The 576,716-nt window shown below is 43.5% G+C and overlaps 2 protein-coding genes and 1 long non-coding RNA gene across 3 annotated transcripts; 2 read left to right on the top strand and 1 right to left on the bottom strand.

Moving 5' to 3' along the window:
• The first annotated feature begins 26,828 nt into the window (after nt 1-26,828).
• On the top strand, nt 26,829-111,731 carry LOC126412045 (uncharacterized). Its single transcript, XM_050081425.1, has 8 exons — nt 26,829-26,992; nt 27,421-27,562; nt 27,676-27,844; nt 37,548-37,757; nt 37,871-38,062; nt 53,322-53,414; nt 53,780-54,584; nt 111,506-111,731. Exons 1-7 carry the CDS (start codon nt 26,927-26,929, stop codon nt 54,555-54,557), a joined length of 1,650 nt encoding a protein of 549 aa, XP_049937382.1. The 5' UTR covers nt 26,829-26,926; the 3' UTR covers nt 54,558-54,584; nt 111,506-111,731.
• A 3,149-nt stretch (nt 111,732-114,880) lies between these two features.
• Nucleotides 114,881-395,463, bottom strand: LOC126413290 (uncharacterized). The gene is made up of 9 exons (XM_050083191.1): nt 395,164-395,463; nt 389,533-389,710; nt 205,597-205,724; nt 180,985-181,126; nt 173,879-174,095; nt 149,573-149,879; nt 146,012-146,137; nt 119,623-119,715; nt 114,881-116,296 (listed from the first exon to the last, which is right to left on the bottom strand). The coding sequence occupies exons 1-9, from the start codon at nt 395,461-395,463 to the stop codon at nt 116,216-116,218; spliced, it is 1,572 nt and encodes a 523-aa protein (XP_049939148.1). The 3' UTR covers nt 114,881-116,215.
• LOC126412046 (uncharacterized) lies at nt 210,011-210,649 on the top strand. Its single transcript, XR_007575219.1, has 3 exons — nt 210,011-210,028; nt 210,183-210,293; nt 210,453-210,649. It is a non-coding gene; the product is annotated as an uncharacterized LOC126412046 (long non-coding RNA).
• Nucleotides 395,464-576,716: the final 181,253 nt, after the last annotated feature.

A 576,716-nucleotide genomic window follows, 5' to 3' on the forward strand; every position in this document is an offset into this window, starting at 1 on the left:
ATAACCTTTTTTACTTTTAAAAGGCATATCTATTTCTACTTCATTATGTTCTATACAGTCGTGTTCATGAATGTGTAATTTTTTATGTGAGTCAAAATTTCTTATACATGTATCACAAAGAGAATTTCTTCCATTATGTTTGTTTATTTGTTTACTAATTAATCTGGATAAATCTTTTAACCAACATTAATTACAATTATTATCATTTCGAATTAAAAGAAGATTAACATATTTTTCTTGTTGTTTTTGTCTATGGATAAGATTTTAGATAATTGCTACTTCTTCAGTGTTTATCTACGAAAACATTAATTGAAATATTTCATTTCTTTTCAAATTTTGGAATTTGTTAACTGAACTGGAAAATGAATTCCCTTTTCCAAAATATAATGCTATTCTAATCCAACATTTTTATTATTATTTACTAATTCTATACAATCATTTCCTGTCTATTTAAGTTGATTTTGATATCCTTTTTTTACATTAATTACAGCGTTTTATCTTTAATTACTCTTGGTAAATCGAATTAGAAGAACCAAAAATTGGATAGTGTCTATTGACATTTTAGTCTGAAGTAACTATGTAAAATGAAGGCCAGACCGATTTTTTCGTTTGCATTTCTTCCATTTCAGTTAATAGTTTGTCTATCGATTTTTTATAATAAGCTTCAAAATTAGTTGTTCTTAATAGATTATGATTAGATGTTTAAAATTCAATTGTTGTATTTTATCTTCCCTTTTAAATTTATACTAAAACTCTGTATTAACTTTAATTGCTCTCCTTTGAACTAAAATAATCTTTAATTTGTTTAAGAATTCTTGATTCCACAATATTATCAGTATTACTATTTCCATGAGTTATTATTCTTGATACTAAAACAAAATCTTTTCTATAAATTTGTCTAGTTGATATGAAAAATTTTCATCAACTAGAAAAATGAAAACTGATAAATTTTTCTAATGATTTTGTTGTTAATTTCTTGATATTTACCTTCTAGAAACTTTGAAAATAATTTTTACTATCATTAGTAATAATTTCACACTCAGATCTATTGACAGGGTCGATTAATAGTTGCTTCATAAATTTGCAAAAGTATTTTAAATTTTTCAATTCACAGATCTGATGAAGTATTTTTAAAGATATTTCACTCAAATCGTTATCATTACTAACTTTAACTTCACTTTCTTTGCTAAGATCAACTCCTTGACTTTTTTAAATTTGTACTATTTTTTATCTTTTTGTTTTTACGTTACTGTATTGATGAAGTTCTATACAGATTTTTTACTCAATTCACGACTGATATCATTGTTATTAATATTTTCAACAGGTTTTACGATAAGAACAATTAATTGACTATTTATAAGTTGATAAGAATTATTATATTTTTCTGTTTTAGCAATTGGTCGAATTTCCTTTATGGTTTTATGTTTTAGATCTGTGTTCTTTATATCTTTATTCCTTTCTTTCCTATTAAAATAGTCAATAAATTGAAACAGACTTTCTCTACTTGCATTTGAGTAACCTTTTTCTATATAATAATTTTTATAACTCAATCCAAACATTCCTTTGCAGTAATTTGCCAAGCTATTAAATAGCTCAGCTTTCTACATTATTTTTTCCATTGTATTTGCACAGAAGGAAATTTGATTTTTTTATTCAAGCATTTTTGGTTAAATGTACCTTTTGAGATTTTAGCTTTGATGGTTCTTGTTTATAAAGTATGAAATTTATTAGACTTCAAAATTTTACTTGTTTATAAAGAATAAAATTTATTAGATTTTAAAATTTTAAAATGAAAATTTGATTATCAGAATAAGCAATTTCTTTTAATTAAATCAGTCACCCTTTGCTATAATTTTGTAAGTTTTTCAAATAGCTCAACTTTGATCATCATTTTTTGTTTCCATTGTATTTATGTAGAATTTAATTTTTTTGATATAGGGAAATGAGATTTTTGGGTTGGGGCCTGTGAAATTGGGTTCTTGGTCAGCAGCCTGGAAATTTGACTCGAAATGCTCTTTGGTCCAGAACTCTCTTAGAAATAATGCTTGTGTTGCCTGAAATAATATTCAATTCTCGAATTTTATCTACACAGGGAAAGCATCAACTGAAGTCATTGATGATAACTTGTTTATTTGTGAGCTGTAGACAATAATCTGATTATCCTAGGAAATGAAGTGTCAAATCATAAATTAAAATAAATTAATTATAGCATTAAAAGGAGGAACTTCTTAACACATTTTGTTGTTAGTCATCGTTTTAAAGAATGAATCTACATGTTTTCCCGAGGGTATCCTGCCAATCAACCCCCACCCACGAATTGGTGGGAAATTCAAATTTGAGTTGCCCTTTCTGGGTCTCTAGCCCCAGTCCTTCTGGGTTTGAAAGCCCAAGTGCACCCCTCTCACATGGAAATGGCCTGTCTCTCTCCAGCTGCAGGAGAGGAAGGTTAGCTTACTTTAATTTATTTATTTTAGGTGGGATATTGGAGAAAAGATAGGTCATAATAACATACTTAATCATAAAGATCGGTTCTCATTACACATATATATGCATACTGCAATGCAAGAAGCGCCTAAAGTCGTAATACAGCTCAAAAATTGACAATGCTATACAACTGGTGGTAACCTGCTGGGACAAATTTTCACAATACCACTTGAAATTAGTGATAGCCATACTCAAAATAAATAGTAACTCTATATAGGATGATCCCTTTGCCTACAAGTCGAAATAAATCTCACTGCACCACTTGTGAACTGTCAGGAAAAAAGGCTTGAGTGGAAGGTACTACTTTACTTTTGGTAGGAAATTAGCTTAACCGACGAAATGATGGTGTTTGACAGAAAGTAGTTTAATAGCTGTTTTACATCTAAGCAAACAGCTGAGGACTTTGTCTATAGCTGTCTACATGAGTAATGAAGGAGATAATTGATAAGCGTAGGGGAAATGCTTTTCAGCAAATAATGGTCATGCAGTGTAATGGACTCAAGACGCATTTCACAACTTCTACAGACTATTGTCTGTGCTGGAGCTCTTCGTGTTTCTGAAATGACCAGTCAATCCACAGTGCAGGAGACAACTTTGCGGGCGCAGCCATCCCTTTATACCGATCGCGTGTGTGTCTCGCTGTTTGACGTCATAGTTCGCTACAGACGCCTCTTTCTACATTGCTCAATCAATACTCTGGTGCTCTAAATTCAAATAAAGGGTGCTCTACGTATTTCTTGAGAACTTCGTCCTATCCTATTGTCCCCGAGAGATCATCTTGGAATAGCTGCTGTGTAACTTGTACAGGGATTCATAGTAAAAAGGATGGGACAGCAAACCATCACTGAAGTGCTAGGAAGGCCACACGCACTATTGCAAATGATGGAAAACGCTTCACTTTCCTAATTACACATCGAAACTGTCTTGAAAAAACCAGCACTCGTAAAGAACAGGTCATAACGCAACACATGTACTGGTAATTAATTGAAAAGAATCGTTGTAATAACACAACTACTGCAAAAACTGATCCGAAAAGAATGCTCCAAGGCAGAGGGGGCAGCAGCTTCACATGTGTTCATCTCAATATGCAGTCATGAACTAACCAGCTTATAGCCAGTCTTACCTCCCTTCCTACCACCCTCAGCCCTCCCTCTCCTAACTGTAGGTACGTATACAGGCCTGTTCTATGCCGTCATTGATTGTCCACAAAGAGATCCATCTGGTGGCAGTGAAATACTACCTCTGGTCTGCAGAAATCACTTAGAGATGGACAAAAGACTCAAGAACAGTGCGCTTTTTGCCAGCCATTAAATGTATTTCTCAGAGAGATTGCCCCCCCCCTGCCGTCCCCCCCCTTGGAACAACAACTAATTCCGGAGAACTCTCCAGAATGCTTTTTGCAACGTCCATTGCCGCCCGCCACCGCCATTCACCACCCACCACCAAATGTCACAGCTGAGGGCCCAGTCTTTGGCCAGCTGTAGCCAGAGGGTCATCTCTGGCAGAGGACATGGCTAGGGGTGGTCAGCACTATTGATGCTGAGAAATGCTACACATACACAATAGGCCGCTATTCCAGTGGGCTACAGAACAAAGCAAGATAAATGACAACTCTCCCAACCATATGTAGTTTGTCGAAAACTGGAGTTGCAGCTGCCTTTGGGACACGCCTCTCACTGCCAATAGCATTCTCCACAAGCGCACGCCGTTGTGAAAGAGAAAAACATTTCAGTGTAACAGTTATATTTAACTTCAACATACCTCTTATAAGCGAGCATCTGTTAAAAAAAACATAATAGCGACGATAATAAACGTCCTCTTTCCTCGAAAATGAATGCAGTCCAATTTCTATGAATTCTATGAACAATATTTTTTAGTTTTTTTACATTCGACAGCAGGATACAATTCACATCTCTCTCTCCAGATATCCTATTATTCTATCACATCCAACAATGTGTAAAAAAAACTACACCACTACCACTGATTACATATGAGCAAATTGCGAAAGGTTTCCAGCTGGCGTTTCCCTTGGGGCACGCCGATTGGGAGGCGAGTTAATTATCCCTAGCTAATTGTTAGTTACAGATGGACTAACTGTAATGTTCACTCACTAATTCTAAATATTGTGAATATTACAACAACAACTTACAGTATCACAAATGTTTCATGGAAAGCATGCTTTGAACTTTCCAGGGGGCATTTTGATGTCTCCTGGAAAGACCTATAAAAATTTATCTGAAACCAGACGTGTAAATGTGAAGCATAAAAAAGCACGGAATGGAGTCTATTTCTATTGATAAAAACTGTAGCTAATATTAATAAAATATTTATTTTAGTATCACAGAGTAACTATACAATGTAAAGACATCCTTGTAATCACTGGCACCTTATCTCATAAAGGTTCAAAAATACTTGGTTCAAAGACGGGATACTTTTTTGCCTCTATTGTTGAAGAATTAAGCCGCACTAAGAAGAATTGCGTCACACTAAGTATTCGATGTATTATTTTCTCTTGTAACATATGGAAAAAAGAGGATTTCTACTGTTCTTATTCAAAACCTTTCTCTCCTGGTGGAAATATCTAAATGAATAATAGTTATTTTAAATGAGTTCCATAGGAGACTACATGGCTTTCTTTCGTTATAATGGCGCACAGGTAGCCATTATGTAATATATACTAAACATGGGGCTTCACCCTCAAGTTAACATTACAAATACTTCGAATACTGATAGTAATTTTCAATCATTTTATAAGAATTTTTATGGATTATGGTATGCTTCACAATACCTTTGAGTTTTCAATTAAATTTATTTCTGTCAAGAATACGCTTAACCCAAAATGAAGCCAGCTTGCTATATATATAATTATTTGTCATGAGTGATGTCTCAAAAATGGGATCAATAGGATGTGCAAAATGGCTAAGCAGGGATGGCTTGAGGGCAAATGTAAGGATGTAGAGGTGCATATCAGTAGGGGTAAGATAGATACTGCCTACAGGAAAATTAAAGAGGCATTTGGAGAAAAGGGAACCACTTGCATGAGTATCAAGAGTTCAAATGGAAACCCAGTTCTAAGTAAAGAAGGGAAAGCAGAAATGTGGAAGGATTATATAGAAGGTCAATACAAGGGCGATGTTCCTGAGGTCAATATTATAGAAATGGAAGAGAATGTACATGAAGAGGAAATAGGAAATATGATACTACGTGAAGAGTTTGACAGAGCACTGAAAGACCTAAGTCGAAATAAGGCCCCGAGAGTAGACAACATTCCATTAGAACTACTGATGGCCTTGGGAGAGCCAGTCCTGACAAAACCATCTGGTGAGCAAGATGTATGAGACAGGCGAAATACCCTCAGACTTCAAGAAGAATATAATAATTCCAATCCCAAAGAAAGTAGGTGTTGACAGATGAGAAAATTACCGAACTATCAGTTTAATAAGTCACAGCTACAATATACTAATGCGAATTCTTTACAGACAAATGGAAAAACTGATAGAAACCGACCTTGGGGAAGATCAGTTTGGATTCCGTAGAAATGTTGGAATACGTGAGGCAATACTGTCCAAACGATTTATCTTAGAAGAAAGATTAAGGAAAGGCAAACCTACGTTTCTAGCATCTGTAGACTTAGATAAAGCTTTTGACAACGTTGACTGGAATGCTCTCTTTCGAATTCTGAAGGTGACAGGAGTAAAATACAGGGAGCGACAGGCTATTTACAATTTGTACAGAAACCAGATTGCAGTAATAAGAGTCGAGGGACATGAAACGGAAGCAGTGGTTGGAAAGGGGGTGAGACAGGGTTGTAGCCTATCCCTGATGTTATTCAATCTGTATATTAAAGGAAGCAGTAAAGGAAACAAAAGAAAAATTCGGAGTAGGTATTAAAATCCATGGAGAAGAAATAAAAACCTTGAGGTTCGTCAATGAGATTGTAATTCTGGCAGAGACAGCAAAGGATCTGGAAGAGCAGTTGAACGGAATGGACAGTGTCTTGAAAGGAGGATATAAGATGAACATCAACAAAAGCAAAACGAGGATAATGAAATGTAGTCGAATTAAATCGGGTGATGCTGCAGGAATTAGATTAGGAAATGAGACACTTGAAGTAGCAAATGAGTTCTGCTATTTGGGGAGCCAAATAACTGATGATGGTCGAAGTAGAGAAGATATAAAATGTAGACTGGCAATGGTAAGGAAAGCGTTTCTGAAGAAGAGAAATTTGTTAACATTAAGTATAGATTTCAGTGTCAGGAAGTCGTTTCTGAAAGTATTTGTATGGAGTATAGCCATGTATGGAAGTGAAACGTGGACGTTATAGTTTAGACAAGAAGAGAATAGGAGCTTTTGAAATGTGGTGCTACTGAAGAATGCTGAAGATTAGATGGGTTGCTCTCATAACTAGAGTAGGAAAGAAGAGACATTTGTGGCACAACTTGACTAGAAGAAGGGATCGGTTGGTAGGGCATATTCTGAGGCATCAAGGGATCACCAATTTAGTATTGGAGGGCAATGTGGAGAGTAAAAATCGTAGAGGGAGACCAAGAGATGAATACACTAAGCAGATTAAGAAGGATGTAGCTTGCAGTAGGTACTGGGACATGAAGAAGCTTGCACAGGATAGAGTAGCATGGAGAGCTGCATCAAACCAGTGTCTGGACTGAAGACCACAAGAACAAATCCTTAGGCTACATAGGTGGTTTTATAGCCTCTCCCTCCGCAAAAATTAATTTACCGGCGATAACAGTGATAGTTTCAAGCTAATTCTTATTATCTTTGAGCTAGACATGACTTTAGATACCATAATTAAACCACTGGAAGCAAAACTGTACTCAGTTTTACTGATATATGTGTCTGTGTAGCAACCTTGGTAATCATTGGCGTAAATATAATTACAGTGTGCAGAACATATGTGACTTCAAAAGTGTGCTAAATATCCTTTACCTTTTTCCGAACAATCCTGCCCACATCTTATATTAAAATCACAACACCAAAGCGTAGAGAGGAGCAGTGTACCTCATTTTAGGTAATAGAACATAATATAAAGGAGCTTTCTTGAAATATTTGCAACTATTTTTTATGAATTCTAAACAATCTGTTAATGGATCAAATTCATGTTCTTTTTAGAAAACTAATTTATTTCTATTATAAACTGATGCTTCTAATCTTATGATTCCGTTTTCTTTAGTTAATTTAGAAGAAAATGATTCCTTTAATCTTTTATCTAGCCAATTTAAAAATTTATTATATGGTTGAAAAATTGTTTATTAATTTCCTGACTTGTTAATTGACCATTAATTTTATTTCTCTACAGTTAAAATTTGTCCAATTTAAGCGGTGTTTTCCGATGGAATTCATGTTGTTAACTATTTCTTTAAATTTTTCTTAATAATCTCCTTTCATACAAAAATTAAAATTATTTTTTAAATATTTGCACATTACACATTTATTAAAAAGTACCTAAAAATCTTGTGTTACGTCTAAATCCTGTAAATAATAATGTTCTTTCGCAAGTTCTTTCAAAATGTCTGGTAATTCTTTTAATAATATATTTAATGTGACTGTAGTTAACTCTATAAAGAATAGCAAGAGGCTTTTTGTAATTTCGTTTGATAATTTTTTATATCTTTGTTATTAATTCGTTTAATATCAGTAATTGTTTGTACAGATGAATCAAATAAATAAGGAATTTTTACTTTAACTCCACGTCTAGCCAAATTATATTCAGAAAATCTACATCTTAAGAAACTATTAAATATGCTACTTGCCAAGTTTTTACAAGAAGTTTATTATTTTTCATTTCTCAATCACAATATATAAAACCCGTTATTTTAAAGATTATAATGTTGTCACAAAAGGTTCTGAAATTGGTATATTTATTTAATTTTTTCTCCTTTTTTGTAATTACTATATCCAGTATTTGTAATGAGATTATCATTTCAATTTTCTGTCATTACACATAAACCAAGTATTTCGCTTGCTGTCTTTTTTTATTCCAAGACATTCTGCAATCGAATATTAATTTTGGTTAGTAGTTCACATTTTATTTTCAACTTCCATAGAAACATATGTAATTTCAAATGTGTAAAAACAGTTAGAATCAGAGATGTGAAAACATTGTAAAATTCATAAAATTAAATATTTTCAAAAAGTAGTTGAAACAGGGTAGTTGAAATCATAGAATGTGTTTTTCCTACCTAGCTGATTAGAAGAAAACATGTTGTAGCCCATCAAAAATTAAGTAAGAAGTTACGCCCTAGTTTTAATGATAAAATTAATTATTTTATTTTAGCATTCATAATTTTTTATGGAAAAAAAAATTAACTTATAATGTTCAAATTAGAATATTGATTGACAATTTTTATGAAATTTATATTACTTGGTTGTTGAACTAGAAGTCTTTAAAATAACATGTAAACAAAAATATATTCTTCTAATGTTTTTGGCATATTACTAAACTTTTCTCTTATTTCACCAGAAATACAATAAAATTTATTATCCATTTTTATATTTATATGATAATTCACATTTTTTCAAGTTATAATCGGGAGATTGAGTTTCCTATTTCTTCCCATATTTCTGACAATTTAGTTTTTACTATAGAACTCAAATTTATAAGTATCTTCAAAACATTCTTCAGTATAATCAATAGAATGATTATGTTCTTCATCATAACATTCTTCAATATTAACAACAACATCATTATGATGTATAATTTTCAAATGTTCTGTATTAAAGAAGATTTAAGATATCATTGCAAATATGAGATTTAATTTATTTCTGTTTTGGCTTATTATTTCTTTCAACAAAAACATTTTTGTCAAATTTGAATTGGTCCCATATATTTGTCACATTTTGTATTTGTTATAATATATTCGATATCTTCAAAAATGGAAAAGTTTTGGGAGAGCTAGTTTATTATATTTTTTGTTATAATGCATAAGGGAAAAATTCTGAAATTCAAAAAAATTAAATTAAAAATTTAAAAATTCAAGTTAAAAAATCAAAAATAAAGGAATAAAAAGTTGATAAGGGTACATTTTTGTGGTACATTTTTAACTTTCTTATATTCAGTTAAAACTAATAATTTTAAATAGTATATTGATTGATGAAAGTCAGAAAAATTTTAATTAATAAATTGAACTGAATGGCAATAATTGTAAGAAGGGGGAGAATTTGGTAATAGACGAAAATTGCTGAGTGGTCCAAAACTGGGGTTGTATCAGGAGTTTCCATCTACTGTCAGCACTCATGTTGTTGCCAGGTTCCTTGAATTCAGGAAAGAATTTTATTGTGTCCTGCCCTGATTATCAATGAAAAAATGCGAGCTTACCGAGCACCAGACTCGATCTGTGACTGGATTCAAGACTTCCCTGCACTTCCCTGCAGATAGACTTCAACACGTCACTCTTATGCAAACAAAATCGACTGATGTAAAGTTACTTTTGGGAGAACCTCAAGTAAGTGTGATAGGATTGTTACTGTTTACAATGTACACTGATGGAAAAAATTGGCTACACCAAAAAATAATTAATGTAGAGCAATGAAATTTTGGGAATGGAATTTGCCTAGGTGACATATTGAAGTGATTATCACTGCAAGATCACAGGTTAATGTAAGAGTAAGATAAACCATTACAAATGTGAAATGCTGTTACATAAATAACTGGTGTGACTTCCAGATTGTTGAATTCAAGTATGCAAACTTGCACACAATGTGTTGTATGGTTGCAGGATGTCTGCTTGTGGGATAGAGTTCCATGCCTGTTGCATTTGGTCGGTCAATACAGGGGCAATTCATCCTGTTTGTGGATGAATCTAGAATTGTCCAATGATATCCCTTATGTGTTTGCTTCATGACAGATCTGGTGATTGAGCAAGCTATGGCAATATGTTGAGACTCCAGGGAACGTTAGCTCACACCAGCGGTATGTAGCTGAGCGCTTTCCTGTTCATCAATGGCACAGCAACAGGTCGAATCACCAGACTGATGTACAACTTTGCTGTCATGATGCACAGGATAGCCACAAGAGTGCTCGTGCTGTCATACGAAGTCGCACTCCAGACAGTAGCTCCAGGTGTAGGTCCAGTGTGTCTCGCATGCAGATAGGTTGGATGCAGACCCTCGACTGGCCTCCATCTATCCGACACACAGTCATCACTGGCACTAGCACTGAGGTATTACTGTTTTTCATCAGAAAACACAACAGATCTTCATCCTGTCCTCCAATGAGCTCTCATTTGACACTTCTGAAGTCTTCACTGGCGGTGGTTTGGGGTCAGCAGATTGCAAGCTGCAGGGCATCTAGCTCAGAGCTGTCCTTGGTGGAACTGATCCGTAACAGTTCACTGTGTCACACAATAGTGACAACTGCTGCTCAAATTGCTGCTGCAGATGCACTACAATTCAGCAGAGCCATAGGACAAAAACGATGGTCTTCCCCGTTAGTAGTGCCATGTGGCTGCCTGGAGCCTGGTCTTCTTGCGACCGTACTTTTTCCTGATCACTGCTGCCACCAATCTTGTATAGTGTTTACACTCCTGCCAAGTATTTCTGCAATATCACAGAAGGAGCGTCCAGATTCTCATAGCCCTATTACATGGCCACATTCCAACTCAGTGAAGTTGTTGGCAATAACGTCTTTGTCGCCTTATAGGCATTCTTGACTAATATCAACTCACCATGCACAGTCTCAAAGATAACAACATTGACCTTGATAGTCGTTATCATCATCCAAGTGGCACATTCATGCAATACATTTATAACATGTAATGAATGCCAAGGCATAAAATAAAAATGAATCGATTAAATATTAGTATCTTGGATTCTCATCCAACCCACCACTGTGGTACTGGCATTCATAAATCATTCCACATGAGCTTATAGCATTGTGGGATCCACTCCTCTCTTATATGTCTGACAGACTGTTTCAGTGCACCATAGTCAGAAGTCAGAGACTCCACACTACCCCATTTAGAGAGTGAGTTAGAGCACCGACTACATTTAGCGCAGATTCCATGTCATTTGACCCATATTTTCCTTCCAAGTTGGACACCCACAGTATCAAAGCCATATTTCTCGATCGATTCCTGTTGTTGGTAACTTCCAATATGCTGGCAGTTCTTACTTCAGAGAACTCTTTCTTTCGTGTTACTTCGAGCAAGCTGTCCAGCGTACAGTAGTGGTAGATGTCTGTAACAAATGTCGTGGCGAATGGGTATCTCCTCATCATCTTGTATAAGTGGTACTCTCTAAGTGGGGTTTCAATTCTGTGAATCTGTGGTGGATGGATATTGCTTAGCAGGGGAAGCCAATAGACAGTAGTTGCATTACGTTCTTGATGTGTGCATCGATAAAGCTGGTATCGCACATCACAACTATTAAACCATGTTGAAGTACACTACTCTGCAGCAAAAAAAAAAAAAAAAAAAAAAAAAAAGGCAGTGCAGGAGCTGATGTATACGAAGTCTCTATTGCTGTTGTTGCGAGTTTTTATCTTGCCTGATCCATTTTTCAGATGTTAATTTATACGATGGGGTATGGTCGACTGTGGTGCCATGATCCTTGGGGTAGTTAATGTGATGGAGAACACTGCCATCAAATTGTACCTTGAACTCAGTGTCAACTTATTTCTTGTTAAGGTGAAATGCACTTCGTTGTTACTGGCATTGGGGTTCAGTCTCCATTTTTTGTAATATTAGTTAAGGGCCGCTAAGTCCTTTATTAGTGTTCCCTCTGACCGACCAACCTTTCTTGATTGACAAGCCAAAGCGATATCGTCTGCAAAGCAGAATTTCCTTGAAGTTTTTCTTGGAAGGTCGGAAATATAAAGGCTGAATGGAAGAGGTCCAAGAACAGAGTCCCATGGCAGGCCATTAATTAGTTTCCTTATTGAGCTTCTATTTTCACCCAAACAAACCTGAAAGTATCTATTACTTATCATGTTATTAATGAGAGCTGCTTTTATTCAGCATTTAATTATTTTCAGCAATTTGTAAATCACATCTTCCCTCCAAACAGTGTCATATGCTACTGTAAGTTTGATAAAAGCCACGGATGTCTTTACTTTCTTCTGGAAATTGGCATCATTGAAAGCTGTCAGAGATAGTACCTGCTTGTTGTACCTTCAGTGAGACCTAAATCTCGCCTGTTCCATTGGGATGAATTCTAGAATACATCCACTAATTCTATTGTAAACAAGCATATACATGCAACTAAGCAGGGAAAGTGGCTGAAAGTTCTGAGGGAGATCCGTTTATTTGTTACATTTTAAGATTGCTACAGTTTTTATATTTTTCTGTTCCTTCCTGTCTTCAAAATAACAAAGAAGAACCAGTCCTGGAACCATACCACTTTTAACTTCTGCTAAAGCTACATCTGTTTCATCTACAGTGAATGGGGAAGAGAATTTTGAGTTGCTTGGAGACTGAGCTTTCAGATTTATTAGCTCTTTATAGATTCTACCGGTATGCTGTTTATCCGTGGACGATCTGGACGAGTTTACTATTGGCTTAGCACTATGACTGGCTGAAATACCAGGTTTCTGAGCAGATTTATTAAAAGAGCCACCCAATTTATGAAGCAAGGATCGAGTCTTCCTACTTGAATGTTTAAAATTCAATTTTTTTACTGTCTCAGACCAGCACCCTTCTCTTGCATTATCAAGACTATGAAGAAGTTCATCCATAAAACCACTGTCTCCACTTCTGTTAAAATGTTAGTATAGGTGTTCAAATCCCTCATCCTGTACTGGAATATACTCTCTCCTACATCCCTAAGGAATATGTTTGTTAGCAGATGCAAGAACAGCTCGAACAAAATGGCTGTAGCTCTAGGGTTCTGTTGGATTGAAAAAAATGTATTCTTCTGGGTGATCTGAGAAACCATGCAGATCACCTTTTTAAAATTACATCTAAGTTGTGGCACTGACTTAACCAGTGGGATACAATATTGAAAATAATCGGTCTGTTTTGGCTATGTGGGAAGTCTGACAGAGCTTTTCATGATGTAAGAATTGGTTTATCTTTATGATAATGGCAGACAAATCACAGGTCTGGGTTTTAGCCTCTCTGCTATGCAGCTGATCTAAATGTATCTATATCTTTGGAGTCAGAGACTGATTAAAAGATTTTATTTTCACTCACTGCCACAGTCTTTGTTTCATGCATACTTCCAATGTGCGTGGTGCCTGTTAAAATCACCAACGTATATTCTTGGATGGACAGTAATCGACAGAGCATTTGGTAGTTTCAAGCTTTATTGAAACATGAATTTCATCAGTTGTATATACTGAGATTAGGTGTGCATGATCAATGTTAGCTCTAACATAAGTAGCAACAACATAAACTATGTGGTAAGTTGCACCAATAACCTCATGACCATGTGTCCTTCCTGTTCTACAAAGAGCCTCTTCATTTTAGGCATTGGTTTCCTGGATTAAAACCATGTCAATATTATTACTTAAATAAAGTTTGACAAGTAATAACTTTCGGCTTGCTTAATTCGTTCTATGGGTTGGGGTTGGGTTGTTTGGGGGAAGAGACCAAACTGCGAGGTCATCAGTCTAATCGGATTAGGAAAGGAAGTTGGCCATGCAATTTGAAAGGAACCATCCTGGCATTTGCCTGGAGCGACCTAAGGAAATTACGGAGAACCTAAATCAGGATGGTGGGATGTGGGATTGAACTGTCGTCTTCCCGAATGCGAGTCCAGTGCGCTAACCACTGTACTATATCACTCTGTATTCATTCCATATTTAGTTGGCAAACAAAGACTGAAGGTCTCAGTTTTTTAGACGCTTGGTCCTGAGAAGGGCCTTTTGCTAGTGTTTTGTTGCCTAAGTTAGTCTAGTGTTTTCAACCAGGAAGTTCAATAAAGGTATGGCTGTCGAGGCGCTCTAGCTTATTTAACGCCAGTTCACACGCACATTGCCTGTCACATCACGACATAAATCAATATAGGTCATGTGATCATCAATCGCATGCCTGTTCTGACCTGTTTTCTTCATAGAATGTTTGCAAGATGAGTTTCAACTTTTTTGTGGAAGATTCAATACACAACATGATAGATTATATACATTTGTGAGAAAATGACATGTATCGGACTTGGATGGTTCGCAGCTTGCAGGGATGTGTTGTATACTAGAGAAGGAAGACAGAAGTGCAAAACAATTCGAAAAAGGGTGTGGCAGTGGAAAAAAGTCATTACATGGTACAGAAGGGAAATTTAACACACTATACAAGGATCTCAAAGAACAGAAATTCCAGTTATTTTCATTTGTGATGCCAAATTGCACCCAGAATTACTGAAAGGAACACAGTGTTATGAGCTGCCATCACATCCCATGAAAAATTGGTTTGTTTAGCATTAAGTTTAGTTGCCAGTCCAATACAAATTTTTGTGTAATATTCATATCTCCCTCAATACCTTTCCCTTCAAGATTTATAGGTTTTCTTTGCATCTTGTACTTGGCTTTTAATATTTCAAGAGCTTTATTTGTACTGAGGTTAGCTAGTGAAACCACATAAATATCGACCACTGACGCTTGCAAAACTATTTCACACACAATCCAGAAAGCTACTTAACAGTAAATAAGCCTGCCACAAGCTTGTATTTAAACAAACAACTCTAATACATTACTTGGTGTGTACCTCACAAAAAAGGATCTGACCATTGTTACGATGTCTGATGGCTTCAGTACATTTATTTATGAAACAGTAGAAATTCCTGTCAACATACCAATAAATTCCACTTACCAATCAATCTACTTCTACTCACAGTATTTTTTTTACTTCAATTACAGCCATATTGCAAACATTTCATTATAAAATATTAAATATGGTGACGGTATGTATAAAAATCCACTTCATAACCGTAGTAGAGATCAAGTATACTCATATCATACAATTCACCCCGTTACCTCACTACCCCAACCAATCTTTCATCATTTATTATAAATTTTGGCAAAAGAAATAGAAGAACAAAACAAAACAATTTATAACAAATAACAAACAACAAAAAACCAATAACAACTACAAAAATTATGACAAAACGAAATACGGAGGTCTGCACATGGCCATGTATCAGAAGTAAATGAGCTTGAGGGTCACGTGATCAACAAAAGGATGGATCACATCAGCCATCAAAACTTTCTTCCCAAGAAACCTTGTCAGTGCCATTCTGTGTCGTGACATGACGTGGTGTGATGTGATTCGATGTGGATGCCGCAGTTTCAAATACATTGCAGAATCGTATGACAGGATGTAACATGATGGCCGGTGTAACTGGCCTTTGTACTCATTGTATGTGACTAGTAGCATTGCAGCACTTTTACTTAAAATATTAATCTACCATTCTGCTGTCAGATACGTGATCTAGTTGATTTTAGTATGCATGTAACAGAAATACAACAGCTTTTTCGAAATAAAAAAAGGAGAATGGGTAGTATGGCCCCCTAATCTGGTACGTAATTTGTGGGTTTCTGTAGTGGCATCGTGAGCTACTGTTCACACTGGATGCCACGAATTCTAGGGTGCAAACAGAATAAGGTGGCCAGTAGATGGGCAATCAGCAGGACACGCATGGGGAGAGTAGTAATGGTTGGAGATGCAGGCAAGAGCTGTAGGGGAAATGCCGAGTGCTGCAGGCGAATTGCCATTCTAAACTGAAGCCGATGTTCACATATTTTGTAAATATAAAGTGGAGCCCCTCCATGTCCACACTTACATGGTGACCATTTAAAAAGATATACTCTCACTTCTGCTTTGGTTAATACCTAAAAATAAATCCGCTGAAAATGCAACAAAAGCAGCGATTTATTTTCGCCTGGCTTGTTAACCAATTGTAATTTCAGAGAAGCATCATGAATGATAAAGTTTCTGTAATACCTACATTTTTCTTGTTGCTGTGTTAAAATTTTCTTCTTTTGCCAATACACAGCGGAGTTTACACAATTTCAGGCACAATACAGGCACTACCGCATGTTTTGAAACCATGGTTTATTAAGTTTATGAAGTGAGGAACTGAGGAAAAGTAAGATCAATAGCTTACGAAAAAGCATATCCTTGGTGGAAAAATAAACATATAATGTCTTCACTTATGCGATTCTGTAACCCTCAGCATTTTTCGTTTCACCAGTTATCAATGCCATTAAAGATTGCGTTCTTTCATCGAAAAAGTCTGTAGTTAATGGAATAACACTGTAGATAAAGAGGATTTGCATAATAACCTTATGGGAAAATAGTCTCCTTTTTGCATGCTATCATTTTCCAAAATCTAATTTCGATATCTCAAACCATTTATCAAATACAAGGAATATTGTCGATGTGTCATTCTGGCTTTATCGGTGGTGCGCACGATCGCAAATGAGTGTAATACATCAGATCAATTTTCTCGACATTAGTGACAGATAGAGACCTCTAAACAAGTCCCAAGAAAAGTTCAATATGTTGGATAAATTTCATACACAGCAACACCTTATGTAATATGCACTAAAAGCAAAATCATAGCGACCCCCCTTTTCATTGCAAACCTTTTAGAATTTTTTGCAATATCTTACTTAAATGCAAATATTACCATAATTATGACCATTAACGAAATGATGGGCATGTCATGTCATCTTAAGGCTCACATATAAAGATATAAGTAAAGCTAAAATGAAATTTCTTACCGAATATTTTTTTGTAAAATCGTTTGAGAAATATAAGTGGCATACTCTTCGATTGTCATTGCAGATGTTAAATCAGGCAAACAGTCTCAGCCTCCCCTTCTGAACAAACGAATGGATTCGTCGAGAGCTTGGGATAGAAACTGGTAACTGTCCATTGGCCACAGTATCCTGCACGGACTCTACATAGTTGTAAAGCTTTCAGTATGGCATCAATTGAAATCATACTTGCTGTATGAATGTTACAATATGGGCTACAGTAGTACATCTGTGACCAGAGTGAATGCAAGGCAGACCAAATCCAAATGTGGGATCCAAAAATAGGCTTTTCATAGGGAAAATCTGGGACTTCAAACGCATTTATAAAAGAAATAACACTCAGAGACGAAAATGCTGTCTGAAATAGTAAACTAACCAACAGCTGGCATGTAAATATCATCTGGAGACACGCCACTCTTCCAAGATGTTAAAATTTTATTGTATTCATTGATCTAGGCATCTTGAATAACTAATTTTAGTTTAAAAGCTTCCACATGGCACTCTGGAACTGTTTCCTGCATGTTATCCAAAATTTATACAAAGCTTGGTCTTACAAATCATGAAATTTAAACAACTCGCCTTTTCTGGTTACATATATTAAGTTTATTACATTGTAAAGCACTGATGCACGTCTACACATCACTTAAATCGGAAATTATTAAATAAACACGTGTATGTTATCGTCTTCAAAGACATAATTGTAAGAGTTAAAATAATTTACTTCACCCAAAAATCTTTTAAGATTTTGGAATACTGCCATCCACCTCCACACACACACACACACACACACACACACACACACACACACACACACACACACACACACTGCTGCAGAAAATCAAACATAGGTTGCTGTTCTTGTAGTTTCAGAAGCTGCCGAGCTGTGGTGGAAGTTAACTGGCGCAACAAAGTACAACCAACCTGAACTTTTTGAGGCATGACATAAGATGCGTCACTAAACACTGGAGTTCACACCTGTAACTGTAGTATGCCACTAGCTGTGGCGAGACTTTTGTTGCATGTGTGAACACAGCTTATTTCACAATGCCGTGGATAAATTAGAAACAATCAAGTAGCCCATTCTCGGGCTCATGCTGGTATTGGCTAACACTTTTGATGTCAGCGGGAATAGTGTTCGGTGCTACTGCTCAGGGCCTCGGAATACTATCTACCACAGTGTGTGAGGGTTTTAACACATGGCTCATGAATTGTACATTGTAAAGCACTGATGCACGTCTACACACCACTTAAATCGGAAATTATTAAATAAACACGTGTATGTTATCATCTTCAAAGACATAATTGTAAGAGTTAAAATAATTTACTTCATTCATAGATACTCACTGTAGATACAAATGATCACAAAACAACCCACCCAAGATTTTTCTTCATTGACAGTTTTTCATGTTTGCTGTTTTAGCTTATATATACAGTAGCCTTATTCTAATGGATGTTCCTTACCTTATGTAAAGAGAAACAACTTTGTAATGCATTTAGGGAAACTATGACATTGCTGTAGAAATTATCTTTTGCATCACTCCTTTGCACTTAGCAACATGTTGCCAATGAAAACTGCAAGATATCACTTTAAACTCGTTTATTTTATTGAACTTGTAAACTGAATGAAAATGAGCCCACATCTGGAGATTATGGAGATCCAGTCATTAATGTTATGTAATGTGTGATGTACCATGAATCCAGAAGAAGTTTCTCTGACACAGCTCAAGGAACTGTCAATGTAAGATCGAATCTGGCGTGTAATGAAACACTGCCCAAATTGTTGTTTTATTGCAGAAGTAAACTAGCAATCGACTCTAAATAATGAAAATGTGAAGGCCTCCACATGAGTACTAAAAAGAATCCGCTAAATTTCGCTGACATGATAAATCACACAAATCTACAGGCTGCAAAGGCAACTAAGTATTTATGGATAATAGTTATGAATAACTTCTAATGTAACAATCACAAAATAATGCTGTGGGGTAAACAAACCATAGACTGTGATTTATTGGCAGAACACTTAGAAAATGCAACAGGTCTAATAAAGAGACTGCTTACACTACACTTTTCCGCCCTCTTCTGGCGTAATGCGGTAGGGTGTGAGATCCGCATCAGATAGGACTGATGGAGGACATTGGAAAGGTTCAAAGAATGGCAGCTCGTTTTGTATTACCGCGAAATAGGAGAGAGAGTGCCACAAATATGACACGCTAATTAGGGTGGAAATCTTTAAAGCAAATGCGTCTTTCGTTGCAGCAAGTGCTTCTTATGAAATTTCGGTCGCAATCTTTGTCCTCAGAATGCGAAAATATTTTGTTGGCACTCACTTACATAGGGAGAAACTATCATCGTACTAAAATAAGAGTAATCATAGCTTACACAGGAAGATTTAAATGTTCGTTATTCCTGTGCACTGTTTGAGAGTTGAAGAGTCGAGAGAAACAGCTTGAAGGAGGTTCAATGAACCCTTAGCTGGGCACTTAATTGTGAAATGCAGAGTAGTCATGTGGATGTAGAAGATGCACATTTATTTACTTCCATAACATACTTCTAACACTTGGCTTGTAGAACCCTGTTACTTCTTTTCAAAGCATAGTTTTCTTTCTTTAACACTGACATCTAGATCAAAAACTACCTCTGTGCTGGTCGACTGATTTAATTTAATTTTGCGAAGAAAATTAAAACCTCTAAAGCAGTCAGCATATTCTTATTTTTCACATCGACAATCTCCTTAAAAAAACAATATGCAGATAATTCGAAAGACTATAGTACATAGGAATGTGTTTATAAAGATGATAAACATCCGGCAATAGGCTATTTTCCTATGTTAAAATTATGGTTCAGGCTGTTATTATTCTGATTGATTATGACATATAAATATCAATTATGGTCAATATTCTCACGAAATATCTGTCATTTTTATGTAGTTAAAGCTCAAAAATCATTAAATATCAAGATCTGATCATGTGATCAAAAGCGTTCTGTTATTGGCTGATGCTGTAGTGACATCACAAATTATGAGTAAGACGAAGCTATACATGTGTTAAGAAGCATTAGCCGAAGTTACGACGCTTTTACGTACTGTTTCTGCTAACAGTTTAGATATTTAGTGATAGAAAACGCAATTATAACTTTTAAGTAACAATAGAAAGGAATTTTGTGAACGCTGGTAATCGATCCCTTATGAAACTAGATGCGTTTATGCTCCACCCATTTGGAGTGGCGATATGTGCAACGACGGACTCCCTGCAACATAATTAAACTCGTTCAAAACAAAGGAATTTTAGAACTTTTGTAAATAGGTCCATATATTGTAACTAGATTGTCGACTACCAGACATGAGCTGTGATCCAAAGCACAATAAAATTAACCTTGGCAAAACTTATCACTGTTTTCCTGTCTAGAAGAAATGCAGTAGGGAAGCTACTTGTAGCAGGTAGCTCAGCATGTTCGGTCAGAGGGTTAGCTGCCTTCTGTAATAAATGAACTGAGTGAATGGTTCAGTGATAAAGCTTGAACGTCCACCCAAACTAATAAAACGAACAATAATGAACAAAATGAGATTTTAAAAAAATAGTGTATCAGACTGCAGATAAAGAGGTCACATGATCTAATCCTGGAAGCATAATACATTTTTAAAAGTTTTACGCAAACTACGAAAATAGCGTTAGCAAGAAGTGATGTTGCAGTTGATTCGATTGTGGAATTTATTATATCTCTCTTGACATTAGTCTTACTCTGAGAAATGGAGAAAAGGGGATAAATGCACTTACTTTGCAAACAAACAATTCACTTTTTTGGAAAGCACTTCTAGTACTGAAGATATCACCATACACCCAAAGTACAAGGACGTTTACGACGATGAGGTTATATGGATAGATATAAAGTGTACCGTATACAACATGCAGGTGACACAAACGTGAGGGCTGTGATGTAGTGAGTATAAACTAACGTTCTCATCTGACACAGACCTACTTCATCTTTATGTAAGATCATGAAACTGTAAAAATTTAAACAATAAGGATCCTAGCTGGACAGTACAAAGAAAAAAATTGTTTCTAATAAAGCAAAAAGTGTGTGGTCACATTAAGTAGAAAATATCTTTTTGAATGTGATGAGTGCGAACAGTGAAGACAAATATAAGCGCATGTGAACAGCAAGGGAAACACAATAATATTCTGTTCCTGATTGATGTGGTGAAGTTTTGTATCTGTGATTTGGTTTTGTATGAGAGGACTGTCGAGTGGTTTTACAAATAAGTTCAAAATGTTTTTTTCATGTTAGATTTGAACCAGCGATCTATGGACATCGTCTTATAAAATTCGACGGTCTACAGTTCTAACCACTAAACTACCATACAATTGAGATGTAATTAGTTGAAACAATTTTCACTATGTGTTTAATTTCGCTGAATGACGCAACCTTTCGTTGTAACAGCGGGAGAGCGTATCTCGGAAGCTAGTTAATGTTAACTTCGCTGTGTAACATATTTTTAGTTCATTAATAAAGTCGTGCATCGACGTGGTGGCAATTTGCTCGTACAGGGCAACCACATTTTATGCGTCTTATTCTCTGAACTCTCAAAAACAACTCTTCAGGAGTTTTTATAAATGTTTATGTACAGTATGGTACCACACATAATTTGTAACCCATTTTCCGAAACAAGATATCACTGTGAATTAGCATTGTACAGTTCTTTAACTAGACAGTGACATCACAGGCATCACATCGCACCAATGGACCGTTTTAGTGGGCTTTCAAATTATTTGAATTTCATTTCCATTTTCATAAAAGAATACTGAAATTTAAGACGGGGGAAAAAACCATGTTAGGAGCATAAAATGACATAATTAATCATTTCAGACAATTTCCAGAAAACAGTCAGGTTGTCCTTCCTGGTGCCCACAACAAACTTGGATGTGTCTCCATGCTAATTTGGAATTTTTTGTAATGGCAAAAAATCACCTTTAATTATCTTTTCAAAGAAAATACCAAAAGCTCATTTTTCAAGTTCATGATCTCCAGGAAGGAAAGGATCTTAACAAAATCTTGCATTATTCAAATTAACAAGATAAGTTCTTTTACAATGTGACGATCGTCTGCAATGCAGTTTTCTTATTTTTTGAAAGTCGATGGTAAACGACAACCGCAATTTTTATGGGAAGCAATTATGCGTTCAGCAGTAGCACAATGGTTTCCACTTTTGCTCAGAATACTACAAATCGACCAGCAAGAAGAATAACTAATAAGCATCTGCATTCTATTTATTTCAATGCAGAGATTTGTAAATTTGTTTGCATTAACAATGCACGAGTAGTGTTCTCACCTCCCTGTTCTCGCTTCCTGTATTCCTTATTGCGCATGTGTGGCTTCGTGATAGTTCTGACAGTCAGGAACCTTTGGTTTTATTCGAAGTCTCGAACGCATAATTTGCACGTTTCTTTGTCTGACGGACTGTGGTGCTGGTTGACGCCTCTGCTGATCTACTCTATTCACGTTGCTGAAATGTTTCTGATGTAAATAATTCAAATGGTTCAAATGGCTCTGAGCACTATGAGACTTAACTTCTGAGGTCATCAGTCGCCTAGAACTTAGAACTAATTAAACCTAACTAACCTAAGGACATCACACACATCCATGCCTGAGGCAGGATTCGAACCTGCGACCGTAGCTGTCCAGCGGTTCCGGACTGAGCGCCTAGAACCGCGAGACCACCGCGGCCGGCTGTAAATAATTTAACAGTGTAATAGGTACGCATGTTTTTCATGCTTAGCACAACGCATTTAGAGAATTTAATCGCATTGTCAAGTGAAAATATGTACGTAAGTATTTTGCGTACTGTTTGTATGTATGTTGTGCCTCTCTTGTATTGCACTGTGTCGTCTTTTCGAGGTTAAGTTACAGTATGTGCCTGACACAAACACACTGCGAAACTTCACAAACAGTATAAGAGTGATGGCTTGCGGATGTCTTGTTTTCTGAATAATTGAGAAGGTACAGTATCTTATAACAAAGAAAAGACGGCTACAGTGCAGGGCAGGGAGCACAACACAGTCACACTAATGTAAATATTTTATCATGATGTTGAGAAATTCTCGAAACGCGTCGTGCGAAGCATGAAAAAATACGTAAGTGGTGCAGTGTTTCATTACTGTATTTTAAAGCATGAATTACAGTTGCTGGCTTTCCAAAAACATAGGTTTTGATGAATGAAATTGAGTAAAATGTTTCTGCTTCCCACTTGTGGTCTGCACTTGCACTTCTTGAAGAACCAGTAATACAAAATGTTAACTGAAGACGTTCTTTATTATTCCCGACACCATTTTCCTCATTAGTGGTCTGTTTTCTTTACATATTTTGATTATATACGTATGATAAAACAAAAAAAGTTGAGCAGCTTGTCTCATTGATTTTGGTAACACAAATTTTGTTCCTGATTGACAATACATTGCAGATAATTAGTACCAATGTTAATAAACATTGTAGCAAACACCCGAAAGTATCTAATGTGAAGAAAAATTATCGTTGATTTAGTTGGTAGTGAGTGGCCGCAATAAGTCCACTGGTTAAGAATGCAGCTTAATTTCACTATTTATGTGTAACAACATAGCATGCTTATTTCTAACTATGTATCTCCCCTGTAAAGGGAGCCAACATAATATGTTCGTGTCATTTATAGCAATGAGTTTGACCTCCCTATTATCGTCTATTGTCACCGGATCCTTGTATGGATGAAAAAATGTATGCATTTTGAAAGTGATGTTAAAGGATATAGAGATTCTTTTGCTTTTGGTTCATCAGACTTTATATAGGCAACATATTTCTACAGAAAAATCCCTCGAGAGAACAAAATCACACTAGGAAGTATTAAATTTTCATAAGTTTGAGAAATACAGTTTCTTCACTAGACTATCAGGAACGTAGAACTTCCTATCTTCAATGACAATGCTATAACCTACGAGACTGGACATAAAAGCTCTGCACTTGCGCGCGCTGATCCCTTTGGTACAGGCTTATGAAAGGTTTTGGAACCAGGCAAAGAATTAACTCTGATCAATCGAAACTAGTTGCAACCGTCCATTGGTCGCAACTCGAACAGATACCACGCAGTCACTAACCACGGGAAGAACTGGGAGAGTGCCTGCGTCGAAAGCATTCACATGGTTGAAACTGGATCTCGAACGAATTTAGTAATCGACTAATCTCGGAAAGTACTGTCACTGTGGTCTAGTGATGGGCTAAACTGCGATTTTCCGATATCAATGATTTCTGTGAATGCTACTTTTCAGTATCTGTTATTCTTAACTGTGATTTGTCGCAGTTAAGAGTCGCAGTTAAGGAACCTAAGTCGCGTATTCCTCCGCCACTGCTATTTCTGCTACTTCCGCGATTTCTGCGACTTCTGCGATTTCTGCTACTTCTGCGATTTCTGTGACTTCTGCTACTTCTGCGATTTCTGTGACTCCTGCGATTTCTGCGACTTACCACCGTATGAAAAAGTTACATCTGTCCACACAGAAAACTGCATCTCAACAAACCTGTCATTGGTAAGTATGTTTTACGTTTATTCTTCCGTTGGCTTTAATTTTGTATTAAAGAAACAACTGTGAAAATATTAATAGTGTAATTAATATGTAAGTAGCCGCACAGTACCGTAATAGTTCGTGTTTAGAAAATGAATTCTAACATATTGTTATGTTCATAGGTACCTGAACTACATTTCAGTCACTCAGTAAAGAGATAATTCAAAATATCATTGTCAACAGATCTGAAGATATTGCCAGTCTTTAGACCATTTTCGTCAGACGAGAGGTTAGTTTCTAAGCGTTTTGATGGACTTAATTACTTCAGTGAGATCGTTCTTGTGAATGTGATATAGCAAATATTAGCAAATGTGATATAGCAAATATTAGCAATCTACTCTATCAATTATATTGCTAGTAATTAGTGACAGCAAAAATTGTTTAATAATCCTTGTGTTTTTGCAGACGCAGTTCTGACTGATTACTGGTTGCTGTACATATCTATCCACATCAAGGCTGTTGAGAGAGACTCGTGAAGATTCAAGACAGCTCTTAGAAGATTTGCAGTTTAAAAGTGAAATAATTATGAAATAAGTGTGCGACTGATTAAAGTGTTTTATTGAAGTTGTTGTGCGATTTTAAAGGAATAATAAATGTTAAATACATTGAGTGAATAATAAAAATCTCATTTTCCACATGTTAAGCCGTCCTATACCCGTAATTTTCCGCCACTTATTTATTGGTAAACACTTGTTGGATACAGACGTGCCGCCCCCCCCCCCCCCCTTTCTCCACAATCTTGGTGTGACACTGACCTGTAACATATCCCGAAGTCTAGAATATGCATTTTGAGGCTGTTGTTATGAAAGTGGGAAGTACAGATCTTCCAGTTAAATCAGGAATAGCTTAAGTGCATTACTTGAAAGTGACACAGGAAAAGCTTACTTATGTAGGTGGTAGTAGTGTCGGCAAAAAGTTCTTGTGTGTGAAGTTGCCATGTAGAACACCAGGTGTAAAACTTTTCTCCTGAGTCTTGAACTGTGTCGGAACAAAAGTGAGGCATTCATATGACTGTTTTCATTTCTCTACACTTATACAGATGTCTGAGTTCTGCTGTGTTAACATTGCAAAGTCCTGTAGGCATTAACCAAAACTGTCATATTGGAAGCAGAATCAAACATATTTGTTACGTTACTTGATATTTTCAGGAGAAAAAGGCAATGTTGCTTCTTATTAATATAATACATTCAGTCACAGCAGTATTTGACCAACCATAACTGATGCTGAATGTGCATGTCGTCATATAATATGAAGGGCTTATTTCAATAGTGGTACAAGTCCATTACCTACACTTTTCTGTCTATAATGCTTCTGAAATTAGTGATCCAAACAAACATAAATAAAGGTTCATCTCTAGCAAGAAGCCATATGCTTGAATATTTCTGGTATCTCAACTGCAGATTTTTCAGCGCTCATTTAACTTTACGACTCTATATCTCAAAATTAACAAAAATGGACTTGTACCACTATTCAAATAAGCCCTTCATATGCACACACAGCACATCGATCTCGTGAGGCACAAGGCTCTCATAACGAAGTACGTACGTCGGTCAACTGATGACACTAGGAAAAGTATGTTAACTGCGCTTTTTAGTTGCTACTTGCGACTCTTAGTTGCGATATGTCACAGAAATCGCAGTTTCACTCGGTAGCGAATAGCGTAGTATGAACTTTGCTCAACAGATGGCAGTGCTAACTGCGCTTTTTAGTTGCTACTTGCGACTCTTAGTTGCGACTTGTCACGGAAATCGCAGTTAGACTCCATAGCGTACCGCAGAGATGGGCGTAGTACGAACTTTGACCCACAGATGGCACTGTTAACCGCGCTTTCTAGTTGCTACTTGCGACTCTTAGTTGCGACTTGTCACGGAAATCGCAAAAAGCAGTGATAAATTCGACCAATAGATGGCTCACGTCTTTTAATGTGAAATACTATTTGCGACTGCTAACTGTGACTGAAATCGCAGTTAGAGTCTGTAAAGTTGCTAATGTGATATCTGTGACTTCTCAGTCACTGTGATTTCTAACAGATACGCGATTTCCTGCCCACCACTACTGTGGTCGCTGGTGTGTTAGCGTAGGGGTGGAAGAGAGTGTATGTTCGAGGTTAAGTTGTTGTAAACGTAGCACGTGATACATTGAGAAAAACACCATGGGAAAACTAAATGTTTCCATTTTGCGGTATCTCACGAAGGAAGATTTCCGTGTTCTAACTGCAGTAAGTTTGACACTTTGTTGCATTACCTGTAATAAACCACATTATTTTGAGAAAGTGAAGTTGTTGATCTCAAAAGCTTTCGTTTTTTTAGTCGGTAAAGTGACTTATTTTCGTCGAACATTTCATAGAAAAACACAGTCCTAATAACCTTTTATAATTTAGATACATTGTTAATGCCGGATATTCATTGTATAGTGTCAGAGGCATGGAGCAGGAGGGAAGGAATTAGGAGTCTGAAACACTTATGCAGTGTCTCAGAGATGTGAAGGACGACAGGTGTTGAATATGTTTGTTGTAACATGCAGATTCAGAACACACAGACATAAAGAAGAATTTTAGATTACGATAAATGATACTTTCGCGCCATGTAAAATTAAAAAAAAATAATGTAACGGACTTGCCCTGACAGTATATTATTTTGTTCCCAGATTGAAATGGGAATGAAGAATCATGAACTGGTTCCTGCACCTCTTGCGGCCTCAATCGCTAACTTGCAGCATGGTGGCGTTCACAAAGTGCTCAAGGATTTGTGTAAACATAGACTGCTCAGCTATGAGAGAGGAAAACGATGTATGTAAAAATTTCTTTTGTATTAAGCTGATTATATTAGCTGTTAGACATCGTTCTTCCGTGAAGTTATTTATCCGACTTCGATACTGACGTCTCTAATGTTGGATTTGCAGATGACGGATACAGGTTAACAAATTCTGGGTATGATTATTTGGCACTCAAGGCCTTGACTATGAAGAATGTAATATCATCGTTTGGCAACCAGATAGGAGTAGGCAAGGAATCGAATATTTATGTTGTTGCTGATGAGGAAGGAAATCCATTGTGTTTGAAACTACACAGGTAATTAAATGTATATTACTATTCCTAGCTTTAAATTATGTGCTAGTGGAGATATGTTAGAGTATTTGCTATTGTATCCCCATCGTGTTTGCACATTACGCATGGCAGTAGCCCAAAACATATTAAAACACTGGTGCTGTATGTAACGAGCAGAAGAGGTCTCCATTTGACAGTATACATGAGTCACAAATTGTACATATGAATTATGTGTCAACACATCAGCAGTGTGCATGTCAAACAGCTGGTAAAAGTTACATTGGACACCTCTTGCATTTTTAAATATGGCGCAGATGTAAACATTAGGCTTTGCTACCAGTCAGTTACCACAACCAGATTTTCTACTTTCACATTCATTGGCTTCACAATCTCTCAACCAAATTGTTACTTTCCAACCTAACGTAGACTTCGGGCTGTGTGCTTTATGGAAGTGTCCAATTCTTTGACCCATGATGTGATCAGTAAGGTGAAAATGCCTACTGCCAATGTACACAAAATGAAGACAATGGCATCACTACATGCACACACCATCAAATGCGGACAAAAATAAAAATGACATAACGTCCCACTCTAAACATGAAATGAAACCAACAGGACATATGTGGAAAATTAGGCTTTTAGTATGCGGACAAGCTAAATATACAACAAGAAAAAAACACCTCCCTATTAAAAAAACAATTGGACATTTCCCTTGATTTATATACCTCAGCCGCAGTTATTGATATCTCTCTCTCTCTCTCTCTCTCTCTCTCTCTACACACACACAAAAGTGCACATGCTGACAATGCCGCATATACATGTCCCTGGTCTGAGCCACTGGAACTCTCGTCAACATCATGTTGTTGCCATAAATGTGACACCCAAATTTTCAGCAATCGGTCCGAACATCTGCAGAAACTGTATGTCGGGAACCATAACACCCATCTCTGAACATTATGAGACACTCATGAACTTCACTGTCATACTCATACCTAACAAAAAACAATAAAAAAAATACTTCTTTCCTGACAACGAACACCAAACTAATCAGACCTAACAAAAACGCACACGAAAAGACCTTAATAACTCACTGAAAATGCCTCCACAACCCACGTTATCGAACTAACTACCTAAACTCAAAACCACTTTAACACGATGACAACCAAAACCCAAATGAACCCAGTACCACATGTTAAACTCAGCATGTCCACATCCACAACCAGAGTGTACGCTCTAATACAAGACAACATCCTCAAATGCAACCAACTCAAAAACTCGGTGCAACAGTTATGTCTCCACACACAACAACACTGTTACGTCATGGGTCAGAGCAGACGGGTGGAATTGGATGCTTCCATTGACTATAGTTCAGTCTTTCACAACAACCAAGATTTTTTGTGGGGGGGGAGGGAGGAATACCACATTTCAATCAACAACTTTATAATGTAGGTTTTGTGCAACTTTGCTTAAAAAAATTGCTTGTAGATTTTCTCCATACAGTAAAGGCATCAAAACCATAAAAAGCAGTTACTTTCAGTGGTAAGTAGAATGTATTATTCTCAGCTATAATTTGGGCCAACTGAAGTGTGCTAATGTGTAACTGGTTTCATAACGTGTGGCATTTTTTTTCAATAAGAAACTTAGTGATTGTTATTGTCTTTGTGGTTGTTCAGGTTAGTGGGCAACCAGCAGGGAACCTTCCACACACCTGTTCGAAGCTTACCCCAAAGTCAGGCTCATGCTGTGTGAATATTTATCTCCGTAGGTGGAAGGAGGGGGTGATGCTCTTTGGTGGTTTGGTTGGACTAACAAACTTAATTCGGCTTGTTGTCTTTCACAACAACAACAAACTCATCCCTCCAGAACAAGTAAAACTTCTGATTACAAGTGTTTCAGTAAGAGAGCACATTTATACCAAAATGTGTTTGTAATAGTGAAAGAGAGAGGGGCACATGTCTGTAGCTTCCACCATTTAATGTTTAGTCATTAAACACTATGACAAGACATATCAGTGAATTACAAACATCCAAGTGAGCAGAAACTTTAAAAATAAGATAAGTTTGGTGGGTTATCTGATGTTATCAGAATGTGCAGCATACTTAATTTCAGTAAAGGTATTATCAGAGTGTGAGCTACATAATGTTCCAGAAGTAAGGAGGTAATGGAGCAAATAGTGTGCTCAAGCATATGGCTAAACAGTGAGCTCAAGAAAATGGCTGTGTTCATACCATCTTGTATTGTTTAAATATATGAAAGAAGGCTTCCTCCACAGTAAAGTGCAGCCATGTCTGTCCAGTCCCATGTACTGCTATAATACCAACATCATGTTCATATTATACTCCCATGTAAAGGCCAAGCAACATCTGGAAAACATGGACAGGCAGCTCATGAAATAGTGATTGTATGGTGCTCTTTACTGCCATATCTAAATCTATGTTCATTTTCCGCAAGACAACACATTGTGTGTGGCAGGGGTACCTTGTATCACTACCAGTTGTTCCCCTTCCTATTCCACTCACAGAGCAAGAAAAAACGACTGTCTAAATGCTTCCATGTGAGCCCTAATATCTTTGTGGTCCTTGCACAAAATGTACATTGGTGGCAGCGGAGTTGTCCTGCAGTCAGCCTCAAACTTAGGTTCTTTGAACTTTCTGAATGGTACTTAAGATAAGATACTTTGTCACATAACATGTTTTTATACAATCATTCAATTGAGAACATTGGTGACTCGTCAGTCTTTAACCTAAGTTGTTACAGTATTTTATATACTACCGGAAAGGCATAATACATACATTGCTTATTATAATAAAAATACAACATTATATTTAAAATCTTTTCGTAACTCATCAAATAAAAAATACGGAAGCGTCCGATCCCGCCCGTATGCTTTGACCCATGACGTCACAAATATGGCGGAAACAAAACACACACACACACACACACACACACACACACACACACACACACACACACACACACACACTCTTTCCACAAGAAGCCTAATGACACTAACGGGACAAGTGCGGGAAATGGGGTGTTTTGGGTGGGGGCAAACTAAATATAAACAAATTTAGACGCCTTGCGTAGCTACAATGTGTAAGTGAAGACAGCCATGCATGAATACCCACCCACCTCCCCAGGGGTCGTAACCCCTGCAACCCATAGAAGATAAATATGCTTCAGTAGCTGATTAGTGTTTTTTGTCTTTAAAAAAAAATAATCTCACGGGATAGAACGAACAGATCAGAGAGATAAATATAATAAACTAAAACAGAAATTGGAGGAAACAGATAATTAAAATAAGTAATAAGTGTTTTTAAATTTTAAAAAAATCTCACGAGATAGAACGAACAGATCAGAAAAGTAAATAAAATCAGATAAAACAGAACTGGAGACAGCCACACTCAAACCAAACTCCGCGCCGTCATGACGTCACACACGACAACACCCTTACGTCATGGGTCAAAGCCGACGCGTGGGATCGGACGCTTCTGTCGACCCCGTCAAATCATTACCATAGACTTCACACACCTGTATGAAGTATGGATGTACTGAACGGAATACAAACAGCCATTCAAACTATAATTCTATATATAAACATGACTATACAGTGAACATGTGTACTTTGTATCTATATGGCTTCAAAAGTATACTGTTTGAACTTGTATCCTTACTCCCTATTCCTATTTATAAATTCTTCTAAACTATAACATTTGCTTTTTAGGTATGTGCCAATGGTCTCCAACGTGGCTTCCCCAAATATTGACCTTATCTTATTTCTGATCTTCAGAACCATGTAATATGGAGCATTTTCATATAATGTATGTCTGTGACAAGGTAGCATGTATTTAGATTTATGTCTAGTTTCATAGACATGTGTGAATGTATTTTCTTCAAACAGATGCAGAGTTTTTCTGTTCAAAGAGAAGTATTTCATATATGAAGATGGAAGGGATTGTCATGAAGTCCAGACTTTCGAATAGTGGTTTGCATGAATGTCTACTATTAGTTCCTGTCATTGTTTTTTTTTTTTTTTTTTTTTTTTTTTTTTTTTTTTTAAAGGATTGAAACGAAGTTTGTCTTTTCAGCACCCCAAAAAATTATTCCATATCTTATAACTGTTATGAAATATGCATGGCATACAATTTTCATCACCGTTAAATCCGTTACTTTATTTAGTACCCTCATTGCATAAACTGAACTATTTAATCTCTTCAGTAAACTGTCCACATGGTCAGTTCATTGCAAGTTTTTATTTAAAGTTATCCCAAGAAATTTTACAGAATCAACTGTGGTCAGTTCTTTACCTGAATATTCTGTTTGCGATGTACATTCAGTAGTTTGTTTGGTCCTGAAGTGTATGATTTGGGTTTTTTCAAGATTTAATTTCATACAATTATTTTTTATCCATTGTTCAAATTCTTGTAGAGTTTGTTTTGTGGTCCATATTAATTCTTCAGTGTTTTTGCAGCAGACTACCCAGCAGTTGAGTCGTCTGCGTAAAGTATTGTATCTGTATTTACTTTGCTAGGCATGTCATTTATGTAATATAAGAACAGAAGTCGTCCTAATATCGAGCCCTGGGGCACGCCTGCTTGTATTTCTTTCCGGCTAGAGAAAGTTTTCTCTCCCTTTTGATGTATCACCGCCCTTTGGTGTCTGTTTTTGAGATAAGATGGAAACCATCTTACATATTTCCATGGAAGCCATAGGTACCCAATTTTTGGAGCAGTAGCTTATGGTTTACTGTGTCAAACACCTTTAGAGGTCATAACAAATGCCAGATACATTTTGTTTGTTGTCGAGGCATTTACTTACTTTAGAGATTATTTCATTTACAGCTTGTAAAGTGTTTCGTCCCTTCCTAAACCCATATTGGTTATTGAGAATAATATTACCTTCTTTACTGTACTTTTCTAATTGATTACATACTATTCGTTCAACTATTTTAGAGAAAACTGGGAGTATAGACACTGGGTGGAAATTTACTAAATAATCTTGTTTTCCCTTTTTGTAGATTGGACAAATTTCAGCATATTTCAGTCTGTCTGGAAAGCAGCCCTCATCAAATGATTGGTTTATTATTTTACAGAGTTGAGGTGCAATGCTGTCACTTCCTGCCTTTATGATATTTGTTGGAATTTCATCCAATCCCACAGATTTAAGATTTTTTAGGGGTTATATGATGTTAGGTACTTCCTGACATGATATTGCAGTAAGTTTAAACTCTCTTGATTCCTGCAGTACTGCATCAGGTCTTATTTATGGAAGCAAGAAGTTATGAATTTTGTTTGTGGTTATGAAGTACTTATTAAATTCTTCACAGATGTGCTGAGTGTTAGCAACAGTATTCCCACCAATTTCTAGTTTGTAATTAAAATGTTTTGTTTCTTGAGTACCTGTTTCTTTCTTGACAACCTGCCATACTGCTTTTGATTTATTTGAGGCATTAGCTATATATTTACTGTTTGCCATTTGTTTTGCTTGTTTAACTACCCGATCAAATATTTTTTTGTATTTGATTTTGTACCTAATAAATTCAGCATCATGGTTGGTTTTTGCTTCCTTATGTATTTCCCTCTTTCTAATACTAGAGATCCTGATACCTTCCGTAATCCATGTCTTATTTTTATTGTATTTATCATGTGTTGATACGGGGGGAAAGCATTCGTTGAAAATATTCTTGAATTCAGATATGAAAGTGTTGTAATTATTGTTTACTGAACACTGGTTGCTGAAGGTCCAGTGGGTTTCCTTTAATTTCAAGATAAATGTGTTTATATTTGGCAGGCTGAAATTTCTGATCAATTTTACTATGGGCCTATATGTTTCGTCTATGTATGGCAATGACATAAAGTGCTTAGTGATCAGATATTCCTAATTCTAATACATGTTTTTCTGTATTCCCATAATCTTTGCTGCTCACTGTATTATCAATGCATGTGGCAGAAATGGCTGTTACCCTGGTGTGCTCAGAAAAATTTGTAGCCAACAAATCCTTCAGGGTGGTAACAAATCTGTTCGTTTCTTATATCTATATTAAAATCATAACAAATTGCAATCTTTTTATATGGTTTCCCTACTTGCAATCTACTTAGCAGAGTTTCAAATTTCTCTAGAAATGCCCTAGTAGCCCAATATTCTGGGACATGATATATGCTTATGATTAGTAAACCATATTCAGACAGCTCAATGCAACAGCTTTCGAATACCTGTTCCTCATTTAAACAGTCGAAAGTCGTTTTGGCTTCAAAGCTTTGTGTCTGTTCAACTAACATACATGATCCCCCATAACTCTTTTTCATGTAAGGAACATAGACTTCCTTCCAGGGACTCCCATTTTAGTTCGCAAAGCACCTCTTGAGTGTTGATCAAACCTAGTGGCCTGCCTCTGAATGGCTTAAATGTCTTTCTTTAATCCAATCAGGTGGGAATCGCAAACACTCAAGCAATACTCAAGAATGGATCGCACTTTGTCCTATATGCAATCTCTTTTATAGATGGGCTACAATTTCCAAAATTCTCCCATTAAACCAAAGTCAACTATTTGCCCTCCCTAGTATTGTTCTTATGTGCTCACACCATTTCCGTTTGCTTTACAATGTTAGCCTGGATATTTATTCAATGTGACTGTCATGCAGTATACTGCTGATACTGTATTTAAATGTTATGAGATTGTTGTTCTTACTCATGTGCATTAATTTAAATTTTTCCAAATTTAGAGCAAACTGCCATTCATCATACCGTTAGAAATTTTTCCTAAGTTATTTTGTATCATCCTACTGTCATTCAACAACACCCTCCAGTACACCACTGTATCATCAGCAAACAGCCACTGATTGCTGCTTAGCATGTCAGTCAGGACGTTTATGTGTACAGAGAATAAGAATGGGCCTTTCACATTTCCCTGGGCTACTCCTGACATTACTGTTGTCTCTGATAAACACTCACTGTCAAGGACAACGTTCAGAGTTCTGTTACGCAAGAAGTGTTCAAACCACTCACATATCCGGGAACCTGACCTGTATGCTTGGACCTTCGTTAAGTCTGCAGTGGGGCACATTGTCACACACCTTCCGGAAGTGTAATAATATGGAATCTGCCTGTTCCCCTTCATCCATGGTTCGCAGGAAATCATGTAAGAAAAGGACAAAGAGACTTTTGCTCAAGTAACGCTTTTTAAATCCATGGTGATTTGTGGACAGGAGCTTTTCAGTTCAAGGACATTTATTATATTTGAACTCAGAATATGTTCAAGAATTCTGCAGCAAACCAGTGTCAAGGGTAGTGATCTGTAATTTTGCAAGTCTGTTCTTTTATCCTTCTTATGTGCAAGTTATCCATGCTCTATTCCAATCGCTTGGGACTTTATTGTTGCATGAGAGATTCACGATAAACAAAAGCTAAGTTAGGGACCAATGCCGTAGAGTACTCTTTGTGAAACCAAATTAGGATTTCATCTGGACCTGCCAGTAAATTTCTTTTCAACTCTTCCAGTTGCTTATCCACACCAGGGATGCCTATTGCTGTGTCTCCCATACTGCAATCTGTGCGAGTGTCAAACGATGATATATTTCTATGACCTCCTGCATGAGTGATTTCTTAAATTTGAAATTTAAAACCTCAGCTTTCCTTTTGCCATCCCATATTGCCACACCAGATTAGTCAACAAATGGTGGGATATAAGTCTTCAACTCACATTGCAATTTTATGTAGGAGCAGAATATTCTCAGGTTCTCAGCAAGATCTTTTGCTGCAGTATGACAGTTGACATTGTATGCTTTTTGCATTGATTTTTGATTGACGTTGTCAGTTGACTACACTATTGAAGTCAGAAATACTCCATGTTCACTGAAGAGATGTCCCTGGAGCTCCTGGTGACTTACTTACAAAGCAGTAAAGCCACTGCATTTTTATTGTTAAAATGCCAATGTTGGAAGTTGTAGTTATTGAGATGCTAGTTTCTGTTTGTTGTGAAATGTTGCTCATAATTGTCATTAATGTCTTGTACCTTTCAGGAGCTGTGAGAAGTACACATAACACCAAAACATGTTGTCTTTCCAAATTAATTTTCCACATGGCATGGAAAGTATACTTACAACAAAATTAATATTTATTTTTGTGGACTGTGGGAAGTGTACTTACCACTGACTCAACTGTTTTATCACACCTGTGGTACTCTTACACTTCTGGATGTGCCTGACATGTTGTGGTAGTAAGTTGTACCAGGTGTATTAAAACTTTGTGCCTGGCATGTTCTGGTAGTACATTGTGTCAGGTGTACAAAAAAAAGCTACAGCAATCGGTTTCCATTTGCCATAAGATCTATACCGTTGTCATTTGTAAAGTCACTGAATATCCCTAACTGGTGAGAGTGAGCAGAAGTCATCAAATTTTCAAAAATGCCACATAACAAATTGGCTTCCGATGATGTTCAGTGCCATAAAGGAATCTTGAAGTATGTGTAATGGCAACTCGTAACAGCTCCCAAAAAGACCATAAGTAGGAACTTAGCACTGCAGTCTTGGGTCCTAAATCACAAAGATTAAATATATTCATTGATCACAGTTCTATTATGATACCAAAAGATTAACTTCGTCCATGTTTTGTCACATTAATAGATTATTAGGTGGCTGGAGCTGCATCTAATGTCTTCCTCAAACTACCATGTGATAAAGTTTGTTCTGCACTGAGAGACTTCCATTTTTAATCTATTAAGGATCTCCAAGTGGTGTAGGGTAGGTGGTAATTGCAGCCAATCTCTTCCCTTGGAGTGCAGACCTCTTCCTTAGGAACACTGCCTTGCTGTAAAGGGATAAAGTTATAAGCAGGTATTGCAAACTGCCACAACACAACCAGAATACTACAAAGTCCGTCACAGTCGGCAAAGGGGCTGCATAGTCAGAGACTTTGCAACATTATGATGATAAAAGACACCACTTGTCGCCAATGTGTAACACAGCCTGCAGAAGTATTGCAACCCAGTTAACGACAACTAGGAAGTCACTGACACTTTCCAGACGGTTCGGCGCGGCACACTGCTTGTGGTAAACAATAGAAATTGACACAGAGAAGCAGTATTTAAGGATGCTCAAGCCAATCCCAGGAGCGGAAAGACTTACCTTACGGGGAAAAAAGGACGGGTATACACTTGCGCACGCACACACACACATATCCATCTGCACATACACAGACACAAGCAGACATATGTGCGGATGGATATGTGTGTGTGTGCGCGAGTGTATACCCGTCCTTTTTTCCCCATAAGGTAAGTCTTTCCGCTCCCGGGATTGGAATGACTCCTTACCCTCTCCCTTAAAACCCACATCCTTTCGTCTTTCCCTCTCCTTCCCTCTTTCCTGATGAGGCAACAGTTTGTTGCGAAAGCTTGAATTTTGTGTGTATGTTTGTGTTTGTTTGTGTGTCTGTCGACCTGCCAGCACTTTCATTTGGTAAGTCACATCATCTTTGTTTTTAGATATATATTTCCTACGTGGAATCTTTCGTTTATCTGTCAGTCTTAAGAACTTCTGTGAAGGCTGCCCTTTCCAGAGAGTTTTGGTGAAAGAAATTAATGCATGAAAACAATTGTTCTTGCAGTTTGTGTGTGATAGGTAATTCAGGGAAATGAATTAGTTGTATATTATATTTTATTGTATACATTATTTGATGTCGCTTGTAATTTTATTGAGACAGCTCTTACCTTTAAATATACCTTGTTTCTCAGGCTTGGGCGTACCTGTTTCCGTAACCTGAAGGAGAAGAGAGACTATCACCAACATCGAAGAACTGCCTCGTGGCTTTATCTTTCTCGTATTTCAGCCACAAAGGAATTTGCATACATGAAAGCTCTGAGAGACAGAGGCCTGCCTGTTCCTAAACCAGTAGATTTCAACAGGCACTGTGTTGTTATGGAGCTCGTAGATGGGCATCCCCTGTAAGCACTAACTATCGGAAATTACCATCTGTAGTGTTTTTGTGGTAACAGAAGTAAAGCTGTAAAATTTATCAAGAACTGTTTTTGACTGTTTCTTTGCATTATTTTTTCAGGTGTCAGGTTCATGAGGTCAAGGATGTTGAAGCTCTGTATGACGAATTAATGAATTTGATTGTCAAGCTTGGGAGTCATGGTGTGATTCATGGAGATTTTAATGAGTTCAACATTATGTTATGTGAAGATGACAAACCAGTTATCATTGACTTCCCACAGATGGTATCCACATCTCATCCAAATGCTGAAATGTGTGTATCATTTAATAACATAGTATAACAGAGGAGTAATGAATCTTTGTTGCATTTGTTATCACTAGATAGGCTGCTCCCATGTAATTATTATTCCCAACAAGTGATTAAAAACTGCTTTTTTGCTATACATATTTTTATATACATAGTGTGATACATAATTGCTGGTAAAGACAAGTGTTAGGTGGTGTAATTATCTGATTTTGATTGGAATAATGATATTTACATTCATGTGGGTCTGACATGAAGGAAGGAATCTTTGCTGTCAGCAAAGCAAGAGCCAGCATTCAGAGTTCCCATACCACATGAGCTAGAGATTCTTTCTTTCATATACAGTTGGCAGCTAATGGGCCAGCAGCCCTCCTTGGTGTGAGTAGAGAGCCATTGGTCCATTTGGGGAACATGTGATTACAGGTGTTACTTATATCTGAAGCCTGACATATTGATTGATATACTTATACCTCCAGTACAGATAGCTTATAAGGAATTGCAAGTTCATTTCTGTTTGAAGATGTGGCGTTTCATTTGGTCATTTCTGAATTTTGAGAGCATGTGCTGTGACACATGATTAGTTGGCAGAGCCATTGTGATAGCATATGGCCTTGTATTAACTAGCTGGAGTTGTTGTTGATGGAAGAGATTGATTTAGTGAGGCTTAATTTGAGTAAATAAACTGTGTTTCTTTCGTTGAAATGTGAAGTGTGACTTTAAACTGTTATTCTGTTTTCTCTCTGTGGAGATTTCTCACAAGATTGCTGGGGCTCAGATGAATTTGGTACATTGACTGTTAATAGTATAAATTTATCAATCCAATGATAGGATTTTGCCACGTTTCAGAATGCATTGAGATTGCTGCATATAAAATTGGTGTAGGAAAGATGGCTATGCTAACCTTGTCTTGCAGGTCAAAGTGAGACCCGAGACTCTTATTAAGGCTGTTTTAAAGTTGTAGGACATACTGATACACATTAAGACTTTTTCTATGGAAAAGATAATCACAAAATTTATGAAAGCATTGCTTATATTGAACATATGTAGGATCTGGCTCATGTTTACACACATGTCACTCCTTAATATCTTTTTCAGAGGTGTGTTCTGCATTTATGTTCATTGTGATTGTCACAGTTTTGTAGATGTAGAGACTTGAGTGAAGTAACTACCTCTAAAAGTGATTTTTTCCCATGTTGTAAATAATAATTAAAAATTGCTGTGTCTGACAGGTGCGATTAGTCAAACAGTTTGCTTCAAAAAATTCCTGGACAGTTATTGCATTATGGGACTGTGTGTGCTAAAGGAACCAGTAACCTGTATCACCCTTACTTGTCTATGGACTGAAATCTTCTAAGATACCTTATATTACACAATTGTTGTCCATGGCTTGACATTCATTGGACCATCTAGAACAACTTTGTTTCGTTACATGCTAGCATTTTTAAACTCCCTATCTCAAGGCTTCACTAGCTGCTGTTTCTCCACATCGAAAATGGACAAATTTCATAGTAAATAAATTGGTGTGACATCATGCATATCATGTCTAGGCAGTCATAACAAGCATAGCCATAAATGCCATCCCTGCCAGAACCCTGTATGCCATACTTGTAGCTGAAGAAAAGAATATGGCTCCTATCTGGAAGGGCCACTAGATGGCAATGCCTGAATACAATGCACCAGTGCACAGCAACAAAGTAGTGTGCAGCACAGCCTTTGGAACTCCCAGCCAGTTAATCATTATGCTGGACGTCAATGCCAGCAGAGTTCTGGGTGGAACAGATATTGCAGCGTGATTTATTAACATGGACACATACTGTTGGCTGGGCTCTCCACCACTCCAGCCACCATAGCGGCAAGTGACTTCATACGGTGAACAAACAATACCACACAAAAGGCCAAATTACAGTGCAAGCTTGAGTATAAAAATGTAAATTTGGTGCTAGCACCTTTAGTAATAGCTTCACCCATAGTAGCTAACATATGTGCTCTTGATGCTTTTTCATTGTTTGCTTTTTAGAATACTGAGAAAGTAAATTGTGTTTGTCACACCACACTGTTCAACCACTTGAAAATATTGTGGTGGTACAGGCAAATGTTTGTTTGATCTTGGTCATAGAGAAAATTTTACAGCTCACATATCCACAAATCCTTGGCTCAATCATAGTTTTGAAAAGCTTGTCTAGTTCCATTCACCATATGTGAGCTGGTAAAGGCAGATCTGGACAGACTACAAGGAATGGGAGCTTTTTCACCCATTACATCTAATCAGTGTGTATCACCCATGGTAGTTATTAAGAAACTTATGACGTGTATGTATTTGTATTGATTTTATGGCTACCATCAATGACTGTAGCAATGTAGACTTCCATCCTATTCCAAGGCCAGAGGAGTTACTGAAAATACTAGCTGGGGGTCAATAGTTTACTAAAATTAAGTGGATGTATACTTAAATTACCATCAAATCTAGAAATCCAGAAACTCTTTAGAGACACTGTATGGACTGTACAGATATAATAGATTATCTTTGTTTTATGAATATGCTGACCATATTTCAAAGATATGTGGAAGAGATGAGACTATCTTGACAGATGCCAGAAATCTGCAAGCACTCATTGATTCGTCAATCAAGTGGGTTACATTGTTGTCTGGACGAATGTAGTTTTTCCAGCATACTTTCACATATTTCGGTGGTTTATGAAGTAAAACTGAGGTAATATCAGCTTCATGCAAAAGCAGTAATCTTCTATCCCCCCCTACAACATTTACAGCCATTCGTGCTGAAAGTAACATCAAATGAAAAATTCATGCAGTACATTGCTCAGGTAGCTCATCTGTTAAACCTGTTATGCAGAAATTATATTAGTTTTAAGGTGGTTACAACTTGCCAGAAGGTTTCATGCAGTTTAAAATGTACCTATGGTCTGCTCCCTGCGTCACAATCTGGCAGAACCCTGATGATACCCGTCAGTGTGTCACAGTATGCAATCAGGGTGGTTCAATTGCACAAAAATAATGAAGGCACAGAGCAATTTTTGTACACCTCCAGAACATCAATGGCACAAAGAAATTATTGTTGAATAGTGAATGAATCACTAGCTATTATTCATGGCGTCAAGGACATGGGTGGACAGAGTACTTAATGAAAGTAGCATACATGTCATATCACATCTATTTCTTCCTCCGGCACAGTCTCTACCCCAAGGATGGTGTCATTATGTCAGCCATGGAGGACACAATGTCAGGTTATTAGTCCAAAATGCACAAGCCAAGAATTCCAAAGTTCGCCCACCAGTTACATTCAGACATGACCCACATGAAATAAAGTGTGATGACGCGTATATTGGCCAGGTGTCGATTAGGAAATAGAAAGAATGGTCTGGTCTTGTCACACATGCTGCCTGAGTCAATCAGCCACCAAATAGCATTTTTCCTCATGGCCAATATTAGAGCACTCATAGGAAAGGGTGCATATTGATTCTGCCAGACCGTTCAAAAGTGCAGTGTTGTTTGTGGTTGATGCTCTCTCCAGTTTCCCGTATGTCCTTGGCTACCTCCCTGGCAGTGATCCAGGCCCCTCACAAACAATACTCATGAGAGAGAATATACCATACAATTGTATTGGACAACATCTCTAAGTTTGTGTCATCTGAGTTCAAGAATTTCTGCCAGAGAAACAAAGCATCCTATGTCACCACTGCTCCTTACCAACCGGCATCAAATTCAGAAGTAGAGTGGGTGGTAATCACATTATTTGAAAACTCTTGTGGCAAAGACAGTGCAGACTCAGTCTCCCATGGATGCTTTAATGAGCATCCTCATGCTCTAATGGTCACCCACTATCACAGGTTACAGTCCAGCAGAACTGCCACATGGGCACTGGTTCTGTTTGCTGCTGGGTAATCCTGAGCACCCAGAGCTCGTGGCTAACACCATATTACCCTGCAGGCTCTCATGTAATGGTTTTACAAGTTCAACCACATCCTCGGATGGACTGTAGGCATTGTAATAGGCTATCAGGGGCATCAGTAGCAGGCCAAAACAAACTGGTTTGCCCATATAGCAAACTGCAGCTGCGACTACAGAAAACCGGCGTACCACCCGAGAGCCACGTGACCCCTCTGATCGCCCCATGATTGGCTGCTGCCTCCTCCAGACCCCTCTCACCCCCACCCAGACCCCCCACCCTCTGCTTCAGCCAGCCGTCATTCCTGCCTCCATGTGTACATTGCCATGACCTACATTTTTATGCTCATCCACCAGTATAACAATCCAAATGAGACAAACATACAGAGGTTGTGTCACACACAATTTCGACCTTCACGTCCTCAGACTGAAACAGAGATGAGCTCATGAAGGCCCCAGCAGAGACTGCCCAGAAAATGCAACTGTGTTTAAGTGAGACTGATATCATCATACCCCATGGTGGCAGAGCTGCTGGCTGTTACAAACATCCTCCACACTTCCACATCCAATACATTCCCAGCATTACCAGTTATAGAGAATTAGGAATAATGTACACTCATCCCACAGCAAGACGAAACAGAGATGTTTGATCTACCACTGGGTGATATTGGTACGCTCAGTGTAGAGCATGTTGCTGGGAGGCAGAGCCTGACAGAGGCCGTATGTGGCACTAGAGGCCACTGCAGATGCTAACTACTGGACAAGCCCTCTGGCATGAAGCATTGTACAGTCTCCTCGAGTGTTTCCTTGAGTAGATCACTCTACTATATGAAGCTGAAGCTGTAAGGTGCCATACTAGGCCATTGTTGACTACCTCACTGTGTAGTTGGATTTCATTTTGGATTTGTCTTTGGATGGCCCATACACTGCTGCATACCGGCTTTGCTGTGTTTATGGAATCGTCAGTACACAACTTCTGTGACGACGTACGCCTCCATCTCTGGCTCGGTACAAACTCTGAATGTAACCTTTACGTTGTGGACTCAAACACAAGCACCCCTTGTGGGCTCACCTTTGCCACATCTAGCAGACATAATTTGTTTTTATTTTGTGGGATACAAAATACTCGGTAGATGAATTTCTGACTATGCGTTGTTGTTGTGGTTTTCAGTCCTGAGACTGGTTTGATGCAGCTCTCCATGCTACTCTATTATGTGCAAGTTTCTTCATCTCCCAGTACTTACTGCAACCTACATCCTTCTGAATCTGCTTAGCGTATTCATCTCTTGGTCTCCCTCTACAATTTTTACCCTCCACACTGCCCTCCAATGCTAAATTTGTGATCCCTGGATGCCTAAGAACGTTGTACCAACCAGTCCCTTCTTCTTGTCAAGTTGTGCCACAAACTCCTACTCTCCCCAATTCTATTCAATACCTCCTCATTAGTTATGTGATCTACCCATCTAATCTTCAGCATTCTTATGTAGCACCACATTTCGAAAGCTTCTATTCTCTTCTTGTCCAAACTATTTATAGTCTATGTTTCACTTCCACACATGGCTACACTTCATACAAATACTTTCAGAAACGACTTCCTGACACTTAAATCTATACTCAATGTTAACAAATTTTTCTTCTTCAGAAACGCTTTCCTTGTCATTGCCAGTCTACATTTTATATCCTATTTATTTCGACCATCATCAGTTATTTTGCTCCCCAAGTAGCAAAACTCCTTTACTACTTTAAGTGTCTCATTTCCTAATCTAATTCCCTCAGCATCACCCATCTTAATTCGACTACACTCCATTATCCTCGTTTTCCTTTTGTTGATGTTCATCTTATATCCTGTTTTCAAGATACTATCCATTCCGTTCCACTGCTCTTCCTAGTCTTTTGCTGTCTCTGACAGAATTACAAAGTCATTGGCGAACCTCAAAGCTTTTGTCTCTTCTCCATGGATTTTAATACCTACTCCTAATTTTTCTTTTGTTTCCTTTACTGCTTGCTCAATATACAGATTGAATAACATTGGGGATATGCTACAACCCTGTCTCACTCCCTTCCCAACCACTGCTTCCCTTCAAGCCCCTCCACTCTTATAACTGCCATCTGGTTCTGTACAAATTGTAAATAGCCTTTTGCTCCCTGTATTTTACCCCTGCCACCTTTAGAATTTGAAAGAGAATATTCCAGTCAACATTGTCAAAAGCTTTCTCTAAGTCTACAAATGCTAGAAACGTAGGTTTGCCTTTCCTTAATCTTTCTTCTGAAATAAGTTGTAAGGTCAGTATTGCCTCACGTGTTCCAATATTTCTACAGAATCCAAACTGATCTTCCCCAAGGTCGGCTACTACCAGTTTTTCCATTCGTCTGTAAAGAGTTCATGTTAGTATTTTGCAGCTGTGACTTATTAAACTGATAGTTCGGTAATTTTCCCATCTGTCAACACCTACTTTCTTTGGGATTGGAATTATTTTATGCTTCTTGAAGTCTGAGGGAATTCTGCCTGTCTCATACATCTTGCTCACCAGATGGTAGAGTTTTGTCAGGACTGGCTCTCCCAAGGCCATCAGTAGTTCTAATGGAATGTTGTCTGCTCCCGGGGGCCTTGTTTCGACTCAGGTCTTTCAGTGCTCTGTCAAACTCTTCACGCAGTATCTTATCTCCCATTTCATCTTCATCTACATCCTCTTCCATTTCCATAATATTGTCCTCAAGTATATTGCCCTTGTATAGACCCTCTGTATACTCCTTCCACCTTTCTGCTTTCTCTTCTTTGCTTAGAACTGGGTTTCCATCTGAGCTCTTGATATTCATATAAGTGGTTCTCTGATCTCCAAAGGTCTCTTTAATTTTCCTGTAGGCAGTATCTATCTTACCCCTAGTGAAATAAGCATCTACATCCTTACATTTGTCCTCTAGCCATGCCTGCTTAGCTATTTTACACTTCCTGTCGATCTCATTTTTGAGACGTTTGTATTCCTTTTTGCCTGCTTCATTTACTGCATTTTTACATTTTCTCCTTTCATCAGTTAAATTCAATATTTCTTCTGTTACCCAGTGATCTCTACTAACCCTCATCTTTTTACCTACTTGATCATCTGCTGCCTTCACTACTTCATCCCTCATAGCTACCCATTCTTCTTCTACTGTATTTCTTTCCCCCATTCCCGTCAATTGTTCCCTTATGCTCTCCCTGAGACTCTGCACAACCTCTGGTTTAGTCAGTTTATCCAGGTCCCATCTCCTTAAATTCCCACCTTTTTGCAGTTTCTTCGGTTTTAATCTACAGTTCATAACCAATAGATTGTGGTCAGCGTCCACATCTGCCCCTGGAAATGTCTTACAATTTAAAACCTGGTCCCTAAATCTCTGTCTTACCATTATGTAATCTATCTGATACCTTTTATCCAGGGTTCTTTCATGTAAACAACCTTCTTTTATTATTCTTGAACCAAGTGTTAGCTATGATTATGTTATGCTCTGTGCAAAATTCTACCAGGCGGCTTCCTCTTTCATTTCTTAGCCCTAATCCATATTCATCTACTATGTTTCCTTCTTTCCCTTTTCCTACTCTCCAATTCCAGTCACCCATGACTATTAAATTTTCGTCTCCCTTCACCACCTGAATAATTTCTTTTATCTCATCATACATTTCATCAATTTCATCATCATCATCATCATCATCTGCAGAGCTAGTTGGCATATAAACTTGTACAACTGTAGTAGGCATGGGCTTCATGTCTATCTTGGCCACAATAATGGATTCACTATGCTGTTTGTAGTAGCTTACCCACATTTCTATTTTCCTATTCATTATTAAACCTACTTCAGCATTACCCCTATTTGATTTTGTATTTATAACCCTGTATTCACCTGACCAGAAGTCTTGTTCCTCCTGCCACCGAACTTCACCAATTCCCACTATATCTAACTTTTCCCTTTTAAATTTTCTAACCTACCTGCCTGATTAAGGGATCTGACATTCCACGCTCCAATGCGTAGAACGCCAGTTTGCTTTCTCCTGATAACGACGTCCTCTTGAGTAGTCCCGCCCGGAGATCTGAGTGGGGGACTATTTTACCTCTGGAATATTTTACGCAAGAGGACACCATCATTTAACCATACAGTAAAGCTGCATACCCTCGGGAAAAATTACGGCTGCAGTTTCCCCTTCCTTTCAGCCATTCGCAGTACCAGCACAGCAAGGCTGTTTTGGTTAGTGTTACAAGGCCAGATCAGTCAATCATCAAGACTGTTGCCCCTGCAACTACTGGAAAGGCTGCTGCCCCTCTTCAGGAACCACACGTTTGTCTGGCCTCTCAACAGATGCCCCTCCGTTGTGGTTGCACCTACAGTACGGCCATCTGTATCGCTGAGGCACGCAAGCCTCCCCACCAACGGCAAGGTCCATGGTTCATGGGGGGGGGGGGGGGGGGTCTGACTATATAGCATCTGCATATGGTTGGGCAACATTTATCAAATGTTGTTGTAAATTAAGGTTAAAAAATAGCTATGAATTTGCCAAAAAACGAAATTGGACTGAGTAAGTTACCTTGTTGTTTATCTTGTTGGCACTTTTTCTAAAGTTTCCAATACTTTAATTTTTTGGTATGTATTTAACTGCACTTTAAAGACTAAAATGCTATTGATATTGGCACTCCCCTTGCATGGATGGACTGATTAAGCCAGTGGACTGTTTATGACACTGAATCTGTATTAAGCAAAAGCTTTTCAAATAGGTGTATAACCATGCTGATTTAAATTTTTTGTGAAGTAACACGAGGTTAATGCTCACATGGTTATCTTGACTATAGAACATCGTATTCCAGTTGAGCTAGTGCTTGAGTCTTAATCACCCATTTCCTCCTTCCCTCTTCCAATTCTTTTCTCAGTTCTGTCTTCCTTTGCATGAACAGAATGTACATAGTCTTATTAACAGGGAAACTAAATTTGGGGGGGGGGGGGGGGGGGGGGCAGCTTTAAACAGGGCATTCCATAAGGATCAGGACATGGATTGTTACTGTATTTGGCACTCATAAATGACTTACTAAATATGTATAACAACAAAAATAACCAATTTTGGCACAACATAATGTAACGGGGTAGAAAAAAAAATAAAATAGAAAAGTCTCTCCTTACCGGGGGTTCTCGGTGACTTTCCGAACTCTATCTGTTTTCCTAAACCTCTTCAGTCCTTTTCCTGCACCCCCCTTTCTTCCCCTTCAACCCTTATGCCAGGAGGAGGAGTCACTGGCTCTGAAAGCTTTCATAAGTAAAACTTTTTTCTTTTTTATATGTGTGTTCACCTTCTGCCACTTCGTGAGTAGATTTTTTATCTATCCAATTAAATTGTTAAATATGTAGGAGTACTCTTACGGAATTGTTAAGTTTGCTAGTAACATAAAGAAACCTTGTCGGTCCAAAAAGTTTCAAGACTGGAGTAATAAAAAACAGAAGTTGAGATGGTGATTGTAATGCTTCAGGTGTTCTAAATAGTCACTCCCCACTTGAGAACATTCCACAGAATGGTCATATTGTCAGAAAAGTCCTCCTCTGGGATACTGTGCAACTATGGTTACCAAATCACCTGGGTTATCTGGCTTCTACTTGGTTATCAATGTTCTTTCTCAACTCTGGTTACAAATTTAAAAAAGAAAATCCGATTTTTGGACTCCCATGTCAAGTTGGTTCTGTGATGTGAAGTGTCATCTGGCAGACTGAAATCAAAACTGGAAGGAAATTGGAAGAGATAAAAGCATAATGAGATTTTCACTCTGCAGCGGAGTGTGCGGTGATATGAAACTTCCTGGCAGATTAAAACTGTGTGCCGGACCGAGACTTGAACTTGGGACCTTTGCCTTTCGCAGGCAAACATCCCCCAGGCTGTGGCTAAGCCATGTCTCCGCAATATCCTTTCCTTCAGGAGTGCTAGTTCTGCAGGGTTCGCAGGAGAGCTTCTGTAAAGTTTGGAAGGTAGGAGACGAGGTACTGGCAAAAGTAAAGCTGTGAGGACGATGCGTGAGTCGTGCTTGGGTAGCTCAATTGGTAGAGCACTTGCCCGCGAAAGGCAAAGGTCCTGAGTTCGAGTCTCAGTCCGGCACACAGTTTTAATCTGCCAGAAAGTTTCAGAAAAAAGCATGTTGGCAACAATTCTGGCACTCATTGATTGTTGTGACATGATGCCTTGCTCTTACACTTAGCTACTATGGAGTAACTTTTGTGCTTTCCTGCACAAAAGTAAGTTGGAATTTAACATGTATGTGTTCGATGTTCATATTAATTTGTTACTTAAAGCTTGACTGTTTGTGCCTTCATTTTATAATTAATGGAATCTAGGTATTGATGGCTCCAGTATCAATCTGATTCTGTATACATAGTGTGTAGGGTCATGGCAGTAATGAGATGCTGAAACTGACTGTCTAAATAAAATAACTTCTAGGATTGATCCTTCATGTAAATATATGCTGTGTTGTTTTGTGCTAAGTTCGTATTGATATAAAATCACCCATGATGAATTTTTCCAGGAAATAAATGTCCAATTTTTTTTGCATCCACATGTCATTTTTGTTGGGACTCAAGGTGTGTGGGACAAACTTTGTGTGTGTGTGTGTGTGTGTGTGTGTGTGTGTGTGTGAAGAATGTCTTAAATCTTGATGTTGCGATTTGTTACTTAACAACTTTAACACATTATGGCCACATGTCCCCTACTTAACACTGCCTACTCACAACCAACTGGTCGAATGTGCATCTGTTGTTTACAGTTGTTAATTCAAGTTCCCACAGTTAATTACTGCACTAATGTCGCTTATATGCCAGGAAAAAATAAGTGTCGGAACTTTTTGGATGGGCAGTTATTACTCAAGAACCTAGCAAAACACACATAGCCAAGATATCAATTGATCAGGATTATATGATACACTGTAGAAAATTTAAATATAAAAACTCCAATCTCTAAACGAAATCACATGTCTAAAATTTGTAAGACAGTGGGTACCGAAGTGTGTGTTCCGTTGTTGGTGTTGGGCTTGTTGAGATTCCCAATTTCTTGAATTGTTGCATGAAAGCTTGTTGAATACCTGTGTACGACACTGTATTAACACCACTCTGAATTCTAGAGATGGATACAAAATCTATTTGAAAATTACTTTTGTGTCTTCTGTTATGGTTGTTAGATGACAGTTAAGATGAAACTGATTTTTGTCACCAACAAAAATCGTTGAGTAAATATACGGGTAAGTTGTGTAAGAATTCAGAGATCCTTAACAATGACTTTGAAAGATAGGCAGTTATCTGGTTTACACAGTATTCGTACTGCTTACTTTCATTGATTAAATACTTTATTTACTTTAGGTGCTCTGCCCCAAAAGAGTATCACATATATTTGCTATGTAAACTTTAGTCAGTTTATCATAAGAGTTTACTTTCCTGTTGGCCCAGTTTCTTCATTCTCTTGGACCTCAACTTTCTTTCTTTGTCTGAAATTACCCTTCCCATTGTTTGTCTTGGTTTTTTTGTCTTTGATTTTATTGACTTTTGTCTTTTTTAAAAATATCCTGTTGTAATTGGTAGTTCTTTTATACCTTCCTTGATTTTCATAACCTGTTTCACCATTATTCTTCAGGCGGTTCTCTTTCCTGGTATCCTCATTAGGTTTTCGAAGAAGGAAATGGGTTTCTTCCTTATTGTCCTTGTTTCTGGTTTAATTTCTGTGTAGACTGTTAATTAGAAGCTAGTCTCAAGAGTCCACTTTTTTGGTGTTTTCATGTTTATCCATGTTCTGATTATTGTTCTTTTTGTCTTGAGAATTGCGTCTATTTCTGAAGTGTTAATTGTTTAGAAAGCAGTTTCACTTACATACTTTTTTTGCCTGTATAACTAATTTGTTGTGCTTTAATGTTGTGACTGTTGAGAGGCATTTTTGTTTTTGTATTCTTGATGACATGTTGTGATTTTGTCAGTTTTTTAAATGCTGTCTTATCACAAAGGTTTTCTATTGAGTTTAGGTATTATGACTTCTCCAACATATTTAAATTTGTTTAAAATTTCGATTTTTTTTTTTTTTTTTTTTTACAAGGGGTGGGCCAGTTAACAAAGGGTATTTCTGATTTTTCAAAGGATTTTCTAAGGCAGTTTTCTAAAAGATCTCCTGCAGTTATTAAATATGTTGTCTAGTTTCCTGAGTGGTGTTGGACTGGAAAACAAGGTCATCAGTGATTCCCAGGCAGTTAACTTTGTGTTGTCATTGGGTCTTACAATTTTGATATTCTTGAAGTTAACCTTGTCCCATTCTCTCACTACATATCTCAATGGACACCTAAATTTGTTTGTGTCGGGAATTATTCAGAAAGTACTTGATAAAATCTATTATAAACTTCAGGATCTTATTTTATCTTGCTCTTTTGTTAAATTTGAGGTCTATGTGAAGCTAGTTCTCATATGTAATGACCAAAGATGAACTGGCACTATCACTTGTAGTACCTATAGATTATCTATTACATGATCTGTTAATTGGTAAATCATGTGAGTGCTTTCACATGTGGCTTTGCCTTTGATCATGTACACCTTCCGGATTACAGGACTGGAGTAGGAACAGCCATGGGTACCAGGATGGCCCCCTCGTACGCCAACCTATTTATGGGTAACTTAGAGGAAGCCTTCTTGGTTACCCAGGCCTGCCAACCTAAAGTTTGGTACAGATTTATTGAAGACCTCTTCATGATCTGGACTCACAGTGAAGAACAACTCCAGAATTTCCTTTCCAACCTCAACTCCTTTGGTTCCATCAGATTCACCTGGTCCTACTCCAAATCCCATGCCACTTTCCTCGACGTTGACCTCCGTCTGTCCAATGGTCAGCTTCACGCATCCGTCCACATCAAACCCACCAACAAGCAACAGTACCTCCATTATGACAGCTGCCACCCATTCCATATCAAACGGTCCCTTCCCTACAGCTTATGTCTTCGTGGCAAACGAATCTGCTCCAGTCTTGAATCCCTGAACCATTACACCAATAACCTGAAATCAGCTTTCGCATCCCGCAACTACGCTTCTTACCTGTTACAGAAGTAAATAACCAGAGCCACTTCCTCATCCCCTCAAACCCAGAACCTCCCACAGAAGAATCAGAAAAGTGCACCACTTGTGACAGGATACTTTCTGGGACTGGATCAGACTCTGAATGTGGCTCTCCAGCAGGGATACAACTTCCTCAAATCCTGCCCTGAAATGAGATCCATCCTTCATGAAATCCTCCCCACTCCACCGAGAGTGTCTTTCCGCTGTCCACCTAACCTTCGTAACCTCTTGGTTCATCCCTATGAAATCCCCAAACCACCTTCCCTACCCTCTGGCTCCTACCTTTGTAAACGCCCCCGGTGTAGAACCTATCCCATGCACCCCCCCCCCCCCCCCCCCCCCCCCCCCCACCTACTCCAGTCCTGTAACCCGGAAGGTGTACACGATCAAATGCACATTCATGTGTGAAAGCACCAACATGATCTGTTAATGTACACGATACACATATACCATCATACACACATTTTCTCAGTGTTGACAAGCTGCTATCATATTTCACCTTCTAGGAATGTGACGCCCGGTTGTGAACAATTTCATAGAACTGCATTTAAATTATTTTGTCACCATTCATTTCATGTCAGTGAATTTAATTCTGTCGACAAATACATCCCATAGTGACTGTCAATATTCCTTAGAAGATTTTTAAGTAGAAATTCTTTTCATTCACTCACTCACACATGATGTTCTGTAAATCAAATGCTATGTCCATAAATGAAATATTTTGTACCCTCTGAGCCTTTGGGTCTGAGTGAAATGACCTGCCCCTCCTTTTTAACCTCCCTGAATCTATCATTCCTTTCTTTTTGAGGAAGGAACTAACAGTTGCAAAAACTAAGCTAGTGTTTTTGCATGTGCCTGTTGGCAGCACCTAGAATTTCACCTCCTTAAACTAATGACTGGGCACCCATTCTGTCTCCTTGTAATTATGTGAAACTAAAGATTTATATTTTCTTCAAAAAATAATATTCATTCCTAAGTAGGCCTGTGTAATGAAATAAGTATAGAAACTTAAAAATAGTTTGTTATAACGAGCGGAAAATAAATCTAGCAGCCCAAGAATTATGGGCAACAACAAATACTCTAGAGCAGGTTCTTCCAAACTGTGCCCCTGGGGCGCCAGCGCCCGCGATCGCCCGCGGTCAGCGCCCTGGGCGAATTTGTGTGCTGCTGCAGTGGCCGAGCCGTGCCACTTAGCTGGCCGTGCGGACCGCCCGAACGCCAGCCAGCAGATATATTTGTTCGTCCATTTTCCCTTCGGACAGAGGATGTCTCACAAGTGCTTCAACTAGAGCTGATTGACCTACAGTGCCATATCCGCCTGAAGGACCGCTTTCTTATGTGTAAAACTTCGGATGACTTTTACAGCTGTCTTCCACGAGAGAAATATCCTCTTTTGCACAAGCACGCGGCCAAAGTTCTCTCAATGTTTGGTTCCACGTATATTTGTGAGCGCTTATTCTCTCTTTTAAAGCTTGCTAAAACTAAGAACCGTTCATTCCTTGGTGATAAAAATATGACCAATTCTTTGAGGTTAGCAGTCTCACTGAATATTGTACCAAGCCTAGACAAAATCATTTCCTCGAAAAAGAAAAACATGTAAAATGTTAATTGTCTTCTTTAACAATGTTGGCTGTAAGAATTAAAGAGCTTTATATCCTTAATTCTATTTTAATAAATTTTCAGACTTGATCAGTTAAAATTATTACGTACAAAACAGCAATCTAGGAACCGATTTCTAAACTCTGAAAAGGGATACAAAACATTGTAGCACGAAGTATAACAAAAAATACTTACTTGTAACTACTAACAGTAACAATGAGACTCTATATCCCTTACATAATATTAATTCTAAAATAGAATATTTTGTTTGTTAGATCTGATCGTGGGACAGTCCAGCGCAGAGCAGTGGTGTGCGGTCTCACTCGACCTGCAGCTCTCTCTCTCTCTCTCTCTCTCTCTCTCTCTCTCTCTCTCTCTCTCTCTCTCTCTCTATGCCGACACTACTAGCGATACTAGCGACACATGGTCGCGGACGGGGCGCTGAACTACACTGTCTTGCACCCGCGGGCGCGCCCGCCGGGCGCAATTCTTGGATGAGCCTGCTCTAGAGATTGGTCATGACCAAACAGCAAACACAGTAACAACACAGTGTATTGCTTACTTTAGTGGTTGATGTTACTGTGTTACATTGTTTACAGGGGTGTGTAAAATGTCAGTGGATTGTAATTTGTTAATGAAGCATTAGCAACAGGTTTTATAAAGTAAATTTTGTCTTTGTGAACAGGTTCTTTAACAGAGATGTCAACTGTGTCCGTGATTTTTTCCGAAGGCGATTTGGATATGAAAGTACGCTGTATCCATCATTCAGCGATATCATGTAAGAGATGTTTCTTGATATTTACTTTTTATATTACTTCATATATCAGAAATAAAATGTAGAGTAGACCGGGTGAAGTAGCCAACCCATAATTGTACACCCTCTGAACTGTTAGAAGTTGGATAGTAGTTGATATAACTAGCAACTGTTGTAATTTCAGTAAACAAATGTGCTCAAAGCTCTTAAAAGGAGACAAGGTGTAATTCCCTTTGTAGCACACTGTGCAGAGGAAAAAAAGGTTACAAACAATTTTTTGTACTGTGTCGTTGTTCAGTCATTCTGTGCATAGTCTTCGATGAAATTGTCAGTAATTGAACATTAAATCCTAATCTTCCTTTTTCTCATAAACGTTATCTCTCTTCCAGGAGAGAAGATACTTTGGATGTTGAGGTCCTTGCCAGTGGTTTTACACGGCAGATGGACAAATATCTCAACATTGAAATGGGCATTGAGGAAGATGACAGAACTGGTGACCTTGAGGATGACAGCAGTAGTGTAAATGTGGATGAACTGAGACAAGAAGTAGAAAATTTGGTACAAGAGGGATCATCTCAGAAGTCTGACAAACAGAGAAACGTAACAGAAGCTCAGACTGTGTACAGCTTGTCTGAAAGAGATGTCAAGGTAGAAAGTATTAGCACATGTGATGAAAGGACTGGGAATCAGGGTTCAGTAAGTGAATGTAGTTGTGTTGACGCAAAGCAGCAACATACAGAGGAGGGTGGAAATGAACACCTGCAGAAATGTGAAGAAAATTATGAAAAATTGTGCCAGAACACTGCAGAGCAATTATCTAGGGTCATTAAATTTAAAGATGAAATTGAAGAGCATGATAAGGAGAATTGTGAAGGCAGTGCCATGGGCCTTTCTCACAGTGATTATAATGATGATGATAACACAAGGGACTGTAACAGTGTAACAACAGGCTCATTTGACACTCGTAGCTTCCGCAGTACGTCCACTGCTGCAACAATTGCTCCACAGGCCATCCAAAGTCGTGTAAAGAAGTCATTGATGAAACGAGAAGCAGTGCTGGCTCGTCACAGAATGCGCGTGAAGGGGGAAGCAAGTGCTGTGACGCGTGCCCGCAGGGACAACAATGATACCATCAAGCAGTCAACTGGAATATGGGGCTGGGCGTAATATTCCTTAGCAGGCAGAACTCAAGAGGTGAGTGTGTTTAATGTGTCAAGTCAAATTATGCAGTAGAGAGTAGTGTAAGAGGGACTGAATGGTTCAGTCATTTAGATCCAGTCCCCTCCCCCATTGTGTGTGTTGCATGGGCCTCAAGCTATTGCAGCCTTTCTTCTCTCCTTAGCTGCATTCCCTTCCCCATACCCACTCCTCCTCCTCCTCCTCCTCCTCCTCCTCCTGCCCCCCTCCCCCCCCCCTTCTCCCTTGGTGTTTTCCTTTATGATGATCCAGCTATTTCCTTAGTTCCGCTATTCTTTTTTGGTCTTGTGTCATATGTTTCCACTCTCATTTTTTTATTATTGGCTTTTTCTGGTACCCCTTGGAGTTTGACATCCATTTATAAATTTTGTTTCAGTGGTGTGAACCATTTGGGGAAGAGCTCCCTCCCTAGCTTCTCTGGCATATGTTTCTCTCTCCCCTTCCTTCCCCACTAGATCACTAGCACATGTAGCCAGTTTGTGGGGTGGGTCTGTTAAGTATGACAACACAGGCATGATACTTCTACTACCTGAGCTGCCACCACCTCGTATACGCTGAGGAGTAGCAGCTCATCTTCTTGGGGCTTTGGAACTCCCAGCAATGACACCCGTGTCAGGTGACCTTTGCCACACTGCAGTGGCGTCCATAGAGTGAGACGCTGATCAGAGTGGGTGGTACAAGGCTGTCTGCTCTGCACATGAAGTGTGCTAAGCTCCATATCTCTGGCCGCTCTTCCGTGGCCGCCTCTTCAGACAGGAATGGTTCTCTCTCTGCTCCTGCTTTTGCTTCCTCAGACTACTACTGCCTGGCCACCCCATGGGAGAAGGTCCAGGCCCACCAGCTCAGGGCAAAACCCTTTCCCTGTTACTTGGTTTGTCCCAGGCAAGATGGGGAGACTTTTGCTGCTATCAAACTGCTCTTCTTTCGTAGAATGTACCAAAGATAAGTTTGGTAAAGTTGGCTCACTTACTAATGTGCGAAGTGGTTCCCTACTGATTAAGACCTCTTCTCTCAGTCAGTCCTTTTGTGCACTTAGGAGACATGTTCCTTTACACCACAAACCAACCAACCAACCTGGTGAACATCATTCCTCAATGGTCCTTACTTAAGACTCAGGGCATTATTTTCCTCCTTCTTCAACCTAACAAGTAACTCTGGACTAATCTGGCATGATGCAGCATTCATTTTGTCCAGTGAGTCCAGATAGGTCCTAAGGGCAATAACATTGATACTGGTGCTTTCATTCTGGCTTTTGAAGGGTGCTCTTCTTGACAAAATCAAAGTTACAGTTTACCGTTGCCATGTTAAGCACTATATCCCACCTCCAGTGTCTCCAATTTGGTTACATATCTTCGGGATGGGAGGCGAATCCTATTTGCGGGGACTGCAGCTGCTCTCTCCATGTGGCGAGTCCTTGCAAACCACCGTCCAAGTGTGTGAACTGTTCTGGTCCACATTTTCCTCACTCACAGAATTGCTTGATCTCTAGAAAGGAAAGGAAGCTCCAGGAATTCAAAACTCTCGACCTTGTAGCCTACTCTGAGGCCCAACATAAATTTGACCGTCTCTGCCTGACATCTTTGATGTCTACATTTACTTCTATTGCCTCCTCCCCCTCTTCCTCCCCTTTCCTCCTCCCTGGTGGTTCCCATTCCCTCCCCTTATGGAACCAATCCTTCTCCTCAGCTTCAGAAGAGACATTCTTCTCTAGCACCCATGGGGATGGGGCTCCCTCAAGGAACCCCCCTCCTTCAGGATAAGAAGCCTCCAATGGAACTGTAATGGTTTATATTGGCACCTTCCAGAATTGCAGCCTCTTATTTCTCGCTACTCTGTAGCTTGTGTTGTGTTTCAGGAATCTCATTTTGTGGGTACTCATTCACTGACTCTTTTTGGTTTCTAAGCCGTCTGTTGGAGCCAGGTTGGCCCTTTGCGATCCTCCTGTGGTGCCGTACTTTGGTCCACATGGACATTGTTAGTTCCTGGTTTCCTCTTCATACTGCACTGAAAGCAATGGCTGTTCGGGTCCATTTAGACTCTGTGATAATGAAATGCAATCTTTATCTCCCCCCCCCCCCCCACCCCAAGCGGCTCATGGTTCGTTCATTAGTCTGTGTGTGGCACCCACAGGATAGTGAGCTATTGCAGCCCATTCTTCCTTTCAGGGCTGCTTTTCCTTCCCCGTGCCCCTCCCTCCCCGTCCTCACTACTTCCCCACTATCCCCTCCTTCCCCTCTCTGTGTTATTACCTGTTTCAACCTGGTTATCCCCCTGGTTTCTTGTTTTGTTCCTCCTTACCTTTTCTCTTTCATCCTTCCTTTATGGCGTTTTTGGTACTCCTTTGGGATTTGACCTCCACTTCTATGTTTTCTCTCCATAGTGTGAGCCATTTGGAGAACAACTCAGTGGTATGGATTCCTTTCCTCCCTTCCTTCTCCTGTTCTGTCTCTGCTGTAGCCCCCCACCTCCCCACTAGGTCACAAACACTTGTAGCCAGTCTGCGTGGCGGGGCTATTGTGTACCCATCTGGCCTTAGCCCCCTCACAACACAGGGATACTTGAACTGTTGCCTCTCCACGTATGCCTAGGAATCGTCACTTGTCATCCCAGAGCTTCAGAACTCTCAGCAATGTGGCCGCTGTGCCAAAAAGCCGTTGCTATGGCTAAGTGGTACCTACCAGGAGAGCCCTTGATTGGAGTGGCAGATACTTCGTTTGTGAAGCATATCAAGCTCCAAAAATCTGGCCATTATTCTATGGCCATCTCTTCAGTTGGTAACGGATCATTGAATGCTGCTTCTTATGTCCCTTTGGCCTTCCGTTCCAGGGCTGCACCCGGGGATGAGTGCCAGACCTGGTCTAAGGATGTACGGGGAACATTCGCCGCCACAGAGCCATTATTTTTTGTGGAAAATGTCAGACAAGATTGGCTAAGTGCAGTGTCTCAGTAAGATGCAGTCGGATTCATTGTTGATCAAAACTACTTCTGCCGCCCAATCTGCAGCACTTTGTGTTTGTGACCATCTTGGCGACATCCCTGTGTCCATTACACCTCACCAGTCTTTGAATATGGTCCACGGCATCATCCCTTTGAGGTCTTCCAGTGGTGTCTACACACTGTACCGTACGGATACTGTTAGTACATGGATCCCACTTCATACCCCCTTGGAAGCAGTTGCTGTTAAGAGTCCACTTGGACTCTGCAATCATAGTTTGCAATCTCTGTCTCCCTCCTGACAGGCCACCTACATATGCTGTCCTAACTGCCTTCCTCCAGTAACTCCACCCTCCCTTCCTCTTCCTTGGGGATTTTAAAGCTAGTCACCCTTTGTCAGGTAGTGCTTTTTCATCTAGTCAGGGGGGGAGGTCCCTCATTGACCAATTTCTTGCAGACCACGACCTTTGCATTCTTAATGATGGTTTCCCTACTCATTTTAGTGCAGCATATGGCACTTTCTCTGCGATTGATCTTTCACTCTCTTCCCCTCCCCTTCTTCCTTCCATACAGTGGTCAACACACAATGACCTCTGTGATAGTGACCACTTGCCGTTGATTCTCTTGTTCCCTTCCTGACTCCCAATGATCTGATTACCACCCTGGACTTTCCTCATGCTGACTGGCTTCTGTAAGCCTCCTGGGTCATGTTTCCACCTTCTTTGTCAGGTTGTATTGATGAAGTCATCCATGATCTGTCCAATAAGATAACCCACACTGCGAGCATTGCCGTTCCCTGCTTTACGGGCCATGTTCGCCATCGACCAGTTCCATGATGGAGCACAACCATTGCCACCATTATCCGTGATCATCTTCTAACATATTAACCAGCACCTGTCCTCCGCCGCTCTTTTTACCTTTAAACATCTTCACACTAAAGCCTGCTACTTAATCAAATAGAGCAAATGGGTGTGTTGGGAACACTTTGTCTCCTCTCCTAGGTTCTTCTGTTCCTCCATCACGGATGTGGGCTACACTCCACACCCTCCAAGGTCGTCAGCAGGTTTTCCATTATGGGCCTTGCACTTCCAGGTGGCCTTTGTACAGATCCATAAGTTCTCGCAGAACACCTCACAACCTGTTTTGCGACGGCATTGGTGTCAGCCTCCTATCCAGCTGCCTTCCTCCTCCAGAAATAGTGAGCTGAAGCTTCCTGCTTATGTTTTACCCATTGTCAGGTATAATCCTATAGTGAACCTTCTGTGGAAAAGGAGCTGCTTCCGGCCATCTTCTTCCCACATCAGCTCTTGACTCTGATTCCGTCCATACCAATTGCTTCAACATCTTATTCCTCCACAACACCCATATCTCGTCCAGGTATTTAACAGTATTTGGCTCCAAAGCATTTTCCCCTCTCAGTGGAGAGTCAGTATTATGGATCCTATCCTTAAGCCTGGCAAAGATCCATCATCCCTTGATAGTTACTGGCCAGTCTGTCTGACCAATGAACCTTGCAAGTTACTAGAATGGATGGTGGCTTGTTGGCTCAGTTGGGTCCTTGAATTTCAGGAGCTCTTATCTCCTTACCAGTGTGGCTTTTGGGAGGTATGGTCTCTGATTGATCATCTGCTTTGAAAACCACAGTTCAGCACAAGCCTTTTTTCAGCACCACCATCTTGTCGCAGTTTTCTTTGATCTTTGTAAGGCCAACGACACAGCTTGGTGCCATCAGATCCTTCTTACACTCATGATTTGTATTCGCTAGTTTCTGTATCACCGATCATTCAGAGTCCAGGTTCACACTGTTCTGAGCTCTCCACAGACCCAGGAGAATGGCATTCCACAGGGCTCCGTATTAAGTGTCCTTCTACTTCTCATCAGTGTTAATGGACTTGTGGCCTCTGCTGGACCGTTGGTTACCCCTGTCCTGTATGTGGATAGTTTCTGTATTTGGGCAGATTCCCACTCCGTGGGCTCTGCAGAATGACAGTTCCAGGATGCCATTTGGCACACTTTGACGTGGACACTCTCGCACAGTTTTCAGTTCTCTCCCCTAAATAGAGGGTGGTGCTTTTCTGTCACTGTACTATGGTCTTCTTGATCTGGAGCTCTATCTCAATGCCCAACGTCTGACCGTGGTCTCTCAGTTCTGTATCTTAGGTCTTCTTTTTGACAACAAGCTTACTTGGTTGCCCCATATCCGTCATCTGAAGGTTGACTGTTTTCGTAAATTCAGTGTCCTTTGCTTCCTTGGCCACACCTCTTGGTGTGGATCGTTCAACCCTTCTCCACCTTTTTCAAGCATTATCTCTCACCTGGATTATGGTTATCAAGTTTCTGGGCAAGTGGCCCCTTCCACACTGCTCCTCTTGGACCTGGTTCAGCATCATGGTATCCATTTAGCCAGTGGTGCCTTTTGCACTAGCCCTGCCCCCAGGAGCTCAGCACTCTTTGGCATGTTTGTGCATGGATATCATGGGGCCCCAGCCTTTGCAACATCTTTTCCCTTCCATGCTGCATGTCTGTCCTCTTGCTATCCTTTTTCCCCTCCTGTGAGGAACATGTCTGGGGTGTTTTTGGGAATGCTCCCCACTGTCTGTAGCTGACATTCAAACTGTCTTACCACTGTTTTTCGTTCCTTTTTCCTTTCTTCTTTCACTTTCTCCTATCCTTCCTCCACTTTGGTGTTTGAGGCTCCCCTTTCTTCTTCTTCTTCTTCCCTGTGCACTCCTGAAGGCTGGCCCATGCATCTGACGCGTAACAGGTGACTGGGTAATTTGTAATTCCCAGCCCCAGACCAACAGATAGGGTTCACACATACCCCGTAGTACAGGTGAGGCCCAGGGAGGGATGATTACCTGGGCTGCTACCTTCCCAAAATGCTGATTGGTCCCTCTGTCAGGTGATGGGGAGGTGTGACCTGAGGTGGGAACAATCACCTAAGATGGGTGTACCCCCTTGTGAAGGAGGCCCACAGTTGGAAGGAGTGCACCATCGGAGATGCTGGCAATTGAGGGGGATTTCCTTGCAATGAGCCAATCGTCATCTTTGCAGTCCAAATCTACCAGACAAATGAAATGAAGCTCCTGATTCAAAGACCCTCCCAGCTGCACCACGGTTCCTCGTGTTTTCACATACTGAAGACAGTCAGCCTTTCACACTGGTAAATTCGTTTATTATTCAGAAAGGTGTTTATGCAATTGCCGGCCGTATGAAATCCTGCCCTCGTTTATGGAATGGCAATTCGCTTTTGGAGACTACATCTGATTCTTAACCAAAACAACTGCTTGCCACTTCACTTCTCCACGGCTATCCTGTTTGTGTCAAGGGCCATAGAACTCTGAATTCTTCGTGTGGTGTTATTTACAGTCGTCTGCTTGACTGTCCAACCTAGGCCGAAATACAGACAAACCTCTCTGATCAGCGAGCCTTTGCCATCCATCAGGTGATGAAAAATGCGGATGCCTTCTTAGTGCCCACACACACTCTTTTTCTCACTTTTGATGGAGTGGTGCTTCCATCCAAGATCAAATCAGGCTAAGAAGTTATTACAGTCCAACCATACATTCTGAACTCGATGTGCTGCTACAAGTGTCATTGTTTTGACCACACTCGAATGTCTTGTCAACACCCAGCCAAATGTGTAACCTGTGGTAGGGATGCGCATGAGGGCGATTGTCTGCTTCCTTCTCCCCGCTGCTTCAACTGCAGTGGCAACCATACCCCCTCCTCTCGAGGTTGTCCCGTGTATCTTGATGAGCGGGCTGTCAAAGAGATGCAGGTTAAGAAAAAAGTACCTTACACGCTCGTTCACAAGTTACTGCCTAATTGCAAACCCTGTGTTCTACCATCCGGCACTTGTAATACTGTTCTCACTACATTTCACTCCCCGAATGACGTGGCCCTGCAGACATGCGGCCTCAATTCAGCTCTGAGGTTGTCACCAGCTACACAACCGGTGGGCCAGAAAGGAAAGAGTGAATACTCCTGTGAAGACTTCCTACGTCCCTCCAGCCAACTAACATCTGATTTTTTCTCTGCTAACCGGAAAGGCTCGAAGAAGTCCAACAAAGGCAAACGGTCTTCTCCTTCAGCACTTGAAGATCCTCATTGATGGTGTCACCATGTGCTACCCTGGCCTGGCCAGCCTCCATATCGCTGGTGCGCACCACCTACCGTTTTTCTTTGTTGGACAATGCAGGCCAACAGCAGAAGAAAACACACTTTGGTAGACCTCATGCAGCAGCATCCTCCTGCCTCTGCCCCGTAGTAGCGAGTCTTCATACGCTGGTACTTGGTGGCTGCTGATGTGACAGCCCTTCATTTTTTCATCATGACTCTCCCTACCCGTCTTCAAGCTGTTGCAGTTCACCTTTTCCTTCTTCACTTGACCTTTTCTCTTTATATCGTTTACATCTCTCTGTCATTCGATGTCACCAGGGAGACTTCCTTCAGCTTATTGGGCAGCTACTTCATTCATTTTTGCTGCTGGGTGACTTTAATGCACACCATCCCCTTTGGGGTTCTCCCAGAAACTCTCAGAGAGGTGCCTTCTGGGCTGACCTTCTTAATCAACTTAACCTCTTCTGCCTTAACACAGGAGCACCCATGTTCCTTTCAGACTCCTCGCACACATATTCTCATTTGAACCTGTACTTGTGCACTGCACAGCTTGCCCATTGTCTCGAGTGATCCGTTCTTTCTGACACGTACTTGGGCGACCATTTCTTGTGTTTTATCCGTTTGCTGACTCCTACCCTACCTATGTGCACACCCAAATGGCAGCTTACTAAGGCCGACTGGAGGCCTTGCTCCTCCCTGGTGACCTTCGATGAACAAGATTTCCCCAGTTGTGATGACCAGGTGGAATATCGTACAAATGTTATCCTTACTGCTGCAGAATGTTCCATTCCTCGCACTTCCTCTGTACCACGCTGTGTACCGGTCCCTCGGTTGGCTGAGGCACGCTGCGATGCAATTTGCGCGCGGAGACGTGCTCCCTGCATTTTTAACCGTTATCGTATGATGGCAAACTGCAATCATTATAAACAGATGCATGCACAGTATCGTTGCGTTCTGTGGGATAACAAGAAAGCTAGCTGGATTTCATTCAGTAGTTATTTTAACAGTTCCACTCCTTCTTCCATCGTGTGGGCCAACCTCTGACGGCTCTCTGGGTCCAAGACCCATTCCCCAATTTTCGGCCTGACAGTATCAGACGATCATTGTGGACCCTCCAACACCTTGAGCTACCATTTTGCGGAAATTTCGAGCTCCTCCCACTATCAGCCTGCCTTCCTCCATCGGAAACGTGTGGAGGAGGCTCGGGTGATACTCTTTTCTTTTCAGAATCGTGAGTGTTACAATGCTGCCTTTACGGTGAGGGAGCTAGATTGTGCTCTCATTTCATCCCGATCCTCCGCCCCAAAGCCAGGTGCTGTTAACATTAAGATGTTGCAGCACCTTTCTCTTGCGGACAGGCTTAATAAGTACAACTGCATCTGAGCAGAGGGCATGTTCCCCAGATGCTGGTGTGAAGCTACTATCATACCCATACCTAAGCCTGGTAAGGACAAATACCTTCTTTCTGGCTACCGCCCCATCACTCTCACCAGCTGGGTTTGCAAGGTGACGGAACGTATGATTGATGCCCGGATTCTAGAGTCTGGCAATTTGCTAACCACTGCACAGTGTGGACCTCGAGTGTGCTGTTCTGCAGTTGACCATGTCATCACTTTGTCCACCCACGTCATGAATGGTTTCCTGCGGAAATCCCAGACTGTGGCAGAGTTTTTTTGATTTGGAGAAGGCGTACACCACCTGCTGTAGAACTGGTATCCTCTATACTCTTTACATGTTGGGCTTCTGTGTGTGCCTGCCCTGTTTTCTTCAGGCATTTCTACCAAGACTGGGTTTTCACGGTACGTGTTGGTCCTGCCTTCTCAGACACCTTTCTCCACATAGTGTGCCTCAGGGTTCCTTCCTGAGTGTCGTCCTCCTCGCTATCGCCACTAACCCTATAATGACCCCTCTCTCGCCAGGCATCTCCGGTTCCTTTTGTTGATGGTTTTGCCATGTATTTCAGTTCTGCACTCACCTATCTCATTGAGTGGCATCTTCAGCAATGTCTTGATCATCTTTACTCGTGGACAATGGCTTTCGTTGACAAAACCATCTTATTTTCCGTCGATTGGGATTGACGTACACTATGTGATCAAAACTATCCGGACACCTGGCTGAAAACGACTTAAAAGTTTGTAGTGGCCTTCATCGGTAATGCTGGAATTCAATATGGTGTTGGCCCACCCTTAGCCTTGATGACAGCTTCCATTCTCGCAGCCATATGTTCAATCAGATGCTGCAAGGTTTCTTGGGGAATGGCAGCTCATTCTTCACAGAGTGCTGCACTGAGAAGAGGTATCAGTGTCAGTTGGTGAGGCCTGGCACGAAGTCGGCATTTCAAAACATCCCAGGGGTGTTGTATAGGATTAAGGTCAGGACTCTGTGCAGGCCAGTTCATTACGAGGATGTTATTGTCGTGTAACCACTCCACCAAAGGCCCTGCATTATGAGTAGTTGCTCTTCAACAGTGGGAAGCAAGAAGGTGCTTAAAACATCAATGTGGGCCTGTGCTGTGATAGTGCCATGCAAAACAAGAAGGGGTGCAAGTCCCCCCCCCCCCCCCCCCCCCCCTTTAAAAATACCACCACCTCTGAATTTTACTGTTGGCACTACAAACCCTGATAGATGATGTGTACCGGGCATTCACAGTATCCACACCCTGCCATTGCATCACCACATTGTGTATCATGATTTGTCACTCCACACGACGTTTTATCACTGTTCAATCGTTCAATGTTTACACTCCTTACACCAAGTGAGGTGTCGTTTGGCGTTAACTGGCGTGATGTGTGGCTTACGAGGAGCCGCTTGACCATGAAATTCCATTTTTCTCACCACCTGCCTAACTGTCATAGTACTTGCAGTAGATCCTGATGAAGTTTGGAATTCCTGTGTGCTGGTGTGGATAGATGTCTATTACGCGTTACAAAACTGTTTGTATGAATTTCTGGTGGTGCAGTTGGTTTCTCCCACCATCTTCACTTCTTGGTCCTGTTGATTTTCCATTCGTTGAAACTATGAAATTCCTTGGGCTCCTGCTCGATAGCAAACTATCTTGCTCTTCCCATGTGACTTACATGGCAATCTGCTGTACGCAGTCCCTCAATGTCCTCTGTGTCCTCAATGGTACTTCCTGGGGTGCAGATCGAACTACCCTTCTCTGTACTGGTCCCTTGTCCGTTCAAAAGTAAACTATGGGTGCTTTGTTTATTCATCTGCAAGTCCGTCTCTCTTATGTTGTCTCAATACTATCGAAAATCGTGGCATCCATTTGGCCACTGGAGCCTTTTACACTAGCCTGGTTGAGTGTCTGTATGCAGAAACTGCTGAACTGCCACTGTCCTGCCGCTGTGACTTTCTCTTCAGCAGATATGCATGCTGTTTGTCTGCCATGCGTGGCCACCCATACTATACCTCCTTCTTCGATAAATCCGTTGACCGCCAGTATGGGATGTGTCCGTCTACTCTGTTACCTCCTGGAGTTTGCTTTCAGCTCTTGCTCCGGCAGATTAACTTCACGCTCCCTGCAACTTTCCTGGTGGGTGTGAACCCTTCACCACCTTGGCGACAGCATGTGTTAACCTTGGCCTTCATTCACTTCCTAAGGACACTGTTCCAGCCTCATTCTATCACCTTAAGTTTCACAACCTTCACATGGAACTACGCGATAGTACCTTTGTGTACACTGATGGCTCTTGGACTGATATTAGTGTCAGGTGTGCCTTCGTCTTTGGCACCAACATTTTTCGGTATTGGATTCTGGCAGACTGCTCAGTATTTACAGCAGATCTCTTCAACTTGTATCGGGCCACACAATACGTCCGGCGACACAGGCTTTTCAATTGTGCCCTCTGCTCACTCATTCAGTGCTCTTCAAAGCCTCTGTGCACAGTACTCTGTCATAACCTTAGTGCAATGGGTCCAGGTAAACTGTCACTTGCTCACTCTTGATGGAGCCCCTGTGATGTTTATGTGAGTTACTGGTCATGTCGGTCTGACAGGAAAAGAGGCTGCTGCCAAGGCTGCAGTCCTCATACTTCAGACTCCCAGTTCTTATATTCCCTCCAATGATCTCTGCGTGCCATCTGTCAGTAGATGGTGTCACTTTGGCATCACCACTGGTCCTTCCTCCAGGTTATTAAGCCTCTCGCAGCGGCTTGGACGACCTCCTCTTGGCCCTTCTACCTCAAGAAGGTCATTTTAACTAGGTTGTGTATTGGGCACTGCCTTTTTAGCTGTCGCCATTTGTTAAGTGGTGCTCCCTCACCACTTTGTACTTTGTGCACATTGCGCTCAGCTTTTAACTGTCTGCCATTCCCTGATGGAATGCCCTTTTTTTTTTAACCATTTACATTCCCATTTGGGTTTGCTGTCTGAGTTATCTGCTGTTTTAGTGAACAACATGCGGGCTGTCAATCTCATTTTACTTTTTATCCGTTGTGGCAAAGGCTACTTAATTTTTAGTTCTGGACCTCGGTTTCCCTATGGCGTATTTTATGGACCTTTCTTCATGTCCCTGTTTTTAGCTGTCTTCTGTTGATTGGGATTGATGTACACTATGTGATCAAAAGTATCTGGACACCTGGCTGACAATGACTTTAAAGTTCATGGTGGCCTCTATCGGTAATGCTGGAATTCAATATGGTGTTGGCCCACCATTAGCCTTGATGAAGCTTCCACTCTCGCAGGCATATATATCAGTCAGGTGCTGGAAGGTTTCTCGGGGAATGGCAGCCCATTCTTCATGGAGTGCTGCACTGAGGAGAGGTATTGATGTCAATCGGTGAGCCTGGCACAAAGTCAGCGTTCTGAAACATCCCAGAGGTGTTGTATAGGATTTAGGTCAGGACTCTGTGCAGGCCAGCCCGTTACAGGGATGTTATTGTCATGTAACCCCTCCACCACAGGTCATGCATTGTGAACAGGTGCTCAATCATGTTGAAAGATGCAATCACCATCCGGAATTGCTCTTCAACAGTGGGAAGCACGAAGGTGCTTAAAACATCAATGTAGGCCTGTGCTCTGATAGTGCCACACAAAACAATGAGGGGTGCAAGGCCCTCCCCCACCCCCCCTCCCTCCCCGTGAAAAGCACTACCACACCATAACACCACCTCCGAATTTTACTGTTGACACTACACACTCTTGGAGATGACGTTTACCGGGCATTCACCATACCCACACCCTGCCATCGGAGCACCACATTGTGTATCGTGATTCGTCACTCCACAAGACGTTTTTCCACTGATCAATCGTCCAATGTTTACGCTCCTTACACCAAGCAAGGCCATTGTCTGGCATTTACCGGCGTGATGTGTGGCTTATGAGCAGCTGCTCGACCATGAAATCCAAGTTTTCTCACGTCCTGCCTAAATGTCATAGTACTTGCAGTGGTTCCTGATGCAGTTTGGAATTCCTGTGTGGTGGTGTGAATAGATGTCTGTCTAATACACGTTACAACCCTCCTCAACTGTCGGCGATCCATCAGTCAACAGATGAGGTCAGCCTGTACGTTTTTGTGCTGTACATGCCCCGTCATGTTTCCATTTCACTATCACATTGGAAACAGTGGACCTAGGGATGTTTAGGAGTGTGGAAACCTCGTGTACAGATGTATGATGCAGGTGACACCCAATCACCTGACCACGTTCGAGATCCGTGAGTTCTGCAAAGCTCCCCATTCTACTCTCTCACGATGTCTAATGACTACTGAGGTCACTGATATGGAGTACCTGGCAGTAGGTGGCAGCACAATGCACTTAATATAAAAAATGTATGTTTGGGGGTGTCCGGATGCTTTTGATCACATAGTATATAGTTGTTTTGAATTCCTCTCTTTGTCTTTGTTTTTCACAGTTTTGACATGGGCGTGTATGTCCTTAGTTGTTTTTGCGCCTTAAAACAAAACAAACAGCATTAACCCTGTCAGTAGTCTTCTGGTTGACCCTGTGATCCCTGCCCTTTTGATTCAGCGGTCCTAGCTCCTGGTTTCCTATGCCATATCTATCTGTTCTTCCCCTGCTCACCCCTCCTATTCTATACTTTTCGTGGCTTTGAGCTGTCACCTGCCTGCTGGCTGGCCTCAGATGGGTCTACTGGCTGGGCTCCATCTCACTTCTCTCCACCATGACTTCCATTTCTTCTCCTTGTCCTCTTCCCTACATTTTCTCCTGACACTCCCCTCCTCCCCCATCTGTTGGTTAGTTCTTCAGTTGTAGATTTGGATATACCTCTCCTGGGGTCAGGAAGCCTCTATTGCTCCAGTGGTGCCTTGTTTGTTGCGAATGCTCTTACAGGAATTTCAGGATTGCTTTTTACACGAATGGCTATAAATTTAAAGATCATATGGCATATGCTCTCATGTCTTCTGTTGGCACGGAATGCCACCTCTTGCCTGCCACATGTAGGTGTTTACTTTGGAAATACTGGCCATCTATCATGCCCTCTGCTTCATTAAATAGTCATCACTTAAGTTTCGCTATGTATGGACTCAATGAGTGGCCTTCAGACTATCGCTCAGAGTATTTCCCTCCACCACTTGCTCTCTGCCATCTATGACCTTCTCACTGATCTTGGTGATGCTGCTTGTTCAATTAATTTTCTTTGGGTTCCTGGCCATGTAGGTATCCCATGTAATGGACTTCCTGATCACCGAGCGAGGTGGCGCAGTGGTTAGACACTGGACTCGCATTCGGAAGGACGACGGTTCAATCCCGGGTCCGGCCATCCTGATTTAGGTTTTCCGTGATTTCCCTAAATCACTCCAGGCAAATGCCGGGATGGTTCCTCTGAAAGGGCACGGCCGACTTCCTTCCCCATCCTTCCCTAATCCGATGAGACCGATGACCACGCTGTCTGGTCTCCTTCCCCAAACCAACCAACCAACCAACAACCAACTTCCTGATCACCTAGTTGAGAAGTGACCACCTACCTCCCCATACCGTATGCCTCTCTGGGGATGGATTTGTGGCTATAATTTTTGCTCAATCATGGACTGACTCTTGGGAGGCCCCCTCCCCTGCCCCCTCCCCTCCCCTGCCCCATCCCCCCGACTAATAAACTTAGCACCATCGAGGAGACTCCCACCATGTAGTGTTCTTCCCTCTGCCTCTTCCAGCGTGACTCCACCATCCTCTCCCTTCTTCATACTAGCCATACTAGGTTGACTCATAATTTTTTACTCTACATTTAGCGAGTGAGAATTTGCCAGCACCCTTGCTCTCTGCCCCAGCATGGCACCTGGATGGGACCAGGTGCGCAAACAAATGCTTCAACACTTACCAGTGGCTAGCCATCATCATATACTTGTTCTTTTTAACTGTCTCTGGAGCAAGGGGTAATTCTCTTCCCAGTGGCGAGAAAGTGTCATTAATCCGGGTTTGAAATCGAGGTAACTGCCTCTTCAGATGGACAGCTATCATTCAGTCAGTTTTAACTCTGCAAGTTACTTGAATGTCTGATAAGTTGAAAGCATTGACTCTCGGCAGTGGATTGCCCTGGCTGGATGGTGCCCATGGGTAGAGTCCCCATTCAGAGTGGGTGGCACCGTGGTGAATAATTTGCACATGAAATGACTTTAAACTCTCTTGCTGATGGTCATATAACCCCTCTCCTGCTGGTGGTCACACAGCCCCAGCAGTCCGTTCAAATGGAAGGGCCTCATATGATGCAACGAAGTATGATCCTAATGTGTTCTCTTCCTTGGCCACACTGTGGGAGGAATGCAGGACTAGATGACAAGAAGCAAAATTCTCCCCCCAATACGTGGTCTATACCAGGACCGATGAGGACATCTTTTTGTCCACAAAGCCTCTATTTTTTGTTGGCCACATTGAAGACAAATACAGGGAAGTTGCAGGCATCCTAAGATGAAGAGTGTTTCTCTCCTGATCAAAATGTCATCTTCTGCCCAGTCACAGGTGCTGCTCTCATGTGAAAAGTTGGGTGACATTCCTGTGACTGTCAACCCCCCCCCCCCCCCCCCCCCCACCACAAGAGTCTCAATATTGTCCAGGGCATCATCTTTCACTGTAATCTTCTTTTGCAATCTGACACTGAGCTGCAGGACCACTTAGAGTGATGGAGTGTAGACTTCATCTGTTGTGTCCAGGGGAAAGCAGAGTTGCTACTGGACCTTCCATCTTGGCTTTTGACCGTGATATGTTGCATGAGAAGGTCAGGGTGATGGTCTGCTGGTGTGATGTGAAACCCCATTTTCCTCCTCCTATGAGATGCTTCAAGTGTATGAAGTTAGGACACGTCTTCCTGTTGCACCGCTACTCCTGTCTGCAGGCATTGTGGACGTCCGCTGCATGTGAATGTTCCTTGTACCTCTCCCCCCGTTTGTGTAAACTGTAGCGAGCTCCACTCAACCTGCTCACGAGATTGCTCCATTTTATTTTTAAATTCGAGAAGAAAATCCAAGACTATAAGACCATGGGCAAGCTCACATAACAAGAGCCAGGAAAAAGCACGATTGTCTTAATCGCACATAATTCTAAGCTACAGCCACAACATTTTCACCTTCTCTGTCGATGGTGCCTTCCTCTGTTGCACCTCTTTTCGTGGGTCCTCCCCCAGGCAGTACAGGTTCCTCTGGTGCTTCAGTGCATCCACTTCAGGAACATTGGCTCCTGAGCACATCGGTCCCCATCCCCCAGCTAGAGGCACCTCATCCTCAGGAGCTTCTCTAGCTAGGAAGAGGTCTCTTGGGACTCTACCTTCCATGGTTCCTACTGGTCCACAGCCTAATGCCAGCCAGTGGCTAAAGGAACCACAGGCTGCTGGCCATTGGACTTGTTCTTCCTCTGTCCCTGATACCAGTTCAGGGAAAACATCCCACTACTCATCTTCTAAGGAGGAGGAGGACAACAGGGACAGAAAAGTCCTCTAAGATGAAGGAAACTCTGGTGATCCCCACACCACAGTTTTGCATGTACTCCTGTGCCCAAGGCGGCACCTCTGTGACACCAAATCCCCCCAGGCAATGTGCTGCAGAACCTATGTCAATGGATCCCCTGATGTCTCTACCAGTGGCAGCACATCAACCTGGTCATAACCTACTCCCCCCTGTTCACTTCGTGCCTTAACAGTATTCGGTCAAGTCTGATCCTCCAAATCGAAATGTAATGGATTTTTCCACCACCTGGCTGAGTTACAGCGGCTTTCAAGCACTTACCCTGCATTCTGTACTGCCGTCCAGGAAATGTGATTTTCAACAACTTGGACCCCTGCCCTTCGTAGCTACTGGGGTTATTTTAAGAACAGCACTGACTCTGAGTGGGTATCTGATGGAGTTTTTAAGTATGTATATACAGTGACCTTGTGCCTCTTGATATATCTTTCAATACCATCTGTAATGTTTATCTCCCTCCTTATGGTGTTGTCCCCCACCCCCCCGTCTTTCCTAGTGATGGGCAACTTCAACACCCATAATCCTTTGTGGGGTGGTAGAATGATCACTGGCCATTGTAAAGACATCAAAACAACTGGCACGACTCGATCTTCACCTCTTGAACTCTGCTACCACCACACACTTCAGCATGGCCCACGGAACTTAATTCGACCATTGACCTCTCCATTTGCAGTCCTGGTCTTCTACTACTGGAGGTTCCACGCTGATCTGTGTGGTAGTGACCACTTCCTGATCTTCCTGTCCCTCCCTCAGCGTTTCCCCTTTGGATGCCCACCCATATGGGTTCACCTTAGCGGTCATTCTTAGCTCTCCATTGCAAGGCAGTGTTGATGTGGCTGTTCAGCATACACTGGCAGCCATCCTTTTTGGCAGCCAACCGAGCCATCCCCTCTTTCTCGCAATCCTTCCATGGGATGATGGTACCCTGGTAGACTCCGGAGATTCTGCCGTCAGTAGAGATTGTAGGCAGGTTCTCCAAACCCATCGGTGGAATCCTTCACTGGAGCACATCATTACCTTTAAATGGCTCCATGCCCAAGTCTGCTACCTCGTAAAATGACGAAAGCAAGAATCCTGGGACTTGTACGTTTCCACCATTTGATCACATACCTCTCCATCAGAAGTATGGGCAAAGATCAGACTCTTCTATGACTTCCAGTGCCCTGCAAGTGTACCAAGTATTTCCTTAGAATGGTGCTGTTTTTACTGATCCAGATACTGTCACTGAACATATTGCTGAGCATTATGCTTGCACATATGCATGTGATAACATCTACCCTGCCTTTCAGCTTGTAACCAGTGGGTGGAGTGAATGCACTTATTTTTTACCTGGAGCCATGCTCCATTCAGTGAATGGGAACTCTCCAGTACCCTAACCCATTGCCCCAGGGACAGACCACATCCACAACTGAATGCTCAAACGTCTCTCAGTGGATTGTCCGCATCACATCCTTGCCCTCTTTGCTCAGATCTGGAGCGAGGGTGAGTTCCCATCTCAGTGATGAGAAAGCATGATAGTTCTGGTACTGAAACCAGGTAAGAACCCCAGAGACAGACAGTTATTCCCCATCAGCCTTACCAATGTTCTCTGTAAGTTGCTCGAACACATTGTGAGCATATGGCTAAGTTGTCTCATTGAATGTTGAGGCCTTTTGGGTGCCTCTCAGGGCGGTTTTTGCAAAGGCCACTCCACTGCTGATACTCTGGTTCACCTCAGTCCACTATCTGGATGGCCTTTGAACATTAACACCTCATTGCTGTCTTTTTTTGACCTACAGAGGGCTTATGACATAACATGGCATCACCACATCCTTATTATATTACATGAGTAGTGTCTTCAGGGTCCACTCCGGATTTTTGTGAAGAATTTTCTGTTACACTGTACCTTCCGGATTCAAGTGAGTGCTTCACTCAGTACCCCTCATATCCAAGAGAATGGAGACCCCCAGCACTCTGTACTTAACATCCCCCTCTTTCTGGTGGCCATCGATGGTCTAGCAGTGGCTGTGGGATCTTAGGAATCGCCCTCCATATATGCCGACAATTTTTGCTTTTATTACTGCTCCTCATGTCCTTTTTCCTGTGTGTGTGTTTTTTGTTTTTTTGTTTTTTTTTTCTTTCTTCAGAACTGCAACTTCTTCCACTGTCACCCATGGTCAGTGAGAAACCACATCTTCCCCCGTGGCTTGTGCCCCGACCTCGGATTTGTCTCGAAGTCTCCTTTGCTCCAAAAGATTCCGTTGACTCCACAATTTTTCCCCCGCCTTTTCATGGCTGTCCTCGAATCATATGCGGGATCGGAAGTGGTATTCACTGACGGCTCAGCAGTCGACAGACAAACAGGCTTTGCATATACGCATGCATGGTGTAGTGAACTCCACTCTCTGCCAAACGGCTACAGTGTCTTTACTACTGAATTGATGAACATTATACTAGCCTTTAGCCATATTTGTTCTTCCGCTGGCATGAGTACCTTAATCTGTAGTGACTCCCTTAGCAGCCTTCAGGCTGTAGACCAGTGCTACTCTCCTCATCCACTGGTTACAGCTAGCCAGACCTCCATCAAGCTGGACAGCCAGACATTTTCATTTGGACCCTCGTTCTTGTTGGGATTTCGTAAAATGACTGACTGGTTGGCCAAGAAGGCCACCAGGATGCTGATTCTGGAAATAAGGATCCCAGAACCAGACCTTTGGTCGGTTATACACCATCGATTGCTATAAGTCTGGAACTCAGAATTGTCTGCCCAGGTCTCCCCAAATGAGCTGAGTACATTTAAGGCAACCCATATGGCAGTCTTCCCTGAGTGTTTCTACCAGGGAATCCACCGTCCTCTACATTGGTCACATCATTTATCATTTGTCTGACCCACGGCCACATTCTCTGACGTGAAGATCCCCCCCTCCCCCACTGCCGATGTGGAGCTCACTTGGTGGTGGCTGACATACCCACTACCCTGAATGATGCTTTGTTAGTAATTCTAGGAGTGTACCCATTGGACTTGTGTATTAGGAAAATGAGAGCCTTTTACTGGTTAAAGCAAGGTGATCAAGTGGAAGTACGAAGAGTGCTTGGAACTGAGGCCAGTTCATAAAAGGTAATAAAAGATCTCATATTACAACTGTGGTAAAATGAATGGGACACTCCACGAACAGGCAGGAGAACATACAAATTTCTCTCTAACATCAGGGAGAGGTTAAAAATGAGATTTCTTAGCCCATTGAGTGGATTGATACATTACCTGACTTCCCATCTCCTTTATGCCCCGTATCCATACAAAATCAGAAGACAAATGAATGATAGCTGCCTCTGCAGCAGTTAGGGCACACCAAAACACACGTTGTGGGACTGCATGCTGTATGAAGATCCAGTGGGTAATGGACTTCACATATTAAGGATATTGGATCCCAAAGCAGCACTAAGGAGCAAGTTGTCCTGACGGTTCTTGGATAATACTGCAGCTACGGTATCCGGGAAGGCCAAGGAAGAATTCACAAAGCATTCAACCATAAGTCAGCATGCTGCCATCCAGGCTAGACGACATAGTCTGGAGAGAAGATAACTGAGGTCGACGACCACTGAGTGAAATACTCTCCCAACAATCTGCATTGGATTGTTGCAAGTGATCTTGGAAGTGTGGACTTTAAGAAGTAACAGTGAATAGTGGAATTACTTGCTATACTGGAAACACTGCTGACATGCTGCCCGACACACAAGGAATCTGGCAGACTATAGCTGTGTGTTGGGGTAGTGAGAGGGCAGATCCAGTAGCGGAGACAACCATCCACAAGTTAAATACACCAGCTAAATGAACGAACAGAGGACAAATTCTGTACTGTTTGCAGTCGATTAGCAGCTGAGTAATTGCTTAAGGGTTTTAATGTACTTCTGTAGTAGTAGTAGTTGTGGTAGTAGTATATCTCCGAGGAAATTGATTTATGTGGCTTATTTTAACTTTGCAGATAATCGGCTGTAATTACGAAGAATAAATAAATAAATTACTCATAGCTGTCTCAATTTGGCTACTTCGAGGCGTTTTCTTTGTTTCCTGTCACGCTACCTCCGATGCTAGCAGATGACACCAAAGTGGCTGATCTGGTGATACATTTTGCCCACAGAGATGGTTTCTGTTCATCCCTGTAAGGTAGAGCTTTTTGTCCCTGCACCCTCCAGGTTTCCTTGACGGTCCTGGCTCGGTGGCCCAACCTGGCCTCTACCCTTTCCACCTTTTTAGTCACTTTATTCTTTGACATTTCTTGGTTTTAATGCCTAGTCTTGATTGATCTTTTAATGACTTGTCTGTGCTGTCTTTCATCTGGGCTTTTTTCTCTCTCTTATTTTTATTGTGTTAGTTACACTTAAGCTTTCCAGGGTTTGCCTTTTGCCTCCTTCCTTTGACGACTACTCCCGGTTTGCCACATAATGAATGAAGGGACTGATTACTTTACAGTTTAGCCTCTTTCATTTCAAACCAATCAGCTAACTCTTTTTCATGTTGCACTATTGAGGTACGAAGTAGTGCCTCCCGTAGCACCTCCCATCTTCAAAGAACAGTGTTCCACAGGGTTCTGTTTCGAGTGTCCTTCTCTTTTTAGTGGCTGTCAGAGATCTATTGGTGGCTGTGGGAGCTACGGTGACGATTCTGCATTTATTTTGTTCGTTAGCGACAGGGGTTGCTGAACGCAGATTGCAGGGAATAACACACAGAGCTCAGTCTTGCCAGTTGTACCCCACCTGTCATCTTCGTACAGTCCATTCCCATCCAGATACGTATGTTAATAACCAGTCCCTCAATGTGGTGGACTCTTCATCGTTTTTTGCGGCTGGTCTGTGATGCCCGGTTGACGCGGCTTCCCCATGTTAGACGACAAAAGTGGACTTGTCGGCTGTCCCTCAGTGCCCTTCAGTGCCTCAACTGGGGTGCAGACTGCTGTACTCTGATACGACTGTACACAGAATTGGTTCACTCCCGTCTAGATTATGCTAGTCTCGCATATGGCATTGCATCACCTTCAACATTACAGCTGCTGGACCCATACACCATTGTGGCATACAACTGGCAGCTGGTGCCTTTTGGACTAGTCCCACGATTAGCCTCCTACCGGAGGCAGAGGTTCCGTTGTTGCAGGTTCTGCGGCAGCAATTGATTGCTTATGCATTACACATCCTGTGCTCCTCCGAGCCCCCGATCTATTGTCTCATCTTTCCAGATACGGAAATCCACCTCCCGCAATGGTGGTATGGAGTTCGTGATGTTTTGTACGGTAATATCGAACCCGACATTAAGTATTCGCTCGTTTATAATGAATTAACTTTATTTTGATCATGTTGGTACAAACACATCCACTCGAATACAGAGTTCGGAACACACTGAGATCGACAGTTTTCAAAGAAGTTCGTTCTCAAAGATGAGGCGGTCAACTCTTGCAGTCGATAACCGCCACGGAGCCCCCACCGGTAGTGCGGAGCACAGTAAGGATGATGAGAGGCGTGTGTGCACCCGGCCGGCTGATGGCACAGGCGCACGTGACCGATCGTGTCGTGGCAGGCGCTAGTGTGAGGTGCGATCGGACCATTTCTCGATGTCTCGGTAGGCGCGACCGGCGGAGGGAAGGTGGTGCGGAAGGTGTCCACAGGTTGACCGTGCCGTGCTGCTGATGGCACGGTGGAAGCAGAAGGTGTCGGTGGGGAGAACGTCGTCGCGCCGAGGCCATGCGGCGCAGCGGGGTTGTTATCCGATCGTAGGTGCGGAGTGCGTCGAAGGTGCGGTGTGATGTATTGCCAAAGTATTTGCTGGTGAGCGCCATGGTAAGTGCAACGTGTTTGGTAACAGTTTGTTATTGGCCGTATGACATAAAGGAGCAAGCATGCTGTGGCTTAACAGGTTGCGTAAGAGATGCCGGATCTGCAACACTCGTGGTAATGACAGAGCTATAGAGGCGCTTGATGTCGCAGCAGGGGAGAAAACAGCAAGCTGCACATGACTGACCTTGGCGGCGGATGACTTCGGTGTAGACGGAAGCGTCACCTCAGAGTCCGTGGATGGTGAGTGTGTTACAGTGGTAGATGGGAGAATGTTCTGAGCGGAGTTGACAGTGTCGGTGTTTTGATGTGCGAAACAGCCGTGATCGAAGGTTGGGGGGCATGGCTGTGAGCCCTGTGCATGAGGCATGGCGACGGCGAGAGGTGGTGGAAGGCGGACGTGGTAGGCGAAACCGTGGTCAGAGCAGGAAGGCGATGAGGCGTAATGTGAACGTGAAGAAGTCGAATCGGCGGATGAACTACTGGTCCGTGGCAGAGAGGCGACACAGTTCGATGGAACTGGAGCTGCGTGTGTGCTGTCGTTGTCAGCGCTGCGGTCAAGTCGTAAGGCTGCAAGCTGCTCCCGCGAAACTGCTGAACGGTCGTGTGTCGGAGCAGAAAGATACTCACTTGTCGAAGCACAAATGGCAGAGAGTGTTGGTCGTACATTGCAGAGGTAGTGAAGAGGGAGGCAAAGCGAGGGGCACTGGAATGTGGCTGGTTATGCCGTGGTACAGAAACGAGGTGTCTGGAACTACCAAGGAAAGGTGGCAGCGGCGTAGAATTTCCACTTGAGGCGGCGTGATGATGACAGTTGTGACATCTGGGACATAGATCCATGTAGCGTGATTGTCAGGGTATTAGTTGTAGCTGATAGTAACGCCAAAGGATCGTCAGCAGTTGGAGGCGGAACAATGACAGGAGCATCTCGTTGCATGTAGTGCTCGGTCGGTGTCGGCTACAGCATGTGTAACTGATCTTGTACTAACAAGTTGTATGTCGCAATTTGCTCACGTAGCTGTTGCAGCTGATCAGGCGAAAATGTATGCCGTGAAACAGTCTGCTGTGTATCATTGAGTAACCTGTGCGCCTCGGTCGCATTGTCGATGTGTGAGATGACGAAAGTTACCAAAAAGCACAATTCACACAAGAGTCGGGAATTTACACACTAATTACACTTCCTGTACACTGCATCCAGATGTGGCGCGATGCGAATTCGATGGACGTAGAAATCCGACAAAGGGTTGCTGCATCGTTTGTCTATGGTGATGTTCCAGTACACGTTTCTGGCGTCGTACGTGGCGTTCGTGAGCATCGGGGTCACCAGTGTGGGGATATCAAACCCAACATTAAGTATTCGCTCGTTTATAATGAATTAACTTTATTTTGATCATGTCGGTACAAACACATCCGCTTGAATACAGAGTTCAAACACACTAAGATCAACAGTTTTCAAAGAAGTTCGTTCTCAAAGATGAGACGGTCGACTCTTGCAGTTGATAACAGCTACAGTGGCACTGGTCTGGGGTTCTGATCGCCATCCACATCTGATCCTTTTTTTCTGAACTCCAGCTTTTCCTTCTACCGCCTCTTCTCCGGGCCCACTTATGTACTCCTTCACGGTGCATTCCCTCCCTCCGCAACGCTGTCTTGACCTGTCACAAGGTCCAAAAGATTTGACTCGTCCTGAGGCCCTCTGCCACCAGTTCTTCTCAACTCTTGGCATGTTTCCGGGTTCAGAAGTAGTCTGTACTGAAGGCTCAATGACTGTCTGTTATGCTGGCCTTACTTACGTTAATGGGAGATATAATGGACTCTATTCCTTGCCCCGTGGATTCAGTGTTTTGTCTGTGGAGATGGTAACCAACTCTTGTGATCTTGACCATATCCAATCCTGAGTCAGTGAGTCCTTCCTCATCTGTAGTATTTTGTTGAGCAGTTTACAAGCTCTTACAATCCCTTTGTCCTGAATATCCAGGATGCTCCTTTTTGGCCTTAAATAATCACCTGGCGGTCTTTGTCTGGACCCTGAGTCATGTTGGGATCTTGGGGACTATCTGGTTAAATTGGATAGTGGCAAGCTGCCTCTTGAGATTGGTGTTCCAGAATTTGACCTTCAATCGGTATTACACTGTCAAGTTCTATAGATGTGGAATATTATACTCTGACTTTGCTGAACAAACTACAGGCAGTAAAGAAGACCACTAATTTGTGGATGCCATCCATGCAGGCCTCTTATAAGGACTCCAGTATTCTTTACCGGCTCTGCATTGGCCATATTTGGCTGGTACATGGTCATATCCTCCATCGCCAGTGTCTGCCCCACTTTCATTGTGATGCCCCTTTGACAGTGGTCCACAGTTTGCTGTACATGCTGCCCTGAGGCCGACTCATTACCCATGGTATTAGTGGATGATGCCTTAGTGGCTGACGAAGTTGTACAGTTTATTCGTGAAGAGATTTTTTAACACTCTCTTTAAGGGAGGGTACCTCAGCCGTGTTGGCCCATGGAGGGGTTGGCAGGACACCCTGTTGCCTCCTCTGCTCTGAAGGGGCAGTGGCTGTCTGGGCTCGGTGGCCCACACTAGCACTCGCCCTAACCGTTCTGGTTCCTCTTCACCCTTCTCACGTGTTCTGTTTGACTTTTGTGTTCTTCCTCTGTTTTCCTGTGCTTCTCTCTCCCTGTCTGTTTCGCTAGTCTTTTCTGTGTATTATTGGGTAGGGCGCCTCATGGCATCCCATATTGACAACCTAGCTTGTACGTAGGACATTTATTATGGTTTCTCCTGCTTTTTCTATGTTACACTATTTGTTTTGGTTAACCAATATTTGGTACCAATGTCAGGGTTTTACCCCCACTTTTTCAAAAATTTTTTCAGTCTCTATGGGGAAGATCATCCAGTACCCAGCATGGTACCCAGTCCAAGTGCTGAGGATCTTATCTGGTACCTGTACAGTGTTAGCCCCCCCTCCCAACTGTGCAGAGCACACACAATTGATGCCTGAGCTGCTACCTCTCCACACTCCATTTGGGGGCACTGTGATTCCAGGCTGTGGCTGTGAAGCCAGGTGGCCATTGCTCTGCTTGTGTGGTACCCATGGGGAGAATCCTGATTCAGAGCAAGCAGTCTTAATATGGTACAGGATTTAATTTTTCACTGGGACTTGATGCTTCAAATGGCTGAAGAATTATGTGGAAACTAGAAGTAAGGGGGCCACTTTCAGCAGCATATACTTCATGAAAACTCATTATATGAGTAACCACATGTCTACTTCAGTTGTGGATACAGTGGCCCTCCCCTATCTCCAAAACTTGTTACTGTAATTAAGTAGCAAAAAATCCAGGAACTTAAGGTCTCAGATTGCCTCTCATATTTTGCAACTCTGAAAAAGTGTGATCGCTTATACTTTGGCCCAGTGGTATTGTTCTTGTGGTTCCAGCAGGTTCATCTTCAGAAACCTGGACTCCATGCATCAGGTCAGAGGATCAACATACTCTTCCAGCGCCTTCCAGTGGCAGAGCTTCCGTTAGGAAACCGTCTGTACAGGTTGTCAGGCGGTCAGGATTTGGGAGTTGGTGTCCAGGTTGATATTAAATGAGAACAAGAAATTTGTTCAAATTCAAGAGCATATAATTCAGTATATGGAATAAATGGGGCACGCCTAAAGAGGGAAATTAACAGGCGTCGGGGAGTTTTAAGAGATAGAATTAACTGTAGAAGTAGGCAGTGGGAGAGGCTGCGGCTCATGTTAAGTTTTGTTGATGGCAAGTCATGGAGTGCAGTGTAGTGCCAGAGACTCTGTCTCCCAAGTGAGACATCTGCTCTAATCAAGGTCTGTATCATCATTGTGTGTGTTGGGGGGGGGGGGGGGGGGCGGAAGGGGTAGGGAGAGAGAGGAAGGACAATGTTCTGCTCTGCAGACCACACACATGGCCCACCTCCAATGTTACTATTGGTTAAACCAATGGTGTGGATTTGCCAGCAAATTCAGCAGAGGAGGAGTAATCTCTTGTCATTGGCTTTAACTAGGCAGAACTGATTGTGCTGAAAGTCAATCAGCTTGGGTCACACAGGCACAATAGGAGATACATTGGGAGAAAACTTGTAAGGACTTGTCTGGGGACTTTGAAATAATTTTTTTTTAAACTAAATCCCTAACTATTCCTTGCTTACCTGTTATCGCATTCCTTGCTTTCCTGCTACCATCTATACCTCTCTTTGGAAATCAACAGACCAGCAACACAACCTGTCAGTGGCTCATTGAGCTATGAACTGCAGGGTGAAGGACTGCTCACTCCTTTTCAGTTCCTATGCCCACAGCGAATAAACCCTCGCAAGGATCCTGACCTACTGTAATGGTTAAAGAGAAAAGAAATAATCATCAGGAGACAAAGCTACTCCAGTGATCCTGGAGATGCCCCCCCCCCCTCGATCCTGGGGATTCCAAATCCTCCCTCCCCAACACCATTGGACCCTGAACTTATGTGAAACACAGTGGTGTGTGATATGTCCTCTTGGTCCCCTCAAGCCTAACCAGGACACCCTTGCATCAGCAATGCAGGTGCAAATGACTTCAGCTGCCACCATTTTCAACTTGTCTTTACCTCTATGCAGGGCATTTGAGACGGCTACCTTTATCAGACTACTCTTCCCTCCCGTTTCTCACAGTTGACAATTTCACGCACACAACCGCATGTGGGACATGTGGTAGATTCCTTCTGATTGAGATGGCCACCTTAATGTGAAAACTCTCCCCATCCCTTTCTCATACTTGGAGGTTTCATTCTTAACCCTCCTGTGGATCATCTGGTATGTGCCTTCTGATTGATTAACTTTTTTCCAATCTCGATCAGTGTCTCCTCAATGACAGTACCCCATCCCTGTTAACACCCTTGGGACCTATTTGCTGTTGACCATATGATCTGTTCCCCCAATCTCATGGCTTTGTTACAGTGTTTGCAATACTATGATCTTAGTGACAGTGATCACTTTCTGATGATGCTCTTTTGTTTGCTACTGCCGAGCAAGCCACAGCTCCAAAAGAATGCTATCCTTCAGGGCTCTCTGCTGAGTGTTACAAACACACTTCCTTATCTTGGGCTAGAATGGCAGGTTATCAAGATTTAGGTGTGTTTGAACATGGTGTTATAGTCAGCGCATGGGTGATGGGACACTGCATCTCCGAGGTAGTGTTGAAGTGGTGATTTCCCCATGCGACCATATCACGAATGTACTGTGAATATCAGGAATCTGGTAAAACATCAAATCTCTGATATTTCTGTGGTCAGAAAAAGACCCTACAAGAATGGGACCAACAACAACAGAAGAGAATCATTCAACATGACAGAAGTGCAACCCTTCTGCGAATTGCTACAGATTTCAATGTTGGGCCATCAACAAGTGTTAGCATGTAACCATTCAACGAAACATCGATATGGGCTTCTGGAACCGAAGGCCCACTCGTGTACCCTTGATGACTGCACGACACAAAGCTTTACGCCTTGCTTGGGCCCATCAGCACCTACATTGGACTGTTGATAACGGGAAACATTTTGCCTGGTGGTCGGATGCATCTCGTTTCAGATTGTATCGAGCAGATGGACGTGTAGACAACCTCGTGAACCCATGGACCCTGCATGTCAGCAGGGGACAGTTCAAGCCGGTGGAGAATCTGTAATGGTGTGGGATGAGTGCAGTTGGAGTGATATGGGGCCCCTGATATATCTATATATGACTGACAGGTGACATGTATGTAAGCATCCTATCTGATCACCTGCATCCATTCATGTCCATTGTGCATTCTGATGGACTTGGGCAATTTCAACAGGATAATGCGGCACCCCACACATACAGATTTGCTACAGAGTGGCCCCAGGAACACTCTTTTGAGTTTAAACACTTCCACTGGCCACCAGACTCCCTAGACATTAACATTATTGAGCATATCTGAGATGCCTTGTGACGTGCTGTCCAGAAGAGATCTCCACCCCCTCGTACTCTTAAGGATTTGTGGATAGACCTGCAGGATTCATGGTGTCAGTTACCTCCAGCACTACTTGAGATATTAGTCAAGTCCATGCCACATCTTGCTGCAGTACTTCTGGTTGCTCGCGGGGCCCCTACACGATGTTAGGCAGGTGTACCAGTTCCTTTTGCTCTTCAGCACATATGATGATGGCTTTTGCATGCGATATATAGCTCCTGATCTGTAGGATTGGCTGAATGCCATCTCCAAGGACCCACCCAGAGGACCTCTGCTTGGATCATTACCCCCAGCTTCCAATTTTCTTACGTGAAAACGCAATCTATGCGTTTGTTTTGTCATACCATGGTTCATGCTCAGCCAGAACAGTACTAGGGTACTCAGCACTTGTTGTAGTTCAGCCCCAATTTCTGGGACTCCTCTTTCATAAAAAAGTGTTTGGCTGCCCCAAGCTGGTTAACTTAAGAGAAGTTACATGGAAAAGCTTAATGTCCTTTGTGTCCTTGGAATGCGGATCACACTGCTTTACTCATCCCAACTGGACTGTGATTGTCAGGTTTATGGCTGAGTGGCATCTTCAGCTTTAAATTATTGGACCCCGTGCATCATCATTGACTAAAGTGGGGTTCGTAGCTCTCCCATTCTGATGGTACCAAGTCCTGTTCATTTACACAATCACCATATGACAATTTTCTGATTGTCCAATTTATACCACAAATTAAGACTGATCTATTTCAAGAACCTAAGTTTATTACCTCTTCTGTTTGGGAGTATGAGAGTGCTAATGTCATTTACACTGATGGCTCTAAAACTATGAGTAGGATGAGCTATCCTTTTACATACGCCACTGTTCAGGAACATCATTTGTTGCGAGAAATTTGTGGTGTTTAAGATGGAGCTGATAACTATTAGCAAAGCCCTTTTGTTGTGGTATTCAGTCCAAAGATAGGTTTGATGCAGCTCTCCATGCTATTCTCTCCTGTGCAAGCATTTCCATCTGCAAATAACTAATGCAACCTACATTCTCCTGAATCTGCTTACTGTGTTCATCTCTTGGTCTCCCTCTACAATTTTTATCCAGCCTGTCCCCATCCTCCTCTCCTCCCGTACTAAGTTGGTGATCCCTTGATGTCTCAAAATGTGTCCTATCAACTGATCCCTTCTTTTAGTCAAGTTGTGCCACAAATTTCTTGTTACGCCAATTCTGTTCAAAACCTCCTCACTACTTATATGACCTACCACTCTAATCTTCAGGATCCTGTATTTTATGAAACAGACCTCTCTCAACCATGTTCAGTTTGTTGTGACTCGGTGAGCAGTGTCCAGGCTACTGATCAGTGCTACTTGTTATACTGTCTCTCAGTTATTTCTCTTCATGTCTCAAGTTGCACAAGTATCTAGAGGAAAGAACTGGTTGACCATTTGTCTAGAGATGTGATTACGTGCCAAACATTCCTTCGGACAATCCTTCATGCATATTTGTGAGTGCAAATAAAACCTCATCTAGAGACAGAACATTGTTAGGCGGGCTGATAAACTCTAGCTATAGAGGAGACCACAGTTGCATGGCACTCTTCCTTATGTTCCTCTTAGAAGGAATCCACTATTACTTGTCACCTGCAGATTAACACATAGGTTTATCTGACATAATGAGCCGCACCTGTGTTACAGTTGCAGAGCCTTGCAGACAGTAGCTCGCATCCTGGTGGAATGCTCCCTCCTTGTGGCTCTCCAAACCACACACAGACTTCAGAAATCTTTGCCTCTAATTACAGCAGATGACATACAGACAGTTGAACTGGTTCTTCACTCCCTTTGAGATAGTAGTTTTTATTCTCCGACCTAATGTGTTAAACTGATTTCAGGGGTGTGGCCAGGGTTGTTGGGGTTTTGTTATCTTCCACCACTGCTGGGCTGGGCCCACTTGATCCTGCCTCCTATGCCAGCCATCCCAATCATCCCTCTTTCTCTGTGTTCAATTACATTCAGATGCAGTTACCTGTTTTTCTGCTGCACCCTATTTTACTTTTGTAGGAATAGCCCTTGATGTAGCATTCCAAGATTGTAAGTGTTTCTTATCCTCGATACTAGCTGATGACAAAAGGGACAGTTGAACAGGTTTTTGTGTTTTCTTTGAGAGTAGGTTCTCTTCTCACCTTTAAGACTTAGACTGTAATGGATCAGAGAGGGACAGTTGTGGAAGGGACAACACCAGCCACAGGCCGAGGCCTGGGGAACACTTGACTGCAGCCACCCACCTACCACCTGGTTATTTTTGTCACCTTATTTTAATATTGTTGGTCCTACTGATGTTCATTATGATTTCATGCTTTTCAGTTTTACTGATATTGGTGTCCTCTCCACACACCTAGAAAGAATTATTTATTTCATCACACTGCATCGGCGCAGTGAGGTTCAGATGTCGGGGAATTGCTTGTCCCTACAGATGAGCCCTGAGGAGCCTTCATCTGCACTGACCTACAGACCAGCCTGACTCATATGCTTTTACCTCTGTTTGAATTATTTACTATCTTTGGCATCAGTACAGCTTTCAGTGCCTCAGATGTATCACTTCTACAACACATCACTTACTCCAGATTGGCTACCCCCTTGAAGTAGGGACTGATGCCATCACTGTTTAGTCCCTTAACCCCCAACAAACCAACCAACCTGAGCTAAGAGACAGTATCCAGATCACTCTCTGGAGAAAAGTGGTTAGCTGATTTATCCCATAATTTGAAAAATAATTAGGGTATGCAATAGTTGAGGACACTGGTCAGCAGTGGTTACAATATTGTGTTACCTACAGGTTTTCAGGTTTCTGGTCTGATGTTTGTCAAGTTTCATTTCCCATGTCATGTAATTTATTGACAGCAAACTCTGTTGGAGATATTGTCTATTGTTATCAGCAGCATGTTGCACAGAGTATTACAATTAAATGACGTAAAATCCAAAATGACAAGCCTTTATAGCTCATTGAAGTCAAAATAATTTGAAAATACTCTTAGTAATTTGACAATTTGATTTTCTGAAACCTGGTAAAAAAAATCAAAAAATCAGGGAAGTGTCTTTACTTTCATATTATAACTGCTCTGGTTCAAGCTCTTCAGTTCTTAAATTGCTTCAGACGCTATTCCTGAATTGTTGTTGTTGTATTGTATGAGCGGTTTATTTAATTTGAATGAATCATTGTATGAAGGTTTCGTTTTACAATGACAGAGTAATTACCAAATTATTCTTCTTGCATTACAGCTTCCGTGGAACCACGGGTAGCCCCTTCGTGGACTGCATTTTCCTCTTCGTCTCCCAGAACCTCTTCATTCTTTCTCTTCTTCTCTCTCGCTCTTCTTCCGAGATCTTCAGTGTCCGTTTCTCCTGTTGGCTCCACTGGTGACACACTAATCTTTTCCTGTATTCGTCTCTGTCATTGATCTCCAGCAGTGGTATTTAATGTTTTCGTCTTGTTATAGGCGATCCTCCGTCCCACCTTTCTGGCTACCTTATTTAAGTTATTGAGTTGTGTCTTTGCATCTTCTTCTGTCTCACTTACTGTTGCTATGTCATCTGCAAAGGCTAGGCTGTCCACTTGAGCCCTGTTGTCCTTTTTGTCCCCCACATGGGTGTTTGGTATTCCCATTTCCTCGTTTATTGCTCTCCACTGCCTGATCACTTCATCCAGTACTATATTGAACAACAATGGTGACAATCCATCTCCCTGTTTAACACCAGTCTTGATCTCAAATTCTTCTGACAGTGCTCGTCTGAATCTCACCCTTGCTTTTGTGTCTGTCAGAATTTCTTTTATGAGTTCTTGTGTAGTTCCATCAAGTCCTCTGTTCTTCAGGATCCTAACAAGAGTCTGTCTGTCGATGGAGTCATATGCCTTTGTGAAGGCCACGAAGGTTATTACTGTTTTATTGTTTTTTAAGGCCCTATGGTCTATCAGTTGCTTCAGGATAAATATAATCGTCGTTCTCCAGATCTGGTGAATTATGTTGGTCATGTTGCCTATTGCTTTGTTGTCTCCCCACTTTATCATCTCGGCTGCTATACCATCTTCTCCAGTTGCCTTATTATTCTTTAGATCGCTTGTGGCATGTGCGGCTTCATCCCTGGTTGGAGGGCTTGGCTCTCTCTCTTCTGTGTCAGTCCCCAGTTCCAGCTCTTCTTCAGGTGGTTCACAGTTCAGTATGTCATGAAAGTGCTCTGCAAAAATCCGACAGTTCTCCTTCACACTAACAGCCAGCTCCCCTTTCTTATCTCTTATAAACAGTTCTCTACCCTTGTATCCAATTAGACTCTCTTTGAATTTCCCGAAAAAGTGTCTGCTGTTGTTTTTTCCGAAGTTGGGCTCAATCTTGTCCAGTTCCTGCTTCATCTTCTGTCTTCTGGTCCATCTTATTGTTCGGGCCGCTTCCTTTCTTGCTCCTAAGAAAACTTCCCATTTGTCCAGGTCCTTCTTGCTGCTCCAGTCTCTCCAGGCTTTCCTGTGAGTCTCTACCACTTCCTCACATTCGTTGTTCCACCACCAGTGCTTCCGTTTCTTTTCTTCCTTTCCCCATAGTTCAGCCTGTTTTGCCATATTTCGCTTCATGTCATCCCATTCATTGAATGATTCAATTCCTTCCTCATATCTGGATCGATGTGTCTTAATTTGTCTCTGTCTATCTTTATGTTTTCTGTTCTTCTTTTCGTCTGTGGCAGTCTGTCCCTGTTTGGAATCCAAAGGCACTTAACTTCTTTAAGATAGTGATCCAATTCTATTCTTGTGTTCTTCAGGGTGTATACGACCTGGGACAACCGGAAGATCCGGGAGAAACCCAGGAATTTTTTCATCCAGGAGAAAACCAGGAAAAACCTGGGAATTGTTTAGAATTCCAGGAATTTTTCATTGTTTTCATTTTCAGTTAAATTTTTGTGATTTTGACTGGTAAGAACCAATACTCTAACAAAGGATATTACTGTATCCAGCTACTGCAGAATAATACTGCAGCAACAAAACATGAACGAGAGAGAGAAAAAAAAGAAAAGAAAAAAAAAAAAAAGAAAACGAAAATATAACTTAAGTTGCAAAGGAAATGCGCCGTATACAACTACAAAACACAGTGCTTATACAAGCATCTGCCAACAGCACAGTGTGTCGAAGGCTTAGGAAGAGTATGCAGTGCTTCATAATAACATATTGCCTCCAATGAGCGTGACGTGACAACTGTTTAGAGTCGTTTGAGCAGTTGCGGACGGGCTCTTGCGCATGTGCAGTTTAGTCGCGTATGAGTAGCACCTTCTCCCGCTTCTGGTTACAGAAGTGTGGCTGGGCGCCACTACCTAATATTTCCCCGGTTCGGAAATATAGTAAATCTGGGGCTGATGCACAGAGCAGTCAGAGTTGTGGTGGGGAGGTGGGTTGTCTCCATATGACCCATGTTCAGATTCAGTGATTTTGTTGTTTCATCTTCGTTTATTGCTCTCACGTTAAATGATGATGAAACAGATTTTTGTGGCCGGGAGCTATCAAATGAATTAAATATGTTTGCTGAGTAACGAAAGGCTAAAATATGTTATTAGTTTCAGATTTTTATTTCCACTTTTCTGACAGTCAAGCATTAATCGCATTGCAGAACAATGAAGTTATTTTTGTCGGTTTGCTAAAGAGATTTGGCTTTTATTAATATTTTCTGCTGAGGCAGTCAGTTTATTTGAAACGAAGCGTTTAATTTCACACTATTGGCTGGTTTCAACTGTTCGCTGCATTTCAAGTGCATGTTTGGCATTATACCATAGTAAAGAACCAAACATGAGATAATACAGCACTGGTACTCCAAGAAAATGTACATCAAAATATGGACATACGAATGCGCACTTTAAGCCGAATTCTGCATTTTAGTGTCGTTCACGAAATTCCGATGCTCTTGAAGTATCCTCTGGTGTCTTGTTTCTTTTATGACATAATGTAAGAACTTTTAATGTTTTACACGTATGAACATATGGGCTTCCTGCATCGTCGTAGCTGCACAAGTGTGATGATGTGGCGCTCTCTTGTAACTGCTGAAACGAACCTATTTCTAACAGGTCGCGGTAAAATATTGCGAATGGTGGTTTGAAAAGCTTTACATTCAAAGCAAATTTCCTTTTGAGGAAGATGAACTATGTGCGAGAATGTACAATGAATTTCTTAAATCACAAAGCATTAGACTCCATTTAAAAATCAACTCTTTGAGGACGACCATTTAGAAGAATTTCGAGCCCAGATCAGACATTTACATCATTATTAAAAATTTTACTGGCACATTTGTGTGATGTATCTCAATTTAAACCGTGAACTATTCTTATTTGTGTGTTCGCGCTAGTTAAGAGTGGTCTTACTATTGGCTGACTACGTCACGTGTCCTATGCTGTCATCAGCGGGCGAGATCGAGTGACATGAACTATGACTGGCTTACAAAAGCGCTTCGCATTCTCGATTTCAATGCTTCAGAAAGTGACATGTGGTGTTTTGTGGAATTCAAAATTATAGCTTCGTAATACGAAAACATGCAACTTACATGCCCCTCCTTCTGGGAGTTTCGCTTTCTAAAGTGCCGGGAAATTCTACGTTGGAATGTAAAACCATAAACATTCAAAGGATTGATGAGTTTTACAGTGCTGAGGAAGAGTATACTGTCACTTAACATGGAATAAGTGTATTTTCAGCCAGGAGAACGTGTATTTTTGACCGGGAAATCTGGGAAAAATCCGGGAATTTTTTTTTTCTTGTCCACATATACACCCTGGTTCTTCCTGACCTTTGTGTTCATGATTTCTCTAGCATTTGCCCAGCTGATTGCTATGTGGTCAATTTGGAATTCCCCAAGGCGGGTGCAGGGGTTTGTCCATGTCTTTTTCTTACATGGTTTGGCCCTGAAGTGTCGTCATCAAACTCATTTTGTGTTCTCGGCACAGTTCAATTAGTCTTTCTCCATTTTTGTTTGTCCGCTGGTGTGCAGGGTACTTGCCCACTGCTCCTTTATGTTGCTTCTCTCTTCCAATCTGTGGATTATAATCTCCTACGAGTATCTTTACATGTCTATATGGTATGTTTTTCAGTGTATCATCAAGCTCTTCCCAGAAACTATCTGCAACTTTCTTGTCTTTTCTGTTCTTGTCATTTGTAGGTGCATGTCCATTTATTATTGTATACTTTTCGTTCCCTGCTTGAAATGTCAGTGTTTCTGACCTGCTCTTCATTTCAGTTATGCCATCCTCATATCTCTTGTCTACTATGAACCCTGTACCATAGCATCTAGATGCATATCTTTCCTTTCCCACTTTAACTCCTGGTTTCCCCTTCAGTATTATGAAGCCTTCTGACACCACTGTATCTTCGTCAGTGTATCATGTTTCTTGCCTCGCTAATATTCCGCTGCTTCTCTCTTTCATCTCATCTATTACCTGTTTAAGCTTACCAGTCTTAATCATTGTCTGTACATTTATGGTTCCAATTCTGAAAGTCTTTTTAGTTTTAATCTTCTTTGAGGTTCTTGGGAGCTCCGACTCTTCCCTTATGTACCTTTTGGCAGGTCCCCCAGAATCTGAGTGCCTGCTTGCGTTGACCTTGGTCAACAGGGGATTGTCCCCCTGGGATAATCTCGATTCCGTAGTGCGATCCATTCCATGAGCTAAAAAATTTTTTTTTTTGATGGGACGGCTCGTGTCCATCCAGTTATATGACTGAAGTTGTTAGCCCCAGAAGATGTGTTCAGGCCACCCCTGACATGGGGACACAGACGCCTTTGGTAGCCGCCCCTAACATGGAGTACAGCCGCTACGTGATATATTTCAGTGGCTCTTCCACTCTCTCTGCCATTGGGAAGCGACGTTCCTCTTCCGCCTTCAAAACCATTGGCCGGGCTTCACCTGTAACCCTAGGTAGGGACCCTAACTGGGTGCTACCAGTTGGACCCAGGTTTTTTTACGAGGTTGTTACTCCTCCCCCTCCTCCTTCCCCATGACTTGCGAGATGGGGCCCTGGGCTTGGGACAGGCAATGGCGGAGTTAATTCCCAAATTCTCCATAAAGGAAACAATGTTGCATATTTCTTTAACCTGTTCCTTGAATTGACACATTTATTTCTCTTTTATTTGTGTTTGAGTATCCCAACATGACAATTACTACTGTAAAGAATAAATCAGAGCATAGTATGTTATCAGAAGTGCCAAGTGTGGAAAGAAGCTATCAGTAATGGGGACAAGAGAATTGGGAAGGTGGTCTGGGGGCCCTGGCCTTGAATTTTTCTTTAAATTGTCAATAAAAATCGATTTGAAGGCTAATTGTAATACTTGAAAAGTAAAAATTTGGGCCTTTAACTCCTAGTAAGAAAGAGAAGAAAGGGTCTGGAAGAATAAAAATTAGATCTAAAAAAAAATGGTGATTTGAAACCAGTGTTCTTTATACACAAACAACTGACTTTACTTTGTAAAGGATAAAAGGTGTAACACTCTGCAGACACGGAATAGAGCACTGAGTATGTCACTGGTCAGTTGGAAACTTTGGTTGCAGTTGCTAATGACGTGTTCAAAAGACCTGATATAGTTGTGAATACATGAGAAAGAGGGCCAGTAAAAAAAATACTCTGGCAGAGTATTCGTGATTTCAAAAGATACAATTATTAACATTTACATTCATTTATCTATCCACAAAAGAGATTAAAAAAAATTGCAAGACTTAATTCAAATGCCACTCAGTTGCTTGACACTTATCAGTGACGTTACAGTGTGAAGATCACTACATCATTCCATAAAATTTCAGGCATGCAGCCACATAAATTTCACTTCGTCTTCTAATATTGTGGCTGTGTATCAGCCAGCCATCTTCAGAGTGAACCAAGGTGACTATCACTCCAGCACTAACTCCATCCTTTTAAAATCGCAGACCACACTACTGCACATGCAGCCATGGGTACACAAGTCCAGAGACGTTGATCAGAGGCTGAGAGGTATATCATTTGTGTGAAATTAGATCTGGCTGCACGGTCAATCCACACAGTGTTATTGAGGTATCACTGCATGCTGCACCATTGCGACATCTTTGTGAGTTTATCACAGAAAGTCCTAGATTCCATATTTGTCCAACCTGAAGCCACTACCTCTATTAATTAAATTCATCGCCAATTGAATTTCAATTGTTTCTTTCCCCACTGAGTCGCAGAAAGATGGAAGTCAACGTCAAAATTGTACACGATAGAGTACCCAGTGCTCTGCTGCTGTCAATTTATTAGGTTGTAAGAGCCAGGTGTACCTGTGTTGTTCTGTGCATCTCTCATGGACTGTACATGTTGTCTGTCCAATATATGAATGGCTACACTCACAGGGGGTCGTATAAACCCCAGGCTTCCGAAGCACCAAATCATCTTTAATGTAACCAGGAGTGTTGCTGTCTTTGGTCGAGGGCAAAAAATCACTTTCACTTTATGTTTGCTGAGGATCTGCCCCAATTTTGATAATAGGCTTGCAATGTATGGCAGAAAAGCTGTGGATTTAAAACTTTCCGTGTGTTCTTCTGCATTCCTGATGCTCGCTGTTGGTTTCATTTGTAGTGCCTTATGTATCTGCTGTGAAGGGTACCTGTTGGCTTCAAAAACTCTCCTAAAGTGTAGAATCTTTCTCAAGACTGCTTTGTGTACCAAGAGTTCTGAAAACACTTATCATCTGTGGAGGATGGTGGCAGCCATTTGCACATAAATATAAATCCATGTGGGTTGGTTTCCAATATACTACATGTCCCAAAGTGCCATCATCTTTGTGTCGTTCCAAAACATTCAAAAATGGGAGGCACCCACCTTTTTCAATTTCCAACATGATTTGAGGAGAAGGTGCTGGAATCTGCTAGCTTGAAGCACACAGTATTTCGAAGGTATGTTGAATGTTTGTAGTGTGGCCTCATGGTGAAGATAAATTAAAAGAATTTTTAAATCATCTGAGTTCTATCTGTAGACAAATTCGGTTCACGATGGAAATCGAAAAAGATGGGTGCCTCCCATTTTTGGATGTTTTGGTATGACACAATGATGGCACTTTGGGACATGCAATATATTGGAAACCAACCCACACGGATTTACATTTATGTGCAAATGGCTGCCACCATCCTCCGCAGATGATAAGTGTTTTCAGAACTCTTGGTACACAAAGCAGTCTTGAGGATGAGATTCTACACTTTAGGAGAGTTTTTGAAGCCAATAGGTACCCTTCACAGCAGATACATAAGGCACTACAAATGAAACCAACAGTGAGCATCAGGAATGCAGAAGAACACACGGAAAGTTTTAAATCCACAGCTTTTCTGCCATACATTGCAAGCCTATGATCAAAAATGGGGCAGATCCTCAGCAAACATAAAGTGAAAGTGATTTTTTGCCCTCGACCAAAGACAGCAACACTCCTGGTTACATTAAAGATGATTTGCTGCCTCGGAAGCCTGGGGTTTATACAATCCCCTGTGAGTGTGGCCGTTCATACATTGGACAGACAACATGTACAGTCCATGAGAGATGCACAGAACAACATAGGTACACCTGGCTCTTACTACCTAATAAATTGACAGCAGCAGAGCACTGGGTACTCTATCGTGTACAATAATGTTGAAATTTTAGCGTCGACTTCATCTTTCTGGGACTCAGTGGGGAAAGAAACAATTGAAATTCAGTTGGTGATGAATTTAATTAATAGAGATAGTGGCTTCAGGTTGGACAAATATGGAATCCAGCACTTACCGTGATAAACTCACAAAGACATCACAACGGTGTAGCTCGCAGTGATACATCAATATCACCACGTGGATCAATCGCGCAACCACAGATCTAATTTCACGCAAATGATATACCTCTCAGCCGCTGATCAACGTCTCTGGACTTGTGTACCCATGGCTGCATGTGCAGTAGCGTGGTCTACGATTTTAAAAGAGTGGAGTAAGTGCTGGAGTGTCAGTCACCTCGGTTCACTCTGAAGATGGCTGGCTGATATACAGCCAAAATATTAAAAGAAGTGGAATTTATGCTGCTGCACACCCGAAATTTTATGGAGCAGTCATTACGCTGCGAAAATGTGGGTTTATTATGAAATGTGATACCAGCCATTTATGGTTACATTAATATTAAAACACTGTGTATTGCCAGTGACTTCCCTCATTAGAGTTTTGCTTTACAGTTTTAATAAATTTGCTGTTAAAGTAAAGCTTAACCTACAAATTGTTCTAGGGTAGCAATGCACTATATGTGGAGGGGAGTGTGGAAGTTAGCAGTTCCAGACTTTCTGATGTTAATATCAACAATATTAGGAAAAGGTTGGGTTGTTTCACAATAAAGATGACATTGAGTTGTAGACAGGCACAATGAAAAGACTGTTTCACATTTAGTTTTTATCCAAAGCCTTTTTTGGGGAAGAAAGCACACACAAGCAAGCACATCTCATGTGCACATGACAGCCATCTCTGTCAGCTTGAACCAGAATTCAGCTGTTCAAACAAATTTCGGTCTTGCAGCCGGTCGTCGTTCAATACTTCGCAGTCTGCGACGGCTCACCTGAAGGTGAATGGCAGGTGCCCAGTTGAAATATCGTGCGAAGTATTGAACGACGACCGGCTGCAAGCCCGAAATTTGTTTGAACAGTCAATTCGCCGGGAAAATTTTAAAATTCACATCAGAATTCAGCTGTCACGATGAGTGACAAACTGGAGTGGGGCAGGGAAAGGGGAGAGAAATAGCAGGATATAGGTGGTGGTGGTGGAGGGGGGTGGGGGGTTGAGATGGGAGCACTGCCAGGCACAGTGTTGTGATGCTGTGGGGCTGGGTATTGAGAGCAGAAAAGAAGAGCAGCAGGGATGGGGAAAGACGGGCGGGTGTCCCGGAGAGGCAACCACACAGTGAGAGTGAGGGTACACGAATAGCGAGGAGGGAGTAGACCGCGGAGGGCGGTAGGTGTGGAGACAGTAAATTATCATAGGCTGAGGTGTGAATAATTTTGGGTGCGGAGAATGTGATCTAAGGATAACTCCGTATCTGCAATTCAGAAAAGCTGGTGGTGGAGGAGAGGATCCAGATGGTACAGGTTGTGAAGCAGCCATTGAAATCAAGCATGTTATATTCAGCTGCACTTTGTGCCACAGGGTGTCTACCATGCTCTTGGCCACAGTTTGGCAGTGGCCATTCATTGTGGTCTTTCACTGATAGCCTGGCCCTGACGGTGTACGATAAGCCTGTGATGGGATTGGGATAGGAAGTGCCGGGTGAGTGGATTGAACAGGTGTTACACCTGAATCTTCCAAGGTTGGGATTGGCATAGGGATAGACTAGGATGTTGTGGAGGTTGGGTGGGCAACAGAACACCACTTTAGGAGGGATGGGAAGGATGTTGGGTAAGATGCCCCTCACTTCAGGGCTTGATGATGGATCTTGATGAAGGTCGTGGTTCAGTTGTTCGTTGGCTGATGAAGATGACACACCTTTGTAACTGGCTCTTGGGAGTAGTGGGGAAATGGCATGTGAGGTACGCTTGCAGATTAGGTATGTCAGTAGTTCCTGTCATTGAAGGCCTTGGTGAGACCTTCAGCATATTGGGCAAGGGAGGTCTGGTCACTGCAGATATGCCATGCTTGGGTGGCCAAGCTGTATAGGAGGAATTTTTTGGTGCGGAAGGGATGACAGCTGTTGAAATGTGGGTACTGTTTGTGGTTGATGGGCTTAATGTGTGGATGGAGCCATAAGATAGGAGGTGATCAAAGTCCAGGAAGGGGACCTGCTGGATTTGGGATGACCAGGTGAAACAGATTGGAGAGAGAATGTTGATGTTGTGAAGAAATGAAGATAGTTTAGTCTTCTCCCTGAGTCCAGATAGTGAAGATACCATCCACGAGCCTGAACCAGACCAGGTTTGCTCTAGATGGCCCATAAACAGCTTGGGATAGGAGAGTGCACTGCAGATGCCCATGGCTGCACTGCAGATTTGTTTGTATACCTTCTCTTCAAAGGAGAAGTAGTTGTGTGTTAGGATAAAGTTATTGAGGTGTGTGAGGAATGAGGTATTGGGTTGGGAATCTGAAGGACGTTGGGAAATGTAATGTTCAATAGCAGCAAGATCATGGGCATGGGGGATGTTGGTATATATGGAAGTGGCGTCAGTGGTGACAAATAGGGATCCAGGAGATAAAGGGATAGGGATGGTGGAAAGACGGTGAAGGAAATGTTTAGTATCTTTGTCGTGGGAGGTTAGATTTTGGGCGATTGGTTGGTGGTATTGGTTACTGAGAGTTGAAATTCTTTCAGTGGCATCCAGGATTGTTGGGTTTGTCGATTTTGGTGAGCATGTAGAAGGTGGATGTGTGGGGTATTGTAGGGGTGAGGAGGGAAATGGATTCAGGAGAGATGTCCTGGGAAGGGCTGAAGGCTTTAACCACTGTGGACTTAGGGATCACTCTGGCAGAGTTTGTGGATGAAGGCGTCAGATAATTGGCAGAGGTCTTCTGCCAGGTATTCTCGGAGATTTGTGGCTACAGTGGAAGGAACCTTTGTCTGCAGGTAGGATGATTAGGTCAGGATTTATTTTGAGGTTGTGCCTGGCTGTCCTTTTTTCTGCTGAAGGTCAGTTTACTTAGGAAGAGACCTGGGGAAGGATTGTGAGGCCAAGTTAGAGGTAAGGAATTCCTGGAAAGTGACCGGAGGAGGAGGAGGGGGGGGGGGGGGGAGGAGGGGGTATCACGAGTGGATGGTGGTATTAGTTGGAAGAGGCAGTGCTCGATTTTGCATAAGGTTGGCTTTGGGTGGAGGGATTGGTGGCAGAGAAGTTTCCCCAGTGCAAGGACTGGGACAAGGAGAGTAGGTTCTGAACAAGTCCTAAAGTTAATTTTATATGTAGGTCAAAGGTAAGGGCTTTGGGTGAGAATGAAATTTCTGTGGGTATGAAGATTTTGATGGAAAGGTTAACAACAGTGTTAAAGTTTCGGCTCTGGATTGAATGGAGTATTGGAAGGGAGTTTTGGGGGTATGGCAGGCTGAAATGGTCAGTTAGGCAGGGTCTGGGTGCTATGAGTGATTGACGAGGAGTAACACTGTGGGTAGGATATGGCTTTTGATGGTGGTGCTCCAAGGCAGCAGTAGGATGTCAGCAGGTTGGATAACTTATGGGGGTGGTGTGTGGAATGCTCATACAGGTGCTGGAGAGCAATGGAATCAGTTTCAGAGATGTGGTGTATGTAGTAGGAATTGCACAGTACACTATCTTGTGGAGGGAGCAGAGGTGGTTCTGGAGTACCTGTGCCATGGATGCAGAGAAAGGAATTTTTATGGTTAGACCATTGGGGGTGGGGAGCATGGTTTAGGTAGCATTTAATGAACAGAACATGGGACTGAATTTTAACCAGGAAAAGAGATACTTATCTGAACTGATGCAGAAAGTTGTAACAGGAGTCAGTTTGACAGGGATGGCATTGGGGAATTGGGAATGGTGCAGAAATGGGAAAATTAAGGTGTTAAGTGGCTGTGAGGAGAGCTGGATAACAGAAAACATGCTTAAAATACATCAAAACATGTGCAAATGCATGAACACATGTAAAAAAAAAAATGTGGGAGGAAAGGATTGGTGGGAAGAATTTAGGGCATGAGATGCTGCACCAACAATCCATGTGGCTGTGTATCTGTGTGTTGTGTACAGATGAGATCATTGTGGCTTGGATGTCAGAGCATGTGTGGTTTGGAAGGCAGTGAAAAATTGCAGCTAATAAGAGAGAATGGACACTGAGAAGAGTAATGCTGTAGAGAGTATTAAAAAAGGAAAACATCACTGGGTTGCGGGATGGAAGAAAACCGTTAAGCAGATTCAGATAGTAGAAACTCCAGGTTGGAATGTCTTATACATTTAGCGTTTGACCAAAGCCTTCTTCATAATAGAAAATGCACAAAAATTCACACGAGCAAGTACACCTAATGCACACGTGATGGCCATCTCGGGCAGGTTGAACAGGAATGCAACTGTCACATTGAGTGGTGGCGCCAGCAAGGTGGAGGGATAGTAGTGTGTGTGTGTGGGGGGGGGGGGGGGGGGGGGGACACAAGAGCACTGTCTGACAGTGAGTGCAGGAACTAGATCAAGGGATGACAAGACTGCCAGGTACAGCATCAGGAGGCTGTGGGGATGGGAGGAGGGAGTGGAAAAGGAGAGGAGCAGGGAAGGGAAAGATGGGCAGGTCTGCTGGCAGAGGGCAAAACACAGTGAGAGTTAGGGGTGTGAACAGGGAGGAAATGATAGGACAGAGTGGGTGGAAACAGTTGGGTGGACAGTGTAGGGACAGTAGGTTACCATAATTTTAGGCCTAGATAATTTTGGAAGTGGTGAATGTATTGTAAGGGTAACTCCCATCTGTGCAATTCAGAAAAGCTAGTGGTGAGGGGAAGATATGATCCCCTGGTAAGGGGTTGGGGTTGAGAGTTGCATAGAGATAGATTAAGGTGACGCGGTTGTTTGGTGGTTAAAGGAACACCCTTTTAGGGACATTCTTTTAAGGAGGTGGCCTGCCCTATGCTACCTGTGGCAACCTGTTAATGGACCATCTAGAGAGAACCTCCCTAGCCTTCTAAACCCATGGTCTGGCTGTGTCATTGATGATATCTTCATGATCTATACTCAGGCAAACTATTTTAACAGCCATCTAAAGGAAACCTTCCTAGTCTCCCAAATCCCTGGTCTGGTTGTTTCATTGATGATATTTTCGTAATCTATACTCAGGGCCAAGACACTTAATCCTCATTCCTTCCCAACTTCAATACCTTCTCTCCCAACTGCTTCACCTGGTCCTTCTCAACGTAGCATGCCACTTTCCTGGACATTGACCTACTCCTCCCTGATGGCTCCATTCACACCTCTGTCCACATTAAATCTAGAAACTGCCAACAGTAACTGCAGTTAGACACCTGCTGTCCCTCCCACATGAAAAAGTCTCTCCCATACAGCTTGGTCACCTGGGGATGGCAATCTGCATTGGCAAGAACTCCTTTGCCCACTATGCTGAAGGTCTCACCAAGCCTTCACAGGCACATGCTGTCCCCCAGATCTAGACTACAAACAGGTCTCCAGTGTTTCCAACACACATCCAGTCCTCCTATGACCCGCAAGAACTAGCTACCTCTTTGTAGCTCAATACCATTCCACACTGGAACAAATGAACCACATTCGGTGTCAGGGCTTTGATTACCTGTCATCATGCCTTGAAATGAGGGAAATCCTACCCAAGATCTTTCCCAACCTTCCTAAAGTGGTGTTCCATTGCCCACCCAACCTCCACAGCATCCTAGTCCATTTCTATGCAATTCCCAATACCAGCCCATTGCCACAGGGATCATCCTCTTGTAGAAAACCCAGGCGCAAGACCTGCCCAATCCATGCACCCAGCACTTCCTATTTCAGTTCTGTCACGGGCTTGCCCTACGTCATCAGAGGCCGGGCCACGTGGGAAAGCAGCCATGTCATATACCAGTTATACTGCAATCATTGCACAGTTTTTATATCGGTATGACTACCAACCAGTTGCCCACAAGGATGAATGGCCACCACCAAGCTGCGGCCCCCCAGGGGGCTTGTCACTCTTTGGCGGGCTTGTGCTTGGCTGCCACAGGGCCCCAGCCTTTGCAGCACTTTGCCCTTCCGTGCTGCATGTCTATCCTCTTGCTATTCTTTTTCGCCTCCCTTGGGGAACATGTCTGGGGTATTGTTGGGAATGTTCTGCATTCTGTTCATGACCTGCGAACAGTCTCAACTTCCTTTTTGGCTCCTTTTGCCTTTCTTTGTTTCCCTTCTCTCGTTCCACCGCTTTGGCATTTGAGTATCCTCTTTTTTCTTCTTCCTTCCTGTGTGCTTCTGAAGACTGGCCCACACGTCTCGTGCGTAAAAGGTGACTGGGTAACGCGTAATTCCCAGCCCCAGGTTGACAGGTAGGGTACGCACGTACCCCCTGATACAAGCCAGGCCCAGGGAGCTGTAACCTTCGCAGATTGCCCATTGGTCCCTCTGTCAGGTGTTCGGGAGGTGTGAACAATCACCTGAGGTGGGTGCACCGCTTTGTGTAGGGGAGTTTGGAGGAGTGCGCCATCGGAGGCGCCGGCAACCGTGCTGGATTTCCTCGCGATGAGTCACTCGTCCTCTCCATCGACGTCGACGAAACTTACACGTAATGGCGCTACTGATTCGAAGACTCTTCCTGCTGCACCACAGTTCCTTGTGGTATCGTGTACTGAAGACAGTCAGTCCTTTGCTACCGTCAATCCATTTATTATTCAGGAAGGTGTTGGTGCAGTTGCTGGCCCTGTGAAATCCTGCTCTCATTTACAGAATGGCACTTTGCTTTTGGAGATGGCTTCTGATGCCCAAGCACAACTACTACTTGCTGCCTCGCTTCTCCACAGCTATCCTGTTAATGCGAGGCACATAGAACTTTGAATTATTCCTGTGGTGTAATTTGCGCCATGCTGCGTGACGATCTAACCAAAGCTGAAATACAATATTACCTCTCCGATCAGGGTGTCATTGCCATTCATCGTGTAACGAAAAAGGTCGATTCCTCCTCGGGGCCCACCTGCACTCTTTTCCTAACCTTCGATAGGGTGGTGCTGGCGTCAAAGATTCCTGCTGTGCAACAAACTGTCTTAACCCTCGCCTAATGGGGCGGAGCTACCTACTACACAACCGGCAGGCAGGAAAGGCCAGAAGGAATACTTCCTAGAAGACTTCCTCCGTCCCTCCAGGCAAACACCACCCAAGTCTTCCTCAACCCGGAAGGACTCGAAGACAAACGGTCTTCATCTTCACCAACTCGAAGATCCTGCTCGACGGTGACGCCACGTGGTCGCTTAGCCCGGCCGGCCTCTGTCTCGCCAGTGCACACCACCCAACTGTTTTTCAGTGTTGGACTTCACTGACTGACCCCAGAAGTATGCCGGTGCATGTGTGGACACCATGGGGCGGGATCCTCCTGCTTCTGTGCCCTGTGGTAGCAACTCTCCACCAGCTGTCCCTCGGTGGACACTAAGTTGACACCCCTTCATCTCTTCCTCCTCGTGAGTGTCCTCCAGTGGAACATTCGCGGCCTTCGGTCCCACAAAGAGCATTTGCGGCAGCTTCCAGCATTGTAGCAGCCCCTTGTACTTTGCCTTCAGGAAATGAAATTGCACCCTCAGAACCACTTTGAGCTTCCACATTACTTACCGATTCGTTTTGGCCTTCCCCCTGATGTCGGCATCCCATCTCGTGGGGGCGTCATGCTGTTTATACGGGATGTCCTTCGTAGTCAACCCATCTCCCTGACTACCCGTCTTCAAGCTGTTGCTGTTCACCTCTTCCTTCACCACCTGACTTTCTCCCTCTGTACCATTTACGTACTTCCGTCCTTCGATGTCACCAGGGCCGACTTCCTTCAGCTTCTTGGGCAGCTACCTCCACCCAATTTTGCTACTCTGTGACTTTAATGCGTATCATCCCCTTTGGAGTTCTCCCAGGACCTGCCAGAGAGGGGCCCTCTTGGCTGACATTCTTAACCAACTCGACCTCTTCCGCCTTAACGCTGGTGCAACCACTTTCCTTTCTGACTCCTCTGACATCTGTTCCCATGTAGACCTATCCTTTTGCACTACCCAGCTTGCCCATCATCTTGAGTGGTCCGTTATTTCTGATGCCTACTCGAGCAACCATTTCTCGTGAGCTCTCTGTCTGCCGACTCCTACCCCATCCACATGCGTGCGCAAATGGCAGCTTACTAAAGCTGACTGGCAGCTTTACTCCTCCCTGGCAACCTTCACAGAACAAGTTTTCCTCAGTTGTGATGACCAGATGGACTAGCTCACAAACATTATCCTTATTGCTGCAGAACGTTCCATTCTTCACACTTCCTCTTTACCATGCTGTGTCCCAGTCCTTTGGTGGACTGAGGCGTGCTGTGACGCAATTCGTGCACGGAGACGTGCTCTCCGCATTTTTAACAGCCACCCTACGCTGGAAAACTGCATACATTATAAACAGATGCGTGGAAAGTTTCGTTGAGTTTTTCGGTATGGCAAAAGAGCTAGTTGGATTTCGTTCACTGGTTCTTTTAATAGTTCCACACCTTCCTCTGTCGAGTAGGGCAACCTCCGAAGGCTCTCTGAAACCAAGATCCATTCCTCCATTTCCGGCCTGACAGTAGGTGCCACTTTCATTGTGGATCCTGTTGCTATCTCCAACACTTTGGGCAGCCATTTTGCGGAAGTTTCGAGCTCTTCCCACTATCACCCTACCTTTATCCATAGGAACGAGTGGAGGAGGCTTGAGCAATACCCTTCTCTTCTCCGAATCGTGAGTGCTACAATGCTGCCTTCACTGTGTGGGAGCTAGATCATGCTCTCAGTTCATCCTGGTCCTCTGCCCCAGGGCTAGACACTATCCACATTCAGATGTTGCAGCACCTCTCTCTTGTGGGCAAGCACTTTTGCTTAACACATACAACTGCATCTGGGCTGAGGGCACATTTCCTGGACACTGGCGTGAAGCCACAGTCATACCCGTACCTAAGCCCGGTAAGGACAAAAACCTTCCTTCTGTCTACCGCCTCCATCTCTCTTACCAGCTGCGTTTGCAAGGTGATGGAACGTACGATTCATGCCCGGCTGGTTTGGTGGCTCGAATCTCGCAATTTACTCACAAATGCACTGTGTGGATTTTGAGTGCGGCATTCTGCACTTGACCATCTCGTTATTTTGTCCACCCGTGTCGTGAATGGTTTTCTGCAGAAATCACAGACTGTGGCCGTGTTTTTCGATTTGGAGAAGGCTTACGACGCCTGCTGGAGAACTGATACCCTCCGTACTATTTACACGTGGGGCTTCCATGGGTGCTTGCCCTGTTTTCTACAGGCATTTTTACAAGACTGAGTTTGCAAGGTGCGTGGGGGTTCTGCTTTGTTGGACACCTTTTTTCAGGTAAATGGTGTGCCTAAAGGTTCTGTCCTGAGCATCATCCTCTTTGCTATTGCCATTAACCCTGTCATGGCCCGTCTCCTGCTGGGCATCTCCGGCTCCCTTTTTGTCTATGATTTTGCCATTATTGCAGTTCTCCACGGACCTGTCTCACTGAGCAGTGTCTTCAGCACTGTCTTGATCGTCTTCACTGCCGGAGCATCGCCAGTTGCTTTCGTTTTTCCACCGGCAAAACCGTCTGTATGAATTTCTGGCGGCACAGGTCTCTTACCTGGCAGCCCACCGTACATAGTCCCTCAGTGTCCTACGTGTCCTCAGTGGTACTTCTTGGGGTGCTGATCGAACCACCCTCCTCCATTTGTACCAGTCCCTTGTCCATTCGAAACTAGACTATGGGTACTTTATGCATCTGCACACCCATCCATTTTACGCCATCTCAACACTATCCATCATTGTGGCATCTGTTTGGCGACGGGCACCTTTTACACCAGCCCGGTTGAGAGTCTGTATGCTGAAGCTGCTGAACTACCACTGTCTTACCGCTGTGACTTTCTCCTCAGCAGTTATGCGTGCTATTTGTCTGCCGTGCGTTGCCACCCGTCCTATGCCTCCTCCTTTGACGGTTCCTTCGATCGTCAGTATGGGGCTCGTCTCTTTTCTCTGTTACCTCCTGGAGTCCACTTTCGCCACTTGCTACGGCAGCTTAACTTCATGCTACCTGCAGCTTTCCGCATGGGTGTGAACCCTTCACCACCTTGGCTTCATGAAGTGGCCCATATTAACCTTGGCCTTCATTCGCTTCCTAAGGACATTACTCCAGCCTCAGTCTATCGCCTCCAGTTTCACAACCTTCGCATGGAATTTAGCAATAGTGCCTTTGTATACACTGATGGCTCTCGGACTGACTGTGGGGTGGGGTGTGCATTCGTCATTGGCACCCGTGTCTTTCGATATTGGCTTCCGGCCCATTCCTCAGTATTTACAGCCGAGCTTTTCGCCATGTATCAGGGCGCGGAGTACGTCCGGCGACACAGTCTTCCCAATTGTGTCCTCTGCTCCGACTCAGTCAGTGCCCTCCAGTCTCTGTGTGCAGTACACTGCTCAGCCCTTAGTGCAGTGGGTACAGGAAAACTGTCACTTGCTCACTCTTGGTGGAGCCAACGGCATATTTCTGTGGATTCCTGGTCATGTCATTCTGCCAGGAAGTGACACTGCTGCCAAGGCTGCAGTCTTCTTTATGTCAGCCCGCGAGTACGTCTATTCCCTCTGATGATCTCTGCATTGCTGTCTGTCAGGCGGTGGTATCCCTGTGGCATTGCCAATGGGAATAAGCTTCGGCATATTAAGCCTCCCCAGGCACCAAAGACGACCTCCTCTCGGCGGGAGAGCTGAGAGGAGATAATTTTAGCTGGGCTGCGTATTGGGCACTGCCTTTTTAGCCATCATCATTTGCTCAGTGGTGCTGCCCCACCACTTTGTACGCATTGTGCCCAAGTTTTAACTGTCCGTTTTTTTTTTTTTTTTTTTTCGTTCCACCTTGTTTTTGCCATCTGATTTATCAGCTGTTTTAGCAAATGACGCACGGGCTGTCCCCCGCATTTTACTTTTTATCTGCTGAAGTAATATGGTGAAGGCCATTTAATTTTTAGTTTTGGATCAATACCATATTTCACAGTGCCTAATCTTGATAAGCAAATTGCGCAGTACTAGATAGGTAACACATTTTCCGATATGTATCTGTCCATATATCCACTGTACATTCATATGCATTCATACTTAACGGCCCGGATAATGCTGAGCATTATACTTAGTCATATTTCATTAGCTTGCCTTTCAGTGTTTTGTGCTACTATTATGTGATGGGGCAAAATGTTGGAAACACCTACATGCTCCAATTCTGAACAGACATTTACAAGCTTCTGACATTTCTACGCACCTCTTTAATTACTGTAGCTTTCACTAAAACTCTTAATGCTTCAGAACTAACACTTTGTCATGTACTACAGACAATGTTCCTTCCTGTAAGACAGTAGAGAAGCACTTGCCACAGTACATGCAGCTGACATCCTTATCAATCACTTTTCAAAATCTCTTCCAAACATTGTCACAACCACCGTCATTCACGCTCAGGATATACAGCAGAGTCCCACTAATCCAAACCCCAGTAATCCAAATGGTCAGTTAGTCCGAACATGAAAAATGTTAGTCAAAGTATGGAAAACTGTGCAGTAAACTGCTGTACATACACAGTATCTTAATTTACGCAGTACAGTACACATGTATTAGAAAAATTGGCAAGAAAACATCAGGCTTAAACAATGCATAAGAATAAAAGAAAAGTTGTCAATCTTACTAAAATGCAGCGGTCATTTTATCCCTGTAAAGGTTTCTTAAATTACCGCTACCAGTCACAAAATTTGTCAACTATTGTATTACTTATTTATTTAGTGACATGTTTTGAGGGAGTACCTCATCTACAGCCTAAATGGCATTACAAAAACAACTTTACAATAAGATCATACTGATGTACACTTCAGGCAAATGCCGGGATGGTTCCTTCGAAAGGGCACGGCCGATTTCCTTCCCTAATCCGAGCTTGTGCTCTGTCTCTAATGACCTCGTTGTCGACGGGACGTTAAAAACTAGTCTCCTCCTCCATACTAATGTTACATAGTCTTTTTATAAATGCAGTCCATCCTGTGGAAGAAGAGAAAACTTAGTAGGGGCGATGTCACTTTGGAAGCCGGACTGATGTTTGCACAAAAATGTTTTGTAACGGTCACTCACTTTGTTCTTCTGGCGTGGCAGTCTTGTTGTGATGTGCTGAGGTGTAATGGATTCAAATTCATTTTATCCCTAGTTTTTTGGATGACAGAAACTCTGTCATTGTTTTTGGTGTAATGAAGACAGTCTGTTATATGGCGCATAGTTGTGCCATCGTCTCATAAACATCAAATCAGCATTTGTAGCAGTGGGCTGTTGCTCCAAATAATGTAGCGTGTGGTCAAGGGCTTCTGCTGCATCACTGTGTGGCACCAGCTCTCGTTTGTCACTTTTAGGCTCATTGTCACTTCTGTCACAGCAGTCCACTTCTTCCTGGTCTTGAGTCACAGCAGCAACTAAATCAGCATCAGTAAGGTTCTCCACACATGCCCAATCCGTTGCCATCCACTCATATACATCTCCTTCACTAGCTTCTTCACATCCAGGGATTATCTGTATCATTTGTAGTAGATTTTCCACTTCATTTCAATTAGGTTTGTCCTGAAATTTGAGATGTCCACAGTTTTTTCCACGATTTTCTCAGAGTATTTTCTGAAATATACTGCCGTGCCTCAGCGGCCCAATAAACAACATCTGTCACATTGGTCTTTTTTATTTTGTCCACTAAAGGAATGCTATCATCCTTGATCAGCGTTCTTGAAAATTGTTTTCTGTAAATCGGTTTTAATGTTTGCAGTATGCCCTCGGCTATTGACTATAGAACTGATGTAACATTTGGCGGCAAAAACTTCGCCACAATTTCTCCATCACGTAATTCCTCAGTGCTGGGGTGAGATGGCGTGTTATCAATCAAAAGGATTGCACGAGGAGACAAATGATTTTTCTTAGAAAACTGTCGAACAGAGGGAACAAACTGGCCATGAAACCGTTCTTTGAAGAGCTTACCATCCATCCATTTTTTTCCGGTTGTGATAATATACAGGCAGGGGCTTCATGTTGCAGTTTTTAAAAGCTCTGGGCCTAGTAGATTTGCCTATCAGCATTAAAGGCAGCTTGTGATTACCAGCAGCATTGCTGCACGCTAATCAAGTCACACAATCTTTGCACATTTTAAAACCAGGAGCGAGTGTGGTCTTCTGCTTTTGATGCCAGGATTTTTGTTGACAATGCCCTAAATTTAAGGCCAGTCTCGTCAGCGTTATAAATTTGTTCGGGAAAATACTTTCTGTCTCTTATCATTTTTTCGAACTCACCCAAGTATTCCTTTGCTGCATTGTGGTCAGAAGAAAGCTTCTCTCCAGTAGTTGTTAGCTGACGGATTCCATGATGTTTCCTGAATCTGTCCAACCAATCCGTACTTGCACTAAAGGACTCATCACCTTTCATTAACTTGTTCAGGTAAACAGCCTTCTCCTAAACCAGTGCTCCACTCAAAAGGAGTTCCCCTTTCTCTTTCCTGCGTAAACCAAAGTAAAAGAGCTTCAACTACTTTAACATACTGTTACTGTTTCAAAGTCTGCCAAATTTAAAGTGTTTCTCCCGAAGACGTTGCACAGGACTGTTCAACCTTCACTTGATTCTTCTTCGAATCACAAATGGTTGCTTTACCAACACTCAGTTTCGATACATTTTCATCATTGTCTATCCGCTTCAAAGCATTCAGTTTTTCTTTGAGAATTAACATTGTATGTTTCTGTTTACTCGTGGCGAAAATACGTACACCACTACACAATACAACACAACTGTTATGCGTGCCAGCGATCGATAACTAACATAACCAAGCGCTTTGTAAGCCAACTGGCAGTGCACTGGCCTCAGACACTAGATAGGTCTCAACAATGCACAACAACAAGAGCAGGAAGTGAGACTGAGCCATTGTTGCCACACATGTTCCCATTTGTTACCATGGTGTACGTACTTATCTGCTTGGTATACTTCATGCTAGAAACTCATCACCGTAATTCCAGCTAATCCGAACAAATCGGTAATGTGAACAAGGTCCGGTTGCAATTAGTTCGGATTAATGGGACTCTACTGTATTATTTCAAATCAAGTTTCGCTTCCGCTCTTTCCTTCATCTAGCATTCATGTGCCAAGATCCTACAGTGGATAACTGAGCAGTGCTCAGGTAACTACAGTAGATAGCCGGGCAATTCGAGCATGAGATGCTTGGATGAGTGTCGTGGAAGTTGAGTGCAGTTGCCTTCTCAGCTGTATTGACATTTGATGGACTTAACACGGAAGTACACAGGCTGAGCAATTCGAGTGAGCATAAAGGTCAGATGCAGACCTCTAGTGTGCATGAAGTGTGATTGCTTGCTTTTGTGTGTGTGTTTTCTTTTCTGAAAAAGGCTCTGGTTGAAAGCTAAATGTGTATCAGTCTTTCATTGTGCCCTTTTGCAAATCAATGTACCATCTTTACGGTGAGTAGCAATCTATCCTTTCCCTAATATCTTTGATATTCCAAACTGGAGTTTCCATCGTTTGATATTAATATCAGATGTTAAGCTTCTTGACTTCCACAGCATTACCCTGTTAGATATATCATTGTGTCTGCTATTTTGCTAATGATGACATCATATCAGTGTGTTATGTGTTTATCCCAATTATTCTGCAGTGTTAATAAGCAATAGTGTATTTTGAACTTTGTCCCAAAGCTAAGCAATTAATATCCTTTGTATATGCCGATCAACTGTGAAGCGCTGCTTCTATTTGTTCAGTAGTGATTTGTTTTCATACATACCATCCTGGACTTACTACCAATGTACATATTGCCTGAAACAGCAGCTACATTCATGAAGAATCCTAATTGTTCTCATTAATGTATGACTGAAGGCAAAAATGAGTGATTTTTGTGTCTCATCATAATAAAGTTTATTTCTTCATGTTGTTATGGTTACTGGTGGATGTTTCTCCTACACACGACACATTTTTGACTAACAGTTCTGCCAGTCTGTCTCTCACCCCATTTTACGAGCAATCTGTTGGGCACAATTTTTTGTGCTGTCCATGGATTGTTTTTTACTGGAGCATCTGTCTGGTATTTGGGCTGAATTCTTCACTGAGCAATAAAAATAGAACCTCATGCCCATGTGGCTCCTACATATGGCATATTCTGACAGCACAGCCCTCTGGTGGCACACTCTTTATTCTGTGGATCACAAAGGAAACACTTGCATCTGGCGAGTTAGGTAGCACAGCAAACCTGTGGTACTGTGAGAGCCCAAAACTGGAGGCAGCCCAGCCAGCAAGTTGAGTGCGACAGTAGGTCGGTAGTATAACTGAAAACCAGAAATGACCTAAAGTTGTCAGGAGTCAAGCCTTCAGTATCTAGTTCCAAAAGTGTAGTCCAAGATGATAATTGTACTGTTATGGAGTGTGTTCAGTAGCTTCATAGATCTACATCTACATACATACTCCACTAGCCACAAAGCGGTGTGTGGCGGAGGGAACAATTCGCGCCAAAGTCACATTCCCCCTCCCCCTGTTCCACTCGTGGATCGTGCGAGGTAAAAACGATTGTCTGAACGCCTCAGTACGAGCTCTTATTTCCCTTATCTTTGAATAATGATCATTACGCGATTTGAAAGTTGGTGGTAATAATATATGCTCTTCATCCTCAGCGAAGATTGGATTTTGGAATTTAGTGAGCTGCCCGTTCCATTTTCCTGCAAGTGTGTCCCACTTCAAACTTTCTATGAGATTTGTAATGCCCTCACAATGGCCAAATGTACCAGTCACGAATCTTGCCACTCTTCTTTGGACCTTCTCAATCTCTTGAATCGGACCCAACTGCTAAGGGTCGCATACAGACAAACAATACTCTAAGACTGGACCAACTAACGTATTGTTAGCTATTTTCTTTGTTGAAGGACTGCATTGCTTCAGGATTCTACCAATAAACCGCAATCTAGAGTTCGCCTTACCTGTTGCTTGAGTAATCTGATCATTCCATTTGAGATCATTTCAAATAGTCACACCCAGATACTTCACTGATGTTACCACTTCCAAAGACTGATCATTTATTTTGTACTCGTACATTAATGGGGAATTTCGCCTTGTTATACGCAGTAGGTTACACTTACTAATATTGGGAGATAACTGCCACTCATTACACCACGCATTTATTTCCTGCAAATCCTCATTGATTTGTTGACAACTTTCGTGTGATACTACTTTCCTGTTGACTACAGCATCATCGGCAAACAGTCAAAGGCCACTGTCAATACCATCAACCAGATCATTTATGTAAATCGTAAAAAGCAGAGGACCTATTACGCTTCCCTGTGGCACACCTGAAGTTACTCTTGTTTCTGTTCTGAAGATGGTAAACAGAAGGCCGAAATTCTAAACCTAGCTTTCAAAAACTCGTTTACGATAGAGGACTGCAGCACTATTCCCCCTTTCAATTGTCAAACAAACGAAAGGATGGCTGACATAGTGTTTAGTGTATCTGGGATTGTAAAACAGTTAAGATCCTTAGACGCCAGAAAGGCATCTGGCCCAGACTGTTATTTTTGGAATCTGCAGATAAAATATTGCTTTCAAATTCTTTAAAAGAGTCTCTCATTGTCCTTCTGACAGCTGCTTTCATTTCACATAATTTCTGTTTGTCAGCGGGGCAGTGAACATTTAAAACGACTGTGCAAAATTCTCTGTTTTCTCAGCAACTTCCTAATATGTTTGTTGTACCAAGGTGGATCCTTTCCCTCCCCTATACTTTTGCTAGGCACATACTTCTCTAGCACATGGTGGACAATACCTTTAAATTCCGACCAAAGATGCTTAATATATGTGTCTCCCGCTGTGAATGCTTGGAGCTGACTATGAAGATATTCATTAATGACACTTTTATTTGCTTTCCCAAACAAGAAAGCTCTACGCTCTTTTTCCCCCCAACTTCCACCGACATAGAAGCGACAACGACTTTATGGTCACTAATACCTTCTTCTCGATTAACTTCCTCAAAAAGATCAGGTCTGTTTGTCGCCAAGCCATCTAATATGTTCCCATCTCGAGTTGGTTTTCTAACCAATTGCTCAAGGTTGTATGTTGAGAGTGCTCCTAAAATAACTTCACAAGAATCTTTGCTTCTGCCCCCTGTGATAAACGTGTAATTTTCCCAGTCAATGGATGCTAGATTAAAGTCTCCACCTATAACTAATGGATAATTTGGATATTTACTTCCTATGTACTCAAGACTTTCCCTGAAACGTTCTGCGACGTTTGTTGCTGATGCTGGTGCTCTGTAAAAACATTCTAATACAATGGTCAATCCTTGTCTGATTGACAGCTTTATCCAGACTATCCCACAGTCCGACGCAGTATCGATCTCAACTGCTTTTAAACAGCTTTTAACTGCAATGAACACACCACCTCCCATAGCATCAGTCCTATCCTTCCTAAACATTGTCCAATCACAGTTCAAAATTTCACTGCTTTTTATGTCTGGTTTCAACCAGCTTTTGGTACCTAATACAATATTGGCATTGCTTCTGTTTATTTTGGAGATTAACTTGGGGATCTTGCTACAGACCCTTCAACAATTTACTAACATGAGATTAAGTATATTTAAATCCTTTGGAATGACCTGTTTAGGCGAACTAACAATTTTTACAGTTGGCACACCCACATCAATGTCATGAACTAGTAATTTTTTGGGCCAGCGGTTTGTTTCCCATGGGGAGGAACCTAATCTAAAAAACCTCCATGTGCACGCCACAAATACTGTGCTACCTATGTAGCTGCCTCCTGTGTGTAGTGCACCCCTGATCTATTGAGGGGCGTCCTACAACCTTCCACCCCATAGCGTAGGTAGAGGGCATACACTCTACTGGTACCTCACATGGACATAATCTGAGGGCACTAAATTTTGTACCACTAGAGGCTGTGTCTCCAAGTCTATATCAGCATGTAGATATACTACCATGCAAAACATGAATCAAAATTGGGAAAGATTCTCTGTTGATTGGTACGCCACTTTGCTTCATCTTATTTAGTTCCTGCACAGTGATATTCTCAAATCTGGTGGTTGGTCGCCTTTGTGGTCTAGGATGGTTGTTTGCATTGCTGGTTACTAACACCAAGGTCTTGAGGTTGGTTCCTGGGGACCACATCAGTTTTATGTGCTTTGGGAAGGTCTGGAATTAAATTTATTCAGCATCATGGGCAAAATGTGTAGTTGCTTGAATTCAATAGTAAGCTACAGAAGTATCATCAGATAGAAAGGCTTGCTCCAGGCTGTGCACCAAATGATCTTTTCTTTATAAAAAATCTGAAGGCACTTATTTAAGCATTTTACTACTGAGTATTCCACCAAGGACTTTCCACTACCTTGGTACTATTGAGTTTGAACTGAAAAAAATCAAGAAATCCTTAAAGGTACATTTGTTAAATTTTCATTCCTGTGTCTTTCAGAACAGCATGTTAGACTAATGCCTTTTGTTTTGTTACTTATTAGTCTTTTGTGTTGTTTAGGTTCCTTAGTGAGGAGAACATCAGTATAAACACCAGCTTGAAGTGCTGCGTAGCTGTAAAACCCAGATTTGAATTTATTAGTAACTGGTAAGCCACTAATGATATCCTTGTCAATGCTGCTGCAGTCATGAAGTTTTGTTGTGAAGAGAAAAACAAAGTGTTTTCTGTATAGAACTGAATTATTCTCTTGTAATATAATTGTAACATAAATAAAATTTGGCAGTAATTTTTTTTCATTTGGAAAAAAGTGAAATATAATTTATCTGAAATTAAGAACTAATATACCGAGTGAGATGGTGCAGTGGATTCGTGTTTGGGAGGATGACAGTGTCCCTTTCCTCAAGTCAACCTATCTAAGAACTAATAGACTTTCGGCACTTTACCTGAAAAATTTTATTGAACATTGTTTCATTGGATGAGTTGATGTGTTCATACAAAAACAATTCTGTTTACTTGTAAGGTATTCAGATGAGTTGCAACATTGTTGAAACAAACACACAAACTGATTTGCGATTGCCATTCATTTACAATATTGGAATTATATTGCAAATTTCTTGGCACTGAGTTCTCAACTTCCTTGTATTGTGAAGTCAGTGAGTTACCAAGAATTTTGTATTTTGTGCTGACTAGATTCCTTATCACTGTGGAGCAGGTAGAGAAATAAAGCAAATATTGCATTTCAACAAAGATGACACTGATGTCGTCGTGACAGATAGGATTTACAGAAATTTCCAAAGAAGCACTGAAAGTCGTGTACGCACATGCACTTAGAGAGGCGAAACAAAACTATCTGCGGCCACGCAAAAGTTTTTGGCAGTGATTTCTTCTAACAGTAAGAGTTTCCATTGTTAAGACTTAATAGAATCAGGCAGTACCATTCATGTTGACATGTACCTAGTGGCAACCAGTTGTCATGTGTATAGTGATAGATTCCTGCTGTTACCAAATCTCTGTGGTTCCTTTAAAACCTTTTAACTGTTTTAAGTACACTGGCCTAAGTAACTTTGTCAGTAACAAGCAAATACCATTTTTCTGCATGAACCTAATACTACAAACATTTTCATTCTTTATTTAGGAAATTTTAGAATTTTTTAAGTGTTAATTCTAGAAGTCATGGCCTGCTGTGAGGTACAAGTGCTATCATGCATCAATAGACTTATCTTGTGGTTTTTTCGTTTAATTCAGTTTTATCCTGTTTTATTTTGTCATTCCTGTCCTCATACTTCGTATTTGAAGGTGTTCCTGGAGAAGCTCAGTTTATTTTGAACATACGTCAGTGTATGTTCTAAGAGCTTGCGAAACATAATATTGTCACCCTTTTTAAAAAGGTTTTCAGCCAACAGGTATTGGTTGCGATCTTAAGTTACTGTAACTATTGAAACTGGTAATAAAGTGCAGTAATTGTGATCTTGTTGATTGTACAAACATATCTCTTTTGAGCTCATTGCTTTTGCCTTTATGTGAAGTTAGTATTCACATGAAACACACTCCCAGTTTTACAGTGTTTTATTCTGTGAAATGTGAAGTTTCCCAGTAGCTACCATATTTATCTGATTATAAGACAAGGTTTTCTTCCCCAATTCATAATTCAAAAAATACAGTGTCATCTCATATTTGCAGTTCAAACTATTGCTGCCAAGGTAAGTATTTTTACATTGTTTAATAGAATAAATATGGGTCATCTTACATTTACAGATGAAGCTTTGGCCGTTAAGGGCACATACAGATTTATTTTGAAGAATTTGGAAGAGCAGGGCTGGGCATATTATACTCACCTTCGAATAGGCCTGAGATTTCCCATGACGCCGAAGCGCTCGATACAGTATCAACGTTACTCGAACATGCGTGTGATATTTGACTCACAAGGCACTAGTGCCTTGGATATGCGAGAAACTAAACTATTCACTACAACAGTATATTGTTCTGCTTAAAATCTGAAAATTTTGTGAAACAAAGGAGGAAATAGCACTAAATTCTATCATCTTACAAAACTCTTGTTGTATTCGAACAGCTTTGCAATAATGATCATGAGGATAAGATTAGGATAATTACTGCACACACAGATGCATTCAAACAACCATTCTTCCTGCTCTCCATACTTGAATAGAACAAGAAGGAACCCTAATAACTGATACAGTGGGACATACCCTCTTACATGCATTTCACAGTGATTTGCAGGATGTAGATGTAGAAACGTTCTCATACCTGTATGAACACAATGCACAAACATTATGCTGCTTTTGAAGTAAAGTTAACATTCAAAAGTGGAAATGCTGTCTATAAAAAAGGTTTGCTAGATTTATATTTCATTTTATTATGAGGGACGGTAACGATTTACTAAGTGGGATGCAAATAAGGAATTCAATCACTGTTCATGTATGGGTAAAAATGTTACCTACTTTTAAATAGGTTTACAACATTATGCTGACATTCAGATGTAACAAGAAGGAAAGTTCATCAAGAATGAATGTCTAAAAGATGAAATAAATCATAAGAAACTGACTGCAGTCATTATCATGATAACAAAATTACAGCTGCAAGACCTGCAACTGAAGATAGTACCAAGAGATGTCAGTAGATAGCAGGGCATGAGCACAAGTTTGAGAATTGGACTGGATAGTGATTCGCGATCTTTTATTTATGTATTACTTGCTGTTGTTACTTATGACTAGCACCCTAGAAGATATTACAGTCCGTGTTTCACGGCTGCTCAAGCACAGCACTACAGAAGGCCTGTAGGGTGAACAGTGACGAGCTATATGAGTGTAGGGAGGGGAGTACGAAACAAGTAGCAAATTACCTCGTGTTGCCAACCATGGGAATGTATACCACATACTTTGGCTTTTCAGAAACCCCTATCATGTTGACATTCCAGTTTGTGTGAATCCATTTGCAATTGGAATTGAATTGACTTTATAATTGGACAAATACTTATTTGTTTCATGCTGCAATGTTGTTGAGGTTCACTGCGACATATGACTGGTACGAAAGGTTATCTGGCAACTGCTGGTTCTACGCAACCGAGGAGAGAGCGGCGGGCAGGCGATATGTTTGAAAGCCAGAGATACAGGAGCATTCTCACATCAGTATAGCAGCAATATCCAGTATGTATTTGGTTAAAAACAGCTGTGTTCTCAGGTCCGATGGTAACCACAACCTCAGAAATCACAACATATTTGGAAGAAACCACTAAACGTGTGTCACAGCAAAAATATAAATTTCACAGCTGTGCTGTGAGAATGATGATTAAAAATAGTGATACCACAGATGACGGGTAGTAAGCAAAATAAGTAGAGAAGAAAACAGTCTTTAATTTAATGTAAACAATTTCTTTTCATTTATTTATCATCATAATGTAGACAATAAATGGCGTAAATTCAGAATAGGTATAATGTTAACTTTTTAAAGAGGTACTTTGTAATTGTGTTTAGTCAGAATATGCTAAAAATAAATTTTTCTGAAGTAGCCTCTTGAAAAAACAGTCTTATTATCAGGGTCGTCTTATACCCGGGTAAATACAGTACATTCAACTTCAAGGTAATTGAAGATGTTAAAATGTTCTTGGACATTCTCAGGAGTTATGCTTTGGTAACTGTACTGCATAACTGTATTGCTAAATGAAAAAGAGATGTTGCTACAAACACTTGGAGGTGTTTACTGAATATTCGCTCTAACACTCATCCCATTTAGCTTTGAATGTAAAACCCCCCTTTTTTGTTTGAGGGCTTACCTTGTCTGGTTTGCTTCAGTCCACCGGATACTTTGAAGCACCACTTCAATGAAATAATGTTGAACCTAAGAGGGAGCAGTACTACAGCATTTCAGTTTTGTTTTCTTGCGTATTTCCTTGAGTCAGCTGCAGCATTAAGATAATTTTATTGCTTACAGTTCAGTAAACTGCACTCAGGATGGTGCAAAATGAACAGATTACATGAAGATACACCCAACTGCATTGTAGTAGTAACTTCTTTTTTTTATCATAAACTATAGTTTTTATTGGCTACCATCTAAGAAGAAAATTTGTACTAATTTTGAGTAATCTGAGTATCACTCATGTAGGCACATCTGAATACAAGCCAAATTTTCAAGTAATTTGTTAACTTACGGCAAATGAAATTATTCTGATCTCATACATTCCATAACGTTGCTGACACATTTATAGAGAGAAATATGACACATACACAACACATACGAATAAATATGAAGAAACGTTGTTTATATTACAGGTTAGTGCTGCCACACAATTTCAAATGTCAAAGAGATTTTTATGTTGGACAAAACATTAAGCATTTAATAAAGACTATCATTAAAACAATCACAAGAATAGTTTCAACACACTTTCTTAATACATACAATTTTTACAAAGAATAGTAACTGTATTCATTGTACTAAGCAAAAAACATTGCTCTCCAAAATACTTTATTAATATATGCATTTCACATTCTATGTATGTGTGAAACAGTTGACACATGCACAATTGTTAAAAGTACAGAGAAAAATACGCAAGACAGTTTCATAACGAAGCAAAGCAGTCATAAATGTAATCTTGGATATATTTGTGCTGAGAATGTGGAATTCTCATCAAATTCAATAATTGAAGTCCATTTAGAGGAGCAAGTCATTTTACACTGTTATATTCCTTATTCAACAGTAGTCTTGTTATACTGATGAAAGTAAACAGTTGTTGCAGCTGAATATGGTAGTTGTATTTCAGTTATAGTTTATTGCAGTTGCAACTGTGGCTTGAAGTGTTCTTTTATCAGGACTTTTAGATCTTTTTTTGTCATGGCCCTGAAATTAAAAATCTGTGAGAGCAGCCTGCAATATGTGACTTTACAATAAAGTTGCTAATATTGTACATTTCATTCATGAACCAATTTGGAGGCTTCTTAGGTTTTAATTGAGTATTTTCCTCAAAGAAGTATCATCAGTTTTTTGAACCCTGGAACAGTTCTGCTTCTGAATTTTTGCAACAGGAAAGAAAATCGTTAGATAATTAAAGGAGTAAAGGTAACAACTAACAAAAATGTTGCGACACTGAGTTGCTGAAAGGCACATAAACAAAACAGAAAACTTAGCTAGCTTTTAGTGTAATCTTTTTTCGGGAACAAATTTTCAGCCTTGTTCATGGATGTTTTGGTCACTGAACTATTTGGGGAATCATTACTTTTACTTATGAAGCTATTTATGTTTTTTCTGGACTTTCATAAATAACTCTAAGTTGTAGATACAATAGCATATTTTAATTTTTATATCTTACGGCAGGTTCTTTCAATAACTGTCATGCACCCTACAAAAGGTAGAATCCACAATGCTGATATGTATTTTGGATGCTGAAAGATTGACAATGTGTTGTTGGCAATGAGAGAGGAAGGGAAAGTGTATGAAACAGTAAACAGTGACCAATTTTGCTGGGGTGGAGTGGGGGTGAGGTGAAGTGTGTTGGTTAGAAATCTGGTGGGGGAAAGCATAATTCATGTTGACCTTCAACTGCTGATGAATGTCATTTTCAAAGACATCATGGTGTTGTGCGGATTTGACATATTTATAGCAGCAGACAGATAAGGAAAAAAAGTGTACTTCCCACCTCACAAAGTAAGGAACAATATTCCAAGTTTAGACATTTTGGTTGATTTTGGCAATATAGTCTGGCTTTACACTTTGGACATAAATAATTATGATTTTCTCTCTTTAAGTGATGTTAAAAGGCAGTTTCAAACAACTGTGATGGCTGTGAGAGAATTTAGTTGATTAGGCATTTTTTTTAAAGTACACAAGCAAAAAATTGGGTTTTGGACCCTGGAAAATATGTTAGCAATTACAAGAAAGATCTGTTCATACCATGTAAGTATCGGAGTATTATAGGCGAGGAAGATGAACAATTATTCTCTGTTGACAGTAGACAGTTTCACATAACACATGAAAATCACTTTTCCATCTGGTGAAAGTACACATCAGAATGCCAGTATGATTCCAATATGAGATTGCCACAGTTAATCATCTCCCATCTTAAGATGTGTTGCATTTCTTCATACCTCATATGTCTGATTGCCATATGCTATGTTCAGGATACAAAAAATTATTCTCCTATTATTGAATGTTGTGGGAGGAGAGATTTTTGGAAGATTACCGCAGAGTTGAGGTGGAGTAACAACTTAAACAAAAATGTCTCTGGAACTACATGCATAATTTTTTTTATTTTCTTTTTTACAATGTACTCTTTTACATAATGAAATATTTTTCATTTAAGCTCAACTGAATGATTGATTGATGTTTGAAAATTCCTTTGCTGAATCCTGTATTGTACATGGAGATTTCCTGGGCATCTCTGCTAAAGTATCAGAGACAAAAAGTAAAGAGGTCAGTGCTCTCTAAAATAACAAATTTTTAAATGGTAGAGCCTTCTAGGAAAGTAAACTTCATATTTGAAGTTTATGAATATGACTACAAATATACTATTGTGCATTGAAAGGGCCGAATGCAGTGTAGTGTTTTGGAATTGCTAGTGGTAATTTAGGTCATTTAAAAAAACTTTAAATGTCTGCCATGCAACAGAAAATGCCACATGTTTACTAGTGAGTTTTATTTCGAACGTTTCTGCGGATGCCAGAGCAAATTGCGTGATGAATGTGTACATTCTTCTGCATTGGTCTAGTACATCCAAAGCAGCTTGTCTCGCTATATCTGTAACAAAACATCTGGAATACATTATCAATAAGTCTGGTACAATTGTTAAATTTATTTGTGTTGGAGTGTGACTTTTTACTTTTCTATTGGCAACATACCATTGCTGTGGAAGTACTTGCTTTTTCTGAAGACTGACATGCAACTGGGTGTGCAAATCCATGCAATTTGTTGTGATCAGTGGTGAAATAGTTTTCAAAATACCTATTAATTACTGCTTATTGTATTTTAATTTTTGTAGTGTACATCACTGTAATTAGTGAAAGCTATGAAATATTCTGCAGTGTGCAGTTGGATACCAGATGCAGTTTTTTTTTTTTTACAATTTCCTGTGAAAAATAGAAATTATGCGGAGTGCAACAGAGGGGAAAATAGCTAATAAATGCAGATACATTTAGCCACTAATTGTGATGCACCTGTGTAAGACGCATACTTTGTTCTTTCGAATTTATATGTAAAATGTAATAATTAATTGTATTTGTATGCTGAAGTATGGCAGATGTGGTTTCATAACCATAAATATTATTCAGCTATAAATTTAATACTCTCTCAATATGAGGAAAATGGCAATAATTATTTCGAAAAGCCTCTTTAAACACCTGCTCCAATTCAGTTATTAATTTCTGCAAATGCTCTGCAGCTGCGGTGACTACTTGAATTTCAAAATTATCTGATTAGGCTATGGAAGTTGCCCATATTAAGTAACAACATTTTTCTAATTAATAACAAATTAATGTTATGACAGTGTTAACTTGTCCATTGCCATTGCAGTTATAGTAATTCAAGACTTATATGCTGCAGATGGCCTGCCTGTTCACTGCAACTGGAATGACTGAATTTTACCATTCAAGCACAGTAAATTTTGTAGTCCAGCTGTTTTGACTTAACTGTTAATTCTGTTTGAAACTTATACCAGTTTTTATAGATAAATAATAATTACTCAAATCATATCTGAGGAACACATTTTCAGATATGCTTAGTGAACCTTTATTTTAGGTTTATGGATTTTTTTCTTATATGGTTTCCTGTTGTTTAGACATTTTCTCTGTAAACAATCTATTTGTATTACAGGCATAATGAATTATTGAAACCTCACAGTTTTGTAGACTGCATCCAAACTACAGATTAGGGTTAAATTACAGCTTTTGTCTGTAATAATTTGGTAGTTAGCTTTCCTTTACACTTCCAATATCAAGTATCTCATCAATACTCAGCTGTAGATATACAGTCAGCTCATTAGTAAGTAGCCAGAATACCATCGACCATTGCTACGGTGACAGTGTGTCTCTGTGACAAGTCTCACGTGGCACGCTGGGATCGCTGGTGTGCACAAGCTGTGTACGTGAATGACCGAGTGTCTGTTAGCGAGATGCGTGGCTGTTGCTCCGGTATTTGGCTGTGATGTGCAGGTAAGGAGAGTCACGGCTGACTACCTTCACCTGGCAGGGGTCGTGGCGCAGTAGAAAGTGGTCCAACGTGTCCCAGCCTCCTCCCACACGCACCATCATGTGCCGGCCTTTCAGCAGCTGTAAAAATAAGCCCACCATTATCAGTAGATTATGTGCTGTACAAATCCTTCGCACAACTTACAATGATGTTGAGCAGGTATTTAAAAGCTACTTAATGTAATTCATTTTTATTCTTGGGTATGTACTACCATTTCATACAAGACTGTTTCAGAATGTAATAACAAATTTGCAGTATTGCTCTAAGTGAAGAGCCAAAGCCTTGCATGCTTGTGAAGGAAGGATATGACCTTTGGGAAGGCATCAACATCAGCCAACAGATGACTTTGAGTGCACAATAAGTCAGTCAAAACAGTATAACAGCAATACAGTCATGTACAATTTTGCAACCAGAGTCAGCTAACATAAATATGAGGGTGTATGAAAAGTAGTACTCTGAATAACTGCTAATTAAATAAAACTTTATTAACATTCTACAGCTTTACTACATCTACATGTTTATCTCTCAACATAGTCACCTTTGCGACAAACACATTTCTCTCAATGAGAGACTAGTTTGTTGATACCAGCACTGTAGAATATTCGACTTTGTTGACAGAGCCACAACATCACCCCTGCATGCTTCATCCTATCGAAGTAAAGTTCTTGAACACATTTTTTTAAGTTCTCAAAAAAAATGGAAAACAGGAGTTTATGGAGTGTGATTGATGACCGTGAACAAAAGGTATCGGATTGCTGCAGAGGTCACAGTTTTTGTGTGTGGTCTGGCATTGTTATATTGTGTAGTGAATTTTAATATGAGAAGAGTTATTGTTACTCATCAGTTAATCATCCGCTTACACAGTGACAGTTCGTCAGGGAATTATGTTATCACAATTTTGGAGTTGCTGAGGATTGCAGCAATCCGAAACAGAGAGCAGTCCACAAGAACTGTTCAGCATGATGCTCACTTAATGATCAGTACTTATGTTCTGGCAGCCAACTTTACTGTGCCCTCAGTACACCCAGTCAGTGGGGACTCGTAATGTACTAATATGTGTAGATTACCAATTAATACAAGAAGTACATATGTGGCCTGAGATGTCACACTACCTTGTCAGTACTGGCTCATGAACAAATAACTTCAGTGACCATTGCTCTAGCAACAGAGGGTTGCAACTTGCATTAGCGAAGCAGAAAAGTTGAATGAGTAATATGCATGTCATGTAATACTTCAACTAGTATTGAGATCAGAATAAAACAGTTTAAGGCATTACTTTTCAGCAAGCCCTCACATTTTTCTGGGTATGATGGCTTGTCATATTGTAAAATAACTGACACTGCATAAAACAGACATTTAGGCCACAGTTTGTGTCCTTGCTCTGGACCTACAGTGTACAGTGTTGTCCAGGCTCCATTATATTTCATCACAGCTCCTCTGCAGAACATGACATTTAGTCACAATTTTGAAACCACTGATATTATTGGTCTCCTTTGCTTGATGGACTGGGAAACTTCATTAGATTGGCTTCCTGTGGTGCAAGATGTGGCAGAAATTGTTACAAGTGGACGCATCTGCTTAAAAAGCAAAGTACAACAATCACTGGCTAATTGCTCTATTAGCATATGTGCACTCTGTTTCTGATTAAATCTAGGAGCATGCTCTACGAGAATTAGTTTATTTCCTTAGTTTTGCCTTTTGACAGGGAACTGAACACGAGCACTGAATTCACCTACGTAATTGTTAAGGTTTTGGTGTGCCAATTGGTTCCTTAGCCTGCCCTGTGATTATCACAAGATGATGTATGTGCAGATGTCCACATCTATTTTGGCACAGTATAATGCTTAAAGATAGAACTACCTGGCGCATCTTACCACAAGTAGTAAAATTTGGGTGAATCATCATGGGAAAGCATAAGGCAGAATGGAGGCGTCAGTTGTATTAGGCCAAGAAGTAGTATCATTTTTACATAGAGGATGTCGTTTTCACGCAGCACAAAAGGCATCCTACACCTTCACAACAACTGTTTGCTGTGTGCACAGTATCTACAACTGTTAACATAAGCCACAAACAGAAATTTCAGAATGTGCAGCATCCCACATATAGCCGTGAACTCACTGTATGACAAAGCTGGTGGAGCTTCACATCTGGTATGGTTTTCTACTCCCAAAAATAACTCATTTCCAGTATTATTTGTCTGTTCACACACAGTACTTACCTAAAAAAGGTCTCAGAATCCTATTTAGTCTTAATGTCACTTAAATTTATATTCAGTTTATTTTTTCAAGTGTTCTTATTACATTTGTGTAATCAGTTTTCATTAGGGTGCTGTTAATTGGAAGTTAAAGTAAACTGAAGTTAGCATTGCAGTTTGAGATTTATAAACTTTGTGGGCCAATAAGTAAAATCAAAAGTTAAGCATTCCAACCCTCCTGTAACATATTTTAAAATACTTAAAAATTATCTTCTGCAATAATTAAACCTGAAGTTCTGGACAAGTATCATTTGACTTCAGTTACATACTTTTGTTATCTTAATTTTTCTGTACCGTATGTCACACAGCATTAAGTAATTAACTCACTGATTAATAATTTCATATAATTTACCAGGATTAACAATACAGTGTCTATTCATGTAAATGAGGGGCATCACATTGCAGAAGAAAAGTAGTGTCTCTGTATTTTTCAAAGTTTCTGTTCAGCAACTGTTGTGACAGTGCCGCCACGACAGTACGCTCAAACGGTGATAGAGGCGCTCCGCAACTCGGCTGAGCGCGGGAGCGCCACCTAGCTACGAACGGCGCTGGCCGCGTGTCACGGCACGGGAGTCACAGAAGAGATACTGAGTTGTTATCATGTAACGAGCTATTGTTTCTAAGTGAGTGTGTTTGAATATCCACGCAATTATTGGTGATTAAAGGTTATAACACTTTTTGGTGACGAGGTCGGATATTTTCACTGCATTGTGGATTTGTGTGTTCGTGACAGGGCAGACATGGAACAGCTTATGCAAGCGCTCATTGAACAACAAACACAGCTGACGGCTGCTATTCAGGCGTTGTCGACGTCGCTTACTCATCGTCTGTCTTCCTCTTCTCCGCCTCCATTCCCTCCTTACGACAAGGCTGCTGAAGACTGGGAGGATTATGAGAAGCGTTTGCGGCAACACTTCTTGGCTTTCGGCGTTGTCAACGCTCCTATGTGTAAGTCGTTATTTCTATCTTGGATTTCCCCACGGATCTATCAGCTGCTATCTCAGTTAGCCCCTCTGAGGGAACCTGCCTCTCTGCCCTTCCGAAAAATGTGTGACTTATTGTCTGACTATTACCGAAAAAACACCCACGTCGTTGCCGCCCGCGTGGCGTTCTACCGGTGTCGTAAACAGCCCCATCAATCTTACCAGGCTTGGGCGGCGGAACTACACGGTCTGAGCAGGAAATGTCAGTTTGTCACGGACACTCATCATGAGTCTTATACTGATTCAATGGTTAGGGATGCTATTCTACGGCTTGCTCCTGATAAAGAAGTTCGGCAACGTGCCCTACAACTGCCAAGCCCGTCGTTGTCGGAAGTTCTAAGCATCGCTCAATCTTTTGAAGTGTCTCACACTGCTGGCGCGCAAATAGACACGTGGTGTGACGTAGGCGCTGTGCAGCCAACTTTCGACACGGACAATTTGCCTGTTTCACAGGAGAACGAAGATGTGGTGGCGATTCACTCGCGTAAACGACGTTGCGTTGGGCCGCAACGCTCGCAGCGAAAACAACCACCACAGAAGCAGGTTCGTTCCGCACTACCTTCTTGTCCACATTGTTTCATACAGCATGACAGGGCCGCGTGTCCAAAACATTGGGCCACGTGTAATTCACATAGGAAAAAAGGCCACATTGCTTCCGTGTGTCAGTCCCCTAAAGTTCCTGTCGACGAGGACGAGGCATCGGACATGGATGTTAACTGTGTGCTTTCTCAAACAAATAAGTTGTTTGTTACTGTTCGTGTTCTGGATAAAGACATCCGCATGCAAGTGGACACTGGCTCTGCAGTAACTCTCATTAATTCTCGCACGTATTTGGAGTTGGGCTCCCCTCCCTTGTCTCCAGTTACGCAAAATCTGAGAACTTATAATAAACAGAAAATTCCTATCATTGGCCAGTTTGATGCTTCCACTGCCTACAAGTCTGTTGTTAGGCCCCTCACGTTTTATGTGGTGGATCATGCGGGCACTGAAAACCTGTTCGGTTATGATGCTTTCCAGTTGTTCGGGTTCTCCATTGATGATGATGTGCACCTCATATCTGAGGATATTCCGTATCAACAGCTGGATGGATTGTGTTCTGAATTTTCGTCCGTGTTCTCTGCTGGTCTGGGTCATGCCAAGGATTTTGAAGCCCACATTACTCTTAAACTTACAGCTCGCCCTAAGTTTTTCCAGGCACGCCCTATTCCAGTGGCGTTGCGTGCACCTGTCAAGGCTGAGATAGACAGGTTAACAGCTTCAGGGATTCTCCTTCCCGTTACCTCCAGCGAATGGGCATCGCCAATCGTGGTGGTTTCTAAACCAAACGGGAGTCTGCGATTGTGTGGTGATTTTAAAGCCACTGTCAACGCTCAGAGCCTCATTGACACTTATCCTCTTCCCCGTCCTGAGGAGTTATTTACCAAGCTTGCTGGGGGCCAGTTCTTTTCCAAACTTGACTTATCGGAGGCGTACCATCAGTTGCCGTTGGATGCTTCTTCCAAGGAATTTCTTGTCAACACTCCTTGTGGGCTGTATCAGTACCAGCAGTTACCATTTGGCGGCGCTAGCGCGCCGGCCATTTTTCAGCAGTTTTTGGAACAGCTCACGGCTTCCGTTCCCAGCTGCATAAACTATCTGGATGACATTGTTGTCATGCGGGCCTCCACTGAGGAGCACCTTCGCAATTTGCGTTCACTGTTTCGGGTTTTGCATTCGGCTGGGTTAAGGTGCAATCTGGACAAGTCACAGTTCTTCCAACCCTCCATTGTGTATCTTGGTTTCCACTTGTCCCGTGAGGGTATATGTCCTCTACATCAGCACATTGCGGCCATTAACACTCGACCCCGGCCGTCTACGGTCAAAGAACTTCAGGCGTTTCTAGGCAAGATTGCTTATCATCACAAATTCATTCCATCTGCGGCGGCGGTAGCTCATTGTCTGCATCAGCTGTTACGCAAAAACGTCCCTTTCTGTTGGTCCGACGAGTGTGAGCAGGATTTTGTCCGCCTGACAGCTCATTTGCAGTCGGCGCCTTGTCTTGCCACATTCCATCCGGGTCAGCACTTGGTTCTGGCGACTGACGCATCACAGTATGGCCTAGGGCCTGTTCTCGCCCATCGGTATGAGGATGGGTCGGAATGACACATCGCCTATGCTTCCAAGACCCTCAACGATGCGCAACGGCGTTACTCTTAAATTGAAAAGGAGGCGCTCGCTATCATTTATGCTCTAAAAAAGTTCAGCGTTTTTTTGTATGGTTCTAAGTTTCACCTCATCACCGACCACAAGCTGCTGGTCTCTCTGTTCAGCCCATCGGTGTCGCTTCCGGATAAGGCAGCTCACCGCCTGCAACGTTGGGCCTTATACTTGTCTCGTTTTCACTATGAGATTCACTATCGCCCCACGGCTCAGCACGCCAACGCCGACGCATTGTCGCGATTACCGATGGGCCCCGACCCGGTTTTCTATCGTGATGAACTACTCTGTTTCCACATTGATGAGGAAGAACGTCGTGCGGTAGAGGGTTTTCCACTTACAGGTTCGCAGGTCGCGTCGGCTACTGCGCGGGACCCGGTCCTGCGTAAGGTGATCGGTTTTGTTCAACGGGGTTGGCCGGACAGGACCAAGCGCCGGGCATCGGATCCCCTTCACAACTACCATGCCTTGCGCCTTCGTCTGTCTGTTCATGATGGTGTTGTTCTTCTGGCCACGGATGGCGCATCTCCATGGGTTGTGGTGCCAGCCTCTCTTCGCAAAGATGTTCTCAAACTGTTGCATGAAGGCCATTGGGGTATTTCTCGGACTAAGTCCCTGGCCCGCAGGCACGTTTATTGGCCCGGTATTGATTCGGACATCGCCCACATGGTTGCTACGTGTGGTCAGTGTGCTCAACAACTGGCTGCACCTCGTACAATGCCCTCTCCGTGGCCTGATCCGGCGCAGCCATGGGAACGGGTGCATGCTGACTTTGCCGGCCCCTTCCTCGTTACTTATTGGCTACTGTTGATTGACACCTTCTCGAAGTGTCCGTTTGTTGTTCGATGTCTGTCGCCCACCACTGCGGCGACAACGCTGGCTTTGTCCAAAATCTTTGCGCTAGGTGGTCTTCCATCCACAATCGTCACGGACAATGGCCCTCAGTTCTCTTCGCAGGCCTTCCGTGATTTTTGTACTGGACAAGGGATTCATCATGTTACAGCACTGCCCTTCCATCCGCAATCGAATGGGGAGGTCGAGCGCCTTGTCCGCACTTTCAAAAGCCAGATGAAAAAATTCCTTAGTGATTTTTCCACAGATGATGCTCTGCTGCAATTTCTGAGTTCTTATCGCTTCACGCCTCTGGGTGATCGCAGCCCTGCTGAACTCTTGCATGGCCGCCAACCGCGCACTCTACTGCACCTGCTTCACCCTGTCAGGCCTTGTGCTGTGTCCCCTAGTGCGGAAAAATACTCAGTGGGCGCCGACGTGTGGGCACGAGGGTATGGATCTCGCCCTAAATGGATTCCAGGGGTGGTCAAGGCCCTTCGCGGCCGCCGGCTTTGTGAAATACGTACGGATGACGGCATGGTTGTTCGCCATTACGACCAGATGCGCCCACGAGTGGTGGTCACGCCGGTGCCACCGCCCCTTCCTTCACCTCCGCCAGCCCGAGAAGCCAGTCCTGTCGCTGCTGCCGATCTCCCGTGCATGTTGCTGCAGCCGACGTCGCTACCACTTCCAAGTACGTTGGAACCGGCCCCAGTTGCGATGCTGCCTTCTCCGGGACCCATCTCGCTGGAGCACACCCCCAGGTCCACGACACCTATGGATGCTGCTCCAGAGTTTTCACCCATCATCTCGTCCAGGAGGCACGTTCCACACACGAGCTTCCGTCTGGACATTTTCGACCGTGCTCTCGTGTCTCTCCGCGGGATCTTCTCGGGGCCTCACAAGAGGCCATGGATGTCTCCGCACTGTCCATGTCTCCAAGGAAGTGTTTTTGGCTGAGCGCAGGAGCGCCACCTAGCTACGAACAGCGCCAGCCGCATGTCACGGCACGGGAGTCACAGTAGAGATACTGAGTTGTTATCATGTAACAAGCTATTGTTTCTAAGTGAGTGTGTTTGAATATCCACGCAATTATTGGTGATTAAAGGTTATAACAGCAACATTTTCTGTATTCCAGAATTCTATTGATTCTAGTAGTTCATAAAAAAAGTAAAGTTAGATGTCATCAATATTATTATTATTTCTTTCCTTTCTCAGACATTATGTCTGGTTAAAAATGGAAAGTGACGCGGATCTTGATCAAGCGTGACTTCCTTTTAACTGTACGGTATATGTTACATTGCATTTAGGAACTTTCGGGTAATTGAACATATATCAATAATTACAGATTTCTGTAGTTGTATACATACATTTGGATGTAGCTGTATTGCGTTTATGTACTGGTGGATATTGTGTGGTATGACTCCTGTAGTTGATAGTATAATTGGTATAACGTCAACTTTATCCTGATGTCACATGTCCTTGACTTCCTCAGCCAGTTGGATGTATTTTTCAATTTATTCTCCTGTTTTCTTCTGTATATTTGTTGTATTGGGTATGGATATTTCGATTAGTTGTGTTAATTTCTTCTTTTTATTGGTGAGTATGATGTCAGGTTTGTTATGTGGTGTTTTATCTGATATAATGGTTCTGTTCCAGTATAATTTGTATTCATCATTCTCCAGTACATTTTGTGGTGCATACTTGTATGTGGGAACGTGTTGTTTTATTAGTTTATGTTGTATGGCAAGTTGTTGATGTATTATTTTTGCTACATTGTCATGTCTTCCAGGGTATTCTGTATTTGCTAATATTGTACATCCGCTTGTGATGTAATCTACTGTTTCTATTTGTTGTTTGCAAAGTCTGCATTTATCTGTTGTGGTATTGGTATCTTTAATAATATGCTTGCTGTAATATCTGGTGTTTATTGTTTGATCCTGTATTGCAATCATGAATTCTTCCATCTCACTGTATATATTGCCTTTTCTTATCCATGTGTTGGTTGCGTCTTGATCGATGTGTGGCTGTGTTAGATGATATGGGTGCTTGCCATGTAGTGTTTTCTTTTTCCAATTTACTTTTTTCGTATCTGTTGATGTTATGTGATCTAAAGGGTTGTAGAAGTGGTTATGAAATTGCAATGGTGTAGCCGATGTATTTATATGACTGATTGCTTTGTGTATTTTGCTAGTTTCTGCTTGTTCTATAAAGAATTTTCTTAAGTTGTCTGCCTGTCCATAATGTAGAATATAATAGAGGGAAACATTCCACGTGGGAAAAATATATCTAAAAACAAATATGATGTGACTTACCAAACGAAAGCGCTGGCATGTTGATAGACACAAAAACAAACATACACACAAAATTCAAGCTTTCACAACCAACGGTTGCTTCATCAGGAAAGAGGGAAGGAGAGGGAAAGACTGTAGGTTTTTTATGTCGATAAATCCCCTTCCTCCTTCCTTTCTGCTTAATGTAAATCTTTCTGTCGCTGAATGTATGTGATGTATTCTATATTTGTGGCATTGTGTAAGTGTATTGAGTGCTTCTAGGTCTGTGTTACTCCATTTCACTACTCCAAATGAGTAGGTCAATATTGGTATAGCATAAGTATTTATAGCTTTTGTCTTGTTTCTTGCTGTCAATTCTGTTTTCAGTATTTTTGATAGTCTTTGTCTATATTTTTCTTTTAGTTCTTCTTTAATATTTGTATTATCTATTCCTATTTTTTTTCTGTATCCTAGATATTTATAGGCATCTGTTTTTTCCTTCACTTCTATGCAGTCGCTGTGGTTATCCAATAAGTAATCTTCTTGTTTAGTGTGTTTTCCGTTGACTATGCTATTTTTCTTACATTTATCTGTTCCAAAAGCCATATTTATATTATTGCTGAATACTTCTGTTATCTTAAGTAATTGGTTGAGTTGTTGATTTGTTGCTGCCAGTAGTTTTAGATCATCCATGTATAGCAAATGTGTGATTTTGTGTGGGTATGTTCCAGTAATATTGTATCCATAATTTGTATTGTTTAGCATGTTGGATAGTGGGTTCAGAGCAAGGCAGAACCAGAAAGGACTTAATGAGTCTCCTTGGTATATTCCACGCTTAATCTGTATTGGCTCTGATGTGATATTATTTGAATTTGTGTGGATATTAAGTGTAGTTTTACAATTTTTCATTACTATGTTTAGGAACTGTATCAATTTAGGATCTACTTTGTATATTTCCAATATTTGTAGTAACCATGAGTGGGGTACACTATCAAAAGCTTTTTGGTAATCAATGTATGCGTAGTGTAGTGATCTTTGTTTAGTTTTAGCTTGATATGTCACCTCTGAATCTATTATCAGTTGCTCTTTACATCCTCGTCCTCCTTTACTACAGCCTTTTTGTTCTTCATTTATAATTTTGTTCTGTGTTGTATGCGCCATTAATTTCTGTGTAATGACTGAAGTTAATATTTTGTATATTGTTGGTAGGCATGTTATGGGGCAATATTTTGCTGGGTTTGCTGTGTCTGCTTGATCTTCAGGTTTCAGATAAGTTATTCCATGTGTAAGTGTATCAGGGAATGTTTATGGGTCTGCAATGTAACTGTTAAATTATTTAGTTTGATGTGAATGTGTTGAAGTGAACTTCTTTAGCCAGAAATTTGCTATTTTATCTTTTCCAGGGGCTTTCCAATTGTGCGTAGAATTAATTGCTCAGGTGACTTCATGTTGCAAAATTATCACTTCAGGCATTTGTGGTATCATCTTGTATGTGTCTGTTTCTGCTTGTATCCACCGTGCATGCCTGTTATGTTGTGCCGGGTTTGACCATATGTTGCTCCAGAAGTGTTCCATGTCTGTTTTGTTTGGTGGATTGTCTATTTTAATGTGTGTGTTATCTAGTGTCTGGTAAAATCTCTTTTGGTTTGTGTTGAATGTTTGGTTTTGTTTCCTTCTATTTTCACTTTCTTTGTATCTTCGAAGTCGTGTGGCCAATGCTTGTAATTTCTGCTTCTTTTCATCTAATTGCTCTATCACTTCTTGTTGTGAGATTTTACCTAACCTTTTTCGTTTTTTGTCTGATATTTCATTTCTTATAAATTGTGTTAGCTGTCCAATGTCTTTTCTCAGTTTTTCTATTCTGATCTGTAGCCTGTGTTGCCATGCTGGTTTTGTGGGTTTCTTCTGTGTGTTGGTTGGTTCTGATCTCTGCCTAGTGTGTATATTTAGTGTAGTGAGTGCTCCTATATAAACCAGTAATTGTAACTCTTCCATAGTTGTATTTTCATTTATTTTGTTGTGTATGGTTGTGTTGATAGTTGTTATTGTTGTTTCGACTTGTGGGTTATTTGGTGGTCTATGCAAGAATGGCCTAATGTCTGTATTTGTGTCTTTGTGTTCTATATATGTCAGCTGAAATTTTTCTTCTATATCTAACGTGTGTGTCACTTCGTGTTCTATTTGTGCTTGTTCTGGTGGCTGTCTTGAAGATTTCGTTTTCCTCTGATTGTTTAATTGATGCATGTTGTATTTGGTTTGTTTGCTCTAGGATGTTTGAGTCCATTACTCTATTTTCTTCTTCTTCTGATTGCACATTATTTTGTTCCAGTATTTGTTGTACTCGTTGTTTGATGTTTTCTAATTCTGACTGGAGTATCCTGTTATTTTTTTATTACTACACGGATCTGATCAGCTAGTCATTTTTCTGTTAAAAATTTTTAATTCTGGGTATCTGGTAATAAATGTTGTGTATACTTGTGATCTGTATCCAGTTGTGTTGGTTCCTAAGTTTGTTGCTTGGTAATAACAGAATGTGAGGTGTCGGTTAACTTCATCTGACCATCTCATCACCTGTCTTTGTTTTCTTTCTAGAGTGCTTGCAGGAAGCATATCCTGCAAAACACCTCTATTTGGATTTAAATCATTTTCCGTGTGGCTAACAGTGTCTTTACCATTGTGGACGGGCATAGGATTCAAGCGTCGTCCCCGACCATGACAGCGCTTGTCCCAAGCTTCATTAGTTCTGTCCTGAACCAACTAATCACACTAAAAGAGGGGTTAGCCCTATTAGTGGTTTGTTCTTTTTGTCGCCTTTTACGACTGGCAGAACATACCGGAGGCCTATTCTTTTCCCGGGCCTCCACGGGGTCTTTTATTATTATCTTTATTATTATTATTATTATTATTTTACAGTCATATTGACCAACTAGGATCACAATAACAACTTCATTTCCTATTATTCCTTTGTTGTTGTTTTCCTATTTTTCCAGTATTCCCTCATTTTTTCCCCATGAAGTCTCTTCCTTGCTTCTGTTCACGTTGTTCCCAATTTTTTATTTCTTCTGCTTTGAAAGCCTCCCAAATTTAGTATTTTATTTTTAAAACGGTTTCTTTCTGCTATTTATGATTCTTTGATGATGTTTCTTTCTAGATCTTTCCTTACTTCTGTAATCCGTGCTATTGTCAATTTCTTCTTCCAGAAATGTAGGAGTATTTGTTTTGTTAGTCTTGTCGATTTCTTCTTCCAGAAATGTAGGATTATTTGTTTTGTTAGTCTATTTCCATCCATTCGGTAAAGGTGTCCGAATAAGGTTAATCTTTGTTTGGCCATTACTTTAGATATTTTCTCTATATTTTTGTAGATCTCCTCATTACTCCTTATTTTCCATCCATCTGCAGTTTTTATTGCACCCATTATTTTTCTAATAATCCTTCTTTCAAGTACCTCTAGTCTGTCAATCTTATAGTTCATCGTTAGGCATTCAGACCCATATAAACATTTTGGTCATACCACTGTGGTGTAATGTTTTAGTTTTGTTTTTCTAGATATACATTTCTTGTTGTAAGTTGTAAATATTTTTGGTCAAACCATATGCTCTTTCCATTTTGTTAATTCTTACATCTATTGCAGATATTTCTAGTCCATTCTGTTGTATAGTCTCTCCAAGACATTTAAATTTATTTACTTGCTCTATTTTACCTATTTGTGTTTCTATGAATTTTGGTGCATTTTTTTATATTTGTCATGAATTTTGTTTGTCCAGCTGAAATTTTGAGACCAGTTCTGTTTGCTATTTTTTCCAGGTTTATCTGAATAACTACTTCTGTCAGGTTTTCTGAAAGTATTGCACAAAAGCCAAGCAGTTTACCTTAATTCCATTTGTTTTCCTTCCCAGAGTATTGGTTCAATTTTGTGATTTTTTAGCTCCAAATTCCAGATCCTTACAATTTTTTCTAGAACACAATTAAACAGTAAAGGCGATAAACCATCACCTTTTCTAACACCAGTTTTTATTTCAAATGGCTGAGATACTTCTCTCATAAATTTGACTTTAGATATTGTACCTGTCAGTGGTTCATGAATTGTTGTTGTTGTTGTTGTTGTTGTTGTTGTGGTCTTCAGTCCTGAGACTGATTTGATGCAGCTCTCCATGCTACTCTATCCTGTGCAAGCTTTTTCATCTCCCAGTACCTACTGCAACCTACATCCTTCTGAATCTGCTTAGCGTATTTATCTCTTGGTCTCCCTCTACGATTTTTACGCTCCATGCTGCCCTCCAATACTAAATTGGTGATCCCTTGATGCCTCAGAACATGTCCTACCAACCGATCCCTTCTTCTGGTCAAGTTGTGCCACAAACTTCTCTTCTCCCCAATCCTATTCAATACTTCCTCATTAGTTATGTGGTCTACCCATCTAATCTTCAGCATTCTTCTGTAGCACCACATTTCGAAAGCTTCTATTCTCTTCTTGTCCAAACTATTTATCGTCTATGTTTCACTTCCATACATGGCTACACTCCATACGAATACTTTCAGTAATGACTTCCTGACACTTAAATCAATACTGGATGTTAACAAATTTCTCTTCTTCAGAAACGCTTTCCTTCCCATTGCCAGCCTACATTTTATATCCTCTCTACTTCGACCATCATCAGTTATTTTGCTCCCCAAATAGCAAAATTCCTTTACTACTTTAAGTGCCTCATTTCCTAATCTAATTCCCTCAGCATCACCCGACTTAATCAGACTACATTCCATTATCCTTGTTTTGCTTTTGTTGATGTTCATCTTATATCCTCCTTTCAAGACACTGTCCATTCCATTCAACTGCTCTTCCAAGTCCTTTGCTGTCTCTGACAGAATTACAATGTCATCGGCGAACCTCAAAGTTTTTATTTCTTCTCCGTGAATTTTAATACCTACCCCGAATTTTTCTTTTGTTTCCTTTACTGCTTGCTCAATATACAGATTGAACAACATCGGGGAGAGGCTACAAACCCTGTCTTACTCCCTTCCCAACCACTGCTTCCCTTTCATGTCCCTCGACTCTTATAACTGCCATCTGTTTTCTGTACAAATTGTAAATAGCCTTTCGCTCCCTGTATTTTACCCCTGCCACCTTTAGAATTTGAAAGAGAGTATTCCAGTCAACATTGTCAAAAGCTTTCTCTAAGTCTACAAATGCTAGAAACGTAGGTTTGCCTTTCCTTAATCTTTCTTCTAAGATAAGTCGTAAGGTCAGTATTGCCTCACATGTTCCAGTGTTTCTACAGAATCCAAACTGATCTTCCCCGAGGTTGGCTTCTACTAGTTTTTCCTTTCGTCTATAAAGAATTCGTGTTAGTATTTTGCAGCTGTGACTTATTAAACTGATAGTTCGGTAATTTTCACATCTGTCAACACCTGCTTTCTTTGGGATTGGAATTATTATATGCTTCTTGAAGTCTGAGGGTATTTCGCCTGTTTCGTACATCTTGCTCACCAGATGGTAGAGTTTTGTCAGGACTGGCTCTCCCAAGGCCGTCAGTAGTTCCAATGGAATATTGTCTACTCCGGGGGCCTTGTTTCGACTCAGGTCTTTCAGTGCTCTGTCAAACTCTTCACGCAGTATCGTATCTCCCATTTCATCTTCATCTACATCCTCTTCCATTTCCATAATATTGTCCTCAAGTACATCGCCCTTGTATAGACCCTCTATATACTCCTTCTACCTTTCTGCTTTCCCTTCTTTGCTTAGAACTGGGTTTCCATCTGAGCTCTTGATATTCATACAAGTCGTTCTCTTATCTCCAAAGGTCTCTTAATTTTCCTGTAGGCAGTATCTATCTTACCCCTAGTGAGGTAGGCCTCTACATCCTTACATTTGTCCTCTAGCCATCCCTGCTTAGCCATTTTGCACTTCCTGTCGATCTCATTTTTGAGACATTTGTATTCCTTTTTGCCTGTTTCACTTACTGCATTTTTATATTTTCTCCTTTCATCAATTAAATTCAATATTTCTTCTGTTACCCAAGGATTTCTACTAGCCCTCGTCTTTTTACCTACTTGATCCTCTGCTGCCTTCACTACTTCATCCCTCAAAGCTACCCATTCTTCTTCTACTGTATTTATTTCCCCCATTCCTGTCAATTGCTCCCTTATGCTCTCCCTGAATCTCTGTACAACCTCTGGTTCTTTTAGTTTATCCAGGTCCCATCTCCTTAAATTCCCTTGCAGTTTCTTCAGTTTTAATCTACAGGTCATAACCAATAGATTGTGGTCAGAGTCCACATCTACCCCTGGAAATGTCTTACAATTTAAAACCTGGTTCCTAAATCTCTGTCTTACCATTATATAATCTATCTGATACCTTTTAGTATCTCCAGGGTTCTTCCATGTATACAACCTTCTTTCATGATTCTTAAACCAAGTGTTAGTTATGATTATGTTGTGCTCTGTGCAAAATTCTACCAGGCGGCTTCCTCTTTCATTTCTTAGCCCCAATCCATATTCACCTACTATGTTTCCTTCTCTCCCTTTTCCTACACTTGAATTCCAGTCACCCGTGACTATTAAATTTTCGTCTCTCTTCACAATCTGAATAATTTCTTTTATTTCATCATACATTTCTTCAATTTCTTCGTCATCTGCAGAGCTAGTTGGCATATAAATTTGTACTACTGTAGTAGGTGTGGGCTTCGTATCTATCTTGGCCACAATAATGCGTTCACGATGCTGTTTGTAGTAGCTTACCCGCATTCCTATTTTCCTATTCATTATTAAACCTACTCCTGCATTACCCCTATTTGATTTTGTGTTTATAACCCTGTAGTCACCTGACCAGAAGTCTTGTTCCTCCTCCCACCGAACTTCACTAATTCCCACTATATCTAACTTCAACCTATCCATTTCCCTTTTTAAATTTTCCAACCTACCTGCCCGATTAAGGCATGAATTATATTTGCTAATTTTGATTTAACACCAAATTCTCTATGTTTCTCTGTCTATACAATCAAATGCTTTCTTGAAATCAATAAATGACACTATTATTGGTTTGCTGGCAAAATATTGACTTTCAGTTAAAAATTTGTTCTGCACAGGATCTTCCCTTTCGAAAACCACCCTGATATTCTCCCAGTTGTTTGTCTAAAGTATCTACCACTCTGTTCAGGAGAATTTTTGATAATATTTTGTATGCCACTGGCAGAAGTGACATTCCTCTATAATTATTGACATTTTGTTTGTCTCCCTTTTTATGTATCATGTGGAGTAATGCTGTTTTCCATTCAACTGGAATCTTTTCAGTTTTTCAAATGTTCTCAAAAAGCTGCTGTAGACCCTTTATGGTTTTTGGTTCTGACCGCTTCAATAATTCTGCTGCAATGGAGTCTTCACCACTTGATTTATTGTTTTTGAGTGCTCTGATGGCTTCGTGAATTTCTAACTCTGTTGGTGGGAAGATCTTCCTCTAGATTTTGAGGTGTCACTGGAAATTCTAATTTATTTGTTGGAACTGGACAATTTAACACCTTTTCAAAAAAAAAATTCTAGAATTTCACAATTTTCTTTATTATTTAATCCATTTTGCCATTTTCATCTTTGAAACAAATACTTGGTGCCTGATATCCTTGAAGTACGTGTTTAAAAGTTTGGTAAAAATTTCTAGTATTAATTTTGGTGAAATTTTCTTCTCTTTCAATAAGCTGAGAATTTTCAACATTTCCTTTGATTTTCTGGATTATTTTTGATGTTTCTTTTCTCTGTTGTTTGAATTGTTCAATGTCTTCCTCTTTTTTCGAACCTCTCAGTTTTTCTCCATTTTTGAGCTCTTTCTATTAGTGCTTCTCCACACACTTCATTCCACCATGTCTTCTTTTTATTCTTGGCCAATCCTAAAGTTTTCTCTGCTGCTTCAGTTATGTGCATCTGGAGTTCATGCCAATCACCTTCTTTATTTTTTTCTTTTGTTATATTAGCTGTGGTGGTGGTGTACCTGATCACTTTCTTGGTCACCTTTTTTGTTTTCGATGGGAGAAATTTTATTTTAATCTTAGAGAGATAATGATCTCGAGTTGAATTCCCCATTTCTATTGTAACATTCATAATTTCCATGATACACCTTGTAGATATGGCTACGTGATTATTTTTATTATTTTATTATTACAGCCTGTAACTGCTTATTTTTGTCTTGATAACCTGCAGTCATATGTTGTAGAGAGAGGCAGATCATCTAAACGTACAAGAAATTTATCACCCTTGCTTTGCAATATCCTAATATTCTGATGAAACAGACTAACTTAACTCATCTGAAAACCATCAGATAAGCACACCAAACAAAAAATTAGTCATCCCCAGGAGACATCACATTAATTCATTGTGACACTACCTCTAGCTTTGATAATGGTCTCTGTTCAGCAAGGAAAAAGAGTCCATATGTTCTTCAAGTACCATATCTAGCTCAAGCCATTCATTGAGAATGATATCCTCTAGAGTTACCAAATTGTGGGGGTATTGTTTGCCAAGTTTCATTCGCTGTTCCAAATAGTCCCAAATTTTATGTGGAATTAAGATCGGGTGATTTAGTGGGTGAGTGCCAGAGTGTCAAACCAGAATGTATTCATGCAGCCTTGTGAACAAGCCTGTTTTCATCTTGGAAGATGCGAGTGTCCACAGCATACTCATCAGGATCATGTAGTGAAGGGACAACACATGGTCAGTGATAAGGTTGAAATAAACATCCTGGTTCATGTTCAAGGTGCAAAAAACGCCCCCAAGTATCACAGAACCACAACCAGCCTGAACTGCACCCTCCATACACTGTGGATTGGGCCAACAGTGCACTTGATATCTTACAAAGTTGAAAGGAGTCAAAACTGCAACTTGTCAGACCACACTACATGTCACCAAACAGCTAATGTGTTGCCTGGCTCAGCAAAATCGTGCAACTTAATGAGCTGCTGTGAGCAATGGTGTTTAGTGAGGTACCTGACTATAATTGCCCATTTCATGCAGTTCCCTCACAACGTTCCCTTGGAAACCAGGTGGAAAGGACCTGTATTCTCTGACAGCAGCAATATCTGTTTGGAGTGAAATTGTTTGTCACTGATAGGATGTGACACTTGTCTCCTGTCCATATCAGTTAGGATCTTTTTACACACACTCTTGTTACACCATGTTAAATGACTGGGAGTGGTGCACTATTCTGTGTAGACACTTTGGACATCCCTCATAGATATACAGCCTAATGGAGCACCTTCATTGCTGGTGGTCGTAGCCACATCCAAACATGATATCTCCTTTATTTCATGTTTCCATGTCAATCTGTGCTATTCTGGTGATTCCCTACAACTGACTGGTGCATACACACTGCTTCACTATTGTGATACACATCTGTGGTGGAGTGTCATTTGACAACCTGGTGCCTGTTCTGCACCACCTACAGTGCTCCATGTTGACCAGTTGACACTCTTAAGGAAGGGTGCCTAATATTTGGTGAAGTGGGCCTATTTTGTATGTCTGTTCTATTTTATTTCTTTTGACATTTCCTGTCAGTAAAATGACTAACTTAAATATCATCTTGCAATTTCTACTGCATAAGAGGTGAAGCCATCCTTGAAGTGACAAGATAGCTAATCTTCCAATGCAGATGAATGGAAATATTCAGTCCATATTGTCCAAGATCGCCATGGCAGAGTGTTTTCTGCAATGTAGGATATTATATATGAGTACATGCTGTGCAACACAGCTGCTTGAACATAATTTAGTTGCTTCTATGATAGTTTTTCTCGTTTTGGTTTTTCCATCCTTTCTCCCACCACTGAGAAGGCAATCATTTTCCATTTATTTTTTCATCTCTTGTACATTTTGCAGATTATGTTTCCCCCATCTCCTACCCCCTCCATTTTGTCTCAGCTTTACTTCTGTCTTGTGCCTGTCTATCCATCCTTATCTTTAATGTGATAAGTATTTTCATCACTTCTCTGTTGTTGCTGGTATTTCATTTTTGTTGACGAGGTCTTTCATGGGTTAGCACTAAATATTCATGAAGATCGTAGAGGACAATTATGCATTTATAATTTGCTCCTGAAGCTGGAAAGCAGTGTGCCTTCATAACCCGAAAAAACTACAACCATCACTTTTCCAGTGAGTGAATAAATTAGATTGAAATTAGATTGAAATTAAATTGTTCTCCTTCTGGCACAAGATGTTATATACTACATGTCGGTTAGTAACTGTGGGTTCACAACAAATCACGAATGATGAAAAGCTGGGCTAGGTTATTTTGTTCTTCCCCATGGTAGCGACTGAGACATTTTAATGCCAGCCGTATTCCTGGACTTTGGTTGCATGGCACTCGTGAAACTTTGTTATAATCTAACTTGCAATGCATTATCAGATTTACCATCCAAAGTGAACACTCAATCTTTTTTCACCCTCCTGTCTTCTCTGATTAAGTCTGTTCGCGTCAAAATTATAAAGATAGTAGGCTACCCTAAACTGAGGGCTTCAAGTTGCAGAGGTTGTATTATAAATAAAAATTTAGTTGTTTGGTGACATTAACAACTTAGAACAATAACATAAACTTACAGACAACTGTATAAAGTAATGGCTTCCAGTCTGTAAGCATGCATTATAACACAATATATTATGAGAATTCTGTGAATGTCATGACAGATATCAGAGTTCAAACTCATTTTAGTCTAGTGCTCGTACACTGTGTTTATAATTGGCATGTAATTGCTGCTCCAACGGTACTCTACACACTAAGTTATTTGAAATGTGAATTTTGCTGCCAAGATGACAGGTGCTTATTCATTGTGTGTTGTATGTTAACCAAGGAAGGCACACTGCTTTCCAGCTTCAGGAACAAATTGTAAATGCATAATTATCCTCTACAATCTTCATGAATATTTAGTGCTAACCCATGAAAGACCTCGTCAACAAAAATGAAATACCTGCAACAACAGAGAAGTGATGAAAATACTTATCACATTAAAGATAAGGATGGATAGACAGGCACAAGACAGAAGTAAAGCTGAGACAAAATGGAGGGGGTAGGAGATGGGGGAAACATAATCTGCAAAATGTACAAGAGATAAAAAAATTAATGGAAAATGATTGCCTTCTCAGTGGTGGGAGAAAGGATGGAAAAACCAAAACGAGAAAAACTATCATAGAAGCAACTAAATTATGTTCAAGCAGCTGTGTTGCACAGCATGTACTCATATATAATATCCTGCATTGCAGAAAACTCTGCCATGGCGATCTTGAACAATATGGACTGAATATTTCCATTCATCTGCATTGGAAGATTAGCTATCTTGTCACCTCAAGGATGGCTTCACCTCTTATGCAGTAGAAATTGCAAGATGATATTTAAGTTAGTCATTTTACTGACAGGAAATGTCAAAAGAAATAAAATAGAACAGACATACAAAATAGGCCCACTTCACCAAATATTAGGCACCCTTCCTTAAGAGTGTACACTGGTCAACATGGAGCACTGTAGGTGGTGCAGAACAGGCACCAGGTTGTCAAATGACACTCCACCACAGATGTGTATCACAATAGTGAAGCAGTGTGTATGCACCAGTCAGTTGTAGGGAATCACCAGAATAGCACAGATTGACATGGAGAGGCTCCGTCCCCGCCGCAGCCGCAGTGGTCCACAACCCCACGATGACTGCTACAGTCCACTTCACCCCTCTGCCGCCCCACACCGAAACAAGGGTTATTGTGCGGTTTACCCCCCCCCCCCCCCCCCTCCCTCCCCATCCCAGTGGACCCCCCAGGGAACGTCTTGCACCAGACAAATGTAACCCCTTTGCTTGCGTGGTAGGGTAATGGTGATGTACGCATACATGGAGAACTTGTTTGCGCAGCAATCGCCGAAAGAGTGTAACTGAGGCGGAATAAAGGGAACCGCCTAAAAACTATTCACAGACTGGCCTGCTCACCGGACCTCGACACAGTTCCGCTGGGCGGGTTCGTGCCGGAGACCAGTCACTCCTTCCTGCTTCGGATGCTTATTCATTAACCTTCTCCCACACAACCTCAGATTATACTGTGTGAACAATTCTTTGCCAAGGACCTTCATCATCTCTCTAATTTGTTGTAAATTCTACTCGTGATTATAAATGTCTTCTAGTAGTTAGACTTTTCCTCAATCTTTAGCTCTCATGATACTGCAGCCTGTGACATACATTAAATGCAATTTGCTCCTTCTTTAACAACCAGTCATGAACTGGAAAAAGTGTTTTACTACACAATCAATAAACACAAAAGACTGTGTATTGTTTTCAAAGGTGGTTTCACCACTGTTGATGTGGCAGGCAATTATTTGCTATAAACAACCAGTTTAATGTTGGCACATATCTAAATGAGCTAATCAGCCACCTAGAATTGCTAAGAGGTAAAGTGACTTAGATGCACAGCTGAATGCTAGTGGGCTCGGGAAGAGCCGTAGCCAGCTCAGGTTGTTGAGTGTTTCTGCCCAGTGATGTGCAGAGACAATGAGTTTGTTGCTGGAAATGGGTAAATCCCAGAGTGGGGAATTTGGATGTATGATGCTCGCATTGCCTTTGTGCAGAATATGCTCCAGAAAATGGTGGAGTGTCAGATAATCTGAAAGATGGCCAAGCTACAGCTCTTCGAGATTCGGCAATCAAATATTAATGGAAATCTGAATACATTTGTGGTCTCAGAAAAATGAAGTGCATCCAGTGACACACAATATGTCAATATCTTTAAAACTACAGAAGGTAATATCTGACAGCGAATTAACATTTTCGCAATGAGCCTCTGAATTAACAACTTTTAATCACTTCATGCAACTACAACAGATGTTATATCAGATGATGGCATTGCACTGTAGCTATCACCCCTGAAAGCTACATATATGTATCTATTTTATTTGTTGATTTATGATGTCTTTTATATCTTTTTCAGCATGCAAATGTTTGTCAGGAAATTGTATTCTCCACATTTACTCAGTAAATAAAAGCAGCATGAATACCTCATCCTTTGTTATACTAGTGTTTTTATTTAATGAATAGTTAACTACTGTGCTAGTAACTTTATTTAAATGTTGGTTGCAAGTGCTATTAAAAAACTGTGCTAATTTAAGAAAGGCCAGTCACGTGGGTTAGCAGACACCACAGTTGAAAAGAGAACCAAAAGATGCCTCTGTCAAGAAGGCATAAATAATGGTTTACATAATATTTAGCAATAATCTGTAGTCATTTAACATGAGTGGACTTGCGCAAGAATACTAGTTTGTTTGTTTATAAACCAACTATTGCCTATATTCATAAATGATCTGAAAGTAAACAAATGTTTATAATGTTTCTTTTATTTGAATATTGTAACATTTTAGTTTACTGTGGTAAAGTGGTCAAGATGAGTCAAATCATGTATGTAGAACATGAGGATGATGTATTTTTGGTGGGACAGCCTTCAGCCAATGAGAGTTGGATAGTGGCGGAACACTGCTGGAGTGAAGAAAGGATTGGGACTTTCCGAGTGAAGTGCTCAAGGGCGTGATTCTGGACTCTTTTACACGAGTTTTGGCAGGAGGCAGATGTGCCTGTGGTAACCAGTCATATTTAACTCTGAAGGTGATCGATTCTGGGAAGTGAGTGGCCACAACCATATTTAAAACTTCTGAAGGGACATATATTTCGAAAGGCTTGAATATGCTCCAGAGTAGGACTCTTTAACTATTTTGCTTGATTTACAGAACTGAGGATAGACTGACTATTAGTTACTATGCTTTTTGTTGCATGTAGTAGTTTGTTAATCGTCATGTTGAACTCCAAACTGTTTTGAGCTGGTGAATCTTTAGTGTATTGTGATTACAAAATGGACATAGTTTTCGTGTATCATCAATGACTGTTTAGTTTGGGGAATTTACTACCATGCTCGTAATGCTCTCAATGTAACTCTATTGCATTTGGTGAGAAAATTTTCTGTACGTGTTTTAGCTGAATATCATTGGACCATTTTCCGTTTATTTGAGATGTCCTTTCTTGAATAAATATTATTCAACATAATTCTCTGTTACAGATGTTAGAATAGAGTCTTTATTATTAAATTATTCATTTATCATGTAGTTTGTATTTGCGTGTATTTCATTAGTTTGCAATTCTAGCTAGTGCGTAGACTATCTGACTGCTGGATCACAGCTACAGGTTGTTATATGCACCGAATTAGCTGTGGGGAATGAAAGCAGACGTGCACAGCTTGACCCTATAACAACATCAAACTACTATTCTTTTTAAACAGATCCGTGCATAGCCCAAGTACTTAACGTACGAGTAACTGTAGGTACAGACGCAACTGGTTTGCTTGTATGGGATGTTGTTTGGGGAGAGCAACTACGCAGCAGAAACTCTTAGGTGCTGTCGCATTACAAACATGTGTCTAACACACATTGCTCATTCGAGACCTCATATTGCCTGAGATATTCATTTATGACTACTGGCTCATGATCTCAATACTCACTCTAAGATCCTCTACCATATGTACATGTATGACCAGGTTGGTAGACTTATTCAAAAGCACAGCCAGCTTTTAAATATTGTATTATCTTCACAGACATTGGGTGTCACATGATGAATGTCATGATCATCAGACTAATGATGCCACTTAAGACGTTATAGCCTCAAACATGTATCTGCATGCATCAGTTTGTAACTATTGTCCTACTTATATTCATCACTTCAGCAGATATGAATTTACCTAGCTAAAACCCACTCCCACATCGTGTTCTTTAAGTGCTGCCTAAGCAGTCAAACTCCCACCCGCCCCCAATGGCCTAATTGAAAAAAAAATTGACTTTCTCTGGATCAAACCCCTCCTGTCACAAAAACCTTCACCTTTTCAGATTCGACCAGTCCCTATTCCTCACAAACCTGGTCTGTAGAAATACATTGCTATGCCATAGGCATCCCAGCACCACCTCTGCTCCCTCTGCAAGATACTGTTATTGTGCAGCCCTAACTACGTAGATCAAATCTCTAACACCTGGAAGAGCATTCTAGACACAACCTCCATAAATCGTCCACTCCCGCCTTGGAGCATCACTACTCCTCAACACCTATCCTACATACAGTAAACCCCCCATCTACCCCTCACAGCACCCAGGCCCTGCCAAGTTGACCTTTTAAACTTGCCACATCCCCCAAAACTCTCTCCCAGCATTCCACAGAATCCAGAACCTGAACAAACACAAAACACAGTTAGTAACCTTTTTGACAAAAACCTAAATCCCACAACGTTTCAGTCCTATCCAGAGCCCTCGCATTCAGCCCCACTCCCATGTTTAACCATACTGGACTTGTCAAAGACCTACTCTCCTTCTTCTGAGTCACAAAGTGGAAACACTTCTTGGCTACCAATCACTTCAACTAAAGCCAACCTAATCCTAACATTAAAGCTTGTATCTTCCAGTTCACACCACCATCTGTCTGTGCCCTTTCCCACTTAACCATTCCTGATTAGCATCTAGGAATTCCCTAACTCCAACTTGGCCTCACTATCCTTCTCCAGATCCCTTCCTAAGAACACTATGCACTCAGCAGAGGAAAGGACAACATTCACAACCTCAAAACCGATCTTTAGCTAACGATCCTCCGTGCATAGTGGCATGATGATTCATAGTGACTACCTGACAGAGGACTTTCGCCAACTGTCTGACTCCTCCATCTAGAAGCTCTGCCGTAGTGATCTCACCACAGAAGTCCACCATAACCTCCAATTCATACTGAAATCCTTAGACCCATCCCAGAACCTTTACCCTGAGTCCATCTCCCTCCTCAACCCAATGACACCCCACATACCAACCTTCTATATGCTCCCGATAATCCACAGACCCAACAATCCTTGACATTCCATGCTAGGTGCTTATTGTGTTCCTATTGAAAGAATCTCTGCTCTTCTTGATCAACACCTCCAGTCAATTGACCATAACCTAGTATCGCACGTCAAAGGTACTAACCACTTCTCCATCACCTACTCTCCTCTATCCCCAGCCCTTTACTTTTTGGATCCATACTCGCTATAAACTAACATCCCTAATGCCCAAAGCCTTGCCACTATAAATACTATCTTTCACAATGTCCTCACTTCTCATACACCTTACCAACTATATCCTGACAAAGTACTACTTCCCCTTTGAGGGGAAGGTACTCAAACAAATCTGAGGCACAGCCACGGGCACTGGCACAGAAGCCTCCTATGCCAACCTTTTTATGGGCCATCCATACGATACCCTCTTAGCCTCCCAAAACCCCAAACCTGTTGTCTGGTTCAGATTTATTGATGATATCTTCATGACCTGGACGTGGGGCCAAGATACCTCCACAGCCTCAACATCTTCTCTTCCATCCCCTTTACATGACTCAATGTACCACCTTCCTGAACGTTGGCGTCCACTTCTCTGATGGCTCTATCCACGTGTATGTCTGCATTAAAACCACTAATCCCAAAGCACCCACATTTCAATAGCTGTCAATGCTTTCACACCACAGAATCTCTCCCACAGAGCCTGGCCACATATGGATGTGAATGCAGTGATGAGAACTTCCTTGCCCAACGTGCTGAAGGTCTCACAAGTCTTCAGAGAGAGACTCCCCCCCCCTCCTCCTCCCCCCCCCCCCTCCCCAACCTAGTCTGCGAACAGATTTCCCGTGCCATATCCTCATGCATCACTATTCCTTCCACCACACCCAAAAATAGCTACAAAGGAGCACCCTGCTCAATATGTAATATCAGCCTGGACTGGAACAATTGAACCATGTCTTTGCCACCACTTTTATTATAATGCTCACCCAAGCTACAAGTCATCGTGGTCCACTTCTATGCCACTCCCAGCCCCATGCCACAGGGATCATATCCCTTTGGAAGACTTGGATGCAAGACCTGCCCAATCCACCCATCCAGCACTTCCTACTTCAGTCCGGGCACAGGCTTATTGTACCCAATTACAGGCAGGGCCACCTGTGAAAGCAAGAATGAATGGTCACAGCCAATGTCTGCTTCACAACCTGGACCATCTCGATCCCTCTCACCCCTTCCTCTGTCCTTTCACCCCCTCTCAATCCACAGCTTCACATCATCTTCACATTGCACCACACCCCACAGATTCTCGTTCCTTTGCATCACAAACCCAACCCGTGTGGCTGCCACCCGTTCCTCCCACATTCCTTGCCAACAGACATACTGCCTCCCTCCAAGTCAGTAGCTACACACCTCAGCCCCTTCTTTTTGCCTCTGCCCCTTCTTTCTTTCCCTCTACCCACCACCCCACCTGACATAAACCCCACCCACCCCACCCCAACTGCCAAAAATGTAATGCCAGAATTGTTTGACCAGCACACTGTAGGGGCGTGTGTGTGTGTGTGTGTGTGTGTGTGTGTGTGTGTGTGTGTGTGTGTGTGTGTCCATGCCTGTCAATGACTCAACCCTCAAAAGAAAGTACAGAGTACTGCAGGAAAACAGAAATATGTGGCAAGCACAGAGAAGCCAGTGAGAAGGAACAGAAGACAGAATCCAAGGTTTATCTGTACTTCACAGTGTTAGTAGCTGACAATTCCTCAAAGCACTGAAACAAGCTCATATTATTCCCCTTGCCTTATTCTTTTTTGCAAAGCACTATTAATGGACATTATAAGTGGTCCCACCTCTGTAGAACTTGTAGAAGAATGCATAGTATTATTGAATAGATATGGCAATGGTGTAGATAATATTCATTTGTAACTGGTCAAAGACCATCCCACATTCTCTCTCTCTCTCTCTCTCTCTCTCTCTGCTTTTTGTGAAACACATAGAAAGACAAAGACAAAAAATTCTTGCTCACCCGCACAAAGACATTCCTGCCAGCAATATTGTATTTTCCCTCCCCGACCTTTCTGACCTTGAGCTTAGGGCACCTGCCAGATGGACAGTGACACTGACGTTGTGCTAGGCGTGTTGCTTGCTGTACCTGAAACACAAAGACATGTTGTGCCATTTAACAAGGAATTATTTCAATGGTATGGAAAAAAGTTGAAGTAAAGAGCTAATGAAATTAGTCACTGTAATCATCATCTTTGTTTAAATTTTTGATTTTGTAGCCTTTTAGGCATCTAACTTTTGTAGAGAGCAAAAGTTCCTACCATATAATTTTGACAATGTAGGAAAGCACAGATTGCTACTTACCGTAAAGAAATTTTGCTACTTGCCGTAAAGAAAACGTGTCAAGTTGCAGACAGGCACAACTTCTAAGACACTTTCAATGTGCCTTTCTGCAACTTGACACGTCTTCTTTACGGTAAGTAGCAATTCATCTTTTCCTACATTGTTGATATTCCTATCTGGAGTTTCCACTGTTTGATACTATATAATTTTAATACATCAAGAAAGAATTGCTGGCCAATGTTTAAATTCAGCAGGCAAAATGTATAGCACTGCTGGCAAACACATATAAAAGTGACAACACTATCCTCACTTTCAGAACTACTAGGGAGGGACAGGTTTGGACACAGCAGGTCACCCAAACTCCTCGATGAGAGGTTCCACCTGTAATGTGTAAGAGGGCAGATATTTCTCCTCTGAGATCAGAGTGACCTGCAGTGCATAATGAACGGAATATGAAAGGAGACACATCACACTGGCATCCATCAGGGATCAACTGTAGGGCTGTTGTCATTTTCCTTATATATTAACAACATATTTTTCATACTTTTGCACTGCACCTATCCATTGCATGCAGAAAATTTTCAATTATTGTTTCTGAACTTCAGTGCATAAAATTTAATGGAAACTATTTCATTCATTAAATTTTCCGAGCTATTTACAACAGGGTGAATAAAATACAACTCTAGCTGAAGATTACTAAATTTTGAGGATTTATCACAGTGTGTCAATAACTCATTAATTTGCATCTGCACGAATCCCTTTCACATGTTGTTCTAAACAATATAGAAATTCCTTTCAGTTAGTAAGCAATATAAATAGTAAAGATGAAACGTGGAGTTGCAAATAGGCACAACGAAAAGACACTTGCACATTAATTTTGGCCATGCGGACCAGAAAGGGCATTCCAGTCCAAGCTGCCGGAAATGGCGATCATGTTTGCATGAAGTGTGGTTGCTTGTGTGAAGGATGTGTGTGTGTATTTCCTTTTCCGAAGAAGGCTGTGGCCAAAAGCTAATTTGTGTTTTTTCATTGTGCCTGTTGACATTCCAATCTCTCAGTCTACAACTAAAGAACTTGATGGAATGCTGGACAAGCACTTAATGGAATGGGAATACTTCTTTGATCTGGAAACTATATGGATCACTTCACTTTTACAAATTCGTTGGAAACTTTCCCTGGTGCATAAAAATAAAAATGGCTCAGGGGCAAGACTTTTCCATCTTTGATCTCCTCAGCGCCTTGACTTCTTTCTAAATTCCTTTGCAAGATGCTCTACTGTATGATCACATTGTCCCTTCTTCTGGAGAATAGGTCTGGTTAGATCTAGTCTAATGGTGTAGATATTGCATGCTTTGTTTGCTTTAACAACTATTTTGCCATCAAAACACCAAATACCTATCTTGAGGTATGACAAAATTTATAAGATGCTAAATTACTGCCAGTGCCTCTGCAGTCCACAAGTGTTTGTGCCCTCTGCGCATCTAATGTGGCTTGCCCCATAAAAAGAGAGAAATTATAAATTTTCATACTAAAAGCAATTTACAAAAGCTAATGGATTACCTCTAAAAATAATGGCAGCTCATTTTCCAGCTGTGTCCATAGAAAAAGAAGGCAACTGATAAGGAAATAGACTATAGTAAAATTCACTACTGAAGGGTCAATGACCTACTCTCAAATCATTGAAAAACATTGGAAAATTCAGCAGTATGCGTCAATCAATCAGAAGAATCAAATTCAATTAAAAATACAATTCTGGAAGTTTTAGAAGAATCGTTGGAGCAGTAAAGAAAGAAAAGATTGGACTACCTCAATACAAATATAGTAAGAAAAGTTCTGACAGAATGTAAATAATCTCAGGAGTAAAGACCACTCACTGAATAACAGAAGCACTAAGTCATCAATAGGTACACACAATATATTGGATAAAATGAGTGCTCAAAAGAAATGATAATTCTATTAGAATAACAATATAGAAAGCTACATGATTAATTAAAAAGATTGACTAGAGAGGAGTGGGTGAAAAGTCAGTGAGAGAAAAGAAAAGTAAAGAAATTTTAGAAGAAATATATAGAACAGCAAAGCAACTAACAAATAAAAATTCAAGAAACTTCAGCAAAGACCACAGAGTCAATAAAAACGAAATGGCATGAAGATTGATTGGAATAACTTTAGGAATTGACAAAGAATATGTAAGGCAAATTTTGCATAACCAATTTAATATGAAAAAAAGAGTGTGTGAATTTGGTGCTGAAAATCATCATGACTGAACAAAAATAAGCTCATGAAAGTGTGTGTAAGTGTTTTGATTCACACTTTGAATGCCACTGAAAATGATCCTAATTTCTGGGGAATCTTGGTTTTTACAGTACAGCATCCCAGTGTTAGACCACCCACTTTATTCACCTGACCTAGCACCATGTAACTTTTATTTATTCCCCAAGGTCAAATCTATGTTAAAAGGAACAAGATTGTGTTGTAGGGATAGAGGAGGGGAGCACATTGGCGGCGACAATAACTAAATATGCATGGTTTTGAAATAAAATTTTTTGCAACAATAGTCCTGTTATTTTATAGCCACATCTCATATACACTCACAGTTGTGGCACCTCCAAGTCCTAAAATTTTCACTAAAAGGCCCAACCAACATGGGTCACTGGCATTCCATTAAATTTCAAGAGATTGCACTAAATTTTGTGTTTACATTCATAGGGCAAAGTAAAACAAATGTGATGTTTTGAAAAAAGGTCAAGATTTTCTAACCACTTCTGTATAATTTACACAAAAATATGTGAGGACATGCTATTGTACTTTTAAGTGTGTCTGACTATAAAAGATAAATCACAGAACTTGGAGACATAGAGGCTGCAAGGGTAACTACTGATATGGTGATTAAATGAAAAAGTGGTTGTCCAGCGTGGACAACTTTTTGCAAATTTGGCACTAGTAAGCACTCTCTTGCCCTCATTGACATGTGGACTTTACCATATGTGTAGAGGTTTCTAATACAAGTTCTCTTTTGGGTTTGCAAAAATCAAGAATAGCTCACATTATACTGGATGGACATAAGTCAAACTACAGCCTCTTAACAAATGAATTGCAGTAAGAATTTAAATTCACTGTTGACATCATCTCACATGACTGTCCAGTTCCGCACATTTAAAATGAAAAACTGCTGTTCAGTTTGTGAAGGTCATAGTTAGAAAGCTGCTAGGGACTTCATGACTATCAATGTCACACAAACCTTGCGGTCAAGCTCTGTAACATCCTCTGCACGGCTGCCATCACCATCTAACTCCAACTCGCCATCAGCATCATCGTGGTCAGCATCACCATCTGCATCAGCACTGCCACGTGACCAGTCATCATCAACTTCAGTGGCATCACTCGGTACTCCGTCGCTCGCTGCGTGACCCTCACTAACGGTGCGCCGCGCATCGTGTGGTGGTGATGCCGATGAATCCAGCATGAGGCTTCGCCTGTCACCACTACGCGGCCGCCCCTTCCCCCATCGATTGCCACTCGCTGACATCGAGATGGCTGATGATGAGCTGCAGGCAGGATAGTAATTAACATCGTCACCTATTGTCATTCCTAGATACTTGTGCAGTTTTGTAATGAACTTGGAAATTATCACACTTATCTTAGTGAAGAACATGATCCACCAAGTCTGATTTTTGCAACATGTTCCTAACAAGTCATCTGTATTAAAACTACATGAGTACAGCTACTTGATGCTTTTAAAACATGAAAATTTGAATAATTCATTGAAACACTTTTTTTGAGAATACGAGTCTTGGAGATTTAATTAAGAAAAGACTAGCATTTGTGCCATATTTTCTTTATAATTAAAATTTTTGGTAATTACGTTTAATTAGCTTGCTGTGTTTAAAATTATGTTTTGTAATTTGTTATGCAGAATGTTTTCTTACAAATGGGAGTATATTGGTATTGGTATTGATATCACCAGAGTCATAATGATAGTGTGTTTGTTGTCAGTTTTATTAAAATTTTCTCCTTAAAGTAATAAAAGTGATAAATTATGCCTACAAAAGTAATGTGACATTTATGAAATGCATTTTACATTGGAAAATAATTGTAATAGGAAATATTTAGTGACTCATGAATGTAACATCTGTGTACTGGGTATTTGGTATTCCAGTTTTGGTTACTATCTGCAGCATAGTTTCTTAAGTATTAATGAAAGTGGAAACAACAATAAATATTCACAAAAGTCGTGAACTAAGCTGAATGAGACTATCCATTTAATGATACACATAAAATCAAATGCAACATTTTAGAACAAATTGGGGACAGAAATTTTGTGACGAAAAAGAAAATTACAAGGAATAACAACTTATCATAATGAATAGAAAATCCTCTTTTTTGTGATGATGTAGATATGACATTTGCTAAATAATTTATTAATTGTTGGTTTATGTGTTGCAGTTTAGAGATGGCTAGTTGGAGGGGAATTCAATAAGTAATGCAACACTTTTTTTCTGAAAGCAGGTTGGTTTTATTCTCCAATACACCATATTATCCCCCACTCTTTTAGCTGCAAAACCCTATTTTTTAACATACCTTCCTTTCAAGGCAATAGCTTTATGATACATTACTGGTAGGGCCTGCATCGCCACATGGTATCACTCTGCTGGTCGACATCAGAGCCAACATCACCCTACACCAGTAAGCTCCCCATCATCTATGTACTGCTTCTGGAGTGCATCCTTTGTTGGGCCAAACAGATAGAAGTCAGAAGGTTTAAGATCCGAGCTGTAACATGGATGAGGAAGAACAGTCTATTGACATTTTGTGAGCTCCTCTCACGTGTGCAGACTTACGTGAAGTCTTGCATTGTCACGGAGAATGAGAAGTTCATTTGCATTTTTTTGGTGACAAACTTGCTGAAGTCCTACACTTCAGAGTTGACTGTTGCACCAGGAGGGAGAACACAAAACAGAATAACACCTTCAGAGTCCCGGAAGACTGTCTTCGGTGCGGGTCTGAACTTTTTCCTCGGAATAGAGGTGGTGTGGTGTTTCTGGTTCAAAGTGATGAACCTCTTGTTTCATTGCCTGTGGTGATGATCAAGAAAAAAATTTTATGATCAACCTCATAACATGGAGGCAATTCCACACAGATGGTTCTTCATTGCTTTTTATGATCTTCTGTTAGGCCTGGCAGGCATACACACCTTTGTATACCCCTAAAGGTGGACAAGTGTGTCAGCACTACCAACAGAGACATCCAATTGAGCAGCAAGATGTTCATCTATCACCTCAAATGAGAGTGTCTGCAAGTTCCAGCACTGCAGGAGTCACAGCTGTGTGCGACTGGCCAGCACACAAGGGCTCATACAGGTTCACTTGACCTTGTTGCAATGATGACAGACACCTTGCCCACCGTCTCACTGTATTTTTGTTCAGTGTAAGGTCTCCGTAGACCAGGGCTTCCCAACGAGTGGTCCGCAGACCACTTAAGGGTCCGCCGGCTCTTTCTAGGGGGTCCGCGGCCACCTTTCACCAAATTGTGTAAAATAATGAGTAAAATTATTGAATAAAAATGTGAAAATCAAATTAATCACAATTTTTTTCGTGTGAAAAATGTGTACTTTTACTTCAGGTCATATTCCCAAGCAGCCTTTGCGGTTCCTAAATGAGAACGCATACACAGTTTAGTGCCAGAGAATGCGGCTTCTCTGATCGACTGTTTCGCAACAATATGGGGGTCGTTTGTGCACCGGCTCACGGCGCTAGATGCACTGAAACCTTTTACGCACGTGCAGAGCGAGCTCTGTCAACCCATCACAGCACTCGATGGCACGTATGGGGCCCCAGGCATCATTAAATGTTAAACTTGCTTTGTCAGTGCACTACCTATTTCATAAGTTGATTTTTGACCAGTTTATTACTTCTAACATGGATCGGTGGCTGAGGTCAGAATCATTGAAGAAGGGTTTAGTTTCTCCACTGCCTTCACAACAAAGGAAATTTCCAGTTCAAATGAATGAGGAGGGAGGACGGCCAAAAGAAGAACAATCACAAGAAGCTTCACAGCCAGATTTATTATGTGAAAACGCTGCAAGTACTCCATTGGTTGCGATATCCTGTGGGAGTGGAATAACCAAGAAGCATAAGTACAACGAAAGCTATTTATAAATGGGCTTTATGGAGACAAAGGAGGCTAAAGCTCAATGTGTAATTTGTGCGAGAGTTCTCCCGGACAGTTCAATGGTTGCAGTTAAATTGCGCCACCATTTTGAAGGCACTCACCCGGATTTCCAGGCTAAAGACATCGAATCTTTCAAAAGGAAGAGTGCTGAATGAGCTGCTTCTCAGCCTTGCATGAAAACTCATGCAAACACAATTAATGAAAATTCATTAAAAGCTTCTTTCTTGGTTAGTTATCGAGTGGCAAAAACAGGCAAAGCTCATGCTATTGCAGAAAATCTCATAAAACAGTGTGTTAATGATATTGTTTCTTGCATGCTAGACGAAAAGGCAGTAAAGCTTGTATTTTCGGTGCCATTATCAAACAATACTGTCAAGAGACACTTTGTTGACATGTCAAATGATGTGAAAGACACTCTTGTTTCTTGCATCCAACACAATTCATTTTCTCTGCAGATAGCTGAATCCACTGATGTTGCAGGATTAGTGATTTTATTGGCTTTTGTCTGTTATGAATATTTTGGATGTTTTGAGGAGGACCTCTTATTGCGCAGACCACTACTGCTGAAATATTTCGTCTATTGGATGACTTTTTTAAGGACTAACGAAGTTTCATGGTCTAATTGCATAGATGTGTGCACAGATGGTGCAATAGCTATGACGGGTTCTACAGTCGAAGCAATAACGAAACTAAAAGAAAATGCCAAGAATTGCAGCAGTAGTCATTGTGCTCTCCACAGATTCACTTTAGCTCCGAAACAAATGCCTGTTTCATTCAAGAAAGTTTTAGATGAATCCATTCAAACTACATAAAATCAAGGTCGTTGAAGTCAAGACTTTTCACAATACTGTGTGAAGATATGGGAAGCCTTCATTGTTCCCTGCTTCTTCACACAGAAGTGAGGTGGCTCTCACGTGAGAATGCACTGTCTCGGTTGTATGAAGTCTTAGCTTTCCTTTTGGAGCACAACACCAAATTAGCAGATCTTATTAATGACGAAAATTGGCAGTATATACCTTCCTATTTGTCAGATATTTTCTCTAAAATGAATGAAATGAATATTTCACTCCAAGGGCAAAGTGAAACAAAGGTCACTGCTATCGACATAGTTCGAGCATTCAAGAGGAAAATCAATTTTTGGGCAGAGTGTGTCAAGGAGGGGGAGGTTGAGTGTTTTCCTCTCCTCAAGGAGTTTTTGAAAAACAAAACATTGACAGTTGGAAAGAATTTGTTTCATCAAATCCTGGAACATCTCCGAAGCTTGACGTCATTGTTGGAGCATTATTTCCCATCAGCTGAAGATGAGAAGCTGCAGAAATACGAATGGGTGGTCAACCCATTCACTGTATCCAAAAAGCCGAACATTCTATCATCAAATGAATATGAGTTGTTTATGGAATTCTCGATCTATGCTGCCCACAAAACTAAGTACCGAAGCTGTCTAGACGCAGAACCAGCCATCCATCTCCAGTTGTCAAGAACTGCAGCCAACTTTTCAAAATTGTGTCAGCAGAAGCACCCTCAACCATCACATTAGGATTCCATTATTATTCCTACAGCTTCATCTATAGTAAAGAAGAAAGCATTTTTCTTCATAGATGCTCAGTGAGCTTACCTGAACTATAACTCTGTAGGAATTTTGTTTTTGTCTTCTATCATTTACAAAATAATTATTAATTGAATTCTGTTGGCATTGATATTTTTGTTACAAAAATTAAAATGATCTCTAAAGCTAATTTCTTTTCTTTATAATATATTCCGTCCTCTCAGTTAAAAATATGGTGTACCTATACTTCAGTTACAATTACTTGCTATTACTCTGACACTATATTGTGGCAACTGGCTGTGAGCATAAACAAATGAGGACTTTTCACGTGCCACCTTGTAAAAGGTAAACCTCCTCTGCCAGAATTGTTTCCTTTCAGGAAAAAGTCTTATTTTCTGTGAAATACTTTGACTTCTTACACAGAAATAAGAGAGTGTTTGTTTGTTTCCCTAATTTGCTTACAGTCGAGGCTGACTGCCACGATATAGTGTCCAGGTAGTAGTTGAAGTTGTCAGCTGTGGTTAAACTGTTGCCATGCTGCCTGCCAGTTGCCAGCTACCAACTGACAGTACACTGTTGCAACGCCGCCTGCTAGCTGACGGCTATGGACTGACAGCTGCTGTTCAGTAGATATGCAGAAATGTAAAAATAACTAGATTTTCCGAGCTGTTTACATGGGCACGAAAATCAATTGTGGAACTGGAAAACGGCTTTATAAAAGCAGATTTCCACAATCGATTTTGAAGTGTTTACCTGACCAAGCAAAAGCGGAACTGGGACATCGGCTTATGAAATCCAGTTTTGGAAATGCATGTAAACTGGGTGAATGTATTTGCACACATTGCACAACAGATGTCACAATAGTCCTTTAAAGGCAATACCTTGGCCTCTTTTCTTTCGTGATGTGTTTTTATCCTGAATCATGGGTCTGCCTCTTTTCTTCACAGCCACGCGGAATGGCTGCGCATTCTAAGGCGCCACGTCGTCGTGGATTGCGCGGCCGCTCCTGCCGGAGCTTCGAGTCCTCCCTCGGGCAGAGGTGTGTGTGTGTGTGTGTGTGTGTGTGTGTGTGTGTGTGTGTGTGTGTGTGTGTGTGTTGTCCTTAGCGCAAGTTAAACTTAGGTTAATAGTGTGTAAGACTAGGGACTGATGACCTTAGCAGTTAAGTCCCATAGACTTTACATACATTTGAACATTTTTCTTCGGATTTCACAAAAAACCACCCACACACACACACACACACACACACACACACACACACACACACACACACGACTGTTACGAAATATGCATGCTCCTTACACAACAGTAGCCAAACAGTGGAAGTGAACAGACCACAAGCGGCATTTTATCAACAGCGAACAGTTTGGATGTGACGTTGATTGCTCTTGGAGGAAGGGGCAGCTCCAACGTGTGAAATGTCAATTACCAAGTAATTTTAATCAGGCCATAGTGTGTTGAACAAAGAGAATCAATCCACTAGTAAGTGTCGGGATACAGTGGGAATTCAAATTGGATTGTTAATTTCACGTTGTTTGCATTCATCTCCAAACCAAAGACTATTGATATTTTGGGGGGTGGGGGTCATTGGGAACATGGCACTTGCATTAAGAAGCTTTCAGTTCCCATGAGTTTCGTCCGCCGTGGATTTTCGACTGAAGAAGGGGTCCGCCAGCTGAAAAGGTTGGTAAGTCCTGCCGTAGACATTCTGCAAGCAATTATCTGCAATGCTCTATTTTGCTGCCAAAAGAAACTCAATGACAACTCTCTGCTTGCAACACACTTCTGTTACAAACACCATTTCGAAAGGTATGTATAGTGGTGCTATCTATTAGGATTTCATAATACTTACAGCAGTTGAAGCGGGAATATTCCATGATGTTCTGTAACAAATTCAACATTTTTTCAACCAAAAATGGCCGAGCAAAAAATGCCTTGCATTACTTATTGAACGCGCTTCGTAGTTTTCCAGCTGAATTAGGTGTTTTAATTAAAATGTGTGTTTTGGCTATTCTAATAGCATTTTGCAAGAAGTATTTCAACAGTGAGTACAAATGGAAGATTAAAAATAACAGATTACATTTCTTACATACCACACTGGTGTGCAAAAATTGAAGGCGAAAGTAACTTTTTCATGATGTTGTTTCCCTGCCAAGTCACATAGCTTGATGAAACTTGGAACACATAGAAAGTACTGTTACAGTAAAGCACAGAAGGCAAGTGAAAGAAATAGCCAATAAAACTAACAGACACCATGGTTCATTTTGGTCCCCTAGACATTATAGAAGGTGGATGTGTGATCCACACGGAAGGCAATGTTTGGTCTGTGACATGCTTTCATGCTGGCCACATAGTTTGTCACAAATTCTTGTGATAGGGCATTCTGTACCTCCATCAGAGTGATTGACAGTTGTCGGGTGGTAGTTGGTGCATGTGGAAAGTACGTTTCCCCCAACACATCCCACATGTAGTCAGTGATATTTAAGTTGGGGGAACTGGCAGGTCAGTCCATTTTCCAAATAACTTCTCATTCCAAGAGCTGCTTCACCTGCGCTGTTTGATGTGGTCGTGCATTGTCATCCACACAACTGAAATCAGAGCCAAATGCACACCCCTGAAAAGATGAACATGGGAAAGAAGTACAGTGTAACAATAACGTCGAACAGCGAGTGTACAGTGTTCAAAGATTTGGAGATCAGTGCACCCATGCAACATTATGCCTCCCCACACTGCAACACCCGGACCACCAAAACCATCATGTTTGACAATGCTCCTGAGGGCATTACGTGTTCCCACCTCCTGCCATATGAGGGTATGTCCACCATTGTTGAAGTTGATCATTTTGATTGTCCAGGTGTTGATGTGGGGAGGTATAATGTTGAAGGAACGTGTTGGTATACATATCTTTGAAAATGGTACTCTCACTGGACAACGTTAATCTGACACGGTAATCATTCCCCACATGTGTCTTTTGAGGGGTGGATTTGGCCCCAATTTCATTTTTAGGGATGACATTATGCAACCACATTGAGCAGCACTGGTGGAGCAGCTCTTGGAACAGGAGGATATTCGGTGATTGGGCTGGTCTGCCCATTTCACTGACATGAATCCAATTGACCAGCTATGGTAGCACCTTAGGGATACGTATTGCAACATGGGAGCATGGTTATCACATGCCCTGTTTAGAAGCATGTCTCGCCTTTTGTAATGCCCAGTGGACCATCATGGATTGCAGTGATGACAGTGTAATTATTGTCTTCAAGTAGAGATGTCATTACTGTTCATCTCACTCTATATTTCTTTCAGTTACCTTCTGTATTATAGTGCAGCAGCTCTTTCTATGTGTGATTCAAGTTTCATTGAGACACGTTACTTGGCAGTGACACACCATGCCAAAGTTACTTTTGTCATTAAGTTTTGCATGCCATTGTATGATGTATATCATAGGGTGTGAGCTGGTGAAGTTTAATACTATGCAATGAAATTTTATTAAGGAAGAGTGGATTTCAAATCCTGATAAGGTTTTCTGTGGCTTCCCTATATCACTGTGTATGATTCCTCCAGAAAGATAATGGCAAATTTCATTCACCAAATGTGTCTTACCAATTTAGTGTTTCATCTCTAATCACACAGAAGTCAGTAGGATGCTGAAGTCTAACTTACCTTGCTAAACACTTACTCCTTCATTTCAGTGATCATTCAACAGATTTCACATGTGCACTGGAAATACATTTTCTCTTCTTGAATAACTTACACGAATGTGGTGGGGTAAATTCACTAGAAACCACCCCTATTTGCCTTGTCATTTTCAAGGCTCACAGCTGCTAACAGAAGTAGAGATCAATGGGCATACATTAGAGGAAGTCCCATGTGTGAAGTCCATTGCCATCAAGACAGATAATAAATAAAGCAATGTGACCACAGTTCTTCTCACTTTGCACTTACAAATCTCTCTCACTCTGTTGTCATGGATATGTGATTCCTAGCATGCTTTCTATACTTTCTTTCAATATTGTCCAATGACATGATCTTCTGAGACAACACAGCTGAGGTCAAAAAAGTAATTATTCCATGTAAGTGTTGAGCAAGGATATTACGAAAGTCAACAACAACTTTCACGAGCCTCTTCAGCAACCATATAAACAATAGTATTTCTAAAGCTATCATAAAAATTTCTGGATGGAACAATATGTAAAATAAGGGCAAGGCAACCTTTCACCTATGGCGGACTAATGTGGTGTGCAAATACACGCATAACAGAAATCAGTATTAACTAACATTCGAACTCTGGCTCTTTTTCTAGTTGAAAATGCACACATTCACATACACAATCACACAGACACCAAAACGTGTCCTACCGCAGTTGTGGCATCACTTATTACTGATAATTAATTACTGAGAGCAGTTGCCTAGGCTGATGGATGTGAGGAGATGATTGGGAAGGATGCACAAGGGAAGGATGGGGTAGCAGGTTAGTGAGAGGCTGACTCGGTGACTGCACTAAAATATTGAGAGGATGTAGCATATAAAATGTATAGAAAGAGGAAGGAGGGAGATAGAAGAAGGTGGAGAGAGTGAGGAGGGAAGTGAAGAGGGGTGGGAAGGTGGAGGAGGGAAGAGAGGGAGATAGAAAGAAAGGGAGGGGAAAAGAGAGAGAGAGAGAAATGGTGGAAGAAGGCAGTACACAATCTGGGCAGTGATGGAGTGCTGTGCATGACAACAGAGGTAAAAAGTGAAAAGGTAAGGTGAGGTAGTGGGGAACAGGTTAGTGGATGTTTAGGCCAGCAGGATTGTGCAGGGTTTCATGCAGAGACATTTCCCACCTGTATAGTTCAGAGAAACTAGTGCTGGGAGGGAGTATCCAAATGATGCATGTAGTGAAGCAGCTGTTAAAGTACTTGCGTTATGGTGTGCAGCATAACTGAAATACGTTGTCCAGTCGCATAAATGTGATCACCTGTCAATGGCATGAATAACTACCTTTTGCAGTGCAGACCACTGTGAGATGTGCAGGAAGAGAGTCACTGAGGGCCTGGAAGGTACAGACAGGGATGGGGAGCCACGCGGGCTCCAGTATTGTGGCCAGATGCACTACATTTCTCATTGAGGTACCACAGCACGAACAGGCCGATCGAGGTCATCCCAGTCTCAACTGTGTTTAAATCTGGGGATTTCAGTGGTCGGGAGAGTTCGGCAAATTCATCCTGTTGCTCTCTGAACAACACATGTACACTGTTAGTTGTGTGACACATTGCATTGTCCTGCTAGTAGATGCCATCATGCCAAGGAAAGACAAACTGTGTTTAAGGGTGGGCTTTGTCCCCAAAGACAGATACATACCTGTGTTGTTCCACCGTGCCTTCCCAAATGGTGATACACACAGGGGATTACACAAAAACATTCCCCGGACCATAACTGCTGCAGGGTGTTCACTTTCAGACATTTGACAGTAAGTGCCCACAGCCGTCTGTCCAATGGGGCATAAAGCATGATTCATCTGAAAAGGCCACCTGTCACCACTCATGCTTTCAGAGGTATGATAGTACATGACCACAGCCATCTGTCTAATGGGGCATAAAGCACGATTCATATGAAGAGGCCACCTGTCGCCACTCAGTCCAGCTTTTGTCACTGATGAACAGCATTCAGCATGGGTGCATGAACCGGGCAGCAGACACTTGGTGTCTGCTGTGAATGACCATACACAGTAATGTTCACTGAATGGTCACTGAGGAAACACTGTTGGTAGCCCCTTGGTTTATCTGGGTGATCAGTTGCTCTACAGTTTATTTTGCCTTGCATGGTATACTTTAACCACTGCAGCATGTGAACAGTTTACAGACTTAGCCTTTCAAAAATGCTTCTACCTGTGGCTGGAAGCCAGTGATCATGCCCTTTTGGAGACAAAATAAATTACTCTGTTCCCTATTATGACAACTACTACACTGTTATCCAAGTCTCCCCAAAACACTTTATATACCATCCACTGCTAGTGCTGACATCTGTGAGTGGATATTGCACATTGACATCGAACAGATGTGGTAGACACATTAATGAGAATGAGTCATATATAACATAGCTGCTTTCACACGTGGCCCTGCCTTTTATAGTGCAGAAATTGTGGGACAGGTCTTGTACGTGTGTCATTCACAAGGGAATGACCTAGGGGGTACTGGGTTGGAAGCAAGATTGGAATACGGAGGGACAAGGATACTCTGTAGATTGGATGGGTGGCAGAACACTACTTTGGGAAATGGGGTAGGATTATGGGTGCGATATCCCTCGTCTCAGGGCGTGACAATAGGTAGTCGAAGCACTGGTGAAGGATGTGGTTGAGCTTTTCGAGGCCACGGTGATAATAGGTGATCAGAGGAGAATTGTTTGGTTGTTGACCAGGTGATCAGAGGAGAGCTGTTTGGTGGTTGGCTAACAGGTCGAACACTGTCAGAGGATACAGTACAGGAGATTTGATTACGCATGAGCTGGATTGTATGTTTTCTGTCAATAAAGTCTCTGGCAAGGTTAATGGTATATTTCGACAGGTTCTGCTTTATACTGCGGACGTGGTTATGTGGAATAGGTGACAACTGTCAGAGACAAAGTACTATAGGTGGCTGGTGCCCTTGATATGAACAGATGTATTTATGGAGCGATCTAAGATGTGGAAATCGACATCTAAGAAGGTGCCTTGTTGAGTTGAGACCAGGTGAAGCAGATTTGAGAGTAGATGTTGAGGTTGTTGTTGAGGAAAGAGCAAAAGTTGTCCTTGCCGTGAACTAAGATAATGAAAATGTCATCAATGAATCTGAACCAGACAAGGGGTTTTAAGTGTTGACTCAAAAGGAAGGATTCCTCCAGGCAGCCCGTCAGTAAGTTGGCACAGGCTGGTGCCACATGAGTACTTGATGGCAGAACAAAGTAACTGTGGGTCAGGATGTTGTTGGCCAGGAGGATTAGGAAAGAAGTGGTGGGTTTTGTATCTGGAGGACACTGGGAAAGGTAGTGCCATGGGGGATGTTGGTGTCATACATCCACTTAACCAACAAGGAGTCTTGTGGTAACAGGACAGGAACTATGAAAAGGCAGCAAAGGAAGTCAGCAGTGTCTTGGAGATAGGATGCGAGATTATGAATAATAATTTGGTCAACAAAGGCAGAAGTTCATTCTGTGGGAGCACTGTAACCAGCACAGTGGGGCGACCAGTAGAGAGAGACTGATGTGGCTGGGTTTGTAGAGTTTGGGGAGAGGTAAAAGGGAGGAATTCAGGGGTTGCTTCTGTGAGGAGGGAGGTGGATTCAGGTATCAGAGTTTGGGACAGAGTCACTGAAGGTCATGTTGGACTTCTGCAATGGGATCACATAAGGCTTGAATACAGAGATACTAAAAGTTGGTCATGACTCTCAGCCATGTAGTCACTATAATTTGTGACCATAGTGGTAGTTTTTGTGCCTAGGAAGGATGATAAGGTCTGGATGGGTTTTCAGGTTAGGGATAGCTATGTGTTTCACAGAAGTAATGTTGGACTCAGTAGGGAGAGATTTATGAAAGGAAGGTGAAGCCAGGTTAAAAGGGAGGACATCTTGAAAGATTACCAGAGGATGACTAGGTGGAAGGGGAGGAGGGTCACTGTTGGAGGGAGGTTGGATCAAGGTTCTATGTGGGGTTTTGGTTGACTGTTTCCAATAAGGTGCGTGGCGAAGAAATGTTTGTTACTGCAAAGAACGAGAACAGGAAAGGAGGTGCTTTATAATTCCAATTTGGCCTAATAACCCAGAAGATGTTAACTTCAGTGACAATGGCCATGAAAGCCTGCAGACTTACATACAACAAAGGAGTCAATTTGGAAATGTATAATAGAAATTCCTGGATTTAACAATATGTGAAATTCACCTATACAGAGTGATGTGTGGTGCATACACATATGTAACAGGAAAGACCATTCACTAGCTTTTGAGCTCTGGCTTTTGCTCTAGTGGTATTTGTGTTTATTAACGAGAATGAATTTAGGATTAAATGTGAAATTCACAGCCACAATATTACAAATAAAAGTATGCACCACACATCAGTCTGCTATAGGTGAGTGGTTGCCTTTCCCTTATTTTACTTAAAAGTAAACATTATTTACATATAGCCTGTGCCTCTCCATCTAGGGTTTAGAATAAGAGTTTTATATGCTAGTGCAACAGTCTGTAACAGGTTGCTAATAAGCATCAGGCAGGAAATTAAAAATCCTCTGTTATTCGAAATCATAATAAAGGGAAACTTCATTAGCCACTCCTACAGTTTATCACAATATTTGGAATCATGGTTTTAAATTTCTCGTAAGTCTAATGCTGTTTTCAGTTCACTTTACAGAAGGTACCTCGAGTGGCTGCTTCCCCCTGTTAATACGTCACTTGACTTGTCCCACAGCCATGAGTGTTCTTCTTTATGGTAGGATTAACAAGACGCAATGTGTGCGTGAATGGATGAGAACAAAATCAATATTAAAATGTTAGCATTGCATCTTGTGCCAAAGTAACTGATGCAGAGATGTTATCTTTGCCAGTAGTGAAGAAAATAACCTCAACTCACCTCATTTCATTGACAGAATGATAGATTAAATAGAGCTGCTCTTGAATCACATATAAATTTAGGTTCTTTATTTTTCTCAACAGTTGTAAAACAAGTGTGATTATTCATGAGTCACAAGGAAATATTTATAAATTTTGTTTGGTGATGCTTCATGTTGGTCAATCTTCAACATCAAGGTACCATGTCCTTGTGGACTGTTACTGCAAAGAATGTGTAAAGGGAAGAAGGTCCTTTATAATTCCAGTTTGTTTGAACTTTGGGCTAATGGTGATGCCTTTAGAAAGTACCGACACTAGAATGGCAGAAGGAGTCAACATGACCCCTGCCATATATTTTTCTTCAATGTGACATCCATTTTTTTAATTCCGTTCATTAAATCATATGACTTATTAGAATTTTTTCTCCTCCTTATGGTGATGTAATAGAATTTACAAAATATTTATAGTTTCTTGGAAATTTCATTTGCTATACCTAGAAACAATCAAAACATCCATTTGACATTGCTGTAATTTCTCTTCTGAATATCTGTAAATAATGCAACAATGGAGTAGCAGCAATCAGCTATCATGCAAAATAGTTGCTGCTGGTCATTATTGTGTATTTGCACATGCATTTTCAGTCTGACACAGTTTATATTGTGTCATTCAGATAATATTCTTTGTCCATGAAAGACATTTTTGGAGACATCTCGTCAGTGTGGACTTTCTGATGAAGAAATTTTATGTCTCTTACTTTCTGACACTGAATCGGAGATCGACTTCACTGATGAAGATGAGGATACTGTACCATAGACAAGATGAAGAGCTTGTGAATGAGGAGGGATTAGTAGACGAGGACTCAGATGCTGATCCATGTCAGCCTTCACCTCATCCATCACAGCCATCCCATTTGAATATTTCTTCAAAGATGGTCACTAGGGATGGAACTTTGTGGGAAATTGCCAATTTTTTATCTTCTGGAAGAACGTCAGACGTGAACGATTTAAAGGAGAGAGGAGGTCCCACAACTTTTGCTTGCCAATAAGTAGACAACTCTGTCAACTGTGTTTTCTGTCTTATTTTTGACAAAGCAACGCTGTGTCTAATGAAGAAATACAAAGAAGCAGCTGCTCAAAAAGTACCAAGAAACAATGATTGGAGTGTGTCACTTAAGGAACAGGTCACTTAAGGTTTGTCTGTGGACTTGTCTGGTCACTTTCTCGATGCCTACTTTCATCAGGGAGGTTAGGCCAAGGGACAGGTTTCAGGAACTTCTCAGCTTTCTCCATTTCAAGGAAGAATCAACCCAAGATGAACATCTATCAGCCAACACATTTACTTTTGTATCTGAAATTTGAGGACAGTTACCCCTGGAGAAAGTATAACTATAGATATAGTCTCAAATTCAGGATTACTGCCAATGTACGAGGGTTGTTTGAAAAGTTCTCGGAACAGAATAGAAAAAAAGTACTTACATCACTGAAACTTTTTTTTTTTTTTCAGTGTAGTCACCTTGCAGATTAATGCACTTTGTCCAGTGATGTTCCAATGCCTTGATCCCATCTCAAAAATGAGTTTCCTCCAGGCCAGCAAATTAGGTGTCAACTCTGGCTATCAATTCTTTGTTTGAAGTGAATCTTCATCCACAAAGAAAAATTTTCAGTTTTGGAAAGGGATGAAGTCTGACAGAGCCACATCATGTGAATAAGGTGGGTGTTGCAACAATTCATACCTTAGTTCCTGTAATTTTGCAATGACGATGGCACGTGTATGGGCGCACATTGTCTTGATGGAAGATGACATTCTTCCTTGCTAAACTTGGCCTTTTTTGCATATCTTTTGTTACAATTTGTCCAGGAGGTTAGCAAAGTATTCTCCAGTAATTGTTTGCCCAATGGGGAGATTATCTACAAACATAATCCCCTTTGCATCTCATAACACTGATGCCATGACCTTTCCCGCCAAAGGAATTGTCTTTGCTTTCTTTACTGGTGAAGAATCAGCATGTTTCCATTGCTTTGACTGTTGCTGTGTCTCTGGGATACAGTAGTGCACCCAAGTTTCATCTGTGGTCATAAACCGGAGCAAAAAATCTTGTTCGTTTCTACTAAAACGGGCCAAACACTGTTCCGATATTTCCATTCTCATGCGTTTCTGATCCAGCATCAACAGTCGCGGCACTCATCTTGCAGATAATTTTTTTCATTTCTAATTCAGCAGTTAAAATGTGATAATACACTTTCAGATGGCATCTGGCAAGCAAAATTTCACGCACTTCCAATTGGTGATCCTCCATGACCATTTTGTGCACTTTTGCAATGATTTCTGGAGTAGTGACACATCTTGACCGTCCACTTCACAGATCATCATCTAAGCTCTCCTGACCAAATTTAAATTCATTTTTCCACTTGGCAACAGTTGAATATGAAGGATCAGAGTCCCCAGTGTATTCTGGAAATTGGCATGAATGTCCTTTGCTTTCATACCTTTCTTTATGAAGTACTTAATCACTGCTCGAATCTCGATTTTTTTTTTCCATCTTCACAAATCACTACACAGGATCAACAATGGAGCCACATCACCACCACAGCTCTCTTCCGAGAGCACTGATGTGGCATGTGTTTACAGGCAACAGTCCAATGAATATCATGTGAACAACTCGTTGGGCTAGCACAGACTCTTGTGGTGATTCTGAGAACTTTTAAAACCACCCTCGTAGCAACGAAGTATATATGTAATGCTTTCCGACATCTCAAGTAGAGGACATGCATAGAGAAAAGTAACTGTTTGGAGAGTACACTGTTATATATCTCATGGAGCCATTTCTAAATCAAGAAAGAAACATGGTTGCACACAACATCTTCAAATCTCTTGAACTTCCTAAGAAATTCCAAGAAAAGGAAACTTTGTTACTTGATACAGTGAACAAGATTAGCCATAAAAACCCTCATGAGGTAAAGAAGCAAAAAGTTGAAATACACTCCATCAACATCCTGTGCCAGACTGGCAATAGACACTGTACCATGACTGTATACCAAGAAAAGAAGAATAAAAATGTAATTCTTCTGAGTACACTGCATGCTGAAGTAGCAATAAGTAAAGAAGGAAAGAAGAAACCTGCAGATGTAAGATTCTATAATTAACAAAGTATGGGGTGGATATAGTTGAGAAGATAGTCCACAAATGTACTGCAAAGGTACAATGGATATCTTTTACAATATCTTGAAGATGGCAGCAATAAATACATTGGTATCTGCATAATTTTAACTAACAAGAAACTGTAGAGGAAGAAGTTCATATTTCAACTGGTGAACAGACCCAAGGAAACAAAAGAACAACAGAGAAGGACAAAAGAAGAGGATACAGGATCAATATTACCTAAAAAGCAGATGAAGTGCAAAACCAGCTGGTGAAAAGGCAACAAGACCAGTGACTAACATAAATCACCTGTGATAAGTGTGTCAAGCAGATTCCAGTGAGTTGAGTATAAAGAAAACAAAGCCATGTGTAGAACACTTGTGAGTATAATGTGCACCGTATACACAAAATGTGACTCGAAGGTTCTACAAATAGTTACTGTATAAAAGTCTATTGTTTTAGGAAATTTATTGGCACGAGCAATGATAAATTGGTAAGAAGTTTTTTGTTGAAATAAATAGGTAATTTATTAATTATCACATTCATTTACTACTGTTATAACTTGCAAAAAGGTATGGATTAACATACAAAAGGGTAGCAATTAACATACACTGTAAGGAAATACTTGTTTAAGTCAAATATGAAAACATTTTATACAGGTCCAAAATGACCCCTCTCCACCATTTTAGGAATGGCAGGAACTCAACTGTCCTTGGTTAAGCTCCAGACACTATTGTGACAATGCATTATATCATTAAATATAATTTTGGCATTACATTTTGATGAAATAATTCATTTTCATACTGTTATATAAACAAAATTGAACCTGAAACTTGAACAGTTGAGTAAACATACATTAGTTAGATGTGAGAAGGACATACAGCATCTGAAATATCAGTATACTGAGATATGAGTATGTATGTGTGTAGCTAGTGCAGCATTTGACTTTATTTACCTTCTGGAACTTAATACTACCAACTAGCTGTTTTGTGTTCCTTATGTTATCTGTTTCATGTCAATCTCTATAATAATGAATTAACCACTTCTCATTCTGTGCGGCAGGTTCTTTCTTAACATATTATCTTCCTTAAATGTGTGCACACCAAAGTTGCAAAAGAGTGATCAAATGTGGGAATTGAAATTGTGCTTTCAATCTAACAAAGTGAGATGTAGTAACATGGAGGTCAATCTTAGAGGCAGTCTTGTGGCTGTGCAGATCCTGTATGGAGAAGGCCTCAGATGTCTGGTTCTCAGCTATGCAATGTGGGTGGTGGTGAGCATGTAGCGAGATGCTATATCATATGCCAGCCTCTGATTACACCTTTATCAATTTCAGTTAAGTGCTGATGTCCATTTCATAGTCCAACAGTGGCTGCTGCAGCATGTGATGGGCAGGCACAGGTGAGGAGGGGCATAGGTGATGAGGGGATGGTCTGGCGTGCTGTCTCCCCCCCCCCCCCCCCTCCTCTCATGGGAGACCATATGGTAGGACTGGGAATTGTGTCCCCATAGCGGCGGCTGAGGCCAGAACCCCATACGGCAACCCCCACAGAGGCACGAACTGGACATTTGCGACATGGGAAAAGGCTTTGGTGGGAGCTCGTGAACTGCAGCTGCTCAAAATGACAAGAAGCCTGCCCATCTGGAGTGTGGACTATGTACAGGCGCCAGCCCCAGTGATGCTCAATGGTGGTGGAAACCCAGTTTAGCTGGCAGCCAAAACTGGGTGCTCAGGCAGGTGCACCTGGCCGTCGTGGAGCCGGCAACGCTGGCAGACATGGCATCGGATGGAGCTGGTGAAGGAGGGTCTGTGGCTAACGTCAATGGAACAGCTCCACTAGGCTCCTGTCCCCCACCAGAATGTAACAGTAGCTTTCGGGGACCTGCTGGATACATACGTCCGCATCTGAGTTTTAAATGTCTGAACCGAGCACTCGGTTTCACCATAAGACTGAGGATGAAATGCAGGAGCTGTCAGATGGTGAACACCAGCAGCTTGACTAAAGGAAGCAAATTCTCGAGAAACAAACTGGGGACAATTTTCAGGAAGTCCCTCAATTGCAAAAATCTTAGACAGGGCTGAGATTGTGGCCATTGCGGATGTGGACAGATGACACACTGTGCAGGGGAACTTGGAATAGATGTCCACTACAATGAGCCAATACTGATTTAGGAAGGGCCCCACTAAATTGACATGTAGATGCTCCCTCAGGTGCTGCAGTTACAGCCAGGGGGAAAAAGACACCCGCAGGGCTGTCTGTTGCTGAACACATTGAGTGCAAGCTGCAATAAGCTACATATTGTCCCCATCTATGCCTGGAAGTAGGCTAAATCTTTGGTGTGAGATGTCCCCCAGTGACCGACATGCAGAAGTTGCAGTACATTATGGCATAAGGTGGCAGGAATCTCAACCCGGGGAGCAACGTCCTCCACAGATAACAAAACAACCCAGGCGGTGCTGGAGGGACAAGTAAGGGATCCGAGGCACTGCCCAGAGCTATCGTGGCACAAGTGATGGGAAAACTATTGATCACGTTCTGGTTCTCAGTGTATAAATAGAAATGAAGCAGCTCGTCCTCATCTAATTTCAGGTCTGGCTCAATAGGAAGGAGAGATAAGGTATCGGCATTGACTTATTGCGCCATTGGCTGGTAATTGATCTGAGAATGATAACGGGAGATGAAGAGAGCCCACCATTGCAAATGATGTGCTGTCATGTCTGGCATGGAAATCGAAGGGTTAATAAAAAGACCAACTAACAGCTTGTTATCTGTGATTAAATGGAACTTATAACCAGCAAGATGTGAAATTTCTTGAGGGCATACACAACTCCTAAAGCCTCTTCAACCTAAGAATACCACTGCTGAATGGAAGTTAAAGTCTTAGAAGCATAAGCAATGAGTTGTTCAGACACAACTGAGCATTTGTGCACCAACACTGTGCCAAGACCGTGCTGAGAGGCATCTGTGGCCTACTCGAGGTGCTGATATGGCTGAAAAGTGACCAGACATGGGGCAGATTGAAGCTTAGATTTAAGCAGAAGTGAACACTCGGTCACAAGCTGTGAATCAGAAGAAAGGCACGTTTTTATGCAAAAGAACATGCAGATGCTGAGCAACAGTGGGTGCGTCCAGCAAAAACTTACAGTAGTGTGCAGTTTTACCTAGAAACGCCTGCAGTTCCTTAATAGAGTTTGGCCGTGGCAAAGCTGCAATTGAGTCAACATGGTGATGCAACAGTTTGACCCCTGTGCGAGAATCCTCAAAACTAGGTATTCAATTGACGGCTGAAAAAATTGAGATTTGGTAAGATTGCACTCGAGATTCGCAGACAGCAAAAGGGAAAACAGTGATCAGTGATTGCTAAGGTTGCCTTTGTTGGAATTTTGTGAGCAACTTGTCAGAGCAGGGCAAAGGGTATGTATCTCTCATGGACTGTACATTAACTGTGACAATGAAGTCACCACAGAGGCGAAGCTTACCCATCGACTTCTTAACGATAACGAGTGGTGTTGCCCATTCGGTGGAAGAAGTAGGCCGAATGACACTGAGCGATGTGAAATGGTCTAATTCGGCCTTGACGTAGTTATGAAATGTGACGGGCACCTGCTGCACTGGAAAAAAACAAGGGCAGGCATACTATTTTGTGGTAATGTGGGTCCGAAAACCATTAGCACAACTGAGCCCAGAGAAAAGCCAAGACAAAAACTCACAGAAGAGGGACTTCAGTTGCTGATATGGAACTTGATCTGATGCTAAATTAACCTTACTGGCAATAGAGAAACAGATGATCCACAACAAGTAAGGTGAGAGGATGAACAAAAGATTTTTAAGAGACAGGAGTGGAGAACTGGTGCAGGACTAGAATCTGCTGTTTATTGTAGTGTATTAATTTATGCGAGGTGAGGGGAGCCCAAGTCCACATACATTTGTGTGTTTACTAAAATCACTGCAGATCCTGTGTACATTTGCATTTTTAGCGGTTTATTAAGCACATGCAAGTCAATAAACAATTTGTTCACATAAACAGCCATTGCAGAGATGCAGTTTATGTCCATCAGTACTACCGTGTCCATCATGTTTGAAGATGAGTTACACATCAACGCAATGTGGCCCTTCTTTTGACACTTGATGCAAACAGCCCAACTTAGGGCATGCAGCATGTTTGTACTGGACGAAGCAATACAGGACAGGTGGAAGGGGGACATGTGGCCATTGTTGTGACGCGGCCTGCTGCTGCTGCTGTGGTCGTAACTGACATCGCCCGCGCAACACTGAGTCAATAGTTGTACTGCCACAGTGGCTCCCCCATCATCCTGAACAATTGCAGCATGTCTAACTGGGGTTGACTGAGCAACTCCTGATACCTACCCCAGGCAATGGTGTGATTGCCTGCAGCCCATGACACCTCAAAGGACTATGTTATATTGAGCACATCCGTTAAGTGTCGGATTCTCACACTGAAGCATTTTCTCGCAAACTTCCCTATGCAGGCCAGATGAATAGCAACATGTGATCGATGGAGAATTTCATATGGATACTTGTGACAATTTACAATGATGGCTCAACCTGCATAATTTTGCAGCCCTGGCTTTGTAAGACTGGTTTGGGCATTTCTGGCATTGATAAAATTCTACACGCATTGCAATAACATGCATACTGTCACAGTAATAGGTTGAGAGAAGCTTACCCAGTTCATGAAATCATAAGCTGGCTGGGCTTTGCAGAGGCACAAGTTGACACAACAGCTGATAAATGCAAGGTGAATGCCAAGAAAGAAAGAAAGCCCTATACAGGTTTGCATTGCCCATATGAAGAACCTGAAAATGCTGATGTAACAGTGTCTCATAGGAGTCCCAATGTTTAACCAGTTCATTATATGCTGGAAAGGGTGACAGTTGCACTGACGTGAGAGAAACCTGCTGTGAATATGCAGAGGCCACCTGACGGAGCGGTGGTGAGAGCCTGCTGTTGTTCCATGAAAGCTTGCTGCTGGGCATTTGGAGTATTTTGTCCGCTGAGATTTGTCAGGTGATTTAGCACTGACACCAACGGAGAAAACATAATCCTCTTTCATTGCAAAGTTCACTACGGCAAAAACAAACACAATTTATGGGACATAGTACTTTATAGAGCAACATGTAAAATACTGGTTGTGCACTGCACTGAACACATTGACTGGACAGCAGTAAAACAGGGTATAGAATGGGGGTCAACCCAAGAGGCCTCTATAAGTGGGCCTGTGAACTCTATGGAGGCACGATCTCTGCAATTATGCACATCGTCAGTGAAGGTACATCGCACACATAGAATTATAAGTTCATAATATATGTTTCAAGACAATATCTTTCACAATTTTGGAGATACAGTAATTTCATTAAAAACATAATTTTGTGTAATTAAAAACAAATCAAAGTTTGCATGTTATGAGAATGTGTGTGGAGTGAATGGAAACCATATGTGAGGTAGAAATCTTAAAAGTTAAGGGTAGTTATGAATGTTTGACTGTGTGAAATAATGTGCTCTAGTGCAGGAGGTCACCTGCACAATGTAAAGGAAAAATCTGAAAACAGCTGTTAATTATATTGGAGAAGCTATAAGTTTATGCTGGTCCATGAGATGAATAAGTGATTCTGCTTTGAAGTTCATCTGGCATTTTGCAAACAATCTGAAAATTAACACAAATTACATTTAAGAATTATGGTGCGTAAGTTAGGGGATTTTCTAAATTGCACTGAAGTACCAAAGAAACTGGTATAGGCATGCATACTCAAATACAGAGATCTTTGAACAGGCAGAATATGGCTGTGCAGTCGGCAACATCTATATAAGACAAAAAGAGTCTGGCGCTGTTGTTAGGTTGGTTACTACTGCTACAGTGGCAGCTTATCAAGATACAAGTGAGTTTGGTGTTATAGTCAAAGCACCAGTGATGAGACAGCATCTCCAAGGTAGCAATGAAGTGGGGATTTTCCTGTATGACCATTTCACGAGTGTACCGTGAACACCAGCAATCCGGTAAAATATCAAATCCCCAACATCGCTGTGGCTGGAAAAAGATCCTGCAAGAATGGGACCAATGACGACTGAAGAGAATCATCCACAATGACAGAAGTGCAACCCTTCCGCAAATTGCTGCAGATTTCAATGCTGGCCATCAACATGTGTCAGTCTGTGAACAATTCAACAAAACATCATCGATATGGGCTTTCAGAGTCAGAGGCCCACTCATGTATCCTTGATGACTGCACGACAAAAAGCTTTACGCCTTGCCTGGGCCCATCAACACCTACTTTGAACTCTTGATGAATGGAAACATGTTGCCTGGTTGGACGAGTCTCATTTCAAATTGCATCGAATGGATGAATGTGTATGGGTATGGAGACAACCTTTTGAATCCATGGATCCTACGTGTCGGCAGGGGACTGTTCAACTGGTGCAGGCTCTGTAATAATGTGGGGCTGTGCAGTTGGAGTGATATAGGACCCTTGACATGTCTAGATACAACTCTGATGGGTGACATGTATGTAAGCATCCTGTCTGATCACCTGCATCCATTCATGTCCATAGTGCATTGCGATGGACTTGGGAAATCCCAGAAGCATAATGCAACACCACACACATCCAGAATTGCTACAGAGTCGCTCCAGGAACACTCTTCTGAGTATAAACACTTCCACTGCCCACCAAACTCCCCAAAACATGAATGTTATTGAGCATACCTGGAATGTCTTGCAACATGGTGTTCAGAAGAGATCTCCACCCCCTCGTACTCTTACGGATTTACGGACAGCATTGCAGGATTCACGGTGTCAGTTCCCTCCCGCACTACTTCAGACATTAGACGAGTCCATGCCACATTGTGTTGCAGTACTTCTCTTTGCTCGCAGGGACTCGACACAATATTAGGCAGGTGTACCATTTTCTTTGGTTCTTCTGTGTATGTGACAACATGTACAATTCTCTCTGGCTATAACTGGAATCAGCCAACCAGAGAAGAGGGCTCTCACACATTGTGGAGGCAGGAGACATATGCCACAGTCAAACATATTAGGAATCACAATCTAGGCACTAGTGCATACTGTTGTGTATGCAGGGAGTCCAATGATTTCATTAGAAAGTTGCTAAAATGCATTTTGATGAGAACAGATAGTCAAAAGTGAAAATGTTTGTGATATCTTATTTGGATGACTGTTCATATAAGTTATTTTGAGGAAGTGAAACAGGCATTTCTTACAAAATGCCATAGCTTCACATGTCATATTACACAGAAATCTCTTAGAAATTAACTAATGAAAAGTGTAGTATTTTTGGCAAGTGTAACTGTACTGAGATTAATATATCTAAAAACAAAGATGATGTGACTTACCAAACGAAAGTGCTGGCAGGTCGATAGACACACAAACAAACACAAACGCACACACAAAATTCATGCTTTCGCAACAAACGGTTGCTTCATCAGGAAAGAGGGAAGGAGAGGGAAAGACAAAAGGATGTGGATTTTAAGGGAGAGGGTAAGAAGTCATTCCAATCTCGGGAGCGGAAAGACTTACCTTAGGGGAAAAAAAGGACAGGTATACACTCGCACACACACACACACATATCCATCCACACATACACAGACACAAGCAGACATTAAGAGATTAATTAACAGGAGGTTTTGTGTTTGATATAACTAGTGCGAATGCTGCATAGACAGTTACAGCTGAACTTAAACAGACGAACAGTGCACCACAGACTAGCAGTTGTAATTAAAGTACACACTTAGGGGCAGTCTTATGACTTGGCTAGTTATGAGAACATACTTCATTTATTGTTTTCAGTACTTATTTAAAGTAGTAGAAAGCTGATTCCGAGATGTAGAACATACATTCAACTATTTCAAAGAAAATAATACATAGTCTAGGGACACATGTGATGCAGTAATAGTTTTACACAGTCTGTCACAGCTTTTCGTGGCTGCCCTAGGTCACGCAGTGGAATTCGTGATTCCTACTGAGACGAGTGAAAGTGTGTCTTGCAGAATTACAGCAACTACATTTTAGAATCTGCACTGTCACAAAATCACTCAATGTTATGTAACTATATGCAGCATACATAATGAAAATCTTCATCAGAAAACTACAAGAAAGAAACACCACCTGCTATGTCGCATCTTGTCAGGTGACGCACGTGGAGTGAGTGCCGGTGAGGCACGGAACTGCCAGGATAATAGCGAGTCATCTCGCTCTCGCTGCTCCTCTTCGGCAATCTCGCGTTCCAACTGCACGAGACCTGCTGGCTCCACCCCCAGCCTAGCTGCCAGCCGCGACACTTCCAGCAGGCACAGGATGACACTGCGGGGCTGGTTGTGTAGTACTAGAATGTCAAGGTACCCACATGTTAGTTTCCCTCTAAGTACACAGAGTGCTGCATGAGGAGATAGGGCACAGTAGACAAGAGAATGATAGCTAAGTAAGTGCCAGATAAGAATTCCATAGGTTTTGGCATCAATCCCTCATCCAGACCTAGAAATTTTCTTTAATTATGTCTCACTTTTTTCACCTTTGGAAGTTGTTTGTGTTTGCGAAAAAAAGCCACACTGCACCAGAGTACACATTGAGCTGTTGGTCTTCCAATAACTGGATGAATAATTCATTTCAAAGGTTGGAGAAAGACCAGGGTGTATCATTTCTGATAGGACCATGCCTAGTATATCACTATGGTCTTCAAACCAAACCTCAGGTTGAGGAGAGCTTTAGTTAGTTAGAAACACTTACAGAAACTTACTCTTTCTATTTAGGTAAAATATCTACCTGAATTCCAACAATATAAAGAAAAGATAGATTGCTACTCAAATTAAAGACGACAGGACGAGTTGCAGATAGGCACAACTAAAAGACATTTACACATTAGTTTTCAGCCAAAGTCTTCTGCAGAAAAGGAAACTCTTTGCCTTTACAAATGTCTGCTTGTGTCTGTGTATGTGCGGATGGATGTATGTGTGTGTGTGTGTGTGTGTGTGTGTATGTTGTGTGCGGATGGATGTGTGTGTGTGTGTGTGTGTGTGTGTGTGTGTGTGTGTGTGTGTGTGTGAGAGAGAGAGTGTATACCTGTCGCTTTTTCCCCCTAAGGTAAGTCTTTCCGCTCCCGAGATTGGAATGACTCTTTACCCTCTCCCTTAAAACCCACATCCTTTCGTCTTTCCCTCTCCTTCCCTCTTTCCTGACGAAGCAACCATTTGTTGCGAAAGCTTGAATTTTGTGTGTATGTTTGTGTTTGCTTGGGTGTCTATCGACCTGCCAGCACTTTTGTTTGGTAAGTCTCATCATCTTTGTTTTTAGATATATTTTTCCCACGTGGAATGTTTCCCTCTATTATATAAAAATAAAGATGATGAGACTTACCAAACAAAAGCACTGGCAGGTTGATAGACACACAAGCAAACACAAACATACACACAAAATTCTAGCTTTCGCAACCAACGGTTGCTTTGTCAGGAAAGAGGGAAGGAGAGGGAAAGACGAAAGGATGTAGGTTTTAAGGGAGGGGGTAAGGAGTCATCCCAATCCCGGGAGCAGAAAGACTTACCTTAGGGGGAAAAAAGGACAGGTATACACTCGCGCGCACACACACACACACACACACACACACACACACACACACACACATATCCATCGGCACATACACAGCCACAAGCAGACATTTGTAAAGGCCTTTACAAGGTACTGGGGCCCATTCGCATGAATGGACACAGGCAGACAGTGTTTGTTGGTAATGAGGATCACCCTGTGGCTAAACATGCCTTGGTGCACCGCCAGCACACCTTGGCACAGTGTTACACCGTCCGGGTTATCTGGATACTTCCCACTAACACCAAACTGTCAGAACTCCGGAGATGGGAACTTGCCCTTCAGTATATCCTCTCTTCTCATTATCCGCCAGGCCTCAACCTCCGCTAATTTCAAGTTGCCGCCACTCATGCCTCACCTGTCTTTCAACAACATCTTTGCCTCTTTACTTCCGCCTCGACTGACATCTCTGCCCAAAGTCTTTGCCTTTACAAATGTCTGCTTGTGTCTGTGAATGTGCGGATGGATATGTGTGTGTGTGGGAGAGTGTATACCTCTCCTTTTTTCCCCCTAAGGTAAGTCTTTCCGCTCCTGGGATTGGAATGACTCCTTACCCTCTCCCTTAAAACCCACATCCTTTCGTCTTTCCCTCTCCTTCCCTCTTTCCTGATGAAGCAACCGTTTGTTGCGAAAGCTTGAATTTTGTGTGTATGTTTGTGTTTGTTTGTGTGTCTGTCGACCTGCCAGCGCTTTTGTTTGGTAAGTCACATCATCTTTGTTTTTAGATATATTTTTCCCACGTGGAATGTTTCCCTCTATTATATTCATATCATTAATTTGAACCCAACAATTACGTTTGTTATTGTCACTGTTGCATCACGAAATCTTTTCTGTCATCTTATTTTCTCTTTCTGTTTTTGCCAGTAGTTTGACTTTGTATTCACCTTCTCCTTTTTATCGTAATCTACTATACAACTTTATCCCGCCTATATATACTCAATAATACGTAACCCACTTCCAAACCATAACCAAAAAAAAATTTTTTTTTCCGTTTTCAACACTACCGCTGCTATAAAATCCGCCGTTTCTAGTTCACAAACAGTTCCTTTCACCTATTAAACTACCATTTCGGCTAGTTCTAATAACTTTTGCTTTATTTCCATTTCCATTTTTCCCACATCACTGATCATTTTTAGCCGCTTCCCACAGGTTTTAACGTCATTATTTCTTCGTCAGACAATTGTTAGCCTCATTTTCATAATCTGCCACCACAAAACCACTCCTTTTAATACATTTACACGTAGTTTTTTCGAAATTTTCCCGAATTTCTCCACCCTTTAACGTGTTTTGGTGGCAACACAACCACCTAACCTTTATGCACATCGTTGTCTACCAACCCAAGTTCACCACAGGATCAACATAGCCGAGCTTTAACCAACACTTTTTCGCCTTTTTTCGCACCAGATCTCCAGTTGCTTTCTAATTCACCTTTATCTCTCCCCATATATTTTTATTTTCATTTTCATTTCAGCCTCATGTTACACTTTCCACCTTCTAATACCATGTCACCCTCACAACACCCCCGCAACGACCCCATTAAGTTTTATTTACATTCCCTCCGCAAACATGCCTTCGCCCTAGCCAGATTACGCTCTCATATTTTATTTTCTCAGGCTTGTCTGACATTTGGCATTACCCCCAAAGGCCTCACACTTAAAGTTCCCATCTCTGGCTGCAACCCTTCTTTCCATCAGTCCCTATACCAGTTCCAAACTGAACAATCCATTGCCCTCACCCACCTAATCCTTCGCCTACACATCAACTCAGCCAATGAACACACCCGTCAACTCCTATCCTTAATAAAAGTCCTCAATCTTTCCTCTCTCACATCCACACCAGCTGTTAAGAGCATCCTCCTACAGGCCAACCGCAAATTAGAACAGCATGCCACCCTCCACTATCCAATCTCCTGGTTTCCCACCTCCGGAAAGGCAACTCACTCACCCTTCATAACCTTTCCAGCAAACCTTAACCTCCTCTCATTGCACACAAACCCAGTCTCTCCCATCTACTCAATCTCCCACTTCCAGCTCCAGTCCCTCCAAAACCTCAAAATTCCAATCCTCTCTCCCAATCCGAAACCTCTGCTCTACCCAAAGGCCTCACCTTCAGCCCCACTCCCAGATTCAACCAAACAGCCCTCGTCAAAGATTTACTGTCCTACACTCGTACTCTCTGCTGGAAATATCACTTTGCCACGAAGAAAAATGATCCTAATCCTACTCCTAATGATCCAACTCCCCAAGACACTATCCAAATTGAACCCTGCCTGGAACAGTTCCATCCTCTGTCACAGCGGGACCCACCTCCTCTTCCTCAAAATCACCCTCTCCAAACCTTCCAGGAATTTCTGACTTCCAGCCTTGCCTCTCAATCCTTCTTAAAAAACCTTAATCCTACTCCCAACATCACCACTGCTGAAGCCCAGGCTATCCGTGGTCGGAAGGCTGACTGATCCATCGTCATTCTTCCGGCAGACAAGGGTTCCACGACTGTGGTACTTGATCATCGGGAGTATGTGACTGAGGGACTGCATCAGCTTTCAGACAACACTACATACAATGTTTGCCTAGGTAATACCATTCCTGATGTCCAGGTGGAACCTGGAATCCTCAGAACCTTAGGCCCCCTACAAAACCTTTCACCTGACTCCATGAACTTCCTGACCCCACCAACACCCCGCACCCCTACCTTCTACCTTCTTCCTATAATTCACAAACCCAATCATCCCGGCCGCCCCATTGTAGCTGGTTACCAAGCCCCCACAGAATGTATCTCTGCCTATGTAGATCAACACCTTCAACCCATTACATGCAGTCTCCCATCCTTCATCAAAGACACCAACCACTTTCTCGAACGCCTGGGATCCTTACCCAATCTGTTACCCCTGGAAATCATCCTTGTAACCCTTGATGCCACTTCCTTATACACAAATATTCTGCATGTCCAGGGCCTCGCTGCGATGGAGCACTTCCTTTCACGCCAATCACCTGCCACCCTACCTAAAACCTCTTTCCTCATTACCTTAGCCAGCTTCATCCTGACCCACAACTTCTTCACTTTTGAAGGCCAGACATACCAACAATTAAAGGGAACAGCCATGGGTACCACGATGGCCCCCTCGTACGCTAACCTATTCATGGGTCACTTAGAGGAAGCCTTCTTGGTTATCTAGGCCTGCCAACCCAAAGTTTGGTACAGATTTATTGATGACATCTTCATGATCTGGACTCACAGTGAAGAAGAACTCCAGAATTTCCTCTCCAACCTCAACTCCTTTGGTTCCATCAGTTTCACCTGGTCCTACTCCAAATCCCATGCCACTTTCCTTGACATTGACCTCCATATGTCCAATGGCCAGCTTCACACGTCCGTCCACATCAAACCCACCAACAAGCAACAGTACCTCCATTATGACAGCTGCCACCCATTCCACATCAAACGGTCCCTTTCCTACAGCCTAGGTCTCCGTGGCAAACGAATCTGCTCCAGTCCGGAATCCCTGAACCATTACACCAACAACCTAAAAACAGCTTTCGCATCCCGCAACTACCCTCCCGACATGGTACAGGAGCAAATAACCAGAGCCATTTCCTCATCCCCTCAAACCCAGAACCTCCCACAGAAGAACCACAAAAGTGCCCCACTTGTGACAGGATACTTTCCGGGACTGGATCAGACTCTGAATGTGGCTCTCCAGCAGGGATACGACTTCCTCAAATCCTGCCATGAAATGAGATCCATCCTTCATGGAATCCTCCCCACTCCACCAAGAGTGTCTTTCCGCCGTCCACCTAACCTTCGTAACCTCTTAGTTCATCCCTATGAAATCCCCAAACCACCTTCCCTACCCTCTGGCTCCTACCCTTGTAACTGCCCCTGGTGTAAAACCTGTCCCATGCACCCTCCCACCACCACCTACTCCAGTCCTGTAACCCAGAAGGTGTACACGATCAAAGGCAGAGCCACGTGTGAAAGCACCCACGTGATTTAACAACTGACCTGCCTACATTGTGAAGCTTTCTATGTGGGAATGAACAGCAACAAACTGTCCATTCGCATGAATGGTCACAGGCAGACAGTGTTTGTTGGTAATGAGGACCACCCTGTGGCTAAACATGCCTTGGTGCACGGCCAGCACATCTTGGCACAATGTTACACCGTCCGGGTTATCTGGATACTTCCCACTAACACCAACCTGTCAGAACTCCGGAGATAGAAACTTGCCCTTCAGTATATCCTCTCTTCTCGTTATCCGCCAGGCCTCAACCTCCGCTAATTTCAAGTTGCCGCCACTCATACCTCACCCGTCTTTCAACAACATCTTTGCCTCTTTACTTCCGCCTCGACTGACATCTCTGCCCAAAGTCTTTGCCTTTACAAATGTCTGCTTGTGTCTGTGTATGTGCGGATGGATATGTGCGTGTGTGTGAGTGTATACCTGTCCCTTTTGCCCCCTAAGGTAAGTCTTTCCGCTCCCTGGATTGGAATGACTCCTTACCCTCTCCCTTAAAACACACATCCTTTCGTCTTTCCCTCTCCTTCCCTCTTTCCTGATGAGGCAACAGTTTGTTGCGAAAGCTAGAATTTTGTGTGTATGTTTGTGTTTGTTTGTGTGTTATCGACCTGCCAGCGCTTTTGTTTGGTAAGTCACATCATCTTTGTTTTTAGATATATTTTTCCCACGTGGAACGTTTCCATTATATTCGTATCTCTATATATATATTTAGACAAGCAAGCTCACCTCGTGTACCCGTGACAACCATTTCCAGCAGCCCAAACAACAATTCCAGTCCAAGCTGCTGGACATGGCAGACATGTGGTGAGGTGTGCTTGCTTGAAGAGAGAGAGAGAGAGAGAGAGAGAGAGAGAGAGAGAGAGAGAGTGTGAGTGAGTGTGAGTGTGTGTGTGTGTCCTTCTCTGAAGAAAGCTTTGGCCAAAACCTAAAGTGTAAGTGTCTTTTTGTTGTGCCTGTCTGCAGCTCTATATATCATCTGTACAGTGAGTGGCAACCAGGAGTTTCCATTGCTCGAAATTCCAGGCAGTTCTCAAAAGGAAAGATTAAGGTTCTTTCTGTGTATGGAAAATGTAAATGATTTTCTGCTGCTATTTGCCAGTCTGTTCATGTTACTGTAGCAATGGAATGGTTTCCTCTCATGAAATGTTAATGTGGTATGCTACATTAAAGTATTGGTGAATTTCATGTGTATTCCAGAAGTATACGTTTATGTTGTTTAAGTGCAGATAATGATGCATCACATACTAATAATTTGTATCAAAAGAATGGAATATGAATATATTTAAGTTCTGGAAGCCTTAGAAGGAGATGTGGTAGAAGTGAAGAAGGAAAAGAATGAGACCAACTGGATTACTTCAAGGATATGCTAAGCACTGTCGAGGGCATCATCCATCAGAACTGGACTAAATGCCATGGTGTTGCATCAGGAAAAACAAACTGTGAAGGGAATAATATTAGAAACAAATGACTAACCCACATTCCTCAAACTCAAATCCTTCGTTGGCTGTTGACTCTTCAAGAACCCATCATAACTTACAATGTCCTGAGTCTTTATAGCACAAAACTTGAATTCCACAGGAACACATACATGCTTTTACATCATTATCATTTCACCTACCAAGATCATCACTCTCAAAGATGAGGTTCTCATGGACACCAAGTCTACGGCAGAATTGGATGAAATTCTCCATGTTGTCCCGAGAGAAGAAGCTGCGTCGTGCAGCATTGTCCCAGCAGCGTCCACGGATCACAGGTACCTGCTGTGTATCAAATAAAACTTCAGTGGACATCTGGTATAAATAGGTAGCTCTTCAGATTTAGACATAAATCACTTTTTACAAACAAGAAAATAAAAACATCTTGGGCTTTAATCAAAGCTTATAAAACAGCTATATTCTCCTGATAGCATAGACTTTGTTGCACGACCAACAGAAATACTCATCCCCATAAGAGTTTTGTTATCAAATGTTCCCACTTTTTTTATCTCAATGAGGAAGAGAGATGATGTGAAATGATGGAGGAGGTCTGGTGAATCAGGAACAGATCAGGAGATATCCACAAGACATTCAGTACAAAGAGAAGGGAAACAAAGAAAGAACAGTGAATCAATCAGTTGTAAAACATTGCCAATAGTATTTATTCATTCTTTCCATCATCAGTAGGAGCTTTATCTGAGTCAGCTATAATGATGTGGTAGTTTACAAATGTTCACTCCCACACCCATTTGTCATGAGAAAAGTTATCAGACAAGTATGAAATTCAAAGTAGATTACAACTGTTATTCTTGACACATGAAGGTGAATAAGGTTTGTGGAGATGTAACTCTGTGGAGTTGCCTGGAACAATATTGCTCTCCTGAGGTAGCTCAACTAACCTCTCTGGACCTGCAGTTAGTCTGCTCCGATTGACATTTATGACAACATGCTTGGTACCTTGTAGGACAATAAAATATTTTTGTGTGGATTTGTACAACCTGTTAGTTATTATTATATGTAACTATTACTGAGCCCATACCTCCTACAATGATGACCCTGAAATTTCAATCTTGCCACGTTTATAAACTCTCCCATGCCGGTCTGTTGTCCTACATTGCTGCAGCTATCTCCAGCTCAACCATTTCCTGCTCCGAAGGATGCCTGTCTCAACTCTTTGTCAACACCAGTGAATTCCATGAACTTTCTTTGCCTCAGTGTGATACAATTTTTCCAGAACTTGGGCAAAGTGTCTGATTCGGTAGCGTGTAGTGAACCGATGACAATGCTTCCATTGTTTCCATGTCTACCATGCCAGATAATGCCACTTCACACCAAAATTGCCAATGACATGTGTTCTATTCTCGGTGCATCCTTACCAGTGGCAGCACTGTAATGGTGCTTGGTGACTATTTGCCTAGAAATTCTGCTATGACAACAAATGTTATTCTGGACAGACAATGGCTTCCTGCACCCCATTTGCCAGTACACAGTGTTCTGAGCTTCCATGTGTGAAGTAATGACATTCCTGTGGACACTTCTTTAGTGCCAGTGAATCTACATGCATTTAACAGTCCCTCTGTTTTGCAGAACTGTACGGACACCGACCAGAGTTCCATCATAGTTGGTCAATACTGGCTCCTGCTAAATGATCCTCAAACCATTTCCAATTATTTGCCACTTTCCAGACAAAAGAACATGGACTGAAGTGATTTTCCTGGACATAAAAGTGAACTACCCGACACAGACTACGTCGTCATGCAGCATTCGCATGTGTTATCTGCATCACCTTAGTGACATCACATCTCTGCACTATGGTGGTGGGGGAGGGGGGAGGGAGGGGGTTGGAGGCTCTGTGGGGACATAAATCTCTGGAGTCATGTGGAACAATATTGTCACTTAGAAGAAGGTATAAGTAGATGAATGACGAACACTAACTTCACTTAACGAGCGAACTGCCTCTGGCCAGAACACATACAGTATATATACAGTTACAGAACATCCCAGCACAATGATTCTTGACATTTGTAGATACTTCTAGAATGTACCCGAACCGAATATACACTCCTGGAAATTGAAATAAGAACACCGTGAATTCATTGTCCCAGGAAGGGGAAACTTTATTGACACATTCCTGGGGTCAGATACATCACATGATCACACTGACAGAACCACAGGCACATAGACACAGGCAACAGAGCATGCACAATGTCGGCACTAGTACAGTGTATATCCACCTTTCGCAGCAATGCAGGCTGCTATTCTCCCATGGAGACGATCGTAGAGATGCTGGATGTAGTCCTGTGGAACGGCTTGCCATGCCATTTCCACCTGGCGCCTCAGTTGGACCAGCGTTCGTGCTGGACGTGCAGACCGCGTGAGACGACGCTTCATCCAGTCCCAAACATGCTCAATGGGGGACAGATCCGTAGATCTTGCTGGCCAGGGTAGTTGACTTACACCTTCTAGAGCACGTTGGGTGGCACGGGATACATGCGGACGTGCATTGTCCTGTTGGAACAGCAAGTTCCCTTGCCGGTCTAGGAATGGTAGAACGATGGGTTCGATGATGGTTTGGATGTACCGTGCACTATTCGGTCTCCCCTCGACGATCACCAGTGGTGTACGGCCAGTGTAGGAGATCGCTCCCAACACCATGATGCCGGGTGTTGGCCCTGTGTGCCTCGGTCGTATGCAGTCCTGATTGTGGCGCTCACCTGCACGGCGCCAAACACGCATACGACCATCATTGGCACCAAGGCAGAAGCGACTCTCATCGCTGAAGACGACACGTCTCCATTCGTCCCTCCATTCACGCCTGTCGCGACACCACTGGAGGCGGGCTGCACGATGTTGGGGCGTGAGCGGAAGACGGCCTAACGGTGTGCGGGACCGTAGCCCAGCTTCATGGAGACGGTTGCGAATGGTCCTCGCCGATACCCCAGGAGCAACAGTGTCCCTAATTTGCTGGGAAGTGGCGGTGCGGTCCCCTACGGCACTGCGTAGGATCCTACGGTCTTGGCGTGCATCCGTGCGTCGCTGCGGTCCGGTCCCAGGTCGACGGGCACGTGCACCTTCCGCCGACCACTGGCGACAACATCGATGTACTGTGGAGACCTCACTCCCCACGTGTTGAGCAATTCGGCGGTACGTCCACCCGGCCTCCCGCATGCCCACTATACGCCCTCGCTCAAAGTCCGTCAACTGCACATACGGTTCACATCCACGCTGTCGCGGCATGCTACCAGTGTTAAAGACTGCGATGGAGCTCCGTATGCCACGGCAAACTGGCTGACACTGACGGCGGCGGTGCACAAATGCTGCGCAGCTAGCGCCATTCGACGGCCAACACCGCGGTTCCTGGTGTGTCCGCTGTGCCGTGCGTGTGATCATTGCTTGGACAGCCCTCTCGCAGTGTCCGGAGCAAGTATGGTGGGTCTGACACACCGGTGTCAATGTGTTCTTTTTTCCATTTCCAGGAGTGTAGAAATTAAAATTTTAGAGTTCAGGTGAGTTTTGAACTCATGACCCTCCATGAGACAGTCTAGTATCGTAACCACTACACCATGGTGACTGCGGTACTCAGAGTCTTCTGTGACATTGCTCCCCCCTCAGCTGTGGATAACACCTGGCCAATGTAGTCATCGTCCATGTCCACAGTGTCTCTCACGTTACGTCCTCCCAGTCTGGGAACGAGTCATCAGTCCTGCATACTCCGACTCCTGACGATTTATGTTTGCCCTGGCAGTGATCTTCTTAGAACTTCCTTTGCTGCTACGCTCTTCATCACCTTTCTGCTTGTTGCCTGTCGCTGGAACTTCGAATTTACCCTGGGTTGCAGGATCCTTATAGGGCTTCATTCGAAGGACGTGGACCGTATCTCTGATCTTTCGTCTCCTTGTGTCGGGGTCGAAATCTTCAACTTCATAAGTAATATCAGACAAACTGTCTTACAACCTTATAAGGTCCAAAGTAGCGCCTGAGGAGCTTCTGAGAGAGATCAACCTCCCAAACAAGAGTGAAGAGCCAGACGAGGTCACCAGGCTGGTAGACAACAGGGCGGTGGATTGTGTCATACCTTCGACGATCATTTTCCTGAGCCTGCAGCGTCGAGAGTCGAGCTAACTGCCGAGCTTCCTCAGCTCTGGTTAACACCTGGCTGATGTAGTCGTCGTCCACGTCATCAGGATGTAATGGAAACACAGTGTCCATCGTCGTAGTCGCCTTACGTTCACACACCAGGAAAAATGGCTTCAATCCTGTGGTGTCTTGTTTGGCGGTGTTGTAGGCAAACGTCACGAAAGGTAGCACGTCATCCCAGCTGCTCTCATCAACATTGACGAACATTGATAGCATGTCGGCCAAAGTCTTACTAAGGCGTTCAGTAAGCCCGTTAGTTTGTGGATGGTAGGCAGGCGTCATGTGATGAGTAATGTTGCACCGACGGTTTGTCTCCGTCACAAGATTCGGTTGAAAAACTCTACCTCAATCCGTAATTAACGACCTTCCGTCACCGTGTTTTTCGTGTTTTAATACAATGTCTGCCATGATCAATTTGCCTACCTTGAATGCTTCGACTGTTTTCACGGCTTTTGTAATGGCATAGCGTGTCAGATAATCAGTGCAAACAATAGTCCATCTATTGTCACTAGCAGACGTTGATAATCGTCCAAGGAGGTCAGTCCCAACACGCTGGAAAGGCGTTTCGGCTGGTGGAATTGGTAAGAGTTGGCCAGGTTGTTTCTGAGGAATTACCTTTCTCCTCTTACATTCTTGACAGTGCCACACATAGTGATGGACACTCCTCAATAAACCTGGCCAGAAAAATTTCTTGTGGATCCTATTGTACGTCTTAATTCACTACTGGCCATTAAAATTGCTACACCAAGAAGAAATGCAGATGATAAACGGGTATTCATTGGATAAATATATTATACTAGAATTTACATGTGATTACATTTTCACGCAATTTGGGTGCATAGATCCTGAGAAGTCAGTACTCAGAACAACCACCTCTGTCCGTAATAACGGCCTTGATAGGCGTGGGCATTGAGTCAAACAGAACTTCGATGGCATGTATAGGTACAGCTGCCCATGCAGCTTCAACACGATACCACAGTTCATCAAGAGTAGTGACAGGCGTATTGTGACGAGCCAGTTGCTCGGCCACCATTGACCAGACGTTTTCAGCTGGTGAGAGATCTGGAGAATGTGCTGGCCAGGGCAGCAGTCGTACATTTTCTGTATCCAGAAAGGCCCGTACAGGACCTGCAACATGCGGTCGTGCATTATCCTGCTGAAATGTAGGGTTTCGCAGGGATCGAATGAAGGGTAGAGCGAATGAAGGGTAGTGCCACGGGTTGTAACACATCTGAAATGTAACGTCCACTGTTCAAACTGCCGTCAGTGCGAACAAGAGGTGAGCGAGACGTGTAACCAATGGAACCCCATACCATCACGCTGGGTGATACGCCAGTATGGCGATGACGAATACACGCTTCCAACTCGCGTTCACTGCTATGTCGCCAAACACGGATGCGACCATTATGATGCTGTAAACAGAACCTGGATTCATCCGAAAAAATGACGTTTTGCCATTCGTGCACCCAGGTTCGTCGTTGAGTACACCATCGCAGGTGCTCCTGTCTATGATCCAGTGTCAAGGGTCACCGCAGCTATGGTCTCCGAGCTGATAGTCCATGCTGCTGCAAACGTCGTCGAACTGTTCGTGCAGATGATTGTTGTCTTGCAAACGTCCCCATCTGTTGACTCACGGATCGAGACGTGGCTGCACGATCCGTTACAGCCATGCAGATAAGATGCCTGTCATCTCGACTGCTAGTGATACGAGGCCGTTGGGATCCAGCACGGCGTTTCGTATTACCCTCCTGGATCCACCGATTCCATATTCTGCTAACAGTCATTGGATCTCGACCAACGCGAGCAGCAATGTCGCGATACGATAAACCGCAATTAGGCTACAATCCGACCGTTATCAAAGTCGGAAACGTGATGGTACGCATTTCTCCTTCTTACACGAGGCATCACAACAACGTTTCACCAGGTAACGCCGGTCAACTGATGTTTGTGTATGAGAAATCGGTTGGAAACTTTCCTCATCTCGGCACGTTGTAGGTGTCGCCACCAGCGCCTACCTTGTGTGAATGATCTGAAAAGCTAATCATTTGCATATCACAGCATCCTCTTCCTGTCGGTTAAATTTCGCGTCTGTAGCACGTCGTCTTCTTGGTGTAGCAACTTTAATGGCCAGTAGTGTAAATGCTAAATGTCCGGCCTCATGTGTTTCATGGAATTTCTGTAGAACATCTAAGCGCAAGTGTTTAGGAATCACTGGTAGCCACCTCTTTCCAAACGGATCAAAGTTTTTCTTGCAAAGTAATCCATAAACTACCTTAAATTGTCCGTTCACATCCTCTGAGCGATTTAAGGCAAGCATAATTTGAGATATCTTGGCGTCCTTCTTCTGCTCAGCAGAGAGATCCTGGAGTGCAGCAAGACGACAGTCACTATCTTCATCAAAGTCTTGATGGTCTTGCACAGGGTTTCTTGAGAGACAGTCGGCATCTTGGTGTTTTTTTTTCCTGTTTTGTACACTACGGTAGTGTCATACTCTTGAAGACGTATTGCCCACCTGGCGAGTCGTCCTGTTGGATCTTTAAGACATGTCAACCAGAAAAGTGAATAGAGATACTGTTGAAATTTGCACATGGCCCACATCACAGCGAGACATTCTCTTTCTGTATTTGAGTAGTTACTCTCGGAGTTTGTAAGTGTCCTAGAAGCATAGGCTCTTTTCCATCCGAAATTTGTACCAGAACAGCACCGATCCCATACCCACTGGCATCTGTGTGTAGTTTGTAGGTGCTCTCTCTTCATACAGACCAAGTACAGCGTCAGTCGTCAGAGCTATTCGCAGCACATCGAAAGAGTCTTGTTGAGCACCACCCCAGATAAATTTAGCATTGGCTTTTAACAACTCTTGGAGTGGCCTGGCTTTGGTACAAAAGTCTTTGATAAAACGATGGTAATAAGAACAAAATCCGAGGAAGCTTATCTCTAATACTTTTAGGAATAGGAAATTCCGTTATAGATCTCACCTTTCCTGGGTCTGGCATCACACCTTCGCTTGACACAAGGTGTCCAAGTATTTTGATTTCTTTTGCTCCAGAGAGACACTTTCTTGGATTAAGTCTCAGTCCACTTTGTTGGAGACACTTAAGAACGGCCCTCAGTCTTTTTTACGTGTTTATCAAATGTCTCTGAGAACACTATAATGTCATCTAAATGACAAAGACACAGCGTCCACTTCAGGTGACAGAAGATTATCCATCATCCGTTCAAAAGTTGCTGGTGCATTACGCAAACCAAACGACATTACCTTAAACTCTTACAGGCCCTCAGGGGTGATGAATGCAGTTTTCCCACGATCAGCCTCATCTTCTTCGATTTGCCAGAGTACATGTCGATGGTTGAGAAAAACTTAGCCCCCTTCAGACAATCTAGTGTATCGTCAGTTCGTGGAAGAGGGTAAACGTCTTCTTTAGTTATCTCATTAAGTTTCCTGTAATCAACACAAAAGCGCCAACTGCCATCCTCCTTCCTGACGAGGACCGCTGGTGACGACCATGGGCTCTGTGAAGGCTCAAGGATGTCATTCTTCTTTATTTATTCTACCTCGTCGCTAATTATTCGAGGTTCCGTTGCTGACACACGGTATGCTCTCTGGCTAAATGGTTGATGGTCTTCAGTGCTAATTCGGTGCTTCACCATTGATTTATCTAATTTACTCTTCACCTGTGGAGTGAAGCATTCAGAGAACTCTTGAAGAATGGCAAGTAGCTTCTTCTGTTGTTCCTTAGTGAGATCTGGTGATAGTCGAGCTAGAAGATCTTGTCTCGTAATGGTAGCGCCAATTTCGCCCACAGACTCGGCATGGGAGGTTTTTATGATGCTCAGCCGTTCGGCAATTAACGGTTCAGCGTTTGCTATGCACATGCGTCTTGGAAGGATCTGCAGTTCTCGGCAACAGTTAACTATTCACAATTCATCAAATCCGTTCTTAAACGAGACGACAGAGGCTGGGATGCCCAAGTTATTCTTCAGTGGTATGCTTCTCTTACATTCCACTACAAGATCCATGGGCTGATGCATGGCATGATACATGATAGTTACCTTTCTAGCGCTGACTGGAAGAATGATCACTTCATCCAGCACACATAGTCTCCACACACTCGGATGCACATCTTCCTGTCCACAGTGTCTCATCTCGTCTAGCATAATCTTCGAGCGACCACAATCTATAATTGCAGGAGAAGCTTTCAAAAAGTCCCATCCGAGAATGACGTCATGACTACACTCTTGTAAGACGATGAATTCTAAGGGCTGTGTATGGCCACTTATACCCACATGAATGACACATCTTCTTGTAGGTTTTACATATTTGCCATTAGCCACCTTCAGCAGAGATGTTTTGCTGTCGACGAATACGGTTTTCTGTAGCTGACGACGGTACTTCTCCGGAATGACTGAATATGATGCTCCAGAGTCCACAAGAGCGTCCGCTGGTCGGCCATCCATGAGGATATAGACGAAGTTTCCTATTATTTTTGTAGTGATCGACGGCAGGGAATTTTTCTCTTCGGCGGCCTCCCCTCCAAGGGAGCTCGCACCCTTTAGTTTTCCAGGTTGCGGCGGCTAGGCGATCGGCTAGAGGTTCTAAACGGCGATGGAGACCTTGATCGGCGTATTGGGGAGCGTCCTCTCCAGCGGCTAGCCTGCGGCGATGGTGACCTACGTCGTCCTGCACCCACATCTTCTTGTTCATCTTCGTCGTCCCGGAGTTGGCGTCGGCTAAGATCGGTCTGCTGTCTTCTGGCGCGGGCGTCCACATATTGGTTGGTTGTCCTGGGTCCTCCAGACGTCAGTCTTCCTTGGTACAGGTTCCTCATGCGTCATTATAGGAACGTAACTTCGCCTGGATCTCGACTTTTTCACCGTTTTAAAGGGAAATGAAGGACGAGAGATTGGGTTCAATATCTGTTCCAGTTCCTCCCTTATGACCACTCGAAGCGTCTCGGTTTTTTGCTCGCCATGCAATCCAAGTGCTTTCTGAGCTTCCTCTCACACTATCTGATGAAGAACACTTGTGAGATCAGTTTCTTCCTCCATCACATACATCGATACGACGTTTGGCCGTTCAAACTTCTTTCGTGTATTTTTTTTTATGCATTGTCTCGATATACCATTTTATGAAATCGTCTGCTGTCGAAACCTCCTTCAGGAGTAGGGCTTGATACAGGTCCTCAGCAACACCCAGCATGAGATGTGCAACCTTATCTTCCTCCTCCATTCCTGGATCCACTATTTTACACAGCTCCAAGACGTCTTGAATGTAGGATGCTGTAGTTTCTCCTGGACACTGTGCCCTGCACTTTAATTTATCTTCAGCCTTGCACTTCTGTTGCTGTGTGTGTCGCCGTAATACTTGTGCAGTGCCGCCTGAAATACTTCACAGCTTGTGAACTTCTCCTCGTTGTTCTCACACCATTGCTTGGCAGTGTCCTCCAAGTAGAAAAATACGTTAGCCAAACACACGGTGTCATCCCATTTGTTAAATTTGGCTATACGCTCATATACCTTCAGCCACTTGTTCTGATCTTGGCCATCGTCACTAGAGAACCCGGAAGGATGTCTCTTGTGATGGCACACGGTTGCTGTCATCGTAATGTCGTCTTCTTCTTCTGTCTCCGATAGATTGTGATCTGTTGAATATGGCTCAAACTCGAGTTTCTTGCCACCTAAACGTCGGCTCTGTCGTGGCCTGATGGGAGCCACTGTGTCGTCGATATTGTGCGCTATCACAAGTTCCAATGCCGAGCGTCTCCACCAGAATAATGTCACGTAGAAGAAGGTGTAATTAGATGACTGACGAGCACTAACTTCACTTAATGAAGGTTTATTCAGCCTGCAGCCAGAACACATACGGTATATATACAGTTACAGAACATCCCAGTACAATGATTCTTGACATTTGTGGATGCTCCTAGAATGTACTCGAACCGAATATAAAAATTAAAATTTTAGAGGTAAGTTTTGAACTCACAATTCTCCATGCAACAGTCTAGTAGCATAACCACTACACCACGGTGACTGTGCTACTCAGCTTCTTCTGCGACAATATTGCTGCTCTGACATAGATCAACTAACCTCTCTGGACCTGCTGTTAGTTGCCTCTGATCGATATTTGTGACAACATCCTTTGTACCTTGTAGGACAATAAAATATATTTGTACGGAATCATATGGCCTGTATGTTTTTATTACACGTAACTACTATTTTGAGTATTGTACTTCCTATAGGTTGTTTCAACAAGGCCAATGACTAGAGCTATCTCCTCATATCTATGATTTCAAGTAGCTTCACAGCCCAAAGTCATTAAGTGTAAGTAAAGTCCGGAAACTGATTGAATTCATATGAGAAAGAACTAAAATAACATGGTTATCACAGAATCTCTGTGGTAGCACTGGTTGACAACACACACTTCCACAATCATAAATGGATTTTTGGTCTCCCACATGTGACAAGTTCTGGGTATTTATAATCTCATTAAAAAAAAGTGCTGTATCTGTTCACAGCACTTTTAAAAGACATTACAATATTTGCCATTTGTAAAGAAACACATTTTCCAAATTATTGTTGTTTCACAGAGCTGGTTGCTTTCAGTTCCCTTATAAGGATGCCTTTTGAGGGTGATTTAATTGATATTCAGACAAAGTCTTTTAACATGCTTGTTGGTCTAAGAATGATAGTTTTGTGTTCAATCTAGAGTGCAACTGCAACATACAATTTGGATCTTCCATTTTTCACACATGCTTTAAAATGCATATGCCTTCAAACATTTCAATCACATTTTTCAGTGATGAAGATGAGATCTGTCAATAAACTTCTCTAAATGCTCAAATCTAAATGTTATACTCATGCAGTCAGAGTTATGATAACATAATTTCACTAAAAGATCTTCACTTTATCAAGGGCACACTGAGAAGTAATGCCTCCAATTTTTTATACGAAAACTTTTTAAATGTGGCTTTTGAAATAAAACTTTGTAAATAAAGCTTGAAACTAAGCTTTTTAAATAATCAGATTTCATCAACATTCTACATCTTTAGTCTTCATGTGTATATAAATTATTTCTCAACATTTCTCCTGATGAAAGCCCAAGTTGTTGATACTGTCACTGTAGTATGTTTGACTTTGTTGACAGAGCCACAACCTCATATCTGCTTGCAGCACTTAATCACTATCAAAGTGACGTCCTCAGAGGTAATTTTGGAAGCAGATGAAAATCAGAGTGGCCAAACTGGGACCATATGGAGGATGATCAATTACAGTGAAACAAAGACATCAGATCGTTGCCAATGTCCCATCACTCGTGTATGGTCTGGCATTATCATACTGAAGGAGAAGGTGCTCTATATGTGGTCAAAGTTTTCAATGATTGAAAACTATTACAGCAAACCTTTTCTCATGCACTTACATAATTCCGTTACACACCATCACATTACACACTACAATCTGAAGCTCTCTAGTGGCAGAGGGTTGCAACCTACAACAGCAAAATGGGAAAGTTGACTGAGTAATATGTATGAGATTATTGTATATGAGATATTATATGACATGTAATACCTCAACCAATATTGAGAACAGAATAAAGAATTCGGAGGCACGGCCTTGTAAAAAGCGCAAGATGCAGAAAGTTAAATTTCAGCATTCCCTTGGACTGAAATTTACATCCTTCACAGTTAAGTCGGACTGGTCAGTGTTCACAGTCACGCATGGTATGAGCAGGGAAAGCCAGGAACTTTTAAGTTGCAATGGCAGCACCTCCAGAACCAAAAGATCACCATTTTTTAATGCGAAATCCAACTATTTTGGCAATAAATGTTTTCATTATTAAAAACTTCCAATTCCTTCACTCATTATTATGAAAACTGCTTTCTAACTAATAGACAATATTGTGGGAATATTGATTTTCACTTTTTTAACAATGTTATGAAAGGAATAGGATGCTACTCACCATAAATATGACATGTTGTGCTACAGACAAGTCCAATGAAAAGACTGTTACATATAAGTTTTGGTCAAAAACTTCTTCATAAAATAAAAAAATGCACAGACATTCACACAAGCAAGCACTTCTCACTCACTCATTCACTCATTTACATACATCTCAAAATTCTGGTCAAAGAGAGCAGTCATATGAGTGTGAGGTGTGCTTGCTTGTGTGAATGCGTGTGTATTTTTCTCTTCTGAAGAACACTTTGCCCAAAAGCTTATATATCAGTCTTTTTCATTGTGCCTGTCTGCAACTCCACATGTTACCTTTACAGCAAGTAGCAATCTACCCTTTTCATAGCATTGTTGATATTACAATCTGGATTTTCCATTGTTTGCTTTTCAATTTTTTGCTATCTTTGGAACATTCAGCTTCATTTCTTGATGTTTAATGGATCTCCGGGCTATTGTAATTTTGAGTGTGAGTATTAGAGCTGACAGGTATGGAGATGTGAAATATCATTATTTCTTTTTTAAGAAAGGAAAAGCTACAACCATCATCACATTTCTGGGCATACTCTAATCAGAATACCAGATAAGTAGAGAAGTCAGCAATGAAGAAGAATCAGACAGAAATTCATTAAAAATGAAGGTACATTAGAGGTCCCTTTACGATGCAACAGTCAGTGTGTTGGCAGAATTTGCTGCACTGTGTGGAGCATACATGGTAAACCAGTAGGCTACCATTTTCCCCTGTTCCGTCTGTAGGTAGTGTATGGAAGAGAGATTGTTGGTACTTCTCTGAATGAGCCTGACTTTCACCTAATTCTAGCATCTTTGTCATTATGTGAGGTGTATGTCATACAGTATTATATCTTCTTGACTTGTTTTGGAATTTGGGTTGCTGCACAGAGTGGCCACACAGTTTGAGGTGCCATGTCACAGATTGTGTGGCCCCTCGCACTGGAGGTTCGAGTCCTCCCTTGGGCATGGGTGTGTGTGTGTGTGTGTGTGTGTGTGTGTGTGTGTGTGTGTGTGTGTGTGTTGTTCTTAGCATAAGTTAGATTAAGTTAGTTCAAGTAGTGTGTAAGTCTAGGGACTGATGACCTCAGCAGTTTGGTCCCTTAGGAATTCACACACATTTGAACCTTTTTTTTTTTTTTAATTTGGTGTTCTTAGTATTTTGCTAGTAAGTCTCTCTGTGATGCACATTCTCATCCTTGTAACATCCCTCACTGCATTTTGTTGAGCATCTCGGTCATACTCTCAGGTTGACTAAACATATATGTGATGACTAATGCAGCTCTTTTTAAAATATTTTCTATCATTTCCATTCATACAAACTGGTAAGGGTCTCAGAATGACACAATACTCAAGAATAGGTGATATGGGGTCTTGCAAGTGACTTGTTTCGTGTGTAAATTAAACTTCTTTAGGAAGTTTCCAACAAAACCTGAGTATGGCATCTGTCTTTCCCATAGCTAAGTCACTTTGGCTACCCTCAACTTCCACTACAGGTTACTTATATTGGGGTGTGAGTGACTTGGTCTTTCTTTCTAACCTCCTCCAACCTAGCCCTCTCTCCTCCCCAAGGAGGAAACTAGTAGTTGTGAAAGGTAGAATTGCATCATCACTTTTTCTTTTATATTTGTCTGTCAGCAATAATAAACATTTCACATCCTCAATTAAGTACTGGTCAGCAATTCTGTTGCAGTTTATTAGTTTTTTCAGTTGATTTTGCTTTTGATACACTAAAAATTTGATTTTAATTCCAATAATTTCACAGATTTATTTTTCATAAGCAGAATGGCATTATGGTCTTCAGTGCTCAAGTAATGATTAAAATTTGTATTACAGTAATAATAGTAGACTTCAAGATTTGTTTGGGTCATAATGACACTGTGGTGTTTAGCACCTAAATACTAATTAAAGATAGCAATAATAATAGCAGATATTAAGAATAACAGTGAAATTATTTAGTTTTGCATTTGTGATCATGTTTAATATGATCAGGAACAGGAGAGATAATGACAGAGAAGATTGAAAAAACAGTGGCAGTTACTGTTATTATTACTGTTAAGGAAGAGCAGACTGTTTCAGTAGAGGTCTCTGCAGTAAAGGATAGGTGAGGGGGCAGCTATTGGTTGACTTGTGAGAGTTTCAGACAGTAAAATGGACAAGCTAGCTATGTTACAGATCATGGGACATTAACTGTCTTGTAAAGTTGGAAAGGACAATTTCTCTGAGGTTGGGATGAAAACCACTCCAAAACCATGTTCCTGAGGTGGAAAATTATTCTGAAATGGTGGCTGTGTCATGCTGCAGTGTAGAAAGGCTTTTCCTTTATTGAGAACTGGTATCTCTGCAATGCTGTTAATGTTATGGTACTAGAACTGACAATAAATAAGAGGGAATACAATGACTGAGCAAATGGCAGTGCAAGTAGAGGCTATGATGATCTCTTCACATAGCAGTGGTAGTTCTTCAAAGACAGGAGTTGTGCGGTTGAAAAACCAAACATCACAAAAGTAATGCACCCCAAAGCATTCATTTCGTCTCACCCAATGTGAACTCTCTTATAAAAATCCTTGAAGAATAACATTACCATAATCAAAAACTGGAATTATTTTGCTAACAGAACCTTCCGTCGGTTCTTGGTAGAACAACATTGTAATAAATGAACAGCATCAGAATGAAATGTAGAACAAAAGCAAACTGGTGCTGTTCATTTATTATTGGAATTATTTTCTTTATTTTTAGCTCAAGAGGGAGTTCGTTTTTATATTTCTGCAACACAAAGAGAAATGCTGACATTATCTTAACAACTCAAGTTGTGTGTTCAATCTATTCTACATGATATCCCCAAATTCTTAGCAGAGAAACAAATAGATATTACTGAACCATACAGAATTAGGGACCAAAAAAAGCCTCTGAACTGAGAGGGTATACGTTTTTTGTGACTGTCAGAACTGTATGTGTTTAGATGGTTTAAGTTTCAAACACATCATCTTTGTCCATTATGATAAGGCAAGTAACTCACTGTTTACATGCTGGATGGCTGTGAACACTTGAATTTAGGTATAACTGGAGATCATCAGCTCATAGGTGATACTTGCAATAAGAGAGAACAGTTGACACAGCATTAACATGTAATGACAAAGATGAAGGACTAAGTACTGATCCTTGAGGGACCCCTGATATACATCTCCCCATTCTGACCTTTTTGCTCTGATCATTACACAATGTTGGGGGAATGCTAGTCATGGCAAACACCACTGAACCCACAAATGAGGAAAGATTTTGGATTGTTAATTTCAAAAGTATGAGAGGTACTGTGAAATATTTAATTTTCACCTAAAAAATTGACCTCTAGAAAAATCAGCCTGTGATAGTCTTGGTGATGTTGTTAAACTTCTTGAAAAAGTCACCCTTCAACATGACAACTTTTTACCAATGGTGGCTGGCTTGGCAGAGACCTTGACTGTAGGAGTCTGCATATTGACCAGAAAAAAATCATCTTGCCATTCTGGAAATTCCTGTCACACAACGATTTCTTCACCCAATAGAGAGGGCAAAGTAACTGTATGCCATGTCATGAGAATTTGGTGAGTGGGATGAGGCAAAAATTTGATCGCTTAAGGAAGTAGTATTTTGGACTGTCTTTTGCAGACTGAGCTGAGACACTGTCATGGTGTAAAACCATACTTTCAAACAGCTTTGTATTGATAGCTCCCCTTAAAGTTGTTAGGAGATTTTGGCTGTGCACTATTATGACAGTTTCCCCTCATGAGCTGAATCTGTTAACACCACATCATGACAGTCATAGCAATAACTCAGCGTCACGTTGCCCAATGACAGTTGCATCTTTGGATTTTTCAGTGGTCCAAATTTTCCATTGCTCACTTTGCTCCTTTGCCTTGGGGTCATAGTGCTACACCCAGTTTCCCCTCATGAGCTGAATCTGTTAACACCACATCATGACAGTCATAGAAATAACTCAGCGTCACCTTGCGCAATGACAGTTGCATCTTTGGATTTTTCGGTGGTCCAAATTTTCCATTGCTCACTTTGCTCCTTTGCCTTGGGGTCATAGTGCTACACCCAACACTCATTAACAGTAATTAGGTGGCTAAAGAAGTCACCTGGATAGGTCTGACACAGCTGCCTCGGTTCGGCAGTCTTTTGGAACAAGTGTGAGCAGTTGCGGAACCCAAAGGTGGTGACATTTGTCATGTTCAAAATGTGGTGTAACATGTTGAAAACTGCTCCATGACAGATTTTCACTTTTTCCTCTTTTGCCCCACTTAGCTCAGTCTTCGAGTACCAAGGCTTCCCCTTCTCTTGTGATTCTCATTTCTTAACAGTGAAAGACTGCCAATTCATTCTTTGTCATTCAGACTTGTCTGAAAGCACATGAAATATCTGCAACACCTAACTACTGTGTCTATGTTGGTGTATTGTTTTCGTACACTATCAACTCAGCACGGATTGTTTGCAGTGTTGTTCCCCTTCAACTGCAGAGAATGATTTACCGCACAATACTCCAGTTTATACATGGGCTGTGCCATTTTGCATTGGCTCCTCTCACAGCATGCTGTGGTACTATGTAATGGGGATTCCAGTGCGTATCAGGACTTCTGATATGCACCTAACACAAATAACAATTATGTAACTTTATTTTTTCAAACTTTCTGAATACTTCCCATCAAATGTCAAATTATAAGACTGGTTTTTGTACAGAACAGGGTTTCCCAAACGTTTCTTCTGGTGGAACATTTTGTGAATACTGATAGTGCGATGGAGCATCTTATTTATTTAGAAAGTTAATAAAACTAATACAGCTTTAAAAATGAGAAAACTTGATTTATTCGATGATTATTTCAATTTCAAATCAACTAATAATACAGAAATCATAACTTTTTAAAAAACTAAGAAAAATTAATTATTTATTTGAAATATATTTAGTAATTATTTTATTTGCTTCCTTAACTCATTACAAAGAAGTGGAATGAAGTTTTCAATGGCATCTGTGACTTTGGATCCTTAAATTACAAATCTTCTTGATATCATAAGCAATAGTACAGAGCTGAATTCTAATATATGGTGTGGCATCAAGCCTGTTCTGAACTTCATCTTCATTGCAGCATATTTAGAAAATCCTGCACCACATATATATGTTGTGGTAAATGGAAGTAAAACAATAATAGCTCATTTTGATAAACTCAAATAGTCTTCTGATAAATGTGCCCAGAAATTACATAAAGCCTGACCTTTGTTCTTTTGCTTTAAATAAGAGTCACTTATTAAGTCATTTCATTTTTTGTAATCCCTTACACTTAAGCCTGTCAGCTTAGTTATTTTACAAAACGGATTTTGAAATGAGAATTAGTCTCACTAATCTTTGGAAAATATCACAGAAGAGTTTTTCCCAAGTCATGTAAGTGCTCTATAAATAGTTTAGAAACTTCATTTATTTTAAAACAGTTTTCAGTCAGACATTCTTGTAAAGTGAGAAAGCAATTAAAATTGTTTCCTTGAAAGGATGAAATCGAAAATTGCAATTTTCTCTCATAATATACAATTTTGTCTCTTGTATTAAAAACTGTATCACACTTTCCTTGCAATGACAAGTGAATCCCATTGCACTTTGTAAAAATGTCAGCCAAATATGCAACAACCATAAAGGACTTCTTAAAAATTCAATAGATTTTTGTACTGAATTATTTTGTGCATTAAAGAAGGGCCCACTATTCATTATGAAGTTACTAAAGCCTCAATAGCACTTTTTCTCTGGATAGCCATCCTACTTCTGTAAGTAGTAAAAGTGCATCATGTTTACCACCCATTTTGTCACACAAAATTTTAAACACTTTGTCCTGCAGCGGTCGAAATTTTACATAGTTCATCATCTTGACTGCTTCATGCATAACTATAGTTTAAACCTATAGGCTTTCTTTTTGTTTCTAGAGCTTGCCTATGCAGAATACAATGACTACTGGCGGCCTTTGTAGCTACCTGCAGTATACACGGTATAGTTCTCTTTGTTTCGGCTACCATGCCTATAGCACCATCTGCGCAAATATCAATACACTTCTCCCAACCCACCTCATGATTTATAAGGTAATCATTAATACAATTGCATAAAACTTCTTCTGCTGTTTTTTCACATAAATATGCACTCATGAGTAACTTGTCTTCAATACATTTATCAAATATTTAACAAACAAATATTACTGGTACAGCTAGTCCTGTGGCATCTGCCATTTGCAGTGTATACTCACTGAAAATCCCAAATCTAAAAATTAACTCTTTCTCTATGGCAGGGGAAAGATCTTCGATTCGTCACGAAACAGTTTTATTAGACTGAAACAGTATTATTAGATAACTGTACTGCATTGTCTTATGTCTTTTACACAACTTAATGAATTTTTTTTCCCAACTGAATGAGTGTCACCATTAGGCACAGTACAGTAAGATACACACTAAGATACTTTGATTATATTTTCATTTTCAGTTTTTGCAGAAGTAATTATCTGATATTTGGCTTTTCTATTGAGTCGTGCTCTCTTTTTCAAAAAGTGAAAAGAGAATATCTTTTTCTTTGTGATCAGCATGTATTGTTCCTAGCTTCCTACAAAGTTTAGCTGGGGTCAAAGAACCGTTTGCAAGTTTTGTCTGACATAAAACACACTGCAACAGAAGCATCTGACATGTGAATTAAAATTTATGCACCTTTCATAATTCTTCATTTAGGTTTGTTTGTATGGGACACACATTCTTTAATATTATCTTTTGAAGAAAGCCCAGTTTTTGTATCATTTTCTTCTTCAGTAGTAGACTTATCAGTTGAAGTACCACAACTTTGAGTGGTGGAAGTGCCCTCAAAGTTCCCTCCTTAGCTGAGCAGTCAATGTGTCTGCCATGCAGCAGGCTGAGGTTTCTTTCCTGGCCAGGTTGGGGATTTTCTCTGCTCACAACTGTGTGTTTTGTTGTCCTTATCGTCATTTCATCATTGTCGACATGCAAGTCACCTAAGTGGCATCACGTGAAAAGACTTGCAAATCCCCGGCTGGACTACTCCACGTAGGGTCTCTCGACCATCAGTGCCGTGTGATCATTTCATTTCATTCCTCTCTTTAGCCGTGAATCCGAGGATACTTTTGAGCAATATACAAATTCTGTAAAAATTAAAACAATTCTGTTGGAATGCCTTCCTTAAGCTTTAAATAATATATTTACAAAAGTACATAGGGCTTTGATTTATCGATGCTGAATTGAGGTTTGGCCTTGAGGGAGCACAGGAAGCAGAGGAAGAACATAGCCTCTGCGTGGTGAACACATTTTAGAGGAAATGTTGCTAAGTTTTTCTTTTAGTGGTAACCATTAAGGTGTGTGCCTGCTTCACCAGCTGTGGTATAAATTACAAATGGAAATAACAAATTTCGTGAATGTCCACCACAGACACATAAAGACTGAAACACATCCATTACATGATTTATTTCTCAACTGACATATACAACATGACTTAGTCAGATGGTGCCACATCTGGTAGATTACTGAGTTTGGCAGCTGTCAGAAATATTTGACAGTGGATGCCAAGTGAACCAAGACATGTTAGGGTCAAATTCAGAACAATGCGTGCCACTGATAGCTTTCTCTGGACTTAAGCCTGATCACTTGCATGATCAAACCAATGTAAAAACCCAACTGTAGAATACAAAATTTATCATGCTTTGTTACGTGTGTTGTCATTTCAACAGTAAATCCAATTTTATATGTGAAGAATTAAAATGCGGATCAACTGTTTCCCTTTTTCATTCCTCGCTGACTCGATTCTTCTCGAAGATTTGATTCGGATACTTCCACCATCGGAAGCTCAGCAGTAGATAATTATGAAATACACCATCCGGTCACCTTAACGGGTGCACCTATTGAAAGCCCGGACGAACACCTTTCGCAACATGTACTGCTGGAAAACGTGCAGGAAGAGTGTCAGTGAGGTTCTGGAAGGCACCATCAGGGATGTGGAGCCAAGCTGATACCAGTACTGCGGCCAGCTGTGCTAGGTTTCTCAGTTGAGGTTCCACTGTGTGAACAGCCCGGTCCAGCTGGTCCCACAGATTCTTGACTGGGATTAAATCTGGGGAGTTTGATGGGCAGGGGACTACAGTAAATTCATCCTGGTGCTCTTCAACCTGTGTACATACAATGCAAGCTGTGCAAGACATTGCATTGACATTGTGCTATATGCTATAGTTCTGAGGAAAAACAAACTGCACGTGGAGGTCGACACGGTCCCCTAGGATAGATGCATTCTTATGTTGATCCACTTTGCCTTCCAGAATGGCAAGATCACCCCAGGAATGCCACAAAAACATTTCTCCTATCACCACCTCCTCTTCCAGCCTGGGTGTTTGCATTTAGATGCTTCACACCATACACACCAATGGCCACTTGTCAGATGGAGCATAAAATGTGATTCATCTGAAAAGGCCAGCTGTAACCACTTAGTGGACATGCAAATGCAGTACCAGTGTGCAAATTACACCCTTTGCTCTCTAATGAACAACAATCGGCATGGGTGCACGAACCAGGCACCAATGGTGAAGGCACATACGCAGCAACAGTTGTTGAAGAGACACTGTTGTAGAACATTGTTTTATCTGGGTGATCAGTTACTCAACTGTAGCACATCTATTTGCCCATACACATCTCTGCAGCTGGGTGTTGTTCATTCCTGTCATCCATGTCCTGTGGTGCACCACAGTTGCCTTGGTGCTAGTTTTGGATGGAGCCATTTTACCATGCATGGTATACCTTAACCAAGGTGGCACGTGAAAAGTTTACTGCTGACTGTGGGTGGTCGAACATAGGCAGTGGTCACATTAATTGACTGTGTATTATATATAAATGTATCATTTAAAAAGTCATTTTCCAAACAATTGTGTGTTAAGTAGGTTGCACACGGAATTTTGGTAAAGTATTTGATGCTTTATTTTTTTCTTGTTTCCTTAGCAATAATTCAGTTTTGTTTGCGAATTCATGAGTTTTTGGATATTAGTCACAATTACAAAATTCAAAAACTCAGAAATCCATTATAAAGCACTGAATAGTGTACAAAGTCCGAGTGCAAGTGAGCATGATTCAAGTCACCAAATTTGGTTCCGACATATTCTGCCAACTTCTACAGTACAGTTACGAGCAAATGAAAATTGATTAATACTGGGGAATGGATGATGTTCTGTTTTGTTTCTCTGTGTTGGGAGACCTTCCAACAATTAATTTACATTATTCTGTAGAATAATATTGAGTGTCACATTTTAATTGTAGAGTTTGCCAATAATACTGAGCAAAGCAAAGTCTCCCATACACAATACCATCTCATGCCATTGTTGTAAAATACATATTCAAAGAATAGAAAGTGTCTCCTAATGGCACCCGTAAATAAAAGCAGAAATGTATGTAGTGAATACACTTGTCTGCAGTCCATCTTGCTTCGTGTGTAAAAGTGTAATAAAATATATGAGGTGCGTTTTTTAAGTAAGGTCCATTTGAACATAAGAACACAATGAAACGTTATTTAAAAAAAAGTAAATTTATTTGCAGAAAGTACATACTTCACCATATTTTTCGACATAGTTCCCAAGTTTGTTCAAACATGTATTGTACCTCTAAACCAATTTTAAAATACCATCTTCATAAAAACATGCCATCTGCTCCGATAATCAAGAGTTCACTGCCACTTTTGTGTCATCGTTATCATTGTAACGGTTGCCACTGAGGTGTTATTTGAGGTGGAGGAACAGTTGGTAATCACTCGGTGCAAGATCAGGGCCGTAGGGTGGGTGGTCTAAAAATTCCCAGCCAAAACTGTCCAATAAATCACGAGTCTGAACTGCAGTGTGAGGTCTTGCATTGTCATGGAGAAGGACAATTCCCTTTGTCATCATGCCGCATCTTTTGGTTCGAATCACTCTGCGTAGTTTTCTTAGGGTTTGGCAGTATGCTTCTGCATTGATAGTGGTTCCTCCTTGCATGAAGTTGACCAACAAAACACCATGCCAATCCCAAAACTCTGACGCCACGATTTTGCACTGGGACAGAGTCAGTTTGGCCTTCACCTTTACAGGCGAGTGTGTGTGTCTCCATCCCGTGCTCTGTTGCTTCGAATCGGGCACGATGTGCAAAACCCACGCTTCGTCTGCAGTTACGATCTGACTCGAGAAGCCATCACCTTCTTCATGATAATGAGTCGAGAACTTCATCACACACTCAAATCTTTGGCTTTTGTGGTCCTCTGTTAGGAGTTTCAGGGCACAGCGGGAGCACAGTCCCTAAACTTTAGGTGTTCAGAACCAATGTTGTAAAGCACTGATCTCGGTATGTCAGGAAATTCATTTGAGAGACCTGTTATTGTGAAGCGCCTGTTCTCACGAATCCTCGCTTCAACTGAAGCCACCAAATTGTCTGCAAATCAAAGAAGGACGACCAGAGCAGCCCTCATCGTGGACGTTGTCACAGCCATCTTTGAATTCTCGTACCCACTTACGCACTTTGCTTTCACTCATAACTGTATCACTGTACACTTCACAAATCTATCAATGAATATCTGCAGCAGACAGGTTCCTTGCTGACAAAAACTATATCACTGAGTGAATCTCACATGCGGCAGGTGTGTTGATAGTCTTAAACATTTTGAAAGCACAGAACAGAATCGTACAGGTTGGCTACAGAGCTGAAAGTGAGCACAGTTGTTCCCGAGGCATGCCGGTACACGGCGCACCCGCTCATTGTGGTATGCGCACAAACTACTGGTGTCTACAACAAAACAGACCTTGCTTTAAAAAAAAAAGCATCATAGAAGCAAAATTTCTACTGCCATCCCAATGTTAATTTATTGTAGTTCAGATGAGTTTATCAGCCCAGTCTTTTCACATGTACTGATCACAAGCGGGACGTTGAAACAACATGCCAGAGCGAATACTGGGATTTGATTAATTTTAATTGATAAAACAAATGGTTCAAATGCCTCTGAGCACTATGGGACTTAACATCTATGGTCATCAGTCCCCTAGAACTTAGAACTACTTAAACCTAACTAACCTAAGGACATCACACAACACCGAGCCATCACGAGGCAGAGAAAATCCCAGACCCCGCCGGGAATCGAACCCGGGAACCCGGGCGTGGGAAGCGAGTGATAAAACAACTTGTAGCTACTTGTGAGTTACACATTATTACACCTCCGGAATTTAGACATCCTTACTGATGTATTTCAATCAGATTTATGAAAAAAGTATCAGCAATACTGCTGCAGAGGAAAGAGAGCCAAAGCGATCGCAATTGTTGAGAGGGACGGAGGTGCGGTGAAACGACTTTTCGCACCTTAATTCCGTACAGAAAACACAACTGCATTGTACAAATCACCTGGGTTTCATAAAGAAGCATTTCAGAGACATTCTTCTTCAAATGTGGTGCTTGTTCGTCATAATGATTATGAAATGAGTTCTGTGAAGGCTGTTGTAACTCCATTACTCAATGAGTAGATGAGGGATGACATTTTGAACAGCAATTTAACGTGCAGTCAGGCAGTGCGCAACCACACTGTTAGATTGTTCCAACATTGAATGATTTCCAACATCTGTCGACCATCATTGATAAGAGGAAGGAACCGTGTTAATGGCTGAAACACGTATAAGGTATTTTGATACCAAATAAAAACTGGAAGAAATGCATAGTTTTATTGGAAATTTCTAACACGATGTTTTGTGACGCCAACAGCAGTCGATAATGAAATTTACATTCATTCAACGATTATCGGCAAAATTTCTAAACACTTATTCACGTCCCACGGGACAGTAGAATCCCAGGAACACAGTTTAGGAAATACGGGTCTAGAAGGTCATTTGATGTTAAGTACTTAGTAGATGTTGTGGGGAAGTTCTTGTAGAATGTAAATACTTTAGAATCAAAGGAGACCATGTACTGAAAAGCAGAAGCATCGATTTGTCGATAGGCACACAAAAAAGGAGGAAAACTTGATGGCTTCTTTCAAAGTTATCCTTTGACAAGCTAGAAACACACACACTTACACCTTTACACAATGCCAGCTACACTGACACATCGACAGTACCAATGATATTTTGTGGCAGGTAAGCTGATTGTGCTGGGGGTAGTGTCCAGTGGGGGAGGGGGAAGGAAGAGGGAGAAGAAGGCAGGAGGCAGGGAGAGGGGCTGGGGGTGCGTGGCTAACAGGTCGGATGGAGGGCAGTTTGCTGGGTAGGGGGTGGCAGGTGTAGTTGTTGCTGGTGGCAAGGGGCACTCGCTAAAGGCAACACGAATTGAGAGGTGTGTCAGGATGGAGGAGGGGGGACTGTTGGGTGGAGGGTGTGGGGACAGAAGCGGGCGGGAATGTGTGTGTGTGTGTGTGTGTGTGTGTGTGTGTGTGTGTGTGTGTGTGTGTGTTTACGTACTCTAATTCTTCAAAGGATAACTCCAAAAGCTAGCAAGTTTTCCTTCATTTTTACACGCCACAGACAAACCGATATTTCTGCATTCCGGTGAGTGGTCTCCTTTCAAACTAAGAAGTTAGTAAGCTGATTGTGAGCTAGTGTAAAGCCATAAACGATGACGGTAGAATGCGAATGTATATTAGAGGGTAGAAAGTGTGACGCGTCGCTTACCGTGGAGCTGATGTCTCCTCGATCTGCGAGTGCCTGGGCACGTTCGTGGATGAGTCTGGCTAACCTGCACAGCAGAGCGCCGTTGTCCAGCACGTCGAAGAAGTTGTCCCCCGTCACGCAGTCCAGCCCTGCAACAGCCACACTGCGCTTCATCATCCACACACGTTGTCTGCCAACACACTAATGAGCTTAAACATTATCACCACCCGTTTATTAGCGTGTCGGTTCACCTTTGGAACACAATATCGAAGCAGTTCTGTGTGGCACAGATTCTACAAAGCCGCGGTAGTTTCCGAGACCAAATGTCTACGTAAAAATTTCACAAGTCCCATAAATTATGGGCTGGCAGTGAGTGGGTGAGTAGCTGGTGCTCACTCGTGTCCCAAATGTGTTCCACTGGTGGGCTCAGATCAGGCAAATGTGGGGGCCGAGACACCAAACTTAGTTCGCTATCGTGCTCCTCAAAACACTGTGGCATAATGAGATGGACAGTGATCCCGCTGGAAGATGATATGGCTGACAGGAAGGGATGCAGTTGATCCAGAATGATGTTCACATAGTCCGTACCTGTAGTGGTGCCTTCAATTATTACCACAGGTCCCACGGAAACCCCAATTAAATGTACTCCGTAGCAAAATGCTGCCCCCATCAGTCAGCATCTGTGGCGTGTGATTTTTCGAGCAGTCATTCATCTGCATTACAGTCTATCCAGACACGACCACTGAACTGTTGTAGCAAAAAATGTGACTCATCCAAACAGATGACTCGTTTCCATTCATCCGAGGTCTAATTTACGCGATTCTGAGCCCACTGCAGTTGTAAATGACGTGTTGTCGCATCCCACAGAGGACGTCTGCTATGGAGCCCCACGCTCAACAATATGTGCTGAAAAAATTGTACCTGCACCAGTATTGTACTGTGTGTCAAAAGACCTGCCACAGATCACCGCCCATCGTGCTCTACAGGGTAGGCGCACCTTCGACGTACACGTGGAGGTCCGGTACCTTGTCACTTACTCTCTGTTTAACAATCCTTCAACCACTTCCAACTGTTGCTCACTCGGGGCTGGCTTGAGAACGTGAGTCCGCACAAGCGACTTATCATTTGGCGACCATCCACCCCCCATTACTCTATTTTGAGCATTAAGAAAACTTTATATCGATGACAAATTATTGTACCCATAGCATCCTCAACCTATATAGTGTAGACATTCTGAGATGGAGTTACGTGTTCCCTGTCGAGTAGCTCCATCTATGTTCTGAAGAAAATGTTTGGTGCCTATACAGCGCTTATAAACGTTTCTCCAGCAGACCAATGCATTACTGCTTTGCTAATTTCACTTTAAAATGTGTACCTAAGGTCTGTTGGGTGGCATTAAATCATTGCCACATCTGTGTAGTAAGTTTGGAATACCCATCTTGTGTGCGCACATTGGATTCAATAGAAGACTTTTCATCCAAATGTACAAGGTCCAGTCACATTAATATGGCCACCGTTTATGTTCGACGCCAGCGTGCAGAAACCAGGTGGCACCATTGGCAGTGGGCGGTATATAAAGTGTGACGGCGGGATGTGGAAGACAGTGCAGTCGTGACAGTAATGTGGAAACAAAGCGACTTATGTGACGTCCAAAACGGCACGATCATTGGCTCTTGGGCCAAGTTTGCAAGCATTTCTGAAGTGGCTAATATTGTAAACTGTTTACCGAACATTGTGGTTAAAGTATACTGTGCACTGTAAAGCGGCACTACCCAAAACTGGCGCTGGGGCAGCTGTGGTCTACCGAGGGCCATCGACGATGAGGGTGGATGACAACTGCGGAGACTGTACAGGCGAACAGACGTGCAACTTGCTATTTCGACATTTTTTGATGTAGGGCCAGCAACTCTTTTATTTCACGATTAGTTTATTATAAATCTGACACAGCTGCGTCAAATATACTTTGGTGACTAGTTTTGAACTGAATGACCTACTGAGACTACACTAAACGCGCCTGATGTTAATGACAACCAGCTGAAATTGACAATTTCATCAGAGATGCCAGTGACCGGCCAGATGAACCGAGGAGCTACCGACAGTGTCTCCTCGACGACCATTCAGCGAAAATTGACTCGACAGTTGGCACCTGGTCCATACGTACGTGCCGATTACAGTTCATCAGCGACAAATGCTGGAACTTGCACGCAACTGGACATCGACTAAGTGGTGACGGGTGGCCCTTGCAGACGAATCAGGCTTTATGCTCCATCAGACATATGGCCTACACATGTATAACCCTGCATCAATCGTCAGGAGGATTCTAGCCGGAGGAGGGAGCGTTATGGTATGGGAAATGTTTTTGTGGCATTCCCTGGGAGATCTCGTTAGTCTGGAGGGCACAGTGGATCAACACAAGTATGGATCTATTCTTAGGGACCATGTCAACACCTGCGTGCAGTTGGTTTATCCTTGGCACAGTGGCATCTACCACCAGAACAATGCAACATGTTATACAGCTCGCAGTGTAAGTGCTTGGTACGAAAAACACGAGGATGAGCGTACCATATTCCCCTGGACGCCAAATTCACTGGATTTAAACCCAGTCGAAAATCTGTGGGACCAACTGGATCGGGATGGGATGTTGACGGCACGGATCCTGGCGCAGCTGGCCACGTCACTGAAGTCACCGTAGCTTCACTTCCCTGTCGGTACGCACCAGAACCTCTGATTCTCTTCCTATACGTCTGCACCACAAAGGGTGCTCACTCAGGCTTTTGACAAGTGGTCCACAAAGGCGAAGATGGTCTGCTGGTTCAGAAATTGCACGTTTCAGTTCCTTTCAACCTATCGAGAGCCTGTCCAATTGCATGTAACACAGAACGTGACACAGTATCGTGTACAAAAAAGGTAGCACAACACCTTGAAAAAAAAAAAGCTGTCATTCCCATTTTCAAAAATTGTCATTTAGCTGATACAACTAAAGGGTTATGTCTCTAACATCAGTTGGCTGTGGAATTTTGGAATACGTCTCACTCTCGCGTATTACAACCTTCCAGAAAACAGAATACGAACGTACTTTCCGTAATCAAAGACAGTTCACACTGTACACCCATATGCCTCCCCACACCCCACAAGGCAGCAGATACCGCTACCTAGGTTGATACTTTCGGTGATGATCATTCTGTCAGAATGATGGAAAAATACCAAAATTGCTGATACATAATTGGAGGTTAATTTTATAAACATTTGACACCATATACCGCCAGAAACCTATCGACATCAGACAAGCAGAACCGACGTTATACTGCATGTAAAAAGTGCACTATTAAGCGGATCTTCACTTCCGCTGTCCAACTCTGCTTCGATACGAATATTGACAAATATCGATCGAATCATAAGCCTACCTACAACCAGAGAAATCGGTCCTAGTTAAGGAATAATACTGTCATATATCGAGTAGAATGTGACCCTTGCAGTCCCTCTGTGGTCACTATACTGGAGTTTCGTACCCGAAAAGTTTGCAGTTATTGTGTATGCGGATCTCTACACCGAAAAACTTTACCAGGTGAATGTATTTCAGGTGCTGGAAATAAGATTTCTCACGATGGAATGTTAATATCGTCATAAGTCCAGACGACTAAGAGGCCATAAAGTCTAGTTATAATGTAAGAGCAGTGTCGTGTGCTGGACTACGCAGCCTCACAGAGTGCAACGACTGTGGTGGGGCGCACTAGCCGTGGCGCACAACAGGCGACTCGCATCTGTCTGCGTGTCGAGCCGCGAGACGTGGCGCTGGCCGCTCCAGGCGGAGAAAACGGCGTGCCTGGCACGCGGGCACCACACGGCGACACGCCGAGTTCCAGCTGCCGGTGTATCCAGCACTGGACTCCAGCAAGTGTAAAACGTGTGCAGTCGTCCGACACCGGCACATGAAGTGCTGACGCTCGTCGCCTGCCTCCGCCGATGTATCTGGACGCGAAGCTCTGTGCAGCTGGGAGCGGCAGTGGCGGTGCCGGTGGCAGCGGCGGGAAGCGCAGGAGGCCGTCACGTGTTCTGCCAGTGGCACTGTTTAAACGAATAGAAGGCAAGTGCACCTCCTTCACTCCTAGCCTGCTACGAGCGCGCGCACGCACACACACACACCACACTAGTGATGGGCTAAACTGCGATTTTCCGATATCAGTGATTTCTGTGAATGCTACTTTTCAGTATCTGTTATTCTTAACTGTGATTTGTCGCAGTTGAGAGTCGCAGTTAAGGAACATAGGTCGTGTATCCCTCCGCCACTGCTATTTCTGCGATTTCTGCTACTTCCGCGATTTCTGCTACTTCTGCGATTTCTGTGACTTCTGCTACTTCAGCGATTTCTGTGATTCCTGCGACTTACCACCGTATGAAAAAGTTACATCTGTCAACACAGAAAATTGCGTCTCAACAAACCTGTCATTGGCAAGTATGTTTCACGTTTTTTCTTCCATTGGCTTTAATTTTGTATTAAAGAAACAACTGTGAAAATATTAATAGTGTAATTAATATGTAAGTAGCCGTACAGTACCGTAATAGTTCGTATTTAGAAAATGAATTCTAACATATTGTTATGTTCACAGGTACCTGAACTACATTTCAGTCACTCAGTAAAGTGATAACTCAAAATATCATTGTCAACAGATCTGAAGAAATTGCCACTGCGTCTTTAGACCGTTTTCGTCAGACGAGAGGTTAGTTTCTAAGCGTTTCGATGGACTTAATTACTTCAGTGAGATCGTTCTTGCAAATGTGATATTCATTATAGCAAATATTAGCAATCCACTCTGTCAATTATATTGCTAGTAATTAATGACAGCAAAAATTGTTTAATAATCCTTGTGTTTTTGCAGACACAGTTCTGACTCTGATTACTGGTTGCTGTACGTATCTATCCACATCAAGGCTGTTGAGAGAGACTCGTGAAGATTCAAGACAGCTCTTAGAGGATTTGCAGTTTAAAAGTGAAATAAGTGTGTGAATGATTAAACTGTGTTTTATTGAAGTTGTTGTGCGATTTTAAAGGAATAATAAATGTCAAATACAGTGAGTGAATAATAAAAATCTCATTTTCCACATGCTTAAGCCGTCCTATACCCATAATTTTCCACCACTTACTTATTGGTAAACACTTGTTGGAGAGTGGCATGCCGCCCCCTCCCCCCCCCCCCCCCCTTCTCCGCAATCTTGGTGTGACACTGACCTGTAACATATCCCGAAGTCTACAATATGCATTTTGAGGCTGTTGATATGGAAGTGGGACGTACAGATCTTCCACTTAAATCAGGAATAGCTTAAGTGCATTACTTGAAAGTAACACAGGAAAAGCTTACTTATGTAGGTGGTAGTAGTGTCGGCAAAAAGTTCTTGTGTGTGAAGTTGCCATGTAGAACACCAGGTGTAAAACTTTTCTCCCGAGTCTTGAACTGTGTCGGAACAAAAGTGAGGCATTCATATGACTGTTTTCATTTCTCTACACTTATACAGATGTCTGAGTTCTGCTGTGTTAACATTGCAAAGTCCTGTAGGCATGTGGAGTATTAACCAAAACTGTCATATTGGAAGCAGAATCAAACACATTTGTTATGTTACTTGATATTTTTCAGGAGAAAAAGGCAATGTTGCTTCTTATTTATATAATACATTCAGAGTCACAGCAGTATTTGACCAACCATAACTGATGCTGAATGTGCATGTTGTCATATAATATGAAGGGCTTATTTCAATAGTGGTACAAGTCCATTACCTCCACTTTTCTATCTATAATGCTTCTGAAATTAGTGATCCAAACAAACATAAATAAAGGTTCATCTCTAGCAAGAAGCCATATGCTTGAATATTTCTGGTATCTCAACTGCAGATTTTCAGCGCTCATTTAACTTTACGACTCTGTATCTCAAAATGAACAAAAATGGACTTGTACCACTATTGAAATAAGCCCTTCATATGTACACACAGCACATCGATCTCGTGAGGCACAAGGCTCTCATAACGAAGTACGTACGTCGGTCAACAGATGACACTAGGAAAAGTACGTTAACTGCGCTTTTTAGTTGCTACTTGCGACTCTTAGTTGCGACTTGTCACGGAAATCGCAGAAAGCAGTGCTAAATTCGACCAATAGATGGCTCACGTCTTTGAATGTGAAATACTACTTGCGACTGCTAACTGTGACTGAAATCGCAGTTAGATTCTGTAAAGTTGCTACTGTGATATCTGTGACTTCTCAGTCACTGTGATTTCTAACAGATACGCGATTTCCTGCCCACCACTAACACCACACAACAGCAGCACCTGTCTGACAGCCACACACGTTGCACCAATGAGCTACACAGTTTTAAACTTAGGACAACTGCTCTAATTCTGACAACCAGTGGGCTTCACACTATGTTAAACTTAGTGCATGTGGATTTTTTCATTTCTTGCCATTTTCAACTTAAGACAAGAGATTATTCTTTTAAACAGCCCGTCTTTTAAACTAAGGGAACGTCAGCTGTTTGGATTCTAATGTCGTAAACAGAATGAAATTTTCACTCTACAGCGGAGTGTGCGCTGATATGAAACTTCCTGCCAGATTAAAACTGTGTGCCGGACCGAGACCCGAACTCGGGACCTTTGCCTTTCGCGGGCAAGTGCTCTACCGACTGAGCTACCCAAGCACGACTCACGCCCCGCCCTCACAGCTTTAATTCTGCCAGTACCTCGTCTCCTACCTTCCTACTGGCAGAATTTAAGCTGTGAGGACGGGACGTGAGTCGTCCTTGGTTAGCTCAGGCGGTAGAGCACATGCCCGCGAAAGGCAAGGTCCCGGGTTCGAGTCTCGGTCCAGCCCACAGTTTTAATCTGCCAGGAAGTTTCATATGTGGTAAATGTTTGAACAGCACAAGTGCGATGGGGGAATTGTTTGAACATTCAAGTTGTACATCAGAGGGATGGGGGAAATTGTTTAAATATTAAATGTGACCACAGCACAAGTGAACTTAGAACTTAGGACACGTCCCAGAATTTAGGATGTCAGTCACGCAAGCTGTGACGTCAGAGGGATGGGAGAATTTAATTAAACTTAGGATAACTCGACTACTCCTTTTCAAACTTAGCTCAAACGGTCTGTGACATCACAGGAATGGGGAAACACGAGTTTTTAATTTCCCGCTATTTTACACTTAGGACCGTATTCTGAACTTAGCTTTAAGTACAGCTTGTGGCAGCTAATACCGCAGACACGAGATGGCCTCACAATTGCTCGATTGTTTAACGATTACGTTCGTGAAGAAATGGCAGCGAAGTCTTTAGTGATCACATGCTGACTATTTATATACGCATTTTCATTCTCTTGGGTCTGTAACGTCTTAAAGTATGTTGCTATCTTTCGGTTCAGTTCTTGTTTTGTGAACTGAAGGGTATGTACTAGGGGTAAGGATATTCGTTTCTCTATGCTCCACGTACGTCATTTTCGTATTACTTGGTACTTGGTACTGATTTCCGCTGTATAGTAATTAAATGTGAGACGGCGTAAGCTACATACTACTTCAGTGTTATCTTCGTACAAGAACTCCGGCAGGTGCACCGCAAGGGCTTCGCCGGGCCTTTCTCGGGGTTCCTTGTGACGCGTAGCACGACCGGCTCACTGCAGGGGAATGAAGGTGGGCACCGTTGAGATTAGTCAGCTAAAATCTGACCACCTCTAAACATGACAGTTCTCACAGCCTGAGTTTTTCTCTCTTTTGTTAAATCTCGTTTATGCTTTTCCGTAATTAGATCGGCCAATCCACGCATTAAATTACTGTGTCTCCTAAATCAGGAGCATGGAAGTTATCAGCACGATTGGATCTTACTGAATGGCACGGAAAAGTTAATATCGCTTTCAACTGTGATAAACCTTTTCATTTGAAAATGGTTCAAATGGCTCTGAGCACTATGTGACTTAACTTCTGAGGTCATCAGTCGCCTAGAACTTAGAACTAATTAAACCTAACTAACCTAAGGACATCACACAAATCCATGCCCGAGGCAGGATTCGAACCTGCGACCGTAGTGGTCGCTCGGCTCCAGACTGTAGCGCCTAGAACCGCACGGCCACTCCGGCCGGCTTTTCATTTGAGATAAACAGAATACATATTAATCACTCCTACGTACTTAACCCAACGCTGGGTTAGTTTCTTGATTCCGCACCTAAAAGTCTGCTATTTTGTACGAGGGCTGTTCAATAAAGAATGATCATAATTTTTTATGGTCATAATTTTTTCGCGCTAAAATTTAACCTTATGATGTTCGGTTAGCCTAATGTGCAACAAACACGCCGTAGTAGCAGTGGTGGATTTACATGTAGGCCCACTAGGCAGGGTGTAGGAGCGGCGCCTTGGTTAGCAAGAGAAGAAGCGTGAAAACTGGCTGGGCGACATCACATATTGCCAATAATACATTAGAAAAACCACTTGTGCGAGATGAGGCTTCAGCTTTATTGAAACAACTCAGCAGTCTAGAAATAGTATTCATGGATGGAAGGACATACTCCAGAGATTTGATAGCGTAAATCTGAAATTGCAAAGTGTAAATATTGATACTAAAATAGTGCGTGAATTGTATGAATCACTTGTAGGATTTATTGCATCTATTCGTGGCATGTTCGACTACTATGAAAATATAGCCATGGAGTTTGTGATTGATATAGATATTGATAAAAGACCACGAAAACGCAAACTTCGTGATGACGAAGAAGCGGACTCAGAAGAAGTTTTTCTGACTGGAAGGGAAAAATTTGGAGTCGAAACATTTCTCCCAGAACTCGACAACTTGTACGCCGAATTAGTGAGGAGGAAGGAAAGCTATAGAACACTATTGGACTCCTTCACAGTTTTCAGCAACCGTAAGAACAGTTCACCTGACGATATTGCTGAACGTGCAGCAAAACTCCAAGCGTCATACGACACAGAATTAGAGCCTTCCTTCCCTAGTGAATGTGTACATTTGGCGGAACATCTGAAATCTTCTGAAATTACTGATCTACCAGTCGAAAGGAGTAAATTTTTACGAAAAGAGAGGTTTCCGAATGTTGACATTGCCCTTAGAATATTTCTACGTATGGCGCTTACAAATTGTTGCGCAGAACGCTCGTTTCCCGCTCTTAAAAGACTGAAATCGTACCTACTTCTACGTTGTCTGAGGAGAGATTGAACGCCTTGTCCATTCTTCACATCGAAGCCGACCTCCTAACTGAAACCGTCTGAACTACGAGACGTGTTTTTTTTTAAGTAAGTACCGTCTTGAAATTGAAAAAAGACGTGCCAAGATATCTCAATAACTCTACCTTACTGTACCTTAATCTACGCACTGACACCATTACAGTCTGATTCTTCCTTGTTTACGTTGAGTACTGAGTGTTGCCTTCGATAATCGTGAGTCCCGTCGACTGTGAAGTACGGGCTGTTATAAGATTTCTTAGTGCTAAAGGCCTAAAAGCGATCGATATTTGTCGTGAGATCTGTGCAGTTTACGGAGAAAAGATTATGAGTGATGGAATGGTAAGAAAGTGGGTGAGAGTATTTAAAGACGGCCGCACAAATGTGCATGATGAACAACGGAGTGGGCGTCTTTCGGTCGTTAATGAAAGTTTGGCGCAGGAAGTAAACAATAAGGTGATAGAAAACAGATGCTTTACGTTTACCTCCTTGCGGGATGACTTTTCTAATGTTTCTCGTAGTGTTTTGTATGGCATTGTGACCGAGCACTTGAATTACCGAAAATTGTGCGCACTTTGGGTACCGTACCGAAAATGTTGACTGATGTGCACAAAACCAAACGTTTAGACAGTGCATTGACTTTCCTTGAGCGGTACTACAACAACGCTGATGATTTCTTAAGCCAAATTGTTACGGGTGATGAAACATGGGTGGCCTACGTCACACCAGAATCACAGCAACAGTCCATGGAAGCTGAGCAAGGGCATCGTTTTACTGCAGGACAATGCCCGTCCGCATGTGGCGAAAAACACCAAAGATCTCACCATATCTTTTCGAAACTCTAAATCATCCTCCGTACAGCACCGATCTTGCGCCCAGTGACTACCATCTGTTCCTGCACTTGAAGCAACACATGGGCGGTCAGCGTCTTCAAGACGATGACGAAATCAAAACAGTGGTGATGTAGTGGTTAACAAGTCAGGCGGCAGACTTCTATGAGGAGGGTAATCAAAAACTGGTACAACGTTATGACAAGTGCCTCAATATTGACGGAAATTATGTAGAAAATTAGATTAAGGTACAGGCTTTCATGTAAAAATAAAATTATTGAGATATCTTAGCACGTCTTTTTTTTAATTTCAAAACGGTACTTACTTAAAAAACACGGCTCGTATGAAGATATCATCAACGAGTTTTCTGCCGTCAAATCAGACGCAAACTTTGCTGACTGGTGAATTTGTTTATTTATTCATACTAGTTTTAAAAATTTAAGATTATAATGTAATTTTTATTATAAGTGAGACCACATTCATTAGATTTACAGACTACGAATTACCTGTTTATTTTACAATTGCCGATGGCAGAACGCTGAACTAAACCTCGTTTACGTGCAGACGTGACCGAAGGTACCCGACAATACTAAAAAATACCCGAATGACTCGGGCCGCTCGGAGCTGTACAGTCAAGTCATACTGATACTGTAGTATATTACAACTGATGCGTATTCTTGGCGTCTGCTGAAATGTGTAGTTATTGTGGAAATATACGTTGTCGGAGAGAACGCTCAGATGAAAAAGTGTTAATAAGTAATGTAGTTCAGTTCTGTCGATAAATACGTAAATCTTTGCTGATACCGTCAGAGAGAGTTATGGTGAGAGCAGTAGTTTCAGTACAAAAAAGTTCAGCCCTTACATGGATTAAAGGTAATGTGCACACTTAATACGCAGCATCTAGCTACAGAGACCCTAATGCTTTACACGTTAACTATTAGATTATAAAACAAATTTGATTTTTCCACACTAGTCTGTAAAATTATGTGATAGCACTCCAGTTCTGTGTTTGTTGGTTTGTATTTAGTCTGTATACCGAAATCTCTGTTACATTTCCATTTCTTACGCTTTCCTATATTCACGTATCAGTATCGAATGTGTTTTTTTTTAATCTGTTACACATTCAAGTTATTAGGTCGTAAAACGACAGTGTAATTTTAATTTTGAACGCATCTCTGTAAAAGTACTTATTAATTTCTAATGTATGACACGTTCGCTTCAATTTTTGGATCGTAATACAACTTATTTATTTTCATTTTCAAACGGTTTCGTGTAAAAGAACATATTAAAAGTGAATGTGTAACAAAAATACGTTGTCCCCTACACGCTCTGCTGAATTTTTAGGCCATAAAAGAAAAGTTATTTTCCTTGTGTTCGTTTCTGTTGTCTTTCAACAGAAGAATGTGTTAACACGATGCAGTTTTATGTTTATTTTATCCGCTGCCGTACAGCAAGTACAGTTTAGGAACCATATTACATTTTGATTGAGCGCGACTAGACCGCTGACGCGTCCGTTAGAACAACGAACAGCAGAGTACGCAAACAGCTCGCAGCGCTCGCACAGCAATTGGGAAGTGATCGGGTAATAGTTATTACTTAAAACATGTTTTTCTGGTGGTGGTGGCGGGGGGCGCACATAATATGGTGTGCCTATGAGCGCAAAATTTTTAAATCCGCCACGGTATAATAGTTTCATTGTTGGGACAAGGTTACAATGTTCAGTATCGCCTACCAATGCAATGGAGGTAACACGCGAGGAACAATATGCGGCTTTGAATTTCTACTTTCGTCTCAACAAATCTTCAGCTGAGGCCTATACAATGTTACAGGAGCCTATGGAGAGAGTGTTCTTCCCTACCACACAGCTCGAAGGTGGTTTAAAATGTTTAAAGAGGAGAGACAATCAATTTCAAAAGAAGGTGGACCCGGTGCTCCAGTTACTGCTCTTACATCAATCAACACTGGTGCTGTCATTGTGAGAGAGGATCGACGAAAGATCACTTTCTGAAATACTGAACATTTCATTGGGTGCCGCCCACACGTTGGTAACAGAAAAAATTACACATGACACGTGTTTGTACGCGATGGGTTCCAAGACTGTTGATTCCTGAACAAAAGGACATTCGCGTGCAGGTCTGCATGCAGTTAAAGTTGATGTTAGAGGAAGATCCGGAGTTTCTTTCAAATGTAATCACTGCTGATAAAACTTCGCTTTTGATCCTGAGAGCAAACAGCAGAGCTCAGTGTGGAAATCTCCTTCATCACCAACCCCCCAAAAAAGGAAAAAGTGGTTGCTTCTGCTGGGAAAGTTATGGTCATCTCATTCTTTGAAATTCATGGAATGCTTTATCAGCATGTTGTACCTGCACACGCATCAGTAACTGGACAATGCTACAGGGATGTCCTGAAAATATTGCAATTCCATATCAGGCGCGAAAGACCACATTTCCGTGAAGCAGGCTGGATGCTGCACCATGATTGTGCGCGGCCGCATATTGCCGATGTTGTTGCGGAATATGTTGCAAAAATCAACGCGAAGTGCATCCCTCACCCTTCCTATAGTCCGGATGTGACTTTTTTCTATTCCCTGACATGAGGAAACGCGTTCGTGGGAGGCGTTGTCAACCGTCAGAAGCTGTGGTGAAGGTTGCGGAGGCGAGTTTGAAGGACCTCTCAAAAAATGGCTTCCAGCATGTATTCGAAGACTGGCAGAAACGCTGGGACAAGTGCATCGCATTCATGCGATACTGCTTTGTAAAGGACCATCAAAATTATGAGGGTGAGTAAAGGTATGTTGTCAAAAAAATTATGATCATTCTTTATTGAACTGCCCTCGTACTTTAAAAAAGCTAGCAAGTCATGTAGCATCTTGTTGCAAAGAACAAGGAAAAATTGGGAGTCTGAGTACCCAAAATATAGAATAATCAGATATGTGGGATTTAGCACAGCCGAGTTCCTGGACGACTGTTTTTGTTAAGTTCACGGTTTATACACTGGTAAGTTCACGGTTTATACAGTATTTCCTCAAGTTGCTGATGGCCTGGTGCCAGATTCTCTACACGTTGTTCATCGTAACTTTAAACCGAATGCAAACAAAAGCCCGCTCATCGTGCTCAACGGATGATCATCGGGCGCCGTAGAGAAGGCACATCACATGTGACGCCATTACAATTAGGCCCTACTAAGCGCAAGTTATTTTGTTTTAATTCCAGCGTGAGTGACACAGTGTGGCATGCAAAGGCATTGAAAATCTTCACAGCTTGTACCAATCACAGCGCTAAGTGTCTGGTTCTTGCTTCTCATCTCACAGGACAACGCTTTGTGTGTCCCACCAGTTGTGCTCCTGTGTTCTCGTCGTTCGTATGCACTGTGAATATGTGCAGAGTTAGTTCGTATTGTTTAGCGAAACATGGACGCAGAGGATCGTTAAAATGCAGTGAGAAACAAACTGTGCTTAATGCCTTCGAAAAGCCACTGGACCGATATTAACGAACTTGGTATACATCTCTTACTGTCAGGCTGAGGAGATATGACCCCATAAACAATGAGATACGTGGAAAGGTGCCGCATCATGCTGGACGTTTAAATTTATCACTGATTGTATTCGGAATAGCCGGACGGGGTGGCCGAGCGGTTCTAGGCGCTTCAGTCCGGAACCGCTCGACTGCTACGGTCGCAGGTTCGAAATCTGCCTCGGGCATGAATATGTGTGATGTCCTTAGGTTAGTTAGGTTTAAGTAGTTTTAAGTTCTACGGGACTGATGACCTTAGATGTTAACTCCCATAGTGCTGAGAGCCATTTGAACCATTTTTTTTATTCGGAATAAATTTCGACAGCAGTACCACATATGCCGCTAAATGCACCTACAACAGTGTTTCTTGGTACTGAACATGGTTCAGGGGATACGGCGACGTGAACATTGACATACGTGAAAAACTGCCGCATTGTACATGACGTTTAAGTTTGTAACTTCCTTTCTACAACTATTCGAAACACATTTTGCAGGCAGTACCCACATATGTCGCTGAATGTACCTACAAAATTATATCTGTGCATGACACGTAGACCCCGAGATGTGTGAAAAATCTCGCTCTATGCATGAAGCCTTGATAGATTTATTCTTTACTACTCAGACACTCCTACAGTCGTAAGTCGTGTCAACTTAAGAGAATGCCTGACCGTAGCAGCGACGCAAGCTGCGAGGCACAAGCGGCTGTAGGAGCCACAGCCATCTATAGAGCTACGAAGAGGCGTGTTGCCGTGCAGGTGTTAACAAAACTGCATTGTAAACACGCGAAGCAGTCGTGCCAGTGTGCCGAAGCTGTCCAGGATCATGCTTCTTAGTAGGGATACTGTACTTACACATTTGTATGCGCATTTCTTTCCACAACCGTTTCGCACTTTCAAATGTATTTCCAAGAATACATGGAATTGAAATTTTTTTGATACTTCACTAAAAACAAAGTTCATTTTTTTTTCGTTTCTAACAGGAAACAGCCGAAATGAATACCCGGGCAATGCTGGATTTGTCAGCTAGTATTCTATATTTATTAAAGTTTTTCCTGCTGTTCGTTCTCTCTCGTAACTTTCGCTTCCTGCATGATCCCTTGCGTAGCGTGTTACAGAATTTTGCTGTTACGTTATTTCACTGTCTGTACAAATTTTACTGAATAGAATATGAAGCGACACTATCTCTCCACTGTTCACCACATTTACAACTTACGAAAATAGGAAATTTGTCGTTCTGGTGTTCGACTTTTACGATATCTTAATCAGTTAGTGTTGATGCAAGACTAAATCTCGCAAAGCGTGGATCCCAGTGGCTAGGAGGAGAGCGCAGCTGCAGGTTAAACGCGCCAGCAAAGACGATGTAGCCGCGCGGGATTAGCCGAGCGGTTTGGGGCGCTGCAGTCATGGACTGTACGGCTGGTCCTGACGGAGGTTCGAGTCCTGTGTTGTGTGTGTTCGTCTTTAGGGTAATCTGGGTTAAGTAGTGTGTAAGCCTAGGGACTGATGACCTTAGCAGTTAAGTCCCATAAGATTTCACACACGTTTTTTGAAAGACGATATATGAGCTATGAGGCTGCCAGCAGTAACGTACCGCAATAATCGTTCGCGATTGTGCACAACGAGACGTCATTTACGTTCCACCACATTGAAAACTCCAACGATGTAACAAGAAACGTGAAGGAGTACATAGCACAATGTTCATTTCCGTGTTAAACTTGGGATGCGTCACCGAGAAGTCTAACGTGTGGAGTCTTTTGAGTGTAACTGTTTCGCTTAGGCTGGTGATTCAGATGTTGATTTCTTGGCGCTCGGTATAATAATCAGGCAATTGCTCAATATGAATGTATACATTTAGCGAAACGACCAAAGTAATTATTCACAAGCAATCTCGCCGTCACAGTGCTCCATGGACACAATGGCAGCTTTTAGATAATACCTCGCCGTGTCAACACAGCACGAGGAAGGCCCACCCCCCCCCCCCCCCCCGCCCCCTCGTCCCAGACTTGCGGTGAAAGGCCAGCCCTCTCTGCCCCCGCAAACGCCAGCACGTCCTGTTCTGTTCTGCTCTAGCGGCATCGCTCCGCACCTTGCCTTTCATCGCTGAAAAGCTAAGATCGACAATAAATGATGAATATGAATTAAAGAGAGCACGGTACACTGAGAAGGGAAAATACCATGACCCTGTATTTGCTTGGGATGAATAAACAAGTCGCCATTGCACATTTATAAAACGGAAAGTCCGTTACAACAATGCTTAAAATTGTAGCCAGCATGTATGGTTGAGTACCGACTATTATCTTGAAGTTACGTATGGTTCACTGGACGAGCAGACATATCTGAATTAAGGTAAAGCTGTCAGCATGTGAAGGTTGATTTAAACAGCACAGAGCACACTGCTGTACTAGGCTTGGGCATGTTGAAAGAGTCTTGCCTTCCTCCGACCTGTCCAACTGACTTATTGGTGGTTAGTTACACGGATACTTACAGTTTAGCGTGTGTTCAGAAAAAACGACGCAGGGTGGCATTTTTCACTTAGAAATCAATGACAGAAGTGAAAGAAGCGATGATGACAGAAAAAAATCCTTGGATCGACTGGGTAATGAACCCTGCAGTTTTAGTTCGTAAAATAAATAAACCGTACAACAGTTGCTTAATCCCTATCTTTTATTGTGTACACGACCGGTTTCATAACACTTAAAAGTTTCATCATTTGGTGTAATCTGTAATAATGAAAATATGTTTCACGAGAATGGGAGGGGATCCTCAAGCCTGAAATATCAGATAAGGAACTGTGTGACTAAAATTTCTAAATTGAAATAAATCAAAAAAGAGAATAGGACGTCACTTACAAGTAAAATCACTTAGCCACCTGATGTCATCCTCGTCCCAATGTTTCCATTTATTTAATTTAGAAAATATAGCTTCATAGTCCCTTATCTGATATTTCAGACTCGAGAATCCCCTCCCATTCTCGTGTAACATAATATTTTCATTATTACAGTGTACACCAGATAATGGAACTTTAAGTGTTCCGAAACAGGTGATGTGTGTACACAATAAAAGGTTATGGATTAGGTTTTCTGCTTTTATCAAATGGACTTATGCTGGTGGTTGGTTGATTTGGGGAAGGGGTCCAAACAGCGAGGTCGTCTGTCCCATCGGATTAGGGGAGGATGGGAAAGGAAGTCAGTCTTGCCCTTTCAAAGGAACCATCCAGCCATTCGCCTGAAGCGGTTTAGGAAAATCACGGGAAACCTAAATCAGGATGGCCGGACGTGGATTTTAACCGTCGTCCTCCCAAATGAGATTCCAGTGTGCTGACCAGTGCGCCACCTAGCTCGGTGGACTTAAAACGGTTGCGGCTTCCCCATAAGCAGAACCTGCACTGTTGAGTTTGTGGATTAGTATTTACCCACTCAGCCACGAAGGTAAGTAACAACCGTGATGGCAGGAGAGATGAAACATGAAACAGTTTAATGTGATTGGCTCATCGCTTGATAAGAAATGGACGAGCCGAGCACATTAAAATAGTCCCGTACCCTCCCTCTAATAACTTCGAAACGACAGCCGACTCAAAGCAGAATTTTAAAAATTTCGTTACACTATTTTGCTATAGGATAAAATTGATGGCAAATCCGCGGGATGCTGTATAGTTAACATATAAAACACGAAATACTGTGTATATAAAAGGTAAACATTGCGTACTGGTGGTTAGCAGCCGTGGACAGTGGAGCAATGGCGTTTTATGTTTGGCGGGAATCGCTTCCTTCCAGCTCAGTCGCACCATGCTCCCGTGTTGGGCTTGTTGGCCGCTGCTTTTTGTTCATTACTTACAGTCATCTTCTTCTCAACAATGAGTCATAGCTTTCCATTTCGGCGCTACAGGTGTGTCTGACCGCTGCTCCCGTTATATCGTTTCCTCTAACTGCCACACCTTCTGGAACTCAACAGAAATATACTTTTTTCCCTCGGTTCTGAACGTTCAGCAACGTTTCTCATGTATATTGAATCATTTCGCCTCTTGGTTACCTTTCATCTTTTGTCTGGAAAGCACTGACAGAGTGAGTAGATAAGAAATTTCCTGCTAGGTTGATTTCACACACACTCAAATGCATTTTGGGGACGTTCTGTGTCATGCACACTATACAATTTTGGAAGAACAACGGTATAGTAAACTGCTTAGACCGATCAGTGTATAAAACATTAAAGCATGAGATTCGCTTAATGAAATTAAATCATCCAGTACGGAATATGTAAATATGTTCTTCATCGAACCTGGGTCCGCAGCTGTGATAATCTGCAATGATTTGATATCGCCTGCAACAGTCATTTTTCCTTAAAACTTTAAACATGGCTGCATTGTCAGCGACCGTTACAAGGTAAAACTAAAACAAATGCAACCCTCGGTCGCGAAAAGTGAAGTATTTTTTACCTAGGTTTCGGCCACTTCTAAGAGTGCCTTCATCAGGAATAAAACATTTAAAACTGGCATGTCACGGTATAAAATAAATATGGAGCGATAACGCTTTAGTCACAAAATATTAAAATAGAAAACATAGCTCGACGTGTGGTGCCGGCCACGCTGCCCACTCGGCGACGGAGGTGCACCAAGTCACTTGTGAGTGACTCAGTACGTCCCTCCCCTCCCAGCATTCGAAAACGAAACGGCCAGAAATATTTTGTTCATATTGTTACTTTCCATTGCGACATTAATAATAACCACAGTTTAATGCCTATCACTATCAAAAAGTTGTTAGTGAAAGGTCTAATGATCCGTTGCTGGCCAGAACAATCCCTACTGGTACCATTAGATGAATTTACAAAACGTACATCTATATTCCGCAAGCCTCTTTCCGGCTTGTAGTGGAGAGTACTTCTGGTATCACAATCATTTTCATCCCTTCCCAGCTCCATTCGCGTATGGCGCACGGTAGGCTAATTGGCTCTCGATAAACCTACGTATAAGCTCTAGTTTCCCTGATATTGTCGTCGTGGTCGTTTCGCTCGATGTGTGCGAGAGGATATAACTGTGTTTTCCGGTCCTTCCTGGAACGCACGCTCTCGGATTTTTTAATAATAAACCTCTCTGTGATGTACAGCGTCTACCTTGTAGCGTTGTCACCGGATTGTTTTGAGAATCTCCGGGAGGCTCCGGCGCCGACTAAATGATCATGTAGCAAAATGTGCCACTCTTCGTTGGATGTTCTCTATTCTTATTTCAACCTGGTAAATGTTCCAGACTGATGATCAATACTCAAGAATAGGCCGAACAAGTGTTTCGTAAGCCACTTAATTTGGGAATTAATTACATTTCCTAAGATTCTCCCAATGAGAGTAAGCGTTAAATTTTCTTTCTTACAATTTGTTTTATACGTATCAATTTACACTGACGCACCAAAGAAACTGGTACAGGAATGCGTATTCAAATACAGAGATACGAAAACATGCAGAATACGGCGCTGCGGTAGGCAACACCTATATAAAACAACTAGTGACTTTCGCAGGTGTTAGATCGGTTATCGCTGCTACAATGGCAGGGTATCAAGATTTAAGTGAGTTTGAATGTGCTGTTATAGTCGGCGCACGAGCGATGGGACACAGTATCTCAGAAGTAGCCATTTCACTAGTGCACGAATCCGGCAAAACATCAAATCTCCGGCATCGCTGCGGCCGGAAAAAGACCCTGCAAGAACGGGACCAAAGACGACTGAAGAGAATCGTTCACTGTGACCTTCCGCAAATTGTTGCAGATTTCAATGCTGGGCCATCAACGGGTGTCAGCGTGCGAACCATTCAACGAAACGTCATCGATATGGGCTTTCGGAGTCGAACGCCCACTCGTGTACCCTTGATGACTGCACGACACAAAGCTTTACGCCTCGCCTCGCCCTGTCACCGCGGACACTGGACTGGTGATGGCTGGAAACACGTTGCCTGGTCGGATGAGTCTCGCTTCAAGGTGTATCGAGTGGACGGACGTGTACGGGTATGGAGATAACCTCATGAATCCATGGACCCTGCATGTCATCAGGGGACTGTTCAAGCTGTTGGAGGCTCTGTTATGGTGAGGCGCAAATTGGTGAATTGCTACAGAGTGGCTCCAGGAACACTCTTCTAAGTTTAAACACTTCTGCTTGCCGCCAAACTCTCCAAACATGAACGTTATTAAGTATATCTGGGATGCCTTGCAACGTGCTGTTGTTTCAGGGGAGATCTCCACCCCGTCGTACTCTTACGGATTTCTGGACAGCCCTGTAGGATTCCAGTTCCCTCCAGCACTACTTCAGAGAGACATTAGTCGAGTCCATACCACGTCGTGTTACGGCACTTTTGTGTGGTCGTGGGGGCCCAACGCCATATTAGGCAGGTGTAGCCTACGTTTCCATGGCTCTTCAGTGCAGATCGCTGCGGATGGCTACTCCTCGGTATTTTAAGGTAATTACTGTTTCCAGTTGTTGTCGCCAATAGCACTTTACAGAAGATAATCATCCAACAACCTGTTCAGAAAATTACAGTTTTGTAAGTGGTAGGTGTGACAACACGTCCTGCGAAACATTATTAAACTTGTTATCTGAAAACTGACTAGAACGGAAGGCCACTCATGATGGAAATATACTGGATCTAATGGCAACAAATAGACATGACCTCTCAGAGAACGTCAAAACTAACAGATATGAGTGACCATGAAGCTGTTGTAGCAAAAAAGTACAAAGGGCAACTAAAACAAGTATAAGCATTTACATGTTAAGCAAACGAGATAAAGAGGCAGTAGTCTCGTTTCTAAATTAGGGTTTCGACACGTTTAGCTCTGGAGAGGGGTTTTTAGAACTGTGGCTGAGGTTTAGAAGAATAGTTGACCATGCACTTGATAGGTATGTACCTAGCAAAACAGATCGCGTTAGGTTGTCAGGCGGTCACTGCACGAATCATAGTATCAGCAGAATATTATGAAAACATCTCTCACAAAACCAAAAGAAATTCTGGTCAAACGAAAAGAGTCAGCGGTACTACAGTTAGCGTGCGGACACTCATGGACGAAACAGTGGCTCAAATTGTGGTTAGCAAATCAAAAGCAGAAATCCTGGACTCCATTTTCAAATGTTCCTTTACAAATGAAAATGTAGGGGTACGCTCCAAGTTACTTCTCACACCACTGCAAAAACGACTGAGAAACAGCAGAAATGACTAAAATCAAAGCTCCTGGCTCGGTGAAATCCCTGTCAAATTCTATACCGATTATGCGAATGAGGTAGCCCCTCTCTTAATCATAATCTGCCGTATCTACCTCAAACGAAAAGTTGGGCCCATTAGTTTGAAGTAACCACAGGTCGGGGGTCTGGAAGGTGGATAGCAGACGTGATCCACAAAGCTAACGTCCGATATTGTTGACATCCATTAGTTGTAACATGCTGCAGTGCTCTCTGATCTCAGACTTAATGATGTGTCCCGAACAGATTGATGTCCTCCAAGACAAACAACATGGATCCCGGAAACATCGATCATGTGAAACCCACCTCGCACCTTCCTCACCTAACATCCTGAAAACCAAAGGTCAGGATTGTCAGGTAAATGCAGTAGTTCTAGACTTCCAAAAAGGATTTGACTCACCATCGTGCCTACGCTTATTATCGAAAATACGATTGTACGGTGTGTCAAACGAAATTTGTGACTGGATTGAGAATTTTATTTTCGTAGGAAGAAGACAGCATGTTATCTTGGATGGAGAGTCAAATAAATGGTTCAAATGGCTCTAAGCACTTTGGGACTTAACTTCTGAGGTCATCAGTCCCCTAGAACTTAGAACTACTTAAACCTAACTAACCTAAGGACATCACACACATCCATGCCCGAGGCAGGATTCGAACCTGCGACCGTAGCGGTCGCGCGGTTCCAGACTGTAGCGCCTAGAACCGCTCGGCCAACCCGGCTGGTGGATGGAGAGTCATCGACAAATGTAGCAGTAGCTTCAGGTGTTCCCCAGGGAAAAGTATTGAGACCCTTGCTGTTTATATTGTGTATAAATGACCTTTCAGACGATATTAATAGTAACATCAACTTTTTGCAGATGGTATAATATTTATAATGAGGTACTGTCTGGAAAAGCTGCATAAATATTCAGTCGAATCTGAGTAATATTACAAAGTGATGCAAAGACTGACAATTTGCTTTAAATGTTAAGAAACTTAAAATTGTGCTTGTTTTGCAAATCAAACTGACTTTTCCTGCTCCTAGTTATTTTATTTAATCCACACGCGTTTCGCCTTCTATTGTTTTAAGGCATCACCAGTGGGATCTATAACGATACAGTTTTGTTAGCTATAGATTATCAAACAGTTCACTTCGCTATTTTTTGTAAAAAATGTAATTACTTACGATTTGCTGATTTGCGTTTCCTCACATCTGGTCTGGAGGTCGCACTACCACTTCTATCACTGTTCTATATTCACCTCTTCGTGTTTTGGCCATCCACACACTGTTCAGCATGTTTGTCACTCTTTTTTGTGGTGGACTGTCGTTCTTCTGTCCCTCGATACAACTATTTCGTCGTACACTGCTTTTCACAGCGTAAATATTGCGACTCCATTACATGTTTCATCGTCTTTGGTATGTTTACCTGTGTGTCACCAACCTAACGAAGTATATGTTCGTTACTAACTCCTGTTTATGCTGTTTATACCGTCTGTGTGCGTATGAGTGAGAGAGAGAGTGAGGGGGGGGGGATACAGCCGATTTTGGGGGAGGGGGGTTGGGGTGGAGGGGGGGTTGGGGGGGAGGGGGGGTTGGGGGGGAGGGGGGGTGGCGGTTGTGCTAGCTGTTAGCGAGTGGCTGAAACTTTGGTGACAGCTGTTTTGACTTTCCGTTTCAATATTCTGGGGAGGGGTCATGGATGAGTGAGTGTAAAGATGTTGGGTTCTATTATTATTACATTGAACACTGTTTGTATATTTATCCTTTTTGCGAACATTATTCTATTATTTTATCTATTAGTGTAAATAATGAATTGTTTGGCATGTGTACTTGGTCATTCAACAGGATTTTCCCCTCTGCTCTGGTTTTATGTATGTGGTAATTTTCTTGCATGGTCAGAAGGTGCTTTTTATTGTTGATTCTAATTATTCTCATGTCATCTTCTCTAGTGGTTGGTTTGTGGTCATTTTCTCTCAGGTGTTCTGCAAATGTGGAGTGGTTTTTCCCATATTTCCATGCCGTCATGTGTTCCTTATATCTGACATCAAATGCTCTCCCTGTTTGCCCTATGTATGTGCCTTCACAAGTGTTACATTGTAACTGGTATACACCTACTTTCTGGTATATGTCTCTGTTTTTTGTCAGTTTGGGGGTGTATTTTTGTATAGAATTGTCTGTTGTGTATGCTATGTTTATTTCCTGTCTTTTGAAAATGTTGGTGATTTTGTGGGTGAGTTTGTGTTTGTATGTCATTGTGTACCATCTTGTGTTTACTTTCATTTTTTTCTGGTTATCCTGTATCGTTGTTATGGGACTGCATGTTTGTGTCTGGTTCTGTTGTGTTGTTATCTGTGGTTTGGAGCTTTCTGCTTTTATTTTACTTTTAATTTTGTTGTTTAGCTTTGTGACTGTGTTATTATTGTAACCATTATTTTGTGCTATGTGCATTTTTATGTCGAGTTCTTTTTGATAGCTTTCTTTGGTGAGTGGTACTGTGTTGAGTCTACGGAGCATGTGTCGGAGTGCTGGTTGCTTTTGTGCGTGTGGGCGGTTCGGGGATTAGGGAATGATAATATCCATTGCTGTGGGTTTACGGTAAATTTCAAACATATGCTTATTGTTTTCTTTTTTGATTGTTATATCCAGAAAGTTAATTTGGTTGTTCTGTTCTCTTTCAATTGTGAATTTTATATTTTTATGTATCTTGTTGATGTCAGTATGTAGTTTTTCAATTTTTGTTTGTGGTTCATCTATTAAGCAAAGGATGTCATCCATATACCTGAACCAATATAATATATTGTATTCTTTTGCTACTATTATTGTGAAAACGATCTGTTCAATGTGGTTACAAAAATATTTGCTAAGGCTCCTGAAACTGGGGACCCCATTGGCAATCCATCTTCTTGTGAATAAAATTCATTATTGAACTGGAAGGTGAAACGCGTATGGATTAAATAAAATAAATAGCAGCAGGAAAAGGCAGTTTGATTTGCAAAACAAGTATTTATATGCTTGCTGCGGAAGATGGCCACACAAACAAACGTGTTAAAATTGTGCACTTCACAAAACGGAATAACCCTAGTGTCGTTTGATTACAATACCAGTGAGTTTGGAGTCGGTCAACTGATACAGATATCTGGGTGTAACAGTTTATAGGAATAGGAAATGGAAGGCTCACATAGGCTGAGTCGTAAGTGAAGCAGTTGGCAGATTTCGGTTCACGCAGTCAGTCTACAAAGAAGATTACTTACAATATATTCGTGCAACCCATCCTAGGGTATTACTCAAGTGTGCGGAGCCATACTAAATACACCGAGGTGAAAGCCACGGGGCACCTCCTACTGTCGTATCGGGCTTTTCACACCCGGCGTAGTGCAGCAGCTCGACGTGGCGTGGACTGAACAAGCGGTACGAAGTCCCCTGCAGAAGTACTGAGCCACGCCGCCTCTATAGTCGCCCATAATTGTGGACGTGTCGCCCGCGCACGATTTTCTGCACGAACTGACCTCTCGATTATGTCCCACAAACGTTCGATGGAATTCGTGCCAGGCGATCTGAGTGGCCAAATCATTCGCTCGAATTGTCCAGAATGTTCTTCAAACCAGTCGCGCACATCTGTGGCCCGGTGACGTGTCACATTGTCAACCACAAGAATTACATCGTTGCTTGGGAGTATGAAGTCTACGGACGGCTGTAAATGGCCTCCATGTAGCCGAACGTGACCATTTCCAGTCAATAATCGTTTCAGTTGGACCAGAGGAGCCAGTCCATTCCACGCAAACACAGTCCACAGCCACCGCCAGCTTTCACAGCACCTGCCGCCTGCTTGGCTCCGCGGCTTCGTGGGGTGTGCGCCACACTCGAAACTCCCCGTCAGCTGCTGCCAGCTGAAGTCGGGACTCACGTGACCGGCCTGAGGTTTCCCAGTCGTCTGCAGTCCAACCGCCACCGCCACGAGCCCGGGAGTGGCGCTGCAGGCGGTGTCGCGCTGTTAGCGGAGGCGCGCGCGTCGCTCGCCTGCTGTCACAGCCCTTTAGAGGCAAATTTCGCCGCTCTGTCCTAACGGAAACGTTCGTCGGACGCGTCAGACCGATTTTCGTGTTTATTGCGTGCAGTGTTGCTTGTCTGTTAACACTTGACGCCTATACGCAGACGGCGTTAAGTGGAGGCCGTCGGCCAGTGAGCTGTCCGACGCCTGGCCTCTGGTATTCCAGGCGCACTCTCGACACTGTCGATCTGGGAGTTCGCAGTTCCCTGAGGATTCCTAAAATGGAACGTCCCATGCGTCCATCTCCCAACTACCATTCAGCATTCAGAGTCCGTCAGTTCCCGCCGTGTGGACATATTGACGACGGAAACCTTTTGACAGGAACCACCTGAGCACAAATGACAGCTCGACCACTGCACCGCCCTTTTGTAGCTCGCTATATGTGCATATCACTGTCTCACGAGTTTTGTTACGTCAGTGTGTGACTAACAACGGACATCGAAAGTATACTGGTATGTGCAGCACGAACACTCACAGGTTTTTCTGATCCGTGTGGGAGGATATCATGGGAAGACTGAAAAAAGTGAAATGGTACATACCTGAAGATATACGCAAACGCCCCCAGAACGCCTACTTGCATAATTTCAAGAACCAGCTTTTAATGATGAATCTGTAAATCTGCGTATCGCTCCCGTAGGAACCGCGAGGACAAGATTAGATTAATTAGAGCGCGCACAGTGGCATTTAAACAGTTATTCTTCCTGCGCTCCGTACATAAAGGAGCGGGAAGAAGCCATAGTAACTGGCACAATGGAAAGTATGTTTGCGATGCAGTTGACAGTGGTTTGCAGAATATGGAAGTACATGTAGTACACTCGAACAGCAGTGAGTCTCTTTGCCTCCGCAAATAGGCTCGCGGAGCTTCCCAAGTTATACACTATCTAATGAGAATCAGCCAGACACCCCTACGCGAAGCGGAAATGACCGCTGGATGTGGCAGGAGGCGGACCTGCCAGTACCACAGGCGGCGAGAGGACCAGAGAAGCAGTAAGAGCAGAATGGGTGGGTCAGGAGACGTCGTCGACTCAGAATGTGGACTGCCGTGGTCACTGGACGTCGGCTGAGCAACACACCCATCAGGAATACTGCTGCCCAAGTGGACTGTCCGTAATGCGACCGTGAAGTAAAAACACGAAGGAGCAGCCACAGCTGAAACGAGACCAGGCACACCTGATGAACTGACGGGCAGCGACCGCCGAGCACAGCGGAGGGTGGCTGCGAGAAAACAGCGTCGAGTCGGCGGGAAGAATCACTCGTCGCTTGCAGAGTGCTGCCGGCAGTGCAGCTCCGTAAAATGATTCGGTACAGGGAGTTAAGGAGAACGGAGTTGGGTGAGGAGCTGCTGCTCCTAAGTGACACATCTCTGTACTCGGGGCCGAGAGGCGCTTGAGGTGTCAAGAGCGACGTCAGTGGACGCTGGATGATTGGAAACCAGTGATTTAGGTGGATGGGGTGGTTAGTGGTGGTTAGTGTTTAACGTCCCGTCGACAACGAGGTCATTAGAGACGGAGCGCAAGCTCGGGTTAGGGAAGGATTGTGAGGGAAATCGGCCGTGCCCTTTCAAAGGAACCATCCCGGCATTTGCCTGAAACGATTTAGGGAAATCACGGAAAACCTAAATCAGAATGGCTGGAGACGGGATTGAACCGTTGTCCTCCCGAATGCGAGTCCAGTGTGCTAACCACTGCGCCACCTCGCTCGGTGATTTAGGTCGATGAAGCACGCTATTCGCCGTGGCAGTCCGATGGAAGAGTTTGGTGGTCGCGAATGGCTCGAGGACGTTACCTGCCATCGCGTGTTGTGCCAGCAATGAAGTACGAGGATGGCGGTGTTCCAGTATGGAGTTGCTCGGTTAGGATGTGGTCCCTGACTGCGCTTAATTAAAACACTGAGTGTGGAACGATACGAATACGTTTTGCAGCACTGTGTACTGCTTGCAATAGAGTAACTGCAGAAGACAGCTCTTTGTATCAGCATGGCGACGCAGCCTTTCGTACACCGGCATCCGTGAGGCAGTGGCCTCTACACGATTACATTCCTCTAATGCACCGGCCTGCCAACAGTGAATAGCTTTGCAATGAGTTACAACGTCGATTTCGCTCCATATCCCGGCGTACGACGTCACCACCTTCTCTGGCTTCGGCTCTTGAGGAAGAATGGGCTAGCACTCCACAACAGACAATAAGACGCCTCAATGAAATTCTCCGTGCGAAGTTTAAGTCGTTATAAAATCGAAGGATGGAAGCAGTCCAAATTAATGTCCACTAATACGTGTCCGGATACTTTTGCTCACATTGTGTGTGTATGTATCGTGAACTGTAATGACCCTGTACTAGTGCCTCCCTGTACGCCCTGAGTTAGCCGCGCGGGATTAGCCGAGCGGTCAGGGGCGCTGCAGTCACGGACTGTGCGACTGGTCCCGGCGGAGGTTCGAGTCCTCCCTCGGGCACGGGTGTGTGTGTTTGTCCTTAGGATAATTTAGGTTAAGTAGTGTGTAAGCTTAGGGACTGATGACCTTAGCAGTTAAGTCCCATAAGATTTCACACACATTTTTTGAACGCCCTGAGTTACTTTAACGTCTGAAGAGTTGTCTCCAATAAGGATGACGTTCTGTGTTCTACTTGACAGAATATTCCTAAGTGAATAGGATAATTACATAGACTCGGCGTAGGCAAGGCTGTATGGCCGCGCTTCGGGCGGCTGACGCTGCTGGCCGCCAGCGGGAGGCAGCGGCGCGCCCTGACTGGGGCCGCACGTGACGCAAAGGGGGGGGGGGGGGGGAGGGGCGTCTGCGAGGCGACCCCAGCGGCTCTGCCCCGCTCTCCGCCACTCGTTTACCCCGCGCACCCGCAATCGATAGCAGGCCCACTGTTGCCACGTGTCCCGCTCGCGGCCCAACACCAACTCTACACCCTAAGGCAAACCCTGCTCTGTCAACCCCCACCTCCCCCTCAGTAGGAAATAGCCGACAAAAGTACGTGCAGTTACTGTGGTCTCCAGAGCGAAGAATGGTTTGACAACTAAATGTGCCAGCTGATGCACTCTCCAGGATTGAAGCCATAACTGAAGCAGTTGATATTGAAGCTCTCGCCGTAGCGCAACAGTCTGATAGTGAGCTCCGAGGTTTGCCGGCGCAACCGTCGTGCCTACAACTCCGCCGTATTACACTGTCACTGTCAACTGTGCCGCCGTATTGCGATGTCGCCACCGACAAACCGTGACCTTTTGTCACTACTGACTTTCGCCAACAGGCAATCGCCTCTTTACGTAACTTGTCGCACCCTGGAATACGAACCACTACCGACACGGTGAAGCGAGCTTTCGTCGGAAGGATACACCTACTGCCTTACAGCCGTCGATCGTTCTACACACTGGCCCGAGGTGTTCCCGACCGCCGACATCGCCGCCGAAACTGTCGCGACTGCATTTTCAGGGGATGGATAGCCCGTTTCGGCTATCTTACTGTGTACAAGGCGCATTAGAACTACAGCTTACCACCCGTCAGCAAACGGTTTAATTGAACGCATGCAACGCCAACTGAAAGTGTCGCTTCGTTGTCACGACTCACAGTGGTGGACAGAGACATTGCTCATTGTCCTCCTGGCTCTCCGTGCGTCGCTCAAGACCTGAACGCCACGACTGCAGAACTCGTTTATGGCCAGCCGATACGACTTCCTGGCGAGTTCTTTGCTAATGTGCCAGACAACGCCACTGACACTTCAGATCTTGTACAAAAGCTGCGTACGCAAATCCGGCAACTACGCCCCGTTGCTCCGAGGGATCAGCAGACCCGTCGCCCATTTGTGTTTGACGTGTCACGGGAATGCCAATATGTCTTCTTACGGCATGACGCAGTACGCAAGCCGCTGCAGCCACCCTACGACGGACCTTATCGTGTCATGAGTAGGGAGGACAAGACAGTCAATGTCGACGTGATGGGTACACCAACCACCGTCTCCGTCGACAGGCTCAAACCAGCTTTCCGTTCTCCCCACACTGGTACGGACGCATCCGCACACACTACGGACGCGACCGGAGCTCCAGCCCGGACGTCTGAGGCTACCTCTAACGCACCATCAGCAACCTGTGCACGACCCGTTGTAACCCGGTCCGAACATGTCTGCTTCAACAGAAAGTACCGTTGGCACTAAGGGGGGAGTGGTGAAGTGCAGTGTTACGTGCAGTGTAATACTGTGTGCGAGCGATGGCCATTTGTAATTATTATCTCTGGCGCAGTCTCTGATTTATGTTTCCTCATTTGTTTTTTGCTGTTCTGTTGTTTAATTCTCTACTAAAGGAGTCGTATGAGTTACAGTGTGTTTTTAAGTTGCAATTAAGTAAAAACAACTAGTCCCGCAATACTTTTAATAGTTTCCACAACGAAACTCTGTCTCGCAATCTGGCAGAAAACCAAAAGAGATTCTGGTCGTACGTGAAGTAGATCAGCTTGTAATATTAGTAATTTTCGCCTCACAAACATTAATATACGCTCAATAGTAAACGCCTGATGGCCTAAAGTTATCGAACAATTGTAAAGTAAATGAAATGAACCATCGCATAGCAGCGACAGAATCTATTATTCTTTATCTTTGCCGTTCTTGCGCGGTGCCAGTAAATCTCTATGTACATGTATCGATTAATGGTATAAAAAAAGAATTCTGTTGTTTCAAGACAAATGAGGCTTTTCGCGCCTCACCTTTTACTGTTTGTATTCCATGAGAGGCGGACGCGGACTTGCTGCGTTCCGCAACTGTATTTTATATTCTATGTGTAAATATTGAGTGAAAATGCTAAATGTTATTTCTTTTTCAATCAGAAAGCATGTAGTTTCTGGTAACTGATTACGAACAGACAGCATCAAGAGGACATTTTGACTGTTATGTATGAAGTATTTACCCACAATGGTCATCTATTGTAATTTAATATGAAAAGGTATGTAGCATTAAAAAAAACGTGTGTTAAAGATAAGTGTGCTTATTTTCGTAAATTAACCTTGATGATTCCATCTCCTTATTTAACTGAATGATAATTATTTTTGTGTTACTTCATCAGAAATTACGATCACGCTGATGGGCCGAACGCAGCATGAGGCAGAAGGAACATTATCGTTTTCCTATTATTTCTGAACCAACTTTTTTCTTAATCGTGTAGTGTTGCATTTCTTTTAAAGTCTATAAATCTTCTGGTCCCTTAGTGTTGATCCGGGTATGACTACATCGCGACTATAAAAATGCACAGAAATGATAATGTTTCTTCCGAGCGATCTCAAATATATATATATATATCAATATGCTGCTCTTATTCAGGTATTTAATGGTCAACGTATGTTATTATAATAGTGTAATAAATCCCTGATTCTGTTGCCAAGTGGCCCACCAAAATATTCACTTTTTCGACATTAAAAAAAAAAGTAACAATTCTTTTTATGTTTTGTCCCCCAAGAGCAACGCTACACTTGGCGCCCGAACAGGGACTTGATCAAAAAATCATTTCATGTATGTGTTTAAAAAAAAATTTTCTTTGCTTGTTCTAATAACTGTTTCATTTTTTTCATGTGGATGCAATTCAACCGAGAAAGAGAAGTGGGAAAACCTTTTAGTTAATTCAGAAGAACGATTGATGAAATTACCAAAAAACGCGAGTATCCAGCTGTATCATTATCAAGACAGCCATAGTAAGTCAAATTTTTATACGCAGTAGCCAAGCTTTCGTAGTGACGTAGCATCTTTCGAGTTGATCAGAACGTAAACCTGTCTTTCCTTGCCTTGAAACAGCTTTATTTCAATTTGTCCATAGTCCATTTCTATGTAGTTAAATTCAGTGAAAGTGTACCATTGTTGTCAGTGCATAAAAAAAATTACGATATGGCGGATAACTACGCTCAAAACTGGTAAAACGTGTGATATTTCATTTGTTTGTAATTAGTAGGAACCATCTTGTCTTCTTGGCGTAAATGAACGTCAGCTGTTACCCAGAGTTAAAAATTTTATCTTAGGTCCCAGTAAGCCATAGCACTACGTCACGGACAAACGACTGACGGCAGTGACAAACAATATCTGTAGCATTTTGACGTTTGACAAATAATTCATGAACATGGCTGACGGTAAACAGCGGACACAAACAAAACCAGACGACAGCGTTGATGTGAATGGACCTCACTATCCATTACGATCACGCGCGATAGGTACACGAGCGGAGGCAGAAGCAGCCTCGACCGAAGTTTTAGAAGCTGGTCCTAGTGTGCAAACTATTCCCGCTTTTGAAAAAAATGACTTGGCTGCAATGATCGAAGCAATAATGGAACGCAAGTTCGAAAGTCAAAGACAGAGAGAGGCGCAAAGACAGGAACGTGAAAAGCAGGAAAAATTAGATGAAAAGGCCCGCGAAGAAAAAGAGAAGGCCGAAAGACGGCATAATAAAAATCAGGTCCTTACAAATCTGTGCAACTCAGTAAAAGAAGACATAAATTCAGTAAAAACAGAAATAAATTCGGTAAAAACAGACATAAATTCAGTAAAAACAGATCTGCAAACGGAGATAAATGACCTAAATACACGGTTAAATTCGGTAAAGGCCGAACTAAAGGCAGACATAACAGCTGATTTAAATACCCTGTTGGGTAATGTCCAAAGCCAAATCAGCAGTCAGATCACGATCATGAGGCTAGAAATTGACACACAAGTAGAGTCAAAAATAGAGGATATTTCAAAACGGTTAGATGAAAAAATCGAAGCAGCCAAGGGGGAGATAAATTCAAAAGTGATAGAATATCAAAAACAAGCTGCGACCTTAAAAGAAGATTATACTGCAATCTCTGATGAGGTCAAAGGAGTTAAAACCGCAGTAGACACGATCGAGAATGTTGTTGATGATCTTTCGAAACAGATTGAGACTCTTAATGTAGAGGACCAAATAAAGAATACTGTTAAGGCACATGCTGAAGCATTGTCTGATCACTACCAAGAGTGGATTAAAAACAAAGACGGATTCATAGAAAACAAGGTCAAGAACGAACTCAGGGAAACTGCCAAAAACATGACCTTTGAAATATTGGCAGCCCCTGGAAAAACAGGAGACACGGTGATGTCAGAATTAGGCCAGATAAGACGAGCGTTAGCTCAAGATTTACCTGAACGGCGTCAACAGATAGTTGATGAAGTTCGTACACTAAAATGTCAAGTTGAAAATTCCCCACCTCCCGTGTCAGGAAACTGGAATAATTCACCACGAAGTAATGAACAACAGCAGGTACATTACCGTTCACCATTTGTTAACGCTCAAACTCATAGTTCTATAGAAGCACAAGTTAACCAGAGTACCAGCCCATCCACTTTTGTCAGTTTGATGCAGGAGGAAAGCGTGATCAAACATCGTATTTTTCCGACCTTTCACCCACAGAAAAGAGAAATTCATCCTATAGTGTTCCTCCGAAATTTTTCAGGAATTTTCCCGAGTAGCTGGAGTGACCGCCAGCGAATTCAATTTGTTAGTGGATTTATCGTAGGCGATGCTGCCTTATGGGGAACCGAAATGGTCGACTCTTGTAAAAGTTACAAAGAGTTTGAACAGATGTTTTTAGCTAAATTCTGGAGTTCTGGTGTGCAGCAGCGCCTGAGAAAAGAGGTTTACAACGCCGAAGTGTTTAACAGTAAGCGCGGTAGTTTGAGAAGATATTTTGAAAAGTATTTAGCGAAAATCAAGTTCTGGGATTCGCCGATCACCGCCAAAGACGTTATTCTGATTCTAAAAACTAAGCTACCGATTGCGATCAGAGAAAAGTTAGTAAACGTGTCTGAGGACGATACGGACACTTTCCTATCTGTGTTAGACTCGTTAGATCTGATTTACGAGGACGCTAGAGTTGATGTTGGCAACGCCCACTTCAGTGCAGGCGGCCAGCACAATACAGAATACGTAGGCAACAATGGTGGCCGAGCGAAAGCGCGTCACAGCGACAGCCAGTACCAACCCCACAACGGTTTCAAAAATAAACGCACTACGTACTCCAACAGCAAATACAAAAATAAGTACAATAACGGCCAGAGATACAATCCAATATATAATTCGTCACCACCTCAGTACGAAAATACACATTATAGCACACAGCCCCAGCAATATGGAAACACGCAACCGATCAACGGTAATTATCAAAACGATCAGTCTTACGATTCAAATCGTCAGTGGAAAAGAAATAAATGGCATAATCAAGGTGGAGACCAATGTACACCTTTCAGTAACGGTTACAATCAACACAAGCCACAGCAAAATACCTTTCAGCCACAAAATATACACTTCACGCAACAAGCGAACGGACCTTCGGGAACTCTGAAGCCTAAACGCCCGCATAATACGCAAATTTATTATGCGCAAGCGAATACGCCAGGACAACAAGATCCGTTTCCAACCGAGTTCGTACCACAAAACCAACACCAGTTCCAGACGGAAGAAACATTAAGAAATATAAATCAGCAGGAAAGTAAGCGTCGAGCGGAAAATTAAAAGCAACACCTTTGAGCCTCCTAGAGGATGCTGCAAGTTTGAATGGGGGCACCCTGTCCCTTAGTCCACACGAAATTAAAGCAATTAGGTATGACAAAGAGACAAACTTACGGGATGATCTAGTAGCAGACATTGAGACGAAAGACAATGATGACGTATGGGACGAACAAGTTCAAGCTTCCATAAGGGTATCAATTGCCAACATACCTGTAACAGCTATTGTAGATACAGGAGCTAATATAAATGTCTTATCTTTATGTTTATTTAAGCAAATATCCTCTGTATGCAAAGTTTTATCACTTCCAATTCAAGGTTGCACCATATCGGGAGCAATTGGTCCACTAACACAACGTGTAAATCTTCAGACTCAGCTTCAAATCCAGATAGAGTCTATTTCAGTAACGTGCATTTTCTTATTGTTAAAAACCTATCAGTGCCATGTATCCTGAGTATGGAATTCTTGAGGCAGACGAAAGCTAAAATTGACATCGAGTGTGGAATCTGTACTCTAGTAGCGAGCCAGCAACAAGTAACTGTAAATTTGTTAAGAAGTAAGGTGAAGACAAACTTTGGGGTGCTTCAAACAGCAGTACGGCCATGGACTAAAAGACAACAGTACAGTCAGACAGAAGACATGACAGATCTTGAAAGTGTTAATGACGATGAGTATAAAGACCTAATTCCCGGTCAGAATGAATTATACGGTAAAGCTAGTGAGTCCATTGAATTATCCAAACAACAGAAGAATGAGCTTTACAATTTGTTAACAGATTACGTTCAAGTATTTTCTAAGAAACCTGGACTAATAAAAGGCTTTGAATATCGAATGGATGTCCTGCCCCATTCAACCTACTGTAGAACAAGCTATTCCATTCCATATGCGAGACGCGAAGCTGTCAAGTGCGAGATCAAGAAAATGTTACGCTGGAATGTGATAGAAGTATCTCATTCACCGTATTGGAGTCCTTTATTGTCTGTGCTAAAATCAGATGGTAGCGTAAGGCTAGTCCTAGATGCAAGATTAATCAATAAAATTATAGTACCCATAAGAACGAGACCAGAGGCTCTTGAAGAGCATCTGCAGAAGTTTCATGGAGTTAAGTATTTGAGTACCCTTGATTTGAAAAGCAGTTACTGGCAAGTAAAACTTGCGCAGGAGTCTAGGAAGTACACTGCGTTTATATTTGCAGGTAGATCTTACCATTTCAAAGTTGTACCGTTTGGACTAAATGTGAGTTCCGGAATTTTTATTTCTGCCCTTGACTATGTACTAGGTCCTGAACTTTTAGATGAGGTAACAGTCTATGTGGATGACGTTCTTGTAGCATCGAAAAATTGGGAAGATCATGTGGCCCTTCTGCAAAAGATATTTCAACGATTCAGAGAGTATGGTGTTACAGCAAATCTTAAGAAATCCAAGTTTGGAAAAAGTGAAATTAAATTTTTAGGGCACATCATCACCCCTGTAGGAATTAAACCCGACCCGGAAAAATTATCTGCTATAAAAAACTTTCCAACCCCTGTTACAAAAAGGCAACTGAGAGGATTTATCGGTCTTACGTCATTTTTCAGACGTTTTGTTCCCAATCAGGTATTGAACAATCCCGCTCTTCACAACCTTTTAAAAAAGAATTCACATTGGAATTGGACGCCGGAATGCCAAGACGGATTTAAGAAAATTAAAGACAGTCTGGTTAACAGTAACATTCTCCATCATCCTCAGATGGATAAGGAATTTTGTATTACTGCAGACGCTTCCTTTGTGGGTATCGGCGCTTGTCTTTTCCAGATTCAATTAGTAAATGGACACGAGCAAATCCAAGTGATTAGCTTTGCGAGTCGAGTGTTATCAGAGTGTGAGAAGTCTTATTCGGTTACGGAGTTGGAAGCACTTGCCGTAATATGGGCTTTTAGGCGATTTAACTATTATATCTATGGAAGAAAAATTAAAGTCTATTCAGACCATCAAGCCTTATCATTCCTCCTTACATGCAAGTTGCAACACCCTCGTCTTACTCGATGGTGCTTATTCCTGCAGGAATATGACTTTGACATTGTATATATAAAAGGTAAAGATAATGTTATAGCAGACGCACTTTCTCGTTCACCTGAGGGCTTACTAGAAACCAGCGAACTGGTGGAACAAATGTCTAATTATAAAGTTTTGTTAATGAAAGATCCAATTCACAGAAAGTATTTTCTTCAGTTATGTAGGCAGATTCAGATTCTTCAAAATACAGATCCAAAATGGAAAAAGGTTATACAAATTCTTCACGAAAATCCAGCCCACAAGTTGTCCAAGTTTTATAAAGTTCATAACCAAGTGCTATTTCATAAGACGTCTGAGTCATCTGAGAGGTGGTGTGTTTGCATCCCTCGAAATTTCATTGAACATCTTCTGTGGTACACTCACATTTCATGGGGTCACTACGGACCAGAAAAATGTAAAAGGAAAATCTCGACTTACTGTTATGTTCCGAATCTACACCAGAGAATTCATAAATTATTGAGAAACTGTGTCATCTGTCAAAAGGCAAAATCCTTAAACATTTCCACTTCAATTCCACTAAATCCAATAGTTACTGAAAGGCCAAACCAGCTTCTTAGTATTGATTTAGCAGGTCCACTACCCACCGGTAGGGGAGGCGCTAAATACTTAGTAGCAATCCTGGACAATTTTTCTAAGCACATAAGACTGTACGCAGTAAAATCTTCTTGTGCAAATCCAATAATTCGTCGCATTGAAAATGATTATTTCCCACGATTCGGGGTTCCAGAATCAATTTTGTCTGATAATGCTTCAAATTTCACATCACGCCCGTGGCGTGCATTTCTTGCTCGCCATAGAATCAAACAAATTTTGATATCCCTGTTTCGACCGCAATCGAATCCGACAGAAAGAATCTTCAAAGAATTTAACAGATTTATAAGGACGTACATTCCGAATAAGCAATCTAAGTGAGTAGACTTCGTAACACCATTCGAACAGATTGTAAACCACCTTCCTCATCTGTCGACCGGATTCACGCCACATGAGTTAATGTCAAGATCAAAAGAGAGGAATGAATGGATAGACCCCCTTCCAAAGTTACAAGACAACGAATTGGACCTAGACGCAAAAATCAGGCAAGCTCTCATATCATTGACAACGTATGCTAACCTCCGAAAAAAGGCATTTGATAAGAAGGTAAACAGAGTTATAGGTTTCAAAGAAGGAGAAAAGGTATTAGTCAGGACTCACTTTAAACCATCCCTGTTGTTAAAGAAGAATCGTAAGTGGCAACACATTTATGAAGGTCCCTTTGTGATAATGAGGAAACCACACATTGGTAGCTATTTGTTATCTGACCCTGCCACGAATAAAATCAAAGGATTGTTCCACCATCAGGATTTAAGAAAATTTTATAACGCCAGGAATTAAGTTAATTTAAGCTGTAAGAAAATTCTAAGGTATTGGAGATCAGGATTAACCAATGAGTAACAAGAACGGATCTGAACTGACTACGGACGTTAGCCGGTGCTAAAAGGAAACCTTATGTATCAAAACAACGTGTCTGGAAAATAAAATACAGAATAAGTTGTAGACAAGTATTTACATGAATAATCTTTATGTAAACAGGAGGACATGTCCTAGAGGCGATTTTCAATTTTAGTTATAAGTTAGTATGTAAGGAAAATGATGTACTCGAGAGGTATTAATTAGCCCCGAGGTACTAAAATGAGGAAAGAGGAAGGAGCGAATAATGCACTTCTCTCGCTAAATAGTAATTTGAGAATGAGCAGGAAGGAGCGAATAATGCACTTCTCTCCCTAAATAGTAATATGAAAATGATGATTATATGTGCTTAGTATTAGTAAGTGAAATTTAATCTAGGACAAATTAATGGCCTGTTTTAAAAGGAAATACTTAAACGTCCAGACAAAAAAATGTGACGTAAATAAGGCACCACCTGTTAGCGTAAAACAGTCGGTAGATTTAACTTGTAAATTCCAGCACAGTGCTGTGCCAGCGATAAAATAACATCTCTTTGAAGTGAACAGATACCTAGGATTAAGCATGAACAGATTGATGACGCAGTGCAATTGTTTTAAAAATGCCTGACGTTAACCTTAAGTAAAAGCGTGATGGAATAAAAAGGAAGTTTATTATATAACGCAAAGTAAGATGAATCCAGACTATAAACAAGCTGAGTAAAAGAACATATGAGTAACATGGTTTATTATGCCAACTTCACGGTACTATTGAGCATTAGCGATACTGCAAATTCACAAGCTAGCAGCACATATAATAAGGATCTCGCCCAAGCTTCACAGGTAGCGACAGCAGCAAAAAACAACACTCTAGTGAGAGGCTTATATATACAAATGATAATTAATACCCAAATGCGTAATGCATAAACTTGACTTAGTCTAAGAAATGAGCAAAGAGTAGTAAGCAAGCTGCAGCAAGATACATATTAGATATACATGCTTGAAGTGATAGATTTTATTTTAAGTGTGCACTGCAATATTTATTTTTTTCTCTGTGATTATGTGATTATTGAATCCCTTTCCTAAGTGCAAATCCTTTAAGATCCTTGATCCTATCCACTCCTCAGGATCAACTTGTAAAGATGCACGTGTGCTTAGGAAGTGAGGCACTACATATAAAAATGAGTAGGTTCGCGACGCGCATATTGCTTTTGTAATGCGCAATGTAAATTAAATTTTCGACCTGGTTGAGGAGTAATTTAAATTCTGTCGACGATCAGCGAGTAGGCCCGCTTTTCCCATTTTTTTTTCGACTGTTTGTATTTCTACACGAAACTCAGAGGCGGAATTGCTATTTTCAAATCTGTCCTCGAACTTTCTTTAAGTACAAGCACATACGAGAAAAACTTTTGACATAAATGAAGCTCCCCTCACAAGTCACTAAATAAGACGAGCACTAAAAAAAAATGTATTGGTCCTACAAAATGAATAAGCAAGCGTGATAAAGATTACTATGAATGAAATTAATTTGTAAAGGAGATTGGAATGGAGTTGGTCAAAGAAAAAGTACTTAAATAAAAAAAAAGACTAATTAAGAAACAATTGTTTTGATTCAAAGTGGTCAATTAGATTATTTATCGATTTAAATGAACTCTTGTAAATATTAGTATGTAAATCAACTTGTAAACACCGTGTGATGTTATGACGCGAGAATTTCTTTTAATACACCGTTCACGCAGACGCTCACCGCAGTGCAAGTGAAGTTTTAAAGTTCGACGATTGTCAGTGGCAGTATTCTACTGCACCATATGTGTGAAAATTTCGTTGATGTGTGCAGTGTGTAATAATCAGTGTCATTCCACACATGCAGTTGCAGCGGTAGCTACCACTTACCTGTGAATCCGTAACTGGATAGTGGACAGGAAGTGATGTGAGGCAGTTTCGGTGGCAGAAGCTCCCTCCAGCAATCTAAAAAGCACAAAGCCACGATCCGCCGAACAAAAGCGACGCACGGCACCTCAAGCGCGAAATCAACGCTCTGCAAGAAAGCTCCGGTCACGTGCGCGCGCACAGACTGAATTTCAAGATTGCTCGCAACAGTGGAGGCGACAGCCACCATGTGACGAAATAATGTAAACGTTCAACCGCCAACGCAGTTGCTGTGCGCTACATTCTGTAGCAAAAACATTCACATCCAGTACTGAAAACAATTTTGTATGTATCATAAACCTTCCGAGAGACTCTAAGATAGAGAAGTTAACGTAATTATTATAATGACTGATTGTACACAGAGACAAGTCACAAGGTCACCTCTGAACACTGTTCAAATGTAAACTTTAATGAGAGGTCACGATACGAATGAAAATAAGTACACGAAAATACGTCAAAGGATCCGATGCTTCCTATATCCCATCCCACATGTATATAAAATTAGTTTTGTAAGCTATTCTAATATAAGATATTTTATCTGTTTCATATGTGAAATAATTCGGAGAGCCACACTCGAGCCCTGAAAGTGAAAGATATGGACTTTCTTGTCGAAGCCATCACCAGTGGCCGCTCTACAATCCAAGTCTATCATAAATAGTGTATGTGCGACGAAAATAAATGTATAATTAAGTGCGACGACGGACAAGGCAATCAATCGACAAGACGATGACAATATAATGAATACTGTCAAAACAGAAAGTTGTGTACCAGTTGTGATAGTCAAATTACTTTTGCAACGATGAAAAATGAAGTGTGACTTTATTTCCTTATAAATTTTGTAAATATGTGTACTTATAGCCTTAATTTTAAGAATCATCAAAAAAGACTGAATCCATACAAACACTGATAGAAACACAGAACAAATTCACAATGATCCACCGTCAGTAATTACAAATTGAAACGTTAATTCTTTTATTATGGAATTAATATGAAATAAGACTTTTAATAACCTGTGTGTTACATCCGAAAATTACAAATATTCCAGTGGGCATGAGGATGAAAGTAATACCTTCGGTATTCCTTCCCTCCTCATGGGAGGCAGTGTAATATTAGTAATTTTCGCCTCACAAACATTAATATACGCTCAATAGTAAACGCCTGATGGCCTAAAGTTATCGAACAATTGTAAGTAAATGAAATGAACCATCGCATAGCAGCGACAGAATCTATTATTCTTTATCTTTGCCGTTCTTGCGCGGTGCCAGTAAATCTCTATGTACATGTATCGATTAATGGTATAAAAAAAGAATTCTGTTGTTTCAAGACAAATGAGGCTTTTCGCGCCTCACCTTTTACTGTTTGTATTCCATGAGAGGCGGACGCGGACTTGCTGCGTTCCGCAACTGTATTTTATATTCTATGTGTAAATATTGAGTGAAAATGCTAAATGTTATTTCTTTTTCAATCAGAAAGCATGTAGTTTCTGGTAACTGATTACGAACAGACAGCATCAAGAGGACATTTTGACTGTTATGTATGAAGTATTTACCCACAATGGTCATCTATTGTAATTTAATATGAAAAGGTATGTAGCATTAAAAAAAACGTGTGTTAAAGATAAGTGTGCTTATTTTCGTAAATTAACCTTGATGATTCCATCTCCTTATTTAACTGAATGATAATTATTTTTGTGTTACTTCATCAGAAATTACGATCACGCTGATGGGCCGAACGCAGCATGAGGCAGAAGGAACATTATCGTTTTCCTATTATTTCTGAACCAACTTTTTTCTTAATCGTGTAGTGTTGCATTTCTTTTAAAGTCTATAAATCTTCTGGTCCCTTAGTGTTGATCCGGGTATGACTACATCGCGACTATAAAAATGCACAGAAATGATAATGTTTCTTCCGAGCGATCTCAAATATATATATATATATCAATATGCTGCTCTTATTCAGGTATTTAATGGTCAACGTATGTTATTATAATAGTGTAATAAATCCCTGATTCTGTTGCCAAGTGGCCCACCAAAATATTCACTTTTTCGACATTAAAAAAAAAAGTAACAATTCTTTTTATGTTTTGTCCCCCAAGAGCAACGCTACAAGCTGAAAGACACAATCAACACCTTCATTGAGCGATGACAAGTGTGATGTTACTCATGACAGAGCCGCCTAAGCAGAGTTACTAAATACGGTTTTTCGAAATTCTTTCACCAAAGAAAGCGAAGTAAATATTCCAGAATTCGAACCAAGAACAACTGCTAACATGAATAACTTAGAAGTAGATATCCTTGGTACAGCTTAAAACACTTAAGAAAGGCAAGCTCCCAGTCCAGATTGTACACCAGTCAGTTTCCTTTCAGAGAATGCTGATACAATAGCTCCATACTTAGTAACATATACAACCCCTCGCCCGTAGAAAGATCCGTATCCAGGGGCTGGAAAGCTGCCCAAGTCACAACAATACCCAAGAATGGAAACAGGAGTAAGTTGCTGAATTACAGACCCATATCATTAACGTCGATTAACTGTAGAATTTTGGAACGTAAACTGTGTTCCGACATTACGAACCACCTCGAAGAAAACGATTTATTGGCAAATAGCCAATATGAATTCAGAAAATATCGTTTCTATGACATACAACTAGCTCTGTTCTCACGAAGTAATGAGTGCTTTCGACAGGGTATGTGATATTGATACCACATTTTTAGATTTCCAGAAGGCTTTTCCTCACAAGCGACTTGAAATAAAACTGCGTGCCTGCTGAGTATCGTCTCATCTGTGTGACTGGATTCGTAATTTCCTGTCAGGAAGGTCACAGTTCATAATAACTGACGAAAAGTAAGAGTAAAACGGAAGTAACGTACGGTGTTCCCCAACAAAGTGTTACAGGCCCTCTGTTGTTTCTGACCTACATTAACCATTTAGGAGACAATCTGAGCAGTCCTCTGAGACTGTTTGCGGATGATGCTGTCATTTACCGTCATGTAATGTCATCAGCTGATGAAAACGAATCGCAAAATGATTTACAAAAAATATCTGTATGGTGCAAAAATTAGCAACTGACTCTCAGTCATGAAAACAGTGAAGTCATCCACATAAGTACTAAAAAGAATCGCCTGCATTTCTATTGCCCGTTAAATCACATAAATCTAAAAGCCGTAGTTAATTAGGATAGTTAGTTACATCAGTTAGTTACATTTTCCATACTTCATTTTGGACGATATATCACAACTCTATTTTATTTTTCAAAAAGAAAAACATATACAGATGTGAATTAGTAATTCCTACCCATCTCCTTTTACACATGACTGTAATAGAAAATCTTCTACGGAACAGGAGTTGTCGGAAACTTTTTCAGTTTGTTATCAAATTTTATTTTGCTATCTGTCAATTTATATCACTGGATACTAGACGGAAGATGATTTACAAATATGAGGAACAGTAGTGAACCTCATACATTTCCCCCAGTCAGAGTTATCTCCCTGGACTATTTTGCTTGAATTATTAAGTACATCTTTCTGCATTCTTTTGGTTAGAAATGACGTTATCTATTGGTTGGCTATAGCACCAGTCCCAAGAAATATCAATTTATCTAGGAGAGTACTGCGATTCACACAGTTAAATGCCTTACAGAGGTCGCAGAAAATACCAACCAGCGCGATTGTATTATTTAATGCTTGTAAAATCTGGTGAGTTAACGAGTACATGGCATTCACAGTACAGAAACGCTTCTGAAACCCAAACTTTAATTTGCTAAGGATACTTTTGTAGCTAAGGTGAGATACGACTCTAAAATACATCATCTTCGCAAAAATTTTGGAAAATGATGTCAGCAGTGAAACAGGTCCATAGTTTTTTTAAAGGAATACTGAAACCTGGTAGTCAATGGAAGGCCGGGTCCGGTTACGATTGTGGACGAGGCCGTAATCAGCTACTACTGGTTGCCTTTTACAGTTACACACAATTTATTTTAAGCCAGTAATTCCAGACTCAACAATAAATAAAAATACCAAACGTTATTAACGAAGGAATGAACAACTGTGTAAATAATCGTGTTTTCAGTGAGTTACAATTTAGCAAATCACCATTAAATACAGCTACAGCAGATAATGTTTTAAAAGCAAGCCCCTGTGATCTAGGTAGAAGGCAGGAGTGGCAACAAATTAAGAATTGTTTAAAACTCGCTGCAGCTTACAAATTACAGGTGTCGAAATATTAAAGGCAAGTCGCCACAAACACAGCAAAAGGCGCCTGTAATATTAGTATCTGTTTCGATAGCTTAAATAAACTTACATTCGGTAATCTAACCATGCAGGCTCATAAAAGCCGTACAATATGTGTAAAAATTTCTTAGATCGTCGCTGAGCAGCGACCACCTGATATTTCAAAGAATATCTTACGCGCCACGGCGCAGAATACGAATTGTTCATAAATTGTATCGATAGCGATATTTTGTGTTTCTTATTTTTTGACAGCTGAAGAATTGTAATCCTCTTCTGTTACCACAGTCCTGATATATTTTTTGAAGACGACGGACGCGTATGTGGCGTGGTCCGCAATCACTAATTAGTTATTTAAAAATATTACTATTGCTCTGTGCTATGCAAGAATTTATGTGTGCAGCTAAGATGACATATCGAAGATGTTAAAGGACTTTATTTAAAGAAACTGCCAGCACAACAGAAAATTGAATTATACGTAGCCTATTGTTAGCAATACTGAATAAGGTAATTGAATTGGTTTTTGTGCTCTCAGGTGCTGCAGTGCCTGCTTATTATTTAAAGTATTTCCATGCTATCCATCTCCTATTAATGGTAACAGAAATAACGGTGTTTTTATAGTTTTCATACAGCTACTAGGGACCGACTGCATGTCGGCAAACGTCGTAGTTAAAGCAGAAGGCGCATTGCCATATCCCTTGTTTGTGATTTAAATCCAATTTCTTTTAACGTGTGGTGTAGTATAGCAAAGAAAATTTCCAGCTCTGTCTGGTCACTTAGGTTTCTCAGTTCGTAGTTGCTATGTCTCATATCCGGTCGTGATCGAACATGATCACGACACAAATAAAGTAAGCGGCGATGCGAACTCTGTTCTTAATCTTGAGAACGCTACGCCTTCTCTATACGATTTCAGGTGACATTTAAACCATCACATACAGTACTTAAGTTTTTGAAAAGTCTTTGCTCTTCCCGCCATGAAGTGGTGCAAAACTCACAACAGATATCTGAACCTTCAGAAGAGAATAATAATTTGATCAAAATATAAATATTTTTTAAACACCACACACACCAGACGCCAGAAATGGCAGTAAATAAGGTTTTAAAGGCTTACTGCGTAAATACAAATACCAAATTAGAATTTTAAGGCAAGTGACCACAATCACGGCTGAAGGCGTTACACGACAAGAATGGCAACAAATTAAGAATTGTTTAAGAACTCGCTGCAATTTACAACTTACAGGTATTGAAATATTAAAGGTAAGTCGCCACAAACACAGCAGAAGGCACCAGATGCCAGGAATGGCAGTAAATAAGGTGTTAAGGCTTACTGCTAAAAATACAAATACCAAATTAGAATTTAAAGGTAAATGACCAGAATCACGGCTGAAGGCCTTACACGCCAGGAACGACAATAATATAAAAAAATTTAGAAACCCGCTGTAAAACAGCAAATACAATAGCAAAAGTTAATTAAAAACAGACAAGCAACTGATCACTACTCTCATTTTGATTTGTTCTGCTTCAACATTTAATCAGTTATGCACTATTCCTACTATCATTTTATTCAGCCCCACCCCCCCATCCCCTATATATATATACCCACCTTTGACAATGCTTCTTTTCCCACTTCTCCTTCTCGCTATTGTTCTTTGACATTGAGATTCCAAACCCGCCTCTCCCTTTTTTAATTACACTCTTAACTGTCTTAAATTTCCTAATTTTATAAGGCTTGGTTTAACAATATATAGTCCTGTATTTCCCATCCCTTTTCAGCCAGCATCCATTCCCCCCCACCGGCCGGTGGGGCCGAGCGGTTCTAGGCGCTTCATTCTGGAACCGCGCGACCGCTGCCTCGGGCGTGGATGTGTATGACGTCCTTAGGTTAGTTACAAACAATTTATTTTAAACCAGTAATTCCAGACTCAACAATAAATAAAAATACCACACGTTATTAATGAAGGAATAAACAACTGTGTAAATAATAGTGTTTTCAGTGAGTTACAATTTAGCAAATCACCATTAAATACAGCTACAGCAGATAATGTTTTAAAAGCAAGACCCTGTGATCTAGTTAGAAGGCAGGAGTGGCAACAAATTAAGATTTGTTGTACATTGTTTCTAAGTTCTAGGGGACTGATGACCTCAGATGTTAAGTCCCATAGTACTCAGAGCCATTTGAACCATTTACCCCCCTCCCCCCACGTTTTTAACTCCTTTTGTATTATCAGTGGCACGTACTATATTCTTATATGTGATTCACTGACTTTGAATTTTATTTCGCTTCGTTCCTTTTAGACTTTAGTTCCTCACCCAGCTTAATGTAGATTCATTTACAGTTTCTTACAATCTGATGTAAACATGTTTATTGCGGTGCATAGTGCCACTCCAAATGTATTTATATGTAGTCTGAAGATGTCAAACACTAATAGTCATGTGACACTTTGCCATATTAGTATTCGGTTGGTCTATTACTCATGCTCTTTGACTTCACTATCAGTACATTTTAAGGACATGTGCTCATCTTTTATTTACCAACGGAAGCCTGTTTTTACTAAATATGAAGTGCTCCCGCGATTATTTACTGATCTGTTATAAGATGGTGATTTTACATTTGGCATTTCACGGGGAGCCAATATTTTTATTAATTTATACCCGACTTTGAACTTGACAACATATTAAGTGTCCTGCAATATATGTTACAGATATAAAATGTAAGTACATATTTCGCAATTATACACCAATTTACTTTCATTGTTTAAAACATTTTACATCTTTTAAAATTTCACTTGGTCTTACAGTACGCAATTTTTGCTTTTTGGAAATACTTGAAAGCGGCATTAAAGACCAGAACCTGCGTATTACTTAAATAAACAATAAAACAGTCAAATGTGGGCGTATTCCTTTAAAAAATATTGTACGATTGTTGCTCAGTAACAACGAAAAGGTCGGTAGTGATTGATATCTCTCTTATCATCTTTCTTAAGATGAGGCTTAACAACGGCATATGCCAGTCTCTCTGGAAAGATGCCGTGAGTTAGTGACGCATTACATATTTCAGATAAGACGGAGCTTATTACATTGGAACAAATTTTTAGTACTATATTAGAAACACCATCAAAACCAGATGAGATTTTATGGAATGATCACATAGATAATGTGCGGAAAGCAACCAAGGACTGCGATATATTGGTAGAACACTTATAAAATGTATCATGTTTACTAAAGAGACTGCTTACACTACACTTGTCCGCCCTCTTCTGGAGCATTGGTGCGCGTCTACATCAGATAGGATTGACGGAGAGTATCGAAAAAGTTAAAAAAAGGGCGTCATGATTTTGTATCACCGCGAAATAGGGAGGAGAGTGCACGGATAAGATACACGAATTGGGGTGGCAGTCATTAAAACAAACGACCTTCTCGTGGAATTTAAATCACCATTTTCTCCTCAGAATGTGAAAATATTTTGTTGGCGCCCACCTCATAATAAACTAAGAGGAATTAGAGCCTCGCTGACCAGTACACTGTGCACCCATAATCCAGCCGCAGTCGAAGGAAAGCCCTATAAAACTGGAGCAGATGCACCTTGTCTTGTCTGTTCCCCAAATCTGTCGCGATGACACTCCATAATGTTCAGTGCCTTTTGGGCCCCAGCCTTCAGGTCTTCACACACACACACACACACACACACACACACACACACACACACACACACACACACACACACTTCTCCGCAGAAAACGTAAATTCAGTCTCTGCAGTCCACTCCTCAGCCTCTCCAATGTGAGTTGCAACTGACGGATTAATGTTGCAATAATGGAGAGGAACAGAATAATGCAGAAAAGTCCACAAATTAAGGAGCACTATACAAGACTCCTTACCATAGACGTGATACTGTTTGTCGCTGTGTCAAAGAGGGTAACACGTAAAACACTGCTTTGAGGAACAGCTTTTTCCTGCTGAAAGCGATCCGACAGCATGTCACCAATGCGGCTTCTAAAAACCGCTTAGACACGAATGACATTATGAAGATGGGGATGCGGCTAGGAAAGCTCCCTTGATGGATCTGAGCGAGAATACTATGTCCTCAGGTAGTGTCATATGCCTTACTGATGCCAAAGAATCTACAAAGATGCTTACGTAGGAAAGCCAGCTGAACAGCCGCCTCTAGCAGGTTCAGGTTGTCGACACTGGACCAGAAACTCCGGAATCCACACTGAGAGCGGATAAGGAGTTGGCTGGTCTTTAACAACTATCAGACTAGACAACAGCTAACCATTCGCTCTAGGGCTTTCCTTCACAGCTTACTAAAGGGGATACTCCAGTAACTAACTACTGGGACGTGTGTGATCCTTTCCTGGTTTGAGGAGAGGTGTCAATATTGCGTCTTTCCCCGACTTGGCAAACTGGTATGTCCGCCATATCAAATTAAAACATTCGAGGAGGATTTCCTTTGACGCTGCTGGCAAATGTCGAAGCATGCAGAACCGGATTTATTCGTGACCAGATGAGTCTCAGACAGTGCTGATCCCAGCTCCCACACGGAGAAAGGGCAGCAGTCAGACGCAGAATTGTGGGATCTGAAGTCCAACTCGCCTATCTCTGCAAATGCACGGTAGTGGCGAAAGGACGGATGCTAGCTGGCATGGGTCATTGCTATATGATCTGCCGCCATCTGAGCAATGTCGCTGGGCATTGTTTGGACACACTTCTGTTCAATCACTGCTGCTACTGGTAAACGACGATGTTTGCGGGTAATCTTCCTGATGGCTTCCCATACTTTTGTAGTGCAAGTGTAACGATTTATGGAGACCAGGAAGCTTGCCACGATCTTTTCTCGGTCTCCTTACGCGTCTCCTTACTCGCAGCTGTGAAGTTGTCTGTTGTTGGGCAGCATATAAACCGTCAAAGAGCCAGACGCCTGTCCTGGATTGCCGAACGGCAGTCATCGGGCCATCAAGGTACAAGTTGCCTCCTAAGATAACCTGGAAACTTTGAGACGGATAAGAGTGGCACGCTGGGTCAGTCATGTGATGCAGTCCACCCATTCCTGAATACTGTCGTGGTGTTCAAATATCCTCCCGTTAGCCCTGCTGACCATCCAATTACGTGGCTTCTTTTCAGGTTATGCTAAATCCAGTAGGTGTATGCAGAGTGGGAAGTGGTCACTGAATGAAGCTCATCAATTGTTTCTCACTGAACTGTCTGCGAGGGCTGGAGAGCAGAAAGAGAGGTCGACAGCTGAGAATAACCGAGTAGCAGCCCAGAAGTGGGTGGGAGCAACTGCGTTGAGGATGCACAGCACGTGAGGCATCAGGAGGCTCTCCAAAAACCGACCTCGAGGTTGAACCCCAAAAGTGTCCCAGTAGGATAAATGATCAGGGAAGTTGTTCCACAAGATCTGCGAGAGCCTCGCAGGGTATTGCGTCTTGCAGAGGTAGATACAGGTAGCAAACAATGATTTTACGACACATTTAAATTTCAATGGCAAATGCTTGCAGGTCAGTAACCAGAGGGAGAGCACAAGTTACTGACAAACATAGCGACCTCTCCCTTGGCCCTTTCCCCAGTCAGATCATTCGTGTGATAGAGCATATATCTCCACAGGACATGGGCATCAGGCGTTTAAAATACATTTCCTACAAACACAAGGGGACGTACCTGTGCTAGGAGTTTCCACATGTGACCTGAACCCATTATTGTTCCACTGTAAGACGGGAGCCATCTATCATGGAGATAGATCTTTCATCCTGTCTTTCTGCCAAGGAGGGGAGCGCGCAATGGATGTAGGCTAGTTCTGGGGCATCTGAAGAAGATTTAAGAGAGACATAGGATGACATCGCCATCGTCGGACTGTGTACTTCCCGTCTATGTCAATGGGCGATTCCCGCCTCTCAACTTCTAATTTATTTGTCTGAGGCAGCTTCAGAGCCACAACCGCGGTAGTAGCGACGCTGGACGGTGGACAAGACTGGATCTTTGGAGGGGCAAGGAGTCCCACAAGGTCAGCAACCGTAGCCTTTTCTGAAGTTCGGGGTGGAGGGGCAGGCTTCGAAGTAACTGCAGCAACACAAGTGCACTGACAAATGCAGATACTAGTGTTGACACTAGCAGCCTCCAGCTGTGTAGCAGTATCGGTTTTCGGGACTGTCAGTTTGAGAATGGAAGCAAAGGAGACAGCAAACGCGAGCGGCTGCATGTCCTTGTACACCTTTTTGGTTTCACCACACGGGATGCGCTTTGTCGTTTTTATCTTCTTGACTTTCCGCTCTTCAAGGAAGATACTGCAATCCCTACTCACGACAGGGTGATGCCCACAGCAACTGACACGCTTTGGAGGAGAGGTACAATCAATTCCATCCTGGGCACTTTTATCACATTTGCCACAAGTGGCTTCTCCCTTACAACTAAGAGTACTTCGTCCAAAGTGCTGGCATTTAAAGCAGCGCATTGAGTTAAGGAAATGTGGCTGTACGCTTAGGCAAAGGAAACCCGCCTTGAAATGCTCTGATGTTTGGTGCTATTACATGTAAGTACAAAAAGTCCGATTTGACAAGGTCGCCATCCACACTTTTCACAATGTTTTGCATGCCAACAGTGCCTTCCTGGACGATGCAGCTTACAATTCGTCTTGGGGAATGTCAACTAGATCCCTGCAAATGACTACTGTAGTACAAGGTGTTGTGCCATTCACTTTCTACCACATACTCCCTCGAGGCACTGAGCTTTCTGGATGTTCTTTACTTGTTAGGAAATAGTTATTTCTACCAACAGAACCCATTTCGCAAGCGCTTGACAGATTTTAAAGTTCCAACGATGCCCTCTAAACCTTTTTATATGTAGAAAGGTGAAACGTTCCTAAAGCTGCCCTCTTTCCGTTCAACTGTAAGAAGCACATTCTGGCCACCAGCATGAGAATGAAAGGCTTCGTATAATCACCAAGTCCGGAGGACTGGCTAAACAAACCCTTTTATTTGACTGGGTGTTAGCATCTGCCAGCGGCCCACCCTTTTCGCTGGGAGGAGAAGGAGATAATTTCGAGGGTTGCATCTCGGTCCCACGAGCAGCTAGGGAAATGAAAGTCTACCTAGAGAGAGCCCCACGTGCCTAAGTATGCCCTGTACAACTGAAGCGCGACAGAATCCGCGGAGTTTACCCGCTAACGACTGTTCCACCTCAACAAGCATGCACCTCACCGGCCCCAGCACGCCTTGAGACTGAAGAGTTTTCTACAGAGGTTTTTGTCAACCTCGCAATCCGGGTGGTCAAGCCGAGATCCCCCTTCCCTGTGATACAACGTTCCAATGCTGCGTCGCACGGTAATCGTTGAAGCATGCCCAGAACTTACGGTGACAAATGACTGGCCGCTCTTACCAGTGATAGCTCAGGAATTATGGGGTCGCCAAGCCCGTACCCAGCGAACGAATGACGAGCCGCTGAGGGCTTGAACAAATGAAAGTACATGTACTTTGATTCCTATATTTTCGAGGGCTTCCCACAGTACGTTTCGTTTCCCCTGCCACAAGCCTTTTTGTAGTCTATGAACATATTTCACAATGTAAATTAAACCATTTTCTTTTTTTGGTTCTTTCTTTGTCACAATATAATGTGCATATGACCTTCCCCCTTTTTACAAGCTGCGAAATAGTCGCGAATAAAGACAATGATCTAGAAATTATATATATATATATTGATCTTAAAATGTAATGAAACATATGTGATTGAAGCAGAGGAAATCTTACATTATCCTAATATGATTAATCCAAGCCGACCGAAGTGGCCGTGCGGTTAAAGGCGCTGCAGTCTGAAACCGCAAGACCGCTACGGTCGCAGGTTCGAATCCTGCCTCGGGCATGGATATTTGTGATGTCCTTAGGTTAGTTAGGTTTACCTAGTTCTAAGTTCTAGGGGACTAATGACCTCAGCAGTTGAGTCCCATAGTGCTCAGAGCCATTTGAACCATTTGATTAATCCAAATTGACATCATCAAAAGACACACACGAAATCAGGTTGGCATGATCGACCACATACCAGGCCAAAGTGCAGGAAGAGTCGTAATTGAACGGCGATGCTGTTCACGGCGAATTTCAGGTGCAGCAACGGACTAAAAATTTTGTTCATGACTTAAGCTCGTCAGGTGTCGCTGCTGTACACATATTTATGTATGCCCAATTAAGTAAAAAACAAGCCTAAGTTTTCTATATACACTATCTGAACAAAAATATCCGGACACGGGGTAGTGGACATTAATATGCTTCGACCTTACGATGACTTGAACAGTCTTGGGGACGGTTTCAATGATGTGTCTGAATATCTGTGAAGAAATGGTCGACCATTCTTTCTCAATAATCGAAACTGGAGAAGGTAGCGTTGTTGAACCGTGGGGTCTGGAGCGAAATCCAAGTTCTAACTCATTCCAAAGATGTTCCATTGGGTTCAATTCGGGACTCTGTGGGTCGCCAATCCGCAAACCATTGCTTCACAGATGGTGCTTTATGACGGGGTGTGTTTTCATGCTAGGACAAACAGCCATCGTCACTGTACTGTTACTATACTATACGCGGTTGACAGTGCTGTAAACTGTATTCATATCCTTCCACATTTAGCGTGTTTCCTTAACCGCAGTAAGGGCAGCAAACCTAACCACAAAAACCAGCCCCAAACTGTAACATCACCTCCTCCGTACTTCACTTCCGGCGTTACACATGACGGCAGGTAACGTTATCCAGCCATTCGTGTCCACAGCTCGTGGTCTAGTGGCTAGCGTTGCTACCAGCATTTGACGGGGTCCCGGGTTCGATTTCCGGCCGGGTTGGGGATTTTCTCTGCCCGGGGAAAGAATGTTTGTGTTTTCCTCATCATTCGTGAAAGTGGCTAGAGTGGACTGTGTACAGACTGGGAATTTGTACAGGCGCTGATGACCGCACACAAACCAAACGAACACCCAGGCATTCGCGACACCAAAACTCTTTAATCGAAATGCTACGTGGGATACCTTTATCACGAGACGAGATCACTCTTTTTCCAGCCACCCACTGTGCAGTAGCGTCCACCTTTACACCTTCTCAAGTGTCGGTTGACACTGACAACGGAGACTGCGGCTTGTCAGGAGGTGCCCGACCCCTGTACCCCGTTCTCCTTAACTCCCTACCTATACACAGCTGCACTGCTGCTAACACTGTGAAACATGTGAGGGATTCCTTCCGCAGATTACATGAGATTTTCTACAACCACCCTCCGCAGCGCTCGCCGGGTCTGTCCGCAAGCACATGGGGAATGGCCGTTCTCGGTTCAGCTGTGGTCGTTCCTCCACACTTCCGTTTGACAACTGCACCACCAGGAGCCGACACGGGCGGCTTTAGAAGGGCTGAAGTCACTGAGCCCTTGTGACCGTACCATTGTGCCGTTAACGCTTCGCTACTGACAGCTCAGGAGTCCCTGCCTTGTTTCATGCCGGGATACGCCTAACGGGATAACTAGTGGCCAGTTCCACATTATTTAGGGCTGAACAGATACCTTAGATTACATAGCTTACACTAAATTGGTACCTTTTCATTATTTCATTGTTTATTCTTTACGAGATGTACACTATCCAAGATCGTCGTTATGGGCCGAAATCGATATTCTGACGACAATATTTTGTGTTCATCTACTGTAATTTGAAAAAGAAAGAAAAACAAATGATCTTACTTTTCTGGAGCCATGCTGGACATGTGAGATTTGTGCATCAATAATAGGGTCTAATCTTAACACGAACTTAGAGAGTTATTCCTGTGTAATTACTACACAATGACTTTATCATTGTTATATGGCGAATATATTAAGGGCTTCATTCCGTTCTTCTGTTCCACATCTTATTTGCCAATAGATATTCACAAAGATTAGCGGCCTCTGTAAAAGGCTGTGTGACGTATATTTGATCAGTTCTATACTAATTTCTAATTTTCTTGTTTTTCGTGAGGAGTGATGTGTGTCGGTTTTCTACGTGCAGCTGCGGAGTTGGAGGCGTGCAGTACATCTGCGCCGAGACGGGAGGGAGAAACACGGCCCCACTGCTCAGCGTCAAGTGGGCCGTAGAGGGCACTCGCTTCGTGCGTGTGTGACGTGAGCGAGGCAGTTCTGTAGCCACGAGCGGATTGGTCCACAATGTTGCTCCGCCATCTTCACAGATTGCTGTAATGCTGCACGTAATGTCGAACTGTGCGCAGAGGAACAAAAAGTAGTTAAAAAGATAACAAAAGGCTGCCCGCAAGACTTTGTAAATGGAGCTATCTTCTGGGACCGAACTGCCGAACCCTCCCTGTTCTTCCTCAACGGAGAGGACTCTGTCGATGGTTCGTGACGTGCGCAGGCGACGACCTCGTGGGTGGAGCTGCGCGCTAATCAAAGAACAACTATTGTGAGCAAGAAACCCCATAATTAAAATCAATATTGCTGCAGCCGGCCGCGGTGGCCGTGCGGTTCTAGGCGCTGCAGTCCGGAACCGCGGGACTGCTACGGTCGCAGGTTCGAATCCTGCCTCGGGCATGGATGTGTGTGATGTCCTTAGGTTAGTTAGGTTTAAGTAGTTCTAAGTTCTAAGGGACTGATGACCTAAGATGTTAAGTCCCATAGTGCTCAGAGCCAATATTGCTGCGAAATCTGCAGATATTTGATATTCAAATTGATTAGAAGGGGAAATTTTAGGACACACATCGAAGTACCCACAGGAAACGTAAATGGTGCACGAGTTCGTGCGAGCCGGTACGGGCTATCGTTGGCGGGAGGATCCAGCCCGTTCGGCGAATATCCTCTCCTTCCAGGGGCTGCTGCACCAGCTCTGTTCGATGCGGTCGCGTGCTGTCATTCATAAGGATGAAGCCGGCGCCGAATGCAGTACTGAAGAAACGCACGGGGGGAAGGAGTACAGCGACACGACAGCGTCGAGCCGTGAGTCCGCCGTGACCAAAGGTCTGCAAGCCGGCGCGCCCACGCAGCATTGTGCCTCCCTGCCCACGCCGCAACACGGGGGTCAGCTAAACGATCGTGTTTGACAACGTTCCTTCTGTGTTCATTATGTTTTCCCACCTTCCGTCATATGACGGTACGTCCAGTGCTGTCGTACATGATCGTTTTGGTATAATGTAACACGGGCGTACTGACCTCCAAATCTCTGAACATGGTACACTCATTGTCATTACGATACTGTACTTTTTCCCCATGCGTATCTGTTAAGGGTGCACTCAGCCCTGACTTCATTTTTATCAATGTCAATACGTGATCGTATCGAACGGTGCACGAGGTGGAGGCCTCAGAATTGGAGGATGTTCGTCCCTCCCCACTTACATTCCATGGACCAGGTGTAGCATGCGCTGGTGAGTGGTTCATCACGCTGGGTAGTCCCCTCCACGAGAACTCTTTACCAGACTTGTGGCCAACACGGGTGCACGTTCCAGAGCATGCGCTATTGTCCTTAGTGCTCACAGACCCTATTAACAACAGTCTCCCGCATTTTGTAATGTTCAGGGCACCATCACACATCGCGGTGTAATTATTGCCTTTCTCATTTGTGATCGTCTCACTGCGTATTTCTTTCTGTTACCTTCTGTCTCTACTGTAGCAGTTCTTTCTATGTATGGTCCTAGTTTGGTCGAGCTGTGTTACCTGGCAGCGGCACATCATGGGGAAGTTACTTTTGTCCTTAAGTTTTGCACACCAGTGTAGTTGGTTTTCACGCGAAGACAAGAGAGAAAATAACCCGTCAGGCAGTAAGAAAATACAGGGGGTTGTCATAAAGTCACATCGAAAAAGTAGTTACGAAATTAATTTTTCGGTTTGTGAACATAAAATTTTGAGTATGGTGCCGCGTCACGTTGTAAAATAACCGTCACTGGATAATGCCAATTTCCTGCCACGGCGTGTAGCCTAGTGTACATAGCAAGCGTGTCGCTGGCACTTACTGCTCGCCATGTTTCTGCCAGGCGGACGGCAGAATGTTCATATCTGCGTCATTTCCAGATTTTGCCTGTAACGTTACAGAAGACAAGGAGACCCCTAATAACATGATACCGGCACACATCGGCAACCCGATGGTATTGTAACGAACGAACACGCTTGTGACACAATAAATGCGTGTCAAAACACCTGTGCACGTTCTCATTGATCATCTTTACTGGTATCAAGCAACTGTTAATTCAATATCTTCAAATTAAGCTTCATTAAAGCTGAACGGATATGGGATTGAAACTTGTGTGTCGAATGTGCCAAAGAAATTATTCCTTACTTTCATGCAGCAGAATATTTAACTATATCGATTTCGCCCAAAGACATAGTCGATCTAAAAGACGAAACGGGTCCTCAGAAATTTCACAAATGCGTATCTGAAGGATACTGAAGTATTTGTGGGACCGAAAATTCTACTCGGACACCTTCTGAGGTATGACCCTAAAGCAGGTCCTACTAACGGCGATGAAAAGTTACGGAGGAGTGATTCTTGGTCTCGCAGGATTTTGGAACATGCTACACCTCCAGCTTGTCTGCGAAATAAATTGATAGGTTCACTGCGGTATTTTCAGGAAAATCTGAACAACACGTAGATGTGAGACCGTCCCATGCAAAAACAATTCGTCACGAAGAGGTGAATTATTAAGCTCGAGGGATTAGCATCCGCCACATGGAGAAAATGCCGTGAGAAAATTTTGACGTTGAAGCGAGAGAATGTTGTTAATCTAGCCTCAGTTTCATATGCCCTGAAAATCGCAGAAAAAAGTACATTCGATCCTCTTACTCTCTGCCAACGAGTTTGTCAAGGAATCTGATTATAACCTGAGAGAACTGTTCAAATTTGAGCTTGCTCTCTTTCCAATGCGTCTCTTCACTGAGGACGGAATCCGCAAGAGCACAAAGTCAGCACTGTACGCAGCGCTCACTCCGACTCAATGAGTGTACTTTGGGAGACGCAGATGCGCAGTAATTGAGTGTGGATACGTCCTACATACAGCTGTGCAGGACACGACTACAGCAGCCACGTCCGAGTCAATTTGTATGATCTATATGGACTGTACGTAAACACTTCGGAAGTAATGTCATAATAGTTCTTGTCCGTATCCTAATGACGTCCGTTACCAAAGAACCGAAGCAGCACACGTTGATGCACAAATCCCATAAAATTAGTCTCCTGCACAACGACAGCCGTAGCAGTGTCACACGAGTATTTTTTTAACCGAACGACTCCAACAAATAGAACTTCATTTCAACGTTGGTGACTAAAGTGGCTGCAAAGGGCATTGTGGTTAAGCTTGGAAAAGAAGATGTCTGTGTGATGATAATGAAAACCGCTATAGCAAAGGCTGCTGAGTTTGACAACGAGACGATCACAGGTGGAGACACAGACATCCTGGTATTGCCGGAAGCATCAGTCACGTCCCAAAATGGCATCCATTGCCGGAAGCGTGGAGGGGTAAGCCCCCCCCCCCCCCCCCAGAGTTCTCTACCCGTCAGCATAATACAAATACAATCCACGGGATATTTTCCTTTCCTGCAGTAACCGGGTGTGCCATTACTTCGATTCCCGTTTAGACAAGAGCAGAAGAAAGTCAGCACCACTGACGAGAAATACCTTTCCCGGCTGGACGTGGTAGGTTTGAAGCAGGGGAAATGTTTCGTGTAACATTGTACGGTGGAGACATTAACAGAGATCTTCGCCATTGGCACTTTTCTAAATCTGCGGCAAAACCCAAATTACAACTTGCTAGACTGCCGCCTTTTCGAGATACCGCCCAATTGCATTCTTTCGCACCTATCTCTGAGGGGTGATTCCATTAACGAGAACGAAAAATGCAACTCCATATTCACTATAGAAATTGATGCAATGCAAACTTTGTTGTGGCCATGCATGCGAGAATACACCAGAACTGGACTTTAAAGCGGAGGATGCTAAAAGGAGAGTAAGACGACGGGGAAACTCTAACAGAAGCATGGTCACTGGGGAAGATGAAGTGGATGCAGAATTTGACTTACCATATGGACCAAACGGATCAAGGCGTTAACTTTTTCGGGTAAATGTGTATTCTGCGAGTTGTTTCTTCAGTCGTTGTCACTTTCATTTTCGTAATATATATTTAGCTAGTAAGAAATTCGTTAGTTACAATGGGGAAATTTATAAAATGTTCATTATATAGATCAAAATTTATATTTTTATATGTAGCTACGTACCTGTACTGAAATAAGTACTCACTGAACGCAGGTGGTGGTGGTGGTGGTGGTGGTGGTTGGGCGGGCGGGGGGAGGGGTTGCTCTTGTGGTTGTTAAACGTTGTCAATTAGAAGCACCTAGCATGAAAAACCCTCGTTATTTTCCGTTTTCACGAGGCTTTAGCAGAAATAAACATCACAGTGAAGGTAGGTGGGAAACATTTCTTGATGATAAACGCTGATTATTGCAAGAACCTACCACTAAGGTTTTTTTTAAAAAAAGTTGTATCCTACTCTTAAAATTATAATGTTAAAACCTGGTTTTCTTGCAGTTATTTTGATATTTTGAGAATTCTGCCGTTCCACTGAAGCTCCGCATTTTGGTTTGTATTTGGTGTAAAAATACGTTTGACAAGTGCTAACTGTAGAAAATTTTAGTTGTACAACACAGGTCTTAGTGCTTTTTGTCACAAGACGCACGGAAAAAACATTATGAAGCGAAAACTGAAAAAATGCCAGAATTTGGCGGTATTTGCGGCTTTTGGCTGCTACACTTCACACAATCTACATACAATGCGCTAGAAGTTTTTAAAATTCTGATCTATTTTAAGATCCAATGAACCTGCCAACTGGACTGCAATTGTCATTTCGGAAGTCTACGCCCAATTATTGCACATTATGGTGTCAAATCTACGTGACGACGCAACAGAGTCAAGCAGCAAAGCACGAATACTACACCCCAACATTGCAGTATTGCCTCTCCTACTTACACGCATTAACTTACATTTATCCACATTCAAAGCATGCTGCTCTTCATCTAGAGCCGCTTTATACTTCGCGTATAAAGCGGCTCTACATTGTCAATAATATTGTGCAATATTTTATATTCTGCTATGTTACAGACCATCTATAACATTGAAGATCGTCCAATATGTTTTTGTTGTGGTCTTCAGTCCAGAGACCGGTTTGATGCAACTCTCCATGCTACTCTATCCTGTGCAAGGTTCTTCATCTCCCAGTGCCTACTGCAACCTACATCCTTCTGAACCTGTTTAGTGTATTCATCTCTAGGTCTCCCTCTACGATTTTTACCCTCCACGCTGCCCTCCAATACTAAATTTGTGATCCCTTGATGCCTCGGAATATGCCCTACCAACCGATCCCTTCTTCAAGTCAAGTTGTGCCACAAATTTCTCTTCTCCCCAATTCTATTCAATACCTCCTCATTACTTATGGGATCTACCCATCTAAGCTGCAGCATTCTTCTGTAGCACCACATTTCGTAAACTTCTATTCTCTTCTTGTCTAAACTATTTATCGTCCATGTTTCACTTCCATACAAATACTTTCAGGAACGACTTCCAGACACTTAAATCTATACTCGATGTTAACAAATTTCTCTTCTTCAGAAATGCTTTCCTTGCCACTGACAGTCTACATTTTATATCCTCTCTACTTCGGCCATCATCAGTTATTTTGTTCCCCAAATAGCAATACTCATTTACTACTTTAAGCGCATCATTTCCGAATCTCATTCCCGTAGCATCACCCGATTTAATTCGACTACATTCCATTCCCCCCCCATGAACCATGGACCTTGCCGTTGGTGGGGAGGCTTGCGTGCCTCAGCGATACAGATAGCCGTACCGTAGGTGCAACCACAACGGAGGGGTATCTGTTGAGAGGCCAGACAAACGTGTGGTTCCTGAAGAGGGGCAGCAGCCTTTTCAGTAGTTGCAAGGGCAACAGTCTGGATGATTGACTGATCTGGCCTTGTAACAATAACCAAAACGGCCTTGCTGTGCTGGTACTGCGAACGGCTGAAAGCAAGGGGAAACTACAGCCGTAATTTTTCCCGAGGGTATGCAGCTTTACTGTATGATTACATGATGATGGCGTCCTCTTGGGTAAAATATTCCGGAGGTAAAATAGTCCCCCATTCGGATCTCCGGGCGGGGACTACTGAAGAGGACGTCGTTATCAAGAGAAAGAAAACTGGCTTTCTACGGATCGGAGCGTGGAATGTCAGATCCCTTAATCGGGCAGGTAGGTTAGAAAATTTAAAAAGGGAAATGGATAGGTTGAAGTTAGATATAGTGGGAATTAGTGAAGTTCGGTGGCAGGAGGAACAAGACTTCTGGTCAGGTGACTACAGGGTTATAAACACAAAATCAAATAGGGGTAATGCAGGAGTAGGTTTAATAATGAATAGGAAAATAGGAATGCGGGTAAGCTACTACAAACAGCATAGTGAACGCATTATTGTGGCCAAGATAGATACGAAGCCCACGCCTACTACAGTAGTACAAGTTTATATGCCAACTAGCTCTGCAGATGACGAAGAAAGTGAAGAAATGTATGATGAAATAAAAGAAATTATTCAGATTGTGAAGGGAGACGAAAATTTAATAGTCATGGGTGACTGGAATTCGAGTGTAGGAAAAGGGAGAGAAGGAAACATAGTAGGTGAATATGGATTGGGGGACAGAAATGAAAGAGGAAGCCGCCTGGTCGAATTTTGCACAGAGCACAACATAATCATAACTAACACTTGGTTTAAGAATCATGAAAGAAGGTTGTATACATGGAAGAACCCTGGAGATACTAAAAGGTATCAGATAGATTATATAATGGTAAGACAGAGATTTAGGAACCAGGTTTTAAATTGTAAGACATTTCCAGGGGCAGATGTGGACTCTGACCACAATCTATTGGTTATGACCTGTAGATTAAAACTGAAGAAACTGCTAAAAGGTGGGAATTTAAGGAGATGGGACCTGGATAAACTAAAAGAACCAGAGGTTGTACAGAGATTCAGGGAGAGCATAAGGGAGCAATTGACAGGAATGGGGGAAATAAATACAGTAGAAGAAGAATGGGTAGCTTTGAGGGATGAAGTAGTGAAGGCAGCAGAGGATCAAGTAGGTAAAAAGACGAGGGCTAGTAGAAATCCTTGGGTAACAGAAGAAATATTGAATTTAATTGATGAAAGGAGAAAATATAAAAATGCAGTAAATGAAACAGGCAAAAAGGAATACAAACGTCTCAAAAATGAGATCGACAGGAAGTGCAAAATGGCTAAGCAGGGATGGCTAGAGGACAAATGTAAGGATGTAGAGGCCTATCTCACTAGGGGTAAGATAGATACCGCCTACAGGAAAATTAAAGAGACCTTTGGAGATAAGAGAACGACTTGTATGAATATCAAGAGCTCAAATGGAAACCCAGTTCTAAGCAAAGGAGGGAAAGCAGAAAGGTGGAAGGAGTATATAGAGGGTCTATACAAGGGCGATGTACTTGAGGACAATATTATGGAAATGGAAGAGGATGTAGATGAAGATGAAATGGGAGATATGATACTGCGTGAAGAGTTTGACAGAGCACTGAAAGACCTGAGTCGAAACAAGGCCCCCGGAGTAGACAATATTCCATTGGAACAACTGACGGCCGTGGGAGAGCCAGTCCTGACAAAACTCTACCATCTGGTGAGCAAGATGTATGAAACAGGCGAAATACCCTCAGACTTCAAGAAGAATATAATAATTCCAATCCCAAAGAAAGCAGGTGTTGACAGATGTGAAAATTACCGAACTATCAGCTTAATAAGTCACAGCTGCAAAATACTAACACGAATTCTTTACAGACGAATGGAAAAACTAGTAGAAGCCAACCTCGGGGAAGATCAGTTTGGATTCCGTAGAAACACTGGAACACGTGAGGCAATACTGACCTTACGACTTATCTTAGAAGAACGATTAAGGAAAGGCAAACCTACGTTTCTAGCATTTGTAGACTTAGAGAAAGCTTTTGACAATGTTGACTGGAATACTCTCTTTCAAACTCTAAAGGTGGCAGGGGTAAAATACAGGGAGCGAAAGGCTATTTACAATTTGTACAGAAACCAGATGGCGGTTATAAGAGTCGAGGGACATTAAAGGGAAGCAGTGGTTGGGAAGGGAGTGAGACAGGGTTGTAGCCTATCCCCGATGTTATTGAATCTGTATATTGAGCAAGCAGTAAAGGAAACAAAAGAAAAAGCCGGCAAGGGAATTAAAATCCATGGAGAAGAAATAAAAACTTTGAGGTTCGCCGACGACATTGTAATTCTGTAAGAGACAACAAAGGACTTGGACGAGCAGTTGAACGGAATGGACAGTGTCTTGAAAGGAGAATATAAGATGAACATCAACAAAAGCAAAACAAGGATAATGGAATGTAGTCATATTAAGTCGGGTGATGCTGAGGGAATTAGATTAGGAAATGAGACACTTAAAGTAGTAAAGGAGTTTTGCTATTTGGGGAGCAAAATAACTGATGGTGGTCGAAGTAGAGAGGATATAAAATGTAGACTGGGAATGGCAAGAAAAGCGTTTCTGAAGAAGAGAAATTTGTTAACATCGAGTATAGATTTAAGTGTCAGGAAATCGTTTCTAAAAGTATTTGTACGGAGTGTATCCATGTATGGAAGTGAAACATGGACGATAAATAGTTTAGACAAGAAGAGAATAGAAGCTTTCGAAATGTGGTGCTACAGAAGAATGCTGAATATTAGATGGGTAGATCACATAACTAATGAGGAGGTATTGAATAGAATTAAGGGGTAGAGGAGTTTGTGGCACAACTTGACGAGAAGAAGGGACCGGTTGGTAGGACATGTTCTGAGGCATCTTGGGATCACCAATTTAGTATTGGAGGGCAGCGTGGAGGGTAAAAATCGTAGAGGGAGACCAAGAGATGAATACACTAAGCAGATTCAGAAGGATGTAGGTTGCAGTAGGTACTGGGAGATTAAAAAGCTTGCACAGGATAGAGTAGCGTGGAGAGCTGCATCAAACCAGTCTCAGGACTGAAGACCACAACAACAACAACAACATTCCATTATCCTTGTTTTGCTTTTGTTGACGTTCATCTTATATCCTCTTTTTAAGACCATGTCCATTCCGTTCAACTGCTCTTCTAAGTCCTTTGCTGTCTGTGACAGAATTACAATGTCATCGGCGAACCTCAAAGTTTTTATTTCTTCTCCATGGATTTTAATTCCTACTCCAGTTTTTTCTTTTGTTTCCTTTACTGCTTGCTCAATATACAGATTGAATAACATCGGGGATAGGCTATAGCCTTGTCTCACTCCCTCCCCAACAACTGCTTCCCTTTCATGCCCCTCGACCCTTATAACTGCCATCTGGTTTCTGTACAAACTGTAAATAGCCTTTCGCTCCCTGTATTTTACCCCTGCCACCTTCAGAATTCGAAAGAGAGTATTCCAGTCAACATTGTCAAAAACTTTCTCTAAGTCTACAAATGCTAGAAACGAAGGTTGGCCTTCCCTTAATCTATTCTAAGGTAAGTCGTAGAGTCAGTATTGCCTTACGTGTTCCAATATTTCTACGGAATCGAAACTGATCTTCCCCGAGATCGGCTTCTACCAGTTTTTCCATTCGTCTGTAAACAATTCGCGTTAGTATTTTGTATCCGTGACTTATTAAACTGATAGTTCGGTAATTTTCACATCTGTAAGCACCTGCTTTCTTTGGGATTGGAATTATTATATTCTTCTTGAAGTCTGTCGGTATTTCGCCTGTTCAAATGGCTCTTCTGAGTACTATGGGACTTAACAACTGAGGTCATCAGTCCCCTAGAACTTAGAACTACTTAAACCCAACTAACCTAAGGACATCACACACATCCATGCCCGAGGTAGGATTCGAACCTGTGAGCGTAGCGGTCGCGCGGATTTCGCCTGTCTCATACATGTTGCTCGCCAGATGGTAGAGTTTTGTCAGGACTGGCTCTCCCAAGGCTGTCAGTAGTTCTAATGGAATATATTGTATGATGTATTGACGAATCTACTGAAATTAGATTTTTATCCCACAAACCTCTTTCACTGTATAGCTCTGACTAATATTGTACGTTGTGATTCTTGAGTTTCTCCCGGCGTATTTGATAATCAAAATATCCACGGGTGTACTGCCGGTCTACATTGTCCAACGGGCACTCTTCATGCTGCGGTACATCTCCTCCCAGTAAAGGTGTATGATGTGATTCGTTGGTGTATGACGAGCCCGTTGGACACTGTAGACCGGCAGTACACCCGTGGATATTTTGACTAATATTGTACGTCTTTTTCAACATCTGTTAAACTGTTTATTTTGCGCGATTTGTTTTGTTGTGAAGCGGATATAGCTTCTAAATCAGTGGTATGTGCGTTCATTTATAATTATTGGAAATATTACAGGACGTGTACTCGAAGCAAAAAACCCTAACAAATATGGGCTCTAAAGTGCACACCTTAAGAGCTAGGAGCACTTCTGCATCTTAGATATTGTGAACCGTATGTCTTCTGGTGCAACCTCACTGCTTTCCGTATTTTGAGAGGTGCCAGTATGGACTAAAACAAGAACTAAATGTGCAATAAACATATCTTAAGACCTACGAACACTTTTTCATCTTCGCTACTGTGAAACACATCTCTTCTACTGAACAAGTGCTCATAGCTAGTATGTTATGCAATTTAGATACCATGTGCTAGACAATTTTTTCTTGTTTCGGTTCATACTACCTCATCCCCAAATTTGGAACTCAAAGAACTTGCAGTAGAAATGATTTGTTTCATAGTATCGAAGATGTAGTGGGCCGGCTGATCATCCCGTTGTTTAGCACCCTAACCCACAAATCATCTTCATCATTGTCATCGAAGATGAAGAAGCGTTCATAGCTCTTAACGTACGTATTTTAGAGCCCACGTTTATTAGACTTTTCCGCTTCGAATGATAGTTCCTGTCTAATCCGTAAATGTTAACTATTATTCCTGGTACACCCTGTATGGGGGTTCGCCCAGCTTTATGGTAGGTTAAACGAAACGAGTATAGTGATCATCAAAAGAAAGAGCCGAGTGTAGTAGTCGCCAAAAGAAAAGACAGCAATAGGATCAGTTGTTACCATAGTACAAGAAAATGGAGCCAGGAGATGATAAGCTTGTGTCAGTAAAGAAGTAAAATTCACTGTGGACAAGTAATGGGGAAGAACTGAAGAGAATTACAGAATTACGAGTGCGTGGTGAAGTTGAGCTGGTGCTGACGGACTGCTGGAGCAAATGCCGCGGTTCTTTGAAGTCATCAACTTTTTAGGTTGGCAAGACCTTTTTTTAGCGCTGTTTGAATAAAAACGTACGTATTTCTTGCATGAGATAAAAGAAATTATTCAGGTAGTGAAGGGAGAGGAAAATTTAATAGTTAGGAGTGACTGGATTTCGACAGTAGGAAAAGGAAGAGAAGGAAACAGTAGGTGAATATGGATTGGGGCTAAGAAATGAAAAAGGAAGCCGCCTGCTAGAATTTTGCACAGAGCATAACTTAATCATAGCTTACACTTGGTTCAAGAATCATGAAAGAAGGTTGTATACATGGAAGAGCCCTGGAAATACTAAAAGGTTTCAGACAGATGATATGATGGTAAGACAGAGATTTAGGAACCACATTATAAATTGTAAGACATTTCCAGGGGCAGATATGGACTCTGACCACAATCTATTGGTTATGAACTGTAGATTAAAACTGAAGAAACTGCAAAAAGGTGGCCATTTAAGGAGATGGGACCTGGATAAACTGAAAGAACCAGAGGTTGTACAGTTTCATGGAGAGCATAAGGGAACAATTGACAGGAATGGGGGAAAGAAATACAGTAGAAACAGAATGGGTAGCTTTGAGGAATGAAATAGTGAAGGCAGCCGAGGATCAAGTAGGTCAAAAGACGAGGGCTGGTAGAAATCCTTGGGTAACAGAAGAGATACTGAATTTAACTGATCAAAGGAGAAAATACAAAAATGCAGTAAGTGAAGCAGGCAAAAAGGAATAGAAACGTCTCAAAAGTGAGGTCGACAGGAAGTGCAAAATGGCTAAGCAGGTATGGATAGAGGACAAATATAAGGATGTAGAGGCTTATCTCACGAGGGGTAAGATAGATACTGCTACAGGAAAATTAAAGAGACCTTTCGAGAAAAGAGAACGACTTGTATGAATATCAAGAGCTCAGATGGAAACCCAGTTCTAAGCAAAGAAGGGAAAATAGAAAGGTGGAAGGAGTGTATAGAGGGTCTATACAGGGGCGATGTTCTTGAGGACAATATTATGGAAATGGAAGAGGAGGTAGGTCAAGATGTAATGGGAGATACGATACTGTGTGAAGAGTTTGACAGAGCACTGAAAGACCTAAGTCGAAACATGGCCCCGGGAGTAGACAACATTCCATTAGAACTACTGACAGCCTTGGGAGAGCCAGTCCTGACAAAACTCTACCATCTGGTGAGCAAGATATATGAGACAGGCGAAATTCCCTCAGACTTCAAGAAGAATATAATAACTCAAATCACAAAGAAAGCAGGCGTTGACAGAGGTGAAAATTACCGAACTAGCAGTTTAATAAGTCACAGCTGCAAAATACTAACGCGAATACTTTACAGACGATGGTAGAAGCCGACCTCGGGGAAGATCAGTTTGGATTCCGTAGAAATGTTGGAACACGTGAGGCGATACTGACCTTACGACTTATCTTAAACAAAGATTAAGGAAAGGCAGACCTACGTTTCTAGCATTTGTAGACTTAGAGAAAGCTTTTGACAATGTTGACTGGAATACTCTCTTTCAAATTCTAATGGTGGTAGGGGTAAAGTACAGGGAGCGAAAGGCTATTTACAATTTGTACAGAAACCAGATGGCAGTTATAAGAGTCGAGGGGCATTAAAGGGAAGCAGTGGTTGGGAAGGGAGTGAGACAGGGTTGTAGCCTATCCCCGATGTTATTGAATCTGTATATTGAGCAAGCAGTAAAGGAAACAAAAGAAAAAGCCGGCAAGGGAATTAAAATCCATGGAGAAGAAATAAAAACTTTGAGGTTCGCCGACGACATTGTAATTCTGTCAGAGACAACAAAGGACTTGGACGAGCAGTTGAACGGAATGGACAGTGTCTTGAAAGGAGAATATAAGATGAACATCAACAAAAGCAAAACAAGGATAATGGAATGTAGTCATATTAAGTCGGGTGATGCTGAGGGAATTAGATTAGGAAATGAGACACTTAAAGTAGTAAAGGAGTTTTGCTATTTGGGGAGCAAAATAACTGATGGTGGTCGAAGTAGAGAGGATATAAAATGTAGACTGGGAATGGCAAGAAAAGCGTTTCTGAAGAAGAGAAATTTGTTAACATCGAGTATAGATTTAAGTGTCAGGAAATCGTTTCTAAAAGTATTTGTACGGAGTGTATCCATGTATGGAAGTGAAACATGGACGATAAATAGTTTAGACAAGAAGAGAATAGAAGCTTTCGAAATGTGGTGCTACAGAAGAATGCTGAATATTAGATGGGTAGATCACATAACTAATGAGGAGGTATTGAATAGAATTAAGGGGTAGAGGAGTTTGTGGCACAACTTGACGAGAAGAAGGGACCGGTTGGTAGGACATATTCTGAGACATCAAGGGATCACCAATTTAGTATTGGAGGGCAGCGTGGAGGGTAAAAATCGTAGAGGGAGACCAAGAGATGAATACACTAAGCAGATTCAGAAGGATGTAGGTTGCAGTAGGTACTGGGAGATGAAAAAGCTTGCACAGGATAGAGTAGCATGGAGAGCTGCATCAAACCAGTCTCAGGACTGAAGACCACAACAACAACAACAACAACAACAGCCGGCCGCGGTGGTCTCGCGGTTCTAGGCGCGCAGTCCGGAGCCGTGCGACTGCTACGGTTGCATGTTCGAATGCTGCCTCGGGCATGGATGTGTGTGATGTTCTTAGGTTAGTTAGGTTTAAGTAGTTCTAAGTTCTAGGGGACTGATAACCACGGCAGTTGAGTCCCATAGTGCTCAGAGCCATTTGATTTTTGAACAACAACAACAACAACAACGCAGATGCAATCACAATTATAGATGTAACCATTTGCAAAAGTCTGGAGGAAGAACGGTCCATCCTGAGAAATTTCTGATATCATTTGGCTCGCTTATCCTCAAGTTAGTAAATTTGCCCGTGTCTGTCTACCTCTTCTTATACCACTCCTCGATCCATTCACAGCACTCTTTTCCCTGCACGAGCAAGGGACCAACCGAGAGCAAATATCACACGGTTTCAGTACCCGCCGTGTTTACATTCGAAGATGTGACACAAAAGTTGCGCAATAGCGCTTCGCTGTCTGCAGCCGACAGTCTGTATACTGCAAAATATTACTGTTAGCCCAGTGATCGCCTATCTGTATTTAAGTATTTGATATGTACCCCTTCTCATGCTACACACTTGTGTGTACGTATCTCATCCGTTAGGTTAAAGACTCCGTTATTTAGGAGGAGGAGTGGAGCCGGAGATGTTGGGCGGGGGAGCGGCAGAGTGGAGCCTGCGGCTGCGGCCGCGTTGCAGAGGCAGCTCACGCCGGCCGCCGGAAGCGTGTGGCCACACGGCGAGCCGCGCCGCACACACCTAATGGCGGCTCCGAGCGACGCCGCCGACACCTAACGGCCTCTCCCGATTTTCGGCTCCGTCCGAAAAGTAGCCCGTCTCAGGCTTCTGTTGTAGCGGTCTTCAGACCGAAGATTTGTTTGATGGACCTCTCCGAGCACGCCTCTACATCTCTACATACACTGCGTGGGATAGCGATACGCACATATACAGGTGGCGGTAGTATCGCCTACACGTGCTGTAAAACGGCAGTGCGTCGGCGGAGCTGTCGTTTGCACTGGGCTGACTGACGTGAAATGAGTTCCGCCGTGATTACCACTGTACTACGGGAATTAACAGAATTCGAACGTCGGAGCTAGACGTATGGGACATTCCATTTCGGAAATCGTAACGGAATTCAGTATTCCGAGACCCACATTGTCAAGAGTGCACCGAGAATACCAAACTTCAGGCGTTACGTCTCACCGCGGGCAATGCAGTCGTCGACGGCCTTCACTTAATGACCGACAGCAGTGACGTTTGCGTGGAGATGTCAGTGCTAATAGTGAAGCAACACTGCGAGAGATAACCGCACGAAGTCAAAGTGGGACGTACGACTAGGCGAACGCATCCGTTAGGACACTGCTGAGAAATTTTGCGTTAATGTGCTGTGGCAGCAGACGACCGACGCGAGAGCCTCTGGTAACAGCACGACACGGCCTGCAGCGCCCCTCCTGGGCTCGTCACCTGGCAGAACGTCGCCCGACCAGACGAGTCAGTGGGTAAGAGCTGCTGCTAGGATTACAATGCGGCTCAGACCCCACGAAAGCAGCGACGCAAGTTATCGACAAGGCACTGTGCGAGCTGGTGGCCGCTCCGTAATGATTTGTGCTGTGTTTACAAGGAATGCAGTGGGCTCCCCTGGTCCATCTGAAGCAATCATTGACTCAAAACGGTTATGTTCGGCTACAATTGGATTTTCACGGATGACAATGCGCCGTGTCATAGGGCGACAGTCGTGCTCGATGGGTTTGAACAACATTTTCGGCAGTTCGAGCGAACGATTTGGCCACCCAGATCGCCCGACACGAATCCGATCGAACATTTATAAGAGATAATCGAGAGGTCGGTCCGTACACAAAATCCTGCTCCGGCAACACTTTTGCAGTTGTGGACGGCTGTAGAGGCAGCACGGATCAGCGTCTCTGCAGGGGACTTCCAAACACTTGTCGAGTCCGCGCCACGAGGAGCTGCTGCACTGCCGCGGACAAAAGCAGGCCCGGCGCGATGTCGGGGCTTTTGTCACCTCAGTGTGCACCGTGATCAGCGATCCCTTCTTTTAATCAAGCTGTGACCATAAATTCCTTTTCTCCCTAGTTCGGTTCACTTCCTCCTCATTAGCAGTCCGACTAAGGAACCTAATCTTCCAACATTCTTGTCGTAATGTTTCTATTCTCTTCTTTCCTGAAGAGCTTATCGTCTGCGTTTCACTTTCTTACGAGCTCCACTCCAGACAAATACGTTCAGATAAGATCTCCTAACGTCAATTTGATGACAACGAGTTTTTCTTTTTCCCAACCGTTTTTCTTGTTATTACCAGCTTGCATTTTATATCGTCTCTGCCTCCCCGCCTTCATTTATATCTCTGCCCAAATAAAAGAACTCATTTCTTACTTTTATGCATAATTGCGTAATTTAAACTCTGCGGCATTGCCTGATTTAATTCGACTACACGATTGTTACCTTTGATTTGTCGATGTTCAAATCTTAATTCATAACCCTTTTCAAGAAACTACCATTCCGTTCCACTGACCTCACAAGTCTTTAGATGTGTGTGAGAGAATTAGAATGTTACCGGCTTGCTTCAAGATTTTAGTTTCTTCTTCTTAAACTTTAATTCATCTCCAATTTTCTGCTCAGTTTCCTTTTCTCTTTGCTCAACGGACAAATCGAATAATATAGGTGGACTGGCTGCAACCCGGTCTCACTCCCTTCGCAACTATCGCTTTCCTTTCACGTCTTTAGATTCTTATGACCGCAGTCTCGTTTCCGTACACAAGTTGCACAAGTGGGTAACCGCTGGTTCCCTGTATTTTTTTTTGCTGCTACACCCAGAATATCAGAGAGTGTCTTCCAATCAACATTTTCAGAAGCTTTCTCTTGATCTAAAAATGCTATTAACGTAGGTTTGGCTGTCTCAGATCGCCGAGTTGCCCCGTGCACGAGCGCAGGACATTGTTTGTACGAGCCAGTGGCTCCAGGTACTGCGGCCGTTTCTTCCAGCAGCTGTGAGTGGGCCCACTCGCTGCCGGCCGCACTCGCCACGAGGACCTCCTCTCACAGCCTCTCAGTTCGTTCATTACCGGAAAAGTCTAGTTTGCCCAGCTTTCTGGCGAGCGCATTTTCCAAATTTATTAGTAGCATCCGTCTGGGGGGCCTATGTAACTTCGGATGTTCCCAGAATTCTACAAGGTGCAACCGAAGCTCCACAGACTAAATTTCGGAGATTGTTCAGTAATCTGCCTGACAAAAAAAGAAAGTGGAGCACTACGTACACACACACACACACACACACACACACACACACACACACACACACACACACACGCTCGCACACCATCGGGGGGTATGTAAATTGTTACAGTTGCAGTTGTCTGTCACTGGCAGAACAGCCACCAGAGTGCACTAGCGTTGTTCGCGTTTATTGTTGCTACCAGACATTGTAAGATAACGGGCGTCCGCAGCGTCAGAGACTGAGTAACCACTGTGTACGACGCGGACATGCCGTGTACTCGTGTGATACAGCGTTATCAACACCTCAAACAGCTTGAAAGCAGTTTCATTTTGAGCGAATATTCGGCCGACTCGGCGAATCTTGCAATATTCAGATTTTTGGGTATCCGGATGTGACAGCGGCCCGACGTTGGGCTGACAGGCACACCTGTCGTCAACGGTCAGGTCGACAACGTGTGACCGCCACGAGGGACGGCAGCCGGGTCGCGAACCACGCACTCCTGAGAACAGCTAATGGAGTCCCTCCGTGCGTGGGCTGCCGCCAGTACCACCACACAGACCACTGCGTTTTCAGCACTGCCATCGGCGGGAAGCGCCGACTGCTGATGACTGACGTCGCACTGCGTCGAGCGATGAATAGCGGGTCTGCGCTATCACCGATGACCACCGCGGACGACTTTCATTTTCACGATCTTTTGCAGAGGCACGCCAGGGTTGCTGGTAGAGTCACGCCGTGCGGAGCCATCGGATGAGACTGCGAGTCACGGCCGGCACTGACAGGGCAACGGAACATCGCAGACGTCCTGCAGCCTCTTGTGTCACTTCTCAACCGACAGTATCGTGGTGCTGCTTCTCAACAGAGCAATTGTCGTCCACACGTGGTACAGGTCCGAACGAACTGTCTGTGTGATGTTTAGCTACTAACAGACCTGTTGCTGATGGAACATGTCTGGGACCGACTCAGATGTCAACTTCGCCCTAGTGCAAGTGTCCAGGATGTCGAGGACCAGCTACAACAGCTGCCTCAGGAGACGATACATCGCCTTTATCAACACATTCTGGATAAATGGCAGCATCAGTCCTAATTACTAAAATCCTTTATTTTAGAGATCGATTTCGGTCACTGCGCGACCATCTTCAGAGCAAATTATTCGAACCTTGTAGACCCGAATATTAATAGCACAACATTTTCTACGAGGTGTAGCACGTACTGTGATGATTACTTCCAACAGATGTCTTCACTTTTATTGCATTCAATATTTTTTAAATTTACAGAAGAGCCTAACTTGTAACCTTACCGCTTATCGATCCAACGTACGTACTGATTAGTGGACTGATACTGCTAAGTTGTTTGTAAATGTGACTCGATTTTGTACTCACTGAAGTAACATCACATGCCATCTCAACCGGTAAAGTTTCGTTTCGATCCGACCTCCCGGTCTGGGTGTTTCACTTTCTTTGTCGTTAAGCAGTGTCTGTCGTTTCGTTTTCACATGATGACCTGCTAATTCTGGTACCTTTTAAAACCGAATTTTAATTCATAACCTCTTTTCAAGACACTACTATTCCGTTCCCCAGAAAAAAAGTTTAAGAGTTTCATCGCTAGCCTCGAAGTCCAATTCAGTGCGATAAAAGCTGTGCACTGTCCAGAAAGCTAGTTATTTCGTTGCGTAATTTATAATATCGCAGAATTTGTTCCCCACATCGTCAGCGCCTTGTAGACGGCAGAGCTGTGCTCCACTCAGCATGGTGTCCGAGTCCATAATCTGCATAACGCCCACTTAGTTAAAGTCAACATTTTACTTGGACGCTCCGTCATCTTTCCCGTTATCCTTGCCATTGTCACTGCGTTTAGTGTCGTTAACAACAGTCAATACGGCTGCCGCGAAGGCGTTTTCTGCGGGCACTTTGATCTGGGGCGTGGCTGTACCTAGCCTTGCGGGCAAGTCACTCCGTTCTACGGCCGGGTATATTGTTCCCTTTGTCAAGTTATACATTGTTCGTTTCGTAGATCCACAATAAGGACATCTCCAAGAACGTAGAACATCTCGGAAAAACTAATGCAGAAGCACTAAGAAAAGAATTGACTTGATCTTAAATGAGATGTTTCTCAAGGGTGAGGGGAAAAGCGATAAATGTTATACGTTTTGTACCAGTTACACTTTATTTTATAAAGCTCAACACAAACAGTTGACTTTATATATTCCGAAGTCCGTAATACAGTTCACAGGCTATTGTAGCCAAACATCCTCAAAATAAAAACAATTTAAAGGCTTACTTCGTTGAACCTGTGCCGAGGTCAAATAGTACACAGCGTTAACATTACGTGACGTGGCGAATTATAAGTGCTTCAACTGACTGTACTAGAACTCTGTCAATGCAGTAGCAACTGGCTACTTCAGACATCTCTTAAATTGTGGCTTTATTACTACCTACCCTTTCTACAGTTGCTGCCACGCTATTGAAAATGGGTGATCCTACACAGCAGATACTTTTCCTGACCTAAGTGAATAATTTTAAGCCTGTAAGAAAATAATTATTATTCCAGGTATTGATTCAGTTATCTGAGCTGTTGGTTTGAAACAGAGATACACGTATTAATTATGACACTTCATTAAGGGGTAAATATAAAGGGAAGCAGTAATTAGTATATGTGTGAGGTCCTTGAAGTTATTGAACACATGATTCGTATTACTGGACAGAGAAAAATTTAGCGGTGCTCGAAGGGACACATTAAAATATAATACCGCATGACATTGTGAAGTGAAAGTGAGCAAAGTATGATAACATTTGTAGAACCGAAAATCGATATATTCAGTCCGTCAAGTGATGTTAATTCGCGAAACTCGTTCATACCTCAGTAACAATCTCTAGTTTCTTCCACTGGCACTCGAGCACATGAACTTCAGTGTGTGATCAGTTTGCTGACAATACGAACATGTTTGAACGGAACAGCGATATCCGTTCAGTAAACACAAGCACACGAGCGATCTTTATGTTGCAAGTACCTTCCCAAATGCTCTCCAAAAAATTGTGCAGCACACAGCAACGTTACCTAATTTTTCATTGGTTTCCGTAGAATCTGAAGACTTTTCCCCTGTTAGTTTACTTCTATTAACTGCAACAGTACCGTTAGCCAGATGACCTGAGTTACGCAAACGTAGTGAAGAGTAGAAGCAACGAAACCATCGACAAACTTAACATTAAAATAACTGGCGAGGTGCTGAGAGGAATGGCGCACTGGGAGTTCTATAGAAAGTTAATCATGTGTATAGACAGTTCATTCCTTCCGGGAATCGAGAACGTCGTCCAGTTTTGCCTGTAAATGATACTGATCCTGGCAAGATATCGGTCCCAAGAATTCCAACATTTTAGAGAATTTCAATAATATAAATGTGACAAAAGGCATGCAAGTGGCACGAGACCATTATTTACAATAATCGGTAGTTCTCCACTCAGGCTGACTGGGTCGCAGTGGTCAAAGCAAACATCAGGCGAGGAATTACTTTGTTGCTCGTATGATGCGTTTCGGAATTTACCGATCTCAGACGTTCGAGAGTGATTACTGTAAGCAGAGGTGACGTTTCAAGCTGTATGTGAAACAAACATTCGCAAACTAGTTGTTCCATATATAACTTCAAACGCCATACCTCTATGCAAAAATCGTTCCTGGATATCTGATCACAGACAAACTCCGAAACGCGTCACTTGAGCAGTAAAATCATTCCTTGCCTAATGTTTGACTTTTACCATTAGGACCCAGTCATCCTGAATCCAGGATTACCGACGCTTTTAATTTCAAGTCTGACGTCTATTAACAAATGACGAAACAAATATTTTTCTCGTGTGACATTATTATAAATTTACTATTTTCGGATTTTTTTTCCTGTACTTGTACTGTGAAACCTTGCTTCTTGCCAAATTTCAAAATTCTAGGCCAACGGAAAGTACTCTAAAGGCTTTGATGAGTGAGTTTGTATCAAAATATGTGACCTAAATGGCCGTATTTTGTGGTTGCATTGCGTTAGAAGCTTATATTTATTACACAGCCAAATGCTTATAGACTTTGGTATACGACACAAATTTCAACTTGGTACGTCTACCCAGTTCTGACAAAAAGGGTTTTCAACAGACAAACAGACAACAAAGCGACCCTGTAACAGTTCCATCTTTACAAATTGAGGCACGTAACTCTAAAAATGGAGGCTATGTAGCAGTTTGATGTCATTTGCTCAGAAACTGGTTCAGACCTCCCGCCGGAGGTTAAAGTTCTCCCTCGGGCATGGGTGGGTGTGTTGTTGTACTTAGCGTAAGTTACTATAAGTAGTGTCTAAGTCTAGGGACCGATGACCTCAGCAGTTTGGTCTCTTAGGAATGCACACACATTTGAGCATTTGAACTGGTTCAGATGGACTTACATTCACTAATGGCAGCAATTCCGATCTATATCAGTATGGAGATTACGATGCACCAGTTGTGCAGAAGTGTGATTTACCAAATTTTAAAACGTAGCCTGTTTAGGAAAGACACGATCCCATTATTACGTTCTGCAAGGTTATTCGTGATGATGTTACAAACCTTCAGGGGTGATGGAAAGTGGGACATTTATCAATTTGAGGAAAGGCTCCCTGGACAGGAAACGACTGAGTCCAAAGGTAGAATCGAAAATCCTTCTGCCTACCTGATTAATGCTGAAAATTATAACGTTAAAAGTCTGTTCTTCTTACACTTATTTTGATAATTTGAGAATTTTGCCGTTCCGTTGAAGCTTTGTGTTTTGGTTAGTATTTCGTGTAAAAATACTTTTGTCCAGTGTAAATTGTAGAAAATTTTACACTGTAGAACAAAGGTCTGAGTGCTTTTTGTCGTAAGAAGCAGGTAAAAAACATTATAAAGCGATAACTGAAAAAATGACAAAATTTGGCGGTTTTTGTGGCTCACCGCGAGTCAGCACGGAACTTTTTATGTCTAAAACTTTAGTACTACACTTCACAACATCTACATACCACACGCTGAAAGTTTTCACCAGTGAACCTGCCAACGGGACTGTAAATATCATTTTGCAACGCTACGCCCAAATATTGTGTAATGTCAAACAGACGCAACAGAGTCAAGCAGTACACCGCGAATACTGCACCCCAACATTACAGTAATGCCTCTCCTACTGCCGGCCGAAGTGGCCGTGCGGTTAAAGGCGCTGCAGTCTGGAACCGCAAGACCGCTACGGTCGCAGGTTCGAATCCTGCCTCGGGCATGGATGTTTGTGATGTCCTTAGGTTAGTTAGATTTAACTAGTTCTAAGTTCTAGGGGACTAATGACCTAAGCAGTTGAGTCCCATAGTGCTCAGAGCCATTTGAGCCAGCCTCTCCTACTTATCCGCATTAACTTACATTTATCCACATTTAAAGCAAGCTGCCCTTCATAGCACCTTTTAAAGGTGAACGAAAATACTTCGTGTATAATGCGGCCTTAGACTGTCAATAATATTGTGCAATATTTTATACTGTGCAATGTTACTAATCGTCTATGGATAAGATTGAAGGTTGTCCAATATATTGTGTGATATGTTGACGAATCTGCTGAAATTAGATTTCTATTACGCAAACGTCTTAGACTGTATAGTTTCTGACTAATATTGAATATCTTTGTCAGCTCAGTTTCATATGCTAGCCGATTTTTTTTTTTTTTTTTTTTTTTTTTTTTTTTTTTTTTTTTTTTGGCGATTTGTCGTATTGCGAAGCCCATATGCCTTCGAAGTCAGCGGAATGCACGTTCATTTATAATTCATGGAAGTACACAGGCTGTCTCACGAGGTTTGGTCAATATTCAGGGAAATGAGAGGAACTATAATTCGAAGCAAAGAACCCGGGTAAACATAGGCTCTAAAATGCATACCTTGAGAGCTATGAGTACTTCTTTATCTTCGATACTGTGAAACATGTCTTCTGCTGCAAATTCGTTGCTTTCCGTATTTTGAGAGGTGATAGTATGGACCAAAACAAGAACAAGAGACCAGTAAACATGTCTCTTACCGGAAGAGCTATGAGCACTCTTTCATCTTCGCTACTGCGAAACATTTCTTCTTCTGTAAAAGTGTCCATAGCTCGTATGTTATGCATTTCAGAGCCTGTGTTTACTAGACATTTTTCCTTCTCCGGAGTAGGGTCCCTTGCGTCAAATTGATACGGTTACCCCTCTGCAACATCCCTGAAAGTCTGTAACAGCACTGCGGCAGAACCCTGTACAGAGAAGGAAAACATCAATCACGACTACGCAGTATTTCACGTAGTAACACAAACGTATTAGAAATCTGTCTATATTGACCCTATATTATGACGTATCTTATCAGTTTTACGCCATCAGGCACAGAAAAAAAGGAGGGAGCAAAGAAGCACTGTTGAACGTATAAAATTCTCCAGTACACATTTATCCCATAACGGGATGATGTGTTCCCAAAACATGTTGTGTTTTTAAATTAATGATACACCGAGACCGCTGGAGTGTCTTAATCTTCTTACTGACAACTTGACACAACTGTAGTGTGATTTCAGAACGGATAGTTGTCATTACCAAGGCGTGACGCTCGCCTAAAGTTCACGTCGCTTAGGCCCCTCCTACGATCGTTCTTGTGGGCCACGTTACGTGTCTGTGAGTGGTACGCCACTCCTTGTAGACATGTCGGACACGTAGAGTGGCCGTGGACAGCTCACGTCTGCCGTTCTGCAACGTCTCCACGCCGACTCAGCCTGTTGTGCCCGCTCTATGTATCTGGCTGGCGCGTGCAGAGCACTTCACTGTCAAGCGGTTGAGACACCAGCCATGCAACACCTACGGCGTTGCAAAGCGACCGACGTGACTAATACTTTATCCGCTAAGATTACGTCATCAGTTTAACGGCGCCCCTACACATTTTAAATTGTTTCGTTCAGAGTGACACACTGAGGCAGAATATTGTACATAAATGTTATAAATGACGAAGAAGGAAATTAACTATGGCGACGACGGGAGTCTACTGTTTCCAGAGACACTTCAACAACGAATGGATGAAGTCAAAAAATCAAGTCTGAAAGTAGACCAAGGAAATGGCCTCGGTTCTGAAGATTAGACAACGTCAAAAATGAGAAATGATGGAAGTGGAAGAAGCTTTTGAAAGGAAGAAGTTACTACGGTATGGTCATTTTCGACGACATGGCTATAGACTACCAAAGAACGTAGGAGGAAAAGAACACGAAGTAGATCGCCAAATGTGACAGATTTCAAGGAAGCCTTTGACTCCAGGAGTCTCCTATAAAAAATAAAAATCAATTATAATAACGTTAAAGTAGTATTCAGGGTGCTTCACAATTCATCTTACACACTTCTAGAGGTTGTAGAGGGGACTTATTAGATCAAATTTTGCATAGGAAGCCATGTTCATAAAAGTCAACCATCGGCGCTAAAGAAAAGTTATGGGCGCCGGCGCCTCATACATGTACTGGTACGGCTATTACTGAGATTGCACGGAAGGCAACTTTCCATATGGCGATATGGAACCAGACAAGGAAAAAACGTCCAGTAACTATGGAACTACGGACTCTTTTAATACCTAAGGAGCTATGACCACTTGTTCATCTTCGCTACTGTGAAACACTATAACCAAAGTACTGAAAAGAAAATGTGCAATAAACAGTAAAGACATAAAACGAATTGTTAATTTTTTGTATTAATAACAGTTTAAAACAATGTGAGGATGGACTGCAAAAGAAATAAAATAAAAATAACATGGAGCGCTTTTGGTAAGTCTGTATTACTGCAGTCCTATCTTCAGATATACAGTATCCGGCTAAAGGCAACCACTGAGAACTAGATCCTGTAGGTTTACCACACTGTGTAGATGTTGACTGCTACGTTTCACCCAGTTCCCAAATCGTCTCGGGCATCTTCTATGGCACTAATATCGGATGATTCACCCGTTTTCGAAGACATTAGTCACATTTGGACATCGAAACGAATCGATGGTACACTTAGAAATCTGTTGCTGATCGGGATCTCTGCTTAATGCGAACGGTTGCATCGTCTATCCGAACACGCGTCCCATCCGACCCGCATTCCCAGTTTCTTACATACCGCTAGTGTGGTGTCATGTACACATTAACCCCAGTGTCACTGGATCGGATTTCCACAAGATATAAGCCTTGGAGTGTATCCACACTGGAAGAATGGATCTTTCTTTGGTCATCATACCTTACTGATATATGAGGAGTGTTCAAAAGAAAACATAGAAAACAACACTGTGGGTATAATTGAAGCCTTTATTCAAAAGTAATCACCAGAGGCGTGAGCAACACTATTACATTGTTTTACGAGCCGATGGCTTCCCTGTTCCCAGAATACCTGTGGCTGTGACTGGATGGCTGGTTTCTTGGTTTAAAAGAGGGGAGAAGGGACCAAACTACGAGGTCATCGGTCCATTGTGCCAAAGGAAAGAATGCCACAAAGGTGACAATGAGACTTACAACACAAAACAGAATGGAAGGAGAAACCACAACAACGACTGAAGGGCAGCAAACACATAAATGGACAGAAGGGAACAAGAAAACCACAAAGGCGGAAGAAACAGGTAGAAGAGGTTAAAACAAGAGAGCAGGTTACCATGGCTGGCTGACCATGAGGATAAAAACGAAAAGCCAGCCACTCTGCAACACATTAAGACCTCCACCCTGAAAGCACTAGGGTGCAGGACACAGAGGGACAAAGAACGTGTGCTAAAACTTAGAGCAAATGATAAAACTCACCCTCACGAATAAAACGTAAAACTAAAGCTGCTGTTGAGGTATTGTAGCCCTAGACCGAAGGTAGGGTGCTGGGTAAGTTAAAAATCGGCCGCAGAGCGGCTGCAAGTGGGCAGCCCAGCAGGAGGTGGACGACCTTCATTCGTGAGCCACAGTGAGGTGGGTCCTCGCGACTCAGGAGGTAACCATGAGTCAGCCACATATGGCCAATGCGGAGCCGGCAGAGAACCACGGAGTCCCTGCGAGAGGCTCGCACGGAGGTCTTCGACATATTCGTAGTTTCCTTAATGGCACGCAGCTTGTTGTGCGTACTTAGGTTAAGCCATTCTGTCTCCCAAACCCGCAACACAAGCTGATCTCCATAAGCGATTTCCGCGCAGCCTGTTTGACCAGCCTGTCGGAAAGTTCACTGCGTGGGATTCCTGGGGCCCAGACAAACACCACTGAACGACTGGACCGTTCCAGGGCATAAATGGACTCCTGGATGGTCGCTGCCAAAGGATGACGAGGGTGGCACTGGTCGATAGTTTGTAGGCTGCTCAAGGAGTCAGTACACAGAACTCAAGAGCACACCGTAATTTACAGCAGCTCACAAAGAACGTTGGTGAGGCTGATGGGCCTATAGCTATCCACATAGAGCGGGTTTTACCGGAGTTAAGCACCGGAATGATGGTGCTCTCCTACCATTGGATGGAAAGACGCCATCGCACCAAATCCGTTTGAAGATGATGAGGAGGTGTTGCTTGTAGTCAGATGGGATATGTTTAATCGTCTGACCGTGGATCCGATGTGGTCCAGGAGCTGTGTCAGAGCAATGTGCAAGGGCACTGAGGAGCTCCCACTCTGTAAATGGGGCGTTATAGGGTTCACTGTGGCGTGCAGCGAACGAGAGGACTTTCCTTTCCATCCACCGTTTCTGGATGCGAAAGGTTTGGAGGTAGTTCTCTGACGCAGAGGCTCGAGCATAGTGCTCAGCAATCGCGTTTGTATCGATAGATAACGCGCCATTTATGTTAACACTGGGAACACCTGTAGGGGTCTGGTACCCAAAAACGCGTTTGATCTTTGCCCAGACTTGGGAAGGTGATGTATGGCACCTAATGGTCGAGACGTATCTCTCCGAAGACTCCTGCTTCTGTCTTTTGATAAGATGGCGAACGCAGGCGTGGAGCCGCTTAAAGACTATGAGGTGCTCCAGAGAAGGCTGCCGCTTATGCTGCTGTAGAGCCCGCTGAGGCTCCTTAATTGCCTCAGCGACTTCTGGCGACCGCCTTTCGCCGGGGGCACCCTAAAGAGCGATGGGTCGCGTCTTCTGCTGCAGTGTTGTTGTCACATGCTCAACCATGACAACGATGTTGCCGTATTACTGCAGAGGTGAAAGTTTCCCAGTCTGCTTTGTTTAAAGCCCATGTGGGCAGGCGTCCGTGGGTTTGACGCTGGGGCAGTGACAGGAAGATGGAGACGTGGTTACTATCATACAGGTCGTCATATCCTCTTCAGCTGCAAATTGATAAATCAATGGCCGAGTAACTACTGCGAGCCACAGTGAAATGTGTGACGGCCCAAGTATTTAAGAGGCAGAAGTCGAACTGAGACAGTAAAGTTTCGACATCTCTGCCTCGGCCAGTAAGCATGGTGCCACCTCACAAGGGGTTATGGGCGTTAAAATCTCCCAAAACTAGGAAAGGTTTAGGAAGTTAATCAATCAGTGCAGCTAATACACTCAGGGTTACTGCACAATCTGGAGGAAGATATACATTGCAGACAGTTATTTCCTGCGTCGTTCATATTCTGACAGCCACAGCTTCAAGAGAGGGTTGAAGGAGCAGAGTTTCACTACAGAGTTTAGGACATTAACGCAAACTCCACCTGACACTCTAGTCGCTAAGGTTCTTGTAATATCCCTTTCAGAGGTTGCTGTTTTTATCAAGACTGACCCAGATCGCGTTTTGGACAAGCCCTCCACCTCCCCAAACTTGTCCTCTAAATCCTCTACAAAAAACTGTGGCTTCATCGAAACAAATGAGTCCCCATCAGTTCTCGTACATACGACGTACCAGGGTGAATAAGGTTCGCTGCCATCCTTAGCCTGGCGTCCCTCCCATTGGGTGGCCAGGGAGGGGAATGATTTAGGGTCGTATTTTCTTGCTTTGTACTGAGACTCGGAACGCTTAGAGATTGCTGGTGTTTGATTACCAGCAAGTGATGACGCGGTATGCTTCATCGCACGTCATCTGCTCTGATGCCAGCCACTGTGACCAGGGGCCCTCCCCACGGGCGCCACCCAGCCTCAGCAAAGGCCACCTGGCGGGATGGCCGTTGCCGGGAGTCCCGAAGCCACAGGGTGACGGGCATCTTACTCCTCGGCATACGTGGGGAGTTAACGGCACAGGCATCAGCAGAGCGATCCCTGTGTTGTCAGGGGGCTACAACCAACAGGGTACATGGCGGCCCCATGCTGGATATGAGGTGCAAAAAAGTCCACGGTCATCGTTGGCACAGTATATGACACTGCATAGTGCATGGTGGAAAACGCATCCAGGAAGGTGTCCTCGCCCAACAGATGGAGACTGAGCTGGACTGCAATGCGACGACGAGAATGTGGGCTAAAGATCTCTAGGTACGATGGACACGATGCACCATGTAAGGCGCCCTTCCTAAGTTGGCTCGCTCTTCGGTAAAATTTTGAAAAATCGAGGTGAAACCCTAAAGGGGACCATCACACAAAGGCTGAAACGTGTGAGACTCCTGTCAGTCGCCTCTTACGAGAGGTAGGAATACCGCGGTCCTATTCTAACCTCCGGACCCGGCGGCGGGTGGCGAGGGGGGGGGGGGGGGGGGCGCTGTGACACGAGCCAGTCATCCAGTGCGTCCTATGAGACGCTTTCTGTGCCGATCAACCACATGGAAGCCAGAGGGCGGCATGTCGTGGCTTTAGCGCGAATGCTCGAGCTGTTGCCACCTGAACTTTGCCATTACACTTTGTGTGACCTTGGAGGTGGGTGGACACGCGTCATCGTGGAGCAGGATCACCCCCTCCGCTAGCGGCCCGGGCCGTTTGCTGTCGATGGTCTTGTATAGTCCGCGGGATTTTTTACAGTACACCTCGCTACCAGTGGTTTCTGCCGTTCTCGAGGAATTCGATGAGCATCAGATCTCGGACCTCACAAAAGACGGTGAGCATCACCTAGCCTGCTGAGAGCACAACTTTGAATTTTTAAAGCGAAGGTGAAGACACCTGCTCCCACGTCCTTGACGGTTATCACAAAGCGGCACATGCAAATATCAACCGGTTTTGCCATTACAACGTTTCGTACCTTTTCGTGTAAACATATGTATACAACCGGGAAAAAGAAATTAGTTCACTTGGGAAGTCGACGTCAAGTTTGAACCGATGACGGCGTATGCCACCTGGGTGATAGTACCGTAGATGTACAATATTTTTTCCATCTGTGAGGTGTGAGTGTTCACATTACGACGAATGAAATTTTTGAAATAGATAATGGTTTCAACGTCACCTTCCTACAAATAGCGTATCTGTATCTATCCTTAATAGGGAATGCTCACAGCAGAAAGATCAGTGTGGTGCAAATCATGAAGCAAGCACACAACCGTGGCAAGGAGACGCACGTATGCTTTCTACAGCTAACTGAGCGACTTTGAAAGGGACCAAAGTGTGACGTTCCGAGCGAGGTGGCACAGTCGTTAGCACATTGGATTCGCATTCGGGATGACGGCAGTTCAGACCCGTGTCCGGTCATCCAGATTTAGGTTTTCCGTGATTTCTCTAAGTCGCTTAAGCCAAATGCCGGGATGGTTCCTTTTTCAAGGGCACGACCGAGTTCCCTCTCCACGGTCCCCTAATCCGAGCTTGTGCACTGTCTCTAATGACCTCGTTGTCGAGCGAAGATAGCACGGAGAATTGCCACGTAAGTTGAATGTGCTGCGCAATTCTGCAACGACGCTGATATTAGAGGTGACGTGAACATTGTCACGCCTGTAGACGATGTTCTGGCCGTTCACATAGAACAGACGCTCGCCAGGGTCGTCGTATTGTTAAGGGCAGCAGTGGCAGATCGTACAGCTACCATAGCACAGATAGGAGGGCTGTGAGCCCAAGCGTGTAGACACAACACGAGCTGTTGCGGACCAGTTATCAGCAATGGACTAGGGGCCTTCCACCCGCGCCACGGCATCGACGTGCACGGCTCGACTGGTGACGTCAGGCGGCCACCTGGAAGATGGAACGGCGCGCCGTGGCCTTCAGCACGAAAGCAGGTCCTCAGGTCCTGCCGGCACGCAGGTGCCGGTCGTGTGCGCCTAGAACGTAGCCGTGCCCTTTGGTATTTCTAACCAGTGCTCGGTACACTCAGAATTTTGTCAGACCCGTTCTTTTGCCATTCTTGCTACAGGAAGGTGATGCGTTGTTCCAACAGGATAATGCTTGCCCACACTATTTCTGTGAAACTCAACGTGCTCTGCAAGACGTGCAGCATCTTCCTTGGCGAGTACGACTTCTGGGCTTGTCTCCGACCGAACACGTGTGGGATGTGACGGGATGAGAAGTGACTCGTGCGACTCGTCAACCGACAACTCTTACAGAACTACGTGAACGGGTCGAGCACTCGTCGCACAACGTACCCCAGGGCAGTATTTGCCATCTGCTGCCAGAGTCAGTGCGCGCAGAGACAAAGACGCGACCTGTCGGATACCACCACACCGCACGCTTCCGTCAGGTGCTCTCCACTTTCTGTGCTGGTTGGACCACTGGCGAGCAGCTCTGTGTGCCGATGTGAGCACGGCTCTTTCCGAGGCACTCGACTCCAATTGCCAGCAATGTTCGTTCGGAAACTCATTGTGATGGCCCTGCATTGACCTATACCGCAATTCGCGTCGGCCTTGAAACTGTTGTTTTATTGACATGACTTAACACTCATCCCCGAGTCCTTGTCGCTTATGGTGTTTTTAACGCTAGTCTTCATACGCCCTGTTTCATCGCTGCTAGTTGGGTTCGCCATTCCTTGCAAACACACTGAACAGAAGGCGTCGATACAGAAAAAATGGGGCAACTTCATTCACTGTTTGGTCACGGGTACAACAAAACACTATAGGCCCTTCCTGCCCTTCTGTCACGACTCCAAGTCGACCCATCTATGTACGTCGATTAGGTACAACCGACTGGCATATACACAATAATTCACTTGCGACAGAAGTGTAAAGCGATATGTCTGCCTGGTAGTATTTCTAGACCATCTACAACGCCCCAAAGAGACCAGCACGCTTTTTTATGGACGTAACTAATATTTTAGTGAGTTAACTTTTCGACTTCGAAAGTAGTTCCGTTTACCAATTTGGTGGAAAATATTTTGAAAAATAGGTCCACCCCCAAGACAAGAGGCCAAACAAGAAGTGTGCAGGAAGCCAGGCTGGGGAAGAGCCTACGGTTGGCCTGCCGGCATTAGCGTGGCGTGTGCTTCCTCCACTGACGGGACGCGCGCTCCAGCTAACACTGCGAAGCCGTAGCGTGTCTGTGGGCTGCGTCGCCAGCCTCCTGCCGTCGTAGCGGCCGCACGAGGCCACACCAACTCTGCGCATCCAGAATACGTCTTGTGGAAGCAGCCGAGGCGTCTTATTGCGTAAGCAGTCGGGAAAATCATTCTGGGTGCCCCAGCAGCTCTATCACACGTGTAGTATCTTTCGTATTTTGTACTATCATCTGGTGAGAATAAATGATACAGACATCTCAGCAGGATACGACATCAGATTTTCAAGTGTAGCAGCAATATGTCCACAGAGAGATACAATTTTCTTGACAAAATCGGAATGTTAGGCGTTTAAAAATGGTTCAAATGGCTCTGAGCACTGTGGGACTTCACATCTGAGGTCATCAGTCCCCTAGAACTTAGAATTACTTAAACCTAACTAAACTAAGGACATCACACACATCCATGCCCGAGGCAGGATTCGAACCTGCGACCGTAGCGGTCGCTCGGTTCCAGACTGTAGCGCCTAGAATCGCTCGCCACAACGGCCAGCTGGTAGGCGTTTACAGAGGATCTCGACAACCAGTTTCTTTTACAGTGGGATCACGCTTCGTACAACGCTCTGTAGCACGGAAACAGCTGCGTAACGAACTTTGGTTCTCCCAGCAGCTACCCCTAACGGCAGTCAGGTTCAGACGATGTTAACTGCCGAGATATATGTCTTGCTACTAGACAAGCGTCCCAGTAATCGTAATAACCGATCCTTCTGTGAGAATTCCCCAGTTCGCGTGTTTTCAAGTCAGTTAATTCGTCACACCATCTCGTAGCAATTAACGTGCTCTGCAGCCGCGAGCAGAGAAGCCGTCGGCTGGAAACGCTTTCGAGTCAAATGAAGAGCTGCAACAGGTGGCAGGACGGTGAAACCGCAGAGGCGGGGTCCACACAGCCGTGTTTTCTCCGAATGAGCGTGCCGATCTGTCGCTCGTGAGCGGGGTAGGCCTTTTCCAGAGAACCTCTCCACACCACTCGCAGATAAGATGTGCTTGTTTCCAGTTCCTTTGGCAACAAATTGCTTAGGAATGAAACGTTTTATTTTCTTGTCGCTAACGTATTCACTGTTATGAACGAAAAATTAGCCGCTTTTGGGTGACAGGCTGGGTTTGAAATATTGTTTGACGCAAACTAACTATATTTTGAAGAAGTTACAGAACTTTACAATACTAGAAAACAGTTCTCAGAACCGTTTTATTCCCTAGTCATCTAACAAAATATCTGGGAATAACACTAGATCATCTCTTATTTGTCAAAGATCACCCGACAGCAAAATGAACAAAACGTCTTAACACCACTGAGGAAATGGCCTCCTTTTTGTCAGCAATGAATTAAAATTCGAAACAAGAATAACATTGCACAAAGGCATAGCACTTCTGGCATTATTATGTGGATGCTCAATTTGGGGCATTCCCTGTACAGCCCAACTAAACAGATAGCAACCAATTCAAAATAAACTTCTGCGCTGGATTCTAAAAGCTGCCCCATGGGAAAGTCCTTGGTGTTCATGAGACCTCCTACGTGGACAACACCAAAACTACAGTTAGTAAACATGAGGAAAACCGCGGATTCAGACGAATCTATTACGACAAAATATCCTAAGATCGAATGAAATTTACGTGACTCCCCGTAATCCCACAAACATAACAGAAATACCGCTCAGCATCCTTGAAGAAAGATAAGAGCGATGGTTAATTAGAATGACTATGAGCCAGCAGGGACACATTTAAGACCCATAATTGTTCCTCAATGTATCAAATGTAGAGTGCGAGTTTCTGTAGGCCAGATATCTGTGATGGAAGCACACTGGTACCAATGTTCATTTGTCAGATGCTCCATGACTCAACTACTTCTCTGCTGGCTTTCAGCATCAAGTGCCCCTTTCCGTGAACCACTGAGAGAACAGCCGCTATCCCGGTTAAAGTTGTTGTTGTTGTTACAAATTTCGATCTCAACGGCTTCCTTGATGACAGAAGCCCAGTAGGCTGATGCAGTGGATACTGTTCCCGTTTTATCAAACATAATCGGTGGATCCCCCCCCCCCCCCATGAACCATGGACCTTGCCGTTGGTGGGGAGGCTTGCGTGCCTCAGCGATACAGATAGCCGTACCGTAGGTGCAACCACAACGGAGGGGTATCTGTTGAGAGGCCAGACAAACGTGTGGTTCCTGAAGAGGGGCAGTAGCCTTTTCAGTAGTTGCAAGGGCAACAGTCTGGATGATTGACTGATCTGGCCTTGTAACAATATCCAAAACGGCCTTGCTGTGCTGGTACTGCGAACGGCTGAAAGCAAGGGGAAACTACAGCCGTAATTTTTCCCGAGGGCATGCAGCTTTACTGTATGATTCAATGCTGATGGCGTCCTCTTGGGTAAAATATTCCGGAGGTAAAATAGTAACCCATTCGGATCTCCGGGCGGGTACTACTCAAGAGGATGTCGTTATCAAGAGAAATAAAACTGGCGTTCTACGGATCGGAGCGTGGAATGTCAGATCCCTTAATCGGGCAGGTAGGTTAGAAAATTTAAAAAGGGAAATGGATAGGTTGAAGTTAGATATAGTGGGAATTAGTGAAGTTCGGTGGCAGGAGGAACAAGACTTCTGGTCAGGTGACTACAGGGTTATAAACACAAAATCAAATAGGGGTAATGCAGGAGTAGGTTTAATAATGAATAGGAAAATAGGAATGCGGGTAAGCTACTACAAACAGCATAGTGAATGCATTATTGTGGCCAAGATAGATACGAAGCCCACACCTACTACAGTAGTACAAGTTTATATGCCAACTAGCTCTGCAGATGACGAAGAAATTGAAGAAATGTATGATGAAATAAAAGAAATTATTCAGATTGTGAAGGGAGATGAAAATTTAATAGTCATAGGTGACTGGAATTCGAGTGTAGGAAAAGGGAGAGAAGGAAACATAGTAGGTGAATATGGATTGGGGCTAAGAAATGAAAGAGGAAGCGGCCTGGTAGAATTTTGCACAGAGCACAACATAATCATAGCTAACACTTGGTTTAAGAATCATGAAAGAAGGTTGTATACATGGAAGAACCCTGGAGATACTAAAAGGTATCAGATAGATTATATAATGGTAAGACAGAGATTTAGGAACCAGGTTTTAAATTGTAAGACATTTCCCGGGGCAGATGTGGACTCTGACCACAATCTATTGGTTATGACCTGTAGATTAAAACTGAAGAAACTGCAAAAAGGTGGGAATTTAAGGAGATGGGACCTGGATAAACTGAAAGAACCAGAGGTTGTACAAAGTTTCAGGGAGAGCATAAAGGAACACCTGACAGGAATGGGGGAAAGAAATACAGTAGAAGAAGAATGGGTAGCTTTGAGGGATGAAGTAGCGAAGGCAGCAGAGGATCAAGTAGGTAAAAAGACGAGGGCTAGTAGAAATCCTTGGGTAACAGAAGAAATATTGAATTTAATTGATGAAAGGAGAAAATATAAAAATGCAGTAAATGAAGCAGGCAAAAAGGAATACAAACGTCTCAAAAATGAGATCGACAGGAAGTGCAAAATGGCTAAGCAGGTATGGATAGAGGACAAATGTAAGGATGTAGAGGCCTATCTCACTAGGGGTAAGATAGATACTGCCTACAGGAAAATTAGAGAGACCTTTGGAGATAAGAGAACGACTTGTATGAATATCAAGAGCTCAGATGGAAACTCAGTTCTAAGCAAAGAAGGGAAAGCAGAAAGGTGAAAGGAGTATATAGAGGGTCTATACAAGGGCGATGTACTTGAGGACAATATTATGGAAATGGAAGAGGATGTAGATGAAGATGAAATGGGAGATATGATACTGCGTGAAGAGTTTGACAGAGCACTGAAAGACCTGAATCGAAACAAGGCCCCCGGAGTAGACAACATTCCACTGGAACTACTGACGGTCTTGGGAGAGCCAGTTCTGACAAAACTCTACCATCTGGTGAGCAAGATGTATGAAACAGGCGAAATACCCTCAGACTTCAAGAAGCACATAATAATTCCAATCCCAAAGAAAGCAGGTGTTGACAGATGTGAAAATTACCGAACTATCAGTTTAATAAGTCACAGCTGCAAAATACTAACACGAATTCTTTACAGACGAATGGAAAAACTAGTAGAAGCCGACCTCGGGGAAGATCAGTTTGGATTCCGTAGAAACACTGGAACACGTGAGACAATACTCACCTTACGACTAATCTTAGAAGAAAGATTAAGGAAAGGCAAACCTACGTTTCTAGCATTTGTAGACATAGAGAAAGCTTTTGACAATGTTGACTGGAATACTCCCTTTCAAATTCTAAAGGTGGCAGGGGTAAAATACAGGGAGCGAAAGGCTATTTACAATTTGTACAGAAACCAGATGGCAGTTATAAGAGTCGAGGGACATGAAAGGGAAGCAGTGGTTGGGAAGGGAGTTAGACAGGGTTGTAGTCTCTCCCCGATGTTGTTCAATCTCTATATTGAGCAAGCAGTAAAGGAAACAAAAGAAAAATTTGGAGTAGGTATTAAAATTCATGGAGAAGAAATAAAAACTTTGAGGTTCGCCGATGACATTGTAATTCTGTCAGAGACAGCAAAGGACTTGGAAGAGCAGTTGAATGGAATGGACAGTGTCTTGAAAGGAGGATATAAGATGAACATCAACGAAAGCAAAACGAGGATAATGGAATGTAGTCGAATTAAGACGGGTGATGCCGAGGGAATTAGATTAGGAAATGAGACACTTAAAGTAGTAAAGGAGTTTTGCTATTTGGGGAGCAAAATAACTGATGATGGTCGAAGTAGAGAGGATATAAAATGTAGACTGGCAATGGCAAGGAAAGCGTTTCTGAAGAAGAGAAATTTGTTAACATCAAGTGTAGATTTAAGTGTCAGGAAGTCATTTCTGAAAGTATTTGTATGGAGTGTAGCCAAGTATGGAAGTGAAACATGGACGATAAATAGTTTGGACAAGAAGAGAATAGAAGCTTTCGAAATGTGGTGCTACAGAAGAATACTGAAGATTAGATGGGTAGATCACATAACTAATGAGGAAGTATTGAATAGGATTGGGGAGAAGAGAAGTTTGTGGCACAACTTGACCAGAAGAAGGGATCGGTTGGTAGGACATGTTCTGAGGCATCAAGGGATCACCAATTTAGTATTGGAGGGCAGCGTGGAGGGTAAAAATCGTAGAGGGAGACCAAGAGATGAATACACTAAGCAGATTCAGAAGGATGTAGGTTGCAGTAGGTAGTGGGAGATGAAAAAGCTTGCAAAGGATAGAGTAGCATGGAGAGCTGTATCAAACCAGTCTCAGGACTGAAGACCACAACAACAACAACAACAACAATCGGTGGATCCGACTACAACATGTGATCAAAAAAACTTTTCCATATTGTATACGTATTGTCGACTTCCCGCTACGACGTTGAGGTACTCTGAAACACACATCGAGCAAGTCGCAGACTTCACTATATTACAGGAACAGTTACGTCATACGCTCTCATACAAAGTTTTCATATTAATGTGTGCGACGCATCCTGCTAGAAACGAAATAAATCTTGTGTCTACAGCCATCAAAGACCGGTTGAAAGAAGTCATGGCTTCGCAAGGGCTGACTGTTATATGAGATCTATTCGGAAAGTAAGTTGCGATCCCTCGCGAAATGGAAACCGCTGTGAAACTCCGATGAAGTTTTGCACAGGCGTCCTGGGTAGCATGTACGTCGATCGCCGTACGTTGCTCTTTGCGCTTCTGTATGCATAATTAGCACGTAAAGATGCCTTGAAAATAATGTCTCCCGCCCAGTATGAGGGCCTGGTGACAGGTTTCGCCTCATGTCGCGCAGCCCACAGAACATACATGTTACGCGTTTCGTTCTTCGTGACATTCTCGGCCGCACTCTGTAGGGGCAATGAAAATGAAGATGCTCCTGCAATTTTTCTACATCTACATCTACATCTACATTTATACTCCGCAAGCCACCCAATGGTGTGTGGCGGAGGGCACTTTACGTGCCACTGTCATTACCTCCCTTTCCTGTTCCAGTCGCGTATAGTTCGGGGGAAGAACGACTGTCTGAAAGCCTCCGTGCGCGCTCTAATCTCTCTAATTTTACATTCGTGATCTCCTCGGGAGGTATAATTAGGGGGAAGCAATATATTCGATACCTCATCCAGAAACGCACCCTCTCGAAACCTGGACAGCAAGCTACACCGCGATGCAGAGCGCCTCTCTTGCAGAGTCTGCCACTTGAGTTTATTAAACATCTCCGTAACGCTATCACGGTTACCAAATAACCCTGTGACGAAACGCGCCGCTCTTCTTTGGATCTTCTCTATCTCCTCCGTCAGACCGATCTGGTACGGATCCCACACTGATGAGCAATACTCAAGTACAGGTCGAACGAGTGTTTTGTAAGCCACCTCCTTTGTTGATGAACTACATTTTCTAAGCACTCTCCCAATAAATCTCAACCTGGTACCCGCCTTACCAACAATTAATTTTATATGATCATTCCACTTCAAATCGTTCCGCACGCATACTCCCATTCTGAAGGACGACGGTTTAAACGCAAGTCCGGCCATCCTGACTTAGGCAGAAGTAACTGCTACCAGTGTTTGTTCCGCTATCATATAATCATACAATAAAGGATCCTTCTTTCTATGTATTCGCAATACATTACATTTGTCTATGTTAAGGGTCAGTTGCCACTCCCTGCACCAAGTGCCTATCCGCTGCAGATCTTCCTGCATTTCGCTACAATTTTCTAATGCTGCAACTTCTCTGTATACTACAGCATCATCCGCGAAAAGCCGCATGGAACTTCCGACACTATCTACCAGGTCATTTATATATATTGTGAAAAGCAATGGTCCCATAACACTCCCCTGTGGCACGCCAGAGGTTACTTTAACGTCTGTAGACGTCTCTCCATTGATAACAACATGCTGTGTTCTGTTTGCTAAAAACTCTTCAATCCAGCCACACAGCTGGTCTGATATTCCGTAGGCTCTTACTTTGTTTATCAGGCGACAGTGCGGAACTGTATCGAAAGCCTTCCGGAAGTCAAGAAAAATAGCATCTACCTGGGAGCCTGTATCTAATATTTTCTGGGTCTCATGAACAAATAAAGCGAGTTGGGCCTCACACGATCGCTGTTTCCGGAATCCATGTTGATTCCTACATAGTAGATTCTGGGTTTCCAAAAACGACATGATACTCGAGCAAAAAACATGTTCTAAAATTCTACAACAGATCGACGTCAGAGATATAGGCCTATAGTTTTGCGCATCTGCTCGACGACCCTTCTTGAAGACTGGGACTATCTGTGCTCTTTTCCAATCATTTGGAACCCTCCGTTCCTCTAGAGACTTGCGGTACACGGCTGTTAGAAGGGGGGCAAGTTCTTTCGCGTACTCTGTGTAGAATCGAATTGGTATCCCGTCAGGTCCAGTGGACTTTCCTCTATTGAGTGATTCCAGTTGCTTTTCTATTCCTTGGACACTTATTTCGATGTCAGCCATTTTTTCGTTTGTGCGAGGATTTAGAGAAGGAACTGCAGTGCGGTCTTCCTCTGTGAAACAGCTTTGGAAAAAGGTGTTTAGTATTTCAGCTTTACGCGTGTCGTCCTCTGTTTCAATGCCATCATCATCCCGTAGTGTCTGGACATGCTGTTTCGAGCCACTTACTGATTTAACGTAAGACCAGAACTTCCTAGGATTTTCTGTCAAGTCGGTACATAGAATTTTACTTTCGAATTCACTGAACGCTTCACGCATAGCCCTCCTTACGCTAACTTTGACATCGTTTAGCTTCTGTTTGTCTGAGAGGTTTTGGCTGCGTTTATACTTGGAGTGGAGCTCTCTTTCCTTTCGCAGTAGTTTCCTATCTTTGTTGTTGTACCACGGTGGGTTTTTCCCGTCCCTCACAGTTTTACTCGGCACGTACCTGTCTAAAACGCATTTTACGATTGCCTTGAACTTTTTCCATAAACACTCAACATTGTCAGTGTCGGAACAGAAATTTTCGTTTTGATCTGTTAGGTAGTCTGAAATCTGCCTTCTATTACTCTTGCTAAACAGATAAACCTTCCTCCCTTTTTTTATATTCCTATTAACTTCCATATTCAGGGATGCTGCAACGGCCTTATGATCACTGATTCCCTGTTCTGTACATACAGAGTCGAAAAGTTCGGGTCTGTTTGTTATCAGTAGGTCCAAGATGTTATCTCCACGAGTCGGTTCTCTATTTAATTGCTCGAGGTAATTTTCGGATAGTGCACTCAGTATAATGTCACTCGATGCTCTGTCCCTACCACCCGTCCTAAACATCTGAGTGTCCCAGTCTATATCTGGTAAATTGAAATCTCCACCTAAGACTATAACATGCTGAGAAAATTTATGTGAAATGTATACCAAATTTTCTCTCAGTTGTTCTGCCACTAATGCTGCTGAGTCGGGAGGTCGGTAAAAGGAGCCAATTATTAACCTAGTTCGGTTGTTTAGTGTAACCTCCACCCGTAATAATTCACAGGAACTATCCACTTCTACTTCACTACAGGATAAACTACTACTAACAGCGACGAACACTCCACCACCGGTTGCATGCAATCTATCCTTTCTAAACACCGTCTGTACCTTTGTAAAAATTTCGGCAGAATTTATCTCTGGCTTAAGCCAGCTTTCTGTACCTGATTTTCGATGGGAAGTATTTGATCACCGACAACACAGCTCATAATTCGCTCGTCCTGAGTTTCATCTCTGCTCACATGAACCGCTGGCTATGAAGACGACAATTTGACACAGACAACTAGCTGTAGACGAGTGTAGAGTATTGGCAAAATGCACAAGCGGATGTCTTCTACAACGAGGGTACTGGAAATTTGGTACGACGCTGCGACAAATGCCTAAGTCGGAGCAGCGACTATACAGAGAAGTAGCTGTAAGGTGTAGCCAACTACTGCAACTAAAAGTTTTTGATTTTCACTGTGGTTTCGACTTCGCGACCGATCAGAACTCGCTCTGCGAATAGTGATGGTATGGTTTTACTTCCCACTTGCCACTAGTGGCCAATTTCAACTTACTGGCATGTCTCAACTGTACGTATGATCATGGACGTGCTATTGTTAGATAGTGTACAAATATAAATGCAAAATTCGAGGTACATTCCAAATACATCGTCAATCCAGCTGAATATAAATCACAAAACTGCTGTTGCGGTCTTCAGTCCGGTTTGCTGCAGCTCTCCATGCTACTCTACCGTGTACGAGCCTCTTCCTCTCTTCGTAACTACTGCAGCCTACATCCGCTTGAATCTGCTTACTGTGCTCAAGCCTTGTTCTTTCGTTACATTTTCAGCACCTAGCCTCCCTCTCCTAAACTTCGCCCTGTTGCGATCAGGTGAAATTACTTTCGTCTGGGCACAACTGTGGTTTCTTTGATTGCTCTGGCTCATCACACTAAAACACACGAAATTTTAGATCACTTTATCACATACATGAATAAAATATTTAAACATTTCTTTGCCACAGGAGTATTGGGTAATTTACAGCTTTTATAGACCAGCAAGGTATCACTTGATGCACAAATTACTAAATTGTTCTCTTGCAGTACAGTGTATGAACAGGACCATCAGAAACTTTAACTATTACGTTGGTCCTGTACTATGATGTTAACTCCCTCAGATAAGACCACGACCTGGGCAGAGCTCTAGCAAGCCGGGCACTATACTGACCTCAGCTGGAGGGCGGTGCTATGCTCAGGAGGGGAGGAGTGGACTTGAGCAGCGCCCCCCATACGTCGTTGCCGACTGCAGCCGGCCCTGGCTACCGTTTGTGGTATCGACTCGTGTTGGCAACTCTGGTGTAGCAATGCGACCTCTGTACGATTACACACCCTCCATTACTAAATTAACAGTTTCTTGATGCCTAAGGAAGTGACCCATCAGCCGACCCATCTTTTAGTCAAATTCTGCTACCAATTTCTGTTCTATTCGATTCAGTATCTCTTCATGGGTTCTTCGACCTACCCATTAAATCTTCAGCATTCTTCTGTAGTGCTAAATTTTTATTCTCTTTTTCTCTGAATTTTTATTCTCTTTTTCTCTTAATTTGTTATCGACCACCTTTCACTTCCACGCAATTCTTCATTCCAGATAAATACTTTCAGGAAACACTTCTTCGAGTATATTCTTCTGCTCTTGTCCCGTACTGCGCAGAGGATGGACGGATGCCCTTCACGTCACCACCTGTTTACCTTGCGAGACAGAATTTCTGTACCCAAGTTGGCTGCATCTAGTGTTATCCGTGCGAAAGTGTGCGAACGTTTTCCAAATTTTTGTGAATCGTGTAACTGAGAGGGTAGGCGGATATCAGCCTGGTATTCACGAAGTCGGATTTGGGAAACCGACTAAAAAGCGGCACATCGGCTTTCGTCGTTAATCCGTTGGGCGGATTCGATCCGGGGCCGGCGCGCCGTTCCGAATGCTGGAAGCGGCGTGGAAGCTCAGGCAGGTAACCTGAATCTGTGTTCCGCGATAACAAATATCTCTTTTTCAGAAATGCGTTTCGTGCTATTGTTATTCAGCATTTTATCTCCCCCTTCTTCAGCATTAGTCAGTTACCTACTTGCCCAAAAATCAAAACTTATTTACTTCTTTTAGTGCCTCATTTCGTACTCTAATTCCCTAAGTATCGCTTGATTTAATTCTACAACATTCCATTGCGCTTATTTTACTTCAGATGATATGCATTTTGTAGCCTCTTTTCAAGACACATTCCGATCAACTGCTCTACCAAGTCCTTTGCCCTCTCTGACAATTACAGTATCATTGGCAAACCTATTTTTTCTTATTTCTCCTCCCTGAATTTTAATTCCCTTTAGGGAATTTCTGCTTGCTTTCCTTCCTTCGCTGCTCAGTGTACAGACTGGATAACGTTGGGGACAGGCTATAATGCTGTCACACTTCCTTCTCAACAATTGCTCCCCTTTCGTGTCACCCATTGGACTATATCCAGGCTACCATGTAGCTCGGTCTCAAATTGACAAATAATTGATAAAAATGTCGGGGCTTCGATACTTTGTCAGCCCTGGGAATTTTTATCTGTCAGTTTTCAGTTCTTTTCTCTCTGGCAACGTTTGCTAATATGAAAAATGCCGACATGCATTGTTGTTCGAAAAGCACGCTTAACTGTTTGAGTAAGGCAGGTCAGATGAACGTAACTGCATACCACCTCCAGCTGGGGCATCTCTAATGAAACACTGTGATGGTCGGGCCGACGTGCCGGTTGACGATAGCTTCATCTTACCTCCAGAATCACATTACAAATCGTAATACTACGTAACTGCCCACAGACATATTGTCAAACAACTTATGCAGCGCAAATACTTTGTCCTGTACACTGGGTTGACAATGGCGAGTCGCCACGTTGTCCTGGTATTAAAGTTACGGTGAGCTACGCGCTTAAACTGCGGGTCCTTCCTGTCAGCTAGACCGAGGCGCTTTAGACAGAGAACGACAGCGATCAGGGACGAAGTTATATTTTGGATCTGCCAGGTGATAAAAAATGTGTGTGAAATGGACAATATTTTATAGCTTTGACGTTTAGATCGATACTTTGTTATTCAGTATTTTATCTCCCCCTTCTTCGGCATTAGTCAGTTACCTAATTGCCCAAAAAGCAAAACTGAATAAACTAAGAAGATGGCATTTCTAACATAACATGATGTAATATTAGAACCACTGTACGTCAGCGGAAATAAACTCTGCATTCTGAGACGAGAAGACGGATTTCATGCTATCGATATACATCCATAACGGGATGTCTTAGTTTTCTTATCAAAGACTTCACGATTAATACAGTATTCACAACATACTTGATGACACATTCGTACAGCTAAGTATAATTAAATCGTAAATCGCATATTACAGTGTAGTGCGAAAATTTTCAACAATACCTTCATAAATAATGTCCGTGACGTTTGTAAGTGCCGGGCGGAGTGTCCGAGCGGTTCTAGGCGCTACCGTCTGGAGCCGCGCGACGGCTGCGGTTGCAGGTTCGAATCCTGCCTCGGGCATGGATGTGTGTGATGTCCTTAGGTTAGTTAGGTTTAAGTAGTTCTAAGTTGTAGGGGACTGATGGCACCAGAAGTTAAGTCCCATAGTGCTCAGAGCCTTTTTTTGTGAGCAAATGGCCTGTGAACTGTACTGTTTGAATCCGCAAACAAGTATTGTTACAGCTCTACCGTAGGTGTGTTGGAAGGAGTCAGTGCGCAGTTATCTGGTAAGGTGGACGTGCCTGTAATTATCCAGATAGCCCAGAGGGGAGCTAAGCACTTACTGTCGCTGCTTGTTGATACAACGCAATAGCCCAACGTTAATTAATCACCGATGGAGAACCAATGAAGGAAGAGCTATCGTTCGATATGAAGGATGGTTCTGATCACGCTCTACACGGCACAGCAGAGGCGAAACAGCACCGAGTAAACTGACTTCTCTTACTCCTTTCACTTAGAAGGAACACTTCATGAACAAAAATTCACTCTTTTTAAACTTAGTTGTCGATTGTGTCATTAATTAAGGGTATACCGAGAGAGATGTACGGGATAGCAGCTGTGCTCCCAATAACTATTCGTATACAAAAAAATAATTCTGGTCTTACAAAGCAAAGTCACATCCTGCCCAACCACCTACACACACACTTGGTTTATGTATCACTTTGAAAAAAGCCATAATACGTAATGGATACTGACTAGCAGCAAGTGTACCCAGAGCCGTTTTCGATTAATCTCAAAAACTATTTCGACGATCGCCGCTATTCTCGTTGCACCTGAAAATGTCACGTGGCTTTGGGCTCCAAATGCTTCCAGTAGGGTTGCATCTTCAATTCACGATGTTTAATTCTGGTGTTATCAGCTGAAGTCGAAAATTACTAAAATATTTACATAGAGCTGAGAGAATCCTGATTGACGAAAAAAAAACTACAAGTGTACTACAAACTACACTCTCACAGTTACGAACGTCGTAGGTGGTAGGTACATATCATAAAGTGGTAACATTAGCATGTCCAGTTCGATAACATTTTTCCGCACAGGTCCTGCTACAATATCAGTGTAAGTTGTTTCCAGAGGGTAAAACTACCATAGGCTACCGTAGACTATCATAAGCAAGCGTAGACTACGTCAGTTTTCCGACTATCTTTCGTCAGTTAAGATCGTAACAGCGTAATCTGTATATTAGGTGGTTTGCATACGTATTGGGCGTAACCTCACTGCGACCGCTTTGTTTGCGTATGTGATCAATCTCTTATTAGGTTCCCCCAGAAACCGGAAGCGGTGATCCATGTAGAAACTGTAGAACCAAAATATTCCATATATCCTCACTCAATGTCTGTTACTTAAAAATAAACAACATTTATAGCAAAATTGAAATTGTCAATGTTTAATTTTGTTTTTCTTCCGAAAATTGTTGATTTTTAACGAGAAACAGAGTCATGTTCTAGAACACATGAAAATAGAGATTTATCATACCGCGCTAGGAAACACAATTTTCTAAAAAAAGTAATGAGAAAAACGCAAACCAAAAACTTCTCAAACATATCTGCGTTACATCCTCGAACTTACATAAAACAAGTTTCTATTATCCATAAACAACTTTCGCATTTATCAAAAAAAAAAAAAAAAAAAAGAAGAAACTCTTCAGCTGATAACACGAGAATTAAACATCGTGAATTGAAGATGCAACGCTACTGAAGAAAGTTCTACTGAGTACAAAACAACAACACTAATTATATAGATTCTTTTATGTTTGTGCATGTAAGCTCTACTTGCATCAAAAGTAATTTGTTTGGTTACATAAAAGCGCAGAAGTTACGCGACAACTAATTCTAATTACTTATAAAATGCAATTTATATTTTGTAAGGATATAAAATACTCAATGGACTAACAGTTCATGATATGCGATTCTAATTATGTGCAAAACAAAGAAACGCAAAGAAAAGTCGTCGGCTCTCAGTACCTCTCTCTCTCTCTCTCTCTCTCTCTCTCACACGTTCATCTACGTTTCTTTCCGTGTCAGTACTATCAACACCAGCGGCAATCCCACCATTTGCTACGTCATTTGTGTACTGTAGCCAAACTACCGAACCGTAGTTTTGGTAGAGCGCAACTCTGGTTGTTCCTCCACATTAGCTCAGATCCCGAGTTACTATTCCAATAGCACCTTTAGTTGCCATTTCGTAATCCACTGCGGAACTTCAAACTGCTGTGTGAAAATGAACAGAGACTGACACTTTAATTAACGACCCGTCGACAGCGATGGTGCTAGAGACGGGGGCACGTGTTCACGTTAGGGATCTAAGGGGAAGGAAATCCAACGGGTTCTCTCCAAAGGAATCACACCGACTTTGGCCTTAAACACCGGTAGCCGGGTTTCCAGACAGGGATTTGTTCTCCTCAATTCAGACTGTCTTATCACTGTGCCACCGCGCTTAGCATGTTATTCAGAGCAGAGAGAGAAAGAGAGAGAGAGAGAGAGGGGGGGGGGGGGGAGATAAAGAGAGAGAGAGAGAGAGAGAGAGAGAGAGACAGAGACAGAGAGACGTCCATTGTGCATTCCGACAGAGTTGCGCCATTCCAGGAGGACAAGTCCAGAATTGCTACAGAGTGCCTCCAGGGACACTCTTCCGAGTTTAAATGCTTCCGCTGGCCACCAAACTCCCCAGACATGAATATTATTTTGCGTACCTGGGATGCCTTGCAACTCGCTGTTCAGAAGAGATCTCCACTTCCTGCTACTCTTACGGATTTATAGACAGCCCTGCAGGATTCACGGTGTCAGTTCCCCCCAGCACTACTTCAGACATTAGTCGAGTCCATGCCACGTCGTGTTGCGGCATTTCGGGATGCTCGCGGGGTCCCCACACGGTATTAGGCAGGTGTACCACTTACTTTGGGTCTTCAGTGAATTTTTAACTGTGGTTGCCCGGGCGCAACGATGAATTGCAGCCTAAAAAAATCCGGCTTCACGCAATGTCGCGAAGCTTACATAATTAATGTAAGACGAACTCTGTGATTACGTTAACTGTGTATGTGACGCTGAATGGCATCTTGTACGGAAGTATCCAGTAGTACTTGATTAGTGCTGTGTGCGAAACGTGTGTATTTCATTAACATCGTCGTTTGTGTTTGTTATTTGTGCTGTGGTTATCATGTATGATGAAATACAAAAGAAAAGTTCCAAACTCACGATTCGGGGTCCAAACACGTACAGTAATAATTCCAGAGGATGAATTGGAAGTGAACTGCTGCGGCAGTTCGGCGAGGGCGAAATGTTCGGGCGTGACGTCGAAGCGCTCTCAGTGGAGGAAACCAGCTCCAATGCGTGAAGTGTCAGCTATCAGGTAATTTTAATCGGTTTGTAGTACGGTCGCGGCACAGGGTGATCTTTGTCAGGGGTGGGGGGCGAGGGGGGCGTGAGGGTTACGGTCAATAGGAGAGTGCCCTGTGCGCATGCGTAACAGGTGGCAAATATCAGCCGTCTCGGTGTTAGCGACTGTCGTTAGCTCGGGCTGTAACGTCGGGGCCTGCAGGCGCTCCTCCAAGTTGCAGCGACGGCTCCTGACGCGCGGGTGGTAGTGTTGCGGGCTCCGCTTCTGTACAGTGGCGACTAGACGAGCAGTGAGGGGCAGCCGTGTGCGGCCGGTGTCGGCTTGAAGTGGCGTGGCGTGGCGCGGCGCGGCGCAGCGCGGGCGCTAATTGGGCCACGTCACGCGACGCCGGCCGCGGTGGAGGGGGGAGCGGCCGCTGCCAGGCGGGCAGCCCTGCCCCGGCACTGCTCGGGCCGCACTCCGCGGCCGTCGCCAGCCGCACGCAGGTTACCTGTGCTCGCTGCCTCTACTTTGTTCGCCGTGTGCGTGCAGCAGTACACGCACCTGTGTCCTGCCGTGGGTCGCAGGCAGCCAGCCACCTGTTGGTGGCCCCGTTGTTCTCCGAAGCCGAACGCCGCTCTCGATAAACGCCTGCCTTGCGATTACCACGGTACACTGCTCACAGTGTCCTCGGCAGCCCTTTAACTCTTTCAGTGACACTAGTAAACGTCTACAGCTAAGGTGAACGAGCGGAATTACCATGTGTAGTAGTTATTTATTGGTGTGAATATTTCTACTTCGTGGCATATGTAAGACAAGGACGCGCTGAAAAGTAATGCCTCTGGAATTTTTTGTTCTCTTCTCAATATCGGTTCAAGTATTACATGTACGTATTACTCGGTCCACTTTCCCGCTTCACTGACGCGGTTGCAACCCTATGTTGCTAGAGGGCTCCGAATTGTAGCGTGTAACATAGATGTGTGTAACCTATGCCGGTGCGTGAAGAACAGCCTCGAATGCTTATTCCTGACACGAAGCAGACGAGATTGGACATCGTCAGCAATTTCTTATCCGATTTGAGCTTGAGGGTGACGGGTTCCTTAAAAACGTTGTGAACTGGTTTGACCATCCCAAGAGAGCATCAATGGAGTTCCGCTGTAAAGGATCACAGACGTCAAAAAACTTCGTGACTATGCCATCAGCAGGCAAAGTCATGCACACCGTGTTCTGAAATGTTCATTTGGAATCTATACCTAAAGACACTGGCATAGCGAGACCCTCAGAAAACTGAATGCTCGAATTCGAAGAGTTCGTCCGCAGCGTCTGTATAAGAATGTCAGACCACAGGCGACCGCTGCGACATCTGCAACAATCCGACGACCTGGGTTCAGCGTCATCGATCGTCCTCCACAGTCCCGACTTGTTCCCATCCGATTCGCATCTGTTTCCAGAACTTAAAGAAAACCTTCGAGAACTTCACTTTGGCAATGATGAAGCGGTGCAAGCAGAGGTAAGGTTGTGGCTCCGTCAAAAAAGACAAACATACTACAGTGACAATATCTACAAACTGGTCTCTCATTGGGAGAGATGTGGTCATCACCAGGGTTAAAAATAAATATGCAGACAAGAAGAACATAGGTGTAGTCTGTTAATAAAGTTTGTTTTATTGAAAAGCTGTGAGAATTTTCACATAAAAACTTTGGAGCCATTGCTTTTCAGCACGCCCTCGTTATTTAAGAAGTTTTACTGACTACTATTCTCTAAAAGTGGATACCATATATTTCACTTTTATATGCAGAAAAACAACTTTCGTCACTTACAGGGTTAAGTTACGTATACCGAGGGACTTTCTTGTGCCAATGGACTAGTTATGGCAAGTGAGTCTACCGCAACGTCCCTGATAATTTGTTCCTGCTACTGCACTTATACTCGTCTGGCACGAGTGGCGGCATTTCTTTTTTTGTGTGAGCCAGCTATAGTTGCGTGTGTTTTGAGAGCTGCCTGCTATGCATTCGGCCGGCCGCGGTGGTCTCGCGGTTAAGGCGCTCAGTCCGGAACCGCGCGACTGCTACGGTCGCAGGTTCGAATCCTGCCTCGGGCATGGATGTGTGTGATGTCCTTAGGTTAGTTAGGTTTAAGTAGTTCTAAGTTCTAGGGGACTGATGACCACAGAAGTTAAGTCCCATAGTGCTCAGAGCCATTTGAACCATTTTTTGCTATGCATTCGAATGGTGAAAATGAAGCTATGAGGGGCCATCCTTAATACAAAAAATCGAAATGTAGACACAGACTTAAACATCCAGCAATGGAAAGTGAGTTTATTAATGAAAATAGCAAAATTCGTAGTGCATTTTCTTGACAAAGGTCATCTGGTAAATTCTTCACACTACTGAGAATTGAAGACCAGGAAATCTGTCGTCCCAACATTTAAAAACATCAACATTTATTTTAGTGTGTTTCACCTTCCCGGATGGAACCTTAGGGGTGTTCAGCAATATTTCATTAGTATAATGTCAGTGGAGAATATTTAATTCCGATAATAGATCTTAAAATTATTACCGAAGATCAGGTTGTTAATTTCGAAACAGAGCACGTAAATTGAATACCATTAATACAACAATATATTGTTACTGGATAATCCATTCAGCTAATTTAACATCTATTTCCTCGAGAAAATATCCGCATATAAACACATCAAAATCTTTATAAGGCAGTAAACAGCGCCTCTTTACTTCCTTTTGCATATTGTTTTCCTTGTAAGTAGCAAATAACATCTAAAATTATTTTTCTCGTTCAATAGGTATGAAGTTTTCACTGTTGAAACAATTTCCATTATCTATTTACGTTGATATTTATCCACAGTCTACGCCTCATGTTTTTCCAGGTGTCGTAAAAACTAAATACCTTATTGCTGTTAGATATTTGGGCTCGCTTGTTAAAGAACACTAGTACACAAAATATCATTACTCTTGCAATCTTTGCATTGTATCAGGAAACACGACAATCGATAAATCAAAGATAAAGAAGATACAAAATCCATTACTAAAACATAGATGAGCACGTGAGAGTAAGTTAACTTTACAGACCACGCCACGGGCTCTTATTTCTCCGCATTCGCAGGGTATTCGTACTTTACACTCGGCACAGTCAGCTGAGAGCGAACACTAGTCAGCACGTCCCGAAGTGTTCCGCGGCAGTTTTTCACACAGGCATGTGATGCGCACCCAAACCCAGCAGTCGGTCCTTACCAGAATGTCGCTTGTGTAACAGGGGCTTAACCTCAGCAGTATTAGCCCACTGGGTCCGCACTCGGTAGGACGACGGTTCAAAACCCGCGTCCGGCCATCCTGATTTATTTTTTCAGTGATTTCCCTAAATCGCTTCAGGTGAATGCCGGGATGGCTCGTTTGAAAGGGCACGTTCGACTTCCTTCCCTAACCCGAGGGAACCGATGACCTCGCTGTTTGGTCCACTGCCCCCGGAATCAGCTAACCAACCTCAGCAGTACCGAAGCGTTTTCCATGTGTGTACTATCTGGTAGAGGGGGAGGGGGGGGGGCAGGTTATGTATTCAAAGTGAACCCAATCAGCAACCAAACAACGTCGATGCTGCTGAACTGTTGACCGAACTATGCCTGTCAGTGTTGCCGGTGTTATAGCCGCACAGGACGCTTCGGTGGTCTCTCGTAGCGCTCGTGCAGTGTAGCTGGCTTCTGTTGGTAAACTTCATTTTTCCAGATTCCGCATGCGTAGAAGTCAAGAGGTGTTGAGGTCTGGAGACCGCGGTGGGTACCGAGCAGCTCCCCTTCGACCTGTACATCGACCAGGCAGGTTTCCATCCAGGTAGGCTCCCACATCTCTGTGGTAGTGAAGCGGAGCGCCATCTTGTTGCAAGTAAAATATTTCTTTTCCAAATATCTCTCGCACGGCAGGTAAAATCGATGTTTCTGGGATATGAAGATACACCTCACCAATTACGGTACTTTCAAAGAAAGATGGGGCAATGAAATCGCGCGATGACAGACCATACCACACGTTGATGTTTTTGGTGGGTTATACCTACGTCCTTAACAGAACAATACCGTCGGCTTCATATTTATCCCGAATACTATAAACTGCTGTACGTGTTGGTGGCTGAGTTCTGTACACATGACACAATTTTTGGCGTACCTCCATCATGTGTTCGTACTTCCAGAACCACTTCAATACGGCCTTTCGTTGCTTAAACGACAAATTTACTTCATTCATTGCTGAACTGACATCTGCTGGAAAAAGGCGCGCCAAGATCTATTGAGAAAAGAATGGACTATGCTAACCATGGAGATAAATGAAATAAGGGATTTGGCGATACAAACGTATGCGGTACATTGTTTTGAAGCCAGAGTGAACGAGGCTTGTTGCCATCGTAAATAGTCCAAAACATTAGCAGACTACCGTTTACGACTTCTTCTTGTTAATTAAATCTGTCGTCTGCATGCAAAAGCTGTTTTAAACATTAAAAATTATAGTGTTTATGTGAATAACATAGCGCCAGGAAGACAATTTCGAAAGTTTACTTATTTTTGTTATTGTTCTTGAATGCGTATTTGCTGTAATAATACGACACATACGGCCTCGTTAATGTACTTCTTTTTGTTGATATGTTTGGAATTAGCAAGACGGGAAGGAAGCTATATCAAAAACTTTGTTTCTTAATCCATTTAATTCCACTTTTGCTGTTTTTGTATCGATAGCAAATGAAGCTGGAACTCCGAAACCAAAGCTTGTTTGCTTACTGGTACTGCTTCATTTTCTTTACATTTTCAGCTTCAACTCGTATGAACAACAGTTTTAATTTTCACGTTTGCAAAAAGCTTACCTACGTGTTCTTTGCTAGGCGATAAACGTGAAAAATGAGGAAAGAAGCAAGGCATGTTATCGTATCTTGTGCATGCCAACAAAGCGAACAATTATTGAAACGTCAAAGAAACAGAACTGCATAGAGGTATACTTCCATGCAGAATTGAGTTTTTGTTTTTTAAGATTCTCAGTGGATTGTTTCACTGTAGTTTAGCCATCTTCTCATTTTGAAATCTTATCTATGATGCCTCATTAGTGTGTGACCAATAATAGCAATTTACAGGATAAAAAACCGGTATAATTTTTAAATATGTTCCAGCACTGAACAATACTATCAATGATATTGAGGGAACGGTCTCAAACGGTTAGACCCCGTAAAATGGATATTTTGCTGTAACATGTATGTAAGTACATACATGTTCAGGAAAAACAGAACTCCTTGAACGACTAGAAACAGGACTTTCATATTCACAGGACATGCACGTTAGTATGTTCTGCAGAAATGATTGGCATTTGAACAATGTCGGCCCGTGGGTTCGAGGACAACATCGATATCGCGGCGCCACACCACTTGCGGCTCTCGTTGTTCCTACAAACCGAAGGTGATGGATCAGGGTGACTTTAGCAGGCATGCAGGATGCCTCGCAACATATGCGCGAATAGTATCGTCAGATGAGTGAGTTTGGAAGAAGGAGTATTATCCGGACGAGAGAATGTGATGCGTCCATCCGAGAAATCGCTGCCCGTGTGGGACGAAGTGTTTGGCCGTGCGGCGGCTGTGTACAGCACGGTTCACGGAAGGCCGTAGGACAGGACGAGGTGGGTCAGCTCCCAACACCCAGACCACCTCTTGAGAAGATCGACAACCTCATCCGAATGACACTGCAGGCCAGATCTGCGTCGTCCTTGACTGGTGCAACAGTGGAACAGTGTAACACATCGTACACTTTCACGGGTCACAGTCCGTCGCCGTTTATTACGGCACGGGTTACGTGCGCGTCGTCCATTTCTTCTCCTACCGTTGACGAAACATGCTAGATGGCCATGGAGTATAGAGCGCCGTCACTGGGGACAGGAAAGGCATCAGATAGTGTTTTCGGACGAATCCAGGTTCTGTTTGTTTGGAAATGATGGCCACATTTTGGTTGGCCGCTCAGTGGCATCACAGTGACTGCCCTCGCACAAGACGTGCAGCGCCAGCTCGAGGCCTCGTGGTGTGGGCTGCCACAAATCACAGCTGGTGCGTGTCCAGGGCAGCGTAAGTAGCGTGGCCGACCCGCAGCCATACTGTGTCTGCACATCGTGCCGAATGCTGTTTTTCAGACCACACGTTGCTGCACGAACACAGGGTGTCAGTCTGTGACCTGGTCTTCGAGATCACCACAATTGCCGCCAATCGAAAATGTGTGGGATACGGTGAAACGACGGGTGCAGTGCTGTGACACAGTGCCAACCATCACAGATGAACTTTGGAACCAAGTAACTGCAACACAGGCGACTATAGTAGAGGGCGCCATTCGCCCCTTACACGCGCCGATGCCATCACGCGTGGAACAAGTTATCAGGTCCCATGGCGGACCCAACAGGACACGTGCTCAACAAACGTGACTCAGATGCCAATCATTTCTGCAGAACACACGATTTTACATGTTCTGAGAATGTGAACGTCCTATCTCCGGTCGTTCAAAGTGTTCTGTTTTTCCTGAACGTGAGCGTAATTTTTTAATAATGCTAGCCTAACCGGTGTACATATAGGCCTATCCATGTCTCCAACGCTAGCCTCGTCTTTTCCCGGGATGTTTATCCTCAGTAACTGTCAGTTTTTCGCGAATAACCAAACACATCACAATGCGAATGTACGTCTACTTTGATCATCTGATTCATTTTACATTTTAATTTCATTTTGAAAAAATGGCTCTGAGCACTATGGGACTTAACATCTGTGGTCATCAGTCCCCTTTCATTTTGAGGTTTTCACTGTATGTAAGTATATATCATGCTTTGTCACGTACCATGGTAAGTTAATTAATTTCGTGTTCCGTGTATTATATGCACGATAAATCGTAATAATGTGGTACGAGTCATTTTATATTAACATCAGTTTTTTTAAAATATGCCTCCATGCTGATTATTTATCAGTTTTTTTATTTTTTAATTCAAGACAGACATGTTTGTCCGTGGTTCGCACCCATCACCATGTGCACATTACAAAATGGATAGCCTTCTGCGGAATAGGAGAAGTTGCAACAGAGAAACATTTTCTGTTTTGTTTTAAATTTTATTTTGCTGCCTTTCAGGCGTTTTATATCACTGAGTAAATGTTCAAAAATTTTGATTGCAGCATTGTGAACCCTTGTTTGTGCTACAGACAATCTTAATGTGGCGTAATTAATGTAATTTTTCTTCTTCTGGTATTGTAATTCTCTGAATCATTTTTGCTGTTGAAATGCAGAGGATTATTGACAGCAAACTTCATGATGGAATAGCTACACTGTGAAACGGATAGATTGCTGTCCGCATACCGAGCAGCACGTAGTCACGTTGGAAAAAGTTTGACGTATGTTTTCGGCCAAAGTGCTCTTCACAAGGGAAGCAAATCATACACACACATTGATACATTCATACACAGAAAACTCACAAAGATAAGACAGCTGCCTCCGGCTGTTCTAGCCAGAATCTTTTTTTATTTAAAGACGGAGAAAATATGAACAATGAATAATTATCGTCGGCAGGAATTTAAGACATGACGTGCTGCACCAACACTCAGCGCGGTCACGTGGCCGTGCTTTGTGCGGGGACGAGACCGCTGGTGCAGTGTGGCCCGGACGTCGCAGGGTTTGCGGTTTGGAAGGCTGTGAAACGCAGAGGAAAGAATGAAAGTAAACAGCGCAACCATAATTCATGTATACAAAAGAAAATATTGCTGTAAAGGCTCCACTTATTACTAAAGGACAACTCGTTTATTTTTTACCTCCATGACGCTACCGCACAGAGTTACAAAGATATGTCATTTTGTTCCAAAGATATTAACTATCGAAGAGTGGACATTTTTCTGGACCCTAGTAAGTGCATTAATAACGGTAAACAACCCCCGTGGTTTAATAATCGGTTTCGGAAAATAATGAGGAAACAGAAAATGTTGCACTCCCGGTTCAGAAAAGAACGCGCAAATGTCGTCAGACGCATTCGTGCGTCCGTAATAAAATCAATGCACAATGCATACAACTTCCACCGACCCACCTTAGTGAAAGATCTTGCCGAGAATCCGAGAAAATTCTGCTCATACGTAAAATGATTGTGTGAGTCGAAGACTTATATATGTTTTCGTCGACCAGTGTGGTGTTGTGATAGAAGACAGCAAAAAGAAAGCTAGAGTATTGAATTTTCGCGTTTAAGGAATCATTCACGCAGGGGGATCGTACGAACATATCGTCGTTCGACAATCGCACAGACTCCCGCACGGAGGACATAGAAATAGGAATGCCTGCCATAGAAAGCAGCTGAAAGAGTTGAAAACAAATGTCTTCGAGTCCAGCTGGAGTCCCAGTCCGGTCCTACGCAGAGAACTCTGCGCCCCTGACCCCTACCCCAGCTTGCGTTTATCGCGAATCTCTCGACCAGCTCAGAGCCCCAAGCTATCGGAAAAAAGGAACTTACTCGCATAATTACAGACCAATATCCTTTGCTGCAGAATTCTTGAACACATTCCGAGTTCGAAGATAATAGATTTCCTTGACACAGAAAAGCTCTTGTGCACAAATCAGCGCGGTTTTAGAAAGCATCGATTATGCTTGTCCTTTTCTCACACGGTACACTGCGAACTACGAATGAAGGGCAGCAGGCAGTTTCCATATTCCTAGATTTCAGGAAAGCGTTTGGTGAGGCGCCCCACTGCAGACTGTTCACAAAGATCTGAACATACGAATTAGTTCCCAGGTATGTGAGTAGCTGGAAGGCTTTTACGTTAATAGAACACAGTACGTCGACCTCGACAGCTAGTGTTAGTCAGAGACAAGGGTATCGCCAGAAGTCCGCAGCCAGGGTTGACTGGCCCGCTCTCATTCTATATGACCTGACGGACAGGATGGACAGCGATTCACGGCTGTTTGCTGATCACGCTGTGTTGTACGGGAAGGTGGATACAGGGAGACACACTCTGTTGTTGCTGTGATGAACGGCAGCTTGTACTAAATGTAGGAAACTGTGAGTGTAGGAAAGACAATTCTGTAGGGTTCGAATACAGCACCAGTACTGTGCTGCCCGACACTCTCACAGTGACTACGTACCTGCGTGAAACGTTGCAAAGCCGCGTGAGGTGGAAGCAGCACGCGAGGGCGGCAGTAGGGAAGACGAACGGTCGACTTCAGTTTATTCGAAGAATTCTGGGAAAATGTAGCGCATCTACTAAGGAAAGGCCGTACATAACGCTAGTGCGACCCATTCCAGAGTACTACTCGAGAGTTTGGGACCCTCACCAGGTCGGATTAAAGAAAGTCATCGAAGAAATTCGGAGGCGTTCTGCCGCATTTGTTGCCGGTAGGTTTGATCAGCACGCAGATATTACAGAGGTGCTTCGTGATATAAAATGGGAAGACGACGCTCTTTTCGGGAGGCACTGTTGCGGAAACTTAGAGAACCGGCATTCGAGGCCTACTGCAGATCGATTCTACTACCACCGACGTAAGTTTCGGGTAAGCATCACTGAGATGAGATAAATTAGGACTGGCACGGTAGTTCATAGACAGACGTTTCTCTCTCGCTCTGTTTGAGAGTGGAACAGGAAGGGAAATGACTAGTGGTACAAGGTACCCTCCGCCATGCACCGTACCGTGGCTTGCAGAGTTTGTGTGTAGATTTTGAAAGGGGATCGAAACTGATATCCAAACAACAACAAATCTAAACGCAGTATTATTCGCAGGAGAAGTTCAATTAGACATGTAACTATGCAGTTCGCTTACTTCGGTTTCGTGATTCACTGTGACACACACAAACACACACACACACACACACATCATGAGCGCGAGTACATGACAGCGCTCTCTGCTGAACATCGATTCCCCGAGGAGATAATAACTGGTTCCCGACGTCGACGTTTGACATGCCGTGTCGCCAGCTGAACAGCATAATCAAATTTCGCCTAATGCCGGCTGCAGATGCGATGACTATTTTCGGCAACATGGCTGCAGGTATTACTTTTTATCAACAGGTCCGCAGTCCCAGTCGATGTGGCAACTGCCTCATTCGCTTGTCGATGGGGTGGTCCGGGATGAGGAAGAGAAGGAACACGAGTTCAATATGTGGTCAGCAGCGACATCATTTGAGAAAGAACGCTTGCGCACATGTCGAATTATTGGAAAAGTAATCCACTGCGTGTAACGGTACGACATCGGATGCAGGACGTTTTTGCTTTTCTGGGCGTTTCGTCGGAAGCTTCGATAGCAAATAGCTCTCAGCTTCACCGTCGTGGGTAATTAGAGTTGTCTCACCACCACAGCTGTGAAGTGCGCCGAAGTATTTGTTGACTGCTTCTATCTCTTCGTGGTCCGTTCTTCCCAATGGGTATGTCATCATTTAGCGGGAACAATAATGCTGAAAATCAAAGCCCTGTGTTCTGACATAGCCATGAATTTCCACTTGTACCTTACCAACGAACTGGGCGCATGTAAACTTCATTGAACAGTACTTTACGCGAGACAGCGAATGATCACCCTGAATTAATAATTTATGTTCCTCTGGAAATCACGGCAGGACCTCTAATATTGTCACTACCAACAGAAATCTCCTCACACTATTCTCACACGCTTTCGTTTACGGGAATTCGAAATGACTTGGGCAGCTTTCGATCTGTTGCACGACATGTTATCGTAAATGTAAGATATTGTGCATAAACAAGACACTGCTGGCACCTGATTGCTACATTGGTCATAATCTTCCGGAGTCTGTTACATTGTCTAAATATTTTGCGGTAGCTCCGTCAAGATAAATTAAATGGAAAGTTCATGTGAAATTAATAGTATCTAAGTGCGATGATAAAACATTACGGAAATGCGGTGATAAAACCTTCACAATTGAATGTGACGTCAATCGGTATCCACAGATGGCAAGTAACTGTTCCCATTTATTCTGGGAATGCAGGACATGTGAGGACCTATTTGTCTCTGCTACATCCAGGCAGAACTCAGATTCTGAAGTTATCCATCCACTTGGTGTCTTCCAAGATCTCATTTCTGTGCAGAAGTAGCACCTATGTCGCAAACCCGTTGTTCTTGAGGTGAGACATTAAAGTTTACTCTAAATGGGCTAAGGCTCTGTAGGGTTCTAAATGATGAATCATTATCGACTGGGATGCCTAAAGTTTTGTTTTATTTGCAACACACACAGCAGGAAAAGCTATAAACGTGCTAAAAAGCGATTTAAAAAATGTACTCATACAATGTCACACGTAATACAGTTCCAGGACGTAACAATTCTAAATATTAATAAAAATGGGCACAAATTAGATGTGAATAGAGTGTACGATAGCTTACTGTTGAGACGATAGCTACTATGATCGTCAATTACGTCTCAATTATGTTTTAAAGAAATATCGATAAAAGAAAATTCATCTGCTCCTCGATCCATTTCTTACGTCACACATCAACTAACACATCCTTCCTCAATTATGAAGTGAAACTTGGGATTGAATACTATGGCTCCCAGAGCCAGAAATGTTGCGTAAGGCGAATGGAATAAATCGTTTTTTTTTGTGGAAATTTGGGAAACCTATTGTCATCACTATATTTTAGGATAGTGATGTAACGCTTGAAATCCTTGTCGACTTTGCCAATATCGTAAGAAGTTCAAGCCATTCAAAATTACGCTGCTACGAGCTACTAGGTCAGTGCAGCACATCAAAAGTAAGAATTACACATAAGCTCAGGAACTGGAATGGGAATCGCTGCAAGAAAGACGACGTTGAATACACACAATGACGGAGTGTGGCGAAGATTGGATAATACTGGTAGAACGGACTCTCCGATTATCAGTGCACTGGCTAGCAGCATTATGAAGTACACGTTATATCAACACACTGACGTACTCGTACGGGGCACTTCAAAAGATTTATCTGATTTTACACGACTGTGTGTTCTAGGTGAACGGAGACAGGAACCTGAGATAGAAACACATCGGAACTCGGAGATCAGCACGCCGCCAGCTCGAAGTTGGTGGCTGTGGGCAGCTGCCTTCCAGGTGCGGCTGTACCCAGCGTGCGTAGAGTCGCGATACCTACAGGGCAACAGAGGAAGTTCCGCGTTGTCCACTTCAACATCTGCAATCCACTTACAGCTGCGCGGCGTGATTTTCGTTCTTTTTAAGTTGGCTATCATCGTAAGTACGCTAATTAGCCATCAACAATTACACTAATTAGCTGTCAACAACATAGAAAATTAATGCAGAATGAAAATATTATTTTAAAGTAACTATGCAATATTTCTTCACTGTTCGCAAAAAGGCTTAAGATTTCTCAGTTTCTAAAACCAAAAGTAAGAATTACACTTTTGTCTGCAAAAAATGTTTACGAACAGGTACGTAAAGTCACTGCGGCGTGATATTCGTTGAGAGTGAGGCTCTGCACCTCGTACAGCTCAAAGCATTCCACGATGGTACCATCAGTTGCAAGACTCTGGTTGTTTATTGTTAATATACAGGCAAAAACACAGCCGGCCTTGTGTGTGCGTTCAACACGTCGAGCGCACTCAGCGGAGTTTTGCACTTGGTCCGCTCAAGTCTAACAGCCGTGCCAGCTGTGTTTGATCGTTGTTCGCTTGTCTGACTGCTGTGTTTTGCGGCGATATTTGTATTTTAAACCGTACAGGTTTCAGTTCCTGGGAGTCTTTCACGACGGTGATAAACCACGAACTGTAGAGTTTCCTAAATTATTCTGGGCGTGGAGATCGAATGTGACAATTTTCTTTCACGTTTAGTGTTCTGCATGAGGCTGCGTTCCTTTTAAGTGGAAAAGTGGAACACTACACATTAAGAATGTAGGGAACTCATCAGCCACACATCAGAGTCGAGCACGAGACAGACCCTCCAAAGTTTCGGGCACCTTGCACTGTTTCCCGAGAGAAGATTAGCTGCCCCGTCCTTTATGCTTTACAGGAATCACATACCTGCGGTACGTTGGAGATCTGGCTTTTTCCGCAAATGCGAAAACATGCCGTAAATTTCACGTTTGAACAAAACGGAACACCATTGCAGAGCTTACCGACAATCATTCTTCCCACGCACTATTCGCGAGTGGAACATGGTTGGAGAATTCAGATAGTGGTACCGAAAGTACCCTCCGCCACACACCGTTAGGTGCCTTGCGGAGGACGATGTAGACGCAGAAGTTTCTCAACAGTGAGCTGCCTCAACGGCGGGTCGGCTGTAAGAGGCGAGACGTTAATCGTCTCGTATTGCACAGTCAGCCTCCACCGTCACCCGTGGTCGCGACGAGTTCACCACGATTTGCATGTTTTTCGTGCATCCTGGGCAAGGATCATCGAACATTTGTAAAAGAATAATGAAAACTTGGATAAGAAACGCAGCTGTAAGAAATACCTGAAGTTTGCATGTACGTGCATGTTAAAGATATATACCGCGATAAAATAGGATGGTTCCTTTGAAAATTAAAATTCTGTAGTCTTACGCGTGAGTTAAAATTTCTCTCAAGTTTCGTTAGAAGAAATAGTGCTGTGAAATCGGACGAATTTTTTTAAACAAACTCCATTTTGCATATTTCTTCTAAACGTTTTATTTCATGAGGTAGCTGGTAACTTAAAAAAAGTAAGTATTCGTGGCACAAAAGGGATGATAGAGAATTAGAGGTAGGAAAAAATGACCATCGGTACTCAAAACTAAAGCTGACGGTGACTCGGAAAGGAGTTCAGTACGGAGCATCAAAATCTTTTCGTCTGCACAGTGGTGTGAAATGCCTGAAGGTGGCAAACCAAATTTTAAAACTAAAATGAAATATTACGTAAATTCACCCCCACCTCCACCCCACGGCCCCCGTCCACGTCCGCCATGCTCGCTAATTTTAGATTCCCTCTTGAAGATGGAACGTTAATGCGCATCCGCAGTGGAGCTTGTGAATGCATCGAGGCGAATCAACTACACGAGTGCGTGGCATCTGTTCTTTTGCATATGTCTAAAAGAACAGACACGCGTGGTAGCAGTATGCCTCGAACAAGCGAAGCACGCGACGGCCGGGAGTGTGGTGTGCTGAACACATGCCCCTCCCCCCTCCCCCCCTCCATATCCACATTTAGCGTCGCCTGTGGGCGGAAGACGACACGCCGGCCGATCGCCAGCGTTGTGCCGTAACGCCTGTTCGCGTGGATTTTAGTTTAGCTCGTGTACTAGCGTAAAAATATGTTATCTTTTTGTCACATCAGTACTGACAAAGACCAATACGTTTATCTTTATTATATTTTAGCCGCTGCACTATTATGTATCCTGTAAATGACAATATCGATCCACGTACGCAAAGCTTTCGTGTACACATTACAAGTAATTTGAATCGATCCACACCATTTTATTATAGTGCGGACTTCTAATATCGTGTCCGCCCTCAATCCTAAATAACGGAAAAAGTACACTGCCTGACCGAAAACGAGTGAAGCACCCGGATGAGGAAGAGGAAACGTAATTAACTTGACGGGAAGAAAGGGTATGTGACGCTATTTCTGTAATTACAAAACCGAGTCAAATGTACGAAGAACTTGCCTGTTATGATGTTCCATCGTCTTTGGCCTGCATGCCGGAACTACACTAGTCTGGTTGGAAATGGCGTCATACCGCCGTGGTACCGTCTCGTGAGGCGAGCTGGTCACACGCATGTTCTGTCGGGGACGCATTTGCAGATCTGGATAGTCGCGGGAGTAGCTAAACATCACGCAGACACGTGCACCTGCGTGAAAAATGGCACCGCGACAGTGTTGCACGAGAATAAACACACGAGGGCACACGATATGCAGTAAGTACTGCTGTGCCACAAGAGTTCCCTCAGTGACCACCAGCGGTGGCCTGTAGCCGTATCTGGTGCCTCCTCACATCACGGAACCAGGAGCAACACTGCCTGCCTCTCCACAACGTTGGATGAACTGGACCTCTGCCCAGACCGCCGCCATAAGCGCCGACGATGCTGATCTGGGGTAGTGCAGAACACGAGGCGAAGTCAGTCGTCTGCAGGCTGTGCTTCCTGGCCGAGACTTCACTCCAAACGCAGCCGTTTGTGTCGTGTTAACGGCAGCCCTCGCTTGGGACCATATTTTCCTAGTCAGGCTGTCAGCGATACCTGTTTCAAACTGTGTCATTCAACCTACCAGGTTGGCCGCGCGCGTCGAAGCGCCCGCTTCTGGGACGGCGAAGCGCACGCCCCAGTTCGAGTCTAGCCGGCGGATTAACGATGACGGCCGCTGTGCCGGCCACCTTCATCGTGGATTTTAGGCGGTTTCCCACATCACTTTAGGTGAATACCGGACTGGTACCTACATCCCGCTTCAAAAAACGTTATGCAAACATTTAAAAAACTTTCTCAGATCGCACACAGAATTTACTCAAAGTGCAGGCGGATGACCCGGGTTGTGAATACCACGTTGATGGCCTTAGATCTTTAGTCCGCTTAAACCCATAATGAGTAGCAGCTCAGATGCTGTGATAACGCTGTCTCACACGAGTAGGCGGCATCTCCGTGTACTTCACCGTGTTCGCTCAACATACGACGTATCCTACCAGACCTGTTATCAGGCCTGGTAGGATACGTCGTAGAGTGATGTTCAAATGGTTCAAATGGCTGTGAGCACTATGGGACTTAACATCTGAGGTCATCAGTCCCCTAGAAGTTAGAACTACTTAAAGCTAACTAACCTAAGGACATCACACACATCCATGCCCGGGGCAGGATTCGAATCTGCGACCGTAGCGGTCGCGCGGTTCCAGACTGAAGCGCCTAGAGTGATGTGGGAAACCGCCTAAAATCCACAATGAAGGTGGCCGGCACACCGGCCGTCATCGTTAATCCGCCGGGTCGTAGTAACACGCAGAAAGGCATCGAGTGAAACATAAGCGATTTCTGGCGTTCCACAAGGTATTGTTATAGGACCTCTGTTGTTCCTTATCTATATAAACGATTTAAGAGACAATTTGAGCAGCCGTCTTAGGTTGTTTTCAGATGATGCTGTCGTTTGCCGCCTAGTAAAGTCATCAGAAGATCAAAACAAACTGCAAAACGATTTATAAAAAAATCTGTACGGTACAAAAATTGGCAATTGACCCTAAATAATGAAAAGTGTGATGCCATCCACATGAGTGCTAAAAGGAATCCGTTAAACTTCGGTTGCACGATAAATCAGTCAAATCTAAAGGCCGTAAATTCAACTAGATACGTAGGAATTACAATTACGAACAACTTACATTGGAAACAAGACATAGAAATGTTGCGTGGAAGGCAAACGAAAGACTGTGTTTTATTAGCAGAACACTTAGAAAATCTAACATATCTGCTAGAGAGCCTGCCAAGACTCCGCTTGTCCATCCTCTTTTGGAGTACTGCTGCGCGGTCAGGGTTCCTCACTAGACAGGATTAATGGAGTACAGCAAGAAAATTCAAAGAAGGCAGCACGTTTTGAATTACCCAGAAATGGGGGAGATAATGTCACTGACATGATGCAGGATTTGGCGTTTTTCGTTGCGGCAGGATGTTCTCATGAAATTTCAACCACCAACTTCCTCCTCTGAATGTGAAAATATTTTGTTCGTGCCGATTTACATAGAGAGAAACGATCATTATGAGGAAAATATGAGCTCGCAAAGAAATATATAGGTGTTCGTTTTTTCCGCGCGCTGTTCGAGATTGGAATAATAGAGAATTATTGTAAAGGTGGTTCGATGAACCCTCTGCCAGGCACCAAGTGTGATTTGCCGAGTATACATGTGGAATATAGATCATCAAATGAAAGATTACAAAAGACTGTGGACTAAGTTCTACCGCCTGCTTAGTACGTTACATAGGAAACTCTGAGAGAGGACGTTATTCGCGAAGAGAAAGCTCTCGGATTGTCCCAAAACGCTTCCAGGAGCCCACGGACCAGCAATGCCGCAGACTGCAGCCCACTCTTCTCCCCAGTGTGCCGGTGTCCGGGCTCCGGTGAAGAGGAGCGAAGGCCGGGCGCCGTGCTGAGCAGTGACGCGGTGGTCAGAGCGAGCTCCGGCTGCGAGTGAACGAGAGTAGGGCAAAGTAAGTCACGCCTCTGTCGGAGGAACTGTGCCGGTGTTCGCGTCAGGTGGTTCAGCAAGTGAGAGGGCAGTGGCACGGGACTTAAACCTCGTTCCTGCCGGAGTGAACCGAGTGTGTTAAAACGATGGTGAGGGCCGACCGCGGCCCGATGCATTCTGCGGTAAACAGCGCTGGCTGATAGCTCCTGAATCTGGGTTAGGCGATGGCGTGACGCCACGCCACGCCACAATACGTGGCCAGGCGGGCCTCTCGGGTTTATAGGGCTGCGCTTATCGCACACTGGATCTGATTTTATGTGCTGCACGTAAGTAAGTGATGGCACACATCTTTCCTGGGCGGCAGCAGGCACCGGGAAGGCGAGTTCCACATGCAAACTAGTACTTCCACAAATCTGTATGAGCCACGTTATGGCATTGCTGATTTAATAATCTTTCTAAATAAAGTAAGTACGTCAGACAAAAAGAAACCGTTACAACACGGTCATTTCACCACGTCCAGCTGGAAACACTTATTGACGATTAGATCCTGTAGAGCTAACAAACTGATAGGTTTCACCTTTTGTTTCAAATAGGCCCAGACATTTTTTGCGGGGTTAATTGAATTAACGGACCAGTCTGTGTATTCGCAAAACCAGGAATGTATGTTTGAAGTCCTGTTAACCCGGCTGTTGGCATTTTGGAGGACGTGAATTCCATCGGCATACTGACCATGAAGACGTAGAAAAAAGTGATACACTCGGTCACCGAGAATGTAGAAATAGACATCCTGGCACACGTTCAAGGAAACACTAATGTTTACTCCAGTGAAGGTTCGAGAATCAACCCAGAACACCAGAGGACCAGCCCTGGGCTGAGCAGCATCCAGCTCACAGTCGCTGCACTCGAGGCCTCGCACCGTCTGAGAAGAGGCGCGGCCGCCGCTCGTCGCACCACACCATTCGGCTCCACTCAACTAGTGTCCAGCACCTGCGTTGTGAGCCACTGTCAGTTCCCGACTCCACATGTCCGTTACATACAGTTTGGCCGCGCGGGGTAGCGGCGCGGTCTGAGGCGTCTTGTCACGGTCCGCACGGCTCCCCTCGTCGGAGGTTCCAGTCCTCCCTGAGGCGTGTGTGTGTGTGTGTGTGTTGTCCTCAGCGTAGTGTGTATGTCTAGAGACCGATGACCTCAGCAGTTTGGTCCCATAAGACCTTACCACATACAGTTTGTCTCGCAATAGTCGCTCGGAAACTTGTTGAGATGTATCTGCATTCAGTGGGAGCAGTAGCTCCTGCTTGGTTCGAAACTGATTGTCATTGACAAAGCTGCGAAGGGTACGGAATTCCTTAGAGTCACGTTGGAAAAAGTCTGCAGTGGTACACGAACACATCCAATTAATTCACGGCACGGGCATTTGCACGTCCACATTCGACATCTCCTTCGTACCATTGTGTCACGTGTCCACGACGAACCATAGTTCTGTGCTGATTCCATACAACAGAGTAGCGTTTCACAGCATGGCCGCATTACTGCGTGGTACTAGTTCAAAGCCATCTGCAGCTCTCCAGATCCACCGATGTGCTGTTTTAACGAGACGACCAGTATTTTGCCCGCTGAGCTTAGGATATTCAGCAACGTGCATTGTAAAAGACGTACTGTAGCTGAGGTTACAAGTTGTAACGGGTCATCAGGAAACCCTCGACTGCAGCAGTGCTTCAGACGACACTAGTCTTGGTCGGCTGCTATTGCTCCTCGCCTACAGACAAGCAGCATCGCATTGTTTTACTAGGGAGCCTATATAGCAAGAGAATGAACGAACCTCTGGCCGCAGCCACGTATTTACCAGGCTGCGATTACGATGTAGAATTGGTTAGCGTTACAAGGACGTGTGCACTCGCCTACCAATTATAACAACAATAAAGCAGCAAATCCAGTTTATTGTTTGATAATAGGCTAAAAAGATGTCATTTCTTCACTTCACCTACTATCCGTCTAGCAGGAAGCCCACAGTAGAATAGAGCTACTAACTTATCCAAATGGAGATTGTATCACACCAGCACCCTCTACACCTAGAAATCCGAGAGGTGTCGCACCCACTGTTACACTGATGTGCCGTTGTAGAGTCTCTATCTATCTATCTATCCGCTCCACCAACGTTATACCACTCTTTCCAATTCCTTGAATGGCACGCACGTCACTTCGCTTTCCATATCCCTACCCGCTACCCTATACGAATTCTTCAGCAGCTCATAGCTTTCCTCTCTCTCCTCAAACACGTTGCACTGTCCTCGAGAAAGAGAACCTTTACTTTTAATGCTCTGAGCACCGGTGCTTGTTTTTAGTAAATACACCTGTATATAAAGTTGAAGCAACGTAAATTGGAGTCTGATCTGCTGATTTTATGAATGGTTTCGAAATGAAACAAATGCACTTCTCATTAAAATTTATTAAATATTAGGCCCATTTTGATTGTTATTCGGGACTTTAATTTGTTATAGACATTATGAGTTGATGGACGTTTCAAGGTGTGGGATTATGTGCAGGAAAAATTTGAAAGTCATTTCCAATACATCACATGAAATGATGGGTGGTTGTAACCTATGTATCCCAAGGGTTCCAGAGTGAAACCACGTCCTTAAAACAATTCATTGTTTGATTTTTGCCAATTTTTTACTTTATTAGTTTCTTGCTGTGATAATAAAGGTTCTTCTTCTTTTAGCGTTCAACCCTGAGGTTGGTTTGCAGCAGAGCGCCATTCCTCTCTTCTCTCTGTCTTCCTCTTCATTTGCACGTCGTTCATGATCTGCTGCATGTATGATATCCTGGGTCGCCCCCGCAGATTCCTTCCCTCAGTACCTCCTTCTGCTATTATTCCAATGATGATGTTGTGTCGCAGGATGCGCCCTACAAGTTTGTCTCTTCTTGTTTGGATGTGCCTCCACAGAGATCTGGTTTTCTGTACTTTTCTAAACACTTCTTTATTTGTTACTTTGTGTCTCCAGCTGATCGCCATCATCCTTCTATAGCACCACATCTCGAGTGCCTCTAGTAGTCTTCTTTTTTCTCTTCCCATTGTCCAAGTTCTACATCCGTATAGGGTCACACTCCAAACGAAAGCTTTCATGATACGTTTTCTTATTTTCAGACTGTACGTGCTGGTGAGTAAGTTCCTCCTCAGATTAAATGCAGTTTTGGCCTGTTGTATTCTGCTCGCAATTTCTTTCCGGCTTCTACCATCGCTTGTGATTTCCTTCCCAGGTAGGTAAATTCCTCTATCACTTAAAGTTAATTTTGTAAAACAGATTTAAAATTATATTACAAAGTGAAGTGATCTTACTGAAACAACGGACAGTTTACTTTTTACTAATTTCTTCTTGTATTCGTTGCTTAGTACGGTACTAAAGGTTAATTTTGTGAATAACTCTAAAATTAGGTTTTTCATGTTGTTGGGAATCAAAGGGTTAAACTAGATCATTCTTTTATTAATCGTGAAAATTTTCGCCGTAAAAATATGTAACAAGCATTTGTGGTCTTTTTGCCTCTCCCCGTATACAATTAGTACCATACAATACAATTTTGACTCTGTCCTCCTCAACACACGAGAAAAGATGCTACTATTATTATCAATTTTTTCAGATGACGAGGAAGTTTCATTACTCCAAGATTACTTTAGCAAGACACAATACATTGGTTTCACGCAGTTCTGCTCCAAAGCTTTAAGTCACACTTTGAATTTACATGCAACGGTCAACAATGTGGTTCGCGCGCGTGCGGCCTCATATATGTGTGTGTGTGTGTGTGTGTGTGTGCGTGCGTGTGTGTGTGTGTGTGTGTGTGTGTGTGTGTGTAGAAAGAGAGAGAGAGAGAGAGAGAGAGAGAGACTTGTCGTTCCGTGTAGCGCATTTTCTAGCTGCAGTATCGTCCGCAGACCTACGTAAAACACCTGAAACGACTGACACTCTCTCTCTCTCAAACCGAGTATAACAAACTTGTCATCCATATGACGCTGATATCCAAACGCACAGTGGGTAAATAATAAAAGAGGAAAGTTATTGGTAGTCATATTTTTTTATTTTTCCAGTGATCAAACATTTCTCAGTTCTCTAATAAAACGGACGCTGGAAACGCCAAATCTCTGTGCACCCGTGTTATTGCAATTACAACACCCTACGGACAGTGCACGTTGGAATCCCAGCTCTGAACCCTCGCTTTACGTAACTAGTTCTGCCGACACCACTCGTAGCTGGACCGCGGCAGGAGGCGCTGCTCTTTCCACTAACACAAAGACGTAACTCCAAACTGTCGCCACAGTGAAGGAAGCATCCCACTGTCTAAAATTTAGACTCTCGCAAATTTCACAGTGCACGTTCGCTGGGGCACGACACCCCGTCTTCTGCAGCGCTTACAACGGTAGTCGCAAGAGGCAGCCAGCAGGAGGGGGCTCGAGCGCAGCAGAGGAGCAACGCATGTGGTGCGTGCGGCCAACCCAGCACGCAGTTTCTGTGTGGGAATGATGCGCCAGGAATCGGACGTAGCTTCTCACGACTGGCGTCGGCGTTAGCTCTCTGAATGCCCCGCGCGTCACAGCCTCAGGAGATACCTCGCGCGGACCTGGCTGCCGCGTTTCCAAAATGGTGCCGTCCGTACGTTTTTGTATACTGTCAGTATAATTTAAGATCATTAATGCCACAGAAAAGTAATATTTATTTTCTCTTCGCTTTCAATTTAGGGGATAAAGATACATGAATATGTAACTATGCTTTATATTATAATATAAATACTTTTATTTTCAGTGATGTTCAAAACTGGTTCAAATGGCTCTGAGCACTATGCGACTTAACTTCTGAAGTCATCAGTCGCCTAGAACTTAAAACTACTTGAACCTAACTAACCTAAGGACATCACACACATCCATGCCCGAGGCAGGATTCGAACCTGCGACCGTAGCTGTCGCTCGGCTCCAGACTGTAGCGCCTAGAACTGCACGGCCACTCCGGCCGGTTTCAATGATGTATAAGACTCAATAATTGCAGTATAAATCATGTACATCTATTTCTTATAATAACTAAAACTAATGATATTACAAATAACAACAGATAAATATGAAAACACTAAATATCAATCGCTCTGCACTTCCATTTTCCCATCTTCTCTTCGACGACAGGAATCGCAAACTACTTGGCGTGTTGAGTGGTTCTTGCATACAAAATGTTTGCATGTCGGACAACTTACAGTAGTCTTGTTACTCTTGTGTGGGCCACATTCCAGGCAGAAACCTACTTTTTTTTCATTCGGTTGTTTGTCGATTCGGTATTAGCTGGTTCTCGGTAGTCTTAGGTTTTGCACGGTCTTTGCAGTGTTTGGTCTGTATTATTCCACATCCACAGTATGTGTGCTTTGATTCTTGCCAAGGTGAAAAATCTCAAAAATATTGTCAGCGGCCACCTTTCCGTTCTTCTGGAAGACGAATAAGACGGAAACTTTTGGCCAGCTGTATTGATGCCGCCCTTGGTACGGTTACAGTCCGTTATTGGGGTAGGTTTTCCCGTTTCTGTGTCCGTTTCCTCGTAATAATGCGTTGTAGCTAACACGAGGACACATTTTTTCTTCTTTGGGATATAGACTGCAGGGTGTAATCGGCCTGGAATCCAAATAGAGAAAAGCTCCTGTCTTGGAATTTCAGATCCAGAAACTCTAAGGGGATTTGCTTTTTGTTCTTTTCCATTGTACCAAGAAATTTTACACCGTTCTCCAGAAGAAACTTGTAGATGGTCACACTTCTGTGAGAACCTAAGATGTGCTCAAGCAGTCGCTTGACTATTCGAACGGTTTGTTCGGTGTAAAATAAGGGCCTTCCCTTTGTTTGCCGCAGTATATTTCGAAGCTGTGCACATAAAACGTCCTACTGTCGCACGCGGCATAAAATTTCAGGTCGTACTTTGCCTGCATGGTAGGCATGTACGGGTTTCTTGAAGAACCCTACAAAGACCAAACCCAAGAATTGTATTGGCTGAAACTACACCGACCTCGAAAGGGAAGCAGCATTTAATCAATGGGCACATATTCTGATAGGAAGTAACTGTTTTACGTTACTTTCAAAGTCCCTTTATACCTCCCTAACGGCTGCTAATTTATCTTTCTTCCCCTGGTCGTCCTCTCATCAAACCTGATGCTTCTCAGTAGAAAAATGAATCTGTTATAGCAAGATGCAGCTCGGCAAGCCATCATCCCTGTACCGTTACGTTTCCAAGCTCTCCGGGCATCGGGATGGCTACTTTTGTTGAGAGAGATCGAGAATAGAATTCCACAAAGAAAGCGTTCATATCGGAAGAAGAAATAAACCCAGAATCTCTTTCCTCCGTGTACTGAATTGTACATCTCCGTTCTGAAATACACAGGTTTGTGTAACTAACAATTTTGTCAATCATATATTTAGGAATGAATCCCATAAACGCACCTAATTCCGAAGAATATGCGCCGGTCGGTCCTGGCAATATATTTAGAATGTTTTTTGATTTTGTTTTATTCGACAGAGATCAGGGCCGACCGGAGTGGGCGTGCGGTTCTAGGCGCTACAGTCTGGAACCGCGTGACCGCTACGGTCGCAGGTTCGAATCCTGCCTCGGGCATGGATGTGTGTGATGTCCTTAGGTTAGTTAGGTTTAAGTAGTTCTAAGTTTTAGGGGACTGATGACCACAGCAGTTAAGTCCCACAGTGCTCAGAGCCATTTGAACATAGATCAGGAATTGCTAATCCAAAGTTTTTCCTCATCTTTTTTGACGTAAAAACAGTAATCTTTGCCTTGAATATCATCTAAGGGATTGGAATGTTCGTCCATGGATTGTTCTGAGTCGCTACTATGTTAATCCACATTCAAACTTTCTTCCTCCTCTTCACTTTCATTGGTGATATCGCACGGAGGCCCTACCTCTTCATCTTCGCCCTCAGACAGCCCACAAAGTATTTGAGGTATAACTTCATCATGTATGCTGTCCCTATTCTTAGAAAATCAAAAGGGAGTAAAGGAGTAAAGACGTAATTATGTGCTTTGCACTTATTTCAACACGTATATGACTGACCGCGGCGGTATGGAATGCCGCTTGAGCGATGTTTCCATTTCATCGGATAGTTTCTCACCGACTATACAAGGAAACAGGAGACTGACCCATGCAATATTCGGGGAAAGGGCGAACGTGGGAATAGCTATAAACGGAAAGTGGGGGGGGACTGGGGACTGACACGTACTTCCGTGAATTGTGGGGTTGCGGTACTTTCTGCCGCCGTGCGGTGTTTAGAGGGTTAATTAGCTGCCAGGTGAAGCTGGTGATGGAACACCTGTCACTGTTGTAACTCTCTGTTTAACATTAAACACCCACGGTACTGCAATCGTCAACAGAGGCAATATCTGGCAGAGGTAAGGGTGGTATCGTGGGCCGCCGCTGGTAATTTTGGTCCCTTAACATCTAATAAGCGAAGGTGCGCATGCTGGCGGTTGAGGCTTAGCGCCGTATAACGATCCTGCCTTGGAGGCAGCTAAGTGGGAGATGTGTCTCAGAGCTGGATAGTGACAGATGGTGACGCGAGACTGGATATGTATCAGCCGATAGAGGACAGTATTGGATAGGGGACTGATTTAGTTTCGATTGTGCCCAGTACAGTGCACTAAAGTAATACAATGTTTTTCATTAACTGTTCTAGTATTTTCATAAAGTGTTGTTATGTGTTTTTGTGTATGTAAAATGTTATAAATGTGTTTTAGCAGTATGAATGATGCGTAAGTGTGGATTAAAACATGAAGATAATTGTTTAACGAGTTATGTAGTAGGATTTAGTGTGGGAACATTTCGAAGAAGTATGGATATGAACAAAGGGGATTTTTGTAGAATAGATTTGTAAAGTAAGTTTATGGTAAAGGGAAAGTTAATTCAGGTATAAATAACAATAGTAAATAACTTTATGCATAAACAAAACTTCAGCATATTAGATAATTACGTCGGTAAAAGGTGTAGTCGTTAGGTTTACTATTTTGCCATTGGCTACTGATCAAAAGCGCCGATTGACGCTGGAGAATGTTGTTTTGCTATTGGCTGTTGAGTAAACTGACCAATGGTAAAGCAATATTCTTCGCGCGCCTTTATCTGCTGGTACAGAAGACTTAGAGTATTCTAGAGAGGAGTCGAAGCCTAGCCATGAAAGAGATCGGACATGTGCAGTAGTAGTTCCGATGAAAATGATAAGTTGCCGGATCTAGCAGTGTTTCATACATCAAAAGTGTTGGAAAGTGACGGCATAATTATTCCGATGTGTGTGTAGAAATTTCGGAATTTTTAAGTGAATTTTGTGACGAGAAAAGACATATATTCTGCGTGGCGTATTGAGCAGGTCGGTGGCTAAAAACTGTGACTGCATTTGGTACCGACAGACTTAAAATTTGGCGTGCATTCTCAATCAAAAGCAATCAGTATTTTTGCCGCTATTACGCTTTCGGGAAATGCAACACCATAAACTTACTAATGTGAGTGAAAGGGATTGTGAGTGACTGTGATAAGACTAGCACGGGCTTGGCAGTGATACTTGTTCACCTAAGTTTCAGAATATATTAATTGAGGACAAAATTTCCAACCTTTCATTTCGTGTTTCTCCCGAACGTAGATTAGTGACTTTAATTGCAGCCTGGTTCACGTCGAAGTACAGTAGGTTTCACTCGGCTTTCCTACTGATGATCTGCTGAGACAATGTTCACAGGTAGGTGCAGGTCCGTCGTAAAGGGACGGAAAGAACCGCGCCGCCGCACGTGGTGCATCCACCGGGAAACACTAAAGCCGTGGTATTTTGTGTCCGCGGTCGAGAGAAAGATTTTGATGGACTGAACAGTGAACGTTAGTGAAAGAAGTTAGTGAATATGTACTAGTAGAAGTTTGAACGGAACCCGTTTCTAGTTGCTGGAGTTGCAAGAAAGAAAATGATACGCAACGGCTGCAGTAGCGACGGAAGCGCAGCGGAGCAGCAGATGGTATCTTAGCGGTGGCGGCGAGCAGTACAGCGGGACAGCGCGGCTAGCCTACACGGCGAGCGGGAGCCCGGAAACTGTTACGGTAGCCGCAGGGGATCGAACTCGCAGTCTCAACACGGCGAGGCTGCAGCATTCGACAAAAGATAAGTTAACTCTGTTACATCCGTTGTATATGTGTGCTGAAAGACTGAGAAACATGGCAAGTGATAAAGTTTTTGTGAATACGGTGAAGGAGGAAGAACTTTTATTCAGTGTGAGTGCTTCACACACTAGCACAGCTGAACACAGAGAAGGAGTAGATGTTAAAAAAAAAAGGAGATGTTTTTGAAGATATTTCTATGTTATTTACGGACAGTGGAATTGAGTCTGCTTCACGTATGTCTGTTAAAGTAACTAGTGGGGGATATTACTAATTCAAAAAGTGACATTAAGCATAAACTCAGTAACGATCAGGTGTGTGATGATAGTATTGGGATTGTTAGTGAATCAAATGTATCAAATGTGGCTACCAAATTTGGTGTAGTGCCGGTGGAACAAGGTAAACAAGAAACAGTGATGCCAAAAATGGAACTAGGAAGTATGCAGGAAATGTATGCCGCTTTAATGGGCTCTATACAAGGACAAACTGAAAAAATTATTAGTAAACTTGACAGTGGGTTTGATGAAAAATTTGAAAAGCAGACTGCTGTTTTAAAAGAAATATGGGAAAATGAAGTCACTAGAAAATAAAGTAGATGACAAAATGTCTCGAGTTGAGAATAACTGCAAAAGATCTGTTAGCATTGTAAAAGGTGAATTAACAGAGGCTTTCAATAGAGTTGCTATTGGAAACAAACAAAGAGTAGATGAAATTAAAGAAGGTATACAAAAAGTACAGTTTAAAATAGCGGCTGTAGAATCTGTGTGTGAAACTGATCACAAAGTGTTAGCCAGCAAAATCAGTTCTGAATATGACAAATGTATGAATGAAGTAAAAACTGTGTCAGAACGAGTGGATGAGTCTGAAAAAAATGTTCTTCAGCTAACTAACCAAGTAGAAAAGGTGGAAAGTAGGTTGGACGAGCATGACAGTAGACTATGCCAAGTTGAAACTAACGTCAAACACGGAATTAACAGTAGTGGGTGTAGTTTTGTGGTAGAATCATCTGAAATTTCATATGTCACTAACAGCCAATTTTTACGTTTTGATCCAACAGGAAATGTGCATCCAAAAGAATTTTGGAATGATTTTGAAGGTGTGTTACCTAGTTTGTGGTCAGACAAACAAAAATAGGTTTTATTACGTCAAAATTCTTAGGAGAGGCCAGAACTTGGGGGTTATTGCTACTGAACAGTACGAACTTTGGATATATTTAAAGAGGCATTTTTGAAAGAATATTTGGGTAAGCAAAAACAGATGGAGTTATTAAATAGCTTCTGGGCTGGGGAAAAGTTTAATCCCAGAAGGGAACGTGTAAAAAAGCTCGCGTTAAAGTGGACGACAAATTTGTCACACTTGAACAACAAAATCGAGGCAGAGAAAATTGCTATGGGTTTGGAAGGTAAAATGCCTATGCACTGGCGGAACAAACTTATTGCAGCGCCAAGGGATGATGTACATAAGTTCATTAGTTATTTGGAGAGGGTCGAGAAGTTATTGCATCCGTAAACATTAACAGAATTGGCATGTTCCGTGGAAATGGCAGGGGCAGAGGTGCCAGGAGATGGCGCTATCCTGCAAATGATAGGCGAAGTAATGGGGAACAGGTGCACGATTCACGATCGTATTCTCCAGTGCAAGAGAATGATGTTGCGCAAAGGCCGCAGCAGAGAGGGGTAAACGTATGAAAGGATACCGAATTACAGAATCCGTCAAACTAAATGCCGTCTGTGAAAGGGCTAGCATTAGTTTGAGCCCGCTAGCAAAACCTTTTGTATGTGTTAATAATAACCAGACAGGTACTGTAAGGGAGGTACAGGAGAAGGTAGTAGCAACAGACGAAACGAGATACGTAAAAATCTGTACGTTTAATGGAGGTTTAGAGGATTTTTTGGATAGACATAAACCAGATAAACACTGTATTGCAGACGAGAGGGATGGTGTATTAGGGGAAGATTTGACAGAATCCGAATGCAAGAAAGTGGTTAGCAACCAAGCTGAAGTCGAGTCATGTTCTGAGGAAGGAGAAAGTACAGAGGCTGCATAATTACAGGAAATTAGTGATGCCTGTGTGGAGGAAATATTAGCGTCTATAAATGACGACATTTGTGAGGATGTATATAAAGGAAGTAGGCTTAGACGGAAGTATGGTTTCAGGGACAGCAATGCATGTAAACCATGGAGGGACCAATAAGTGGAGAACAGAGGTGTGTTATGAACGCTACAATGCAAGGTGCCATACTCAAGACTCACGGAAGAATGTGTGATAAAGAGGCAATAGTAATGTGCAGTTTTTTTAAGGTAGGAGAAAATACTATTATTAAATAGTAGGACACCAACCGCAGTGTCTGAAAAAAGACATTCAAAAAGTAAATGTAAAAAAGTTATTAAAAAAAAGTTAGGAATGTTTTCAAGTAAGAAGATTATTATAAAAGAAATTAAAGATTTTAGACTAGGTTAGTTATAGACTGCCAAGTCCGAAGTAAGAGATTTCTGATTTTAGTTTATAAGAATGAGAATATTTTTGTGAAATATTTTGTAATTTTAAGTCAGGATCGATATAAGTATAATTTTAAAATTTTTTTGAATAAAATCTTATAATCGTAGGGGGTATGAGGCGTGGCGGCGTATAATGACCCTGCCTTGGAGGCAGTTAAGTGGGAGATGTGTCTCAGAGCTGGATAGTGACAGATGGTGACAAGAGACTGGATGCGAACGTAGTTTATGTATCAGCCGATAGAGGACAGTATTGTATAGGGGATTGATTTAGTGTCGATTGTGCCCAGTAGAGTGCACTAAAGTAATACAATGTTTTTCATAAACTGTTCTAGTATTTTCATAAAGTGTTGTTATGTGTTTTTGTGTATGTAAAATGTTGTAAATGTGTTTTAGCAGTATGAATGATGCGTAAGTGTGGATTAAAATATGAAGATAATTGTTTAACGAGTTATGTAGTAGGATTTAGTGTGGGAACATTTCGAAGAAGTATGGATATGAACAAAGGGGATTTTTGTAGAATAGATTTGTAAAGTAAGTTTATGGTAAAGGGAAAGTTAATTCAGGTATAAATAACAATAGTAAATAACTTTATGCATAAACAAAACTTCAGCATATTAGGTAATTACGTCGGTAAAAGGTGTAGTCGTTAGGTTTACTATTTTGCCATTGGTTATTGATGAAAAGCGCGGATTGACGCGGGAGAATGTTGTTTTGCTATTGGCTGTTGAGTAAACTGCCCAATGGTAAAGCAATATTCTTCGAGCGCCTTTCTCTGCTGGTACAGAAGACTTAGAGTATTCTAGAGAGGAGTCGAGGCCTAGCCATGAAAGAAATAGGACGTGTGCAGTAGTAGTTCCGATGAAAATGATAAGTTGCCGGATCTAGCAGTGCTTCATACATCAAAAGTGTTGGAAAGTGACGACATAATTATTCCGATGTGTGTGTAGAAATTTCGGAATTTTTAAGTGAATTTTGTGACGAGAAAAGACATATATTCTGCGTGGCGTATTGAGCAGGTCGGTGGCTAAAAACTGTGACTGCATTTGATACCGACAGGCTTAAAATTTGGCGTGCGTTCTCAATCAAAAGCAATCAGTATTTTTGCCGCTATTACGCTTTCGGGAAATGCAACACCATAAACTTACTAACGTGAGTGAAAGGGATTGTGAGTGACTGTGTTAAGACTAGCACTGGCTTGGCAGTGATACTTGTTCTCCTAAGTTTCAGAATATGTTAACTGAGGACAAAATTTCCAACCTTTCATTTCGTGTTTCTCCCGAATGTAGATTAGTGACTTTAACTGCAGCCTGGTTCACGTCGAAGTACAGTAGGTTTCACTCGGCTTTCCTACTGATGATCTGCTGAGACAATGTTCACTGGTAGGTGCAGGTCCGTCGTAAAGGGACGGAAAGAACCGCGCAGCCGCACGGTGAATTTATCAGTTAGAGATAAAAATTTGTAGTTGCTGCCTGCAGAATACCCAGACGAACAAGCTGAATTCTATAGACGTTACTTTACTTTCTGCGCCACCAAACACTTCTAGAGCTAGGGCTGTCGGTAGTATTATTACAGCTATGCCTACGGAAATGCTCATTGTACTATATTTTGTATTACACGCGTATAAGGGTTATGTTCCGGTATTACGGGACGTTCTAGTATTAATATTTCATATTATACTTATCGTTAGAAAGCAAAAACGAATTTTGGGGGTAAGGTGGCGATATTGGTGTTATGAACCCCTTTCGTGCTGTCAATGTGAACACCCTACAAAAAATGACCGAAATTATAACTACTACATAACTTCTATTCATTTTTGTGTTGCAGATACCTGGTGAAGAGGTAACGTCATGAAGGAAACAAAAAAAGAAAGATTTGGTATAAAAAGACATGAAAAGAGTTTTAAAGACACTACCAGATAAAACAACAAGGCTAAAAAGGCAGCAAAAATGTTTTCTTTTCCTGGAACAAGCAAACCAAGGCTATTTCGACATGACTTGCTTTTTAAAGAAGTAGTCAGTAAAAAAGTCGAGAGGTAGCCGATTTCTCTATTGATATGGAAGAGGAACTTGTTGACTATTCAATTATAATTGCATCTAAATTCTGTGATCTCAAAATACACGAGTGCCATGTTCGGCTTTCCAGATATGGGAGAAGAATTGAATCCCACATCCACTCACTGGTGAAGCTGCACGACATGCCTAGTTCGAACGTTTCATGACCTGCCAGAAAGGTGTTTCGTCTCTCCCAAAACTTTCAACTTCACATTCTCGTAATAACGAATTCACCAAGAAGGCTGCAAACTAGTTTTTTTAATATCAAGGAGACAGGTCCAGACTGAAGCGCCTAGAACCGCTCGGCCACAACGGCCGGCTTCCTATCCCACCGCTGATGATTTTCCTGAGGAAAACTTGGTAGATATTTTAATGAAATTGGCCCCAGCTGGTGCTATTGGAAAAGTCCATTCTTCTGGTTAGGTTCAAGGAAATCTAGTTACAGCTGATTCAATCACTTCATTAAAAAGGTCAAACCCACAGTAGAAGAGTGTGTCCTCCTAATGTATAGGACGAGTTTGACTGTCATCTGAATATTTCTTGTAGGTTCGATGGAGGACGCATTGAACATTTGTGAAACATAAACGAAAGCTTTATTCCTAACCATAATTGTAAAAAGTATCCCACGTTATATGTGCATGTATTTTACAAATATTCCTTTTTAAAATCGGTTGGTTCTTTCAAAAAATTGAAAAATCTCTGTAGTCGTATGCGTGAGTCGAAAGAGTCTGTACTTCTTTTAGAGCATTGCAGTTGCCAAGAATGTAGCGTCGCTTCATAAGCACATCCTACATTTCACGTATTGATCCTTCTTTCAGTCCTGCTCTTGTCAGGCTGCCAATTTATTGAGACTGGTGGCGGACTGAATTAAAATGGTCTCTCGCCGTAAAAGCGTCATACGACGTGTACCCACCCATTGTCGTACAGTCTTCAAAGTGTCATCTGATGATATTTTTAAAGCCAGCTTCTACTGAATAATGTTGTCATCCCTCAAATAATTGCATATTTTTATGGATTTTTAATCGCGCATTATAAAATCCCCACTTTGCCCTAACACTGCAAACTGAATTGCAGAAACGTTTCTGGCTCCCCCAAGACGGCAGCTGAATAGCTTTTAGCCTTCGCTGTCACGCCGCTGCTCCTGTGAACATGATTTCAATCAATAAGACTTAACAAGGAAGAGCTTGAGTGACGAAATGGTTTTAAGATTTCATGGCAAATGGCACTGACTACACTTGCTACTAGTACTCAATATCCATTACATGTTATGGCTTTTAACAAACTGCAACTGAATTGGCAAGTCTTTGTCTGCGGCCGGACAGTATAAGAGTTTGGTTTGTAAAAATATTTCTTTTTTTAATGTTAGAGAAGGGAGGAGAGGAGCTGGTATGCCCCTGGAACGCATCTCTGCAAATCATTCAGGGCTTGCGGCGTTTAATAAATACTTCAGTTTGTCATCAGTCACAATCTATGCTATGGGTGGAAAAACCCCAGAGTATTACAGTCGTCCCCATACTGTCTGCTAAGCTTCTCGCGTTTGTCTTGTATCTGCCGGGATCAAACGAGTTCCACTACGCTGAGGTGACAAAAGCCATGGGGTACCTCCGAATATCTCGTCGGACGTCATTCTGCCCGGCGCAGCTGATCAACTCGAGGCGGCACAGACTCCACAAGTCGCAGGAAGTGCGCTGCAGACGTAGTGAGCCGCGCTGCAGACTCCGTAGCGGAAGCGTCGCGCACCACCTGACTCCCGATTTCGTCCCACAAATGTTTGACGGGATTCGTGTCAGGCGATCTAGATGGCCAAACCGTTCGCTCGAATTCTCCAAAATGTTCTTCGCACCAAACAATTGTCTCCTGCTAACATGACATCGTTGTTTGGTTACATCAAGTCCACGAATGGCTGCAAATGATCTCCAAGTAGCCGAACATAACCATTTGCAACGAATCAATAATTGGTTCAGTTGGATCAGAAGACCGAATCCATTCCACGTAAACACAGCCCACACCAGCTTGCACATTGCATTTTTGACAACTGGGCTCCGTGGCTTCGTGAGGGGTCTGCGCCACAGTAGAAACCTGTCATCAGCTGTTACCAACTGAAATCGGGACTCATGTGACCGGGTCACGGTTTCCCAGTCGTCTAGGGTCCAACCGATGCGGTCACGAGCCCACGAGGGGCGCTGCGGGCGGGCGATGTCGTGCCGTTAGCAGAGGCACCCGCGCCAGCCGTCTGTTGTCCCTCGCCGCACTGCCCTGACGTTCCTGCAGCGTTGCTTGTCTGTTTGCATTGACAAATATAAGCAAACGCCGCGGTTCTCGGTCGTTAAGTGAAGGTCATCGGCTACTGCGTTGTCCTGAAATGTGGAATTCTCGCAACACTCTTGACACTGTGGATCTCGAAATACTGGATTCCCTAACGATTTCCGAAATGAAATGTCCCTGCGTGTATCTCCAACAACCTTCCCGCATTCAGAGACTGCTAATTGTCGTCGCGTGGCGTTAATCGTGTTGGAAACCTTTAAAGTGAACCACCCGAGTACAGACGACAAACTTCGCCAATGCGCTGCCGTTTTACAGCATGTGTAGGCAATACTACCGCCACCTGTATGTGTGCGTATCGCTATCCCACGACTTTTGTCACCTCATCGTATTCGGACCATCAGTTTGTACAGCACACCTGAATAGCTGAATTGTCGTGAGGTAGCGTGTACGTGATTTCCAGCGCGGCTGACGAGTCCTCAGTGACTACGACACAGGACGTGCTGGCCAGCGTGCTCCTGCAACCGCGACGCTCCCCAGTGGCAGTGGTCGGCAGGAGCTTCTGCGAACACCACACACGTTTCGCTTCGAAAATGGGCACGCTGCGTTAACTTATTTTGAGATTCTCAAACACTGTGCACATGTCGACGGACTCAAATCCACTTAACACGATGTCAAGAGATCTTTAAAAATATTCCATTTCCACCGAAACAAATTATCACTGCCCAACCACTTAAATGAGCTTGCACCGTTTGGAATTTCTCAGGACCAAAAATTTTTTTCCATGCTAGTATCAACACAAATCCACAACATAAAATGTAGTTTCCGCCGAATAAGCTGTCTGTGCAAGCAGTGCAAACGTTACCAAAGTTTGAGTTTCTAACCTGCTTCTCTCTGTACCATTTTAACCTTCTGTTTATTTGTTTTCCGGTCGAGTCCAATGTTATCGTCTACAATATATTTAGACATTACTTCTATGGCTTGTTATTAGTTCATTCCATTTTTATTGGGTGCGTTGATCACAATTTATTTTAATATTATCGTAATTTTAAAACCAACTTAAGTTTAAAACGATGAAACATTTACGTTTGTTTTAAACTGATCTAAAAGATCGATGACATTTACAATACACAAGTATTGTCTTAACTAAGTCAATGTCGAGATGCCGATGGTTTTAACAGAGACGGCTGATTTGATGCAGTGGATACGTTTCCATAGAACCAGAGGAATACGGATGGGATTACGTTTACATTTTAAGAGACAGGTGTTGGGTCGTATGTAACAAAAAAAGAGTTTATGGAGACCGTACTGTAGATACTGATTCTTATGGTGGCTAAATCTGGAAAGAGATGGCGGACTAGACTTGATAACTGGGCGCGTTTCGCCATTTGGAAATGCACTGGTGGTCCATGTGGAGTGTGTGTAGGTGTGTTCAGGGGAGGAGGGGGGGAAGGGGGTGAGGGTAGAAGAGGGCGGGAGGAGATAGTGTACTGGCGTAAGTACGCCAGTAACTCAGGATTGGACATCGAGGGATTATATTAAAAACGTCAGTGTCTTGGCCATGTGCTACTTCTTTAAAACTGATAACCGGTTTCGGCTTTGCAGCCATCATCTGATCGAAAAATTACAGCAGTGACATGTAGGTATCAAGACGAGGAAGGCTTTTTGAAATATAGTTTCCGGGATTTGTAAGATACGACCCCTACATGTTTCCATGTTGACCCAAAAGCATCGTCAGTTACAATACCAATGGCCACAGGATCATCGACGTTGAACCGTACATGAATAGAAGTATGTCGCGTGCTCGAACGAATCGCGTTACGCCAGGTCGGCCGTCGTGTCCAGATATGCTGTTATCCAGGGGCGAAGGGCTGCTCGAAACGTGCTTCTGCTACTCCTTGAGGTAGAAGGGCTCACTGTCATGCTATGGGGGACGATCACCTCGTCTTGTACGAGACCTATGGTAGTAATGTAAGGCATCATGACAACTGTTGAGTGCGTCAACATTATTGCGAACCACCTACCTGCATCCCTTCATACCTGACGTCTTCCCCGACGGCGACGGCATCTTCCAGCGGAATAACTGTCCGTTTTACGTAGCCCGAATCGTGCTACGTTTCTTTGAAGAGCGTGATAGTGAACTCACGTCGATCTGAACCACGTGGAACACTTCTTGTATACTGTTGGGCGCCAACTCCTCGCCCACAAACCACAGGTCCGTAATTTACGTGAAATGAATGGCCTGGACGTAGACATCTGACGTCACATAACTCGCAAACCCGTCGAGAACTTACCGAATCCGTGCTATGTAGAATGGGTGTTGTCTTGCTTTGCAAACTTGGATCAACACACTACTAAGTTGATGGTCGTAACATTTTGGTTCATCATTTTGTACGCAGAGGCTGAATGGAGCCGATAATTTGATGAGCTAGTAGGAGATTCCTCGAGGAGAGGATAAGCGGATGTGGAAAAAGAGGCCTAGGTGACTCATGCTCGAGTATTTCAAGGGCTCGGCAGAATTTTAACGATGTGCACAACCAGACCAAACCGAACTGAGTGCGTGACCCTTTGTCTCCTACAAGAGCTTCGTTGCTCCCGTGGGCACCGACAAAAACAAATTTCCTTCTAATTCGACAATCGTTAAAGCGAGGAGGAGGAGGAGCAGTAGGAGGAGGAGGAGGAGGAGGAGGAGGAGGAGGAAAGCGAGACGCTGTTCGGTGAGGCAGCGCTTTTAAGGAGCGAGGGGCGTGGCCCCAGCTGGTGCGCGCCCTGGCGAAGCAGGCGGGTGTGCCGGGAAGCGGACCCTCCCTTCCGCTGGGGGCTGCTAATTGCTGATCCATTACCCGGATAACGCGTCACGCGCTCCTACGAGTGCTCAGCAAACGACGGCCCGGATCGTGTTGCTTCGTGCCCTGAAGCGGCTCCTCCAAGAGCAAGGGCCAAGAACGGTGTTTACAGGGTGACCTTTATAAACAGCCTTTTTATTTTGTGAACGGTTCAGAAAGTCGAACAGAAGTTTTCGGCATGTAATATTACGCAAAGGGTCGCGTAATTTTGCTGCAATACTAACCCTCGTAGCTCTTCCATCAATCAACTTGTTGAAGAAAGATTTTTTTAAGTGGACAGGTATAATTCTTTAACAGAATCCGAAAAGTGTTGAAAATACGAGTGGTGTGATATAATGCTTGTTAATGTTGACTTTCAAACATTTCGGAAAAAATTTCCGGAGAATGTCCTGAAACTGGAAAGCGAGGCTGTCGAAGTCAGGTTTAAACACACCACCAAGTGAGCCTCCAAGGCTCCCATGCGAGCCACGTCGCTATGTAAAGTCTTCCCACTGTTCACGCGTTTTCACTTAAATTTGACTCTGTACACACGTTTGAAATTATCTTCCTAGAAGCCTTCTTATGCACAAGAGGTTAGCTGACTCCGTATCTAGGTCTACGAGATGTGTGAGAAAAGTAGTGAGACTGATTTTTGAAAAAAAAAAAAAATGGCTCTGAGCACTATGGGACGCAACTGCTGAGGTCATTAGTCCCCTAGAACTTAGAACTAGTTAAACCTAACTAACCTAAGGACATCACAAACATCCATGCCCGAGGCAGGATTCGAACCTGCGACCGTAGCGGTCTTGCGGTTCCAGACTGATTTTTGAGCTACCAAAGTTTTCATGTTTTTCAAACAACAATATTGTCCCCTTCGGCAGCAGCTATACGCCGGTGGAGTCGACTTTGTCAGGCTTGGTAGCAGCTCTGAAAAGCTTCAACTAGTAGGACCGTTAAACATGTCGGTCATATTCTTTTGAATGCTCTCTAAAGTCGCAAAACATGTCCTTTTAGACATTTTCCAATTTCTGGAAAAGAAAAAAGATCACAACGGTGCAGACCAGGTAAATAGGAAGGCTGTGGAACAACCGAATGTCTTCGGCTCAGTTGTGAGGTTTTTCGACATCTTTTTGGAACAAACCTTTCGCATATGCAAATCTTTGGTCAAAATTTGATGTATGGTGGAAGTGTTTAATATGGCATCCATCATACTTACTGAGGTGTGCACGGCTTGTATTCATGCCATTTATTGTTTGTCATCTTCTATTACGGTACCGCCGCCGTGATTGCTATTCACAATAAAGTGCCTGGCAGAGGGTTCAATGAACCACCTTCAAGCTGTCTCTCTACCGTTCCACTCTCGAACGGTACGCGGGGAAAACGAGCACTTAAATTTTTCTGTGCGAGCCCTGATTTCTCTTATTTTATCGTGTTGATCATTTCTCCCTATGTAGGTGGGTGCCAACAGAATGTTTTCGCAATCGGAGGAGAAAACTGGTGATTGAAATTTCATGAGAAGAGCCCGTCGCAACGAAAAACGCCTTTGTTTTAATGATTGCCACTCCAAATCACGTATCATGTCTGTGACACTATCTCCTCTATTTCGCGATAATACAAAACGAGCTGCCCTTTTTTGTACTTTCTCGATGTCATCCGTCATTCCCACCTGATGCAGATCCCACACTGCACTGCTGTGCGGCAAGCGTGGTGTAAGCAGTCTCTTTAATAGACTTATTGCACTTTCTAAGTGTTCTGCCAATGAATCGCAGTCTTTGGTTTGCTATGCCCATAATATTATCTATGTGATCGTTCCAATTTAGGTTACCTGTAATTGTAATCCCTAAGTATTTAGTTGAATTTACAGCCTTCACATTTGTGTGACTTATCGCGAAATCGAAATTTGGCTGATTTCTTTTAGTACTCATGTGAATAACTTCACACTTTTGTTTATTCAGGGTCAATTTCCACTTTTCGCACCATACAGATATCCTATCTAAATCATTTCCAAAGTCGTTTTGATCATCTGATGACTTTACAAGACGGTAAATGACATCATCTGCAAACAATCTAAGACGGCTACTCAGATTGTCTCCTATGTCGTAAATATATATCAGGTACAATAGAGGGCCTATAACACTTCCTTGGGGAACGCCGGATATTACTTCTGTTTTACTCAATGACTTTCCGTCTATTACTACGAACTGTGACCTTTCTGACAGGAAATCGTGAATCCAGTCGTACAACTAAGGCGATACTCCGTAGGCAAGCAGTTTGGTTAGAAGACGCTTGTGAGGAACGGTGTCGAAAGCCTTCTGGAAATCTAAAAATATGGAATCAATTTGACATCCCCTGTCGATAGCACTTATTACTTCATGGGTATAAAGAGCTAGTCGTGTTTCACAATAACGATATTTTCTGAATCCGTGCTGAATATTTGTCAATAAATCGTTTTCTTCGAGGTACTTTATAATGTTCGGATACAGTATATGTTCCAAAACCCTACTGCAATTCGACGCTTGGGGTATAGGCCTGTAATTCAGCGGATTACTGCTACTTCCCTTTTTGGGTTTTGGTGTGACTTGAGCAATTTTCCAGTCTTTAGGTACGGATATTTCTGTGAGCGAGTGGTTGTATATAATTGCTAAATAGGGAGCTATTTTATCAGCACACCCTGAGAGGAACCTGACTGGTATACAATCTGGACCTTGCCTTTATTAAGTGATTTAAGCTGCTTTGTATCGGAGTGTGTAGTGCTGTTCCCATTGCTACGAGGTTCGTGGCTCACCGATTCTGGACATGAAAGTTGAGTTTTGACTTAATCTACCAGCAGGTCACGACTGTTCAGATTGTGGCGTTTGTAGTTCGTTGTCGGCTGTTGGGATATTCACGCGAGCAACAACGCGTGTTTTCAAGTTGACAAATTTCAGCCACCCTCCGGTGGAGTTTAACTGTATTGGTTATTTGAATTGAAGCGCACCTGCGGAATCTTCTGCCTTGTGGCCGTTAATGTTCCGGTTACCTGCCCTGGCCGTTGACGTCATTTCAGGCAGTGCATTTTCCTCATCGTGTTGTCGCCGTCCAGCACGGTGTGTAGTTTGACGGCTCAACATACAATTGGTCGTGGGCGCCAATATCTTCTACATTGTTTCATTGAACTCCCTGTTGCGTGCTGGTCGGGTGGAGCGGAAGTTATCTTGCCGGTGGGTCCGTTGACTGTCTGTTGGATGGGTTGTCGTCGGTTAGACTGCCTGTCTCACCTACGCGAGCGTTAGTGCTTGAATTCCAGGCCGACCCTCGGAACCTCTGACCGCCCTTGGGTGTACTGCCTTTTCTTGTTCGTTCTTGTTGTTTGTACTTGATGGCTTCTAGCCGATTTTTAGATTAAGGTTGTTTTGTCCTGTAGTGTGAGCTTCTTTGGGCCTTCAGCCTAATTAAGGAACTGTTTTAAGATAAGGCTTTGCCTTTGAAATTTCTGATTTTGGTTGAGCTTTAAGTTATTGGCTTTCAGCCGTTACTAAATTAAAGTGGTCTTGTACGGCGCATTAAGCCGCTAATTAAGTTTCAAAACTAAAGCTGTGTTTTTTTAATTTTTCTTGGCTCTTGAAATTTTTGATCAAATGAAAGGTTGTATGTTCGAGTGTAACAGACAGACGCTTATTTTGGCCCCTTTCCACAACTTAAACTACCTGTTCTGTCCTGCGGGTTTAGCAGGGCGTCTCACGTACTGTTAAACCTCGGTCTGATCTCACAAGAGGAGGCACACGTTCGACGCTTTCGTCGGTTCTGAAGTAGTAGGACACTGCCTGAGCGAGGGTATCTTCGTCGCGTTCTCGACCTCCCAAAAATAATTTGTGCCAGTGAAAAACCTTGTGCTCTCGATAAGGAATGTGCCCCATAGGCGTGTTTCTACTTTTCAATGGTCACACTCGCCGATTTCCCGAGTTTGACAAAACATGATGGCATAACGTTGCTCTAAATTGCGCTGTTCCGTTTTCGTACTACACTACAAAAACACAACGTCACTGATGGCGCTCTAAAAAAATCGGGTGACGGCTGTACGGAGCTGACGCTCGGTCTGAGCATCTGGAAGGGATGAGCGCGCCATCTGAGCGAGCAGAACAACACATGGTTTCCAGATCTCTCGCAGTGTTGTCAGTCTCGTTACTTTTCTGACACACCTCACACGTCGTACAAAGTAGGGCCGCGAGGAAATACGTTCATCTTGTTCCGGCGTAGCCGGCCGGTGTGGGCGAGCGGTTCTAGGCGCTTCAGTCCGGAACCACGCGGCTGCCACGGTCGCAGGTTCGAATGCTGCCTCGGGCACGGAGGTGTGTGGTGTCCTTAGGTTAGTTAGGTTTAGGTAGTTGTAAGTTCTAGGGGACTGATGACCTCAGATGTTAAGTCCCATAGCGCTCAGAGCCATTTGAACCATTTGTTCCGACTCAAGCCGATTGGGAACTTTAGAGCAGAGAAGGCTGTGAAGAAGACGTCAGCCAATCGCACGCTGACCGACCGGTCTCCGGGACGGCAGCGCCCACTTGAAGACCAGAAGTTCTACGACTTCCACAGCGGCATCGAGAACAGGCACTTGTATAGCAGCCTCTTAGGAACTGTATTAATACTCTTGTACTACAAGTTGTATATCCAGTGCTGAAGAGACTTATTTGTCTGTCGCCATCTGCTTGCGACACATCATCGTAAATTCTCAAAGTTAAGTATTGTAATCATGTCCTGTTGTAATAAACTTCATTAATACGATTTGCTTGAACTATTGTCTTGCGATCCGAGAGAGCGGGTTTCCTATGCACCCCGTATTTCACGAGTGGGCAGGGCACAACACATCTGACTAGCGCAGCGCCGTCTCCTTACTGCATATAACTACACACCTTGCAATGACAGCTCCATTTGGTGCAGTTTACACTGCGATAACTGATTCCAGTCGCACATCCTTCCAGTTTTAGAACATTTTTCGCATACGTTTCAACTGCAATATGAACGAACAATATGTCACTCTATTCGTCTTTCAAACTAAAACAATATTTGCTTCATTTTCCCGACTGATACAAGAAGTCAAAATATTAGCCATAAAACAAAATTACAAGCCTCTGTGTGTACTATCATTTGTGGAAACCCCGTTTCGATGTCTCGGAAAGTTGACGACAGAAACAGCGTGTTACGCCCCACTCTCGCAGCCACGCGGCAGGTGGCAGGCGGCGCCGCCTCCAGACCTCTTCCAGCGCCCGCTGTCTCCGACGGCTGGAGCCACGCCTCCACGTGCCCGCCACCACAGGACGCTCCCTTCTCACGACCTCACTGCCTGCGGTTCTCACTGCCCGGCGAATCTTTTCGAGCATCCACACTCACAGCTTTTCCCCAAAGATTCTGTTCCCTTACAGACTTACCAGCGCATTAGTATGGATGGATGCAGTGAGGAAAATACGTCGACCTAACACGACACTACTAAACTTTATTACAGGCCAGTGTCGTACGAGAGAGAATCGGCACTCGAGACTATTTGTTTCTTTCAAAAACTTTACTCTCGTCGTACGAGGCTGGATCTTAAGTCCGTAGCATTTTTGTTTTGCGTGTTGATATTCCGATTTCTGTACGTTTATTTATTGATTGTTATCTTTTATTTGTTGCTCCCTGTTGCTATCTGAGTTCACATATCGTCGTTTTGTTATTTGGAGATAGTGAGTGAAGCTGTGAACACTAGAAAATGAAATGCGAACTAGAGAAGTCGGAACATTTCCAACACAGTCTTCCGTTTGACTTCAATAGAGGGGTGAAAGCAGCGGAGGCAGAGAGAAACATCTGCGCCGTGTATTGGGATAATGCCATTGGACGGAGCACGGCAAGAAAATGGTTGTATCGCTTCGAGGAGGATCGTTTTGACGGTAGTGACTCTCCCACGTCCAGGAAGACTTGTGGGGTTCGATGAAGACCGTTTAAACTCATTAATCCACAATGATCCGTGCCAGTGAGCTCGAGAACTGGCAAATGTGATCAATTGTGAGCATCCACCATCGTGCGACATCTGCATGCAATAGCGAAGGTTGAAAAATCAATGGGTGGCCGTAAGTGCATCTCTGCTTGCTCGTCATTAGTTGACTCGTGAACAACACCGACCATTCCTATCCCATGTCGTTACTGGTGACGAGAAGTGGTGCCTTTATGCTGGTACACTGATGAGGCAAAGAAACTGCTAGACCTGCCTAATACCGTATAGGGCACCCGCGAGCACGCAGAAGTGCCACAACATGACGTGGCATAGACTCGACTAATGTGTGAGGTAGTGCTGGAGGGAACTGACACAGTGAATACTGCAGGGCTGTCCATAAATCCGTAAGAGTACGAGGGGATGGAGTTCTCTTCTGAACAGCACGTTGCAAGGCCTCCCACGTATGCTCAATAATGTTCATGTCTGGGGAGTTTGGTGGCCAGCGGGAGTGTCTAAACTCAGAAGAGTGTTCCTGGAGCCACTCTGTAGCAATTCTGGACGTCTGGGGTGTCGCATTGTTCTCTTGAAATTGCCCAAGTCTGTCGGAATGCACAGTGGACAGGAATGGATGCAGGTGATCAGACAGAATGCTTACGTACGTATCACCTGTCAGAGTCGTATGTAGACGTATAAGAGGTCCCGTATCACTCCAGGTCGAACAGTCCACTGCTAACATGCAGGATCCACAGATTCCTGAGGTTGTCTCCATACCAGTTAAAGTCCATTCGCTCGATACAATTTGAAACGAGACTCGTCCGACCAGGCAACATGTTTCCAGTCATCAACAGTCCAATGTCGTTGTTGACCGGCCCAGGCGAGGCGTAAAGCTTTGTGTGGTGCAGTGGTCAAGTGTACACGAGTGGGCCTTCGGCTCCGAAAGCCCATATCGATAATGTTTCGTTTAATGGTTCGCACGCTGACACTTGTTGATTGCCCAGCACTGAAATGTGCAGCAATTTGCGGAAGGCTTGCACTTCCGTCACGTTGAATGATTCTCTTCAGTCGTCGTTGATCCCGTTCTTGGCCGGCCGGTGTGGCCGAGCGGTTCGAGGCGCTTGAATCTGGAACCGCGGGACCACTATGGTCGCAGGTTCGAATCCTGCCTCGGGCATGGACGTGTGTGATGTCCTTAGGTTAGTTAGGTTTAAGTAGTTCTAAGTTCTAGGGGACTGATGACCGCAGATGTTAAGTCCGATAGTGCTCAGAGCCATTTGAACCATTTTTTAACCCGTTCTTGCATGACATTTCTCAGGGCCGCAGCAATGTCGGAGATTTGATGTTTTACCGGAGTCCTGATATACACGTTACAATGGTGAAGTGGTTCTACGGGGAAATCCCCAGTCCATCGCTGCCTCGGAGATGCTGTGTCCCATCGTTCGTGCGCAGACTATAACACCACTTTTCAGCTCGTTTAAATCTTTATAACCTACCACTGTAGCAGAAGTAACCGATCTAACTACTGCGCCAGACACTTGTTTTCTTATATACGTGTTGCCGACCGCAGCGCTGTATTCTGCGTGTTTACATATCTCTGTATTCGAATACGCATGCCTATACCAGTTTCTTTGGCGCTATAGTTATAGTGAAGAGCAAGGAATCAGCCGAAACAAAACAGCAACTCCCTGTGCAAAAACCTGCACGCATCCACTAAAGATAATGTTATGCATTTGTTGGGACAATGACGGTGTGGTGAATTACGAATTGCTACCCCGAGATGTAACAGTTACTACTGTAACTGCTGGAATTTATTGTCAACAACTGAGGGGTCTTACAGACTCAGTCGAAGAACAGCGATCAGGAATACTGCGTGAAGTGATACTACTCCACGATAACGGCCGTCCTCATTCTGCTTCACCGACAAAAAACTCATTCCGCACTCAAATTATTCGCTTGATCTTGCGCCATCAGATTTTTACTTTTTCCGTTCTTTATCGAACAACCTTCAAGGAACTTTGTTTCCAGATGAAAACGCGGTCCGAACGTGGCTCGACGACTTCTTCGTCTCAAAACCACGTCATTTCTACAGTCGCAGATTGGAAAAGTTACCCCAACGTTGGCAGACTCTAGTTAACAGTGAAGGAGAATATATTATTGACGACCAAACTCTCTGTTATGTGTGTCTGTTAAACTCGTGGAGAAACGCTATGAACTTACGCGGCCACGCAATGTATAACTCAGCATCAGAGAGGGGCCTACAGCACCTCAGAGTTATGTACAAAGCGCGATCAAAAAGTTGCCGTTTGAATGTGTTGCTGCAGCGTAGCTTGACTCCGGAGCAGCCACGTGTAGGCGAGGGATCAGTGCGGCATTCGTGTCTTTCCGGCGTGCCGTAACTGCAGAGACGTCAACTGCGGCGACGTTGTTACCAAATGCGCCCAAACGAAACCGACGTGCTGTCGTTCTTTGCTCGGCTGCTGAAGGACAAACGCTGCCAGAGAATGAAGACAGTGCACGGATCAGCGTGTCTGCCGAAAACCAACGTTGTGGAATGGCGCGACGTCACAAATGTTGCAGAGCAGGGGTCACGCCGACCCGCTCTGTAGCCCTGATCCCTCCCCACACGACTATCACGCCTTCTGTCCCTTAAAAAAAGCCTTGTAGGCTCGACGATTCCTTCTTCACGCAGCAGGATACGATGTTCTGTCAGACGTGTGTCTTCAACTTGGTGCACCGGTCAGATGATCGTCTCGTCGTTCGCGGTGATTTAATCGATTATCATACCGGCTCTGGACCATACAGCCTTCGAACAGAAACTGTGCGATACGCTCTTGTGTATTTCAATTATTTAGTGCACGTATTGTCATTATTATTGTGTCAACTTTTTATACACGTATGAGTGTATTTATTGACCACTTCACTTGCCGATGCACCATTGTTTATGACAAGAGTGTCACCGAACTGGAGAGCCAAGAAGTGACGAATAATAATGAAGACTACTAAGAAATCCGGGTAACGAATTAATGAGTTAAGGGTTTTGCGGTTACTTTTCCATAGATCTTTCATTTATGTAGTAGTGTCTCTTAAAATAGGTTCCACCAGAGGCACAGCGAACAGTTTTCTTCAGCTACGGTTCGCAATCGCGGACCTCCAGCAGAAATGAAAAAAGCTGGTGGCAAGACGCCAGGAAGCAGGGATGAAGGTATGATATATGACGACGTTCTGGCGCACACGGCAGGCACCACAAAAAGCCACTGGCAACCGGGAGATTACTTCCGACGGCGGAGGAGGAGTAGGAAATATCCGACAGTAGCACGCCGAACAACAGCTACGGCACAAAAGACAACCAACACCTGAAACTGTGCGTAAAGTATTTCATATTTTTAACAGTTGCACATAAACAAGACTTCAGTAATAGTTATCCGGAGACAGAAGCGAGATGACGTGGAAGACCTGAAAAAAATTGCGATTCTCTGTGTGTTTAAAATTAAATGAATAGATTGAAAACGACGGGGACAGAACGATTCTATATTCTGACAGCATGAGACGCTACACTCTTCTGAAACTACTAACAAATGTACGATTATCTTGCCAATAAAAATGAATCAGTTGTGTAGTTGACGCACTAAAATACGATATACGTTTCATTTATCCATCAGAAATGGTTGGTCGAACCCTGTGACTGTAAAAACAGTTGTTTAGTTTGTTTATAAAATAATTTTTTCTTCTGGCGGCCACGATTTTTTTTTACTTCGTGTTTCGGGAAGTGATTCCCATTCTCAAAGACATTTTTCGTGTGCTGTGACACTTTCTTGCGTGAAGTTTGTGATTTATGAGTTGCTGCATTATTCTGGCTCCTGTACTGTACTATAAACACACGCAAATGTACAATTACCGGCGTATCATTCTGTATAGTTAACGGCAAATTTGGAAAAAAGACTTACGTTGTAACTGTGACCAGGACGGTAGCACCGACGAAAGGCGCGGCGGGACCCGCGGACAGGCCGCGAACAACAGCACAACGGGAGAGGAGGGACACGACCGACGGAGGGCGGAACGAATGCGACAAGACCGAACTACAGAGTCACAAGGAAACAAACTCGTACACGAACCAGGAAGAAAGCAGTCTAGTGCATGCGAGGTGTAAACGACGCAAGCGAGATTAAACTGACTGGCTGAGCTTTCGTCTTTTTTTTTCCTTTATTGAATTTCGATTCCCTCCGAAGGGGGCGGGCTCGCAGCAGCTTATTACGCCGCTCTGCAGCCTACAGACTTTTTAAAATGTAAGGAGAACTTAAGAAACAATAAGCAGGCGATAAGCGGGGTCTTAAATTGTAAAAGGGCGGAAAATTGGGGAAAGTTAAAACATAAAGCAAAGGGTTGGCAAAGCGAATAAAAATACACAGGATGCAGCAGGTAACATAGTAGACAGACAATTAAAAAACAAGGCGACAGTCTAAAATCACACCCAGCGACAGTATGATGGCCGTTCGCAACTCTTCGGAAAAGACACACAACACTGAACACTCACTGTAAACACTGCACTAAAATGTCGGCACAAAGAGGACACACCACAGCCTAGGGCAGATGGGGGGGGGGGTGGACCTGGACAGATGAGGGGGAAAACGAGGAGGGAGGAGAGGAAAAACGAAAGGGGCGGAACCAAAGGAGGGAGAGGATCATAAGGGGGGGTAGGATCAGGGCAGACGCGAGAGGGAATGGGAAAAGGCAGAGGAGGGAAATGCAAAAGGACTCAGGGGAGAGAAGGGGGGCAGAGAGAGGGTAGGTGGGGAAAAAAGAGGATGGAAGGGGGGGAGAGGGAGCCCAAGAAAAGGATCGAGGAAAGGAGAGGGGGTGAGGATCAGAGTTGATAGGAGGGATAAATGGAGGGAGAGAGGGCATCATCCGGGAGGGGGAGATGATGGAAGCCATCTTGGGAAAGGACATGAAGGGTGTAGAGATGGATGGTAGGGGGGATACAACAGTGAAGGCGTGGCAGGGGGCGGGGATGGGAGAGGAGAGGAGCAACCAGGGGGTGAGGGGGATCAAGGCGGCGGGCGGTGTAGAGGATGCGGATATGTTCGAGGAATAGGAGCAGATGGGGGAAAGGAATGAGGTCATAGAGGACCCGTGTGGGGGACGGGAGGCGAATACAGAAGGTGAGGCGGAGTGCATGACGCTCGAGGATCTGGAGGGACTTATAGAATTTGGGGGGGGGGGGGGGGCAGATATCCAGGCAGGACTGGCATAACAGAGGATCGGACAGATTAAGGATTTGTAGATGTGGAGGATGGTAGAGGGGTGCAACCAGATGTCCGGCCAGAGAGGAGTTTGAGGCGGTTGTGGGCTTTGGATTGGATGGAGCAGAGATGAGGGATCCAGGTGAGGTGACAGTCAATCGTGAGGCCAAGGTAGGTGAGGGAGGGGGAGAGGCGAACAGGAAGGGCGCAGATGGTAAGGGATAAATCCAGGAGCCGGAAGGAGCGAGTGGTACGACCTACGATGATTGCCTGGGTCTTGGAAGGATTGATTTTCAGGAGCCACTGGTTACACCATGCAGCAAAACGGTCAAGGTGATTCTGGAGAAGGCGTTGGGACTGTTGGAGGGTACGAGCGAGGGCGAGGAATGCGGTGTCATCAGCATATTGCAAGAGGTGTACTGGAGGGGGGAGGGGGGTTGGGGCATATCTGCCGTGTACAGGAGGTAGACGAGAGGGGAGAGGACAGAGCCCTGGGATACACCTGCAGAGGGGTAGAAGGTGTGGGAATTGGCATTATGGATGGTAACATAGGAGGGGCGGTGGGAGAGGAAGGAGGCCATCAGATGGATCTAGTTGACAGGAAGGGCATAAGTTTGGAGTTTAAACAGCAGACTGGGATACCAGACACGGTCGTAGGCATTTTCGAGGTCGAAGGAGACAAAAATGGCGGAGTGACGGGAGTTAAGCTGGAGGGAGAGGAGATGAGTGAAGCGGAGGAGTCTGTCATCGGCAGAGAAGGGAAGTCGAAAGCCACATTCGGTGTCGGGGAGGAGGTGGTCTTGATGGAGGTGGTGATGGATGCGCCAGGAAAGGATGGATTCCAAGAGCTTGCTGAACACCGATGTGAGACAGATAGGACGATAGGAAGAGGCATCAGATGGAGGCTTGTTGGGTTTGGAGAACATCAGGATATGGGAGGTTTTCCACAGGTCAGGATAGAAGCCAGCGGCAAGGATGACATTGTAGAGGGTGGCAAGGACTGAATGGCAGTGTTTGAGGTGGCGGTAGGTAATGCAGTCATGGCCAGGAGCAGTGTTGCATTTAGTACGGAGTGTGAGGCTGATGTCCTGTGTAGTGATGGGATTGTTAAGTTCAGATGGTGGTGTGTGGCCCAAGTACTGGGAGCTAGCAGCAAGGGGAGGAACAGAGGTATTCGTACGGTCCATGACGTCAGGGAAGAGGGAATAATCAAAGTGGGGATCGTCTGGGATGGAAAAACATCTGAGAGGTGAGAGGCAAAGTGGTTGGCCTTACTGAGGTTGTCAGGAAAGGGACGGTCATCAAGGAGGAGAGGGTACTGGGGAGTGGGGCTGTTCCCAGTAAGGCAGTGGAAAGCAGACCAATACTTGGAAGAGTTTATGGGGAGCGTGGTGTTGAGTTGTGTACATGTCTGGCGCCAGGTACGGCGTTTCTTCGCAGTAAGCATGTTGCGGATGTGTCGTTGTAATTGCTAGTGGCGGGTAAGTGTATCCCGGTCACGAGTGCGGAGATAAGAGCGGTAGAGGCGGCGGGACTCTCGAAGGAGAAGCACGGCATGTGGAGGCAGGATGGGGTCGTGAGGATGGATGGCTTTGGTCACGGGAGTAATCGTGGACAAGTTTAGCTCGAGGTGGCCTATAGCAACTCCGCCACGCGCCAGAGGGTACGGGTTATCGGTGCAGTGAAGGGTGTAAGGAGCTGTGGAGATGGAGATACGGGGTTGAAGGAAGGTTTCATTTAGGGCGAAGGCATCCACGCGGTGCTGACGGAGGGTGTGGAGGAAGAGGAGTTTGTAGGTGGGCAGGAAGCGAATATTGTGGTACAGGATACGGTAGGGTTGTTGTACCACGGGAGGGGAGAGTTAGACGAGGGTGGTGAGGGGGGTGAAGGTGAAGTGGGCCTGGTTGTGGGAGTATGTGGCATAGGTGGTAAGATGGGAGATGGAACGGGCAGCGAGGGCGATTTTGGTAAGGGTGTGGGAGCGCTCGAAGGGGTGGATGTTTTGGAGCACAATGGTGATGAAACGGATGATGTCCTTGCAGTAGGTGGAGGGCAGAGCGACAGAGCGAGTTGTTGGGGTGGATGGGGTCATCAACAGGATGGACAGGGACAGTGAGCTCAGAGGTGACTGGGGGGGGGGGGGGGTTCATTTTACACTTGGAGGAGTAGGTAGGACGTGGTTCGTTACAGGTCTTGCAGGAGGGGGGAGAGGTGAGGTTGGGGCAATTCTTGAGGAAGTGTGAAGCTTTGCAGTGGGGACAAGTAGGGGGGTTCTTGCAGGCAGAGGTAACGTGGTCGTTGTGTGTGAGGCAGCGTTGGCAGCAGTAGGATTGGACTGGGGAACGGGAGGGGCCCACCTTGTGACAGCGATTGTAGGTGAGGGCTCCCTCGCTGAGGAGGCGGCCAGTGGAGGAGGAGGCTGGCTGAGCGAGTGGGCGGCGCCTAACTACTGTATGGGGGGCGCCGCTACTGGCCGCTGGGACCACGCGTTCCACTGTGGCGGTCCAGGAGGCGCGCGCCGCCACAGCTTACGGTGCAGCGACCTCTATGGGTCTTCGACGTCCATCACGTCTGGCGCGGATTCAAATTCCGCGGCGCGCGGTACGAGAACTTACTTACGGTTTTGTCGTACGTAGTCCACTTGTGGAAAAACATGCATATTAGACATCCGTTACACATGTTAAAAAAAGATGCGTAGAATGCCAAAGAGTAGCAAAATATTTCAAATATTGAAAGTAAGCAAAGCATGTATTTTCTTTATATTTATATCTCCTACATCTGAGATCATTCTCACTGAAAGTACAGACTTGCATAGGCGCTACAGCAATTCTGTGGTACGCTCTTCTCAACTGAATTCATTATCGATTTGTAATCCCAGAAATTTAACATTGTTAAACTCTTCGATCTGCACGTCTTCATATGTTATACACATGCTGGAAGAAAATCTCTTACAGGTTCTGAACTGTAACATATACTCATTTTGCCTTCTGTTTGACTTTTTGTAGTCACATTGCATTGTGAGTGGTTTATAATTTTATCATTTTTGTTCCTGGCCCCTATTTCTCTTCCCTGTATCCCTCGTTTCCTTTTCTTAGTGGCTCTAATTTTACTTCGTATGCTTTATCCACTGTTGCGTACACTCCTGCTGTATATCGTTTTTGGTTCACATTTAGGTCTTTGTTCTTATTCAAAATGGTTCAAATGGCTCTGAGCACTATGGGACTCAACTGCTGAGGTCATTAGTCCCCTAGAACTTAGAACTACTTAAACCTAACTAACCTAAGGACATCACAAACATCCATGCCCGAGGCAGGATTCGAACCTGCGACCGTAGCGGTCTTGCGGTTCCAGACTGTAGCGCCTTTAACCGCACGGCCACTTCGGCCGGCTTTGTTCTTATTATGCGCTTTTTGGTTTCAATATTATGTTGGTCAGTTTTTTCTGTGAGCAGGAGATAGCGCCACTATTCTTATACATTCACGCTAGCTGGTGGGAATTTATGTCAGTTAACCTCTGTAACGCCGTCTTTCTATAGGCTGAATTTTGATGCTGACGCTTGATACATATGTCTGCCTACGCTGTATGAAGACTTTTCCATTTACTTTGTCTTCTCTTCGAGCACTCTTTGTAACACCTTTTGTAAATTTTAAGGATATAAACACAACAGAAATTAATAGATATTAGTTTTCAGCATATAGCGGTACTTCGTTAGGTTGGCAACAAGTACGTGAACAAAGAAAACAGGATGAGATACACAGTGAATTCAAAGTAGTTACATCTTGAAGTCACAGTTTTGGATCAAATGTCTATATTAGTGACAGAAGATTGATAGTACATCAGAACAACAAGGGCAAACAAAATAAAATATGGGAAGAAAAATGTTCGAAGAATGTTTGCTTGTCATTCGTAAATAGAGCGGTAGTGCGACCTCCAGCATGTGACCAGATGAGAGGAAAGGCTGCCGCCAACTAAAAAGTGACAAGGGAACTGTTTTATACTCTACGAATAATACATATCGCCGGCCAGAGTGGCCGAACGGTTCTAGGCGCTACAGTCTGGAACCGCGCGACCGCTACGGTCGCAGGTTCGAATCCTGCCTCGGGCATGGATGTGTGTGATGTCCTGAGGTTGTTTAGGTTTAAGTAGTTCTAAGTTCTAGGGGACTGATGACCTCAGAAGTTAAGTCCCATAGTGCTCAGAGCCATTTGAACCATTTTTAATACATGTCAAAACAAAAGTGTAACGCAGCTGCATCGTTATAGATCACACTGACGAAGCATTAAAGTGAAAAAGGCGAAACGCGTATGGGAGAATAAAATACAGCCCAGCGACAGAAGGCGTTTCTTATTTAAAAAACAAATATGTCTTTGCTTGCGGCGGAGGATAGCCACGGAAACATTAAGGACTTTCTCGCAATTCACGTTTGTGTTTATAGCTTTGCCTTTTACTTTGACTGACGTTCGGATGATGCGATGTTCCCGAAACGTGTCAATAAATAAAAAGTTTTGGACAGCAAGTGACCAGTTGTTCTAGCGAGCTATTTCACAGTGGCGTAAGTTTCCTCACGTTTACGCCGACGTCGGAGCCCTCCTGCGCGACTTCATATCGCACCTTAAGGTGTGTGAACTTTCCTAAAGCTGCCCGAGCCGACTGTCGGTGATGCGAGTGTGAAGTGGAAACGCGAAGACAGGACAACAGCTAAAGCGGGACCACGCGGTCCTCACGTACTGACGACAGGGACCGCCGAGCACTACGACGGGTGGTCGTAGGGAATCTCACGAAGTCAGCGAAACGAACGACTCGGGAGTACCGAAGTGCCGGCACCTGACCAGCCAGCACAGTGAGTGTTCTTAGGGAATTAAGAGGGACTCGATGGGCGAGCGGCCAAACACGTCTGCAGTCAGAGCTGAGCGATACTCGGGATGAGGCGAAGGGCGGCGCCACTGGGTGCCGGACGACCGCAGCGGGCGACTCGTGCTGCAGCCTCTGGCAGTCCGGCGGAAAAGTCTGGGTTTGGTGAGGTACGGAGCAGCTAGTGTTACGGTGTGGGGATGTTCCTCGTTGTCAGGATACGCTCCCCCAGCCGCGCTTAGTTAAAACGTTAAATGCGAAAGTATGTGGACACATTTTACAGAATTGTGCAACAGACGAATGCGTCGGTGGCATCGATTGTTTGTATCAAAACCGGTGATAAAGCGGCATCTGTGAGGCAGTGGCTTCATGTCACGGATTCGTCCGCCAAAAGTTGCGACCTCAACCCAGTGGGACGCTTTTGGGATAAGTTAGAATATCGACTTCGCTCCAGCCTCCACCGTCCAACATCACTCTACCTTCTCTGGTTTCGGAACTCGAGGAAGAATGGCCTGCTGTTCCACCACTGACGCACAGACAAAAAAATGGTTCAAAAGGCTCTGAAAACTATGGGACTTAACATCTGAGGTCATCAGTCCCCTAGAACTTAGAACTACTTAAACCTAACTAACCTAAGGACATCACACGCATCCATGCCCGAGGCAGGATTCGAACCTGCGACCGTAGCGCCTAGAACCGCTCGGCTGACGCACAGACACCTCAATGAAAGTGTCCCCAGCAGAGTCCTAGACGCCATAAAGGTGAAGGCCGGACTGGCCGCATATTAATGTCCACTAATAGTTGTCCCGATATTTTTTATCAGATACTATATTAGAAGGCTTGTGCAAGGCGGAATGGCACAGAGCTGTTCGATGCACTGATCACTGCGACAAACAGAGATCGCATGACGGCAGGGACAGAAGAAAAGCGTTCGCGAGAAGAGCGAGGACGTACCGTTGTGGAAGGTCAAAACGCTGCACTGGAGAATTGTGTGAGCGGGCCAGGTGGGCGCAGGGCGCTGCCACTGGAACCGGTCCCGGAACACCTGCCGCGGCGCATACGGGCCAGCCGGGCTCCGGGCACTCCGGGCTGCTCCCTGCTCTGCCACTACACTCTGGAGCAGGCGAGGTCGCTGAGCGGCGACACGTGAGGGAAGCCAGGCGGGAAACTGAGGAGACACCGCAGCGAGTGCCCGGACTGACGTTTCCAAAACACTCAGTGGCTTCCACTTCTCTATTTATCATCTTTGCGCCGCCCGTTTTGGACAGTGTGTCAACTTCTTCCCCCGTCGCACACGGACTGCCCGCGACACAAACTGGCGCGCCAGTTATTACTGTATTTTTGCTTGTAGTGATAAGATACCGTATTCCGACTGATTGCGGCGACCGCCCTCCGAGGCTGTCCACTTGTTAGTTTCGTGATTTCTTACGTCTTCTTCTCCTTTTACCTAACGTCAATCCTGTTTTCAGTTTTGCTCCGCTGTACTCAAGTTTTGACCACTTTATATACGTATATGTTTTAACTTTATAGCCGAGCACTCTTCCTGTCGCCGCAGCCGTAAAGTATCTCGCCGTGTGCGGCGCCTGCCTACGATTATGTAGAATCGTGAAACAAAAAGCTTCGCATATACGTTATGTGACTCACTGAGTGGTCCAAGTAGTTTTATGTCATTTGTTTGAGTTACGAAACTACTTCTCGAAGTGTTGTGTTGGTGTGCAACTTCCGTAGCGTTTTTGTGTCGCATGTTGATAATCCAGTTGCTGTGAGTTTATTTATTAATTCTCATTTTCTATTTGTGTTTCACTGTTGAAGAATGAAGGGAGGAACGTTGGATTTGACGTCCCGTCGACACCGAGGTCATTAGAGACGGAGAACAGGTTCGTACTCTGTCTAGGATGGGGAAGGAAATCAGCCGTGCCCTTTCAAAGGAACCATCCCAGTATTAACCTGGAGCGATTTAGGGAAATCACAGAAAACCTAAATCTGGATGGCCGGACCCGGGTTTGAACCTTCGTCCTTCGGAATGCGAGACCAGTGCGCTTACGACTGCGCCTCCTAGGTTCACTGTATTGTCGTTTTGTCATTTGGAGACAGTGGAGGCTAGAAAATGGAGTGGCAAGTGGAGAAATGGGAACATTCCCAACATATTCTTCTGTATGAGTTCAAAAGACAGGGGACACCAGCGGAAGCAGGTGGAAACATTTGGACCTTGTACGGGGACAATGCCACTGCACGGAGCACAGCGGGAAAATGGTTTTCTCATTTTGAGTGGCGTCGTTTTGACTTTAGTGACTCTGCACGTTGCGGAAGACCTTAGAGATTTGACGGAGATAATTTAAACGCTTTGATTCACTGTGATCCACGTCACTATACTTCAGAACTGGCAAATGTGATGAACTGTGACCATCCATCATCGTGCAACATTTGCATGCAGTGGGGAAGGTTCAAAAATCGGGTGTATACTCTAAGCCGAAATCACAAAAATCAGTGTTGCCATATGTGCATCTCTACTTGCTCGTCATTAGTTGACTTGTGATCAAGATCTACTATACCTATCCTCTACTGTCCTGTATTGTTACTGGTAACAGAATTGCTATAGTTGTGCTAACACGAAGTAAAGAAAGGAATTAGCCCAAACAAAGTAGCAACCCCATGTAGAAAGACCTGCGCACATCCACAAAATATAATGTTATGCATCTGGTGCAACATCGACGGTGTGGTCTACTATGAATTGCTTCCCCAACTGGATCACGCGTCTGCTGACATTTATTGTCAATAGCTGAGACGTCTTGCACACGCAGTCCGAGAACAGAGGCCAGAAGTACAGCGTCACACGATGCTAATCCACGATAACTCCCACCCGCATTCTGCTGCGTAGACTGACAAGAAACTCTTTACAGGAGTTGTGCCGGGCCGGGACTCGAACCCAGTCCTTTGGCGTACCGCGAGCGGTCGCCTTAACCATCTACGCCATCGCGTACGCTTGCAGGACCATTCCCAACGTGCATGTCTGCCTGCAGGAATAGACAGTGTAGTAATAAGTATTACAGGCTAGACGGGCAACGCGACAATACTAACGCTGAACACGTTTGTCTCATTAACCTTGTTGCGGGTTCAAATGGCTCTGAGCACTATGGGACTCAACTGCTGAGGTTATTAGTCCCCTAGAACTGAGAACTAGTTAAACCTAACTAACCTAAGGACATCACAAACATCCATGCCCGAGGCAGGATTCGAACCTGCGACCGTAGCGGTCTTGCGGTTCCAGACTGCAGCGCCTTTAACCGCACGGCCACTTCGGCCGGCCCTAGTCGCGGGAACCCAGGCAATCTGCGAGCGATGAGGGCGTAGGCACGTGGCGTTAATGTCACCACTCCCGATCCTGCACAAATTTTCGTCTGTCACAAACAGGATTGGTTACATGCCTAATACAACTGATGTCAAAAGTATTCGTATGATTCCACGCCTAATGCTGCTTATGTCAAAAATATTCGCAATTGTGGCAAAATTTTGTTATATACACGAGCTCTAGAAATGGAAAGCGTAAATTAGCTTCTCCCATTGTCAAAAGCGCAGGACAGAGCATCCGACCGGCAATGTTCACTGTGCGACCTCGTTCTTGTGCCGTTGTAAGGTCGCTTTTAATGCATCCATCATTACACACAATTGTCCGTGTGTGCGAGAGCAGCTGTGATGTTCTCCCTGCATTGAAACGCGAAGCAACGTGCAGGTGATGAGGCATCAATCTAGAAGAGGGTAGGGGGGGGGGGGGGGGAGTGGCAACATGACCTTTCCCGCTACAAGCTTAATGAAAGCATTTATGTTTTTACGCACCAATTTACAAATATTTCAGCTTTTGGTAAATAAAGTAGCTCCATAATTTAAGAGTCTCGAAAACGGCGTGGAATTATGGAAAATTAGAAGCCATATTGTGATAAATTGTCGTTTAATCGAGCAGCATGGAGATACATGTGTATATCCCTGATCCCGATGTATTAGAGTCGGTGGATTAATTTCCTTCTCTTATAAGAAAGAAACGAAGTTGAGTCCTACTTACTTCCCACTCCTCTCTAGAACCATGTATGAACGCCATATATGTGTCTTTAAGTTAATTGTTGTTGTTGTTGTTGTTGTTGTTGTCTTCAGTCCTGAGATTGGTTTGATGCAGCTCTCCATGCCACTCTATCTTAAGTTAATTATAAATAGTAATTTTGACATTCTGTTAAAATGTCTTACTATTAATTGAATATGTATGATAAATATGACTAATTGTCTTTACGAGATTGTTATATTGTCGCAGAAGAAACTGAGCAGCACTGCCACTGTGGTGTAGCCGTCATAATACTAGAGTGTTGCACAGACGGTCTTGAGTTCAGAACTCACCTGAACCGTAAAACTTTAATTTCTATATTCGGTTCGAGGACATTCCAGAAGTATCCACAAATGTCAAGAATTATTGTACTGGAATTTTCTGTAACTGTATATATATCGTATGTGTTCTGGCCGCGCTCTTGTATGTGCAAGTGCTGAATAAACCTTCATTAATTGAAGTTAGTGCTCGTCATTCATCTAATTACACCTTCTTCTACGTGACATTATTCTGGTGGAGACGCTCGGCATTGGAACTTGTGATAGCGCACAATATCGACGACACAGTGGCTCCCATCAGGCCACGACAGAGCCGACGTTTAGGTGGCGAGAAACTCGAGTTTGAGCCATATTCAACAGATCACAATCTATCGGAGACAGAAGAAGAAGAGGACGTTACGATGACAGCAACTGTGTGCCATCACAAGAGACATCCTTCCGGGTTCTCTGGTGCCGATGGCCAAGATCAGAACAAGTGGCTGAAGGTATACGAGCATATAGCCAAATTTAACAAATGGGATGACACCGTGTGTTTGGCTAACGTGTTTTTCTACTTGGAGGGCACTGCCAAGCAATAGTATGAGAACAACGAGGAGAAGTCCACAAGCTGGGAAGTATTCCAGGCGGAACTGCACAAGTATTACGGCGACACACACAACAACAGAAGTGCAAGGCAGAAGATAAATTAAAGTGCAGGGCACAGTGTCCAGGAGAAACTACAGCATCCTACATTCAAAACGTCGTGGAGCTGTGTAAAATAGTGGATCCGGGAATGGAGGAGGAAGATAAGGTTGCACATCTCATGGAGGGTGTTGCTGAGGACCTGTATCAAGCCCTACTCCTGAAGGAGGTTTCGACAGCAGACGATTTCATAAAATGGTATATCGAGACAATGCAAAAAAAAAAAAAAAAAAAATTACACGCAAGAAGTTTCAACGGCTTCCAAACGTCGTATCTATGTCTGTGATGGAGGAAGAAACTGATTTCACAAGTGTTCTTCATCAGATAGTGAGAGAGGATGTTCAGAAGGCATCTGGACTGCACGGCGAGCAAAAAACCGAGACGCTTCAAGACGTCATAAGGGAGGAAGTGGAACAGACATTGAACCCAATCTCTCGTCCTTTATTTCCCTTTAAAACGGTGAAAAAGTCGAGACCGAGGTGAGGTTACGTTCCTACAATGACGCATGAGGAATCTGTTTGGAAACCAAGGAAGACTGACGTCTGGAGGACCTTGAATAACCAACCAGTATGTTTCCACTGCGGACGACCGGGACATGTGGTGCGCTATTGTCGAGAAAGGCGGCGGATATTTTATGACGCCCGCGCTAGAAGACAGCAGAGCAATCTTAGCCGACGCCAACTCCGGGGTGACGAAGATGAACAAGAAAATGTGGGCGCAGGACGACGTAGGCCACCATCGCCGCAAGCTAGCCGCTGGAGAGGACGCTCTCCAACACGCCGATCGAGGTCTCCATCAACGTTTATAAGCTCCAGCCGATCACCTAGCCGCCGCAACCTGGAAAACTAAAGCGTGCGACCTTCCTTGGAGGTGAGGCCGCCGAAGAGAAAAATCCCCCGCCGTCGATCACTACAAAAATGACAGGAAACTACGTCGATATCCTCATGGATGGCCGACCAGCCGAAGCTCTTGTGGACTCTGGAGCATCGTATTCAATCATTTCGGAGAAGTACCGTCGCCAGTTACAGAAAACCTTATTCGTCAACAGCAAAACATGTCTGCTGAAGGTGGCTAGTGGGAAATATGTAAAACCTACAGGAAGATGTGTCATTTGTGTGGGTATAAGTGGCCTTACACAGCCCTTCATCGTCTTACAAGAGTGCAGTCATGACATCATTCTCGGATGGGACTTTTTGAAAGTTTCTCAGGCAATTATAGATTGTGGTCGCTCGAAGATTATGCTAGACGAGATGAGATACTGTGGACAAGAAGATGCGCATCCGAGTGTGTGGAGACTATGCGTGCTAGATGAAGTGATCTTTCCTGCAGTCAGCGCTAGAAAGGTAACTGTCACGTGTCATGCCATGGATCCTGTAGTGGAATGTAAGGGAAGCACACCACTGAAGAATAAGCTGGCCGTCGCAGCCTCTGTCGTCTCGGTTAAGAACGGATTCGGTGAATTGTAGATAGTTAACTGTCGCCGAGAACCGCAGATCCATTCAAGATGCATGTGCGTAGCAAACACTGAGCCTTTAATTGAAGGACAGCTGAGCATCATACAAACCTCCCATGCCGAGTCAGTGGGCGAAATTAGTGCTACCACTTCAGATCTTCTAGCTCGACTATCACCAGATCTCACTAAGGAACAACAGAAGAAGCTACTTGCCATTCTTCAAGACTTCTCTGAATGGTTCAGTCCACAGGTGAAGAGCAAACTAGACAAATCGACGGTACCGTATTAGTACTGGAGACGATCGACCAATAAGAATACCGTGCGTCAGCAACGGAACGTCGGATAATTCGCGACGAGGTAGAGAAAATGATGAAGAATGACATCCTTCAGCCTTCACAGAGCCCATGGTCGTCACCAGTGGTCCTCGTCAGGAGGAAGGTTGGCAGTTGGCGCTTTTGTGTTGATTACAGGAAGTTTAATAAGGTGACTAAAAAGGACGTTTACCCTCTTCCACGAGGAGGGAGCAATGTCACAGCATAAGCTAAGTAGCACAGTCAGCGTGGTGTAACGGTTATGATACTAGACTGTTGCGTAGAGGGTCTTGAGTTCAAAACTCACCTGAACTGTAAAATTTCAATTTCTATACTCGGTTCGAGGGCATTCTAGAATTATCCACAGATATCAAGAATGTTCTGTAGCTGTATATATACTGTATGTGTTCTGGCCGTAGGCAGTCCGCTCCGCGCTCTTGTATGTGCAAGTGCTGAATAAGCCTTCGTTAAGTGAAGTTAGTGTTCGACATTCATCTAATTACACCTTCTTCTACGTGACAATGTGTTTCAGGAGCTTAATTCCGCTGAGAATCGCAAGTTCGATAATGTGATGATTACATTTTTTTGTGCTACCATATGTATATATGCATCCTTTCTCTTAGGATCTGCAGTCTAAACTGTTTGTTATTCGAGCTGCGATGTGTTTCATGGCACTGTACTATATTTTAACACGGTCAATCACTATCCAAATTATTGCTCTTCTACGCCGATCTCTACGTCTGGCTTTATCATAAAGGGAAAAATAATAGTAACGCGCGCAGAATCAGCTACAGTGGGAGATCGGTTAAATCGTATCTTAAATGAAAACTAAATAGTATCATTTTCTCTCCCGCTGCAGTTTCCCGTCTCAGAACAATTAGTATTCCGAGGCACAGTGTAATCTATCATTCAGTGGTCCCATCTTTATTTTGAATACACATTTTGAACTGAAGTATTACGGTATCTAACACGGGATACCTGCGAGTTTGCTGGCCACGCGGATGGTCTTTCACCCTGAACGTTCCAGCCAGACAGAGGCGCCTATTCGCAGAATGGCCGTACCTGCTGATGGCAACAGATCCGTCGCGGTTCGTGGGTGCACACCTAGGACCGCAAGCCTCGGGAAATTGAGTAAGCCGGCGCAGACGGGGGGCAACCGAGCGGTGTGTGGCACTGCTGAGACACTGGACTCGCTTTCGGAAGGACGAAGGACGGCGGTTCAGGCCCCCGCCCACCAGCCAGACTGAGGTTTTCCGTGACTCCACCCAAATCGCTTGACGCAAATGCCGGTGGTTCCTTTGCAACGGATACGGTCGATTTCCTCACCCACCCTTCCCCTACCACAATTTTCGCTCCGTCTCTGATGGCCTCGGCGTCGACGGGACTTTAAACCTCACTCTCCCATTTTCGTTTCTGATAGCGCCGTTCGTCAGAAGTCATACACAGCTACAAACGTACATACTCTGAATGCAAGGCCTTATGTCGATTGTTAATTCTTTCTGCTTGTTTACACTGAATCCGAAAAGGGTAAGATTTTTCTTTCGAGACCTATTACTACACTTTGTTCGTTGCATTTATTATTCCAGCAAATTATGTTCGTCAGAGCTTTAAGAACGTTCATGAATATCTAAGGGTATAGATAGCTTCTTATTTGCCAGGTCAATGCGTTGGACTTGTCTTTAGCGTCAGCTGGGAAGTACTCTAGCAGTAAGTTTATAAATCCTACCACCGTAGCATGCTGTCACCAAAAATATTGGGGACATTCTCAGCTGTTTCGAAATGCAGGACTGTTTCTTCGTTGGACCCTTAGCAACAAATGGCTCTGAGCACTATGGGACTTAACAACTGAGGTCGTCAGTCCTCTAGAACTTAGAACTAGTTAAACCTGACTAACCTAAGGACATCACACACATCCATTCCCGAGGCAAGATTCCAACTTGCGACCATAGCGGTCGCGCGGTTCCGGACTGAAGCTCCTAGAACCGCTCGGTCACAGCGGTCGGCTGTAGGGTAACACTCTCTGTACTATTGGAGAAAAGCGATAATCAACGCACCTTGGAGCCGACATTTAGAAGTAACCTGTATAGGTCAGTTGCAGTTATTGACTCCTAGGTTCGTATGAAATAATAGAGACAATCTGAACAGTCATCGTAGGTTGTTTATAGATGATGCTGTCGTTCATCGCATAGTAAATTCAACAGAGGATCAAAACAAACTGCAAAACTATTTAGAAAAGATTTCTGTATGGTGCGAAAATTGGCGATTTACCCTAAGTAATGAAAAGTGTAAGATCATCCACATGAGTGCTTAAAGGGATCCATTAAACTACTGTTACATGATAAATCAATGAAATCTAAAGGTCTTAAATTCAACTTAATACCTAGTAATAACAATCACGAACAACAAACTGGAAAGAACACATAGAATATGTTGTGGGGATGGCAAACCAAAGACTGCGTTTTATTGGTGGATCACTTAGAAAACGTAACAGATCTACAGAAGAGACTGCCTACACTACGCATGTCCGTCCTCTTCTGGAGCACTGCTGCGCGGTTTGAGATCCTCACCAGATGGGATTGACGGAGTACATCGAGAAAGTCCAGGGAAGAGCAGCACGTTTTGTACTATCGAGAAATAGGGGAGAGAGTGTCAGCGGCATGATATAGCATTTGAGTTAAACATCATTAAAACAAAATCGCTTCTCCGCTTGTCGTACAATGATATACTTTTGTAGATATAGTCAGTGATACATGTGAATACTGTCTACAAAAATCAGTTGCGAATAGAGTTAGAAGTAATGAAATAATAAATTAAAACGTCATGCCTGATGCAGAAGTTTCATTGGATGAACAGCGAAAATGTAGAAAGCGTAAACTTTTTACTTTCGTTATTTTGTGGGGGTCGTTAGCGAGAAAAAGTTTCGTAAAGGTTTGAAATTATATGTAAACTTTTTGCAAGTCACCAAGTGTTCTGTTTTTCAAATAACGGATAAATGTAGCCTGAGTTGCACTTCTTTTTCGCAACCACCCCCCCCCCCACCCCTTTGAAAGGAAGGTGTTTCTTATCCTCAAACTGATTCTTTCAAGACTGTAAGTGATATATGAACTAAGTTTGGTTAAAATCGATCCAGTGGTTTAAGGGGCAATGTGGAACACATGTACGTACGTAAATACATACATACGTCGTACTTTTTATAATATGTACGGATTCTAGTTACCGATTCCAATATTTGTTATATTTTCGTGAATTTTCGTTACCTGTGTAGTGTCTTTTCTCTTAGGATTTCTGTGTTGCTTTCCCCTTATTTCCAGTTTATGTTCCTTTTACGATTCTTATATGTTACTATTTATTTCGTTTTGCGGTTGCTGCCATTCGATTTTGGTTTATCGCCACGTTCTCGTGGTAGTCTCCACACATTCAGAATTCATTATTGAGAATCACCGCTATTCCAAAACATCACAAATTTACGATGCGTGATATTGTAGTGGACTTTAAAGGTCATCTCTAGTTCTTCCACTTATTCGCTATAACTATGGTGATAATTTATTTCATGCAAGTATACCTCCTTTTTTTCTTTTGTTACGTTCTTTTTCGTTACCTCAGTTTCTTTGAGATACATTTTGTGGCGTGAAATGTGATTGTACTTTATCTTATGTGCACTATGTGATCAAAAGTATCCGGACACCCCCAGCAACATACGTCTTTCATATTAGGTGCATTGTGGTGCCACGTACTGCCACGTTCCCCATATCAGCGAGAGCAGAATGGGGCGCTCCGAGGAACTCACGGACTTTGAACGTGGTCAGGTGATTGAGTGTCACTTGTGTCATACGTCTGTACGGGAGATTTCCACGCTCCTAAACACTTCTAGGTCCACTGTTTGCGATGTGACAGTGAAGTGGAAACGTGAAGGGACACGTACAAATGGTTCAAATGGCTGTGAGCACTATGGGACTCAACTGCTGAGGTCATTAGTCCCCTAGAACTTAGAACTAGTTAAACCTAACTAACCTAAGGACATCACAAACATCCATGCCCGAGGCAGGATTCGAACCTGCGACCGTAGCGGTCTTGCGGTTCCAGACTGCAGCGCCTTTAACCGCAGGGCCACTTCGGCCGGCCGGACACGTACAGCACAAAAGCGTAAAGTCCGTCCGACCTCGTATGTAGACTGACAGACTGCCGACAGTTGGAGAGGGTCGTAATTTGTAATAGGCAGACATCTATCCAGACCATCACACAGGAATTCCAAACTGCATGAGGACCCAATGCAAGTACTAGGACAGGCGGGAGGTGAGAAAACTTGGATTTCATGGTCGAGCGGCTGCTCATACGCCACACACCACGCCAGTAAATGCCAACAGACGCCTCGATTGATGTAAGGAGCGTAAACATTGTTCAATTAATATTCTCCAGGCCCAGTCCTGTCTAAGGGGTATTTACCTTTAGTAAGATTTATTGGTGTAAAATGTCACGCTTGGCCAACTTTTGAGAGAGTCCTTTGATATCATTTTATGATTCTCGCTTGTTGGTTTCTTAATTATTAATAAAGAACAGTGTTAATCTGGAGGTCGCTCCTCCTGGTAGAAATTTTTGATGAAGATTGTTTTAAAGAAATAAACATTAAATTATCACCAAAATTACGCACACCTCTTGATCCCAGTACCAATACTCCTAAAAACGTTACTATTTTAATACTGGGAAAAACTGCACTTGACCGACCAGTGTCACTAAATTTCCATTTTAATCGTTCCTCGTATCATTCTTCACCTTGTAACGGAGTGCGCGCTGATTTGAAACTTTCTGGCAGATTGAAACTGTGTGCAAAACGGGGAATCGAACTAGGGATCTTTGAGTAGATCCTACTAGGGTAGCTCAGTCAGTGGAGCACTTGTCCGCGAAATGCAAGACTTTAGGTTCGAGGTCCAGTCCGGCACACATTTTTGATCTACCAGAAAGTCTCAATTTTTCCTTCCTATTTGTCTCTTTTTATCGGAGACAAGGGACCTGTCATTATAAGAGGTCCCGACTGCCCCGGCCTAGTCACGCCTCTGGGATAGGCCCACCATTAACAGTACGCAGCAGCACCAAGAATCGCTTCCCCACAGTAAGAGAAATACTCAAAGAAATAGCATTCCTGCCATGTCCGCATAGCCATAGACTGCAGACCTTACATCATGTAAATTTTGGTGATGTTTACGTTCCGAGAGTTTGTTGCCATAACACATCTTAAATTAGCTGCATGAAACATGTACAAGGGTTGTTCAATAAGTAATGCCCCACTTTTTTTGTCAGAACGTATTTATTGTTAGGAGTCCAACATGTCTTGTCCATATCCTGTTTTCCTACGTTGTTTCCACCATGTTCTATGGCCGTACGCTAACATTGTGGAAGAGCGTGTATTCCCTGCTTGTGAAAGCACTTGTCCTGCAGGCACAGCGACTTTTTCACTTTATGACTGTCGCCCTCGTCATCTTCAAAGCGTGTTCCCCCTAGAGACTCTCTCCATCAGTCTCAAAACACTCCAACAATTCAGATGAAATGGTCTTTCTTTGAATCTTGTGGTCCGCTGTGAGCATTCGTGGGACCATCGTGAGCACCTCTCTGAATGTCAGAGAGTCTCGATTATTGCAGACGCACTTCCAATGCTGACCGACACCTGTAGAGCCAATTGTCGAGTTGTGATGCGCCGGTCGGCACGAATAATGACATCCGCACGATTCGGCACGTGTGGAGCAGTGGCTGTGACGGGGCGTCCCTAGCGTGGCTCATCATCGAGCTCTGGTTCTGCATTTCCTGAGGCTCTAACTTTCTTTGCCCATCGCCCAACTGTACTATCAATCGCAGCTTCGCCATACACTGCACACAAACGTTTAGAATGTTCATCACGGTTTCTTTTTCTGCACACATAAATTCAATAACAGCACGCTGCTTGTAAAAGGGTCGTAAGTAGAAGCCATTTTGACGTTGCAGTACGGCTCTGCCATTTGCCAGAACGGTTCGAAACTTCACCGGCGCGCAGGACAGACATCGAATGTGAAGCACCAACGAGGACATTTGTTTGAGTATATAAATCGCTTTTTTTTTAAATGTTGGGTATTACTTATTGAACGACCCTCGTACTTCTCAAATTTTCGGACGAATGCTTCTCAAATCCGACATTTCTCTGAACTGCAATTTCTTCAAGCTTACGTTGAAGAGATGTACTAAAATCCCGTGTAAGGAAATTATTATCATTATATTAAGACTTTTTTACGGCGGAGAGAGACTGTAACAATCTATGACCCTGTCCAGAACGAACCTTGGATCCGCGCCTGCATGTGATGTGGGTTGCGGTTTTCCATTTGTTGGTCAACGTTCGAATACACTTTCAATGTATTTGATATGGTTGACGAAGTTCTGTTCGTTAGGGAAGGTTCAACAACGTGCGTTATTCCACGCTCCGAAGCCAGAAACTCGTCGCGTAATATGTTGACGATCGAATACACGACCCGTGTGAGGACGGCTTAATCCGCGAAGGAAATGTCACTGTTGAGTAGTGAGAGCACTGTTGTTTGCCTCTTCGTGAATCAGTCCGTCCAGTATTCCAAACTGACCAACCCTCTTTATTTAGTCACCTCAGTATCGGACACAGGGAAAGACGTAAGAACGGGTGGTCAAGGTACGGCAATCAAAATATTTATTTTAAAACAAGATTTCATAACAAAACAGGAATGCATTACAGAGAAATGGAAACGCTTGTAAAAGAAGATCTCGGGCGAGACCGCTCTGGTTCCGGAGAAATGTAGGAACACGCAAGACAATACTGACGGTACCACTTATGTTAGTGTAAATTCTCAAAGTAGCAGGGATACAGCACAGGGAGAGAAAGGTTATTTACAACTTGTACACGAACCACGCAGCAGTTAGAGGAGCAGAAAGACGTGAGAGGGAAGCAATGGTTGACGATAGAGTATGACGGGGTTTTAAGCCTATTCTCGATGTTGACTAAGATATGCTAAAACTGATAAGCTACAACAGCATTTTTGAAAAAGGGGCATTTGCTAACGTAGAATATTAATTTTAATGTTAGGATATCTTTTATGAATGTATTTGTCTCGAGCGTAGCTTTGTATGGAAGTGTAACGTTGACAAAACAATTCGCAGAAGAATGTTGACGCGTTAGACGGGTAGATCGGATGAAGAGGTACTGAATATAAGTGCGAGAAAAGGAACTGATTAAAAGATGGGATTCGTTGACAGAACATCCTCAGTCACCAGGAGATTGTCAGTCTGGTGATGGAGGGAAGTTTTTGTTTTTGGGAAGCGGGGTAAAAATTGTAGATGCAGGCCAGTTGTCGAGTATTGTAAGCAGGTTGAAATGGGTGTAGGTTGCAGCAGTCAGGCAAAGAAGAGACTCGCACAGTGCAGACAATGTGGAGAGCTGTGTGAAAGCAACAACGTGCAGACGAGTGAGGTATTGTGCAGTCAGCTGAGCCGCTGGCGTGTTCTCACAGCTGGCGCCAGAAGCCGCCGACGGCTCCCTCTGCGGTCTGGTGCCGGGCCGGGCCGAGCCGGTCGATACAAGGAGACTGGGGGCCCAGGGTCGCACCTGCCGCAGTGCCGCCTCGCCTCACGCGGGTAGCCTGCTTCTTAAACACTCCAGCCGACAAACACAATGCCGGGTGGTTATTATTAAAAAGCAGTTACTCGCAGAGCTCCAGTGAGGGTTCTATTTACCCTGTGGCAATGAAACTCGGTAGATAACCTAATGCGTCGGTCGATGCGGACCCGATTTACGCTGGAAAAAAATTAGTTCCAATTTCGGCAGCAGGTGCCAATCTGGCGTTGTGAATGGAAGAAAGACGTGTAGAGACGTTTCCGTGTGCAATGGATGAGGAACGGGACGTGGAAGAAAAGGTCAAACATGTGCGATAAGCATAATGTCGGTTTTATTATTATCCGCCACTTACACAGTTTGTTCAGGAAGAGCACTAAAGACGTCGACGAGATAGTGTACAGCGCTAGAATTGCACCTGGTGGACAAATCGGAACTAATTGTTTTCTGTCGTAAATCAAAAAAATTGTTCAAATGGCTCTGAGCACTATGGGACTTAATAGCTGAGGTCATCAGACCTCTAGAACTTAGAACTACTTAAACCTAACTAACCTAAGGACATCACACACATCAATGCCCGAGGCAGGATTCGAACCTGCGACCGTAGCGGTCGCGCGGTTCCAGAGTGTAGCGTCTAGAATCGCTCGGCCACACCGGCCAGCTGTCGTAAATCGGCTCCGCATTCACGCATTAGCAAATCTACAAAGTTTCACTGTCGTACGATAATTGCAGCCTACACTTGATCTTCGTGAGTAGCTACGATTTATTATAACCACCCGGCACTTCCCCTCAAAATCAACAGCGATTTAGAAAATGTCACTGTTCGCGTATCATCATATATGACCACTGTCAATCGCGAGAATGAATGCCGCCTGTTAGTGTTGCGAGCACGTGAGGCTGCAGGGAATATATACACTCCTGGAAATGGAAAAAAGAACACATTGACACCGGTGTGTCAGACCCACCATACTTGCTCCGGACACTGCGAGAGGGCTGTACAAGCAATGATCACACGCACGGCACAGCGGACACACCAGGAACCGCGGTGTTGGCCGTCGAATGGCGCTAGCTGTGCAGCATTTGTGCACCGCCGCCGTCAGTGTCAGCCAGTTTGCCGTGGCATACGGAGCTCCATCGCAGTCTTTAACACTGGTAGCATGCCGCGACAGCGTGGACGTGAACCGTATGTGCAGTTGACGGACTTTGAGCGAGGGCGTATAGTGGGCATGCGGGAGGCCGGGTGGACGTACCGCCGAATTGCTCAACACGTGGGGCGTGAGGTCTCCACAGTACATCGATGTTGTCGCCAGTGGTCGGCGGAAGGTGCACGTGCCCGTCGACCTGGGACCGGACCGCAGCGACGCACGGATGCACGCCAAGACCGTAGGATCCTACGCAGTGCCGTAGGGGACCGCACCGCCACTTCCCAGCAAATTAGGGACACTGTTGCTCCTGGGGTATCGGCGAGGACCATTCGCAACCGTCTCCATGAAGCTGGGCTACGGTCCCGCACACCGTTAGGCCGTCTTCCGCTCACGCCCCAACATCGTGCAGCCCGCCTCCAGTGGTGTCGCGACAGGCGTGAATGGAGGGACGAATGGAGACGTGTCGTCTTCAGCGATGAGAGTCGCTTCTGCCTTGGTGCCAATGATGGTCGTATGCGTGTTTGGCGCCGTGCAGGTGAGCGCCACAATCAGGACTGCATACGACCGAGGCACACAGGGCCAACACCCGGCATCATGGTGTGGGGAGCGATCTCCTACACTGGCCGTACACCACTGGTGATCGTCGAGGGGACACTGAATAGTGCACGGTACATCCAAACCGTCATCGAACCCATCGTTCTACCATTCCTAGACCGGCAAGGGAACTTGCTGTTCCAACAGGACAATGCACGTCCGCATGTATCCCGTGCCACTGAACGTGCTCTAGAAGGTGTAAGTCAACTACCCTGGCCAGCAAGATCTCCGGATCTGTCCCCCATTGAGCATGTTTGGGACTGGATGAAGCGTCGTCTCACGCGGTCTGCACGTCCAGCACGAACGCTGGTCCAACTGAGGCGCCAGGTGGAAATGGCATGGCAAGCCGTTCCACAGGACTACATCCAGCATCTCTACGATCGTCTCCATGGGAGAATAGCAGCCTGCATTGCTGCGAAAGGTGGATATACACTGTACTAGTGCCGACATTGTGCATGCTCTGTTGCCTGTGTCTATGTGCTTGTGGTTCTGTCAGTGTGATCATGTGATGTATCTGACCCCAGGAATGTGTCAATAAAGTTTCCCCTTCCTGGGACAATGAATTCACGGTGTTCTTATTTCAATTTCCAGGAGTGTATATACGCGGACCAGAACGGGGAATCGTACTGTCGACGATATGGCCCGCAGATAAGACAATCTACTGACATAAGCGACTGACAAAGGCCGCCGCCTACGAACGAGCATTTCGGAAAGAGCGAAGCTGGTCGGCTGTTTTCACGCTACTGTCGTGAGCGTCAGCGGAAAGTGGTTGAAGGACGCTGCACCCGCCAGTAGCCGACAAGTTGTTGGGGCGTACAATGCTCATCACAGAACGCACAAGTCGGAGGCTTGTTCGCTTTGTAAAGGAGGATAGGCGGCGATTTGTGGCAGGTCTGGTGACGTAGTACAGTTCCAGTGCAGGCACCAGTGTTCCGGCGCACGACGTTCAGCGCACACTGTGCAACCGTGCGGCTCCGCAGCAGACAACCACCCGTCCAGTCTCTACTCACTTCAACTACATCGTCGTTTACGATTGCAGTGAGCAAGGCGTCAACGAGACTGGAACGCGGACCAGCGGAAACGTGTCGCCTGTTTGGATGAATCGCGTTTCTTCTCACACCTGGTCGACGGTCGTGTCCCGCCCGATACGCTGCCATCTGGGCGAACGGCCGGTCCAAACATACACCGTACCACGGACGCTGGTCGGTGGGGCAGTATATCATGATACAAAAGACATTCACCTGGTCTTTCATGTCACGTTTGTTATTGCACTATGGCAACTACGGACTACGTGGACATTACTGCGGACGCTCTGCATCCCTTCATCCTCGCTTCGACGATGCCGACGGCATCTACCGACAAGACAACTGTCCACATCACAAATCCACACTCGTGCTACAGTAGTTTGAGGAGCACTATATTGAATTCACGTTGATGTCTCCAGCAGCAGATTCGCCTGGTCTGAACCCGTCGGGACACATCTGAAAAGCTACCGGGCACCAGCTGCTCGCCCACAAATCACCCGCCCGTAACGCGCGGTATTTCCGTGACCTGTTCCTAGAGGTGTGGCGTCACATGTTTCTGGAAACCTACGAAGGACTCGTCTATACTGATGAGCCAGAACATAGCGACTTGCTTCATACACACACCGGGTGTTTTTCCTACAGGTCGTCAGGTTCACATTCTTTGGTGTTTTCTTAGATATACACAGTTTCGTTTTTGCAACGTGTAGCTTGAGTCAGCCCAAACGAAACCTCCTCATCGTGTCTCACATGCGATGCCCAGCGTCGACGGAAAGCACCGGTTTGTTTCCCATTACAAACAGAAGCATTTTGAAATCGTAATTTTATGTGTCCACGCGATAGAGCGGTCCGAAATCACTCTAGTGCGTCATTCGATTTATCGATATGTGTTAACGGGAACAGTAAAACACGAAGAATAATAGCAGCGGCTGAGCAGAACTGCTGCGAGGCGGCAGAAACCGGCGCTGGACAGAGCGGTGTTGTGGCTGATAAGACTGCTGCTGATGCTCCGTGTTTTACTGCCCCTGTTAATACACATCGATAAAACGAATACTGCACTAGACTAATTTGGGACCACTCTGTCGAATGGGCATGTAAAATTCCATTTTAGAAAACGCTTTGTCTGCAACGAGAAATATCGCCGCTTTGCATTGAGTCTGGGTGTCGAATGAAAGACGTGACGACCAGTATTTGTCTGCTGTGATTCTATCAACACCTCGCTAAAATAAATTGCAAGTATCTATCGAAATACCAGACAGAATGCACTGGCGACTAATAAGAGAGACACCCCGTATATACACTCGTGTGCGCGGCGGACAAAAATACGGGCACACCCAAAACGGAATACATACCATGCGTAATACAGTATAGGTAGGGAACAGAAAGATTTGTAGGTAAATCGTTGGCATTCAAAACACCTTCTCGTCGTCTGTCCCTGTACCATTCCCTCTGCAGAATAATGACAAGTTGAGGTAACGATGATGGAGAAGGATGGCGATTGTGCTGCCTTTTCTGCGAGGTAGACCACGAAGGCTCAATGATATTCAGATCTGGCGACTGTAGTGTCTAGGGGAGATGCGACAATTTAAACTCTTGCTCACAAAACCAGTCCTGGACGTTGCTGACTGTCTGAACGAGGTCCCTGTTGTCTTGGAACGCAGGATCGTCACTGGGGAACACTTTACCACAGGACGGACCTACTCAGCCGAATGTCGACATAGTCCTCGGCAGTCGTGCCACCTCGTAGAGTGCCAGCGGGGCCCACTGGACACATCGAACCGCCGCCATGTTTAACTCTCGGGTGCGTAAACTCGGCCACAAGTTAAAAACGTGTGTAACGAGACCCAATGACGCTCTTCCATTGCTCCATAGGCCAGGTTTTGTGGCTTCGGCACCATGTTTCCTGTTACAGGCACCTGCATCACTCTACGAGTCGTTTTCAAACTGAAGCTCGCCCTTCAATTCCCTGCTTCTGGAACTCTCTTCGTGTTGTTTTACTGTTGACAGGGTTCGCGAGTGCCAAATTCAGTTCCGGAATGAATTTTGCAACTGTCGCCCTCTTATTTTTCGTCACAATCTTCTTCAGTGACTGTCCGTCACGCTCACTCAACACGCAGTTCCTTCCGGGTTGTGACTTGGCAGATGGTGCTTTTCCGCTATCCTTGTATACGGTACGACTCTTCGATACGGTGACTATTAAAAGACAAAACACTTCGCCTCCCTTGGTCATGGGTGCACCCATCTTAGGGCTCCAACAATTTGTTGACGTTCGAATTCAGTTAACTCCGACATAATGCCCTCACAAATATACAAAACGCTAATCTGCCCGCGATTCGAAATAGGACCCATTTGAACGGACAGACGCGTGCAGTCGTTTCTCCCAGTGCTCAGAAAATTTCAGCAGGTTGTTCTCGGCGCCGCTGCTCGTGGGCTGAGCCGTTTTAGCCTCCACGAGCACGGGAGAACGCGTCTGTAGCGCACGGCACGTCCACTGCCACTCAGGCGACCATCTCGATGAAACTTGACGCGCTCCGTGAGCGAAAGATGTCTGACGATTAATGGCTTCTTAGTAATCCCAGCACTCTTCTTTATTTTTGTGCCCACGCTGCAGGCGGAGTGTCAACGAATTTCATAAGAAAAACGACATACGAACTTAGGACGAGTAATGGGAGGCGAGTGAAAAACAGGAAGACGGTGTGAGAAGCACATCTACGTGTACAAAATGCTGCAGAAGTGGGTAGGTCAGTCGGTAGAGCGCTTCTTCGCACAAGACGGAGGTCCCAGTTTCGATTGCTGGCCTGGAACACAGCAAGTTTGAAACTAGCGCATACTCTGCTGTAGAGTGGAAATTCATTCCACTAGAGATATTGCTGCGGTCCACCGGCAGGCATAAACAACACAACTACTCTTCAGGCTGGCGGAAAACGACGTGTTGTAAGTAGCGAACGAAACGAGTACTGGGCGTGCAGGAGCTTTAATGGACGCCACTTCGGAGGAGACTCCCGCCGGACAACTTTTTCAAACAAATTTGCAGCATCGATGTCGTTTACTTAGTAGCAGACTTCGTATATGACATTTTACGGCGGAGCGCAACAACACGCTCGAATACTGACACTGAATTGATCAACATTCGTGACACTTGTAACAGCATACGGACGTACATCAAGGTCGAAAACAATTTCGCATTGTAATGCCGCGTTAAGTAACTACATACACAAAGTTTTAAAAAAGTGTTAAATATAGTTTCTTTTAATTTTTTAAAGACACATGACACGAGCATTTACAATGCTGCGCGATTATCGTCGCGATGTCGTCGTGTATTTACTGAACGGCTTCTAACGACGCGAGCCAGCGCGGCTCTCCACTGTGTGCATCGAGCCTAAAGGCACGTGGGTGCTGTATGAGGTTTCTGTTGCGTTTTCAACAGTTCTTTAACGGTATGTACGACAGCGCCCGTAATTATGAATAATTGTCGATAGTCGTTAAGAGTATCGCTCGGTATTACTGTGACTACTATTCTAGCACGCAATGGTTGCAGAATTTATGTATCTGAGAAAATACAAGACGGTACCCTGAAACAGCTGTTTTTGGAACATTAGTGTATGTGAGCTTCAGACTGGGTGCTGAGCAGCTTGTTTGTGCAGGAAGTTGGACGGCAGAGAGCCGCTGGGGCTGGGGAGAGGCGGGCGCGGCTATCGACGGGCCGCCGCTGACGCCCGGGGTTTCCCTGCAGGGTGGGCTTCACGGTCAGCACGTCGCTCGCTCCCCCCCAAACACCGCACTGACACTGCTCAAACAGCAACGTGCCTTACCGCTAACAGCAAAACCTCCCGCCGAAGCGACTCCGCTCCCAACTTCTCTCTGTCACATTTCGCTAACGAGAAGGCTGATTGCGCAACAATACAGTTAAAAATCTACTATCCCACGACCTAAGAATAAGACTGATATCACTTACATATCAAATGGTGTACATATACTGAGGTAACAAAGTTCATGGGACAGCGACATCACGGACATATCCGAGGTAACAAAATCCGTGGGCTAGCGTACAGACGGCGGCAGTGTGGCGCGCACAACAAACAAAAGGGCACAGCTGTCATTTGTACCCAACTGGTTCCAGCGAGAAGGTTTCCGACATGATTACGGTCGCACGAGGGGAATTAACAGACAGTGAACGTGGAATGGTAATTACAGCTAGACGCATGGGACATCCTATTTCGGAACTCGTCAGGGAATAGAACATTCCGAGATCCACAGGATCAATAGTGTGCCCAGAACACCAAATTCCAGGCATTGCCTTTCACCACGGGCAACGCAGTGGACGATGGCCGTCACTTAACGAACCGAGAGCAGCCCCATTTGCGTAGAGTTCTCAGTGCTTACAAACGAGCAACACTGTGTGAAATAATTGCAGAAATTAATGTGGGACGTACGACGAACTTAACCGTCCGGACAGTGCGGCGAAATGTGTCGTTAACGGGCCACGGCGGCAGTCGTGCTAATTGCACGACATCGCCTCCAGCGCCTGTCCTGGGCTCGGGACCAAATCGGTTGGACGCCAGACGACTGGTAAACCGTGGCGTAGCCAGTTGAGTCCCGACTTCAGCTGGTAAGAGCTCACGGCTGATATAGTGTGTGGTGCGAACCCATGAAACTGTGGACCCAACCTGTCGAGGCACTGTGCAAGCTGGCAGTGGCTCCATAATGGTGTGGGCTGTGTTTACGTGGAACGGACTGGGTCCGCTCGTCCAGCTGAACCGATCATTGCCTGGAAATGGTTGTGTTCGGTTACTTGGAGGTCATCTCCAGCCACTCGTGGACTTCATGTTCCAAACCAACAATGGAATTTTTGCGGATGTCGTCGGACCACAGTTGTTCGCGATTGCTCTGAAGAACATTCCGGACAACTTGAGAGAGTGATTCGCCCACCCACATCGCCCGTCACGAATCCTATCGAACGTTTTTGGGACACAATCGAGAGGTTAGTTCGTGCACAAAATCCCGCACCAGCAACATTTTCGCAATTCTGGACGGCTATAGCGGCAGCAGTGCTCAATATTTTTGCAGCGGACTTCCGACGACTTTTTGAGTTGTAATGGTACTTGAATTACGCAACCATTACGGCACCTCACCTGAACCTCTCGATACCAGTAATATTCTACTGTGTTTCTTTAACTACTTAACATATTTCTGAGACAACATTCAGATTTGATTTCACTTTTGATACATCGATATGTTTATATTGCAATGATATTATTCTTATGTGTATTCTTTCTTTTGTCACTATGATCTTTGACGTACTTGTAACTCTGATTTTTGGGCGCGTAAGCGATTGTTAGTTTGTTGTTAACTTGTTAGAGAGTCGGACCTTGAAAAAGTCAAGTGCTGGACGTCATGTTGGAAAGACGCAAAACGTAGTCAGCTTATAAAATGTGAACTTTAACAGTGACTGTGAGGAAGATGTTTTCAAGTATGTTTTGTATTGTGAAGTGATGTTTTGTGTTTACGTGATATTACAATTAAAAGGAAGTGTAACTTAAATTCGGGGTGCTGATTGCTTTTTTTTACATCACCATTGTCCTTCAAAAGTGTAATCTTCAAGAATTATTTGAGAAGTGCATCTACAAAACTTTAGAATATAGTAGAATAAAACCTAGGCAGGCCTCTTTGCATTCGAGCTTGGAATCATAACCACCTAGAGTTTCAACGATTGAGCCATGATTTTACGACGAGACCAGCGTGGGAAACGCGAAAAGATGAGTGCCTAGTTTTTTTCATTATTACATGAAATGACTTTATTAACTGTGCTCTAATGACACCTGGCACATAATATGACTGTTGTTGCCCGAAAATGCAGTATCTAGCAGCGTGAGCAACACCACAATCGTTATTAAAATTTTGACCTTTGTTGTGGTAGGGTTGTTAGGGAGTCCACTGCACGTCTAGTTGGCGCACTGCCCCGGGAAAAAGGAGGTCCGACACGATATTAGGAGGTACTCCGTGGCTTTTGTCGCCTCACTGCACGTGGCAAATGGTTGACGTGAAGAAAAACTCTCAAACCGTCACTGGTTTCTATCAGTTACTGATAAATTGCACAAAGGTCAATGCCCTGATATAAATCCAACAACCATTATATGAAGAAATCCGAGACTCATTTTATTCCTGGCGTATAAGCGACGTCAGTGCATTAACTGCGGTGGCAGTGTGAACTAGCAACTGTGAACCTCAAATGTGCGTACGACCAGTCAGCTGTGAGCAGGCAGTGTTAAGCAGTGTGTCAACGTTGTTGCGTCACAAATCTCAATGGACCAACATATCTAAATCAAGCGTTACAGACATTCTACAGAATGTTCTAAGAAGTGGAAAGTGTATGCAGTGTTTGCTCCGTACGCGTTCACTCGCGAACAAAAGCAGCGGCGCCAGGACTTGACTGAACTGCAGAACGTGGGCAAATCTTTTCTAGAAACGGCGGCGAGACTTCGCGCTGTCAATACGAACCTACCACGAAACGACAAAGTGCTGAAATTCGCACAAAGGTTGAAGCCAATGTGACGTGCGAGTGGAAGAATATTCCAAAGGAGGACTTCTCTGACAATTTCACGTGGCTGTATGAAGTTTCTGTTCGTTGTAGTCAGATGAGGGGAGACTATATAGAACACCTGAAGCATTAATACCAGCACCTTCACTTTTCTCTATTTTTTATTATTCCAGTCTCGAAACACCCTCATTCATTCCATCTTCCATCCTTACGAAGTTTTTGCACTCTCTTCAAATCCTAGGAATCCATCCACTCAATAATTTTGTACATTACTTTGAACTTATACGACCGTAGTGGGCACATTCTTGGAGAAATTTAAAAATAAACGCCAGCAATACCTATTTTATATTTATGTCTTTGCTAAAGCCATAATTCTTTTCATTTACACATGACCATTTTCAGATGACTGCACTCACATATTAAGCACTAAATATTAGCCCTAGGTCGTCCACTCTCACAATGTCTGAAATTTCGATCAAACAAGCGTGATACTAACGAAGAAATAATTAGTTATCACACAGTGCAAAAGCAAACGACAAGGTGCCAACAACATACAGTGATTAATATGTGAATGCAGATAGGTACGTGCGCCTGTATGTAAGCCTTTGTAATACGATGATTGCTGGCTTTAAATTGTGATTTTCTCTCAATATACAAGGTAAATAAAAACTTGAGTTAGAAACTTTGACAATTTATTGTTGACATCAAAGATTACAAAAAACTCATGTCTATAAAAATCTTTTTGTTTGGGGGTATATGAAAGACATTCCCTGTAGAGTAACCTGGTTGTGTAATTTACCTCAAACGCGCGTTTATTATTCACTTTCTTGTTTACAGTCGGTCATGGCATTTGTTTTGTTTTCTCTGGTTGTCGTCTGTTCTCTCTTAGAGTAACTTCCACCACAAGGCATCACAACGATATATTTATTGTGTTAAGTGACGGATATGCACCGTGTGTACGGCCAAGCAGATCTGAACATGGGCGCAGCACGTCAACTTCATGCTGAACGTTACCCTTGTAGGCTGTCAGTCACCTGACCCACGGATGTTTGTACGACTCCACAAACACCTGCGCTAGAGACTCATTTGAGGAGAGAGTTCCAGGTGATGGAATACCACACAATGTACGAATGCTGAGTTTCAAGAATAGGTCCCTCAGATTGTGGAACAAGGAGGATAACCAGAAGGGAAGGTGTTAATCGCATGACATTCTGCAAGATTCAGAACGAAACTCTACTGTACCCGCATCGCCTTAACGGGTGTAAAAATCAAATGAGACAGATTTTCAGCCAAGAATAACTTTCTTCAACGCATGTTAGGACACTGTGCTGTGTTTCTGCAGTTCTTGGCGAGTACTTTATTCGCTGATGAAGCTGGCTTTTCACGTAATTGGTTCTCCAATCATGACAACAATGAAGTATGGGCTTAAGAAAACTCTGATGAAGTGCCACAAGACTGACATTAACAGAGGTTCGGCCTCAACATATCGAGTGGAATCATTCACGATCAGGTCTATGGCCTCCACTTCTTTCCGTAACGTCTTCCTAGAAAAACGTGTCGGCAGTTTATCAGACACGAGTTACTTTATTTACTTGATGATGTACCTCCACACGTCATTCAACGAACGTAGTTTATGTACGATGGTCCTTCACCTCATTTTACACGGATAGTTAGCCAGTATCTCCTTAACCAGTTCCCGAACAGCTAGATTGGTCGACGGGGTTCCATTGGATGACCTGCTGTATTTAAATCCAACGGATTTTTTCTTTCGGAAACTGTTAAAATCAATGGTGTACTCAACTCTTGTACTCAATGTCGGTGTTCTGAAGCAGCGTATCCATAATCGACTTAACCAAATACGATACACATGAGGAGTATGGAACGCAGGCTCCGGACATTCGCGGAAGCAGGAGGTGGTCAGTTCCAACAATTTTTGTAAGTTTATTTGGTAAACTATAATTTTTTTGCCATAAATAATGAATCGTTTCATACCTGCCAAACGAAGGATTTTCGGACCCATGTTCACACGAACTTTTGTAATGTTTTAACATCAAGAATAAATCCCTAAAGCTTGTGGCACATGTTCTTATACAGCCTGTGTACTCGTGCACGCTGCCTCCTCCCTCCTTGGCCACCCGTATCCCGTACCAGCTGACAGAGCTCCCCCATACCTTCAAACGAGTGGAATACCTTCGTCAATTCTACGCCTTCCGCAAAAACGGATCCCAAAGGCCCACTGAGTCACACACATCCTTGCGGCCCCTGGCCTCTGCCACCGTGTCCCAGCTTCCTCACATCATTTCGACCGCGTTCGCCACCATCAAATCATTCCTGAGATTTGTATCTGTGTCCTATCACTTAGACTTTGCCCTGTCTCTTCCATTCCAAACGAAAGCTGCAATCCACGTAACTGCAACGCTACGGCCGCCTGCCACCGCCTACGTCTCGTCTCTTGACATTCTTTAATATTCATCCCACATCCTTCTCCAGTTCCATCTGCAACCAAATCCCTTATCTAAAAAAGGAGCGCACAGCACCACTATGTTCACAAGATCCAATACCATACAACTAAACAACATCACATCAGGCTTCCGGTCAAAGTTTATCGTTGATCAAGGAGTTCATTTTTACTTGTTTTATCCAAGGGCTGAATAGCGGAAATGTTACTACTGCCAGCCTGCTGTCTACTCGGGGATGTGATTAAATCGAGGGCGTGCTGAAAAGTCATGCATACGCTTTCTTTTTATGTGAAAACTCTTAAAGCTTTGTAAATAAAACAAACGTTACTAACATTGTACATCTTCTGTAAAGTTTGGAAGGTAGGAGACGAGATACTGGTAGAAGTAAAGCTGTGAGTACCGGGCGTGAGTCGTGCTTCGGTAGATCAGATGGTAGAGCACTTGCCCGCGAAAGGCAAAGGTCCCGAGTTCGAGTCTCGGTCGGGCACACAGTTTTAATCTGCCAGGAAGTTTCATATCAGCGCACACTCCGCTGCAGAGTGAAAATCTCATTCTGGAAACTTCCCCCAGGCCATGTCTCTGCAATATCCTGTCTTTCAGGAGTGCTAGTTCTGCAAGGTTCGCAGGAGAGCTTCTGTAAAGTTTGGAAGGTAGGAGACGAGGTACTGGCAGAAGTAAAGCTGTGAGTACCGGGCGTGAGTCGTGCTTCGGTAGATCAGATGGTAGAGCACTTGCCCGCGAAAGGCAAAGGTCCCGAGTTCGAGTCTCGGTCGGGCACACAGTTTTAATCTGCCAGGAAGTTTCATTGTACATCTTCTTTCTTCAGGTTTACATGTTTATTTCTCAACATAGTCACCCCGGCGACGAAAATGTTTCTCTTAACGAGAGTCCAGTTTGTTGCTACCGTAACTGAAAATGACTTTGTTGCAGAGTCACAACCTCATTTCTGCTCGCACTGCTCCATCTCTATCGAAGTGAAGTCCTCGAAGGAGTTTTTTTAAGATTTGAGAACAACTGAAAATCGGGACTGCATGGCGCACGATGGATGACAGAAGCTGAACCCGGGGCGCCGTGCTGTGGCAGGGGTCGCAGCGTTCGTGTGTGGCGTGGCCTGCCAGAGGCTGCTCCGTGCTCCGTGTGTGGGCGGAGTGTGAACTCGAGCACAGCACGCACACACGTAATTACGTTACACACCGCTACAATTCGCAGCCTTCTACCGGCAGAAAGCTGCAACTAAGCAGACATGAAGAAAAAGGATGTGTGGTGTCACAGCCAGACACCGCACTTGCTAGGTGGTAGCCTTTAAATCCGCCGCGGTCCGTTAGTATACGTCGGACCCGCGTGTTGCCACTATCAGTGATTGCAAACCGAGCGCCGCCCCACGGCAGGTCTAGTCTAAACTCCCTAGCACTCGCCCCAGTTGTACAGCCGACTTTGCTAGCGATGGTTCACTGACTACATACGCTCTCATTTGCAGAGACGACAGTTTAGCATAGCCTTCAGCTACGTCATTTGCTACGACCTAGCAAGGCGCCATAGCAAGGCGCCATATTCAGTTACTATTGATATTGATATTGTGAATCATGCACCGTCAAGAGCGACGTTCATCATTAATGGATTAAAGTTAAGTATCAAAGTAATTCCGTCCGCTTTCTGAATTCTAATTCCTTGTCATGTTCCAGACCTCACGTCAGTATAGTTCTTCCCTCCTCACGCCAGCCTGCGTGAGCTAACTCGCGTGCATTTCGGCCTCCTCTAGTAACACGGTGTTGGCACTTCTGCCAACCCAACAGGATGTATAATGTTAATAATGTTTGCTTTATTTAAAAACCTGTAAGTGTTTACAGATAATCGGAGGCATTCTTTGTCAGCACACCGTCGTAGATGTAAAAGAACTTGTGTCACACAAATAGCAAAAACATAAAGAAGTTGAATGTCAAATTAGCGTGTTTCGATTAACAGGAGAGAGAGAGAGACAAGGTGCGACATTAAGCGCTGCATTTCGTCACGGGATCGTCCAGTCGGGTGAGAGCGTTGTGCAGGAGCTTAACACACTCCAGTGGCAAACGCTACAAGAGAGCCGTTGTGCACCGCTGAGAGATTTCGTGTTGAGTTTCCGAGAGTACGTTCCTGGAAGAGTCGGACAACGCATTAATACGTCCCGCGAAGTGGGCACAATGAGAAAATTCGAGAAATGAGAGTTGATAATGGAGATTTACCGACACTCATCCTTCTCACACACCGTTCGCTCGCGCGTCGTTAATTTAGCAGTTGTTCGTTGTGTTTTAACTATGAGGAACAGATCGCTGAGCTTATAATTATCTGTTACTACGTTTTTTGATCAGATTCGTCGTTATGTCCATCAAGCGGAGAAATGAAAACAGTTGGAGCCCAGGTAGTGCAGGACTGAAAATAATGTACGGCTATCATTTATAGTAACCTGCTTCCTGAAGTGTAATCAACAATTTGCTGAATGAGAGGTGATCCTTCCTGCGACATAAATGTAAACATGACGACGTACTGCACCCTCAGCAAGTGAATTTACTTTGTTAATTCACTCATCCTTAGAGCAATTTCTCACCAGAGATCTTCCAGCTTCTTTTTTCTTGTACGTTTCCTTGGCAAACTTGTGCCGAGCGAGGGGGCGCAGTGGTTAGCACACTGAACTCGTATTCGAGAGAACGACGGTTCAAACCCGCGTCCGGACGTCCTGATTTAGGTCTTCAGGCAAATGCACGGATGGTTCCTTTCAAAGGGCACGGCCGACTTCCTTCCCCATCCTTCTCTAATCTGAGACCGATGACCTCACTGACAGATTTGGTCATCTCTCCGAAATCAACCGACCAGTCTTGGCAAACTTACAATAGTAATTTCGTTTGTATCCAAAGCAAAGCAATTCTTTCGATAGTCATGGGTTGATCGGTTAGGTTCCACTAAATTTTTAATCATTTAAGCAGATACCTAACATGCAAACCCTTTTTCTCGACTGACCTCGTTCTGAAATCCCACGAGCAATTGAGCGACATCGAACATTTCTAATAATAACTTTTCACGAACTTTCTTCGTTCACTGTTCAGCATCACACAACGAATAGAAGAGTTGCTCTTGCAACCATAACAAATAAAAAGAGAGAAAATCACATTGCTCAACGAACGACCCGTGCGACAGCAAGCTGCACCTATCGGAGGAGACGGGGACACGAAGAAACGACGGCGTCCTGTGCACGTGCGCAACACGAGTGGTCAAGTCCTTGCGACAAACGTCCGCCGTCTCATTGTTATCGTGCCGAGTGGGTGAGTGTCGGTACTGTATAAGACTGACACGTGAGCGACGGGTCGCGGCGGGCCGCCGCGTGTCAGACGGCCTGCAGCCGCTCGCACTGTTTGCTCCGTGTTTCTGCAGAGCGTGTTGCCAGCAGCAGCACTGATCGTAAGATTATCGCAGTTCAAGTTATAAATTGCATCAAATGTGTGTGCGTGAAATCTTAGGGGACTCAACTACTAAGGTCATCAGTCCCTAAGCTTACACACTACTTAACCTAAATTATCCTAAGGATAAACACAGGCACCCATGCCCGAGGGAGGACTCGTATAAATCGCATAAATGAGAGTTAGATTATATAAATGAAAAGCAACTAGAGTGCAACTGTATAACAGATTTGTCCTGAACATTTAAATTAAAATGTCCTCTTAACGTTACTGTATTCTGTTTAGAAGCTAAAAATTATAATAATGAGGATAATTATTTCATAAATAACTCAAAATCGTAAGACGGAACCAACTGCATCGTGACTGTTATTATGAACGTCCCATCATTTTTATTTCTATAGCACAAGCTTGAAAATGGTAATCACATTAAAATCGGAGGGTGTACGGGGGACGTTTGAAAAGTCCGTGCAAAAATAAAAACTACTTACGAGCAAAAATAAAAACTACTTACGTGCTTGGGTTAAACCTTTTTTTTATTTTTCGACATAGTCTCCTTTTAGACTTATGCACTCAGTCCAACGCTGTCCTAATTTGTTGATCCCTTCCGAATAATAGGAACTGTCCAAGTCTGCAAAATAGCTATTAGTTGCTGCAATCACCTCCTCGTTTGAATAAAATCTTTGTGCCGCCAGCCATTTGTTCAAATTGGGGAACAAATAGTAGTCTGAGAAAGCCAAGTCTGGAGAATAGTGGGGATGTGAAAGAGTTGGGATCCTATATCCAATAATTTTGCAACCACAACTGCTGAGGTGCCTGCTGGTGCATTGTCGTGATTGAAAAGGACTTTTTTGCGGTCCAATCGCCGGCATTTTTCTTGCAGCTCAGTTTTCAAACGGTCCAATAATTATGAATAATATGCACCTGCAATAGTTTTACCCTTTTCTAGATAGCCAAAGAGGATTATCCCTTTAGAATCCCAAAAGACAGTCGCCATAACCTTTCCGGCCGAAGGAATGGACTTCTCCTTTTTTGGTGCAGATTCTCCCTTGGTAACCCATTGTTTAGATTGTTGTTTGGTCTCAGGAGTATAGTAATGCATCCATGTTTCATCCACAGTGACGAAACGATGCTTAAAGTCCTGCGGTTTCTTCCTGAACAGCTGCAAACCATCGTTGCAACACTTCACACCATTCCGTTTTTGGTCATGCGTGAGCAATCGCGGAACCCATCTTGCGGATAGCTTTCTCATGTCTAAATGTTTATGTAAAATTTTATGTACCCGTTCATTCCAGATGCCCACAGCACTAGCAACCTCACGCACCTTAACTCTTCTGTCATCCGTCACCATATCATGGATTTTATCAATGATTTCTGATGTCGTAACCTTCACAGGGCGCCCATAACGTTCATCACCACAAGTGCCCATATGGCCACTCGGAAAATTTTGAAACCACTTATAAACTGTTCTAATCGAAGGTGCAGAGTCACCGTAATTTTTATCAAGCTTCTCTTTAGTGTCCTGAGGTGTTTTGCCTTTCATAAAGTAATGTTTAATCACCACACGAAATTCTTTTTCGTCCATTTTTTGACAATCAGTCGACTTCCTTGATTCACACGAATGCCAAACACAAAGAAGTACACCAATATGGCTGAAACTTGGTGTGCGTTCTTTCCAAAGATCCTACTAACTAAACATGACCTCGATACGTGCGGGTGGTGCCATCTCTCGGACTTTGCAAGGACTTTTCAAACGCCCTTCGTATTTTGTATTACTTCCGAATGTAATCGTAATTCTGGCGCCCACTTCACTTCTCAGAATAGTTCGTGTTCCCCAGGTTACAATGAGTTATAACGTAAGTTCCTCACTCAAGGTGGGCGAAGGGAAACGAAACAAAACGATCGGTCGGAAAATGGAAACCGCTGTGAAAATAAAAACTGTTATATTTGCAACAGTTAGCTACACCTTCCAACTACTTCTCTACATAGTCGCCGTTCCGATTTAGACATTTGTGAAGTGTTGTACCAACGTTCCGATACACTCGTCGTAGAAGCAAGCCGCCTGTGCTTGCTGCCAATTCTCTACGCTGGTCTACAGCTCGTTGTCTCTGCCAGAACGTTGTCTTCATAGTTAGCAGAGACGAAACTCAGGGAGAGTCAACTGCGGGCTCTATTGCGGGTGATCAGACACCTCCCATCGAAAATGCTGCAGGAGCGTCGTTATTGCCCCTTGAGAGCGCGGCCGAGAATTGTCATGCAGAAGGAAACGAATGGCACTTGGGTTATGTGGGCTGCGTGGCATCAGGCGAAATCTCACAGCACGCCCTCGTACTTTGCGGGAAACACTATTGCTCTAGGCATCTTTACGAGCTCATGTGCACTCAGAACTGACGCGATCGACGGGCATACTAGAGACACTGCCCAACACATGTGTGCAGAGCTTCATCGGATTTTCACTGTGGTTTCCATGTCACACCCCATCGGATCTCACTTCCGAATAGCCCCGGTAACTACAGAAGAGAGGTGTGGCCATACTTCCACACACCGCTGGTAACCGTCTAGGCAGCCATATTGCGTGCACGACTCGCATGCGGACCGCCCGATTGCCCAGGATTCCCGTGCGACCAGCGACCTGCCGCTGCAGTTTGCGCACACACGTCCAGTCTACGAAGCAACCGGTCGCCCGTGCGACGTATCTACGCAATCCGCCGCTCGCGCGTAGGGCCCTCTACGCGGCTATGAGTTGGTGCGAGTTTTGGCTGCCCACAGCCAGCCAGTCGCTGGACTCACCGAGCGTCTTGTTGATCCAGTCGGCGAGGTCCTCGACGAGCGGCAGCAGCTGGCGGCCGTGCGCGGCGCGGATGCGCTCCTGGAACACCTCGGCGCACTCCTGCTCGGTCTCGGGCAGCGGCTGCGGCTGCGGGGGCGTGCCCGGGGGCAGCGAGGCGGGCCCGCCGTCGTGCAGCGCGCCCCAGCCGCCCCCGGAGCGCCGCCAGCGGCCGCTGCCCGCGCGCGCCAGCCCCGTGCCCGTCACCGCCCCCGCAGCCGCCGCTGCCGCCGCCCCCGCAGAAGTCGGCGTCATCGCCGGCGCCGTGGTCGGCCGCCGCCGCGCAGACCCCGCCACGCCTGCGGCAGAACACCGAAGCGTCCGGTCAGCCACGAGGAGCGGGTAGCACACTGTAAACGCAGGTAGGAGCATGTGGAACAGGTTCCCAGGCATGTGAGTGGCCCGATGACTCCCTAAGTAATACAACAGCATGTTGTCCTCGATGGCGAGTGGTTGTCTGAGGAGTGTCCCAGGGAAGTGTGATATGACTGCTGTTATTTTCTATGTCCATGAATGACCTGGCGGAAAGGGCGGACAGCAATCTGCACTTGTTCCTGATGACGCTGTGGTGTACGAGAAGGTATCGAAGCTGAGTAACTGTAGGAGGATATAAGATGACTCAGACAAACTTTCTAGTTGGTATGATGAATGGAAGCTAGCTCTAAACGTAGAAAGTTAGTGCGGATGAGTAGGAAAAACATATTCGGATACAGCGTTAGTAGTGTTGAGCTTGACACAGTCATGTCGCTTAAATATCTGGGCGTAACGTTGCAAAGCGATATGAAGTGGAAAGAGCGTGTGAGAGCTGTATTAGGGAAGGTGAATGGTCGACTTCGGTGTATTGGGAGACTTCCAGGTAGGAGAGCGTGGTTCATCTGTAGAGGAGACCGCATACAGGACGCTAATGCGACCTACTCTCGAGAGCTGCTCGAGTTTTTGGGACATCGACGCAATTCACAGGCGGGCTGCTACATTTGTTACCAGTAGGTTCGATCAACACACACGTGTTATGGAGAGGCTTCGGGAATGTAAATGGGAATCCATGGAGGGCAGGAGACTTCCTTTTTCAGGAACACTATTGTGAAAATTTAGAGAACCGGCATTTGAAGCTGACTGCAGAACGATTCTACTGCCGCCAACGTACACTGAGCATTGAGATCACGAAGATACGCGAAATTAAGCATGATACGAAGCCATATAGACAATCGTTTTTCCCTCGCTCTATTTTCGAGTGGAACAGCAAAGGAAATGACTGGTAGTGCTACAGGGTGCGCTCTGCCACGCGCCGTACTTTGACTTGCACAGTATCTATGTAGTTGAAGATGTAAGTCGTGGGCTCCTCGTACGAGAATACACAGAAAATATCTCTGAACAACCTCTGAAAGTTTGTCGGCGGAGTTCTGATTCAGCCTGTACGGAACACGTAATGTGCTCCTTGCAGTCTGTGGGCCACAACTCTGCGGGGTCTTTCTGGGGCTTCCAGTCAAAGGGATCCGATCTCAGACTTGTTGCCTTGTGTGTAGGAGATAATTGCACATTGGGGAGCTGTGGAACGGATCTGAAAACTGATGACTCAGAAGAATCCAGCGTGCTGTAGATATTGAAGACAAACTGCCCAAATTCAAGATTAGGCAGAAAAATTTTTGAAGAACATTCTTGGAGAGTGGGTCATTCTGTTAGTGTGGGGGAAGAGGGCTTCAGACAATACCTTCAAAAGTTTATACCAATAGTTTGACTGGTGAGATGAAGAACTCGATCTGGTCAGTTGGATGGCTGGATATTGTACATGTACCACATCGAGTGGGAGCCAAGTTCTTTACGAGACAGGCATTAGCTAATGGTGCGAGTTTTTTAGTTTGAGCATGAATATGTACAAAAAATCGAGTGTTAGTGGAGCGAATCAGTAAATCAGGTTACAGGTGGAGGTAGCAGAATCTGGAGTGGGAAATTGTGAAGACTGAAATGAAATAAACGTAGGCAGTAGATAAGAAGTGGAAATGTGATAAGAGTAAGGACATTAAGGAATTCAGGTGAAAAGACAGTAATAAGAAGTCGTTAAAGAAATTGCATTCGGAAGTATTCAATCACGTGTGCATAAAAACAAACAGTAATCGTTCTATAGGATGTGTCGTTTAAGATATTGTATTTTGCACGAGAAATTTGGAGAATGGTACTAACCAGAGTTAAAATAGTATTGTGAAAGCAGTGACGAGTGTAAATGGCAACTGAAGCTTATAAGGGTTGGAATTGGTTGTTGTAATTATAAGGGCTATTTCTTCGCTATTGAATACAAAACAGGCACATCTCGCTATTGATGAAAATGAATATTGTCATACTACTATTAAAAGATTCGAACAGGGAGATGAGATGGGTGCTACGCACACGGTCACAGCTCCTAACCTCTCCTCGTTTATATCTGGATTGGTTTTTCATCCTAATTTTGTAATTTCCACTTACTTTCAATTAAATTCGTGACCATTAACTTACATAGAAATATAGGCGAGAGGGGATGGAGCCTTACAACACGCACATGGCAACTTTCGCGGTACGCCGGGGAAGAGATCGACTCAGTGTAAAAGAGCTCGCTGGTAGCTCGATGTAAGGCACTTCGGTGTGTGCTGGGACGCCGAGCGAGACGTTGCTCGTGCATGTATGTGGTCAGGCCCAACAGGTGGTGAAGAGGATGCAACCTAGTGTGTGAGTGCGAGTCGTGTTGGTGGTGCCGAAGGGGACGGAAGAGAACAAGTGTCAAGTAGGACGGGCATTTTTGCATTATGCTGGCTACTAGGCGTAAGATGGTTTCAACATCGCATCGCGATGGTGAGAACCTTCAGTGTCGAAATGCGCCGACGTGTTACGTAGTGAGGTGAACGCCGGTCAGCTGTGCCGCCTTGCTCGCATTTCGCATCTCTCATTCCCCGCTCAGAGCAAGGCGAGCCGTCGTAGAACTTAACCATTGTCAACCAGATAACGCAACAGGCTGGAAGTGGCGCAGAGAGAGACCCAACTGAAAACAGAACCTTTCAAGTCAGCAATCAACTTGCTCCATAGCGGATATATGTTTCATTCAAGCAGGTGGTTATCGTGACGATGTTTTAATGTTTACGAGTTATGGGAGAGCATTCAATTACAGTTTGCTCAAAATAAAGGCTAGGAAGTCTTTTTTAAAGCCACCCAATCATAATTGGGATTTATCAGTTTTTGTGTCGGTCATCCATTTTTAATTATTTGGCTCTGAACACTATGCGACTTAACTTCTTAGGTCATCAGTCGCCTAGAATTTAGAACTAATTAAACCTAACTAACCTAAGGACATCACACACATCCATGCCCGAGGCAGGATTCGAACCTGCGACCGCAGCGGTCACGCGGTTCCAGACTGAAGCGCCTTTAATTATTTCAGTAAAATAATAATATTTGGTTCGACCCCATAGAATTCGCGACATGTTCAGGACTGGTTTCGAGAGCGATTGTCGTCTTTAAAAAATACAAGAACTTTTATTCGAAGTTATCACTTTAACTATGCAAAAGAAAAAAAATGATTGTGTTATTGCATATGATTTTCTTGGAAGGACGTCAGCTACTGAGCTTCACAATACAGTCAGATAATTAACTGGTCGTGTTGTAAATAGTTTTACTGATTCAAAATCGAGACCGCTATCGTGTAAATTTAATCCCAAGTTCAGGCGTACATGACTGCAAAGTGGAAAATAAAGAAACTGTAATAAGAGACTGCATGACACATAATAATTGTTTGATATAATAATAGTAGGGATTCACTAAACCTGTGATGCGATGCGATTAGTTACCTGATTCTACAATTGTATTATTCGTGAAGAAAGAGACATAATTCAATGGCTGTGACCAAAAATTTGAGCCGGATCGGCACTCGAATCTGAATTTCCCACGCGAGAGGTTACCTCAACAGAAATGGTTCAAATGGCTCTGAGCACTATGGGACTTAACATCTGAGGTCATCAGTCCCCTAGAACTTAGAACTGAACCTAACCAACCTAAGGACACCATATACATCCATGCCCGAGGCAGGATTCGACTGAGGCGCCTAGAACCGCTCGGTCATAGCGGCCGGCTCGCCTTAACAGCTTCGGCTATCCGAGCACACCTCCCGTCCAGGCCAAATTCCCATCTCACCGCTCAGTACTTCCGCAGCGCCCCCTACCATCATCATTGCTCGCAGCGTATCGCATGATTCCCACACTATTTCCGAGGTAGGGTGCATCCAGTTCGAAGATATAAGGAAATGCCGTCAAGGCGTACATATTACTATTATATCGTTGATTTTTCGTCTTATGCTTACTGCAATTTGAGCATTTTTCCATCAGACAAGGGTCGCTTTTATTTATAAAGAATTTTTTGTGGTTGTTCTGAAAATATAACATACACAATATGTCTCTACATTTTGGTACTTATAGGTTAAAAACAGTATTTCTTGATAAAACTGAAGTACAATTTACTTATGGTGTTTTTTCCTCTTGTTTATATATTTTGAAGTCCGAAACGTGAGGTAAAAGCACCATAACTAATTTGTTCACCAATATTATAAAGAAATAGTTTTTAACTTCAAATACTAAAATGTAGATACATTACGTATGTAATATTTCCTGAGTGACAACTGAAGATGCTTTATAAATAAAAGAGAAACGCACCTGATAAAAAAGTACTCTTCTTAACTGCAATAAACTTAAGATGAAAAATCAAGAGTAAGTGATATACGATTGTGACTGTGGTAGATGGCCATGTGAAGAAAACAGTAATACTGTCGGCCTAAAACTCCTCTCTTACTTTGCATTTTGTCCCCTTCCTATTCTTCCAGCACGATTGACACGAGACACTTTTTTCCTTCTGCACATAGTCCTTTTCATTCGGTTGGCAAGTCAGGCCTAGCGGTCTAGCAGTAACGTGCGTGCCTGGAAATCGAAAGGTCGTGGATTTTAACTTAATATTCACCTCTGAATGATGTAGAGATTTATCAAAAACGAGACACGGTTCGGATTGCACGTTAAACTATAGGTCCCCTTTCTCCAGTTGGATAACTGTAGTAGGTTAGGGACACGCAAGTCGCCGAAATGGGTTCCAGTTCAAAGGATTGCACCAGCCATTGAGCCATACGAAATTATAACCATTATTAACGGCACATAGATCCACCAGTATTTTTACTAGGGATGTCGATTATCGTGTGACGCGAGTCAGCAGCCGCCCAACTTGCGTACAGGAACTTGTGGCAATCTCACACGTGGAGGGCGCGTTCTCCGGTTGTCAGGTGGAGCAAAGCTCTTCCGCAGCCAAGAAAAGGAAATCGGAGGGCAGCATAGAAATAAAATACCTCCCGCATACCAAGAGGCCGTAGAGGAAACTACATTATCAAATCCTGCCCGCGACCTTCTCTGACGTATTCTGACTGCTGCTGCTGCTGCAAAAAATAGCTGCTGGGGCACGCGTAAGAGACGGCGGAAGAACTCTTGAGGGCGCAAAGGCAGCGCTCGTTGCCTCAAGGGAGACTTACGCAGTGAAGGAATGGTGCAGTGAGAAACAACTGTATCTGTAAAGTGGTACCATAGAGCAGTGCTCCTCACAGCACCTTCTTTACCAGTAAAACGGAAATCTTCACTAAAGATAACACAGTGCCACTTGCATTGCTCCACGAACGCCTTTCTCCCTGTGGTGTTGAGGCAAGTCATAAGCTCGCTTTCGGTCCCAGCGAACTGCAGCTGGCTGGTGTGCTGTGAGCTAGGGCAGGCTAGGTGTGGCCACGTGTAAGAGCAGAGAGCGAGGCGGTGCTGAGTGAAGGAAGCGGCAACCTGGAGCCAGCGCTGGGGGCCGCCAATGGCGGCGGGCCGCGCCGGCCTACCTCGGCTCTGGCCCGGCTGGCTCATGGGGCTGCCGCTTGCGGTGGTGGGGGTGGTGGTGCTGCTGCTCCCCCTTCGGACGACGGGACAGCCACGGTCATCAGGAGACAGCCGGTGCAGTCTGGGCTCTCGGCTTGATGTCAACACGTGTGCACCGGTTCTGCTCTAAACGAGTGGACGCTGCTTGGCTTCACAGACCCAGAGAACGCGATGTATTCGGGATAAAAGTTGTTGTTTGTCTACAATGGGTAAAGGACGCCATGCTGGCGGTGTTCAGCGCAAATCTTTGTCGTGCAAACGAATGTGTCTGTCTTAGTCAATTTGGACTGTGCACAAGGTCACACTCTAACTACGGCGAGGCCGCTGCGGGGCCTACTGTGAAACTCTGAGGATCAGTATTCTGTTGTTTATTTTGTGTTCTGTATTTTTGATCTGTCCTTACTACTGGCAGTGACTGATTTCCTGTTCTCATTTACTGTCGGCTGAGGTCAGCAGTGGGCACTGGGTAGCCTGGAATGGAATATTATCATTTATATACTGTCGTCTTGTTAAATGATTGTACAATATTACTTCAGGGTGTCGGCTTTTGGTGAGGTGCATTTTGAGATGTCGTGTCCTCGACTAAGACTTCATTCTTGCATGTCTTTCTCGTCATCATTATTTATGTTATACTGTTTTCTGACCCCTCATTGTAATTTGAAGAACTTCTGAGGGTCAGACAATTTTACAATCTGTTCTACCGTTCTAGATAGAAAGTTTTGCATTTTCTATTTACGGTCCAGCCACTTTCCATTCCCGCTGTTTCCTGTACCACTCTGTCAACGGTGCAATTCTTTGTCACCGTTTCTTGACGATCATCCACACACTTCAAATAGAGTGTGTGTGTTTTTCTCTACTACATTACTGGCCATTAAAATTGGTACACCACGAAGATGACGTGCTACAGATCCGAAATTTAACCGACAGGAAGAAGATGCTGTGATATGCAAATGATTAGCTTTTCAGAGCATTCACACAAGGTTGGCGCCGGTGGCGACACCTACAATGTGCTGACATGAGGAAAGTTTCCAACCGATTTCTCATACACAAACAGCAGTTGACCGGCGTTGCCTGGTGAAACATTGTTCTGATGCCTCGTGTAAGGAGGAGAAATGCGTACCATCACGTTTCCGACTTTGATAAAGGTCGGATTGTAGCCCATCGCGATTGCGGTTTATCGTATCGCGAAATCGCTGCTCGCGTTGGTCGAGATCATATGTTAGCAGAATATGGAATCGGTGGGTTCAGGAGGGTAATACGGAACGCCGTGCAGGATCCCAACGGCCTCGTATCACTAGCAGTCGAGATGACAAGCATCTTAACCGCATGGCAGTAATGGAGACGTGCAGCCAAGTCTCGATCCCTGAGTCAACAGATGGGGCATTTGCAAGACAACAACCATCTGTACGAACAGTTCGACGACGTTTGTAGCAGCACGGACTATCAGCTCGGAGACCATGGCTGCGGTTACACTTGACGCTGCATCACAGACAGGAGCGCCTGCAATGGTGTACTCAACGACGAACCTGGGTGCACGAATGGAAAAAACGTCATTTTTTTCGGATGAATCCATGTTCTGTTTACAGCATCATGATGGTCGCATCTGTGTTTGGCGACATCGCGGTGAACGCACATTGGAGGCGTGTATTCGTCATCGGCATACTGGCGTATCACCAGGCGTGACGGTATGGGGTGCCATTGGTTACACGTCTCGGTCACCTCTTGTTCACATTGACGGCACTTTGAACAGTGGACGTTACATTTCAGATGTGTTACGACCCCTGGCTCTGCCCTTCATTCGACCCCTGCGAAACCCTACATTTCAGCGGGATAATGCACGACCGCATGTTGCAGGTCCTATACGGGCCTTTCTGGATACAGAAAATGTTCCATTGCTACCCTGGCCAGCACATTCTCCAGATCTCTCACCATTTGAAAACGTCTGGTCAATGGTGGCCGAGCGAGTGGCTCGTCACAATACGCCAGTCACTACTCGTCCGGAGTGGCCGAGCGGTTCTAGGCGCTACAGTCTGGAGCCACGCGACCGCTACGGTCGCAGCTTCGAATCCTGCCTCCGGCATGGATGTGTGTGATGTCCTTAGGTTAGTTAGGTTTACGTAGTTCTAAGTTCTAGGGGACTGATGACCTCAGCAGTTAAGTCCCATAGTGCTCAGAGCCATTTTTTTAACTACTCTTGATGAACCGTGGTATTGTGTTGAAGCTGCATGGGCAGCTGTACCTGTACACGCCATCCAAGCTCTGTTTGACCCAATGCCCAGGTGTATCAAGGCCGTTATTACGGCCAGAGGTGGTTGTTCTGGGTACTGATTTCTCAGGATCTATGCACCCAAATTGCGTGAAAGTGTAATCACATGTCAGTTCTAGTATATTTGTCCAATGAATACCCGTTTATCACCTGCATTTCTTCTTGGTGTAGCAATTTTAATGGCCAGTAGTGTACATGTGGCACACATTATGCCACGGTTATGGACGTAACTGTGCAGAAATATTTATCCAGCCTCCGACAGCCCTGAATGAGATCCCTTTGGACTGTACGTAAGTGATTTATTTACTTTATAATTTTGCATTGATATTTATAAGAGTGCACCAGGCGTTCTTCCGAAAAGTGGTCAATGTGTTGCGGCCATAAATTCATTCCTTATGGCATCACATACGAGCATGAAAATCCAAATCTGTGGTAGGTATAGCGGTGGCCGAATCACCAACAATAATTTCTATTTTTTCTTGTCAGGTGGCAGCCGAGCGTAAAATCAGAGGTCACATTTGACACTAATAACGAGCCACTAAAAGGGACATATAGTGGACGTCTGTAGTGATGTTCGGCAATAGTTAACTTGACGCTATATGGAGTAATAGAGGACAAAAAAGGAGTAGGGGGTACACAAATATGAGGATACTTAAAAGAAACTAAAAAAAAAGAATGCAGGACAGCACTAGAAAGATCTCACAGAGATACTCGCTGTGTTCAAGAGACAAGAAGGAAATGGACCAGTTAGAGGGAGATTGAAAAGCTTTCAAGTTCATTTATAATATGAATCGACAATATCAGAAATAGAGTCTGAATAATCTTGGACAAACACTTCATCAATCGGTAGATGTAGTCTGCGCCAGCGAATATCGTAGTAAAAACAATACTGGATAAATAACACCGCCTGTGTTTCACAGTTGTCTGCGCATCTCAAGTCAACTGTCAGGAAGCGCAGAAACTGGAGTTTGAGAAGAACCTAAATGCTCATTTAGAAAATATGCCAAAACAGGAGGAGACACTTTCGGAGACCGTAGTGGTCATGTGGACGAAGACCAAGAGGAACATATTGAAACTTCCTGTCAGATAAAACCTACGTGTCGAGCCGGGATTCAAACCCGGAACACTGCCTTCCGCGGGCCGCGCTATTGCTGGCTGAGCTGTACGGGGACAACTTACTGCTTGTCATCACAGCTTTATTTTTGGTAGCAGCTCTTTCCTATACACCACAATCTGCCGACAGAAGTGAAATTATGAGGTCAGGTCGTGATTCACGCCTGCGCAGCTCAGTCGATAGCAGCATGCCCACGGAAGGAAAAATTCCGATTTAAGTCCCGGCAGGTTTAATCTATTGTCGAGTTTCAAAACAGATCTTATTCCGCTGCAGAGTGAAAGATTCGTTCTGGAATATAGAGGGTTTTTCAAAGTATTTGTTGTGCAGGTCTAAGGGGAACAATTTTTTGTCAGATACAAAACGTTCTCTGACGCCTTCCGGCAACACTAGGTTTGTTCAAATGGCTCTGAGCACTATGGGACTCAACTGCTGAGGTCATTAGTCCCCTAGAACTTAGAACTAGTTAAACCTAACTAACCTAAGGACATCACAAACAACCATGCCCGAGGCAGGATTCGAACCTGCGACCGTAGCGGTCTTGCGGTTCCAGACTGCAGCGCCTTTAACCGCACGGCCACTTCGGCCGGCGGCAACACTAGGCATCCTTTAGTATTCGCCGGCACTGGGACGGCGAGGTGTCATCGAACTAGCACGGTCTACTAAACAGGTGTGCTGCATACTGCCTATCCCAGTAAACTGATAAGAGTGATTTTTAACAAGAATTACTCATGAGTGTTCTAAGTGGACAATGATATTTTTAGAAACGAATCAGGAGCTTTACGTTTGACCACTTTCATGCGGATCAGATTCCTGGAATATAGACAACACACAAGGTGTGAGCGCGCTGTAGACTGCCTACGTCCTGCCGCCTCTCAGGGGCACAACGAATACGAAAGTACACCTACGTTTTTTAAACATAGTCACATGTTCCTACAAGACTTAATATCTGTCAAAACTGCAAGGAATGTTCTTGTTGCGATGTAAACAGTTTTGCTTTCAGCGAGTAATGTGTGGTACTTGTGGATGCAGGATTCACAGAAGACGGCACAGTAAATTACCAAAGTACGTACCAGTAAGCAGAAGCAAATCCTCGAGCAATCATGGAGGTGAGGCATCAGGATTGCTTCAGTGTCAATGAATGAACAGAAATTGTAGGTAACAGATTCACAGGGCTATGGGCTTTGCCAAACAGATTAACAAATTCCGTGTATCACCGATTTCTGCACGGTGAAGTCCCAGCGCTGTTGGGGAACGTTACCCTTGCGGAAAGACGACGACTGTAGTTTGTGCACGACTGAGCACCACCCCATTTTCAAGACGAAGCACAATCCCATTTTCTACATTTAAAGGCATTGGTGTATGCTCAACACATCCACAATATGCAGACGTTACAATAGCGTGTTTCAGTGCTAAGAAAGGCTGAAGGATGTATCAGGATGCTAGGTAATCATATGCTGCACTGTCTATAGCGTCGATTTTTACGTAACAGACAGATGGGAATAAGTACAGAGTGGCCAATACCTCAACAGGTACCGCAAGACGAAACTTGTCTAGCTTGGAGGGGGAAACCAGATGGCGTTGTGGTTGGCCCGTAGATAGTGCTGCCGTAGGACAAACGGATATCAACTGCGTTTTTTTAAGTAGGAACCCCAATTTTTATTACATATTCGTGTAGTACGTAAAGAAATATGAATGTTTTAGTTGGACCACTTCTTTCGCTTTGTGCTAGATGGCGCTGTAATAGTCACAAACGTATAAGTGCGTGGTATCACGTAACATTCCGCAGTGCGGAGGTATTTGCTTCGTGATACATTACGCGCGTTAAAATGGACCGTTTACCAATTGCGGAAAAGGTCAACATCGTGTTGATGTATGGCTATTGTGATCAAAATGCCCAACGGGCGTGTGCTATGTATGCTGCTCGGTACCCTGGACGACATCATCCGAAGTGTCCGGACCGTTCGCCGGATAGTTACGTTATTTAAGGAAACAGGAAGCGTGCAGCGACATATTGTAAGTAGGCTGTTTAGGTTTTTTATTGGTAACGCCACCTCTGTATGAAAATCACTGGCTGTGCTGTGTGCAGTCTGTGGCTGCTTTGCATTGTTGTAATACTCGCCATTGTAGTGTTAGGCAGCTGGATGTGAACAGCGCGTAGCGTTGCGCAGTTGGAGGTGAGCCGCCAGCAGTGGTGGATGTGGGGAGAGAGATGGCGGAGTTTTGAAATTTGTCATGAACTGCTATATTTATATATGATGATATCAAGGTAAATACATTGTTTGTTCTCTATTAATATCTTTCATTTGCTAACTATCCCTATCAGTAGTTAGTGCCTTCCATAGTTTGAATCTTTTATTTAGCTGGCAGTAGTGGCGCTCGCTGTATTGCAGTAGCTTGAGCAGCGAAGATTTTTGTGAGGTAAGTGATTTGTGAAAGGTATAGTTTAATGTTAGTCAGGGCCATTCTTTTGTAGGGATTATTGAAAGTCAGATTGCGTTGCGCTAACAAAATATTGTGTGTCAGTTTAAGCACAGTCATGTATAAATTGTTCTAAGGGGACGTTTCATATGTCGACCCTTAGCCGAGGATACCTCACTGGAATCTTCTGATTTTTTTCTTGCAGTTTGTGTAATTAGTGTAGCTATTGTTTATTGCTAGCGCGTAATTGTAGAGAGAATCTGCTTTGTAGTTGCAGTCTTTCATTGTTGTTGTGGCATGCATGTTAATTTGCACCAAGTATTTCGCTGCTGCGCTTGCAATTAACGAGATATTATTTTCAGTACTATGTTAATGTGTTCTCTTATTTTTGCTCTTCAAATTGTGCTTTTCTGTGCTATCGTGTGAAATATTGTGACAATAATGGCGTGTGAAAAACGTAATACTAGGCTCCAAAGTAAACTGAGAAATGACAGTGAAAACGAAAGCAGTGTGTTAGCGCCACTGAGTAATGAATTAACTGATGTTCAAAGTAGTAATTTGGTAATTGTGCATAGGGAAATGGAGCGGGCTGCAAACAATGGTGTAGACAGTGAAACAGGTAGTGAACAGGGAAGCATTATCGATCGATCGCTCGGCAACAGCTCTCCTCGGGAATCGGGAATGACAGAACACAATATTGCAAATACTGTAGACTCAGGTTTTGGGTTCTCACCGTTTTCTCAAATGAGTCAAGACACATTTTCCGCTTGTCAAAATGTGAATGTTGCTGGTGCAAATTCACTGCCGAAAAGCACTGAGGAACATGTTTCAGACACCAGTGCATTGTTATTACAATTAATACAACAAATGGGACAAACACAGCAAAAGCTTCAGAAGTTAGACACAATGGAACAAAATCAGAGACAAACACAGCAAAAGCTTCAAAAGTTAGACACAATGGAACAACACCAGAGACAAACACGGCAACAGTTAGACGCAATGGAACAAAATCTTCACACCACGCTTGAACAAACACGTGAAGATTTAACTACTGAGTTACATAACATTGAATCGAAATGTCAAAAAGTCTGTAATGACGTAAAAACACAAATTTGTGAGCATTTTCAACCTATTTTTTCGCGGCATGAAAATGCATTACAGAATCACGAAGCAGCCATAAAAGAACTGCAAACCATTGTTCATGAAAATCACGACACCTTGCAAGCTAAAATTGACTCAGTTGCATCTATCGATTCGGTTACGCAACTTGCAAAAACTCAGGAAAACTTAAAGGACACAGTAGATACTCTGAAACTTGGTTCAGAAAAACATACAGAGGAAATAATTTCACTATCGGATAAAGTAGCCGAACTTTCAGATCAGTTCACTAACTTATCTACAAAGGTAGATGATGATCTGAATAATACAACACCTGTAGCCTTCACTGACACTAAAGAGTATGTAGAAATTAGAAAATTCAAACAAAATCAAAATCAAATCAATACACAGTACAAAAGAGAAATCCGGGAAGTGCAAGATCAGTTGGCACAAGTAGTACAAGAATTACGTATTTCAGAGGATACTCGCGCCCCAATACGGGAAGAGGGACACAGAAATACGGAACAGCCACAAAATAATAACACAGGGCATTTCGGAAGTTATGAAAGAAATTGGCAAGGTGCACCGAATTTTGTGATGGAACCGCCGACACGACGTAACAATGACCGATATGCGACTCGCCGACACGATGATTTTGACTATAAGCTGTTCATTACTACACGTAAATTCAAAACATTTAAGAATTCTGGCAACGACATTCATCCACAAGCATGGCTCCATCAATTCTCGCATTGTTTTCCTCCCAACTGGTCATTAGAACACAGATTAGAATTTATGTGTGGCTACTTAGAGAATGAACCAGCTGAAAGAATGCGATCGGTCATTCACGATTATCACAGTGAAGGAGATTTTTATCATGCCTTCCTCTCAGCATATTGGTCTCAAGCTACACAAGACCGAGTAAAACATAGCATCATAATGATGAAACATTTCGAACAATCTGAATTTTCCAGTCTTGTGAAATATTTTGAAGACATGTTGCACAAGAATCAGTATCTTTAAAACCCATACAGCCCTTCAGAACTCATCCGCATTTGCTTAATCAAATTACCTGAACATTTACGACATATTATTTTGGCAGGACGTTGCAAAGACGACATTGAAGCATTTCAGGGACTCCTACAAGAATTAGAAATTGACACAGACAGTCGCCGGATGCGAAAACAGGAAAACAATCACTACAGGTCACATACGTCACAATTCCGTGATGACAGAAACAATAACTGGACACGAAAAGGCCATTCTTACAACGCAAATCGTGACCAAAACAGACACCACCTATATGACAACCGCTGGCAGAGTAATAATGGTTACAGAGAAAGATCACATTTCCGTAGTAATGACTACCACAGAGACAATCAGAGAAACAGACAATATGGGAACCAAAACAATTATTATCAAGGGAGGCAGAATAACTTCAGATGCAACAGTTCGGCGCAGAGTTACGATTCAGGGAGAAATTCTCCACCACTTAACCGACAAGAAAGAAACTACAGAAACTACCGACAAAACGACAGACGTGAATTTCATCAGAACTGGCGGGATTCTAACAGAGCTGGGCCCTCTCGGCAAGGCGAATTTGTAGAAGTTAGGTCTCCAAATCCCAATAACGACGCGCGCTAACAAAGGAACAGACTATGACTCGCACCACAGGCAGCCGCGTGCGCCGGCTGGCTCCGAGAAAAATAACATAAGACGCTAGCCTTGAGAAAAATTTTAGCATTCTTTACCGATGTATACAACATGATAATTGCGTTGAAGTTGAAACTCTGCGTACTAGGAAGAGTAAAGGTTTACACCACATTTCACATGTAAAACCGTTTATTGAAAGATAATCTGCTTTTTAACTTTGTCTTTGCCATATAACTTTTCACTTTACATTACTAGTATGCTTTGTCAGACTTCGAATCCGTTAATATGCAACAATGTTTGAAGTTAAATATCCAGTCAAGAACCAAGAGAACTTATTTAAACAGAAATTACGAATGCACTGTTATTGTGGACAGACGACACAGTGTTATTGTGTGTGTGCATTCTTGCTTGTTTGTTGCACGATTACGTAACGACTATAAGGCTCACATACTTAGAACATTTACCAGTACTGCTAATGAGATTTTAATGTAACATTTTGGTTTACTTGAAAATACATTCTGGATTTAAAGTACTTTCTGTGAGATACCAGACGACACAGTGGTTAGTTTATGTGACAACTACACGATTTTATCACGACGCTACTAATGAGTGACAATTTACATTGTTGCTTTTGTGGTGTATCTGCTTTATATCTGCACAGTTTTTCTGAATTCTTCTGGAAAGCAAAACATGTTTTAGTAGTAACTTTTGTGGTATAGCAACAATGAGACAGCCTTTTTCGTGGCACAACAATACGTTACTGTACAGTACTTTCTTCATCACGCCAATAAGCATAATAACTACGATATCTATACGCAAAGCATTTCACTTTTGTTTATCATGACGTAAGTACATTGGCTTCTGCAGAACTTAGCTTTCGGAGGAAAATAACTACGACACTTCCACAGAGATTATCTTACAACAAGATGCACATTTAGCGCTACAGGACACACATTTCAGTGATTGATTTTGTACTTAAAATATTTATATTTAAAGATATTTGGAGTACAATGATACAAAGGTTTTCCGTGATACATTTCATTCCATTGCTGTAATCTGTAACACCTGGGGGTATAATTACATTAATCCTCAGGGGGGTACACGCTTACTTTGTGTACCATGTGTGTGGCAGCCACAAGGAACCCTAGCTAATATGGTATTTGCTTATACAACTTTACACATCGGTACCATATTTCTCTAACACACAAATTACACAGCTATCTGATCATTTAACTGAGAGAGACAAACATTTATTTTACTATATTAGTGACAGATGTTTACGTAATTACACAGTTGGATAACTTCACACTTATGAAACTGTATTTTGTCTGTACTTTGAGAGATGCTCATATTTTTCGGAACCATTGTGATACTATGAGAGCTTTGAATGATGTATTTGGTATGAGATCATGATTTTTAAAGTACGTTTGAGGCAGATGACACTATTGACATGAGCAGAGAATTTTGAAATTATTGGAGGAAGCTACGACGATTTTGAGAGTTGACTAAGATGTTATGATATTATTACGACGACGATGTGTATTATACTGTTGAGGTATGTTTATGATTAATAAGATGATGATACCGTATATGAGGAGTTTGATTATGCTACGTATTTCTTATGATAAAATACTGAAGAAGTGTCGACGAATAAGGTAAGGAATAATAGGTAGTGGTGACTCTGATTTGTGGAAAAGGTTGTTGGAAACCAAGAATCGTACTTTAAGAGTTATGAAATGTGTGTATATGCGTGAATGTATCACAATGCTGGCGAAAATTTTTTGAACACTGTTATATTTACAGGATTTTGTTTCTACACATTTGTAACGCAAATTTTCGACTTGTGAAATTTTTATATGAGACTGTCACTGTAGCGAAAACTGCTGTCGTAAACATTTCCGTAAGAAAGTTAAGTGACCACCCGCACGTAATGCGTCGTGGGCACGCAGCTGTGTCAGACGCCGGGAGAACAAGTCATTAGTGAGTGCCTCATCAGAAGCACAGGTAGAATAAAAGAAAGGGGAGGCCATTGTCCTCGCTATTGACATTTCCTTGTTGAAAGCATACTGTGGAGCTCGTAATTTATGATATTTACTAAAATGCCTAATGAAATGATTAGAAACATTTTACATCTATTGTCTTTGTAGTTAAGAGATTGCTCATTTTGTTTAATATCTGGTTTCCAGCTGTGTTGCAGCATTGGTTTTATAAAATAAACTTAAATGCATCTGCTAATGTGAACACTTTCTGTCAACAGATTTATTAAATAAGTATTTTCTGATCCACATTCTTCGAAAAAGGAGCTCTTGGAATGGAGAGAACAATAAGAAGGGACTAATAACAGTAACTGCATCTATAACTTTCTTTTCGAGTACTTGGTAATTTCTTTTGTAGAATAATTTGTGGTGCACCACTTTAATTACATAGACATTAAGATGTGAATATACATTTCCCTTATCTGCATTGTTGTTTTTACTGTAATATTTTTTCTGCTTGAGCTATGTCATGTTTAGGTATAAGTTACTGCTGTTTGCCAGGCATAGTGTTACTGAATTTGACTTTGTGTTACTCTGCTAAGCCAGTTTTACTACTAATTTATTTTTCTTGTTGCTGCACATTGGCTCATATTAGTTGTAATGTTGCAGTGCTTGGTAATTTAGATTTACTGTAGCTTGCTTTGCAGTTTTCCATTTTTTTGGTCATTGCTGTTTGTGTTACTTATTTTGTGCTGCTGCATTGCCTCGTCCCTTAGTTTAGCATCTGAGCTCAGTAGATTTAAGTTAGCTTAAGAGGGGGTAGCCTCTAAGAGAATGAGTTGCGATGAATTGGAAGAAATGCATTGAGAAGTTATACGAAAAAAAGTACAGAAAACAGGTTTAGGTAGGATTTTCTTGGAAATAAATGTTGAGGTAAGAAATGTGTGAACATATAAATACAGAAAGCATGCTTAGATAGAATTTTTTTTGGTGGAAACAAAGGATGAAATAACAGGAAAGATATATGAAGTTTTGGGTTGGACTGCAGTACCAAATATTACACTGAAAACGAACCCTGTCCTTTCCTATTGGTGTTATCCCACTATGTGTTTGTGTACCCTTGTGTATTTGTTTTCTTCCTGTCTCTGTGTAGTTTCATAGAATTTTTTTTTCTTTTAATATTAAGCTACATTCACTATGATGAGGAATACTGTTGTCCTCGAATATAATTGGCATTAATAATATGTTATTTACTTTGTAAAGATGTTAGACATTATTAATTCTGTTCTGTTTAATGCTCATGTGTGAAGTTGATGTTTCAAAAGTTATTGTGATCTTTTATGTATGTACTCATGTCATAATTCCACTGATGTATATGTTAGTTCGATTCTGTTGTAAAGCCTGTACTACAAATGTTATCAGAATTGTTATGTTTTTAATGATGTATTTTGTACCTTTGTTATTGTATTCTTATGTTATAAAATTGTACTTGACACCAGTTCATCATATTATTAACATGTAAGTTCCGTTTCACTGCACACGTTTCTGTTGGTCATAGTATATGGACAATATGTGAGAAGTAGGGACTGATAGTGTTTGCACATGTGTTAATAATTCAGCAAGGGACTGGAAAACAGCATTGCTGGTTCAAAGGGCAATTTCAAAAACTTTGTGAGTGCACAAGTGGTGGTTTATGGACTTGCTATATTGTCCGCAAGACTCTTCGATGGTGAATGTGCACCTGCACAATCGCAACAGATGGCTGCTGGCCATCTCTACAAGGACTGCAGTGGGTCTGCACCTCTGGTGGCCCACCAATACCATTATTTCTACAAGGACTACAGTGGGTCTGCATCTTTGATGACCCACCAATACCATTATTTCTACAAGGACTGCAGTGGGTCTGCACCTCTGGTGGCCCACCAATATCGTAATCTCTACCAGGACTACAATGGGTATGCTCTGTGATGACCTACCTACCAATACTCTTCAAAACTTCGATTGACTCTGCTGTGGGTTTGCTCTGTTGTGGCCCATTACCTGTCTGCATGTCAAGAGTCAGCACTGTCTTTCCATTGGAAGGACAACACTACTTCTTCAAGACAGCATGGAAATCCACTACTTCCGTGTGCATTTTATTTTACTGCTGAGACTTTGTGAAAAACACTGGAATTTTACTGTGATGAACAATCTGGACTGTCTTTATGGACTGTGAGAAAATTTTAGCTTTTGACCAACATTGTATCAATAAGTGTGTGCATTTGATTTCTTTGTTATTGTAATTATGAAAATTTTTTCAAATCTGTATTGGCCACTGCCCAAACCAATTTGTAAAATTTTTTGTGGAGAGCATGGGGGCTATGTAAGTAGGCTGTTTAGGTTTTTTATTGGTAACGCCACCTCTGTATGAAAATCACTGGCTGTGCTGTGTGCAGTCTGTGGCTGCTTTGCATTGTAGTAATACTCGCCATTGTAGTGTTAGGCAGCTGGATGTGAACAGCGCATAGCGTTGCGCAGTTGGAGGTGAGCCGCCAGCAGTGGTGGATGTGGGGAGAGAGATGGCGGAGTTTTGAAATTTGTCATGAACTGCTATATTTATATATGATGATATCAAGGTAAATACATTGTTTGTTCTCTATTAATATCTTTCATTTGCTAACTATCCCTATCAGTAGTTAGTGCCTTCCATAGTTTGAATCTTTTATTTAGCTGGCAGTAGTGGCGCTCGCTGTATTGCAGTAGCTTGAGCAGTGAAGATTTTTGTGAGGTAAGTGATTTGTGAAAGGTATAGTTTAATGTTAGTCAGGGCCATTCTTTTGTAGGGATTATTGAAAGTCAGATTGCGTTGCGCTAACAAAATATTGTGTGTCAGTTTAAGCACAGTCATGTATAATTGTTCAAAGGGGACGTTTCAATGTGAAACGTCAAACACGACCTGCAACAAATGATGATGCCCAAGTAGGTGTTTTACCTGCTGTCGCGGCTAATCCGCACATCAGTAGCAGACAAACTGCGCGAGAATCGGGAATCTCAAAAACGTCGGTGTTGAGAATGCTACATTAACATCGATTGTTCCCCTACCATATTTCTATGCACCAGGAATTGCATGGCGACGACTTTGAATGTCGTGTACAGTTCTTCCACTGGGCACAAGAGAAATTACGGGACCATGGCAGATTTCTTGCAGGCGTTCTATTTAGCGACGAAGCGTCATTCACCAACAGTGGTAACGTAAAGCGGAATAATATGCACTATTGGGCAACGGAAAATCCACGATGGCTGCGACAAGTGGAACATCAGCGACCTTGGCGGGTTAACGTATGGTGCGGCATTATGGGAGGAAGGTTAAATGGCCTCCATTTTATCGATGGCAATCTAAATGGTGCAATGTATGCTGATTTCCTACGTAACGTTCTACCGATGTTACTACAAGATGTTTCACTGCATGACAGAATGGCGATGTACTTCCAACATGATGGATGTCCGGTACATAGCTCGCGTGCAGTTGAAGCGGTATTCAATAGCATACTTCATGACAGGTGGATTGGTCGTCGAAGCACCATACCATAACCCGCACGTTCACCGGATCTGACGTCCCTGGATTTCTTTCTGTGGGGAAAGTTGAAGGTTATTTGCTATAGTGATCCACCGACAACGCCTGACAACATGCGTCAGCGCATTGTCAATGCATGTGCGAACATTACGGAAGGCGAACTAGTCGCTGTTTCGAAGAATGTCGTTACACATATTACCAAATGCATTAAGGTTGACGGACATCATTTTGAGCATTTATTGCATTAATGTGGTATTTACAGGTAATGACGCTGTAACAGCATGCGTTCTCAGAAATGATAAGTTCGCAAAGGTACATGTATCATATTGGAACAACCGAAATAAAATGTTCAAACGTACCTACGTTCTGTATTTTAATTTAAAAAACCTTCCTGTTACCAACTGTTCGTTTAAAATTGTGAGCCATATGTTTGTGACTATTAGAGCGTCATCTATTACAAAGCGAAAAAAGTGTTCCAACTAAAACATTCATATTTCTTTACGTACTACACGAATATGTAATAAAAATGGGGGTTCCTATTTTAAAAAACGCAGCTGATATCCGTTTGACCTATGGCAGCACCATCTAGCCGGCCAACCGTAGCGCCATCTGGTTTCCCCCTTCACGCTAGACAAGTTTCGTTCTTTGTAGTTTTTTCGTTTGACGCTTATTTCGTGAGATATTTGGCCCGGTCACGATCAGTGGACCACACTGTATAGAGAGAGAGCGAAGGAGAGAGAGAGAGAGAGTAACGGCCATAAGTGCAACAGTTTGTTGACCGTTTTGCCTGCATCGAACAGTCTTCCCATATCTATCCAGGTGTGCACCTCCTTGTCCGGAGCAAAGCGACGGCCGCGGAAGGCGTTCTTAACGGCTCCAAATACACGGAAACCAGACAGAGAGAGGTCGGGACTGTGTGGAGGATGTTTAAGGGCCTCACACCGAGACTTTTTCAGCGCAGTTGAAACAACCTAGGCAACATGTGGACCACACTATGCCTTAATCGATAAACATAACACATATCAGATCGAAGGCACAGTCACAATAAAACAAAGTTGCGTCGTTGCAACTGAGTTGATGCAGTTCACCACGGTAGACTATCCCGTACAAATCGCTTCCCCTGTGTATAGCTACTGGAACTTCCATCCACTTGAAACGTTTCACTTTAGTGTGGCCTTAGTCTTCTGCAGTTTTTACCCCCATAAGAGAATTAACCATTCGTTGATGCCTCACGGTGTGCACTATCAACCCCCTCCTTTCTTTTAGTCAAGTGTTGCCATAAATCCCTTTTGTGTCCGATTCAATTCAGTTTATGTTTATCAGTTGCTCAGTTACTAGATTAAGCCATCTGATTTTTTACATTCCACTGTAAATACTGTAATTTATTACGTAAAGATTCCCGAATTATACAAACATTCATATTATCGGTTTCAGCATACTACTGCCATCTTCACATGTAATAATTAATCCACAGTTTCAACACGATGTATAAATTCTAGTAATATGCACATGAAATGTATAAAATATGTCAATAAAGTATGTATCTCGTCATGTCTAACCAAAAAACAAAAATAAGCTGTTTTATAGGTCTCACGTAAAATTGTAAGCAATGACCAAAAAACAGTCCGAAGAATTCAACTTCTTGGGAAATGGCATCTCCTTCACAAACGAAAAAGATGTAGCGAGAAAAATTCAAAAAATTCAGTTACGTTGATGAGACCACACACAGAATGTTGGATAAAAAGGTGAGAAAGAAACCATAACAAAGCTACACAAAACAATGACTATATCGTTCATACTTTACGGCTGAGAAACTTGACAAAAACAACTGGAAATGAACAAAGAACACAAACTGTGGAAATGAGATCTTTACTAAGAACAGCTGTCTATAGATTATCAGATATCATAAAGAATAAACTAGGAATTAAAAGTATCGATGAACACATCAAGGAGAATAGAAATAAATGGAAAAATCATGTCACAAGAATGAATGAAAATAGAGTGCCCAAAATACTAATGAATTATCGATCAGTATGGAAAAAGACGACTACATACAGGAAGAAACAGGTGGAGAGGTGAAATAGAATCTAACCTTAGATAATAGATGACTGAAAGAGAGGCTGTAACAGGAAAATGTCTAACATTTGAAGGAGGAGGAGGAAGAAAAAGAAGAAGAAGAAAACGATGAAAAAACTGTCACATGATCAAAGAGAACGACGAAGTCATTTTTAGTATGTAACTACGTGATGCATGTTTTATTAAGCATGTTTCATACCATTGTAATTGTGTTCAATTTGTATATAGCTAGAGATTATCGTCATGACGAAACTGACGATTTTTATCACTCTGAAAATGATAACATGCTGAAATCGATAATGCGGACTTTTGTAGTAATTCGGAGATATTGATATAATAATTTACTATATGAACATTTATAAGGTCGCAAGCTTCCATTTGACAATATCTCAACTGTTGTATTCAGCGATTCGGAGGTAGATGAGTGCTGCTGGGTTTTTGCCGTCCCACCATCAGCAACGCGCCAAACACACAATGACCGGCACAAAAAGCCAGGAACGCGTCTTCTTGCGCTCTACACAATCACGCGGCGCCAATGAGTTTTTTGCGGGTCGGCATAAAGGCGCCAACACGCCCGCCAGCAGAGTATTGTTCTCACGCGATGAACAGGTGCTGTCAGCCGGCTGTTACTTCTGCGGCAACCACTGCGACGGGACTGGACGTTGAGAGGTTTACTGTGCCGCCCCGACTCTCACCTACAGCTTATAACACCTAAACGTACGTTGTGCCAAATATGACCTTAACATACAGTAAGTGTTACCCTCTGGCAGGAATTCTGAATTGTTTGACCTAATGGACAGAGGGTATCGGACATAAATTTCGTTACAATGGCAATTAGCAGAAAGCAGAAAGACTTTAATTTTGTAAGAAATGATAGCAATAAAGCTCCCTTAAATGAAACAATAAACGGTCGCCAGCATAATTAGACATAATAATGCGAAAACATTATTTTCAGTGGATTTAAATATACACTTGCAAAAGGGACTTTCATAAATTCTGTCTTAGTAAAGTGCAATGAACACACGCAACTACCAGGCGAAATGCATAGTGGATAGCAGTAGCTATAAATAGCATAGCTTAGCAATCACAGAAATGTAAAAGAGACTTTACTCCTGTTCACTACAATTACCACCTCAACCATTAATTAGTTCAGCACAAAATGTTCTCAAAGACATCACGAGATTAAGTGGCCCAGACTAACACATACAAATCACAAATGCAATAAATTAACACTGTACTAAGACATTTCATGTCCACTCTACTGTGGAAATGTTCCAGATTTCATTGGCAAGGACCATATTCAAATTAACTTTCTCCTTGTAGCAAAGGTTAATGGGGGGGCCCTTAAACTGTCCCTTCCTTTATAAGCAACTATGCACACATTTCAGAAACAATTTGCATCACATAAATGCTGAACTACAACCCAAGATTACTTAGCCCTCAATGCTTTATAATAATTTACACTAGCAATATTCTTGTTTAGCTTCGGAAATAAATTCGAGTTAAGTTTTCCGTAGGTTCAAGATTATGTGCCTCTTTTACTACTTGTGAAGCAAGTAGTTTTAACTATCAACGTTTATACCCTTTAGCACTAAACTTTGGCACAATTAAAGTAGTAGCAATCCAAAGCAAAATAAAGCTTTTTAACAAGTTTAAAATAATGTGCCTCTCTCTTTATCTATGAAACACATGACTTAACTAACAACTTTTAAATACTTTGAAACTGAAACTTACGCACATTTAAATAGAAACCAATTTGCAGTTCTTCATAAACAGGATACTCGGTCTTTAGCACTTTTAGGATAGGACCCTGCTTGGTATCACGTAGATGACTATTTGAAAGCTAAAACACAAATTTTGCAACACTTGAATTATTATTGGAAAAGCACACACAAGCACACTGGTTCATACTGGCGTACATATCTATTTTCCATAGTACGTGAAGCAGTGGCGCAATAGAGGTGGCAAGCACGTGGTGGCTATCAGGTCTCCTTCTGCCGTTTTTAACCTCTATTTAATTCTTCTTGGCGACGTATTCATCATCTTTAGAGCCTTTCCAAATGCAAGAACACCATTTTACAACCGGATCCACATCCAAGGCCATTCCGTCATAGATTTGGTTTCAGAACGCCTCACTTGGCACCTACGGTGTTGACTACGCGACTGCTGGCCACTGACTGCCTAACGTCCTCTCTCTCTCTCTCTCTCTGCCCGCCCAAATCGACCGCCACTTCCACCTTTTCTCGCGGGCCAAGCCCCTTCTGTAGTGTAGGGGGCTTCCTACGTCTTTTCTATCTCACAATACGAGATCCCAAGTATGAACCAGTTTTCTGTATACAATTTTGTTCTCACAAACAGACATATCTAATAAAGTTTCATTATTTTAGCACACAGTTAAGTTAAAACAAAATATGCATCACAATTTTCCATTCCCCTCCAACAAATCAAAGAACTTAACGCGTAAAGAATAAACACTTCATACACTCCTGGAAATTGAAATAAGAACACCGTGAATTCATTGTCCCAGGAAGGGGAAACTTTATTGACACATTCCTGGGGTCAGATATATCACATGATCACACTGACAGAACCACAGGCACATAGACACAGGCAACAGAGCATGCACAATGTCGGCACTAGTACAGTGTATATCCACCTTTTGCAGCAATGCAGGCTGCTATTCTCCCATGGAGACGATCGTAGAGATGCTGGATGTAGTCCTGTGGAACGGCTTGCCATGCCATTTCCACCTGGCGCCTCAGTTGGACCAGCGTTCGTGCTGGACGTGCAGACCGCATGAGACGACGCTTCATCCAGTCCCAAACATGCTCAATGGGGGACAGATCCGGAGATCTTGCTGGCCAGGGTAGTTGACTTACACCTTCTAGAGCACGTTGAGTGGCACGGGATACATGCGGACGTGCATTGTCCTGTTGGAACAGCAAGTTCCGTTGCCGGTCTAGGAATGGTAGAACAATGGGTTCGATGACGGTTTGGATGTACCGTGCACTATTCAGTGTCCCCTCGACGATCACCAGTGGTGTACGGCCAGTGTAGGAGATCGCTCCCCACACCATGATGCCGGGTGTTGGCCCTGTGTGCCTCGGTCGTATGCAGTCCTGATTGTGGCGCTCACCTGCACGGCGCCAAACATGCATACGACCATCATTGGCACCAAGGCAGAAGCGACTCTCATCGCTGAAGACGACACGTCTCCATTCGTCCCTCCATTCACGCCTGTCGCGACACCACTGGAGGCGGGCTGCACGATGTTGGGGCGTGAGTGGAAGACGGCCTAACGGTGTGCGGGACCGTAGCCCAGCTTCATGGAGACGGTTGCGAATGGTCCTCGCCGATACTCCAGAAGCAACAGTGTCCCTAATTTGCTGGGAAGTGGCGGTGCGGTCCCCTACGGCACTGCGTAGGATCCTACGGTCTTGGCGTGCATCTGTGCGTCGCTGCGGTCCGGTTCCAGGTCGACGGGCACGTGCACCTTCCGCCGACCACTGGCGACAACATCGATGTACTGTGGAGACCTCACGCCCCACGTGTTGAGCAATTCGGCGGTACGTCCACCCGGCCTCCCGCATGCCCACTATACGCCCTCGCTCAAGTCCGTCAACTGCACATACGGTTCACGTCCACGCTGTCGCGGCATGCTACCAGTGTTAAAGACTGCGATGGAGCTCCGTATGCCACGGCAAACTGGCTGACACTGACGGCGGCGGTGCACAAATGCTGCGCAGCTAGCGCCATTCGACGGCCAACACCGCGGTTCCTGGTGTGTCCGCTGTGCCGTGCGTGTGATCATTGCTTGTACAGCCCTCTCGCAGTGTCCGGAGCAAGTATGGCGGGTCTGACACACCGGTGTCAATGTGTTCTTTTTTCCATTTCCAGGAGTGTAGTTATATACACTTAATTACAGCTTTACTGTCTCAGGACCACAACAACAACAACAACCACTCATAATCGATAATAGTGTTACAAGCTCAGAGTCGAGTACGCCTGGACTTGATTTGGGTTACTGCACTACTCTTCTGTGTAATCAGTGTATTGCGGCTAATAAACGAATCAACACCAATTAAAGTCTTCTGCGACGTGTTTCATTAGTTTCTATTGTCTTCATTTCTGAACTGCCTACCGTTCATGTTTCATGTTATTTGGCTACGCCCCACGCACATATTTTCAGAAAAAATTAATTTTATGTGTGCGGCAGCGCAGTACTGAGGTGGTCCTGTGCTCCTCGCAGATGTACGAAAGGTGCCCTCCCCACTCCCCATCATATATTAAATTGATTTTCTACAATTTTCTCTACGTAGGTTTAGCTAAGTTTATAATTTTGTGCCGGCCGGTGTGGCCGAGTGGTTCTAGACGCTTCAGTCTGGAACCGCGCGACCGCTACGGTCGCAGGTTCGAATCCTGCCTCGGGTATGGATGTGTGTGATGTGCTTAGGTTAGTTAGGTTTAAGTAGTTCTAAGTTCTAGGGGACTGATGACCTCAGCTCTTAAGTCTCATAGTGGTCAGAGGCATTTGAACCATTATAATTTTGTAAACAGGTTTAATAAAAATGAAGAGCAGCAAGCTGAATTATAAGTTTAGCACAGTGATTACCAAAGAAATTTAAGCCTTTCGGTGCTTTAGCGTGCGACAATGTTGCATTCGTGCTAGAATAACTACACACTTAATGCATAAGGAACGCATGCTTCCAGTGGTCTTACGACACCAAATGCTTAGCACTGCAACTAGTGACCGGCTGGGACGAACAACTCCAGTTATTGTGTCAATTTGTCCAGAACTCCTTCTTATTTATATAGCACATCGTACCAAACAAAACTTTGGAACTGCGAAAGTACTGACTGGAGGGACAAGTAAATTACGTATTCCCCCTCCGCCCAAACTTTCCTGCTTGCCTCCTCCACCGTCACGCCTCACTCCAGTCCTCAGTCGGCAAAAGTAGGAAGCCTTCGGTCCAACAGAATATTTGCTTCAGCACCAGTTCGCTAAGTTTTCAAATCCTACAATACTGTAGCGAAGTAGCAGCAGTAGCTCCATTGTTGACCATTGAGCTGTGTAGGCGCACTTTTGGTATACAAACCATGATAAACATGCCGTTTCTTTATACTTGGACGAAACTAAACTGTAGAACTAACACAGTGCCAACAGCGTGCGTTTATGGTCGCGGTCCGAGGGAATGACTTCTTTTCGCAATCAGGACACAGGAACACGAGGGGTAGGAGAAATTGCGTACTCTCCCGGTAATTGTTGAAACGCCTTCCTTTCTATTTTTTCCCAGTCAGTTTTTGAGCCCCCTACAAACTCTCGGAACAGCCCCGATACGCAATAATATGGAACGTTCGTTGGAAGTAGTGCTCTCCTGGACGTTAGGTAACGCGCTGTACAGGCGAGCGATGCGGGTGGAGGAACGGCAGGCGCTCGCTCTGGTAGGCCGACTCGGTACGCAAGGTTGGCGGAGCGTCGCGGTTTCACGCAGGCGTACGCTGTGCTCAGCGGGCGAGACTCTATTAGCAGTGTGTGTGTGTGTGTGTGTGTGTGTGTGTGTGTGTGTGTGTGTGTGTGTGTGACAGGCTGGAGCGCCGCCTTAGCCTTGCGTGTCCACCGACAAGTACACCACAGTTTCCTGCACCCGTCAGCAACGTTTCTGGCCCGTAACCACACTGGCGTAAACAATAACGAATGTTGATTATCACATACATTTAAAATGACACTGTGCGGGTTCCAAGTGGCTGCCGTCGTCTTACGAACACAGGGCCTCCGTATCGTTTCGACATGCAGGTCTCCTCTCCTTAACGGAAGCACACGCGCACCGCGCTCCAGGCGTATGCGAAGTACAAGGTCTCGCCACGCGCCGTAATTGCGCCATTGTCGCAACTGTTAATCGGCAGGCTCACACAGGGCCATTACGGAGTGGCCGTCCTCCGTTTCTTCAGCTTTTTAAAGCTTTACGACGCAATTCTCAAAGAAATTTAAAAAATTGCGTTTGAATAGTAGAGAATTTCCTTTGTATCCGTGAGGTAGGTGATTTAAATCTCGCTGAAAGCAAGTTTCTATTTTAAATCTATAATTAACAAATGGAATGCCAACTAATAAATTTAGAATCATAACTTTTTATAAAGGTAACATATTTTTGATTTTAATTACTAATAGCGTGAAAACGCTAGTATTCGCAAGAAATTGAAATGTGGTGCAAATATACTAAACATCATTTACAAAACCAGATAGTTTCTATGTTTGTAGAATTGAATAATGTTATTGATGAAGATAATTTTCTAACTCCCTGGCAGATTAAAACTGTGTGCCGAAACGAGACTCGAACTCGGGACCTGTACCTTTAAAATTTGATGTCAGAGAACACTGCGCTGCAGAGTGAAAATTTCACTCTCAAAATATGCTCTAGACTGTGGCTAACTCATGTCTCCGCAATATCCTTTCATCCAGGAGTACCGTCTTGCAAGTTTCGCAGGAGAGCTTCCGTGCAGTTTCGAAAGTTGGAGGCGAGGTACTGGCAGAAGTAAGGCTGTGAGGAGGGGTCGTGTGTCGTGCTTGAATGCCTCAGATGGTAAGAGAACTTGCCGACGAAAGGCAAAGGTCCCGAGTTCGAGTCTCGGTCCAGCACACAGTTTTAATCTGCCAGGAAGTTCAGTGTCAACATACTCTCCGCTGCAGAGTGAAAATTTCACTCTGGAAACACAATTTTCATTTACGTACAAGGAATTTCGCTTTTCTGTTCCAAATTTTATATTATACGGCCAGTATGAAAAGGGTAGACGGGCCTTACACGCGTTCCGACTGCTGCCGGCAGAGAGCACGAGCAAGGAGCCATCTATTGTCGTGGGACAACACGCGATCCGCTTGTCGCTAATTCCTCCAGCCGTTATTGCCAGTACACGGATGCTGATGATGCCGCTGCTTCTATATTCGAACAGCTCTTCATCTAGCGCCACGTGGCTGAGTAGAGCTCGCTATCTCAGGAGAAATCTGAGGACGTACCAGCAATCGAACCCGGGCGGTACTAGCCATTTCGATATGCAGGTTTTTAATAGTAAATGTTACATTTTGTTGAGAAATTGTGATTCAATATTTGTCAACTGGCATTTCCATTTCAAAAAATGGTTCAAATGACTCTGAGCACTATGGGACTTAACATCAGAGGTCATCAGTCCCCTAGAACTTAGACTACTTAAACCTAACTAACCCAAGGACATCACACACATCCGTGCCCGAGGCAGGATTCGAACCTGCGACCCTAGCGGTCGCGCGGTTTCAGACTGTAGCACCTAGAACCGCTCGGCCAGTCCGGCAGGCCATTTCCACTTGTTAATCTTCATGGAAATTAAATAAGTATAAGTAATATAAGTTTTATCAACGGTATTTGAACCACCGACTTCACGTATACGAACATTTTACGCTACGCACTCAGTTACCAATGACTACAAGAGTTGGAAAAAGTACGGAAACATAGCGAGAAATGCATACCTGAACATAAATGCAAATCCTAGGCAAGCCTGCAGGTTGCGCTGCTGTATCTGGCCACGAACGGCAACTGTACAACCTCCTCGACACGTTGCAAGTATCAGAACAGTGTTGTGTGCAGGTGCGGCGGAGCGAAGTGATACCGAACGTGGGAAAATTATTGGTGCCCGTACGGTGGGTGCTTCCGTTACCGAGGGAGCCGAGGTGTTGGTTTGTTAAGGGGCACCGATCGAAGATTTATACCGCATTAGGGAAAGCGGGAGAACACTGTCATGTAAGACACAACGATCACGGAAGTGATCGTAACAGACGGCCATCGAAGAGAACCTCGACGAGAAATAAACAAGACGACAGAAGAAAAAGTCACTGCAGCAATAAATGGCACACGCGCCAACGCTGTCAGCAACCGAAGCCGTGAAACCTAGACTATGGCGGAATGGAAGAAAGTGCTTTGGTGGGATGAGTCTTGCGGCACACTGTTTCCAACTTGTTAGCAAGCTTACATCTCGAGAGTGAAGTACGGTGGGGATTCGGGCAGCCATACCGTGGTATCCCGTGAGCGCCACGGTTACTCTGCAGGGGCGCATTACTGGCCAGAAACGAGCTGGTGGGGTCCAGTGTATGAGACTGTGTTCTGGGACGGCGGGCGCCCTGTCCACACAGCTCGTGTCGGCCAGGACCGGATCCGTGGACACGAGGCACCGGGATCAACTGGCGCGTCTCCACTGCCCACCTCTCACCATTATTACGCCTTCCTGGTCTGTTTTGGAGAGGAGGGCGAGAGATCGCTACCCACCTCCATTACCGTGACATGAACCCGCCACTATTTTGCGCCACAAGTGTTATGAAATTCTCTAGGGAACCATGCAGGACCAGTAGTTATCCATTCCGAGACGACTGGAAGCTGTTTTGAATGCTAACGGTTTTCCTGTGTCATATTAGACGTGATACTGTGTTGCGCTTTTCTTGCTTCCACATAATTATCTAAATACTGTACGTTAGTACACTAGAAATGTTTTGTACACAACAATTCCCGACAATCTCTCAAGTTCCGAAAGCAATTTTTTCGATTTTGTTTAGAACTGCGTCGTACCGCTTAAGGGAACTGACGTCAGAACACTGTGTGAAGAAGAAAATCTAAGATGGCAAAGAGTCTGAGAGATCTCCTCGTCAGAGCACGCTTTCTGCTGGCGTCCCAGGAAATCGTTTTCGCTGACAATAAGTTACCATGAAAGTCTCTTCGGGTTTGCTGTCGGATCCTATAATCAACTTGATTCAATATTTCGGTAATCCAACCGTTCGCCATCTTCTGCCGAACGCTGCTGCGTCCCTCTGAAAATTGATACCGTGACTGCAGATCGTCATCCTGTCTAAGTGTCCGTACTGTACACGGCGCATGCCCTGCCCATCACTGTTGCTGCCCTCAAAGAATGGGAAGGTGGCACCGAACACCGACGGAAACGATATATCGCACTTAAACACTATTTTCACACTCTAACTGGCTAAACAGAAGAACTTTCTATTTTGATGCGGCTTAGTACAGGGGTCGACGTCCTGCTAAGAGGAAAGCCATTGGCTCTATTAATCAAGTTGTCTTCCAACCTAACTTCAATTGCGTTTTTATAAACACTGTCCCAAAAACCGGAAGTACGGGGAACTATCACCGTCTCGTCAAATTTCATCCCGTGTCCCTCGTTTAAACAATGTTCTGCTACAGCCGATTATTACGACTGTCGTAGCCTCGTACGACGGCGATCTTCCACGTACTGGTCCTGAACTGTGCGAATTGAACGGCCGATGTAAGACTTCCCACACTGAGACGGAATTTTATACACGCCAAACTTACTAAGCCCCAAATCATCTTTAACCGAGCCAAATAGTGCCCTAATGTTGTAAGGCGCACGGAACACACTCTTAATGTTAAAAATCCTTTAAATTTTTACAACCTTAAACGGGGTGTGCTCCCTGCCGCCGTTGGATATGCAGCTGCCAGCAGCAAGTCGTATACTCTTAGCTCACTTATTTGTTACATAGTTCAAATCTTAATGTCTTTGCGTGTTTTTGGGTACTTGCATTGTTTAATTCATAAATTTCGGGCGTATTATAGTATTTGAGGGTTGTAGCATCGCGCTTTAGTGTTTATTTCGTAGATTATTACTTAAATTGCGTGTGAGTTTCTTGTAGGAGGTGTAATTTCGAGTTTTAGTTACTGTAATCGTAAATTCAGGCAAATTGTAACGCAGTCGTTAGGCAATTGTACAGGTTAGTTAATACATTCTTTGCGTGTTTCCCTTGCGTTATCTAGGCACGGACTCGTGTTTCAGAAACTGTTGTTCAACATCGATTAGAATGGACAGAGACTGTGATTGCTGTGTTCGGATGAGGGCTGAGTTGGCATCCCTTCGCTCACAGCTGCAAGCGGCGCTGACTTCGGTCGCGCAGCTTGAGGCTGTTGCCAATGGGCACCACTGTGGGGAGCCGGACTTGAGTATCACGGGGATGTCAACCTCGTCCCGTCTGTCCCCAGATCGGTCTGCCGCTGTGGTTGCTCCGGTTGCTGCCCGCAGTGGGGCTGAGCCCTCGCCTGTGGTTGATTGGGAGATGGTTCCAAGGCGTGGCAGGCAGCGAAAGACGTCCCCGGAGGCTGATCAGAAAGCCTCCCCGGTGCGTCTGACAAACAGGTTTCAGGTACTGTCTCTGGCTGAGCCAGATGCAGCTGCCTGCCCTGTTTCAGAGGATGATTCTCAGCCTTCAAGGTCCGGGCAATCGCAGAGGGTGGGCTTATTGGTAGTTGGGAGCTCCAATGTTAGGCGCGTAATGGGGCCCCTTAGGGATATGACGGCTAAGGAGGGGAAGAAATCAAGTGTGCACTCCGTGTGCATTCCGACTGGAGTCATTCCTGATGTGGAAAGGGTCCTTCCGGATGCCATGAGGAGCACACGGTGCAGCCAGCTGCAGGTGGTGGCACATGTCGGCACTAATGACGTGTGTCGCTTTGGATCTGAGGAAATTCTCTCTGGATTCCAGCGGCTATCTGATTTGGTGAAGGCTGCCGGTCTTGTTTACGAGATGAAGGCAGAGCTCACCATCTGCAGCATCGTCGACAGAACCGACTGTGGACCATTGGTGCAGAGCGGGGTGGAAGGTCTGAATCAGAGGCTCAGACGGTTTTGCGACCGTGTTGGCTGCAGATTCCTTGACTTGCGCCATAGGGTGGTGGGGTTTCGGGTTCCGCTGAATAGGTCTTTTTTTTTTTTTGGTCATCAGTCTACTGACTGGTTTGATGCGGGCCGCCACGAATTCCTTTCCTGTGCTAACCTCTTCATCTCAGAGTAGCACTTGCAACCTACGTCCTCAATTATTTGCTTGACGTATTCCAATCTCTGTCTTCCTCTACAGTTTTTGCCCTCTACAGCTCCTTCTAGTACCATGGAAGTCATTCCCTCATGTCTTAGCAGATGTCCTATCATCCTGTCCCTTCTCCTTATCAGTGTTTTCCACATATTCCTTTCCTCTCCGATTCTGCGTAGAACCTCCTCATTCCTTACCTTATCAGTCCACCTAATTTTCAACATTCGTCTATAGCACCACATCTCAAATGCTTCGATTCTCTTCTGTTCCGGTTTTCCCACAGTCCATGTTTCACTACCATACAATGCTGTACTCCAGGCGTACATCCTCAGAGATTTCTTCCTCAAATTAAGGCCGGTATTTGATATTAGTAGACTTCTCTTGGCCAGAAATGCCTTTTTTGCCATAGCGAGTCTGCTTTTGATGTCCTCCTTGCTCCGTCCGGCATTGGTTATTTTACTGCCTAGGTAGCAGAATTCCTTAACTTCATTGACTTCGTGACCATCAATCCTGATGTTAAGTTTCTCGCTGTTCTCATTTCTACTACTTCTCATTACCTTCGTCTTTCTCCGATTTACTCCCAGACCATACTGTGTACTCATTAGACTGTTCATTCCGTTCAGCAGATCATTTAATTCTTCTTCACTTTCACTCAGGATAGCAATGTCATCAGCGAATCGTATCATTGATATCCTTTCACCTTGTATTTTAATTCCACTCCTGAACCTTTCTTTTATTTCCATCATTGCTTCCTCGATGTACAGATTGAAGAGTAGGGGCGAAAGACTACAGCCTTGTCTTACACCCTTCTTAATACGAGCACTTCGTTCTTGATCGTCCACTCTTATTATTCCCTCTTGGTTGTTGTACATATTGTATATGACCCGTCTCTCCCTACAGCTTACCCCTACTTTTTTCAGAATCTCGAACAGCTTGCACCATTTTATATTGTCGAACGCTTTTTCCAGGTCGACAAATCCTATGAAAGTGTCTTGATTTTTCTTTAGCCTTGCTCCCATTATTAGCCGTAACGTCAGAATTGCCTCTCTCGTCCCTTTACTTTTCCTAAAGCCAAACTGATCGTCACCTAGCGCATTCTCAATTTTCTTTTCCATTCTTCTGTATATTATTCTTGTAAGCAGCTTCGATGCATGAGCTGTTAAGCTGATTGTGCGATAATTGTCGCACTTGTCAGCTCTTGCCGTCTTCGGAATTGTCTAGATGATGCTTTTCCGAAAGTCAGATGGTATGTCGCCAGACTCATATATTCTACACACCAACGTGAATAGTCGTTTTGTTGCCACTTCCCCCAATTATTTTAGAAATTCTGATGGAATGTTATCTATCTCTTCTGCCTTATTTGACCGTAAGTCCTCCAAAGCTCTTTTAAATTCCGATTCTAATACTGGATCCTCTATCTCTTCTAAATCGACTGCTGTTTCTTCTTCTATCACATCAGACAAATCTTCACCCTCATAGAGGCTTTCAGTGTACTCTTTCCACCTATCTGCTCTCTCCTCTGCATTTAACAGTGGAATTCCCGTTGCACTCTTAATGTTACCACCGTTGCTTTTAATGTCACCAAAGGTTGTTTTGACTTTCCTGTATGCTGAGTCTGTCCTTCCGACAATCATATCTTTTTCGATGTCTTCACATTTTTCCTGCAGCCATTTCGTCTTAGTTTCCCTGCACTTCCTATTTATTTCATTCCTCAGCGACTTGTATTTCTGTATTCCTGATTTTCCCGGAACATGTTTGTACTTCCTCCTTTCATCAATCAACTGAAGTATTTCTTCTGTTACCCATGGTTTCTTCGCAGATACCTTCTTTGTACCTATGTTTTCCTCCCCAACTTCTGTGATGGCCCTTTTTAGAGATGTCCATTCCTCTTCAACTGTACTGCCTACTGCGCTATTCCTTATTGCTGTATCTATAGCATTAGAGAACTTCAAACGTATCTCGTCATTACTTAGTACTTCCATATCCCACTTCTTTGCGTATTGATTCTTCCTGACTAATGTCTTGAACTTCAGCCTACTCTTCATCACTAATATATTGTGATCTGAGTCTATATCTGCTCCTGGGTACGCCTTACAATCCAGTATCTGATTTCGGAATCTCTGTCTGATCATGATGTAATCTAATTGAAATCTTCCCGTATCTCCCGGCCTTTTCCAAGTATACCTCCTCCTCTTGTGAGTCTTGAACAGGGTATTCGCTATTACTAGCTGAAACTTGTTACAGAACTGAATTAGTCTTTCTCCTCTTTCATTCCTTGTCCCAAGCCCATACTCTCCTGTAACCTTTTCTTCTATTCCTTCCCCTACAGCTGCATTCCAGTCCCCCATGACTATTAGATTTTCGTCCTCCTTTACATACTGCAGTACCCTTTCAATATCCTCATACACTTTCTCTATCTGTTCATCTTCAGCTTGCGACGTCGGCATGTATACCTGAACTATCGTTGTCGGTGTTGGTCTGCTGTCGATTCTGATTAGAACAACCGGGTCACTCAATGACTGAATAGGTCAAGAGTTCATTACACTCAGCTGGCGGCTACACGGGTAGCGGAGGCTGTGTGGCGTGAACTGGGCGGTTTTTTAGGTTAGAAGGCCTCGGGAAAGTACGGGGTGGGTTGCAATCTCAAAGGGTGCATGGCAAATACAGGACGTTCTTGGATCAAGGAACAGTCGGAATTGTAGTTGTAAATTGTTGTAGTTGTGCTGGGAAAGTCCGTGAGCTTCAAGCGCTAATAGAAAGCATAGAAGCTGAAATCGTTATAGGTACAGAAAGCTGGCTACAGCCTGAAATAAGTTCTGCAGAAATTTTTACGAAGTCTCAGACGGTGTTCAGGAAAGATAGATTAGGCAGAATTGGTGGTGGTACTCTCTATTCAGTGTTCCCGTCTGACAGTTTACCAGATTTGTAAAACTAATATATGTACAAGTTCCCCACGACCTCATGGAAAACCCACTGAAAACTACGTGCAGTGACAGCTTTCACGAAGGCCACGTTATGCCCAGGTTTGGAGAAAATCCCTCAGACTGTCGACAAAGGGAATAAGTCAGTCACCCGTAGTTCGGACCGTTTTCCGATAATCCAAGCTTTGCCTCCCCTGTTCTCAATGACTCACAACTGCAGACGTACAAAATTACTCTCCGCATTGACATCCGTATCGAATAACGACTCTCCCAACAGTCAGTCCCTACCAGCTAGGAGAAAATAAGGTACAGTGCAGCCATCATTCAGTCTCGAGACTTTCTTTTGCAGCATTCGTTGTAGTTGCCACAATTCATTTTACTATTCATACCTTCTAGTACAGATGTAATGAGTCTTGCCATCTATCTTTTACTTATTTTTGGCACAAACTTTTAGGTCAAAGATGCACTTCTGAAAGGTATTAGGCCTTTTCGAATGGAATATATTATATTACATCACACCTGAGTCAACCTGGAGTAGATCATCTGAATTATTTAGATTCTTGGAAGATACTACCACGACAGAACTGTTCCCGTACATACGCAGGGTTCTGAGACGGGCGAAATACCACCTGATTTCAAGGAAAAATGGAATAATACCGAAGAAGACAAGTACTGGCTAGGGCATTAACAAATCATCTGTCATGGTTGCAGAGTACCCACACGAATTAACTTCAGGACGATGGAAAGACTGGTACAAGCTGATCAGGGAGAAGAAAGTTAGGGTTCACAACAAACTTAGCAACTCGCGAAATGATACTGATCCTACGGCTTATCTTAGAAGATAGGTTCACTAACAGCACACCCACATTTATTAGATAGATTTTGGAAAAGGTTTCGATAACTTTGACTTAAACACTCCACTTCAAATCGTAAATTTTTGGAGATAAAATACGGGGAGCGAAAGGTTTGCCTTCAAATTGTACTCTGCAGCTATAGGAGTCAAAAGGCCATGAAAGGGATTATTGTGCACTGAATACTGTCTTTGAAAAAATGAAAGGTAATGCTTTATAAGGTAAAGGGTATCGGCCACCACTGGCCACCACCAGAACAATTGGAAGCAACACCAGCTGGTCAGCAAGCAAAGCTTTGCTGCAGGAGTTTCACAAAGCATTACCCGGTGACCATCTGATTCTGGTGCTCGATACCGGTTTCGGTTAACAATAAACATGTGAATAACTATCTCCACTATAAACTGTCATGTTTCGAAGAAGAAAGTGAAAGGAGAAGAAATAAACCTTGAAGGTTTCTCTAAGACATTCAAATTCCGTCAGAGAAAGCAAGCGGCTTGCAAGGTCAGTTGAACGGAATGGACAATGTACTGAAAAGAGATTACAAGGTGAACAACAACACGTGCGATGGATTGTAGTAGAATCCAGTCAGGCGATACTGATGGATTTAGATTAGGAAATGAGACGCTGAAAGTAGTAGATCGGTTTTGCTACCTGTAACTGGTTAGCAAAACAACTGAAACTAAGGGAAGCAAAGACGACGTAAAATGCTGACTGAGAATAGCAATACAAACATTTCGGAAAGAGACACATTTGTTGATATCGAGTTAACTTGCGACACAAAATCGTGCGGGATGACTGCGACCGTTATACAGTATAAACTGTGAGCACGTATTACACCACTGCCTTATTAGGTCGCTACAGTCGACAACCCCACTTCGTAAAAATTACACTCGCTGACGCGTTCCAGGAACAGCTCGTCATCAGACCATCTAAACTGAGAATGTTTTAAGTATTTTTACTCTTAATGCCAGGTATACGTTGCTCTTGCACTTTCATGGGAGTTCCGTGTCATTGGGCAGATGTTCTCACGGCAGCAAATATAATTTTTAACAACTACTTATCTGTTTCCAGAATGATACTGCCAGAAGTAAAGCTGTGAGGACGGGGCGTGGGTCATGCTTGGGTAGCTCAGTTGGTAGAGCACTTGCCCGTGAAAGGCAAAAGTCCCGAGTTCGAGTCTCGGTCCGGCAGACAGTTTTAATCTGCCAGGAAGTTTCAACTAATGTGTTGTTTTGAGGGACCTAATGAAGCCGTGATAGAGGCCGTGCTCATTGTCAATATAGAATACAACATCTAAATGTTGAAAATATTTTGTGGAAGTATTGTTGGGAGTGTATCCTTATGCGGTAGTGAAGTGTAGATAATAAACTGATAGACATGAAGAGAACAGAAGCCTCTGCAATGTGGTGCTAAAGGAAGGAAGGAAGGAAGATCAGGGTTTAACGTCCCGTCGACATCGGGGCACAAGCTCGAAATGTTTCAAAGATGGGGAAGGAAATCAGCCGTGCCCTTTCAAAGGAACCATCCTGGCATGTGCCTGGAGCGATTTTGGGAAATCGCGGAAAACCTGAATATGGGTGTCCGGATGGGGATTTGAACCGTCGTCCTTCCGAATGCGAGTCCACTGTGCTACATGCCGCCCCACATAGTTCGGTGATGCTACAGGAGAATGCTGAAGATAGAAGGGTAGATCGAACAGCTATTGAAAAGGCGCTGAGTTGAACTGAAGAGAAAAAGAGTCTTATGCCACAACTTAAAGCTAGGCTCAAAGGACACATCTTGAGACATCAAGGAATAGTCAGATTGGTAAAAGAGGTTAAAAACTGTACACTACAGTAAGCAGATTTAAATGTCCGTAGATTGCAGTCGTTGCGGAGAGGTGAATAGACTTGCATAGAATAGTCTAGAATAGAGAGCTGCATGAGAACAGACTTGGATGGAAGTCCACAACGACAGTAAAAAAAGTCAGGGTTTGGTATTTGCGGTGATTACTGTTACTTCCTTTCTGGCTTAAAAGAATTCCATGTCCGCAGTAGTCTGTCGATATGGGCCCCAGCTAACACGTCGTAATTTGCTTCCGAGCATGTTAATGTTTGTCGACACCTCTACTACTGGGCAAAACTCCGTTTTGTCAGCTTTGGCGACTTTCCATAATGCGACAACAGAAGATAAACAGCGATAATTTTTGGATTTTGAAGTTGTTCTTCAATAGTGGATCTATACTTAGGTGAAGGAGGAGTATGTACACATCACTGTCATATTTAAATGGTGAAGAGCACTTGGACGTGTTACGCCAGGTAAGGGTTACGGAGGTAAGGGTGGAGAGTTTGTGTGCACCGACACGGCGCCTGCGTGCTGTGCAGCTGCCGGCAGGAGAACGCACCGCACTGCTGCCCGCTCTACAAGAGCGCCTTCCCCACAAGCGAGACGCTTTAGTGTGTGGCTGTCTGTGATCAGCAGTCTAAAGACTGCTCTGATGCAGCCCTCCACTCTGTTCCATTCTGTTCAAGCCTCTTCGCCTCTGCAAAGCTACTGAAACCTATAGCTATTTGAAACTTCTTGCCGTATTTGAGCCTTGAACCCACTCAACAATTTTTACCCCCCAAACTTTCCTCCATTAACAAACTGATGATGCCTTGGTGCCTCAGGATGTGTCTTATCAAACCGATCCCATCTTTTATTACGAAATTTAACTTATCCCAAAGTCGATCCACTACTTTCTCACTAATTCTTCTGTGCAGCCATTTAATCTTCTGCACTCTTCTGTAACGCCGCATTTCAAAACCTTCATTTTGTTCTTGTCTGAACTGCTTATTATCTATGTTTCACTTTCCGTATAAGACCACACTCCAGATACACGCCTTCAGAAAATACTTCCTAATATGTAAATTTAAACTCAATGTAAACAAGTGAGATACGCTTTTCTTGCTATTTCCAGTCTGCAGTTATATCCTCTCTACTTCTGCCAGCATCAGCTGTTTTCCCCTGCCCAAATTACATTACCCGTGTTTAATTTTTCTTGATATTTATCTTCTAAACTCTTCAAATCACTACCCATTCCGTTCGTCTAATGTTTCCAAGTCCTTTGTCGTCTCTGACAGCATTACAATTTCAGCGGCTAACTTTGAAGTTTTTAATTCTTCTCTGTAAACTTTAATCCCCTTTAAAAAAATTTCCTCGGTTATCTTTACTGTTTGTTCAATGTGCAGTCTGAATTATATCTGGAAGGGATTACGATCCTGTCCGATTATAAGCGTTCTTATTTTTACATATTTAAATTTGCAGATTTCTCGTCTAACTTCCACACAATAAACTAGCATTAAAACCGAGGAGTGTCGAGTATGGTTTGGGATTGTATAAATTACTAGCTACGTCTATCGCAGGACATTTTGCAGTCGGTTGCTAGAGGGCCTGCCTGCGTGGATAGAATCGCAGCATGACCACCTGCAACACCCTAGTCGGTTCAAAAATGGTTCAAATGGCTCTGAGCACTATGGGACTCAACTGCTGTGGTCATCAGTCCCCTAGAACTTAGAACTACTTAAACCTAACTAACCTAAGGACATCACACACATCCATGCCCGAGGCAGGATTCGAACCTGCGACCGTAGCAGTCGCACGGTTCCGGACTGCGCGCCTAGAACCGCGAGACCACCGCGGCCGGCACTCCAGTCGGGAAGACGCTCACCTCCACAGGCTGACAGCGCTTTCCGCCGACAAATCCGTAGCAAGTTGAGTGTGGCAGGGCAGAAAGGAAAAAGACCCTCCACTAACAAATAACAGAAAGGCTGAGTTTCCTTAGCCATAGTCTGCAGACCTGTGTTTACCCCTGAAATGCTGAGTGAACTACTGACAATGCTGAATGCACACTACAGATTTGTATCGTGGGAATTAAGACGTTATCGAAGTAAAGAGTTTGCTAATATTATCATTCCTACATCAACTGCATGACAGCTTCACTTTTCAGATGATCGTACGAATGAAATGCTGAGTTTCTCTGACGTGTATAAATTGTTTTTATATCAAAACATTGTGTACGTTTTACTGTCACTGATACTAAAAACGTAGGTACGTCTGAAGACCCATTACAGAGCAGACTAGCACGGGAGAACAGAGCCTTCCTCGTCAAAAGGACTCGTATACCATCAAACATAGACATTAAACCGAGAAAAACGTTCTGAAACTGTACGCCTGAAGGCAGTATTGTGTGAAGGAGACTCATGGACTATGGGGAAGCCGGAAAAGAACAACATCGAAGACACTGGTTAGTAGCGTTACAGGAGAACGATGAAAACTTAAGTCCACTGCTAATATAATAATAAAGGTCCTTCGCAAAACCAGGGAGCATATACATAACAGGAAAACACTAGCTAGAAGGAGTTGCAGGAAGATACTGCATGTGTCAACATGTCGTGTACAACTGAAAGAGTAGAATAAGGTAAAAACTGTAGGGATATACGCAGTTTAGAATATATACAAGAAATAATTGAGCAGGTTGGATGCAAGTGCTACTCTGAGATCGAGAGGTCGTCGTAAGAGAGGAATTCGTGGCGGACCGCATCAGCCCCCCTCCCCCACCCCACTATCCCCCCCCCAAAAAAAGTGTCCTTGGCTTTCTTATAACCGGAAACTCGGTCCCACACGCCCGGTTACTAAGGATTTACAGAAAATGAAACACAGTGCAATTTAGAATTTTCCACACATCCTATCCATTGTCAGTGGTGCAAATCACACAAACAATAAATTCCAGAATAAAATATCCTACGACAAGTGGACCGTGCGGATAGGACTGATAGTATTAGAGACTGTACCGCATCCTTAGGCCTCTTATTCGCATCAGCGAGTCATTTATTTGCATCGTCGAATATTAACAGTTTGTAAGTTATTTTAACCCGTTCGGTTATCATGGAGCTGTGTCGGTAGCATTGCCCCTGGCCTTATTTTTTATCAGCAAACGTCGGACCCAGTAATTTTCATGTCATTGACTAAGAACATAGCCCGTGTAATTGTAAATCTTAGTAAACTTAATAAAACAATTATGACAGCCCTCCGGAACTGTTCACCACCTAAATAATGTTGTGCAGCACCAGTAGGTCGTTGCATTTCAATTTCGTAAGTAATATTCGAAAGCAACGGAAAAGAAAATTGAGCATCTGCTAGATGAGTTTAACTTTGACTTTAGAAAAAACAGAGGCAGCAGTGAGCCATCTCCGAAGCTACGCTGTAGAATGAAAGCAAGAATTACAAAAAACGTTCGACAATGTAAAATGGCGCATCATGATCGAAATTCTCAGAGAAATAGGTATAATCTATATAGAGAAGGTGGGTTACATACACACATCAAAAAAATTTTTACATCACCCCGGTTCCCAGAACTCTGGAAGATAGACGTTGACTGTGAACATTGTATCAGAGACACAGTCCCTTTGACTGTTCAGAAATGTCACTATACACGCCCAAAGATGTAAACAACCAAACATGAGCAGCGCCTATTAGACGGAGGGGCTCTGACAGCCGATCAGTTCCAGTCATTCCACCAGGAAGGAGGTACACGGCTCGTATTGTCTGTAGTTCAACCACGCCTAGACGGTCAATACCGCGGTTCCATCGCGTCCGCATTGTTACTTTGTGCCAGGAAGGGCTCACAACAAGGGAAGTGTCCAGGCGTCTCGGAGTGAACCAAAGCGATGTTGTTCGGACATGGAGGAGATACAGAGAGACAGGAACTGTCGACGACATGCCTCGCTCAGGCCGCCCATTGGCCACTACTGCAGTTGGATGACGGCTACCTACGGATTATGGCTCGGAGGAACCCTCACAGCAACGCCATCACGTTGAATAATGCTTTTCGTGCAGCCACAGGACGTCGTGTTACGACTCAAACTGTGCGCGATAGGCTGCATGATGTGCAACTTCACTCCCGACGTCCATGGCGAGGTCCTTCTTTGCAACCACGACACCATGCATCGCGGTACAGATGCGCTCAACAACATGCCGAAAGTACCGCTCAGGGTTCGCATCACGTTCTTTTCACCGATGAGTGCTGCGTATGCCTTCAACCAGACAATCGTCGGAGACGTGTCTGGAGGCAACCCGGTCAGGCTGAACACCTTAGACACACAGTCCAACGACTGCAGGAAGGTGGAGGTTCCCTGCTGTTGAGGGGAGCCAAGACGTGGGGCCGACGTACGCCGCTGGTGGTCATGGAAGGCGCCGAACGGGTGTACGATACGTGAATTCCATCCTCCGACCGATAGTGCAACCATATTGGCAGCCTCTTGGCAAGGCTCTCGTCTTCATGGACGACAATTCGCGTCCCCATCGTGCACATCTTGTGAATGACTTCCTTCAGGATAACGACATCGTTCGACTAGAGTGGCCAGCATGTTCTCCAAACGTGAACCCTATCGAACATGCTTGGAATAGATTGAAAATGGCTGTTTATGGACGACGTCAGCCGCCAACCACTTTGAGGGATCGTCGGATCGCCGTGGGACAATCTGGACAAACACTGCCTTGATGAAGTTGTGAATAGTATCCCACAACGAGTACAGGCATGCATCAGTGTAAGAGGACGTGCTACTGGGTATTAGAGGTACCGGTGTGTACAGCAATCTGGATCACGACCTCTGAAGGTCTCGCTGTATGGTGGTACAACATGCAATGTGTGGTTTTCATGAGCAATAAAAAGGGCAGAAATTATGTTTATGTTGATCTCTATTCCAATTTTCTGTACAGGCTCCTGAACTCTCGGAATCGAGGTGATGCCAAACTTTTTTTGATGTGTATACTATGGTTACAAGAAATAAGAGTGAAAAAATAAGAATGGTAGGCCAAAAACAAAGTGTTTGGATTATAAAACGTATATAGACAGCGATGCAGTTTTTTGCCACTACTTTTCAAACTGTATATCGAAGAATCAATAACGGAGATAAAGAAATATTCAGAAGTGAGATTAAAATTCAGGGTTAAAAGATATCAATGGTAAGATTCGTAGACATCAGTGCTATCCTTAGTGAAAATGAGAAAGAATTACAAGACCTGTTGAATAGAAAGAACAGTCTAATGTTCACACACTATCTACTGAGGATAAACCGAAGAAAGTTGAAAGTAATGAGGAGAAGCAGTTATGAGTGTACCGGTAAACTTTCCAACAGAATGAAGAGAAGTAATTCTGCTACGTTGGAAGAAAAGTAATACATGACGGACGAAACAAGAATGACCTAAAAAGCAGATTAGCACAGGCAAAAACGACCGAAAGATAATAATTTCATGTTCCATGGATCATTTTTGCAGGTGAATCGTGGACTGTGGGAAAACCGGGAAAGAAGATAATCGAAGCGTTTGCGATAAAACGACTTTGAAAATTAGGTGGACTGATAAGAAAAGAAATGAGGAGTTTCTCCGCAAGATCGGCGAGGAAGGAACATGTGGAAACATTGACATGAGGAAGGGACAGGATGATAGGAAATGTTTTAAGGAATAAGTTCTGTGGTACTAGAGGGATCTGGAGAGGATGAAAACTGCAGGGGAAGACAGAGACTGGAATATATAAATAAATAATTGGGGGCAAACAAATAAATGACGACGTGGGGGGCTACGCTGAGATGAAGATGTTGGCACAGGAGGCGAATTAGTGGCAGGCCTTATCAAAACAGTCGGTAAGCTGATGACAATAAACCTTAATAATTGGTGTGATAACTTAATTTCCTATGCATTTTTGTATGTTAACAGATTTTTGTATAGTGAAATCGAGTACACCGGTTGTGCGGCAGGTAAAAACAACGCCAGTTTCCCGGGATTAGTCACGTCAACTAAGACCACGGTGTGACTCAGTGCGCATTTTTAATAAAAAAAAAAGCTGGTTACCGTACGGTTGTAAATGTGATGGTGGGGAGGGAGTGGGGCAGACTGGCCGGAGGTCGTGAGTGCGTCGCTTCTCCAACAAGAAACCAGAGGCCAGAAAGTGCCTTTTACTGCCCGAGCATTAGCAGAAATTTCCTGAGCTGGGGGTTAATTAATATTTGTATGATAGTGGGAAAATGGTCGAGTTAGAATCAAAATCTGACGTGGGTCTGATTTCTCTGTTCGAGAATAGCAAAAATTATTTGAGATCAGCGGCCAAATTTTATTTTTGTTTTTACCATTTGCCACAGTTAGAACTAAGGTGTGGTCGTTTAGGCGTATACGACGAGCAAGATAAATGCTCAGTACAAATTCTAAGTATCTCCTGTAATGGAAAATGACAAACGTGATAAATTCATCTGATTGCTCCAAACAGAAAAAAAATGTGTTGAACACAGACCATAGTTGAAGCAAGTTCCATTGGTCAAATACTGACAATCAGTCAAATATGCATCTAGAAAAATAAAGATTAATTGTTTAATTGATCTCAGTCTATTGAATAATCGCTTATAAATTATGGGACCCTCATGAAGTAGTAATTAATAATTTGGGAACTGTTTTCGCTATAGCCCTCTCGAGTTTAATAATTCATTGCAGTCAGATTTTCAATCACCTAAACGATTATCTTTTCAACTAAAGTAACTGTCGCCACCAGAATGAGCTACATGAAAAGAAACGGTAATCGAGGTTTTCAACAGGAACAGTTCAGACTATTGTAAAGAAAAAGAAGATAACATACAATGCCCTGACATCTTCGTCAGCTCGCCTATCGCCTATAAAATATGTGAATTAAATTTCCGTTTGAGGATTGAACCTGCCATCCGGAATGAAAATATTTATGTAATTTGTGACAGTCCTAAAACATAAATATTTGCTAAGACGTTGCTATCCCCCTCTCCCCACCGCATACTAACCCACCAAAAAATAAAAAATAAAAATCATACATTCGTAACTACAGGGTATTATCTCTGGAGTCTAGTGCGCAGAGAAACATTCGTATAGACGACGGACTGTCTATATCTGTGTTTTGTTCCGCCACAAAAGCTGAGGGACAAAAAAATGGTTCAAATGGCTCGGAGCACTATGGGACTTAACATCTGAGGTCATCAGTCCCCTAGAACTTAGAACTACTTAAACCTAACTAACCTAAGGACATCACACACATCCATGCCCGAGGCAGGATTCGAACCTGCGACCGTAGCAGTCGCGCGGTTCCGTACTGAGCGCCTAGAACCGCTAGACCACCGCGGCCGGCACTGAGGGACAAAATAAACGAAACACATGTAGCGTCACACCTGTCACAGTCTTGATACATTCCGTGATCTAGTTTTCTGTCGTTATTACGGAGACCGATGTTGTGATTTTTTGTGCGGCACACTTCCGTAACATTTGTGAGTCAAATGTAGTTACTAACAGGTGTCGTCCATATCGCATTGTATCAGTTGTAATGTAAGCTACTTTGTTTACCTAAAGTAGGTAAAAACACTATAATGTTAAATGATATTAACGTACTAGCCTTCTCCATGTAATAAGCGTTGGAATGTGTACGTGTAAATTTATTTCAAAGGAATGTTGAAAGCTTCGCTGATTTTACACCGTACATTATTAATGTCGTATGTGGAACACAAACAGGAGTCACTGCTACGGTCGCAGGTTCGAATCCTGCCTCGGGCATGGATGTGTGTGATGTCCTTAGGTTAGTTAGGTTTAAGTAGTTCTAATTTCTAGGGGACTGATGACCACAGATGTTAAGTCCCATAGTGCTCAGAGTCATTTGAACCATTTGAACAAACAGGAGTCAAAACATGGAGAGTCGATTCCAGTGGATATAATGGCCCAGAAGAGCTGTTATTATTATTATTATTATCGTCCATTATTTACGTGATTTTGTCTACGAGGGTAATTCAAATATTATCCGCAAAGCAGTTATAAAATTTTATTGTAAACAAATAGGAACCTTACAAGAACATCATTTTTTTTACATAGACCTCTTGTATTTCAGCGCACTTGGTTCATCATTGTACAAGCTTCCTGTGCTCTCATAATAGAAGGTTCTCGGTTGAGCTGGGAGCCAGGAATGCACCGCTTCTTTCACTGCTTCGTCCGAGGCTAATCGACGGCGCCTTCCCCTGTTTGAGTGGATCAAACAAGTGATAGCCAGAAGGGGCAAGATCGGGACTATATGGAGGCTGATCCAGTACTTCAAATTTGAGTTTCGGGGTCGTTTCAGCAGTGTGTGCAGCATAGGCAGACGGGCATTGTCGTGCAACAACACAACAACTTTTGACAGCAATCCTCTGCGTTTACTTTGAATTGCAGGCTTTAGCCTGGCAGTAAGCATCTCACTGTAACGTACACTGTTTATTGTTGTGCCTCTTTCCGCATAATGTTCCAGTACTGGACCTTATGCGTCCAAAAAACCTGTAAGCATCAGTTTTCCTGCGGACGGTTGGGTCTTGAACTTTTTCTTGCACGACGAATTTGGATGTTTCCATTCCATACTTTGCAGTTTACTCTCTAGCTCGTAATGATGGATCCATGATTCGTCATCAGTAATGATCCTGTCTAAGAAGTTGTCCCCTTCGTTACCATAGCGATCGAAATGTTTTTTTGAAGATGTCCAAGCGCTTTTGTTTATGCGACAGTGTGAGTTGTTTCGGGATCCATCTTGCACAAACTTTATGAAAGCCAAATCTGTTGTGGATGATTTCGTAGGCAGAGCCGTGACTAATTTGCAGACGATGTGCCACTTGGTCATAGTTAATCATCTGTCCAAGAGAATGGTTCCACGTGAACGCTCAGTGGTTTCTTCACTTGTGCCGGTAAACGGTCGCCCGGCTCCTTCGTCGTGCGTAACACTTGTGCGACCATTTCGGAATTTCTCAAGTCATTCGTAGACACTCCGTTGCGGCAAAACCCTGTTTCCGTACTGTACCGAAAGTCTTCGACGGATTTCGGCCCCTGATACGCCTTACGACCGCAAAAAACGGATCACTTAAAGTTGCTGTTCTTTGATGCAACTAGACTGCGGAGCAGGCACGATTAACAGCACGCCAGCGATAACGAAACTAAGCTAACAGCTTGAAAATTGCAAAGATATAACAACAAATAAATAAAGCATGCGTGATCAACGTAAAACGACAGTACTACCAAAATAAACAAAAATATAACTAAACTGCGGATAATGATGAACTTACCGTCGTATGTCGTAAAGTGGTATACTAGGATAACATTGGTTATCAGCTATCTGTGCATGAACTGGTTCACTAAATCGATATACGTGTGACTGGTTTCCCAGGTATATTTCATGACGATCATGTATACTGCATGAGTAACCACATGAATATAGTTAAAGTACAACCTGAGGGAATTTGTGTCTATTAAAAAAAAAAAAAGTACGTAGTGGATGCGTACTTCCCGAGATGCCATCGTCAACAACGATGGCGAGATTAAAAAAGACAGTCATTACCGATGTCGGCATCGGCCTGGATATTTATCCGCAGGTAATTATTATTGCAGATACGGGCATCGGTCCAGACCTCTTTCTATGGCCAGCCAGTTACTGTACTCGGAACATTTGAATTCGCAGTTGACACCTACCTCTAGCTTGTCGGTGGCTCGGCAGTGAAAATCCTACTCTACTGACAGAAGTGCAGCCGCCTCTGCGTTTCCTCAGAGCGTCGTGTTGAGGCGAAGACAGCTGCTCGCCACGGCCACGCGGCACCAGAGGACACGTGGGGACTGCGCCGGGGAGGGGAGGTTTGTTTTCGTAGCCCTGCAGGCCGTGCTTGCTGCATGCCGCCGCGCCGCTCACACGGGCTGCCGTTTTTTCTACCCCTCTGCCGGCCTCTGCGTCCCATCCCTCGTCAAAAGAAACCGGTACCAGGGAGGGGCGTGTGCTTGCGCGGAGCGGTGTCCTGAAGCTGCGCGTGTAGCAGCTGTTACTGCCAGTTGCCGCACCAGCCAGCCGCGGCGTTACCCGTCTGTGTACCTCACATGCCGCACAGCAGAAACTCACTTTGTACAGCACTAATAATAATAATAAGGGTAGAGGACACGGCGGCCTTTCTAATTGATGTACAGATACGTTGCGTGCTGTTTGACTGACTTGACTAGTGTCGCTCATCAATCCTGCTCCCGCAGCTGGGTGATCGGACTGGCTGACTGCCACGCAGAGAACCCAGGTTCAGTTCCCCGTATTGCCAGGTATTTTTCCTTGGCGGGAGTATTGGAAGGGGTCCAGTCACACTCCCGATGCCAACTGAGGAGCTACTCGAATCGAGAAGTAGCGCCTCCGAGCTCTGCAAGTCCGACAGCGACCGGGGGACCGCTGTGCTGGCCTCACGCCCCTCCATTCGGCATCCAGATGACGCCATTTCCTGAGAATGACACGGCGGTCGCTCGGTACCGATTGGCCCGCCTGACACGTGAACGGTGTACAATTAACACGGGCGTTATCGCTCATCGGGCGAGAGGACCTTCAGATCTACATTCGTACTCTGCAAAACACTGTGAAGTACATGGCATAGGCTGCTTAGCACGGTACGACATATTAAGGTTTCAGCTCTTCTCAGTATCGTATGGTGCCGGGAAGAATTACTTCTTAAATGATTCGTTACTGCACAGCAAATAGTCTAATATTTATATATTCCTGACATCGTCAATATGGGGGCGACCTACAATATTGGTAACTTAAGTAAACTTCACAATCAAAGACAGCTAAAAGAGCATTTTATTGAATGGCCGGTTTCGACAGAGCTATGTTGTCATCATCGGATCTTATGCTTTTGAATTTTGACAACATATTTTCTGTCAGTGTTACAAGTCGCTTCACACTGCAAATAAACTTCCCACTACCACGAAGATTACAACACGTCGGTATGCCAAATGTAAAAATATTATGTAGAAACAAAACATAACTACTTCCTGGCAGATTAAAACTGTGTGCCGGACCGAGACTCGAACTCGAAACCGGAGTTCGAGTCTCGGCCCGGCACACAGTTTTAATCTGCCAGGAAGTTTCATATCAGCGCACACTCCGCTGCAGAGTTAAAAATCTCATTCTGAAAACATAACTACACTGCGCCGATTGAAAGTGTTCGTGTTCACTACCAGCTGACAACCGATACAAGTGGCGTAAAGAACGATCTCCACGTACGTCCAGCAGGTGGCAGTGCGCCACTGTAGACACATCGATCTCCACGTACCTCCATGAGGTGGCGCTGTGCCGGCGTCAACACAACGATCTCCATCCACGTCCACCAGGTGCCACTGTGCCGGTGTAAACATGATGGTGTCCATGAACGTCCACCAGATGGCACTGTGCCACTGCAAAACAACGACCTCCGGTTGGCACGGTAGTTATGTTTATGTTTGCACATTTGACATGCTGATGTGCTGCGATCTTCATGGTAGTGGGAAGTGCAACTGCAGTGTGAGGCACTTCAATACTGATGGATAATACATTGTAAAAACTCGAAAGGATATCATCCGATGATGATAACATAGCTCCGTCGAAACCGACCACCAAGAAAATGCTTTTTTAGCGATACTGGCTTGCGAAATTTTCTCAGGTAGCATAGTCTTGCCTTCACGGTTCCGATGAGAGCGTCACATAGAGGCTGAAGAATAGATTCTTCAATAATACTGACTTTTTTACAAAATTTGTTAACTGTACACCTTCCATCCAAAAAGTTTCGATGCTGATTTTACTACTGTCGCGTAAGGTGACAGTTTCGACTAACAACTGCAAACAAGAGACGTGCATTCGATCAGTGGACGTGTGAGCATAGTGCGTGGACGCGGTTGTCTCACAAATCACAATGGAGTAACATCTCTGAAATGAGGAACTCCAGACAGTGTCCAGAAACTTCTAAAGAAGAGAAAAGTGGGTGCGAGCCCTCACCCGCACGGACAAAAACGACGCACGGACGCCGGCCGCGACTTGATAGCGCGAACAGTTGCTTTCTGGGGGAAACCTTCACCGGTGACGAAACTTCACGTACGAATCTTCCACAAAACGACAGAGTACAGAAACTGAGACAAAGATTGGACTATTTGACGATTAACCGTCGTTGAGGCCAACGTGACGTGCGAAATGAACGACATATCAAAGCAGCCCTTCTCTGACTGTTTCAGTTGGTTGAATGAAACTTCTGCGCAGTGTACGCCAGCGGGGAGAGACTACGTACAACACCTGAAGGAGCATAAATCACTATCTCAAATTTTCTTTATTTTTTGTTAATCCTGTGTCGAATATTTTTTGACCAACGGGTACTTTTCCGGGTTAATATGCGTTACCTTCGAGAGTGTCTGCTAAGTCATGTTTTTCAGCATTTCTGTGGCGCTCTACCGCAACTCAAAGAAAACCAGTGACCACCCGTGCTGGCCTTCTTTATATACGGTCAGTGTTCCCTGCTGCTCCTCTTCGCCGCCGGCCGCGGTGGTCTAGCGGTTCTAGGCGCGCAGTCCGAAACCGCGCGACTGCTAAGGTCGCAGGTTCGAATCCTGCCTCGGGCATGGATGTGTGTGATGTCCTTAGGCTAGTTAGGTTTAAGTAGTTCTAAGTTCTAGGGGACTGATGACCTCAGATGTTAAGTCCCATAGTGCTCAGAGCCATTTGAACAATTTTTTTTCCTCTTCGCCTTTTCTTCCACAACCAGGGTTCAAAATACCTATATCCAGATCAAAATAAACCAGCACTTTAGCGACTTTGGCTACGACAGGAATACTAAATTTTAATTGTTAATATCGTCTACCGTCATACGGGAAAAAAAGCAAAATCGAATTTCCATTTCTCTTTATCCCTCGATAGTGAACGCAGTTCAAATTTTCAGTAGCATTTATTTCATACTTTGTAACAAAAATCTCGAGGGGAATGAAATGGACAAGGGTCGCACTGACGGACGGCTACAGCCGTAAGTGAAACGCCGCTACCGTAGCCACGTCTGCAATCGGGAACCCAAGGATGGCGAATGTGAAGTAAAAGCACCACGTGAGCTCCGAGAATGCGTAATTGTGGCGCTAGTGGTCTTGTTATGTATACATCAGGTGGCGGACCTATTGTCTAGAGGAACATATCACTGGTGGATGGTCGTAAGGAGAGGATTTCCGCTACGTGTAATGACTGGCAGCTCTCTTTACATGTGGGGAAAGGCAAGATAATGCCGATGACAAAGACAAAAGAGCTGTTATACCCAGCTCATCTCTTACATACATCAGCTGACAAAAGAAAAAAATGAAGCACCTGGACGTGGTGGAAGAAACGAAAAGAAATTTCGCCGTTTCAGAGGGTATGTGATTTTTTGTTATTCAGTGGTTACAAAATAGAGCAACACAGGACTTGGCAGTATAAGCCCACTTGTCAGTACGGTATTGTGGCCACTCTGGTCTGGAAGGACGCACTATTTCGGATGAGAAGGCTGTCTTTGAGCCGTTGCATTCTCTTTCATAGCGGGTCCTCTATTCCTGGAGTGTGGCACCGGGGTAAAGTTGAGGTCGGAGCTGATGGCACAGAAGTTCTATCTGGAAGTGTTGAGGGGTTCTCGCTTACCACGGGAGTATCTCGTCATCATGCAGAGAGTTCGTGGAAACATGTTCCGTAAGTGGAGGAGCACTGGCCTGTTGAAAAGTAACGCGTCGCAAGTGTCGCATGAGAAGTAATACACGAGGGTGGAGTATGTGCGTGACGTACTGCTGTACAGTCAGAGTGTTCCTAAGGCCATTACGGCAGGAGTAACACCCATCGAAGCTCTCCAAAACACTGGAAGAATCTCACCAGGTCGCCGCCATACTCGCTCAACATCGGTGAACACAACGTGACGGCATTCATGAGCAGTCCACGCTTCCCGGTCGCGGCACCTCTGCGAAAGCAACCGTCTTTGTTGTGGTGTTACCGGCACACACACACACACACACACACACACACGTGGCACCATAGTCCCCTAGTCCAGGTGCGGCTAATCTCTGACCAATGGTGCGAGATGGCACAGAAAGCAGCAGCCAGTCCGCCACTTGCTCTCGGATGGCATCCGCAGATTGAAGGCGATCCTGCCTTGCGGTGGACAGACGTGGCTGACCAGAGCCTCTACGACGAGTATGCCTGCCGTACCGCTCTGCAGCTGCCCAGTACATGTTTACTCTCACAAACAAATGCCCTCGCAAATCTGGATCTGTACGATTCGTCCGACGGGCCAAATGGAGACGCGCAGTGAGGCTCCTAACAAACTACGATAACGTTGGCTCACACGTGTACCGGGCAATTCCGTGTCGTTCAGTGTTCACTCGACACGTGACGCTATTCACGCCCCTTGTGTATCCTACAACGTCTGGTAACAACACTGAACACTAACAAGACTAAAGCACGCTGGTGATTGTCCTGCTTGGCACAGTGAATTGCAAATCAACTTTTCTGTCGGGCAGTGTCTTTAGGGATCGTACCACAAGGCGACACGAAACTAAAGGAACACGTGAAATTAGTAGTTGCGTGTTCGAACGGAAGACTTAGGTGTGTTGGAAAGGTTTCGAGAATCTCTCGACGCATCTGCGAAGGAAACCGCTTACAGCGTGTCTGTGCGACCTTCTGTGCAGTACTGCTCGAGCGTTGGGGTCGTCAGTCGACAAGGCAGATATCGAAGATATTCGTAGACGCTCTGCTAGGATCGTAACATGTCAAATATATCCAATAGTAAAATGTAGCACAGATCGTGAGTAATATTTTTCACGATTCTCTCCATTATTTTGGTAGTAGAATTCTATTTGCTGGTCCGTAGTTTTAAAGTATTTATCTTGAAAACCGAAGTTCGTCAGCTACACTTTGTATTTCATTCATCTATATATTTCTTCGCGACTAGTTTTGCGGTGGCAGACCGTGTTCGTGTATGTAGCCAAGATGTCGAGCTGCGATCTGGCTTCATCAGAAGTCGCAGCTGGTGGCGGGCCCAGCTCGGCAGCTGGGCTGTACACGAGAGTGAGCGTCAGCACGAGGCAGGCGCGGCCGACGTTCTGCCCTCACTATCCGTATCACTTCCGACGCGTGCACGCCTTATTGCCTACGGGCTTGCCTCCGCGGCGACGGATTTATCGCCGATTCGTCGCACAGGCCACCAGGGTGCTGGGATCTCTATCATCCATCCTATTCACCGTGCAGCGGCATCGTCGACGTTCACGGCAGCCACCTGTGAGCTACGGAGAATTCGCGCGGTACGGTCGCATCAAACCGCCAGCGCGAGTTCAGTCTCCTCACTTCGAGGGCGACTGCTGGCGACAACCTCGTGGGGCCAGTCGTCCTTCCACACCGCCTCAAAGGCGAGGCACGCAGATGACCCCGGCTTTCCGGGCGGAAGACGTGCCTTTGGCGCTACAAGGCGTGACGTGCCCCAGCTCACTGCTCTCTCCAATGCTGCAGACATAACGTGTGATCTCATCCACTGACACCTGCGCTGTCAAACATCCTTTATTCCCACCTTCAAGTGGTGTACGTTCCTCGGGATGCACTACCAGCCATATATCTATACGACCTTTTTCGCTCCTTCTTCTCTCGCGGATAGTTTCCTGCAATTTGTTTTCATTTAGTGAGATCTCCATGGACACAACGTATGGCTGTGAAACTTTTGTTCCCAAAATAGGTGCTGAGGGAATCTGCGACGCTTTGGAAGAACGAGGTTGGTATCGAGAAACTCTGTTGGGTAAATTTAATGGATGCGGAATGTAGGAAGACGATACGGTAATTTTACTACTCAGCCGCGTGTCTCCGCGTGTCTCGATGTTAACAAATTTCTCTTCTTCAGAAACGCTTTCCTTGCCATTGCCAGTCTACATTTTATATCCTCTCTACTTCGACCATCATCAGTTATTTTGCTCCCCAAATAGCAAAACTCCTTTACTACTTTAAGTGTCTCATTTCCTAATCTAATACCCACAGCATCACCCGACTTAATTCGACTACATTCCATTATCCTCGTTTTGATTTTGTTGATGTTCATCTTATATCCTCCTTTCCAGACACTATCCATTCCGTTCAACTGATCTTGCAAGTCCGTTGCTGTCTCTGACAGAATTACAATGTCATCGGTGAACTTCAAAGTTTTTATTTCTTCTCCATGGATTTGAATACCTACTCCGAATTTTTCTTTTGTTTCCTTCACTGCTTGCTCAATATAGAGATCGAATAACATCTGGGAGAGGCTACAACCCTGTCTCACTCCCTTCCCAACCACTGCTTCCCTTTCATGTCCCTCGACTCTTACAACTGCCATCTGATTTCTGTACAAATTGTAAATAGCTTTTCGCTTCCTGTATTTTACCCCTGCCACCTTCAGTATGTGAAAGAGAGTATTCCAGTCAACATTGTCAAAAGCTTTCTCTAAGCCTACAAATGCTAAAAACGTAGGTTTGACTTTCCTTCATCTAGCTTCTAAGAGAAGTCGTAGGGTCCGTATTGCCTCACGTGTTCCGATATTTCTACGGAATCCAAACTGATCTTCCCCGAGGTCGGCTTCTACTAGTTTTTCCATTCACCTGTAAAGAATTCGCGTTAGTATTATGCAGCCGTGACTTATTAAACTGATAGTTCGGTAATTTTCACATCTGTCAACACCTGCTTTCTTTGGGATTGGAATTATTATATTTTTCTTGAATTTTTGAGGGTATTTCGCCTGTCTCATACATCTTGCTCACCAGATGGTAGAGTTTTGTCAGGACTGGCTCTCCCAAGGCTGTCAGTAGTTCCAATGGAATGTTGTCTACTCCCGGGGCCTAGTTTCGACTTAGGTATTTCAGTGTTCTATCAAATTCTTCTCGCAGTATTAGATCTCGCATTTCATCTTCATCTACGTTCTCTTCCATTTCCATAATATTGTCCTCAAGTACATCGCTCTTGTAGAGACCCTCTATATACTCCTTCCACCTTTCTGCTTTCCCTTCTTTGCTTAGAACTGGGTTTCCATCTGAGCTCTTGATATTCATACAAGTGGCTCTCTTTTCTCCAAAGGTCTCTTTAATTTTCCTGTAGGCTGTATCTATCTTACCCCTAGTGAGTTAAGCCTCTACATCCTTACATTTGTCCTCTAGCCATGCCTGCTTAGCCATTTTGCACTTCCTGTCGATCTCATTTTTGAGACGTTTGTATTCCCTTTTGCCTGCTTCATTTACTGCGTTTTTATATTTTCTCCTTTCATCAATTAAATTCAATATTTCTCTGTTACCCAAGGATTTCTACTAGCCCTAGTCTTTTTACCTACTTGATCCTCTGCTGCCTTCACTACTTCATCCCTCAGAGCTACCCATTCTTCTTCTACTGTATTTCTTTCCCCCATTCCTGTCAATTGTTCCCTTATGCTCTCCCTGAAACTCTGAACAACCTCTGGTTTAGTCAGTTTATCCAGGTCTCATCTCCTTAAATTCCCACCTATTTGCAGTTTCTTCAGTTTTAATCTACAGTTCATAACCAATAGATTGTGGTCAGAGTCCACATCTGCCCCTGGAAATGTCTTACAATTTAAAACCTGGTTCCTAAATCTCTGTCTTACCATTATATAATCTATCTGATACCTTCTAGTATCTCCAGGATTCTTCCATGTATACAACCTTCTTTTATGATTCTTGAACCAACTGTTAGCTGTGATTAAGTTATGCTCTGTGCAAAATACTACCAGACGGCTTCCTCTTTCATTTCTCTCCCCCAATCCATATTCACCAACTATGTTTCCTTCACTCCCTTTTCCTACTCTCGAATTCCAGTCACCCATGACTATTAAATTTTCGTCTCCCTTCACTTTCTTTTATCTCATCATACATTTCATCAATTTCGTCATCATCTGCAGAACTAGTTGGCATATAAACTTGTACTGCTGTAGTAGGCATGGGCTGCGTTCTATCTTGGCTACAATAATGCGTTCACTATGCTGTTTGGAGTGGCTTACCCGCATTCCTATTTCCCTATTCATTATTAAACCTACTCCTGCATTACCCCTATTTGATTTTGTGTTTATAACCCTGTAGTCACCTGACCAGAAGTCTAGTGCCTCCTGCCACCGAAGTTCACTAATTCCCACTATATCTAACTTTAACCTATCCATTTCTCTTTTTAAATTTTCTAACCTACCTGCCCGATTAAGGGATCTGACATTCCACGCTCCGATCCGTAGAACGCCAGTTTTCTTTCTCCTGATAACGACATCCTCTTGAGTAGTCCCCGCCCGGAGATCCGAATGGGGGACTATTTTACCTCCGGAATATTTTACCCAAGAGGACGCAACATCATCATTAAACCATACAGTAAAGCTGCATGCCCTCGGGAAAAATTACGGCTGTAGTTTTCCCTTGCTTTCAGCCGTTCGCAGTTCCAGCACAGCAAGGCTGTTTTGGTTAGTGTTACAAGGCCAGATCAGTCAATCATCCAGACTGTTGCCTCTGCAACTACTGAAAAGGCTGCTGCCCCTCTTCAGGAACCACACGTTTGTCTGGCCTCTCAACTGATACCCCTCCGTTGTGGTTGCACCAACGGTACGGCTATCTGTATCGCTGAGGCACGCAAGCCTCCCCACCAACGGCAATTTTTGCCGTTTTACTATTCAGTACCCGCAGCATATGTCAAACGTATCGCGCAAAAATCTGCATATAATGTCGCCGTCGAGTGGAGTTTGTTTGACATCGTCAAATGGAGTATGTTGATGTCGTCAAATGGGGTATGTTTGACGAAAGTGTAGGTAGATTTCTGCGTGACATACTTGACATGTGCGAGGGACGGTGCACTGCACTTGACGATAGCTCTATTGACCAAATTGCAATAGTGGACATAATTAAGAGACAAATGGCAAAGAAGCTCTTACCTTGATCGGCAAGAGCCGTGCCCAAAGAGTCGAAGTGCCGGGTTCAACTGCAGAACATATAAAATTTTAATCTGTAAGAACGTTTCAAAACAGCGTACAAACCGCTGCGGAGTGAAAGAGCTTTTCTGGAAAATTATAATTTATTAGAAGTGAGTGGAGCCGTGCTGGTTTCAGTGGTCATGCTTTTATCAGTCCATAGGTCAGTACTGAAACTAGTAAGTGAGGTGCAGTATTTGCAGACAGATTTAGACCCAGAACCATAAACGGTGTTAGTGGGCGTTATTAGTGTGCTAGGCGCGCTGCCGGCCACCGGGTGCGCCGGTGCTGAGGTCGGTGAGGTGCCACTTGCCGTGCCGTGCCGTGCCGTGCGGTGCGGTTAGTGTGTGAGGCACAGGGGCTCGGCTCACCCTCCACGATGGTAGGCCCGAGTTCGAACCTCAGGCGGCCCATGCGCCCAGAGCTCGCATTAGTCGCCGGCTGGCCGACTCTGCCGCCCACAACCTGCACGCACACAGAACACAACAAATACACTGCTGAGGCGCACACAACACTCACACAAGTACACTCATTTTCATAAAATTCTGGTCGCGCCGGATTAGCCGAGTGGACTAAGGCGCTGCAGTCATGGACTGTGCGGCTGGCCCGGCGGAGGTTCGAGTCCACCCTCGGGCATGGGTATGTGTGTTTGTCCTTAGGATAGTTTAGGATAAGTAGTGTCTAAGCTTAGGGACTGATGACCTTAGCAGTTAAGTCCCATAAGTTTTCACACACGTTTGAACATTTTGAACATAAAATTCTTGTGGGTTGTTTACCGTGTCATGTCGTAAAATGTACCAACGTTTTGGCCATTTACAATACCTGCCTTCAAGTTGGTGCATTTTACGACTTGACGCGGTCGACAAGCCACGAGAATCTTATGGAAATTGTCTCCTGCCGCAAAAGCCTATGACGTTACAAGTATGCTTACGTTGCTGTATTGGAAAGTAAAATAACGTGTACTTTTGTTGTGTACATAGTTCCGCGTAGTCAGCGCGTACACAACTTTCCCACTAGAGCGCGCCCCGCTAACCACAACAAAGCAGGCGCAGCGCTCGTCCGTCTCCGCACTACGAGATGGCGCTGCCTTACAGACGGACCAAATTCTGCTTCCGCCGATCCGCGTATTAATATCTAACGCAGCCAATGAGATTGCTGCTAACGTAGAACCTTTTCTCCTCGCGGATCACACTCGCGCAGTGATACCTGAACGCGCGAGGTATTATAACGAGTGTACAGATCTCTGATTAGTCAGTCTGCATTTATCTGCACCAGTCTGCATTTGTTTGCATTAGTCTGTACCAGTCCGCATATGTCTGTACCAGTCTATAGTCAAGTTTCAGTTGTCAAGTTTCAGTCTGCGCCTAATAAGATTATCAATTCCTGTACATAGCCATGAAGAGAAATGTATAGACACTTTGTCAAGTATCAGAGGTATGTGAGAATAAGATTAAAGTACCAAGACCAAAGGAACTTCAGATTGTCAATTGTAAATAGCATCCAGAATCAAGTTACGTAAGGTTTATGCTTGTTACTATTTTAATAAATGTGTGTGAAAATTAATCAAGTTCTGTTTAAAGTTGGTCACCGTCAGTCTGCTGCTCTACGGTTGCAAGTGGCATTTCTATCGTCTGACCTAACGGCAGAAGATAAACACGCCACGATAAGACCACGAGACATATTGCTGGCACTCGCCTACTTCGTTAGAGCGACAAGTCAAATAATCTGATGGTGTGTGTACCGAAGGTCTTACAGTACGCACACCACAACGTTAAATGATCTGTTTGCATCAAAACACCTTTTTTTACCTTCGATAATCTTTCCTGGAGTGGCGCTCACAGTCATATAAAACTTTTTAAAAGAGACCGTTGTAGAGTTCTACCGCTAAAATTATTAGTTTGTGAAGTTGAAGACTAAAATTTAGCCCTCTGACCGTTTTTAAGTGGAACATTTCAGCTACTTCCACGTGAAAATAGTAAAATGCCGAAATTCCAATTGTAAATAAATAATTTTAATAGTGAAAGGCGATGACGATATCTTTTAAAAAAGTTTATTACCCTCTTAGTTACTTAGAAGACCCCGTTTCACTCACAAACAAACTTACGATGACCTCTTCTTTAATATACAGCTTCTCAGGCAAGTTCTGAAAATAATGTGAGAGCCTAGAGACTGCAAAAGACAAATTTAGCCTTTGCGGAGAATTTGCTGAGAGTAAGCAGCCTACAGGACATAGGATGTGAGATTCTTCATACAGTGAAGAAAGGCACAAAAAAGACACTACCAGAAATACTGGTTTTTTGGTACGGAGGGTAATCACGAACTTTTACTCATCACATCGGAGCAATGAAGTTTCGTAATTAATTATTCCTTTGGCTGGAAATATACGGCTACAGCCCTGGTACACACTGAAACCACGCCGCCACAGTCCCGTAGCGCATCGCCAGAGAAGCTGAAACAAAATAGCGTAGGCCACTGGCAAAGTGGAGGTTATGTTTTCTCTTGGCTCTTCTAGCCGCGTGATGCCGTACTGTGGCCTGGGAGTTTCACTGTTTACCGGAACTGCACACTCTTTTGTGCAAACAAATAAAAATAAATTATACGTAACTAAAAAATATTTACTACTCCTTTTACGTAAAATACCAAGTCATTTGCTGTTAAGAAACTTTTTCATTTTTGCAACCGCTTCCATTCACTGAACATCCTCGGGTGGCAGGAATATTTTGATCCATAGGAGAAAAAATAGAATAGAATTTGGTTTTATGAAAATTGTTTGCGAAACTGTTTTCATATGTACCAAATCACTAGGCGAGGTTCTGGGCAGATGTCACCTAAAGATATCTACTCAAGTAGCCAGTAGTGGCACCTGAAGCATTTCTTTTCAGAAATTGAGGCGGTGATTTATATGTGCCTGATGGTATGAATACCTATCGCCACATAATGTGCAATATGCATAAAGTTATTTCGTATGTCAAAGAAAGGCTAACTTAATTTTAAATGAACAAACACAGTTTCCTTTGTTCTCTGTTACATTAAGTTTCATAGATGTAAATGTGAGTTTTTAAAAATTGTATGAAATCCGTTTTTACATCTACTTCACACTTCAAAATGCCATGATTTTTGCACCTGAACTGTAGGAAGAAGAAGGAGATTTGAATACGTCCAACAAATAACTGAGATCGTTCGAAGTAAAGGCAACTTTGAGATGAAGATTAAGGCATAGTATAAGACTTACGACCTAAAAAAAAATTCTGTGTGAGTTCCATTCGACAAAGCTTTTTCCCCTCGTTATTCAAGAGACTTATGTCTCGCCCCGATGAAAGACCTGTCAGTGCGGCTATGAAGGTAACATAGTAACTTCCTGTAGAATACAGGCAATGCGGCGGTAGTAGACTTATGTGATTTGTCTACATAGGTATAAGCGGCTACTGCACCGGAGAGTTGTTACATCACAAGCAGCTGCCTGACATACGTGCAGTGACTCAGCTGTCCTGACAGCCCTGCACTCTAGCTCTGTCCACAAATGGCGACGCTAGTGAATCGTCGTGCAAATCATTCGGGGGAACTATTCAGAACAACAGCAGTCGGGGGTACCCCACATTAGTCCCGAGAAGGTAATGGTTGAAAGTTCGCAAAATGGAAAAACTAAAATTGTTTTGGGAAAGACCGGAATGAGCGACAGGATTGTTTGACCGCTGTCCCGGCGCTACGTCGTTAGCTGGCTGTTGCCTCTGTTTGCCAGAGGCATTAGCCAGTTAGCGCTCGGCTACTGGCTACAGCGCGCAGAAGTCCAGCTCCGTCTGCCCGCGGCACAAGACCTCGGACGGAGCACAACGGAAGCATCCCGCCGGGACCAGCTGGTTTGACCTCCAGTTGTGGACCAGTTACAGCAATGAGGAGGTTTTTAAATAACGCCTCGAGGCATGGATATTCGGATCTCTTCAGCACCTATGAAAGTAAATTATTACACGAAACATGCCCAAATAGCATAGGTCGCAAAATATATCACACACAGTGGATATTGTACATACATACTTGGCAACAGTGAATAACGATCGATTCATGTGTTAAATACACATTCTGTATATGGATAAGCAGATTCCTTGTTCACGTTCGAATACCTCTCTATAATATTTCCTTCTTTTGCGGTGAGTATAGTGCTAAAACTAATAAACAGAAGCAATGGCGATCCTTTTGTGTATACTAAAATCCTCACTGACGAGATGAATGTGCGAAATCTGTGGAATGGACACCCATTTGTAATAATGATTGTCGGGATTTCCTCAAACGTTTTTACAGGCAATAGAAAACAAACGATTATAATCGTTCAACATTGGCTAGACAAACTCTCGAAGTTTTGTTCTACTCTACTGTAGCTAGTTGTCACATTTTACGGTAAGATAGCAGATATAGCAATGTTTACAAAATGGGGGCCTGCTGAAAACAGTGAGCGTTCTGTACTCTTGAATATCATCATCAGTGTGTTACCACTGTCCTGCGCCCTTCACGAATGAAACACGGGAAGGAATGTTGTAAATGTGATCATGTATATGATACAAACACGACAGCAACCTGTGGCCACTGTCTACCGTATCTTCCTTCGTCGTCGGCGTTGTCGTTGTTACCGTGAGGCACCGTTACACCAAGACGCAAAACTTAGCTCGTAACGAGTTCCCTTCAAAGCAAATTGTCATAACGATCGTCTTAAAGGCTTCGTACAACGAGAAGAAATGTTACAGTTTATGGAATAATAACAGATACGACCAAACTGTCTTGTCTCTTCTGCTTTATTTAACGTAACTTCGTTCACAGTTTCATTTCGTATTCACCACTCATTCACCGAAACCCTTTGATGAACAGTTTTGTTTGCTTGACACCAACAGTCAATGATAATGATACAGCTTTTCTCCTTTTTATAAATTGAAGCCCGTTCTCCGCGATATAATTTTAAAAAAAGGTCTCAATACCGCGTCCCTCGTGAGATGCGAATAGACTTATCCCGGAATTGACGGCCCTGTACGTGTACTCAGTTTAATGACCACACTTCGCTGTCCGCTATTTCGCGTAACTGAATGTCCATTTGTTAGTCTGATTATACACTGTAGCTATGTAAAATTCGCCCCTATATTTTTCACAACGCACTGTTAGCACTTCTTTACTTGTTCTTTTTCTAAGAGTAAACGGAAAAAAAGACGCCGTATCATCGGCTTAGTCAATATAAAGCAAAACACCTTAATATGCCCAATTTTACCTCTTCTTATAGGATCGGCTACTTTACTCATTAATTTACTACATATTATTTCCAATAACACTAAACAGGTATCGCCGTTATATTTTAATTGTATTCAAAAGCATGTTACTATTATTATGACCGACCAAATCGTAACAAATCGCGCGGCGTGCGTTTTTAACGATAATTTTACGCTATTCAAGTTCCGTTACAGCTATCTTGACTCGTAATGTTACACGGCCCCCCAGACTGTGATGTCTTGAAGAGGGTTCCAGACAGAACAGGCTTATTTTTTTGTGTACTGTGACAGGAGAGGGTATTTGTTTCCGCGAATACACTCACTCTCAGATTCACTCAACAAGTCAGTACATACATTCTACAATATTTGTTAATGGGCCTAGACAAAATGTCCTTAACTAAATTCCACATTTGTTTATAGGTTGTCTTAGAAACACTTCGCACTAATCACTTCATATTCACACAGCATTTTTTTTCTTGGATGAAGCTCTCAGTTCTTCAACCGACTGTACAAGGCAGGGATCACAGCCGGGTTCGACGATTGGCATCCTAGGCCAAAACCCTTATCAGGCCGCTTGTTTAACCAGAGAGGATTTGGTCCTTTTCTTTTCCTCTTAATTCCACTTTTAAATCATCCATCCTCGCTGTTCGGTGAGAGGATAAATCGTATTTCAGCGTCGTCATTGTTGCTGATACCAAGAAGGTATCACATGGAAATCGTCGGTACATTCTTTAATTTTCTTTGTAAGTTAGTATAAGTACATATTTATCCACTGGTGCTTTTATTTAGTCCACTCTGAGTGTAGTCTTGGTATCATTCAGTGTTTTTTGAATCTATATTTTGCTCATTATTGATAATACTTCTTCAGGTCTATGTGAGGGAACAAGCCCTTAATTACATCAGTATCACAATCTGCCAGGAGGTAGCTCCCTTCATGAGGTATTTTCATTATTTTGTATGGACCTGTATATAAATATTGCCATTTCTTATTCAGTCTTTTCCTGGTTGATGCTTTTGGGTGATTTCTCAATAAAATTTCTTCCCCTACATCATATGTGACTACTTTCTTCACATTTTTATCAAAACGGGTTTTTCTCAATTGTGCTTGATGCTTCAGGTTTTCGTAGACCTTCTTCACCATATCTTCTTTCTTGGTAATCTTTTGTTCTATCGCAGGTAATTTCTTCATCCATTCTGGCACAATACTTTCACCAAATACTATTTGGTTAGGTGAATAACCTGTCGATAAGTGTGGTAAGTCATTATACACTTTCTCAAATTCATAAATCCAATCGATCCATTTATAATGTTGTTTGGATACGTACGTCCGGAAAAATCGGTTTAACTCTCGGAAGATTCTCTCAACCGGATTTCCACAAGGTTAAAATCTTGAGATTTAAATGTGCTGGATTCCTTGTCCTTTCATAGTGTCTCTCCATACTTTGCTTGTATAATAAGCAGCGTTGTCTGTCAGGATCATTATAGGTTTGCCGAGCTCAGTTACATAGTTGTTGATAAATTTGCGTAACATGGGTCGAACGTGGAGATTTTTCAAAGGATATAATTTCACATATTTTGAAAACAGATCATAGAAAGCCAAAACATATTTGAACCTTCCACGTGTCATGGGACATGGCCCACAGACATCACATGACACCAACATTAAAGGTTGTTGTGGGATGATCGGATGTAATTCTATTTTCCGACAATAGTTTATGGGTTTTGCCTTCTGACATATTTTGCACTTCTTAAGAATATTTGTAGCTAGAGGTCCCAAATTTGGATGATAGCAGTATTGTGCTATTTTGGCTGTACATTTAGCGGCACCAAAATGACCCCAATTCAAGTGAGTGTACCATACTAGTGATTCTAAATATTTATTTGGAACACAAACTTTCCAAACATCTTCTTCATCCCTCCTCCGATACAATATTCCAGATTTTAATTGATACTGTTCTTGAGAGTGACTTAGCGTTTTGCTTTCAACAGCATGTCTGATGGCTTTCCACAACTTATCACCTTCTTGCAGTTGTGGAAGACTTCGACATAGCTGTGAAATCTGCCTCTCACAACATTGCCTTGATAAATTCATGACTTTAAAGTCAATAGTCCGTTCTTCACACTCGTCGTCATTCTTTCTTTTCGGTAGTCTTGAAAGAGCATCGGCTATTATGTTGTCTTTCCCTCTGATATATTTGAGCGTAATATCATATTCTTGCAGTAGCAAGGCCCACCGGGTTAAACGTGAATGGAACATCCTTCCTGTTAAAAAAGATAAAGCTTTGTGGTCGCAGATACAATGATCTTCTTTCCATATACAAAATAGCGAAACTTTCTAAGGGACCAGACCACAGCCAGTACTTCCAATTCAGTAGTACAATACGCACGTTCGCAGCTAGAGAGTGTTCTGCTGGCATACCCAATTATTTTGATGGTACTGATATCTTCTGGATTGTCCATCTGGAAAAGAATGGCACCCAATCCTGTTTCAGAAGCATCCGCAGCAATATAAAAATCTTGATCAAGTCTCGGATGATGTAACAGTGGAGCATTAGTCAAAGCATTGCGGATGTTGTCAAAAGCTTGCGTGCATCCGGAATTCCACTCCCATATGACATTTTTTCTTAAAAGCCGTAACAAACAGTCTTGGCTTCGTAACTGATTGGGTAAAAATCGTCGAAAAAATGAAACTAAGCCGATAAATGACCTTAATTCCGTTCTATTCTTTGGATAAGCACATCTGTTAATTGCATCCATCTTTTTAGGATTTGGTTTTATCCCTTCAGGAGTAATTATATGTCCAAGACATTTCAATTGGTTATGAGCAAACTTAGATTTGCTCAAATTTACAGTAACTCCGTATTCCAAAAATTTCGCAAAAACTCTAAGTCCAAATGTTCCTCCCAAGTTTCAGAAGCAATTAGCAAATCATCCACATATAAAGTAACTTCATTCAAAAGGTCTCTGCGCAGTACAGTGTCTAATGCCGATATGAAAACACCACCGCTTATTTTCAACCCAAATGGCATGACGGTAAACTGGTAACTTCGGCCCAGAAAAACGAATGCAGTATATTTTCGAGATTCTTTCGATATTCTAGTTTGTCAATATGAACTACGCATATCCAAAGAAGTTAAGAAGCGGGCACCATATAACTTTTGTACTAACTCTTCTAGGTTCTCCGGTCGCGTTTGTACAGGTATAATGATCTTATTGATCTCTCTGGCATCCAACACCAATCTGATGTCACAATTGGGTTTAATTACCGCCACAAGAGGGTTAAAATATTCGGAATCTGAGGGCTCAATAATACCCCATTCTAATATTTTATTGATTTCCTTTCTGACTACTTCTTTCTTTGTCCATGGGATAGAATAGGAAGTACGACAAAAGGGTTTATGTGCATACGTCTTCATATGGTATTCAAAGTCTTTTATTATACCCGGACGTTTACTAAAAATCGACTGATATGCTTCCAACAAGTAGTACAATTCGTCCCTTTGGATAACAGATAAATATTCTGATTCTAACACCTTTTCCTGCAATGACATTTTATCCATCATTTCTTCAGAACATTCAATAAGGCAGATATCATACACATTTTCATCATCAATACTGACATATTTTACCATTAGATTCATACACAATTGATTTGGAATTACTCGGCCCTTTCTAAGGGTGGCTGTCAAAACATTACCATTGGAATTAAATATACATTCACCTTTCTCTAAATTAATGATTGTACCGGTCTCACATAAAAATTCCAAACCCCAGACACATGGTACTGTCATTTTGGGAACAACCAGGAATGTACTTTCTATTTGAGCCCCCTGTATTGTAACGTCGACACGTACCTGTTTCACAACTTTTTGCATTTTTGCGCTGAACGCGCCAGACACGGTACATCCTGTGATAGGAAAAGTGGGTATTTTTACCCCTCGGCTTATCTGTTTTAAACAGTCCAGCGTCATGACACTAATAGTCGCTCCAGTATCACTTAATATTTCAACATCAACATTATTTATAATTGTTGGAATTATTGCCTGTAAAATTTGTCCGCATTTATTAGAAACTTCAGGTTTTTCTTCAATTAATTCATTCCTTATATCCTGATCATTATTGTACCTTAATACTCTTAGTTCAAATTGATGCCTGCCTTCCTTCTCCTTTCCAGTCATCCTAGGAAGGCATTTGGTGACTGGTATTAGTTTAATCTATCTCGTTGAGTCATCGGTGGGGGTTCATGAACTTCCACAATCCGTACAGTATGATCCGAGTTATGGTATTCACCCCGTCGCACATTGGAGGCTCCTTCGCCCATTGGTATAACTCCTTGTGCTGGATGAGGACTCGAGGCATTTGTTCCATCCTGCCGATGAACATTATGCTTCGAATTATCTTCCCAAGGTCGAATACAATTGGGTTCATCACTTGGGTACCTGTTACTCTTATTAATATCACTACTATGCACATTCACGTCACCATATCGAGGTTTACCTCTAGCACAGTAAGTATCTCTTCTATATTTATTATAATCATTGTTTTTATTGCCACCATAGGACGAAGATTGTCCACGCTCCTGTGATGCGGGTTTGACCTGGTTTTCGGTATTATTATTATCATACGTTAAATTATTATTATAATTATTCGTATTACTATGAGTGTGAGTCGACATTTGATTACTACTCATTTGTCTTGCGTCTTCCAAATCATATCTATAGAGTCAATCACCGACAAGAATTGTTTTACATCGTGGTCAGGAACATTTATTAACTTTTCACGTATATTTATGGGCAACCTTCCCTTAAAAATTCTGATCACTTCCTTGTGAGAAATTGGATCACTCCAAAAACGTGTCTTATTTATGTACTTTCCAAAATATTGCCTTAAAGTACTCCTTTTACTGTTAAAATACTCAGGTTGGTAAACCTCTTTTCTTAATTTCTCTTGTTTTCTCGACGACCAGTATTTAGCCAAAAAAAGTTGTTCAAACTCAGCGCAAGTATGGCGACTATCACTTACTTCGGCGGCCCATAATGCTGCTTCTCCGGTAATTTTGGATACTATAAATTGAAGTCGGTCGTGTTCTGACCAGCTACGTGGAAATATTCTTTTGAAGTTATTGATAAAGATTTTCGGATGCAGGTTGTTAATTCAGTGGAGACTGTTGGGAATTGTCTACTTTTAAAAATGCTGTTCTCCACCTTTAAAGAAGACAAATATCCTCGCTGACCAAAAGAATCATCATCTTTACCAACCGAATCATCAACTTCCTAATGCAAATTTTCACCACAATTGTACTTCGTATTATCACATGTTCGGTTGTTTTTCGACCTATTCTCCGAACGTTCGTCCTCTGTCAACAAATTTTGTGATGAATTTCGTTCTAACTCCGCTAATTTATGATTGGTTTCCTTTTGCCATTTAGGTAACTCATCAACTATTTTGTCTTTTATTTTCTGAATTTCGCCAGTGAAGAGCTTAATTAATTCATCATTTCTACTTAGGTGCTCATTGATATTTTCATTTGGCTGGGATCCAATAGTAGTCTTAACCTCGTCTACAATTTCATTTCCCTTTATTTCTATCTGTTCAGATAGATCTTCGTCAAGTCTTTTAGTTTGATCTACTAAATACTTGTCAATTCCCTTACGAGCATCGGACTCAAACTCGACTATTTGTTTCGAAAGCTCTTCTATCTGTGCGCTAGCATTGAAACAGCTGCTTTCACACTTAACCATCCTATTGGACAGGCCATCATAACTCTTCGAAACTACCTCATATTTCTTTTCTACGTCATGAAGTTTTCCCATTAAATTATTATATTGCCTTTCTAAGGTGTTAGAAAACTCTACATCTAGTTCTCCAAATTTCGCATTTAATTGAGTCCAGTTTATAACCAAAGGTGTTCAGTTTGCTTTCCAAAGAATCCATTTTAACATCTAATGAACCAAATTTGGCCTCAAAGTTTTCATTTAACTTATGATTGTCCGCTTTTAATTGCTTGTTATCTTTTTCTAGTGAACCAAGTCTTCCATTGATTACACCCATTTGAGTATTTATTGATACCAGCATATCAAACATTTTTTGATTAATATTTCCATTTTGAGGATCAACTTGCTGATCTACTTCCGAAACCTCAAGATCTATATGTTCTCCCACGCTGCTTACCTTACTTATCATTGTATTTCAATCTCCTAACGGCTCTAAATCAATAACTGTATTATTATCTGTACATGTCTCCTGTCCCAAATTGAGCTCATGGGATGCAGCATCCATATCCTCTTCACTTTCCTCTCTCTCTCCACTCATTACTCTACTCAACTGCACATTATCATGTATTCTTTTCGTTCGTTTTGACATGATTATTCACTATCAAGACATACACTTATTTTCACTATGTATTTATATATATTTATCTACCAAAATCACAAGTCTCAACTTCCTTTTTTTTATAATTATACAGTTATTTTAATCATACCTGGTAGTATCGCTCACTTTTAGCGATTATTGAAGAATACCTCTTTCATTGGACAGACTCACTGGCTGCTACAATATTTTCCAACTCTAGGGTTCGTGAATCCGGATGACACTCGACTCGATGCAACAATCCTCCTCGATCGAGCCGCACGTTGTGGCGCCACTGTCTACCGTATCTTCCTTCGTCGTCGGCGTTGTCGTTGTTACCGTGAGACACCGTTATACCAAGAGGAAAGGCGCGTCGATCTTAGAGCATGAGATATGGTAACCTTAAGTTGTTGACAACACACAACGGTCACGGTAGCACCTGATTCCAGAATAGCTGCAGTAGTTAGGATCTCTTGACCAGGTCCCCAAAACTTAACTCGTAACGAGTTCCCTTCAAAGCAAATTGTCATAACGATCGTCTTAAAGGCTTCGTACAACGAGAAGAAATGTTACAGTTTATGGAATAATAACAGATACGACCAAACTGTCTTGTCTCTTCTGCTTTATTTAACATAACTTCGTTCACAGTTTCATTTCGTATTCACCACTCATTCACCGAAACCCTTTGATGAACAGTTTTGTTTGCTTGACACCAACAGTCAATGATAATGATACAGCTTTTCTCCTTTTTATAAATTGAAGCCCGCTCTCCACGATATAATTTTAAAAAAAGGTCTCAATACCGCGTCCCTCGTGAGATGCGAATAGACTTATCCCGGAATTGACGGCCCTGTACGTGTACTCAGTTTAATGACCACACTTCGCTGTCCGCTATTTCGCGTAACTGAATGTCCATTTGTTAGTCTGATTATACACTGTCGCTATGTAAAATTCGCCCCTATATTTTTCACAACGCACAATTAGCACTTCTTTACTTGTTTTTTTTTTCTAAGAGTAAACGGAAAAAAAGACGCCGTATCATCGGCTTAGTCAATATAAAGCAAAACACCTTAATATGCCCAATTTTACCTCTTCTTATAGGATCGGCTACTTTACTCATTAATTTACTACATATTATTTCCAATAACACTAAACAGGTATCGCCGTTATATTTTAATTGTATTCAAAAGCATGTTACTATTATTAGGACCGACCAAATCGTAACAAATCGCGCGGCGTGCGTTTTTAACGATAACTTTACGCTATTCAAGTTCCGTTACAGCTATCTTGACTCGTAATGTTACAACTGGACGTATTTACATTTATATCACTCTACATCTTCGCAATCAAAGACCTTCACAAAACTTTGAGACTTGTACTTAATTAGGGTTTTGTTTTTCTATGTTATGGTAGCAGACTTTGCCACAAGGTGCCCAAAAGTCACAGATACAATACACACGTCTTATTAATTGACAGTAATTCATATGGTAATGAAGGTTTAATCGTCCAATACCACAGGCCTTACGGGAATAAACATAAATTATGACCAGTACTTCGTACCTTTTAAATAAAGTACGTCTACGTTGATAGCAACTTGCTAGTTTCGAGACAGACTGAGGAGCACCGCGCCAGGAGTTTACCAGCAGACTGATGTGTTGGTTTATTGCCACGCCTTGACGGTGTGACGTGGTGTTGGATGCTGCATGGCTAAACGAGATACGGTTATACCAAAGAATGCTCACAGAAATACATTAACGTTCTAACAGCCGGCATAACGAGAACATATGGTCACGAATAACCATTTCTCGATGCAGCGAAAACGCTTGCACTTAAACACGTTAGTGATAGAAAAGTATTGACTAATAACCAGCGCATTCCAAGGACTGACAATGGCGACACACAAAGAAGTTGGGAAGAAAGCCGGTGAGTTTTTTTTCCCCCTCCTATGGTGGGTTGAAGAGCGTGAGTACTTCCTTCCGCTGCCCTTCGATCCGTTCTCCCACAAACAACATTTTTTCTGCCGCAGTGCAGGGCGGTGGTCGCAATAAAAACTCTTCCCTTAATCTAGCGAGCGACAGTCGCATTGGTGTAGGCGATAGAGTGCTCTCTTCTTGCTCGCTTCGCGGCCATATGGTCACATTTGTGGAAATTATATAATTAACGCGAAGGCAAGTCTTCAATTTCAGAAACCGACCAAACGCTCCCCCAACAATATCTTGGCACGTAGTTTTTTTTTCCCTCTGGTTCATTATGGGAATACTTATAAATACTGATATGACACCAAAAGCAAAAAACAAACGGATTACTTTTCGCCGTCTGAAGACGTCCGCTCGCAGCGGGAGTAGCCGTGACAGTATGCCCCGCCCCCCGCCGCCCCCTCCCCCCCCCCCACCCTCAGGACTGTTACCACCAACACGTTCTCTAGCCAGGCGTCGCTTGTGTAACGCTCGGCTCCGGCTACTGCCTCTTCTGCTTTATGGACAGGGCTGCCCGCCCTCCATCGCGCACGCACTGCTACGACATTCTCAGTGAAACGTTTGTCGAATTCACGATTTGGCCTTTCTCTGTACACACACAGACAAGCGACTGTTTTCTCAGTGACGTTGCGCGTTATAAGCGTCCTGCACCGTGCAACGTTTTGTCATACTGGTTAGGTGGACGTATTCTACACCTACCTCTACATCTACATTCCGGATGCCACACGGCGTGTGAGGGTACGTCACTTCTGGTACCACAGTCCCGCTCCCCTTCCCCGTTCCTTTCAAGAAGCCTCCATAAAAATAATTTCTAAACCTCTCCGTGGTGCCAAACGGCTCTCTTGTAGGGCTCCCTGAGGAGTTTGTTCAGCATCCCCATCAGTTCTCGTGCAAAGCACGCCACTGTTCGTTGGTTCTTCTTTATCTCTTTTATCAACCCAATTTAATAAGGATAATTATCAAAAAGGTAGAGGTATCACATCTTTCGCAGCTGTATATTGCGCAGGAAGAGTTATGAACAAAATCATTATTTTACGCACGACATACTAGCAGGAGTGCAATGAAAAAAAAAAAAAACGAAAGTTCTCCGGTTTTTCTAGCAGAAAGTTGATAATATCATCAGATTCTCAGTGCAACATTTCCATTAACAGTTTTTCACGCGTATATTTCTCTCTCATTTAAACAATTTCTTGTCCAAGCGTCTTGTTTTTTTCTTGTTGATGTTGCTCTTCTTTAGACACAGTGCCAGAATCAATGTTAGAAATGCTTTAGCGACATTCGTAGCCATTCCCACTAGCGCCAAAATATATCATACACGAAAAGCGTCTGTTTCAAAAGTAAGGTTAAATGGACATGCTTTGTTGCTGCACGTACGGTCTGTCTGTGTGGCCCGTCCGTAGCCCATTTGACAGATAAATTTGTTCTTTTACGAGGGTCTCAACAAAAGTTTCATGGTTCATTCGAAGAAATTTGATGCGATCATCGAGTTCTGATAGTAATATTTCCTTTAACAGATTTTCATTGGTAAATCTTTCATTTTAAGCCACTCACTTGACCAGCGTCTTGTCTTCAAACACGGGGCTAAAGTCAACAGTAGGATTGCTTTCTCTGCATTTGTAGCCACTTTCACTGCTGTAAAAATAGTCACTAACACGAACAGCATCTGCTTCAAAGTGAGATTAAACTGACAAATTTTATTTGTACGTGTGCGGTCTTGTTTGACAAATTCGCAGCTACACAAGGGTGCGTTTGCCAAAAATGTTTGCTCGTTTACAGGGGCCTTAACGCCGACCTTGCAATTTTTATGATTTGGTGTTCAGCGTACTACACGCTATACGAAAACGAATGGCTACGACAGCGCTACCTAAATTATATTTCTTCAGTTCGTGGTCTAGTGCTTAACGCTGCCGTCTCGAGACCAGTCCCCAACCTGGCGGTAATTACCCCCTGAGGGGTAAAATTAACTTTCCTGAGGGACAAAAACAAAAGGGTTTAATAGTCCAGAATGAGACTTTCAATCTGCAGCGGAGAGTGCGCTAATATGAAACTTACTGGCAGATTAAAACTGTGTGCCGGACCGAGACACGAACTCGGGACCTTTGCCTTTCGCGGGCAAGTGCTCTACCAACTGAGAACACTAGCTCTGGTAGAGTACTTTCCTGCGAAAGGCAAAGGTCCCGAGTTCGAGTCTCTGTCCGGCACACAGTTCTAATCTGCCACCCCCCAAGTTTCGGGTTTAATAGTGTTTCTACTTACTTTTTTTACTTTACGTGTGGCAAGGGCCTTCTCGACCATACACCTGCTCTATCAGTAGTGTTTTTAACAAAACTGAATTGGTTTTAAAAGATCATTTCTCTTGTCAGTGTTTCCTAATATTATGTAATTGCTGGTTGAGCGGCGGTGAGGAGAAAGAAAGGAAAGGGAAGGGATTTTCGCGGAACTGGCAACGACGAGTGAAAATGTGTGCAGCACCGTGACTCGGACCCGGGATCTCCTGCTTACTAGGCAGCTGTGTTAACCACTGCGCCCCACGCACGCACACGCACACGCACGCACACACACACACACACACACACACACACACACACACACACACGGTGTTTAATAGAAATGCGCAGAATATCTTCAGTACCCTCCTCTGCTGACCCACACTCCCATCTAACACATCTATCTGTAATCGTGTCCATGCACGCTAATTTCAGATTCCCGCTGGAGTTTGAACTTAAATGTGCATCCGAAGTGAAGGAAGTAGATTAATTGCTCATCGATGCGAATCAGTTTTATGAATGTGTGGTGTCTGTTCTTTTGGACATGTCCGAAAGGACATTTTGTAAGCCTGTAATAGTGATTACCTTGTGTGTATGAACGTCGTCTTCCTCACATAGTCCAACCACTACATACATGCTTTGTACTTTGTACCATGGATCTATGATAGTAAAACTGAGATACATGCAATGAAAAGCCAAAGGAACTGGTAAACCTGCCTAATATCGTGTAGGGCCCCCGCGAGCACGCAGAAGTGACGCAACACGACGTGGCCTGGACTTGACTAATGTCTGAAGTAGTGCTGGAAGGAACTGACACCGTGAATGCTGCAGGGCTGCCCATAAATACGTAAGAGTAACGGGGGGCTGCATATCTCTCCTGAGCAGCACGTGGCAAGGCATCCCAGATATGCTCAATAATGTTCATGTCTGGGGAGTCTGTTGGCCAGCGAAAGTGTTTAAGCTCGGAAGAGTGTTCTTGAAGCCACTCTGCAGCAATGCTGGACTTGTGGGGTGTCGCATTGTCCTGCTGGGATTGCCGGAATGCACAATGGACGTGAATGGATGCAGGCGATTAGGCAGGATGCTGATGTACGTGTCACCTGTCAGAGTCGTATCTAGACCTATCAGGGGTCCCGTGTCACACCAACAGCACACGCCCCACACCGTTATGGGGCCTCCACCAGCTCGGACAACCCGCTGCTGACGTACAGGGTCCACGGATTCAGGAGGTAGTCTCCATACCCATTCACGTCCATTCACGCGATACAATTTCAAACGAGACTCGTCCGACCAGGCAATATGTTTCCAGTCATCAACAGACCAAAATAAGTGTTCACGGACCCAGGCAGGCGTAAAGCAATGTGTCGTGCAGTCATGAAGGGTACAGGAGTGGGCCTTCGGTTCCGAAAGTCCATATCGATGATGCTTCGTTGAATGATTCGCACGCTGACGTTGATGGCCCAGTAGTGTAATTTGCGGAAGGGTTGCACTTCAGTCATTTTGAACGATTCTCTTCAGCCCTTGGTCCCGTCCTTGCCGGATCCTTTTCCGGCCGCAGCGATGTCGAAGATTTGATGTTTTACCGGATTCCTGATATTCACGGTTGTTGTTGTTGTGGTCTTCAGTCCTGAGACTGGTTTGATGCAGCTCTCCATGCTACTCTATCCTGTGCAAGCTTCTTCATCTCCCAGTACCTACTGCAACCTACATCCTTCTGAATCTGCTTAGTGTATTCATCTCTTGGTCTCCCTCTACGATTTTTACCCTCCACGCTGCCCTCCAATACTAAATTGGTGATCCCTTGATGCCTCAGAGCTAGTCCTACCAACCGATGCCTTCTTCTACTCAAGTTGTGCCACGAACTCTTCCCCAATCCTATTCAATACCTCCTCATTAATTATGTGATCTACCCATCTAATCTTCAGCATTCTTCTGTAGCACCACATTTCGAAAGCTTCTATTCCCTTCTTGTCCAAACTATTTATCGTCCATGTTTCACTTCCATACATGGCTACACTCCATACAAATACTTTCAGAAACGACTTCCTGACACTTAACCTATACTCGATGTTAACAAATTTCTCTTCTTCAGAAACGCTTTCCATGCCATTGCCAGTCTACATTTTATATCCTCTCTACTTCGACCATCATCAGTTATTTTGCTCCCCAAATAGAAAATCTCCTTTACTACTTTAAGTGTCTCATTTCTTAATCTAATTCCCTCACCATCACCCGACTTAATTCGACTACATTCCATAATCCTCGTTTTGCTTTTGTTGATGTTCATCTTATATCCTCCTTTCAAGACACTGTCCATTCCGTTCCACTGCTCTTCCAGATCCTTTGCTGTCTCTGACAGAATTACAATGTCATCGACAAACCTGAAAGTTTTTCTTTCTTCTCCGTGGATATTAATACCTACTCTGAACTTTTCTTTTGTTTCCTTTATTGCTTGCTCAATATACAGATTGAGAAACATCGGGGATAGGCAACAATCCTGTCTCACTCCCTTCTTAACCACTGTTTCCCTTTCATGTCCCTCGACTCTTATAACTGCCATCCGCTTTCTATACAAATTGTAAATAGCCTTTCGCTCCCTGTGTTTTATCCCTGCCACCTTCAGAATTTGAAAGAGGGTATTCCAGTCAACATTGTCAAAAACTTTCTCTGTCTGCAAATGCTAGAAACGTAGGTTTGCCTTTTCTTAGTCTAGCTTCTAAGATAAGTCGTAGCGTCAGTATTGCCTCACGTGTTCCAACATTTCTACGGAACCCAAAGTGATCTTCCCCGAGGTCGGCTTCTATCGGTTTTTCCATTCGTCTGTAAAGAATTCACGTTAGTATTTTGCAGCCGTGACTTATTAAACTGATAGTTCGGTAATTTTCACATCTGTCAACACCTGCTTTCTTTGGTATCGGAATTATTATATTCTTCTTGAAGTCTGAGGGTATTTCGTCTGTCTCATACATCTTGCTCGCCAATTGGTCGAGTTTTGTCAGGACTGGCTCTCCCAAGGCTGTCAGTAGTTCTAATGGAATGTTGTCTACTCCCGGGGCCTTGTTTCGACTTAGGTCTTTCAGTGCTCTATCAAATTCTTCACGCAGTATCAGATCTCCCATTTCATCTTCATCTACATCCTCTTCCCTTTCTATAACATTGCCCTCAAGTACATCGCCCTTGTATAGTCCCTCTATATACTCCTTCCACCTTTCTGCTTTCCCTTCTTCGCTTAGAACTGGGTTTCAATCTGAGCTCTTGATATTCATACAAGTGGTTCTCTTTTCTCCAAAGATCTCTTTAATTTTCCTGTAGGCAGTATCTATCTTATCCCTAGTGAGATAAGCCTCTGCATCGTTACATTTGTCCTCTAGCCATCCCTGCTTAGTCATTTTGCACTTCCTGTGGTTCTCATTTTTGAGACATTTGTATTCCTTTTTGCCTGCTTCATTTACTGCATTTTTATATTTTCTCCTTTCATCAATTATATTCAATATTTCTTATGTCACCCAAGGATTTCTACTAGCCCTCGTCTTTTTACCAACTTGATCCTCTGCTGCCATCACTACTTCATCCCTCAAAGCTACCCATTCTTCTTCTACTGTATTTCTTTCCCCCTTTCTTCTCAATTGTTCCCTTATGCTCTCCCTGAAACTCTAAACAACCTCTGCTTTAGTCAGATTATCCAGGTCCCATCTCCTTAAATTCCAACCTTTTTGCAGTTTCTTCAGTTTTAATCTACAGTTCATAACCAACAGATTGTGATCGGAGTCCACATCTGCCCCTGGAAATGTCTTACAATTTAGAACCTGGTTCCTGAATCTCTGCCTTACCATTATATAATATATCTGAAAGCTGTCAGTATCTCCAGGCTTCTTTCAAGAATACAACCTTCTTTTATGATTCTTGAACCAAGCGTTAGTTATTATTAAGTTGTGCTCTGCGCAAAATACTACCAGACGGCTTCCTCTTTCATTTCTTATCCCCAATCCATATTCACCTACTACGTTTCCTTCTCTTCCTTTTCCTACTATCGAATTCCAGTCATCCATGATTATTAATTTTTGGTCTCCCTTCACCAACTGAATAATTTCTTTTATTTCATAATACATTTCTTCAATTTCTTCATCATCTGCAGAGCTAGTTGGCATATAGACTTGTACTATTCTGGGGCATGGATGTGTAAGACGTCCTTAGGTTAGGTTTAAGTAGTTCTAAGTTCTAGGGGACTGATGACCTCAGATGTTAAGTCTCATAGTGCTCAGAGCCAACTTGTACCATTGTTGTAGGCGTTTGCTTCGTGTCTTTCTTTACCACAATAATGCGTTCGCTATGTTGTTTGTAGTAGCTTACCCGAACTCCTAATTTTTTATTCATTATTAAACCTACTCCTGCATTACCCCTATTTGATTTTGCATTTATAACCCTGTATTCACCTGACCAAAAGTCTTGTTCCTCCTGCCACCGAACTTCACTAATTCCCACTATATCTAATTTTAACCTATCCATTTCCGTTTTTAAATTTTCTAACCTACCTGCCCGATTAAGGGATCTGACATTCCACGCTCCGATCCGTAGAATGCCAGTTTTCTTTCTCCTGATAACGACGTCCTCTTGAGTAGTCCCCGCCCGGAGTTCCTAATGGGGGACTATTTTACCTCTGGAATATTTTACCCAAGAGGACGCCATCATCATTTATCCATACAGTAATGCTGCATGCCCTCGGGAAAAATTACGTCCGTAGTTTCCCATTGCTTTCAGCCGTTCGCAGTACCAGCACAGCAAGGCCGTTTTGGTTAGTGTTACAAGGCCAGATCAGTCAGTCATCCAGACTGTTGCCCCTGCAACTACTGAAAAGGCTGCTGCCCCTCTTCAGGATCCACACGTTTGTCTGGCCTCTGAACAGATACCCCTCCGTTGTGGTTGCACCTACGGTACGGCTATCTGTATCGTTGAGGCACGCAAGCCTCCCCACCAACGGCAAGGTCCATGGTTGATGGGGGGGGGGGGGGGTATATTCACGGTACACTCGTGAAATGGTCGTTCGGGAAAATTGCCACTTCATCGCTACCTCGGAGATGTCATGACCCGCCGCTCGTGCGCGTTCGAACTCACTTAAATCTTAGTAACCTACAATTGTTGCAGCAATAACCGATCTAACAACTGCGCCATAGACGTCTTATATAGGCGTTGCCGACCGCAGTGCCGTGTTCTGCCTGTTTACATATCTCTCTATTTGAAGAAGCATGCCCATACCAGTTTCTTTGGCGCTTCGGTGTACATCACATACGCTCAATAGCTCATGAAAATGCTTTCTGCGAGCTGAAGGTAGTACCCAGAATAAACTAGAAATTGCTTCATTATTCACTTCACATCAATGAGTGAAATAACTGACATTCAACATGACAGTAACTATAATGTCTACTGCACTGCTGAAGGCCTGCACAAAATAATAATAATAATAATAATTATTATTATTATTATTATTATTATTACTATCCCGCCTACGCAGCTGAACGATTGGCGTCGCTGCCTTCGGCGCGGAAAGACCCGGCTACGATTCCTAGGTCCTCCTCAGATCTTCGTTTAAGGTAGAGTGGTCTGGAGCGGGGTCGACTTAGTCTCATGAGGCCGGATGAAGATATGCTCGAATAAAGAAGCAGCGGCATCATCAGGTTTCATCCAGTGGCAGTACCGGCTGGAGGGGATGGCGACACGTCCCACCCACCACCACAGTGGGGACAGGCCTGCTGAAGACGGCGCGGCGAGGGCGGGCTGGGGAACTGGCCAGTACGTGGCTGCACTCGGGCGCTCTAGTCTCACAAAGACTGCGAACCACTGCTCTGGACCGTGGGGGTCGATTTCCGGCCGGGTGGACTTTTATTCGCTCGGGGACTGGGTGTTGTGTTGTACTCCTCATCATATCATCACCAGGCGCAAGACAACGAAGTGGTGTCACATAAAAAGACTTGCAAGTACCCCTTGCTGCGCATTTCACATTGTTTTCAGACTATAAACGTAGTAAACCGCCGGAAGACAAATAGCTTAATCAATCCATAAATCTGTGCATTTAATTTGCAGCCTATGCACTAACAACTATTCGTGTGCCATAGGTACAATGGATGTGCCTGTTATGAAAACGTTCCTCATTTGCTGACAGCTGAGTACGACGGATTACGGAATGTATAAGAGACTGTTTGGGACATTAATCACCGAGACTCGTCTGACAGAACGACGCAGAGTTCACTGTGAACTAAGCCACGCACGGAGCTTGTCCGCCTGTTATAACTGCAGCTGAGCCCAAAATTATGCCGAGTAATGCAATACTATGCTGTCATAGTAGGAGGAGAGGTGATACTCCTACGTGGCGCGTCCCAGGTGGCGGATAGGGAAGTCCTCACCGGTTTACTGGCGAACTTGAGTGAAATAAAATAGCTCTCGCGGACCAAACACACCCTCTGCGGTTAACAACTGGAGTTGTAAATCGGAGCTTGCTCCAACTAAGGTTGACAACCTTCGACAGTCAAAAATGGAAAGGTCTTTTAGGAAAAAAATTCCACCGTCCTGCTCAAAAAGGCAGGAAAAGGCTACATCGGATTCGGTGGGTAGTCAACTAGAAGACAGCAACGAATCGGAGCGTTTGCAACCATCCAAATGCACACTAAAACACAAAAAGAAGATTAAACATGAGCAAATAAATTATATAGCAACACACAACATAAACTCACTACTTCAGACCGGAAAACTCAAGGAGCTCACAGATGAACTAAATAAACAAAAAATTTTAATAACAGGGATCCAAGAAATGAGAAATACCACAGAGGACCCATTCGAATCATAAGGACACAGAATTTATAATGGGAAACCAGGACCGACGGCAATGAAACAATGTCCCCAGTTTGGAACAGGGTTTTTAGTAAACATAAAAATAATAGATTCAGCAACGGGTTTCCAAGCAGTATCACCAAGAATTGCGACTCTAAGCTTTAAAACAATGAATAAAACCTATACAATAATAAATGCTCATGCCCCAACAAATGAAAAAAATTGTCTAACAAAAACAAAGGAAGAGGAAATTTTGGGACCTTCTAGAACAAACTGTGAACAGAGTAAATAAAAAGAATGTAAAAATCTTATTGGGAGATTTCAGTGCTCAGTTGGGAAAAGAAAGGAAATATCAAGATATAATTGGAAAATGGAGTCCACATAAATTTACAAACAAAAGCGATCAAAGACTTGTAGAACTCTGCAGAGAACACAACCTTATATCTAAATCAACATACTTTAAGAGGAAGCCAAGTAAACTTAAAACATGGAAACATCCAGACTGGAGGAAGGGCGAGTGGCAGCTAAACCATGTCTGTATGGACAAAAATTTTCATAAGGAGATCCACAATGTTAAAGTACTGAGAGGAGTAGACACAGGCTCAGACCATTATATGGTTAAAATTAAAATCAAATTCACACCGTTAAAGAAGAGGACCGGAAAAACTAATAAAATAAAAAGGAGGTTTGACCCACATCAGCTAATTAAAAATAATAAGTACCAACAAATAACACAAACCATCAAATTAACAGATGCTCTAGAACAACTAGTGCCTAATCTTAAAAAAGAAGCAGAGAATCTAGCTCCCTTGAAGCCACAAAGGAAACATGCATGGTGGACATCAGAATGTGACAAATTCCATGAAGATAGACACCAAGCATGGTTAAAGTTTCAAACACATAAAACTGAAGAAAATGCCATCAACCTAAAAAATGAAAGAAAAAAATTCACTCAAAATATTAGAAGAATCAAGAGAGGATTTCATAAAGATATTATAAAGTCTATAGAAGGTAATTATCATAAAACCAACTCCAGGAACTACTACAAAATCTTTGGGAAACAACTACAACAATATGAGGCCCCTACACTAATACTGAAAGATGAAGATGTAAGAATGACACACAGTAACAAGGAAAATGCAGAAATCATGGCAAAAGCATTTTACAAACTTCTGAATTGCGAGGAACGCAAAGAACCCTTACAAATCAACATAAATACCCCAATAAAAACCAAACCTAACAAACTAGACCCTCCAACTTTCCAAGAAGTAGAAGAAATTCTTAAAGAACAAAAAAATTGTAAGGCATGTGGAGAACATCAGGTTTTTGTTGAAATGTGGAAATATGCAAGTGACACAGTCAAGACCTCCTTACACATGGCTCTAACAGAAATTTGGGTAACAGAACAATTTCCCGAGCATTGGACCACAGCTATCATCCACCCACTACACAAAAAGGGAGATAAGAGCAACCCAGACAACTACAGAGGAATCTCTCTCCTAGATTGCACATATAAAATTCTATCCAAGATCCTATATGAAAGAATCAAGGAGCAATTAGAACAGGAGTTAGGGGAATATCAGGGAGGTTTCAGACCATGGAGAAGCTGTGCAGAGCAGATAATTAGTTTAAAATTGATTATGGCATACTACAAGAAACGGAACAAACCTCTGGCAATAACATTTGTAGATTTTAAGAAGGCATATGACTGTCTTCACAGACCTTCAGTACTAAAAATTTTAAGAAATCTAGGACTCCATCCAAAACTAATTAAAATAATACAACTCACTCTAACCAACACCAAATCAAAAGTGAAGTTTAGAGGAGAAATTTCGGAACCATTCCTCATAAAAACAGGCTTAAGACAATGTGACTGCCTATCACCATTACTTTTCAACTGTGCACTGGAATACATAATGAGAGAATAGTACAAGGACAATCCAAAGAGGATAAGAATTGGAAGTGCAAAAGATGGTATTAGCTTAAACTGCTTGGGATTCGCTGATGATCTTGCTCTCCTAGCCAACACCGTTCAAGAAGCCAGGCAACAAGTGAAATCACTACAAGAAATAGCAGAGAAAGTAGGCCTTAGAATATCATTTGAAAAAACGGAGATTATGCTAACTGATCCACCACTTGCAAACAAAATTACAATAGGAGAACAGGAAATCAAAATTGTTGATAAATTTAAATATTTAGGCGAAATAATAACATACAATCTAAATGAGAACCCATCATGGCAAAATAGAATAAAAAAACTGAACTATGCAAATTACATTACCAAAACTACATACAACAAAAAAAAACCTATCTATAGATGCAAAATTAAAACACTATAAAACAGTTACACAACCAGAAATAACGTATGCAGCTGAAACTATCTTCAAAACAACTAATACAGCAGAAATTGACAGAATACTAAAAATAGAAAGAAGAATAATTAGGACATGTATAAATAAACAGTATAAAATAAATGGACATTGGAAAATAGCATCAAATGAAACAGTATATAAGAAAATATAACCAGTCATGAGCACAATCAGGAAGAAACGCATCTCATTCTTTGGACATCTGATGAGAACTCCAGAAAACAGAATTAGTAAAAAAATAATACAAAAATTGTGGAATAGCAACAGCGACATTAAATGGATCACAGAAATTAAGGAAGATATAAAAGAACTTCAGATTACAGTAGATGACCTAAAAAACAAGACAGAGAAAACCAGAATACTGCAAGACCCGCAAACCAGACTACAAATGAAAATCAATGAAAGGAGTACAGGAAGAGTTGTCTCAGATGAAGAAAGAAAGAAAATATCTGAAAGAATGAAGAAATATTGGGCAGACAGAAGAGCAAAACACCTTTCATATAAGAATAGCCTCTAACAATTATATTACCTAAATATATTAAGTTATTGTCGAACCAAATTGTATCCATGTGTAACAACTTGTTTAGAACTTTGTATTTTTGACTACAGTGGTCCAATGAAGGCCATAAAATAAATAATAAAAAAAAATAATAATAGGCGGAAATGTAAATCAAAGCGAAACTAATGTAAGCAGCTGGTGACTACTCAACTGGATTTCAAGACTGGTCAATGATAATCTGTGCGTACTCTTTGAAACCCAAATCTACAGCAATAGCGAATTCATTGCTTGGCCCAAGACTTCGGTCAACTCTGGCAGAGAGACATACACGTAAGTTCTTGAAAATGACCCAGATACAAGGCGAGTGAGTCGTCTCCTTTGCTGTCTTGCTTTCTAAATACGTTTCCACTGGTCCGGTCGACCTTTTTTTTCCTGCCGCTGGTGATATTTTTCTCGCTAAATCGTGCCTCTCAAAAGCTTGCCCATTGAAATCTTCATCTACTCATATACTTCTGCAGTGAGAATCCCTGCCAGTACTTAGAATGTTTTCTAAAACTATGTCATCCAACGTTTTACGACGGATACGTCTTTTCAGGTTTCTGTGTTTCTTTAATTTTTTGCATTCAACAGCATGAAGTAGAATTACGACGCCAGCAACCGAGGGGAAAAAAAGAATCGATCACGTATTTAACACGAAAAAGATTACATGAGTATCCTAGGCAAATGACCGTAGGATCTGCAGATTACATGGAGTGCTTTAAATTGTATCCTTGTCGCCCACCCGGCTAGCCGTTCCCGAGCGAGAAGGCGTGCCGTCCCCTGCACAAATCCGCCGGGCGGATTAGTGTCGAGGTCCGGTACACCGACCAGCCTGTGGGTGGTTTTTAAAGCGGTTTTCCATCTACCTCGTCGAATGCCGGCTGGTTTCCCTTATTTCGCCTCACTTATATTATGTGGGCAATTGCTGCGCAAACACTGTCTCCACGTACGCGTACACCATAATTACTCTACCACGCAAACATGTGGGGCTACACTCGTCTGGTATGAAACTTTTCCGGGGGAGGGGTCGGACGACTGGGGGCCGAACCGCGCAATAACCCTGGGTTCGGTGTGGGGCGGCGGTGAGGTGGGTGGACTGCTGTGGTCTGTAATGGGGTTGTGAACCACTGAAGGCTACGGCGGGACGAAGCCTCTCCTTCGTTTCTAGGTCCCCGGTTTAATGCACAATACACAATATCACTGTCACAAGTAAATGAGATGTACTCACATTTTAGCTCGTATATATATGTATGAAAAAAGACAAAAGAAGAGAAGCACTCAAGAACCAGGGAGTATGAACCCACACACCAGTATCCCCTCTGCACATTGCTGCATATACTGATTCGGTTGAAAAGTTGACAAGGGTTGTACTGCTCCTTGACATCCTGGATAACTGTCATTGGAACGGAGTTGACGTCCAGGCTGGTGCTACACGTGTTCTGCTGGGGACAGATCTCGGGATTTACTGTCCAGAGGAGCACTTCAGCATCAAACAAGTATCTCACAGAGATACGTATCACGTGTGTATGAGTATTGTCCTGTTGCAAATGGCACAACAGTACTGTCGCTCAAGAGGCTGCATATGAGGTCGAGCATGCCAGTGGCGTACTGTTGTACCGTCAGGGTTCCCTAAAAGACTGCTGACCACGGCCTCAGGTCACGCCCGTTGGGTCCCACCACAGCGATGCCAGGAGTAACACCGCTGTGCCTCTACTACACAATTGAAGATTAGGACTTCTCTCGACTTCGCACTCTTACTTGTCGACAATGCTTATCCGAGGGATTACAGATCCGTGATTCACTGCCGACCACAATGGAACGCCATTCATCAGTAGTCCACGCTTCCTGATGAAGGCGCCACTCCAAATGCAGGCATTTGCGTCATGGTGTTGACGGTAAGGTAGTTCCCTAGCCCAGTTGCTACCATTCTCTGACCAGTGGTGCAGGATGACGCAGGACGTTGCAGTAGCCCATTTCTTCTCATATGTCTGACGCAAATGTGAAGGGTGCTCAATACAGCGACCCACCCTTGCGGTGATCTGACGTGGTCGATCGGTAGCGTGATGAGGAGTATGTCTGGCTTCACATTCCTATGGTGTGCTACACCGGGCCACTGTCCCATCCGAATGCCCCGCAGGTCTGGATGCTGCACGATTCGGCCAGCTGGCTAAACGGAGATCGACAATGAGCCTCCTCTCAGACGCTTTGTCGGGTCTGATGGTGCTGCCCCACACGGTTACGCGGCATTTCCGTGAACATCCGACGCTGTTCGGGCCATTTACGTGATGACAAGACCGATCACGAACAGCACTAATCCACTCCTGCCTGTCACAGACAACTGCAACACTAATACCCGCGTTGATATACGAAGTTCATGTCTTCTGGATGCTTTACTTTTTTTATACGATACTTTTGCCTCATACCTTCTTTCATCTCTTCACGCCGTGAGCCGGTCGGTACTTCTCAGACACTCCTGCCGTCCATAGTAGTCTGTCCCAGTGCCTGTGCCGTACAAAGTATCTGTACAACGTGTCCTTTCTTCAGTGAAGTGTTTTCCATCGACTTTTGTCGCAGCTTATTCTTTCTGCGACATCACGATTCCACTTCTTATACGCTCAGTATATTTACAACGTCCTTCTAAAGCTCAACGTTTGAAATAATTCCGAAGGGATGGAGTCTGGTCCCGGTACAATTCTCACCACTTTAAAAAAAAAATAGGAATGAGACGAATCCGAAGAAAGCATATGCGCCAGCAGTGTCCGAGTGAGATAATGCCTACAGTTGGCCATTTTTGAAGGCAATGCACTTGTTTACCTTCTCAATACCCAAAGTGACACGTTTCTGCTAATTGTCTACTGTGTGACGGCTCGAGTGCCTGTTATCCCGGACGGATATATGTCCGTGGGCGAAGATGAATAAAATGAATGTCGCTGTAGAGCTTGGTTTTCCCACTTGCCACGCAAGAACCTCAGTTGTTGCCCTACCGAGGCGTTGAGGCGATGCTTGATCGGTCTGCGGTTGTTTTCGTCAGAACTTCGTGGCTGATTTCCCCGACAGGCCGTGCGCTGAGGTGTCGCTGGAGCGCGACGTGAACCCTGAGGCAGTGCACCGTTGCGGAGAAAGCATCTGGACCGGAAACCGACAGGGACACAAGCAGACGGGGCAGGACCCACTGACTCGATATTGACAGATACGGAGCGAGCGCACTCGATCCACAGATCTTACAAGGGAAACATACATCCAGTGGGCCACTGATTTTGCACACCTTTTGCACGATTGTAGAACACACTTAGAGATGCTCTAGTATGACGCGCTTCTCAAGCGTTTTCTATAAATCGAAGTTCAAAATCTTACAAGCCTGCTGATTACTATACAAATACACCAGCTGTCGATTAGCAGTGTTAAGCCTTCCTCACACGGAACTAGTTAGCCTCTCGCGTGGGGAACAAAATAAATTGCGCGATATTTCGGGCAAGTTTCACGAAATGTCGGACCATCAAGAAGCGATAACCCTCCCTACGTCACAAGCAGAACTTGCGGGATGTCATATAGTATTTGTCATTTTCAGCTGAAGGATTTTGTAAGATAACTTGTACCCTATGAATATCTGGAACCCCCTGAGTGCGAGGTCACAAAAGGCCAATGACGCCCCACATATTGTCTACCGCGCAACCACAATATTGGCTGCTAATGGCAACAGGGGGCAGGACTGGAGGTATCCAATGGTGAGCACAGCAAGAGCCTACGGAGTGTAGTTGAACTCCTTAGTGGGCGAGTTACTCTCAACAGTGCTACAGTTGTCCTCAACGCGTTCTCAGAAAATTATTTTGAGCAATTATTGCAGGAGCCCACTCTAAGTGTAAATGGTTGTGGAAACATACACTCCTGGAAATGGAAAAAAGAACACATTGACACCGGTGTGTCAGACCCACCATACTTGCTCCGGACACTGCGAGAGGGCTGTACAAGCAATGATCACACGCACGGCACAGCGGACACAACAGGAACCGCGGTGTTGGCCGTCGAATGGCGCTAGCTGCGCAGCATTTGTGCACCGCCGCCGTCAGTGTCAGCCAGTTTGCCGTGGCATACGGAGCTCCATCGCAGTCTTTAACACTGGTAGCATGCCGCGACAGCGTGGACGTGAACCGTATGTGCAGTTGACGGACTTTGAGCGAGGGCGTATAGTGGGCATGTGGGAGGCCGGGTGGACGTACCGCCGAATTGCTCAACACGTGGGGCGTGAGGTCTCCACAGTACATCGATGTTGTCGCCAGTGGTCGGCGGAAGGTGCACGTGCCCGTCGACCTGGGACCGGACCGCAGCGACGCACGGATGCACGCCAAGACCGTAGGATCCTACGCAGTGCCGTAGGGGACCGCACCGCCACTTCCCAGAAAATTAGGGACACTGTTGCTCCTGGGGTATCGGCGAGGACCATTCGCAACCGTCTCCATGAAGGTGGGCTACGGTCCCGCACACCGTTAGGCCGTCTTCCGCTCACGCCCCAACATCGTGCAGCCCGCCTCCAGTGGTGTCGCGACAGGCGTGAATGGAGGGACGAATGGAGACGTGTCGTCTTCAGCGATGAGAGTCGCTTCTGCCTTGGTGCCAATGATGGTCGTATGCGTGTTTGGCGCCGTGCAGGTGAGCGCCACAATCAGGACTGCATACGACCGAGGCACACAGGGCCAACACCCGGCATCATGGTGTGGGGAGCGATCTCCTACACTGGCCGTACACCACTGGTGATCGTCGAGGGGACACTGAATATTGCACGGTACATCCAAACCGTCATCGAACCCATCGTTCTACCATTCCTAGACCGGCAAGGGAACTTGCTGTTCCAACAGGATAATGCACGTCCGCATGTATCCCGTGCCACCCAACGTGCTCTAGAAGGTGTAAGTCAACTACCCTGGCCAGCAAGATCTCCGGATCTGTCCCCCATTGAGCATGTTTGGGACTGGATGAAGCGTCGTCTCACGCGGTCTGCACGTCCAGCACGAACGCTGGTCCAACTGAGGCGCCAGGTGGAAATGGCATGGCAAGCCGTTCTACAGGACTACATCCAGCATCTCTACGATCGTCTCCATGGGAGAATAGCAGCCTGCATTGCTGCAAAAGGTGGATATACACTGTACTAGTGCCGACATTGTGCATGCTCTGTTGCCTGTGTCTATGTGCCTGTGGTTCTGTCAGTGTGATCATGTGATGTATCTGACCCCAGGAATGTGTCAATAAAGTTTCCCCTTCCTGGGGCAATGAATTCACGGTGTTCTTATTTCAATTTCCAGGAGTGTACTTGGCCTCTTAGCAGCAAATAGTGGCTGGCAAACACGGAGCGTCATGACGGACACAGGGATTAATGATCGCAAGGTTGCTACAGCGAGACTGAATACCGTAACATCCAGACCCGCCGGAAATATACGCAAAATAGATCTATTTAAAAATGCAGACAACAGTTCGCTTGTGGCCATCCTAAGCGACAGTCTCCATTCCTCTCAAGCTGAATATGTAAACGTGGATCAGATGTTGTTTAAATTCAAAGAAATAGTATCGACGGCTTTCAGAGACATATACCAAATAAATTAATAAGAGGCGGTACTGATCCCCCATGGTATACTAAACAGGTCAGAAAACTATTGTAGAATCAACGAAAAAAATTTGCGAAATTCAAACGAACGAAAAACCCTCAAGAGATTGGCGAAGTTTTAAAGAAGCTCGAAATGTAACTCGAACTTCAATGCGGGATGCTTTTAGTATTGTCCACAACGAAACTCTGTCTCGAAATCTTTCGGAAAATCCATCATATTCAATCGATTTTTGTAGAAAGATCCGTAGCTAAAGGTTGGAAAGTTTCACAAGTTACACCAATAACCAAGAAAGGAAACAGGAGTAATCTGCTGAGTTAGAGACTCATATCGTTAAAGTCGATTTGCAATCGGATTTCGGAAAATATACTACGTTCAAACATTATGAGTTATCTCGAAGGAAACGACCTTCAGACAAACAGCCAACATGGACACAGAAAATACTGTTCTTATCTAACACAACTAGCTCTTTATTCTGACGAAATAATGAGTGCTGCCGACAGGCGATGTCAAATTGATCCCATATTTCTAAATTTCCAGAAAGCTTTTGAAACCGCACCTCAAAAGAATCTTCTAATTACATTGCGTGCCAATGGACTATTGTCTCAGTTGTGCTACTGGATTCGTGATTTCCTGTCAGAAGGGTCACAGTTGGTAGTGACTGACGGAAAGTCATCGAGTAAAACACAAGTAATGTCTGTCGTCCCCCAAAGGAAGTGTCAGGGGCCTATGCAAGCGATTTAGAAGACAACCCGAGTAGCGCTCTTAGATTGTTTATAGATGATGCTGTCATTTACCGTCTTATAAAGTCATCAGATGATGAAAACATATTGCAAAACCATACAACCAAGATACTTTTATGGTGCGAAAAATGGAATTTGACTCTAAATAGAGAAAAGTATGATGTCATCTGAACGAGTACCAAAAGGAATGCGCTAAGTTTCCGTTTCACGATAAGTCACGCAAATCTAAAGACTGTGAATACACTACATACTTAGGGATTACAATTACGAATAAATTAAATTGGAACGGTCATATAGATAAAGACTGTAATTTATTAGCAAAACACTAAAAAAATGCACCAGGTCCACTAAAGAGACTGCTTACACTATGCGTATCCACCCTCTCTTGGAGTACTGCAGTTCCACGTGGATCCACATTGGACAGCAGCGACGGAGGACATGAAAGAGTTCAAAGAAGAGCAGCTCGTTTTGTGCTATCGTGGAACAGTGGAGAGAGCGTTAGGATATGGTGTGTGAACTGCGTCGCCAATCACTAAAACAAAGGTGCTTTTAGTTGCGGCAGATGATCTCATGAATTTCAATCACCAACTCTCTCCTCAGAGTGTGAAAATCCACCCACACATGGAGAAGTGATCATAATAATAAAATAAGAGAAATCAGAGCTCACACAGAAAGATTTGAGTGTTCGTTTTTCCTGCGCGCTGTTCGACAGCTAAACGGTAGAGAAGTAGCTTCAAAGGTGGTTCTATGAGGTATCTGCCAGGCACTTAATTGTGAATTGCAGAGTAATCATGTAAATGTAGATACATAGCAGAACAATATGGACGATAAACAGAGCAAACAGTGCATTATATCTATAGCAACAGTGGCCGAAGTTGACATTTCGTCAGAAAGGAATTTTGCAGAGCAACAAAGAAGTGGCAGACCAAATATTAGCGTTTCTGCAGGATAAGTCAGTGAAGTGTGTAGTGTCTTCTACGCTCGACTGTGCGGACAATGTACAGTCGAGGACAAAACGAGTGAGACCCCTCGCCTTTTCGTTATGCTGATCCGCTCAGCTTTGAAGTCTGCTACACAGCATAACAGTCAAGGCGACGAAGTGCTACCAACATACTATGCACAGGCGAGAAATTGAAAAATTACTCAAACTTCGTCAGACTCTTTTCAATCATGTCTAAGACTATATTAATGCTGATTAGTGTGTTAAACACAACACGTAAATATAAGATATAAATGAAAGAAGAAATGCTAATTAGTGTGAACTGTACTAATAAAAATGAATTTCAGCTTGTCGAGATACCATAACTGTTTTAGTAAGACAAAATACCCCAGATCGTTACGAATTAGCAAAATATTATGCACATTCGGCCGCGAAACGGTCTGTGTCAAGGTTCAGTCCAGTCATATTGGATAACCGTTGATGACCTGCCATGAAAGTGTGCAAATTTAGCAATGCGTGAAGATTCATAACGAAATTCAATTACTGACAGAATCGGAAAAACTAGGCAGTAACAAGTATGAAATTCTACAAGAGTTTCATATTGACATCCACAGGGCGCCGGTACATAATAAAGGTAGCAATGAAACGCATTGGGGGTGCGAGAAATTCTTAAAACTGCTTTATTGATAGTCTATCTGCCTTCATCGAGATTAGAACCGAAAACAAACCAGACCTCCCTAGCAGTAGCAAACACTTTTCACTACGCTAGCAGACTGCCTAGGCAAACAGCCCTCTATTATTACCCCAGACATGAATAAGCTGGCAATTTCGCAATGAAAATGGCAAAATGATTTGCAGTTTCTGTTGCATAGAGCTTTCTGGACTCAAAAACATGAATTTTCTACCTTTATGTCACCACTTATGTGACAATCATTCGGAATGTTTATCGAAATACCAAATACTATTATTAGCGAGTAAACTTAGCAGGATAATTCTGCACCACCCCAGGAAATAAACGGCGACGTAGCTGCCAAACGTATACTACAATGTTTCGAATTCTCCATTAGACTCGCCACAGCCAGGAAACGTTCATTAGCCGAAATGTTTCTTAAGCTATGGGAATGCTCGCACTTCTAAAACGCGGTGGCATTAATACTAGGATCTGACTTACCACGTGTATAGGCAAATGCATTTTATTTGCTTTCCTGTAAACGTGATTTGGATCGAAAGCGTAGCTACGATTAATATGCTGATGAATCGACTAAATCTAGAAAATTTCGAATAAAGAGTAGAGGGAATTATCTATGCGGCCCTCGTCTTCAGTAACTGTCGTAGCTATTTACGTTGTTAGGATTTAGTCACCTAAATCGGTAAAAATGGAACCCTACTAGTCTCACTTTCTTGTCCGTCTATTTGTCTACCCAACCCTTAAAACCCGTTTACCTCGTGTACGGGTAGACATAATAAGCGGAAATGTGTCGCACTTCCTGCGGTATACGGTCCCTTGGTGATGTAAAAAAGTGAGCTTCTGTGTGATCGCAATCTAAAGATACGGCTCTTTATGTAAAGAAAATTTACGCAACAGTAATCCAGTATGACTGGTCTGAACCTTGATACAGATCGTTTCACTTATATCTTATAATTACGTGTTGTGTTTAACACACTAATCAGCATTAATATAGTCTTAGACATGATTGAAACCAGTCTGACAAAGTTCGGATAGTTTTTCAATTTCACGCCTGTGCATTGTATGTTGGTAGCACTTCGTCGCCTTGCCTGTTATGCTGTGTAGCAGACTTCAAAGCTGTGCGGATCAGCATAACGAAAAGGCGAGGGGTCTCGCTCGTTTTGTCCTCGACTGTACATGAGGAGTATAGCGATGACGATGCGTGCTTAACAAGTGCAAGAGACACTAAAACTGGTGTCGAGCCATGTAGCTATCATACTTGTCTAGTTATCATCCTCGGGCAGGAAGCCTCAAATGCCGCCCGGCTGGTATCATCATCATCATCATCATTATGAGAATAGTCCTCTGTTGTGTTACTCTATTATTTTATCTATTAGTGTAAATAATGAGTTATTTAGCTTGTGTACTTGATCATTCAACTGGGTTTTCTTTCCTGTTTTGGTTTTCTGTATGTGGTAATTTTCTTGTAGGGTTAAGAGGCGTTTTTTATTGTTGATTCGTACTATTACATGAGTTCTTCTCTCGTGGCTGGTTTGTGTTTGTGTTCTCTTCGGTGTTCCGCAGATGTGGACTGGTTTGCCCCATACTTCCAGTGCTCTGCCTGTTTTCCCCACGTATCTGCCATCACAAATGTTACACTTTAATTGATGTGTACTACTTTCTGGTATATGTCTCTGTTTTTTTGCCAGTTTTGGGATGTATTTTTGGATAGAATTGTCTGTCGTGTATGCTATGTTTATTCCCTGTCTTTTGAAAATGTTGATGATTTTTGTGTGGGTTTGTGTCTCTGCATCATTGTGTATCATCTTGTTTTTCCTCTTATATTTTCCCGATTATTCTGTGTACATGTTTATGGTACTGAGTGTTTGTAATAGTGTTTTGTTCTGTTGTGATGTTGTGAATGGTTTTGTGCTTTCTGCTTTTATTTTACTTTTACATTTGTTGTTTAGCTTTGGACTATGTTACTATTGTAACCATTGTTTTGGGCTATCTGCATTGTTGTGTCAAATTCTTTTTGGTAGTTCTCCTTGTTGAATGGCACTGTGTTGAGTCTATGGACGAGTGCTGCTCGTGTGTTTCGTCTATTAAGCAGAGGATGTCATCCATATACCTGAACCAGTGTAGTATGCTGCATTTGCTTCTATTTTTGTGAAAATGATCTGTTCATTGTGGTTTACAAAAACATTTGCTAAGCCTCCTGACACATTGACCTCACTGGTAATTCATCATCTTCTACATAAAAGTCATTATTGAATTGGAAGTAATTTTGTTCTTTTATGAGCTTTATTAATGTATTTCATTAATCTGTTCATCAGTGAGTAGACTGTGTTTTCAGGTTCTTATCTATAATTTCTGCTGTTTCTGGTACTGGTACGTTGGAATACAAGCTTTCTCTATCAAAGGAGAGGAGTGGTACTGTGTCTGGGATTTTCGTTTCTTTGATCTGTCGTATTAGCTGTGTAGTGCTTTTAATGTTACTGTCTTCTTGTGCTTTGAAATTTCCAGACAGTAATTTTAACATGTATGCTGCAGGCTTGTACGAGGGGGATTTTCTGAAATGCAGTATTGACCTCAAAGGAAAATTCGGCTTGTGGGTCTTTGGTTCGCTTCGGAAGACAGGTGCAGCGGGTTAATCTATATCAGCTTTCTTTCACCAGTGTTATCCAGTGTGATATCTGTATTTTTCAGAGGGTTTATTAATGTTGTCTGGAATCGGTTTGTTTGATCTGATTTTAATTTTGTTATGTTATTTTGTGAGATGAATTCTTGTGTTTTTTCAGTGTATTGTTCTTTGTCTGTAAGTAGTACTGGGTTCCCCTTGTGTGCTTTAGCAATCATGGAAATTTCATTCTGAAGTTCTTCCATAAGTTCTTCGAGTGTTACAGATTCTGTGTTTGTACCGTTTTTTTGTTGTTGTGTTTTCCTGCTATCTTCGCTTATCAGTACCTTTCTGTTTCTATAATTATATTTTCCACGTAATGTTCATGATCCTGAGAGCTAGGCTGGGGACGGCTTTGCTACTAGTAGGGTCTCCCATACCAGATAGGTCAAAGGAGATGATCCAGACTAAATGGGACACCCTGGTGCTCCAGGTTGGGGGTTGGGCGTGGGGCCAACACCCCCACACCGTAAGAAAGATGATTGTTACGAAACACCAAGAAATAGCCTCGGATTCGGTACGGAACAATGGAAACGACCCCAGCAAGTCAAAGGTTAATGCCAGGCGATCACGGAACAAACATAGAGTGTGGCACTTGGAATGTAAAAACACTATTCTCACTTGGAAAGGCGAAGGTCCTTGATGAAGAACTGAAAAGGTACAGGCTTGACATAGTGGCACTACAAGATATGAGATGGCCTGGAGAAGGAATGCATAAAGAAGAGTGGTACAGCTACTTCTACAGTGGAAATAAAGAAGTTAAACATCAGATTGGAGTGGGCTTTGCAGTAGCCAACAGCGTAAGTGAAATATCATGGACTTCAAGGCTGTTAATGAAACAATATGCTGGATAAGAATAAAAGGAAAATTCTACAACGTAAATTCTGGTTTCATTCCATGCACATACTGGTTTCATTCCATGCACATACAGAAGATAAAGATGACAGTGACAAAGACAGTTTCTACAAAGACCTAGAATCAGTGCACCTTCATACGATGTGAAGGTTTACCTTGGTGACGCCAACGGTAAAGTACTAGGAGGAGATATTTGGAGACGTTACACTGGCCTTCACGGTCTGCACGATTCCTCTAACAACAATAGAATCAGATCGGTCAATCTGGCAGCTTCAAAAAACTTAAGAATTATGTGTACCTACTTTCCTCACAAAAACATGCATAAGATACCATGGAAGTCACCTGGCCAAGAGACTCAGAACCAAAGAGATCACATACTTGTGGGTGCCAGACACAGAAGTGCTATCCAGAATGTGAAATCTCAAAGAGGTGCAGAAATAGGATCAGAACATTGCTCTGTGGTGATAACCATACAGGAGAGAATAGAAAGCCGTAAAAGCAGGAGAAGAGAAGTAGACCAGAAAATAAAAAGAGGCCCACTGACAGAGCACTGTCCTAATGGATACGTTCGTCGTACGTCCCACAGTGATTTCTGCTGATATTTCACGCAGTGCTGCTTATCCGTTAGCAGTGACAACTCTACTCTTCTCGTTAAGTGAAGGCCGTCGGCCACTGCGTTGTCCGGGTGAGAGGTAACGCCTGAGATGCGGTATCCCGGCACAGTCAGTATTCCCTAACGATACTCGGAGTGGAGTGTCCCACGCGTCTGGCTCCAACTAGCATTCCGCGTTTCAAGTCTGATATTCCCGCGCCGAGCGGCCATAATCACGTCGGAAACTTTTCCGCACGAATCACCTGGAAACAAATGCCAGCTCCGCCAGTGCAGTGCCCCTGTGTACCTCGTGTGCGCGATGCTGCGGCCACCTGTACGTGCGAGTGTCGCTACCCCACGGCTTCTGACACCTCAGTGCGAGCGGCGGTCCGCCCGCCACTCCGCTGCTTCCGCCGGAGTCCTGCGTCCGCGCGGCGAGCCGACAGCCGAGCGGCCGCCAGCCGCTCCCCACCGCCCACCGGCCACCGCTCCTCATCCACAGCTCCGGCCGGACTCGCTTCCAGTGGACGAGCAGTCGGCCAGTGCGACCTAAAGGCACGTTTACATGGGCCCTAAAATTTGCTTATTGCCGGCAATATTTCTCGGCAATGTTGTCTGTCAACTTTGCGGCAACACGAACTGCAGCCACACGTACGACGATATTATCGGCCACTATTGTCCGGCAGTTCAAATGGCTCTGGGCACTATGGGACTTAACATCTGACGTCATCAGTCCCCTACAACTTAAAACTACTTAAACCTAACTAACCTAAGGACATCACACACATCCGTGCCCGAGGCACGATTCCAACCTGCGATCTTAGCGGTCGCGCGATTCCAGACTGAAGCGCCTAGAACCGCTCGGCCACTGCGGCCGGCTGCCCGGCAGTATTTGCAGCTATACACTTCTGAGCCCGAAATGTTTACACTGTTGCCAAAAAATGGACGAACGCGAGCTAGTGGAAGTGAGTGTTGCCATCCTGCTCTTACATCAGACAAGGAATAAAGTTAGAAAGAACAAGAGAAACTGGGTTTTGTCGATGCGTTCTTTTTTAACTGAACGGAACGCTTCAAAAAATGTAATTAGTGAAGTGACGCTGGATACACACGTATTCTACAAGTTTATCAGAATTTCGGAACACGATTTCTAATATCTCGTACAAGTAATTTCCCCGAGAATTGCTGAAACTCAAAAAAATGTAAGAGAGAGTATACCAGTTACAATCCGATTGGCGATCAACCTTCGGTTTTGACTACTGGTACTACTGCTGATACGAACAGAAATGTAATGAACCTGTAATAAAGTTAACTATTCATTAACAAGCCTCGTGGTACTAGAAGTATGCAATGCTTTGGTAGAAGGACTGAAAGATTTTGTTAAAAGAGATTTGAAATAAATATACGATTTTTAAGTAATTTTTTCACTAGCACACGTCAGTGTGTATACTATCAGTCCTTGATTCACTTACGCCTCGAGATAGAATGGCATCAAATGTAAGCCATGTGGATTTAGAGGCACGTACAGTCTTCCTGCGGATCTTTCTCGCCTCCCATCTGGCATAGGTTGGAAGACTTGAGAATTTTTTATATGTTTCGTCAGGCATGATTCGGAGCTCGCCGGCAACAGTTTCGTAACCGTTTTTTCAGACTTATCTTCTTATACATTCATTTCGATGACCCATTAATGTCTCCGATGATTTGCATTTGTAAAATTCACAGTTCTCACATTTGTCCACTTCTCCAGTGGTGTACACAACAAGCTCACGGCAACGAACAACTACAGAAAATGTGGCTATATCATTTATTCTCTTATTTTAGGTAATACCCACGTATTAACCAGCTATTTTTGTTGATACGTGTTCTTTCTGGATTTACAGGTTAAATATAATTGGAGAGGAATCCCGCCTTATGCAAGACACCTTTGTAATTTTGTTTTCACCCACACATGTTTCAGCTCTTACTGTGATGTCTTCATTGGGTTTAATTGTTTATTATTCTTCTCACATGAAGGTATGGATGTTTACACTAGTAGTTGTAATTGTACTGCGCTATCTACAGCTTGTCGTGTGAAGAAGTACGGAACTGCCTGCTGCAGATTATCGTCCACGAGGTATCGTCGACCCCTCAAAGCCTTTTTAAGGGACTTTGTTGTGCGTGCTGTTATGCCATTCCGTCTCCCAAAGCCGGAAAATCCTGTGGTGTAACACAGAACGCAGGTCAACTTCGGAGATGCCTATGTCCAGAAGCGGTTTACGCGTCGCCTGTTTGACCAGCCTGTCGGCAAGTTCGTTGCCAGGGATTCCGACGTGTCCTGGGGTCCGCACAAACACCAAGGAACGGCGGGACTGTTCCAGGGCAAACATGGACTCCTGAATGGACGCTGCCAGAGGGTGCCGAGGGTAGCATTGGTCGACAGCTTGTAGGCTGCTCAATGAGTCAGTACACAGGAGAAATGACTCGCCAGGGCATGAGCGGATGTACTCGAGAGCACGAGATATGGCCGCCAGCTCTGCAGTGAAAACACTGCAGCCGACTGGCAAGGAGTGCTGCTCAACATGTCCTCCATGAACATATGCGAAGCCTACGTGACCATCAGCCACTCCGCCGTCTGTGTGAACCATTTCAGAGCCCTGGAACACGTCAAGAATCGAGAGGAAGCGACAGTGGAGAGCAGCGGGGTTAGCGGAGTCCTCAGGGCCATGCAAAAGGTCCAGACGAAGCTGCGGCCGAGGTGTACACCATGGAGGCGTACGTGAACGGACCGCAAGTAGAGGTGGTAAAGGGAAGGACTCCAGTTCGAAGAGAAGGGACCGCACGCGAACCGCTATCGTTAGCCTCGATCTGGGCCGCCAACACGGGAGATGGACTGCCGCGGGCGGGAAAATGAGACGGTAATTCGGATGCTCAGGGGAACTATGAATGTGTGCTGCGTAACTGGCGAGCAGTTGCGCACGTCTGATCTGCAGTGGAGGGACACCAGCTGGTCATCGGACTCGTCCTAAAAGCTCCTGTCGCTAATCGGGCTCCACAGACGTGCACAGGGTAGAGGAAATGCAATCCTGAAAGCGCTGCCGAACCATAAGCCACACTCCCATAGCCAATTCGGGATTGGACAAGGGCTCGGTAGAGCTGCAGCAGCGTACAGCGATCTGCACCCCAATTGGTGTTGCTCAGGCAACAGAGGGCATTAAGGTGCTGCCATAACTTCTGCTTAAGCTGACGAAGGTGAGGGAGCCAAGTCAATCGAGCGTCGGAAACCCGTGCTAGAACCTGATATGTCTCCGCTATAGTGAGTGGATCAAGGTAAAGTGCGGGTTCCGGATGAACGGTACGACGCCGACAGATGTTTATTACACACGACTTTGCGGCTGAAAACTGGAAGCCGTGGGCTGGAGCCTGTGACTTCGCCTAGTGGATGGCTCCCTGGAGGTGCCGCTCGGCAGCAACAGTACTGGAGCAGCAGTACGAAATGCAGAAGTCGTCTGCATACAGAGAAGGTGAGACGGAGGGCCCGACAGCTGCTGCTAGACCGTTAATGGCCACTAAAAATAGAGAGACACTCAATACAGACCCTGTGGGACTCCAAACTCCTGGATATGGATCGAACTATGGGAGCCACCAACTTGGACACGGAAAGTACGGAGCGACAGGAAGTTTTGGATAAAAATCGGGAGTGGTCCCCGGAGACCCAACTCATACAATGTGTGAAGGATATGATGTCGCCAAACCGTGTCGTATGCTTTACGTAAGTCAAGAAAGACGGCATTCAGGTGTTGCCGTCTGGAAAAGGCTGTTCGGATCGCAGACTCGATGGACACAAGATTATCAGTGGTAGAGCTACCCTGGCGGAAGCCGCCCCGACATGGAGCCAGCAAGCCACGTGACTCCAGGACCCAACCCAACCGCCGACATACCATACGTTCCAGCAGCTTACAATAAACGTTGGTGAGGCTGATGGGCTGATAGCTATCCACATCAAGCGGGTTTTTACCGGGTTTGAGCAGCGGAACGATGCTGCTCTTCCACCATTGCGATGGTTGTAGATGACGAGGAGACGTCTCTTGTAGTCAGATGAGAGATGTTTAATCATCTGGCTGTGGATCCGATCTGGCCCGGGAGCTGCGTCAAGGCAATGTGCAAGGGCACTGAGGAGCTCCCACTCTGTAAATGGGCCGTTATAGGATTCACTGCAGCTTGTAGTGAATGAGTGGACGTTCCCTTCCAGCAGCTGTTTGAGTGTTCGAAAGGCTGGGGGGTAATTCTCCGACGCAGAGGCTGGAGCAAAGTGCTCAGTAAAGTGCTCGGCAATCGCGTTTGCGTCGGTACATAACTCGCCATTTATGGTAACACCAGGGACGGCTGTCGCGGCCTGGTACCCGAAAATACGTTTAATGTTTGCCCAGATTTGGGAAGGTGACGTGTGGCACCCAATGGTGGAGACGTATCTCTCCCAATACTCCTTATTCCGTTGTTAAGGTAGGGAACATGGGCAGGGAGCCGTTTAAAGGCTATGAGGTGCTCCACGGAAGGGTGCCGCTTATGTCACTGTAGAGCTCGCCGACGCTCCTTAATTGCTTCAGCGACTTCCGGCGACCGCCAAGGGGTTGCCTTACGCCTCAGGCACCCTAAAGAGCGAGGGATAGCGTTTTCCGCCGTAAAAACAATTGTGCTAGTCACCTGCTCAACCATCAATCACATCGATGCTATAGTGTAGGGGAGATTCAGAGGTGACAGCAGAGGTGAAAGTTCCCCAGTCCGCCTTGTTTAAAGCCCATCTGGGAAGGCGTCTGTGAGCCTGACGCTGGACCAGTGACAGGAAGATGGGGAAGTGGTCACTACCACACAGGTCGTCATGTGCTCTCCAGTGGATAGATGGGAGAATCCTGGGTTGCAAATCGATAAATCAATGGCCGAGTAACTACCACGAGCCACACTAAAATGTGTGGCGGCCCCAGTATTTAAGAGGAAAAGGTCGAATTGCGACAGCAAAGTTTCGACATCTCTGCCTCGGCCAGTAAGCATAGTACCACCCCACACGGGGTTATGGGCATTAAAATCTCCCAAAAGTAAGAAAGGTTTAGGGAGTTGATCAATCAGTGCAGGTGATACATTTAGGGGTACTGCACCATCTGGAGGAAGATATACATTGCAGACAGTTATTTCCTGTGTCGTCCTTATTCTGACAGCTACAGCTTCAAGAGGGATTTGAAGGGGCACATGTTCACTACAGACCGAGTTTAGGACATAACGCAAACTCCACCTTACACTCCATTGTAGTCGCTACGGTTCCTGTAATATCCCTTATAGCTGCGGAGGGCATGGGTCCTCATTATTGGGAACCAGGTTTCGTGGAGGGCAATGCAGATAGCAGGTGTAAAGTTTAATAGTTGCCGTAGCTCAGCCAGGCGCTGGAAAAAACCGCCGCAGTTCCACTGGAGGATGACATCGTGAGACTGGGAAGGCATGGAACATTCAGTGAGGCAGTTTACGCCTCAGAGTCACCTACTGCCACCGATTTATTACCTAAGCAGTCTATATCCATTGTGTCTGAGGGTCTGGCGAGAACTAGGTCCTCAGCGGACGCCAAAATCTCCACCCCCATCCTCAGCCGCAGAGCTTGTAGGTAGCGGTGGTGTGGGTGTCACCGTAATTTCTTTGGTCTTACGGGTTTTCTTTTTGGATTTCTCTCTCTGCTCCTTGGGTTTCCCTGTCTGGGAGGACTTCACTGGCGCAGTCTCAGGGACTGAGGATGAGCGTGAAGCCCTACAACCAGCAACCAGCTGCTTTTGGGCTCTTCAGCCACTGGAGGGTGTCGTCTTTCCCACTAGAAGAAACCTGGAAGAGAGTGACCCAAGGGACCCCTTCCTAGCGACAGAAGCTGAAGAAGACTTACGCTTCTCCAGCTTAGAAGTGGGGATGGACGTCCCTGATGGGTTTTGGGGGGGGGGGGGGGGGGGAAGATTTGCTCCCAAAGTAGGTGGTGCAGGAGCAACATGGAGGGAAATTCCCCCCACCATCAAGGGGGTAGGTGTAGTCTTTCGGCTCTGAGAGGTGAACTGGGTTGGCAGAAGTGATGATGACGGAACTGTTGTTGTGGCTGCGTAAGACGATGTCATACGTACGGGATGCAGGCGTCCAACTTTTCTCTTAGCCTCAGTGTAGGTCAGTCGGTTCAGGGTCTTGTACTCCATGATTTTCCTTTCTTTCTGGAGAATCCTGCAGTCAGGCAAGCAAGGCGAATGGTGCTCTCCTCAGTTGACACACATGGGAAGCGGGGCACATGGAGTATTGGGGTGTGATGGGCGTCCGCAACCTCGGCCTGTAACGCTGGAAGTACACCGGGAAGACATGGCCAAACTTCTAGCACTTAAAGCACCGCATCGGCGGATGGATATAGGGCTTTCCATCACACCAGCAGACCATCACCTTGACCATCTCGGGCTGTGTATCTCCCTCAAAAGCCAAGATGAAGGCACCGGTGGCAACCTGATTATCCTTCGGACCACGCTGGACACGCCGGACGAAAGCTACACCTCGCCGCTCTAAATGGGCGCAAAGCTCATCGTCGGACTGCACAAGAAGGCCTCTGTAAAATATGATACCCTGGACCATATCTAAGCTCTTATGGGGCGTGATGGTTACAGAAACATCCCCCAGCCTGTCACAAGCGAATAACTCCTGTGACTGGCAGAGGATGCTGTTTTGATCAAGACTGACCCAGATCTCATTTTGGACAAGCCCTCCACCTCCCCAAAACTGTCCTCTAAATGCTTAACAAAAAACTGAGGCTTCATCTTCACGAAAGATTCCCTATCAGTTCTCGAACATCCAACGTACCGGAGCGAATAAGATATGCTGCCATCCTTAGCCTGACGTTCCTCCCACGGTGTGGCCAGGGAGGGGAACGGTTTGGGGTCGTAATTGTGTGCGTTGAATTGAGCTCGAGATCGCTTAGAGACTGCTGGTGTTTCACCACCAGCAATGTAGCGAGCACGAACAGTGGCGTCGCAGCGATCGGGCCCCAAGTGCAAGTGCAGTGCGAGCGTCTGCCGCCTGCCGCCCTACACTGCGGCAGGTGAGGGCGATCACAGTCGAGAGCCGCTGCAGGCGTGGCTCAGCAGGCGTGCACCACTGGATCCGCCAGATCCTACGCGATCCCTACGAGCAACACCTGCTGGCACGAGACGGAATCCTGTACCGGCAGGACTGTTTATCACTCTGCAATATCGTTGCTCGCTTTGGACGGGATCCCGTGAATGTCATGTGGGTATGGAATCGATGGGCTCAGCACCGTGCACGATTTCAACACTTGCGCGTGAACAGCGCCTGTAGTGCTTCGTGGTATTTGTAAACATCCCAAGACACCATTGGAAGGCCCTCGACAAGAGACACTCGTGAGTAAATTGAATACGGATAAATGTAGTGGGAAAGGGAAATGGTGCGTTTGCCTTTCTCGTATGCAGTGAATGTGGAGCAGTGGTGCAGTCGGCGAGAAGGGGACCACTGAAAATGGTGTTACAACCACTGGTGCAGCAAGTGCCTGACTCAGAGAGCCATGGAGTAAACAACGCACCAACGAGGACGTATTGAACAACTGAAAAGTGGTAGTTGTTTTCTTCTCCTTTTTCTCTCAGTTTCTCCAGTATGCATGTACGGACGATTGAATGTACTCAAGACAGTGGTATTACCGTAGCAATTGTTAATTCTCTTGTGAAAAGTAATAGTGAAAATGTTGGACAAAACATACCCCTCTTTGTGAGAAGTGTGGCTATTTATTCAGTAGCGCAATAGAGAGAACTTGCGGAAGCATTCAAGTAATCTTCACCGTAGTTGGGTTGACAGAGAGGTGGCACGGAAGGATCCGGCAACCAAGAAAGAAAAAAAAAACTACTCTGAGAATAGAGGATAAAGGTAATACTACCTTCTTCTGGCGATGTAGTGAGATAGGCAAAATAATACCCTGTTATATCGGTCAGGGATGCAACTTACCGCTAGTGCTGGTATAAGACCCACCAAACATCTTACAAAATAAACAACAGCAAGAAAAGAAGGAAAAATATACCCCACTCCCAAGAGGACAGAAGTATTGTTTGGCTGGCCGTGTAAAATCACACAGTAACGTCCGTGCCTAGTCAGGAAATGAGCTAGTTCGCAACAAGACATGCCGTGACACCTAGAACAACGAGGACTGTCTACAAGGCTTTTCTTGATGCAGTAGCACGCAAGGGGACTCCGTAAGTAGTGCTTCGAATAACACTGAACAAACTGTCTTTAATAACACTGAACAAACTGTCTTTTCAAGTGAGGCCCGGCCAGTTCCGCCTACAGCATCACGATGGAGGCTACTCGGAGAATGAATGCTGTCAGGTTGTATTCGTCATTGTCATGTGTGCCTAGCACCTGGTGCCCGTACCGTGGGCTGTACCGAGCGAGTTGGCGCAGTGCTTAGCACACTGGACCTGCATTCGGTAGGGCGACGGTTCAAACCTACGTCCGACCGTCCACATTTAGGTTTTCAGTCAGTTCCCTAAATCGCTCCAGGCAAATGCTGAGACGATTCCCTTGGCAGGATACAGCCGATTTCCTTTCCCACGCTTTACACAATCCGAGCCTGTGCTCTACGTCTGATGAGCTCGACGTCGACGGCACGTTGACCCAGCCTTCCCTTCCTTCCTGAGAGCCATTGGGTACCCATCACCACTACTTCTCCTTCTCGCCTCTGTTTGAAGTCTCCTCAACATCTGTCAGCAAGATAACGCAAGGCGCACGTCGCTGTTCTTGTCCTGACCTATCTCGATAACAAGATGTGCGACTGTCGCATTGGACAGCACCTTCTCCAGTTCTCTCACCAACTGAAAACGTCTGGTCACGGGTTGCCACGACACTGGCATATCAGCCACTACGACTGATGAACTAAGTCACAGAGTTGAAAGAGCGTGGAATGACGTACCCTTAAGGGTCGTGAAAGCCCATTGTGACTCAAAGCTCAAGCCAGTGTTTCTGCCAGAGGTGGCAAATCACCTAAACAGTTATTTCTGCTATATTGTATACACACAAGTAACATTCCCCAATTTGCTATCCTTCCTGGAGTTTCTCTTGCATTTGTTTACGGTTTTTTAAGTTTCCAATATTTTCTGCTACACACGCATGAGGCGATCGCGCTGAGAACGTTCACCCAGCTCTTCCACAAGTATGATGAACGCTGGTGGATGAGAGAAGCTTGTCGGCTCGATGCTGAACAAACGCGACCTAGACGAGGACACTCACTGTCGCACAGCAGAGAGCTAGTATCGCCGAATGTTCCCGGGACAGATGAGCTGTGTGAGGGAGCCGCCGGCCCCTCACCTCGGAGTGAGCTGGCCGCGGTCCAGTGGCTCCGTCTCGCTACAGCGGCCGCAGCCGTCTCCCGTTACACGTGACGCATCGGCACACTCTTCTGTCAGCAGCCCGGCCCAGGTGCCGAGTCACATGGGAACGCGACACCTGACGTATTCACAAGAGCAGCAGCGGCTGATATGCTAAGCGAGCACTGCACGCCTCTCCGTATTACCGACCACACCATTTTACGCATAGTCGTAGGTAATGGGAGAAAACGCGAAGCAACGTCTACTGATCTACTGATTAACATAAAAAACCAACTAATAAATATTTGCTTACTTTGGATTTCGGGTTTACATTTAATTGCCTCGGTACTTACTTACAAACAATCTCACTCTTTTGCTTGGGCTCTCGAGGCCTAGTCGAATGGTATATGGAAGCCTTACGAGGATGCTCGGGGATGGTCCCGGCGATGCTCGCTTGGGACGTGCTTTCAACAGATCACTCGTGATCCGCACTGACGGATACGCCTTTCGACATGACGTAATTCAAACGGTTTCCGAATTTCATTCACAACACTTTCTTCCATATTTACCGTTTCTCACCTGTTCTTTCGAAGCATCTTGGACTCGTTTCCTGAACCTCTGGATGGCAGAATGAAATATGAGACAAAGAACAGCAAGTCATCGTCCGGACAGCGTCAATCACAGCGAGGATTGATCAGCTCACCAGCTGTCCACCTGTCTACAGCGAATGGTCGAGTCATTCGCAGCCGCGTAGCACGGCGTAGAAGGGGATTATAAAAACTGATCCTAACTGACAGCGAACGAGAAGGGCGTCACGGCTTGTCCGAGACAACTTGTTTCACACCGGACAGGAAATGCTGTTGTCAGTGAAAGCATGCCCATCTCAGTCACTTCCCGAGTAAACATTCCGCATGGAACTGCACGCAAGGGACATTTGAAGTCTGATACTTCGCCGCAGTGTGTGTGTAGACGACGTAGTTCGATCCGGACGTGACTGAGAGGTGTTTAAGGAGTGCTTTTCTTCCCGTTAATACACATTACCGTGAACATGAACCGCGATGTTAATTCCATCGTTCGCAGTGACAAAGTGCTGTCCTTTCTTGTACGTCATCGTGCTGAGTATGTTGCAAAATCTCCCATTATAAAAGAGGACAACAACCTCGTTCACTGCACTGCAGGCGTACGTTCCTGGTTTAACGAACATGGGGGCACCCCATCCAACTTTGAGTGGCCCGCTTAGCCACCCGATCATCATCTCATAGAAAATGTTTGCGTCTGTTTCGAACGGCGGATGAAACTTAGCACTCAGCACTCCTGCAATTTGGTGTTCCTCGGGGATCTAGTCGTCAGTGAGTGGTTTGAGCTGGATATGGGAAGCATGAAGAAATTTGTGGACTCTCTTCCTCGCAGAACTGAGGTTTTACCAACGCTGGAAGCAGCGGTATTAGCGTGATGTCTCCTGGGAGTGAATAACTTTTTGTCCAGTGTCGTTTTGAAATATGGAAGATAGTGTAATGGAATGTAGCCTAAACTCCATAGCTTTCCTCATCCCTATAACACCGCAAACACTGTTTCCAGGAAAAGTGACGGTACGAAACTCTTGTCCTGAAGATGAAAAAAACCAACAACGACTGCTTCGTATATATATAGTCAGGTATTATAACTTTGTTCATACCATTCTATTTGAACTACTTGTCCCACACGACAGTAATAGTTTTTAAAGTAGAATGTAATGTTCACTTCTTCCCTGCTGCGAAAAAACACTCCTTTTGAAAACTCAAAAGTAGGACATGTAATGGGGTGGATTTTAAGGTGAATTATTATGCGACAGTTTCTTCCAGTTCATCGTGCGGTTTCGGCAGTTTAAACTGCCACACTTTTTTTTAGTTTGTTATGGTTTTAGGGCGCAAAACTGTTACGGTCTGTGACTTAGGATAAGCTAAAAAAAACGAAACTGGAAACCAGCAGCAATGGGAGCAAAACTCAAAAAAGTGGGGAAACCAAAAACAGAAGGAAAGCTTAAAAAACCACTATAGAAGGGGGGTTGTTGTCCCCATAAAAAGCGTCAAATGACGGACGTCATCTCACTAGCACTAATCAACTCGAGAACACGATCGGCTGATCGCGTGTCATCTGCTAAAATGGAAGATATATCAGGCGACAGCTGTAGACGGGCGCGTAACGGAGTAAAATAGGGGCACTCAATTAAAAGATGTCTTACCGTCCACAGTTGAGAGCAGTAGGGACAGAGTGGGGGAGGATCGCCGCTTAAAAGATGTCGATGGCTAAAAAGACAGTGCCCTATCCGGAGTCTAGTTAAAATTACCTCCACCCGGCGACGCGTTCGGGAGGAAGAGGTCCAAGCACAGGGAAGAGCTTTCACGTCCCGCAATTTATTATGGGGAAGTGTCGACCAATGTGCGTGCCATAAAAGAACAACACGACGACATAAAACACTCCGTAGATCGGCGAAGGGAATCTTGCGAACAGCTGGCCGAAGAAGAGAGACTGCCACACTTGCACTGTGTAGTTGAGTAAGAGAGACTTGCTTCTCATTCACAGTCTTTACTGTGTTCTGCCGACCGGTGTGGCCGAGCGGTTCTAGGCGCGTGAGTCTGGACCCGCCAGACTGCTACGGTCGGAGGTTCGAATCCTGCCTCGGGCATGGATGTGTGTGATGTCCTTAGGTTAGTTAGGTTTAAGTAGTTCTAACAAGGGAACGTCCCCATCGCACCCCCCTCAGATCTAGTTATAAGTTGGCACAGTGGATAGGCCTTGAAAAACTGAACACAGATCAATTGAAAAAAACAGGAAGAAGTTGTGTGGAACTACGAAAAAAATAAGCAAAATATACAAACTGAAGAGTCCATGGGCAAGATAGGTGCGCCGTGGTCCCGTGGTTAGCGTGAGCAGCTGCGGAGCTAGAGATGCTTGGTTCAAGTCTTCCCGCGACTGAAAATTTTATTTTCGCAAAGTTATGATCTGTCCGTTCGTTCATTGACGTCTCTGTTCATTGTTGTAAGTTTAGTGTCTGTGTTTTGTGACCGCACAGCAAAACCGTGCGATTAGTAGACGAAAGGGCATGCCTCTCCAATGGGAACTGAAAACATTTGATCGCAAGGTCATAGGTCAACCGATTCCTCGTCTGATATATTCTATACGACACTGGTGACAGCATGTGCGTCACATGACAGGAATATGTTGTCGACCCACCTAACTTGTACATTTGGCGAATGGGTAAAAACATTCTTCTACCTTGCCCGATTTAGGTTTTCTTGTGGATGTGATAATCACTCCCAAAAAATTAAATCTTTCAGTCGAGGGTAGACTTGAACCCAGGACCTCTCGTTCCGCAGCTGCTCACACTAACCACAGGACCACGGCGCTCCTGAGGTAACGCTATCCTTGAAGTTGCCTATTTTCGCTATGGACTACTCAGTTTGTATATTTTGCTTATTTTTCTCATAGTTACACACAACTTCTTCCTGTTTTCTCAATTGTTCTGTTTTTCAAGGCCTATCCACTGTGCCAACTTATAACTAAATCTGAGGGGGGTGCGATGGGGAGGTTCCCTTGTAAGTTCTAGGGGACTGATGACCTCAGATGTTAAGTCCCATAGTGCTCAGAGCCATTTGAACCATTTTTTAACTGTGTTCCGTCTGAAGCACTTGCTGTTGGTTTTACACTGCTACATGTAATATATATATATATATATATATATATATATATATATATATATATATATATAAAAGGCATTTCACAACAAACAACAGTTTGCCAAGAGACAGTTGCACCTTTTTTTTTACTAAGGATGGCACACCTCAGCTAGGCTAATGACAGAATGTGATCAGTAATCAAATAACAATACATTTCTCAGGAGTTTATGCCCCACAGCTGGCATACATTAGAAAAGTGCTCCACTACTGCCTCGAGCTGTTGGTAGCTTACTTCGTTTACACAACCAGCTCCAGTCGCCTGGCCATCATCAAGTTCATGAAAGTATTCACAGCCTCACGTTACGCGAAATATAAAATCATTATCATCCGGTGATAAAACCATGAGTTACATACGGTTATCACATCTTAAAGTAAATTACATCGTCAATCCGTAAGTTCAAAGCGTTAATACCTATTACAGTTTTAACATGAATGAATACGTTACCTGTCATAGCGATTATAGATTGACGACGAAATTTTTATTACGATAACAGTGTGTAATTCATGGTTTTTCACCTGACGATACTGATTTTATATTTCGCCTAACATAATGCCGAAGATACTTTTATGATCCTGATGATGGACATGACATAACTGCTGAAACTGATTTTGTAAATGAAGTATTTTAGCAGCAGCTCGAGGAAATAATACGAGATTTTTCGAATAATCGAGAGACATGTCTTTTGCTTTATGATTATCTGTGTTTCCTTGTCCGATAATGTACGGCTGTATCTCAAAACTGACGTCGCGGGACGTGAAGGATGTTTGTCGCGGTGCACTGGGCGCGTGGCCCGCTGGCAGAATACCCTACTGACAGACAGACAGGCGGCTGTGCGTCTGGTAATTGTCGCCGTCGTGAACTGCAGTCACCCACCAGCCGCGTACAGGCTGCGGCGAGCGGTCTGCACCCGTGCCGAGCTCCTCCAATACCACGGGAACGTCTAGCATTACTTTACAGCTCTCTGTTATGTGTGAAGAAAAAACAAACAGTGCCGTTAAAAGAACAGATACTAGGCGAAAAAATAGTCGAATGTTTTATGTGCAGCTTACGCACCAGGGAAATACAAGGCATATTTGCCGCCAGTACTGAAATTACACGTGCTCCGTTGCAGTGCACAGCGCATAATGCGCCTTGAGATTCCACTTAATGGTTAACATCGATTCTAAGCGTGCTGCTGGTCTTGAGGGAACGGAAGTCCGATGTTTTGTTTACTCGCTCCGCAGTAAAATGAACTGTGGTCTAAAAGACGTAACAGAGCAACTGCACCTACACATAGACACCACAGAAGTCACTGTACCTTGCTTGGTGGAGGGTACTTCGTACCAATGTTAAGTATTCTCTTTTTCCATTTCCCTATGAGCCACGGAAAAATGACTGTATCCCTCGATCAGCGTGCTGGAAATGGAACAGGGAGGGGGCTGGATGGGTGAGTGACATTTGTAACTTGGTATGTAGCATTTATCCACACTTAAAGAGAACTACCATTCAATACACCAAGTGTTAATACTGGTCAAGTCGCACAGTACTGACTTTTGATAATCTAGTGAAGTGGGTTTCTTGAACGTAACTTCACCGTAGGTGAATAATTGTAGTGATTCTGGCACTATCTGACAAATAGTTTATATACGCTGCGGAAATTACGCTTCTTCGGGAAGCACTTGATATTACTACTGATTGTGTTCAAATTCTTCGTCCAGTGTATTTGTGAAACATTCCTCGAACGAACATGTATTTATGAAAGGTCTCGTTTGATCCTATCAAGATTATCAGATAATATCGAAAGTGTTTTGGAAATCTACGTGGACGGAAGGTACTTGCTCAGCTGTACCTTATGTGGCTGATAGAATGAGGACGATGTCTCATCAACGTCTTACACGTTTGGGTCGGAGCAATGGCTTTGGTGGGCAGAATGGGGCACGGAGCAGCCCTGGCAGCCCTCGCATATTTAAGGAACAATCCCAGCAGTCGTCTCACGTATCATCGAGTTCAGAGTACCGACACCCCACTCAGTTTTAGTCCGCCAAGGAACTTTATTTCTGTTCCTATTCCTCTGTAGAAAGAAGCATGTTAGGAAATAAATGAACAAATCGCAACTGCTTTGAAATTCTGTTAGATTTCTAAAATATTAATCGTAAAAAGTGGCTACAGAAGTATTTTTCGCTCTGCCCACACAGAATTTTTTTAGCTACTCAGGCAAAAGTGGAGCATTGTCGTAAACGTTCGCAACAGAAAACTGTGGCATCACGTATCGCTAGCACCCTAAAGGCGTCACAGCTGCCAACTGAAGCGTGAAGTTCCCGCCCGACGCCGGCAGCGGCCTCGCGGTGCCTGACGGAGCCAGTGGTGCGCACCTTCTGAGCCGGGCCTCCAGTGGACCCGGACTACAAACGCCCTCTGCCACCGCAGAATAGGATGGCCAGTGGCTGCCACTGTCAACTCGCACTCGGAGCCTCTTCGCTACGACACCGCTGTCCGTGCCTCTACCTTCTTTATGTTCAGAGCTGGGCTCTATTTCTTGCTGAATTATTTGTAATGAGTCTTTGTGCACTTGGAGAAATACAAGTTCAGTAGATCTTCTGTTTGCTGTGTTAACTGTTCGCTAGTAATTTCTGCTCCCACGGAGCTTTCGTCTCCTCACCACTGTACACGAAGTCGTGCGCGACAAAAATACATTGACGGAAATGGAAAGTGTTACACGATGATTCGAGTTACATTCTATTCTGAACTGATGCGCAATATCAACACCAGTATGTGGTGAGATCCCCACAGGCACGAGAACACTCTTGTCTTACTTGTTGTATGGAAGCATACAGCCTCCGAATGATATCTTGAGGAATTTCTTAGCGTGCCTCAAACACGTGCTGTGCGAGTGCATGACGATGACTCCTTGGTATGAAAATATACATACTCCCATCGCATCCCAACCACCTACGGGTAACAAATCAAATGACCGAGTAGGCAGTCAGTGATCGGTGCCGTATTCAAGCCGTTTGTGGCGTCTACTCCAGGGTGGAAGGCGCCATTTAGTATCTCGGTTATGCAGGGTATGATGCCAAGGTTTAGCATTCTTGCCACATAGTACCGAGCATTCAATTTCTCTTCAGCAATTACCAAATTTGTCCTGTTATATTCGCTACCTCCCCACATCGTAATCCAAGGGGATCGAGAAGTATGGTTCTCGCGAGTCGCTTTTTCCTGTAACCTTTCACGAGGCCGCCAATGAACAAAGCACTGAAATGCCTTATGTACTGGAAATACGGTGCCTTAAGGTTCGAATTTTAATCATCTTACCCCACAAGCAAGGAAATTCTGGAGTATCATTATCGTCTTGTAATATGGGTCAACAGCTTCTAGAATTTTTTTAAATTTTGGTATTAAGCCATTTCCAAATCTTATGCTTGAAAATGGCTTAATACCGAAATTGCAATCGTAAAACGAAACACTAAGAGCTGAAAGCAACATGACACCATTTCGAAAAAAATTGGAGTATCAGTTTGATAACGTTCGCTCAAGGTGTTTACGCTCGTAAGGCTTTCGGTATTTGTCAGTGTAGGAGGGTTCTCGAACAAGTGGCGCACGTTAGGAAGGTCTGTACAGCTTTCGCAGTAATGAAGCCAACAGCGGCCTCTTCACGCGGGGCTGCGGGGCTGCGGCGTCCTCGCGGCCCGTTACGCGGCCCCGCCGGGTGTCGCCTTACGCCCGCCTGCGGCTTCTTTCTGCCCGGCGCCGGAGGCCGTGTCTGCCGTCGCCGCCTCCCGGCCTCACCACTGCAACCACCACTTCAGACAGGCTCGACAATTAAGCAAGTAAGAACTGTACGTTCAGCAGATGCTACAACAGGAACTTGCTACTACTAGCTTTTGTCTCTAGGATCATCATTACATCCATAAAAATGAAGCCCATCTACTTAGCATAGGTTTGTCAGTGAAATATGAACTCAGTGATTTACTAGTATTTATTATCGTGTCCAGTGGTACGAAATCTTATCACATTGTAGCTAAAGGATTGGCAATATAACACTGTGTACAGTACCTGAGTGGTATCTGTTGTGTGTTGTATGTCCAACACAACTGGCACCGCTCGTGATGACTCGGCGGGTACACACACCGATCACTAGCTAACAGCAGGAACATCCAACTCCGGCACGGATAAGAGCGGCGACACGTCACGGCATGGAAGCAATGAGCCCTCCGTAGGTCGCTGGAGTGAGTTAGCACCACATCGGCACACACAACTTACTAATTCCCGTAAATTCCGAGGAGGTTGGGGGGGGGGGCGATGAGTTCTGACGCTACGTTTAATCCTATCCCAGATGTGTTCGACTGGGTTCAGATCTGTCGAGTTTGGGGATCAGCACATCAATTGGAACTCGCCACTGTGTTCCTCGAGCCACACCATCACACTCTTTGGCTTGTGACATGGTGCATTATATTGCTGAAAAATGCCACTGCCGTCATGGTGCCTCGCACGAGCTCCACTGGACCCACGGATGTCCACTCGAATGTTCCCCAGAGCATACTGGAGCCGCCGCCAGCTCGTCTTCGCCCCGCAGTACAGGTACCGAGGAGCTGTTCCCCAGGAAAGCGAGATTCGCGTCCTCCCATTGGGACGATGAACAAGGCGTCGGGATTCCCCAGAGCGTGCAACGCGCTGCCACTGCGCCAGCGTCCGTTGCCGCACTTCAGTCGCAGCTGCCGACGCCGCGCTGTTGACATTGGCACGTGCACGTGTCGTCGGCTGCAGAGGCCTGTTGTTAGGAGTGTTCGGCGCACTGTGTAGTCAGACACAACTGTACTCTGCCCAGCACTAAAGTCTGATGTGAGTTCCGCTACAACTCGCCCTCTGTCCTGTTTTGCCAGTCCGACACCTGTAATGAGGGGTGGCCGCCCAACCCCGCACATCTTGACGTGCTTCCACCTTGGCTTCACCACGTGCTTAAGACACTCACCACAGCACTCCTCGAACACGCGACATGTCGTGCAGTTTCTGAAATGCTCGTGCCCAGCATGCAGCCCATTACAAATTGCCCTCGGTCAAACTCAAATAGATCGCGTGCCTTCCCCATTGCCACGCGGGGTAGCCGTGCGGTCTGTTACGCCTTGCCACGGCTCACGCGGCTACCCCCGTCGGAGGTTCGAGTCCTCCCTCGGGCATGTGTGTGTGTGATGTCGTTAGCGTAAGTTTAAGTTAGTTTAAGTAATGTGTAAGCCTAGGGACCGATGACAGCAGTTTGGTCCGATAGGAACTTATCACAAATTTCCAAATTTTGCCTTCCCCATTCCACACACGGACAACACGCTCACTGATATTACATGCACCGTGAGTGTGTCTTTGACTAGCAGTCATTTCTCACCAGGTGACACTCCTATCGCCTGGAAAAGTTTACATCGAAAGTAGGTCGGTCGTCATAACATTCTGGCTTCTCGCTGTATATTTATATGAAATAGAGGATGGCGAAAGAAGGGAAAAGCATAGGTGGGAAACTCGTGACTACCAGCCGCACAAGACGTTGTGGTAATGCAATAGTGAAAGTTCACAATTTGTCCCGGTCCGGGACTCGAACCCGGTTTTACTTGTCCTCGCTGGTTGATTGGTTGGATCGCAGAAGGGACCAAAGTACGCGGTCATCAGTCCCTCCGACCTTAGAATAACTAAAACCGATAAAACCTAGCACTATAACAGGGAACTACAATGGCTATAAAATTACAAAGGATTGACAGAGAAGGAAGGAAGAAGGGAAAAGAAGAGAGGAGGGAAAGAAAGCGACGAATGACAGGAGCATGAAGGAAGAAGCACAGACAAGATAGACACTCAAGATAAAACAGACGCCATAAGGAAAAGAGTGGGAAGTGAACCACCGAGCCCAGTCGAAGCCAGTCCAGTCAGGGCGACAGGGGGAGGAAGACGGCCTGCCATCCCCTCCACTCACCGATAAGGCTGGAGGTCCCACGCTTAAATAAAGCGATAAAAAACCACATCACGAAGAAACCGTAAAACGAAATCAGCCGCTGAGGTACTGGCAACTAACGCCAGGGGTAGCGAGTCAGGAAAGCCGAGAGTCCGTGACACGGCGGTCAAGTTGGGACAGTCCAGTAGGAGGTGCACCACAGTCAACATCAATCCACAGCGACAGAGACGTTGTTCCTCACGACGGAGGAGATAACTGTGAGTCAGCCAAGTATGGTCGCTGCAGAGCCAGCAAAGGACGACAGAGGCCTTACCAGAGGCTTGTAACGAGGACTGCCACATAACTGTAGAATATCACCATGAGCTTGTTCGGTGAAGAAAGAGTGTGCCATTCTGCATTCCAAAGTCCCAAAACCTGATGACGTAATGCCATGTGAAGGTCTATTCCCGGAATGCCAATAGCAAGAGATGGCCTGTTAGAAGCCAGTTTAGCCAGTCGACCAGCAAGTTCATTGCCACGAATCCCTACGTGGCTTGGGGTCTAAATGAAAACCACTAAGTATTCATGTTGATCAAGGAGAGAAAGGGAGTCCTGGATAGCTATGACCAACGGGTGGCGAGGGAAGCACTGGCCGATAGCGGGCAAACTGCTTAAGGAGTCACTACGGATAGTGAAGGTCAGTCCTGAGCAGAAGTGGACATGGTCCAGTGTGCGCAAGATGGCTACCAATGCTGCAGTAAAAACACTACAGCCATCTGGCAAGGAACAAAGTTCTGTGTGTCTTGCATAGGTGTAAGCATAACCAGTGTGATCAGCAACCGTGGAGCCATCAGTATAAATCACTTCTCAACCCTGGAATGAACTGTAGAATTTGTGGTGAAGGGCCGCTGGAGGGACAGAATGCTTTGAATTGATGGAGCGATCAAGACAGAGCTGTGGCCGAGAGGCGCACCATGGAGGGGTATGTGAGTGAGCAGAGAAAAGAGGCGGTAAAGGGAAGTGCTGGAGCTCAGAAAAGAGCGACTGAATGTGGGCGGTCATGGTAAGTTCACATCGGGGCCGCCGCCGCTGGAGGTTGATCTCAGTGTCTGGATAAAGGAGACCATAATTAGGGTTCTTTGGGGTGCGGCGAATGCAGAGCACATAAGATATCAGCTGTTGGTGGCGCAAAATTCGCAGCAGTCGAATCCGCACCTCTGCGAGAAGGCTAATCGTGGGGCTAGTCCGGAAGGCACCAGTCGCAAGTCGTACCCCACAATGGTGGATGGGGTCTAGTATCTGCAATATCGATGGGTGTCCACCACCTCGACGGATTGGTAATCGAGGAAAAGGTCCGGATGGAGATGGACTGTACGGCAACAGCAGAAATGCATGACACACGACTTGCCCACCAAAGACTCGCATTCGGGAGGACGACGGTTCAAACCCGTCTCCGGCCATCCTGAATTAGGTTTTCCGTGATTTCCCTAAATCGTTTCAGGCAAATGCCGGGATGGTTCCTTTGAAAGGGCACGGCCGGTTTCCTTCCCAATCCTTCCCTAACCCGAGCTTGCGCTCCGTCTCTAATGACCTCGTTGTCGACGGGACGTTAAACACTAACCATCACCACCACCTTGCCCACCAAAAACTGAAAACCATGGGAGAGAGCCCAAGATTGCGTCCAGTAGATTGCCCCCTGTAGACGGCGTTCTGCAGCGCCCATGATGGAGGAAGCGATGTAGATACAAACGAAGAGGGGACACTGTCGGCCCAGCAGCCTTCACAAGTCCATTAATGGCTACAAGAAAGAGAGGGACGCTCAGCATGAAACCCTGTGGAACCCCATTTTCTTGCTGATGGAAAGTGCTGTAGGAGGAACCAACTTGGACCTGGAAAGAGCGACAAGAAAGAAAGTTACGGATAAAAACTGGCAGAGCGCCACAAAGGCCCTATTTGTGAAGGGTGGTGGCGATGTAGTGGCGCCAGGTGGTGTCGTAGGCTTTATGCAGGTCTAAGAAGACTGCAATGAGGTGTTGCCGATGGGCAAAAGCCGACCGGATAGCAGACTCCAGGTGGACCAAGTTATCCTCCGTAGAGCGGCCACAGCGAAAACCACCTTGAGTCGATGAGAAAAGGTCGCGGGATTCAAGGATCCAAAACAGCCTCCGACTCACGAGGGGTTCAAAGAGCTTGCGGAGGGTGTTGGAAAGGCTAATTGGATGGTAGCTATCCAACTGAAGAGGTGGCTTCCCAGGCTTCAACACCGGAATAAGAATGCTTTTCTGCCACTGGGTAGGAAATACCGCCTCACTCCACAGATGGTTGAAAAGGATCAGTATACGAAGGTGGCCAGCCACCCATAAGTGTTGGAGCATTTGGTTATGTATCCGATCCGCTCCAGGAGCCGTGTCAGGGCAAAGGGCGAGGGCGCTGGCGAATTCACACTCGCTAAATGGGGCGTTATAAGGCTCCAAGCAACGAGAAACGAAAGACAAAGGCAGTCTGTCCGAGCGCTTTCAGGAGGAGGAACATGGACGGATACTATAGCGCTTTCAGGGGGAGGAATCATGGTCGGATACTGAGTCGATGCAGAGGCTTGGGCAAAGTGTTGAGCGAAATGCTTTGCGACAAAGTCCGGATGGGTAAGGACAACACCTGCGACGCCGGTGGGAGGACGACGGCCAAAAATTCGCCTGAGTTTCGCCCAGACTTGTAAAGAGGGGGTGTGCGGTCCTATGGCAGCCACATATCGTTCCCAGCAAATCCATTTCTGAAATTTGGTTAGGTAATGGGCCCATGCACAGAATCGTTTAAAGACCAGAAGGAGAGCAGCAGAACGGTGCCACTTGAAGTGGCGGCGGCGGTCTTTTATGGCCGCAGCAATTTCCGGAGTCCACCAAGGGACCGACGAGGGGGAAGGGATGGCTGAAGCGGAAACAATGGCAGCAGTCAAAGTCTGTGTAGACTCATCAATACTGCTGTGTGGTAGTACAGGGAGGATAGTAGCAGAGGAGAAGGCACCGAAATCAGCTTTAGAGAAGGCCCACCTGGGAGGATGATGGAGCGAGATACACTGAAGAAAGGTCAAATCAATTAGGTAATGATCGCTGACACATAAGTCATCATGGACACCCCACTGAATGGAGGGAAGAAGGCCAGGACTGCAGATGGAGAGGTCAGTGACAGATAAAGTGCCAGCTTCAACTGTCCTGCCCAGGGCAGTAGTCGTATGACTACCCCAAAGAGGGTTGTGGGCATTTAAGTCCACTAGAAGCAGGAAGGGAGACGAGAGTTGTTGAAGAAGGGTGGTTAAGGCAAGGACTGTGGGCAGCCTGTCAGCCAGGAGGTAGAGATTACAGATTGTCATTAGAGTGGCCAGGTGGACCCTGACAGCAATTGCTTCCAGGATGGTATGGAGGTGAACCCATTTACTAAGAATGTCCTTGAGGACCAAGGTGCAAACACCACCAGAAGCCCACAAGGGGCCAATTCAGTTCTGACAGAACGCATGGAACCCACGAAGGGTGGGTGAGTAAGAATTGACAAAATGGGTCTCCTGGAGAGCAATGCAACCAGCAGAGTAGGAGGAAAGAAGGGGCTGCAACTCTGGGAGGTGACGCAAATATCTATTACAATTCTACTGGAGGATTCCCAAGCTGGAGTCCAAATGGGAAGCGAACGGACTGGAGCCGGTCATGCCGCCAAGACGCCATCCATCACCAATAAGGATAGGGTAATGTCCATATAGGAGGTGTCAGACACTGGTTAGTTCATTGGCTGGAAGAGGGGAAGGCAGCACCTCAGGGGGCCTTGCCCTTGTTCTTGTGTTTTTGCTTCTTCTCTTGTGAAGGAAGAGAAGGGAAGACTGCCGCAAGGTCGGGCACAGAATTACATCTGGCAATCTTGGCGCCCACTGGCCATGCATCAAATGGCTGACGTGGAGCTGCAGACCGCCTTTCAAGGGGTGCTAGGAAGAGGAGACCTGGGAAGGAGCTCCAGCACTGGCAGCTGCCAAAGAACAGGAGCGCTTCTCTGGCGAGGGAGGGGGGCAGCACCCGAAGGGGTGATTATGGGTATTGATGGGGAGGGGGAAGGGGAGTGGGAGAGGGAGCGTGAGGAAGAAGATGTGGGGCGAATGGGGCAGGGCTGAGAAGAGTAGGGGTAGGAGGGGGAATCGGCGCAACTGAAGCAAAAGTAGAAGTTACAGGCACAGGTGGAGACTTTGATACATTCAATAAGTCGATCTAAGGTCTTGTACTCTTGAGTCCGTCATTCTTTCACATATACCAGGCATGCTGGCGAGCACGGAGGATGCTGCGCATTGCAATTTACGCATACTGGTGGGGGAGCACAGCCATGTAGGGAGCGGGCACAGATAAAGCAGCGAGGACATGGAAGGAGAGAATCAGGGACGGAAATGCAATCTGGAAAAAGGAAGGAGACTGCAATAGCTCGGGTCCATGCGCGCCACACATGTACCCACAAAAGGGACTGTGGGCCCCCTGGGGGGATTTCTCCTCGTGAGGGGTTGTCCAAACCACTTTGGCCATGCGGACGTGGTCCCTGACAGTCCTAAATTTCCAACTTACTGCACGCTGCAATGCAGAGTCCCCTCGTCCATTAACCCTTTATCGCAATTATTATTTCCCATAGGAATTCGGATGATGTTAGTGCACCCGCCATGAAACGAACGCCAAGGAGCTGTCGCTTCGCTTCCCATCAAAATGTATGCTACTCCGTGGTTACGACATAGACCCTGAAAAAACTCAGAATGACATAATTTTACAGGTACATCCAGTGGTATTTCTGGTTACTGTCTTGAATATGGGTAGCAAAGAGAGTTAGCAGCAAAGAAGTAATAAATTAAAGAGTCATGCATGATGCTGAAGTCTTACTGCAGGAACCATGAAAATGTGGTTAAGTGATAAACTTTTTTCCTTTCATTATTACACTAGTGTCCAAAATTAAACTAACAAACGAAAATTTTGCAAGATGACATTTATTTTGCCGTAAAACACTATAAAAAAGTGATAGTAAAGTAGGAACTACTTGCAGAATACAGAACGTAGACAACTGCAACAAGCACAACGACAGACAAAAAGGTTCTTCGTTTTCGCCAACTTAATGGGTTTGCACGCACATTCCGACAATTGGTTAATGTACTCAGTATGGGGTGTGGCCACCTCTGGCAGCAATACAGGTCTGACAAAGACGGGACATACTGTGAATGTGTCATCAATCTCACGTTGAGGCAATAACGGCTACTTGAAGTCATTTTGACTGTTTTTCGACCGTGACTGTCTCAAGAAATATGTAAAGGTTTTTTTATATTACCGCTACCAGTTACAAACTTCGTTAACTAGTGTATTATTTATTTATTTTCCTACATGTTTAGAGGGAATACCTTATCTTAAGGCTAAAAGGCGTTACAAAAACAATTTCACCATAAGATTATACTGATGTTACGTAGTCTTTTCATAAATGCAGTGGTTATCCTGTGGAAGAAGAGGAAACTTTGTAAGAGGCGATGTCAGTTTGGAAGCTGGACTGATGTTTGCATGAAAATGTTTTGTAACAGTAACTCACTTTGTTCTTCTGGCGCCAGAAGTTTGTGACTGGTGGCGGTAATTTAAAGAAACGTTTACAAATAACGCCCATTCTTCTTGCAGAGAAGCTCGCAAGTCTTGGAGAGTGGTCGGTAGATGCAGATGTGAGGTAACCTGTGTCCCTGGTGCATGAGGGACACGCTCTGTGGGACTGAAATCGGGAGAGCGAGCAGGCCACGCCAGGCACGGAATGTCTTCCGTTTCCAAGAAAGTGCCAAGCACGCATGCTTTATGAGATCGAGCATTATCGTCCTGGAATACGAAGTCTGAGCCGACAGCACCCCGCGACAACTGCACTGTGGTCCCACGATCTCGTCACGACACCATCAGTTCAATCTTGCCGATTTAGCCGCACAAACTCATAGAGAAGTGTCAGAGTGGTCAACATAGTCCCTGCCCACATTAGGGATCCTCCTAGATATCTATCTCTTCCCATAATGTTTGGGTCCCGAAATCGATCTCCACGTCCCCTCCAGATGCGAATGCGAATCACTCTGCAGACCATGCCGGGACTCATCTGCGAAAAGAACACTGGCGCTCTGCTCGACCGTGCAGGTGGCACGTTGACGGCTCCACTCTAGGCGTTCCCTTCTGCGAAGACGAGTTGGGGTGAACACGCGGGAGGTCTGCGACACTGAAGGACGCTCTGCCGAAGCCTTCCGTACACAGTTTGCTTCGATATGCTGCGAAGTCAGATGTCAGTTACAGTGCAGTACTAAGGCGGTAATGTCGTGCCCTCGGCACAGGGTCACACGCGGTCGGGCCTGCCCTGCCGTGGCCTTGGGGATACAGTTTCCGAGAAACTGTCACACGAAGCCATCGAGCCGCACCACTTTGCGACTGTCCTGCATTCATTCTTCCTACGACCCTGTACTGCAGAGAGTCTGGTAGGCGTTTTGTCTGTGCCGTACTGCACCGTCTGTGACAGTGCACACAACGACTGTGAATGTGGAACTACCCGGCAAACACTACCCCTTTTGATAAGTGCCCCGATGTCATTGCTGACATCGTCCGTTGACTGGAACGCCATTTTTCGTGCACAACACGATCCTACGGACACTGTTGACAGTTTGTAGGATTATACCGCGAATTAGACGCAGAATGGGGAAATAGCGGTTCGCTGCTTCAATTTAGGACACTAGTGTTTGTGGTGTGTCATAAAAAGTTCCGGGAAGATATCGAATTATGTGTAAAGTTGGTTGGTAGTCGGCAAGTGCTGTAATTCTCCAATACCGGATGAATATAAACTGCGTCATTTACTAATTTGGATGCTGTGCATTACGCTGCCTCGTGACATATACACAGTTTCCTACTTTAAACCTTTAACGTAAGATTGTACGATTATGAGAGCATTTTAAATTTTTAAACTAGGTCGGTAGTTACACGAAATACTGAAAATCAAACCGTGTTCCCTCTGGTGTCCGGTAAATAGGCAGCCTGGAACTGGAACTTGTGACTTTAGCTGTTTAATAATGAAGATGTTTTCTTAAAATATGACGAAATGTTTGAAATAGATCTGTTGTTTGAGAGCACTGGTACAACTGCCCGAGGATAATCACTCGGACTTTTCGTTTTTTCTTTTGTCGACGGTAGCAGCCGCGTGCGGACGCGACTGTGCGGTTTGCGGTGAAGGGGAGGGCGGGGCGGGGCGCAGAGGGCGCCAGCTGCGTCAGGAGCCGGCAGCCGGCAGCCGGCAGCCGGGTCGGCCGCGGGGCTCGCGGCCGCTCACTGCTCACTGCTCGCTCCCCAGCCACGCCGCCAGCAGCGGCGGCGCGCGGCCCACAGCCGGCCGGCGCTTTTTTGCCGCCGCTGCTCTGTGCTTCTTGCCCCGCCGCGGCGCGCAGTAAACACGGCCCCGCGCCTCTGCCGGGGAGATTTTTGTCGCGTGAACAGACGCCTTCACAGAACCGGGGGCGGGGGGCCGCCTCTTTGTCCGTCTCGCTGCCGCCCGGCCTTACAGCCGAGGGTCCCGGACTCTCACAGAGCCGCTGTGTGCGCCTCCTGAATGGAACCGATCTTACTTCCGATATTTCTTGCGTTTGAAGCTCTCCACTTCCCTCGCGTTTATTGTTTTAAGACTAAACGGATAATTCCGTACCGCCGACACTTCGCTCAGGTGGGCCACCGTCGTACGTATGCCCATTACAAATAAGGAGGCAACTGTAGACCGTGCGAGCCCGAAAAATTTGAGTGGTAAAATTATTTCACCTGTCACAAAAGTCATACCCGGCGAACGACATAACTAAGACATGCAATATTCTGTTATCGTTTTCGGGCGTAAGTTCCTAGCTCGATGCCGTTAGCCCAGCCTGCGAGAGGAGATTATTTTTTTCCCATTAATAATTCATTAGAAAACATGCTACACAGTTACTCAGTATGTTACAATTGTTATGAATATTGCTAACACACACACACACACACACACACACACACACACACACACAGGATAGAGAGAGAGAGAGAGAGAGAGAGAGAGTTGGTGCTTATATTGCACCATGTCGTACATTATTAAACTACTATTTTACGTATTTGTAACACTCCTTACCTCTTTTTTTAACTATACTTTCGGATTGGGCCTAGAAAAATGGTTCAAATGGCTCTAAGCACTATGGGACTTAACATCTGAGGTCATCAGTCCCCTAGACTCAGAACTAGTTAAACCTAACTAACCTAAGGACATCACACTCATCGATACGCGAGGCGGGATTCGAACCTGCCACCGTAGCAGCCGCGCGGTTCCGAACTGAAGCGCCTACAACCGCTCGGCCACAGCGGCCGGCCGATTGGACCTAGGACATGGGGTGTTACGTCGAGTACACAATGCGAGTTAATTGTTTATGGCCGTGCTGCTGCAGGGGACCGTCAAATGTAAACGAGACAATGGAAAAAGTACAACTTATTATTATATAAGTAACTGCTGTAACTGTTAATACATTATCAAATGGTTCAAATGGCTCTGAGCACTATGGGACTTAACATCTATGGTCATCAGTCCCCTAGAACTTAGAACTACTCAAACCTAACTAACCTAAGGACATCACACAACACCCAGTCATCACGAGGCAGAGAAAATCCCTGACCGCGCCGGGAATCGAACCCGGGCACCCGGGCGTGGGAAGCGAGAACGCTACCGCACGACCACGAGCTGCGGACAATATATTATCCTCCTATGAGAAAAGACAATCAGTGCCATCATGAATAAATGTTTTCGGTTGCCTACGGACGCGTGATTTACGCAAGCGAACACTTCTTCGTCAAATATATGGAAATCGCGGTGACAAACGTCGCGAACACGTAGGCAGATCCACATGTTGCCAAGCTAGTTTCGACTGCGACGCAGAAGTTTCTATGGGAAGTCCTTCCACATCATCTTTACAGCACCGATGGCTCCCCATGCAATTTCCATATTTTTGTAGGCCTGAAAAAAAAGACAAAAGTGGCCGTCGATTTGCTTCGGATGAAGAAGTGGACGCTGGGGTAGAATCGTGGTTCCGCAAGCACCCACAAAAATTTTTCCATGACGACACCGACCATCTTGTCTCACAGTGGGATAAATGTATTTATAATTATGGCAATTACTTTTGTAATAAGGAGCAGTTTCGTTACTTTTTCCTACTGTCTCGTTTTCGCTTGACTGTCCCTCATACGAACATGATCCCTAATTTCCATAAAATTATTCTTGGTCTAGAATGCCTCATGTTGCGCAATCCTGGTACATAGCTGGCAAGTAAAACTGCTACGCCAAGAATGGAAGCTAACAAAGAAATTTTTACTTATTTTGTCTATACAGTATAATAGAAAGAATACACGATCCAATTTGTTGCTGATTTGGAGGTATGTAGTGCGCACAATTTAGTACACAGAGGTGTCACCTCTGGTACTAGCAATGGCGCTTAACCGGCTCGCCATTCAGATGCGTGAAGATACGGGTAGTCAGGACGTGCTGCTACTACTCTATGGCGGCTTTCACCTTGATAAACTCGTGGATTCAAACAACACCAGGCCGATAATTCTACCACCGGAAACCGAACACCAGATTCTAATTGTTTTATTAATCGAGGGAGTTTGATGTACGACGTGCGTTTTATCCGTGGACAAGTAGCGCATTTAGTCTGCCTATTCACGTGAGCAGAAAGCTTCGTCAGTTAACCCTCTTTCACTGGGTAAAGCAGTCGAGAGGAAGAATCGAGGACCGGCTGGTTACCGTGGTGTTTGGTTGGTCGGTTGACTTGGGGGAGGGCACCTAACAGCGAGCTCATCCGTCCCAACCGTCCCGGCATTTGCTCGAAGCGATTTAGGGAAATCACGGAAAACCTAAATCATGGTGGCCGGACGCGGGTTTGAACCACGATCCTCCAGAATGCGAGACCGTGGTGGTGGTGGTGATGGGTGCGGGAGGGGTTTATATGAGTAGAGAACTGACCTTGGCCGTGTAGAAGGTGCATCGTTCAGTACGCGTGGAGCGTCGGTCAAGAGTGCAACCTGCGTTGGTTTGTAAAGCCGTATTACAAAAAGTTGGTTACCGTAGTTTTGTTGGAGCTCAACGCGCTTTCCGTCGAGCGTTTAATTTGCCCCCAGGGACTCCTGCGCCATCTTCCAACATCATCAGCGTTTTTGAGAGAAACTTTGAAACCACTGATAGCACTGCAAAGAAAAGAAAAGGAGTTGGTTGTGCAAAAAGAATTTGGACCGAAGAAAATGTTGATCGTGTGCATCAAGTTTAGTACTGCCACTCCGTCTTCAGGCCACAAGTGGCCCATCGGGACCATCCGACCGCCGTGTCATCCTCAGCTGAGGATGCGGATAGGAGGGGTGTGTGGTCAGCTCACCGCCCTCCCGGTCGTTATGATGGTTTTCTTTGACCGGAGCCGCCACTATTCGGTCGAGTAGCTCCTAAATTGGCATCACGAGGCTGAGTGCACCCTGAAAAAAGGCAACAGCGCATGTCGACCCAGATGGTCACCCATCCGAATGCCGGCCACGCCCGACAACGCTTAACTTCGGTGATCTGACAGGAACCGGTGTATCCACTGCTGCAATATCGTTGCCATCAATTTTAGGGTGTCTACAAAAGCCGGCTATACCACACAGTTTAGAACGTGCAGGTTTACAGGAGATTGGAAATTGTTCGAGAAAAGTTCCTCGAGTCTTCCTAAATGAACTGGCACAAATATTAAGTCTCGTTCACAGGGTACGGCACTCAGAGACCGATGGAAAGACAGTCACAGCACTTTCAAAACAACAGCTGGAGCTCTGATGATTAAGCACGCCATTCACGTGATTGAAAGGTCGGCGAACTGGAAGCAGTAGAACCAGATGGTGGTGTTTACGGAGTTGGGGCGCTTTCCTCTCTGATGCACTGTATGCGTGCGTCACTTTGTGCGCCCTCTACCTGGCACCACCGATGCTCCTCACCTGTTGCTCTGCTGTAACAACGGTTGGCAGGGTGCATTCTTTCTGTATTGTAGGTTAGTTCGTCCGAAAGGCTACCGGAGTGACAGTGGAGGCTCTTTCACTCAGAAGAAGATACGAGGATGTGGAACAATCTTTCTTCCTTTAGCAGTGAAATGACTCGGTTTCGTACATGACTTGCTCGTCGGTACACTGTCTCTCCACAACAAATCGTCAATGTGGTAAATCAGAAACATGGATTACATTCTATACACGAGAGTTCCATAATTTACAGCACGCCAGTGACATTCTAATTTTTTACCTGTTTGTTGACTTTCCACCTCTTGTTTCCCACATATATGACACAAACCTTTTATGATCTTGTTCACTAATTTCATAACGCAATGGCTGACACACCCTGAACCCGTTAAAGAAACGTATAAATTACTGCAAGCCAGAGCGAAGGTAACCGGTTGCACGGAGCAGCTGCATTAAAAATGTGTTGGAGGTAGTATAGGAGAGAGGGCAGTAGCCCCCTAAACCGCTAATCTCAGCCAGCAGCGGACTGTCGTGTGGTCGGCCCAGGGAGACGGGGAAGTGTCTGTGCCGGCGTCCGCACCGGCCTCGCCTCGCCTCGCCTCGCCTCGCCTCCTCACAGCAGCGTTTCGGCGACACCGGCGCATCTCAGGCTGCGCGCGTCGCTTCTGCCGTGGCGGCGACCACTGCCGTGCTCGTCGTGTGCTGCAGCTGCGACGTGGTTCGCCGAGTCCGCAGTCAAGCGTACAAACTACTGCTCGAGTCCAGGTTCACCGTGTCACTCACTTTTCTAACATAGGGGCTGTCATCTGTACTTGCTCAGGCGCTGTTATTTTAACAATTTGTGACGTCAGTTGAGTAATGTGCACCAAAGTGCTTCGGATCAGTAGGGAGATATCTATTAAATAACATAGCGTTGGTGAACGGCCGAAAAATGTTAATTAACGTACTTTTGAAAATAATAATTTTGAAACTGTTGTAAAGGAGCGAATACCGCCCTTATTGAGCTGGAACACTCGACGGCGCTACGGCGACTGCAGAACCGGCCACGAGAGCAGTCCAGCAGAGCAGTTCAACTGCGCACGGTACCTACTCGGCGTGTTTCCGAGCCGCGAAAACAGCCGACTCTGCTCAACTACGATATCCCGTTCCATTCTGCTTCTACTTTCGTACACTTGCCACGATTTTGTTTCGTTTTAACACAATGACTTCAGCACCTTGATGTACTACGTATAAACGCCGATGTTTGCTAACACGTTCGTCCACATTGCTCTCTTATAATATATTAGTGACGACGTACGGAAGCTGAGCGCAACACGTATAACCAAGTCGTTCTGCAGCTACTGTAAGTATCGTAATACACTTTTATATCTGTCAGCCGTTTATTTCAGATTAGGTATGTAAGGTCAAACGTAACAACAACAAAAAATGGTTCTGAGCACTATGGGACTTAACATCTGAGGTCATCAGTCCCCTAGAACGTAGAACTACTTAAACCTAACTAACCTAAGGACATCACACACATCCATGCCCGAGGCAGGATTCGAACCTGCGACCGTAGCAGTCCCACGGTTCCGGACTGAGCGCCTAGAACCGCTAGACCACCGCGGCCGGCAAACGTAACAACACTTTATTTGGTTTAATTGTTCTCGAGATATTCGTGTCTCGATCGAAACTGGTGGTCGTCATAAATACGTGTGCGACGTTAGACTGAGGTTCGAAATATTAGTTTGCTACATCGAACTATCCGCAGCTGTGGCTAGTTTATCCGAATATTAGTTCCAGCCGGTCGTGGTAGCCGCGCGGTTCTAGGCGCTACAGTCCGGAACCGTGGGGCTGCTACGGTCGCAGGTTCGAATCCTGCCTCGGGCATGGATGTGTGTGGTGTCCTTAGGTTAGTTAGGTTTAAGTAGTTCTAAATTCTAGGGGACTGATGACCTAACATGTTAAGTCCCATAGTGCTCAGAGCCATTTGAACCATTTTTTTTTTTTTATTAGTTCCAAGTTCTTCTCACTTTGACTTACGAGGTCTATGTTCTCTGCTAACTAAAAAGTTACTGTTTGTCTTGTGGGTGAGAACAGTTACTACTCACCTGGACTTTTGTTGTTGCTTTCAACCAGACATCTTTCGGTTAAATATTGTAGACATCTACCGTGGTCTAGAAGTAAACAAAGTAAATAACCCTTTGCTTAAAAATACAAAAAAATAAAAATACTCGTATAAATCATCAGTGTCCCCATTAGCACGCCTCCCACCGTTACGCTCTAACATCGCACTCTGCTGCTAAGGTGAAGAGCAGTGATCAGCAATGTACTGACATGACGCTAAATGAAAACTTAGAAAATAAGTTTGAGACCAGAAGTGCTTACAGGATAGCCAGTCAACGTACAACAGCGTAACGTACATAAAGCTACTGTGGGCTTCACCATTTACTTCTAAATATTTTGACTATAGAATAAAAAGTAATGTTATAAAACACTACATATCTCAAATCAACGTTTTATAGTTATGCATACTTCCTTGTAGACCGCTCAACTGCGTGTATAACACTTATGTCAACGATGTTTCCATTAATAAATCTTCAACAGCATAACAACAAACAGTTATTCTTCTCTATAAGGTAAACAGCATTGTAATTGAGAAACAATGGCTACAATTGTTGGTAAAACCAAAATGTTTTTAGTGGTGGAAATACAAGCGTGTTACACGCTTTGTCCAGTAGGACATATATTTCCACAACGAATCGAGTTCCGGGGCCAAGGATGGGAAGTGAAAGGTGCAGCAAGAGGAATGTCTCTGCCCGTGTAGCCACAATATTACGTCCTTTGTACGGACGTTTGGTTTGCAACAATTCGTAAACACGTGACGTCATTGCGGAGGCAGCCCTCAAGGGGCTGCAAAATGCTTTCGCCACTGTAGGTGAGCGAGATGCAGCCGCAAAGCCAGCCGTGTGGTATCGCACGCAGACAGATCATTGCACCTTCCACAGGAGCCTTAGCTTTTTAAACTGGAGCAGTGGAGACAATAGCGCGATAAGGAGGTAGATGGCCTTGTTTGCCGCGCCTGTATCCCCAGATAAGAGGACACTTGGCGGCACAGAAGCCGGGGGACTGCTTTCGCGCATCGCCGCGGCACATCCGCCTCCAGAGCTCGACTACATCCACCAGCTGAGCAGGCCAGCTTTGTCAGCGCACCGCACGGTGGATAGGATAGCAGCTACCAAAAGTTTCCTCATCAAAACAAAAGGCCAGCTGACGATCCCAGCTGCAGGCTGTGTCAAAGATTCAAGAATACTACCTGCAAACAAAAGAAACGAGACTGTTCGAACTGGCTGTCGCATCGTGTAGGCGCACCGCTGTTTTCCAAGGCTGAATGCTGCCCGTACGCCGTGACGACCTTAATCAAAATCTGTGGTGCACTTTCAGTATATTGACTGTGTATAACGAACTGCGACTGTGATTTAAATTGGCGATTTATCTGGTAATAAATATGCGAACGGTCGCTTTTTTTTAGTTTTTTAATACGATTTATTTAACCATACACATGCAGACTCATCGTCAGATGGTGGTGTTACAAGAACATTACGCTGCGGACCAAGTCTAGCTACAAGCACTGCTGATGCTCATGGCGGAGATGAAGGAAATTTAGAAATCGGTGACGAAACGTTTACGAAACCGAAAGTTTTTTATGTTTTAGGTACTTACAGTGCCCTGTCTTGTGGTATCCATATCAAATCTCTTCCTATAACGTACATGATTAAGCTACGAACACAAACGTAGACAGTATGTAGCTGCACTTAGTTTTACACTGATTCACAGAAAATAACACTGGATGTTTTTACAAAGAATATTCATATGACAGATATGACTTTCTGTGAATCGGTGTAAAACCAAGTGCAGTTAAATTCTCTGTAAATTTGTGTACATGGCTTAAAATTGTACGATATAGGAAGTGATTTGATACGGATACTACGGATACCACAAGACAGTGCACTGTAAGTACATAAAACATAAGAAACTTTCGGTTTCGTAAACGTTTCGTCACTGATTACTATATTTCCCTCATTTCCGCAACAACCGTAACCACTGCATCTCCACTGAAGAGCCAAAGAAACTGGTACACCCGCCTAATATCATATAGGGCCCCGACGAGCACACAGAAGTGCTACAACATGACGAGCCATGGACTAGACTAACGTCTGACGTAGTGCTACAATGAATCCGTAAGAGTAAGAGCGGGTGGAGATATCTTCTGAACAGCACGTTGCAAGGCTCAATAATGTTCATCTCTGGCAAGTTTGGTGGCCAGCGGAAGTGTTTAAATTTGGAAGAGTGTTCCTTGAGCCACTCCGCAGCAATTCTGGACGTGTAGGATGTCGTATTGTCCTCCTGGAATTGCCCAAATCCGTCTGAATGCACAATGGACATGAACGGGTGCAGGTGAGCAGACAGGATGCTTACGTACGTGTCACCATCCAGAGTCTTATCTAGACGTATCAGGAGTCCCAAATCACTCCAACTGCACACACCTCACGCCATCACAGAGTCTCCACCAGCTTGAACCGTCCCCTACTGACATGCACGGTCCGTGGATTCACGAGATTGTCTCCATGCCCGTACACATCCATCCGCTCGATACAATTTGAAACGAGACTCGTCCGACCAGGCAACATGTTTCCAGTGATCAATGGTCCAATGTCGGGGTTGACGGGCCCAGGCGAGGCGTAAATCTTGTGTCATGCAGTCATCAAGGGTACACGAGAGGACCTTCGGCTCCGAAAGTCCACATGGATGATGTTTTGTTGAATGGTTCGCACGCTGACACTTGTTGACGGCTCAGCATTGGAATCTGCGGCAATTTGAAGAAGGGTTGCACTTCTGCCACGCTGAACGATTCTCTTCAGTCGCCGTTGGTCCAGTTCTTGCAGGATCATTTTTCGGCCACAGCGAGGTCGGAGATTTGATGTTTTACCGGATTCCTGATATTCGCGGTCCACTTGTGAACTGGTCGTACGTGAATATCCCCACTTTATCGCTACCTCGGAGATGCTGTGTCTCATCGCTCTTGCGCCGACTATAACATCACTTTCAAACTCACTTAGATCTTGATAACCTGGCATTAAGTAGCAGTAACGGGTCTAACAACTGCGCCAGACACTTGTTTTATATAGGCGTTGTCGACCGCGCGCCGTACTCTGCTTGTTTACCTATCTCTTTATTTGAACATGCATACCTATACCAGTTTCTCTGCCGGCCGGAGTGGCCGAGCGGTTAAAGGCTCTACAGTCTGGAACCGCACGACCGCTACGGTCGCAGGTTCGAATCCTGCCTCGGGCATGGATGTGTGTGATGTCCTTAGGTTAGTTAGGTTTAAGTAGTTCTAAGTTCTAGGGGACTTATGAGCACAGCAGTTGAGTCCCATAGTGCTCAGAGCCATTTGAACCATTTGAACCAGTTTCTCTGGTGCTTCAGTGTAGCTACACTTGTTCCACAGCGTAATGTTCTTGTAACACCTCCAACTGACGATGAGCCTGCAGTGACTCGAAAACATGTTTGTGGTTGAATAATCATATCAGAAAATTAAAAAATGCGACTGGTTGCATATTTATTACCAGATAAATCGTCAGTCTATGGTGTACTTCTGGGTGTTCTCCTGATTTGTTTTTTCCATTTTAAACACAGTTTTCCCACGAGTGACGAAGCCGTTTTCTTCAGGAGCTGCGAGTTTTCTGTTACGTGTACTCGCTGCCTCAACTTCAACCAGACTGTGGACTCCTGTGGTTCTCGCGTCGCTATTTACAGCGGAGTTCGATTCCCTATGCCTGCTACGATCTTTAGGCGTTCACAGCCTGCGCTGATATTCCGTGAAATGCAAATTCTCTCAGCGTTTTCCTGCTCTGCTAGATGTGTTGGCGAGATATTTTTATAAATTGCCTACCAGACTCCAAGTCTTGTTTAAATTGAAACCTCCATCCCTCGATAGGGTGGTGAATTACTGTGTCCCAGACATTTGGCGTTTGTACCGCGATACTCATCGTATTTCATTTCATGATTACATTCCAGGCAGTGGTCGGCCACGACTAATTTGCTTGGTTGTTTTTGTGGATAGTGTCGCTGATGTTATTGCACCTCTCCTCTATTGTTCTAGTAGTCTGCCCACGTACGACATGCTACAGTTACCTTCAGAAAAAACAGAACACTACTAGAGACAGGCCATGTACATTAGTATGTTCTGCAGAAATGATAAGCATTTGAACCATGTCGGCCCGCGGCTTCGAGGTCAACATCGATATCGCGGCACAACACCACCTACCGGTAAGATGTGCCTGCGGCTTTCGTTGTCGGTATAAGCCGAAGGAAAAGGATCAGGTGAGTTGAGCAGACGTGCAGGATGCCTCGCAGACGGAAAAGCGATCCGCACCGTCAAATCAGTCAGTTTGAAAGAGGGGGCATTCTTGGTATGAGAGAATGTGATGCATCCATCCGGGTACTTGCTGCTCGTGCGGGACGAAGTGTTCCGGCAGTGCAACGCGTGTCTACAGAATGGTGCCCCGTAATGCCGTAGAACATGACGAGACGGGTCAGCTCCCAACACGCAGACAACGCCCCCCCCCCCCCCCCGAGAGCTCGTCGACACTCCATACGAATGACATTGCAGGAAAGACCTGCGTTCTCCTCGGCTCTGGCGGCACAGTGGAACACGTCGTACACCATCAGGGGTGACGGGCCACGGAGTACATCCGGCGACACAGCCTTTTCTATTGTGCCCTCTGCTCAGACTCACTCAGTGCCCTTCAAAGTCTCTGTGCGCTGTACACTGCCCATCCCTTAGTGCAGCAGGCCCAGGAAAACTGTCACCTGCTCACTCTTGGTGGAGCCAGTGTGTGCTGTTTCTGGTCAAGTCGGTCTGCCAGGAAACGAGGCTGCTGACGCTGCTGCCGAGGCTGCAGCCCTCGTACCTCAGCCCGCGAGCACCTCTCTTCCCTCCGATGATCTCTGTGTTGCCGTCTGTTAAGAAATGGCGTCCCTTCACAGGAATAAGCTTCGACTTATTAAACCTCTCCCAGCGACTCGGACAACGTCCTCCCTGGCCTCACGACGGGAGGAGATTATTTTAACTCGGCTGCGTATTGGGCACTGCCTCCTTTTTAGCCATCGTCATTTGTTAAGTGGCACTACCCCACCACTTTGTACACACTGCGCCCAAGTTTTGACTGTCCGCCACTTCCTGATGGAATGCCCTTTTTTTAACCACTTACATTCCCGCTCGGGTGTGCCGCCTGATTTATCAGCCGTTTCAGCAAATGTGCGAACTGTCGACAGCGTTTTACTTTTCATCCGGCAAAGCAATATGGCGAAAGCCATTTAATTTTTAGTTTTGGACCTCCGTTTCTGTATCGTGTCTTTTTTAGCCCTTTTTCCGCGTGCCTATTTTTAGCTGTCTTCTTCTACAATGTCAGATGGGACTGACTTACAGTCGTTTAACTCCTCTCTGTGTTCGTGTTCTACAGTTCTGACTTGGGCGCGTATGACCTCAGTTGTTTTTTGCGCCCTAAAGCCAAACAAAACCAAACCGTCGCCGTTTATTACGGCACGGGTTACGTGTGCGTCTTTCACTTCTTCGCCTACCCTTGACGAATGTGCAGAAACGTGCTAGAAGTCAGTGGTGTATGGAACACGTCATTGGGGACAGAAATGACATCAGATTGAGTTTTCGGACGAATCCAGGTTCTGTTTGTTTAAAAATGCTGGCTGCAGTTTGGTTCGCCGCAGACAGAGGGCATCACACTGCCTACATTCGCACAAGACATACAACGGCAACTCGAGGCCTTACGATGTGGAGTGCTGTCGGGTACGAGCACAAACCACAGTCGGTGCGTGTCCAGGGCACTGTGACCAGTGTGACCTACGAGAATCACATTCTGCGACCCGCACCCACACCCAGAACGCACAACATTCCAGACGCTATTTTCCAGCAAGACAATGCACGGCCACCTGTTGCTGCACGAACACGTGCCTCCTCGGTGTCACGGGAGGTCGGTCAGCCTTCTGTCCCGGCCCGCCAGGTCACCACACTCGTCGCCAGTCGGAAACGTGTGGGCTGTGGTGACAGGACGGGCGCAGCGCTGTCACCCAGTGCCGACCACCACCGGCGAACTTTGGAACCGGGGCGCTGCAACATGGATGGTTGTATCACGAGACGCCATTCGCGCCTTATACGTGTCGGTGCCATCACTCGTGGCACAAGTTATCAGGAGCCATGGCGGACTCTGTTCCTACTAGGCAACAGGACACGTGCTGAACCGAGGTGTCTGAAATGCAAATCATTTCTGCGGAACGTACTGTACTAATGTACATTCTGGTGAATATGAACGTTCTACCTCCAGTCGTTCGAGGTGTTCTGTTTTTTCTGAACATGAGTGTACAATCGTACGAAATGTTATACGCAACCCCTTTCGGAGACATAGATCATCTTTAATATTACAAAGAAGACTTTTCATCTTAGTTGAAGGGAACAAAATACACTGGATGCCATGTTACCATAGGAATCTATCGATCTTCCCGGATATTGGTTAGTATATGATAGATTAGTGATTTTTGGCTTCTTTTCTTCGGACTCAGCCATCCGACTTTCTCAGGGATTCTTGATTTTGGCTGCAACGCTCGCTGAATTTGACGGTCTGAGTATGCATTCCCTCTGAACACTGTTCGTAGGTATAATTCTTCATCGAAGCTGTCTTTGTCCGAAAGTATTCGAGCTTTATGGACTAGAGTCTTCAGCAGCGATCATCTCCGTGGTGGATATTGATGGCTCAAGGCGAGGAGATAGAGGTTTTCTACATACATCAACAAAAATGTTGCAGCACCCTGATATGTCGTACAGGTGTGTTGCAATTGTGACCTTCCACGTAGCGATCGGGAGGTCACCTCAGACATTGTTTAGAAACAAACACCTACTGGTAGAGCGCCGCACTGTAATGGATAACAGCATTTCAGCTGAAAGTAAAGCACTAGTGGCGACGCATTAGAGACTCTGTGCAACAGTAGAGTGAACACCCGTGGGTTCGCATCATTGCATTACACGCAGGAGGCTTATCAGCCTGCGAAGTTGCTTCCTGTGAGCACCGGAGTCCTAATGATGCGATGCCGAAAATGTGTTGAGAAACTACACCGCACAGGCAGCCCACGTTCGACGTGTGCACAAGATGGTCAACGTCTAAGACTTTTGAGTGAAAGGAACCGTGGACTGAGTAATCCAGAATTGAATTCGGCTTTGGAGGAGGCTACAAGACGTTATGTACCGCATCAAATCGTTAGGAGATGATTGCATGATCCGGATCTCCATTCCCAACGACCATGGCAAGTACCATGTGGTACGCTATGGTCTCCGTTACAGATGGGCACGAAATTATGCGTAATAGGCGCCCCAGGACCGGCGTCCAGTGTTGCTTACGGACGATACTTGAATCTGTTTGTACCCCGATAACAGCAGACAACGTGTTCGGATACAACACGGTAACATCGAACGCTTGCAACATTGCACCCCACTTGTGCAACTGGGTGGTGATGGAGTGATGTTCTGCGATGGCACGGAATGGGGCCACTGTACACCTCTCGTGATTGTTGACATCTGTCCGCCAACATTTTGTTGACAATTTCATCTTGAACATCTTGAAACATTATTTTTAGCACGCCTTCGTACATATTGGAATTTACTTCTTACATGCACATGCATGCAAGATGAGTCCAAACCTTGTTGCCACTTTCCTGTTTGGCAAACAGACGGCAATCGCGCGTACTCCAAGTAAATTCCACGATGCAAAAATACGTTAATCCATCTGGTGACCACTGACGCTGAGCAAGCTGTATTGGAAACCAGCACAGCAAAGGAGTTGCAAGGCCAGTTAGTCGAAATGGATAGTGTCTTGAAAAGAAGTTGTATGGTGAGCATCAACAAAAGTGAAACAGGGATAGTGCAACGTAGTCGAAGTAAATCAGGAGATGCTGAAGGAATTAGATTAGTAAATGAAATATTAAAAGTAGTAGACGAATACTGACATTTGGGCAGCAAAACAACTGATGATGGGCGAGGTAGACAGACCAGCAATAGCAAGAATAGCATTTGTGAAAGCGATAAATTCGTTAACATCTAATATAAATCTGGGTATTATATACTTTTTCTGTTTTCTAGCATTTTAATGGAGTGTAGCTTTCAACGGAAGTGAAACATGGACACGAAAAGAATAGAAATGTGTGTCTCAACTTGACTAACAGAAGTGATCTGGTTACAGAGGGAAATGTGTGGGGATAAATATTGTGGAGGGAGGCCGAGGCTCGTCTACGGTGACGAGGATCGAACAGGTGTATTTTGCAGCAGTTAAGCGGAGACAAAGTGGCCTACACAGGGTCGGCTAGCGTAGCAAGCAGCATCAAACCAGTCCTCGGACCACAGCAACAGTAACACAGAATCCTAATTTATCCGTCTGAAAAAATTGTGCAACTAGAGAACGTTAAGAAGTCGTACAAACAAAACGGCAGAGGGGCGGGAGCGGTTGTCGCTTGACTACGTTACTGCGCAACCCGTGCCGCCGCCAGCGCCGCCGCCTGTGCACCAGCCAGGCCAGCAGAGGCCAGCAGAGGCCCCGGCGCCCTCCGCCTGGGAGCGTCATTAAGGCCCGCCGGTCCTATACATAGTGCGTGCGAGCGGCGGCGCGCGCGCTCCCCTGCTAAACGCGCCCGAACTTAATCCCCAGGGCCGCCAGGGGACCACACAGGAGGCCTGGGGGCGGGATGTGGAGGAGGCGCGCCACGCGGCGACGCCAGCAAACTCGTCACCCACCCTGCGCGCCGGCACATCGCAGCCCTCCACTCTCCCTCCCTCAGTGCGCTCGGCACGATACACCGATTTAAACCACCAATATCTGCTGCACATAATTCTAGCGCAGATTAGATATCACCATAATTATCATCCACTATCAGTATTTGTTACGCAGCCGATTTGCGACTACGCGAACTCTTCAGCCTATCAAGGATAAACCTTGCTACGTACCTCCTTTCTGACGGGTTGACGTCGGAGTAATTGATTTGGCAACCTAAGAGGAGAAAATATAAAAACGCAGTAAATGAAGAAGGCAAAAAGGAATACAAACGTCTCAAAAATGAGATCGACAGGAAGTGCAAAATGGCTAAGCAGGGATGGCTAGAGGACAAATGTAAGGATGTAGAGGGTTATCTCACTAGGGGTAAGATAGATACTGCCTACAGGAAAATTAAAGAGACCTTTGGAGAAAAGAGAACCACTTGTATGAATATCAAGAGCTCAGATGGAAACCCAGTTCTAAGCAAAGAAGGGAAAACAGAAAGGTGGAAGGAGTATATAGAGGTTCTATATTATGGAAATGGAAGAGGATGTAGATGAAGGCGAAATGGGAGACACAATACTACGTGAAGAGTTTGACAGAGCACTGAAAGACCTGAGTCGAAACAAGGCCCCGTTAGTAGACAACATTCCATTGGAACTACTGACGGCCTTGGGAGAGCCAGTCCTAACAAAACTCTACCATCTGGTGAGCAAGATGTATGAAACAGGCGAAATACCCTTACACTTCAAGAAGAATATAATAATTCCAAACCCAAAGAAAGCAGGTGTTGACAGATGTGAAAATTACCGAATTATCAGTTTAATAAGTCACGGCTGCAAAATACTAACGCGAATTCTTTACAGACAAATGGAAAAACTGGTAGAAGCCGACCTCGGGGAACATCAGTTTGGATTCCGTAAAAATATTGGAACACGTGAGGCAATACTGACCCGACGACTTATCTTAGATGCTAGATTAAGGAAAGGTAAACCTATGTTTCTAGCATTTGTAGACTTAGAGAAAGCTTTTCACAATGTTGACTGGAATTTTTTTTTTGGTCATCAGTCTACTGACTGGTTTGATGCGGCCCGCCACAAATTCCTTTCCTGTGCTAACCTCTTCATCTCAGAGTAGCACTTGCAACCTACGTCCTCAATTATTTGCTTGACGTATTCCAATCTCTGTCTTCCTCTGCAGTTTTTGCCCTCTACAGCTCCCTCTAGTACCATGGAAGTCATTCCCTCATGTCTTAGCAGATGTCCTATCATCCTGTCCCTTCTCCTTATCAGTGTTTTCCACATATTCCTTTCCTCTCCGATTCTGCGTCGAACCTCCTCATTCCTTACCTTATCAGTCCACCTAATTTTCAACATTCGTCTATAACACCACATCTCAAATCCTTCGATTCTCTTCTGTTCCGGTTTTCCCACAGTCCATGTTTCACTACCATACAATGACTGGAATACTTTCTTTCAAATTCTGAAGGTGGCAGGGGTAAAATACAGGGAGCGAAAAGTTATTTACAATTTGTACAGAAACCAGATGGCAGTTATAAGAGTCGAGGGACATCAAAGAGAAGCAGTGGTTGGGAAGGGAGTGAGACAGGGTTGTAGCCTCTCCCCGATGTTATTCGATCTCTATATTGAGCAAGCAGTGAAGGAAACAAAAGAAAAATTCGGAGTAGGTATTAAAATGCATGGAGAAGAAATAAAAACTTTCAGGTTCGCCGATGACATTGTAATTCTGTCAGAGACAGCAAAGGACTTGGAAGAACAGTTGAACGGAATGGACAGTGCCTTAAAAGGAGGATATAAGATGAACATCAACAAAAGCAAAACGAGGATAATAGAATGTAGTCGAATTAAATAGGGCGATGCTGAGGAAATTAGATTACGAAATGAGACAATTAAAGTAGCAAAGGAGTTTTGCTATTTGGGGAGCAAAATAACTGATGATGGTCGAAGTAGAGAGGATATAAAATGTAGACTGGCAATGGCAAGGAAAGCGTTTCTGAAGAAGAGAAATTTGTTAAGTATAGATTTAAGTGTCAGGAAGTCGTTTCTGAAAGTATATGTATGGAGTGTAGCCATGTATGGAAGTGAAACATGGACGATAGCTACTTTGGACAAGAAGAGAATAGAAGCTTTCGAAATGTGGTGCTACAGAAGAATGCTGAAGATTAGACGGGTAGATCACGTAACTAATGAGGAGGTATTGAATAGAATTGGGGAGAAGAGGAGTTTGTGGCACAACTTGACAAGAAGAAGGGTCCGGTTGCACGAGATGTTCTGAGGCATCAAGGGATCACAAATTTAGCATTGGAGGGCAGCGTGGAGGGTAAAAATCGTAGAGGGAGACGAAGAGATGAATACACTAAACAGATTCAGAAGGATGTAGGCTGCAGTAGGTACTGGGAGATGTAGAAGCTTGCACAGGATAGAGTAGCATGGAGAGCTGCATCAAACCAGTCTGACGATTGAAGACAACAACAGCAACAACAACAAGAGCACGGTGGTGAAACTTACAATGGTACGTACCATTTCGACAACGTGTCACTATTTCCTTGTGTTTCTGCTTCTCAATCTGATCCCCCTCGCTTACGTAATTTATGGAACGAAAAATCTTTACCTTTTACGTTGGTGCATAACTTTGCACAGTTTTTGTTTTACATGTTTGTGTTCCGGTTCTAAGGGTTTATTTATCGATTGACATTTGTTATTTGTAGTTTACTGCTGTTATTGGAGTTCACATATTGTTATATTGTCATTTGGAGATATTTAGTGGAGCTGTGGAAACTAGAAAACGGAGTGCCAAGGGGAGAAATCGGTTCATTCCCAACATGTTCTTTTCTTTGAGTTCAGTGCAGGGGTGAACACAGCGGACGCAGCTAGAAGTGTTTGCTGCGTACGCGGGGATACTGCCACTGGACAGAGCATGCCGAGGAACATCGTTCTCGCCTTAGTGACTGTCCACATTCTGGGAGACCAAAGGGGTTTGATGAAGGTCTTTTAAACGCATTAATCCACAACGACCAGGTCATTGTACTCGAGAACTGGCAAATGTGATCCACGAAAGACAATGTTATGCATCTAGTGGAACAGTGAGAGTATGGCGTACTAATTGTTTCCCATAGCGTAACCACCACTGCCGACATTCACTGTTAACGTCTTGCTGATGCAGTCCGAGAACAACGACCAGGAAGACTCCTTGAAGTGACGCTACTCCACCACAACCCCGCCCGCAGTCTGCTGGAATCACAAAAACGCTATACAGGAGTTGGGTTGGGAAGTCATTCCGCACCCACCTCGTTCACGTGGGCTTGCGCCCTCAGATGTCACCTTTTCCGCTTTCTCTATCGAAAAACCTTCAAGGAACTTCCTTTCCACGTGAAGATGCGCTCCGAAAATAGATCGACGAGTTCTTTCCCTCAAAACCATGCGATTTCTACAGTCGCGGAGTTGAAAAGCTATGCCAGCGTTGGTAGACGGTTCCAAATAGTGAAGGAGAATATATTATCCATGGCTAAATTCTCTGTTGTGTGTATCTGTTGTGTTTATTAAACTCATGGAAGAATTCTACGAACTTATGCCCCAACCTAACACGTCTGTACTCCGCAAGTGGAGGGTACATAGCGTGCAATGGAACTCCTCGCCCCCCCCCCCCCCCCCCCCCCACATATTCCTTTTACTCAGACTCAGGAATCACTCTCCCACACTGATTTTTAACAAGCCCGTCACGAACAGTGCATCTCTTCTTTGAATCTTTACTATCACTTCCGTTCCCTTTGTAGCGTCCCAGACTGTTTAGATTTTGATTGCTGTAAGAGAACATGTCGTTTCAAAGCCCAAGTGCATTAAAAATCCATAAAAAATGCGTCGATTTTGTTATAATTGATATTCTGAGGCCATCCTCGCTTCCTTCAGACAGTTTGATGAATTCGTGAAGATAGTTAGCCGCTCCAGCAAGGTGTACGCACGGGCCGCTATTTGCGGCATCGTACCCGGAAACGAGTGGTCTCCGAGTGCAGGATCTAAACCAGAGGCTCAGACGACTGCGTGTCTCGGATGCGGATTTCTCGACCTCTGCTACTGGACGGAGAGTTGCACAGGCCGCCTCAATCGGCCAGCCGTGCAATACAGAAGGCAGGCGGCTACTCGTGTGGCAGAGCACGTGTGGCGTGACAATGGGGTTTCTTTAAGTTGGACGAACCCCTCCATAACATCACTGATGATTTGCTGCCGAAAACGAAGTTAGATCAGAACTTCTTGCAGAGCCCAATGATTAGACGTTAGCATTATCAGTAAACTGTGAATAACAGCGAAATTCTTAATTCAGATTTGAATATACAGGGCGAGTCACTAACTATGAAAGTATGACAGGAGCTGAAAAGGTTGTGGGACAAAAGTTGCGTGGGGCAACGGGGGCCATAATGTCAGGTTGGTTATTTGTTGCTACGTGGGGCCGCCTCAGAGATATTTTTTTTCGAATGGGATGCTATAGTTTTGTACTTATTTTCTGGTAGCGGCTATCGAGACGAATCCAGTGATGTGTAACAGTAAGGTCTTTGAAGGTCAACGAAGGTCACAAAGGTAGCATGAACGTCCATTTACAGAATGTGTTCGAAGTGATGACCATTGGTATCAACGCAGTGCTGCAATCTTCTTAGAGTGGACTGGGTGGTATTCCTTATCACATCGGCACTTATCGAGGCACAGAGTCTGACAATTCTCTCTCGCATATCTCCAGATGTAGTTGGAACGTCTTTATAGACAATGTCCTTTACGAATCCCCAAAGAAAAACATCCAGAAGCGTCAAGTCAACTGTGCAACATTCCGCAGGCAACATCGATTTTCAGCTGTCCAATAATGCATGTTATGCAAATTAACATTTCCATGGTTCGTGAATGTAGCTTTGTCAGTAATAAAATCAAATTAATAATTGTGTCATCTTTCTGAATATGAAGTTGAGCCCATAGGTAGAATTCAATGCGACGCATACAATCCGTACCAGTTAATTCTTGGTGGAGACTGATATGTTAAGGATGATACTTATGGCGATGCAGAACACGAACAACACTACTCTGGCTCTTGAAAGATTCCCTTGCGATCTGACGCGAACTAACACAAGGATCTCGAACCACAGTGGCAAGAGTACCAATTTCCGTTTCCTCATTTGTAGCTTTCTTTTGCCGGTTATTCCCGATGCGTTAAAGATCCAGTTGTTCTCAATTTATAACACACATATTTAGATGTACGACGTGCAGGGTGGGTACGTTGAGGATATCTTTCAGCATATGTCTCTAGCTCTCACTGAATTTCGTTAGCATTCTCCGTAAATGAGAAGCATACCAACTTTTTCTTCGAAGGAATACGTCATTCACATTCGCTTGATTCGACGATTCTAGTCTTACCGTTCCTATTAGTTTTGTATTCCGAAACCGTCGAATGTCAGTGGCACGTTCGATGGATACGCCGTATTCGGCGAATATTTACTATTTGCACGCTATAGGAGAGAGAATTGTCAGAGCATGTCCGATAAGTGCCAAGTAATCAGGAATACCACTCAGTCCATGATAAGAAGATTACAGCACTGCATAGATACCAATGGTTATCAGTTCCAACACATTCTGTAAATGGACGTTCATGCTACCTTTGTGTCCTTCGTTGACCTTCAAAGGCCTTACTGTTACACATCGCTGGATTCGTCTCGATAGCCGCTACCAGAAAATGAGTACCAAACTATAGCATCCCATTCGAAAAAAAAAGTTGACCTCTGAAGCGACTCCACCTAGCAACAAAAAACCATAACATATTATGCCCCCGTTGTTCCATGTAACATTTGTCCCACAAACTTTTCAGCTACTATCATACTTTCGGAGTTATTCTAGGTGTCAACAGTTAGTGACTCACCCTGTATATGCAGGGGTATTCTAGACGTCAATTGTGGCGGCATTTTTATAGCCGTAAAGAACTAGATAATATCAAGGAAGGTTATAATAGAACCCGAATGTGGAACTAACTTGATAAAGTATGTACAAACGTGAGTCAAACGTTGTAACCGGATAGTCAGAAAACGTCACACAGATGGTTGACAGTGCTGTTATGGCTGTAAAAGTGAAAATATGTACGAAAATATAAATAACTCCAGACATTACACTCAATCAATGCCTGGGTGATTACGTAATTGCATAAGTTTTGTAGATGAGCTTGAAATGTATACAAACATTTAAGAAATGTAAACGCTGGAAGCATTTTTAAATATTTGGTATCGCTCTATTCTTGTATTTTAGGAAATTGTGTTCGATTCCTGCTCAGAGATATGTTTCTGAGGTTGTGCCTGATTGCTGTTCAGCGATATGATTCAAACTGCTCACAAATGTATGAACCTTTGTTTCCTATCTTGTCTAGGGGAAAATGGATTATTTTTAAAGCTTTCTCTTTCACTTGTTACGTGCCCTTGAAGCCAAAGGCGTCTCCTCAAAGTTCTTACGTATTTTCTCCGCCCGTCTTCTGTCTGTTATCAGAGCTGTTTCGCACGTGTCCACGTTTGCAAAAAAGTACGTGCAGAACTTACCAGCTGATTAAAACTGTGTGCTGGGCTGGCACCCGAGCCGGGAACCTTTGCCACTTGCGGACCAGTGCTCTGCCGACTGTCCAGGCACGACTCACAACCCACTGCGTCTTCTACCTTTCAGTTTTCACAGGAGTTATCCGGCATACCTTAGCGGACTATCGCTCTTGGAAGAAACGATTCTGCGAAGACGTGGCTTAGCCACAGCCGCAGCCCAGGGTATTGTTTCCAAGATGAATTCTCGCTCTACAGCGGATTGTGCGCTGATCTGAAGTGCTTGTGGAATCAAAGCTGTGAGGGCGGACAAAGGCAAAGGCTCGGGGTTCGAGTCCCGACTCGAGGCACAGTTGAAACCCGCTAGGAAGTTACACAACAGTGCATATTCCGCTGGATAGCGAAAATTCATTTTCAAATTGTGTGCGGTTGACGCTTGTGTTCGTCTCTGTGCGCTCACCAAGACCACGTTGTTGTCAACGTTTGCGTTCTCGTGTCCTGCAAGACGACTTTAAGGTGGGAATTCGGTTAGTAACACAGTGGCAGGTGGTGCCACCTGCGGACAGTTTAATACGTTGGCCCACAACACACACATTCGGGAGGACGACGACGATTCAAATCCACGCCTGATCATCCTAATTTAGGCTTCCGTGATTTCTCTGAATCGCTCCAGGTAAAAAGCGGAATAGTGCCTTTGAAGGAACAGGGTCGATTTCCTTCGCGGTCCTTAAACAGAAGAATCCGATCTTGTGCCCCGTCTCTAATGGCTACATTGTCGGCAGTCCGTAAAATCCTAATCTTCCTTCCTTGTGACGTAGGTATCCTCCATTGAAAGGACTGGTATTTTGCGGAACCTCTATCAACATATCATAACCGGCAACCGCCGAACTGGGAAAAATGATTGTGACGTCAGCTCTTCGGTACGTCTTCATCACTGCGCCTTTATGGGCTCACAAATCCGGTTTTCCCATAACTCGATTTCCGGATACAGCTCCTGGTTGTCCTTGTAAAAGCTCCGCTATCGATTCTGGAAATGTGAATTTGGATTCCGGAGATCCTATCCCTCAATCTGTTTACGCTCCATGTGGAAGCTCTTTCGCATTTTAGCCGCGACTTGGTTCTCAGCTTGCTACTTGTTTCTTAAAATCGTGATTGCCTGGACGAAATGATTATGTGTGGACTGAAGCAAAACAAAAAGTACTGCACTGACTAGGAAATTATCCATTTAACTACAGAAAGCACATTTTTACCTCTATTAAATGGGAAGAGGAGCAAAAAATCTGACATAATTGTGTAATAAGCGAAACCGAAATGCGAAGGTGAATCACCTATAACCAACGTACCAAGCGCTTTGATAAAATCATGCAAGCCGTCAGACGCTAAGTGCGTAAACTCCAAGTCGGTAACGGTGTTTTTTCGATACAATCAACCAAAACAAAATATGGCCGTTTGTGTTGTACATTATAAACATTCCTTATCACGTAACAGGCGTCGTTCTTCAATAATGCCGTCATTGGCGAAATAGCAAAATCGAAATACTTGCCAACAGCCTCCTCATACACTATGTAGCTGGCTCATTTGTAAACTGCTATACGCATTCTTTTTTTGGGGTGACATAGTATAACGTTATATAGTATTTTTCTTGCTTTTATTGTCAGTAAAATTGCTTTTACTAGATATAATGAATTAATTATGCACTGAGGCAGTAATGACAAAGAAAGGAGTTTTATTCTTCAAATGTGAACCCATACTGTTTCAAAATCTGTAGGAAGGAGTATAAATTACAATATCTTTGTGATTAATCTCTATCGTTTGTCTTTCTTCTACTGTCACTTCGTTCGTTATCTTTCCTCCTCCTGACATTGATCTGCTAAAATGTATGTATTATTGTAAACGTATGTAAGTGGGAATAATTATTCCGTTCAAGGAATGACTCTTGTTTTATTATTTTTTAACATTAATCTTTTTAATACATTATTGATAGGTTCAAATGGTTGAAATGGCTCGCCGGCTCCAGACTGTTGCGCCTAGAACCGCACGGCCACTCCGGCCGGCATTGACAGGTTCCTAAGTGAAAATATGGATGAGTCTTGTTTCAGGAGCGCAAATAACAGAACTGGACGAATTTTGTTTAGACAAACTGTGTCTCATCCGATTAAAAAGGCCGGATTGCGTAGTGCGAATCAAATTAGCGCACATGATGTATTCGAAATCTCAACGGTCACGAAAATACAAAGCCAAGCTAGTTATTCCGAGAGAATAATATTTAATGCCTTAAAAATTTTAATCCGTAAACCTTTCGTCAGTCTAATTCGCCCGGTTCTAATTACGGTCAGTTAAAATATGTTGCCATACACAATCAATGGCTCCCGAGAAAACACTCCCTAACTTTTTTTTCTAATTATTTGTACGTTCGGAAGTTTTCTAGCCACTCAGAGTCTCCTAAATGTTCCAGTGATCACTTGTAACTTGTTTGGATCCAGTCGCGTGTAATAAAACAGGTTCACATATACTACCTGACACTGGTATGATCGTTAACCATCTCTGTGCGAACGACGCGCTCCTCCTCCTCTCCAATTCGCTGACGTCCGTAAGGGAATCGTACCCTCTCTTTATTAAAAACCTGCCCAGGTATAAATAACGTCACATCACTGTGTTCACTGAAGCGGAACAGCTGGTTTACAGACGCAACTCGCCTCCACAACTGACACTCGGAAACACTAAGCAACTGACACTCGGAAACACTAAGCAACTGACGCTTGGAAAACCGGTGCTAGACCGGGTTGACAAAATCTGCGCTGGCCTAGCACGTAAATAAGGCAGCGAAAATCGATTTCCGGAATTAGAGTTTCGTGTTCCGTAAGTCGCATCGCGTGTAAACGCGGTGCTTGAACACAGTCGGGCGACCAGGAAGTTGGCGGGTGGGCATTATAGCGGGAAGGGAGGCACGCCGCGGCGGCGCCCCGTGACGGGGACACGCCCCCACGTGCAGGGGGGGGGGGGGGGGGGGGAGGAGGGGGCAGCGCCGCAAAGCGGAACCGGCGGTGGCGTCGCTGTACCCCGTTCTCTCCAAAGTCTGCATTTCTCGCCATTACTATCACGTCCATTGGATTTTCCTCCCCTAGTAACGCTCTATCCACCTATCCACTACAGTTCCCGATTAAGAAGGTAAGATTATATAGCAGCGCGCACATTACTTTTTACTAGCGGGATCAGCACTTGCAGTGTCCCCCACGGGCACTGAGATTAGTCCTACCCTAACACCTTAAAAGGGTACACAAGTGTAGAATTTTTTAGTCCAATTTTTTAATGGCTTAAAATGTTTCTTAGAGAAACTATTTTTAGGATTCATTTATATAAAGCGTGCGTAAACGTTAAAATATGTTAAAACCGCGATTTACTGCATGGGGGTCTGGCACATTCGAGTGCTCGAATGCAACCGATCTAATACCATAGTAGTTCCCGACGGAGTAGGTGTCTTGTTAGTTTCGAATAGTATCACAGAGGACATTACTATCAAATGGCTCTAAGTACCATGGGACTCAGGTCATCAGTCCCCTAGACTTAGAACTACTTAAACGTAACTAACCTAAAGACATCACACACATCCATGCCCGAGGCAGGATTCGAACCTGCGACCGTAGCAGTCACGCGGTTCCGGACTGAAGCGCCTAGAACCGCACGGCCACCGCGGCCGGCTTTATTTTATTTATTAATACGAAATAAGGCGCGAGTAGTTGAAAATAACAAACAAACGTATTTATACGGATTGTAAAGATTCAAAAAGTAATCGCAATCGAGAAAACAACGCTTCGATTGCTAAACGCGAAAGAGTTAATGATAAATTTCCTCAAAATGACAGTGTTTCGACGCCAGCGAAAAATGGCCAACTGTTTGGTGCCGGCAGTACCGATTAAAGGTTTGATCAATTTCCATATTAAAAAACACAAGCTGAAACTTGAAACGGAACGGTTTTCAGAACAACATTTATTAAGTTGGCTCATTAACTATACATTACAGTTACATTATACCTTTTTGTAACTTTGTAAGTAGGTTGTTTAAGTTTTTATATTGGTAACGCCACGTAGCGCTCTGTATGTGCTGTGTGTGGCTGGTTTGCATTGTTGTTGGAATATCTGCCATTGTAGTGTTGGGCAGCTGGATGTTAACAGCGCGTTGGAGGTGAGCCGCCAGCAGTGGTGGATGTGGGGAGAGAGATGGCGGAGTTTTGAAATTTGTAAGACTGGATGTCATGAACTGCTATATATATTATGACTATTAAGGTAAATACATTGTTTGATCTCTATTAAAATCTTTCATTTGCTATCTATGCCTATCAGTAGTTAGTGCCTTCCTTAGTTTGAATCTTTTATTTAGCTGGCAGTAGTGGCGCTCGCTGTATTGCAGTAATTCGAGTAACGAAGATTTTTGTGAGGTAAGTGATTTGTGAAAGGTATAGGTTATTGTTAGTCAGGGCCATTCTTTTGTAGGGATTATTGAAAGTCCGATTGCGTTGTGCTAAAAAAATATTGTGTGTCAGTTTAAGCACAGTCATGTATAATTGTTCTAAGGGGACGTTTTATATGTCGACCCTTAGCCGAGGATACCTCACTGGAATCTTCTGATTTTTTCTTGTAGTTTGTGTAATTAGTGTAGCTTTTGTTTATTGCTAGCACGTAATTGTAGAGAAAATCTCCTTTGTAGTTGCAGCCTTTCATTGTTGTACAGTAAAACAGTTGTGGCATGCATGTAGATTTGCGCCAAGTATTTCGCAGCTGCAATTAACTAGATATTTTTTTCAGTGCTATTTTAATGTGTTCTCTTATTTTTGCTCTTCAAATTGTGCTTTTCTGTGTTATCGTGTGAAATATTGTGACAATAATGGCGTGTGAAAAACGTAATACTAGGCTCCAAAGTAAACTGAGAACTGACAGTGAAGACGAAAGCAGTGTGTTAGCGCCACCATGTAATGAATTAACTAATGTTCAACATAGTAATTTGGTAATTGTGCATAGGGAAATGGAGCGGGCTGCAAATAATGGTGTAGGCAGTGAAACAATTAGTGAACAGGGAAGCATTATCGATCGATCGGTCGGCAACAGCTTGCCTCAGGATTCCGAAATGACAGGACACAATATTGCAAATACTGTAGACTCAGGTTTTGGGTTCTCACCGTTTTCTCAAACGAGTCAAGACACATTTTCCGCTTGTCAAAATGTGAATGTTGCCGGTGCAAATTCACTGCCGAAAAGCACTGAAGAACATGTTTTAGACACCAGTGCATTGTTATTACAGTTAATGCAACAAATGGGACAAAGGCTACAAAAGTTAGACACAATGGAACAAAATCTTCAAAAGTTAGACACAAAATCAGAAACAAATGGGACAAAATCTTCAAAAGTTAGACGCAATGGAACAAAATCTTCAACACCACGCTTGAACAAACATGTGGAGATTTAACTACTGAGTTACATAAAATCGAATAGAAATGTTAAAAAGTCTGTAACGACGTAAAAACACAAATTTGTGAGCATTTCCAATCTATTTTTTCGCTTCATGAAAATGCATTACAGAATCACGAAGCAGCCATAAAGGAACTGCAAACTATTGTTCATGAAAATCACGACATCTTGCAAGCTAAAATTGACTCAGCTGCATCTACCGATTCGGTTATGCAGCTTGCAAAAACTCAGGAAAACTTAAAAGACACAGTAGATACGATTTCAACACAAATGGACACTCTGAAACTTGGTTCTGAAAAACACACAGAGGAAATAATTTCACTAACGGATAAAGTAGCCGAACTTTCAGATCAATTCGCTAACTTATCTACAAAGGTAGATGATGATCTGAATGACACAAGACTTGTAGCCTTCACGGACACTGAAGAGTATTAACAAATTAGAAAATTCAAACAAAATCAAAATCAAATCAATACACAGTATAAAAATCCGGGAAGTACAAGATCAGTTGGCACAAGTAATACAAGAATTACATATTTCAGAGGACACTCGCGCTCCAGTACAGGAAGAGGGACATAGAAATACGGAACAACCACAAAATAATAACACAGGACACTTCGGAAATTATGAAAGAAATTGGCAAGGCGCATTGGATTTTGAGATGGAACCGCCGAAACGAAGTAACAATGAGCGATGTGCGACTCACCGCCATGATTTTGACTATAAGCTGTTCATTGCTACACGTAAATTCAAAACATTTAAGAATTCTGACAACGACATTCATCCACAAGCATGGCTTCATCAATTCTCTCATTGTTTCCCTCCCAACTGGTCATTGGAGCACAGGTTAGAATTTATGTGTGACTATGTAGAGAATGAACCAGCTGTAAGAATGCGATCGGTCATTCACGATTGCCACAGTGAAGGAGAATTTTATCATGCCTTCCTCTCAGCATATTGGTCTCAAACTACACAAGACTGAGTATAACACAGCATCATAATGATGAAACGTTTCGAACAATCTGAATTTTCCAGTCTTATGAAATATTTTGAAGACATGTTGCATAAGAATCAGTATCTTTCAAACCCATACAGCCCCTCAGAACTCATCCGCATTTGCTTAATCAAATTGCTTGAACATTTACGACATATTATTTTAGCAGGACGTTGCAAAGACGACATTGAAGCTTTTCAGGGACTGTTACAAGAACTGGAAATTGACACTGACAATCGCGGAACGCGAAAACAGGAGCACAACAATTACAGGTCACATCTGTCACAATTCCACGATGACGGAAATAAGACACGACAAGATCGCTTTTCCATAGTAATGAATGTGACAGAGACAACCATAGAAACAGACAATATGGGAACCAAAATAATTATTATCAAGGGAGACAGAATAACTTCAGATGCAACGGTCCACCACGCAGTTACTATTCCAGGAGAAATTCTCCACCACATGACCGACAAACAAGAAACTATGTAAACTACCGACAAAACGACAGACCTGAATTCCATCAGAACTGGCGAGCTTCAAACAGGGCAGGGCCTTCTCGTCAAGGTGATTTTGTAGAAGTTAGGTCTCCTAATCCCAATAAGGACGCGCGCCAACAAAGGAACAGACAATGACTCGCACCGCAGGCAGCCGCTTGCGCCGGCTGGCTCAGAAAAAAATAACATAGACGCTAACCTTGAAAAAAAATTTTAGCATTCTTTACCGATGTACCATATACCACATGATAATTCCCCTAAAGCTGGAGCTCTGCATAGTAGGAAGAGTAAAGGTTTACACCATATTTCACATGTAATCTGCTATTTAACTTAGTCTTTGCCATAAAATTTTTCACTTCACGCTACCAGTACAATTTGTGACACTGAGAATCTGTTAACATGGAACAATGTTTGAAGTTAAATATCCAGTCTAGAACCTAGGGAACATTTTTAGACAGCCTTTACAAGTGCATTGTTATAGTGAACAGACGACACAGTGTTATTGTGTGTGTACATTCTTGCTTGTTAGTTGCACGATTACATAACGACTATAAGGCTTACATACTTAGAACATTTACCAGTACTGCTAATGAGATTTTAATGCAACATTTTGGTTTACTTGAAACTGCATTCTGGATTTAAAGTTCTTTCTGTGAGATACCAGATGACACAGTGGTTAGTTTATGTGACAGTTACACGATTTTATCACGACGCTACTAATGAGTGACAATTTACAATGTTGTTTTTGCAGTGTATCTGTTTTATATCTGCACAGGTTTTCTGAATTCTTCTGGAAAGTAAAACATGTTTTAGTAGTAACTTTTGTGGTATAGCTACAATGAGACAGCCTTTTTCGTAGCGCAACAATACATTACATTATAGTACTTTCTTCATCACGGCAATAAGCATAATAACTACGGTATCTATACGCAAAGCATCTCACTTTTGTTTATCATGAGGTAAGTACATTGACTTCTGCAGAACTTTGCTTTCGGAGGACGATAACTACGACACTTCCACAGAGATTATGTTGCAACAAGACGCATAGTTTAGCGCTACAGTACACGTATTTGAGTGATTAATTTTATACTTAAAACATTTATTTTTAAAGATTTTTGAATTACAAAGAAAGTTTTTCGTGATACATTTCATTCCATTGCTCTAATCTGTAACACCTGAGGGTATAATTACATTAATCCTCAGGGGGGTATACGCTTACTTTGTGTATCATGTGTTTGGCAAGCACAAGGAGCTCTAGCTTATATGGTATTTGCTTATACAACTTTACACATGGGTACCATATTTCTCTAACACACAAATTACACAGCTATCTGATCAGTTAACTGAGAGATAAACATTTTTTTACTACATCAGTGACACATGTTTACGCAGTTACACAGTTGGGTAACTTCACACTTATGAAATTGTATTTTGTCTGTACTTTGTGAACTGTTCATATTTTTTTGGAACCATTGTGATACTATGAGAGCTTTGAATGATGTATTTGGTAAGGGAGAATGATTTTTAAAGTACGTTTGAGGTAGATGACACTATTGAAATGAGCAGAGAATTTTTTTTTAGGTTTTGACATTATTGCAGAAAGCTATGCCTTTTTTGAGATTTGGCTGAGGTTTTATGATGTTATGATGACGATGTGTATTACGCTTTTACGGTATGTTTATGATCAATAAGCTGATGCTATATGAGGAATTTGATTATGCTACGTATTTATTATGATGAAATATTGAAGAAGTGTCGACGAATATGTATATGTGTAATAAGGTAAGGAATAATGAGTAGTGGTTAGGGACTCTGACTTGTGAAAAAGCATGTTGGAAACCAAGAATCGTACTATAAGAGTTATCAAATGTGTCTAAATGCATGAATGTATCACAATGCCAACGAATATTTTTTGGACACTGTTATATTTATAGGATTTTGTTTCTACAGATTTGCAACGCAAATTCTCGAACCGTGAAATTTTTATATGAGACTGTCACAGTAGTGCAAACTGGTGTCGTAAATATTTCGGTAAGAAAGCCAAGTGACCTTGACGTAATGCGTCTTGAGCGGCCAGCTGTGTCAGACGCCCGGAGAAAAAGCCATTAGTGTGTGCCTATTCAGAGGCACAGGTAAAAAAAAAGAGGGAGGCTATTATTCTCGCCATTGACATTCCTTTGTAGAAAGCATCGTAAATACGACACCCTCAAACTTGAAAACATGATTACACTGTAGAGTTCTTAATTTATGATATTTACTGAAATGAAATGATGAGAAACATTTCATGTCTATTGTCTTGCTAGTTGAAAGATTGTTCACTGCATTATGAAATGCCATATGGCTAGTGAATGACGTTTCATGCCTTGCTTTGCTTATTTTGTTTAATATCTAGTTCCTAGCTGCATTGCAGCATTGGTTAAAACAAAATTTTATAGATGTACTAATATAAATATTTTATGCCTACAGATCCAGTAAAAAATAACTTTATGATGGATGTACTCCAAAAAAATGAAGGAGCACAAAAAGACATTTCCACTTCACAGGAATTGCATACATAATTTTTGTCAGTGACTTGGTAACTTGTCTGCTAGAGCAACTTACAGTGATGCATCACTCTAGTGTTAAGATGTGACATAGGTATTAGACATGGCCATCTTTACTGTAATATTTATTCTGCTTGAGCTTTTTCATGATTAGATATAAGTTATTGCATTTGCTGCTGCTGTTTGCCAGGCATAGTGCTACTAAATTTCACTTTACATTACTCTGTTAAGCCAGTTTTGCTACTGATTTATTTTTCTTGTTGCTGCACATTGGCTCATATTAGTTGTAATTTCGCATTTTGTCTGTTAATTTACATTTACTGCTGCTTGCTTCGCAATTTGAATTTTTTATCATTGCTGTTTGTACTAATTGTTTTATGCTGCCTCATTGCGTCGTCCCTTAGTTTAGCATCTGAGCTCAGTAGGTTTAAGTCAGCTTAAGAGGGGGTAGACTATGAGGGCAGTTCAATAAGTAATGCAACACATTTTTTTTCTGAAACAGGGGTTGTTTTATTCAGCATTGAAATACACCAGGTTATTCCCCAATCTTTTAGCTACACAATACTATTTTTCAACGTAACCTCCATTCAATGCTACGGCCTTACGCCACCTTGAAATGAGGGCCTGTATGCCTGCATGGTACCATTCCACTGGTCGATGTCGGAGCCAACGTCATACTGCATCAATAACTTCTTCATCATCCGCGTAGTGCCTCCCACGGATTGCGTCCTCCATTGGGCCAAACATATGGAAATCCGACGGTGCGAGATCGGGGCTGTAGGGTGCATGAGGAAGAACAGTCCACTGAAGTTTTGTGAGCTTCTCTTGGGTGCGAAGACTTGTGTGAGGTCTTGCGTTGTCATGAAGAAGGAGAAGTTCGTTCAGATTTTTGTGCCTACGAACACGCTGAAGTCGTTTCTTCAATTTCTGAAGAGTAGCACAATACACTTCAGAGTTGATCGTTTGACCATGGGGAAGGACATCGAACAGAATAACCCCTTCAGTGTCCCAGAAGACTGTAACCATGACTTTACCGGCTGAGGGTATGGCTTTAAACTTTTTCTTGGTAGGGGAGTGGATGTGGCGCCACTCCATTGATTGCCATTTTGTTTCAGGTTCGAAGTGATGAACACATGTTTCATCGCCTGTAACAATCTTTGACAAGAGATTGTCACCCTCAGCCACATGATGAGCAAGCAATTCCGCACAGATGGTTCTCCTTTGCTTTTTATGGTGTTCGGTTAGACAACGAGGGACCCAGCGGGAACAAACCTTTGAATATCCCAACTGGTGAACAATTGTGACAGCACTACCAACAGAGATGTCAAGTGGAGCACTGAGTTGTTTGATGGTGATCCGTCGATCATCTCGAACGAGTGTGTTCGCACGCTCCGCCATTGCAGAAGTCACAGCTGTGCACGGCCGGCCCGGACGCGGGAGATCAGACAGTCTTGCTTGACCTTGCAGCGATGGTGACACACGCTTTGCCCAACGACTCACCGTGCTTTTGTCCACTGCCAGATCACCGTAGACATTCTGCAAGCGCCTATGAATATCTGAGATGCCCTGGTTTTCCGCCAAAAGAAACTCGATCACTGCCCGTTGTTTGCAACGCACATCCGTTACAGACGCCATTTTAACAGCTCTGTACAGCGCTGCCACCTGTCGGAAGTCAATGAAACTATAAGAGACGAAGCGGGAATGTTTGAAAATATTCCACAAGAAATTTCCGGTTTTTTCAACCAAAATTGGCCGAGAAAAAAAAGTGTTGCATTACTTATTGAACTGCCCTCGTATATAAGAGAATGAGTTGCAATGAATTGGAAGAAATGCATTGAGAAGTTATATGAAAAAAGTACAGAAAGCAGGTATAGATAGGACCTTTTGGAAATAATGCGGGATGAAGGGAGATCTCCGAGAAGTAAAGAAAGTTTTGTTTGGAAAATACTGCAGTAAAACAAACCCTGTCCTTTCCTTGTGTTATCCCACTATGTGTTTGTGTACCCTAGGGTATTTGTGTTCTTCGTGTCTCTATGTGTTTATCTGATGAGAGTTACATTGTAGAATTTTTCTGATAATATGTTATTTTCTTTGTAAAGATGTTTAGACATTATTTATTCTGTTCTGTTTTAATGCTGATGTGTGAAGGTGATGATTCAAAAGTTATTCTGATGTTTTATGTATTTACTTATGTCATAATTCCTGTAACACTGATGTATATGTTATTTCGATTCTTTTGTAAAGCCTGTACTACAAATGTTATCTGTATTGTTATGTTCTTTAATGATGTATTTTGTACCTTTATAATTGTATTCTTAAGTTATAAAATTGTAATTGACGCCAGTTCATCATATTATTGTAAGTTCCATTTCACTGCACACGTTTCTGTTGGTCATGGTATATGGACAATATGTGAGAAGTAGGGACTGTTAGTGTTTGCACGTGTGTTAATAATTCAGCAAGGGACTGGATAACAGCATTGCTGGTTCTAAGGACAATTCCAAAAACTTTGTGAGTGCACAAGTGGTGGTTATGGACTTGCTATATTGTCCATAAGACTCTTCGATGGTGATTGTGCACCTGTACAGTCGCAGCAGATGGCTGCTGGCCATCTCTACAAGGACTACAGTGGGTCTACACCTTTGATGATCCATCAATACCATTATTTCTACAAGGACTGCAGTGGGTCTGCACCTTTGGTGGCCCACCAATACCACAATCTGTACCAGGACTACAGTGGGTCTACTCTGAGATGACCTACCTACCAATATTCTTCAAAACGTCGAATGACTCTGTTGTGGGTTTGCTCTGTTGTGGGTTTGCTCTGTTGTGGCCCATTACCTGTCTGGATGTCGAGAGTCAGCACTGTCTTTCCGTTGGAAGGACAACACTACTTCTTCAAGACCGCATGGAAATCCACTACTTCCGTGTGCATTTTCTTTTACTGCTCGGACTTTGTGCATAAAATTGTAATTAATACTGTGATGAATGATCAGGACTGTCTTTATGGACTGTGAGAAAATTTTAGCTTTTGACCAACATTGTATCAATAAGTGTGTGCATTTCATTTCTTTGTTACTGTAATTGTGAAAAAATTTTAACAAATATTTATTGGTCAATGCCCAAAACAATTTGTAAAATTTTTTGTGGGGAGGATGGGGGCTATGTAAGTAGGCTGTTTAAGTTTTTATATTGGTAACGCCACGTAGCGCTCTGTATGTGCTGTGTGTGGCTGGTTTGCATTGTTGTTGGAATATCTGCCATTGTAGTGTTGGGCAGCTGGATGTTAACAGCGCGTAGCGTTGCGCAGTTGGAGGCGAGCCGCCAGCAGTGGTGGATGTGGGGAGAGAGATGGCGGAGTTTTGAAATTTGTAAGACTGGATGTCATGAACTGCTATATATATTATGACTATTAAGGTAAATACATTGTTTGATCTCTATTAAAATCTTTCATTTGCTATCTATGCCTATCAGTAGTTAGTGCCTTCCGTAGTTTGAATCTTTTATTTAGCTGGCAGTAGTGGCGATCGCTGTATTGCAGTAGTTCGAGTAACGAAGATTTTAGTGAGGTAAGTGATTTGTGAAAGGTATAGGTTATTGTTAGTCAGGGCCATTCTTTTGTAGGGATTATTAAAAGTCAGATTGCGTTGCGCTAAAAAAATATTGTGTGTCAGTTTAAGCACAGTCATGTATAATTGTTCTAAGGGGACGTTTCAACTTCTCTGGCCGCATTTTTTTTTTTTTTTCCCCTGTAGTACGTAGGATTTTTGCGAGATATTTTGATTTCGATTTTTGTGCACGGTTTTACGACGACTTTTTAGTCGTAAGAATTGACTCTTCTTCCAGAGCGGCACCTTTCATTTAAATATACGTACGTATTACGTTAGACCTTATGATCAGTTTAAAGTAGGCTTTTGAAATTTTGTTCTAGGTTGAAAATTGTGGCGTGCAGAGTTCGCTCTCTGCGAAGGCCTTTCGTCGATGTCTTGTAGGGGCCGCAGGGTGCAAGTTTTTCACTTAAAACATAATCTTCAGGGTGTATAATAAAGGTTTAAAGTCATTATTGAAGTTAGTTTGTTATTTTATTGGAAAAATCATAGATATCGGTTCAAAAATCGAGCGTCACCCTGGTCGGCGCCCTTAACAATAAAACGTAAATTAGCAGTGTAGCGTACGCGAGAGGCGCCGAGTGGGGCGTGCGGCGTTTACTCCGTGGTCGGGCACGGCCTCCAGCCCGACTGCGGGTACAGCGAGTGCTGCTCTCGTTCGCGGCAGCAGTGGGAGAGGGAGCCCATCAAGCCGGCGGCTTTTTGACCTCGGGAAAAATCCATCCGATGGCAGGATCTCCTGAGCCGTCCTGGAGGGACTGGAACGACGGAAAATCCCTGCCCTCATCTGGGACTGAAAGCGGGACCTCCACGCTGGGAGTCTAGCGCTCTACGCGCCCGGCTAGACCATCACGGCCATTTCCATAAGTGATACCTAAAAGCGAGGAACACCGGAAAAATAATAAAACTGCAAAGGCTGATTTAATTTAAAGAACATTGCTCAAAAATGTAAAGCAAAAAAGATGTGTCGCAGGACATTTCATCGGCGTGACGTAGGTGTAGTGCAGCTGTATTTTATATAAATTTCACCGGACAACCAAATAATGTAATCACCAATGCTTACAGTCAGGAGTGGGCAGACTGCAACGGAAATCCTAGTTAGAAAAGGGCTGACTCCAACGCTGATATGCGGCCAATGAACTACGTTCACATCAGAAGAACGAATAGCCTTCTACAGTTCTTCCACAACGTGGTGCGGTTCTGCACAATCTAACAGCTAAAAATAGTACTTCGTAGCATATGCCGACAGTAAAAAAAAAATGTCGTGTTGTCGACATCTGAAGACGATGCCCCTTTCTTCCTGTAAATATCTTCTGCGTTGTCGGCCACGTCATGTCATAAAATGACACGTTCAAAGAGACCGTTATCACGGTCTATAATGTGACTGAGGAAAGACAACTTTCTTACAGTGGCTTCACACTTTTCCCTGTGATTCCTTCAAGTAGTGTCCTGGCCGCGGAAGCCTACGCAATTATAGTGTCAATAAAATTCGCCATACGAATCCGTGCTGCTGCAATCAAAATCCGTCTTCGCGATGTTGGTGACAGTTTCGTCATCTGGCGCCACAGGGAAACAGAACTCCGCACCTTCCACTCATCGCATAGTGCCGAAAGAAACGAGTTAAAAAAGAAATCGAGCGGACACTTCTCGACGTGGAAGTAGTGTACAGGTTGCTGTATGGTAAACCTGTTCACACAGCCCACAGGAGGCTCAGAGGCACTGACTGACTTCCGTATGTACGCCCCACCACCAACGACAGAAGAAGAGTTCGGCATTACATACGCTCACGGAGATGCAATACGTACAACATAAAAGTCGGAGATGCGGACGGCCTTCAGAGCTAACGGATGCAGCAGAAAGACCATCAACAAAAGTATGTCCACAGAACACAAAGGGTACAGAGAGGAGCGGGTGAGACGGGTGCAAGCCGTGTCTCCACCATACGTGCAGAGAGGCACCGGCCGTCTGGGCCAAAGCAGCCACTCTTTGTGCAGCTTTGTTTATGCCAAGAAGCGTTCAGGGCTTTCCCCGTCTTCAGTTGGCATAATACATTCGTAGCTTCGTCAGTATAACGTTTATAGCGAGTACATTCTGAACTCTGCATGTGCGCTGTGCAACATAACGAGTTTAGTTGCCACGTTCACGAGTTGCGTTTTATCTGTAATTAATATTTAGGTGTATTTACTTTTGTTCATTAATTTGTTTTTGCTTTTTCGCCTTCTTAAGCATTGCACCGACACTTTTATGCTTACTAACGCAGAACAGCTTTCGCCAAGTGGCGAATATGTGTTTACTTATACCGAAAAATACGTCTGAAGGCAGGTTACAATTTTCTTATAGTCTAAAATTTCTTCCGAAGCCAGCTGTGTTTACAAACTTAGTATTTTTAATCTGAAAACTTGTACATGCCTTTATATGATTAAAAATTGTCAATATTACATTCATGTACTGCAATGAGTCGTGCCTGGTTATTTTTAAAAATGTAAAATGGCTATTAGCGGTTAATATGAATGGTTGAGTAGTGACTGCTTAGCATTAAGAGAATGGTAATTAAATTACGTCGAATGCCACAAGAATTATGGCGTATTTTACATATAAGCAATAATTATCACATACTTTACGCACACTTAATAGAATGACACATTTGACTAACATTTTAGACTGAATAAATGCACGAAGTAAATGATTTAAATTATTCATAATTAACAATTTTTGTAACACTCGACATAATTCAGTTTTTCTGTTAATGCTAAACAGTCACTACTCCTCTAAGTAGATAATCATTCACGTCAGTTGCTAATATCGTCGTAGCATTAATAAAAAAAACTACCTGTAAAATGAGATAATTCTACTCATTACAGTACTTACATTGAATATTAAGCAATTTTTTTCGTCTAACAGAGGCATGTATCAAGATTTAGGGCCAGTAATATTAAGACTGAGAACGAAAATGGCTTCAGAAACAGCTTCTAAAGACATAAAAAAATCATAACTTGAGTTTAAATGCAATTTCTGACAAAAAGACGTGGAAATTGGTCGCATGGCGAATGCCGCGCTGCATCAGGGAACCTATGTATACAAGAGCTTATGCTATGGCTGTAACAGCGAAAACATGAGCTACAAATTATAGAACAAAAGTACGTGCACGTAACTATTAATTGAAAGTAAATACACATCTCGAAAAACGTAGTACCTAAAGGAATTATGTTACATAGGGCAACAGCCGTGTTCACAATTCAGTCGAAGAAACATTGAGCGGATATTACGCCAACTGTAGAGGGATGAAAGGCCGAAACGTGTGTCGGCATAAATTAAGCTATTCAAAAAGTGCCTCGTTGCTGTACGTTTTGAAGTTACGCGGAGTTATCGAGAGGTGGGGCGACTAGTAACAACAATCTACATGAAAGTTTTCTGGGTATGGTACTGCGTCATAATGTAAAAAAAAAAAAAACTAATGACGCGGTACCATACCCAGAAAACTCTCATGTCGACTGACTCTGGCCGCGGAAGCTTACGCAACTATATTAGTAAGAACAAGTTTTAAACAGCACGTATGTCAGAAAAGGCTCGGACAACGTAATTAATCGGGGAGGAGACACACGCAGTTTGAGGTAGTTCGCGTTGTAACTTGGCAACCACTTACCTCCATAAGGAAAGTACCAGAGAGGCCGGCCCACCCCGCGAGGACGCGGACTCTTCCGCGGAACCACGTGGCCACGTCCTGCCCGCGGGCGGAGACACCGCTGTGTTTGTTACAGCAGCACGGCGTCGCGGCAAGCACCTCTCCCCCAACTCGATAACGTGGGCCAATAACATTCCGCCTTAAGTTACAAACAGTAGTGACTTCGTCTCTCTTCCTCTCCACTTTCGACATCCACTCGTATGACGAATTATTTACACTCCTTTCAAGGAATTACAGGGACAAGAGAGTTGCACTACACCAGAATTATTGCATAAATTGAATGAGTCGATTTTATGGAAACTGACAGCGGCCGCTGAAACCTACGAACTTAATGATAGGCTCTGATCAAGTGACGTCGCAAAACTTAGCTCTGTGTAAATCACTGATTCCAGGATCTTTTCGAACGAAATGAATACATCACGACCTGCCGGAGTGCAGTACTGCAGCTATGCTAACAACGCGACGGGGACGCTACATTAGCGATTGCAGCATATGCTTCCAAGTAAAATTTTATTCTTATTTTATCATTAAGAACACACAGTTATTCGGCATCTTTTGAAGATTCTGGGATAAGTCTTTATCTCCTCTTCTTAACCTGAAGATGACCACTGGCTGAAGTCGTTCCAGCACTGTGGTATGATTTCGTACACAACTCGTAAAATATAAAAGAGCACAACAGTGTTAGTTTAAAATCTTGAAGAAGCAATAGTGATTGGCCAACATGTCACATTAACGTTTCCCCTCTTAAAAACTGAAGCTCCTCCCGTGACAAATTACTGCGCCGGACGTTCTAACTGAGTAAGTTGTTAACGAGGGAGGATCGGCAGGTAACGCACAATCATATTTTCTCCCATGGTATTGCAGCTGAAATGTTCACATTTCACGACGGTACAGTTTGCAGTTTGCACTACTGACGGTATTTCGTTTTCAAGTGCAGCTCTAGCGAGAGAAGCCTGAAATACGAAATAAACATGGTGCGCATGTTACTGTCGACAACTTGGGGAGAGCAGCGAAGTGTAGTTCGATATTTGCGGGCCAAAGGGCATTAACCGAGTGAAATCCACAGGGACACGAGTGACGTGTCTGGAGACGACTGTATGGACCGTAGCGACGACTCAGGTGGCGCGCGTTCTTGCATGAGGACCGCGTGAACCTTGGTGATTGGCCACGCTTCGGGCGGCCGGTAACAGCTGCCACCCTGCAGTGTATCGTAGCCACTGAGGCAGCAATTTTGAACGACCAGCGTGTGCAACTGCGAACCTTATCGCAGAAGTTCAGCATTTCCTACGGTGCGGTGTACAATTTTGTTCATGACATACTGAAATTTCTTAAAGTTAGTGATCGTCGGGAGCTTAAGAACCTGACAGATAGCTACAAGGGCTAATGTGAAGAAATCGCCAAATTTTAGGTGAGGGGTGCTCCAGCATCCACCATACAGTCCGGACCTTGCAACGTCCGTCTTTCACCTGTTTAGCCCATGAGCAAATTCCTGGCTGGCCAACACTTTGCGACGATGCGGAAGTGAAATCAGCTATCCGTAGTTGGCTATGCTCCACCCAAACGGACTTCTAACAACAGAGCATATTGAAATTGGTACCACGATGGGAGAAATATGTTGAGAACGTTGGTGACTATGTAGAAAAGTAGCTAAAAGATGTAAGTTCATTTGTGATTTTGTTACTTATTAAACATTTTGGTAATAAAATTATTACACGCTAATTTCCGATCTTTCCTCATATATATATATATATATATATATATATATATATATATATATATATATATATATATATATGTGTGTGTGTGTGTGTGTGTGTGTGTGTGTGTGTGTGGCTGGCGTAAAGAAAAAGGCCCATCAAGAATGGTCACAGACGTGGGAGATCTCACAACAGTCCAGGAGGACATTAAGCCGAGTATTCCGCGAAGAACCTGGATCTCCCAAATCAGACGATCTAGACATCATGCCACTACTATAACGCGCATCCGACTGGGCCACGGCTGTTATCCGTTACGTACAGACAACTCCGCAAAATATCTTAAGGCGTTGATCAGAGCAGCAATTGCCCAACATACGCCTGTCACGGACCTTTTACAACAGCTGACCACAACTGACAATATCAGTATCGCTCGGTTTCTGTAAGAAGCAGGCAGAAGGATCCTGTGTGAGACATTGTGATGGTTCAAATGGTTCAAATGGCTCTGAGCACTATGGGACTTAACAGCTGTGGTCATCAGTCCCCTAGAACTTAGAACTACTTAAACCTAACTAACCTAAGGACATCACACACATCCATGCCGGAGGCAGGATTCGAACCTGCGACCGTAGCAGTCGCGCGGTTCCGGACTGCGCGCCTAGAACCGCGAGACCACCGCGGCCGGCAGATATTGTGATATCCGGACTGTAGTGCATGTGTGAATGTACAAAGTGTCCCATGAAGTTTATCTGGAATTAATTTAATTTATAATGCCTATGATGCGCATATGACATTGGATGGTTGGTTAATTCGGAGGAGGAGACCAAACAGCGAGATCATCGGTCCCATCGGATTACGGAACGATGGGGAAGAAAGAAGGCCGCGACCTTTCAAGGGAACCATCCCGGCATTTGCCTGAAGCGATTTGCGGAAATCACCGAAAACGGAAATCAGGATGGCCGGACGCGGGTTTGAACCCTCGTCTTCCCGAATGCGAGTCTAGTGTGCTAACTACTGCGCCACCTCGCACCGTGTATGATGTTCAATACGAAATCTGTGGTTACTCACTCACTTCTCTTACTAAGTGGCTGATACCAAAGGTCAATAGATTTAAAAAAAAAATCGTTTGTGGAAGGTTCCGTGTTGACTGAACTGCCAAAGTAAATTCTAGCAAACTGCACTCAATTCTTTCCTTTATAACAGAGTGGAGGCTTGCTTATCTCATATCTCCTAAAGCTGTCTCCATGTCGCCATTGAATTTCTTCTCCGTAGGCCGCTGTATCTAACATGCGATTTTAACAGTGAGTTTTGGAGAGGTTTTTGGGAATGTTATTACGACATTACAATAGCTTCTCAAGACGACGTATGCCATATGATTTACTAAACCAAACCAAAAAAAGGGAAAACTTCTTTGTCACAGTCAGCCAATATTCACAAAACAATACGAAGCATAATTCACCGTTTCTTCACTTCAAACTATCGTTTCATTAGCAAAAATTAAACTTTAAATCATTTGCTTAAGTGAAATGAAGCGCTCGTGATTAATACATGTTCAGGTCATAGACGGCATAGCTAAACTACTTTAAAAAGTCTCTCACTATTTCTAGCCCATTTGTGCAGGATACACTTTGGTGATGGGTCGACAATCTCTACCAACATTCGACACATAAAATTAATTCTAAGACTCTAGCACTGTCAGCTTGGTTTCTTAATCAGTCAAACATTAAATACGAGTACTGGACATTACGCATCTAAGTGTCAAATCTGATATGGGATTCCGTATGATTTGTCATCGTTCAAGGACAACTTGACTTTCCCACGCTCGCTGTCCATATGGCATGACTTCTACGCCGAGCTGCATCTCTGCAACAGCGTGTGCTGCTACAAGACACGACAGATCGTAGCCCGCCAAGTGGCATAAACGCCACACCGTGTCACCATCTGACTGACCACCCAAGGCTGTATTCGTATTCGGGAGCAGTAGGGTTCGTGTCTATGTCGAGGCATTCGGATTTCGGCTTACCGTGGTTCTCCTGCATCATTTAACGTGTATACCTGCACGGTTCGTTTTCCTGGTCGATTTCCTTCCTCGTCCTCGCCCGATCCGACTTTGAGTAATGTCCGCAACCGCATCGACGCCGACTCGGCCGCCTTCACGGTCAGCCTGAGTTGTGGTGGTTTCTCCCTGTAAGGCCATCCACGGAGGCATCGACGTGTTACGCGTGGGTGAGTTTGGAATCCTTGAGTCCAACGAAGCTCTGAAGGTCCTCGCCAAGACGGAACAATCACATTCTCCATGGAGCAGCGCCGCGTTCGAACAAATGAAAATAATCTGCTTCGAAAGGCCGTCGTCAGTCCTTCAACCGAAAATCTTATTTATAAAAAAAGCAGTATCTAAAAATATAAATATAGACCCGTTACAACCGCGAAACTATGTCTAGGTATTTCCAACGCAGAAAGGAAAATATCTCCTAGTTCTGGCTGTCAATATCAGTCTACTGTGAGGGGTCAGGAAGTAATATCCAAAGCACGGAAGCTCATATAGCACCATACCTGCTGCCTAGTCTCATCTTGTAGTTTCTTCTAATGTTGTCTCGCATGAGTCTATCACTGACTTTTCGAAAAAAATCTAACGTTAGTATCTTTACACAAAATTATTGCTGGATTTCATCTTTGTCAATTACAATATTTTCGAAGCAAGGAGATAAGCAAAACATATTTTCAGTCAGTTACAGTTATTTGAAACCACTCATCCGAAAAGGGAGACGAACATAAACATTGGTTCTTTAGTCGACAAAATTAAACGAGGAGTTGCACGGTACTAACAATTAAGAGGAGTAATAACGGAATTTTTTTTCACATTTTCGGATTTTTATCTCATTATAAAATTTACAATTTTCCGAGTAAAATGATTTTATATATATATATATATATATATATATATATATATATATATATATATATATATATATATATATATATATAATCTACACTCGTTGAAAATGTTAAAAATTTTACATACATTACTTCAAGACTAATAAAATCAGTATTTTTTTTATATAGAAGGCTGTGGATTGCTGTGTTATAAAGGTTAAATTACGTGTTTGTTTGTCTCATGTCCAGAAGATGATGGGCACCAGTTTGAGGAAGTTGAAACAAAGTTTGAGAGACAAGAAACTTTCTGATGGTAAAACCATAAGAGGCAGGCTTACAGGCAAATTGATTGACGAACTACAGCAGTATTATGGGATGGCCATTAGAAATAATACTGAGGATTTGTTGAAAATGAAGCAGGTAGTATGGGATACCTTTTCCACAGACTGTCAACTGACGAAAAACCAGTACACCATCTTTGCTCTCCTGGACCTGATTCATGGTAAATGAAATGATCGTATGGCTTTGTTGACCGGAAGGCCCCATTCGGGGGAGTTGGGCCGCCGTATTGCAAGTCCTCTTCAGGTGACGCCACATCGGCGACTTGCGAGTCAATGATGACGAAGGACACACAACACCCAGTCCCGTGTACGGAACGCTGTAACGCTACCGCTACGCTATGGAGGCGGACCTGATTCGTGATGCAATTTCCGCAATGCCCACTACTCAAACAGTTCGTACAGCCATGAACATTCCATCCCAGCAGCAGTCATGGATATCATAAAACCTATTTATAGAGACCTGGCAGATCTTGAATTTCTGAAGAAGTGTCTGCATGGTCAGAATCCAAATCCCAATGCGTCTTTCCGTAATCTTATACGAACTCGCTTACCAAAAAATGTTTTTGTTGGAATGAAGACACTAAAGTGGCGGTCAGTGATGCTGTTATTGCTTTTAGTGATGGCAACATTGGTAGGGTGAAAGTGCTACAGCTTTTGGCAATTAATCCTGGAGCAACCTTCATCAGAGAACTTGAACGGATGGAGAAGGTTCGCATTGAGAAAGCAGAGTATGCAGCACAGTTGGCCACTGAGGAGTCCAGAAAGAAGAAAAGAAGAAAAAACTTGGAAAAAGATCAAGAGGATGATATACAGTATGGTGCAGGGTGCTTCTGAGTGACTAAATATAAAAGATTAAGCATATATTAAGTGAGTTACAGTCTTTTGAAACTTTAGAAGCCGTTCCTGAAAATTTATATTTTCTGTTGCATTTTTGCCTAAATCTCAGAAACCACCTCGAGTAGAGTATTCAAATTTTCAGGGAATAATAAAATACTTATCCTGAGTCTACTGAACTAAAAGAAGAATATAATGTGTTTAATTAAAATTATTTAGGATAACGTACAAAAAAGTACACGAAATTGCAACCGTGTAGTTAAAAAAATGTATATCCGAAAGCAGTGGCTGAAATGCAATTATTGTATTTCAGTAAGTAGACTCAGAACATATAGTTTAATGTCCTGTAAAAGTTTCATGTCAATGACTACAGTGGTTCCTGAAATACAGGGAAGCCAAGTCACTAAATCTAACATTGTCGGGACAGGGCGCTTCAACTCCCGTTAAATGTACGTACTCGGAATATTATCGACATACTTGTTTGTGTCACACAACTGGAAAATCAGTGCGTCACTGCGTGATATACAATAAAATGAAACACGAATAAAGTTAAAAATGGTAGGAATAAATAAACGGAGAACAAAATATAGTAAAATGTTTACCAACATTCCGGACGTCAGAGTTATAGACAATACACCAGGTGCTTCGAAAACCACAGTCACATGGTCTAACCGCAAGCATAAGGGGGTACTTCAGTACAACAAAAGTCTTTTAAATCGTGTTCCTGTGCCACTTACATCAATTCTGAAAGGTTTTCTGTGATAAGTGGCGCACCGACTCCGTTCCAGTGCGTGAGCACAGTGTTGTTGTTTCACAGTACCGGCAAACGACGTAAACATTCTTTTATTATGTGATTTCCGAAAGAGAAAAAGATTTTTTTAAAATTAGTCAGCTGCTGGGCGACGTATGGACTGTTGGGTTCAGGTTTTTCCTTTCTTTTTTTTTTTTTTTTTAAAATTGCATACACAGCAAAGAACCTTAAAACTTCTCGCATTGTCAAAAGTGGATACTGTGTGTGAACGAGAAGAGACAAGACAGATATTTTCCGCTAGGCTTATCTCTATTTCTGGAGCTGAACTGTAGTTTTCATCTGATTGAAGAGCCATAAGTACTTCATGTAGAGTAGACGAAATGCAACCAGACTAAGACGGGCACTGTGTGACAAGAAAAGTCGCGCAGCTTCGGAGCAACCAAAATCAGTGATTTGACGAGTCATGGAACAAAGACGTCTAAAACCCGATAATCTGCCTGTCACTGCTGACAGCTGCTGATCCTACCCACAGATAATCCAAGATAGGTCTAACAGGTCTGAGGCCGCAACCACGTGAGTAGTCACGTTTCTGAAACTACGTCATCAGAGTTAAGATACACATCTGTCAAATTTCACATCCGAAATTTCCTTTCTTGTAGATGCGCTATCACAAACAAAAATTTCGAAGGTCGGTCAAGGAGATTTTCTGCGTGCTTTGGTATAATGAACACGTGGTCTCTTGTGGTACATTACAAAGTAATTGTATTTCGTTTGATTTGTTAACACGATTCATGAATAGATTATGCATTGAAAGTATCCGTACAACAGTGTAAATATGGACAGTACGCGCTATGTTTCTCGTGTTGCGCTCCCCCACGGTGCTTGCTATTTTAGTGACGAGCGACTGGAGAGCACGGCTCCCTGCCCTTACACTGAAATACTCAAAAAACTTCCCAGAGAAACCCTCGAAGTTACGGCGCTGGTGTTCGGCTTAACCATGTATTTCCCATTCGTTCCCCGCATCCAGTCTCTCGCTCCTGAACTACTATTCCTTCATTACAATTTTACGACTTTTCATTTTAAATATAATTCCTCTCAGTTGTTTTGGTAAACAAAACTGGAAAAATTATATAAGTAAATTTTAGGGAGGGATAGTGTGACATGGAGACATCTTATTCCTCATTTTTGTGGTGTCACGCTTTATTATTCTTTACTGATAACATGTACGCTTTCGGAGCTCGATTCACACCTATCCATTTTTCGTGAGTCGACTAAATTTAGAATTAACAAAGAAGATCGTTTCACGTCCCATAGACGACGAGGCATTAGACCTCGGTTTGGACAAGACTGGGAAAAGAAGTCGGCCGACACTTTTTCAAAGGAGCTATTTCCCTTGAACGATTTAAGGAAATCATTTTCCTTAAACGATTTAGGAAAACGACGTGAGGCGTGGCAAAATACATCGCCCGAAGGGAATCTGTCAAGACACTTTCTCGTCACACGCCGTGACTTGAGAGGACCCCCAGAGAATGCTTTCGCACGCTGCGAGTAACATGGATACCGTATGTTTATACGTGACTCATCCGGCCCTTCAAGCCGTGCGCTTGCTCTGAACGGCAATCGAACGTTACGAACATTGCTATGAATTATTAAAGAGAGTTCTAGTAACCCAACTGTTGTGGAACTTTGTATAACCTTTTGTAAAGATGATACTTAACAACAGTATGAATACCAGATTTTCACGTTAAGCAACTTTTGGTATGTTTAAAAATTAAGTGAAACACAGGAATTTTGAGTTCCCTTGATAAAGAGGAACTTTCTGACATGTTAATACGTTATGTATAGAACTCAGTGAGGTACATTAAGTTATTACCTGAGCTTACATAACGAAGTAAACTACGTTTCGATGAAAGCACTAAAAACCAACGCAATAATTCCAATTTCACTGCTATTATTCATTCTTACGGATAACATTCTTTAAATTTGGTTTGTTGTGCAAGTTTGAGTCGTTGAAATTATGAATAACTAAGAACGACTGAGCATGGGAACCACATTGTGCAGCCTTGATGTGAATCTGGGGGTATGATAATTGTAAAGCAGCCAGTTTGTCAATATTTTAGAAATAAAAAACCAACTTCAGTCTTTCAGACGATTAAAGATTGCGTTAATTTGTTTTTGTCCGTTTTTTTATTTTTGGAATGTGTTATTTTGTAATTTCATGTAACGTGATTTTCTAAACGGACACTGGTGCAAAGAAGGAGTGTACCGGATCATGTGAATCGAAATATGAACTGTGTTATTCGGCCAATGAGAGAAGAGGGCTTTCGCGCGCTCTGGTGAGTGGTCGGCCAGAGTCAGCAGTAGTCCGGGGGAGCTCTTGTGACGGAACGTCGCGTAGCCTCGAGCTCTAGGCATTTTCATTAAAACTGAGTAATAATGCGTAATTGGAGGTTCTGAGTTAATGGTAAAACCTTATGATCAAAAATGGTTCAAATGGCTCTGAGCACTATGGGACTCAACTGCTGAGGTCATTAGTCCCCTAGAACTTAGAACTAGTTAAACCTAACTAACCTAAGGTCTTCACACACATCCATGCCCGAGGCAGGATTCGAACCTGCGACCGTAGCGGTCTCGCGGTTCCGGACTGCAGCGCCTAGAACCGCACGGCCACTTCGGCCGGCCACTTTATCATCACTCATGGATGATGTCTACGAAAATTTCTGACTCTTTAGTGAAAACCGAGACTTTGGGACGATATAAATACTACATGGTGTGCAGTGCAGTCATAACCGTGAACTTGTAAGGTCCCCCTTGTGTTCAAGCCACATTCTACACTCCTGGAAATTGAAATAAGAACACCGTGAATTCATTGTCCCAGGAAGGGGAAACTTTATTGACACATTCCTGGGGTCAGATGCATCACATGATCACACTGACAGAACCACAGGCACATAGACACAGGCAACAGAGCATGCACAATGTCGGCACTAGTACAGTGTATATCCACCTTTCGCAGCAATGCAGGCTGCTATTCTCCCATGGAGACGATCGTAGAGATGCTGGATGTAGTCCTGTGGAACGGCTTGCCATGCCATTTCCACCTGGCGCCTCAGTTGGACCAGCGTTCGTGCTGGACGTGCAGACCGCGTGAGACGACGCTTCATCCAGTCCCAAATATGCTCAATGGGGGACAGATCCGGAGATCTTGCTGGCCAGGGTAGTTGACTTACACCTTCTAGAGCACGTTGGGTGGCACGGGATACATGCGGACGTGCATTGTCCTGTTGGAACAGCAAGTTCCCTTGCCGGTCTAGGAATGGTAGAACGATGGGTTCGATGACGGTTTGGATGTACCGTGCACTATTCAGTGTCCCCTCGACGATCACCAGTGGTGTACGGCCAGTGTAGGAGATCGCTCCCCACACCATGATGCTGGGTGTTGGCCCTGTGTGCCTCGGTCGTATGCAGTCCTGATTGTGGCGCTCACCTGCACGGCGCCAAACACGCATACGACCATCATTGGCACCAAGGCAGAAGCGACTCTCATCGCTGAAGACGACACGTCTCCATTCGTCCCTCCATTCACGCCTGTCGCGACACCACTGGAGGCGGGCTGCACGATGTTGGGGCGTGAGCGGAAGACGGCCTAACGGTGTGCGGGACCGTAGCCCAGCTTCATGGAGACGGTTGCGAATGGTCCTCGGCGATACCCCAGGAGCAACAGTGTCCCTAATTTGCTGGGAAGTGGCGGTGCGGTCCCCTACGGCACTGCGTAGGATCCTACGGTCTTGGCGTGCAACCGTGCGTCGCTGCGGTCCGGTCCCAGGTCGACGGGCACGTGCACCTTGCGCCGACCACTGGCGACAACATCGATGTACTGTGGAGACCTCACGCCCCACGTGTTGAGCAATTCGGCGGTACGTCCACCCGGCCTCCCGCATGCCCACTATACGCCCTCGCTCAAAGTCCGTCAACTGCACATACGGTTCACGTCCACGCTGTCGCGGCATGCTACCAGCGTTAAAGACTGCGATGGAGCTCCGTATGCCACGGCAAACTGGCTGACACTGACGGCGGCGGTGCACAAATGCTGCGCAGCTAGCGCCATTCGACGGCCAACACCGCGGTTCCTGGTGTGTCCGCTGTGCCGTGCGTGTGATCATTGCTTGTACAGCCCTCTCGCAGTGTCCGGAGCAAGTATGGTGGGTCTGACACACCGGTGTCAATGTGTTCTTTTTTCCATTTCCAGGAGTGTATTTTCCAGTTTTACAATTTTGTATCGCGTCTGCATATATCACGTAGCATTCAGTGAGTAAAGCGGTATTGGGGAATGCACACAGTTGGTAGTAAGATTTCAGTTTTCACGCTGGCTGAAGGAGCCGGTGGACCAAATGGCGTTGCCAGTGGACGGTAAAGTGAGGCGCTGTTGCTAGACATGAGAACGCCCGCTACGTCAGCAGGAAGGTACGTAGCGAAAGCATAGTTACTCTGGTGTGAAGCAAGTAATATGGATTAATAAATATTTGCTAGTAAAAGTTGCCTTTTCCAATACGGATATCAGGAGAAATACCTCCTTAGAACAATATAACAACGCCAGAAGTCCATCATTTTAATAAATAAACGGATAATGTTTGAGATAACGGAAGTGTGGGAACGAGTTCCTAATACCACGAGGTACACACAGCCTGTGCGCCACAGTTGCCTCTCGCCAGTACGATAGCTTCCGGTATAGTTCTGTCGTAAGACCATGCTCTCAGGAAATCGTTACTTTTCACTTAAACCATTATTAACTTGTCGATATTACCAGTTTATGGTGTTTAGTAAATAGTTATAATGGCGCCCCTTATAAACATTATTCCGAAAAATACAGCTTTCCGCTTCATCACTTATTATCACAAGAAGTAGAGTTTCACTATGCTGAGAAACCCACAGCGCGGATACTGCCTCTGCGAGGGACATAAACTTCGAGAGCTTCCCGGCAGGAAAGATAGAAAGAATGTTATACGACGACTAAGTAAGGGAATCCAAGGATGGCTTGCCTTAATCTCTCCAAAACTCGGTTGGAAAAGGGCGTCCAATCATACTGTTCGTCTTCTACACAATCCTCTACGGACTCACTAGCTAAACTGGTACATTTCTGGAGATTTAGTACAAGCGGGGAGTTCTTACAAACTTTCAGAGTAAAAAACGCCATCATCTGCATAGTATTTGAGTGTGCTTTCAAAACAATTAAACGTCCTGCGTTTTTTCATAAACGTATTACTTAACGACGAAAGTGTGGTTCTTTAAGTAACGGGTCAGTAAAAACCTTATACTGGCTATTACATAGGGTAAGTGTACTGTAAGAATGAACAGGTTAGTAAAAATTGTGATAATTTTTGTTCTTCCGTTTTTGCAACTGAATGTTACTACAGACTTGATAGCAAATGTGTGTACATATAGCAAAAATATAGGACAGATGTTTTAATGCGAGTGCTTTTCCCATCTAGCATTTACAGTCAGACCAGTGAGAAACTCACTTCAGTAGTTTTTCCCAGTTATGTACATCTGTAAACCACATTGACACGTATAGTGCAGCTAATTTCTAACAACTTTCCTCAGTTGAGGAACATTATGCGTCACTTCAGGGCAGGCCGTGTTTGTGAAACACTCAGTGCAGCGAGTGCGTGAGGAGCCCGTGGCCGCGACGCGCAGACGCCGCAGGCTGGCCGGTCGTGATCCGCGGCCGCGCCTCAGCTTCCTCGCCAGCTTCACAGACCGCTGCCTCCCCGGAGGCGGAGGTCGCAGCGGCGCGCGCCGTCGAACGTGGCGAATTCTCGCTTCCGCGGGCGGCGGCCACAGCGACTCAAACCTCGCTTCCAGAAGCTCGCGCCTCATTCCACAAACAACAGTACTTTGTGTTAAGCCATCCTCACTTTTTTGCGTCATCAGTCTTCTGACCGCTTGGCTGTGACCGGCCACAAATTCCTCTCCTGTGCCAACCTCTTTACATCACTGTCGCACTTGCACCCCACGACCTCAAGTATTTGTTCGATTTATTCTAATCTGTCTCTCCCTATAGTTTTTACCCTCTACAGTTCCCTGTAGTACCGCAGAATTTATTCCCTAGTGTCTTAACACTCGTCCTATAAATTTGCCCCTCCTCACTCTCAACACTTTCCGCGTGTCCGATTCTTCGCCGATTCTGCAGAGGATCTGCTCCTTCTTTATTCTGTCAGTCCAAATAATTTTTAACATTTTTCTGTAGAACCACATCTCAAACGCCTCAATTCTCTCACTTCCCGTTTTTCGCATTTCCCACAGCCCAAGATTCACTACCGAGGAAGGACGTGCTCCAAACAAACATTCTCAGAAATTTCTTCCTCAGGCTGAGGCCAAGTTTTGATGCGAGTACACTTCATTTGGCCCTCTTTCCTTGCTTTTTATGTCCTCCTCACAGTCTTGCTTCCAACGCAGCGGAATCCCTTATCAAATGTTCAAATGTGTGCGAATTCCTAAGAGACCAAACTGCTTGCGTCATCGGTCCCTAGATTTACACACTACTTAAACTAACTTATACTAAGGACAACACACACACCCAAGACTGAGGGAGGACTCGAACCTCCGCTGGGAGGGGCCGCGCAATCCGTGACATGGCGGCCACTCTGCACGGCCATCCCTTATCTTCGTCTACTTCGTAATCACCAATTTCGATGGTAAGTTTATTGCGAATACCCATAATTACTTTAGTCTTCCTTCGATTTACTCTAATTTCAAATTCAATGTTCATTAGACATTTCCGTTCAACACGTCCTCATACGAAACGTGAAACTGGGCGAGTTTTGTGACGTCACAGCGTGCAGTTAGCGCCGCAGAACATTTCCGAGCGTGAAAGGCTGAATCAGACAAGTACGAACGTGGCCAATGAGATGCAAAATCGCCTTCTGCTTCACAGGCAGGACATGGAAGACGCCATACTGGATTCAGTCGAAGCCCACATCAGATGGTTTTTATATTATATTATAATCCACAAATGCTGTTTCAAAACACCGGCACACGAAGCTCTCTCGCTAACGCGTCGATTTTGGTGTGATTACTTATAATAAAATGACGATAAACAACACATTGTAGCTTAGGGTTTTGTATTTCGTGCCTTTTGTGTCGCAACTTAAATGCTTCAGAATTACGGCACTTAAAAACACCGGCACATTGAAAATGTAAAAAAACTGGCTGATTACCCAGCATTAACCGAATATGTATTTACCCAACCTTACCGCCATCACTCCGCCTCCCCCTTTCCCTCTCTGCCTCCACCTCCTCCTCTTCCACCTCTCTGTTCTCACCTCCTGTTCCATTTCTCTGCCTCCTTCTCCCCCTCTCTGCCTCCACCTCCTCCTCTTCCTCCTCTCCGTTCTCACCTCCTGTTCCATTTCTCTGCCTCCTTCTCCCCCTCTCTGCCTCCACCTCCTCCTCTTCCTCCTCTCCGTTCTCACCTCCTGTTCCATTTCTCTGCCCATTTCCCCCTCCTCCCTCTCTGTACATCTCCTCTCCTCCCATCTCTCTCCATCACCACACACGATCCCCGCCTCAATGGGAAGTTGGTGTTTCTCATCCGTATAGTATTTCTTTCCAGATGGTAAGTAACATATGTACCAAGTTTGGCTGAAATCCATGCATGTGTTAAGGAGGGCCGCGCGGGATTAGCCGAGCGGTCTAGGCGCTGCAACCATGGACTGTGTGCCTGGTCCCGGCGGAGGTTCGAGTCCTCCCTCGGGCACGGATGTGAGTGTTTGTCCTTATGATAATTTAGGTTAAATAGTGTGTAAGCTTAGGGACTGGTGACCTTAGCAGTTAAGTGCCATAGGATTTCACACACATTCGAATATTTTTTTTGTTAAAGAGCAAGTTTCACCCATCGCTGTCCCAACGTCTGCACGTCGCATATACAAGATGAGTCAGGAGGAAAGGCACATGCTTTGAGGGGTGACAGTATTGGCAATTCTGTACAAAAGAACTTCATAAGTCCTGTTCCGTACGGTTTCCGGAGACAAAACACTTTTAACACAAGTTTTATTCGTTTTTCTTGAATAACTCTAAAACTGTGGGCCCTAACGAAAACTTGTCATAGTCCGAACTACATTAAATTTACTACAAAAGAGGCCGTATTCATTTTTTCTCTAGGGCTAATTGTTTGCGCGAACAAGTTGAGAGAATATTAAAATGCAGCGCGACACGCACACGCTGCAGCTTAGGTAGTTTTTGCATTGCAGGCCAATCTGACGCAGTTCCCGATGTGGTGGACCGCAAGTTTCCTATTTATCGAACTGCTCGTCTCGAATTCCTCTACACTACTGTGGTACGTTGCAAACGTGGACAATGTACTGCATAATACAGAAAATAAATAACTACGTACATTAAATCTGTTCTATTTCGGAAACTATTCGGAATAGAGCATATGTTCATAAGAAGGTTTTTTTATCCAGAATCACCAATACTAACAGCTTACAAAGCACGTATCTTTCCTCATCACTCTGTCTGTAATTCACTTATATTTAACTTATTTCACACATATTTCACCTGTATCTCTAGCGAACTTCACCCTGCAGTTTCGTTTTCACGCAGCTCAATGTTTATGGCGTCATATCTCGTGAACTGACTCGTACAATAATATACACTCCTCGAAATGGAAAAAAGAACACATTGACACCGGTGTGTCAGACCCACCATACTTGCTCCGGACACTGCGAGAGGGCTGTACAAGCAATGATCACACGCACGGCACAGCGGACACACCAGGAACCGCGGTGTTGGCCGTCGAATGGCGCTAGCTGCGCAGCATTTGTGCACCGCCGCCGTCAGTGTCAGCCAGTTTGCCGTGGCATACGGAGCTCCATCGCAGTCTTTAACACTGGTAGCATGCCGCGACAGCGTGGACGTGAACCGTATGTGCAGTTGACGGACTTTGAGCGAGGGCGTATAGTGGGCATGCGGGAGGCCGGGTGGACGTACCGCCGAATTGCTCAACACGTGGGGCGTGAGGTCTCCACAGTACATCGATGTTGTCGCCAGTGGTCGGCGCAAGGTGCACGTGCCCGTCGACCTGGGACCGGACCGCAGCGACGCACGGTTGCACACCAAGACCGTAGGATCCTACGCAGTGCCGTAGGGGACCGCACCGCCACTTCCCAGCAAATTAGGGACACTGTTGCTCCTGGGGTATCGCCGAGGACCATTCGCAACCGTCTCCATGAAGCTGGGCTACGGTCCCGCACACCGTTAGGCCGTCTTCCGCTCACGCCCCAACATCGTGCAGCCCGCCTCCAGTGGTGTCGCGACAGGCGTGAATGGAGGGACGAATGGAGACGTGTCGTCTTCAGCGATGAGAGTCGCTTCTGCCTTGGTGCCAATGATGGTCGTATGCGTGTTTGGCGCCGTGCAGGTGAGCGCCACAATCAGGACTGCATACGACCGAGGCACACAGGGCCAACACCCGGCATCATGGTGTGGGGAGCGATCTCCTACACTGGCCGTACACCACTGGTGATCGTCGAGAGGACACTGAATAGTGCACGGTACATCCAAACCGTCATCGAACCCATCGTTCTACGATTCCTAGACCGGCAAGGGAACTTGCTGTTCCAACAGGCAATGCACGTCCGCATGTATCCCGTGCCACCCAACGTGCTCTAGAAGGTGTAAGTCAACTACCCTGGCCAGCAAGATCTCCGGATCTGTCCCCCATTGAGCATGTTTGGGACTGGATGAAGCGTCGTCTCACGCGGTCTGCACGTCCAGCACGAACGCTGGTCCAACTGAGGCGCCAGGTGGAAATGGCATGGCAAGCCGTTCCACAGGACTACATCCAGCATCTCTACGATCGTCTCCATGGGAGAATAGCAGCCTGCATTGCTGCGAAAGGTGGATATACACTGTACTAGTGCCGACATTGTGCATGCTCTGTTGCCTGTGTCTATGTGCCTGTGGTTCTGTCAGTGTGATCATGTGATGTATCTGACCCCAGGAATGTGTCAATAAAGTTTCCCCTTCCTGGGACAATGAATTCACGGTGTTCTTATTTCAATTTCCAGGAGTGTATGTTTGCATGTGCATTCAGTGGTACATGCGAACACTGTCCGTAAAATGTGTTGTGAATAGAATTCGTAGTAAAGAAGAAAGAAATTAGAAAGTTAATGCATGATGCGGCAGTTTTTCACGTACCTCAGTATTTAGTGCGTCACATTTGCTCAACTATGGGCTATACAACGATTCGTTTCTGCAAGTACATTTAGCGATGTATGTGAATACTGTCTGCAAAAGTGTTGAGAATAGAGTCAATAGTACAGAAGCAATAAATTAAAACGTCATGTCTGATGCGGCAGTTTTACTGCATGAACAGCGAAAATACAAAAACATCACAAAAAGTGTTGCATCACCCGGGTTCCCAGAACTCCTGAAGATAGACCTTGACTGTAGATATTCTATAGCAGACACAGTCCCTATTCAGACATGTCACTAAACCCGAACAAAGATGTAACACAACCATGCAAGAGCAGCGACTATTAGACCGATGGGGTCTGACAGCCGATCAGTTCCAGTCATTCGACCAGTCCTGTCGACTGTAGTTCAACCATGCCTAGACGGACAATACTACGGTTCGATCGCGTTCGTATTGTTACTTTGGGCCAGGAAGGGCTCACAACAAGGGAAGTGTCCAGGCGTCTCGGACTGAACCAAAGTGATGTTGTTCGGACATGGAGAAAATACTGAGAGACAGGAACTGTCGGTGACATGCCTCGCTCAGGCCGCCTGCAATGGATGACCGCTACCTACGGATTATGGCTCGGAGGAACCCTGACAGCAACGGCGCCATGTTGAATAATGCTTTTCCTGCAGCCACAGAATGTCGTGTTACGACTCAAACTGTGCGCAATAGGCTGTATGATGCGCAACTTCATTCCCAACGTCCACGGCGAGGTCCATGTTTGCAACCACGACACCACGCATCACGATACAGATGGGCCCAACAACATGCCGAATGGGCCGCTTAGGATTGGCATCGCGTTCTCTTCACCGATGAGCGTCGCATATGTCTTCAACCAGACAATCGTCAGAGACGTGTTTGGAGGCAAACCGTTCAGTCTGAACGTTTTAGACACACTGCCCGGCGAGTGCAGCAAGGTGGAGGTTCCCTGATGTTTTGGGGTGGCACTATGTGGGGCCGACGTACGCCGCTGGTGGTCGTGGAAGGCGCCGTAACGGCTGTACGATACTGAATGCCATCCTCCGACCGACAGTGCAACCATATCGGCAGCGCATTGGCGAGGAATTCGTCTTCAGGGACGACAATTCGCACCCCTATCAGGCACATCTTGTGAATGAGTTCCTTCAGAATAATGACATCGCTCGACTAGGGTGGCCACCATGTTATCCAGACATCTTTGGAATTACGTGTAAAGTTTGTTGCAAGTCATTAGGTGCTCTCATCCTCAAACGTCTGCTGAGCGTCGTGAGCTACGCTCTTTTTCAGGCCCGTCGCGACCCGCAGCCCTTTGAGAAGTAGCTGCTTCTCACCTCCACAGCGGTTCTTTTCAGACAGTCGGTGATATGTGTACCAAGTTTTCGTGAAATAGGCCGAGTGGTTTAGGAAGGGATGTGTAACATACACACATCGATCTTCATAATATGTATGGCTGCATCATTTTTGATACCATTCGTTGTAATTGGATTACACGTTGGCGTAACGCTGGGGGCCGCGCCTGCGTGCTGCCCTGTGTGTGTGGGCTGAGCGCTGCCTTCTCTGTACGAGCGGGCACGCCTCTGCTGTGCACACAGAGTCAACTGCATCCTAGGGAAACACTCAGACTGCCGATACCACTCTGTTTTAATCGGTGACGTTATCAAAATAGCGGACATCAACCAGTCTTTTACGTCCAATATCCGTAAAATATGATCCACACCGAGAATTGTAGCTTTTCTCATGATATATTCGCTGGCATCGCCATTTCACAAACGAACACTCACCTTCCAAACTAACTTGGATTTGGGTTAAGTTACAAAAAAGTGGTTCAAATGGCTCTGAGCACTATGGGACTTAACATCTGAGGTCATCAGTCCCCTAGAACTTAGAACTACTTAAACCCAACTAACCTAAGGACATCACACACATCCATGCCCGAGGCAGGATTCGAACCTGCGATTGCAGCGGTCGCTCGACTCCTGACTGAGGTTACGTTACAGATGATCTGTCAACACAACCCACATAAAAAAGTTAACGTTGTTGTTTTTCTGTACTGTTTCTGTTTGCCAGCTCATGACGTCATATGATACATCATTACGTCACCGACGTCCAGAATCAGTAGTTTCAAACCATCTCTTCCTCCTCGACTGTTTGTAGCATACTGAGCACTAAGCGTGCCTGTGCCGTTGTGACGGTACAGAATGCCAAAAACGCCTCTTTAACTCAAGATCTAGTACAAATGGTGGAGCTATATAAAGAACGGATATGTAGTAAAAGTCAGTTCAACACCCAACAGCTGCTAATAGCTACTTCTTTACTACAACCGATATCGGTCTTCAAGAATCTTAAAGTTATGTAAAACACCTGCCGGCTGCGGTGGTCTCGCGGTTCTAGGCGCGCAGTCCGGAACCGTGCGACTGCTACGGTCGCAGATTCGAATCCTGCCTCGGGCATGGATGTGTGTGATGTCCTTAGGTTAGTTAGGTTTAAGTAGTTCTAAGTTCTAGGGGACTGATGACCACAGCAGTTGAGTCCCATAGTGCTCAGAGCCATTTGAACCATTTTGTAAAACACCTTACATGGGAATGCCAATAATAAACTGCACCAAACACTGTTAATCTTCGTTGTACATATGCAGTCGGGATCCAGTATTTCGTGACAGAAGCTTTCTAAATGCAACATTTCGTGTCAAAAAATGTAGAAACAGTTGGCAAGTGGACTAAAGGCATTTCTAAGCAAAAGTCACAGCGAATTTTCCTTGAATAATAATTAGAGGTTAATTTAACTTTCCTGGGTTACCTTGCAATGAATTGAAAGCATTACTGATACGTACCTAAAAATATGAGACTTTATGTAATCGATTGCAGCACTGATACAGAGCTGAAAATATGACACTCGAAATTGTACCACGATCCGCCCAGGCCTATACCCCTCAAAACATCCACAAATTTACACCTCCAGAACAGCCATCACCACCAAACAACAGAAGTTTGCAAAATCACGCGTGCTCGTTAATTGAGGTTGAGCTGAAATCTACAAATAGTACTCACTTTTCCACCGATTGTTTCTCTTGCACTCATCCAGCCGAAGACTGATTGGATGCAGCTCTAGTGGCGCAGCAGTTGTTCAGGAAATGTAAGAGATGTAGTTACCTCGTGCTTTCAGTTATGCCGCATGCCGCAAAGCCATACTGCATAGTGTTACAAGGCCAGATCAGACAATATCCAGAGTGTTACCCCTGGAACAACTGAAACGTCTGATGCCTCTTTCCATCTACCACAGAACCTTCCGACACGGTTGCACCTACTTCGCGGTTATCTGTATCGCTGCGGCACACAAACCACCCAAATCGTCAAGGCCCATATTTCTTCTGGTATCTTACCGTTATTTTCCTTTGTTAAGGCCGAACTAACTGTTAACAACGACGTAGTTAGAACGACAGGCATGTTTTATACTTGAGGAAGTACGAGACAAGTCCTCAAACGAAGTTTAGTGACAACAACGACGGAATTTTTTATCGACTTGAGACATTTCACGTTCGTTTGCCTCCATAGTTAAGTGGTCAGCGTTGGGGAATGCCATGCGAGAGGCCCAGGTTCGATTCCCGGCTCGGGTGAAAATTTTCTCCTCTCCAGGACTGTGTATTGTTTTCATTATCATTTCATCTTAATCGACATGCAATTTGCCGAAGTGGCGTCAATTAAAGGATTGCTAGGGTAAATGGAGAAGATGTAAGAAAACCGGCGCATTTCCTTATAGATTCATTTAGCAAGTACTAAACCGTGAATAGACCAGTGGTCTAGGGGTATCGTCTTTGATTCATAATCAAAACGTCTTCGGTCACGGGTTCGATCCCCGCCACTGCCTAAATTTACATAAATACTCAGCATTGGCGGCCAAAGACTTCCGGCATAAGAAGTCAGCCTCATTCTGCCAACGGCAGTCCTAGGGGTAGGAAATTGCCCCTAAAGGCGGAAGAATCAGCAATGATCAACGACATGAGGATGCAGAAGGCAATGGAAACCACTGCATTAAAGACACGTAACGTGTATCCACGGGACACGTGGCCTGTAATTGAAGAAGTGTCATGATGATCTCTCCATTGGCAGAAGATTCCGGAATAGTTCCCCATTCGGATCTCCGGGAGGGGACTGCCAAGGGGAAGGTTACCATGAGAAAAAGATTGAATAATCAACGAAAGGATAACGTTCTACGAGTCGGGGCGTGGAATGTCAGAAGCTTGAACGTGGTAGGGAAACTAGAAAATCTGAAAAGGGAAATACAATGGCTGAATCTGGATATAGTAGGGGTCAGTGAAGTGAAGTGGAAGGAAGACAAGGATTTCTGGTCAGATGAGTATCGGGTAATATCAACAGCAGCATAAAATGGTATAACAGGTGTAGGATTCGTTATGAATAGGAAGGTAGGGCAGAGGGTGTGTTACTGTGAACAGTTCAGTGACCGGGTTGTTCTAATCAGAATCGACAGCAGACCAACACCGACAACGATAGTTCAGGTATACATGCCGACGTCGCAAGCTGAAGGTGAACAGATAGAGAAAGTGTATGAGGATATTGAAAGGGTAATGCAGTATGTAAAGGGGGACGATAATCTAATAGTCATGGGCGACTGGAATGCAGTTGTAGCGGAAGGAGTAGAAGAAAAGGTTACAAGAGAATATGGGCTTGGGACAAGGAATGAAACAGGAGAAAGACTAATTGAGTTCTGTAACAAGTTTCAGCTAGTAATATCGAATAGCCTGTTCAAGAATCACAAGAGGAGGAGGTATACTTGGAAAAGGCCGGCAGATACGGGAAGATTTCAATTAGATTACATCATGGTCAGACAGAGATTCCGAAATCAGATACTGGATTGTAAGGCGTACCCAGGAGCAGATATAGACTCAGATCACAATATAGCAGTGATGAAGAGTAGGCTGAAGTTCAAGACATTAGTCAAGAAGAATCAATATGCAAAGAAGTGGGATACGGAGGTACTAAGGAATGATGAGATACGTTAGAAGTTCTCTAACGCTATAGATACAGCAATAAGGAATAGCGCAGTAGGCAGTACAGTTGAAGAGGAATGGACATCTCTAAAACGGGTCATCACAGAAGTTGGGAAGGAAAACATAGGTATAAAGAAGGTAGCTGCGAAGAAACCATGGGTAACAGAAGAAATACTTCAGTTGATTGATGAAAGGAGGAGGTACAAACATGTTTCGGGAAAATCAGGAATATAGAAATACAAGTCGCTGAGGAATGAAATAAATAGGAAGTGCAGGGAAGCTAAGACGAAATGGCTGCAGGAAAGATGTGAAGACATCGAAAAAGATATGATTGTCGGAAGGACAGACTCAGCATACAGGAAAGCCAAAACAACCTTTGGTGACATTAAAAGCAACGGTGGTAACATTAAGAGTGCAACGGGAATTCCACTGTTAAATGCAGAGGAGAGAGCAGATAGGTGGAAAGAATACATTGAAAGCCTCTATGAGGGTGAAGATTTGTCTGATGTGATAGAAGAAGAGACAGGAGTCGATTTAGAAGAGATAGGAGATCCAGTATTAGAATCGGAATTTAAAAGAGCTTTGGAGGACTTACGGTCAAATAAGGCAGAATGGATAGATAACATTCCATCAGAATTTCTAAAATCATTGGGGGATGTGGCAACAAAACGACTATTCACGATTGTGTGTAGAATATATGAGTCTGGCGATATACGATCTGAGTTTCGGAAAAGCATCATCCACACAATTCGTAAGACGGCAAGAGCTGACAAGTGCGAGAATTATCGCACAATCAGCTTAACTGCTCATGCATCGAAGCTGCTTACCAGAATAATATACAGAAGAATGTAAAAGAAAATTGAGAATGCGCTAGGTGACGATCAGTTTGGCTTTAGGAAAAGTAAAGGGACGAGAGAAGCAATTCTGACGTTACGGCTAATAATGGAAGCAAGGCTAAAGAAAAATCAAGACACTTTCATAGGATTTGTCGACCTGGAAAAAGCGTTCGACAATATAAAATGGTGCAAGCTGTTCGAGATTCTGAAAAAAGTAGGGGTAAGCTGTCGGGAGAGACGGGTCATATACAATATGAACAGTCTAATGAGTAAACAGTATGGTTTGAGAGTAAATCGGAGAAAGACGAAGGTAATGAGAAGTAATAGAAATGAGAACAGCGAGAAACTTAACATCAGGATTGATGGTCACGAAGTCAATGAAGTTAAGGAATTCTGCTACCTAGGCAGTAAAATAACCAATGACGGACAGAGCAAGGAGGACATCAAAAGCAGACTCGCTATGGCAAAAAAGGCATTTCTGGCCAAGAGAAGTCTACTAATATCAAATACCGGCCTTAATTTGAGGAAGAAATTTCTGAGGATGTACGTCTGGAGTACAGCATTGTATGGTAGTGAAACATGGACTGTGGGAAAACCGGAACAGAAGAGAATCGAAGCATTTGAGATGTGGTGCTATAGACGAATGTTGAAAATTAGGTGGACTGATAAGGTAAGGAATGAGGAGGTTCTACGCAGAATCGGAGAGGAAAGGAATATGTGGAAAACACTGATAAGGAGAAGGGACAGGATGATAGGACATCTGCTAAGACATGAGGGAATGACTTCCATGGTACTAGAGGGAGCTGTAGAGGGCAAAAACTGTAGAGGAAGACAGAGATTGGAATAAGTCAAGCAAATAATTGAGGACGTAGGTTGCTAGTGCTACTCTGAGATGAAGAGGTTAGCACAGGAAAGGAATTCGCGGCGGGCCGCATCAAACCAGTCAAAAAAAAAAAAAAAAAAAAAAAAAGAAATTGCACCTACGGGCATTTGCCTACGGTCAGTTGTTGCAAGGCATGGGAAGGATTACCAGCTTGCAGTAATATGAACTGTGCTACCTTAAATTTAAGCTGAAACAGTTCCATCTACTACATTTCTTCCATTCTCTGCAGAGTTTCGTTTCAGTGATATAGAGCCATTCTGCCGTGCGGTACCAAGTTGTATGCAATGTTGCAACTCCTTTTCCTTGCCGTTTTTCATGTTTTATTCACATATTGCCATTGAACCTTTGTGCATAATGTAAGCGAAACTGTATAAGCAAGAATATAAACGTGAGTACCTGCACCTCCGTAGCACTTCAGAGAGTGAGCTCCCACGTCGTCCCGCACTAAGGCCAGTGTCAGAGGGGAGCACGTGTTCCGCGTCTCCTGCTTACGTGGTTCTGCTGCGGTTCCGATAACGGGTGCTTCACAATGAGCGACTGAAATTGCGCGGCGTCTAGAAACGTACTACGAAGCTGAAGTACGGGGGACAGCATAGTTCCTGTGAGCAAAGTGTCTGCTTTGCACACATCGTACCTGTGAAATTTTGGCGGCATGTGGACCAAATGCAATGCTGCGTGTAGCCGTAAAGAAACTGTGGGGCTCACAGACTTGGGTAATGCTGCCACGCCATCTTTTCAGTAGCCTGAAGAACGCCTGGGGCAAAACAGATTTATCAACTTGAGGACGTTCCAAAAATGATTCAAATGGCTCTGAGCACTATGGGAGTTAACTTCTAAGGTCATCAGTCCCCTAGAACTTAGAACTACTTAAACCTAACCAACCTAAGGACATCACACACATCCATGCCCGAGGCAGGATTCGAACCTGCGACCGTAGCGGTCGCGCGGTTCCAGACTGTAGCGCCTTTAACCACTTGGCCACCCCGGCCGGCGAGGACGTTTATACAGCGGTTTTCGAATTGCTCAGTGATCAAAGAGCGGCTTTCTATCGTCAAGTATTTGAACGATTAGTAGAGTGCCCCTGTCGTTGTTTGCAGAGACTTGGTAACTATGCTGAAAACTAGGGTCACATTCCTGTGTCACTTTGAAGTGTAGTACAGCATTCAATAAAAATTACTTGACCTGCGTTAATAATGTGTAACTTACTTTTTGAACTTCTGTAGAACAATACCGACAGTGCTACAGAAGTGAATATATTAGAGATTGTATTAAAGAAATTAGCAAAATATGTTTCATACAGCTTCAATCTTCGATCATTAGCTTATGTGAGAATAGGTCTCATAAACCATTTGATGTTGATTTTCCATTACTAGTTTTGGAAGCAGTAGCACCACTCTATGATTCACACTGCGAGACACAACTCTTCTCCATAACAGTTTTCCAGAGAAGATCAGATCTTTTCCTGTCCACAAAACCTACCAAACACGTATTAGCCCGTTTGTCTGCGGATTTCAACTCTCCACAACAAGTGATGCGCGGGTGATCACAGATTTCGTTCTGCTCCTTCATTAATATGGAGCTGTATCGTTTTATTTATGCTCGATGTAATATTTTTTGTAAAAGTTGATGAAATAAGGCAAAATAAACAAGACAGTCTCATAAATGCAATGCCCATGAATGCCCTACTACAGAATGATACACGTCTACATTTTGAGAGAAAATTCTGCAGAGAAGGAAGTATGTGTACAACGTGAAAATGTTTCAGCTTAAATTTAAATATCTCTGGTATCATGAATCACGTAACTGAAAGCTGATAACACATCCTGTGCCTTAAGACTGTAATTGTCATAGTGTCATAAGTGTATCAAGGTGTAAGATAAATCTTACAAAACCGATCGCCTTTAGCACTGAAAAGTGTGGCATAGCTGAATTTTAGTTACTGAAGCTAACAGCGTAAATGTGTCACGAATGGATAACTTTAGCGAATTGTATTTCTTAGTTTCTTGGCGTTCCACTCGCTCATGTTTGTCTTCTTACGTATTCTGATGTCTCCTATCTTATCCATACGATCCTATTGGTGAGTCAGTTCCAATTTTACCGAGTGTTCTTTAGACGCGATAAGCCTTTCGGGTACAGAATGTACTTTTTTTTCCAAAGCTTCCCAGGTAAAGGTTCCTGAGTATACGCGCCCAGTACCCTTACTGGCACAACAGCCGTTAAACGTCTACCCTCTAAATTACCCCCTCCTCTCGTCCGACTCTTAATATCAGTCACTGTCAGACATCAGATCACTACTCAATAGATTGCACGAGCGTTTTAAGCGGTCCTCTTCGCACCTGCAATACACTTCCTTACAACTCTGCTATTAACATGTCTTCGCCTTCCTTATGACATTCTTATGTTTTCATCCCATTTATATGCTACCGCCAATACACTCCATAAAAAAAGGAAGAAATGGCGCACCACGAAGGAAGTATTCGAATGAGATGGAAATCGGAAGACGTGATGTACAAGTGCAGATCAACAAATGATTACAGTTTCAGCAAAATTGGTTGAGTTATTCAGGAGAGAGAGCTTCCCAAATTGAGCGAGTCAGTAAGGCCTTGGTCCACCGCTGGCCCTAATGCAAGAAGTCATTCAGCTCGGCATTCATTATAGAGTAGTTCGGTGTCCTCCTGAGGGATGTCGTGCCACATTCTGTCCAGTTGGCGCCTTGGGTCGACAAAATCGTGAGCTAGTTGGCAGGCCCTTCCCACAATGCTCCAAATGTTCTCAATTGGAGAGACATGCGTCGACCTTGTTGGCCGAGGTAGGGTTTGGCAAGCACGAAGACGAGCAGTAGAAACTGTCGCGGGCGGCATTATATTGCCGAAATGTAAGGCCAGGGTGGCTTTCCATGAGGGGCAGCAAAACGGCGCCTGGAATATCGCCGACGTGCCGCTGTGCTGTTAGGGTGCCGCGGGTGGAGACAGAATAGGACAGGTCCTTCTGTGAAACGGTGCGGCGCCTCAGACCGTCACTCTCAGTTGTCGGGCCATATGGCGGGCGCCGATCGGGTTGGTAGCCCACCACGGTCAGGGGCGTCTGCACACAGGTCTTCGCCGGTCGCTGGGCACAGTTGGAGGCGTGACTCATCGCTGGAGGTAATTCTACTCCAGTCAAAGAGATTCCAGGCCGAAGACGTGGCTGGAGACGGCCCGGACGACAGAGGGATACGAACCTGACGGTTGCCAGACCAGACCACACTGCCCGACAACCGTGACTGATCGTCTGCAGTACCATTTCCTCTCATAGCAGGACTCCTATGGTCATCATCGGCGACACCCTTACAGCGCAGCGCTGGTATTCTACGCCCCGTTTTGTTGTCCTTCACGGCACGCAGTCCTGGGCTTACATTTCAGCAAGACAATGCCCGCCCGCACACGGTCAGAGTTCCTGCTGCTCATCTTCGTTGTTGCCAAACCCTGTCTTGGCCACCAACACCGCCGGATCTCTCCCAAACTGAGAGCGGTGGAGCATTATGGGCAGGGCCTTTCAACCGCATCGAGATTTTGATGACCTAATGCGCCAATTTGATGGGATATGGTTCGATATCCATGAGCAGGAGATCTAATAATTCTATTAATCGATACCAAACCGAATAACCGCTTGCGTAAGGGTCAGATATCGGCCAACGCGTTATTGACTTGCTCAATTTGCGAAGCTCTTTCTCTTGTATCAAGCGATTTTTTCTGAAATTGTAATCATTTGTTTGTCTGTATATATATACATCACACATACCGATTTCTCTCCCATTCGGACAATTTCTTCGTGGTGTGTCGGTTTTTATGTTTCCTTTATCTTTTTCATTCTTTCACGTTTGAGAGAAACTGCAGTTCCAAGCAGTAAATGTTTAGCAAATTGTTCGTGTCGGGTTTTCCGAGAAATCTGGCTGAACCAATGTCCGTCTTTCATCACTTGCGATTTTTTTATTCCTGCCAGAATCTGTGAATATCAAATTACGTGAATAAAATCACTTATAACACAAATTAAATTTTACAAATTATAACACTTCCTGCTAGATTGTATGCTAGAACAGGACTAGAACTTGGGACGTTCACCTTTCGCGGAAAGGTGCTGTAACTACTGACCTGGCGAAGCTTCTACTCTCCAATAGGGGCACTTTCTTAAGAAATGCAAATGTCCCACGTCGAGTCCAGATCGAGAGTACAGTTTTAATACACCAGGAATTTTAAAATCAGCGTACACTCCGCTTCAGAGTGAAAATTCTTTCTGGATTACAAAATGTTTCTTATGAAACAAGGCGTATTCGTCATACTAGTTTAGCCGGTAAGTGGCCAATATCAGTACCGTTAGGATTACTGACATGAATTTCTTGTGGCTGCACAGGGCGCGTCAATCACGGTTTGTCTCGATCTCATCACGACTGC

Source organism: Schistocerca serialis, chromosome 7 (assembly GCF_023864345.2).
Source record: "Schistocerca serialis cubense isolate TAMUIC-IGC-003099 chromosome 7, iqSchSeri2.2, whole genome shotgun sequence".
NCBI classification, from domain to species: Eukaryota; Metazoa; Arthropoda; class Insecta; order Orthoptera; family Acrididae; genus Schistocerca; species Schistocerca serialis.

Excerpts from the sequence above, each read along its gene's own strand:
- LOC126412045 (XM_050081425.1), top strand. The coding sequence starts at position 26,927 with ATGGGAAAACTAAATGTTTCCATTTTGCGGTATCTCACGAAGGAAGAT. Across the intron at positions 27,845-37,547 it reads TTGTGTTTGAAACTACACAG|GCTTGGGCGTACCTGTTTCC; the intron begins GTAATTAAATGT and ends CTTGTTTCTCAG. Across the intron at positions 38,063-53,321 it reads TCTCATCCAAATGCTGAAAT|GTTCTTTAACAGAGATGTCA; the intron begins GTGTGTATCATT and ends CTTTGTGAACAG.
- LOC126413290 (XM_050083191.1), bottom strand. The coding sequence starts at position 395,463 with ATGAGCCAGCCGGGCCAGAGCCGAGGTAGGCCGGCGCGGCCCGCCGCC. Across the intron at positions 174,096-180,984 it reads CTTTGAGAGTGATGATCTTG|TACTACACAACCAGCCCCGC; the intron begins GTAGGTGAAATG and ends TTGACATTCTAG. Across the intron at positions 149,880-173,878 it reads GACAAGATGCGACATAGCAG|CTCATCATCAGCCATCTCGA; the intron begins GTGGTGTTTCTT and ends TCCTGCCTGCAG.